Source organism: Grampus griseus (assembly GCF_964374135.1).
Source record: "Grampus griseus genome assembly, chromosome: 12".
In the NCBI taxonomy this organism is placed as follows: domain Eukaryota; kingdom Metazoa; phylum Chordata; class Mammalia; order Artiodactyla; family Delphinidae; genus Grampus; species Grampus griseus.
Window position 1 is genome coordinate 12,490,752 of NC_139006.1, and position 576,716 is coordinate 13,067,467.

Below are 576,716 nucleotides of genomic sequence, written 5' to 3' on the forward strand. Positions count from 1 at the left end.
GTGATGTGACTGGGTGCCACTTTCCATTGTACGAGGATGGACAAGTGACTGTGCTTGTTATAATTTATTGATCACTGCCGATGGGGATGTGCACTGTCCTAAGACCTCGCCCTGTGCTGTCACTCTGGGAGGTCCACCCACCGGAAGAAATGGGGGTCACGGGGCTTAAGTGACCTGCTCAAGGCTGCACAGCTAGTGCACCACAGAGCAGAGATTGGAACCCAGATCTGTCTTACTCTGAAGCTGTATTCTTAACTCCTACAAAATACTCCCACCCTGCAGCTGTGGCGACTTCCTGTGGTCTTTCTAGTAGGGTGGTTCCTCCTCTGGTTATATTTTTGCTTCCATCTTCTCTCTGCCATTACATTTGGTAACCATGAAAGGGAACTAAACTGTCATTCTCAGAATATGACCTGAGACTTGTGCATAGGGGCACGTCTATTTCCTGCCTGGGCAGTTAGGCGTTTTCACTAATGGGGAAACTTGGTCATGAACAAGGATGCTTCTGATGAGCCCCCCACATGGGGAACTGGACTCAGAAGTACCTGATGTCTTGCTGCTTCCTAGTCACCAGTATGGGTTTGGTTTGGTTTTGATCTTATCTCCTGAGGCTCTCCATCACCTCCCATTGCTTTCTCTATTAAAGACTCTGCAGATATTTATCAGTCATCTCCACAGTGCAGAGTCAAGGGTTTCTTTGCTAGAAATGAGCTAGCATGGAGGATCACCCATGTTGCCTTTTCACACAGGAGGAAACTGAGGCCCAGAGCAGTCGGGAGGCTTGTCTAAGATAACAGGGCCGCTCAGTGGCACATCTGAGACTAGAACCTGGTTCCCTTGGGTCCTCATTCTGTACTTATGTTGCCAGGGCAATTGCACACTGCACTTCTGAACTTTTCTCTTCTACTCTGGGGCCTTGGCTTTGACAGTCAAGCAAATCTCCCCAGATGAAGTTTTTATCCCCTTTTGCATTGTTTATTTGCTTTTTTATTTGATTGATTATTCTGTTTTCAATTTTATTGATTGATTTGTGTTGTTTATAACTTATTGTATTGAATAGGTAATATATATATTTGGCTAAAAAAATGTAAACAGTACAGTGAAAAGTAATTTCTCTTCCCACTGTGACTCTCTATCCCCAGAGGCAACTGATATTACCATTGTCTCTGGTGCAACCTTCCATGGATATGTCAATTAATAATCCCTTTTTGTGCTAATGATAGTTAGCACTGTCAGTACACATAGTGCTAACTCATTATTTTTAATGGCTGCATGGGATTAAATTATACTGTTAACTACTCCCCAAATAATGGGCATGTAAGTTGATTTCTACAAGCAGTACTATAGTTCACATCCTTGCACTACAGGTCTTTATACATCTGTGCAAGTATCTCTGTAGGATAACCTCCTACAAGTAGAATTGCTCGGTCAAAGGGAATGTCCATTATAAATTTTGATCTTTTCCAAATTGACACCCAAAGCTGTGGTGCTAATTTATATTCCCACTGACAGTGAGAGTTCTGCTTCTCTTCACAGTTGCCTAAGCTTTTAAAATATTGTCAATACTTATTATGCTTTTTTTTTGTTTTTTGGCTGCACCACAGGGCATGCGGGATCTTAGTTCCCCGACCAGGGATGGAACCCACGCCCCCTGCAGTGGAAGCTCAGAGTCTTAATGACTGGACCATCAAGGAAGTCCCTTATTATGGTTTTAATAGCTGTTTTTCTTATGATGAGTGTCTTAGTCTGCTTGTTGGGCTGCTGTAACAAGTTACCATAGACTGGGTGGCTTAAACAGGAGAAATCTACTCCTCACAGTTCTGGAGGCTGGGAAGTCTAAGATCAAGGTGTCAGCCAATATGGTTCCTGGTAAGAACCCTTTTCCCGGTTCTGTCTTCACAGGGCAGGGGGGTTGGTGGGTGGGGCAAGGTGGGGAGAGAGAGATGGAGGGAGGTTAGGAGGGAAGGAGGGAGAGTGTTTGAAGGCTGGAAATCTTTCCTGTCTCTTCATACAAGGGCACTAATCCAATCATGAGGGCTATACCCTTGTGACCTAATTACCTGCCAAAGGCTCTATCTCCAAATACCATCACAGTGGGAAAGTTACAGCATATTAATTTTAGGGGGACACCAACATTCTGTCCATTGCAACAAGTGAGGTTGAACATCTTTTTATATATTTGAAAGCCATATGTCTTTCCTACTCTGTAAACTGTCCATGTACTGTTCTCATTTTTCTAATATTAGGTTGCTTTGGGAGACTTTTAAAAACCTTACTGAAGAATGAGAATTTGGTGACCAGGTGTGTAAGATGATATCCTGGGATATAAACACACCTGGATATGATGGACCATCACACTGTCTGATTGCTCAGGCCGAAGTAACACCATGCATGTTGATAAAGTGGTTTGACTTTTTTTTCCTAAACATTTTCATCAACAAATCTTAATAGAAATGCACAAAATTGGCCTGAGGTCAGTGGGTCAGCAACTGGGACCCCTTTTTGACAGATTGAGAAATGAGGGTCAGAGAGTTGAACCATGGTGGTCAAGGTAACACAACGGGGGGTGCCAAAGTCATCTCCAGGCCTCTGCTCACAGAGCCTTCTGGATTCAGGTTTGGGCTCTGGAGCCACACAGACCTGGGTTTGAGCCACTCACTAACTGGAGAGCTTGGAGGTGTCACTGCACTTCTGAGCCTTGACTTGTAGTCTAAGGATAATAACAGTATCTTCTTTATGTGACTGTTCTGAGGACTATGTGAAATAATGTAGGTACATTCGTTTTAACAGTGTCGGTGGGTTATAACCTAGTGTCAGCCATGGTAATACTACATGCTGCTCCTGGGTTTTGCTTTAACAGTTATTTGCGGTAGTTCCAAAGCTCAATTCGCATGTCTAAGACTTCTTTCCTTTTATTACACTCCATCTTTCTGCTGTTTTCCCATTCTTCCTTTTTTAAATCCAATCTGCATGGCTTTTCCACGTTTGGGGGCTTATTAATGAAGTTATCTCCTCCCCACCTTTGCAGGGAGCACAGGCCTTGAGGGCTGGGGAAGAGCCTCCTTATACTGGCATTCCTCCAGACTCCCATGCTGTATGCTCAAGAAATGTTGGTTATTGACTGAATGGAGCCAGGAGGGAAGGTCTGCTCCCAACCAGACCTAGTACAGTGTCTGGTAGTTTAAAAAATATATACATATTCTGGCACAAAGCAAGAGATCAGGAAGCATTTATGCAAAGAATGAATGCATACACACAGTGCCTAGGAGTAAGGGCTCGAAAGGCATTTCTGTATTCACAGTTAGCGCTCCCTGGGTGAGGCTTATAAACCTTAACGCAAGACCTTAGCTGCGCTGTGCCTGGGTGCAGGGGTTCGAATCCCACCCCCTCCTCTTCCCAGCTGTGCAACCTCGGGCAAGTGACTTAATCTCTTTGTGCTTCAGTTTTCTCATCTGCAAAACGCGGAGGACGGAGTGAGACCTCGAGGAGACACCCCCGAAACACTTGGATCTTCTGCTTGGCCCACGGCGAGCCCTTGCCACGCAGCCGGCCGGGGCGGTCCGGGGCACAGGCAAGGGGCCCCGAGTCCTCCGCAGCCACCTCCACGGGCATTCCCGGGGCTCGCAGTCGCGCCCAGCGGAGGTCTAAGCACCCGAGGGGGCGGGGCGCGAGGCCGCCGGCCCGGCCGCTGCCCGCGCGCCCGCCCCAGAGCCGCGTCGCCTGCACTTCTTTCTCTCCCTCTCCGTCTCGGTCTCCGTCTCCCTCCCTCTCTCGGCCGGAGAATCCGGCCCCACTCGGCTCAGCAGCGCCGCCCGCGAGCCGCCGCGGCCGCCGCTCCGACCCCTCCCCCGCCCCCTCCGCCACCCCCCCGCGCGGCCGGCGCCCGTCACGTGACGCAGCGCCAGCCAATGGCGGGCCGAGCCGCGGTCGGCGGCCGCCATTGCTGTCAGAGCGAGCGAGCCCCGGGAGGGAGGAGAAGCGAGGCTGACTGGGGAGGAGGGGGGGGTGGGGGAGGAAGAGGAAGGAGGGGACGTCGCTCGGCTGCCGGGGTCGCCCGCTGGCTTCGTCCGCACCCCCCCCTTCGCGAGTTCGCGCTCCGCGGCGGCGGCGGCTCCGAGGCGGCGGCGGCGACTCGGGCTCGCCTCCCCTCACGCGCCGGCGGGGGCCGAGGGGGAGTCGGTGGCTGGAGATAAACAAGGCGGCGGCGGCGGCGGCTGAGGAACAGGGAAGGCGGAGGCGGCGGCCGGCCCGCAGCGCCGGCCCGGGAGGCAGCGGCGGCCCTGAGAGGCGGGGAGGGCGCCGGGCCGCGCGGACAGCGCCCCCCGCCGCCGCCGGAGCCGCGGGAGCCGCCGCCGCCGCCCGAGCAGGAAGGAGCCGCGCGGTCGCCGCGGACCCCCCCGCCGGCCCGGGCCCGCCGCCCCCAGCGCGGCGTCGCCGCGGCGCCTCCCGCCCGCCCGCCGGCCCTCGCGCCCTCCACCGGCGGCGGCGGCGGCCCGGCCGCCCCGCGCTCCCCGGCGAGGCGCCGCCGCCCGGCCCGGCCTCGCCTCGGACGCCTCGCTCCGACATGCCCCGCTCTGGCGGCCGGGCTCGCGGAGGATCATGACTGCGGCAGCGAACTGGGTGGCGAACGGGGCGAGCCTGGAGGATTGTCACTCCAACCTCTTCTCGCTGGTGAGTAGTCGGGCTGCGGGGAGGGGGTTGTGTCGGGGGGGGGGTCCCCGACCTCTGCCGCCGACCTCCGCCGCCGACCAACTTTCTCCTCCCGCCGCCGGGACTTCGCCCCTCCCTCGCCTCTCCCCGCCGTTCGCCTCTCGCCGATTCTCCCCCTTTTGGATCGTCTCTCCCTCGCCTTGGATCCCTTCCAGTGTTTATTTGGCTCTTTAAAAATCATTTGTGAGCGCGGCGCTCGGCGTGGAATTTGCATGTGGAAGTCTCAAAGCTGCGGATTCTGGGTCGCACTTCGAACGCCCACCCTCTGTTGCAATCGCACTCCCCTTCCCCTCCCATTTCCCCCCCTTTTCTTCCCTAAATGTGGAAGGCTTTGCCTTGTGATGCCCGCGCCTGCGATAAGCAGCTTTTTCCCCCTTGTGTCGGATCGGCTGCCCGCCCGCCCGCCTTTTGAATTTTAAAAAAATTCCATAATGACACCTGCAATTTCGCCCGAAAACAGTTGATTGAATGCGATTGTGTCAGTAAAGGACTCTTGCACCCGAAGCTCCCGGGATTGTAAACATCGACAGCCGTCTGCCTCTCGGGGCTTACTACGCTGGAGAGCCGTAAAGCCATTGCACCGAGCCGACGGAAGGTGGAGAAAGCTTTTTCTTCTTTCTCTCCTCCTGTGTCTTTTAAAAACTGTTTTCTCTCTCCTAACAACGAATCCACACACACACACAAAAGCAACAAGCTGGGCGGTTTGATAACATCGCTTTTATCTGCCTTCGCCTCTCTCGCGCTGTCTCTCTGATAATTGACAACTTTTCCTTCGGATTTGAATCGCCTGCCTTAATCTTGAAGCAGTTAGGGTGTCAATTGTTCTCCTGGAAGCCTGGCACCCGACGACGCCGTCTAGGTTCATCGAAATTAAAAATGTATAGGGTTCCAGCAACTCTTTCCTGGCGGTGGCAGTGACATTTGGTGGTAAATGCCATCTTTGCTTTTTATTGGGTCGTATTACCTAGCTCTGAAAACATTCACGTTGTTAAACCTGGCGTTTAGGCTAATAATTGCAGTGCGTGATCTTTAAATATGTGCTTTGTGCATGAGTTACTGTATGTAGAACTATGTGCCCGGGAGACTACGAATTTGTTTAAATATTGAGCAAAGATTTGTAAACAGATGTAGGGCAATTATGTTTCAAGCGTAGAATATAATTGGAAAATTGGCTGAACGGTTTAATTTAGGCTTGAAAAAACTCAACTTAGTTTAAGTTGTGTACCCTTTTGGGGGGACTGCCTTTGGGGAACATGCATTTTGGAAATTGTTTTCTGTAACCTCTGCTGTAGATAGAGCTTTATTTCCTCTTAATCCTTGTTTACACTGGATAAATAATTTAGTGTTCAAATTGTAATTAGTTACATTTAATTATGGATAGCATAGATTTTTTTTTCTTTGAGACTAGTGGAGAAGTACAAATTCTTGCCAACTTTTCGAATGGAAGCTTTATTTTATTAAATATATTTCATTATGCAGATAAAAAAAGTCAAAATGTAATTTTTACCTACAAAGACCGAGTGACATAGTATCTGTGCTTTGTACTAGGATCAGGTCTTTTTTTTTTCTAGCATTTTTTTCGGATATTTAATCTTAAAATCAGTTATAAGTTGCGATTCTTACTCTCTGTACTGTGATAATTTTCCCTTGATCATTTAATATATGGGAATAAAACTCATTTTGCCTCCTGTTTTCTTCTCTCAGTCTATCATTTAGTATTAGTCAGATTCAGGGACTTCCATAGATTAGCAAACATTGATTAAGGGGTATTTAAAAGGTTTTTGTTTGGCGGCTGGTGACCACGTTGACACTTTATCAGGGAATTAAAATAACCAAGTAGACCAATATTAGTGAGGAGAGAGCCCCCAAATAACCATATATCATGCTGACTGGTAATGGCTTGTATATATGTGGCTAATTTATATACAGTACATTTTGTAGACAAATAAAAATCCATGTGTAGCCAGTCTTTAGTATATATCATTTCTTCTACCTTTTTTCTTTTTCTTTTCTTTTAAAGCTTAAGTAAGGATGATAATGTTGATAGAGATAAGATGTTTAAGATTCTTTTGTAGAAACAATTTGTGGGAGCGGACTCTGTGCTTTATGACTGACTAAAGGTTTGTGCTTTGGGTATTTCTCTCCTAAACCTCTTTAAACCAGGAATTGATTTTTGAATATACCTTTTTCTTTTTTTAATCAGAATTGCTCTTTAGGTAGCAACTTTGAAATGCGGAAAGGCATGGGTTGATTTTTTTTTTTTTAAAGGACTATAGAATGTCTACATTCTCTTTTAGGTGGAGGGTGGATTGGTGCTAATTAAAAAAATTACAAATCGGTTAAAGAACTGCTGATATTGTAAATTTTTCTCATTCCAAATTGAGCATTTTCTTGTAAATTAGATATAGCAGCAACCTGGGATAACAAAAATATGTTGCCTGAAGTACATTGTATAGAATAATTCCAAAGGAGATAAAATCATTACCCGTTCAAAATAAAGCATGTATTATAAGAACTCTTGGTGCTTTATAATGGCATGTATTTTTCTTTTTGGCCTGCAGTTGTTTTGAGCAGAGAAAACTATTGTTTATAGAGAATTTATCTAGATACTCATATTAATGTAGATTGAAATGTAAGCTAGAGATTATAAAGTTCTGTAACACAGTAATGATCCACCCACTTTGTGTTACCTTGAGGTGTTCATATGGCTTAGCAAAAGTTGATTTGTGCAGTCAGATGCCTTAAGGTTTTTGTCAGTCCTTTACTTATTTTGCTTTCTGATATTTCTGCTGCATGGCATCACATTTCCTAAATTCTTTGTCACCCCCTGCCCCCTTTTCCTAACATGTGAAAGATGCCATTGTGTATATATGATATGGGTCATTGTATGTGTTTCTTATTCTTACAGTTGTGAAATTTGTAGCTACTGCATTAAATGCATGCCTGGCTGTGCCTTTGTGACTCAAAACTGTTTTCTCATGCTGTCCATCACATTTCCAGGAGACTCTTGTTATATATTCACTCAGTTATAATTCAGATAAGTGTGTTAAATCTGCCCTTTTGGAAAGTGTACGAGTGAACCCTATGGTATGTCAACTCACCCTTGTGGAAAGATATAATTTCCAGATGTTAAGTACATCTTTAGTTTTGTTTCTTTACTTTTGTTTCTCAGTCGAGGTGATGTGGAGAAAAGCGATTTTGTGTCCTTTAACTAGATTTAAGTATATACTGTTTGACACAACAGCAGTCTAATTCTTAATTATGTGTGCTGCACATTCATGTTGTTTTATTTGCTTAGCATCTTCCTGACTATGGGGTAGTTGGGGGATGGTATCATTCTTCCTTCCTCAATTGAAACACACATTAGTACATAATTCCTATTAAGGACCATTCATTCTATATTTGAAGATTTTAAGGTAATCTGTTGTTGACCTGCTTCCTTTTTTCTGAAGAGATTTCTTATAGTTTTTGCAGAGAAGGAAGATAGTTGTAAATGTAGAAACTTTGAGATCTATTCTTTTGAGTTAGAACCAGATGGGGAGGACTATCAATTGAAAATGAGGAAGAAGGAATGATTAATCTTCTCAAGTGCCAGTAAATATACAGGGTATTTTTTCATCCCAATTTCCAATTTTAGTATTTACACATAAAGCATCTTTTTTCCATGACGGTTCATTTTGTTGAATGAAAATGTTTATAATTTGCTAATGTATGTTTTCTGTTCAGTGTTTAGTTGTTAGTAGTGCATGGTGTTGCAGTATTTATATATTTTTAATAGCAATAATAGCTACCCAGTAATAATTGCCATATTAACCTCCAATTGCTAGTAAATATTTTTAAGTACATAATAGACAGCAATTTAAGGCATAGTGTAGCAGTTTATTGGACCATTTTAAAGAGCCATTTGTACGTGTTCATAATTTTAAAGAGAAAATAATGTACCTAAGACTTATATGCTGCAAAATATCTGTGTTATTGCTTGAAGTGCTCATTGAGAGGAAGTTAGGTTGGGGCTGTTTCTTTGTGAGAATAAAGGCGGGGGGGGGGGGCGGTGCCTGAGGACAATGAGTGTTGAGTTTATGCCAGGTGCTTATGTAGTTTAGCACTTTCTTTGGAATATTTTGGCATTTTTTTTTCATGATTGTGTTAGGTATTTGGAGAAAAAAATCTCTTAAGGCACTCTTTTAATTAACATTAAGTTATAGTAGTGGATTATATTAATTAGGTTTGGAAGGATTGATTCATCTTTTTTGTTCACTGGCTAATTTAGCCTAGTTAATTGTGAGTTAATTGTATTCATCAAACACTTTCAAAGGTCTCCTCTGCTCTTGAGAGTAATAAGAAAGATACTGTCACCAGTTTATACTGTATTCTCTGTATCATGTATTTGCAAAAGATAAGCGTATTCTATAGTTATATTTGTTAAATTATTTAAAATTGAAGTGAAATTCAGTGTAAATAGTAATAAGATTGTTTATGTGGATTTTTTTTTTTAATGAACAGTTAATTCAACTGTTCCTCAAAGTTTGATTCAAAGGTAGACTAGATATTTTTCTTTTTTTTGGCCATGCCGCCTGGCTTGTGGGATCTTAGTTCCCTGAACAGGGGTCGGACCCGTGCCCTGGCAGAGAGTCCTCACCACTGGACTGCCAGGGAATTCGCAGACTAGATATTTTTCTGAATGGTTTGACTTATTTTCAGTAGAAGAAAATAATAATCTCCTCCTCTGAAATAGTAGTAGAAGGTACTGATTTGTTGTTTTTTCTGAAAGTGGGTGATATGTTAATTTCACAGAAAAGTTAGCTAGTGAGAGAGATTAGACAAAGTTTTTAAGAATTAGTAATATGGTTGAATATTAGGTATTATTACTGAGCTGTGCACTGCAGCCATTTATTAGAAATGGAGAAAAAAGATTTCTGTGACATTTCTTTTAGTGTCACTTATTTAAAATGTATTGTGTGCTAATCTGCTTTACAAACAATGTGTGTTGTAGCCACCAGAATTCCTGTTTTTGTCATTGTATAAACATTGTAATTTCGAGAAATTACATTTAATGCATTGCAAAGTGAGGTAGTTAGGTAGATAGCCTAAAAATGTGCTGTGGGAATAGTTAAAAAAAAAATTTGCACCCACATTTGTTTCATAGGACTTGCTTAGAGATTTGGAGTTAATGAATCAATATTTGTAGTGTGTGTTGGAATTTCGGACTTTTCTTCCCACTTGAATCATTTAACAACTTTCTGATCCTGTTTAGATAATTTCTTTTTATAGTATAAGCTTTCATTGTTTATTCGAAAGATTTGAAGGTGTTAGCTTTGTTCTGTTGGGGGAATTCACTTCATTACATAGGGGAGATGATTTTCCATTAATCTTGGTAAATATTAACATAAATGAGGAATTGTAAATTCACGTTCATTTGCATGAATGAAATGTATATGTTTGCCCAATTTTTGTTTAGTATAAAGTCACTTATGTACATCAGTATAGTTTTCTATCTTTGCTTTAGCTGATACAAAAATAGTTTTAAATGCTTTTAAAATGTTATGGTAGCTCCCCATCCTACTATAGTGTTTTGTTACTTAAGTTTTGAAATCGTTGGATTCTGTCCTCATAAATTGGCTATCATAGTCTTCTTTTAGGAACTCCTGTTTTACTTGCATTTATATTAGCATGTTTTAGTTATGTTTGTTGGAGTACAGTTGTTTTCCTTTTTTAAGCTGATAAAATGTCTTTTAGAGTGCATTTGGATTCTAGTCAAGGAAGATTAAGTTTTTTCCATTAATTTCTAGGTGAGAATTAGAAGAATCAATGGTGTCCAAGGGAGAACGTTTATGTCACTGGCATTTTCATACTCTGTAGTTTATTATGTATATTTCTGAGTGTTTATTTTCTCATTCCAGATGAATTGTGGTAGAAACTTATTAAAACCGTATTTCTACTACTGTGAAATAGCACAGAGCCCTGGTTGACAGCTTTCTGCATTTTGTACTTTTTCCAGTACAGTGAAATTCCATTACTGTTAAAGGAACCTCCTGAGTTGATTATTTGAAAATTTCATTTGTACCTTTATTTTACATTGTTTAGATTTGTAACTTAAAAAAATGAAAAGGGGAAGATAAAGAGAATTAGGCAGATTTGCAGGTAAATTTTTTTTTCTCAGTCTTCACTAGATTTCTTTACTGGAATAATTCTTAATTTGTATTAAGTCACTACTTTAATTGGATATATTTAAGACAGTTGATATTAAAATTAAATTTGAGGAAATGATTTGTTTCAAATAAAATATGTAATTGTGCATAGAATTCTTTATAATATTGAGTAGAAATTTTAAAGATTGATCATCTAAAAGGTATTAAATTGCATGAAAACTGTGATCCCCCTCCCCCCCAAGATCATTGATACATTTCTGAGGAAGTATTTTTGCATAAGACACATAAAGCTTCCTCATATAGTTCCACAGTCCATCTGCGCTTAATTTGAGAGGTAATAAGGTATTCAAAAGTATAATTGGTGTTACAGAACATTTTGTGTTGGTAATTCTCATGATTGAATGTTAATATCCTAAAGAGAAATGAGGAAGAAGGTACATCTATCCAACTCAGGAACCAGCTCCTAGTTTTTTTGCACGTGTATATGTCTGGCACAATCCTACTCATCTTTTAAGGAGGTCAAATGTCACCTCCTCTGTGAAGATTTCCTAGACTCCCACAGGTAGAACTTGTCACTCTTGCTCCTTCCGTGTACCTCCTTCTCTCTACCTGTGATAATCATATGAGCTTCTGTAGGGCTGTGACCCTAAGTCATCTTTCCATTCTCTTCACAGTTAAGTGCTAATTAACTCTGTTAAATGAACGAATGACTGGAAAACTATTCTCTTCGTCACCTTGTTCCCTAAGGGAGTTCTCATTGCCCATTTAGGTCCTGATCACAATATGTTATTTATTATTATTTTAAAAATTTATTTAGCTGTTTAGCTCTGTGTTCTGAATATACATTATCTAGGCTGTATGTACTGTGGCTTGGTAATATTTTAGATGAGTTCTAGAAAATCTTTATTAAAGAGAATTCCAGCTGATCAAGGGAGACATGCTTATACCTCAAAGGAATAGGAATTCAGTTAGTATTTAGGTTTTGTCTAATGTGGTAGGCAACCTATAGATTTCGGAACCTGTTGGAGATTTTGTTCGGGGCTTGATCCAGAATTCCTTCATTTCCATTCTCTAAGCCATATAAGAGGGCTTTTGCTCAACCTTCAGTTATAAGATTACTTTGCATGAGCTCAGTAAAATGGGTACTAAACTGGTCGGTAATAGGGAAAGTTGAGTGGTATTCAAACTTTTTATTTTTTCTACTAGTGACTACATCTGGTTGCTTGCATAATGGTTTTGTGCCTCAGTTCCTCCTATAAACTTGAAGGAAATATGGGGGTCAGGAGGTGTGAAAAATCCTTTTGAGTATCTTTTAAGAAAAGTATTTTGGATGACTAGATAATGTTTTTTAATAGGAAGAGACTTCTGGCAAATTACAACTGAAGTTATAGAGTAGCCCTAGGCAGTTAACCAGGAAGTTGGAATGGCAAAATTACTTGTTTTAAGTATGGCAGCTATATTGTATTTGTGCTTTTTTGGAGGCAGCAGAAGATTAAATTGTTCTTGTGTTTTCTTTGTAAATAAGCCATCTTTAGATGTTAACAACTTTTCACTTGTTTATGTGATTCTCAGTTGTGTGGTGTCTTTAATAAGCTAGGTGATTCTGCTGTACCAGCCCTGAGCTCTGACTGGCTGAGACTGGAGATTGAACCGTGGCTCTTATTTAGTAGTTTAAGCTATTAATTCCTTGGCAGCTCTGGAGTGCTCTTTGAACTTTAAATAGCAGTTCTATTAACATTTTGAGAGTTGTCTCAGGGAATGTCAGAAATAGTACTTAATAAATATCTTTTTCTTTTTAAAGACTAAATCATGTTTTAGTTTCACACACGTCACAACCCTTACTTTGTTTTGAACAAAGTATATATCCTCAGCTACCAACCAGTTTCTATTTTCCATTTAATAATGTGGCAACATCTAAAAATATTGTTTAGACTTTGTTGAAGGAAGGAAAGCCCCTCCCCCATCTGTACTTTTTGTCTTAGTCATGTCGAATATGAATAGTGTTCTAAGTTTTTATCCAAAGTGTAGAATTTTACATGTAGGTGGTTTTCAGCATTCTGAATATCAGAAAAAGTTAATTTGTATGTAAGTTTGCTTTCACATAAAAACAGACCCTTAATTCTGTTGCTATAAATGATGGTTTGCCTATTGTATTGTACGTAATTACTTGTGTTATAGAACTCGAATGCTATTTATGGGAGCATCGTTATGGGAAAGTTTAGAATATTAGGAGTACTTTTCCTCTGAGTAGTTTGCTGGCAATCAGAGCAGGCACTCCCTAAAACCCATCTTAGATGCTGCGGGCAGTGGGAGTGAGGTGAGGATGACCCAGACTCTAGGCCCACTTCAAGGCCTAGGAGAGGATTGCTGTCTGAAAGAGAGGCTTGAAGAGGGTGTTGAGAGGTGAGGGTGGTTCCTTCCCAATGGAAGAACAGCAGTTTTGGAGCAAGGATTGAAGCCAATTTTCCCATCCCTACCTGAAGGTATCCGCTGCTCTGCTGCTTCCTCTTTACTGATATACTTTTTTTAAAACGTAGGGAATAGTGATAGGTTCTGTGATGTCATCAGGAAAAGATTTTGTATTTCTTTGCCCTTTAGCTCTTCCCTTCTTTCCTCTTTCACTCACTCCTAGAGAAAAACTTTCTACTTGATATTTTGTGTGGTAAATGAGGACTTAACGAGCCTCAGTGAAGTGAAAAGGGAATTGGGGGTGACCACACTGGATGGTGTAACCAATAAATTAGTATTTAGATATTAATTTTTTTGTACGTTATGCTTGAGAAATCTAGGACAATATATATTCATTTTCCAGTCATGTATATACATCAGAAATGATTGAAATCAGTCTTGGGCTTACAAAAGGGCTAAGGGTCTGATGTGTAGAATAAAGACCTACATATACTATTTAGTTTCTAAGATTGTAGATGGTAAATGCAGAGGGAAAGCAGCATGGACAGACAGCATAGTAACTCAGCCAGAAAAACTCAGAAGGGGGGTTTTAAACTGGATCTTGAAGGAATGGATGGATATGGATTGCTAGAGGGGAATGCAAAGGATATTCCTTGGAAGCTCAGTTGACAGCTCTGGGTCTGTCCTTGAGAATATTTCCTGAAGTGGTATATAGGAGAGCACTTCTAATTTATGGTCTTGCTTCTTGGTTTCCTTTTAAAAAACAGTACAAAAACTTGTTGAAATCTGGTTTTTGTTAGGTGGAAAATTTGAAGTGTGGGCAGGCTGATTTAGGTTAAGAAATGGTGATGTTAAAATAATCAGTTTTCTAAAATAATTCGGTTCTGAACTTTAAAAAAAACAGTGCTATATTACACAAAATGCTAATGACTAAAGTGACAAATATTTCAGAAACTGGACAGACGTGAATCTTAAATGAGCAGATGGGATATGAAACTAAAAGCGGGAGATAATCCAAGACAATATAGAAACTATTATGAGAAATGAATTGAGGAAAAACAAGTGTGTTAAATGGTATTACATTTACTAATATGTTTAAAAGCTTTTCTAGGATTGCTCTCTTACATAGACAAATTGGAATTGTTGAACTGTGTAACCTATCATTTAAAAAATTTCGTTCATTTAAAACAAATTGGATTTTGATCCAGAATTACTTCTCATGAAGCCTAGACATTTAAGTCATGAATATATATGTTAATGTGCTTTCAGTGGGCAATATAATTTGCTTTATCTGACTTAAAAATAAAAAAAAGAATAATCATAATTTTCAAAGACAACTGTGGTGGACCTTGAAGGGGAGAGGTTAGGAGTGAAAGATGAGGAATTTTGCTGTTTGGGCAGCTTGGTACTTGAAATCATTACATATGACTGTTGAGGGTAGAATCTGGATTACAGTGGCTTGCAGAATGAATGAATGGTACACTTTTCAGTTGAAGGAGGTTGATGTGAGGCAAGCAGTGATGTGGGAGTGAGGAAGGTAAGAGATTGAAAGGTAGATGAAGGAAATTTTTCAGAAGGCAAGAGCCTCATTTGTGTTTATACATTAGTAGCAACAGCAGTGGAGAGATGGAAAGAAAGATGAAAGACATAAGTTGATAATTGATGAAACGATCTGGCTGGAAATGGTATTAGGAACCCAGGTGATGGGGTTAGCGCTGGAAAAGAGCAAGACACCTGTGAGAAATAAAAGATGTGAGCATATAAGAAATGAGTAAGTGTGGACAATCTCAGTTGTAACTTGAGTGCTTTTTAAATTCACAGATTAAAGATACTGAGCTTGAGCCTGAATAAACACTTAAAAATTTTTTTTAGCTAAAAAAATGTGCATTTTACTTGATGTGCTTGTTACTGTTAACCATTTTTGTTTTTATTTTCCTTTAATGGTTGTTTTAAGTAGGTCAAATGTCACCTCCTTGGGTTGTACACTTAACAGTTACGAAACTGATTTTGAGCTAGTCACACCAGAACAGGTACATATCTGCCCAAATGAGAAGCCTTTTTCAAAATACGCCCCCTTGAAATGAATCAAATATTGATGCCATTGTCCGTAATATGTTTTTGGTCCTTTTCCTATGGAATTTCTTTTAGAGACAGTTTAGTCAGCCACCCCAGAAAATTTTATAAATTTTAAAGTATACTTCTTTGGTCAGTGTCTTTTCTTCTCTCTCTTTAGTTCTGCTTTGTGCTGTAAATTTTGTTGCTGAAGTCAGTATTTAGTGCCTTCTGATGGGGGTCTTACAGGTGATGAGCAAAAATCCTGGGAAGAACTCTACTTTTGGATATACAGTTGACTCTTGAACAACATGGGTTTGAACTGCATGGGTCCATTTATACTCGGGTTTATTTCAATAAATAAATACTACAGTACTATGCGATCTGCAGTTGATTGAGTTCGTGGATAAGGAGGGCTGACTGTAAAGTTACATGTGGATTTTCAACTCTGCGGGGTGGGCAGTTCAAGCGCCAACTCTGTTGGCATGTATACATTATGCATGTGTGCCAAGAGTTCCAGCCTTGCTTGTACGGTTGCCTCCCAGGTTCTTTGTCTAGTGCTTCAGTGTCCTTTGTTTCAGTACGGTTTCAGTGGAGGTAGATTTAGTGGCCCATTGATTGGTAAGACTAGATATTGGGACAGATTAAGGGGAGGTGGCATTTTTGCTTTCTGGGGATCAAAGCAAATTATCATAAGAGGAGGAATAGAATTGTAAGTTGTGCCCTGTCTGTGTCTGTCTAGCAAATGTTAGATATCATCCTGAGGTTCATTTTTGGCTAGGCTGAAGAATTAAAAAGAAGAGCCTTGGGATAAATAAATTGAGATAATTTCTTAAGGTTTTAACAGAAGGTTTGGTCTGTGAGACCAAAGTACTTACCTTTTCCACTTAGCATTGCTTTACTCATTTGAGACTGCCTAGGAAGTCATCCAGTGTCCCATACATGTTCTTTCAGCAGCTTCTTCCACAGGTGAAGATTAGCATTCATACGTATTTAGGATTTTAATTTCTCATGGTCTGCCTTAATATTCAGTGTTAGGGGAGGTGCAGAGGATGTTTTACCTATAGCAGGCATGCCTATATTATTTAGATTGAGTTGCAGTGGCAAGTATTATTTTCTACTTCTGAATTCAATGAGATTTTTCTCAATAATGGTTTTCATGTTACATAGATGATTTTATTTATAATTCCTTCCCTTCTTAAAATACTTTTCACATTAAAAAATGGGAATTGAAATCCTGTCAGAAAGTGTGGCAATATAATCCTAGAGCTATAAATATTTTAGGAAAATTTACTTAAATGATAATTATGCTAAATAAATAATAGGCACTTTTAAATTGTACAGATTTATTTAACACCTGAACAGTCTAACATTTAGAATTTATACCAGAGCATAAATCTACATCATAGCTACTAAAGACCATAAATATTTACCTTCTGAAATATAAATCCTAAAGTCTAAGTTACTAAAAACATTTTTCAAAGTATATTGGTTTACATACAGCGTGTACAGAGTGTAATCATCTGCATGGATTGAATCAAGTGTCGTGATCCCAGATGACTAAATTCTTTAGTTGTCTGTAAATTACTTGAGATATGTATGAAAATAATATTTTGTTGCTGTTTGGTGATATCATGGTGAAACTGAGCTTTGTAACCCAGACAGATGGTGCTATTCTTGAGTCTGTCTGCAAGGTCCTATAACATTTAATTAAACAGAATGATTCTCATGAGAACCCATACTTAGATATGTGTAAGCTAATAAACTGTCTTCTTTAGTAAATTTTATAAATTTGATTTGAAAAAGAAGTATTTACTTGTTCTTAGGAAACTTTTCTAATGACTGTGTTAGGATGAGTAGTCTGGTTTGGTAGTTTATATGGTAAACTCAAGGAATAGTCTAGAAGGAAAACAAATGGGATTCACTAAGGTAGGTGCTTATCTCCTACAGTAACTTTGATTTTGTTGTCAAACTTTCTCATATGGTAGATGTGATACACTGTTAAGAACTCTTAAGAGCTGACTTTAACAGTTTCCAGAAAACTGTGAGAAATTTGGCAATATATGTTAACATTCATTTTAGAAAATAGCTATTGATTTAAAATCCTTGTGATCTACCTTACATTTTAATATTAGAATTGAAAATAGAAACAGCTCAATCCAGTTTTAATACATTAGGTAGATAGAACTTTATTTAGCTGTTTTGTAAAAGTTTGAGTTTGGAGGTAATAGTATATGGTTGAGATGAATAAATCTATCAGTTACCTAAATAATTACATAAATAATACATTAATGAGTCATACAATATTTCTAGATATCTTTGGAAATTATTCTTTTATTAAATTAACTTATTTTTATTTAATGCTTAGTCTTTAATAGATAGGAGACAAGCCTGAAAGGTGATGTTTGACGCCAGATTGGATGACATGAAGAAGCTGGACGTTTATTCTGTATGCACAGGGGAATGCCTGAAGGCTTTTGAGGAGGATAATGACCTGATCAGATTTATGTTTCAGAGAGAAAACCGAGGTGGGCTTTGTGTAGTGTTGATTGTAATAGTGGAGAAACCAAAGGCAGAGAGAAGACTCTTAGAATAGTCTAGATCTGAGAAATTATGCAGGGCCAGTAGGAATAGAGAGAAAGAAATGGGTTCAAGTAGTATTTTGGGGGTAGAATTTGACAGGACTTGGTGACCAATATTGTATGTCATAGGAGAGGAATCAAATGGCAAACAGATATTCTTGGTTTTATAGCATTTGCATTCTCGTTTATACAAAACAAAGAAAACTGTTGGCAACATCCATGAGCTGTAGTTGTTAGCAGAAGACCTACGCTTTGATCACAGGCATATATGAAAGTATTCACTGAGCCTGGGTTCTTGCTGTTAAATTAAGCCTTGTGGAACTCAAAAGTTTTAAAATTAACTACAGACAAGAGCTGGGGGCAGAAAGACAAGAGATAGTGAAAAGAAAGTAAAAACAAACATTAGCCTATGTAATCTGCCTATTTTCAGAAAAGGTTTGAAGCAGTGGGAACAAGATTTTTTTCCTAAATTGAGAATAAGATTTATGAGAAAAGAGGGATGGATTAAAAAGTTGGGGAAGATGTTATAAAGCAGAAACTAACACACCATTGTAAAGCAATTATATTCCAATAAAGATGTAAAAAAATGATATTAAGGAATAAAAGTCCTATATTTTAAAAATACATACCAAAAATGTATAGATGGGGCTTCCCTTGTGGCGCAGTGGTTAAGAATCTGCCTGCCAATGCAGGGGACACGGGTTCGAACCCTGGTATGGGAAGATCCCACATGCCGCAGAACAACTAGGTCCGTGAGCCACAACTACTGAGCCTGCGTGTCCGGAGCCTCTGCTCTACAACGAGAGGCCACCGTAGTGAGAGGCCCGCGCACCGCAATGAAGAGTGGCCCCCGCTTGCCGCAGCTAGAGAAAGCCCTCGCACAAAAATGAAGACCCAACACAGCCCCCCCCGCAAAAAAAATTTAATTAAAAAAAAAAAGTTGGGGAAGAAAGGAGAAGGCAAGACTGGTGGGGTAGGTGGAGAGGTGTGGGTTGTGAGTGGTGGTGGTTGTAGGTGGGAATCAAGAATATTTTGGTAGGGGAAGAGCTCTTGAATTTTTGATTATCAGAAATGGGCATGGAGAAACTCTGATAGAAAGAAAGAAAATAGAGGGGGGAGTGCCCTAACAGCAATTGGCTCTATCAGCGTTTGTTCCATAGAGCCTCTGCTTTTAATAGTGGTAAGCTCACAACATCATGGATGAACCTCAGAAACACAATGTAGAGACCAACAGTTGACTACCGGCTCATAAGGAATGCAGTAGAGGTTACAACAACTCTCCACTGTATATTCCCTTGTAATAATAAATATGTTGAATTAAACCAAAAAAAAAAAAAAGTGGTAAGCTCAGAAAGCAGATTACATTCTCCCTCTGTAAATCTTTGAATTATTTTCACTTAGTTTTTTATTTAAAGGTTTTCTTTCTATCAATTTCATATTAGTGATATTTTTGGTAGGATGAAATAGACTTTTACCCCTATTTTTCTTCTTGCCTTTGTGGAAATTACCAGTTTTTAGGAATTGGCATAGTGGATAGAATAGAGAGGACATTTGTAAAGACCACAAAACAGTGTGTATCTTTGGTGCTATTCTTCATTCTCACTTTGGGTTCCTTTAAATTTTCATTCCTGTCATTCTATTCTCTGTTCCCTCAGCACTTAGCTTTCTGATTGGACAATATTTTTATAGATACTGAGAGTGTAATTGTTATGCCGTATCAGATTTCTGCCTCGCATATTGGGAAAACTTTTTCCTTCCTCTCTCCCTCTCTGCCCATCCTTCCATACCCCTTTCCTTTTTAAGCACATTCCTGGACTCCCTGTGCTCTGGAGCTTTCCCTACCCCGCTGCACTTTTACTTGGCAGCACCAGTTCTCAGTTAAGCGCTAAAATGTACATATGCACTTCAGAACCTTTTGATGTAATCTCCTTGCTGTGGTGGGGATCCTCTCCAGTTGTTTTGAGTGCACTTACTGGCACAGCATGTGCTATCCATTGTCAATTGGCTGTAATTCATTCAGCCTTCCCATGTGGGTAGATTTTTCACTTGGCTATCCTGAAGGTGGAGAGTTGGCTTTCTTGCAGTTGTCATTTTTCTTTAATTTCTCTCCAAGTGAGGTCATACTAATGAAAAACAAAATATTTCCAAGAAATAAAACTTCCAAGAAATTAAAACTACATATAAAAAAATTACACATAATCCAGGCACTCCATTAGATCATATAAATTCCAGCTCTTCCTGTTAATGTGCACATTTTTTGGTAAGTAGATGTAATCACAGGGTAAATATAGTTCTTTATTCAGCTGTATGCCTAACGTATTTTCCATGTGGTTACCATTTTCACAATTATAATTTTTAAGAGAAAAGTACTTTATAAATTTAATTAATTTTATAATTTATAATTTAACAATCCAGTATTGTTAATTGGCGGATCTGACATAAAACATGAAGGTTCCCCTCCCCCATATAGAGGTAACTACCGGTAGTTTAATTTTTATCATTCCAAATTTGTTTTTTTTAATATGTTTGTGTGCCTATACAATGCAGTTTCAAAATTGTTTTCATTAGATAATAGTGTGTATAAATCATACATAAGGTAGAAACGATCATGATACAGTGAACACCCATGTACTTAATACTCAGAGTAAGAAAAAGAACATTTTAGCATTTGTGAAGTCCTTATGATATCTTTCCTTTCCATTCTCTTTCCTCTCCTTTCAGAGGTAACTATTCTGGATTTTATGTTTATCATCTTCTATTTTTTAAAAAAGGTTTTAATCATGAGTATTTAGTGTGTGTATGTATATATACACATATATATATAATTTTGGTTTTTGGAACTTTTTATAAATGAACTATATTCCTCTGCAGCTTGCTATTTTAGTTTAATATTATGTTCCAACAATTATAATTCACTCTTACACCACAGTTTATGCATATTGCATATGCATATTGATGATGGACATATTTGTAGTTAAAAAAATTACGGGTAGGGGCTAATTCTCCAGCGTTTCCTGCAACATGCTTTTTCTGCTTAGCATTTAAAAATATTAGTCATAAAATCAGTCTCAATATTTTCAAGTCAGTAAATTTAGATATACTTCACTCTTTTATTATTATTATTTTTAAACAGTTGTATCCTGTTTCACAGGATGGGATGTACTATTGTTTATTTAACCATCAACTGTGAGAAACATTAAGATTCAGTTTTTTTCTGTAACAGTACAGTTAAGCATTTTGATAGTTATAACCATAAATTCCTTAAAAAGATGTGTCAGTTTACATTTCTTTGGGCAACACATAAATGCCCAATTCTTCTGTCCTCGCCTATTGTGAAACTTACTCATTTTAATTTTTTATACTCTGAGCAAAAATAATCTCAGTATTAAAATTTTCAGGTTTTTTATTCCTAATGAGGTTATCAGCATCTTTTCATACAAACGGGCATACATATTTTGTGAGTTTTATTTTTCAAAAGCATTTAATCTCTAAAAAGCCTTTTGTTTTCTTTTTCTATGTAAAATTTCCAACCATTCACTAACAAGAATCTTTATTTCAAGTCAGATCTTTACATGTTAAACACATTCTCATCTCAGAGATTTTGCCCTTTCTAAAAGTGCTTACTGAATGCCTGTAATTGCTTAACTGTTTGCCAGCTACATAAATTTTCTCATCAAGATCCTGATGAGGTAGATACTACTGTTCCCATTTTTCAGATAAGAAAACTGAAGCAAGAGTTTAAAGTAACTTGCCCTGGGTCACACAGCCAGCAAATGATGGAGCCCAGTCACTGACTTCAGAGCCCGAACGCTTAACCAGTGCATTGTATTGTGTACTCTTCTTTCTTTTCTTGTCTAAGTCCTTTAGAGCTTCTGTGGAGCTTCTCCTAACTATTCCAAACATTATTGATCTCTTTCTTTTCTGAGCCTTTTAAAAATTAACAGTGTAGACCATATAATTTAGCATAAGCATGAAGGTAGAAATCACTGGAGCATGTAGGTTTGCCTGAGATTAATGGAGTGATAAAACAGTTTACATTTTTAAAAAGTTTCATCAGATTCATGGAGTAATAAGGCAGCTTAAAATTTCTTCCCACAGATAGGCAGATTTTTCTCTCCTAGACTACTTTATTCCAAATAGAGAAAACCAGATGGAAAATGAAAAATTAAGATAGTTTATTTTGATCAATGAATGGGGCAAGATAAAAACCTCGGTAATAGTCTCAAAAAAATTCATCACCTCACTAAAAGTCTTTTAGTTTTTTAAAAATAAAAAGCCAGTTGCTGAAATGCTCATCAGAAATGATTTATTATGGTAACATAATCATGTGCATATTAAAAAGTAGACAAATAGCTTAAACAAGATAGAAATTTCTTTTTTGCATACACGCAAGCTGGAGGCAGCATTTCAGAACTGGTTTGGTTACTTCTCAGTCATCAAGGGACCCAGGTTCGTTCTTTCTTACTATTCCATCATCTCTAGTTTATCACAAGTAGCATATTGTCCAAGATGGCTGCTCAAACTCTAATCATCATGGTGGCATTCTAGATAGAAGGCGGAGGAAATGTAGGAAGGCCACACCCCTCCTTTTAAAGGAAACTTCTAGGAAGTTCCTTACAACACATCTGGCCATGCTTAACCTCAGGGAGGCTGGGAAATGTAGTTCTTCAAGTGAGCACATTGTTATCCCCAGCAGTATAGAGTGTATGTTACTGTGGAGGAAGGAGCCGTTCATGTTTGGGTCGGCAGCCAACAATGTCTGCTATACTGAGAAAGTAATATAAATTTGTGTTTATAGTCTGTTATCACAGTTGCGTAAGAAATCATCCCAATTCACTAATGAACTACATTAAATAGTTCAGTTCCCAGAAATTTCACAGGTTCTCTTTTAGTTAAGGTTAATAAATGTAAATCATTAACCAGTGTTCTGATGTAGTTAGGCATGAAAATAATGTTTTCGAAAATATCTTTCTAAGAGAGATTCACAGTTACCTTGGAGATACAGAAGATGGTTACTTTGGCTATATTAAAAATAGATTTTTTTCTTTGAGAGTTTTTTTTTACATGGATTCTTCCATTAATACATAAATTTTTGATGATCTTTATTGAGGTATAGTTTACATACAATAAAATGTTACCCAGTTTAAGCAAGTACAGTTTTATGAGTTTTGACTAACGTGTAGTCTGTGAAACCACCTCCCACCTCCAGGCAACCACTGATCTGCTGTTACTGTAGACTCATTTTGCCTTTTCTAGAATATTTTATAAATGGAATCATATAGTATATAGTCTTCTGTCTGGCTTCATATTGTTTCTTAAGTAGGTAATTCCTTTTTAGTGCTAAGTTGTAGTCCCTTGTATTGGTAAACCACAGTTTGCTTATCCATTCATTTATTAATGATTATGAACTTTCATGTACTGGTTTTTGTGTGGGGCATATGTTTTTATTTCTGTAAACAACCAGGAGTGCCCTTGCTGAATCATGTGGGAAATACAGATTTCACTTTGTAAAGTACTGCTCAACTTTAAAAAGATGATTCTACTGTTTTACATCCAGCCAGCTATATATGAGTTCTAATTGCTATTCCAGGGTAGCAAAGATTTCCTCTTATGATTTCTTCCAGAAGTATCACAGTGTTCATTATTAGGTTTAGGTCTGTGATTAAGTGATCCATTTTGAGTTTTTTTTGTGTGGTGTGAGGTAAGGATTGAAGTTCTTTTTGCATGTGGGATATCTAGTTATTCCTGCATCATTTGTTGAAAAGACTGTGTTTTTCCTATCACTGTCAAAAATCAATTGAATGTATTGAATGTGTGTGTGTAGTGCGGCTTGCGGGATCTTAGTTCCTCTACCAGGGATCAAACCTGGGCCCTCCGTAATGAAAGTGCAGAGTCCTAACCACTCCGCCAGGGAATTCTGCCAGGAAATTCCCTGTATTCTGTTCCTTTGATCTACATGTCTCTTCTGCCGCTACCACACTGTCATGATTACTGAAATCTTACAGTACATCTTAAAGTCAGGGTAAATTTCCCACTTTGTTCTTTTTCAAAATTGTTTTTGCTCTCCTGGGTACTTTGCATTTCAATATAAGTTTTAGAGTCAACCTGTCAATTTGTTAAAAAAAATAAAAGACAAACAAGAAAACAACCTGCAGGGATTTGATTGTGATCTTGTTGAATCCATAGATCAGTTTGCGGAGGATTGATAGGTTAACAATTTTAGGTATTCTAAGCCGTAAACATGTTCTGGCTCTCCGTTTCTTTAAGTCTTTAATTTCTCTGAACATTGTTTATAGTTTTTGGTGTACAGGTCTGCAACATGTGTTATCAGATTTATCCCTGAGTAGTTCATGTTTTTCAGTGCTCTTATAAGTGGCATTGCTTTTAAATATTATTTTTAAATTGTTCACTGCTAGTATGTAGAATATAATTAACTTTTGTATATTTTTCTTACATACTATGTAAATTCCCTAAACTCAATTACAGTTGACCCTTGAACAATATGGAGGTTATGGGAACCAACCCTCCCCACAGTTGAAAATCCGAGTATAACTTATAGTCAGCCCTACATACCCACAGTTCCGTCTCCACAGATTGAACTAACCACGGATCATGTAGTACTGTAGTATTTTAAAAAATGTGCATATAAGTAGACCTGCACAGTTCAAACCTGTGTTGTGGAAGGTCAACTGTATTAGTTTTAGTAGATTTTCTGAAGTCCTTTAATTTTTGTAAACGTACATGATGATGATGTCTGTGAATAAAGATGATGTTATCTTCCTTTCCAATCTGTATGCCTTTTATTTCTTGCTTTATTGCATTGATTAGGACCTACAGTACAAAGCTGAATAGAAGTGTGTTAAGAATGTGCATCCTTGCTTTGTTCCTGATGTTAGGTGGAAAGTGGTCAATTTTTCATCATTAATTGTGATATTAGCTGTAGGTTTTTGAATATACCCTTAATCAGGCTGAGTAAGTTCCCTTTAATTCCTAGTTTGCTAAGTCTTTTTACCATGACTAGGTGTTGAATTTTATTTGATTAATTAATTAATTTATTTATTTTTGGCTGTGTTTGGCCTTCGTTGCTGTGCGGGGGCTTTCTCGCTTTCTCGCTTGCGGCGAGCGGGGGCTACTCTTCGTTGCGGTGGGCTTCTCATTGCGGTGGCTTCTCGTTGTGGAGTACGGGCTCTAGGCGTGCGGGTTTCGGTAGTTGTGGCTCACAGGCTCTAGAGCGCAGGCTCAGTAGTTGTGGTGCACTGGTTTAGTTGCTCGCGGCATGTGGTATCTTCCTGGTCCAGGGCTTGAACCCATGTCCCCTGCATTGGCAGGCGGATTCTTAACCACTGCGCCACCAGGGAAGTTCTAGGTGTTGAATTTTGTTAAATGTTTTCTCTGTTGATATGATCACAGGTTTTGTTTTGTTAATATGGGGAATTTTACTGATGGGTTTTTGAACTAAGCTTGATTCAAATTACATAGATGGGCTTTCAGACTAATGCAACTGAGCTTAAATTCCCAAGATAAACTCTATGTGGAGGGTATGTTATTTTTATATATTGTTGTATTTGATTTGCTAATATTTTGTTACTGATTTTTAAATCTGTGTTCATGAAGGATATTGGCATGTAGACTTCTTTTCTTGTAATGTTTTTGGTCTTAGTAATGTTGGTCTCTTAAAAATGATTTGGGAAGTAGTCCCTCTGTTTTTTGAAAGTTTGTGTAGAACTGGTGGTATTTCTTCCTTAGATGTTTGATAGAATTTACTAGTGAAACCATCTTGCCTTGGAGAATTCTTTGAGGGAAGATTTTAATTTATGAATTCCATTTCTTTGATACAGGGCTGTTCAGATCTTTGTGTGTTACTTTGGTAATTGTTGCAAAGGACTAGTCCATTTAATCTAAATAGTTTTAATTATTGACATAGCATTGTTTATAGTAATTTCATTATCTTTACAGTGTTATTATGATGTGAAGTAATTTCTCATCTTTCATTCCTGATGTTGGTAATTTGTCTTTTCTTCCCATCTTGATTAACCTAGTAAGAAGTTTGTCAATTATATTGATCTTTTAAAATAACCAGCTTTTCATTTTATTGGTTTTCTTTATTGTTAGTCTGTTCTATATTTCATTTATTTCTTTTCTTCATCATTTCTATTAATTTACATTTGGTTTAATTTACACCTTTTCTAGCTTCCAAAGGAAGAAGCTTAGAGCAATTTTATATCTTTCTTCCTTTCTAATGTAAATATTTAAAGCTACAGATCTCTCTTTGAGCACTGTTTGACTTGTATCCCTCGTATTTTGGTATATATATTTTTTTCATATTCAGTTCAAAATATTTTCTAGTTTCCCTTGTGATTTTTTTGGGGGTGGTTCTATGCATTATTTATAAGTATTATTTATTTACAGATTTTGTGGGGGAGGGGAGCATTAGAGTTATTTTGTTAATTTCTAACTTAATTCTATTCAGAAGTTTCAACTTTTAAAAATATATTGATAGAGGACTTCCTTGGAATCCACCTGCCAATGCAAGCGACGTGGGTTCAATCCCTAGTCCGGGAAGATCCCACATGCTGCGGAGCAACTAAGCCCGTGCGCCACAACTACTGAGCCTGTGTGCCACAACTGCTGAAGCCCGCATGCTCTAGGGCCCGAGTGCTGCAGCTGCTGAGCCCGAGTGCTGCAACTGCTGAAGCCCGTGCACCTAGAGCCCATGCTCTGCAACAAGAGAAGCCACCACAATGAGAAGCCCGCACACTGCAATGAACAGTAGCCCCCACTCACCGCAACTAGAGAAAGCCCACGCGCAGCAACAAAAACCCAACACAGCCAAAAATAAATAAAAAATGAAGAAAAAAATGAAAAATATTTTGATATTTATTTTATGGCCCAGCATATGGTTTCTCTTGGTGAATGTTCCATGTGCATTTGAAAAAAAATGTATTTTTTTGTTGAGTTATAATGTTTTATAAATGTCAGTTTGGTTATGTTGGTTGATAGTGTTCACGTTTTTCTATATTCTTATTGATTTTCTGTCTACTTGTTTTATCAGTTGTTGAGAGGAGACCTGTTGAAATCTCCAATTAAATTCTGGATTTGTCAGTTTCTCCTTTTAGATATATCTGTTTGTGCTTCATATATTTTGAAATTTTGTTATTAGGTACCTACACATTTGGGATTTATGTCTTCTTGAAGATTTGACATTTTTATCATTATAAAATTTCTCTCTCTATTCCTAGTAATAGTATTCTTGGAGTCAAGAGGTATTGGTATTAATCCAGTCACGGCAGCTCTCTTATAAGTTATGTTTGCATGATGTATCCTTTTCTACCATTTCACTCTTAATCTAACTTATCTTTAAGTGCATTTCTTGTGAGCAGTATGTGGTTGGGCCTTTAAAAATTTTATCCATTCTGAGAATTGATATCTTTTAATACTTAGTACTTAGTACTAGTACTTAAACTAGACTAAGTACTTAGTACTTAGACTATATTTAATATAATTATATTGATATGATTGAGTTTAAGTCTACTACCTTGGCTTTTTTTTTCCTGCCTGGTCCCATCCATTTTTTGCTCCCCCCCTTTTATTTTTGTCTTTTTCTACTTACTTTGGATTATTTTGAGTTTTTTTTCTTTTTTAATGAGTCCATTCTGTCTTCAGTATTGGTTTGTTAGATATACCTCTTTGTTTTACTTTTTAAGGACTTGTCAAGAGTTTATAATATGCATCTTTAACTTATTTCAGTGTGCCTTTAAGTAATAAATTTTTTCATTTATAATGTTAAAACCTTAGAACAGTATACGATCCATTTTCTCTTTCTAGTCTTTGTTCTGTTGTCATAAATTTTTCTCCTATATGTAGTATGCAGTCCATGATCCATTATTTTTGCTGTAAACAGTTAATTAGCTTTTAAGGAAATTTTTAAATTAGAAAACATGTTTTGTATTTATTTATATATTAACTTTCTGGTGCTTGTTATTCTTTTGTATAGATCCAGGTTTCCATCTATTTTCCTTGTACTGGAAGAACTTTTTAAAATAGCATTTATTCTAGTTACATTTATTAAAGTGAAGTTCCATTGGCTTCTGTTAAGCTAAGAAATCTGTATTTTATCTGATAAAATCTGTATTTTATCTTCATTTTTGAAAGATATTTGCTTGATTTAGAGTTCTAGATGTGGAGGGTTTTTTATTCTTTCAGCTTGTTCCATTGTTTTCCGGTTGCATATTTTCTGATGAGCAGTCTGTTGTAAATATTGTGTTTGCTTCTGCTTATGTAATGAGTCTTTTTTTTTCTCTCAGCAGCTTTTAAGATTTTCCTTTTTATACTGGTTTTCAGAAAGTTAATTGTATATTTTGATTTTTTTTCTTTTGGTTTATATTGTTTTGGGTTCACTGAACTCCTTGGTTCTGAGATTTATTGTTCTCATGAAACTTTGAGACAGTTTGGCCATTATTAAATAATATTGTTTTTGGTTTTGTCTTTGTTTTTTTTCTGGTCCTCCCTTTCCCCCTTTGTGTGCCAGGACCCTAATTACATGTATGGTAGAGGCTACTTGATATTATTCTGACTGCTTCGGCTTTACTCATTATTCTTTGAGTTTAAAAAAATTCTTTATTCTTAAGCTTGGATAATTATATTGTATGTTTTCAAGTCCCCTGATCTTTGCTTTGGCAGTGCCTAATCTGTTAAATCCATTCAGTGAATTTGTCATTTCATATTTTGAATATTTGAGGACTAGAAATTTTTTGGTCTCTTTTTTATATCTTTAATTTCTCTCTTTAAGCTTGTGTTTTTCTTTAAATCCTTGACCATACTTATAATAGCTGTTTTTAAACTGATTTTTAATTCCATCATCACACTCATTTCCAGGTTTGTTTCTCTTCAGTGATTTTTCTCCTGGTCATGGGTCTCCTTTTGCTGTTTCTTTGAATGTCTATTATTCTTTTATTGGATACTAGACATTGTGAGTATTATGTCATTGAAAGTCTGGATTTTATTTTTTCTTTTAAAGAGTTGAATTTTGTTTTGGCTGGCAGTTAGGTTACTAATAGGTAAGATGATGATCATACTACTAGATAAGATGGTGGTGGTGGTGGTGGTGGTGGTGGTTGAGGCCTGATTATTAGGATGGGTTAAAGCAGTCTTGACTTTTCTGTGGTCTCTATCTTATGCCCAAGGTTTTTAACAATGTTGTGGTTTTTTGTTTTGTTTTGTTTTTAAACTGGCTGTTCAGAACTAGATTATTCCCCAGCTTCCTCTCCCCTCCCTCCCTCCCTGTCTACCCCCCCCCGCCCCCCACCCCTCCCCACCCCAGCTTTGTGTGAGCTGTTGGAATGATGATAGCTCTCTAGTAGTTCTTTGCCTGGCCCCATTGAATTTTGTTGTTTGAATGTGCAACTTGGTATTTAGGAACAGTCTCAAAAGAACCCCCATCAGGTCCCTGGAGCTCTTTTTTTGCATAACTTTCTCCTTTCTGGTGATCTGCTTTCACATATTCTAGCTGCCTTAGGCTTTATAGAACCTACTTCATTTGTTTTCTTTCTCTCCGATATTCTACCTCTGTGTTGTTTGCTGTCCAATGTCTGAAAACAGTAGTTACATATTTTTTTGTCTGGTTTTCTAATTGTTTATGGTGGGAGGATAATTCTGGTGCTTCTTATTTATATTTTAAATCTCATATTTGCCTATGTATATTATCCTAGCTTAGGGATGGTTCTCTAACTTTCTCTTAGAGAACCAGAGAGTTAATTACTTAAGGCTCAACATTGTGGTTGTAGTGGGGAAGCTGCCACAGACAATATGTGGTGTAGTTGTGTACTAATAAAACTTAATTTACAAAAACAAGTTGCCTGCCTGTGGGCCCTAGTTTGCTAACCCCTGAGCTAGTTGACTGAGATACAAATGATATTAGAGTTATGAAATCTTACGCTTGAAAGGAACGAATCTTTGAGATTCATATTTCAGGTTTGAAAGGAACCTTATAAATCATACTGTTTAACCAGCTCTTTGGTGTTTGAAGCCACATCTACTATTGACCAACTTCTCCCTAACCCCCCATATCTATGATTCTCAGGGATGTCAGTCAGGGTTTTTTTCTTGAGTGAGCTCTCACTGTTGTTGTTTTAGTTTTTTCCATTTGATTTCTCTGCTACCACTTGGGTTAGTTCTGAGCAAATTGAATCCATCTTTCATTTATCTGTCTTCTGTGTACTGAAGACTTTTCAAATTTCTTCAGAATCTTAACTTCATATTAAATTCATTCAACTATGGCTTTATTATTTTATTTTATTTTTGCTGTTATGTTTATTCGCCTGAAAGGATTGAACATGAGGCCATATAGCCTTGTAGTCATTTGACATGTTTAGATTTCCTCACTAACCCAGTCCTTCATTTGTTAATTTGTTCCACCGTATGTAGATTCCTCTCAAACTCTGGAGCTAGGAGTTAAAAGCAATATTGACTAGTGACTCTTACGATCTGTTATGTAGGATCTAGATACTATACTTCTATCAAAGTAGCTTATTAAGATGGCAGTAACTTTTAAAATAGTTACTTGACATTGTTTAATTGTGTTAAAGTCATTGTCAATAAAACCTTGGCCCTTTTCACTCATGCTTATGCTAAATTCCATTTTTTATCCTTATATTTTTGAATTAATATTGGTAAACTGAGGACTGGAAAGAAAATTATAGTTGAGGAAAAAAGTTATTATGAATCAGCAAAAGTATGTATGTGTTAGAAAGCATCTTTAATCTACAACTTTATTGTATGAAGAGTTATCACATTGCATTTCTCACAACATGAAAATACCGTGTTAGATGAGAGTCAGATGAGAGGCCCAATGCCCTGCTGTCCTCATCCCCTCTGTGGAGGGGATCCCTGGTAAGCCACTTAGCTCAGAGTAGGAAGAGTTTGAGCAGAGCTAGGTGTGTGTGTGTGTGGGGAGCATGCAGCTGGAAGTGTGTCTCTGCCCAGCTAGAGTTTTAATAGTCTAAAAATGGAGAGAAGAGAGAGACAACCCATTTTAACACCTGGTAAATAACTCTCTGGCTTTTGCAACACAATTTATGGGATGCTAAGTTGTTCTTAAGGTTAGGAATTTGTCTAGAATCAGTCTATAAAAAGGTGTGAGTTCTCAATATTAATAGTAACTTTTTGTATATATTAAATATATTTTGTTACCACATTTTGATTAGTTTAAAAAATTTTTAAAGCAGAGTGGTACTCTGACATAGTTAAAGAATCAAATAGTTCTACATGGTTTTTTTTTTTTTTTTTTGGCTGTGCCTTGCAGCTTGTGGGATCTTAGTTCCCCACCAGGGACTGAACCCAGGCCACGGCAGTGACAGCACCAAGTCCTAACCACTGGAGCACAGGGAATTCCTAGGTTTAGTGAATAGTGTTCCCCTACTCCTGGCCCCTGTTTTACCTTCTCCAGAGATACACACATTCAACTACTTTTGTTGATTATCCTGATTATTTATTTTTTTTCTTTCTTCTTTTCTTTTGTGGTATGCGGGCCTCTCACTGTTGCGGCCTCTTCCGTTGCGGAGCACAGGCTCCGGACACGCAGGCTCAGCGGCCATGGCTCACGGGCCCAGCCGCTCCGTGGCATGTGGGATCTTCCCAGACCGGGGCACGAACCCGTGTCCCCTGCATCGGCAGGCGGACTCTTAACCACTGTGCCACCAGGGAAGCCCCTATCCTGATTCTTAAATGTTACTAAATACTAAGTTTATAGTTATTTTAGGTTTTAAAAATGTGGATCTTTCACTATTGAAGATGAGGATTTAGCTTATTCTCTCTCCCTCTTACTAAGCAAACATGCCTTTTTCCATCCTTCCATTTTACCAAAATAGTGGTATAGTAATTTTGGTTAGCTTAATATTCAGTGTTAACATTCACTTGATTATGTTAATGTATGGCAAAGTCATGCAGTAAACTCTGATTACTTTTTCCTTCTCTGTGTAACTCGAAGATGGTAATTATCTGGGTTTTGTTTGTTTGCTTGTTTTTGGACTGTTTACTATGTATTTTAAACTAATTCATCCCCAAACTTTTTGCCTATTATTTGAATCTTCTTTTAAGTCTTTCAAATATTGGGTGTTCTTTCAGTTTCAGATTCTTTAACAAAAGTCTTTCGCAGAGCCATCTGACCTGTCATGATCTGGATTGATTGCCCTCTACACTGGTGCACAGTTCACAACCTGGAATCATCTGATTATTGACTGTAATCTTAGGGATTTGTTTTGCTCCCTCCCTTGTTGGATCTATTTCCTAAACCTCATGGCTTCTTACTTGGTTTATTCCCTCCTTTTGGTGGGGTATACCTACAGTAGCTTCCTGAGAAAGGGTGCCGTTTTTTTTAAACGCCTTGCATATTTTGAAATGTATTTATTCTGCTTTTACACTTGATAGATAATTTAGATTGCCATAGACATCTAGTTTGGAGTACTTTTTCTTTAGAATTTTGGAGTTATTGCACCATTGCCTTCTTCTAGTATTACTGTTGAGAAGTCAAAAATCCTTCTGATTCCTGATTCTCTGTATGTGTCCCCTTTTTACTATATGGAAGCTTTGAGGCCCTTCTCTTTGTCTGCAATGTGTTGAAAGTTTACAGTAATATGCTTTCTGTGAGTCTCTTTTAATCTGTTGTTCTGGATACTCAGTGAGCCCTTTCAATCTAGAAATTTGTATTCTTCTCTCATCACCCCTCCCCCGGAATTTTTGTGAATTATTTTATTGGTCATTTCCTCTTTCTCATTTTCTGTGTTTTCTCTTTCTGAAAGCTCTTGTATTTAGTTTTGAACTTCCTGGGCTGCTCCTATAGTTTTATCTCCCCCCACCCTCTTATTTTTTGTTTGTTTATTTGCTTTACTTTCTGGGGGAAATTTTATCTTCCAGCCCTTCTGTGGAGTTTTATCATTTCTGGCATCATTGTTTTAAAATTTCCAAGAGCCATCTTTTAGGTCTCTGTGCTGCTTTTCTGAAATAGCATCCTGTTCTTTTTTTTTTTTTTTTTTTTTTTTTTGCAGTACGTGGGCCTCTCACTGTTGTGGCCTCTCCCATTGCGGAGCACAGGCTCTGGACGCGCAGGCCCAGCGGCCATGGCTCACGGGCCCAGCCTCTCCGCGACATGTTGGAATCTTCCCGGACCGGGGCACGAACCCGTGTCCCCTGCATCGGCAGGCGGACTCTCAACCACTGCGCCACCAGGGAAGCCCCATCCTGTTCTTTTTTAATGGTTGCACTATTTTATCTCTTTGAGAATATTAATGATAGATTTTTTAAAAGTTTTCTTCTCCCGATGTAGTCTGTTAACTCCAAGTCACTTTTCTGTATTTTTTGTCTCTATAATTCCTCAGTGGTTTTCCTCAACTTTTTAGTAATTCCTGGTCATCTGTTCATGTTTAGGAAAGATGGACTAAAAAACTGCTTCGAAGTAGTATGGGAGTGACATTTGTTTACTGTGCAGTTCACTGATTGGGGTGGACTCTTTAGTTGGGGAAGCTTTGATGTCATTATCTTGAGGTCTTTTCTGTTGAGCTGTCAGTTTTCCCAGAGAAGACTTTTCCAGACTCCTTTCTGGGGGATGAAAGACTGGCTACCAGCTTTCTAGGTGCTTAGAGGGAGAGGGTTGGAGAGGGTGATTTTTGACCTTCATTCTGTACGTGGTCACCTGATGTACTGTTTCCTGGTTTCCTGCCTTCATCTGCACCTGTGTCCATGAGTTCAGATACCCTGTGTTTTACTGGCCCCAGAGAATACCCTTCCAGTGATTTGCTACTGTAAAGACAGGCAGTGGGGAGGGTACCTGGGTTCTGAGTGTCTTCTAAGCAGGCTTTCAACTAGTTTTCCTTATTTGCTCTTTTCTCTGCCTTTCTACTTCCACAAGATACGTCCATAACTGTGGGTTCTGCATTTGTGGATTCAATCAACTGCAGACCAAAAATATTCAGAAAAAAATTCCAGAAAGTTGCAAAAAGAAAAACTTGAATTTGCTTTGCACCTGCAACTATTTACATAGCATTTACATTGTTTTAGGTATCATAAGTAACCCAAAGATTACTTAAAGGATATGCATAGGTTATATGCAAATACTACACCATTTATATAAGGGACTTGAGCATCCACAGATTTTGGTATTTGTGGGGGCATTCTGGAACCAATCCTCCATGGATACTGAGGGACGACTGTACCTGTATTTATAATTCTGTGTAAATTGGGTTGTAGCTCCGCTTTCTCCACAGTTTTCTTTGGTGTTATAAGACTCTTGACCTCGAGCATCTGCTTCTTACCTTTCAAAACCTGGATGCGCTCATCACTACTACCTACCGTTGTGATTTTATGGTTTAAGGGAAAAAAACAAAACAAAGAAACAAACTTCTTTACTGGTTTTTTTTTGAGGGATTTAAGAGAGAGCAAAAGCAGATGTGTGTGTTTACTCTGCCGTCTTTACCTGGAGCTGATTAGTTATGTTTTAACAGACGTTTTCTATGATCCTGACTTTTTTCCTTCCTATGACTACAGTTGAGAGGTGACTTAATATGTTTGTTAGCTGTATTTCTTTGGTCTACTAGTGTAGTAACCCTATCACAGGAGGAAGTGAGGTGAGGCAAACTTGGAATTTCCTAATGTACTCATGTAGTCTCAAGTGATCACAGCTGCCTTTTCGACATACCATCCTAGAATCCTGTCAAGGATTGATATTAAGTTAATTGTTCTGTAGTTGGAGAAATCTTTCTTTCGACTATTCTTGAAAATTCATAAAGTATCTTCTGGTCGCTCTCCTATTCCCGCTGATCATTGTAAGGCATCTTATAAGGGTCAGTCTCATTTACAGGTTGCCTTTGTGAGTGGGATGTAATTAGCCTGGGTCAGGAGACTTGAACTCATTTATAGTATCTAGGTCAACCATATCACCTTACAGGCCAGGAAGCCAAGGTGCCCAGAGATGGAGATTTCCTGATATTGTTTAGGTAAATAGTTGAAAAACTAGGACTTGAACCTAGATCTCCCGACCTGCGACCAGGGTTCTTTCCATGATACTACACTCTGGGTTCATTCTTACCGAGTTACGTTAGTTTTATTCTATTCCATGACCTCTGAATACAGGTTTAACTTTGGAGAGCCACACTGCAAGTATATGTTGGTCATGAGGGATCTGATTACCAAGGGTTAGTGCAAATAAATGACCTCCATTGGGAAAATTTATCAGCTCATTTCCTATGTATAGTACCTAAAGAATAGGATATTAAGAATCAATATAAATTTTCTTTCAATACATTCATGTCATAAGAAAGTGCATTTATCCTGATTCTGTTGTAATCTTTTTAATTTGAACCATTCTGTATTGAACTTCTGTTTAGGCCAGGGTAGTCTCTGCCAGTTAAGTTCAGTTCCCGGAGGATGCCGACTACCTGTACAGCTGATACCAGCCACGGCTGAGAAAATTTTCCTCCAGTCTCTCTTGCTATTAGAATAGTTATTTTCTTGGTTTGTTATACATATCCTCTAAAAATTAGCTTGTGTGAGTATGGTCTTATAGTGGTAACATGTAAAGAAGGCATATAATTATCTGAGTGAAATGAAACAGGTCTCTCCTATTTATGGAATGGTGTAGTGGGCAGTCTTATACTAGTTTCCTCTTTTTTTTTGTTTTTTCGGTACGCGGGCCTCTCACTGTTGTGTCTTCTCCCATTGCGGAGCACAGGCTCCGGACGTGCAGGCTCAGCGGCCACGGCTCACGGGCCCAGCTGCTCCGCGGCATGTGGGATCTTCCCGGACCGGGGCACGAACCCGTGTCCCCTGCATCGGCAGGCGGACTCTCAACCACTGCGCCACCAGGGAAGCCCTTATACTAGTTTTCTTAATAACTCAGGATGAGTAAAGAAAGATTCAGGAACTTTCTTAAATTAGAAAGTTTGGCCGTGAGCTCTTGTCATTGCTAAATTGAGTTGATGACTGTTTCTTTGTACTATTTTATAATCCTCTAGGGCTAATTTTTACCATTAGCCCTGTGAAACAGTATGGCAGAGCAGAAAGAGTTTATGCTTTAAATTCAGTTATGCTTTAAATCCAGTTATGTTTGGGATCTGCCAGTTGCTACCTGTGTGGTTATTGGAGAATTATTTAAGCTTTGTGTTTCTGAGAATTATTTTAACTGTTTGAGAAGATTAGAAATTATATATGAAGACACTAGTATGGTGCCTCATATTAGAAATTCTATGAGAAGACCCTAGTATGCTGCCTGGTATTAAGTAGGTGATGAATAAATGATGATGGTTGTGGTTATCGTTCTATCTATGCGCAATACTGATTTTTTTCCTTGCATATTTTTTTTCCGATTCTATATTTTAAAAACCATGTAATCTTAAATATAAATTGTTCATCTTTGACAGTGAGAAATAATTGCATTTTTGGGATAATTTGCACCTAGAAATACTTTAAAGGGTTGCTTCAAGAATTTTGAGTCTTAGAAGTACACATTTGTCAGAAATTGGGTCAACAGAACTTTGTGTGGAATTGATTTTTAATTATAAACATGGTCATGGTATGTGAAGATATATTTTAATAGTGTAATTAAATATACATCCATTCTAGGATTTTTTTTCTTGGACAAGGTGTTTCAGTCATTTTTCCTCTTAATCAAATATTAACTCAAAATTTAAAGCTAAGTCTTTGAACATTCATTTTATACCTAGGTGTCTGTTAGGCTTGAATGGTGTTTCATTGTTACATTTTCCAGTGAAGACTGGTATAGTGATATTTAATTTTAGTTTTAAGGTAAAGGGATAAATTGTTTTTAAATGATTGGACATTTTTAGTACTTCTGGCTGAATTAGTTATGAAGAGATTAAGTTTGTAGCCTTGATGTTATGTCACTTGCATTTGTATTACATCACTTGCTAGAACAACTCCATAAAGATATAAAGCAGGTGGCAGCGGCTTTCTTTTACCACTGAGACCGTAGAAACACTGATAGGAAGTTAGTGCAAGTGCTAGGATTAGGAAACCATTCTCCTGAATCAAAGCCAAGTTTTTTTTTTGTTTTCTTTTTCGGTACGCGGGCCTCTCACTGCTGTGGCCTCTCCTGTTGCGGAGCACAGGCTCCGGACGTGCAGGCTTAGCGGCCATGGTCCACAGGCCCAGCCGCTCCACGGCACGTGGGATCCTCCCAGACCGGGGCACGAACCCGCGTCCCCCACATCGGCAGGCGGACTCTCAACCACTGTGCCACCAGGGAAGCCCAAAGCCAAGTATTTTGTCTGCTGAACCATGCTGGGTGTTACAGGTGAAAGTATTCTTGTGATTAAGTTGCTGTGTAGATTTTCTTGGGGACTGACTCACCTGATATTTAAATCTCTGATGTATTTTAATTTTCTAACCTTTTAAATATGGTTAATGTAAGCATTAGTGATTCATTTTTATTGGTATGTTTTCCTCCTCTTCTCTTCTCCCCTCCACTTCCTCAGGATCCTTAGGCACAGAACACTAGCTTAGGTGATATAAGAAAAGTTAGTCTTCTACTTGACTTTTCTGATTTCAGCTGCCCCCACTTAGTCTTATTTAGTTTCCTTCTTTGATATTTATTTAAAAATTGATCTTAGGCTTTCTGATTAAAACATAACATACACACACACTGCTTTTATTTGAGGAAACGAACTTCTATGATAGAAAAACAGAAACGATGTGGACAGACAACTAAAGGGAAGTAGTACTACTACACTAGTACTACTAGTAATGAACCAGTATCATTTATATTTTTTGCTATGTGCCAGGCACTGTCCTAAGCGCTTTCTGTATATACTAACTCATTTAATCAACTCTCAATACCATTATTCTCATTTTACCGGTAAGGCAACTGAGAGACAAAGATTAAATAATTTGCTAGGTACTTGCTACTTTCAGCTAGTAAGTACACAGCTGGGAATCAAACCCAAGAAGACTGGCCCCAGGTTATACTTCTGATCAAATATATGATAATAATTTCCTCTTAGTAGAATGAAGACTACCAATTGGTACAAGGGCATATCATTTTATTAAATCAACAGGTATTTTAAAAGATATGCAGTTTGGCAGGAGGTTATTTGTATGGGTGAGACTACTAAAAAGCAGTGTGGTAGCATTCTTTCATGAGTCCTAAAATATTTGTATTCTTTGGTAATTCTACAGCAAGCAATCTCTCGTAAGGAAAGTAATCAGGAAAATAATGTTCAAGGATGTTCACCAATTATAATAATTATAATAGTGAAATAGGAAGATTGTCCAGTTGTTATGGAATAAATTTTTTTTTTGAGAAAGCAAACCAAACCATCAATTTTTAATCAGATTATTATATTAGACACTGCATGATATCAATGTGTTTTAATAGAGATTACCAATTAAATTCAACTATTTGTTTTAGCAATTTGCTTTTTTTTCAACATCTTTATTGGCGTATAATTGCTTTACAATGGTGTGTTAGTTTCTGCTTTACAACAAAATGAATCAGTTCTATACATACATATGTTCCCATATCTCTTCCCTCTTGCGTCTCCCTCCCTCCCACCCTCCCTATCCCACCCCTCCAGGCGGTCACAAAGCACCAAGCTGATCTCCCTGTGCTATGCGGCTGCTTCCCACTAGCTATCTACCTTATGTTTGGTAGTGTATATATGTCCATGCCTCTCTCTCGCTTTGTCACAGCTTACCCTTCCCCCTCCCCATATCCTCAAGTCCATTCTCTAGTAGGTCTGTGTCTTTATTCCTGTTTTACCCCTAGGTTCTTCATGACATCTTTTTTTTCTAAAATTCCATATATATGTGTTAGCATACGGAATTTGTCTCTCTCTTTCTGACTTACTTCACTTTGACAGACTCTAGGTCTATCCACCTCATTACAAATAGCTCAATTTCGTTTCTTTTTATGGCTGAGTAATATTCCATTGTATATATGTGCCACATTTTCTTTATCCATTCATCCGATGATGGACACTTAGGTTGTTTCCATTTCCGGGCTATTGTAAATAGAGCTGCAATGAACATTTTGGTACATGACTCTTTTTGAATTATGGTTTTCTCAGGGTATATGCCCAGTAGTGGGATTGCTGGGTCATATGGTAGTTCTATTTGTAGTTTTTTAAGGAACCTCCATACTGTTCTCCACAGTGGCTGTGTCAATTTACATTGCCACCAACAGTGCAAGAGGGTTCCCTTTTCTCCACACCCTCTCCAGCATTTATTGTTTCTAGATTTTTTGATGATGGCCATTCTAACTGGTGTGAGATGATATCTCATTGTAGTTTTGATTTGCATTTCTCTAATGATTAATGATGTTGAGCATACTTTCATGTGTTTGTTGGCAGTCTGTATATCTTCTTTGGAGAAATGTCTATTTAGGTCTTCTGCCCATTTTTGGATTGGGTTGTTTGTTTTTTTGTTATTAAGCTGCATGAGCTGCTTATAAATTTTGGAGATTAATCCTTTGTCAGTTGCTTCATTTGCAAATATTTTCTCCCATTCTGAGGGTTGTCTTTTGGTCTTGTTTATGGTTTCCTTTGCTGTGCAAAAGCTTTGAAGTTTCATTAGGTCCCATTTGTTTATTTTTGTTTTTATTTCCATTTCTCTAGGAGGTGGGTCAAAAAGGATCTTGCTGTGATTTATGTCATAGAGTGTCCTGCCTATGTTTTCCTCTAAGTGTTTGATAGTTTCTGGCCTTACATTTAGGTCTTTAATCCATTTTGAGCTTATTTTTGTGTATGGTGTTAGGGAGTGATCTAATTTCGTACTTTTACACGTACCTGTCCAGTTTTCCCAGCACCACTTATTGAAGAGGCTGTCCTTTCTCCACTGTACATTCCTTCCTCTTTTATCAAAGATAAGGTGACCATATGTGCGTGGGTTTATCTCTGGGCTTTCTATCCTGTTCCATTGATTTATATTTCTGTTTTTGTGCCAGTACCATACTGTCTTGATTACTGTAGCTTTGTAGTATAGTCTGAAGTCAGGGAGCCTGACTCCTCCAGCTCCATTTTTCATTCTCAAGATTGCTTTGGCTATTCGGGGTCTTTTGTGTTTCCATACAAATTGTGAAATTTTTTGTTCTAGTTCTGTGAAAAATGCCAGTGATAGGGATTGCATTGAATCTGTAGATTGCTTTGGGTAGTAGAGTCATTTTCACAATGTTGATTCTTCCAATCCAAGAACATGGTATATCTCTCCATCTATTTGTAGCATCTTTAATTTCTTTCATCAGTGTCTTATAATTTTCTGCATACAGGTCTTTTGTCTCCTTAGGTAGGTTTATTCCTAGGTATTTTATTCTTTTTGTTGCAATGGTAAATGGGAGTGTTTTCTTGATTTCACTTTCAGATTTTTCGTCATTAGTGTATAGGAATGCCAGAGAGTTTTGTGCATTAATTTTGTATCCTGCTAATTTACCAGATTCACTGATTAGCTCTAGTAGTTTTCTGGTAGCATCTTTAGGATTCTCTATGTATAGTATCATGTCATCTGCAGATAGTGACAGCTTTACTACTTCTTTTGCGATTTGGATTCCTTTTATTTCCTTTTCTTCTTTGATTGCTGTGGCTAAAACTTCCAAAACTATGTTGAATAAGAGTGGTGAGAGTGGGCAACCTGGTCTTGTTCCTATCTTAGTGGAAATGGTTTCTGTTTTTCACCATTGAGGACGATGTTGGCTGTGGGTTTGTCATATATGGCCTTTATTATGTTGAGGTAAGTTCCCTCTATGCCTACTTTCTGGAGGATTTTCATCATAAATGGGTGTTGAATTTTGTCGAAAGCTTTCTCTGCATCTATTGAGATGATCATATGGTTTTTCCTCCTTCAATTTGTTAATATGGTGTATCACGTTGATTGATTTGCGTATATTGAAGAATCCTTGCATTCCTGGAATAAACTCCACTTGATCATGGTGTATGATCTGTTTAATGTGCTGTTGGATTCTGTTTGCTAGTATTTTGTTGAGGATTTTTGCATCTATGTTCATCAGTGATATTGGCCTGTAGTTTTCTTTCTTTGTGACATCCTTGTCTGGTTTTGGTATCAGGGTGATGGTGGCCTCGTAGAATGAGTTTGGGAGTGTTCCTCCCTCTGCTATATTTTGGAAGAGTTTGAGAAAGATAGGTGTTAGCTCTTCTCTAAATGTTTGATAGAATTCACCTGTGAAGGCATCTGGTCCTGGGCTTTTGTTTGTTGGAAGATTTTTAATCACAGTTTCAACTTCAGTGCTTGTGATTGGCCTGTTCATATTTTCTATTTCTTCCTGATTCAGTCTTGGCAGGTTGTGCCTTTCTAAGAATTTGTCCATTTCTTCCAGGTTGTCCATTTTATTGGCATAGAGTTGCTTGTAGTAATCTCTTACGATCTTTAGTATTTCTGCAGTGTCAGTTGTTACTTCTCCTTTTTCATTTCTAATTCTATTGATTTGAGTCTTCTCCCTTTTTTTCTTGATGAGTCTGGCTAATGGTTTATCAATTTTGTTTACCTTCTCAAAGAACCAGCTTTTAGTTCTATTGATCTTTGCTATCGTTTCCTTCATTTCTTTTTCATTTATTTCTGATCTGATTTTGATGATTTCTTTCCTTCTGCTAAGTTTGGGGTGTTTTTGTTCTTCTTTCTCTGATTGCTTTAGGTGCAAGGTTAGGTTGTTTATTTGAGATGTTTCCTATTTCTTAAGATAGGATTGTATTGCTATAAACTTCCCTCTTAGAACTGCTTTTGCCGCATCCCATAGATTTTGGGTCATCGTGTCTCCATTGTCATTTATTTCCAGGTATTTTTTGATTTCCTCTTTGATTTCTTCAGTGATCACTTCGTTATTAAGTAGTGTATTGTTTAGCCTTCATGTGTTTGTATTTTTTACAGATCTTTTCCTGTAATTGATGTCTAGTCTCATAGTGTTGTGGTTGGAATAGATACTTGGTACAATTTCAGTTTTCTTAGATTTACCAAGGCTTGATTTGTGACCCAATATATGATCTATCCTGGAGAATGTTCCATGAGCACTAGAGAAAAATGTGTATTCTGTTGTTTTTGGATGGAATGTCCTATAAATATCAATTAAGTCCATCTTGTTTAATGTATCATTTAAAGCTTGTGTTTCCTTATTTATTTTCATTTTGGATGATCTGTCCATTGGTGAAAGTGGGGTGTTAAAGTCCCCTACTATGAATGTGTTACTGTCGATTTCCCTTTTTATGGCTGTTAGTATTTGCCTTATGTATTGAGGTGCTCCTATGTTGGGTGCATAAATATTTACAATTGTTATATCTTCTTCTTGGATCGATCCCTTGATCATTATGTAGTGTCCTTCTTTGTCTCTTCTGATAGTCTTTATTTTAAAGTCTATTTTGTCTGATATGAGAATTGCTACTCCAGCTTTCTTTTGGTTTCCATTTGCATGAAATATCTTTTTCCATCCCCTTGCTTTCAGTCTGTATGTGTCTCTAGGTCTGAAGTGGGTCTCTTGTAGACAGCAAATATATGGTTCTTGTTTTTGTATCCATTCAGCCAATCTGTGTCTTCTGGTGGGAGCATTTAGTCCATTTACATTTAAGGTAATTATCAATATGTATGTTCCTATTCCCATTTTCTTAATTGTTTTGGGTTCGTTATTATAGGTCTTTTCCTTCTCTTGTGTTTTTTGCCTATAGGAGTTCCTTTAGCCGTTGTTGTAGAGCTGGTTTGGTGGTGCTGAACTCTCTCAGCTTTTGCTTGTCTGTAAAGGTTTTAATTTCTCCATCAAATCTGAATGAGATCCTTGCTGGGTAGAGTAATCTTGGTTGCAGGTTTTTCTCCTTCATCACTTTAAATATGTCCTGCCAGTCCCTTCTGGCTTGCAGAGTTTCTGCTGAAAGATCAGCTGTTAACCTTATGGGGATTCCCTTGTGTGTTATTTGTTGTTTTTCCCTTGCTGTTTTTAATACGTTTTCTTTGTATTTAATTTTTGACAGTTTGATTAATATGTGTCTTGGCGTATTTCTCCTTGGATTTATCCTGTATGGGACTCTCTGTGCTTCCTGGACTTGATGAACTATTTCCTTTCCCATATTAGGGAAGTTTTCAACTATAATCTCTTCAAATATTTTCTCAGTCCCTTTCTTTTTCTCTTCTTCTTCTGGAACCCCTATAATTCGAATGTTGGTGTGTTTAATGTTGTCCCAGAGGTCTCTGAGACTGTCTTCAGTTCTTTTCATTCTTTATTCTGCTCTGCAGTAGTTATTTCCACTATTTTATCTTCCAGGTCACTTATCCGTTCTTCTGCCTCAGTTATTCTGCTATTGATCCCATCTAGAGTATTTTTCATTTCATTTATCGTGCTGTTCATCATTGTTTCATCTTTAGTTCTTCTAGGTCCTTGTTAAATGTTTCTTGCATTTTGTCTATTCTATTTCCAAGATTTTGGATCATCTTTACTATCATTATTCTGAATTCTTTTTCAGGTAGACTGCCTATTTCCTCTTCATTTGTTAGGTCTGGTGGGTTTTTATCTTGCTCCTTCATCTGCTGTGTGTTTTTCTGTCTTCTCATTTTGCTTATCTTACTGTGTTTGGGGTCTCCTTTTTGCAGGCTGCAGGTTCGTAGTTCCCGTTGTTTTTGGTGTCTGTCCCCAGTGGCTAAGGTTGGTTCAGTGGGTTGTGTAGGCTTCCTGGTGGAGGGGACTAGTGCCTGTGTTCTGGTGGATGAGGCTGGATCTTGTCTTTCTGGTGGGCAGGTCCACGTCTGGTGGTGTGTTTTGAGGTGTCTGTGGACTTATTATGATTTTGGGCAGCCTCTCTGCTAATGGGTGGGGTTGTATTCCTGTCTTGCTAGTTGTTTGGCATAGGATGTCCAGCACTGTAGCTTGCTGGTCGTCGAGTGAAGCTGGGTGCTGGTGTTGAGATGAAGATCTCTGGGAGATTTTCGCTGTTTGATGTTATGTGGAGCTGGGAGGTCTCTTGTGGACCAGTGTCCTCAAGTTGGCTCTCCCACCTCAGAGGCACAGCACTAACTCCTCGCTGCAGCACCAAGAGGCTTTCATCCACAGGGCTCAGAAGGAGAGGGAGAAAATGTAGAAAAAAAGAATTAGTAGAAGAAAGAAAGAAAGAAAAGAATGGAGGGAGGGAGGGAGGAAGGAAGGAGGGAGGGAAGGAAAAAAGAAGATAAAGTAAAATAAAATAAAGTAAGATAAAATATAATAAAGTTATTAAAATAAAAAAATAATTATTAAGAGAAAACAAAAAACAAAAAAATGGACGGATAGAACCCTGGGACAAATGGTGGAAGCAAAGCTATACAGACAAAATCTCACACAGAAGCATATACATACACACTCACAAAAAGAGGCAAAGGGGAAAAAATCATAAAGCTTGCTCTCAAAGTCCACCTCCTCAATTTGGGATGATTGGTTGTCTATTCAGGTATTCCACAGATGCAGGGTACATCAAGTTGATTGTGGAGCTTTAATCCGCTGCTTCTGAGGCTGTTGGGAGAGATTTTCCCTTTCTCTTCTTTGTTCTCACAGCTCCCAGGGGCTCAGTTTTGGATTTGGCCCCGCCTCTGTGTGTAGGTCGCCGGAGGGCGTCTGTTCTTCGCTCAGACAGGACGGGGTTAAAGGAGCCGCTGATTCGGGGGCTCTGGCTCACTCAGGCCGGGGGCAGGGAGGGGCACGGAGTGTGGGGCGAGCCTGCGGCAGCAGAGGCCAACATGACGTTGCACCAGCCTGAGGCGCGCCGTGCATTCTCCCGGGGTGTTGTCCCTGGATCCCGGGACCCTGGCAGTGGCGGGCCGCACAGGCTCCCCGGAAGGGGTGTGTGGATAGTGACCTGTGCTCGCACACAGGCTTCTTGGTGGCGGCAGCAGCAGCCTAAGCGTCTCATGCCTGTCTCTGGGGTCCGCGCTTTTAGCAGCGGCTCGCGCCCGTGTCTGGAGCTCCTTTAAGCAGCACTCTTAATCCCCTCTCCTTGCACACCAGGAAACAAAGAGGGAAGAAAAAGTCTCTTGCCTCTTCGGCAGGTCCAGACTTTTCCCAGACTCCCTCCCGGCTAGACGTGGCGCACTAACCCCCTGCAGGATGTGTTCACGCTGCCAACCCCAGTCCTCTCCCTGCGCTTCGACCCAAGCCAGAGCCTCAGCTCCCAGCCCCGCCCGCCCTGGCGGGGAAGCAGACAAGCCTCTCGGGCTGGTGAGTGCCGGTCGGCAACGATCCTCTGTGCAGGAATCTCTCTGCTTTGCCCTCCGCACCCCTGTTGCTGTGCTCTCCTCCGCGGCCCCGAAGCTTCCCCCCTCCGCCACCTGCAGTCTCCGCCCGCGAAGGGGCTTCCTAGTGTGTGGAAACCTTTCCTCCTTCACAGCTCCTTCCCACTGGTGCCGGTCCCGTCCCTATCCTTTTGTCTCTGTTTATTCTTTTTTCTTTTTCCCTACCCAGGTACGTGGGGGGTTTCTTGCCTTTTGGGAGGTCTGAGGTCTTCTGCCAGCATTCAGTAGGTGTTCTGTAGGAGTTGTTCCACGTGTAGATGTATTTCTGGTGTTATCTGTGGGGAGGAAGGCGATCTCCGCGTCTTACTCTTCCGCCATCTTCCCGGAAGTCCTCTGAGTAAATTGTTTTCTTCAAAGAGTGAATATGAAAATATTAAGAATTGTTTTTAATAATAATTAGTAATATATAGAAATATTTATAGTATGTGAAAAAGGATATAAAACCATGCAGTATGATTCTAACTTCAAAAAGTTTAAGTACAGAAAAACAGGAAGAACATAAAGTAGGATGCTGATAATTATTTCTGATGTGATTATGGAGAATAATTATTTCTTGTGTGATTAGTTTACTCTTTGTTTGAACTTTTTCATCGGCCAGGTAGTTCTTTTATAGCTGGAGGAAACCAAGTGGTACAAAGGGAAAGCCTAAATGATGCCAATACCAGTTTTTACGAAGAATATTCATTAAAGATTAGATTTCCATATCTCATAATGTGAAAGGAAAAGTTAGTGACTTTCAGACAGTTTTAGTTTGGATATTATTATTTTTGGAGTCATTTTTTAAGTGAAGCTTTTTTGGGGGATTGAAGAAAACTGATATTTTTTTCTTAGAGATGTTCATTATAGTGATTGTTTTAGCACTTTAAATTTGTTTCAGTTATGGTAGTAGAAGATGCAGTTATTTTTCTCCCCTGTGGTACTTGTTTTTTGAAAAACAACTTCTTGACAAAAATTACTAACTTGGTTGTGGTGGGAGGGTGAGGAGGGGGGACTGTGAGTGAGTAAGGATTAAATGCAAGGGACACATGGACTGTTTGGTACAGAATCAGTTTTACTATCAGTTTTGAATACATAGTTGTAGTTTATAGTTATTTAAGTAAGGAATTTAACTTTTGTTTGTGTTGAAACATCCTTGAAATTTAGTTCCTTTTAAACCTAAGATTTAAAAATTTTAGAATACAAATACATGTAACAGAATAAAGACAGAGGATCAGCTGTCAGCTGGTTTAAAGTTACCATGTTTTAAAATGTGTTTAAAAAACAAAAGACGAAGCTATGTTAGGGAATTGTTACAGAAGCAAAGCTTTTCTGTGTGCTACACGTTAAATAACATGAATAAATTGCTGATAACTTTCCATCAGTTTTATTAGCAGGCTATTTTGGCTTTCATAGTGAAGCACTGTGGTACTGCATACTGTTTCCCTGATTAAAAAATATTTAAACTGTAGCTTCTGGATGGGACGAAATTGAGGAAATTCTTCGAAAGAAATTATTTCAGTTCTACAAACTTATTTTTTAAACTCTTACTTCATTTCTAAATATAATTTATGAATTAAATAAGTCATAATAATATAGAAAATTTTATTTATAGGGACTTTCAAGTAAATTTCAGTTAAAAAAATGGTTCAACAGGAAATAATGACTCTGTTTGCTGTATTTTGGTATTTAATATAAAGAGCTATGTAGAAATCTTGATAGGAGGAAATGAGTTGTTTTCCCCTTAAAAAAAATCAAGGGTTGACATAAATTTTTCAGTGGAAGAAATCTTACTATATGAGGTATACTGTAAATATTTATTTTAGCAAATTTATTTATCTGTATGGAAACCTGTTTTTAGTATTCAGTAGAAAGAACAGTCAAAACTGTTGTAATTTTCTTTACTTTTTCCAGGCTGAACTCACAGGAATCAAATGGCGTAGGTACAATTTTGGAGGGCATGGGGACTGCGGACCCATAATTTCAGCCCCAGCCCAAGATGATCCAATCCTGTTAAGTTTCATCCGCTGTCTGCAAGCCAACTTGCTGTGTGTATGGCGTCGTGATGTCAAACCAGATTGCAAAGAGTTATGGATATTCTGGTGGGGAGATGAACCCAACTTAGTGGGTGTAATACATCATGAACTACAGGGTAAGTTTTTTGTTTTTTCTTAAAAATTAATTTGCATTGTATATTTTTGAACAGTGGTAAATTCTGAAGAGGTTATTAAGACTTGCTGAGAAGAAAAATCCGAGTGTTTAATGGGCTGTGTGTCAAAGGAACATCCTTACTCTCACCCCTCTTCTTTCCACCCCCCGTTTTTTTCAAATTTTCTTGTTTGTTCTCAGTCATGCTGGGAATCAGAACCTTGTGAGCCACTCCTATTAAAGGAAAGAATAGTGTCCCCTGGGTGTTAGGGTTGGGATTGAGGCTAAAATCCATTGTTTTAAAATGATAGTGAAACGTGCTAAAATCCATTGTTTTAAAATGATAGTGAAATGTGAGTAATTAGCAAGTCAGTGAAATGAACAGAATTGGTTTTTTTTGGACTGTTGCTGTTATGGTTTATTGCCAGATGAACTCTGGTGGAAAATTGTAAAGTGATAATAGAAATTTAGTGCAAGCCTTGTTGGACAAAGTTATGAGATGACATTGGATAATATTTTGAAGAAAGATTTATGAAAAGAACCTACTCCGATTTTGGCATAGCAAGTTTTCCTGTGTTTTGTTCCTGCTTTTTATGTAATTAGGTGATTCCAAGAAATATTTGCTCCAATGCTGTCTCATTTTTAGCTTCAGATTACATCTGATATCTGGAAATTTTGAACTAATGTAAGAGTTTCATTATTCTGAGCTACTTTTTGTATTTACCACAGATTTATAACCAGAGGAAATTTTATCGATATTCTTTGAATTTCTAGTAAAACTTTCCACCTCTTCACCTAAATCTTTCTATCTAGTATGCTAAAGAATTTTTCTAAATCAGGACTAATTCTGATCTTTAGTTAGGGTAGGGCATTAACTCTTTTTGACTTAGTCTCCTTGAGCCAGCTTTTATTGTGTCTAAATTACTCTGTATTTTATTAATTTGTGGTTGAAAAATTTCAGATGGTGTTTGAAATGTTGTGTTACTTCATATTGTTTTTAAAAGAAGGATTGAAACTAACTTTAATGTATTTGAGGATCTATTCCAAAGCGTTGAAATTTGCCTAAAGGATTTCCTGCCAACTTCTGCCTGACACCTTCCTAGCTTTTCTTTACAGCCATTTTTGATCTGTGATATCTCCTGCCACAACAGCCAGAGGGCAGTAAACCACAGTGGACTAACTGAGCTGTTTACTTTATGGCCCATTTGTTCAACTCAAACCTTTCTCCTATAGTTTTTAGCGTATTTGGTTTATAAATATAAGAATCTGTTCTGGGTAAGATTGCTTACTTAGCTGGTTAGTCAACAATATCTCAGAATTATATGCATCTCGAAGCTTATTTCATGTAGTTAGCAGTGAACTCAGGTAAAAATTAGTTTTAAACATCTGGTTTCTGGTTATCAGAATTTTAAAAATAAAATACCTCCTGAAAGATACTTATAACATTTATATTTGTCCATTTAAGTATCAAAACATATCTTTTTGTTCTCTAAAAAATTTTTTATACATGTGGTAGAGGAATATAGCATTTTTGTTTGTTTTACTAAGTTTCATTTTGTGTGATTGTTTCTGACTCTTAATCTCCTTCCATTTTTCTATTCCCTATTGATCCCTTATGTTTTAACTTTTTGGTCTGGTCTTTATTTGTTGGCAACACAAATCATCATTTTACAGTGATGATGAAACCAAACCCTACGGTTATTTACGCTTATTTAATTGATGTATAAAGTTATTTTTCCATACCAACAAAGCACAGGATCAGTGTTTTTAGAAATAACTTATTAAGTTATTGTGTTATTTCTCATAGATTTTGTTACTGAGTTAACAGAAAGATGTAGGCTGTTTAAATATTTTATAGCTGTTTTAGATTGCATATGTAGATTCGTTAGTGTATTGTTTTCATGGTAAAGAATTAAGCAAAGATTAACTTCTTTTAAATTGTTTTTATAAATTACAGAAATACTGCATTTTAATTAGAAAATTAGGAAAGTAGAACCACTAAAGGAAGAGAACAAAGAAACAAAAATCCTAAAGTCCAAAGCAGAGTTTTAATATTTGGTGTTTCTGTGTATAAATGAAAGTGGTATTGTACTGTTTTGTAACTCAGGCCTTCTCACTTAACAGTATCTTGTGAATGTTTTTGCCTCATAATGATTACTTTTTAATTTTCTTTCCTTTTGAGTCTGAAAACGGTGTAAACTGTTTATTTTTTTGCGTGCCCCCAGGGAAGTATTACAGTGATGGAACAATCATAACTTTGTTAAGTACATCTACCCTTTTTAATTTGTTGAATTTGTGAAAGTTACTAGATTGAAGCAAATGATCTTTTCTGTAGGTAAAAGTGGTTGTAAAGGATAGTTTTGTGTTTCAACCTAATATTAGAAAATATTTGAAACTTAATTAGAAAAATGAGTGGCATAAAGACAACTTTGTTTCAAGTGAGGAAGAATATGACAGGCAGAGCAATCATGAAAAAAGGATACCAGGGGAATATTTTAATTGGTAGTCTTACACATTGAGGATATTTTGCAATCTATTTCATTCTCTAGTATATATGAGTCATTTCATTTTGGCTAAAATAAATTTTATCAGAATCCTTTAATGTTAAGATGATGGTACTATTATTTGTAGCATTCTCTTTTTTAGGGACATTTTACTGTTCTTTAAAATACTTTTTAGTTATGTTATTAGGCATTTCCCTTTGTTTTTACAGTGTAGCCCAAATAGCATACTATTAAGAAACCTCACAAAGCACCATCTTGGATTTAAATGTGTAAAGTAATCCCTACAGAAAGAGAATAAGCCTGTGGGATACACGCAGTTTTATACTAGACTTTTTGTTTAAATGCTTTGAATACCTGTGAAATAGCCTGTGAGAAGACCAAGACACATTTATAACCTGTTCCTGTCACTTGGATAAACACTTTTGGGCTCTTGTTTGGGGAATTGCTATTTATATTGTATGGCATAGTGGTTCAGAGGCTTGGATTTGAATCCCTGCTCGTTGACTTGCTAGCTCTGTATCCTTGGTCAAGTTATTTAACTTATCTGTGCTTCAGTTTCCTCACTCTAAATTGGGTTATAAGGATAAAAGAAAAGTTAAAGTACTTAGAACAGCACAGAGAACGGTAATCTATAATTGTAACGCTTGCTGCTACTACTACAATGCCAGCAATTACTCAAACATCAAAATTAAAACATTTTGGCAATTGGTCCATTCTGTATAACATTCAGTATTTGCTAATGTTTGTCAAATATTAGTTTTCAATGTATACTTTTAGGTTGAAGTAATCATTTTTGAGTTTGTTAATGTCTGGTGGAATAACTGGGAATAATAAAATATTAGAGAGGAGGGAAGATACCCCTGCTCATAGGAAATTTGTCTAGATTTAGGCTGTAAATGGAGTTTCACAACAAACCTTAAATTATGTTATAAAGAGGTCAGAACTTTAAGATTTGACTCTGTTGGATCCCTGTAAAGTAGATTAGTAACTTAACTGCCTTCTCTGCATAGTGGTATTGAAGGGCACTGGCTGAACACTGAATATATGCATATTTCCTTCCTTGTGTCCATCCATAAGTACCTGTATCAGCAGGTCCAATTATAGGGGTTTGATGGAATCTCTGCCTTCGATAAGTTATAGTCTAGAAAGGGTATAAGAAAAGCACACAAATATGTATAATGCAGAGAACACTGTAAGTGTATGAGAGAAATATAGTAGATTGACTACTTTCCACATGAACAGACATTCAATTCCAGGACTAATGCATAAATAAGTGTTCTGTAAACTTACAGCAAGAACACTGTGAGCCCTAGTGAGAAGCCTTCTTGGTTTCTGGTCTGTTTACTCAGCCTTTATTAGGCAAGAGCTGTGATGCAGTCCTGGATATGTAAAATGAGTCCTCATCCTTAAGGAGCTCATAGTCTTACTGGGGAGGTAGCTGAATGACTCCATAATTATGATACAGTGGAGTAAGCAGCAACTGATTAAGTTAGGGATCTTGCAGAAGTATCAGATTCAACCTCAAGGGAAAAGAATAGGGAGATAGTGGTGAAGCTCAGAGTTGGTGAGGCTTGAGGTGAGTCTTACAGGATACATATGTTACCTAGGTTGGGACGGAACTTGTCCTAGTCAGAGGAAGTAGCTTCTATAAAAGGGCCTGATGGCAGTGAATGAATTGTGGGAAGGGCATGTTTGCCCAGAACATAGTGTGTGAGTGAGTTAGTTGGGGGAAACTGAAAGACTGGGGAGGTGGGCCATCGTGTGGAGTACACTGAAGCAATGACTTAATCTGATAGATTTTGAGGAATTGTTAGAGGTTTCTGATCAGGAAAGAGATACAATTAGATTATACATAAGATGAATGTGGACAGGAAGACCATACTATTTTAATAAATTATTTTATTCTAAGTTGACCTATGAACTTAAGCATTCTGTTTAGGATATAGATTTAGTTAAAAAATACCTGTGACTATATACTGAACTTTATATTGATAGTCTTTGCCAATTTTATTTTATTATAACTTTGCTCTTTTTTTTTTTTTTTGCGGTACGTGGGCCTCTCACTGTTGTGGCCTCTCCTGTTGCGGAGCACAGGCTCCGGATGCGCAGACTCAGTGGCCATGGCTCACGGGCCCAGCCACTCCGTGGCATGTGGGATCTTCCCGGACTGGGGCACGAACCCGCGTCCCCTGCATCGGCAGGCGGACTCTCAACCACTGCGCCACCAGGGAAGCCCTAACTTTGCTCTTTTTGCTTGATTAAATTCTTCCCCACATTTTTAATTTGAATTTTAGAGAATAATACAGTATGCTAAATTGACTTCTCCTAATCTACCAAACAAAATAATTTGACAAACACAATCTTTTGGCCATTTCATTGCCTGTTAGTCAGTAGTGTGAAAGACGTGCAATCTTGAAACCCCAGAATGGTACAGACAGCAAGCACAGACTTCTAGGGGTTGGAGATGGCTTGACCCAAAGCATTAAGAATCCCTGGCCCAGAAGAAGTATTGCATACAGATTAGTAGTATGTGTGCTTAATAACATTTGTTGAATAAATGAATGAAACTTATCTTAAATGATTATAACATAGCACAGTTTGTACTCTCAGAAGGTTGACTTACAATGAATACAGTTAAAATTTTTAATGATTTGGTAATGTGAGGAGATTGAAACCTAGTTAAAATAAGGCATTATTACTTCTGTTTTTAACTCCCAGTGAGATATAAACATCCATTTTTTGGTATATGTTCTATAAAGAAATTTAGCTGTAAATACCTACTGTCTGTAATTTAAAAATTTAACTTATCTGTGCTCTGCCCTTTCCTTTTGATGATCACAAATAGACATGTAAATTGTAATGGGAATATATCTGTCCACCTCTATGATTGTCCCACTATGAGTATTAGATGACTGTCCCATTATGAGTATTAGAAATCTTAAGAGTTGGCTTTATTATCATTGTAGAGGCAGATTGGCAGTTATTAGCACTTTGTTGTTGTATTAGTCATAAGTATTGCCTTTTCCATTTTTCAGTGTACTGTCACCTATGCCAGGAGCTGTGGGCCATTGCAAAAACAGCATTAGACATTAGAGAGCTAGGAAAAATGGATCTGGCTTTCTGACATTTACCAGTGTAAGATAATTTAACACACTCTCATACTGTTTTTTATACCACTGAACTGATTGCAAGCCTCTGGAAGAAGTGGACATTTTGTAGGGATGGAGAAGGGCTGAAAGAAGAGAGTGGAGAGCCAGTTTGCTATTATTATAATCTGCATATATAGATTATAGTCTGTAATCTCAAATGATGGGATTGATGTAACCTTTGTTTAGATATCTCCAAGGAAGGATCTAACTCCCTCCCCTCAACTTTTTATTTTGAAAAATATTTACACACATACATATGTGTGTAAATATATATATATATATATAAATATATATATATATATAAACATACATATATATACCTTTTATTCTGGCTAAACCATCTGAGGGTAATTTACAGAGTTCATGAATCTTTACCCCTGAATACTTTTGCTTGTAACTCCTTTAAGAATATGGGACTTTTTTTTTTTTTTAAACATAACCATAATGTAATCATACTCAAGAAATTTAACATTGATATAATTAAATTCTCAACTTTTCAGTCTACATTCTCAGTCTTTTCCCAATAATGCCTTTTATAGCCTCCTCTCCCCAATCTGGTATCCAATCAGAAATCACATGTTGCATTTAGATGTTTCCTCTCTTTAGTCTCCCCTAATTTAGAACATTCCCTAAGTTGTCGTTTTCTGCGGGGGATGATCCTTCAATGATATGGATGTTATTTGAAGGGAGAAGTTGTCCTGTCAAATGTTCCATATTCTAAATTTGTCTAATTGTTTCCTCATGGTGAGATTCAGGTTAAACATTTTTGGTAAGAATATTGAGTAGGTGATGTGTACTTCTTGTGGCATCACACTGTAGGCACATCATGTCAATTTGTCCCAGTATTGATCCTGCTAAGTTCGATTGCTTGGTTATGGTAGTGTCTGTCAGATTTCTCCAGTGTAAACATACCTTTTTACTTTTGTAACTGTTAAATAAATTTGGGGCAAAACTTTGAGACTCTGATTATTATTTCCCCAATAACTTTTCACTCTGGCTTGAGGAAAAACCTAACTTTGAGCCTGTTTAAAAATAACAGAAAACTTTTTTAAAATTAATTAATTTTATTTTATTTATTTTATTTTTGGCTGTGTTGGGTCTTCGTTGCTGCACGTGGGCTTCTTCTCTGGTTGCGGGGAGCGGGGGCTACTCTTCGTTGTGGTGCATGGGCTTCTCATTGTGGTGGCTTCTCTTGTTGTGGAGCATGGGCTCTAGGCGTGCAGGCTTCAGTAGTTGTGGCACACGGGCTCAGTAGTTGTGGCTCGCGGGCTCTAGAGTGCAGGCTCAGTAGTTGTGGCGCACAAGCTTAGTTGTTCCGCGGCATGTGGGATCTTCCCGGACCAGGACTCGAACCCACGTCTCCTGCATTGGCAGGTGGATTCTTAACCACTGCGCCACCAGGGAAGCCCCCAGAAAACTTCTTGAATCATATGCTTTTACAAAAGTAGTTAAAAGTTCAGATGAACACTATTCTTAAGTCATAATAAAGAAGGGGGGTGGGCAGAGGAGAGGAGATATGAAGAAAAACATTCAGAATGTAGCAAAGGCAAACTATGATGGTAAAGCCAAACTTTGAAAATTAATAGCCACTTATTGCTTAGCATACTAAGAAGAGAAGTATTGACATTGAATTTTCTAAAATCGTAGACAATAAAGTATGCACGAATGTATTACCATGTATGTGTATGTTATAGTCTGTGAATTTGCAGTTGATTTTTGGTGATTTCTGGTTATCTTTGACTAAATGAAACGAATTTTAGTCAGCACTGTGAATGGGTTTATTCTCATTTGAAATGAAAAACAATTGCTTTCTGTGAAAATAATGGCCCCTTTACATATAAAATTAACAGGAATGAAATTATCTTTAGGTAAAATGTCATTCAGCTTGAAAATTTTTTCTAAAGAGAAAATCTGATCCCTGACTTCCTACTCTGTTTTTATGTTTTTTTCATATTGATGGTCCATTTATGATTCATGAAAATTAATCTCTGACTAGCTTGAAAAAGACTTTTTTACATTGTTTGCATTTATTTATTCTTCAAGTATACAAATCTGATGATTTTGAAAACAGGTGAATTATATCATTCTACAGCATTCTATATTTGTAGTATTTTATGTATCAACATTTATATGAAGATTTCATCACATGGCATTAATAATTCTTGAGATTGTTAACACCATGTACCTGAAAAGTAAATTTTATTTTAATTTTCATATTTGCTGTTACTTTGTGGAGAATAATATTCAATAGAAAAATACATTTGTGTTTCAAGAGAAACAAGCACTTTGAGGGAAAACATCGACCCAGTGGTAAATGGTAGCTAGTTCTAAGTAGTTATGAAGTAAGTTATTCCTTGTTTTCAGTGTTCAGTTTTGAAAGAATTAGTTTGCTAACAAACTATAAAATGGTAATAGCTTTCATTGTATGATTATCCAAATGATTCTACTGTATAATTACTAAAATATTAGATTTAATAGAAAATTATACATTTTATCCTTAAAAGAGAAAGTAAAATACTTATTAAGACTTTGGTAAGCAGTAAATTTATATTATAAAATTATGGTTAAGATCATAATCACTTCAGAATTCTTTCATATGAAGAATAGGAAAAGATCTAATGGATTAGAGAGAATTATTAAGCTAAGTGTGCTTGAAATTGAGAGAATAAGCTAAAGTCTTAACTTCTTTTTTTTTTTTTTGCGGTATGCGGGCCTCTCCCGTTGTGGAGCACAGGCTCCGGATGCGCAGGCTCAGTGGCCATGGCTCACGGGCCCAGCTGCTCCGCGGCAGGTGGGATCTTCCCAGACTGGGGTACGAACCCGTGTCCCCTGCATCGGCAGGCGGACTCTCAACCACTGCGCCACCAGGGAAGCCCTAAAGTCTAACTTTTGAATGTAAATAAAATCGATGTGTTACCACAGGCAACTTGCTGAACCATGTAATTAGTTTTTTTCTATGAAAAATGAACCATTTATACAGAGATTGTAGTGAAATAGCATGTAAAGGGCTTATGTTCTAATGATCTGAAAGTTAAAGAGTTGGTAAAAAAAATTACACTTTGGGGGCTTCCCTGGTGGCGCAGGGACTTGATATCAATATACTCAGCCATGAGCATCATTAGGAGCTAAAGTTTTTTGTTCTGTATAAAAATTGTTTTAATGGCAGAAATAACACATAAATATGCTTCTTTCCTCCCTCCTCCCAAAAGATCCCAAAGGTTTAGAAGTGTTTCAAGCACTAGAGAATTATGAAATCGGATTCTGTTGTTTTAAATATTTCATACCTAAGCTGGCCTGATGCTACTTGAAGAGTTTCTCATTGAGTATCATTATGGCAAGTGTTTGATAATTTTCTTTACTGCTCCATCTACATAAATATTCTTGTACAATTTTCCACAAGTACTGGGCCACATACCTACTTCTTATAAACCCAACATTGCTAAAATGCACTCTTTGTATAATGGGTCTTTTTTTAAAAAAATAAATTTATTTATTATTTATCTATTTATTTATTTTTGACTGCGTTGGGTCTTCATTGCTGCGCGTGGGTTTTCTCTAGTTGCGGCGAGCAGGGGCTGCTCTTTGTTGCTGAGCGCCGACTTCTCATTGCGGTGGCTTCTCTTGTTGCGGAGCAGTGGCTCTAGGTGTGCAGGCTTCAGTACTTGTGGCACATGGGCTCTAGAGCGCAGGCTCAGTAGTTGTGGCGCATGGGCCTTAGTTGCTCCGTGGCATGTGGGATCTTCCCAGATGAGGGCTCGAACTCATGTCCCCTGCGTTGGCAAGCGGATTCTTAACCACTGCGCCACCAGGGAAGTTCCTGGGTCTTGTTTTGATCCTGGCTCTTTCATATTGTGATTTGTGAGTTCAACAGAATAAGCATTATCCTCTTGAGGTCCATCTAGGATTGAGCTAAAGGACTTCTGCAGTATCCACATGATCATACAATTAGGTTTTATTTTTTTTTTATGGGTGCTCTGACGGTGTAACTGAACATGAGCTGGTTACCAGGGTGTTGTGGTAGAATAATACCCTGCAGTTTGCAGTTAATCGTGCAGCAAAACTGGCTTGACTTAAAAATATATTTAAGAATAAAATTAAAAATTGGATAAAGATGAAGTGTCTTTGTGTTGAAAAGGATTGTGTGAATACAGTGGTAAAGTGAAGTAGAGCATTCACAAATCTTTTTGTCATCAAAAATCTTTCTCGGGGGCTTCCCTGGTGGCGCAGTGGTTGAGAGTCCGCCTGCCAGTGCAGGGGACACGGGTTCGTGCCCCAGTCCGGGAGGATCCCACATGCCGCGGAGCGGCTGGGCCCGTGAGCCATGGCCGCTGAGCCTGCGTGTCCGGAGCCTGTGCTCTGCAATGGGAGAGGCTGCAGCAGTGAGAGGCCCTTAAAAAAAAAAAAAAATCTTTCTCATTTAATACAATGTCATATGCAAAATATATTTCATTAAAAAAACTAGTTTTATTTATGGCTTTACTAGCCTTGGGGGGGAGGTGAGACTTTTTGCTCATCTTCTTGAAGGTTTATTATACTCTGCCATCAGTAGGAAATAAGTAAATATTTGTGGAGTGACTGTCTGAAGAAGGAAAGTATGAACATCATCAAGATGAGGTCTCTTCATTAAGATTATTTTATTTTTTCCCTGGTAATCTTGCGCTTGTTTAAATGCTAAGCAGTTTTGATGTTTGCTCTTTATAAGAGGGCATGTTATTCACATTGAAATATATTTAGTCTAAAGGAAAAATTTAGATTCATTTCAGTTTCAGGCAGTATATTTTTAACTTACTTTAAAAGTAGCCTAGTAGATATTAATAATGGAAAGGACGCCTGCCTTGGCATCCTTGGACAAATTGCATACAACTCTGTTTAGGGAGGAAATAACATTTGTTGGCAATGACTGTTATGGAAAAATTTATCATGCCATTTACTGGTTTCATAAAGAGTGTAACAAGGAGGGGCCCTTGATTCCAGTAGCAAATCTGGGGCTGGGGCAGTTATCCCCACTGTTACCGTAAAGGTTTCGTTAACCACAACTCAGTTTGCCAGAGCCGTCACTATCAGTTTGATTCACAGTATGATTGGGACAATGAGGTAGACTATACTCAGGGGGCAAAAACATTTTCCTAGGATGTCCTGGAGTGCTGATTCAGCTCAGTTGCCCACACATTTAAATTTATAATATTCTGTAACAGCAATAAAATAATGTGTGAAAGGATGTTTTAAAAACATTCTTTTTTTTTTTTGCGGTACGTGGGCCTCTCACTGCCGTGGCCCCTCCCTCTGCGGAGCACAGGCTCCGGACGCGCAGGCCCAGCAGCCATGGCTCACGGGCCCAGCTGCTCCGCGGCATGTGGGATCTTCCCGGACCGGAGCACGAACCCGTGTCCCCTGCATCGGCAGGCGGACTCTCAACCACTGCACCACCAGGGAAGCCCTTATAAACATTCTTTGAGCCTTATAAATTGTTATCACTCTTTAATGATCTTTAATATTTAGAATTACCATCGTGTATTTATCCAAAAGATATTTATTGAGCCTATATTGTTTTAGGTGCTGTACAGAATACAGAAATGAATCAGAAACATGCTCTGTTTTTCAGAAGCTGACAGTCTAATAGGGGAGATAGCATACGTACCTAGAGCATTATTACAAATGTCCTAAGAGGGGCACACAGTATTATTGGAGTTATTTGGAAGGAGACAGAGCTTTGAGGAGCAGTTAATTCTTAAGCTGAGCCTTAAAGAATGGGTAGAATTTGGGTATTTGGATATATGGGTATGTTAGGGCAAGAACATTTCATTTATATGAAATTGCATGTGCAAAGACACAGAGTAGGAAAGTTTGGAATATCTGTTGAGGAAGAGTTACAGTTGATTGAAACTGCATATTTGTGCCTGCTGGTGATGGAGCTTAAATACTAGGCTGAGGAGTTTGGACTTACAGGTAGTTTGGTGGTTTTGAGAGTTTTTGGATAGGATTAGATGGGAAGCTCCCTATAGGCTGTAAACTGCACTGGGGGCAAGACCTGCATCTGGCTTTGCCCATTATTGTGATTGCAGGACCAGCATAATTCCTGACACATTTATGGGATAAATTAATTAGTAAATGAATGTGAGTGCAAGAGAAGTTTGTATAAAGATTATCAGTCTAGCACCACTGCATACTATGAACTCCTTCTAGTATTCTGGATCACATAGGAAAGAAAACATGCTGTTATAGAATACTGTTTTAAAGAAGACATACGACCACATTTGAAAGATTTTCTTGGTGCATTGATTTCTTTTTAACTGCATATTAAAAAGACAGTGATATAATTTTCTTCACTTTTTTGGGGGTAGTTGCTTATTTTTTATAGTTTAATTTTAAAGGTTTTATTAAAATTAATTGAATAAGTTTATTCAATTATTTTCCATAAATTTTCCGTAAATTATTTTTATTAGTTTGTAGATAGCAAGTAGTTTGGACAGTTGGAAAAAAGCTTGTGTCATGTATTGATAGAACGGGCTTTGGAAGAGTACTATTTATTGGATTAAAGTGCTTAATGATATTTGTATGTCAGAACCTTGTTAACTTACGAATATGTCATGGATTGGATGACCTTGGCTATCCTACATGTGTTATAAATTGCCAGCCCAATACTAAAGTTCATTATTGCTACATAGAAATGATTAGCTAAGATTGCTTGGCCGAGGCTCTCACTGGTAACCGCATGTTTTACTATAAAATTAAATTGACCCAAAGCTTTCATTGAGCTTTCTCACCCTAAAATCCTTAATTAATTACTAACCTCTTTAAATATCATGTCTATAGACTACATGATAAAATGAGTTAGTATACAATTTAGGCAAACATTTTCAAGGAAATCTTTGATAGACTTTTTTAGTGTCAGTATACATCTCTTTTTCTTTTCTTTTAAAAATAGCCTTTTGGTTCAATCTACTTTGTAAATATTTAAGATAGCAAGTTATTGCTTTGTTAGTTATATAATTTTAAAATGGCATTTTTCAAAGACAAAGTTGATCTGTCCTCTCCAAAGATGCTTGAAACGTAGTCACATATATACCCGCAATTACTCGAATTTCCTGTGCTAGTTGAAATTTCCATTTGGCAGCACATGGAATGCAGCCCTGTCTCACAGAGAATGCTTGAAGAGTCCTTCCACCTTCAGCAAGTCGCACCTTCTTGGCTAGAAACCATTTCTCATTCTCTTTTTCTATTTGTGACCTAAGCTCAGCTGGCATTCAGCAGAAGTATAGGTCATAGATTGTGGATTACTCTCTCCTGTTCAATCTCACATATCCAAAATGAAACAGAGGCCAGGAGGAAATTTACCATTCTTTTGTTATCTTTTACCTTTGTAGAGGTAGAGACCATAAGTATGATAAGTAAACTAAAAAAAAGATTGAGTGTTCATAGCATGTCTCTTCCTGTGATACTTGTCATGACAGACAAGTCATTTAAATTTGCTTCGTCTTTTATTCTTCGCTGTAATATGGGAATTACAGCTTTACTTTATGATATAACATGAAGTGAATACAAAAAGTTCATAGATTTTAAATGCTGTATAAATGCTTTTCATAGTCATACATTTCCTTTAATGAACTCCGCTGTCAGAATATTTAAATCTTCATGAACTTATTTTATAATTCATAGTTTTGGTCATAATTTCTGCCTGTAGATAAAATTTGAATTCTTTTTCACCTGGCATTGTCAGTGTCATCTTAGTTAAATTATATGTAGCCATTTGATTTTTTAAAAAGTTGTCTCTCATAACTGTTTTCTGGCTTTGGCAGTACAAGGATGATGATAATATCTATGCCTGTGCTGAAGGGATTTTAGAATAAAAAATTAAAATTGTGTCCCATATTGTTTTAAATAGGGATTGTGACCTGATCCTTGATAATTATGGTAAGTGTATGGTGTATGTGAATTATTAATTGACCAGAGTGTTTGGGACTTTTATTGACTGTTGCATATAGATAATTAGCAAGAATATTTGATTAACAAGGATTACTACAGATTTGTGTTACATGCCATAATCAGCCTATTTCTCTTTCCACATTTGGTTTTTTATTTGCAGAATAGTTTTTATTTATGCTTATTGTTTCTAATTTTATAGTAGTAATAAACTAAGAGTAAATGATAGCTTGAAATAATTATATGTTGAAACTGGGAACCAGACAAAAATCAAATATTTATAGTTCACTTGTTATGTGCTAGGCATCATGCTGGGTACTTGATCAATCCTGCATTGGAAAATAGTTTTCTTTCTTTTTAAATCTTAATTTGAATGATTTACAGGGAAAAATGTAAGATTCTGCTGATATTTTTTGTACCTTGTTTTGTGTTTATTAAATTCATTTTTATTTAATATGTGGAATAGATTTAGTAGTTAAGAAATAAGCAGCAGTCTTTACCCATTCGAGACTGTTAATGTAACTAGTTGAACACTAGAGGGACTGCAAACTAACCACTGACTTTTTAGTTCAGTAGTATATTAATTGAGATGCTTTATTTAAATAGCAGAGCCACACAGCTTTTTCCAGCTGTTAGTTTTCCTAAGGTTAAATTTTGTGTGCAAAAGTTTACCTGGCATCTTATTTGGTTGATTCATTCTCAAGTGTATGGACTATAAAATTTAAGCTCTGCCAGCCTAGGTCTATCAAAGCAAAAAACCTTTGATTGGTTGTAGCCTTCTTTAAAACTCAGTCTCTATATTTGTCCTGCTGAAAGAAGTGGGAAATTATATAAATAAATAGTTTTCTGTTGGAAATCTCTGAGTAGAAGAAAATAAGAGTTTGGAAAAATATTGATTGGAACAATAATTCAGATTATTATCGTATGGAGATTTAAAATGATTCTGTGATTATTGAATATGTATTTTGTGAAAAGATTCATCAGTTTATAATAGCACTGACAGAGCTTAGGTAATCCATACATTATAGTTTTAGTCTCTATAGGTGGCTTTACAGATATTTTTGCTATTTCACATGAAAAGATGTTTGGCAGTTGAACTTAATTTGAGAAGAGCGTTCTGGAATTCAGTCTTTAGGCATTAAAAGGTTGAATACTTCCTGAAGAAGAACTGTGGTTCAGTTTTTCTGTTAACATTTTACTCTCAAAATTATTTTGCCTTGGAAATGACGTAAATTTGAAATTACAAAATTTAAATTACAATTGATGTACAATAGATGAATGCTTTTGATTTGTTGGTTTGGTTTGTCAGCTATCCAGGGATTTTATTTGGGGTCACATTATGAACATAAAAAAAGAATCAATCTGCATATTTATATATTTCTCTTTAAGAAGTCCTAAAGATCATAAAATGAATGAGTTGGGTGTAGAAATCTTTATTTTCTTCTGAAATAAATTTATTTCATCATTTTTATATTTATAATGCTGCTCTAAAGTTTATCCCCTAAATAGTTTGTTATAATACTGGAACACTGGTAAAAATAGACATCTGCCTTTACCCTTGACAGTTTGCTAGATTTTTTTTAATGTGGCAGAAATATGAACTACACTAATAACATAAATTTAATTATTCATGTTTGTTTTAATTTCATTTTCCTTGATTATATATTTTAAAAATTAAGTATAAATTACAAATAAGTCCAGTTAGGAAAAGAACATTTTAAATCCCATCTCTTTATTATTAATATTCTGTCTGCTTCCAGAATATTTTGAGCTGACTAAAATGGTGTATGGAATTGACTATTATACCTTAAATATCCATTGATACTTTCATTCTAACTTATAAGAACTATGATATAAATTCTTAAGGTATACATTTGTTTAGATCATTTAAAAATTATATATGTATCCAGTTCATTTGTGTTCCTTTTATAATTGGCAGAGTCTTTAAAGTTATCCTTTGTGGGCTTCTGGATTTCTGAAAATAGTGAGGAAAATATAAATTACCATGGAATTCTAAATGTAATCAGTTCTTTGGTAAAACCAGCATTAGAATATTTTACTGCTAGTCTTAAGTGCTTTGCAAAATGCTGATAAGTATTGTATTAAATTACAGAATTTGTCTTGGGTTATTTGAAGAAGAAATTAGATATTAGAGAGTCTTTTTAAAAATTTTTATTTATTTAATTTATCTTTGGCTGCATTGGGTCTTCCTAGTTGCGGTGAGCGGGGGCTACTCTTCGTTGCAGTGTGTGGGTTTCTCATCTTAGTGGCTTCTTTGTTGTAGAGCACAGGCTCTAGGCGCGTGGGCTTCAGTAGTTGTGGAACGCAGGCTCAGTAGTTGTGGCTCGCGGGCTCTAGAGCGCGGGCTTAGTTGCTCCACAGCATGTGGGATCTTCCTGGACCAGGGCTCAAACCCATGTCCCCTTCATTGGCAGGTGGATTCTTAACCACTGCGCCACCAGGGAAGCCCTAGAGTCTTTAACAACTTCATTATTGTTTTCTCAGAAGTGTGGTCTCAGTGTCATAAAAAAAATCCTGGTGTGTCAAGAATGAAACTGTTTTCTGGAGACTGAATTTCTGGAAAATGCCAAGAAGTACCGAGTACCAAACTGTGAATTGTAGAGTTAGGATAAAGGCATGTTGGATATAAAAAGCATGTTTTTATTGCTGATGTTGGCTAGTTGACATAATTATAATTGTTGGCATTGCAGGAGTTGTCTTCAAGCGCCTGTTGTTGTTGTTGTTTTAATTAATTAATTTATTTTTGATTGCATTGGGTCTTCGTTGCTGTGCGGGCTTTCTCTAGTTGCAGCGAGCGGGGGCTGCTCTTCTTTGCAGTGCATGGGCTTCTCATCTTGGTGGCTTCTCTTGTTGCAGAGCACAGGCTCTAGGCACGCGGGCTTCAGTAGTTGTGCATGCGCACTCAGTAGTTGTGGCTCGTGGGCTCTAGAGCGCAGGCTCAGTAGTTGTGGCGCACGGGCTTAGTTGCTCCACAGCATGTGGGATCTTCCCGGACCAGGGCTCGAACCTGTGTCCCCTGCATTGGCAGGTGGATCCTTAACTACTGTGCCACCAGGGAAGCCCGTGCCTGTTGTTTTGAACAGAGTTATATTTAGGGGCAGTGTGTAATAATTGTTTTGACTTGGTTATATTTAGAGGCAGTGGGTAATAATTGCCTAATATATTGAATAATAGATTTAAAGAGAGTTTTTTGCTTATAGAGCTAGATTAAGGTTAAGATTAAGGGCACTATTAAGGAAAGTTAGAAGAATTAAAATCCCGTCTTTTATTGTGTTTTAGCTTAAAAAAAAAAGTATTATTTGAGGTAAATTTGATCACCGAATGCCTCTGGGTTAAAATAAAATTCTGTACCTCCTAAAATGACCTGGCAAAGGTTTAATTAGAAAAAGACTAATTAGATAGTTATTTTACTGAATTTCTTTGTATTATATCTCTCATACTTGGAGGAGGAGGGAAGTGTAGAATTCAGTTCAACATGCATTTGTCAAGTGCTAGGCAGTCCTCTGTGCTGGGAATGACAATGATTATTGCCTTCTAGGATCTTGACATATGTAATTACTTGTTCATTTTCCCAGAAATTTAATTAATGAAAATTTGAATTTAGATCATCTTATTTTGATGTAATTCTCAGGAGCTTGTGAGGTTTTAGTGAGTTTTCTTTACTCTTGCTTTTTGTTTATTCAGTCTTCAGGTATTATGGTACTTTGAACATGGGCCAGATACCATGCTAGGCATTTGGCATTCACTGGTAAATTGGACAACTCAGTTCTTGATCTCTCAGATTTATTCTTTAGTGGGACAATTAGATAAGTACACAGTACTTATCTAAGAGTGTGATAAATGCTCTGATATGGGTAGTACTTCTGTTCATGTTTTGTTTCTCCTCCAAGTTCCTTCCGTGATATCAGGGATTTGTTTCTTTAGTTTAAAATGTTTAGCCAGCTAAGTTTTTCGAGTTTTTGTCTTTTGTAAGATGCCATCTTGAGATGATAGAAAGATGAGCTAGACATGAACTTTTTTTTTTCCTGTGGGAAGAAGATGATAGAACTTTAGTACTAATCTATGTTTGAAACTCAAGGGGTATGTAGTTATGGTTCAAGACAGCTAAATTTGCAGGTCCAAAATATAAAGTTAAAAAAAAATTGTGTATTTATCTTTTCCTGCATCCCCAAATTGTCTTTCCATGTTGAGTACTTAGTAGCAAAAGACAGATGGTTATAAAAACTCAACTTTTCTCTCTGGGCTCCTGCTTCTTTCCCACATAGGTTGTTACTTTCATCTAGATAGATAGGTGCTCAAGCAACTTCTTAGTCATGCTCATGTGTTGCTCTGTCTTTGTTGGGTAGTGATAACCTTCAGAGGGTGAGAGTAACATTTCAACCCAATTGAGTGAGGGTCTTCAATTAATATTCTATAAAGCTAAGGGTTAAGACTTCCCAAGTTATCAGGTTTGTCAAAAATGTCAGAATATTAAACCTTTCTTCGAGTGCAAGACAAATGGATTTTGCCCAAAGTTTCCTGTCCTTAATATCAACTTTGCTATCATATATTAATATGACATGTTTTTATGTATTAAACATACCAGATCTCCTTGTAGTTAGATACATCTTTGTTGGAGATTTTCAGTGTCAAATCAGACATAGTAGTAGCATGTTGATTTTTGCTACAGTTACTGTCTCTCAAGCCGCCAAATTTTTCTTGACCAGCTGTAGTTCTCTTATGTTGAAGACGATGTTTGTTGAGTATGGAATGCAGGAGGATGGATTCAATACTCAGCGTGGCTTGTGCTTCTTACATTGACCAGTAAAGAAAAATGATGCTTTTGGGACATGGGACTTTAAGGGGCAGGAGGAAGAAAAGATAATCTAATAAAAGTGACTAACCAGGGGCAAAGGCAAAGTAGAGAAGTATTGGTCATAGCTAGAATTTCAGCTTGGCTGTTGAGAAGGGTGTGATAAAGAGAAGAGGAAGAAATAAGATTGGAAAGGTAGTTCAAATCAGATAACGGGGGACCTTGAGTAGTGGGTCAAGGCATTAGCACCATTCGGTAGACCATTAGTAGGATCTCTTCAGAGTCTTGAGCAGTTACAAGGATTAATCTGGGCTGCAGTATGTTAAATAAATTGGAACAAGGAAGTTGGTGGCAAGGAGAATATTAGGAGTCTGTTCTATCATTCTTGGTGAAATACAAGAGCCATTAAATAGCTGTTTTGTATATTTTTAATCACATCTATTTTTTTGATTCTTTATTGAATTTATGTGTGTTTTAATTTATTGATATTAAAATTAATCAACCTGAAGTGTAGGGAAAGAGGCTGGATCCACATTTTGTCTATTAAACATACTTTGAATAATTACACTGTCCTAAATACTTTTTTAGGCATTGTGGATCTAAAAGTAAGAAAGATATGATCCCAGCGCTTTAGGTTTTTGTATTTTAACAGAATAGGAGAAGTTGAATTGAATTGAGGCTGATTAACTCCATTTGTTCAGGGCTTACAGGATATGTGGTAGAAGAGGTGACTGGATAGGGGAGGGTGGTTGAGGCTGGAAAGAGATAGATAGGAATCAGGTTGTGCAAGGCTTCCTTGGGTTTACCCCTGAGACGGTAGACAGAGCCACTGAAAGTTATATGGAATGCATGGTGACCGATTTCTATGACTGCTGGGAAAAATAGCCTGTAAATATGCTTTTGTCATTTCTGAAAGAAAGATATTAGGGAATGTTCACTTAAAGGAAGTATTGATTATCATTTAGACAACTTCATTTGCGGGTGAGAAAGAACAAAGATCGTATTATAATAGCTAGATTATTGAGCATAACAAAAGCAAAAATAAAATCTTTTAAACCACTCCCTTCCCCAAAAGTGTTTTTATTGGAACATTTAAAGAATTAACCTATTATTAGTTCAGTTTGTACGTATATAATGATATCCTTTGAAATTTTTATGTAGATTTTGATAATTTGTAAGATTAAGAGTGCCCCAAAAACATGAGGATACACTATTTGATAGTAGTTGTATGAAGCGAGATTGGTGGGCATACATTTTCAAATAAGGCAGCCTGAATTTAGTTTGTCAGTCCAATAAATGCATATATCTGTGGGGCAGCAAAGATTATTATGTATGAGGATATTTTTTAGTGATAAAGTAGCGCAGAGCTTACCAAATACACTTTGGGGCCACTTTATAGCAATTACAATGAGTTAGCTAAAAAGTTTTTAGTTGTAATATGGACTGGGCTATTTTATTTACTTTTGCATATGTTGAATAAAGTGATTTTGAGCTAACATTTTTACTCATTTCTATATCTAAGATGTTTGATAGGAAACCAAGAGAAAGAAGCTGTTTCTGAAAACCATGTTTTCCTTAGATATTGCTGGTGCATGAGTGGGGGGAAATTTTAGTGTTACTTCTATTTCATCCAAATTGGGGGTGAATATAAATATAGTATTGAAGTTTTGATTTGGGGTTAATTGGGTTTTTAGTTAATATTTTGAAAATATTTGATCCAGCTTCACACCTTTGAAATAGGTGTTGCAAAGCTTTTTTTCCTTTTCCTTTCCTTTTTGTTTTTAAAAAAATCTTTTTACAGTCTAAGGGAAGATAGATGGTTTCTTTGTAAGTAATTCCAGTTTCATTAAGTGGCTCTTGACTCTCAGAACTGAGTTATTACATAACAAGATGAGTCAGATGGGAAAGAAATAGTTTAGTATTTTGTTGTTGTTACCATGACTACAACATATTGGCAGGAGAATATTATATTTTGTAGCTGTTATTTAACCTGACCTGTTGATTAGAAAAAAAGTTTCAGAACTTTGTATCCAGTAGAGTTGTTTACATCACTAAGGAATCCTACTTACACTTTACTCTGTGACTTAATTGTGCCTTTAGAGATACCTCAGGTTTTTTGTTTTTTCCTTAAGGGGGTATGTGTGTGGGGGGGAGGGGGTGACAGAGGGAATCTATACAAGATGGATGTAATTCTTTTTTGCCTAGATATAAACTTTAAATTATGGGCTTATGAGCATTTCTTGGCTTTTCTACCTTGTAACTAAGTTTAGTCTTCACCAGAAATATGCCCTTTGAAATAAAAGGATCTCTTATTTGGTAGTGATCATTATGTCCAAGTGAATCAGAAGCATCAGATTTAGGAATTTGGAAGAATAGGTTGCAAAATGGTAGGCAGGGGGCTTCCCTGGTGGCGCAGTGGATAGGAATCTGCCTGCCAATGCAAGGGACACGGGTTTGATCCCTGGTCCAGGAAAATCCCACATGCCGCGGAGCATCTCAGCCCGTGGGCCACAACTACTGAGCCTGCACTCTAGAGCCCACGAGCCACAACTGCTGAGCCCGCGCGCCACAAGTACTGAAGCCCATGTGCCTAGAGCCCGTGCTCTGCAACAAGAGAAGCCACTGCAATGCGGAGCTCGCGCACCACAACGAAGAGTAGCCCTGCTCACCACAACTAGAGAAAGTATGCATGTAGCAACGAAGACCCAACACAGCCCCCCCCCCCAAAAAAATTATTTTTTCGGGAAAAAAGTAACCTGTACTGCAGGAGAAACTTGCAAGTAATTTTAGTATTTATTTATTTTTTAGTTCTAAAATATTTTGCCTTCCGTACTTGCTTTTGCCTTTGATTTGGAAGCAAAGGTAAAAACTCATGGTTTGTTTTTATACAGCTGGGAGGTCTCACCTCCGTCTCTGTTCCCCTTCCTTTCCCGCCTATCTCTCAGTCCATTGGTCCCTGTATCCTTGTGAAGGGGAATTGGTGGGAAGAAAACCTGCTTGGTTTATTGAAGGAGAATGAAAACTGAAGTTTAAACTGTAGAAGTTCATCAGGCCATGCAAATTACGGGAGCAGTAGGTTTTATACTTCATTTAAGAAATGGTTTTTCTTCCAGTATTGGATTTGTTTTGAGATGCTGGTATTGAGACTATAATTGATAATGGTAGCTGCTTTTTTCTTTTTAGGGTAGCCATCTCTGATTGCCATAGTAGCATGCCAGAAGACAATCTACTTGATCTAATGGCAGCATGTCAGGGAGTTGCTTTGAGCGTTACTCTCGACTTCCGAGATTGTATTGGGATTTTTAGTTTCAGAAGGAAGGCGATAATGTATGTTATAGTTCTCTCAGTGTCCTTTCTGCTGTAGTTCTGTTGTCTGTGAGAACTATATATTTTTATGAATCACTTGAGTTTCCTGATATTATATAAAGCCTGTTTTTGTTTTTTTTTGTATAATTTGATTATTAGGGCAGAACATATTCGATTTTGTTTCCTGTACGTGCGTTTTGCTCAGGCTGTAGGTTAAAATTTTGTGTGTGTGTGTTGTTTTTGTTTTGGCTATATGAGTTGCAGGAGATGAAGTGTGAATACTGTATTAGGTTGGAGAAGTAGATTTTATTTTAACATGCTCCATATGTACTATATTTATGGAATAGTTTTAACTATCTGTAATTGTTTGGCTTAAAAAAAAAATCATTCTGGTAGAAAGCCCAGGTTATAAGGAATATCATCATAGTTGAAAAGACCAGAGAAAATTGTGGGGTCAAATTCTGTGGTTCTCAGAAGTTTTGATGATTTCAGATGAGAGAAGGTGTTATTCTTGAGTTATATTTTTCAAATAGGGAAGTAATAATATCAATTGTAATCATTTATAAAAATTAACTTAGTATCATTTTCATTTTTTATAAATTCATTTATTTATTTTTGGCTGCGTTGGGTCTTTGTTGCTGCGTGCGAGCTTTCACTAGTTGTGGTGAGTGGGGGCTACTCTTCGTTGCGGTGCGCAGGCTTCTCATTGCGGTGGCTTCTCTTGGTGTGGAGCACAGGCTCTAGGCACACGGGCTTCAGTAGTTGTGGCTCGTGGGCTCTAGAGTGCAGGCTCAGTAGTTGTGGTGCATGGGCTTAGTTGCTCCGCGGCATGTGGGATCTTCACGGACTAGGGCTTGAACCTGTGTCCCCTGCATTGGCAGGCGGATTCTTAACCACTGCACCACCAGGGAAGCCCTTAATATCATTATTAAACAATTAGCAACTTAATCTCGTGGGTTTCTAAGAGGATGTTATTTGCAAACTTTAAAATTTAATTACAGAAGTATAATATGATTATCTGGTAGATTTGGCTTCCTCAGGGAAAATGTTATATATACTTAATTTAATGAACATTAAAAAAAGCTGTTTTTCATTATTTCAACTTATTTCAGTGGTTATTTATTGAACTACTATAGTCCTGTTTACATATTGCCTTACAGTGTTCTTAAGAATATGTTACAATATTCTTAGAAAATGTTACCTAACAGAGCCATGTATAACAAAGTTTTAAAACTGAATGTAATGAAAGATTAAAATATGATACAGACAGTAGTATAATTGAGAAGGAAACTTTTTTTTTTTTTTTTTGCGGTACGTGGGCCTCTCACTGCTGTGGCCTCTCCTGCTGTGGAGCACAGGCTCCGGACGCTCAGGCCCAGTAGCCATGGCCCATGGGTGCAGCCGCTCCACGGCATGTGGGATCTTCCCGGACCGGGGCACGAACCCCCGTCCCCTGCATCGGCAGGCGGACTCTCAACCACTGCGCCACCAGGGAAGCCCGAGAAGGAAACTTTTTAATAGAGATGTAGTGATTGGCACTTTGGGACCTGTGATGAGTAGCTACTTCTATTTTATTCTTTTGGCCGTGCCACGGGGCTTATAGGATCTTAGTTCCCCAACTAGGGATTGAACCCGAGCCCCGGCAGTAAAACTGCCAAGTCCTAACCACTGGACCGCCAGGGAATTCCTGTTTTTATTTATTTATTTTTATTTATTTATTTATTTATTTATTTTTTTGCTGTACACGGGCCTCTCACTGTTGTGGCCTCTCCCGTTGCGGAGCACAGACTCCGGACGCGCAGGCTCAGCGGCCATGGCTCACGGACCCAGCCGCTCCGCGGCATGTGGGATCTTCCCGGACCGGGGCACGAACCCGTGTCCCCTGCATCGGCAGGCGGACTCTCAACCACTGCGCCACCAGGGAAGCCCCCTGTTTTTATTTTTAAACAGGTTAAACTAAGAAAAATCTTGGAGCTTTCTGATTTATTTTTTATTCTATTGTCACTTATCTTTCTTGCATATCATAAAAATTATTTCAGACTCCAAAATTCAGCTGTCTTAAAGTATAAATAAAGCAGTTTCGGGGTATGCCTTTCAGTGCAAAAGACCCTGCATGGCTGATGTATAGAGAGATGTATTCAAGAAAAAATTCTTTTTCTGAGTTTATGCCTCAGTCAGCCACATTAAAGGTACCTTTTATCAGTAAAACTTCCTTCAACAATAAAATATCAGATTACTCATTTTGACTCTAGGGTTGCATTATTCGGCGTGGTAGCTACTTACTGTGTGTGGTGTGGCTATTTAAATTTAAATTAATTAAAATTAAATAAAATGAAAAACGTAGAACCTTTATCACACAACATATTTCAGGTGTGCAGTTGCCATACGTGGCCACCCTGTTGGATAGTGCAGACCTTTCCATCACCACAGAAAGTTTGGTTGGCGGGGCTGGCCGATCAAGGGGGCAAAACCAACAATGGTTGGAAGTGGCAGAAAGGCCATTTTTGACACCATCTTTTTAAGGCAGAGGCACTAAAGGGTTCTAACAGAAGGCCATTGATCAGGGGAATGTGATAGAAAGTTTTCTTCATCTGGCTGGGGGCTTAATAAGGGTACCCTGAAGTTTTCCCTAAGTCCTCCCTTGGCCCCTCCCTCTTTTCTTCTATTTGTGTGTTTCCTCCTTTTCTTCCTTTTTGAGATGGTGGTGAACTTATTATGCAGGGAATTAGTCTTCTTGATGATTTTCCTAGGCTTTTCAAGTTTACAGCTTCAAGTGGTAAACCTAAGAGTGCTTTTCAACGTCTCCATTTCACATGATTTATCTTGATCTCCTGATGAGCTTTCATTTGTAAATACCTCTCCACTTCCATTAGCTTTAGGTAGAGGTTTCTTTATTCATGATCTTGCCAGTTTACTACTTACCTTTTTCCTAAACCCAGGCAGGATTTATGAAGGCTTATTTTGGTACAATTCTGCTTGTGTGCAAATATAAATATGATAGATTAGTTGTGCCAGTTTTGGATTTTAGAATCCTTGGTGGCTTTTTTGTAGTCTGTGCAATGAACGTTATGTGCTATACAGAACATACTCGTTTTCCCTGAAGGACATGTGGTTGGATTTTAGGGGTCTGTGATACCATTATGGAAATGTCATATATGTTCGTTACCTTCTAAGATTGATTTTGGTCCATTTGTTCTGTTTTGGGGAAATGGTAGAAAGATAATTAGGAGCGATAATATGTATTTCATGAAATAAGGCAATTCATTTAGTAAACATTTACTAAATGCCCTCAGGTTTGGGAAAAGTGAGAATGTTATTCATACCATTTGTTTAGTGGTTTTTGTGATTTCCTTTAGAATGTAAATGTGGCAGCATTTCAAAGCAGTCTACTTTCCTTCAGTGTAGCTGAAGTTCCAGATGTGCAATTTAACTTTCACTCTATCCTGAAATGATTTCACTGAAGATTCTGATCCTTTGAATGTAGTATAGAGAATGTCTGTGTGCTATTGTGGTGATTGGAATTCATTTTCAGGTGCCTCTGCTAACTAACGAGACTTACTCTTTTTTTTTTTTTTTTTGGTGGTACGCAGGCCTCTCACTGTTGTGGCCTCTCCCGTTGCGGAGCACAGGCTCCGGATGTGCAGGCTCAGCAGCCATGGCTCACGGGCCCAGCCGCTCCGCGGCATGTGGGATCTTCTCGGACCGGGGCACGAACCCATGTCCCCTGCATTGGCAGGCGGACTCTCAACCACTGAGCCACCAGGGAAGCCCATGAGGCTTATTCTTTAGAGTAAACCTGCCTGCCCTCCCTCCTGTGATGCTATATCTCATGTAGTGTGTAAGTTGAAATGGGAAGGGAAAGCAGTTGAATTTGTCTTCACTTAAATTCGCTTAGTGTAGTTTGTGGCAATTGACTGCCCATAACATTAGAGAAATTTAGGGGAAAGATAGTTAACTTTCTTAGTTTTTAGAAGAGTATTTCAGGAGGAAGGCTAATTTTGGTTATGCCATGGTTAAGTGTTAATTAGCATTAAGAGCCTAGATTAGAGTAGAACCACTTGAAAATCTTTGGGGCTTACACAGTTTGAGGACTCTGTATCATTTGAGGAAGTGTCTTCTTGGTTTTATTTTGGCTTTGGGACCGTGTAAGTAGGTCTGGAACACATCTCACTGTGGTAGGAGGTTGGCCCTAATAATTATCTGACCACTCCCTTAGCATTTGATAGAAAGCAATGAGGAGTAGTAAGAAAATTACTTCGGAAGGAAAGCATGGTAGAGGATAGTTGGATTTATATACTCTAATATGTAAACTGGGAAAAGAGCAGTGATTTTTTTTGAGTCAGAGTTCGGAAAAAGTGTGGGATGCTCTTGGTTAGCTGGACAAGGCATCAGAAAAGTGCTGAGATCGATCATGCTGCACAGTTGTAGTAGTAATCTCTTTTTTTTTTAAACAAAGCCATAAAATTCAAGAGGAATAAACCTCTAGCTTGTGTGATTTTTCGCGGGACGATTTAAAAATATTTCCTCAGTGTGGCCTTAGGGTTCTCATTTAGTCCAAAATAGAAGTTATTAAAGGATGTTGAAAGTTGAGGTGTTTGTCCTTGGTTTGTAATTTTTACTCAGGAATCAGAAACTTCAAGTCCTTCCCCTCTCTGTAATATACTTGCAATACTTAAAGTCCACTGGTAACGGGTACCTAAAATGTTGGCAATTTAAAAAACCATTAGACTCTCAGCAGTCCCCTTAATCATTGATAATTCTTGCATAGATTTTTTTTTAAAAACCAGGACATGTACATGTAGACACTTTGGAATGCATAAAATATACACGACGAACCTTTTTGGGGAGGGGGGCGTTAACATTTCCGTCTTTTATATCACACTTTTGACCAGGTAACACCGTTTCTTCTTTTTTCTTTTCTTTTTTATTCCTGATGCTTTACTCTTCATACAGAATATATGAATTACTTCTGCTTCCATTCCCCTATGAATAGAACATTTGAATCTTAGTAGAGTTATTATTGAAATGGCAGGTGTGATGTGACTAGTATTTGAAGAAAACTCTTTAATTTATGGAGTGAGAGTCAACTGTTCTTCAAAAACTGACCTGTGAGTTTTTATTTTTGAATGTTTTGAACTCGTGGATTTAAGCACATTGTTTCAGTCAGTTGCTGTTGTCATCCTTCTTGATGTTTAAATTGTCTTGTCTTTGGTCAGTAGAAGCCTATGCAAGATGGCTTCTGGGTCCTTTTTGATATAACTCTAGCAGTCATTGATACAGTTTAGTAATAACCCCTGTCTTTGTTCCCAAGTAACTGATGAGAAGAGGTCTGGTCCTAATTGAGTGTCAACTAGGTGAAAAGAAGCTAGGGGAAAAGAGGTAAAAAAAAATGACTTGGAAAACAATTTTTTTGCAGTACATGTTTTTGAAGTGCCATCTTATTTTTCATGCATTATTGGAATACACTAGGGTTTTATGCTAAGTTAGATTCTGTTAAGTTCACTTCTCTCTCAAAGTAGACAGATTTCAAGATTGTGGTCCATAAAATCTTCATCTGTATGCAGACACGTCAAGTTATGTTGACTTTTGGAAGCAGATCACTAGTTTATTGTGATATAGTACATCATTGACATTTGGAAGAGATGCATCTTGAAGCCTTCTGAAAGTCCCATTTTTTTGCAGATAGCATTATGACATAGAATTTTCCTCCGTGAAGTATAATTTTTGCCCTGGCTGGTCCACTTACCAAAAATACTTTTGCAGATTACTTTTTTTTCTTGTTTCTGACTAAGCATATGGTTCACTGGTTCAGTTCCTAAGTCTGAGTGGTCCCCAATGACTTTCCTCCCTTGTATTTTTGGCTAACACTAGTCATTCCTTAGACCTCTTCATATCTACCACCAGCTTTAGCAATTGGCTGGTTTTTTATTTTTATGTCCATTTCTGATTAAAAAAAAAACTTTTAAAACAATAACTTCAGGAAAGTTACTGTATTTCTGGCAACAAGTAGAGAGAAATAAACAGCAAAAAACCATAAACAATCCACTTGTGGGGCTTATTTGCAAGTGAAATGACTGCTCCCTTTCACCAACCTCACTGTGCCAGCAGTTCACATTCTAGCCTTTGCAAAATTGCAGGTTACTGCATTTCAGTGGCCCTTCTTTTGCGTCTTGAGTAGTTGAAAGTAAAAACTTTAAATCTGTCAGTGCCAAGGAATTTCTGTATATTCTTACTTTCATATGTGGGTTTTCTTTGGAAAAAATTCAAAGCAATTCATTTGTAAATTAACACTAACTTTAGCAATAATTGGGTTGCAGGGATTTTATAGTTTTAACCATATTAAAGTTCTTACAAGAGACGTAGAAGAATTAAACTGTGTATTTCTGTATCTGACTTTGTTAGTTTTCTCGTGTTTCCCTCTAAAACTTCATGAAGATAGCATTTTAGATGTTACCTTTGTCCCAAGGTGGGGATAAATGTAATGGTATAATTTTCTGACATCCTGCTTATCTGGAAACATATGTTTGTGATTTCTTTGGGTTACTGCTTGCTTTTTTTTTTATTTGGAAATCTCATCAGTTTATAAGTTACTGTAGCTGTTATATTTTGGTGCGTTACCTTCTGTTATCCATGTTTTCTACTCTCATCCTGCCACCACCATTTTTCATAAACTCTATCAATTAGTAATGTCATGGTCTGAACGCGGGTTGGAAAAGAATTTCCAGACATAAGACAGAATGTAAAGAAGAGAGAATTTATTAGAGGGAAGGGTCGCCGGCCGACTTCCTAGTAGTCTGGGAGAGTTGAGCCCGAACATGTGCTATTGATCAGTTTTTATAGCCAGAAAACAAAGGAATGGTCCGAGGTGAAAATTTCGTTTACTAATTGGTCGAGGCACATATACCTTCCTTCTGTAGGGTGGGAGTGGGGCAGGGCATATGCCTTTCCTTATTTGGGACAGGTCCCGTTGCCGAGGTGGGCGTCACCCAGGGGGGCTCAGGAATTTCGTAACCATCTCAACATGGTTGGAGGACAATTCAGAGTCCGGTAGGGGCTGCAATGCTGAAACTTTTTCAGGCAGGGTCGTCCTTTGTCCTTGAATCACCATTGTCCTTGGAATACCGCAAGTAACATTTCCTGCCCATAGAAGTAAGAAAGTAAGCATGATTGTTTGGACCTATCATTAAGGAAAGGCTAAATATTTATTGGTTTTTCTTACACGTCTTTAAAAGTGAATCTCTTGCATTGTCTTTGAAGATATATAGATCAATTTTGGTACTACATTTGAAAACCATGGTTAAATATATTTAATACTTCAGCTGTGTGACTGAGGATTCTTCTTGATATAGAAGAATTTTGAAATTTTGAAGTTTATAAAATGTTTATTGCATATTTTGTTCAATGAATTTCATTTAGAAATTCTTTCGGTGGAATAAAATTGTGTCCATAAAATAATTAATTGAGTACAAGGACTTTATCTCTCTCCTCCCCTCCTTTAAATTTTTGCTATCAAATACTTTAATATGTCTAATTTTCAAGTTATAGTTTCTTTCAAAGTTTGGTTTTAAATGTTATGTACCATAATGTTAAATATATCTTGATGCTGTAGTTATTGGGACTTCTTACTTAATCATTTATCCCTCATTGTGTTGCTTTTGGGGGATCCCTATGCTATAATAATTTACAGTTGGGGTGGGTCCCTTTAGTTGTAATGCCAGGCTTTCAAGTTTATAGCATTTCAAACTTTTCTTAGTTCTGACTGAAAGAATTAATGAGTTTCAGTAAGAGTTTTAACATTTAATAAAGAAAGTCATCTTTATTTTACCCATTCTTTTGAATTATGTTGAGGCTTTCAATTAACTTTTATAGGTGGCACCACACCATGATATTACTTGAAAAGTAATGCTAGGTATCTCTTGCAGTATTATTAAATAGGTGTAGCCTATCATTGTATCTACTGCAAAAGCAAATTTCTCTAAAGCAAATCTCATTTTACTGTTAAATTCCATTTCAAAATGATAGTCATGAACTTAGAGAATGTCAGAACTTTAAGAACTATTTATTTTGTGCATCATTTGCCAGCATTTATAACCAGAACCTACTTGTAAGACAAAATCTTACATGGAATACTTAACATGATTTTACCTTAATGTAAAACCACATCATACGTAAAACAATACAACTATTACTTTTCCTGCTTGAAGATGGTGTGAAGACATTGGTCCTGAGACTTATGAGGTACTTTCACAGGACCTGAGAGTTCAGAGGAATGTGGTTTGAAAGGCACTGATTTTAGTGCATACTCCGCCTCTCACCTCCCCCTACCACACACACATACCTTGGCCGGTGAGGAAACTCATACTAAGGGTCCCACATAGATTTCTGTGGAAAGCAATCATGAATCAAATCTGAAGTTTTAGCAAAGCTTATTTCTCTGATTTCCAGGTATTTAGCTTGGGTCCTGGCAAAAACAGCAGTGCTTTTGTAAAACTTTGTAATTTCTTTCTTTTGTCCTTCTTTTAAAAGATGTTTTTACATTTTTGAGAACCTTCTAGCTTTGCATTTACTCCCAAGCCTTTTGTGAGAAGGAATTTAAATTTTCCTAAAGCACTAAAATTGTCTTATTAAGGAAGACTTGAGCTATGGGGTGGATAGGGGTTGGTGGTTAATAGGGGAGATTAGGAGTTCCTTGTGCATCACGGCTCCAGGCAGCTTATTTATTTATTTATTTAAAATTTATTTTTTATTGAAGTGTAGTTGAATTACAGTGTTGTGGTACTTACTGCTGTACAGCAAAGTGCCTCAGTTATACATATATATATATATATATGTATACACACACACATATTCTTTTTCATATTCTTTTCCATTATGGTTTATCACAGGATATTGAATATAGTTCCCTGTGCTATACAGTAGAACCTTGTTATGTATCCACTCTATATATGCCAGTTTGCATCTGCTAATCCCAAACTCCCAATCCATCCCTCTCCCACCCCTCTCCCCCTTGGCAACCACTAGTCTATTTTCTATGTCCCCGATTCTGTTTCTGTCTCATAGATAGGTTCATTTGTGTCATGTTTTAGATTCCACGTGTAAGTGATATCGTATAGTATTTGTCGCTCTCTTTCTGCCTTACTTCAGTTTGTATGATAATCTCTAGTTGCATTCATGTTGCTGCAAATGGAATTATTTCGTTCTTTTTTATGGCTGAGTAGTATTCCCTTGTGTATATATACCACATTTTCTTTATCCATTCATCTGTCGATGGACATTTAGGTTGTCTCCGTGTCTTGGCTATTGTGAATAGTGCTGCTATGAACGTAGGGGTGCATGTATCTTTTTGAATTATAGTTTTTTCTGGATATATGCCCAGGAGTGGGATTGCTGGATCATATGGTAGTTCTATTTTTAGTTTTCTGAGGAACCTCCATACTGTTTTCCACAGTGGGTACACCAACTTACATTCCCACCAACAGTGTAGGAGGGTTCCCTTTTCTCACACCCTCTCCAGCATTTGTTATTTGTAGACTTTTTAATGATGGTCATTCTGACCGATGTGAGGTGGTACCTCATTGTAGTTTTGATTTGCATTTCTCTGATAATTAGTGATGTTGAGCATTTTTTCATGTGCCTGTTGGCCACCTGTATTCTTTGGAGAAGTGTCTATTTAGCTCTTCCGCCCATTTTTTGATTAGGTTGTTTGTTTTTTTGTTGTTGAGTTGTATGAGCTGTTTGTATATTTTGGAAATTAAGCCCTTGTCCATTGCATTGTTTGCAAATATTTTCTCCCATTCAGTAGGTTGTCTTTTCGTTTTGTTTATGGTTTCCTTTGCTGTGCAAAAGCTTGTAAGTTTGATTAGTTTTGTCTGGATATATGCCGTTGTTTATTTTCCCATTTGTTTATTTTTATTTCTATTGCCTTGGGAGACTGACTTAAGAAAACATTAATATGATTTATGTCAGAGAGTGTTTTGCCTATGTTCTCTTCTAGGAGTTTTATGATGTCATGTCTTATGTTTGGGTCTTTAAGCCATTTTTAGTTTATTTTTGTGTATGGCGAGAGGGTGTGTTCTAATAACTTCATTGATTTACAAATGGCTGTCCAACTTGCCCAATGCCGCTTGACAAAGAGAATGTCTCTTTCCCATTATATATTCTCCCACTTTAAAGATTAATTGACTGTAGGTGTGTGGGTTTATTTCTGGGCTCTCTATTCTGTTCCATTGATCCATATGCCTGTTTTTGTGCCAGTACCATGCTGTTTCGATTACTGTAGCTTTATAGTATTGTCTGAAGTCTGGGATGGTTATGCCTCCTGCTTTGTTCTTTTTCTTCAGGATTGTCTTGGCAATTCTGGGTCTTTATGGTTCCATATGCATTTTAGGATTATTTGTTCTAGTTCTGTGAAAAAGGTCATGGGTAATTTGATAGGGATTGCGTTAAATCTGTAGATTGCTTTGGGTAGTATGACCATTTTAACAATATTAATTCTTCCAGTCCAAGAGCATGGGATATCTTTCCATTTCTTTGAATCATCTTCAACTTCCTTTATTAATGTTTCATAGTTCTCAGTGTATAAGTCTTTCACCTCCTTGGTGAGATTTATTCCTAAGTATTTTATTTTCGAGGGGGTTGTGATTTTAAAAGGTATTGTTTTTTTACATTCCCATTCTGATATTTTCATTGTTGGTGTAAAGAAATGCAGCTGATTTCTGTATGTGAATCTTGTATCCTGCTACCTTGCTGAATTTGTTTATTAGTTCTAGTAGTTTTTGTGTGGAGTCTTTAGGGTTTTCTATATATAGTATCATATCATCTGCATATAATGACAACTTTACCTCTTACCTTCCAATTTGGATACCTTTTCTTTTTCTTGTCTGATTGCTGTGGCCAGGACTTCCAGTACTATGTTGAAGAGAAGTGGTGAGAGTCAGCATCCTTGTCTCATTCCAAATTTTAGCAGGAAGGCTTTCAACTTTTCACCATTGAGTAGTAGTATATTGGCTGTTGGTTTGTCATAAATAGCTTTTACTATTTTGAGATATGGTCCTTCTGTACCCACTTTGGTAAGAGTTTTCATCATGCATGGATGTTGAATTTTGTCAAATGCTTTTTCTGTATTTGTTGAGATGATCATGTGGTTTTTTGTCTTTTGTTGCTGTGGTGTATCACATTGACTGATTTGTGTGTGTTGAACCATCCTTGTGAACTTGGGATGAATCCTACTTGGTCGTGGTGTATGATCTTTTTTATGTGTTGTTGGATTCAGTTTGCTAATATTTTGTTGAGTAAACCAAGGCATAACGAGGTGAAGTAACTTGCTCAAAGCCATATAGTTTGCTGGTGGCAGAGCCAGAATTACAGCCTGATCTATAATAAGGCTGTGCTTTTTCCTTTTCCACTGTGCTCTTTTGCCTCTAACTGTTGGCTATAATATTTGAGAGGAGGCAGTGTTATATTTCTCAAGTAGGTGACATTTCATCCTTAAATTCAAGACTTACATCCTATAAATTGGTGTTTTTTTCTCTCTTTTTTTTTTTTTTTGCGGTACGCGGGCCTCTCACTGTTGTGGCCTCTCCCATTGCGGAGCACAGGCTCTGGACGCGCAGGCTCAGCGGCCATGGCTCACGGGCCCAGCCGCTCTGCGGCATGTGGGATCTTCCGGGACCGGGGCACGAACCCATGTCCCCTACATCGGCAGGGACTCTCAACCACTGCGCCACCAGGGAAGCCCTCTTTCTCTTTTAAAGAATCTTAAGCTGTGTAAAATGATTCTGCTTTGAACGAGAGGTACTGATATCTGCCAGAATCATTATTGAACTTCTCTAGTCATTTACTTTCTTGAAATTGAAATGAAACTTTTCTGAACACAGCCTTACTGAATATGGATTTCAGAGCCGTAATAATGCTTCTTGCCTCTGCAGATTTTGAATTGATCTGAGTTTGGCAGTGAATTATGTATGTGTTATTTCAGGAATTTTGCACATGCCCTGCTTTAAACCACTGATTATTTTTGTAAAATGCTGTTGTGTGGATTCGGCTCATTCCATTGACGCTGAAATCATCAGATGGCTATATTGTCTTCTAGGAATGTGACTTGAATTGATTAAGTAGCATAGGCAAAAACATCTGTTTTGTAAAGCTAGTTTAGTTTCATAAAACTTTAAATTTTCAAATTTACAGCTTATAAAGTGAATAAAGTATTTTTCTTTTATGCTGTAAAAAAATTTCCACTGAGTTTTATGATAGCTTGTTTTAACCTTATTCTTAAGCTAATTGTTCTTATAATTTGTTTTCTTATTGTTCATTGTCAGGGAAAATTAATATCAGGAATGTTGGAAACTTACAGTCTTAGGTGAGTGACTCTTAACTTTTTTAGGTCACTTATCCATTTGAGATCTGCAGAAAGCTTTGGATGGTCTAGAAAAAGCACCTATGCACATGCTTCTAAAACTGTACAGTTGCAGGGAGGTCGAGCTCACGGGCAGATCCCGTGAAGTACATTGCTTCCTGGTTGATGTCCTTTGTTTCACATGTGTTATTATTAAGTACATTAATAATGTTGTTGACTATGGACCAAAGTTACCTTCTTTGTATGTGGATTTTAGATTCATTGAATATTTGAGTCACTATTTTAAATAAAATTTATTATATTGATCTACATATGTATCATTTTAATTTCCCTGTCTTACTGTCTATTTTTATTCTTTTTCCTCGTTCTTACAGTTTTTTCAGTGAAGGAAACATATCCATCTCAGGGTTTCTTGGTTTCTACAGACCTTATTTGGATACATTTGATCACCAAAGTTTATAAGATAGATTATATGGTATTAAAATAAGAATAGGCTTATCTGTTTCATCTTGTAGAGGTTCTTTCCTTTATGCTTTCTGTGTATGATAACATTTCCAAATGGTATTTTCAAATTGGGATAGAATAGAGAAAATTAAGACTTAGGTGGAGATAGATACTCTCATATGACAAGCCATGGGGGCCCATTTATCAAACCAGTGGATGTGTATTATTATATTTCGTTGATTCAGTAGTCTTTGTGTAGTCAGTTTTCTGTTACAGTTTGGAATCTTGCCAGTGGCTTCAAGGCTGGCATGTATATTTATTAATTTATCTTGAGGATGGCTGTTCTTCTTTTGTAACCTCCTCTCCAAATTGGATCTCTGTCTATTTTAAACTCAGAGGATGGGCCCATTTGTATGGTACTCCCCTCTCCCCCTTTTAAGTTATAACAACAACAATAGCTATCATATCTACTGTGTGACAGGAACTTTTATGATATTCTCTATCTCCAGCCCTTTATTTTAGAATTTTAACTTGCTGACTAATGTTCTCTAATTTTATCATTTATCTTTACTCATTAAAACAATTAGAATTTATTGATAGAAATTGAGGTTCTGTGAGGGTACTGTCTTTGAAGCGTGCTTCATATGTATGTATCAGTTGTGTTATCATAGGTTTCATGCACCAGAACTGTTAGCTTACTCACCCTCCCAGTGGGGCTGTAGGCTCATTGAGGATGGTCTCCATACATACTGTTAGCACTGTTAACATAGTGTTTACTAAGTAATTCAACAGTAGTTGAACAGTTGCTAGTTGAATGAATTCCCAAGAGTTTTACCATTTAGACCTGGTAAGAAAGATTACTTTCTTTACTTGTTTCTGTTGATGGTTCAAATTATTTTGAACTACAAATGGTGGTGTTCTAATAACTGTGATAATTTATTGTGAATATAATTGATGTCTTGGTTTAGTATCATTTATGCAGCCTGTGATGAGAACGGTGGCTAAATTATATTGAACTGTTAACATTACAAAAGGCATAAAAGTGCTTTTGGGGCTTCCCTGGTGGGGCAGTGGTTAAGACTCCGCATTCCCAATGCAGGGGGCCCAGGTTCGATCCCTGGTCTGGGAACTAGATCCCACATGCATGCTGCAACTGAGAGTTCGCATGCCACAAGTTAAGGAGCCAGCAAGCCGCAACTAAGGAGCCTGCCTGCCACAACTAAGACCCAGTGCAACCAAATAAATTAATAAATACATATATTTTTTAAAAAGTTATAAAAAGTGTTTTGGAAATGTTGAATGACTGCCACGTGGCCATTATTGCTTTTTTTCCTGGTCTAAGAAGGAAATGAGACACTTAAAAAAGGCGGGGGGGGGGGCTTCCCTGGTGGTGCAGTGGTTGGGAGTCCGCCTGCCAATGCAGGGGACACGGGTTTGTGCCCCGGTCCGGGAGGATCCCACATGCCGCGGAGCGGCTGGGCCCGTGAGCCATGGCCGCTGAGCCTGCGCGTCCGGAGCCTGTGCTCTGCAACGGGAGACGCCACGGCAGTGAGAGGCCAGCGTACCACAAAAAAAAAAAAAAAAAAAAAAAAGGCAGAGGATTGGTGTCACTTTACCAACCAAAACTTTATGTTGGTAAGTGAATTTAATTACATATGATGTTTTCAATAGGCTGCTTAAAATGTTTGTTTTTCCTCCTTTATTTCAGACATAACAAAGTATTTTGGCTCTTTGCTGATTTAAATTATATTACCTAGACAACACAGTCTAGGATAGAAAATGCTCATATAGGGAATTCCCTGGCAGTCCAGTGGTTTGGACTTGGCTCTCTCAGTGCCGGGGCCCAGGTTCGATCCCTGGTTGGGGATGTAAGATCCCGCAAGCCATGTTGCGTGGCCACAAAAAAAAAAAAAGAAAAGAGAGAGAGAGAATGCTCGTATAACCTTGAACGTGAAATTATTTTCCTGAGAAAATAATTTGCCCTTTTAATTGATGTCCTTTACTGTATAAAGTTAATAGTTTTAGTTGATTAGCTTCTTAAATGTGGGAAGTATGGTGTTAGGGAAGATATTGATACATTTCTTTATTTGGGGGAATGTGGGGAAGAGTAGAATTTGATACTGTATCAAAATATTATTTCTTTTGGTACAGGTTTGACATCCTCTTCCCCCCCAACCCCCCACCAAAGTGTGTAAGTATGGAGTCCCAGTCTTAAAATTTGATGACAGTTTAACCAAATAGGAACTGTTTTCCTGAAAGTGCTTTAGGGCAATCAGTGGTAATGTTTTTACACTTACTGAAAGTAGAAATTTAGACATTTGATGAAAGTATTTTCTAATAGAGAATGTTTAGAAGTCAGATGATAAGGTTCTGTAAGCCTCAAGGGTGACACAATTTAGCACTCCTAAATAAGGACTTAGTGTTTACTACAGATGAGGATATTGCTATAGGAAGCTACTTGACATAAAAATAAAGTGTGCATGAAGCCTGTATCACTTTTGTGTAAACTCTTTCCTCGATTTTCTTAGGCAGAAATGGCTGAGATTATGTTTACAAAGTCTATTAAAATCAAAGCTTGCTTTACTGCATAGAATAAAATGTGTTTCCCTGGTTGACTAGCATTGTATAAAATGGGCCAGCCCTCTCATGTAAAAGCTGATATATGAAAGAAGATAGAAGAGATGGGAGAGACGAATGGGACTGGAGAGGGAAGGGAATCAGGGAGGTGGCCAGTATCAGATGCTTACAGCAGACAGAAGAAACAGCAGATAAGAAGATTGTAACTTTTTCTCTGACTGTATCAGACAGTAACCCATACATACTTAACAGTCCCAGGTCAGTGTGTCAAGCTGTAGATGTATACATTTTAGTGGTTCCTAGGGGTAGAGAGGGTGGGTATTAGGGCTTAGAGAGACATAGTAGGAGACATTAACTTTGTGTAATTGTACTCTTAAAGCCTTACGTTCCTTAGCATCTATGTCTTTATCCAAAGATATAGCTGTAATTCATTGTACTAATTTTCTCGAAGTGTGTTCATGCTTTCAGTTTTCATTATTCATCAAACAGTTTTTGCATGGTCATCATGTGGAGAGCTGTAAGCTCTATGTGGTAAGAGGCATTTCTTGAGGCCCTGCTTTGAAGGAGCTTTTAGGCAGGATGACTGACACTGAGAAAGGTAACCATCATGCTGTACATTGTGGCAACAGTAACTACTATTCAGGATGTTTTCCAGTTGAAACACTCTGCTTGCCCTTAACCCCATGAATGAAGTTGTCAGACAAGTCTCAATGTAAGGAGGCAGGCCTAAAATTCTGTATGGAGTCGTAGGAAGAAAGCAATTTATTCTATTTGGTTATTGATGAAAACTTAGCAAAAGTGGGTGGAGCTACCATCTTTAAAAAGAGTAGGATTTCACTAGGAAAGGAAGGAAAAGTCACTCAAAGCAGACAGTACAATATAAGAAAGACATGTTTTTTGTTATTTGTTTATTTATTTGAGTATACAACACACACAGGATACATTGAATACTCTTAGGTCATTTAAACATAGAATATTATGTCAGTGGGGGAGAAAAGGGCAGATTGAGGCTAGGGCGTGTGATGTTAGATTGATGGTACAGTTCAGACCTAAGCAGGAAAAAGGATGAAGTGCTTTTTTTTTTTTTTTTTTTTTTTTTTAACATTCAGTGAAGAATTATTGGGTTGATTTTTTTTTTTTGATGTGGACCAATTTTAAAGTCTTTATTGAATTTGTTACAATATTGCTTCTGTTTTATGTTTTGGTTTTTTGGCCCAAGGCATGTGGGATCTTAGCTCCCCCACCAGGGATCGAACCTGCACCCCCTGCATTGGAAGGCGAAGTCATAACCACTGGACCTCCAGGGAAGTCCCAATTATTGGATTCTTGATGTGTGGAAGGAAAGTAACAACAGCTGATGTTTTGGTTATCTGTTATACTTAAATAAACACTGTTGAAGTTATTTCTGATTGTTAATGAGTTTGTGATTTCATGGACATTTTCTAAGTAAGTGTTCACTTATATAAAATTTTTATTAGTGGTTGCTTTTATGTGAACATGATAATATGTATATATTGATACATATATGTGTGTGTGTGTGTGTGTGTATATATATATATATATTTGGCTTTCTATAAAAGAGGATGGATTGCTGGGTGGTAAATGCCAATTTGAAATGTTATGCTCCTTTGATTAAAAAAATCACAAAGTGTTGCTTTCTAATTTTCATGATTTTAGCTGCCAGCTGGTGAGTAACTGCTTTTGAAGCAGTTGGAGCTCCCATTTTTGTCCCAGAAGAACATCTTACTGATGAAAATAGAGTAGTGGTTGTGCTAAATGACTGAAGAATGGACAGAGAGATAAAGCAGAGAACAGAGATAGGAGCTCCTTATGGCAGCGAGCCAGAGGGCTACTGACATTTACAGATAACTGAAAAAAGCACTTGGAGTGTTTCTCTACTGTCAGCTAGAGGATACCTGAACTTGGCTTGTTAGCAAGGCCAACCCCTCCGCTGCATACACAGTTTCGTTTTTGCAGTTAGGCTGCATGTCTTCTGCTGTATTTTCATCAGTTGGAGCTCAGTGTAATTTTATGGATCACCTGGGTGGAGTTTTAGACTGACGCCGAACAGATGTTCTGTCTATAGTTCACGTTTCATTCTTGCGTAATTTTCAAACTATATCTCTGAAGAATGCCTAAATATGTATTCCCGTCAAAATAAATGATTAGTGCAGATGATTATTTGAAGCCATGTCTGCATAATGATAAATGCAGTAGTCCTGCATTAATCTAGTAGTCCTGCTAAAATACACAAAACTTAGCCAGTTGTGTATCTTAACCAGTTCAGGTAAAATCAGCAGATTCTTCAGCCTTACAGATAGCTGAACTACCAAAAACTTTACTGTAAATGCAGGCTCCATTGTCAACTCTACAGTTTTTCTGACTACTTGTTTTAAATATAGAGGGGAAAGTGTTTTTTTTTTTTTTAATATAAATTTATTTGTTTTTTGGCTGCGTTGGGTCTTTGTTGCTGGGTGTGGGCTTTCTCTAGTTGTGGCGAGCGGGGGCTGCTACCCTTGGTTGCGGTGCACGGGCTTCTCATTGCGGTGGCTTCTCTTGTGGAGCACGGGCTCTAGGCGCATGGGCTTCAGTAGTTGTGGCACACGGGCTTAATTGCTCTGCGGCATGTGGGATCTTCCCGGACCAGGGATTGAACCTGTGTCCCCTGCATTGGCAGGCGGATTCTTAACCACTGCGCCATCAGGGAAGTCCCTAGAGGGGAAAGTTAACAGATACTTTTGGTTGAATAATTTATTGTTGACAGCTCTAGTTTTACTTTTTGTTTATTTATGTGATTTTAGTAAACAAGAATTTTATTCTTTGTTGGAATTCCTGTTATTCAGTTCTATAATCTATTTTGTTATTTTTCTACCCCATTCACGAATTTTATTACTACACTTTTGACAAGAAAAGTACTCTCATCTGGTGCCTCATTTCTCTGAGTGTTAAAACTGAATTTCAATGACTATTGGGATGCAGCTGAAGACTGGGCCAGCTGAACTTTTTCATTAATTACATCTTATTTATTGGCCCTCTATTTCAGTTTTACTCTATAAAAACACCCAGAAACCCCTGTGGTGTTCTTGGGTAGCATGTAGGCGATACAGATTTTGGCTCTCCAAGACAAGGTCACCTTTAAAAAAACTTTCAGGGACTTCCCTGGTGGTCCAGTGGCTAAGACTCCATGCTCCCAATGCAGGGGGCCGGTGTTCGATCCCTGGTCTGGGAACTAGATCCCACATGCGGCAATTAAAGATGCTGTGTGCTGCAGCTAACAGCCCACTTGCGTCGAGTAAAAGACCTGCTGGCGGCAACAAAGATCCTGCATGCCGCACTAAGACCCGGCGCAGCCAAATGGATAGATAGATAGATAGATAGATAGATAATTTACACACACACAAAACCTTTCAACATGTAGTTTTAGAATTAGATGAGTTGTTAGTATTTTTTTCCTTGCCACTTGAAATATTTTACATTAGTTTAGAATGTTCCCTTTGTGTAAGATATTTTTATATTATTCATCCATCTGGATAATACGTGATTCATTCCAATTTTTCTCTTTTCTAACGTAAGGTTAAATCTCTTACCAGTGCCTCTTTGCTTGTTCTGAAACTGCTGTTAAATACATTTTGAAACCTCGGTATCTGTCCTTCATAGTGTGTATTTTTAAAAACTCTGTCTCTGTTACACCCTTAGTTAAATTCTTCATTATTATCTTCTAGTTCATTAATTCCTTTTCAGGTTTTCCAGTTTAAACTTTATCTCTTCTATTGAATTTTAACTTTCATTACTCATTTAAAATTTTAAAAACTTAATTTTCAACCTTTCTGATTTTCTCATTTCCACCTAATCTTGTAATCTCAGGTAATTTTCTGATTCTCTTTTGTTTGGAGGGATTTCATATTGCAGTTGCCGTATTTGTAGGCTGTCTTTCTTACTAGTTTTCCTCATATGTCACGGTACAACCTTACTAACAAGGCACGCCCCCCACCCCCCCAGTCCCTTCTTAGCTAGTGGTTTTGCAGGTGTTCTTAACTGGCCCTGCCTACTGTCCTCTTCCCCCCAACCCCCAATCCAAAACCAGGTCTTAGACTGACTGGTCCTCTTGTGATGCTAGATATATCTTTGTTCCATTGGCCAGGCAACTAGATGGTGTGGCTCAAGTCCTAGTTGTTAAGTTGGATATTCTCACTTTCCTAGACAGTTTAGAAGCCACACTTCCATGCACACAGCTTACTTACCCATGGGCAGCTATTAACAGCAATTCTTTTTCGGCCCAATTTCGGCTCTAGTATCTCATCTTGGGTGGACCATTTTTATTTCTTTTCTCACAGGATCTGAAATCTACGCCTCTGCGGTATTCTTCTAAAACCAGAGCCCGGTAGGCTCACAGCTTACTCTTGTGTGTTTCTTTGTCGTGATGTTTGTCTTTTTTTTAAGTGTAGTCATGCCTTGTAAGTTTGTCTTTCTGTATTTTATCTGTCATTGCTATATATTTGGAGCAGGATGGGTTTCCAAAGCAATTTATGATGTCATCTTGACTGAAGTCCTGAGGTTTATTACTTTAAGAATGACTGAATTAATTAAAAAATTAGAATGGATTCTAGCTTATTATATTCCCAGTCATAGTTCATATTTAACTCCTTTGATTTTTTTTAAAAAACAATCTTCTGAATCTCTTTATATTCTGTAAGACATATAAATTTTTGTCCTTATGTAGTTCAGCCAAAACTTATTTTGCTTTGTGGGCTTTATATTTTTGAAGTACTTATCAGTGCGGTGAAAGTGAATTTAATCAGATTGATTAAAAATTTATGGATGAAGTAGTCTTAAAATATATGATTTTTGCTATCCCTCTAATGATTAGAAATCCCCCTGTACTTAAAAAAAATAGGGGTGTGGCTACAGATAGGATTTTCTTCCCCTTCCTTTTTTCCTTCTCTCTCCCTTCTTTGTCATTTTTGTCTCTCTTTGTTAAAAAATGGAATATAGAAGAGACTCTGCTTTAATATTCTTATTTTTGAGGTACTCGTCAAGTAATCAGTTTCCTGGTGAATTGAATTTCTTCTTTGGACTAGAGGCAGTTTCTGATTATCACTATTCCCAGGATGATGTCCTTCTGAGGCATACACATGTGGTTTTCATTTCTTTGTGCCTTTTCCTTTAATTTTGGGACTCTGATTACGAGGAATTAGGAATTCTTACTTATCTTTTTTTGGGTGGGGCATTGGCGATTGTCAGGAGCTGGGTTTACCTGTGAGGAGCTGGGTTTTCCTGAGATTTCTATTTAATGCTAAATCTTCATCTTGACTAGATTTGATAATGTACTTAAGTATGCTACTTGAGATTTTTTTTTTGTAGAAGTAGATGGCTCACATTTCAAGTTATTTCTAAAATAATAATATGTAGAAATATTTTCGATTGATATTTGTGCTTACTTAAATTTAAAGTTCAGGGTTTTAGGTTCTAAGACAAAACACTGGCAATATCATACTTCTATTACATTGAAAAATACTTCTAATTATTTTAAAAAGAAATTAGTTTTTAAATGATTTAATTTAGTGGTGAAGTATAAAAACAAGAGTCAGTTTTTCTTGTTTCCTTCCCTTGTTCTTGTCACTGTCCTGGAAATTGATGAGTATAGAACTGTCCAGTTCCTGAGTACGTTTGTAACAGAAGTTTAACACTTGTGTATTCCGGTCCCCAATATATCTTATGTAACTTAAGGAAGTACAGTTCTGCATTTGCAGAATAAGTCCTATGAAATTATAGACAATAAAAGCTTTTATTAGTGATATATTCTGTTAATTGAGATTAACTTCTAATTTTCATTTCTGCTTTTCTCAGTTTTGTTTTTGCATTTGTATTTCTGTTTTCTTACTCTTCCTTTGTTTACTCTTTTAGATTAAGCAGGTAGAAATCCCATTTATTTCCTTTATCTTTAATGCAAACATAACTAACAGATATTAGAGAGCTAAATTTTCTCCAACTATGCTAGCTAGCAATTTTCAAATTTTGCTACACTTGATTTAAAAAGTATTTTATTATGCTTTGTCATTTGGGGTGCAGAAGCGCCTAGCTGCAGTAGATCAGGGGTGGGGTATCTTCACTGAGAGGAATATGTGGAGGGGGCTGGTTCTCCAAGGGCAACAGCCACAACCCTTTCATAGCCCTATTGCTTTTGGTTCTCTTTCATTAATTGTTTTAGTGGATGGTAAACTTTAAAGAAATCTTACTTTAATAATTTTAATCTGCTTTTCTAGCATTTGAATGTTAACTAGTTTAGCATACCTGTTTTAACTACTTTTTTTCTATTTATTGCCCTTATTGACTAAGGAAATTACTACCATTTTAGGTAGGATACAGATTATTGATACTTTGGGTGTATTTGCCTCTCCTTTGTCTTCCCTTTGATAGTCCCTTGGTTGTTTGAAATAATTGGACTTTTAAATTTTGATGCTATAGTTTAAATTTAAATTAAATTTCTATGCCCTTAAAATTCTCAGTTTTAAAATTGAGTTAAACAGATGCATGTTTAAATTCAGAGTTTGATTAGTGTTTTACCACTAATCCTTGAGTGGTACTCCTTGAGATTACTACTGCAGTTTAATACTAGATAAATAGTGACTGGAGGATAGAATTTTGTTTGAGGTATTTGACAGGAAATGACTGTTTCTTGACTGAACTAAGCTGTGATTTTCAAGGTAGCAACAGAAACATCCCAGGATAAGAAAATCACTCATCTTTCCATTGACAAGGTCAAATTGTGTTGTTTTTATGTTTAAAATGGTATAGTACATCAAATTTTATGCTGAAATTAAAACAAGTTAACTTTTAAGAGTCTAGAATGCAAAGCAGTACTTAGTTTTGATGAGTATCAGGTTGTTGACATGTTGCCCAAATGATCGTGTTTTGGATTGCTTCCTGGAAAAAAAAACCAAAAAAACCCCCTGGAAGCTATTGATATACGGCATAGTTGTATAATAAAGAAGAATGCACTTTAATTCAGACTTGATATAGTGAGTACCTTTCTCTATTCACAAGCTTCATACTTAAAGAACAAACAATTGAAAACTACTTCAGAGCAATACTTCATGAATTCCCTTTGCAAATAGTGACAAACTCAAGTCCAAAAATTAATATCCATTCATTGTAAACACTCTCAGAAAAATAGTAATGGGGGAATTTCCTCAATTGGTAAAGAACATCTACAAAAATCAACAGCTAACATTATATTTAATAATGAAAGACTGAATACTTTCCCCCCTAAGATCGGGAACAAGGCAAGGATGTCTGCTTTAACCATTCTTTTAGTCAATTTAATGTTGAAGTTCTAGCCAGTGCAGTAAGGCAAGAAAAAGAAATAAGAGGCAGATCAGAAAGAAGGAAATAAAACTGTCCCTATTTGCAGATAAAATGTTTTTTGTAGAAAATTCCAAGGAAGCTACCAAAAAAAAAAGAAAAAAAAGAGACAAGTCTAGAACTAATAAGTGAGTTCAAGGTCACAGGATACAAGATAAACATACAAAAATCATTTGTATTTCTATTTCTGTTTGTATTTCTATATTAGCAGTGAACATGTGGATAACAAAATTGAGAATACATTACCATTTATAACAAAAAGTGTATAGGTCTCATATGCTGACAGTTCATACACCTTTTCGACGATTGGTAGTGGAGTAATTGAACATCCAAAAACCAAAAAAAAATGTACCTTGACCCAGGTCTCATACCTTATCCAAAAATTAACTCAAAGTGAACCACAGGCTTGGGCTTCCCTGGTGGCGCAGTGGTTAAGAATCTGCCTGCCAGTGAAGGGGACACGACTTCGAGCCCTGGTCCGGGAAGATCCCACATGCCACGGAGAAACTAAGCCCGTGCGCCACAACTACTGAGCCTGCGCTCTAGAGCCCACATGCCACAACTACTGAAGCCTGTGCGCCTAGAGCCCGTGCTCCACAACAAGAGAAGCCACCACAATAAGAAGCCCGCACACTGCAATGAAGAGTAACCCCCCCGCTTGCTGCAACTAGAGAAAGCCTGCGTGCAGCAACGAAGACCGAACACAGCAAAAAAAAAAAAAAAAAGTGAATCACAGGTGTTGAATGTAAAATGTAAAACTATAGAACTTTTGGAAAAAATAATGTATATGAAAATCTTTATGATCTAGGAGATTTTAGACCTGATAGCAAAAGCACAATTTATAAAAGGAAAAAGTAACAAATTGATTATTAATTTAAAAAACTGGTGCTCTGCAAAAAACCCCTTTGAGAGGATTAAAAGCTAGAGTGGGGGAAAGTATTTGCAGACCCTGTATCTGACAAAGATCTAGTGTCTAAAATATGTAAATATTTCTTCAAAGCTCAGTTGTAAAAAGCCAAATAGTTCACTTAGAAAATGGCCAAAAGACATGAAGAGACAAATACACAGGCAAATATATATATTAAAAGCTTTTCAATATCATTAGCCATTCAGGAAATCTAAATTAAAACTATAATCAGTTATCACTACATATCTATCACAATGGCGAAAATGAAAAATAGTGACAACACCAAATGCTGGGGAGGATGTGGAGAAATGATCACATACGTTTCTGGTGGGATTGTAAAATGGTACAGCCACTATGAAGAACAGTTGGGCGGTTTCTTACAAAACTAAACATACAACTACCATACAACCCAGTAACTATACTCCTGGGCATTTATCCCAGATATGTGAAAATGTATGTTCACATAAAAACAAGTTTTAGGGCTTCCCTGGTGGCGCAGTGGTTGGGGGTCCGCCTGCTGATGCAGGGGACACAGGTTTGTGCCCCGGTCCGGGAGGATGCCACATGCCGCGGAGTGGCTGGGCCCGTGAGCCATGGCCGCTGGGCCTGCGCGCCCGGAGCCTGTGCTCCGCAACGGGAGAGGCCACAACAGTGAGAGGCCTGTGTACCGCAAAAAAACCCCAAGTTTTTATGTGTATAGCTATAAACAAAATAGCTGCTTTATTCATAAAAGTTCCACATTGGAAACAATGCAGATGTCTTTCAACACGTGAAAGGTTAAACAAACTCAGATACAGCCATACAGTGGAATACTACTGGTTAATAACGAGGAGTAAACTGATACACACAACAACCTGGATGAATCTCCAGAAAATTATGCTGAGTGAAAAAGCAAACCCCAGGTTACATACTCTGTGATTCCATTTATATAGCATTCTTGAAATGACTTAATTATACACGTAGAGAACAGATAAGTAGTTGCCAGGAGTTTAGGTCCTGGTGGGAGAGGTGTAAAGCTAGCATGGCTGTAAAAAGGGAACATGAAGGATCCTGGTGGTGATGGAAATGTTCTCTATTTTGATGTATCAATGTCAGTATCCTGGTTGTGAAATTGTACTATGGTTTTGTAAGTACTTAGCATTGAGGACACTGGATAAAAGGTACATGAGATCTTTCAGTGTTTTTTTTCTTACAACTGCATGTAAATACACAGTTATCTCAAAATGCTTAATTAAAAATTAATGTAAGTGAATTATTTCCCTTTTTACTAGATAGGGACTTACTTTCTGTTTTACTTTGCTTCTTGGCATCTGTATCATTTGCTGGCTGTATAAAATTTAAACTCAAATCATTATCTATTTCCATGACTATTCTTATCCTTTTAGAGTTGTTGAAAATTGAGGATCTTTGAATAATACATCCTTTAATCTGGGCACAGACTCCCCCCTCCCCCGCCTTTTTAAAAACATGAATACTTAGCTATCCTCAAACTACTCAAAAAAATACGGTTTTAGAAATGTAAAATTGGTCTCATTAGTCATAATACAGTTTTTTCCTTCATGTTTAGAATTTCATTTCAGGACTAATAGCAGCTGTGATACGACAGTGATTTTTATGATTTGTTAATTATGTTATGTAAAATGTAATACTGGTGAGGAGTTAATAACATTGCACAGATTATTGTAGTCCTGAAAAAACAGGAATAAATCCAGTGAATGAGAAAAGTGACACTATTGTTGGCACTCTGAAATTCTGTAGGGACTTACATTGTATCTAAAAATCAACCTTATCTTCTTGCTGTGTTCAAGAGGCTTTTCATTAATTTCTGTTGAGAGGAAAAGCCTTTTTTAACTTAAAAAAGAAAAAGAAAAAAGGCAGTACTCTCTAGGCCCTGGAATTATTAAGATCTTTTAGCAGGCACTTGCTCTTTCTCTGAGAAATTGGCTGTTAAAGTGAGAAGGAACTCTTAATAGTCTGCATGGTGTTTGATTAAATGAAAGGAACAGTTGGATCAGTACAGATTCCAGATTTAATGGAGCAGATATTCACCTCTATTCATCCCCTATGACTAGCATAGTTATATTTTCTGTACTATTGAAAATAAACATTTAGCATGTACTGGTTTGCCTTATTAAACAAAAGAGATCTCAGAGAAAACATGATAAATTGAACTTTTTTGGAAAGACTTAAAAGCATATTATTAAAATATAACTTACAAATGAAACAATATGTGTGTAGCATTGTGGGGTAGTTAATAGTTCTGAGGAGATAAAACTAACCATGGTACTGGAAGAAATGACAATGATAGCGCTAACTTTGGAGCATTATTTACATGTTGGGCATTGTTCAAAGCATTTTTAAAAAATTAATTTATTTTTGGCTGCGTTGGGTCTTCGTTGCTGTGTGCGGGATTTCTCTAGTTGCGGCTAGCGGGGGGCTACTCTTCATTGTGGTGCGCGGGTTTCTCATTGCAGTGGCTTCTCATTGCAGAGCACGGGCTCTGGGCACGTGGGCTTCAGTAGTTGTGGCATGTGGGCTTCGGTAGTTGTGGCACACGGGCTGAGTTGCTTGGTGGCATGTGGGATCTTCCTGGACCAGGGATTGAACCCATGTCCCCTGCGTTAGCAGGCGGATTCTTAACCACTGTGCCACCGGGGAATTCCAAAGCATTTTTTTTTTTTTGTATTAACTCATTTTATCATGATATCATTACTGTGAGGTAGGGACTATACTATGATTTCCTGTTTATAAATGGGGAAATTGAGGCATGCATAAGTTAAGAACTCCTAGAGGACACATAAGTGGAAGAGAAGGGGCATCTGGCTCTGGTCTTTGGTTTTAACCATTACTATATACTGACTTCTGCAGAGAACTAAGAGCACATATAATAAAATGTGAAATGTGATTTCGTAGGTAATAGGCATTAAGGCAGTTTGCCTGGAGAAAACAAAAAATTAGGACACGTGTACATAGGAATGTGTTAGCAGCCTGAGCACAAAGCATTGAGTATTACTAAACATGCTGCATGTGGCATAGCAGTAAGCAGCTGTTGGGAGCTGAAAGTTTGTTTGGGAGAGCAGCAGAAAACATGGGTAAGTTAGTTAGGGTAAGAATTTTGAATTGGAAGTGTGGACTTGGGAACACATTTTCTAGGTTGCTGTTTAGAGGAACAACAGCAACAAAATCTATCATAGATACATTGTATGCAGACTCTTACAGCTAGAGCTGACTATAAAGGTTGCTCTTTAGTCTCTCTGCCCCTAGGCTAAGTTTTGTATTGGTTATCCACAGGTGGGGTAGTGTGGTGAAACAAAGCAATAAACCAAGTATCACAAAGCTTGGACTCTAGTACCAGCTTTTCCACTTTCTTGGTATAATGACCTTGAAATGGGTTACTTAATCACAAGATTTAATTTCCTCAGCTGTATAATGGGCCAATTTCACGTACCTAATTTAAGATTTCTGTGACAATTAAGTGAGATATTCTAAGGCTTTTAACTTATTGGATCCATATAAATTATTCCTCAAAACACAATTTGCTAAGCAATAAAGTTGCTAAACAGGAGTTAAAATACAGGTGAGTGGGAAGACGTTGCTTCTTTCTATACACCTGATATCTAATCTCTTCTGGCTTTGCGGTTTATGGCTCACTGATGTTGTTTATTCAGCAGGTATGATTCGGTCACAGGACACTCAGTCAAGTAGAGGAGAGAAACATATTCAATATAATGTTGTATACAAAATGATGTTTATGAAATAATTATGGCTACGCTATGCTAATTCAAAAGAGATTATTGCTGCTTGGGAGAAGTGGGAAGGCTTTGTGGAGGAGGAGGAGGAAGTACTGAAAGAGGGGTATGATGAGATGCTGAAATGAAGAGGTTTTATTTATTTCAGGAGAAGAGAATGCAGTGAATAAAGGCACAGAGAAAGAAAAGTGTGTGGTCACAAAATTTGGTAGTTTTATAATAAGTGGGCTGGGCCAGAGTAATAGGAAGTAGATCAAAAAGGTAGGATGGGACCAGATTACCAAGGGGCTTGATTGGTATGCTCAGGAACTTTGAACTCTACATGTTAAATGTCATGATCAGCAATCCTGTTGATTATCATAAGTTATTACGTGAGAGCAATTTACTGCTTTCCACTGACTACTTTTTAAGAGAGTACAGATTCTGTAGTTTTTCAGAGTTTGGTTGAATTGTATCCTAGTTTTCAACAGTTAAGAATTTTTACCAGATGAGACACTTCAGGAATAAAGATGTTTGGGGACTTCCCTGATGGTCCAGTAAAGACTCCGTGCTCCTAATGCAGGGGATCCGGGTTCGATCCCTGGTGAGGGAACTAGATCCCACATGCATGCTGCAACTAAGACCTGGCGCAGCCAAATAAATAAATATTAAAAAAAAAAGAATAAAGCTATTTGTATGTTAAAATTTCTGGTGGTAAAACTTCCTGCTGATAATTTGAAACAAATCTTTTGGGTGTGCTGGCTTCTCTTAGGCCTTTTGTGATTCCCTAACGGCGGAGACACTTACTATGATGATATTCCTGAATGTTTCAAATCCCACTACCACACACAATGCTGTTTCTAATAGGCTCATAGATGTTTGGTAGTGATTGTCAAGTAAGCCTTGTACTGAAACTTTAATAGGAATGACTTTTATTTCTCTTGTAAAACCAAGAACGCCAGTTCAAGTGAAGAATAGTTAATGTTTTTTAGATATGTGATTTAAATCAAAATAGTGACTTCTTTTGATTGTGTGTGTGTGTGTGTGTGTGTGTGTGTGTGTGAGAGAGAGAGAGAGAGAGGGAGGGAGAGAGAAAATATTGGACATCAGTAAAGTATTGATAGTTCAAACCTGCAGCTTAAATAGAGGTCTGGTTTAATTGACGTCTCCGGAAATTGTTCATATTTGAGGTTGGATAAAATGATTTTGTTACTTTACTGATATTTTGAGTATTTGCCACAGAATTTTTTCTTAAGCTCGGTTTCTTTGAAGCCTACAGTTTTATTATTCTTATTGCTTCCTGGAAAACCTCATTTCAGTCACAAATTTGATTCAAAGTGAGACGTTGGCTAGTTGCCACTTAGCTGAAAACATCCCTCTCTTTGTTATACAAACTCCACATTTCCTGAAAGTATTCAGTTTCCATTTGTGCACTTTTAAAAACTCTGTTTTGCATACCATCCATGTTCTTTAATTGCTAATTTACTTCTGTTAGTTTTTGTTATTTAATATTGCAGTAGAATATTGTTCACCACATTTACTTCAGATTAATTGTAATTACTATAAAAGTTTATAAGGTTTAACTAAAGTTTGTGGCAGCCTTACCAGAGGGGGTCTGACTTTCTGAACATTGAATAGCCTTCTCCATTGTGTTCTCTGTAACTTATGAAGAGTACATTTGCTGAAACCCCATGTTTGTTTAGTCAGTTCTTTGGACTTACACTGAAGCAGTGGCAACAGTGAGGTTAGATTGTAGGCAGTAATCCTGAAATGAGACTTAAGGAGAATTGGAATGGTGGTTTGTAAACTATTTGGAGCTTTTCTGGTTTCCCCCCAGTGTAATCTTCAAACCTCTGAGAGTTCTCTCAGTTATTTTCCAAAGAATCTATTGTTTTATTTTGTTGTTCATCTTCTTTACACTTACACAGACACACACACACACACACACACACACACACACCCACACACACACACCCTTCCTTTTTTCTACACAGGGAGAATGTATAACCCATTTAGGAAAGAATCTAATGTTGATATCCCCCTCCCATCACACTAAAAACGTAGTGCTGTTTAATTTCATTGACTCCTATGAATTTTATTTTATTTTATTTTTTTAACATCTTTATTAGAGTATAATTGCTTTACAATGGTGTGTTGGTTTCTGCTTTATAACAGAGTGAATCAGTTATACATATATCCCCATATCTCTTCCCTCTTGCGTCTCCCTCCCTCCCACTCTGCCTATCCCACCCCTCTAGGTGGTCACAAAGCACCGAGCTGATCTCCCTGTGCTATGCCTGATCTCCCTGTGCTATGCGGCTACTTCCCACTAGCTATCTATTTTACATTTGGTAGTGTATATATGTCCATGCCACTCTCTCACTTTGTCCCAGCTTACCCTTCCCCCTCCCCATTATCCTCAAGTCCATTCTCTAGTAGGTCTGCATCTTTATTCCCATCTTGCCCCTAGGTTCTTCATGACCTTTTTTTTTTTCTTCTTAGATTTCATATATATGAGTTAGCATACGGTATTTGTTTTTCTCTTTCTGACTTACTTCACTCTGTATGACAGACTCTAGGTTCACCCACCTCACTACAAATAACTCAATTTCGTTTCTTTTTATGGCTGAGTAAATATTCCATTGTATATATGTGCCACATCTTCTTTATCCGTTAATCTGTTGATGGCCACTTAGGTTGCTTCCATGTCCTGGCTATTGTACATAGAGCTGCAATGAACATTTTGGTACATGACTCTTTGAATTACAGTTTTCTTAGGGTATATGCCCAGTCATGGGATTGCTGGGTCGTATGGTAGTTCTATTTTTAGTTTTTTAAGGAACCTCCATACTGTTCTCCATAGTGGCTGTATCAATTTATATTCTCACCAACAGTGCAAGAGGGTTCCCTTTTCTCCACACCCTCTCCAGCATTTATTGTTTGTAGACTTTTTGATGATGGCCGTTCTGACCGGTGTGAGATGATATCTCATTGTAGTTTTGATTTGCATTTCTCTAATGATTAATGATGTTGAGCATTCTTTCATGTGTTTGTTGGCAGTCTGTATATCTTCTTTGGAGAAATGTCTATTTAGGTCTTCTGCCCATTTTTGGATTGGGTTGTTTATTTTTATGATATTGAGCTGCATGAGCTGCTTGTAAATTTTGGAGATTAATCCTTTGTCAGTTGCTTCATTTGCAAATATTTTCTCCCATTCTGAGGGTTGTCTTTTGGTCTTGTTTATGGTTTTCTTTGCTGTGCAAAAGCTTTGAAGTTTCATTAGGTCCCATTTGTTTATTTTTGTTTTTATTTCCATTTCTCTAGGAGGTGGGTCAGAAAGGATCTTGCTGTGATTTATGTCATGGAGTGTTCTGCCTATGTTTTCCTCTAAGAGTTTAATACTGTCTGGCCTTACATTTAGGGCTTTAATCCATTTTGAGTTTATTTTTGTGTATGGTATTAGGGAGTGTTCTAATTTCATTCTTTTACATGTAGCTGTCCAGTTTTCCCAGCACCACTTATTGAAGAGGCTGTCTTTTCTCCACTGTATATTCTTGCCTCCTTTATCAAAGATAAGTTGACCATATGTGCGTGGGTTTATCTCTGGGCTTTCTATCCTGTTCCATTGATTTATATTTCCGTTTTTGTGCCAGTACCATACTGTCTTGATTACTGTAGCTTTGTAGTACAGTCTGAAGTAAGGGGGCCTGATTCCTCCAGTTCCCTTTTTCTTTCTCAAGATTGCTTTGGCTATTCAGGGTCTTTTGTGTTTCCATACAAATTGTGAGATTTTTTTGTTCTAGTTCTGTGAAAAATGCCAGTGGTAGTTTGATAGGGATTGCATTGAATCTGTAGATTGCTTTGGGTATTATAGTCATTTTCACAATGTTGATTCTTCCAATACAAGAACATGGCATATCTCTCCATCTATTTGTATCATCTTTAATTTCTTTCATCAGTGTCTTATAATTTTCTGCATACAGGTCTTTTGTCTCCTTAGGTAGGTTTATCCCTAGATATTTTATTCTTTTTGTTGGTAAATGGGAGTGTTTTCTGTTTTTTTTTTTTTTTATTTGCGTTACGCGGGCCTCTCACTGTTGTGGCCTCTCCCATTGCAGAGCGCAGGCTCTGACGCACAGGCTCAGCAGCCACGGCTCACGGGCCCAGCCGCTCCGCGGCATGTGGGATCTTCCCGGACCGGGGCACGAACCCGTGTCCCCTGCATCGGCAGGCGGACTCTCAACCACTGCGCCACCAGGGAAGTCCGGGAGTGTTTTCTTAATTTCACTTTCAGATGTTTCATCATTAGTGTATAGGAATACAAGAGATTTCTGTGCATTAATTTTGTGTCCTGCTAATTTACCAAGTTCATTGATTAGCTCTAGTAGTTTTCTGGTAGCATCTTTAGGATTCTCTATGTATAGTATCATGTCATCTGCATACAGTGACAGCTTTCCTCCTTCTTTTCCGATTTGGATTCCTTTTATTTCTTTTTCTTCTCTGATTGCTATGGCTAAAACTTCCAAAACTATGTTGAATAATAGTGGTGAGAGTGGGCAACCTTGTCTTGTTCCTGATCTTAGTGGAAATGGTTTCAGTTTTTCACCATTGAGGACAATGTTGGCTGTGGGTTTGTCATATATGGCCTTTATTATGTTGAGGTAAGTTCCCTCTATGCCTACTTTCTGGAGGATTTTTATCATAAATGGGTGTTGAATTTTGTCAAAAGCTTTCTCTGCATCTATTGAGATGATCATATGGTTTTTCTCCTTCAGTTTATTAATGTGATGTATCACATTGATTGATTTGCGTATATTGAAGAATCCTTGCATTCTTGGAATAAACCCCACTTGATCATGGTATGATCCTTTTAATGTGCTGTTGGATTCTGTTTGCCAATATTTTGTTGAGGATTTTTGCATCTATGTTCATCAGTGATATTGGCCTGTAGTTTTCTTTCTTCGTGACATCTTTGTCTGGTTTTGGTATCAGGGTGATGGTGGCGTCATGGAATGAGTTTGGGAGTGTTCCTCCCTCTGCTATATTTTGGAAGAGTTTGAGAAAGATAGGTGTTAGCTCTTCTCTAAATGTTTGATAGAATTCGCCTGTGAAGCCATCTGGTACTGAGCTTTTGTTTGTTGGAAGATTTTTAACCACAGTTCCACTTTCAGTGCTTGTGATTTGGTCTGTTCATATTTTCTGGTTCTTCCTGGTTCAGTTTCGGGAGGTTGTGCATGTCTAAGAATTTGTCCACTTCTTGCATGTTGTCCATTTTATTGGCATATAGTTGCTTGTAGTAATCTCTCATCCTTTGTATTTCTGCAGTGTCAGTTATTCTCCTTTTTCATTTCTAATTCTGTTGATTTGAGTCTTCTCCCTTTTTTTCTTGATGAGTCTGGCTAATGGTTTATCAATTTTTTGAATCTTCTCAAAGAACCAACTTTTAGTTTTATTGATCTTTGCTATAGTTTCTTTCATTTCTTTTTCATTTCTTTCTGATCTGATCTTTATGATTTCTTTCCTTCTGCTAACTTTGGGGTTTTTTTGTTCTTCTTTCTCTAGTTGCTTTAGGTGTAAGGTTAGGTTGTTTATTTGAGATGTTTCTTAAGGTAGGATTGATTGTATTGCGATAAACTTCCCTCTTAGGACAGCTTTTGGTGCATCCATAGGTTTTGGGTTGTCGTGTTTTCATTGTCATTTGTTTATAGGCATTTTTTGATTTCCTCTTTGGTTTCTTCAGTGATCTCTTAGTTATTAAGTAGTGTATTGTTTAGCCTCCATGTGTTTGTATTTTTTACAGATTTTTTTCCTGCAGTTGATAAGTAGTCTCATAGCATTGTGGTCAGAAAAGATACTTGAAACGATTTCAATTTTCTTAAATTTACCAAGGCTTGATTTGTGACCCAAGGTATGATCTATCCTGGAGAATGTTCCATGAGCATTTGAGGAGAAAGTGTATTCTGTTGTTTTTGGATGGAATGTCCTATAAATATCAATTAAGTCCATCTTGTTTAATGACTCCTATGAATTTTAAAACAGAAATAAACTTTCAGAGATTGTGAACATATTTATCTTATAGTTGAAAGTTGACATTTCACCTTAATGGTTGTTTTGCTTGTATTACAGAATTGACTTAAAGGTCTTAGTACCAAAGTACCTATTTGTTAATAAATGCTAGGAATTTGCAGTTAAGGAATTTATAAGGTGGTGTTCAGAAATTTGAAATTTGGTATTTTAAAATCAAATGTGATTCTTGGTGGTACTTAGTCATTTTATTTAGTATGCTTTATAATACTATTTTATGCATTAACTCAGTTTTAGAGATTGAGATTTTAAAATGTGCATTTGAAAATTTAGCCCACTGATCTTTAAGTATCAGTGAAAAGTTGCTCATAGGTGATGTTTCATTTAAGAACTATATTAAAATATTTAATTGCCCACAGCAGGGTTTGTGAAAATCTCAGAAGTTTTAGCACTGTCAAAATCTGCACAGCTTCTTTAACCACTGCGAATTTATTTGCCAGTATTTACACCCAAGCAAGTATCTGTTATAAACTCTTGTCACTTGTGGATTCGCATTAAGTTCACATTGTTCTCTGATCCTTTTTAAAGGTGCTTACAATACATTTATTTAAATCCGCTTTTCTCTCAAGAGATTTTTGGTCATGTTTTTTCAAATTTGTAAACTACAGGAAATATATGCAAAAATTCATTCATTTCCTCCTTTGATGAACATTCACACACATCAGGGAACTTAAAATCTCAAGAGGGGGGGTAAACATATGTATCTTTGTGCAGTACTTGAAGAGCAGTGTGTTAGCAGGGTGATCAAAGTGCTCTGATAGTGCCCTGCAGGAACTTTAAGGGGGAGGGCACTTTATAAAGGGCGTGGTCGTTGAATAGTGACCAAGATTTCCCAGTGGGGAGAGTAATCATGTGATGTTTGTTGTTTGGAGTCCATTGCTTCCCACGTTGTGTTTTGTGGATCTCTGCGTTTATGAGAAGGTATCTGTGTCTCTCTACTTCTCCCTTCTTTTCTTTACTTGTTTTATATCTTGGGAATGATACAGTAGAGAATGAGAAATTGACAGTGCCAGAGGGGATAGGTAGAATTTGCTGGAGCAGTGTTCCTCAGTAAGCCATAGGAAATGGGGGAAAGTGCAGAACTGAGAGGTTGGCTATAGATAAGAGCAAGGACATATGTGTAGTAATAAGAGAGAAGACGGAGTTGATGAGTACGGATGCAGGTGAGTGGTAGATGTGGAATGTGGAATTTCTCTTTCAGTGGTTTTTAACTGTCATTGAAAAAGGAAGCAAGGTCATCACTTGAGAGCAAAGATAGAGGAAGAGGTGTCAGAGGTTTGTGGAGGGTAAAGAAGAAAAGGGTTAGTCTTCTAGGAGAGCAGTAAAGTGAAGGGCCTAGGGAAAGGTGATTTAATTCCCTGCATGATGGCAAGAGCCCACTTTAGTTGTGGTTTTGAATTTACAGTGTGACCACTTTGTGGTTTTGTAGTCACATTCAACTGTACAGGTTGAGGCACTGATTAGTTGGGGAGTTGGATTTAAATAGAGTTCTTGTCAGAGCATACAAGGAAACGAGAGAGGGCCAAGGTAGATGAAGGTTTATGCACAGGAGTGACTATAATGTGCAACTATGGAATTTAAACTAGGAGAAAGCATGAGAGAGTGAGGGACGTGAAAGGTGGTGGGACCTGTGGGTTATGAACTCCACAGAGGTTTCCAGTTGCCTGAAGTTCACTGTGGTAATACCAATTTGAAATATGACTTTAGGTCTTAGCATTGGTAGTAAGAGTGTGTTAATCTTCCCCCCCCAAAAAAATATGTTTGTTTTGAGATTCTTCTAGTGGTTCCAATTTTTTTAAAGTCGTAATCTGTAGAAATACACTCTTTTCCCCCTTTTTTTCCATCTCACAAACATTATTTTAGTTAAAACATTGATTTACTTAAAAGAAATGATTGTTTTACAGTGTAATTTGTGATGACATGAGAGAGTGTTTTGTATTCTTGTCTAAATTGCTGGTGCCAGATTCCAGTTGGATGATGTGCAAAGGAAATTTAGGTTTAGCTGATGTCATGTATAATCTCAAACAGAAGACCGAATGCATGAATGAGAATTTTTTTAAAAGTTAGATTGTACTTTTTTTTTAAAAAAAGAAAATGTTCATAAATGATGTATTTAGATAAAAATTTCAAGACTTGTTTCTGTTTAACAAAGAGCTTCTTTCCAAGTTCTTTAGAAGTTTCTTCCACATACAAACAATGTAATTATATAGTAAGGAGGAACTGCTATATAATTACAGTTATAGTTTTGATTAGCCCCTTAGGTTTGATTAGTACTGTAGATAGCTTAAAATATATATTACTTTAAATAAAATTCGATTGGATCCCTTGAATTAAGATTCTGCCTTTTATTGCACACAAATTGATATAATAGTGATGGTTAGAATTGTTGGACCAGTGTCTTGTAGTAGTTGAGGGGAATGGGATCTAGTGCATCCTCTTAGGGACTTGCTTTAGCTAGCAGCATGGATAATTCATTTGTACCAGGGTTTCTCAGTCTTGATTGACACTGTTGACATTTTGGGCTAGATAATTCTTTCTTTGGGGGGCTGTCCTGTGCACTCTCTTGACAATCAAAAACTTCGACCTTAGAGGTCCAAATTGCCCCATGTTGAGTACCAGTGATTTATGGTAATAGAAGAGAGACCAAGGTTCTGGTGTTTGGGTAGATGTGGAGTTCTGAGTCTGAGGAGATTATTTTCCAATTACTTTCCTTATTGAAGTTGGAAGTGAGGTCATGAGAGGAAGTGGCAGGCAGGTGGATATTTCTTTAGCTTCGTCTTTGTTCTATGATAGTTGACACTGAAACACTGGCATTTTAGAAATTTATGTTGGTTGGTCAAGATACGGTCCCAGTAGCACTTCAGCCTGCCACGGTCAGCTGTAATCTTTATAGACTTATTCAACAAGTCATATTTTTCTATGTATATCCGGTGGACTTACTAAAAAATAAAGTTCTCATTCTTTTTGACTTGACTTCGGGCACATCTAACCATTTGTTCTATCCAGAAAATATTTCCATTCTTGCCTTCTGTTGAGCCTCACTTTCTTGACTTTCTTTCTTCTCCACTTTCTTGAGCTCCATTGCACAGATAGGCAATAATAGTAATAAAGAGACTTCTGTTGTAAACAGCACTAGGTTGGGGATTTATGACCAAGGCAGTGTGGCCAAGCCACAGAGACTGAGGTGAAATCCTTACAGTTGCTCCTGTTAGCAGTTTGGAATGGAAAAAGCCATGAAGTAAGTCACTTAGATTATAGAGACACTCAAATAAAGAATGTTGACAGTTATGAGATGTGACCAGCATCTTAACTGGTGCTTACTGGTATGTCATTGGAATCTTTTACAGTAACCCTTTTAAGTAGTTACTTCAATTCCTTTTAATAGATATGCTTCTAGATTCAGAATATAGATGGTGGTAGCTGGGTAAACAGCTACTAATTCTGTAATGAGGGACTGTTCCATGGAGAATGGCCATATCATCTATAGTTGTACTTCAAGATTTTGCCCTGAATCTCTTTAGTTTCTCTTCCCTTCTCCCTTCTCTTTCTTCCAGTCTACTCTCCTGTAGCATTTGTTTTTAAATCAATTTATGTATTTAATTTTTGGCTGCTTTGGTCTTCATTGCTGCACGTGGGCTTTCTCTAGTTGTGACGAGCAGGAGTTACTTTTCATTGTGGTGCGCGGGCTTCTCATTGTGGCAGCTTCTCTTGTTGCTCCTTATTGAAGTTGGAAGTGAGGTCATGAGAGGAAGTGGCAGGCAGGTGAATATTTCTTTAGCTTTGTCTTTGTTCTATGATAGTTGACACTGAAAACACTGGCATTTTAGAAATTTATGTTGGTTGGTCAAGATACGGTCCTGGTAGCACTTCAACCTGCCATGGTCAGCTGACATGGGTCAGCCCATGCGGGCTCTAGGTGCATGGGTTTCAGTAATTGTGGCACGTGGGCTCAGTAGTTGTGGCTTGCAGGCTCTAGAGCACAGGCTAGGTAGTTGTGGTGCACGGGCTTAGTTGCTCCACGGCATGTGGTATCTTCCTGGACCAGGGCTCAAACCCGTGTCCCCTGCATTGGCAGGCGGATTCTTAACCACTGCGCCAACAGGGAAGTCCTTCCTGTAGCATTTTAAAAACAGTTTGTTTCCTGCTCAGGTACATGATTGTCCCCATTACTTGACACCAGTGTTTGACCTTGAGAAGCCTTCTCAGTTATCTTTAACCCATATAGACAATGTTATTTTTTACCTGTGTCCACAGTTTCTCTGAGTTTAAATACAGGCAAAACGAGTTTTATATTAAAATTCTATATTGCAGTATGAGTTTTAAAAAAGGAGATAATCTGTACTACTTCTTGACACAAAAATATTCTCTCTCTCTCTTTTTTAATATTTATTTATTTATTTTTGGCTTGTGTTGGGTCTTAGTTGCAGCACACGAGCTCCAGAGTGCGTGGGCTCTGTAGTTGTGGCGTGCGGGCTTAGTTGGCCCGCAGCATGTCGGATCTTAGTTCCCTGACCAGGGATTGAACCCACGCCCCCTGCACCAGAAGGCGGACTCTTAACCACTGGACCACCAGGGAAGTCCCCCCAAATATTCTCTTTTTAAAAAATTGTGTACATATACACACATAAGTAAATTGGAGATTTTAAGTCTTTATTGGAAGAACTTCTTAAACAACTCTGTCTAGTCTTAAGAAGCATAACCATAATTACTCATTACCTTTCCAGTTTGGACAACTGTGTTCTGCTTTCAGTATTCCCCTTTTACTTTTGTTTTATACAAACAATATATGTATGTATTTTTAAAGTGAAAGTTCTGTGGAGAAAATAAGTATACTTTAAAATGGGCAGTGCAGAATATTAATTCACTTCACAAAAATTCATTCCAATACAGATTGCTTTGCTAACAGCAAAACTGTGTAGTCTCTAGTAAGTTCTTTATATTAATTCAGAACCCACTTAACAAAAAAATGAGTTAGATCTTTTTCTCATTTCAAACTGCTAAGTAACCAGAATATTTTAGGAGTGAAAAGTCATCAGGAAAAAGTTTGGAATTCCTAATACGTTCTGGGTGCTACAAGGTTGATTAAGACACTCCTTTGTCAAGAGGCTAATAGGTGGTCAGTCAGGAAGGATGTTATTCTTTACTAAGAGGTGAAGACAAGGTAAGTGGGTTATTAAGAATGGTATAAATGTATCACAGGATTACAGCGTTATTTTGCTATCAATAAAAATATATTCATTTCTTCTGTTTGTGTAACGTGAGTAGGGAAATTAATATTTTTTCTTTCAAATGACTGCATAGCTTTCCATAGTTACATAGTTGAGTTTAGCTCTAAATTTGACTTTAATTTTCAGGATTATTTATTACATATAGCTTTGCAGGTTAGTCTCAAAGAACAATTAGCTCTGCAAGTCCTTAGGACTCTAGGTGTTCCTAACTATGCAGAAATTAGGATCTTTTGTCAAATTGTATAAAGTTAAATTTCTGCAAATATTTCAATACAAAATATTCTGTTATCAGAGTTTTTGTCTGAGTACCATAGAGTACTATAATACCTGGCCATCATAAATATAACACAGATCTGTGGAATTAATTCTGAAAATTCTGTGATCTATATTAAGAATTCTGTCTTGGGAATTCCAGTGAAAGAATTGATCTTATAAAATTTAAGTTGCTGTTAGTAAATATTTTTTCTGACACTGGCTTTCTTCTAAATGTTATAATGTACTCTTTTAATGTAATAATTTTTTTCACATGACAGATTTATCTTTTGGTGTGTTTTTAATAACACAAAATTAACTATGCAGGGAGATAATCAATAATGAAAGAGGCCTATTAAATATAGTAAGAACAGTGTGGTTGGGTACCAAATTAATAATATCAGTGTAAAATGAAATTTTAAGATTATACTAATTATACTTGAAAAATTTTCATGTGAAGTATCTGAGATTTAAGGCAGAGTGATATTTCTAAGTACTTAGGCACAGGGAGAACAAGAATTACATTGGGGAGACAGATGAATAACTATAAAAATGTATATAAATTATGTAAGAAGCCTTACATCTTTTATTATGTGGTGACTTTTTCTAGTTTGTATACTTGTAGCTGGAATTTTTTCTGCTTAGCCAGTAAGAAACCTTCATCTCTTTAGGTTATTATCTTGTCTATTTATATTGTGTAGTACTTGGTTAACCTTTGCCTGCAAATATGGAGTTATGTTCTCAAATTTAATATCAGTGTTTGCACTGGGTTATCCTGGCTTTGCCATTTTTCCTCTTTCTCATATATAGTATATAGTGTGGGATTATTTTCTCAATTGACCCTTTATATGGATAGTCCTTTTTCCTTTTGATTCCTGTAATGCAAATTGTGTGATACTGAAATGTTTAGTTTTATTAATTTGGTGAGATGGAAATAATATGTGGTATTTTGTTTGTCAGTCATTGGGCCAATATTTAGGAATAGTTACCAATTTCACTGCATCTCATATTTCTTTATCTTGATATCTAACAAATGTACACACTATCAGGCAGTTGAGGAAAGGACATGTAGTATGTTAAACATCTCTGACTGAATTGTCTTGCCATGCTTACAAGGGAAGAAAGGAACAGGAATGTGTGCTTTTTATTATAGCATGTATGTGTTTTATTATACTATATTTAAAATATCTCCTTTACTACCCTATATCCTGCCATATTAAAATAAGTCAGTCCTATGTCTTTGTCTCTGGATCATGGTGACATAGTTTCCTGATCTTGTTGTTCTCTTTGCTTATAGTGGTTTTATTGTTGTATGTGATAATTATATTTGAAGAACACCTACAGTGCCATACCTAGCCAAGTTATATTTAGCCATTGAAATTTTTATTTTGGGGTCTTACCGTTGTGTTTTCAAAAACATGCGATGGGTGCTTTTGATTGAAAAAAATTCACTCTTAAATCTGTACTTTTTTCCATGGGTGATAGTTTTTTAGGTTGAGGATCACTAGTTTGGCAAACTTTTTCCTTCTCTTCCCTTCCCTTCCCTTCCCTTCCCTTCCCTTTTTCCTTCCCTTTTTCCTTCCCTTTTTCCTTCCCTTTTTCCTTCCCTTTTTCCTTCCCTCTTTCCTTCCCTCTTTCCTTCCCTCTTTCCTTCCCCTTTCCCTTTCCTTTCCCTTTCCTTTCCTTTCCTTTCCTTTCCTTTCCTTTCCTTTCCTTTCTTCTTTTCTTTTCTTTTCTTTTCCCTCCCTCCCTCCCTCCCTTCCTTCCTTCCTTCCTTCCTCCCTCTTCTAGTGTGCCATGCACCTATATCCAAAGATGAGCAGGGGCTATTTTCTGATCAATTTTATCTCAATCTGTAATGCTCTGTATGAAACCTGTTATCTCTTGGACTGGGAGTGACAGCTTTTGTCTTCTGTGGGAACTCAGAATAATACTTGGTTTTTACCTTAAGTGGGTTGGAAGGAAGCACAATGTTGTAATGCGGGAATGCTTACTCCTTGGAAGATACTGTGGCAAGAAGGATAGAAACTCATGTATATTGAGAACTTGCCTTTATGCTAGACAGTTTATGAGGCATCTTCATGTTTGTTATCTCAGTTATTATTCTTTACAGTTACGCTATGATGTATGAAATTTTCTGAGTCTGCTGAGGTTCCAATAAATGGACAGATTCAGGGTTACACAGATGCAAAGTGAAGGCTCACGGTCACCCAGTTTTAAGGTGGTGAAGCTAGGGCTCTAGGAATTTTTGACTTCAAACCTTTTTAGTATGCTTTGTAGCTTTGGGGGTAGATGCTTAGCATTCCAGGTAAAGTAGCTAGTAGGGAGTAGAAAATGGCCTAAATTCTATAAAATGTATTTTCATTTTCTGTGGCCATTTACAGAAAACAGGAGGTTTCTCGTTTCTAGAGCATAGAAACTGGAAGATGTTCTTTCAGATAATGTTTATTAGTCTAGGATTTATGGCAAAAAGGATATCTTTGGTAGTGACATAACTGGCTACCTGAAATAATACAATAACACTTTGCTATAACCTTTCTCTTTGAAGCTGAAGGGAGGAACTCACATGCTGGTATCTGACTGAATTTTTTACATCTGAAAACATGTGAGTCTTTGATTTTAGAAAGGAGCTTTTCGGTCCTTTTCTAGAGTCATTGACTTAGAGGTAAGCAGTTGTACAGACTTTTAACTTCTATGAAATTTAGGGGTATGTGTTAGGGGGACTTACACCCAAGTGGGTCTTGATTGAGTTTTTTGTGGCCCAGAAGGAGACTCCACAGTTTGATGTCACTGGGCTTTGCCTGTGGTTTTGTCTTATTCACCACTTGTTGATTTAGAAACAAAAACAGGACAAGTCTTGGATAATGAGAAAGAAGTCATATTTGTAAAATCTGCTTAAAGCCGATTTAAAAAATAATAATAAAGTTGAGAATTTTCAAAAGATTACCTTTGGTCTGTGTATCTGATCGACAGGGTAAAATGTAATAAGGATAAAGGTGAAGCCCTGCATTGACGTTTTAAAAACACAGATTGGCAGGTATAGTAGGAGGAGATGGGGCTTAACAGTATTGTGAGTGAAAAAAAGCTTGTTGCTGTTTTGGTGTGTGACTAATGAAGTTAATAGGCTATCTTGGTATAAGCTTTGTGTCCAGATCAGGGTACTTTAATAGTTTCACTGCTCTCTGTCTTCATCAGAGATGCCTGGAATTAGATGCTCATTTTAGAAAGCTTCATTTTACAGAAGGACTTTGAAAACTGGAGCCATGACAGGACAGAAAGGGTGGTTGGGATGGGGCTAAATCTGGGGACCATGATGTATGGGGAATGGTTATAACAATGATATATTTAGCCTAGAGAGGAAAATAAAAATATTGGTCTTTTGGAGACCTATAAAATAGTCTCCACTGTAGGCAGAAACTTATTTTGTGTTATTCTATAAGAAGTGGATGTAAATTACAGGACTACAGATTAGCTCGGTATAAGAATTATTAGAGGTCTATATAAATCCATTGTCTCACTAGGTAGGGAGCTTCTATCTTTGCAGCTAAAAGAAATTTCTGGGAGAGAAGCCATTTGGCTATTTCTAACAAGGCTTTCCAGTGGATGTTTTTTAGATGCTCGCTCAAGAAACCTTAGAAGTTGATATATAATCCATCAGTTTCAAGTATGGTCTGCAGTCACAGGGGTGAGAGGGAGTCCTTTAGACTCTTTTCAGGGACTGAAAACAGTTTTTATAGTATTTGCCTTTTTCACTGTGTTGACATTTGCACTGATGGTGCAAAAGCAATGGTGGGTAAAACTGCTGGTACCTCAGTATGAATCAAGGCAGAGGCATCAAACTGTAGTAGTGATTGTATTATTCTTCACTGTCACACATTCACAGAAGACAATACCTTATATTTAAGAGTGTCATTGATCAAGATGTAAAAATTATTAATTTTATTAAATCTTGCCCTTGAGTACGTGTCTTTTTAATATTCTGTGAGAGAAACTAGCAAGTATAAACATACATAAAGCACTTCTGCTGCATATGGTGGTTATCTCAAGGGAAAGCATTTGTGCAATTATCTGAGTGTTGTGTTAAACCAGCCACTTTTTTGGTTTTCAAAGAACAACTGACAAACTATAGTTTCTCAGTTTTAGGTGCAGATATTTTCTCTAAAATGAACTTGAAGTGAGCTTGTCAAGGAAGACTGACAGTATTTGTTGCTTATGATAAAATTCATGATTTAATGTGAAAATTATGGTTTTAAAAACTTGTATCAGGGACTTCCCTGGTGGCGCAGTGGTTGAGAGTCCGCCTGTCAGTGCAGGGAACACAGGTTCGATCCCTGGTGTGGGAAGATCCCACATGCCACGGAGCAACTAAGTCCGTGTGCCACAACTACTGAGCCCGCGTGCCGCAACTCCTGAGGCCCATGCACCTAGAGCCTGTGCTCCGCAACGAGGGAGGCCACCGCAGTGAGAAGCCCGCGCACCACAACGAAGAGTAGCGCCCGCTCGACACAACTGGAGAAAACCCAAGCGCAGCAATGAAGACCCAGTGCAGCCAAAATAAAAACTTGTATCAGCTGCTGTGTGTTGTTAAGTTCCTAATACTTAAAGATTTTTCTGATGAGATCATTGGTGATAACAATAAATGTGATTTATTTTTATATTGTAAGGTAAAATGTGTCAGCATATAGAAGATCTGCATAACTCAGAACGAGTATCTTCCAAACAATCAATGCATGATATTACAAAATCTTGCATGGGTAAAAGGTCCATTCAGAGGGCAAGACAAACTGTTGGATTTTAATGTGACAGACTATGGAAAGTTCATTGATACAGGTGTTTAGATTCTACTAATGTTTTGGAAACTACCATTTATCAGCTTTGGTATAGTAACCACAGTTAACTGAAAGGGTTATAAAAATGCTCCTGTCTTTTCCAGGTACCTGTTTGTGTAGAGGTAGATTTTCTTTGTAAACTTTAACCAAGACAACATATTAAAACGTATTGCATTTAGAAGCAGATTGACAATCTAGTTATATTCTATTAAGGCATACATAAAAGCGTACCTGAGACACTTTCAGAAAGAAGTTGGTTTATAATCCACAATACTTGTTAGTTAATTGACAGTGGACTTATTAGGAAACCTCGTTGCTCTCCAACATCTCTTTTTCATGGTGTCTTGGTACCTGGGAAACTAAACTAGCAGTGTTAAAGGGTTGCTTGGCAAACATGGGGTCAAAGGAATTGGATATGTTTCTGGGACATTTTACTTGGATTATGAGAAACCTGATACTGTGTTCGTACTCCACAGCAGTGAGCTCCGCTCTGCTGTCTAGTGTCTGTATGTTTACCATTGCTTCTGCTTCGGACAAACTCCTTTTTTTTTTTTTTTTAAATGAGTGAGTGTTTTGTTTTTTCGTTTTTTTTAATTAATTTATTTATTTTTGGCTGTGTTGGGTCTTCGTTCCTGTGCGAGGGCTTTCTCTAGTTGCAGCGAGCGGGGGCCACCTTTCATCGCGGTGCACGGGCCTCTCAATGTCGTGGCCTCTCTTGTTGCGGAGCACGAGCTCCAGACACGCAGGCTCAGTAGTTGTGGCTCACGGACCCAGTTGCTCCGCGGCATGTGGGATCCTCCCATACCAGGGCTCGAACCCGTGTCCCCTGCATTGGCAGGCAGACTCTCAACCACTGTGCCACCAGGGAAACCCCTGGACAAACTCCTTTTAAATTACTCTTTTTTTAAAATTTTAATTAATTAATTTATGGCTGCATTGGGTCTTTGTTACTGTGTGCGGGCTTTCTCTACCTGCGGTGAGCAGGGGCTACTCTTTGTTGCAGTGTGCAGGCTTCTCATTGCGGTGGCTTCTCGTGTTGCGGAGCACGGGCTCTAGGCGCGCAGGCTTCAGTAGTTGTGGCACGCAGGCTCAGTAGTTGTGGCTCGTGGGCTCTAGAGCACAGGCTCAGTAGCTGTGGCACACGGGCTTAGTTGCGTCGTTGCATGTGGGATCTTCCCGGAGCAGGGCTCGAACCCGTGTCCCCTGCATTGGCAGGCGGATTCTTGACCACTGTGCCACCAGGGAAGCCCTTAAATTCGTTAAAAAATGTATATTCCCCAAAGCCCCATTGTCTCATAATTGATTCAGTGTAACAATTGTAACAATTGTATATAATATTAACGCTTTAGTAATGTTTTTCTAAGGCCAGAGTCTGATCATTTTGATTTGACTCACCAGACAACTTAGTTCTGTCACATTTTGAAGACTCCTTTAGGCAGCTTATGCTTCTTATTGGCTTTCATTTCATAGGGTGTTTTTTTCCCCACCCTGACCCTGTCTGTAGCATCTGGAGGGTTTCCATTTTGGATCATGTTCTTTCAAGAAGTATTTCAGTGTCTATATTATATGCCTGGCACTTGTTTTTTCCTCCCTCATACAATCATTGTTGTAATTGTTTAAACAGAAGACTGTCCTTTCAGGAGTGTTGAAGAAGAAGATTCTAATTTTAGTTTGCATCTCGGATCATGGTAGTTTATAAAACAGGGAGACTTCCAAGAAGTATCTGGCAGGATTAAATAGTTGTACATGTAGAATTAGTTGGATTCTGTAGGCTATGTAAGACAGGTTTAGTTTTCTCACCTTCCTTCTGGTTAGAGTCCAGGGAAGAAGTGGGGAAGGAGCCTAATAGCTTCTCGTCACAAAGATTTGTGCCATTTATTTGTTCATTCACTTAGAAAATGTTTATTAAGCACCAGGTACTATTCTAGCAGTTAAAGAAGTGTGTTCCTTCTGTTTAGTACTCTTATTTGTTCTCATGACTAATTTAGTTAAATCTTTGTCACATTTAGGATTTTATATATAGGAATAACAATTTCTTCATTTTGAACTTCGAGAACTACAGTCACATAAGGCTCTTTATTTTGTACTCCTGACAGGTGGGTAGCACAAGATTAGGTTGGCTTAACAGGTGTTGGTGATAGACTTGGTACGCCTTAGGTGGTCTATGAAAATTACATGTGGTAAATTTGTTATAAAGTGTTAAAAGATTCTCTAAGTTACGCTTTTAAAAAAAAATCTAACATATATTTTATCTTGAGTGTTTTAAATGTGAAAATGTCTTAGAAAATGTTCTTCCTTTGAATAGACATCATTAAACAAACTTGTTTGTCAGTTCATATGAATTTTTATAAAATACAGTCCGTTTCAGGCACAAAAAGCAGTATTATAGCTATTAGCGTGATCAATACACATCAAAAGGAAATGTTAACAATGAAGCAATAATGAATAAGGAAGCCAAGAAAATAAAAATCTAGGTGAGGAAAGAACACAATGGGATATCTACATGACAGTAGCGCCGTCTTTTTTAAGGTAGCTAAGTTTAAATGGTTACTATTTGACATTGTGTATTCGGGTCTCTCTAGTAAATTGTGTCATAAGGGAATACACGTAATATGATGAATTGATCTCTTGACACTTCATAGTGACCTCTACATAAAAGAAGTACTTGTGATGGCCTTTACTTAGGGAATGAGATTTTTAGAAGTGTAAATATTATGCGGAAAAATTAAACCTCCACGTTAAGTCAATATAACTCTTAACAAGGAAAAATGAATCTTACACGTAATATATGCTGGGCTGTTGATTATGACACTTTTATAGTAAAGTATTACATCCTTAACAGGCTTGCATCTAATCTGCATCTTCCCAATTTAAAAAAAAATCAGTTGTTTAATCTGCCTTCATTTAGGGGATCCATTTAAAAAAATATATATTTATTTATTTTTGGCTGTGTTGCGTCTTCGTTGCTGCGCGCGGGCTTTCTCTAGTTGTGGCGAGGGGGACTACTCTTTGTTGCGGTGTGCGGGCTTCTTATTGCGATGGCTTCTCATGTTGCAGAGCATGGGGTCTAGGCGCACGTGCTTCAGTAGTTGTGGCTCACGGGCTCTAGAGCGCTGGCTCAGTAGTTGTGGTGCACAGGCCTAGTTGCTCTGCGGCATGTGGGATCTTCCCGGACCACGGCTCGAACCCGTGTCCCCTGAATTGGCAGGCGGATTCTTAACCACTGTGCCACCAGGGAAAGTCCCAGGGGATTCTTTTATGTATAAAAAAATCATATTAATCTTTTCTTGCCAACAATTTCTAGTATCTTTTTATTTTAACAGTGAATTAAAATATATTCTTTTCTGTAAACCATTTTATACCCTTCAGGAAGTTGCTTTACTTTCTGAGTTGTTTTTTTTTTTTCAATCCCTTCTCCTATCCATTTCTTTATTTTTATAAACTCATCTTTAATCCTTTGTCTCTCTAAAGCACAGTCTGGTTTTTAAAGATTTAATTCTAGAATAGCCTATTATTTTTGTGATGTAAATTCATGGGGTTATGTATGAAGAATTTTATCTTCATGCTTGAAGTCAAAGCATGAAAAATTTGTTCTCTAAAGGGTACTTTTCACAAATTTCCAATTCAGTAAAAATAAATTGTTGTGAGATTGCAGCTGAAAATGTGGTAATAAATTTTCCTACTGAAAGCTGTATATTGATTTCTTAATCCCCCCTCTTAACTCATTCGTTCAACAGATATTTATTAATTGCTCAGTTTGTACCAGTCACTGTGCTGTAAGCACTAGGCCTTATAGTGGTGGGTACAAACTTGGACTTGGCAATCTTTGAATTTAGACTGTGGGGGAAGGGGAGGCATTAATAAAGTCACATAAATAAATGAAAACAATTGCAACTAAGTTAAGTACAGGAATTGTGAACTGTATGGTGCTATGTAGATAGTATGGGACTTAGTAAAAGAAAATTAATTATCTGAGAAAGTGGTGTTTGAACTGAGATGTGAAAGTAGAATAGACTTGAAGTAGATGAAGAAAGGAGTGACAGTATTTCTATGGCAGATAAGACAGGAGCCCTTGGTGGCAGGAAGCTTGGTGTATTGCAGGAATGAAAGAAGACCAGTGTGGTTCTAGCAGAGAGACTGACTGGGAGTGTGTTATCAGATGAGGCAGATCTGAGTGTCAGTGGGGGTTAGAGTAGGCAGAGCCAGGCTACAAATAGATTTCCAGACATGATAAAGACTTATCCTAAGAACAAGGAGAATCCATGTCACATATTTTAAGCAGGAATTGGGGGTGGGGGAGCTGGGGGAATGTGTACAGATGAGGATTGAGACAGGAATGGTGTGACTTTGGCAGGCTTTAGTGTGCAAGGTGGGCAGAAGTGGATGTGGCCAAAAGGGGGCATGGGCATTCTGGGAAGCTCTTGTAGTCGTCCAAAGAAACGATGGTGCCTTTTTTTTTTTAAATTGTTTTCAGAGTCAGATTCTAGTATGTTTTTGTGTTAGGAGTCTGGATGTTATTTATCCCAGCGTTTTACTGCAGCACAAGGGCAGAAGACTGCTTGTTTCTTTAGATTATTAGCACAGAATCATAATCCAAAAGCAGGTATACGAAGGCTAGTATTCATAAGCATGCCTTGTAATGTGCTTTTGGAAGACTGACTTAAAAATGTAATTATATGAGTATAAGGTGATCCTTAATTGGTCTATACTCCAGCTACACTTTTTTTTTAAAGTAAATTTATTTATTTTATTTATTTATTTTTGTCTGCATTGGGTCTTCGTTGCTGCGTGCAGGCTTTCTCTGGTTTCGGTGAGCAGGGGCTACTCTTCCTTGTGGTTTGCAGGCTTCTCATTGCGGTGGCTTCTCTTGTTGCAGAGCACGGGCTCTAGGCGCGCTGGCTTCAGTAGTTGCGGCATGCGGTCTTCAGTAGTTGTGGCTCGCGGGCTCTAGAGTGCAGGCTCAGTAGTTGTGGCACACGGGCTTAGTTGCTCCACAGCATGTGGGATCTTCCCGGACCAGGGCTCGAACCCGTGTCCCCTGCATTGGCAGGCGGATTCTTAACCACTGTGCCACCAAGGAAGCCCCCAGCTACACTTTCTGCTAGTTATTACTTTGGCATTGTAAACTTCTGATATAAACAAATGACTAAAAGTGACCATAACTTGAAATATTTATTAGTACAGAGTCATCTTTGAATTGTGTGTTAGCTATAGCCTACATCTAAGGCATTAATTCTTTACCTAGGCTTTAAATTTTGCTTCTTGCTTTGTCGTTGAAACTAGCAACACTCTTACAGATGTAAATTATGGTAGGTAGCAGTTATTTATCATTAATCTGTGGTCCTGTGTGTAATATTGTCAGTGATATCTATACTGAAGCTGTAGCAGAAAACTAGTGTCCTCTTCTTTGGCAGATGTGAGAGTGGGAGATAATGCCTGAAGCCTTTTTAGCCAAATAGCCGTCTGTTCAAAGTGTGTGTTTTAAAATTTAGGGACTCACCTCCTAGAGAAATGGAAATAAAAACAAAAATAAACAAATGGGACCTAATGAAACTTCAAAGCTTTTGCACAGCAAAGAAAACCATAAACAAGACCAAAAGACAACCCTCAGAATAGGAGAAAATATTTGCAAATGAAGCAGCTGACAAAAGATTAATCTCCAAGATTTACAAGCAGCTCATACAAAAAAACAATAACAAAAAACAAACAATAACAAAAAAACAAACAACCCAATCCAAAAATGGGCAGAAGACCTAAACAAACATTTCTCCAAAGAAGATATACAGATTGCCAACAAACACATGAAAGAATGCTCAGCATCATTAATCATTAGAGAAATGCAAATCAAAACTACAATGAGATATCATCTCACACCAGTCAGAACAGCCATCATCAAAAAGTACAAACAATACAGTACAAACAATAAATGCTGGAGAGGGTGTGGAGAAAAGGGAACCCTCTTGCACTGTTGGTGGGAATGTAAATTGATACAGCCACTATGGAGAACAGTATGGAGGTTCCTTAAAAAACTAAAAGTAGAACTACCATACGACCCAGCAATCCCACTACTGGGCATATACCCTGAGAAAACCATAATTCAAAAAGAATCATGTACCAAAATGTTCATTGCAGCTCTATTTACAATAGCCAGGACATGGAAGAAACCTAAGTGGCCATCATTGGATAAATGGATAAAGAAGATGTGGCACATATATACAATGGAATATTACTCAGCCATAAAAGAAACAAAATTGAGGTATTTGTAGTGAGGTGGATGGACCTAGAGTCTGTCATACAGAGTGAAGTAAGTCAGAAAGAGAAAAACAAATACCGTATGCTAACACATATATATGGAATCTAAGAAAAAAAAAAGTTCATGAAGAACCTAGGGGCAAGACGGGAATAAAGAAACAGACCTACTAGAGAATGGACTTGAGGATATGGGGAGGGGGAAGGGTAAGCTGGGACAAAGTGAGAGAGTGGCATGGACATATATACACTACCAAATGTAAAATAGATAGCTAGTGGGAAGTAGACGCATAGCACAGGGAGATCAGCTCGGTGCTTTGTGACCACCTAGAGGGGTGGGATAGGGAGGGTGGGAGGGAGGGAGACGCAAGAGGGAAGAGAGATGGGAACATGTGTATATGTATAACTGATTCACTTTGTTATAAAGCAGAAACTAACATACCATTGTAAAGCAATTATACTCCAATAAAGCTGTTAAAAAAAAAATGTAGGGACTCATTACAGAAGAGGTTCCTTGCAGCTGCTTCTGTTTTACTTTATTTTTATTTATTTTTTTATTATTATTATTATTATTTTTTTTTTTCCGGTACGCGGGCCTCTCACTGTTGTGGCCTCTCCTGTTGCGGAGCGCAGGCTCCGGACGCGCAGGCTCAGCGGCCATGGCTCACGGGCCCAGCCGCTCCGCGGCATGTGGGATCTTCCAGGACCGGGGCATGAATCCGTGTCCCCTGCATCGGCAGGCGGACTCTGAACCACTGCGCCACCAGGGAAGCCCACAGCTTCTGTTTTAAATAAACAATAAGTGTTTCTCCTTCATATTTTATTGCTCTGTTCCTAAGTCTCCTTTTTGTTTTTTTAATAAATTTATTTATTTAATTTATTTTTGGCTGCTTGGGTCTTTGTTGCTGTGCATGGGCTTTCTTTAGTTGTAGTGAGCGGGGGCTATCTTAGTTGCGGTGCGCACGCTTTTCATTGCGGTGGCTTCTCTTGTTGCGGAGCATGGGCTCTAGGTGTGTGGCCTTCGGTAGCTGTGGCGCGCAGGCTCAGTAGTTGTGGCTCGCGGGCTCTAGAGCACCGGGTCAGTAGTTGTGGCTCACGGGCTTAGTTGCTTGGCATGTGGGCACTTCCCAGACCAGGGATCGAACCCTTGCCCCTGCATTGGCAGGCAGATTCTTAACCACTGTGCCACTCGGGAAGTCCCCTAAGTCTCCTTTTTTTTGTTTGTTTCCTGTACGCGGGCCTCTCACTGCTGTGGCCTCTCCCGTTGCGGAGCACAGGCTCCATACGCGCTGGCCCAGTGGCCATGGCTCATGGGCCCAGCCGCTTCGCGGCATGTGGCATCCTCCCGGACTGGGGCACGAACCCACGTCCCCTGCATCGTCAGGTGGACTCGCAACCACTGCGCCACCAGGTAAGCCCTAAGCCTCCTTTTTGTTGTTGGATTTTTTTCTTTTGTATACATAAGATTTTGGTTGAGTAAATTGACTTGTTTATAGACAGGTGGGTTCAGCTTATGAGTGAATGATCTGAGAGTGTTGAATACTTTTTTATGGCAATCTGAAGTAATAAAGGTAAAACTATGGGGAGGAACGATTTAATTTTTTTTTCTTGATGCGCACGTTCACAGTGCCTTGGCACACAGTACTGATGGGAAAAGAATGACATGGATAGGATCAGAGATTATGCTTGAAGAGCAGCAAGTAAGTACCTGTGGGGTAAGCAAACCCACAGCATTTGAACCCAGTATAACTTATGAATCTGTGAGTGGACCTGTATTTTTTTAAAGATGTAAAATTTTATGATAAATATTACATAGGCCATCTTGCCTTTGCAACTTAATGTGTTTTCCCCCTTTCCTCAAGATTTTCAGTTTTACTTCTTTTGTCATGTGATGCATTCAGTGATTTAAAAAAATCATTATTTTGTTCTTTTGATATTAGAGCATTGAAAATACATTATTGTGAGTTTGATTACTATAAAAGGCTTAGCAATTTGAAAATATTACTGGAAAGTCAGTTTATATTAGTCTGTTTTATAAAATTTTTAAAAACTCAATTTCAGGTTAATTTATCTCTAACAGATATTATGTGTGATATGTGTGTACTTTTCTATTTAGAAGACCTTTACTATGAATCTTTTAAAAACCCTTTCCGTGTACATTTAAAAATTATTCATCTTATGTACAATGCAGTTATTTACAAATTTTTATTATATAAAGAGAGGTGTAGTTAATGAGTATCTTGGACTTGATATATATTTTTCATTATTAAGGGTGATATGGTAATAAGCTTATTGATTTTAAGTAAATACCTGCTTCGGTTGTCTTCTATTATACCTAAAGCTTTGTGGGTTTTTGTTTCTCCCCAAGTATATTAAGCAGCTTTGTTCATATTTGTTACTATTTGAGAGTTGTAAAATGTTGTATTTTGCATTGAAAATGTCTTGATTTAGTAGGACTTTAATGGCCAGTTGAACTTGAATTTTTTCATCAACTCTAAAATGTTAAGATGTAGTAAAAGAGAAAAATGGGTAAAAATCACTTGCCCCCAAACTATAATTTATAAGGAATTAAATATAAAAATTGAAGGTCATGATAGCAAATTAGGGCTTCCCTTGTGGCGCAGTGGTTGAGAGTCCGCCTGCCGATGCAGGGGACACGGGTTCGTGCCCCGGTCCGGGAGGATCCCACATGCCGCGGAGCGGCTGGGCCCGTGAGCCATGGCCGCTGAGCCTGCGTGTCCGGAGCCTGTGCTCCGCAACGGGAGAGGCCACAACAGTGAGAGGCCTGCGTACCGCCAAAAAAAAAAAAGATAGCAAATTAATCAAAGTATACTGCTTCCATCATAGGGTTATTTGGAGACATAAAATTTTATTGGTTCTGAAAAAATCTCATAGTTAATATATATATATTATATATATATAGTTAATATGTAATGTATATAGTTTATATATAGTTAATATAGTTAATATATATATATCCTCAGATCTTCTCAAAACAATTAATTTCTCTGTTGGGTTGAGACATGTGACAACATTGAAACATTTAAAATATCTTTGGACCTTAAGAATATACTGAGCATAAAGTAGCCCTTACCCTCAGTAGAAATGCATGGATAAAGTTTATATCAATAACCATGCAGCCTTACTCCTCTGTAGCCCTCTGGTATTAACTCACACCCATGTGGATATTTCCATATAGCGCTCACTCTTGAAAGCATATTATTTTTCTTAAATGAGATACTCACGTGGACATACCCATTGTCAGTTTTACTGAGAACAGTAAAATAAAAATGAGTAGGTTAGGGGCTTCCCTGGTGGCATGGTGGTTAAGAATCTGCCTGCCAATGCAGGGGACACGGGTTCGAGCCCTGGTCCAGTAAGATCCCACATGCCGCGCAGCAGCTAAGCCTGTGTGCCACAACTACTGAGGCTGTGCTCTAGAGCTGCAAGCCACAACTGCTGAGCCCACGTGCCACAACTACTGAAGCCCGCGTGCCTGTAGCCCTTGTTCTGCAATGAGAAGCCACTGCAATGAGAAGCCCGTGCACTGCAACGAAGAGTAGCCCCCGCTTGCTGCAGCTAGAGAAAGCCTGTACACAGCAACGAAGACCCAACGCAGCCAAAAATAAATAAATAAAAGAACTTTATTTAAAAAAAAAAAATGAGTAGGTTAGAATGTGTGGGGAGTAAGGGGGAGACTTGCGAGGAGTGGTTAGAAAAGTGAGTGAATTCACTCAAGTTAGAACACTGTAATTTATGACATATATGGCATATATATCTTCAGTATGTATTTCATTTGTTAGCTTACATGTAATTTTTTCTGGCAAGCCTTTCCTGACACCTCCAATTTGAATAAGCTGCCCCTCCTATGTGTCTTAGTAGCATTTTCTGCTACTCCCACAATAGCTTTTGTTGGTTTGCATTGTAATTGGTTGTACCTGTGTCTCCTGTAGCTTTTTAAGGGAGGCTCATTTTAGGGGAGGGACTATGTCTTATTTGCCATTAATCCTCAAGATCTAGTGCCTGGTAGATAATTCAGTAAATATTTATTGCATGTAATTGCTTTATCCAGTTTCTGATTGATATTTTTGGGAGTGGCAGTGCATTGTGATTGTGTTAATTTAATCTCAGTACATAACATCTGGGAGTTAAGTGCTGGAAGCTGTTTGAGTAGTAATAAGTATTTTCAAACCCCCAGATTTCTGGTTGCACTCTACTGAGGCCCTAGGTGCTTGCTCTGTACCGCTTCAGGAGTTGCTGCTGGAGAGAGTTCAGTGCAGGTCTACTTTTATCTGTTTTATTCTGGGGGCATAATTGTAGCCAGGATTCTCCTTTAAAAGTCTGCAAACTAAATTTCTAGTTCAGTTTCCTCCTACAGATGAGAGCCAAGGCCCAGGGGGCTAAGTGACTTGTCCAGTTCCATAGCAAGTAGTAGGAGAGGAGGATCTTGGTTCCCATCGCTTTGCTCTTGCTGTTTCCTGCTATACCATAGTGCTTCTGGGGTGGCTATTGCAGTGCTTACAGACCTTTGGAAGAATAAGAGTTGGTCACTACTGTGATGCTTTCATGGTTCATATTAACTGTTTCATGTTGACTAGGTTGTTTCATTCAGTAGCATTGAAATGTATATTCATATACATCATAACAGTTGCTTAAAATCATTGTTTTTAAAACTATAAGTTAATGAATACTTACTTGGGACTTCTATATTCCTTTGTGAAAAATTTGAAATTTCTCTTGATTTCATTGTAATGAAATTTGACCTGATGATATGTTGATGATTTGAATTGTAAGGGAATCATTGGAAAACTCAGCTATAAAAATGGTATAAATTATTTCTTAGTTTATGTTATTTTTGTTGCTGTGCAAGTAGTGAAGTAATGTTTATGGAGAAGAAATCACAGGGTCTGCATAACTGACTCCATATGGCCAGAAGCATGTAGTGAGTCCTTAAATGGGACAAAGATGAAATTTTAATGAAACGTACAGTAATCGTTAGGACCACATTAGCTCTTTATTATTTCACACTGACACTTTGAAATAAAGAACAGGATGTTGCACATTTATAATTCTTTCCTCTTGAGAACTGGTTAGCATAAAGTTCAAGATTTAATTTAAAAAGCAAGAGAAGCTGTTATGGAATTGAATGTATAGATGCTGCACATATGATCTATAGATAACTTTATATATTTATATGTATTCACAAACACAGTGCAACCTTTCTAATTCTTTCCAGACAGTTAAATAAACCCATGTATGTTCTTTTAATATTATATCCTTTTCACAGATGTTACCTTACAAAACAAGATATCAGTTTTGGTGGTTTAGTGCTTTTTTCCTTAAATCTCCAAAATTCAATTGAAATATAACTTTAAAATATATAAGAATGTGAACTGTAAGTTAAAGTGATCAGATAGGAATTACTGGATGTAAAAAAATTACCTATTCACTTCCCAAGTCTAATTATATGTAAAAGTAATGAGAGGAAATTGTGGTGTTATGTAGACCTTAGTAGATTTAAAGTGGAGTTCAAATCTATCCCATTTTGTTTTCTGTCCACTTCGTTAAAACGTATTCTGGTATTCTCTGGGCAGACAGCCAGTACTAAAATAAACGCTTACCATTGAAACGGTTTTTGTAATGTCTACATAAGCTTTAGATTGGGACCTTCATTTGTTGGACATAAAATCTCAGAGCCCCTACTATGACCCTATTGTATTCAATGATGCAGGAAAGAGAATTCATTTATTTATTATTTTTTAAGAAACTGAATACTGTAGATCTTCAACTCTTAATGTTGCCCTTCTTTTAAAACTTAAAACTCAATAAAGAAAATCCTTTCCTAGAAAGTTGTGGTTGTGGGTTTTGTTGTTGTTGTTGAAGGAAGGTGAAATTGAATGTGTTTTTTGGTTTCCAGAGAGAAACAAGATGTTAAGAACTGTTGTTTGATGGTTGACAGAAACCATTTGTTCTAAATTTCTGGGTTTGTTACAGAATAGAAAAACATTTAAAGCCAAATGAACCACTCACTAGCCATGTGACTTTGGAAACATTACTTTAGCTTTATGTGTCCTCATCTGTAATATGGGGATATTAATGGTATTTACCTCGTAGGGTTATAGAAATTAATAAATGAGATAATATCCAATATCTTTTAACCATTATCAACATTATCAAAATGCTAGTCACATGAGCAGTAATTTTGGTTCCTTATCTCTTCTCCTTACTCCATTTCATCTCTAATTTATGTCTGCCGTTTTGTTGGTGTTGTGTTTCCTTGTATTTGCAAGTACTGAATCTTTTATGAACGTACTCTGTTAGGTGAGTCATATACTCTCTATTTCTCTTTCTTTCAGATTCTCAGAGTTAATATCATGCATTGGTTTAAATAACACCAAATCTGACTTAACTTTACCTATTGCTTCTGCATACATACACCTATAATTGTTGTTTATACTTTTGATGCTTTGATGTTGGTGGGATAAGGGGGAGGTTGGTACTTGGAAACCTGACTTGCAGGGTGCAGCATCTGTTCCTTAACTTACCACTGATGTTTGATTTGGAATGAACATCACTTTTCTCCCCTCAGATGTACTGAACTTAATTTTGGACTATTAAAGCTTTTTCTTAGGCATTACCCAATGCCAAATGCTTCGCATTTACAGTTTGCCGCGTTTAATTCAGTGTTCTTTCATTAGTTAATTTGGAGTAAAAAATGGCGTCTTAATGGATGTACTCGCGTTATGTATAGTATATACTTCAGTGAAAAGTTATGAGTTATAACTTATTTTTGCTGGAGAATGTTGATCATACAGTTGGAGAGATATTTAGGACCATTGCAAAACTAAAACTGAAGTCAATGTACTCGAACCTTAACATATTGCTAAAAGTAATACAGACTTAAGAGATTTCACTTATTTTTTTTTTTGAGAAATAAAATCATGACAATTGTTTACAATAAAAGAATTAAGAAAAATTAGTAGGCTGAATAAAAGGTTTAAGAAAAAAACATTCTAAAGGGCTTCCCTGGTGGCGCAGTGGTTGAGAGTCCGCCTGCCGATGCAGGGGACACGGGTTCGTGCCCGGTCCGGGAGGATCCCACATGCCGCGGAGCGTCTGGGCCCGTGAGCCATGGCCGCTGAGCCTGCGCGTCTGGAGCCTGTGCTCTGCAACGGGAGAAGCCACAGCAGTGAGAGGCCCACGTACCGCCAAAAAAAACCCAAAAAACAAAAAAAGAAAAAAAAACGTTCTAGAGTGAATTGTTTGTAGAAACATGGAAATAATTGATGTGCAGACATTTTTCCTCTACTGAGTTGAGTAAAAAATTAATTGGAGTATAAATTTGTATATACAATAATGGAAATAGTATTTTAAATTCTACTTACTACCTTGCTTTTTAATCATTAAAATATATAGTATATAGTCAAAAATTGATGGGTATGCTTACATATCTTTGATTATTAAAATGAAAGAATGAATACTTGGAAACAAGAATCAGTATATTTATGTTTTTGTGTTTTGGAGGACAAAAAAATTCTATGAATAGAATCAGTAAAGAATACCTAATATGTCAACAGTTTCAAGTTTGTTTTTTAAATCTTGGTTATAGATAAGTATGAACCAGACACTTATTTAAGACAGTGTTTGGCGAAATGCTACTCCCAACAGTTAAGTGAACCCCAGCACTGCCCTAATACGCTCAGATCAAAAGGCCTGTCCTACTTCAGGCTGTGAACATTTTTCATGAGCAAATATGAAATGCACATATTGTGACTGAACTGTGGTATATTTCCTTTATCTACCTCATTGGCTTTCCTTTATTAAATTTTATTAATTTAAAATAAATATGGAATCTGGAAGTATTCAGAGCCTGAAAAAGTATTTTTAAATTTTTATATTATAAAGAGTATTTTTTTAATATTACTTTTAAAATTTGAGTATTTTCTATGGATGGGATTAAATATCTGTCTCTTTTAATAGGTTTTAAAAAGTAAAAGTTGAGTGTGTTATGTTATGCTAACATGTACTTTACATGTTATTTTATTGAATTACTAGTGCCTCTCTGAATCATTGGCACAAAATTTCCATTCTTAAGTACATTAACGCTTTAATTGTCTGAAACCCTGAGAGAACGAATCATTGTAAACAGAAGTTTCTGAATAAGATGAGTTTGAACTCACAATGTGGGAAAAATAAGTGCCTTGCATGGAACTAATTCTAAAAAACAGTAGAACTTTTAAAAAGTATACTTACTAGAATTCGCTTTTAACATTTTTTTTTTTTTAATTGGGAGGTGGCAAGATGATTGTGGTTTATCATTGTCAGTGCCCCTAATTGGCCTTGGCAATAACAGAGTCGTAGCTCCAGGCTTATGGAAGCTGTAGGGATCCACTCTTGAGAGGCTGTGAGGTTCAGTAATTAACAGCATGGGCTTTGGCGTTAGACTCAGGTTCAAGTCCCATCTCTCCTGGATGCTAGCTGTATGACCTTTGGCAAACTACTAAATTTAATTTTCTTCATTTGCAAAGTGGGGAATTAGAGTCATAATAGTTCATTGAATTCAAGGATTATATGAGTTAACACATGGAAATCACTTAGCACAGCACTTAGTTCATAGAAAACTAAGCATAAGCTGTTAATGTGAATATCATCACTATTTCTGCTACTGCCACAAGAACAGTGCTCCAGGCAGTAATGACTTTTCTTCTTGTTGCTGTTATGTCTACTATTCATTAGTTTTCCTTTCACTGACATTGATTTGTATTAGGGTGTTTTCTATTTTCTATTTTTAATGAAGGGGTTGTTTCCTTTTTATCTGAATGTTGTCAGTTTGGGGAAGGGAAGAACCTGTGAGGCTATGGTGTAAGTCTTCAGCCTGCTCGTGGGCAAATATATTCTAAGCACAAAAGGAAGAATTAAGCTAAGTATATAGTCTTTGCATATTTAAGTTAGAAGGTTTTTCTGTTCGGTTACAAAAATTTTCTGCAGTAAGGGGAATGGGTTGAAGTAGAAGCAGATGTGTCTGGTCTGTTTCTTTTGAGAGAAGATAGATCATTTGCTTCCCGTGTGCAGGTGCCATTGGAATACTGATGATCATTTCTTGTCAGAGAGTGAATTTAACTTGCTCTCAGCCTTTAAGTGTACACAACTCTTACCTTTAATTCTTTATTGTACAAGTAACAACTGATTTTTGTGGTTGACAGATCACATTCTTGCTGTTAAAAAAACTTGATTGCTTCCAGTTCTCTGTTACTTGTTTGTGGAGGTGGAGGTCGTGGCAGTGGGGATTTGTGGCAGCTGTCAGTCACAAAAGTAAGCTCTGCATTCTCTTGCTGATGGAGGTGGCACTTTAGCTTCTTCCTTTCTTTGTTTTATTTTGTGGCTTTTAGCTGCCTCCGTAGTTTCTTTACAAATACTGGACCAGAGAAAGGGGGTTGATCTTTTCCTCTAGGTACCCCCTCTGCCATCAGCAGTAAGTTCTGTATATAGTGGGAAAATACAACTGTTTAACCAGGTTATTCCACCTTCCAGCAGGAATAGTAGTAATAATAGCTAACACATATGGTGTAATTACTGTGTGATGTCACCACCCTCATTATGTTACATACTGATTTAATCCTGGAAGCTTTGTATTAATTTGTATTTAATCTGAGCATTGTATGATTGTCATTTTTTAACAAATGAAGAACTAAGACTCACAGAGGTTTAGTTTACTTGTCTGTGTCCATCAGTACCTGCCCTAGCTGGGACTGGAATTCACGTCTCACAGCTCAATATTTTTTTCAAGTTTTTTATTCTTTTTAAATTTTATTATGAAAAATTTGAAATACATGAAAAGCTAGATAGAATATTTTACTGAATACCTCACATACATTTCACCTCTATTTAAAAGTTAATACTGTTTTGCCATATTTGCTTCATCATTTTTTTCTTGAAAGTTTTAAAACAAGTTCTATAAATTATTTCATTATAATTCTTTTTTAAAAAAGGTTGTATTCTTATAACCACACTGAACTGTTCACACATTTCATTTAGTTATTTCTCTTAGATTTGTTTTTGATTGTTGAACAGCTCTCCCCCCATCCTGCTCCTGTTTCCCCATACCATTGGGTTTTTGCAAAGACTGGGTCTTGTGACTCCAAATTCTTACCCACGATCCCCTTTTGCTTTCTGAGGCCCGGGTGCAAAGGAAGTGGGGAGCGGAGGGCAAGTGTGTAGGAAGCCCCCAAGGTGTTGTATAAAATGTTACTAAATCGTGGCTTGCATTCTTTGAGTAGTAGACATGTGCTGGAATTTGAAGCAACTTTAACTGCAGACAAAATTTGATACTTTAATCACCTATTTCCACACCCCCCCAAAAAATCCACAAAATACTATCTTTTTATTACCTCCTGTAAGTTAGCAGGACATGGACCATTGTTGCTATTAAAGTTTGTTTAGATATGGAACAGTAATACAATTATGCTAGAACATAATTATGCTAAAAATAATTTCAGACTTTGCAAAAATTACTTGTTACTTCCCTTTCATTCAGCAAACATTTACTGAATATTTACTCTTTCACAACTCTTTTGGGGCTTTATAAGAACATTCTGTCGACAGTGAGTTTGTAATCCATTGGGGGAATGAAACAAAAGACGTTTCCATATAATATGGAGCATGAAAGTACTACAAGTCAGGGTAAGTGAAAGTGCTGAAGAGATTGTGAAGGGAGGGCGGGGGGCAGGAAGAGACGGTATTTGAGTGGTCCAGACAAGCAGAGTTTGGCATTCAGGCATCTTGGACAAACTGAAGAAGATAAACAGAAGTATAGAGGTGAGAAAGCATAGGGAATAGAAGTTGAGTGTTAATGTATTTTACTGTCTTTCAAATTTAGGAAATACCTAATTTTTAGATTTAGGAAATGTCTTTCTAAAAGACCTACATTACCTTTTGCTTCCCTGTGTTTTTGTACTTACCATCACCTTTGGGAATGTTAACAATCAACATACATTGGTTTGCACCGTTTCTATAGCCGTTGTAGGCAGAAGGCATTTTACTTTCTGACATTATGGTTAATTCTGATTTTCCGAAACTTGCTGTAGATCTGTTCCTGCAGTTAGGTCTGTTGTAATTGGCTTCCTGTTGCTCAGGTTCAGCTACTCCATGGGATGCATCACATCCACATTTTCCTACAGGCAGTGTATAATATAGTTTCACTGTTTTGTTCCAAAATCAGTGCAAGAAAGGAATTCCACTGTATATATTTATTGTTACATCTCTGTCCTAACCCCTTGCTAATGGAGTCTCTTCATGATACCTTTTAAAATAATTTTCTTTTTCATCGAAGAAGCAATTTAAAGATAGAATGTGAAGAAACATTTTCGCTTAAAGCATTTAACAGTTCTGACATTTCTGTAGTAACTTAAGACATCTCTGATCTCTTAACCAATTATATGTAAAAACTGGCTTCTTCATGAAGACCTCTTATATATATTTCTTTTGAATAACAATGTTATAACTAAACAGCACCCCCCCACACACAAGTGATTCTGGTGGCAGCAAGCCTGGTTAAGATGAAATTTAAATTGTGGGCCCAGTTTCTTCTCTGTCATTTTAGTTTTCTCTCTCTTTCTTTCTTTTTTTTAAATAGTAAGGTGATGTGATGGACCTGTGGGGAGTTGAGTGGAGGGGTATACAATGCTGAATGACAATAATAACTACCATGTATTAGGTCTTACTATGTGCCTGGTGTAGTGCCAGATGCTTTACATACACTAGCTCTAATTCTTTGAATAACTGGTACTGATATAGTATAGATTGCATTTACAGAAAAAGAAACTTAGATTGAGAGAAATAAATGGCCTGCCTAAGACTATACAACCAAGAATCAGCAGATCTGGGTTTCAAATCAAGATCTATCTAATTCCAAAGCTTGTATTTTTTGCATTATTCTAGAGTACCCATTAACAAGGTAAGTTTTCACTATCTTCCCAGCTTTAGAATCCTATACAGATAACCGTAAAAGTTAGGAAATGCCAGATGTAAGAGCAGTGTACTTGAGTTCTGTGGGAGGGTCAGAGAAATAACAGATGATTCTGAGTGTCAGTGGAGCTCCTTCAGGGAGCAGCCAGTGGAATTGAGCTGGAGAATAGAGGTGCATTCAAGGGAGCAATAGACGATGAGACCAGGATGGATCCTTGGGAGATTTGGAATGCCAGCCTGGTGAATTAAGGCTTTCTCATCTTATTAATTATAGAAATTTGGTTTACTAAATGATGACAATATCTAGATGTTAATAAGAAGAGCAGAAATGACTTTTTTTTGTCTTCTTGGATTTCTTTCCAAGACTTTATTGTAATATTTTGAGTATGTTGGTAATCTACTCTACTGTAAGTGAAGGTAGAATCTGGCCTTAGGCAGACACAAGAGGACTAGATACTTGGTGGCTTGTTGCATGTTGTGTGAAGTTAATGTCCAATGACACAGTCTGCATGGTCAGCCAGAACAGGAGGTTTGGCTTAGGGCCATACTGGTATAGCAGCGATCTCTACGTCAGCTCTGATTCCAATTAGGTCTTCGAAAGATTTTTACAGTTAGAGCCATTCTTTTGACAGCTAAATCTCTCCATGTGTGCATTTATTAAATGTATATACTTAAGGATTTTTTTTTTGTACATGATTCAGTATGAGGGAAATGAGTGTATCCATTTATGTCACTATGGAATTATCTATCAGAGGCCAAAATGAAAGAAATGTCATACCTCTCTGTCCCTCTCCTTCTGTCTGTCTTTCCCTTTCTTCTCCCTCCCCCCACCCCCAGCCCCTTTTCCTTGAACATCATTTTATCATTAATTTACCAAATATATGTCATTGCCAACGAGTTCCAGGCTCTGTGGGGGCATCTGAAAGGAACCTAACATTTTCCACTCATTTCTTCTCTAGCCAAACCATTCTCAATGCCAATTCTCTCTGTGCCTTTATTCATGTTGTTTCCTCTGCTTGGGTCATCTCTGTTCTCCCATCTCTCCTTCATCTCCCTGTTGCCTTATTCCAATTATTACCTGCTCTTCAAGGTCTGATTAAGCATTGGTGGAGGATTGGCATTTAGATAAACTGTGAGAAACTTCTGTCAAAAATACCAGATATCAATCTTCAAGTTGCTTTCTTGTTCAGTCACAAGCCATTTGAGTTTTTGGACAGAGCCTGGCATCTTCTTTATGAAGCTAGCTCTGTTTGTCAGATGAGAATAAAAAGAGAAAACATGGAAGCATGTTTCACAGAATCACAGGTGAATCTAACATTTATTGACTAAGATGTGGAATTCTTTTTTAGGGTTGTTGGGGGGTATATTTAAAAATAGGAAGTGATTGCTGAATTCTAGGCAGTTCCTTTTGATAAGCTTATAATCTATTGGGGTGTAAGACTTATTTTACATAGCTCATTATAGTGTATGACAAGATGTGAGCAGGTCTGTAATATAAGAATGCCTTGAGAAGTCATGAAAGAGAAATTAATTCCATTTGGAGTTATATGAGGAAAATTGTATGAAAAACATGGCATAGTAGTAGGCAGAGACAGAAGCTGGGTAACCTATTACAGGTACATGGTATAGTCACTATACTATAGTATATGAGCGAAGGCATGAATATAGGGTATGATCAACGTAAAATGGAGAACGGTTAGTGGTTGGGAATGTATAGACAGAAGGAAGAAAAGACAAATAGGTGGGGCAAGAAAAGTGCAATTCTGAGATCATTGGACTCTATTTAGGCAGTGAAATTTTTTGAACAAGGAAGTTGCATGATCAGAGCTGTGTATAAGACAGCCTGAGAAGTGGTGAGAAGAGTGAATCAAAGGCAGTAATGAGGAACAAATTTAGTTGGGAAACTGAAGACAAGTGAAAAATTTGAAAGGGTCAGTATTGATTGAATAGATGGACACTGTATCCAGTCCCCCTCCCCCTCAATGCAAGGCTGGCATTCTCCAGAAAGTACCCTGAATTCCAGTACTTCCCCTTCCTTTTACTCTCCTCTCTCCAAGATAACAGAATCAAAATAAGCTACTTTTATTTATTTATTTTTGAAAGCAGGGTAGTTTTAGCTTAAAAATGCAAAGCGGGTTAGTGGGTATACATAAAACAAGCAAACAAATTTCTGGTATAGATTGAAAACTGAACACATCACTTTGCTGATTTTATCTCTAGGCGGTTACTATATAAAGTACATTTTTGCTATTGACATATAATTTATTTTAGACTTTATTCCCTCTTTTTCGTTTTTTGAGCTACCTGCACTAGCTCTCTTCACTTTGCAGGCACGAGAGAAATATAATCCACATTTATAAAGTTTCACCAACAACAATTACACAAATAATTTTAATGTAAGATATTGCATAGCTCCACAAAAGTACATTTAATATTTGTTCTTTTTAAAAAACAAAATATAATTGTAGAGAGGACACTTGAGTACTGGTAGAGTGAGAAATTCAGGAAATAGTTGAATTTCTTTAATACTTTTTTCTTCCCCACCTGAACTTTCATGTAATTAAATAAATGAACATGTATATGTATGCATGAATGATTGTAAACAAGTGACTTTAACACTAAATCACTCCGAGCAGCTTGAAAAAAATTCATCTTTTAGCAGTATATTTAACAATTTCCTGTTATCCAACACCAATAATATTAATAGGGTAGTTTCTTAGATTAAGGAGTCATTTTTATTTATAACTTACTTTTCATGATCACAAAATTTTTAACACATGCTCTCAGACTTCCCTGGTGGCGCAGTGGTTAAGAATCCGCCTGCCAGGGCTTCCCTGGTGGCGCAGTGGTTGAGAGTCCGCCTTCCGATGCAGGGGACACTGGTTCATGCCCCGGTCACCACACACACACACAAAAAAGAATCCACCTGCCAGTGCAGGATGGGTTCGATCCCTGGTTGGGGAAGATCCCACATGTTGTGGAGCAACTAAGCCCGCGAGCCACAACCACTGAGCCCACGTGCCTAGAGCCTGTGCTCCGCAACAACAGAAGCCACCGGAATGAGAAGCCCGCGCACCACAACGAAAAGTAGCCCCCGCTCGCCACAACTAGAGAAAGCCCGCGCGCAGCAACGAAGACCCAACGCAGCCAAAAAAAACCCAAAAACCAAACCAAAAAAAAAAAAAACCATGCTCCCTGTATAAAAGCACTTGAAAACTTTGTATGAAGTGTAAGTCCACATCATTCTACCTGTAAGGTAACAAAATTATAGTTTGGTATACTAAGGATGAGTTATTTTAAAGCCTAGAAAGAAATCTTTAGCGTTTAAGTTTTGAATTTTATTCTTATAATAAGGTTTGGATTTTGCATCTGTCACCTGAGTCTTTATCTGATTAGACTAAAAAAAAAATCGGAAAAGAAAATTTCATTCTTTTTCATCCTATAAAGGCTGTCCTATAACCTGTTCTCCCAATTTGTAGGGCAAGACTAAATCTTTATGCGTTTCTATGCTCATCTTAGCCTCAAATCCCACCCCCATCCCCCACTCCCACGGGCATTCTCTGATTTTGTTGCTATTATTTCAGTGCCAGAGTAACAAGGGTGATCCTCATATACAGTGAGGGAGAAATTTTGTTACCATCATTAGGGTATTAATAATAACTTGCTATCAAGATTTCTGTGGCAGATTTGTCAGTGCCAGATTGCCTTCTTCAGGTTGCTGTTAAGCCAGAAATTGCTCTGTTGTCTACAGGAATGTTTATAGGTGTGGACATATTTTCCCATACCTTTTACAGTGGTTGTATCCAGCAAGGATAGCAGTAACAGTAAAACAATTCTGTTTTATATTTTATTGCTACTGATAAAAATTATTCATGATGTGAATAGTCCTATAAGATACAACTATCTGGTATTTCTCTTAAGTTTCAAGGTCAGCAGTATACCCAGGCCATGAAGAAAACTAGATGCATAGATCCAATATAATATTGTTAAATTAGACAAGTATATGGAAGTAAGGTGCTGTATTTTAGTATGTGGAATAAGTGATATCAGGGCTTCAGAAACATGGCTGTTCCTTACATTTGTAATAGGAAAAGCAAAAAAGCTATTTCTCGAAAGTTTTTTTTGTTGTTTTGTTTTTGTTTGTTTTGTTTTGTTTTGTTTTGTTTTTTTGCGGTACGCGGGCCTCTCACTGTTGTGGCCTCTCCCATTGCGGAGCACAGGCTCCGGACGTGCAGGCTTAGTGGCCATGGCTTAGGGACCCAGCCAGTCCGCGGCATGTGGGATCTTCCTGGACCGGGGCAAGAACCCATGTCCCCTGCATCGGCAGGCGGACTCCCAACCACTGCGCCACCAGGGAAGCCCTCTCGTAAGTTTTTGATTGACTACATTTTTTTCATTTTTGCCAGAACCTGACAGTGGATACATGGATTAGCACTCTCCTTCCCCCCCGCCCCCCACCAGTGCAAGCTGTCTAAATAAGCCTAAATTTTGCAAAATAAATATTTGTTGCAGGAATTCCCTGGTGGTCCAATGGTTAGGACTCCGTGCTTCCACTGCAGGGGACATGGGTTCAATCCCTGGTCAGGGAACTAAGGTCCCTCATGCTGCGTAGCCAAAAAAAACCACACTCATATATATATATATATATATATATATATATATTTGTTGAATATTAGTTAAATGGATATATATCTCGTCGTCTCTGAGGGCATGGGCCCAGTGGTATAATTATTGTTGTAGCTCCAGTAATACCGTCTTGCACATAAAAGGCACACCACAAATATTTGAGAGGTATTTGTCTTTGTTGTAATAGACATATATTTGATATTTTGGTCTGTACCATTGCCACTCTTCTTGAGTTGGGGCCACTTAGAGGATTTTATCAAAATTTAAAGTACATTTGATCCTTGAACAACATGGGTTTGAACTCCACAGGTCCAATAGTATATACTACAGTACTGCACAATGCACTGTTGGTGAAATGCAGGAATGTGGAACTCTGGATGCAGATAGAAGCAGATTTTCCACTGCACCAAGGGTCGTTGCTGCTAACCTGCGTTTTTCAAGGGTCAGTTGTAATTGTATTGCTAGCACAATTTTTGAACATTTCTTGTCACAAAAAGGAAAGGATTCAATTTTTCTTATTTGTTGATTTGTTTAGATATTGCAGAGAACCTGGAACATGCTATTCAAACATGTTATTATTGTGCGGGGGATTTTTTAAATTTTCCCTCATTAGGCTGAGACTAATTGATAAAGTACCTGAAACAGTTCCTCAGGAACTACTATATGCTATTTACTTTGAAAACCGTAAAGGAGTAGGAGAGAATATAAAATCTCAGGACTGGAAGGGACCTTTAAAGATGAGCTAGGCCAAGCATCCAACTACCCTGGGACTCAGCTCTAGGAAATCCATCCCAAGTTGTTTTTCAGCCTATGATAAGTAACTCTTAGAGGAAACATACTGATGTGCATAGAGGTTAAGTGTCAGAAAAAATTGAAAATTTTTATCTGCCATTTAGACCTGTCATTGGTTTGGTTGACGTTAGCATTGCCTTGTCAAACAATATACCAGGAGCTATAGAAGAAGTAAACTTCCCTCCATCTCCTCCAAAGAGCACTTTGTCTTCTAGAAGTTTGGCTGCCCTATTTGGTATCAGATGGATAATAATTTGTTGATCAGAAGGAGATGATTTTGATAAGCCAGTTTTATTTAAATGGCTATGTGAAGGTAATGGAGTCATAATATGAAGTTAGTGTCCTGACAACAGAGTCATTTGCCCTGCAGTGTGATTTTGTTGGATACACAGACACGTGTAATTACCTTTGTAAGTGGTATGGGGTGAATTAAGTGGAGCAACCATACGGCAGAAACACTGTAGCGATGCTGTGAAGTGCAACTTGAAAGCAGTGTAGCATAGATGTTGATTATTAGATAGCAAATAATTAAATCCGTTAGATGTATTAGCATACAGCAATCAGACTGCTTATGTGCACAGACTACCATAATCTTTTAAGGAACATTTACTCTCTGCTGGAGACGCTGTTTTAGGTACCTTTAGATATTATCTCAGTTAATCCTTTAAAAGTCTCTCCATGAAGTTGTTGGAGTTTTAGAGAATGTACATTCATAGTGGCTATGAATTCATAGTGAAAAGTACAGTACGTGAGCCTTTAGTTATATTAGCCAAATTGATTAACCATTAGCATGCAGAATTTATATTAAGAATGCTTTGAGCAAAAGTTCCATGTTTTGGGGTAGGCTCTCTCATTAAAGGAAAAAAAATTTTTTTTGGTGGGAAAATAGATTTGGGACAAAGATCCTCAGATATGTCAGTGTCAAAATCACCCAGAATTTTAGAAAAGCTATCTGAAATCAGTCTTACTTAGGGTTGGACAGTAGGGGAGCCAAGCTGTTTGGAACAGTGGAGGGCAGGAGATAGGGGAATTTTCGGGAATACTTGGGCACCAACTTTGCTTTCTCACCCTAGATGAGGATGTGGCCTTGTTGCTGCTAAGTTTGATTTAGGAATCAGGCAAGCTTATTTTCAAACATTGCTTTAAATGGAATCATGGTGTGAGTACTTCCAAATGGTGAGTTAAGCCTTTGGGACAGTGGAATAGCAAGAATTTCTCATTTCAGTCAGGACCCTTGCTAGTGTGTGGCATGTGGAACCCAGGGGCAAAGGAAAAGCCAAACAAAGATAAGCTGCATATGTACCTATTCTGTGGCTCTGTCTAGCCACCTGGCTTTTATTAAGTTCTGTGCATTGGCTAAATAATTGGGAATTTTAAGGAGGGGTATGTATGTGGTCTCTTTTAGCCAATCTGTAACCTAATTTTATAAAGGTACAAATTACTGTGATTTTCTTTTTGCTTGAAAGTACGTTTTGTATACTCAATTTACATAGTTTAGGATTTGTAACTTTAATCTATCCCACTGACGAACATGAACAACTCATCTGGGTCTAGGCCTCTCCAGAGACATGAAGAACAGAAAGTATTCTCAGTTACTCTTCCTTTTTTGCCTTGCCCTTCAGTTTGCTTGTTTTCATAGCAATATATAGGAAGCATGGTGGTGATACCTAGCTTAGACCACAAAAGTCAATTAATACACAATTTAATTAAAACCTTTTAGAAGAAAGGGATCCCAGAGAAGAGTAATGGAGGTGAGTTAACTCTTAAGAGGAAGTGTAAATTAAGGTAGTATCAGCTGTTATGGACAAGCTGGAAGCCTAATGGCCATATTTTTTTAACATTGCTCCCATGAGAGAACAAAGTTTTGGATTCCAAGTTAGTGATTTACAAACGAAAGTTCGGAGCACAACCCATTTGTAATTGAGATCTTTCTAAGCCAACTTTCAGGAAACAAGGCTATATCTAAGTTTACATGGCTCTGGTCATCAAAGTTTCTTTGTAGTTAATTTGTGCCCAAGAAATAATTTTGTGTTGTATTTATTTGTTATGTGCATAAGATGTGGCATGATAGTTTCCTGTGTACATTGCTGTGGCAAAGTAGCACATGGCCTTGTTTAGTTTGACACCGAAGGAACAAGAAAAATATTCCACATTCGTTAAATTCTAAAATTTCTCTTCATACTCTGTTACCCTTCCTCTCCCCTCTCCCTACTCTGAACAACAACCAAACAATACAAAGCAAAACGAAGACAAGAACCTTTCCCAAGCAATTTTATAACCTTTTCTTTGGAACATGTACAAGTGTGCTTATGTGGAAAAAAAAACAATTGCCACATATTACAGTTAAGTGACAGTGATGGCTCTTTCACATATGTGTTTAGATGCTTTCAAAGTCACTTTTTTAGGAGGTTAGCTATAATATTGATCATCCTGACAAAGGACATGTGAGAGTTTTAAAGGTGTACTATGTTTTGAAGATTCCTTAAGGTTCTTTTTTTTTTTTTTTTTTTTTTGCGGTACGCGGGCCTCTCACTGCTGTGGCCTCTCCCGTTACGGAGCACAGGCTCCGGACGCGCAGGCTCAGCGGCCATGGCTCACGGGCCCAGCCGCTCCGCGGCATGTGGGATCCTCCCAGACCGGGGCACAAACCTGTGTCCCCTGCATCGGCAGGCGGACTTTCAACCACTGCGCCACCAGGGAAGCCCCTTAAGGTTCTTTTTTATCTCTTGCTCAAATGTTTATTCTACAGAATGTAAACAGTAAAGAAAATAGACTAAATCTAAGCATTTTATAATCAGTGGTTGGCTACTGATGTAGTTCAGAATTAAGCAATCAGCACCGATTATAGAGTCATTTGGTGGAGAGCAAACCTGTAATTCTTTCTCTCTCTGAAGCCAGCAGAGCCTGAACCCACAAAGCTTGTCAGTAGACACGAGAAAATATAGCAGGCAATTTTGAATTCACCTGTTTGATTTGAGTGGAAGAACTTGGCTACATGCAATTCTAATATTTAAAGACACTAACAATAGTTCTTATTTTTAAAAAATATGATTCTAACTTATCAATATATTTTAAAAATATTCTAACAAAAATATAATTCTAAGATATTAAGTCACTGTAACACATTTGACTTAAGTTCATATTGCTTTAAAATGTATTTTAAAAAGTCACTTCATTTTTATACATACACTCGAATTGTGCATACTTGAACTTAAAAGTAGTGAATAAACCAGTAGTAGTCTTGAACTTTTAATGCAGTCTTATGTCGTAAGTAAGAAACAGGTGTAAAATTATTGCTATATGCTTGTTTGATAGTAGGAGTCATTTACTGACAAATATTTGACTGCCACTACTTACCTCCTGGTACTGTTTAAGGCACTGGACCAAATAGTGACCAAAACATACTAAAATGTTGGTTATTGTGGCTTTTAAGTTCCAGAGGAGGTGGTAAAGAAGTAAACACAAAATATAAAGTGTGTCAGATCCCGATTAGTATCATGGAGAAAAACAGAAGTAGTTAGGATGCAGTTGCTGTTTTAAATAGAGTGGTCATACAAAGTCTCACTGATTAAGGTGGCATTTGAGCAGAGACCTGAAGGAGATGTGTGGGAAAAACTGGATGGCTGTCAGAAGAGCATACCAGGAAGAGAGGACAGCAAATGCAAAGGCCTTTGAGGTGGAGAGTGCTTGTTGACTTGATGAAGGATGAATATGGTTGGAGTGGAGTGAGCTTGGAGAAGAGTAGTGGGGGTGAAGTTGGGGTAGGGTGTGCATGTGGTGGGGGGCAGTTCACAAAGGGTATTGAAGACAAAGTAGGACCTTCCTCTGAGTTGGGAAGTCATTGAAGGGTTCTGAGCAGAGTAAATGAGGTGACCTAACTTAACTTGTTTAAAGGATCCCTCTAGCTACCCTGCGGAGAGTAGATTGGGTGGGGCTGGGTGGGGCTGGAATGGGGAGGGCACAGCACAGAAGCAGGGGAAGCTGTTGTAATGATCCAGGTGAATGCTGATGGTGGCTTGGACTGCAGTTGGTATGGTGAGAAGCGGTCATATTGTAGATATAATTTTGAAGGTAGGAATTGGCTGCTTGGATGTAGATTGTGAGAGAGCCAGTATAAAGCAAAAATTTTAATACATTTATAGGAAATTGCCAGTGCTTTTTGATATTGCTCAGTTATTAAAGAAATAATGTGAAAAATCTGGATACAAAGAGATAATGTTATTTTTATGTTTTATTATTGTATTTCAGTTCCTTTTGCACATTTTATATGGGAGATTATTTAAATGTAGCCCCATTTATGGATCAGATTTCTATATATGAGGATATAAAAAATCAATTTCAGGTTTATAGTACAGTGTACTGCTGCTGCCACCTAATGTTTATAGCCCTTCATTTATATAATTACAATAACTGGTTATGCATAGCTTTAATATTGGTTTGAAACAGAACGTTAACAGATTGAGGCTTACTTAATTGCCTTCCTATTAGATCTTTGATATGATAATTGAATTGTCTAGAAATAAGGTTGCAGATTGAAGATTAATTTTATTGGCATCTTGATCTCTGTATTGAATTCAGTTCAACAAATATTTATTTGTTGTGCTCAGCTCTGTCATCTCTCTGCCCTCATGATTATTGTGTTCTAATTGACAGGAGACAGGTTTTTGTTTTGTTCTGTTTTGTTTTGTTTTTTGAATAAACAAATAATGAAGTAATTAACAACTGATGGAGACAAACAGGGCAACAGGTACAGACCCTGTAGACCAGGAACTTATAGTTGAACAAAGCAGGTAGACATTTAAAATGTAATTAGATTAAAATGTAATGACTGTCATTTTAGCCATTTTTCTTGCTGCATAGGAATAATGCTAGTTAGACACCTCCCTGAAATAACTTAAGAAGTTACAGGAATAGTGTTAGTAATGTGATATTTTCCAAGTCAGTGCTGAATCGGGTTTTTGCTGTTGCATGAGAGATATTTAACCTGAGGGATGACCAATTGTTATTAAAGGTTATGGTTTTACACTAGTTTTAGTAGTCGTCTGCTTTTCTGGGTCCTTTTTTGTGATTAGATGAGGATGTGATGGCTTGCTATCTTTAACATGCCTTTCTCCAGGTACTTGCTATATTACAACTCAAAGATAGCCGTATTTCGTAAGGGATGAAATAATTTTTGATTATGTGCATATACGTCTGTAAGACTTACTCATTTGTTGGTATAAAGCCAGAGCTCTAAAGATGTTGCTAGAAGAAATAAAAACACCATTAATGAACCCTGAAGATGGACTTGACAGATACTTACTGAATGTTTACTGTGTCCCAGGGAATCTTCTGAGCACTGGGAATATAACCTTGAAATAAAGCATGCAAATCTTTGCCTTCATTAAGCTTACATTCTAGTAGGGGATGGGGTGAGGAGACAGACAATAAACACACAAGTATATAGCAAGATAAGGAGGATAGCGCATGCTGGAAAAAGGGAGGGGGATATGCTTTTTGCTCATTTTATGCAAAATTTCCTTTCCAGATAATTTTGTTCCTAGGTGAGTTATAAAGTATACTTAAAATTGTTTTAAATGTCCTATCTGCCTTGGAAACTGGAACAGTTCACATCCATCTATTCATCTAGTGAATACTCAGCAAGCATATTACCTTGTCCTGTGTACTCCATGAAACAAAGGAGATAAAAGACACATTCTCTACCCTTAAGGAGTTCAAAATCAGATGGGAAAGATATTTTAAAAAATAACATGTTATGGTAACTTGTAGGAGAATCATTTATCTTTTTTCTTTAAAAAAAGAAGGGGTAGATATAACAAAACATTTTAGCTTTGACTTTATATGACAAACTATTTCTCTTATGAGCTGGGACCCCATGGTGGGATTATAATACCAACTGCTGAAAATCAGTATTTTCTCTAGAGGCTGTGATATCTGTCTCTGAAAAAAAGGAGAATCTGCATTATGATTCATTATTTCCTGCTGAGTATATTTGGAAAACCTACCAAGTTTTCATCAGTCCATCAATGAATCACCTTGTGATTTATCTTTTAGTTTATGTGATCAGGACACTATATAAAGTTCCCTTTTTCAAACTTTGAAATGTTGGCATAGTTAAAATTTGAGAAACATGCTCAATGATGTTCTTGGTTCAAAGGGCCTCTGGTTAAGCAGTGTTAAGGATTGGCATATCATTGCATTTCTGTTTTTCTCATGAAAGCTCAGTGTGTCATCTATAGCACACTTCCTTCCTTTTTTTTTTTATTGGAGTAAAATTGCTTTACAGTGTTGTGTTAGTTTCTGCTGTACAATGAAGTGAATCAGCTATATGTATACCTATATCCCCTCCTTCTTGGACCTCCCTCTCACCCACCCACCCCCGTCCCACCCATCTAGGTTGTCACAGAGCACCAAGCTGAGCTCCCTGTGCTATACAGCAGGTTCCCACTAGCTATCTGTTTTACACATGGTAGTGTATTTATGTCAAACATAACCTGCCAATTTGTCCCACTCTCTCCTTCCCCCAACCCTGTGTCCATATGTCAGTTCTCTACATCTGCATCTCTATTCCTGCCCTACAAATAGGTTCATCTGTACCATTTTTCTAGATTTCACATATATGTGTTAATAGACGATATTTGTTTTTCTCTTTCTGGCTTACTTCACTCTGTATTACAGACCCTAGGTCCTTCCACATCTCTACAAATGACCCAATTTCGTTCCTTTTTATGGCTGAGTAATATTCCATTGTCTGTATGTACCACATCTTCTTTATCCATTCATCTATCATTGGACATTTAGGTTGTTTCCATGTCCTGCCTATTGTAAATAGTGCTTCAGTGAACATTGGGGAACATGTGTCCTTTTGAATTATGGTTTTCTCAGGGTATATGCCCAGTAGTGGGATTGCTGGGTCATATGGTAGTTCTATTTTTAGTTTTTTAAGGAGCCTCCATACTTTCTCCATAGTGGCTGTATCACTTCCCACCAACAATGCAAAATAGTTCCCTTTTCTCCACTCCCTCTCCAGCATTTATTGTTTGTAGATTTTTTGATGATGGCCATTCTGACTGGGGTGAGGTGATACCTCACTGTAGTTTTGATTTGCATTTCTCTAATAATTAGTGATGTTGAGCATCTTTTCATGTGCCTCTTGGTCATCTGTATGTCTTCTTCAGAGAAATGTCTGTTTAGGTCTTCCACCCCCCCCCTTTTTTTTAGATGTTGGGGGTAGGAGTTTATTAATTTATTTATTTTTGCTGTGTTGGGTCTTCGTTTCTGTGTGAGGGCCTTCCCCAGTTGTGGCAAGTGGGGGCCACTCCTCATCGCGGTGCGCGGGCCTTCCACCATCGCGGCCTCTCCCGTTGCGAAGCACAGGCTCCAGACATGCAGGCTCAGCAGCTGTGGCCACGGGCCCAGCTGCTCCGCGGCATATGGGATCCTCCCAGACCAGGGCCCAAACCCGGGTCCCCTGCATTAGCAGGCAGACCCTCAACCACTGTGCCACCAGGGATGCCCCCCCCCGCCCATTTTTTAATTGGGTTGTTTGTTTGTTTTGGTATTGAGCTCCCTGAGCTGTTTGTATATTTTTGAGATTAATCCTTTGTTGCTTCATTTGCAAATATTTTCTCCTATTCTGAAGGTTATCTTTTCCTCTTATTTATGGTTTCCTTTCTGTGCAAAAGCTTTTAAGTTTAGTTAGGTCCCATTTGTTTATTTTTGTTTTTATTTTCATTACTGCAGGAGGTGGGCCAAAAAAGATCTTGGTGTGGTTTATGTCAAACAGTGTCTTTCCTGTGTTTTCCTCTAAGACTTTTATAGTCTCTGGTCTTACATTTAGGTCTTTAATCCATTTGGAGTTTATTTTTGTGTATGGTGTTAGATAGTGTTCTAATTTCATTCTTTTACATGTAGCTATCCAGTTTTCCCAGCACCACTTTTTTTTTTTGTGGTAAGCGGGCCTCTCACTGTTGTGGCCTCTCCTGTTGTGGAGCACAGGCTCCGGATGCGCAGGCTCAGCGGCCATGGCTCACGGGCCCAGCTGCTCCGCGGCATGTGGGATCTTCCCGGACCGGGGGCACGAACCCGTGTCCCTTGCATCGGCAGGCGAACTCTCAACCACTGTGCCACCAGGGAAGTCCCAAGCACCACTTATTGAAGAGACTTTCTTATCTCCATTTTATGTTCTTGCCTCCTTTGTCATAAATTAGGTGATCATACATGCGTGGGTTTATCTCTGGGCTTTCTATCCTGTACCATTGATCTATATTTCTGTTTTTGTGCCAGTACCATGCTGTCTTGAGTACTGTAGCTTTGTAGTATAGTTTGAAGTCGGGGAGCCTGATTCCTCCAGCTCCGTTTTTCTTTCTCAAAATTGCTTTGGCTATTTTGGGTCTTTTGTGTTTCCATACAAATTGTAAAAATGTTTTTTGTTCTAATTCTGTGAAGAATGCCATTGGTAGTTTGATAGGGATTGCATGTAGCACACTTATTTCTTGACCCCTTGGTTACCTCTAAGGTGGTAATCATTGTAGATTCAGAGAATCCAGAAATGTTTCTCAACTATATTATGGTTTTGTGACGTCTTCTATTAACTAAATGTGTTAATTGCTCTGATTTTCAGCAGTTACTAATAAAATAGGCATTTAAGGGTGGTTTGATTTGAAAATACTGGTTCTTTCCTTTTTTCTTGTATAATAAAATGTCCTAAGGCCGAGATTTTAGTTGTCTTAAAACACCTTGGACGTAGTGCCTTAGATTCATTGGTTAAACAAAGCAGAACAAAGAAAATACTACAGAATAAAAATTTCACACCTTTCACACCTTTCTGGTAGGTCACAATATTACAGATGTATTTTGAGGAATTATGACTTGACCAGGGTCAGACATGTGTTAAGTTGAGCTTTCCCAGATTTATCCTGATGGCCACAGACAAATGTTTGGTATAGAAAACAGCAGTTTAACTCACCACCCACCTCACTGAATCATAAAACTCTAGAGCCAGATAGAAAAAGTAAAAAGACACTGTAGCTGTAGGAGCATTCCAGCTTGGCCTTTGCTACTCCTGCAGAATAGAGGGTTGACAGACAACAGGGACCACCCAAGAGGTTTTTGGTTCTTTCCCTTTCTTTATAGTCTTTCCCCTATCAGCCTTCTATGTCATTACCATCCATTCCCTTTCCTGTACTCAACCCCTCCAGTCTTTATACTTAACAACACCAACAGACTCCTATATGTTTAAAAAAAAAATCCTTGAAAACATGGAAATTATCGTTGTTTTCTAAGTGTAGACTGTATATACCTATAGAATGGGGACTACGTTTTATAAAATTTATCTTGTAGAGTAATTAGATCTAATAATAGATTATATTTTATATAATTTATATTATATATTTTTAAACTATAAAATTTAAATAATGGCTTATTTTTGTCTGTATTCTTTAGACAAGGGAGAGCTATGTAAGATTGTTTATATCCTGAAAAATATAATCTAGACGGAGGCACCCAGTGCTATTCAGGTGCAGTGTGTTTCTTAATCTTCATTGTATATAGGAATGTACCTGGGAAGCTTGTTAATAGATTCTCAAAATCATTTCCCCTAGATTTTAGTGTAATTTAGGGTACCTAAGAATTTCTGTCTAACTTACCCCGGTGATTCTGTTATTTCAAAGGCCCATTCTTTGATTAACACTGGTGTTACAAAACAGATCAGAGTTTTTGAATTCTAGCTCATCCAGTAGTTTTTGTGGCCTTGAGAAAATTTCATAATTATCTGTAAGATGGAGGAACTTCCCTGGTGGTCCAGTGGTTAAAACTTTGCCTTCCAATGCACGGGGTGTGGGTTTGATCCTTGGTCGGGCAGCTGAGATCCCACATGCCTTGCAGCCAAAAAAAAACCCCCCCAAAAACAAAAAAAAACCAAAAACATAGAACAGAAGCAATGTTATAACAAATTCAATAAAGAGTTAAAAAAAAAAAAGATCGAGATTATCATGGAGAGTGAATTTTCTGCTTGGAACGTAAATTATCACTTAGTAGAGGATAGCTGCTGCCATTGTTATCACAGCACCTACATCACCATTGTCATCTCATCATCAGCCATCTTAGTGACAAGAATGCACAATGTCAGGAAGCATGCCTAGGAATGGCGTAGACATTATCTGGGAGCTCAGAGGTACTGAAAAGAACTTGTGCTGGAGTAGCCTGGGATGTTCATGTAGAGAGATGGTACTTAAATTAGACTTTGAAGAATGAAAAAGATTTAGTCAAGTAAAGACAAGTTGGAAGGAGAAGACTATTCTTTAAAACACAGAATTATTTCAAAATAACTATTGTTTATTTACTGTTGATTCACCTCAGTTACCTTGTGTTTATGCTAATTTAAAATAATTACGTAGGGATCTTAAGTTTACTCAGGAAAATAAAATGTTGATGAAAATGTGCATATAACATGTGTCATACTATATGATGTGAAAGTCACCGATTTATAATATATTCATATATATGACAGCATTTTATTATATTGTGATATTAAAGACAAACACCACTAATTTGAAATAAATGCCTTATGCTTATATTATAGCATGTATAATTATAAAACTTAAAACTATAAAGCAGTTTTACAGGTTAAATGTAACTATCAAAACTAACCAATGAAAACAGAGTAACAACAGTATTTTATGCTACCTGATGTTTACTTGAATGTAACTTTCTGCAAGAGTTTGGTACTGTCTGCTTTGAAAGAGATCTGTTATTTTGACTTGCCTATTCTGTGGATGGTGTGATGACTCAGTTCTTCTGCCATTTCCTCCTGTTGGAACTGCTGTAAAACTTTCCTTTATGCAGCTTACTGGAGCTTCATTCTGCCCTCATGTGGTGTGAATGCAACATACACTCACTCTCTCTCTCTCTCTCTCTCTCTCTCTCTCTCTCTCTCTCTCTCCTCTGTGTTCTTTGCTCATTACACCTCCATGGGGGAAACACACATGTAAATGCATGCACCCAGAAATTGTGTGGTGGCATTCAGTTATGAGGAGGTCATTCTGATGACCCAAATAAGTGAAAATACGAGGTAAATGTATTGTGGAGAGCTTAAGGATGTTCTAGATTTGAAAAACACTGAGTGTATGGATGGTAGACCTAAAGGAATCATGACATTTAGTTCAGTTTCCTCATTTAACATCAAGAAACACAGCTGCCAAAAGGATCTTTGAAAGACTGTCCTACTTTTAAAACATTACAGTGGCTTCCTTGTACACCGAAGATAATTTCTGAATAGCTCATCAAGGTGTACAAAACTGTATCATCTAGGCTTTGCCATCTGATTGACTTATCTCGTACCTCCAAGTTCCTTCCTGCTTTAGGACTTGTACTTGCTGTCCTCCCTTTTTGGACACCTTTTTCTTCACATCCTCATGGCTTGATAGCATTAGTTCTTGGAACAATTGCTACCTCCTTGTAGTGATCTTCCCCTTATCATTTTCTCCAATTATCTATTGCTGTGTAACAAACCACCCTAAACTTGGTAAATGGCAACCATTTTTTATGCTCACAGATTCTTTAGGTTAATAATCTGGACAGGGCATAGTAGATCTGTTTTGCCTTTGCATCAAGGTGTCTGAGGGCTCAGCTGGGAAAACTAGGACACCTGAATGGCTGGGTGCTAGAATTATCTGGCGGCTTCTTTACTCATCTGTCTGAATACCATCCTAGTATTCTGTTTCCATCATAATATTTCTCACAGAAATTTCCTATATTAATATAATGCTGTAAATTACAAATTCACTATTTCATTTCACTGAATCTCTATATCTTTGTTTATATTGTGCTTGGTAATGAAATCATGTGCCTTTAAAATGTAACATTTTTACTGTCAGTATACCACCTAGACCTTAATGATTTGTGACCCAGCAATAAATCATCCAGATTATGTTATTGCAAAACTGGTGTGAAATACCGTAATGACTTTGTTTTTGTGAATGAGGTACTGAATCTTGAATCTACTCTTCCTAGGATGATGGTTGCACTGGATGAGTTACTTAGTGACAAAAAACAGCTATTTTATTATGCCCATGGACTCTGTGGGTCAGAACTTCAGATACAACAGGGACTACTAGTTTGTGCTCCAGGATGTCTGAGGACCCCTAGCAAGACTCTAAGACTTGGAGTGACTCTATGGCTGGGGCCTGATATTCTCTGGAGATGTCTTTACTCACATAGTGATGCTGGCCTAGTGATGCTGGCTGTTGGCTAGAACCTGAGCTCAGCCAGCCAGAACAACCACATGTGGCCTCACCATGTGAACTGGGTTTCCTCACAGCAAGGTGGTTGGATTCTAGAAATGAGCATTCCAAGAGGCAGGACGTGGAGACTGCCAGTTTCTGAAGGTTTGAACCTGGAGACTGGCATACTGTCACTTTGGCCAAATTTTGTGTGTTGAGGCACTCACAAAGAGTCATCTATATTCAGGGGAGGTGACATATTCCCTATTACTTGATGGGAAGAGTGACAATATCACAATGTAAAAAGAACATGTAGAATGGAATATGTTGTGCCAGCCATCTTTGGAAAATAGACTGTCAAACTGGGTGAGCTATGGCCTTGAGGGCCTGTCTATATCCAGAGGCCACAAATTAGTCACCATGGTCTTGAAGCCTGTTGAGGCCAGTTTTTGAGCAGACCGTGAGTTGTAGTACCAGCTCTATAGTCATCCTGGATCTAGCTCTCCTCCATGCTTACAGAGTTCCCAGATTGTTAGGAGTTCCTGTTTCTACTCTTAGATTGAGCCTTTGCATTTGGAGAGGGAAGCCCAGTATTGGACTTCTAGGCAGTGCTGACTGGCAGGGTGAGTGTTGCAGGGTAAAGTGCTATGTTTTATGGATGTACTTTGAGAATTTGAAAATAAAGGCTGCTTGTGTAGTGAAGAACACAGAGAAGTTCAGAAGAAGAAGAAAATCTGTGGGGCCTGCCAGAAATTGGTTCTGATTTTGTTCAGTATTGCTAATGGCCTCTACTAGTTGGGGGAAAATTTTCCCGTTCATTCATGTCCTTCTATCAGATTACCAAGAATTCTTCTCTTTATGCCTATATTATCATCAGTAAATCCAATTTACTCATAGTTTTCAAAAATTTCTAGTTTTAACTTTTCCTAATCAAAGAATTGCAACTGTGCAGTAAGTAATGTTGAGTGCATTTCCCCCGGTTAGTCTATTCTTCCCACCTCCGCTCTTTATCCACCTTTTTTGCCCAGTAGTAAAATTGCAAAAAGAACAGGCAGAAAGAGAATGAGGAGAAAGAGAACTACATTTCCAGGTGCAAATAGCATACTTAATCTGATTATGGGACATTTACTCCAAGTGCTAATATTTTGTAGTATCCTAAAACAATATTTTAAAAGAGATTTTGTGCTTTATACTTAAGAAGAGCATTACATTAGAGGTGCTGCAAAAATGACAAACTAATCCTCTCCCGAATAACTTGAGTACATTTGTCAGGTTCCAGAGATGTGCAAGTAAAATAACATGGTCATACTTAATTTGGTACCCATATTTCTCAAATGTGACTACATTGGGATTTTGAGTATATTACGTACACACACATTTGTATGTATATGCATAAATATGACTTTTTAAAAAAAAAACCAGAACATAAAACCTAGAGAGTTTCATCTCTAAGCATCTGTTAAAGTTGACAATTATGTAAATCAGTGCCCAGCATAATGGAGAATTTATTTGATGAGAATTTGTGATGGAAGTATCATCAATATCATTTGTATACAGCGTTATAGCAAAGCTATGAATTTTTTCCTGTTTTGCAGAGAGAATCAAGTACACTTCTCATGTTTGTTGATGGAAGTTGCCTTTCCAGTTCCCTCTGCAACCTGTTGAACAATTTTGCCACTGAATCTTTAGATGGCCTTTCCTCTTCATAGTAATATGTGCTTGGCTGATCCACTCTGTATAGATTATGTTTGAGTATTTTGCGTATAATTTCCATGAATAAATACTCCCCTTATACTCTCTCTCTCCCCTCCAAAATGCACATTAGAATTAGAGGAGTGCAATTCTAGACTGTCTTCTCCAGTGGTTCTTAACAAGGGTGGTAGTGTTGTCCCCCAGGGGACATTTAGCAGTGTTTGGATACATTTTTTGGTTGTTACCACTGGGGGTAGGGTGCCATTGCCATCTAATGGGTAGAGGCCAGGGATGATGCTAACCATCCTGTAATGCACAAGATAGCCCCCTACAACAAAGAATTATTTCACACAAAATGTCTATATCACCCAGGTTGTGAAACGTGAAAATCAGGCCCACAATGGATGTTTTTTCTATGTACACTTGTATTTCTAGCTAACCTGGTTATGAGACTCTAATAACTTTTTGAGCAATATAGATTTTTCATATGTTTTTAAGTGAAAAATGTTACTTTAAGTTCTTTCCTGTTTTTCTATTTAGTTCTTAGCTTGCCCAGTGTTTACTTTCTTTCTGTTTTCAAGGTGGCATAGATACTTGCAGAGAGCTTACATTGTATGATCATCCACATATATTCAACCTACAGACTGTCAAAGGACTGCATGCAGTTACTTACTGAATGCCAGGATTGCTTGCATTGTCTGTTGTAGGACTTCTGTAGTCACTAAATTATCAGTCTCCATACAGTACATCACAGGAAGTTGGCAGATACAATGATCCATCTGTTATCACACCCATCAAGTGCATTGGCTCAGAGGGAAATGGCTGCAGATTGGCTCAGTGTGTGAGAGATGTAGTGAGATGCCAAGATGCTTATCAGTCTTTCCAGAAAGTCCTTTCTGGTCTTTAGATGAGCTTGACTCGCTCATTTCTAAAAACCAACTTTCAGTTTATGCTATCATTACCTTTTCATTAGTATTTACAGAAAAACTGGATATGTTATCAAATATATTTATTTTTCTGAGAAAAAGGTTTCAGAATATCATCTCCTCTCCTCACCAGAGAAATTCTTGGTCAGATTGTCATAGAAAATGAGCAGTGGAAAATTGAAACCGCACAATCTGGAGTTTTATTTTAAAAATAGTTGTTTTTAACCTGAACTAAAGCAAAGCAAGTATAAAACATCTTTATGTTATTTCATTGTGGCCAAGAAATTTTTTTTCTTAAATTTATACAAGTATGATCAATCACCTTCAAAGAAAGAGGTTGTGACTTTCATTGCTAATAAGAAATGTTTAGGCAGTTTCTTGTGAACTTAAGAAACCTGTTTGTTTCCTGAAAAGTCTTAGATATTTATGAAACCAAGATCACTTACAGTTTCTGAGATCTTTTAGACAAAAGCATTGATACTGTGCGTAATGGCGCTTTGAAGTTTCAGTGACTACCCTGAAGATAAATGGGCATGTGCTGATGCTTCCTATCTTGTGAATAGCCTTATTTATACAGTTTCTCCCTTGGCAAGGCATAATGTCTGGTTTGGGGAGGCAAAAATCCACTCCCAAATTACTGTCTGTGTATTATATGTTTTTGACTTAATCTGAGTTCACCTTCAAAAGGGCAAAATAGTTAGAGAAAAAATTAAATGGGACAGCATATGACTAATTGAAAGTTAGAAGGGGCCTTACTTTTTCCAGACTGAAGGATACAAAATGAATGTGAACAGTGAATAGTTGTCTAGTCAATTTAAAAGAGCCATTGTGTTACGGTTTCTTCTCTATTCACCTTCATTTTTAAACATCTCTGCTGAAAATGGGGTTTTTAATAACTAGCTCAAAGTATAATATTTGGGTTATCCTCAGATAGATAAAATATGTCTTTTAAATATTGTCTCTCAAATTGAGAATTTACTGTTGGTAAATTGATCAAGTTATACTTTGATTAAAAACAATAAATTCCGTTAACTTTTTTTTTGAGAATCACAAAATTTGGTGTCCATGAATAAGCCAGAGATAAGTTGAGAATAATGGTATTGAAGCTGATGTTCCAGGAAGAAAATCATATGAAATTGCTAAAACTTACACAGAAATGATTCTGCAATTTTTTTTTTTTTTTCTTTTTGCCGTACACGGGCCTCTCACTGTTGTGTTGTGGCCTCTCCCATTGCGGAGCACAAGCTCCGGACGCACAGGCTCAGCGGCCATGGCTCACAGGCCCAGCTGCTCCGCGGCATTTGGGATCTTCCCGGACCGGGGCACGAACGCATGTTCCCTGCATCGGCAGGCAAACTCTCAACCACTGCGCCAGCAGGGAAGCCCTGCAATATTTTTTTACAAAATTTTTTTTGCCCTCCCCCCCCCCCCGGGAAAATAAAAAGTTCCCGTGGCCTTTGTAGATGTGGCTTCAGATAACTATAGTGAGCCTTTTGGCTCACTGTACCTTATAGAATGGAAAAGTAACACCTTTATATACAGCTATATCAATATATAATATGAATTTAACAATTTAATATTGCTCCATAATTGTGTAACTTTATTTTGTTGTTCTAAATTTGATGAATGTGACTGATAGTCATTAGAAACTTGAGAACATTGTGAATTTATAGTGGTGAAGAGCCCTTATTAATAATAATACTAATAACAACTATCTATAATTGATTACTAGAATGAATTATGCCTAGGAAAGACAAAAAGTTAATAATTCCATTTCTAAATGTTGCTTATTGGGATAGAAGTTTTATAATTTAGAGTTGGCTGATTTTAACACACAAAACTCATAGGCTCACATCCTTACATTAACTGCTTTAAATTGTGATAGTTTATTGTCATTATTTTAAAGCACTTTAATTTAATCTAATTCAATTGATTTTTTTCCCGTCAAGAATCCTTCGCATTAGTCTAATCTTGCTAATGATCATAGGTTCAAATAAGATCTTATTTTCATCACATCTTTCATTTATACTGTTTCTCTAGAAATGTTTTTATGCTTTAATTATGACCCTATTTGGTTTCCATGAAAACCGTATAAAATCACAACTCTGAGAATGCAACTTTCCTTAAATCACAATAGGAAAAAAGCTAAGCATTCTGTGGAAGTGTCTGTTTTCATAGTTTCCAAACCCTTAGGCTCATACTATACTATGCTACCATATCATATATAATTCCCTTGTCTGAAAAGTTGAGTAACATTAAATTGTCTTTGTGTCTTTGGGTGGTAGGTTGCCTTTTGTTCCACTTTGAATGTTTTTAATTTTTTTTGAGATCACAGTGTTTTTCCTTGTGGAAGGTTCTGTGTGGTATACTAAGCACACAAGTATTGACATTCCCCTTGTGCATATGGAAGTGGCATTTTTCTGTGGATAAAAGACAGATGATAAACAAATAAACAAATAATTTCATATGGTCATGGGCTACAATGCAAATGATGAGAAAGTGAGTGACTAGGAAAGGGCAGGGATACTATATTTAGCTAAGGGGGTTAGTTAGCAAAAGCTTCTGGGAGGAAACAACATTTGGGTTGAGACTTGAAACCATCCAGGCATGCAGACACAGGGAAAAGTAAGGGCAAAAGCCTCCAAGCTCACTTTGTTGGAGAAACAGATAGAAGGTCAGTGCTGTTGAAACTGGTAAACTAGTGGAGATGGAAGAGGTAGCTAGAGATGAGATCATATGGAACTTTGTAGGCCATGGTAAGGCGCTTAAATAGATTATTAATGCCATGTGAAGCCATTGGAGTAGGGTTTTAAGCAGAGGAATGCTATGGTGTGATTTAAGTTTTGAAAAGATCACCTTGGCTCTCTCATGGAGAATGGACTTTAGGATGCTAAGAGTGAAAGCAGTGAGAGTAGTTTAGAAGCTTTTGCTTCTTCATGAAGCTGGATTGTAAAACAGTATCTTTACATAGTGTTAGTATATGTTTTGTCCAAACGACATCTATTTCATGTTTACTGAATTTTGTCTTTAGGCTATTTTCTTTATTATCTGATAAACATTTGATTCGCTAAGCCCTTCCTAGGAATAATATTGCCTTGAATATATGCATATTTTAGTGAGGGTTTTCACTGTTATTTTAAGGACTATATGCATGTACTTAAGTTTAAAATTTATAGCAATTATTATAATTTTTGTTTATTCCATTACAAGATACTTGAACATGCATCTTAAAAGTTGTGATTATAGTATATATACAATTGAATTTTAACCTTGTATTATTCCATATATATTTTTTGTTTCTGGAGCATAGTTGGAAGCAAGCTTTAAAATTGTGAGCTATGATAGAGAATTACATTCAAAATAAACGAATTATTGTACAACAAACATCTAATATATAGCTCCGGAGAAATTTTACAGGCACCCCAGAAGCTTCTTGAGTTTCTTCTTCACTATCAAAACTCTCTCCTTTTCCTTTCAGTAATAAATGCTTATTAAGGTAACTTAATTATTGTATTTTTAATAGCTGGTTTTAAAAACTAGAAAGGAGACTCAACATGGGCAAACACCAGTTGACAAAGTAAGTATTAATACCGTGTTTTCCAAAAGGTCATTTATAAGTTAATTATTTGGAAAATGCGTATTTTTTTTCCCCATGAAAAACCTGTTCCAACCGGTGGATAGATTCTAAGGCTAGCCTATGTAAACTGATTTAACCAGTAATGCTTAACTTTAGTGTTGAGTTGTGTACTGGGTTTTGTGATGAGAACCAGTGGATTGGGTAGGAATTGACTCTGTATTTGAAGTCCTCACCATCTGTCTTGGAAGGCTTTCCCACCTTCTAGAGCACATAGTTAGAATCATGCAATTGCCAAGCTGGAAAGAATCTCAAGGAAGGTGGAGATAACTGTGAAGGAAGCAGCGGTGCCGGGGAGTGTTAGTGCTAGGGATTGATCCAGGCTTTGTGGGTTTCTGGTCCTATTTACTCCTTTTCCTTTTCCGGTGGTTTGCAAGTTCTGTCCTCTTTACAAACTCTTTGTACTTATTTATGTTTTCAAACGAACCCTCAGAAGAACTCCATTATTTATAACTGGATAAAACTGTAGCCATACTACTTTAAATGTGGAGATGGAAAAGACCAGAAACTTGCTGGGGCTCTTTCACAGGATATCGTGCTCCCAGGATCACAGGGACTAAACCACTGCCTTCTGTGTTATTGAACCTACTCATCCCTTCCCAGCTCCAGATTGTGCCCTATCCAAAATTACTGGGTCGCCCCACCCTCCAATCAAAATACCATTCTGGCCAAGTTTAGAAAGAAAATAGGATTGAACTCCTTCACACCATTGTGTAAATAACTGATCTTCATTTCCCAAAGCACTTGTAAATTTCATAATTGAAGTGTGTTATTGCAAAGGAATCTTTTAGTGTTGAAACACCTACGTGAAGTAAAAATGTTGGCAGTTTTGGAATATTTAGGTCATTTTTAAATTTTTTCGCTTATGAGTTGGAAACTGTTTAAAAGTATGTCAGAAGTTTTGGAATAAAGACAATGTCTTTCTGGATATGTTTCAATTTAAAGTTTTGAGAAGCTTTTATTGCTTTCTAATAGGTTGTTTAAAAAAATTTTTTAAGCATAAATTAACTTCGAAGACTTCAGGGGAGAATTATACATTCCATCTTATAAAAGTGAAAAATAATGATATGAGATTCTTCTAAGAGCTGGGTTAATATAATGGAAATTCATATGTAAACCAACAAGTTATTTATTAAAGTAAGAATTCATTTATACTGAAGTTTTAAAAATAATGCTGTGGTGACATATTTGATATTGGTGGTTAATTTTGTATTTTCCAAGCATAAAACAGTCCGGGAAAGCTTGTGGAAGTAATTTGATTAGTTTGGGGGGAGTCATGCTTTGTTACAGTAAAAAAGACCAAAATAAGGGAGGCAAGATGGGCACTTAGAGAGTAGAAATTGTATAGATGTTATCTTCTATAGTAGATGTTATTTTATGCCAGATGATAAAATTTTTAAATGTGTAATTCTAACATAGTGTGGTGCACATCAGACTTCTCTTCAAAACACACTCTGTTTAAATGCGTATTAGGGGTCAGTGGTCCTCTTACAGAAACATTAAAGATAGGCAGCAGATTTCCTAGTTTCTAGCCTGGTGTGGTAGCTCAGGTCAGCAAACTCTAAAATCCAACAGCTAAAAATTGCTTAAGCATTTTGCTGTTTTACAAAAATTCATTTGCTCTACATAACAATTTTTTTAAAAGGCTATTTTTAGGACTCAAAGTTTTGTGAACCAGACTTTTTCAATTATTTGCTCACTTTTGGTTCTTTACTGTTTTAACAAATGTTCACATGTACAGATTGTTTTGGTAGTTTTGTAGCACATTCTTGGTGTAAAATAGAGTAGTGTTATAGAAAGCTTAAAAGAGAGACTGACCATCTTTTAAAAAATGTTTAATTATATAGTCTGCTAACCTTGAAAAAAATACTTTCCAATATTTTGGTTTAACATATAAACTTTCAATTCCTGGCTAATAAATATATTTTTTATGTCAACTATCAAACTCCCCATAAACAATAATCCAGCAACATACATACATGAACCCACAAAAGACTGCAATTGTATGGGTATATGGAGAAGTAACAAAATTCCTGTTAAGAAAATTGACTTTACATGTTGTCAGTATAATGTGGCTTATGACTTTTTTCAGTTTAAATTAGGTCTTTTAAATTTATAATTCAAACCTTTGTTGGGTGCTTTGAGTTCGATTGAGGAAGCTGGGTGATATAAAATAATTATTCTATATTCCTGTTTTTAATCAAAATTACATTTTTTGCTGTTTTTCTTTAAATAGGAAGCAGGTTTTCTGTTGGCCTAGCATTTTATGTAAAAGAGGGTAAATTATTTTGTAGTAAAAGTAGGATAATGGAAAAAGAGAAGAGGATTAATACTACTGTTGAATTCTGTAGTCCTATGGTGAAAGAAGTGGAAAGAAGGGAGGTCAGTAATAATTACACATGAAGTGACCAAAGAAATTCTGTAATTTTTACATGTAAAGAATTAGATGTATAGAATGAGATTGCTTGATAAGGGCCTGTTCTATTTGTCATAGACGGTGTAGCTTAAATATAAGCCAAGGTACCCACCAGGTCTCAAGGATATGACACTGAGCCTCGTCTAAGAAACCTCTGTGTACGAAGTCTTCAATAGTAGTCATCTCCTCTCCCCAACCCCTCCCCCCTCCCCTCCCCTCCCCAGCCCCTCCCCCTCCCAGCCCCTCCCCTTCCCCTCCCCCTCAGGCAGATGTTATTTTTGCTACATTTGCTATTTTAACCTGTCAGTTAAAAAAATAATTATTCTGTCAGTATGGCTGGCGGCTCGTATAGGAAAAATATGCTGTCTCTTAATCAAAGGTGATTACAGTTTTTTCCTGTCTATAAATGTGCTTGTTGTGTAACGAGAATGCGTTAGTCTCAGCCTGATGTACGAAATGAAAGGCAGCAAGAAGCAGCACCATTGTTATCACTCCAGGCGTGTCTAATGAATCGTGTTTCCATGTTCTCTCGGTCATGCCGTAGAGTGCCCTCAGCCAGGGCTAAGCCTCCTGTAAAATGCTCTGTAAGATTATTGTAGCAAGAACAGAAATGCTGGATGAGTGGGGGTGGGGAGAGAATGCCAGCGAGACAGCTGCATTTCAAACAGTTACAGCTGCATGGATTACTCACTGTAAGAGCAGTGACAGACAACTGTTTGAGCTTTAGTGTAAAAGGCAATCTGGGGACTTGCTCTCTCAGAATTTTAGTAGCAGTCTGGTGTGTGAGTGTGTGTGTGTGTTGTGTTTCAAATCAGGTTGTGTCTGAAGAGTGGAAGGAAGTATTTTTAATTTTTACTGCTCAATTGTGCCAATCTTGAAATCAGTAGTTGAGTCATCTTGATTAAAGTCATTGTCTTAGAGGAAGTTTATAAAATGTTTGTTTTGCAGTGTTGACGGATTTAAATATAAACGTTCTACCTGAATCACATATCTGGTTTTCCTCCTCTTTCAAAATTTAATTTTCTCCTGTGGTGATTCCTGTCCTAAGAATGTTGATCTTTCTTGTAATTTAAGAACACACAGCATTATTTTTTTAAAAAGCATGTGGCTGTTTAATAAATAATAGTAGCCTTATTTTAAAAAATCTATTTCAAATATGATGTATCTTTTTAAAGGAACATGTTCATTGAAGAAAATCTCTAATGTACACAAAGAGGTAAAGAAGAAAATAATTATTCCAGCAACCAAAGATAACTGTTAATTTTGATGGCTGTCCCTCTAGGCCTTTATTTGTTTACGTGTATTATTAACAAAATTAAGAACATATTAATAGCTTGAAAGGGGAAAAAGTAATAATTACTTAAAAATCTTTGAAAAGAGTAGCAAATGGGGGCAAGTTTAGTTCTTAGAAGTCAGTAACAGCCATTGTGCGAGATTTCTTTTTCACTGTGTGACTATTAAAGTAACACTGCAGCCTGACTGTTTTCTGTAGCAGTTGTCTTTTGAAGGTCTTGTTCAATTTATCTAGAAATTTAGTTTTATGGTCTCCGTCAATTTAAAGTTTAGTGGCTTTACATGGAGTCCTGTGATCCATTGAAATGCTAACTTGGGTCATGTCTCAACTGCTACAGTGCTGTGTAGAAACCGTCATTAAAATTCTGGTTATCCTGCAACTGGCAGAGAACTCATGCTGTTAGAGATTCCTTAGTTAGACATTATACTGTTAAAATTTTGAATTACAACGGTGCTTCTGTCTGATGAATATTGTCAACGTTCATAATCATTTAAAGTGGCAAATAGGTCAAAACAAATGGAGCATTTTGATATATATATCTTCTATCTCTAATTCTTATTTGATTGATGAATTGACATTGGGATAGTTAAAATCCATTTCAACATAGATTTGTTAACTGATACCAAATATTCTACACCCACAAGCAAATCAAGGAAATCAGAACTCTAAGTGGGTTGAATTTGAATTAAGTAATAAGTCAGTCCATTTAGTTATTAATGACTTCAAATATAGATTTTACAAGGCAGTCGATGGCAACATAACTGTGATCAATCAATAGTGTTGTTATGTAATTGGATTTTTTATGGGTATAATGCTGTATTTCAGAATTAACATAGCATTATGCTACTTTGTTACTCAGTTTTTTTGTGAGTCAGTTTTAAGAAGACACTGTAAATCAACTATAGCCCAATTAAAAAAAGAAAAGAAAGCAGACACTTCAAAAATCTCTATATATTTATCTTTAAAATATTTCATTTGTTGCAACCCTTAAAATTAAATGGATAAATGATAAATTGATAAACGTTATTATAATATTTGCTTAGTACAATTCCTAGGTAGTAGATTTAATAGTTAAAAATAACAAAACTAGTGGGCTTTATATATTGCAGATAAAGGTTGAACATAAAGGCAGTGGGAAAATTATAAATCCTGGATTCAGAGCTGCATTATCTTTAGCATTTTGTCACTGAAATCTAACTGGCAAATAATCTCCTCGTTTCATGTGCCTGCTTTAATCTATTTGTGTTTCTGGAGTTTGGAGTACAATTTGATTTTCAGTAATTTTAATGGCTGAATAAGGAGTGCCATCCCTGAAAGTGTCCCTCCACCCTCCAGTATTTGCAATGGCCAATGTGGTTACTGAACTCAATGTTCTGGATAATAGGTTTCATTAGTTTTGATGCCTGAGGTAAAAAAGCAGTAGGTGGGAGCAAGAAGTGTTTTTGATGTCTAGACGTTCATTTCAGCTGTTGCTGCAATATGATACATTAAAAGGAAATATGTATCATAGCTCAGAGGAAATATGTATTCTTTGAAAGTAATTCTACTTTTAAACTGTGTAAGGCATGGTGACCTGAATTCTAAAAGCATGAGCTTGAATTTCTTGAAGGTTTCACAATCTTTATGCTCCTCCCTAGCCTATTCCATTCTCCCTCTTCCCATTTTTTTCCCCTTCAAGTAAAGTATGTCAGTTTCATTTCTCGAATTGGAAAAGATATCTTTCCATGATCTCTGCTGGGAAACACAAAATCATTGAAGTATATGCTGCTTTGATATTTTGCCATATTGACTTTTTTTTCCTGAACCTTTTATTTGATTTTTCTTTCAGAGAAGCTTATTAGTTCTGCAAGGAGCCATGTTTCGCAAAGTTGAAAGAAGTTGTATTACAATTTGTGATGATTTTGAAAAATTATTTGGGAACTAAGCAGTAATTAGACTGCTATTTAAATTTTCCTTTCTAAAACACTGTCTCTCTGCTAAAAGAAAACATTTATATAATACTTTTGCAGCTTAAATATTTGATTATGAGAATTACTATATTAAAAAAGGTTAAATAAGAGCCATTTAAACAAATTCTGATTATAGCTTTTGCAATTTAAGTGAAGTAACTTTAGTGCCAAAATAGTTTTTCTTTTTAAGTAGGCAGCTGTGGTAGTACTTAGTTTTATTTTTCAGTTTCAGTCTGGCTATAATTGACCACATAACATCAAGAGAAAGTTTTAATTTAGGAATTTATTTTGGTTGAGTTTTGCCAGTCATTTATTGTACATTCATTTTACTTCTCTTGTTGCTTTTATTTCCTGAGACTATTAACAAAGTTTTAGAAACAATTTTCCATTATACCTAAGTATACACTATAGAGATAGTCTTCTTACTAATTTATAATCTTAAGGAGTTGATAAACATTTAAGTTGAAACTTGAAAGATCAAAAGAATTAGAAAGGCTTTTTTCTTTTCTTTTAAAGATGAAGACAGTTATGCCCTGGGGAGATTGTAGGTTTCATAAGGATAGGGCCCTGCACCTGCTGGCCTTCTTGTAAAACTTCTTGGCAGTTGTTATTCTTCTCTGTGCACATTGGAAGGGAGATAGAGAATTAAGTAGTAAATGCGCCTCATGTCATTTATAGAAACTTAACCTAGAGCAACTATGCCCTGACTCCCCTCCCCCCACCCCCCTCAAAAGAGGATACTTTCTGAAAAATCTCAGTATGAAGCAAATGAAGTGTTGGTTTAAATTATACCTTGGGAGGAGGATTTATCAGATAAATTAGTTAAAAAACCTGTTTCTGTGATTTCAGTTTTGTTTAACCTTTGAAAAGGTTACTTTGCAGCTATTTAGAAGACAATAATTTAAGGTGCAAATTGTGAATCCAAGGGGAAATTTAAGTGTTGAAGTTTGCCTTTCTAGTCAGTCCTAAGAATAAAAGGGGGATGGGGTAGTTTAACAACACAAGCCTTATGGAGAAGTGGTGTAATGGAAAGAGCATGGGCGATAGGCAGAAAAGTTGGATTTGAATCCCATCTTTGCTACTAATCCTCTTTACTGAATATAAGGAGATTTTAGATTGAAGCTAATTCCAATGAAATTTGAAAAGTACGTGCACACATAATAACAAGTCAGTTCAAAACAGGTTTATGAATATCTGAAATGTCCTAGTCGGTGCAGTTATGAAAATAAATTGCTTCCCCTGAGGAGTTTAATTAATGGAATAATTTGTATATTTACTACTTATAAAAGTAGATATAAAATGCATTTGATCCCGTTAGCTGTTGAGTATAGATACATTTAAACTAGATTTTTGAATATATTATGTGACCTTGGGCAAGTTTAAGATTTTTAAGCCTTAGTTTTTTCATTTATAAAATAGAGATAAGAATAAACTATTGATCATTGTTCTTAGTTGTAAACTAAGAAAAGGAGGTGGTTAAAAGAATACTGAGTATTCACTTTTAGGATCAGTGCTCCAGGTTGGTCTGATGAGAAACTGGTGCTATCAATACCAAGCACTGGATGCTACAGTACCTCTGCTATTTGAACCTCAGGAAACTTGATCTTGTAGCCTCTCTTTTTAGTGCTGACAGAAAGATCTCTCCATCCACTCCCTTTTGAGTTCCTAGATCCATGGTCAAAGTATGGTGCCGGAGCATCTAGTAGTTAGGATATATATCCTTGTCCATATTGTAGGTGAATCAGCATTTTCAACTCCTGTTAAGGGTGACTGACCATCTTCGTCCCCAACCAGAACTCATGAAATAGGCAGTTTGCCTATGGGAAGAAGTCAGGTACTGAGTGGCAAAAGTGGCAAAAGTGAATGTTTTGTGTCCTTCACTCTGTCTCATAGCGTTGTGGTGGAAAGTAGCACTCCCCCTCCCCTCCATTTATATGTAGTGCATGGTTCAAACTTGGTACATAAAGCCTTATAAAATGAGAAAGATTGTTTTCTGGGTAGAAAACTAACCTTGACTGTTTAAGTTATTTTACTTTCTTCTTATTATTTTATTTTTATTTTTTATTTTTTATTTTTTATTTTTTGCGGTACGCGGGCCTCTCACTGTTGTGGCCTCTCCCGTTGCTCCGGGCGCGCAGGCTCAGGTGCCATGGCTCACGGGCCCAGCCGCTCTGCAGCGTGTGGGATCTTCCCGGACCAGGGCACGAACCCGTGTCCCCTGCATCGGCAGGCGGACCCTAAACCACTGCGCCACCAGGGAAGCCCTCTTCTTATTATTTTAAAATAAAAGACTTTAAACATTTGATAGCAGTTCTGCCAAGTATTTAAAGTAATTTTGCCTCACAGTGGTTTTCAAAGTCTTTATTTAATTTTTGAGAGCATTCCTAATTTCTGTCCTGGTGCTTGAAGTATAACACAGCCAAGAACTGTTGGACAGTGATTATCGGCCAAATATCTATTATTAGACTCCAAAAATGTCATTCTAGATTTAACTTATTTGGAATTTTAGAGATTCATTGAAATATACATCACTCTTGTATTTCTGGAAATTTTTAATGTGAAATAGATAAGAAATAAAGTATGGTCTGACTTATATTCCTTTCCACAAGTTTATTTGCTATATACAGATAGTAAATTAAAAGGGTTAGCATGTTAATGCATTATCCTTAAATCCATAGCTTAAATAATAGTATTTAATAATAGTATTTATTAGAGTGGTTAATCTTGGATCACAGTTGTTGACTTCTAGTAAATTACTGACTGCTTTCAAATCTTTAGTAAAATATGTAACTTATGAAATTTTAATGTTTATATGAAGTCCAAACACTGTATCCTTTTTAATTACCTCTACTGACTTATTTAAAATTTTACTGGTTAACTTATAGGATAATTCATAATTTTTTTTTTTCACCTTTAGTTTACTTTTCTTAAACAAGAGCTTAATGTAGTGGGATCTGTTTTACTTCATGTAATTACTTTCTTCCTTGTTTTCATTTACATTATTTCCTAAACTTTTTAATACTATATGAGGGAGATATAAGAATTTAATTATTTAATAATATTAATAAAGGTTCGTTTTCAAATTAATTTTTAATATTTAAAAACAAAAATATTTTCTTGAATTACTTTGTTCTATTTGTATTATAGGAATTAACATAAAGTACATAATATAAATAACAGTATATTGTGTTGTTGGGGAGGAACACTGTGGTCGGGTCTGCGGTCTCTTTTTGCTTAAACTGTTTTTTTGTTTTTTGCTTTTAATAATTTATGAGTGAAGGTTAACCAAATAGACACCAATCCTTTGGGTAAAAACAATTATGTTTAGAATACATATTTAGAATAGGAGTCCTTTTAATTCACACCCTGTTCTCATTTTTAGCACTAAAAATGAATTTCAAAAAATCAATGTAAGCATAATCTAGAACCTGCCCCCCCCAACCCCCATCCACTTCTTGCCCCAATTTCTCATGTCCCTTTGTTATCAGCCCTCCTCCAACCACCCCCATCCCTGGAGACCATTGAGCAGTTTACTTACCTCATTTACCTTTGCAGGAATGTTATGTGCATGAAATCTTATAGCATGTGGTCTTTTGAGTATGGCTTTTTTCACTTAGCATAATGACATTCATTCATGGTTTGAGTGTATCAGTAGTTCCTTTTATTTCTGAATAGTATCCCGTTATATGGATTTTCCACTGTTTGTCCTTTCCCCAGTTGAGAGACAACTGTTTCCACTTTTTGTCAATTATGGGGGGGTAAAAAAAACAAGTAAAAACATTTGCTGAAGTTTTTCATGTGAACCTAAGTTCTTATTCTACTTGAATATATACTTAGGAAGGATATCGCTGGGCTGTATGTAAAGTGTATGTTTAACTTTAGAAAAATTGCCAAAGTCAACTTCCACAGTGACTGTACTAATTTTGCATTTCTGTTAGCAGTATAGGACAATTCTAGTTACTCTGTATGCTCACTAGCACTTAGTATTTTCAGTTTTTCTTTTAAGCCATTATAATGGGTGTTATCTTACTGTGATTTTAATTTGCATTTCCTTAATGACTAGTGATGTTTTGAGCATATTTTCATGTTTTTATTTACCATTCATGTATCTTTTTTGGTGAAGTATCTGTTCAAATCTTTTGTCCATTCTCTAAAAATTTTTCTTTAATTTGTGTTGTTTAGGGATTTTTTTTCAAGAATAGCATCTTCTGAATACAAGTCCTTGTCAGATATGTGATTTGTAACTGCTTTTCCCCCATCTGTGGCTTATCTTCTCCATAGCTTAATGTAACTTTTGAGTGCTTTTTAAGGAACTGAGTTTTTTATACTGATGAAGCTCTTTTTAACAGTTTTTTTATGGATCATGCTTTTGGTGTCGTATCTTTGAAGTCTTTGGTTAACCTAAGCTTATAAAAGCTTTCTCCTATATTTTCACAGTTTTATAGTTTCAGGTTTTGCATTTTGTTTTATGATCCATTTTGAGGTTTTCTGTATGGTGTGAGAGGTAGGGTTTGAGGCTGAGTTTTTTACATTGGGATATTCATTAAATCCAGCACCATTTGTTGAAAAGACTGTTCTTTCTCCACTGTATTGCCGTTGCAAGCTGTGTTGAAAATCAGTTGACCATATATTTGTGGGTCTATATCTGGACTCTATTCTGTTCTATTGATCTGTATATCTGTCCTTTCTGTAGTGTACCATATTGTTTTGTTTATTCTAGCTTTATAGTAAATCTGGAAATCAGTTGGTGTAAGTCTTCCAACTGTAAGATTTAGATCCAAGGATTTCTTGGGTTTTGGTGCTATTATAAATGGTACTCAAATTTTTAAAATTTTCTAATTATTCATTACAGTTTATAGAAATATGACTGTTTTGTATCTGTTGACCTTAACTGACTTAAACTCAGTTTTAGTTCTAGTAGCTTTTTTTTTGTTGATTCTTTAGGACTTTCTAATAGTTATGTCATCTGCAAAAAAAAAGATCATTTCATTTCTTCCATTCCAGTTAGTATGCCTGGTACTTCTTTTTCTTGTATTGGCTGAGGCCTCCACTGTAATGTGGAATAAGAGTGGTAAGAGCAGACATCCTTGCTTTGTTTTTGATATTAGGGGAAAATATTCAGGGTTTTAACTGTAAGTACGATGTTAGGTGTAGGTTTTTTGTAATTGCTCTTGTAAGATTATTTTTCAAGAAAAAATTTCTAAGACCTATTTTAAAAATTGTTAAAATCAGGATAAAATCATAATGGTATCTTAAGACGGTGATGTAATTGGCATTGCCTGTGCATGCTCACATTTGTTTAGTATTCCACATTGCATGTCTAGACAGTTATAACCCTTCAACATTTCAGTTAACAAATTATTTAAGGATCATTTGAGGAAGAAATAGAGCTCTGTTGTTTGAGAACTTTCCTTTGACATCTTCTGTTAAGGTCAACGTAGCGCCAACATTAAAAAATAATATCATGAGGAAACAATCAGATGACAATGTGAGGTATTCTATAAAACAGCTAACCTGGTTTCTTCAGTAAATAAATGCCATGTTTGAAAAGAGGAGATGAGTTGTTGCAAATTATGGAGACTTAAGAGATATAAATTGAGAGGTAATTGATAGACCTTGTTTAGATTCTGATTTGATATATAATGAAGTACTTGGGAGTGGGATTTGCCTCAGAATATATGAAGAAAAACAAAAAGAAAGAAAGAAAAAAGGGTGGTTAAGCAGATGACACAATGTTGATAATTTGGTTTAGGAATTTATTTGAGGCCTGTTATTCTATATTAAAATATGTTTGAAGGTTTTAATTATAAAAGTTTTTTTTTAATATGCAGAATGGGTGTCACCAACTTGGAAGAAAATCTTGGAAAGATGAATGGGACACTTTTTTCATAAATACTGCATCACCAGTACTCTTTACGGCACAAAAGACTAATATGTAGAAAAAACTGTTACTGGTGACTGATTTGAAGAGTAATTCAAAAGAGTTGGACTTTGAATGTTGATGAAGTTTTAGGAATTTTTAGCGTACATTAGGAAATGAAAGCAAATTAATATGGGATGTTCCTTTTATTGAAATGTTAGCTTGCTTTCTCACTCAGGAAAGCTCTACCCCAAAGATAAATGTGTGAAAATAGAGATTCATGATGCCTTTAGAGGACTGTAGAAAATTTTTGGATGTTTTGTCTTGAACAGAGATAATGTATTGATAGCAGGAATGTTTGTTTATTTGCTGTACTTTATTTCCATTTCTCTAGTTATAAATAATATAAAATGTCTCTGAAGAGGTTAATTTGGAAAAATTTGGTAGGTCATGATTAGCCACATAGTCAGGAAGATAAAGAGTTATCTGACATCCCAAGAAAAAAAATATTTATCCAGTTTTATCATTTAAAAAAAGTCCTGTAGAGAAAACCCTTAAATGTAACTACACTTTTTTGAATTCTTTCTGATTGGAAAATAAGGAGAGATGCATTTTGAGATGTCAGTTGGTGTAGTAAATGCATTAAAAATGCGTTGTGGATTTAACATGTGTTTCAATTCTCTGTCAAAATTTTCTCTGGTGAGTACTTTTGTCAAGACACCAAGTAAAAGGCAGAGGAAATTTTCTTCTGCAGATGTTGTTTGCATCCTTTCAATTTTTTGCTATGTTGAAATGAACTAATATAGTATAGAAGAAAATTAACTATCTTCTCTAGGGCATTTTATAATTTTTACATATGAAAAGAACATTAGGAATACATGAAACATTGTTAGTCTGTTGGATTCTCTTGTGTTAGAGTTACTTGTGGCTCTAAGTAATGCTACAACATATTTCAAAGGCAAATATGATGCTTCCCCAAATGTTAAACATTAATGACATCATGAGTTCAGGAAATAAATTTGATGTTATATTAAGATTTAATTTTCTGACATTCTCCCTATAATCATGTCCTTAAAATCATATTCACATACTGCTTTCAAAACATTTAAAGAAATTTGTGTAATGTCATTTTTGGATATTTTTTCCTGGTTTTCTCTCTTAAAATACATATGGTAACCTTTGTATTAATTTGTGACATTTTGTTACTTTAAATAGAACTTTAATAACAAAATTAGTCTTTGTGACATTATTAGGTAGAAAGATTAATTTGAGAATTTTGGATGATTTCAAACTTTGAAGAGGCAGGTTGGTAAGACCTTTATGTGGGGGGGATTGTACCATGCCTATATTTCAATAACTTTAAAATCAAAACACATTATTCCCTTCTGTACATAAGTATCTTATGACTTTGGGCAATTATTTAACTTCTTTTCTGTGTTTCAGTGCGATTTAATCTACTTAAATTAGCTCATTAACTTTGCTTTAGAAAAATATTTTTAAAGTTTCTTTTATTTTTATTTGGATGCCCTGCTTACTGGTTCATTTTTTTGTTTTGCTTTGTTTTGTTTTATTTTCAGTTGTGGAAGAAGGACTCTGGGAAAATGGCCTTTCCTACGAATGTCGGACGCTGCTCTTCAAAGCGATCCACAATCTGTTAGAAAGGTAAGAGAAGGAATATCATCACGGTGGTTTTGACACACCCACGTATAATGCTAGATACTCAGAGGGTTTCCTGTAATTCTGAAAACACTTTCACATACAACTTTATAAAAATGTATATAAATCTCTTCTTTCTTTTTATATTGATACAATTTCAAACTTAGAGAATTTCTAGGAGTGGCACAAAGTACTCCATATATCCTTTCACACAGCTTCACTAACAGTTTTTCTTTTGCCCAGTTTACTTTATAATTTGTGTGATTCCTCACCCTCTCACCCACCCTGCTTTTGCACCCAATGTGAATCACGTGTGTGCATGTGTGTGCATTCAGATTTATTCTCTTAAACGCCTGAGAGTCATTTACACACTTGAGATTCTTTTTCTGTAACTCCGAAGTATTTAGGTATACATTTCCTGAGGACAAGGACATCCTCTCCTATAAGCCCAGTACAATTATGAAAATTAGGAAATAAAACCTTGATAAAATGCCATTATCTAATCCATAGTTCAACTCAGATGTTCCCATTTGTCCCAGTTACGTTCATTTTAGCTTAACTTCCCTCCCCCAAGATTAGTAGTAATCATGCATTATATTTAGTTCTCATGTCATTTTAAATCTAGAAGAGTTCCTTAACCTTTCTTTTTCTTTCTCAACATTGACATTTTGGATGAGTTAAGGCCATATGTTTTATATAATGTACCTCAATTTGAGATAGTTTCCTCATGATTAGATTTAGTTTATGCTTCTTCAATAGGAGTACCATAGAAATCATGTTGTGTCCTTCTCAGTGTATCGAAAGAGGAGGCCCATTTGTTGAGCCTCTCATTATTGACGATTATTAGCATTGATCCCTCTTGTGAGTGGTGTTCTGCCAAGGTTCTCCACTGTAGATTAATAAGTAACTATGATCTTTGTTATTTCTGTCTTTGAAATTAATAAGTAATTTGTGGCCAGATCCAATGAGATTGTGTAATTATCCCATTTGTTATGAAATTCTGAGTCACTTGGTTAAGCTTCTATTGGTGGTCCTTGTCTCTATCAGTTATTACTTGTATGACTGTAATGTCACCATTCCTTCTATTTGTTGGCATTCTTTTGTAAGGAAAAGATTTTCAGTTTCTGCCATGGATTGATTATGTATTTCTCTTTCTCCCTTAATCTTTCTATCTATATAAATTTAGAAAAGAGGGATTCCTGTTCTACTCAGTGAATTATAATTTATCACTATCATTTAATTTGATGCCTAAGTACTTGCAGATTCGGCCGGGGGGAAGCCCCTTCCTGAGGGCTCCTGTGGTTTTTTGACCTGTCCTCATCATTGTTTGAGCACCTCCTTACTTGCTGGCATAACAATATGTCCCAGGCTCTGGATGGTGTTTTAAGGGGAGGCATAGATGAGAAAGAATGGATTATTTAAGAATGTCTATGGGAAAAACTTCGTACTTCCTTCCCTGAGTTTATATATAGTTCTTTTAGGTGATCAAAACTGGAAGGACATTCTAGTACCTTTAAGTTTCTTATCCAAGCTATTATCTAGGGTAATATCACTGCTTAGGATTCTTAAGTTACAGTTAATAAGTTGTCATAATTTAAGTCACTCAGAAAGACCTTTCCCACCAAATTTATCTATTTTTCATTCTGAACTTTTGTTCCTGCTTCTGTGATTTGGAGTAGACCTAGAGGCTATCTGTTACTAAGGCAGTATATTTTAGAAGCACTGATTTTAAGAGTTGAGTACTCTTAAATATTCCAGATATTTGGCAGTTCTTTCTCCCATTGCAAAACAAAACAAAACACACGTATACACAAAGTCCCTTCAGGAAAATGTGGAAAATTTACTATTTCCATAATTCTGTGCCAGAATAAAGCTCTTATATCTGTATAGTAATTAATGTACCTTTAAACACAGTCCTTTTAACATAATTTTTTAAAATTAATTAATTAATTTTATTTTTGACTGCGTTGGGTCTTCATTTCTGCGTGCAGGCTTTCTCTAGTTGCGGCGAGCAGGGGCTACTCGTGATGCGCGGGCTTCTCATTGCGGTGGCTTCTCTTGTTGCGGAGCACAGGCTCTAGGCGCATGGGCTTCAGTAGTTGTGGCTCGCGGGCTCAGTAGTTGTGGCTTGCGGGCTCTAGAGCACAGGCTCAGTTGTTGTGGCACATGGGCTTGGTTGCTCTGCAGCATGTGGGATCTCCCTGGACCAGGGCTCGAATCCATGTCCCCTGCATTGGCAGGCGGATTTTCAATCACTGCGCCACCAGGGAAGCCCCAATAATTTTTTAATGTATATGGAACAAAGTACATATTTTTAAAAATTGTAGCTCACTGTGTTGTTTTTTATATCATAATTCTTTTCAGAAAAATATTAATGAATTTGTGATTGAATTGTATTCTTTTTAGTATTTTGTGTTTTAAATGGTAGCATGTTTCTTTGTTGGGAGAAAATTAGAAGAGCAGAAAAACTGGGAGAAAAGAGAAATGCAGAAAATTAATTCATTCTGTGCTCATGTATTCAGAGTTTATGATAGAAACTGTAGTCTAGGTCAGATTGAATTATTATTTTATAAGAAAGTTAATTGTGTCATATGCAGTATGTCATGCAATAAAGCTTGAGATAGTTCAGAAGAACTTTGGGTTGGGCCTTGGTTTGATTTCAGGGTCTGTTATTTGGACAGTTGCCCTAACCTCACAAAGTCTTAGTTAATGCCCTTTAAGTTAAATGTAGGATACTATGCATCTTGAGCTTTTGTTAGATGTTGTATATGATGCCTGCCACATAATACTTGACCTATTTTCAATAATTATTAATTCCTTTTCCCCATAAATTATTATTTTGCGTATTTTAATTTGAATTCTCCTATAGGAGTTTATTTTGAAACAAAACAGTGTTTCTTTTAGAAAATAATGAATAATTAAGCTATTCGGCTCCCTTTCTACTATTAGAATGGGTGAGTTGAGATTCTTTTGAAAATTTTTAATAGTTCTTTTGTCCTTTAAAATAATATTGTCTTTTCATCAAACTTTAAGTAACTGTGTTATATGAATGAAAATTACCCGACTCATGAGACAGGGAAGCATTTTACATGATTGTTTTTAGCTCTCTTTATTCATTGTCAACAGAAACTGGGTTGGCTAATACATGCTTGCCCTTTTGTTCTTCTCATAGCTTAGAGCACTTGCTGTAACTTACTTATCTGTTTACAACCTAAATTTATTGAAATACAGTTTACTATCTTACTCTCAGCAATTTTCTGTTATGTCTTTGCATTTCTATTTAGATAAGATTGACTTAGTTTCGCTAACAGAAGTATTGATATTACTATTTCCAAGGTTGGACACAACATTAAAAGTCATTTAGTCTGTTTACCCAGCTAATTCTGGAATACCATTCTAAATATAATATCCTTTTTATGTATTCCTTGAATACTTCTGATTATGTGAGCCGAACTTTCCAAAGTTCTTTTCATCTTCTGAGAATACTCACTGTTAGAAAGTCTTTCTTATGCTGAGCAGAAGTCTGTCTCCCTGTAGTTTTCTTTTCTTTACCTTGATTCTGTTCTTTGGGGGTCATATATAATTCATCTAACCCTACTTCCATGGGGTGGCCTGTTTACTCTCTTGGTCCCCTAAGTTATTTATTTTTCCTTGTTTGTGGTTCTTACTATATATTACTATATATCCTTATATATTCTTATTATATATCCTCACCGCTTTCCTCCAGCCTACCAGATATTCCTCTAGTCAGTTCAGTTCTCTTCATTTTGATTGCCACTGACCTACTTTAAAACTTCATAAGTGTTTCACGAAGTATTGCAGTGGCCTCTTTAATCAATCAGGTTAGACTCAGTTATGCTGCAGTAACAAAAGACCTTGAAAGCTCTTACTGTCTTTTGACAGTTGAGGTTCATTTCTTGCTCATGCTGCTGACCATTGTGAGTCATTTACTGCAGCACTGCTCTATGTCCTCTTACCTCCAGGCAGGAATTATGCTGTTGGGGCACCCCCTGTCAAAGATTCCTGCTAAAGAGCAAAGAGCAATGGCAAAATACATAATAGCGCATTCATTGAAGCCTCTGTTCCGAAGTGGTACATGCCATCTCTGCTCATATTTCATTGACCAGGACATTTACCACCAAGCTTAAAGTCAAGTGGATGAGAAGGTATTATCCATCAGTGGGAGGTACCAAAGTCACATGGCCAAGCTTGATGTCAGTGGGACAGGCAGCGATAGCACATATTTGGGAAAAGGATACAATCTACCATACCTCTTAATTGAGGTCTTCTCTCTTCTATTAACCTATACTCCAAACAGGTGCTGTTTATATTACTAAAAACACAGATATGTTTCTAAGACACAATTATCGGTGTATTTATACATGTTTTTGAAACCTTTGAGCCATATTGGCTTCTTACGGTATTTTCTTCACCTGTGATTTCTGAGTCACAATTTCAGTATCTGAAAGTGTGTAGGCCTTCTAAGTCTTATGGTTTTAGATCATACAATCATGGTTATTTTTCCTCTCTTAGAAGGTAGTGTGCTTCCTGTTTTCTTAATGATCAATTATCCCTTTTTGGCAAAATGACCAGAATAATAAAATACCATTTTGTTTTTTTACTTCTATAGAATATGCTAATTTGACTTGACTCCCCCGCTTCACCCTTTTGTGCCTGCTTTCTCTCTCTTTCTCTTTTTAAAAATAATGCTCTATTTCAGACTGTCTTCATCAGTCTTTGCAATTTCATGGGATTTTGTATGTATTTCTAATGAACTTGTCAAAGGTTACACTTTGTATTTTAAGTTTAGGTTGTCTCACACTCAGTAATAGAAAAGCACTTTGCTGTGAATAGAGTTTGGAAAACAAAAACCTGCAGGTTTTTTCAGAAATTTCATTTGGCATTTTTAACATTGCAGATTTAATGGCTATTACTCTTATGTTATTATAATTTGTATAGTTTTCATAATATACCATATCCTTCTCATGTAACTATTTAAATAAAGTAGAACACTTGGTTGAAAAGCTTTAAAACAAACCAGGATATGTGTGCAGTTCATATCACCCAGAGTTTTTATTAATGCTTCAGTGATTTGCACCACATATGGGACTTACGAAAATCTTGCTTTTGTAGCTTTGAAGAAATACTTAAAATGTCTGCCATAATGCTGTCAAATTGTTATTATGTGTGGTAGTATACTTTAATTATAATTTTCTTAAGTTTTTAAAATTAAACACAGCTGATTTTGATGGAAAGGTTTTGTTGTGTTTTTTTTTCCTCCCTCTAAAATGCAAATCATTGCTTTGCACACAATGGAAGATTACATGGGTCTCTTGAAGCTGTTACGCTCTGTCCGGTCCATGCTTACTTGGGGAGACTTTAATCTATGGGTATTTGATATTTGTAAAACATAATGGCTCTTTGGAGTAGTCCATTGGTGCTGCTTTCCTAATGGATTGTCAGCCTATTCACCCATGGTAGTTTATAACACAGCTGTAAAATTGCCTTGGCTCAGAGCTTCTTATTTGCCAAGAGTTGGTGTTTAGAGTGAAGATACTCAATTTGGAAAAGTACAGTAAAAATAACATGGAGAAAATTGGAATTATATGATAACAGTAACATTATATTTGTAAATTAGTAGCTTTCAATGCCCTGTGGTATTGTGATCCAATAGAGGTGATTATCAGAGGGCAAAGGAGCAAGGTCCTTGGATGTGGCGGTTCAAGGATTTCAAGGCGACGAATATATTCAGTAGAGAATGGTGATAGAGTATAGCCCTAGTTGAAGAAATGGTTATGTGATACTGCAACATTGAGGATCCTTTGGTAAATAAGGTGATTAGAGGAGCTGGAAATGAGTAATTAATAAATTCCTGTTTTGTTAAATTGCTACAGTGTGCAGTTCTTTAAAAGAAGTAGAAAAATGAGCCTTTAGACCTAAGGGGCATGTGCATTAAAGGAAGAGACACTACAGACATTGTAGACACAAGTGAAAGAAAGCATATATCTAATTGTAAATGTCTAGAGAAAAACATGTTCACCCTAAGACTAATTATTTCATCTATTAATATTTTTAGGACTGGGAAAGGATTAAGACTTTAAATTTATTATTATTATTAGTGTGGTTAGAGAGTGGGATTAGACACTAAATGTTTGAAAGTCAAATGGATGTTTCAGGTGAGGCTAGTCCTACAAAAGACCTTAGCCTTGCAGAGATTTTGGAGAGGGTGGAAATAATAGGAATTACTTGGCCAGAGGAGACAGCATCCACTAGGGCACAGTAGGAATCCGAAGTAATGAAGATAGAAGGGATTAGTTGAAAAAGGTTTCTTCAGCCTTAAATTATATGGGTTGGGTTTTTTTTGGGTTTTTTTTGTTTTTAGTTGGGAATTGAGAGCACTGCAGTTTCTTGGGAGGAGACTTCATACATGTTTGATGTAAATTGGATTGGTAAGGTAAAGATTTTGATGCTGGTGAGGATGTTCTGGTACGAAGTTATATAAAATTTAGTCTAAGTAGCTCCGTAAGTAGATGATAACACTGAGGGGCAGTTTAGTTGAGGATGCGGTAGAGGAACACTATCCTTGGACTTTTTAAATCTATGAAAACTGTCACAACTGCGTAATATGAGGGGCACAGAAGAGCCAGGCCAGTGGTGGCTCCCTTCTAAACCTCCCAACTATCCCGTCTGCGAAATGGCTTGCTGATGATTTATGCTGCGGCTGCGGCTGCGGCTCTTGTAAACTTAGGTCAGGTCAGCCCATGGCTTTGGGGTTAGAGATTGGGGCTTGCCAGCTTCAGAGTCAGGTTGTTCTTGTAGTTAATTATTTAGAGCTGTTGGGCATGACACAGAAACATGTACACACACACAACCTGATTTCTTTTTTATTTTTCAGCACGTGTTTGTTTCTTTTCTTCTTGAAACAGTGATTTTCTAGGGAGGTAGTAGGGGGCTTGGAATTATTTCTAAAGAGGAATACTTACCTAGAACTGTTGCTTACTAAACATTTTATAAATCTGAAATCACATTGTGATCTTTAAAGATAATATTGAACTACTTTACAGAATTTTGTCGTATCTTAATAGTAAGGTAATTTTGAAAATCTCAATAACAATGCTTGGCATTACTGAGTGGACAGCCAGGGTTAACTGATACATAGTCTTAGCACTATTTGTGATGTTGATTTAAAGCACTTTTTGGCAGATGAAGTTTGTCTGCTAGGTTTATATATTTATCAACTTAAATATAAATTTTGTCCCTCAAAAACAGTAAAATAAAGGTTGATAGACTTATAAAAGAGGGAAATTATATTTCTGATATTCTGTAGTTTTTATACCTTAGCATTCTCTCTCTTAAAAAGATTTGCTTAACTTTGTTCTTCAAGTATAATTAAAACATATGGGCAGTAGTGCCAGTCTTCCTAAACATTTATTCTATTCTATTGTGTTCTGTTCTGTTCTCTTCTCTTCTGTTTATATTTGGCTGCGTTGGGTCTTTGTTGCTGCACACGGCTTTCTCTAGTTGCGGTGAGCGGAGACTACTCTTCACTGCGGTGCGTGGGCTTCTCCTTGCGGTGGGTTCTCTTGTTGTGGAGCATGGGCTCTAGGCGCCTGGGCTTCAGTAGTTGTGTCACGCGCACTTAGTAGTTGTGGCTCGCGGGCTCTAGAGCGCAGGCTCAGTAGTTGTGGCACACGGGCTTTGTTGCTCTACGGCATGTGGGATCTTCCTGGACCAGGGCTCCAACCGGTGTCCCCTGCATTGGTAGCCAGATTATTAACCACTGCGCCACCAGGGAAGTCCCTTCCTAAAGTTTTTTAACACCTATGTGAATTTCCACACGTTGAGTATCTACTATGATTTTAGTCTGGAGTGAGTGGTGATGGACTATAAAGAAATGAAGTACATAATTTTTTTCTACCTCAAACACATGCACACAAGAAAATTCAAATAACAGTGTGAGTCTGGCCATGATTAGTGGTTACAAACAAGAAGGGTAACAGTATTATACTGCAAATGGGAAAATACTCATTGGTGTATAATAGCATTCATTTCTCAGATATTTATTGAAGACCTATTACTTTAGAGCAGAACATAAAGCATATTACATAATAGGCACTTAAATATTTGTTGAATATTGCCAGTAAATAAGGTAGATAACTGTGTCTGCCCCCAAATTGCTCATAGCTTCTTGGGAGAAAAGAGCCACAGAAATGATTCATTACAACTCAGTGGAGAAAGTACAGAGTTGTAGATGTTAGAATGCTGTGCTGATCTGGGACAGAAAGGATGAATAGAATTAAATAGAGGAGGAAGGGATATAATGGGATAGGCAGGGATTCTAGGCCAAAGCAGGGTTAGTAGTGATTCATGGTAGTGTTTAGTACAGAAGTTCTCACTCTAGGATCTGCTTCCGAGTTCATCAACACTATGGAATTGTATGTAGTATTTTGCTTTTCCTTGCGGTTTTTAGGAGAAAGAGTCTATAATAACTTTCATTAGATTTTTTTTAAAACATAGAATCATGACCCCAGAATGATTGAGAACCAAGAGCTTATTAGTACCACAATATATTATCTGCTCCTGAGCCAGCATAGTCCCAGGTATCAATCAGGTGGTAGAACTGTCTTTCTTAGCAAAGCCACATGTCTCATCACATTTCTTCCCATAACTTAAAGTACAAAACACCAGATGGAAATACATTCTGTATTGCTTAGTCTTGGAGGCTCCATGTGTATCTGTATACGTGTGTGTGTATCTGTGTGTGTGTGTGTGTGTGTGTGTGAGAGAGAGAGAGAGAGAGAGGGAGGGAGGGAGAGGCAGAGAGAGTTTCTCTTTTGGACCAACCACAGTTGAGGTTTAAGAGACTGAGGAGTGTAAAAATTGATGGTGGTAGTTGCTGAGTTCTTTTTACCTGTTTTTGAGTAAAAAGAAACTTTGCCTTCATACTTAACCATATCTACATCGAACTCAGCAATTCTTTAATTCTCTATTGAGTTGCAGGTCAGGGCAGAGAAAGGGGGCACATTCAGCGTCTTCATTAATTTGGTCCCAACCTTCTCTGAGGTACTTGGTGACTTTGCTAACTTTCTGCCACATCACTGGTGACAGTATGACTTTTGACGACTCCCTTATGCAGAAATAAGTCAGTTGCAAATCCAAACTGTGTTAAAAACACTGCTCATTCAGTGCAATTGTGTGTTCTCATGTTTTCCTTTCAGTGAGAGGGAAATCACTGATCACATAGAAGCTGATTAGTGGTTGAAAATCACGTAAATCATTCATGACTCTCATTTGGAACCAGATGATTTTGGATTGAAGAATCAGTAGTTTCCATGGCTGTTTTGTGTATTAGTGATAATAACCTTTTGTTGACTTTGCCTGACAAAGAAATATGATCTGTGGTGGAAACTCCAGGAGATACATTAGCACAGAGAGTTAGGCTCCCATCATTTTCATTAGCTTTTTGCCTTTTGCCTTTGTCCTTGAGTGGTCTTGGCTGTGCACTGCTGCTCTTCCACTCCAATCCCTCATTTGTTCTGGAATGAAAACAGTAAATAGAATTTGTGGGTTTTACTTCATAGAAGGGCAAGGGTTTTGAAACAAACTTTGTACATTGTCCTCTTTAATCAGAGATATTTTATGTTTTTCTTTCATATTATACTGTCTAAAGCCTTGAAGTTTTTTCTATCCATAACCTGTAAATTCATGTTTTCTCTGTTGTTGAATAAATGATTATTTTGAATTCTGACCTTCAAGACTTATGAGATAATGAAGTGGTATTTATTTAAGTGAAGATGTGTGTCAGTAGAAGACATTGTTTAATGTTTGATGTGATTCTGTACATGTCCTATTGCTTTCATTCTAAGCATTTTTGATTTTAAGATACACCTTCAATTTAATAACAGCTTTTGGAGAATAAAGAAACATTAATCAATTACAAGATAGATCTGGGCTTTAAAAATGAGTAAAGAACTGAGGAAATGTGACAGTATATATGTAGTCTACCTAAAAAACACAGTTAAGTCCCTTAACTAGGGAATAAACTGTGGCAATTTTATTTTTCAGTTTTGCTTCTTGAGCACTTTCACCTTATTGTGTATTCCATATTTTCTATTCTAACTTTAATGGGGTCATATAGTCTTTAACCCTAAAAAGCAAGTTTACTTATCATCCTAGGAAAACAGACTGGTTACTTTGAAAATGATTTTTTTTTTTTTCACTGTGAGCAAGGAAGATTGTTGTAGAAGTTCATTTTCAAAATAAAACTAGTTGAAGCAAGTGACTTTTTGATGAGACACTGCTTCAGATTGGCTCTGCCCATAGGGAGTTACATTGTGGCCAGCAGAAACTATTGCCATTTACTAATGCAAATCTGTAATGAGTTGGGTGAAGGCTTGAATTGTTTCCATCCTCCTTGATGGAGTGGAAATTACAGAGCCAAAAGCCACATGCAGAATTGCCTGAATATTCAACAAAGAATTGCTGTGCTGTTCTTTTGCTGGTAGGTAGAACCTTGTATAGAAGAATTATATCCACCTTTCTGACAGGTTTTCTTACAAAATACGTATCATTTCATTGAATAGTATTAGAGATTACTGTATTTCATCAGTTTCAAAATGCACATTTTCTCCCACATTTTTATATTGTTAAAATTAGGGATGCTCTTTACAAATGATGGCATCTCACAATTGACTGGAGTTATGATATAGTTGTCATCTGCCTGTACTCTAGTGAACTTGAGCATAGCTACTTATATTGTTGTCACTTCAGCTGAATTGTGTGCACCTTGGGTATTATATGAGTTGAGTTCAGTTGCCATTAACATGTCTTCAGAAAGAGTACCCTGTGATTTGACACGGAAAAACAATGTACACAAAACGGCATGAAAACAGAAGCGGGGCACAATTTAGATATGAAGAAAGCAAAATATTCATTACTGAAGAAATGACTGCAGTTCCTCATTTTTTTGCAAAGCCATAATCAAGTGCTTTACCATGTCTACAAAAGGAAAATACCTAATTAGAAGAGGCTGTGCTATGCTTTTATTACCGAAATCCCTGCTAAAGAATTGACTACCACACACCAAGCAAGAAAGATCCAGCATTAAAACTTGCAAAAAGGGTGTCAGTGGCTTGGAAGAATATCTCTGAAGTACTCTTAAGAAATGCTGCCTATATTCCCAACATTCTTGATCACACAAAAGTTAATATAGAAGTGTGATTGGATTTGAAGTTCAAAAGTGTAAGATGTTTCAGGAATATATCAGCCAATTAATTCTGATTTTTTTTACATGTATAAGAATAATACATAATAAAAATCTATACCCAAAGTCAGAAAATTCTTTCAGTAAGTATAGTGTAAGAATTTTAAGTACTAGGAAAACATTTTGACAGTTTAATTGGTGATGTTTTTATTTTCAATGGTGGATCTTATCTGTGATTATTAATTCAGCGACTTGCTAATTTGTTATTGAAACTGTATTCTTGATGTAATTATTGTAGGTGCCTAATGGATAAGAACTTCGTTAGGATTGGGAAATGGTTTGTCCGACCCTATGAAAAAGATGAAAAGCCGGTCAACAAAAGGTGAGTCTCTAGAATTCTTTTGGGTTTTTGGTTTCTTTTGCTTGACCACAGCTATCTTTGGGGAAGAGGTGAATGGAGGAAGTAGCTTTTATTTATTTTCCAATAATGTTAGTAGTTTAGATGTTTGAAATAGATTCCTGGATCACATTTTATTAAATACTCTATTATTAAATGTTTGTGGAATATTAAATCTTGACTAGAAAAATGATTATCAGTAACCCATGTCTAAGTCCCTTATAACCACACTATTTGGAATTGAATTACTCTATTTTGTTATTTTCATTATTCTAATTTATCTTTCTTCCTTATAATGTTATGTGGCATAACTTTAAATCAACAGTCGAGTGAATTCAAATGGTGGCAGTTTTTGTAGAATTGTTTGATGCCCCTTAAAAGTCAGTCAACACATCCTTGACAGTTGTCAAACCAGAACTGGGAATTACTTCTCTAAATAATCCTAAACTTTTAACCATCATTTATTATATGCATGGCTTTAAAGGCAGCCTTTGATACTAAACAAATACGGAGTTTTAGATCAATCAAGCCAGAATCAAAAACGAAAACCGTCAAAATCTAATATTTATCTCACTTTCCTTTGAACACAGTGTAGATTTAATTGGAAGTTGGTGACTATTTCTTTTTTTGTAGAGCTGGGTACACAATCTTGATTCTATTTTACTATCCATGAACTTGCCCTAAGCTAAGGGTCCCACCTTCTGGCTGCAGACAGGTGCTCTTGAAACCTTATGTGGTAGATTAGATCTTTTGGATAGCTGGCCAGAATTTCAGCTGGCTACTCCTGCCACTTCTTCCTGTAAGAGATTTAATAGCAGCCTTCTCTCCAGCCTGTATGTCTTAAAGCTTTGATGAAGTGGTTGTGTTAAAGCTTTGATGAAGTGATTTCTGAGCAATGTAACCACTTCCTCATTAACTAAATCTAATTTATGAAAATTGGGATTTCTTTTTTCCAATCAGATAAATTAGGGCCTGGCTTTTTTTTTTCCCCCAAATCACCATGAACTTCCTTGAAATATTTCCCTCTTTTTAGTACATTTAGGATTTATTAAAAATTATATTTAAGTAGACAGTAGGTATTATGTGTATCAAAGTTTGCCTGTAAAGGATAATACAGATTTTAGAAAAAGGTACTAGTGTGCATGGGTGTGATTCTGTTTACAGATGCTTTGATTGATGGAGAGGAACTTTTTTTTCCTTTTATTTTTATCGATTTGGTCTAACTAATGAATGTTTCATGGACATAATTCATCTTAGCATTTCCCTAAAATTTACAGAGGACTTAGATTTTCCTACTGGTTAAAGTTTGGACTTTTATTGTCGAGGAGTCTGAATGGTTATATATGGATTTGCTTTAGTGCATTGTTCTTCTTTGCCATTCCTAGTGTGCCTCTCCATGCGTAGTGTGCATTCTCACAGCTGGTCACTGATGAATTGACTGAGCCAGTCCTAAAACTTTAGATCAATAGGTATAGATGTTTGTGTGATGATTTGAGAGGAATTTGGGGATGAAGAAGAAATGTAGAAATAAAAAAGGGATTGAAGGAGTAGCAATTAGTATTTTAATGTAAAAAATAATGTTTAAAAGTCAGATGTGCTTAATGATCTTTGTATAGCTTGTATATCTTTACACTTTATTTAGATACTCAGAGTCTTCCTAACTTAAGCAAGCCAGATGTAAATAATACATGTAATATATTTGGATATTTGATTTTGTGTAAAACTGGGAGGCTGTTGATTTCTGAGGAATGTAATTAAGTTATTTTATTATTTTTAAGACTTTATATTTGTGGTTGAACCTCGTGGAACTTCGTTTTCTTGTAGTGTAGAAATATTGATGATTAAAAAAGCTATTTTAGAAGACTTTAACAATTAGAAAACATTTTAAAGCAAAGATTCAATTTAAAAATTCAGCATTTGCTATAATAAAACTTTATTAGGTGTAATGACTTTTCCACTCATTCTCTGAGTGGAAAATAGAGCATCTTCTTGGATGTTGAAACAGGATCTCAGGGCTTAAGTCATTTTGGATGGACAGAGTGGCCCTGTAGAGGAGGGCATTTAGAATAAGAAGAGTTGGGATCACATCCCGTACCTCTCTTTACAAGTTATTTGCTTTTAGAAAAGTTGTTTAATTTTTCTGGGGTGAACTTTTATTTTTGCTGTTATTGAATTGATAATAATCAGTATCTTAGAGGGTTATTGTGAAGATTAAATGAGTTAATTTATGTGGCTAGTTTATAATTTAGTTGAGAAAAAGCAAGAACAAATTAATCTTCTTGAAGCTTTTTTTTTCTTTCTTTTTTTTTTTTTAGTACATACCGATTTAGTAACCAGGAGAGAGGAAAATTTGCTGCCCAGTGTTAAACACATTGTATATACACATTAATATTTTTAGGAATTCTCTTATTTGATATCATTAGACCCAGATAAAAGGAATACACTTTTAAAGTAGTGATATTAGCCTATAGATACTTTTTTCAATAGATTAAAAAGACGATTTAACACACTATTTTATGTAAGCTAAAATAATTCTAATAGTGGCGACAAATGAACATATTGATGATTAGGTTTCACCTGTTCGATTAATAGCATATTACTTTTTGAGCTATCATTTCTCTCCATATTGATAGCAAAACTAAATCATTTGCTGGTGGACTGTAAAAGAGTTCTCAGTGTTAGATATGAGATTAAGTTTGGGATATTTATAGAAATTTGACCAGGCAGTTTCAAAAAGATAAAAGAAATTTATATCGTTTTTTTGCTATAGTAGCATATCTTTTGTTACTCATCCTTGGGAATATAATAAGTAGGAAAGAGAACTTGGCTTTGTCCTAAAGAGTTGTGACAACTAACATCAAGCATACAAAATTTCTGATTTCTAAGGTATGTTGAACTTGAAAAAGCCTTTGCTTTCAGAATATTCTTAAAAACAAACCACTAAAAAAAATATGTTCTTTTAAAATAATTTAGAAATTGTTCCAATGATGGAGTTTCTTTCTATTGGAAAGGTGTTTATTTTCTAATTTAGTCTAGTTTCAACCCACATTTGACTACCACAGAATTTGAAGTTTATAATTCCTTAGTCTTTGAATGCCAATTTTAGCAAAATAATTGATTGCCCCCAATAATAGTTTGGACCTTTGATCTTTCCTAGTATCAGGTGTACAGTAGCTGAGTTAACACAAATACCAACTTGCCAGTGCATTTTCTGAATTAATTCACCATTTCTTCCTTGTGAGCAAACCTGCCCTACTGTGGGGTGATACTCCAAATAGCCTCACATGTTTTCAACTATTCTAATTATTTTTGTGTGTGCTGTTAACAGATGCACACACACATACACAATGGGAAGTACATTACTTTGGGTGCTTTTGTGTCATTTCATCTGGATATTTTCTTGACTCTTAAGCCTGAGATTATTTCTTTAACTTCTTTTTTTATGTTCTAACACTACCTAATGTGCAAGAGATGCCCTTGTCTTTTGGTTTTAGTAGCAAAAATCAGTTTTTGTGTAACAAGATGAAATATTTTGATGTAGGAGAATATTTTTTAGCACTTTAAAACTTTCATTCCCTCTTTTTCCTCACCCTCCCCTATCGCTTCACCTCTTCTTATTTTCTTTCCCATCCTCCTCTTTCCTGTACTTCCCTTATATTATAGCCCAGTCATCTGTGTTTCCTTCTTGAGGTGCAAAGATGAAAAGTCAGGGAAAGGGATCTCTCATTAGAGGGTAGACAGACATGTAAACAATTACTTACAGTGTGAAAGATAAAGGGAATCTCTTATTAGTGTCCAGAAAAATTAAGGTCATTAGTGATGTGGTACCTTTAACAAGGACTAGCCAATGGGAAATTCATAAATAAAAGTAATGGGACAACTTGGATTTATTAATCAACATAATAGTTTTACCATATTTTTTGTCTGTTTTTGGTGGATCTATAAAATAATGTAGTCATTTTCTGCTGGTTTATTTGATGGAAGATATATCAAAAGGTTCTGTGTATTTCGTCACTTGGATTTGAGAATTGTGTGAAAAGTGAGAAGACAGTGAGGTTAGAGTCCTGGGGAGCATCTACATTTACAGGATGGGTAGAGAAAAAGGAGTACATAAAGGAGACTAGGAAAGGTCAGTGAGAAATGAGAACCAGGAGGATCGGTGTCACCAAAATCATGAATTTTTAAAGTTTCAAGATTAATCAGCTGTGTCTACCAGAGAGACCATATAAAATACATTCTAAAAGGCAGTTATGCAGCCATGATGGACATAACATGAGCAGTTTCAGTGCAGTAGTCAATTTCAGGTTGCAGTAGCCTGAGTTACAAATGGCAGTTGAAATGAAGATAGGAACGTAGACTTCTTATTATATTTTGTTATAAGTAGCTGCAAAGTAGAAAACTGTTGGATCTAGGAAGGGAGGAGGCAAACTTTTAATAAGAGCCTATGATAAAACTAAGTGGTACTGTCTTTTGTTTTTAAAAGTATCTTTCATGTACCAGACACTCTGCTTTGTACTTTCACACATTATGCATAGAGTGTCAAATTGAAAGACCAGCTCAACCAGAGGTAGCTTGTTTACTTTTTAAAAATTACTTTTTTTTCTTAATAACTGAAAGGCAATTATCACTGTTTTTGTTTTTTGTCCTATTAGCAGTCTAAAAAGTACACAATAAAAACTTATATCCTGAATATCAATAATTTATTTTCACAGTTTAAATATATACTGTCAGTTTCAAAAAGGATTTTAAACACCTTACAGTAAGAGGTACACCTTTAAAAAATGTATATATCAGGCTTCCGTTGATGGCACAGTGGTTAAGAATCTGCCTGCCAATGCAGGGGACATGGGTTCGAGCCCTGTTCCGAGAAGATCCCACATGCCACGAAGCAGCTAAGCCCATGCGCCAAAACTGCTGAGCCTGCGCTCTGGAGCCCGCGAGCCACAACTACTGAGCCCGCGTGCCTGGAACCGGTGCTCCACAGCAGGAGAGGCCACCGCACTGGGAAGCCCGTGCACCACAACGAAGAGTGGCCCCCGCTTGCCACAACTAGAGAAGGCCCGCGCATAGCAACAAAGACTCAACGCAGCGAAAAATAAATAAATAAAATAAATACATTTATTTTAAAAATGTATATATATACTAGAGAGGTTTTGTGAATATCATTGTTGTAATTCCTCCTAGAGGACTGAAACTAGGCTGGAAACAGAGCTCTCCTTGATCACCAGTCCATCTAGAAATATGGATGATCTTCCATTAACTGTCTGACTTTGTGGGACTTACTGAATCCCTCTGGACTTTAGTTTTAGCATTTATCATTTCTAAAATAATTTTCAGTTTTTCAGTTCTCTGATTCTAGGGAAATTGTAGAATCTAGGCATGTCTCCAGAAAGTACATAATGTACTTTATAAGTATTTGGTTTACTTCTTTGATGTTTTTGGAGTGTTAGAGGATATTATAAAAATAAAGATTTATTAAGAGTGGTTCTTAGAAAGTATTAAATTCCTATCTGAGAACCTGACAGGAGAGAGTGACAGTGTACTTCATGTAGAGTTTTATTAATAGTTGTGTAAGTTCGAAGTATTATTATAACAATATTTATGGCTAAAGAATATAGAACGCTGTGAGTGCTAAGATGAAATACTAAATTATGTAACTGAAGCTTCCTCTTTGTTATAATGTTCATATCTGGTCTGTTGTTACAGTCTTCTGCCTGTCTGGGTCTTCTGACTTCAAACTGCTTATGTTTCTAATCCCTCTGCTCTGTGTATCCTTCTGTTAGTCTACTTTTGGTGAAGCACTCTCCCACATAAGAGCATAATGTGGTGTCAGTGTTTAGGATGTTACCCAAACTTTATCGGGCATTCCTGTTCCCCAGTCGAAGCCTTTTGTCCAGCCATAGTTGCCCTTCACAATTCCTAGCATAGTCTAAACTCCATTTCTCTTTTGTTAGTGTTTTTTTTTCCCCCACTCTTTCTGTCTTCCCTGGCAAGTTAACTTTGATCTCTCTTCTTTGAGCTGCTCCCCTGAGGCATCTTTTCTGGCTGTTTGTTTCTGACATTTTACCTCTGTATTTATCAATAGTATGTTTTTACTGTTCTTTTGAATTTTATTTTATTATTTTAAAAATTTTATTTTTCTCTTGAATTTGTACTAAGGAAGATGAGAATTTACTCTCCTTCCTCCTTTTCCCATTCCTTCATTATTCCTAAATTGAATCTTTAAAACAGAATCATACTTATTTTGGTGTTTACTATACATCATTATTTCTCCTTTTATTCTATTCAGCATCTATTATAATCCCTAGTACAAAGGATATTACAGGTTTGGAGGAACTGAATGGAACTTCTTTCTGTTGTAAATCTATTTAGTTTTCTAGGATCAAAATAAAAAATGAGGTCTTAAAACTCATTTAGTGTAAAACAAAATATTGAGTTATGTCATTAAAACAGCATTCTCTTTATCATTCTTATTTTAAAAGATGATCCTTTAAAATACTATCTTTTATAAATGGGTTAAAATCCTTGTTTCTTATAATTGTCAGTTTTGCATGAGTTTTTCCTCAGTATTATTTCTTACTGAGTGGTTTGTTCAAGTTTCAAGTTTGAGCAGTTGGGCTCTTTATGATGGTTACTTTAATTCAAGTATTCCCTAGTAGAAAGCATACGTTATATACCCTGTTGGACTTTGTCCCCCATTGCTAGCCCATGAATTGCAATTCTAGTGGAAGCAGACTCAACACATTTTGAGATCTTAACAGGCCTCATAGAAAGAAGGAGCCCTCTCTAATTGGTTGCACACAGAAGAGGGAGCATTGTTGGGGAACATTTGAAGGATTATTATGTATCACTGAAATTGACCAGTGTTGTTTACAGAGTTTATCTGGTACTGAGAATCTAAGAAAACAAAGGAACGTCTTAGTATGTATAATTGAAGACAGTTGACTAAAGTATTTCTATGTTAGATGAATTTTTAAAAAATAAAAGACTGTAGAAGGTAAGTTTCACTGAATGAGAAAATTGGACTATTAGCTAGAGAATTTTGAGTTTGTCTCAGTGGTCTTTAAAGTATTCTATCAATTTCATTGTAGCATGCCACCTCCTCTCCTTTGTTTCTTACTTAACATTTCAAGATCTAGAACTGAAGCTTTCTATCACAGTATGGTTCACATTCCTGAAATAAATAACAGCTTTCTTCTGCTAATGATTTGCTGTGTCCTTAAGTATTTCTAGGCCTTGATTTCAACTAGAGTTTCTTAGGGAAAAAATAAGACATTGTGATAGCCCATAAACACCCAGTTTGTGAAAACAGAAAAATTGGGATTATATGCTTTTACTTTTCAACTTTATCCCAGTAGCCCTTCCTTTTCCCAGTCTCTATGTTCAAGTATTAAATTAAACATGTACTGTCTTGTATTACCCTTCATCATTTTAAGCGTGTTTTGTAGGTTCAAAAAGGTAAATTACAATACTAAAGGACACTACTTTAATAATGGCAAGGCCTCCCTGTCCCCCAACCCTTAGAAACACATGCTGTTAAAAATACCCAGTGAAGACTCAATAAAATACTGGCTAAGTACATTTCAAACCAGAGGATGCTTTAGTTGAAGTATATTATGGATACGTTCGAACGTGACTGTGTGTTTGAAGTACAATACAGGGTATGTTCTGTAGCTGCTAGGACAAAGCATTCTGTATTTGTGCTTTGATTTTCTGTAAACTAAGCTTCCCAAGTTTCAGAGCTCTTTTAATTCTTCTGAGTATATCATGGAGAAGCCTTCAGTTGGGCCATTGGCACCTTGTGTATCTGATCTCTTTTAAGGATGCATGCAGTACTCCTGCAACTCCTTTGAACAAGTCAGTTATTTTCAGAAACAGCTGAAGTTACCGAGCAACCAAGTTGGAGCTGAACCTGGGGTGAGGCAGATGAGTAGGGGCCAATCATCCTGACCCGCAGTGTAAGTATTCAGAATCATAAATATTGACTTCAGGAATTAGAACTTTTTGTGCATGCGACTTTTTTAGGAATCTGATGCACATACATATACATTATTACAAGTATTATTGATGGGAGTAAATGACAGAAGTTTAGAACTTTGTTATAACTCCTAGTTATGTTCTCAGTGAAGCATAGTCAAACTGATCCACTTACTATATCCTGTGTTTCTGTTCCTGTGTTTTTTAAACTCTGAGTAGGAATAATAATAAAGGTATAATGATGTCTACCTTATATAGGTTGTTTTGAGGATTAAATGAGATAATGTGAAAGTCTAAATAATTAGACAAATTATTTAAAGCCTGTTTCATAAATTTCTTCCTAGATTCTTATAAAGCACTTTATATACTATTCACTATATTATGAATGAAACCATTCAACTTTTCAAAATTAAATGATCATAATTTAGGAATAGCATTATGTATCATTTTATTTTTCCGTTTTCAGATCATTTAATATTATTTATATATATGAAAGTTGTATAATTTATATAAACCATGCATTAAAAGCAGATGATAGAACTTCCATAAAATTCACCTCCTTTACACCAAGTATTTTCATAGGTTTGATTTTGGTCTCATATACATATGTAGTTATAAAGAAGCCTGTTGACTATTAAGGTTCACTATAAAGCATGAGAGTCTATTTTCCATATTTCACATAGAAAATACACTTCTAGGTAACGTTAAGCCAAGTGTCTTTAGTAGTAAGGTGAGATAGCTACCCTGGATAATAAAAGGAGGCAGCATAGGTGAAAAGTGACCCAGACAGAAATGGATCCAGCAGTCACAATTACCAGATGAGGAAAGAAGGAAGCTCCTTACAAACCACCACCACTTCCAGGATTTTCTTTTCACTTGGACAGGTGTCATTCAGACCTTCTAGAAACATATTTATGCACTTGCTTTTTACTTTGCTTTTTTCCCTACCATTCCTCATAAGGGTACCAAAAAGGGGAACGTTTTTCCTATGCTTTTTCCTTCTTAAACACATTTATCACTTATGTAGCTTGAAATGAGAAGAGTGGTCTAGATAAGAATATTTGATATGGAGTGAAGAATAATAGAAAAAAAAAGTGGGAGGTTGAGGATAAAATAAATTGTTATCTATATTTTTAGTTTACTGGCATATCTGGCATTAAAAGTACTAATTATACAAATGTGGCCATTTGTTCTTTTGTTCTTAGCCCTGTGTTTAATGAATAATATTAAAATGTTTCCCTGGAGGGAATTTAATTCCATATTACTCACCCACTTTTTAAAGCTTTCCTTTATACTGCTTTGTTTGAAGAATGTGTTCATAAGTCATTCCAAACGTCTTAAAAAAATCTGTTGTGTATTTTCCTATAACAAAAAGATTGAATGTATTTATTAAAAATAGTAAAATTCAGAAAACCACATAGAATTATGAGAGTTTAATTGAATTCTATGAGAGTTTAATTGAATTCTAACACATAGATATGTCCTTTATTTGAACATAGTAATGTATATGGAGTCTTTCTTGATACTTTATATATTCCTATATATACATCCCTCCATAGTGCTTGATGATTACTTAGTAAATTCTTGAAAATTTAGCTTTTAAAAATAGAGTTATTTCTAGATACACTGGAAAAGGGTCACTTCAGCACACTAAAGTATAATTCACAGAAAGGTAAAATTTGGACTCTAATGCAAATATAAAATGAACAAATGGCATACATTTTAATCAACTCATTAATTAGTGAAAGAACAGGTAAGATGTGAAAACCAGTTCAAAGAGTATTTGAGTAGCTAGGTTTTTCTAGAAAATTAATAGGTATATATGCATCTACAACTTAGTAGCTGTTTGAACAATGAACATAAATTGAAAGGATAAAATGTATTTTCTTCTTACCCAGAATTGCTGATAAATAGGACATCTATGCCTGTTGAGCACTGTACAACTTCTCAAACCTTGGAATCAGATTGGATGCTACTACTCTCATTTCCTGTCCATATTGATTTTACTTTATGTCATAGTCACAGCTGAGGGCCCCCCCCCCGCCACCAGATTTAAAATATCCCACCACATCCATGTGAATTTGCTGCAGTGTTTTGGGGGGTTTGGTGCACAGCTGAGGAACTGAGGCACTAGATAATCCTTGGATGGGCATTTCCCCTATATGGCATTGAAAGGACAAGCTGTCTTCCATTGACCTTACTTCAAAGTTTTGAATAAATCTCTCTTATTTATTTATTTATTTAGCTAGCCGCGTCAGGTCTTCATTACAGCACACGGGATCATCTTTGAGGCATGTGGGATCTTTCGTTGTGGCGCGTGGGCTTCTCTAGTTGTGGCGTGTGGTTCTCTCTCTAGTTGTGGCGCGTGGGTTCCAGAGCGCATGGGCTCTGTAGTTTGCAGCACGCTGGCTTAGTTGCCCTGCAGCATGTGGGATCTTAGTTCCCTGACCAGGGATGGAACCCACGTCCCCTACATTGGAAGGTGGATCCTTTACCACTGGACCACCAGGGAAGTCCCTTGAGTAAATGTCTTAAAAAGTCCCCTGCGGAGCTTCTAATGAGAATTGTCAAATTTTCCTTCAAAAACAGCTTGAGGGATGGGGTGTTGTCATTGATTGTCCTGGTAATGTCCATGATTAATAAACGACTGTGTTTATCCACAATCCCTGCCCAGTGTATTGACTGTTCTAGTAGGCCAGTTAATCATGCTGCTGTGATGCACTAGAGCTATAGTATAGCAGATTCTTGAACTTTTTGTTGTCAAAACACCTATAAACGTTACTGAGCATCCAAAAGAGCTTTTGTTTATTGGGTTATACTTATCAGTATTTACTCCAAAGAATTAAAACTGAGAAAAGTTAAAATATTTATGACTTTTTAAAGTAACAGTAACAAACCCATTATATGTTAACACAACATTTTTAACTAAAATAACACTTTTCTAAAAGAAAAAAATATTTAGTCAGAAGAGTGGCACTGTTTTTGCAAATCTCTTTAAACTCTGGCTTAAGGGAAAACAGCTGTATTCTTGTGTCTGCTTCTGCTTGTAGTCTATTGTGACATCACACACGATGTAGCCTCTGGAAAACTCCATTGTGCACTTGGAGAAAATTAGAGTGAAAAGGATAAATAATGTCTTCATGTTATTTTGAAAATAGTTTTGACCTGCTGCCTGCTCGGCATTCCAATACTTTAAAAAATTTCAACAAAGATGTGGTTTGTCTGCATTTTATTCTTAGGCTGGAGCAGGTAAACTTTTCCTGCAGATAGTAAATATTTTCAGCTTTGCAGGGCATATGGTTGATGTCAAAACTAGTCAAGTCGACATTGCACTGTGAAAGCAGCCATAGACAATATGTAAGCAAATGGGCAATAGACTGTTCCAGTAAAATTTTATTTTACAAAAAATAGGTGACCGTGAAATGGAGCAGGACCCTGTGGTCCTCCCCCCACTCCCACCCATGTCCTCAGCCTGCCTTTTTTCTGTGGAAAAACTTTAGCCAAAGGATAAGTTTAATCAGAGAAGTGAGAAAATGCAGAAACAAAGGAAAACAGTCAAAGGAGACCAAATAATAATAATAGTTTACTCATTAAGCAAAGTCAAGGACCTTTAGCTTCTCCTCAAGGGCTATAGATAATATTCTGAGCCATACCCTGTGAGCTGTCTTATAGATACTAAAACCCCAGCAGGTGAAGGACGTTAACTACATGCTGACCAGACTGTAGCCATGACATAAGCTACAGTTCCGAGAAATGACCTCAAAGAAATGGGAACAAACCGATCCTGGAACTGAAGATTAACTGTACTTAAAACAGTCAAGATGACGACGCTGTTCAGACCACCGATGACCAATTTCAAGATGACTGTCAGAGCTGACTGTGCTGTTTCTACCTGTAGCCCCTTCCCTCTGTCTATAAAAGCTCTTGCCCACTGATTGTCAGTGGCAGGGAGTCGGCCTTTGGACAGGAGTCTGCCCTGCCCCTGGTAGCCAGCATCCGAAATAAAGCAAACTTTCCTTTCCACCAACTTGCCTCTTTATTGGCTTTAGAGTGATGAGCAGCCAGACCCCCACTTTCGGTTACAATGGGATGGAATTGGCCCTGGTACCTAACTTTGCTGACCTCTGCCCTTAAGAGGAAATTTGCTGTCCAGATACGCTGAAGTGGTTAGCTGAGAAGCCACACAACTAGAAAGCTGAGGATTCAGATCTAGGCATTTCTAGTTTCACAACTGCTATTTTTCTCAGTTCTTCATGCTGTCTTCACTAATAAGGTTAATGATTATACCTTTAATGTAGGAGGAGTGATTATTGATTAGAAATAAATTTTTAAGGTAAAAATTTATCTGATTACAAAGTTATATAAGGGCTAGAATTTAGAATCTTCATAGATACCCGAGAAATGATTGGATGAGTATGTGTCTTTGTCATAATAAATCTTATGCACAGCACAGCATTTTAATTCTTGTGATAATTCACTAAAATATACATACCTGAAAGTGTTTTCTTTTCAACTGATGAGCTCTCTGAGTAATTATTTTTATCTTATTTAAATTATTATGTGGAATGGGCAATACATGTATGTAGTATAAAATTTAAACAGCACAAAATTATACAGGCAAAAAAGTCTCTTCCCCACTCACTGCCCAGCCAGCCAATTTCTCTCCTAGTGTTAAATCATATTACCTGTTTCTTTTTGTCTTTCCAGCGATTGGTTTATGCAGATATACAGTGTGTTATATATATTTCCCTTTTCTATACACATAGTATAGCAAATGGTACCCATACCCTACCCATTGTTCCATTGCTTTATTTTACTTAATAGATAGTGATGATGTGTTGAAGATCAATCCAAGACATGCATATAGGACTATATAGGAAATTTTCTAATTTCAGAATTTGTTTGCTTTGTTATCTGTGTTCTGTGAGTAGCTTTTCTAACAGTTTTCTTTTTTGTTCTTTTTGGTTTTTTTTAAAAAATCGTTTTGTTTTGGTATTTGGTTGACATAAGTAAGATAACTTGACAAAGTCCTGCTAAAGAACTTAGTATTATCAGGAAGGTAAGATATAAACACTTAAAACAATTAGAGATAAGACACTATATATAATTAGTGTCTTGGTTTGTGGAATATTAAGTGCTAAAGGTGAAAATTGGAAGATACTGATGTGGGTTCTAGTGAAGAGAAAAGATTCTTGAAGTTAAATGTGTTTTGTTAAATCTGAGGTTTGGATGACTTGGGGTAGAATCGTGGAAAGGAAAATAGCAGTAACAAAGACATGTACACAATGGTGTCTCAAGGAAAGACTTGGCTTCTAGAGAGGAAAGTTCAGCTTAACAGCAATGAAGATAGCAAGAGATAACTTCTAATAAGAGAACTCCTTGAGTGATCTAGACAGTTAGAAGTTCTGTGACAAAGTTCTAAATTAATGAAGCTTAGATTAATTGTGATGGTTCATGAGAATAGAGACTTAAACGTTGGTTTAGTAATGACTAAATAATTAGAGTAGTTCCTTGTTAGAATTTAAGAATTGCAGAAGAGCCACCAATAAGCGTTGTCCTGAGAGTTAAAGATCTTAAACAAACAAACAAACAAACAGGAATACCAAGCCTTCTTTTGATGACCCAGCCCAAACTTGCCACTAAATTATGGCAATTCATGTATAACTTTTCCCTATTGCTCTTGCCTCCTTGCTTCTTCAGATTTTATTAACGTATCCTGGGACTGTTTTTAGTTAGTGCCTTTTGTATTGTCATATTTTGTCTCTTGCCAAGGATTTTAGCATTTACAACCTGCAGGCTCTTATTGCTCATGATAAAATTTTTTTTGAAGCTACGGTATGCCTCACATTATTGCAGTTGAGAAGCACCTAAGCCTTATTATAGCATTAAAGTGAATTTCTTTATAGCGCTCCCTGGTGCCACTATAGCCTCTCTGTATGGGTTTAATCAGTTGGCCTCTACTTGAAACTCGAAGAGAAGGCACCAGTAGAAAGGTAATCATGCTTCCCAGAGTCCACAGTACAGGTTTGGATGTGCTCTGAAAGACAAATTGAAATGGTAGAATAAAAAGCAACCAAGATAGAGATACTCAGTAAAACAACTTCAAGTTGGAAGGAAAGGGAGCTAATATTTGTTTAAGACTATTATTTATTGAGATACTGTGCTAAATGCTCAACATAAATTATTTCCAGTCTTCACTATATACCTGCAGCTTTGTGTTATTTACTTTGGTTTTACAGGTGAGAACGTGGAGACCTAGAGAATTTCAGTAAAAGACTAAGAAAGTGCCAGAGCTAAGAGCACATTTTCTGGGAGAGGGACAGGACCTTTCTGCATACTGCTTGCTAGGTACTTGTGTCTTGTTACTCCTCACAGCAACCCTGTGAGGTCAGTGATAGGAGTGGTGGTGAGAGATGGGGAGATGAGACTGCTATGGGGCAGAGCTAGATCTCTGTGCTACCAAGGCTCTTGCCCTTAATCTTAGCAAACAAATAATAAGTACTCTCTTCTTCCAAAACAAATAAAAAACAAATGATTCACTTTTTAGTTCCCGGGCTAACTGCAAACAATGGAAAAACTATTTGTGGAGAAGGGACACAAAGAGAAGACTGCAGAGATGGCAGTGCTCAAGGTTCTGAAGGAGATTCCTAATCATGCTTCTTCTGGACCTTGTTTGCACAATAAAGTCCCAAATAGGAAATTTCAATGCATATTTAGAAGGAAGAAAGAGGTTCTGGGCCTTGGGCATTGGTCAGGGCACTTGCCCTAAGGGGCTAAGCTGGAAGCTGCTCAGTTGACGGCTCCCTTGTGGTAGTTACATGGTTTGCATATTCCCCTAGAGCTGTCAAACTGGAAGTCTTTCTAGGTATCAGTTTGAATCCTTGGGTCAAAGGAATAGAGATCAGGAATATGGAGAGGTGAATTTCTGTCTGTCTTTTGAAGCTTTGCCTAAATATTCAGTGACTGGTACTTTTTTTTTTTTTTCGGTACGCGGGCCTCTCCCCTTGCGGAGCACAGGCTCCGGATGCGCAGGCTCAGCGGCCATGGCTCACGGGCCCAGCCGCTCCGCGGCATGTGGGATCTTCCCAGACCGGGGCGGGGCACGAACCCGTGTCCCCTGCATTGGCAGGCGGACTCTCAACCACTGCGCCACCAGGGAAGCCCATCAGTGACTGGTACTTAATAGTAAATTTAAGAATACAATTTATTTGTGGCATTTAGCCAAATTTAGAATTACGGAGGAGAAAAATGTTACTTTCTCCTCTTTTATTCACTTATCTATTAGGTGAGGTATAAGAAAAAGAGCAGCATCCTTTCAAACCTCAAAAATTGAACATAACTTAAATCCTTAAGAAAACTTTAATCCTTAAGAAAACTTTAAGTTTTAATATTTAACAGTATGGTTTTTTCCACGGGATGTGAAATGGGAGAAAAATACAATAGAGAGATGCATGTTAATAATAAGTTTTGAGAAAACTGCTTTGATAACCACATGACCCTTTTATTGGTCACATAAAGCTGGGAAGGACGATACAATAACCTTATTTTTCTCTGATAATAGGATGAATGTTAAGCTACAAAGAATAATTTCAGGCATTCAGATCCATCATTAGGAAGATCAATAATGGGGTTAGTATTTAGAGACAGAAAGTTTGACCATCAGTCAATTAAGAAACAGAAGACAGTATCCTAACCCCAGCAGAGTTGTAATTTATGTGATTGATAATAATTTTTTAATTTAATTAATTTACTGACATATGTTTGGAAAGCATTCTAATAAAACATTCAGGTCAAGGTCTGAGTATATATTTATTTACTTTTCTCAGTAATAGATTTTGGATTTTCACCAAGTTTATCTTTTATCCCTTATTTTTCTTCAGCAAATTAAACATTTCCAGAACTCTGTTAGATTGTTTTTGGCTGTTAATTATTTTTATTATAGGGAAATTAATTTTTACGCTATCTTACTTTTGTTTAGTTCCTGCTGCTCTTTCAGTGTTTGATGGATGCACTTAATGACTAAATGAGAGAAAGTAACCTAAGACCATTTAATATAAAACTGAGTCCAGCGGGATAGTTACCACACTGAGTAGTCTCATTCTTGTTTTCATAAGAAAGCTAGAATGTTGTAACTCAAATATACTTCCCAAGGTCACAGAGCTAGAGAGGCAGACTAGTAATCTTTTCTCCCCTTCTGTAGTTCATTGTACTTTCTGCTACGTTACATTGCCTTCTATGATTTAAGTGCTCATAAGTTTTTTAAAAATTGGAGGTTTAAAAAAATTATAAAAGTAATACATGCCCTTGAAAAAGTTAGGTAGTTTCAAAGGCAACAAAAACCTCCCTCTTCACCTCTTTTGCTCCCAGACTTGCACGAGTTAGTCCCTATGAATGGTCTTTTATGTATTCTTTCAGAATTTTATTCAGAAGACTCTAATATTGTATCTCTGTAATTTTTCTTTAATCTACCATAAAATTAAGGAAAATTAAACATTTTCCATCTTAATCCAATTTCCTAGCTTCCAAGTGTGGACTTTCAAACTACTCAGTGCTGCTTTTTAATAAAAGAATCCGATTTGTTATGTTACTGGAGTTGGAAGGACCTGTGAGGTAAGAAAGTCCCCTTAGCTTTTAAAATAAGAGGTTAAGTGATTTGCGTAGAGCTCCACAGTATTTAATTCCGGTAAGTGGTTCCAGATTTTTGTTCTTCCCACTAATCCGTACTGCCTCTCAACTCATCTTATAGGCTTAAAAGTGAACTGTATATCATAAACAGGCGTGTTTCATGTGTGTACTCAAGAAGTCTCTTTTAAAAATCTAATCCATAAACTAATACCCAGCACACAACAGATACTTGAATATTTGGATTGAAATAATTTAAACTAATTTTTCACTACAGTTCGTTAAGAAAATGAGGGGGTTGGACCAGATCATTTTAAGGACTTTTCCACAGTAAATGTCTATGATTTTAATTTTAGTTTCATTCTGTCCTCAGAATATCAAGCTGTTTTTCTCCAGACTCAAAAGCTATTGTGTTGGGTGGCTAGTCCTGACTACCTTTCCCAGCAAGACAAGAATCTACCTGTGCCCTGTGCAGTGTTTGGTACACTCAAGTGCCAGGTTTCCTGTTAATCCTTTTCCTTCAGCTAAAGGGAAATTTAAAAATTATGTAAAGTTGCAAAATGGAACCAGGTTCCATACATTTCAGATCAGATTACAACTCTGTCCTGCATACTTTAGTGAGCTGATTTATTACCCAATAGTCCCCCTCATACGGGGGTGGGGGGGAGTATGGCTGGAAATTGGAGTATGAAGTTTGGGGCAGCAAGCTGGTTGGAATTTAAGTGGTGGTCCTGGTGGTAGTGTAGTGTTAAGCGGGATAGTAGTTTTAAGGGCCTGTGTAAAATAATGTTTATTGGCCAAGATTTGGCAGGAATGCATCTACCAGTTACCTTGACATACTATAGTGTGCAGTCAGCCATGGGTACATAAACATCTGTGAAGTTTAAGGGAACTCTATGGTTTTATAAAATTCATTCATCGAAAGAATTCTTGCTTTGTTTTGTCACTGTATATGAAATATAACAAAAATATTCCTTGTGTTTAAACAGTGTGGTTAAAGACAGGGCATAAAGGGTCATTAACAAGAGTATCTGGCAGAATGGCAAGCCTACTTATTCTTCAAATAGCAGATCAACAACTTGCTTAAAAACCTGTTTGAACATATATTAAAAATCAGTGCTAGCTTGATTAACATTAAATCAAATAAGATATAGAAACTGAAAGCTTTTACAAGTTTAATTTCCTGAAGTGTAAGGAGTCGCTTCCCAAAACTGATGTGAATACTGAATTACCACAGTATTGGAGTGCCTTTACTAACCTGATTTATTTGAGGTGACTCAAATTAATGGATTTAAAATTAAATTAATTTATTTAATTTAAGTTAAAATTAAATTAATGGATTTAAAATGACAAAAAAGATACTAAAAAGAATTATTTTAAGCATTAAGTCTTAATGGTTACTAGTTTGGAAAATTGGAAGGTACATAAAGAGTCTTATCTGTCCTGTAAATTAAGAGTAAGATAAAATCATATCAAATAAGCCTTTATTATGGTAGAAAACCCAGAAAGATTCCATAAGACTATCAGGGTACAGGTGCAGGAGGAGAAGGGCGATTTACTTGAATACTTTTTAACACTATTTTCCTTGCCCTTTGTTGGAATTTGAAGGTTGGCCTCTGAGGACTATTGATGTTAATATACTGAAAGGGTAAATGCCTTTTGAATAGGTATTCATCTAAATAGTACTGGTTTTGCCTGAAAGTTCTTTTTCATAGGATACTCCATTTAGAAGAAGAAAAGTTACTTTTCTCTTCCAATTTGTTAGCATATCTGGAACCAAGCTAAAACATGTTATGCTTAAGCGATACCAACTGAGTGATTTGGCCTTATCTGTACTGTGGAAGAGAATTAATTTTAATTCCAGTGTTTGTCATTAATTAGTAATCAGTTTCTAAACATGTGACTGATTTTATCAAAATTCGTTTAAATTGTTTTAAAAAACATTTTAGTCGGATTCAGTCAATCATGTCTGTTGACTGAACTTAGTTTATATTAAGCATAAAGAGTGGAGAAAACTTATTCATTATTTAAAACGATAGTAAGTGGAGCTAATGTTTCTCACTTAATTGAAGAACATTTCTTTTTGAAGCACCTTGACAATAATTACTTTAGTTCATGAAATTTCATCTGTTTTCAGAATTGAAAGAAAGCAGCTGTCATCATCTGAAAATTAAATATCTCAAACTGTACACGATGATATTGAATTACTGGTGATTCTTGTTTTCTTCTCCCAAACCCCCTGTATTTCTTAGTTTTCTGTCATGAACATATATTACATTATTAATCAGAACAAATAATGCTGGTATTTTTAAAAAGTAAACATAAAATAATACATTTAATTTTCTTCTGAATCTTTATAGTAATAAATACACTTGAGCACTTCCTTTTAAAAATTAGTGCCTCTAGCTTATAATTGAAATTGAGTGCTAAATGTCGATAGTACCAAAATATCAACTGCTAGTTATTTTTAAGATTCATTTAAAAATGTTAAGAGAAAAACCAGGCTCTCAGTGGGAGAGTGTTTTATAGTATAGTTCATTAGTGATTTCTTTTTAAATTCTTAAAGCAGTATTATTAATTTGTATTTTTAGAGATTTCTGTACTGTGTAATTTTAATCTAGAAGTACTTGTATATTTTATATGTCATCTTGATCAACATTGGGGCCCCCAGCCATCTTTGGGCCTCTGGAGGACTGTATGTTTCTATGCTAGGCTGGGCACTGTGTGCTTTATCATCATTGTTATCATTATGCTGGGTGCCAGGCAAGTGCTTTTCAGTATTTTGAGAGACACTTAAGTGTGGTGCTTAAGAGCGTGGACTTTGAGGTCAGACTGCCTGGATTCAAACCCTAGCTTTCCCAGTTACTAATGGTGTGACCTTAGGCAAGTAAAAGTTACTTAACCTCTTTTTTCAGTTTATCTGTAAAAGAACGGTAATTGTTCTCCGTATGTCATCGGATTGTTATGAGAATTAAATGAGTTAATATTTACAAAGTACTTAGAAGAGTGCCTGACATATTTAATGTTTATTAGTCAAATGAACATTCATGTAATCCTCATAATAACTTTAAGAGAGAGATGATTATTTTACAGACGAGAGATTATGTGATTTGTTTAAGGTCACACAGCTAGTGATGTGGATCTGAGATTTAATTCTGGGCTGTCCAAAAATGTGTGTTGGGATTATAAGTGCCTATCTTATAATAGCCCTTGCATTTGGACATGTCCCCTGGCAGTTATTTTATCTAGTCTATCCCTTAATGCATCATGTCAAAAGTGATTGATGCTTATGCTATATAAAACTTGGCATAACTATAGTCAAGTATGCATGAAAAAAAATCAGGCATGATTCTAATGGGTAAAAAGGACATATGTGGGATTGTATCACCCGTTTCTAAGACATTAAAAAAGTACAAGTTGTTTAAATTTTATGATCTTAAAACCCAGCAACCCCCCCCCCGAAAAAAAAGTTACGCAGGATACATAGTTTAGAATAGAATCAACTGTATATGAATATAACAAATACCTGTTTGGGTGAAATAAAATTATTGGGAAAAGGAACATTATAATAAACTGAGAAAAGTGTGTGTTAATATGGAAAAAACCTGAAAATGATAATTCAGGATATATACATTGAAGTCAAACGTGGAACGAAACATCCTCATTTAAAAATACATACACCAGGGCTTCCCTGGTGGTGCAGTGGTTGAGAGTCCGCCTGCCGATGCAGGGGACACGTTCGTGCCCCGGTCTGGGAGGATCCCACATGCCGCGGAGCGGCTGGGCCCGTGAGCCATGGCCGCTGAGCCTGCGTGTCCGGAGCCTGTATTCCACAACGGGAGAGGCCACAACAGTGAGAGGCCCACGTACCGCAAAAAAAAAAAACAAAAAAACCCCCCAAAAAACACCATACACCAGAAAAGTTTATTTATCTTGGCTGTACTTCAAAATAAAGCTTTAAGAAAACCTTATTGAAGCAATAGTAATTTATCTGTATTTTGGTGGTTTCATTAAAATTTTTTCAAAAAGTACTTCAAAACCAGCAATACTAAAAAAAGAAAAGCAACGGTCTGATCACGAGAAATATATAAAGTATAATACCCAGAAAATACTAAAACTGAAAACCTTAATTAGACCATTCTCCTCTGTGCAAATGGTTGATAAATAAAAACAGCCATTATTTATGAAGCAAAGTCTCAGTTTTAGCCTTTTTTTTTTTTTTTTTTGGCTGTGTTGGGTCTTTGTTGCTGCGTGTGGGCTTTCTCTAGTTGTGGCTAGTGGGGGCTACTCTTCGTTGCGGTGCATGGGCTTATTGCAGCGGCTTCTCTTGTGGAGCATGGGCTCTAGGCACGCGGGCTTCAGTAGTTGTGGTGCACGGGCTTAGTTGCCCTGCGGCATGTGGGATCTTCGCAGACCAGGTCTTGAACCCATGTCCCCTGCATTGGCAGGTGGATTCTTAACCACTGCATCACTAGGGAGTCCCTCAGTCAGTCTTTACAATAATCTTTTTAACAAACTTTACAAGAAAAGTATTTTGTTCATCCATCCTATTTCTTAAAACAAATGAAGATGGAAACAGATGGGAGGTACCCATTCACATGTATTAAAGAAGCAAAAATAAATAAAATGGACAAAACCAAGGCTGGTGATATTGAAGGGTAGCCTACTCATTTATTGCTACTCTTCAAAAAATGTCAATAAATCCAGTCTTTCTAAATAGTGATATGGTACCACAAAATGAGAACTGTAAAATTCATGTCATTCTTTCACCTAGTAATACCATTTCTGACAAATGGTATTATGGAAAAAACTCTTTTTCGTTGATGTTTCTAGTTATATTATTTATATTTAGCCAAAAACTGGGATCTCCCTTAATTTTCAATAGCTATGCAAAAATATTTGTTCAAATATGGATTTATATTTTCACTATTGAGGTTTCTTAATAAAATCTAACATGTGCTTCTAAGTAATCAAGAATACCAAATGTACATGATGCTTACATACATATAAAATAACTTATTAATAATGATAAAGGTTCTGTACAAATCTTCTTTCTAAATACCAGTTTCTTTATCTGTAAAATGAAGGTGTGGGACAAAATAATACCTGACACTGATTCTGTGAAGGCTGTGAACCAAAAATGGCAAGAGGGGATGGATTCTTACAATTATTTTTTGTGGCCATGAAGTCCCCCTCTTCTCTCTGCCCACCCCTGCTTGACTGATACTTGATACTTGACTGATGACTAATGATTTAAGCGCAGGGCCCAGTCTTTTGTGTAGGATTTCAGTAAGTCAGTGGATGATATGTGGATAGATGAATTAATGACTAATCCTGTTATAGTTTTTATTTCTTTAAATTTTTCCAGTTTTATTGAGATATAATTGACATTAACTAGTTTTTATTTCTTTTGTAAAGCTGGTTAAATAAGGAACAAATAATACTCTTGCAGTGTTTTTTTGCAGTAAGCCTTTTGTTCATATAAAATATAAATGAAATAATATCTTAACATTTATTGATTAAAGTAGTACTGTGTACTACTCTTCTAAGCATTTTTTCAAAGATTTAATCCTGATATTAATCCTATTAGGTAATAATTATCCTCAGTTTATGGATGTAAAACGTAAGGTGCAGTAAGGGTAAGTAACCTACTCAAAGTCGGACAGCCAGCAAGTTAAAGGGGGCTGGGCTTTGAGCCTGTCTTCATACCTTCTGCTCCCTTAACTCTGCTCATACCTCAGTGCCCTTGACTTTGGTGGGTTCTGATAGGCATGTGTTGAGACTGGGTAGCCTAGGCAAGAATGTGGGTCAGGCAGGGTTTTACCACTAGACCAGGCAGTACGCCTGCTGGTTGGAGATGGGGAACCCAGGCCAGTTGAAAAAACTCATCAGGACTTGAAGAGTGAAGGAAGCTAGGGTAGGCATCATCTTTTAGGGAAAAAGACTAAAGCTAGGATTGTTTTAAATGAGGAATGAGTTTGGCTAACAAGTCTTAGTTCCAAGTATTGGCTTTAACAGGGCTGTTTAGGATCGCTTTGTTATTATTATCCATTTGTACCACTAAGTTTCTGGCTGATAAGAAGCATCTACTTTATGAGCTGTTGCAGGGAGAAGGTGTTAAATCTTCAAATGAGCTAGAACCTCCGTATTCCTTGGCCCTTGAGTTTTTCTCAGTCACTTTTGGAAGCAGCACCTTTATCATTCTCATGGACTAGGTCATGATATCAATGTTGCATTCTTTTGAGTACCTTGGCCTTGTGCCCAGGTTATTTCCCATGTTACAACCAGAGCTCTCTTGTGGTGGACCTCAAATTGGGGCCCTGCCTTTTGTCCCCCATTCGATTTTTTTTTTTTTTTTTTCGGTACGCGGGCCTCTCACTGCTGTGGCCTCTCCCGTTGTGGAGCACAGGCTCCGGACGCACAGGCTCAGCGGCCATGGCTCACGGGCCCAGCCGCTCCGTGGCACGTGGGAACTTCCCAGACCGGGGCACGAACCCGCGTCCCCTGCATCGGCAGGTGGACTCCCAACCACCGCGCCACCAGGGAAGCCCTATGTTTTTTTAATTTTATTTCTCTTTCGATTTTTATATCTTGGAAACATGCTTTTTTAATGTGGGCCACCATGAGTACATAAAAGGTGATGCCAGTGCTAGCATATGGTTGTGCACAACAGTAACAGACCGGTATTATTTCAGGTTAGAATCCTAACAGTTCTAGAGAGAGCACAGACTGAGTGTCCTTAAAATGTAATTTAAGAGTTCAAATCCAAAACACTGACATTCTGAAAAGCATATGTGGCAAGTCAGTTCAAGGTAGTACATAGAATTCAGATTCCTTATTTTGAGAAAAGCTATTGCCAATCCTAAGGCAATAAAATAAACAGAGGCAGCAGGGGTCAGGAAACAAACTTATAGGCCAGTGATTCCTGTTTACCACAAACATTGTCAATATTTCATCATCCACATTTGGGTTTATGCCCAGGTAGAATTCTTCAGTTGACCATTTTGGAAATTCTAAACCATATATCAGGAGTGTTTATATTCGAAAAATGTTAGTGTTTGAAAAGTGGTAATCAATAGAATACATTCTTACAGAACAGATTATCAATAAATTCTTACTTAAACTGGTATTTCTTTTAAAGACACTTGTTAAGAAGACCGTGTCTTGTTAAAATGAACCCTGCTGTTTTTGGAGATTCTTCTGGCTTTGTGTTGTTGACTGTGTACTTTGCTGTCCCATTAGTATTGTCAGCTGTCAGATACATCTGAGGCCTCCCCAGGGCTAGATTAACAAAGCACCCCACCACCCAGATCCTGATGTCAAATAAAGAAGGCAGTATGTAATTTTTGGTGCTGTTCCCTTATTTGATCTTTCCTCAAGGTTATAGATAAAAATGGATTTTGATTTAAGGATTCTTCCCATGAATATTTGTGTTAGAGTGACATCTAAACATAGTCTTGGTGAATAAGACTGATTTTAAGTCAAATACTTTCAAATATCATTTTTGCACCTGTCACTTCAGGTAATCTAAAGTAATTTAAAATGTGAAATTAATTCCCATATATGATCCCTGTGTTGCCATTTATTGAGTCTTGCTATGTTCTGAGAATCTGCTAAAAGCTTTATGTGCACTTACTCATTTGATCCCCCATTTTAATCCTGTGATGTAAGAACTGTTACCTTCATTTTATAGGTGAGAACACTGAAGTATCCATGGTGCTTTTCATAGTGAGTGGCATAGTCATGCTACAAATTCAGAGTTGTTCTGCTCTAAAATCTGTGCTCTTTACTCCTACATTTACTCTAATGAAGAAGTTAAGAGGGGTGGTAATTTATGAGAAATATTTATTGTCTGCTTTTCCTCCTTTTTTCTTGTTGAGTTCATCACAGATCATGTTCATGTGATGTGTAATAAACGTAATAGAGGAGATAAAGCATCTACTTCTTCATTCAGTAACCATTTATTTATTGAGATCTAACATCATCTTCTACCAGTTTCCTTCTTTCATCCATCTATTCTGATAAGGATCTCCAACCTTGTGTGTAAAAGACAATCTGTTAAAGTGCACAAATAAAAATGTTACTTTGTTTCTTTTTTCCTTTCTATTTAAAATTCCAACTTTGTGGATGTTTTAGAGCTTACAAATAGATTAGTGTTAACCACATACTACATTTCATTGGCTCTAAGATGTATCCCCCGCCCACCCCCCGCATTTTAACATCTCAAATTGTGGTATTTCTTACGTAAGAATTAATTAGTGTTTTTTATTCCTTAATGGTTAATAAAATGACAGTATCTACAATTTATTGTTTCTTAGAGTCAATGTAAACAAATAGACACATATTGGGGGATGTGTGCTCATTTATTATTTAGCTGATAGGAGTATGTAGTCAAAATGGTTTGTTTTTACTTTTATCTCGCCTGCTTAGAATTTTCTGATTTCCCATCATCTGTGTTACAGGAATGCTCTTGCCAATATAAGCGCTACCCAAGTGTCTTTTCCCAAGGCATACTGAAGTGGACCATTTTAGAATTGTTGAGGCAGGTGAACTCCCGTCGGATGATCAGCATAGGTGTCATAGAGAGCTACATTGTTGTAGCACCCATTTCAGTGTTGTGTAGATTTCATCTGGCCTTGAGCCCATTCACTGAATTCTTTCTCTGAATATTTTAATTCTGTTTATCCTCTAAATTCTCCTGAATTAGTAGTATTGGGCCAGAAAGCTTTCAAACACTGATGCTATTCTTCATACTGTGTTTTCCCATCTTGCACCTTCTCCTTAGGTCTCGTTTTGTTTTGTTTGTTTGTTTTGTTTTGGCCACGCCATGCGGCTTGCAAGATCTTAGTTCCCCAACCAGGGATCAAACCCCAGCCTCCTCCTCCTGGCAGTGAAAGCACTGAGTCCTAGCCACTGGACTGCTAGGGAATTCCTGACCTTATCTCATGTTGATTATTGTTGTTTCCAGTAGTGCAGGGCTCACTTTGTATCCTCCACAGTTATTTCCACTGATGTTCATCATTTTCTCATCACTTTTAGTTTTAAAAATGATCTCGGATTTTATTTACGTAGACTATACATTTTTTCTTTGTCCTGCTTTTTTGTTTGTTAAACACGATGGGGTCAGTCATCTTATTAAAACTCCATAAAACTAAACATGAACCTGCCAATTATAGAGGATGAGATAGCAGATATTGGAGTGGCTGCTTGTGACCACCTGTGCCATCTGTTGGTAGCTGGTAGAGTTGATTCTTTTGCTCAAGAGATTTTTCTTCTTTACAATGAAAATTTGAAAGTTGAAAATTCATAAATAAGGGTTTTCTGTTTTTTGTTACAGATAAAACTCTTACATGATTTTGTAATGAGATTCTGTATGAATTTAAAAGTAAAGCTCTTATATTTTTATAACCATAGTATTGAAGGGTTCTTATAATTTTTTCTAAAACTTTAACAGTATAGTAGTGTATAAAATGAAGATCTCACACAGTACTTTAAGATAGCACAATAAAGAGGTTAAAGTAAAGCAGTGGTCTTTAGAAGTAAATCTGATATTTTATAATATCTTTTAAGGTTAAAGGTAAGAGTCCAGTTTTATTCTCTGAATCCCATGAAAATAAATCACTCATTCTTGCTATTTTCCTGTACAAGATGTGACACAAATTGGTTTTCTTTGTCTAGAAATTAAGTTGGTTTCTTAGATCATAGACCACGTTAAAGAAATCTCTTTATTTTTATGTCTTATTATTTTCATGGGAAAATATTAATGTTCCCCCCAATAAAGAGTATTGACCTTTTTACGTATGTGTTTCCCAGGGGCATGTGCTTTTTTTCATGGTGGCTGCCCATGGTAGTCTTATTTAGAAGAGAATGGAAATGTATGTGTGTGACTGAATCTGACTTGTGATCGCTTTTACAAAATAAATTTCCCTCTTCTCTCACCTTTCTCTTCCTTATGCATTTACACCCAGATTCTGCAGAATTACGTGCTTATATAGCTCCTTCTCACACATGGCTGAGTGCTCTACTTGAGCAGAAAAACTACAGCTGATGCACTGTTTTCTTTACTGCAGTTGTCCAGTGCTGCATAGAGCAGCTGTCATTGTTTTGCACAGTTCTCTTTTTCCTCCAAAACTGCCTGTGGCAATTTGTACTCATTCTTTATTACCCAAGGGTTTTGCAAGCAATAAAATAATGTATCTGACTACTTAATGGCCTAATGTGATTCCCTTTTCAGAGAAGCAGCAAAGTAGAAGACTCCTTTCACTTTTCCTCTTCGCTGACCATGCAATATTAGGCCTGTTGGGACAGGTTTTTTGATGTGCTGCCAGAATGCAGAAGGAGATTCTACTGTATTGCAGTCGTATTTTCTTCAGATTCTTAAAAACTGTTTATACATTAAGCTCAGATCTGGTCAGAAATAATATTAAATATTCTACGTATAATCCTGCCTTGCAGGGAAATTTATTAATGTGATAGCTTATATTTAACGTAATTTAAAAACTATCTTCAGGTCATATTGTAAAAAATCAATATGACATGGTGATGGTGAGCGTGAAAACGCTTTTCTTTGTTCTTGCCATCCATTTATTATACTCAGCATATATGTATACATATACATAGATTCCCCCACCCCCACCCCCCTTTTAAAAGAGCCTGCTGTATGCCATACATTGTGCTAGATGCAAGGGGTTTAACAATGGACAGAAGTGATATGGCCCCTGTCCTCACGCTGTTTATAATTGAATAGTTCACTATAAAGCAGAGATCGACTGTGTGCTGCTGTGATGAGTCTTAATGCTGAAGGAGTGTAAGATGGAAGAGCTGTAAGGAGAGGAATCTGCCCTTTCGGCAGCTTAGTACTGTAGAAGGCTCAGTTGCTTTGTTGTGTGTTTAAGCAGTCTTCCTTGTGTGCCTTCGCCAAAGCAGCCCTCTGTTAGACTAGCTGAGTATTAATGAGACCCTGGGAACGCCCTTCTTACTCTAAGACTTAACTAAGCTGTTGTCAAAGCCTCTTGCTTTCTCAATCATGCTTTCTTCCCCAGGCAGTCATGCTCCAGACATCCGGGGCACCAAATTCCAAAGATTTTAGGAGCAGAGAAGTTTAATCAAATTAACCTCTTTCCGTAAGAAGTAAATACTAACTGTTGTTTGTATTTTTGTGTTAATAATAGCATAGCAGTACTACTTAATGGAACTAAGTGTTTGTAGCACAATTTTGCAATATTGCAATTAAAAAATTTTTTTATGTTGGAGGTTAAAAAAGGCTTTTGCCTTAGGTCAATGAGATTGTTTTGGAGGTATGTGAAACTAGCAGTAGCTTAGATAATCCAAAACAGTGCGTAATTATAATAAAATGACCCCCCCCCCCCATTTCTCAAAGCACACTCAGTGCCTACAACTAATACAAAAAAGTGATCTGCTGGGTTTTCTTCAGGACTGTTCAGAGGCTAACACATACCTTGTTCTCACTGGTGGGACTAGGTATGCAGAGAAGACAGAAATGCCCCAACTTGAATAATATCAAGCAAGGTGCTGTCCTGAGGGTCCAGATGAGTGATACAGAAAGAATACTCCAAGTTCAAAGAAGGGTATTGTTCTGGGCTATCCTGTAGAGCCTATGGGAACAATCTTGATCTTCTTTTGAGGAATAAAGTAGACAGAAAGGTGGAGGAGCCGGTACCTTGCAAGAAGGCAGGAAAGGCACAAAGTGTGTCCACTTTCTGTATGGAACATCATGTAGACAGATTAGATTGGCATAGAGTAAGCAGTTCTCAGGTAAGGGGTATGAAGAGCTCTGGGACTTTGTGTGGTGTGCAGGACTGTGAGGCCATCTGAGTGAAAATAGCCTTCACTCCAGTCTGGGCCCCTCTGGTCTTTCCTTTTTAAAATAGATTCGGGTGCTGTGTAAAATTTTGTGTGAAAAGAAGACAGTATTGCTCAGAAGAGTTTAAAAACCAGTGGCACAATTGATTTGTTTGGATGTGACTTTTGTAATACTTTGTTATTTGGATTTTTGGAGTGGATTTTCCTTTCTAGTATGTTTTCTCTCTCTTTTTTAAAAAGTTATTTATTTATTTATTTGGCTGCATTGGGTCTTTGTTGCTACGCATGGGCTTTTTTCTAGTTGTGGCGAGCGGGGGCTACTCTTCGTTGCGGTGCGCGGGCTTCTCGTTCGGTGGCTTCTCTTGTTGCAGAGCACGGGCTCTAGGCACGTGGGCTTCAGTAGTTGCGCCATGTGGGCTCAGTAGTTGTGGCGCACGGGCTTAGCTGCTCCGCAGCACATGGGATTTTCCCGGACCAGGGCTGGAAACCATGTCCCCTGCATTGGCAGGCGGATTCTTAACCACTGCGCCACCAGGGAAGCCCTAGTATGTTTTCTAATATATTTACTTGAATTGTAAAATTTGAACTTACATTCCCAAACTCACATTAGGTAATTTGAGATGAGTACTGATGAGTAGATGATTTCATTCTGATTTGTAGTGAGAACTTTAATTAATTTCAGTAACTATTATATACAGAGCATGATCACATCTTATCTTATTTAATGTTTATATCTCTGTGAGTTAGGCATTATTATCTCTATTTTAGAGCCTTGAAAACTGAAATACAGAAAGGTTAATTAACTTAAGGCAGTTAATAATGGATCACACTTGAACTCAGGTCTGCCTAATTGTAAGACCCTCTGACATTGCCCTTCTTAGTGCTGAACAATTGAGAACTGATTTTATAGCCTTGCATTAAAATAGCCATGTTATGTGTAACTACAGTTTTTTTAAGTACGTTTTTATTTGAATATCTGGGTTTTTGTTTGTTTGGTTTGGTTTTGGCTGCGCTGGGTCTTAGTTGCGGCACATGGGATCTTTAGTTGCAGCATGCGTGCTCTTTTAATTGCAGCATGTGAACTCTTAGTTGAGCAGCTTGCAGGATCTAGTTCCTTGACCAAGGATCGAACCCGGGCGTCCTGCATTGGGAGCATGGACTCTTAACCACTGGACCACCAGGGAAGTCCCTAACTACAATTTATTTTCAAATAAACAAAAAATGCATCTGGGTAAAAATGTTTATGTGGACAACTTTAGAAGGTGGAATTTAAAAGTTAGGCAGGACAAACAGTGAAAGTTTAGTTTTGGAAATAAGTGAGTCTCATGACTTGAAAGAAACCTTTCCCCTATCCCCAAATTGCTTTAAAATTACTTAGAATTTTTAAAGTTAAAGATGAAGAAAAGTAATTTATATTCTTATCAAGTTAGTGATAAGAAGGCTTTGGGTTAGTGGTTAGCATGTTTATAGATGTGAGCTGAGCCTCAGAGATGGAAGGGGAAGGAAAGCAGACTGTAGAGAATAACAGGAGACACAGATACTCTTACACCACTGTCTTCAGTTTCCACTTCCTCTTCTTAAAGATGACACCATGCTTTTATGTCTTTAACTTTTTTCTTATCTCTGTCCTTTCACTTCCATTTATCTTCAGTGAATTAATAATTCTGCAGAAGTCAAAGCTCTATAAAACAAGCGTCATTTGTGTTGGTGTGTGTATACTTAAGATATGGTTGAATCTAGAATCTTTCCTCCCAATGCAGTCCAATAATTGTAATCTATAGTTAAATTATCAAATTATTGGCATACATATGGTTGCTTTTTAACACCTTAGGCCTTAAAATATTTCTCAGATTTTTAATACTGAGTATATTAATACAAAGTGACACCTCCTGGCTTACTAGAAATTTGCCTAGTTGGCACAATTCCGGATACCTTTAGGGATACACAGAGATGTTCTCCAAGTTCAGAGAAGGTGATCCTGGACTGTTTCCTGTGGAGTGTGCAGGAATAATCTTGAACTTATTTTACTTTTCTCTCACAATATATGAATTTCATACGTGGAATTGTATAGTATTTGAAGGGTTTTTTTGCCTCACAGTTGAGAAAAAGACTTTTTCCAAGTATTTCATTTAAGGTGATAATGTTGGATTTTATGACACTGATTTATTTTTGTTACTTCTGTAACTTTTTTATTATGTTAAAAATAATAGCACATAAATCAGAATTAAAGTATAATTTCAAGCCCTTTTCTTGGTGCCTCATTTATGTTTTTAGTTCCTCAGTGTTTTTTTTCTGTTTCATTACTGTAATATTTTCCCTCAATATTTAAACAATTACATTTTATATATTTTATACTATAAAACATTTTTCTGCACAGTATGATTTTTGGGGAGGCATTGCCTGTGAAATCAAGCTTATTTAAGGACACTTGACATACAAATTTAAAATTTTTGTTCTATTACATCTATTTCATGTAAACCTATGAATGGAAATGATTATTTCATGTGTCTTTATAAGCATAACAACTTATTACTTTATTAAGTACCATCTACATATACCATACTAAGATCTTTAATTAACGTACTTGTATTTTACATTTGTGTTTATAAGACATTCAACTAAAAGGGATGAAAAACTACTGATGTTTTAGAATGTTAACTGAGGGGGAATGGAGGAATATGATAATATTTGAGAGTACATAAATGCTAAATTTGGAAGTCCATAAACCACTATGTACTCTGTTATGCTGTCCTTGTTTTACAGTTGGTTAAATTGCTTTTAATTCAACTTTCCCAATTGGACAGTATTCTCTTTCCAGCAACACTGATTAAAAACAGTTATTAGCAACTTATGTCTGAAAGAAAGCCTTCCCATTTCATCTTTTGATGACCTTAAAAAACATTTGGGGAGGGCTTCCCTGGTGGCGCAGTGGTTGAGAGTCCACCTGCCGATGCAGGGGACACGGGTTCGTGCCCTGGTCCAGGAAGATCCCACATGCCGCAGAGCGGCTAGGCCCATAAGCCATGGCCGCTGAGCCAGCACGTCCGGAGCCTGTGCTCCGCAACGAGAGAGGCCACGACAGTGAGAGGCCCACATAACGCAAAAAAAAAAAAAAAAAAAAAAACATTTGGGGCGTTAAAAATGGCTGTATAAATGGTTAACAAGATACCAGATTAGCCTGTGGTCTGTTTCTTTTCCATTATAGAGATGAAAAAGTGAAAGGTCTTATTGCTGATTTATGCTATAGTATAAACTTCTTTGGACTTTTAATAATCTCAACATTTGTTTTAATTTTACTACTTATACAGATGTATGAGTATAATAATTATATATACTTATCTCCAGAATATATATGAAATAGTACTTTTGAATTTTAGAAGTTTAACATTGCTTAGGTTGAAAATAAACAAATGAAGGTATATTTTCTTTGTGTCCTTGTTCACATCTTAAAATGAGAAATCAGATCAACTGAGAAGGATGGGTGCCTCAAATCAGAAGCTGATGCTGTTCCTTTAGAACTTAAGTGGGAAATAATCGCCGCTTTTCAGTTTAAGAGTGCTAGCTGATTCCTTTTCTTGGTCAGGAAGAAGATACAATTTATGTCTTTTGATTGGCTACAGTTGAATTCTTTTAGTAATTTTTTTTTTTTTTTTTTTTTTTTTGCGGTACGTGGGCCTCTCACTGTTGTGGCCTCTCCCGTTGCGGAGCACAGGCTCCGGACACGCAGGCTCAGCGGCCATGGCTCACAGGCCCAGCTGCTCCGCGGCATGTGGGATCTTCCCGGACCGGGGCACGAACCCGTGTCCCCTGCATCGGCAGGCGGACTTTCAACCACTGCGCCACCAGGGAAACCCTCTTTTAGTAATTTAAAGGGCTTAAAAACTTTTCTGTTACACATCTTACCAGAAATAAGTAAGAAAAATATGTGAAGTTTTGGTTGAGTCCTTGACTAAATGATAAAGTTATTTCAGAATTCATAAGACACTGTATCAAAAAACATATGCAATAATACATTTTAATGAACTGAATCCTGTTTATAAATGTGCTAGATTGCCAGGTGAATGTAAAGGTACTGAAATTGACTTTTGGACTGTCTCCATGTGTAAACTGTTTCAGAGATTGCAATAAAGACCATTAGTCTGAATATGGGACAGACTAGGCTTATCCAGCAGCAAAAGAGCAGTCACCAATATTTCATAAACAGAATGCTACATCTTCATTTATTAGATCATTACCTAGAAAGCTCTCACTGGAATTTAAGTGCTGATGACAGGGCTGATGGCAGAGATGGCATGCAACTCTGGATAGCATGTGAATACTGAACTACTCATTTAATGCAGCTAATTAGCTCTGCTGCACAAAATACGAGTAGATAGAGCTTCGGAGTTTGGATGCTGAAGATTTGGCTTCTCTGCTGAGGTTTACTGCTACTGTCTTTGTCATCATTTAAGAGTATATTGTATCTTTCGTGTGGAATGGGCCTCGGCCGTTTCAGGGAGATTATGAAATGTAGTCTCTTTGAGACTGGTCTGTAATGCAAACCAGAGTCCAACACATGACTAGCGATTTTTGTTCTTAACTGGCTGTCTTCAAGAGTGAATGATGCTTTCCAGCTTTTACCCCCACAAAGATCACAATTGATTTAACACCATTTTAGAATGACACCAAAACATTTTTCTCAATGGATGGTAAAGAATTAATTTCTACAGCAAAACTCCGTAAAATCTTGGAGCAGTTTTCCCATTAGTTAAATGTCTTTAGGTTCTGTCTCTTGCAGAATGAAACAGATGCCTTTAGGCATCCAAGATTGAGTTTTGGGCCCGGTAAGACCCACTTCCAGTAATATTGGACCTAACAACACTCCCTCTCTCTCAACCTTTGTATTTCCTAAAGACTTTCATCATCCTTTCAGTCTGACCTTTTTGTGTCTCTGTCCTGTGTATCAGGTCATCTCTTTGAGCTCACAAAAGACAAGTCACTCATGGCTTTGAATTCTAATCCTTGCCCCCTAATGACTCCTTTACTCTGTGAAAGACATTTACCCCAAGACACTGTCTTTCTGCTTCTCAGCCAAATGAAATGTGCTTTTGAAAGTTAGTTAAGCACGTAATATACTTTAGACTTCAATAACAGAAAACTGGTTGGCTGCTGCTGTTAAATTGAGTGGCAAGCTATCATTTGATTGTGGCTTTTTGGCATGTGGTTTCTCAGCGTACGCATCTCTTTAAATGCTAGAAGTATGGCTGTGGTTCACCTTGTTTCTTGTCTTCTTATCAATTAGCGTGCCTCCTTAGGGCCTATCTCTTGATAAAATTTGTTGCCATTTATCGTTACTCTTTGCATATGACCCTATTAGCCAACTTTTACTCCTAATGACAGAGTTAATATCTAGGTTAATTAGAATTAATTTTTCATTTATGATTTTGAAATCATAGAGATTATACAGAAGATTTACTCCCTTTATAGGGAGAGTAAAACTGTATTTCTAGTTTAAAAAAATTATTTAAATGAAATACTGACTAACTGGATTCTACTGTTTTGTCTTAGCAAAATATATCTTCTGTTTCTTGATGTTATATAATATTCTTTCATATTTTCATTCTGTGGGAATTGCTTATGATATAGAAGAATCTACAAATAACCCATTTTTTTAGGATTAGACTTTATAAAACATTGGCTTCCTAATTTAGGTATTTTTATATGTTCGTTTTATGAATACAGTTTTGTACAGTATATGTTTTTAAAGTATATTGTTAAATATTTGAAAAATGAGCATTTTTATTAAGTTTGAAGAATGTACATTTCTTGAACTATAAACTTAAAACAAGTGAATTTGGATATCTATAAATGGAGCTTGCATAACGATTTAATGAAAAAAAGAATTACCATCTTCTATGTACGATGTGCTTTTAATTCAGAGGGAGAAGTCTTTAAATTTACTGCTTTTGTATGAACCAGGCTTGGCTTCCTGCCACTGGTTATTAGAATGTCTCAGTGGTGTTGGCTCTTAATTTCCCATTCAGTAGATACGTTTAGCTTATAGAGAGTTTTAGTATTGATGGTCCCTATTCCATGTGTACACAGAGAAATTTTTTGTTTGTTTGTTTTTTAAAATTTATTTATTTATTTTTGGCTGCATTGGGTCTTCGTTGCTGCATGCGGGCTTCTCATTGTGGTGGCTTCTCTTTGTTGCGGAGCACGGGCTCTAGGCATGTGGGCTTCAGTGGTTGCAGCACGTGGGCTCAGTAGTTGTGGCTCACGGGCTCTAGAGCGCAGGCTCAGTAGTTGTGGTACACGGGCTTAGTTGCTCCGCGACATGTGGGATCTTCCTGGGCCAGGGCTCGAACCCGTGTCCCCTGCATTGGCAGGCAGATTCTTAACCACCGTGCCACCTGGGAAGTCCCGCACAGAGAAATTTTATAGCACGCACAGACTGGTCTAATAAATTTTAGTGAAATTGTTATTTCTATTTTCAGACTTCGTGCATCTTCTTGATTATTTTCTGAGTGCATATACTGTCCTGGCCTGCTAGGGTACCAGTATTAGAAAAGCAGTGCTGTGTCTTGTATCATGAAGGAGTTAATTGAACACTTAGAGTCAAAATGTTAACTTTTGAGTTATGGTGTTATACCTAGAAGAATCTAGCTGTGAATTATGGTTTGGGGCTTTAACAGCATTTTCAAAGGCCAATATTAATGAAAAATCTTCATGTTATTGGGATATTAAATTGAGGTTTACCACAATATTGGATCTTTGAAAGAACTTTTAAATTATTCTTAACTGCATTCAAAGAAATGAATCTTACATTGCAACTAGCGTACATGTGTTTGTGTCTCTCTCTCGCTTTCTTGAAAACAAGTCTGAGATTCTGTTATGTTTTCTATTCTATTTTATTCTGTTCTATTTAGTTAAAAGATATTGGTTGAAATTCACTAAACTGGTTTCATGACCCCAACTGTTTGAAAAATCCTGTCCTAGAATTTTATTCTCCAGGGATTTCCTTTTTTCTTTCTTTTTTTCTGTTCTCTCCTTTCTTCCTTTTCCCTTTTTCTTTTTCTTTCCCTCTCTCTTTCTCTTTATCTCTCTCTCCCTTTTTTTTCTCTCTCTCTCAAAATTCCTTTTTCATTTTCCTCTTTTTAATGTAAATCTCTCAAATATGTTCCCTAATTCTCTGTCTTTGTAATCAGAATATTTGGAATATATTTAATAGTTCCCGGAGGATGTGGGACCATCATCATGAATCTCGGTTGTCACATCTGAAATCATATCATTATTATGCTCCCAGAACCATTTCTCCCCATGTGGAAGGGCCCTGGATGGGTGCACTTTCTGTAAGGTTCTGTCTCCCAGGTGTTTTCCTAATGTTTATTTTAGTTTGTTGAAGTATAGCGGTAAATGAGGCTAAGTTTTGAGTTAACCAGGCTTCCTTTACCATTTGTATATTTTGGGCAAAATAAAATGTCCATGCAATGTTACATTTTTAGACTCAATACCAGTTATGTTAGAACTGCCTGGTTTAAATATTTCTAAATCTTTAACAAGAAAACATTTATTTAGAAGTATAGAGGTTTTGACTGTAATTATGGAATTCTCTGTATTTCATTTACTTTTTCCTAAGTCTGCAAATGATTCATGTATCACTCTTTCTTTGGCTATGCCAAATTGTTAAATGCTTTCTCTAGAAAAGGGCTGGTTATAAAAGGTAGGAGATTCACAGTTATATTATTAGAAATTATGTAGTATATTCAAGAAGATTTATGTTTAATTGTTGTTGGGTTCTTTTACTAATATAAAATGTATAAAATTTAAATCATTTTAATCTCAAGCTATTTGGTCATGGGAAATATGTTCATCTATGATGGTTTATGAGCAGTTATCTCCACTTTTAACAGAATGACTTCAAAGCTGAGTTTCTTCCAAGAGGCCGTCCCTAGTATCTAAAAATAAAGATGGTTTCAGTTACATCTTTGTTTTAATCTAGAATAGAATGCCACTGAAAATAGTAACATTCCGCACTTGAGAACATGTTAAGTAATGTAACCTATTCCTGTCAGCATATGCTTAGTAGAAAGTATTGGTCTCTATGAAAATCAGAGACTTTTGTTTGATATTAAGGCAAAAACCAAGCTGGCCATTTTCATTCTGCTAAAGTGCAGTGTCTCATTGTAGCATACTTCCTTTGTAGTCAACAATTACGCAGGGTCTGATTTTGAGACTTAAGCTGTTTCCTTGGGAACAAGGTTAAGTAGAGACAATGTAAGTATCACTGTCTCCTCCTTTAAAAAATTATTTAAAAACACAGAGATTTAAAAAATAGAAATCAATAATAGTAATGGCTGTCTGTAACTTGATGCACTGCCTCACCTCCCAGTTAAAAGGCATAAGAAAAGACTGCAAGTAAGATGTGGATAACTTAGCTCATTTTTCTGCAGAAAAATAATTTTTCTGGATATTTAAAAAGACGAAGCTTCATTCTGATTTATAAATTAGTTTATGTCTTAAACATTACCAGTTGACGAATGTACCCATTACGGTATCAAAAGGTTATACTTCTTGGTTTGTCTGCCTATAAAATGTATTTCCTTTTCATTTTCACTGTCATGTTCTAATCTTAAATTTTCATCACTGCACTCTGGGGTACTGCACTAGCCTTTTTTAATGCTTTACTCCCTACTCCTTTCACTATATCTCATCACACACCCCACCCCATACCCCTTTCCTGAAATGGTCACATACAGATATCAGGGTTATGGGTTCTAATAGGTGCGATCTACTGGAGAGACGAGAACTCACTCTTTCTATCCCAGTTTCAAGTGCTGGGAAGGAATTGGCAGGGTGGGTTGGGTTCCCACCCCTCATTCAGCCCAGTGGTTTCTGAGGAACTGCCCCCACGACTATTTCTACTCTTGGTTCCCTGAGTAGGTATCAGTGCCTGTTCCCCTTTGTGACTAGTGATAGTCAGAGATTTATTTATTCTATTCCAAATTTTTGTCCCCAGAGTTTTCAGATAGTAGTAAATGGGTTTTTAAGTTGAACAATTAAAAGTAACATATCTTTGTAAGCACAGGTGTTACTGTAGTTTTTTCATAAAATCAAATAAAAACTAACCTGAATAAAAACACATTCCATAAATGTTGTAGTTAAACTTCTCTTTTTCTTAACACCATCTAGCCTTTCCATACTATTGAAAGAGAAAGCAAGAGGGAAGACTTTAACCCTACCTTTATTTAACCTTTTAGTGTCTCAGATACAATGTACAGGTTATTCAAATAGAAGGGCAAGGGGAAGAGTTCCAGTATTGAGGACTGGGATTTTATCACGAGGACTTTGCTAGAGGGTGGAGTGGGGCAGGAACTACTAGTAAAGATCCCTAAGTCTCACTAGGAGACCCTGGAGAATATCCTTGAGCTGTCTCTGGATAATGTTACTGTCAGCTTCTGTTTCCTCATTATCTTAATCTAGTTTCTTTAATTCTGTGTTTTTAATCACTGACATTATTTTACCTTAAGTTATATTGACTATCAAGAACATGTCACTTGTACCAAGTAGCTAACCTAGGCAGATTTGTTGGATAAAGGGAACCCACTTATCAAATAAAATGAAAGCAGTAGTTTTTTCCCACTATCAACATTTTTCTATAAACCTGTAAAACAGCTAGCTCGATATTTTTGTTATGTCCTTGTCAGTAAGGGTCGATGTCCTACTTGTGTGCTGAGGAAAGGAAAGCATTTTCTTTTATCTTTTTAAAAAGAAAATTTAGGGCTTCCCTGGTGGCGCAGTGGTTGAGAGTCTGCCTGCCAATGCAGGGGACATGGGTTCGTGCCCCGGTCTAGGAAGATCCCACATGCCGCGGAGCAGCTGGGCCCGTGAGCCATGGCCGCTGAGCCTGCGCGTCCGGAGCCTGTGCTCCGCGGCGGGAGAGGCCACGGCAGTGAGAGGCCCGCGTACCGCAAAAAAAAAAAAAAAAAAAAAAAAAAAAAAAAATTTAATTCACTGTATGCAGGTGGAAATGAAAAAGAAATACTATGCTGATTTTCCCTGCTATTAAAAATTTCCTTATGAAGAGAAAGACAGATACCATGTGAGATATCACTTATATGTGGAATCTAAAATATAACACAAATGAACATATCTGTGAAACAAACAGACTCACAGACATTGAGAACAGACTTGTGGTTGCCATGGGACGAGGGGAGGGGAGGGTGGGGAGGGAAGGTTTGGGAGCTTGAGATTAGCATATGCAAACTAGTATATATAGGATGGATAAATAACAAGGTCCTACTGTACAGCACAGGGAGCTATATTCAATATCTGTGATAAACCATAATGGAAAAGAATATGAAAAAGAATATATATATTTATAACTGAGTCACTTTGCTGTAGAGCAGAAATTAACACATTGTAGATCAATTACACTTCAATGAAGTTGTAAAAAAAAAATAAGTAGTATAGATTCCTAAAAAACAAATTTCCTTATGAATTGAACAGGTATATTTAATTATATTTTCACGTGTTACTACATATATATTAATTATTAAAATATTCTAATATATATAAAGTACTGTTGAAGTTATGTTTGAATGTTGAATTAATTCCATTTAACAAAGAAGATAACGGAATGTAAGATAAATGCGTTACATATACAGAATTTCTTTGAAATGGCCACTCCAGCTATTATTTTGGGAGGTGGAATTATTTACCTCCATTTGGCTCTGGATTTTATATCACAGTATTAACTATTTCTTTTGTGATTTTTTTTTTTTAAAATGAGTCAGTGGAGGGGCATTCCAGTGCCTTTCAAATAGATACTCAATGTGTTTGTGTTCGGTTTTTTAAAAAACAATGACTATTTAAAATTAACTGATCCAACTTTTTAAAATAACAGAAGAATTCTTTCCCTTGTGTGAGTAACTATAAGCCAGCCTATCATATTTTGATTTAGACATGGTATATTAAAGAATATGTAGAGAATAATGATAGAATTTTAATATTAGCTTTACAACTAAGATGTTTTTATAAACCTGTTTTTCCTTTTTTAAGCATTAGTCTCTTCCAGAGTAACTTTTATATGTTGACTTAGAAATACCACCATTTATTCACCTAATTTTTATTTATTACCTACTACATCTTGTTATTGATGATTTTGAAAGGCTGCTTAAAAACTTTGTGAATTAATAATTTTTGTTGCATTAATATGCTTCCTTTCCCTTTTTACTTGTAATTCGTCTGAAGATGACTGCTAATATAATAGTAACTCTAAATTGGATTGTCTTTGGTAATCATAATGCTTACTGGGTTATTTATTTGACAGTCTGGTGTCTTGATATTGATCAAATTATGTTCAATGTAAGATTTATAGAAGAACACCAGATATGCTGTGCCTCATACTTTGTGTCACACTATAGTTTTCAATACTGACTGTCCATAGATATGTTAGTCGCAAGTACAAACAGCCTAGTAAAAGAAGAGAGAACCTACCACGTCGGGGGCTCTTAAGAAGTACCCAAGGGACTTCCCTGGTGGCGCAGTGGTTAAGAATCCGCCTGTCAGTGCCGGGGACATGGGTTTGAGCCCTGGTCCGGGAAGATCCCACGTGCCGTGGAGCAACTAAGCCCGTGTGCCACAACTACTGAGCCCATGTGCCACAACTACTGAGCCCATGTGCCACAACTACTGAAGCCTGCGCACCTAGAGCCTGTGCTCCACAACAAGAGAAGCTGCCGCAATGAGAAGCTCGCGCACCGCAATGAAGAGCAGCCCCCGCTCGCTGCAACTATAGAAAGGCTGCACGCAGCAACAAAGACCCAATGCAGCCAAAAATAAATAAATACTAAATAATAATTAGTATAAAAATTTTTTTAAAGAAAAGAAGAGGTACCTGAGATCCCTATCTAGAGGCTTTGCAGCCTCTGCTGCCAGGATGATGGGAGAGGATTGTGCAGAGCAGCTCAGATTGGGGCTGACCCTGAGAGAGGAGCACTCTGGGGACGTGGTAAGGTTTTCATCTGCTGTCTCAGCCAGGGGACGTCAGTGCCATCTGGGCCCAGATTTAAGATAGCTAGATTAGAGATCGAGAAGAGAAAGGAAAGATACACCAGTGTTCAAAAAGACTGTCTAGCATTTTATGATCTTCTTTTGAACACTATCCTAAACTGAATCCAGAAAGCATGTAGCGTTTTACCTCTTGGGATTCACCATCTGAGAGGTACAGTCCCTGAAATACAGTAAGAGTGCATTTTACCCAAACACATACAGGAGGCTTTTTTCCCCCTTGCATTTAACTCCTGGGATTTGTTTTTTTAGTGATCTGTATGGTCTCTTACCATCTTGTCTATCTGTGGCACTTTTAATTCTCGCTTAGCAAGGGGAAACTAGACTGAGGAGTGTGAATGAATCGCAACCACCATGAACTCAACACAAGGCAGACACATCCTGCTGATGGTAGCTTGTTAGCTGGTGTGACTTCATATTCTAGGGACAAGATGATTTTTGATGATAAGCTTTGGTTCACTTGTTTAATCTCGGTTAGAAGTGTTCTATTCTGAGAAGAAAAAAAGACAGAAGGCTTTTGTTCTTTCTAAATGTTTCTTTGATATGACTATTCTAGGGATTAGAGAGAAATGACACTATTTTTCCACCTGATGATTATTTGTAGGTCATAATTGTCAAACAGATTCTCAGAGGCTGTCACAGTTCACACACCAGAGAAATATTTCTTCAATGTGACAGTGTAGCCAGGCTTTTGAATTTCTTTCTTTAGATGCTGTGTGCTCTTATGAGTTCAGATTACCGCCTATATCATGGCCTCTTTTTAAATTATTCTTCCTACTAGTATTATAGACCTGATCTTAAACTGTTGCCATTTGATTTCTCTGTGTTGGTGTGAAGTGAACACAGAGCTAACATTCACTGTGTGCTTCCCTCCCTTTGGAACTGTTTGAACTGGCAGAGCTCCTGAGTCAGCAGTGCATTTGGGTTATGCCAGGATACAGACACCACTTTTTTCAGTGCTGGATTTACAGCCAAAGTTAATCAGTTAAAAATTTTTGAAAATACTCACTTATGGACTGTTTGAAAAGTGCTTACATTTGCTTTGAAATTTCTGAAACTAAACCCTGCATTTATAATCCATGGTGTGGCCACTAGAATACAAAATTGACTTATTCTTGTGGTGAATAAGATCCAGGAACAAAAAGGAGCACCTCCTTCTCATGCTGTTGGTGAGAGTAAGAAGTAGCATTCTAAATCACATGAACTCTTAATGCTTTCTTGACACATTTATTTAGGGAAAATATTCTTAAACATGAACAACTGCTTTACATGCAGTGGTAAGGATCTTCAGACAACACATAACTATTGCATTGAATTAATGCTATTAATTAGGCTTCAGAGTTATTCAAGGAAAAGGACACAGCTTTGTGGCAAGGTGCCAAACACAGGCCAGTTTGAATAAAATACATGCTTTTCTGTTACTTTTCCCGTTTCCCATTGTTTGAGCATCATCAAGTCATTCTGCTTTGGGTTGGGATGGGGGAGAGGAATCTGACAGCAGTGGGGGGGAGGGGTTGTATAGAGTGGCTTTATTCCTGGATATATATTTTATACATAATCAAATACATAGATACAAAAAAATAAAAATAAATAGATACATGCATTTGGCATACTGCAAAAAGGCAGATGAAGGGTACATTCTTAGCTCCAGGTTTAACTTCCCTGTTTTACTTAAGAAAATGACAACACATACTGATTATGATAACATGTTTTAGAGCATGTTTTACTTTCTGTAAGAGATTTCTCTGATAATGCATTTCTTTTTCTATTACTAAACATGATTAATGTGCCACATAAGTGTTAACTGTGCTTTTTCCCCAAAGACATCAAATGGGAGGCAGCATGTAGAAGCTAAATTATTCGGAGAGGAGTCAGTGATTGATTTAAATATAAAAGGATTAATTGGTCCCTGAACTAGACTATTAAACTGTACTGTGATCTTGACTGAAAGTGAAAGAATTACAAGTGCATTGCGTAGAATAAATTAATACATTTTCATGGCTTTAATCCTTTTTTCTCTATTGCTTATTATGGTTTTATGTACTGCACTCTGTTGTATGCTTAACTGATGCAGAGGGGATTCAGTGTATAATGATTAAATGGGATAGAGGGATGGAACCATCAATTGAGTCTTTTTTTAAAAAATTTATTTAATTTATTTATTTTTGGCTGCCTTGGGTCCTCGCTGCTGTGCATGGGCTTTCTCTAGTTGCAGTGAGCGGGGGCTGCTCATTGTGGAGCATGGGCTCTGGGCACGTGGGTTCAGTAGTTGTGGCTGGCGGGCTCTAGAGTGCAGACTCAGTAGTTGTGGCTTGCGGGCTCTAGAGTGCAGGCTCAGTAGTTGTGGCACACGGGCTTAGTTGCTCCACGGTATGTGGGATCTTCCTGGACCAGGGCTTGAACCCGTGTCCCCTGCATTGGCAGGCGGATTCTTAACCACTGCACCACCAGGGAAGCCCCATCCATTGGTTTTAAGATGGTAGTTCTTCCAGGGTAGCTGAAAATATCTCCAGAGAAAGAATATTTCTAAGAGCTCTTACCAATGATGACCCCGAGCACAGAAGTTAAATGTTACTGAATAAGAAATTTAAAAGTTTATGTTTTGTGAGTACATTGTTCAAGATGAACATGGGCTAACACTGGGTAAATACAGCCCTTTATCCATGAGAGAATTGAATTGAGACTTAAGCTTTTGACGGTAAACAGTGTAACGGCACCATACCCAGTGAATGTTTTCTTCTTTTTATAACTTTTTCTATTCAACGATACTGATTTTTCTCATTCTAACTCACAGGCTGATACTTCAGTCTGACAGGATGCTGCTCTTGAAGGCTATCAGATCAGTCTCATGTCTCCTTTCCAGGGAGAGTAAATTTGTGTTTATTCACCTCTGTTATATTGCTGCTTTTACAAATAGGTATTCATGTAAGCTCTGCTTTCAAAAAGTAATCCTGGTAACAAAAGGAGAGCAGAAAAGTTTGGTTTGGTAGACTTGATTTAAGAATTTATAGGGATAAATTAGGAGTTTGGGGTTAACGTATACATACTACTATATATGAAATAGATAAACAACAAGGACCTAATGTACAGCACAGGGGACTATACTATATTCAATATCTTATAACAACCTATAATGGAGAAGAATCTGAAAAAGAAATATATATAACTGAACCACTTTGCTGTACACCTGAAACTAACACAACATTGTAAATCAACTGTACTTCAATTAAAAAATTAATGAAAGGATTCCCCTGGTGGCACAGTGGTTAAGAATCCGCCTGCCAATGCAGGGGACACAGGTTCGATCTCTGGTCCAGGAAGATCCCACATGCTGCGCCCCAGCTAAGCCCATGTGCCACAACTACTGAGTCTGTGCTCTAGAGCCCATGAGCCACAGCTACTGAGCCCACGTGCCGCAACTACTGAAGTCCATGGTCCTAGAGCCCATGCTGTGTGCAACAAAAGAAGCCATCGCAATGAGAAGCCCACGCACCGCACTGAAGAGTAGCCTCCGCTCGCTGCCACTAGAGAAAGCCCACGTGCAGCAACGAAGACCCAACACAGCCAAAAATAAATTAAAAAAATTTTTTTTTAAATTAAAAACAAATTCATGTATTTGTGGCTTTACTAGCAATATACATTTCAAGTTTCAAGAATAGTGTCTTCAGAAAAAAAAAAAAGAATAGTGTCTTCAAGATACTTCTCTTTACCCTGTCTCAGTACATCTTCCCTTTATAATTTGATGTGCTTTCCATTTTAGTATTCTATTTGCTTCTGAATAATCAGTCCATATGGGATATTTTAAAATAGGCACAACTGGGGCTCCCCTGGTGGCGCAGTGGTTGAGAGTCCACCTGCTGATGCAGGGGACGCGGGTTCGTGCCCCGTTCTGGGAGGATCCCACATGCCGCGGAGCGGCTGGGCCCGTGAGTCATGGCCGCTGGGCCTGTGTGTCCGGAGCCAACGGGAGAGACCACAGCAGTGAGAAGCCCGCATACCACCAAAAAAAAAAAAAAAAAAAAAATAGGCACAACTTATCTGAGAATCGAAATGTGGAATCATTAGAATCTCAGGATCAAAGGAACCATTAAAGGTCATCCTGTCCCTTTCCCTTTTCAATACTCTTGAGTTTCCTTCGTCACACCTTCAGGTACAGCAAATATATTACCCTTCTTGTAAGCCCATTTTTTATTTAAACAACCCAGTTAGAAAGTCTTTATACTGAATTGAAATCTATTTTTCTGTAATGTCTACATCAGTGGTGCTTGGCCAGTGTGCCTGTGTTCTCTAGTATACCATGAAGTTTTGACCAGTGTGTTGCCACATTTTAATCAGTGTGTAGAATTGATATTTGCCACAGTTGAGGGCAGCACATACTGTTGCAACAATGATTGTAAAATACCATACTGAGCAAAATAGTTTTCATGACATGGTATACTTGAGTGTGGCTTGTGTATGATTATGTCTCTTCCCTAAGTTGTCTTGTCTGTTGGTTAAATATCTCCACTTCCTTCAATTGTTGTCATGTTGGGTGGCTTTAAGTTCTTTTGGTCATTTTCTTTTGAGTGTGTTCCAGTTTGCATAATATCCTTTTAAATGTGGCATCCAGAATTAAACCAAACACTCTAAGCATTCTCTGACTAGCATAGAGCTGGAGCAGAGTAGATCATTAGCTCCCTTTACAAATTTATTATCTTTTCAGTTCTGGAAATCAGAAGTCTGAAATGAGCCTCACCAGGCTAAAATCAAGATGTTGGCAGGGTTGCATTCCTTCTTGGACACTCTAAGGGCAAATCTATTTCTTTGCATTTTCCAGCTTCTAAAGGCTGCCCACATTCCTTGGCTTGTGGCTCCCTTCTGTTGTCAAAGCCAGCAGTGGCTAGTTGGGTCTTTCTGACATTCTGCAGCTCTGACATTGACTCTTCTGCCTCCTTCTTGCACAATTAAATAAATTTATTTAAATAAATTATTTAAAATTATTTTTTAATAAATTAAATAAATAAAATTATTAAACAATAAATTAAATTAAATTAATGACTCTTGTAATTACATTGGGCTCACTTCATAATCCAAGATAATCTCCCTATTTTAAGGTTATTTGATTAGCACCTTAATTCCCCATTGCTGTGTAGCATAACATATTCACAGGTTCAGGAGATTAGGACACAGGCATATTTGGGAAACCATTTTTCTGTTTATCACAGTGAGTAAGATAAATACTCATGCTTTTACAACTCGTTTAACCTAATGAGGTCTGGAATGTTCACATTTTGCTATATTTCTTTCACATTTCATGTGTATAACTTTTTATTGAAGTATAATATATAGTACAATGTATAAAGCTCAATGAGTTTTTCCAAATTGAGCACATTTATATAATCTGCACTCATATCAAGAAATAGAATATTACCAGCACCCCGAAAACCTCCCTCATTCTCCTTACGTCACTGCCTCTCCCCTCCCAAGCATGAGCACTATTCTAACAGTTTAGTTGAGTTTGTTTTTATATTTCATATAAATAGAATCCTACGTATGTATTTTTTTTAGTTCTGTCTTCTCTTGTTCAACATTGGTTGTGCTAGTTATTCAGGTGGTTGTGTGTAGTTGTAGTTCACTTATTCTGTTTGCTGTATAGTTTTCCATTGTGTGAATATACCCCAGTTTATTTATCTCTTCTACTATTGATGGGAGTTTGGGTAGTTTCCAGTCCTGATATATGTTTAAAGTTAGTAAATGACTTTGTCAGAGTCATTCAATGAGAAAGTGGTAGATCTGTTGGAGTCTGGTGTTTTGAGTGGATGACCCAGCCTGATTCATAGAAAAGCAATGACTAACACATTTCTCCATCACCTTTATTAGCATTATGAAAGGGGAAAATTATTTTAATTGGAAATCTCTGAATTTAATGTAAAATAAATTGTATGATTGATTCATGTATTGTTAAGATTGTGATGTTAATCAGAGTTGTAGGTGTGATTACTAATTAGAAAAACTGGTATTCAGATGATAATTTGAATCAAATAGTATTTTATAACTTCATTATTTGTTTTCAGTTAATTTTATTACTAAACTTAGCGAATTCTTTTTAAAAAGATGATTTTGAAAGGAGAAAACCTGAATGGGTTCGTTTGATTCAGTTAAATTCGTTAAATATCAGATGGAAGTCAGCACGTGGGGGTGGAGGGTGGGGGAGTTTCTGTCACAGAAAAGAATAAAAATTAAGAAAAATACACCGTAACTTTCTTTTCTCTCTTTACCTATTGTTTGGAGAAAGATCATTAAAAGATAGGCTTCACATACTGGCTTACTGAAAACATGGTTGTGTTCCCCCCCCCACCACCTCTTTAAAGAACCAACAGAGGTTGAGTTGTATCATTTTTCTATATCTGGAGTCTTTCAGACTCAGACCTGTGTGCTCTGACTTATCCCCTTGATTTAACTACCATCTCTAAGTTAACATCTTCCAAGTATGATATGTCACCCTTACCTCTTTCCTTACTAATGTGTCCGACTCCCTTCATAGTGTGTCTGCCTGCATGTCCTGTCAGCTCTCTTTTTGAAATACATTTCGAATCCATGTCCCTTAGTCTTCACTGCTACCACCCTACTCTAAGCCATGTTTTTCTCTCACTTGGGCTTCCAAGCTAGCCTTCTAGCTGGTCTTCCTGCTTCTACTCTTAACTCCTTCATAATGAATTATCCGAGAGAGTAACTAAAGGTGATCCTTTCAGAATATAAATGAGACCATGGTAATTCCTTTGCTTTAAAATCCTGCAGGGTTTATCAGTGTATTTAGAATAAAATTCAAGCCCCATCTCATTGTTGAAAGGTTTACATGATGCAAACCCTGCTCACCTCTTTGATCTTATTTTGTACCTGTCTCCTTCCTATTTATGAGCTTTCAAACACAGTGACCATTCTGTTCCCCAAACATATTAAGCTTCTTCCTGTACTTCTGGCTTTCGTATGTGCCCTCTACCTAAACTCCTCTCTCTGAGGTCTCACCAGGGCTGACTTCTCGTTTGCCCTTCCTCAGAGAAGACGCCTTCTGTACCCACCACTGCCTCCCATCTTATGTGTCATCTCTTCTCCCCTGCTTCCCTCCACTGCCACTCTTAAACACAGCATCTGTTTTGTTTTGTTCAGAGCTTTCTTTTCCCCCTGAAACTATCTTAAAAAACTTCTAAACTGTCTGAAAGGTGGCTAAGCTACTGATTCTTGATGATGAAAGGAGATTCTCTGTCAGAATTTTTTTTTTCCTCGAAACCTTTTGCAAATTGGTGCTCTCAAAAAAAAAAAAAATCAAACATCCATAATTTAAAGCATTCATACTGTTGGTAATGACCAGATGCTGATTGTATGTCATTATCATTAAATAAGTGTTGATGTAACAACTGTATATATTAGAATAGTTTGAAGAGTGAGTTTTTATTGGGTGTCTCTGGGGTATACACCAACTCTTTAGGTGCTGCATCCATCACCTGAAGGATCTTGTGTATTCTGTTGATCTCTTAAAGGAGATGCTAATGCCATCCTTATTTATAGCAACTAATGACTCCGTTAGTTCCAGTATCTACTTTTTCTTTTATATCCTCTCAGCTGAATTTTACCTCATTAGGAGAAATTGCTTTTAACTGTTAAGAATCAAAGTTAATTCTGTTCAGAATTTGTTTAACATATTGCTAAACCTGTAGCTATCTTTGACTTCATAGTTTTAAGTACACTATAAGAAAAGTATAGAAGCATCTTATGTTTATTTTTGTTCATTTTAGCCAACAGATTTATTTTTCTTATAATAGGGATAGGGGAGTTGGGATTGCAAGCAGTGCTGATGATTAAAGGCTGCACTGTGTTTTGAATAAAGAAGAGAAAAAACTAGCTTCTGGTGTAGGCCTGTGGCATGGGAAGAGTATGGAAGATAAATACTTGCTGATAACAGCATTCTACCAAATAAGTGTCAGCTCCAATTTTATTTTCCTTTTGCTGGGAAAACTGTGACCTCCTTTGAGTACTGGTGAGTGAGACATTTTGCAGCAAAGCTGAATATAAAAGGCCCTGCTCTCTGGTAGGCTAATGCCAAATGTTGGAAAGCCTTTAAAGAACTTGCCAAGCTACATTGAGTGTCAGCTGCTAGATCTGAAATAGAGCAATATAAAAAGTTAGATGTTCTTCCTGCTTTATTGTAGACAGTGCCTTAAAAATATAGCTAGAACCATCACTGTAAATAGAGACATAAAATAATTTTGTTGTACTGTTTCTTTATGTATTAGCTCTCATTAAATACATACTATAACATAACTCTGTAACATTATCAGTTCCTTAAATATTGGTTTGGCCAAAAAGTTCGTTCGGGCTTTTTGGTAACATGTTATGGAGTAGAATTAGGGTATGAGACAGAAAGAAAATCTCAACATGGATCCTTCCCTCTTTAACCTGCCTCATCTTGTTCTAGAAGTGTTAAGGTAGTTTACGTATAATATAATGAGGCAGGAAAAAATAATAAGGGTTGATACTCATATGTGATGGAAACTATAGTAATGGAGTATGGAAAAATAACAGTCTATGAAAGCAAAAAGACTATATACCTAGCACTTATTTGTTAACAGATTTTCTTTCTATTTTTGTCTCTGTTTTTTTGTTTGACCACATAGGTAAAGTCCTACTTGCTGTTGCTCACCTGATGAATGGCAGCATAGTGGAATTCCCATCTGCTTTATGCTTTTTGGCAAGTTATTTCTCCCACTGTGAGCTGCTTGTGGGAATCTAGACAGATGTCAGAGGTCTGTCCCTATGTTTCTTTCAAGCTGGCAAGGACTCCACCATGTCTGTCACTCAGGCTCCTCCTCCAGCAGCAGAATCTGTCATGGTGGTTGGACGTTTGTGTAAAATACCAAGTAAACAGTCACTGATTTTAAGATGTACTATACAAATGTATTTTGTAGTTTGGGAAGATATAGCATTTCAGTTTAGCAGTAAGGAGTGACAGAGAAAGGCTAGTTTATGCTCTCAGGCATATATATAAAATCTTAGCTATTTTAGTGTCAGTTGATCCTTTTTTGTTCTTAGCAATATATAATGCCTAATTAGTACTTCATGAGAAAATGGTAGAAAAATGTATGTGGTTCCCTATACCCTTCCACTACTTTACCCCCCACCCCTACCCCCCAACGTTGTTACTGTCTTTTAAAGTAACCAAAAAATAGATTAAAGTTTTGTTTCATACTTTAAAAAAAAAAAAAAAGAATCCAAGCACGTCTTAAAGTGAGCAGTAAAAGTACTTTAATGGTTATGAGTTACCTAATATAAATGTCACTTTAATCTGTATTCTCTGCCAGGCAGTCTCCCATTGAATTTTCAAAGGGTTATCCAGAGACTGAGACTAGATAACCTGGCCTAGTTTAGTAAACCTCAAGAGAGATTTTAATAAGATGACTTTCGTAAGTCTCCTCAAATATTGTGTATATCAGCTTCTGATTTCCAAGCACACATCACTGACTAGAGCAGCTCCTATGTCTATTTTGGCATCTTGAAAATTAATAGTTTGTACCATCAGGATGGGAACCCTCACACTCTTCCTGCCTTTTGATCAAAGATATACTGAGTCAGAGCCTCCACACTGTCATTTGCTTCTAGTACGTGAGATACCCAGGGAGAAACATTAAGTCCTTTAGGCCACTAGAGCATTGTTTTTGCATTAATGCAAGAGGCGTTGCTGCTCTGTTACCACTACAGTGCCAGGAACAGTACCCTTGTGATGGGGAAGAATTAATGCACCACCACAGTGCCGAATTTACTGCTGAGGAGGGCCGACTTAGCTTTGAGGTTGGAAGGGTAGAAAGGAACAGTCATAGAGCTTGCTGATTTAATTTCTCTTATATATATTATATTGCATGTGTGTGTATTTATAAATATATACATATGTGTTGTATCACATATGTGTATACCTATATACATGAAGAAAAATTGTTCACTGAGGCAATTTTGTATTGAAACAGTGTAACTGGTAACTTTCTTAGAAGGGTGACTATTCATAGAGTTGTAATGATAATTTAACAGTTATAATGCAAGTACTCTCTCATTTAAAAAAAAACTATGTGCCATTAACTTTCCTGGACATTTTCATTGCCTTTGTAATCAGGTTTAACTTCTAATTTAAAGGGAAGATATCTGAAATAGTGAGAGCATCTCAGGATTTTATAAAATAATTTAATCAACTCTTATTTGAATATTATATAATGTCACCATCTTTTAAAAAGGAGATGAAAGTTAAGGCCTGTCCAGTAAGAGAAAGGTCAGTATGCCAGTGAGCAAAGGATCTCAACGTAGTCTTTGTGAAGGCTGACAAAGTAAATGGTATATTTTTAAGGAAAGGAAATGATAAAGTAACATTAGCAAAATATTCCCAAATGAGGATGTATAGAGGGAGGCAAATTACTTCTTGCAAGAGATTGGGTTAATGACAGCTTGGAAAATTTTAAGATAATAATTTCATAACACAGAAAGCATTTAGATGAAATTATCTAAATGCATTCTGCATTGTGAATCTGTTACCAAAACACTTTTACACTGTGAGAAGAACAGGAGTTTATTAATATTCATTAATGCATTTTGAAAGCACATGTGATACTTGCATTCTGAAAACTCAGTGTAAGAAGTAAAAAAAAAAAAATGGTTCTTAGATTTAGAATATTGTAAGAGAATAAAATGATTTGGAAGACAGTACCTCCTTTTTTGCTTTTTTGCAAATCCTTTCCCAACTACACAGATGCAACCCACACCAGCCCCCCTTGTGTTTCCTAAGTAAACAGTTTTTAAAGTTCCCTTTTTTCTCTCACTGAAATTACATTTACCTCCTTCTCTTAATAATAATTAATCTACTCACTTTAAAAATATTCATTGTGTACATCAACTGTTCTTGTTCTCTTCATGATGGAACTCGCTAAAGAAAAGTCATTTAGTCTTTGGTTATGACTAAAACTGCATTCATCCATTCAGTGACTATTAAGTGTTACATGTCTAGGTGCTGAGGATACAGAGGGCAGTGGGACAGACATGGTTCCTCCTTTCAGGGGGCTTACATTATGGTGGGGGAGACCATCAAAATAAATACTTGCAAATTATGACAGAGGCTTATGAAGGAAACAAATTGGGTGATGGAACCACTGGATGTATGAATTAATATAGCAAGAGATGACACTGGAAGATAGATTGAAACCAGCTTTCTTGAAATATAGTTTAATTTTACTTACTGGACCCCTGAGAAGATAGAATTTGAGTCAGTTATAACACTAAGATGGAATATATGATATTTTATAAATAATAGGAAAGTTTGTTTTGTTTTGATTTTTTTGCTAAACCTCTCCTCATTCCCATGGGTTCATTTCATTCCTTCTATAAACTGTTAATTCTTTAAGATTGCATAGGGTACAAACCAATATAAGATATTGTAATTATATGATGAGGGCCCCTTTTTTGAGATTTAATATTAAAGCACACAGTTTTAACTGAGGGTAACCAGAATGTCTTAATCTTCGTATTTCTACCCCTTTGAAAGTCTCTGGGGTCTTGCTACCTTTTAAAGTTTTTAGGTACTTTGCTTAAGAAACTATAAAATACCCAAGGGCTGATTCTGGTCTTGTTTATTTCCACATGTCTAAGTCCAGCAGAGTGTTTGGTACAAGATTGGTAGGTGTGCTTGGTAAATACTTGTTAATTAAATGAGTTCTTTTGAAAGTATGGGTGCCAAACAAGGGTAAATACTCTTGGTAGCACAGAATGAAGAGGTCTGTGTGAAAAGAGCTTATATGAGACGGCTCTATGGAGAAAGTAGAAGTGATATTGGACTTTGAAAGATGGGATTTAAGGAGAAGGAAGGAGTAGGAAATTGTGTGGAGTTATAGGAATGTAGGTGGGATATGCACAGAGTATTAACCGTTCCAAACTGGCTGTCATTGAGAGTTTATACATGGAAGTAAGGTTTTAAATACTACATTTAAAAAAAAAAGTGGGTTGTACCAGAGTCTAGAAGGCCTTGCCTGATAAGAAGGGGGTGTAGTTTTTTCCCTCTGGGCAGTGGGGACTATGACATGGGATTGATTTAGTAGTATAGATTTTGATAATAAATGTTTTAGGAGGACTGATTTGGCCATACTACTTAGAGTAGATAATAGACAGAGTAAAGGAACAGAATTCCTCAATGGCATTTACAGAAGAGAATACCCTGTTGATCTGTATGGTTAGTCCTTATTTATTCTGTGCTAGTCTCCTTTCTAGTTCAGAGAATATAAACTATCTTGGGTCCCAAAGAGAGTCATACCATAGTATACTCCATAGCTGTCAGTGATATCCCTCAAGCAGGTTCCCTCTAGAAGAACGGATAGAGGGATCGTCAGAAATTCTCAAGACTAGGGGTAGGTTTCCCCTAATAAATTCTTGGCTGGAGTATCACAGCTTTTTTTCCCCCTCATATTCTTCACTGTCTCATGACTCAGAATTCCATGGTTATTTCACAGTCTCCAAATAAAATGCCGGAAAATTTTAGAAGAAAGTTACAAAGTACCACAAACTCAAGTAAGTGATAAATGCAGCATCTACCCAGTCCAAGCACCATGCTAAGTATGGGTGTCCAAAAATGATAGATAAAACATGATTTTTGTCCTCACAAAACTTAGTCAGATGGACTAGACATAAAACTTAAGAACACTGAGGTGCTTTGACTGAGATATATACAGAGTAGTTTGGGAGCATTTTGCCTGTTCTGGGGCTTTAAAGATGATTTCTTGAAAGAGACGAGTAGGAATTAGATGAAAGAGAGGGGAAGTTTATTCTAGACAAAAGAACAGCATGAACAACAACAAAAAAAGGCATTTGCAGTAAGTGTCCAGTCTTGGTGCCCAGTGGTCAGTGCCTCAGGTTACTTCCTCTTTTTGGTTTTCAGGATTGTTTGATGGTGACCCTCCCTCCTTGCATAGGCATCTTCCCTCCTTCCCTTCCTCGAATCAGTTGGCTTAGTGGTTTGTTTTCTTTTAGTGTGCTCAAAGAACAAGTTTTGATTTTGTTTTTTTTAATAAAGGATACATTTCTTTTTTTAAATTAATTTATTTTATCTCTGGCTGTGTTGGGTCTTCGTTGCTGCGCGTGGCCTTTCTCTAGTTGCAGCGAGCGAGGGCTGCTCTCCGTTGCAGTGCGTGGGCTTCTCATTGCGGTGGCTTCTCTTGTTGCGGAGCACAGGCTCTAGGCACGCAGGCTTCAGTAGTTGTGGCACACGGGCCCACTAGTTGTGGCTTGCGGGCTCTAGAGCGCAGGCTCAGTAGTTGTGGCTCGTGGGCTCTAGAACACAGGCTCAATAGTTGTGGTGCATGGGCTTAGTTGCTCCACAGCATGTGAGATCTTCCTGGACCAGGGCTCAAACCCATGTCCTCTGCACTGGCAGGCGGATTCTTAACCACTGCACCACCAGGGAAGTCCAAGTTTTGATTTTGTTAATCATTTCTGTTGCCTCTCTTCTCCCCCTGCACCCTAAGTTTTTGTGTTTTTGTCATTATTTTCATCCCTCTATTTCCATTGAGTTGACTTTTTTGTTGTCTCCCTGTCCAACTTCTTGATTTGAAAGCTTATCTCACTTATTTTAAGACTTCCTTTTAGGCATATAAGGATATAAATTACTCTCAAAGCACTGTATCTCTCAGATTTTGACATGTATCACTTTTGTTGTCATTCAGTTTTAAACATTTTTTGATTTCCATTGTGATTTCCTCTGTAACCCATGATTTATTTAGGGAGTGCATATTCAAGTTTCCAAACAAAGGGATTTTACTTTAACCTTTATTTTTTAAACTGTTGATTTCTAACTAAATTGCACTGGGATTAAAGAGTATAGTCTGTGTGATATCAATTCTTTGAAATTTAGGACTTGTCTTGTATCCTAGTTCCCAGTCCTTTCTTGTACATCTTCCATGTGTCCTTGGAAAGAGAATAGATTATTTCTTGAAAGCCAACATATATATTTAAGTTTGTATATTTTTATCTTTTTTTTGGTATTCTGAATAATTTGCTTATTAAATACTGAGAAAAGTGTGTTAAAATATTTATCAAAGATTTATAAGTTTCTCCTTGTAATTCTACCATTTTTTTCTTTATATATTTCTAAGTTACGTTGCATACCATATGGCTGTGTACTTACACACTCAGGATTGTTTAAATTTCTTATTGGATTCTCTGTTTGTTATTCTGTAATGATGAACCTAAGTTTTTAAAATATTTTGTTTATTGCTGTTTCTGTACCAGCTTTATTTTTATTTAGATTTACCTGGAATATCATTTTCTACTCTTTTTTTTTTGGTGTGGTTTGATTTTGTATGTCTTGTGTAAGCATTATCTAGATGGATTTATTATTTTTCAGCCATTCTGATGATCTTTAGCTTTTTGATAGACAGAGAGGGAACAAATTATATCCGTATTTCCAAATTCATCTTACAGTTGTCTTCATTTTCACAATGATGCAGCCGTTAAAATGTTTTAAAATTTTTTAAAATTTCCTTTTTTAATCAACTATAATAAATTTTTTTAAAGAATAAATGCTTTAAAAATTTCCTTTTTAAAATTTCCTTTCCTTTTAAAAAGGAAATATCTCTAATTCAATGTCTTTGCACATATAATTTTCTTAAGATTCATACCTGTTTAAATGCTCCCCCTTCTTTCAGAAAAGTTTTTCTCTGACCTATTCCTTTTTAAAATAGCACTCCCATTATTTTATATCTTAGTATATTTATTTCTTTTTAAAAATTTCTTTTATAACACAAAAGTTATTTATAGACAGGTTATTTAGTGATATTAGTATTAATACTACTATTATACTAATCATTTTATTTACATGTTGATTATTTGATCTTAGTCAATAGAGGGAGAAAGATAAAGGAGCCCTAAAGGAGTAACATGCTCAAGTGAAGAGCAAGTAAAGAGGTAGAAATAAAGACTACTCAGGAGTGGCAGAGAATGAGAATGGGAGTACTTTTACAGAGAAAAGGAAATCTGTAATCCTCTAGGATTCTGGGGAAGAGTGAGGTAAGTGTAACTACATACATGTTTAAGGCGAAAAGGAGGTTAAATGAAGAATTGCCTACAGCAGACCTTATTTACTGAGTAAACAGGGGAGAATAAACGGAGCTGAGAACGTTGGAATATTTGTTAAGTGGAGCACCCTAAAAGAACAGAGGTTAGGCTCCAACTTTAGTTAGGGTGAAATTACAATGTGTATTCATTTGAATAGTACCTTCTGGTCTATGGCAGTAGGGGGTTAATAGAAATGATGCAGGGAGTGACTTAAGTTACAAAGTATGTGGTCATGCTGATGATGGAATGTATTATACAGGGCGAAGGTAGCATTGACCTAAGGTAGAAACATCGAAGGTAGAAACATCATGAATGCACTGTGAACACCATGTTAAGAGGGGGACCTGAATTCTTATTCCAGCTGTGCTCTAAACTGTTGTATAACTTTGAGCACAGATTTGCCTTCCCCCGAATTAGAAAGGGGTTGAGCCTGATCATCTCTAAAGCCCTTTTCAATTTTCAGATGATGAGAGTATATGAAATAGATGGAGTTGAGTGATTAAAGGTTCAGGTAAGAGTGGGTAATGGGTGAGAAGAAGCAAGAACATGTATGAAGCTTGTAATAAGTTTTACCTCCTAACTTTGTAATAAATGTTACAAAGTTCATTGTAATCAATGAACTTGTTTTCAGTGTTCATTCACAATTCTGATCTCATTTACCTATTTAAAAATATAAATTGGTAGAGATAGAAATTAGTATTCTCATTTAAAGACAATCTAGCTAGAGGAAAGATCACTAAATTTCAAGTCTAATTCCAGCTGTGTTTCTAAGAATGGCATTTGCAAGCCACAGGTTTTATCCTTATTTTCTCATCTGTAGATTAGGGGGGTTGACTTCTGTATCATACTACCTGAATTTTACTTTTAGGCAGGTTTCTAGGTCAGGGTAATGTGGTAGTTGTTATGTGTCTGCATTTTATAAAGACATTTGACATATTAATCTTTTAGATTGTCCTTTGTAGACAAGAAATAGTAAATGTGTGGCAGCACTTGGGAGAATTTGCAACTTGGGAATTACCTCATAAAATGACACAGGATTCTTTCCTCAGTATAGTCTTATTCACTGTTTTTAGCAATGACATGAATAAAGATATCGATGGCTTGCTGATTAAATATCCTATATGCTGGATAACAGAATCAAAGTCAAAGATGATCTCAGCAGACTTCAACTAAGAGCCGAATGGCGAGATGAAACCCTGTGGATTCCTCTGGTTGGGCCAGCAAGCACACTGCATAAGATGAGAGGCAGGGGCTTCCTTCAGATCTTGCCTCCATTACTTCTGTGTGACACATGGCCCCACATGCAAAAAGCATAAAAGAAAATTGTGAATTCTTTCTTTATCCTGGGGTCATGCCACTTCATTCCCCAAAGGCAACCAAAATTAGTAGGTTTTCAAGTGTATACTTCAGGAGAATTCTACTCTCTAGTGTCAGAGTTGTCCTCCTTGCCCTCTTGTTTCATGTAATATTAGAGAAAAATAAATTTTACAGCTGGAAAAAGATTTATGTACCATAGAGTTCAGTGATTCTCAAAGTGTGGTCCTTGGGCTAGGAGTAGCAGCAGCAGCATCACTGAGAACTTGGCAGAAATGTAGCTTCTTGGGGCCCATCCTGGACCTTCTGAATTATTACTTCTGGGGGGCCCAGCAATTTGTGCCAGCAGCTGATTTTACATATGAGGAAGCTGATCAGAACAGTGAAGTAACATACCAAACATTATATAGTTACTGGTGGCTTCTGTTATATTTCACCCATAACTTGCTCTTTTTCTTGTGTAGTTTTGTCTCTTTTAAAAAAACATGTTTTGTTTTTAAAGTTATCAATATAAAAAATAGGCCATTGATTCACTTCCTACCTTTTTCATTTGTGCTTCTCTGTGTCTTTTGGGACATAGCAAATTCAGATGAATGCTATTTTGAAGTTTTTATCACGATTCTTTAGACTTAGCTGACTTTTAAAAACCAAACCTTAAATCGGCTCCCTGCTATTTTTTACATGCAAGACTTTTTGGTTGTCTCAAGGGTGACCTCTGACTTCTTTTCCAGACTCCTTTCCCATCATGTCATGTCTCTCCTCCTTTTAGAATTTCGAAGCTATATCCTGTTCTCACTGCATCTACTCCTTGCCTCATATTTCCTCTCTTTCTTTTCTCTCTGCACTGAAATCAGCCTTTCATTTGATTTCATCTTCTTAAAGCATTTGGATCTTCCAAATTGAAAAAATTAGTATCCTTTAGCCTTCCCGTGGCATTTTGGGTTTTCTATTTCTGTATTTGTGCTTGGCTTTATTTTGTTAATATGCATTTATATCAATCTTTTGTTAGTTTATATGCTCCTTGAGGACAAGGATCGTGTTTTATTTGTTGTCACTTCAGGCTTCTTGCACCATTCTCCTCACTTACTGGTTGATAGACAAATGTTGGTTGCATTTGTGTTCAGTGGAATGAGAACATACTCTGGGCTGTACTCAGTATCTGTAACTCTAACCAGTTGTCTTATAAATATTCTGATGACTGCATGGGATAGTAGGCACAGTAGGGATAAGTCAGCTCCAACTCCTCCACTGAATTTTACAAATGGAAAATTACAAATCCACAATCAGTTAATCTATATTTTGGTGTTCTTATGTGCCTGGCGTAATGTTGTGCATGGAGGATATGTTTTCAGTGTCATTTCCATAAATAAAGGACAGCACATTTTTACTATTGATACTGCTTTATACTTATGTACATTTGAATTACATGCATTGTTCCTCTTTGTGAACTTGAAACTTAGGTGTATGGTGTTAAGGAGATGTTTAAATTTTTCAAAATTCTTAACAAAATTTTAGTTGGTATCTTAAGATTAAGATACTCTGTTGTGGGGCTTTTCTGGTGGCGCAGTGGTTGAGAATCTGCCTGCCAATGAAGGGGACACGGGTTTGAGCCCTGGTCTGGGAAGTTCCCACACGCCACGGAGCAGCTGGGCCCGTGAGCCACAACTACTGAGCCTGCGCACCTGGAGCCTGTGCTCCTCAACAAGAGAGGCCACGACAGTGAGAGGCCCGCGCACTGCAATGAAGAGTGGCCCCTGCTCACTGCAACTAGAGAAAGCCCTTGCACAGAAACGAAGACCCAACACAGCCAAAAATAAATAAATAAATAAATAAATTTAAAAAGAAAAGATACTCTGTTGTGCTAAATACCCAAATATCAAGACTAGGTGTTTCCTGTTGACGAAGCTTCACATTCTAGTAAAATACAAAATTTTCTCAGATCATCTCAACATACTTGTCAAGGAAGAATATATATGCTTCACTGTGGGATAGAGTGGAAATTTTATCATTTTTATTTCAATTTTTCTGTAAAGCGTTATAATTTTATACTTAAATTTTAACTTTTTGAGTAGTACTCAAAGTACACTTTATAATATTTTAGAGAACTTTTGAAAAGAAGGAAATGTTGGAGATGAGTTTTTAAATTGTGGTTGCCTGGAATACAGTGATTTTGGTTCATCAGGCAAATGTTCTTATAAGCTGTCTTGAGAAATGGAGATGTTATGGGTGGCTTAGGACCAAAGTTAACAACTTTGAAAGAATGTGCCACTATATTAATTTTGAAATTATTTTTCTCCAAGACACGTCATTTTTATCCATTTTTAGCTAACTGTGTGGAAAATGGAGAAGTGGAATGCTTTAATAAAATTTTGTGATCAGAGGTAAATTGTAAAAATTAAATATAATAGATTACCAGCCCATTTAGAGGCTCATATTACCTTAGCAGTTGTATATGGGGAATTTACATACAGCAGGGTTGTTGATTGCTGTTTTTAGATCAATAATTTTAACCTTACTGTAACATTGTAAGCTTGTAAATTTGATCTTATTGTTATGTCATACCAAACATATGCAGAACTCTTTTGTCATTGTTCTAGAGCCATTTAAAAGGCAGTTCAGATAGTAATACATGAGAAGGTAGAAAAATGTTATGATTCTTCTCTGTCCTTAGGAGTTTATAGTTGGCATAGGAGACTTTATGCAAAGGAAACAGAAAGCATTCTGCACAATAGCTTTCAATTTCAGAGTGGAACATAACTAATTTTTCTATTTATCTGGCATTTTAAATTTAGTTTGTCAAGTTATTGTTATTTGTCCACAGTCAACTAAAAGTTTGTGCTTATTAATATCATCAGGGGCAGGCTTTGCTGGATGATAATAAAGTAGAGCTGTGTCACATCTGTAGTTCCTGTCTCTAGCACCTGTTTCCTACGAAAATGTAGAGCTGAGTTTCTCATTTTTTCTATTTTAGTGAGCATTTGTCCTGTGCTTTCACATTCTTTCTTCATGGGGAAAGTAATGTATGCACAAGTGTGGAGATTGCCCAACACCAGCCAATTTATTTGATCAATGAGGAGCATATACACATGGCTCAGTCTTCACCTGCACCATTTCAAGGTAAGTAAAAGATGATGTCCCTGCTCTCCACCCTTCCCCACCAAGTGGATAGCCACCTTTCCCAGTAAGGGTTTACAGAATGAGATACTATCTTGAATAGTTAAGCTAAGCAATAAGGATCGATTTCTGAAGAAGAAAGAGAAGACCACAAGTAAGCGATAACAGCTTGCTAGTTTTTTACTGAAAGCTTCTCACATACAACATGGTCTTATGTGTATTGAGGAATAAAATGTGGAGAATTTCCTTTATACCAAAAGAGGCTTAATAAGTATTTGAAAAATGTAATCCAATGAGTAATTGACAAATATTATAAATTAAAGGTTTTCATTGTCCCGTGGTTTTAGGAATGTAATGACTTACAGAAAATTACTGTTAAACTTTGTACTATTTGAAATTTCAACCAAAATCAAATTTCTAGAGTTGTATAGTATGTAGTTTCTTCATTGATATTAATATCTTATTTTCTTTTAATTACAGACTACATTGTTTGTAGGTATTTGGTTGTAATTTAACTTACATTCATATTCTCATTAGTTCTCAACTAATCACCTAGATATCACCAAAATAATGCTATGTCCCTTTTTCTCTAGCTGTGCATTCTAAAGCTTTGGTTTTGTGTTTGGAATTCATAATTTTCGATGAATAACTCTTTTTAAATGTTATAATATTAAATCGAACCATATAGAAATATCTTTTTTAGTTCAATCTAATTTATCAGTTCTAGCGATGTCTGGTTGAAACAGTCTTAGTATATCACAAAATGTAATTAAAAAATGTTTTTTAATAAAATTAACTAAAGTATTTTTATTGATACAATAGTCTGTCAAATGAGTATTTAGCCTCCATATTATTTATGATGGCTTTTTGGTTTCCTACAAATGATTCTGATTTAATTTGATGAAAGCATCTTTTTCTTACCTTAAGGATTATTAAGGTCTTTTTTAAGGTAAAAAAGAACATTGAACCTCATGTAATTGTGTCCTGATTATTGCCTACATTTTCCTCCATCTTGCAACACATTTTAAGCTATTTACTTTATTATTCTGTAATTTTGGATGTTTTGTGTATGAACTACTATGTAATTCGAAATGACCCAATTCTCAAACTGTACACTTAAGAGTTGTACAGTATGTGCATATTTAAAAACTGTGTTATTTAAATACTGTGTCAGGATTATTTAAATACCGTGTTTCCTTGTTCTAGAGTCATTTAAAAGGCAGTTCAGATAGTAATACATGAGATTATTTAAATATTGTGTTTCCTTGACTCTGAAAGTGTTGAGGATCATCTGACTTTAGATTTTATTTATTTATTTATTTTTTGGCGTTGGGTCTTCGTTGCTGTGCGCGGGCATTCTCTAGTTGTGGCGAGCGGGGGCTACTCTTCGTTGCGGTGCGTGGCCTTCTCATTGCAGTGGCTTCTCTTTGTTGCGGAACACAGGCTCTAGGCACACGGGCTGCAGTAGTTGTGGCTCACGGGCTTAGTTGCTCCGCGGCATATGAGATCTTCCTGGACCAGGGCTCGAACCCGTGTCCCCTGCATTGGCAGGAGGATTCTTAACCACTGTGCCACCAGGGAAGTCCCTGACTTTAGATTTTGTCAAGCAAAATAAAAGGATTTACTTATGATAATAGCAGAGGGCATTACTAGTCATGAGGAAAGATAGTATTGGCAATACCAGGTCCCTATAGACTACTTATTTTAAATCTTACTGGTTTCTTACTAATACCTTGAATCATGGAAGACTTTGTGGGGCATTATCCTGCCTATTTCCCATGATTGGTGAGGAGAAGGTACATTCTTAGGGCAGGTGTTGGCATATAGATAATTATAGTGAACATAACCATATTGATGTGGAGATTTCCTAGAAGTGTGAAAACAGGAAAATTGCCCTTGATTATGTGTGTTGGTTAGATCAGTATTTTTATCCCATTTGCATCAGTACGGAACAGCAGAAAGGCAACACGAAATATATGATGTCTACAGCCATCTCTGTCTTGATTGATGTGATACATCATCCAGCTGTTAAAAAAATAAAGCCATCCCCCAAAATGGACTTCCCAGTTAATGCCTATGCTGAGATTTTTTTATAAATCAGGATTAAGGAGAAGTAACCTTTATCCCCAGAAAAGTGTTATTCAGAAGGTCAAAATACTCACCATGAGACTAAGAACTGGCTGAGTTATACAGTATTACATTAGCTACATTTTTGTGTCTAGCTCAGTGAAAATGACATCAAGGTCAAACAGTGAAAGAATAAGAGAGAGAGGGACTTTGAATCCTTTATTTTGCGTAAAATAAATTTTATTTAGAGTTGTTTAATCAGCAGACCTCCAGAACAGTCATAATTGAAATTATACATAACATTATGTTTCAGACTTGGTACATTAAGGCTTTCCTGCTATTAGATGTTTTATGTATATATTATTTTAAAATTACCTCAAATATTTAGGAAGTCTCAGGAAACCATAGGAAGAATGTTCAAGTCCTAGACTGGTTTTGGGGTATATGTATTGAATGGTCTTCTTCTGTCATGGAAGATTCAGTATTCACATTATATAAGCTATTACCAAACAGATGTTTATATGCTTTAATGTATAGATAGTTTATATATTGTGTGTTGATATAGCTGTCAGACAGTGTTATACCTCCCCCATCTGATTTCAAAAATTGATTTGCGTTGAGAGACATATAAATAAGAAGTACTAAAATGAGAAAGTTTTAAAAATTACACTTTAAAAGGAGTTAGGAAATAAAGAGCAATATACATTAAGTGATACTGTGCTTCACTCTAAAAATTACCGTACATGTAGCATTACACTTAAGCAAGAATTATTACTGTGATCTGTAACGTATGTTTCTCCTCTCTGCTTTAGTACTGGTAAGTCCTTATGGCTTAAATGGCACGCTAACAGGCCAAGCATACAAGATGTCAGACCCAGCCACCCGTAAGTTGATTGAGGAATGGCAGTATTTCTACCCAATGGTGCTGAAAAAGAAAGAAGAATTGAAAGAAGAGGAGGAGTTGGGGTATGATGATGATTTCCCCGTGGCAGTAGAAGTAATTGTTGGTAAGAGAAAATATTTTGCCTGAAGAACTTAATTCTATCTTCTTCATCTTCCTTAATTTAAAGAGATAATCATTCAGATTCATCAAAAATAATCTCCATAATTTTCCCATCTTTTTGAATTCTCTTGACACAGTGGTATTTGCTGAGTAGTTATCTTGCCTGAAGCACCAATGGTCCCCGTATTCCAAATGCTATTATGATAATGTTGGAACACATGTTTAAATAGCTATTAACTTATGAAAGGACGAAACCTATCACTTTTGGCAGTACCTAGTGAGCTTTGACTCTGACCACTGGAATAATGAATTTGGCGGTCGAGTGTGAACTTTTTCTCAGGCCTTGTGCTCTCTCTCTCTTGCCTCACAGGTGGTGTTCGGATGGTTTATCCTTCAGCTTTTGTTTTGATCTCTCAGAATGACCTCCCAGTTCCTCAGAGTGTTGCTGGTACCGGAGGCCATATTACAGTTGGGCAGCAGGGACTTGGTAGTGTGAAGGACCCAAGTAACTGTGGGATGCCGCTCACCCCGCCCACCTCTCCAGAGCAGGCTGTCATAGGTGAGTGCGGTCCGGGTGTGGAAGAGATCCCAGAAAATCGTGTAGTTCCCTTGCCGTGGAACAGGTGAGAAAACACATTGAGAAATTCCTGGTGGAAGAGATGGAGATAGAGTAATATGGGGATTTTACAAAATGGAGAAAGAAAATTGTAAACAAACAGAATTTATGAGCTCAGAATTTTAATTGTGCCTGTATTAGTCTTTACTCAAATTACACAGTTTAATTGTTTCTCGTAAGTTCTCCATGTGCATCTGCTCTTTTATACTGATGTGGGTGCATTTAGGAGACAAGATGTGAGTTTCTTTTCTTTCTTTTTTTTTTTTTTTTTTAAAAAAGGAAAATACTAAATCAGAGAATAGTTGATGCCTTTGCCCAATTGGCTGTTGCCAGCCAGGGACAAGTCTTGGATGAATTCTCTTTCCTTATTGTATTATAAAGTTAGTCTAACATCCAGGAATTCTGAATAAATGCCTTGTCCTTTCAATAATGTATTTATCTACAGTAATGACAAATATTAATTACATTTGAAAAATTTGTCAATTTCAACATGCTTCCTTCTTGGAAAAATACAGAAATTGTTTAATTTGGGAGAATGTTGCCTTCTTTTTTGAGTAGTATATATCCTATATTAACTTTTTTGTTGTTGTAGTTGACTTCATTTTAATTGAAAATCTAGTCAATGAGAAAAGGATACTCATCATACTTGAGCTGAAATGAGATTAATTATAGGTATTTAATGTGGGCCGTGTTGGCAGGAGCATCAGAGTAAGTAAAGCCTTGGCTGCTAAACTTTGAAAACAGACTATCAGGCATGATACATGCTCATCATGTGGTGAGTTTCGTGAGGGTCAGATAAGACAGTTTTTCAGAGTTTCTAGCATAGTGCTTGGCATGTAGTGGCATTCAGTAAATGTTCATGGTTAAATAATATATTGGGGAAAAGTATAGACTTTGTGATTGAATCTAATTTTAAAACCTAGCTGTAGTTCCTACTATGTGAGTGACCTTATTTAATTCTCATACTTGCTCTGAACACCAGTTTCCTTCTCTGTTAAATACTATAAAGTTTCCAGGGTTATTATACATATTAGATCATGTACTTGACAGTGCTTGGTAAACAATAAAGCAATATACAAACAGTAGTGTAAGAAATTTAAAGCAGTGCTCAAAACTCCAGTTTCAGCACACAGTATATACTAAGTTATCTGGAAGGAATTACTCAGATACTGTGTGGGAGACAGAAATGGACAACACGTAGCCTTTGGGTTTTTTGGGGGGGTGGGGAGGGGGAGGGTTTGGCCGTGCCACATGGCTTGCGGAATCTTAGTTCCTCTAACAGGGATCGAACCCCTGCCCCTTGGAGTGGAAGCGTGGAGTCCTGGCCACTGGACCACCAGGGACGTCCCTAGCCTTTGTTTTTAAGAGCCTTGTAGTTACTAAGATGGTGAAAAAATGTACTATGTCCGGCTCTAATATGGTAGAGCAGAGAATTTGGATGATCTCCTATGAAAGGATTTGCTATCAATCAGTTTTTATTAAAACTACTTTAAACTGGGGCTTCCCTGGTGGCTCAGTGGTTGAGAGTCCGCCTGCTGATGCAGGGGACACGGGTTCGTGCCCCGGTCCGGGAAGATCCCACATGCCGCGGAGCGGCTGGGCCCGTGAGCCATGGCCGCTGAGCCTGTGCATCCAGAGCCTGTGCTCCTCAACGGGAGAGGCCACAACAGTGAGAGGCCCGCGTACCGCAAAAAAAAAAAAACTACTTTAAACTGAAAAAGCATAAAAGTACTTGTACAGTTTTTTATAATAATATCATAGAGAAGATATATTTTAAAGAGTCTAGAATTACCAGTATTTTGAAAAAAAAGCTACTGAAAAAAAATTACCAGTATTTAAAATATATTTTAAAGAGTCTAGAATTACCAGTATTTTGAAAAATGTTAATCATATTTCATATCAAAGCTTGGATTTGGATTTTTAACAGTTATACTACATAAGTTGGCATCAGTTTTTGTTTATGTTTGTTTTTGTTTTGCCTGGTACTTAGTGAAATTTGTGTTCACCTTAAAACTGAAGGCCTGCTGTATGCATGATGCCTTGACCTTTGATCAGTTCAGAACTCTAAATCCATAATTCAAAAAAAAGAAGTTTGGGGACTTCCTTGGTGGTCCAGTGGTTAGGATTCTATGCTTCCACTTCAGGGGGCACGGGTTCGATCCCTGGTCTGGGAACTAAGATCCCACATGCCGTGTGGGGCAAAAAAAAAAGAGAGAGAGAGTAAACCTAAAAAAAAAAGTTGTTTTGTTATGGTGGGTTTCAAGTGTACCTTGTAACTATAGATATTCAGATTTCTTCCCTTCTAACTCTGTGTATGTCATTGTGCTAGGCCCTGGGTAAATAAATCTCTTGATGCCTCCTCATTCCCAAAAACAAACAAAACTAAAAGTGACTGATATATTTGTAATAAAATTAATTTGTCCAAGTTTATACATCATAATAATGTTGAATTACAGCTTAGGACTCCTGATATTCCATCAGCAAGAGTCCTGCTCAGCCTTGTCATTCTGCACTTGACTGATGTTGAGCATTGCCGTGTTTTCCTAGACATAGGACAAAGTGGGTTACTTTGCCCCTTAAAATGGCCAAGAGTCTCCTAGATTAGCATGGATTCTCGGAGGGCCAAACAGTTCTGCCTCGTGTGGATAGGTACATCAGCTTGTGTTTTCTGTTTATGGAGATAATTGTGAGAAGAAACATTCAATATGCATTTAACAGCATGGAGTACAGTTCTCATTTAATTCCATATAAGGTCTGACTCACATTTTAGTTAAATCATTAAAAGCTACTGAAAAGCATTTACCCAACTTTAATCAGAAAAGATTTTGTGGCTTGCTTTCCCCGTGCCCTCTCCTGTTTTCGCCATAAATAATTCCCTTATGATACCATGGATTTACGATCTGTTTGGCTGTATTGTAGGGTGTTTGGGGGCAAAGGGCTATGTTATCTACTTCTCTTTGTTTCTTCACTTTGCCTAGTTTTATAATAGGCATTTGAAAATCCACTGTAAAATCAAAATGATTTATTTTGTACCATGAACCAAGTCAGAGGACTTTTAAGATAAAAGGTAGCAATGAAAGATCAAATTTCTTGTCTCCGTTAATTTATCTCACTTGTATTATAACAGTACTTTTCTGGAGAACAAGAAAGTTTCTGTTCCTAAGAATGTAAGCATTGGGGTTTGTTTTTTCTTTCTTTTTTTAAAAAATAGAGCTGAGGGGCTTCCCCGGTGGCGCAGTGGGAAGATCCCACATGCTGCGGAGTGGCTGGGCCCGTGAGCCATGGCTGCTGAGCCTGTGCGTCTGGAGCCTGTGCTCCGCAATGGGAGAGGCCACAACAGTGAGAGGCCCGGGTACCGCAAAAAAATAGAGCTGAGACTAACCATTCAACTCATATAATGGTTGTTTTGCAGTGATACCAAGAATATTAGTTTGTGATATAAGGTTGTTTCTTTCTTTTTCACACGACAGTGGAGGCCTTTCAGAGCGCTTAAAATTGATTATTTCAATCAAGATGTTTTGCATCGTAGTACTCTCAAGAGTAAAACCCACAATATGTTTATGAACTCAAATAGATAAAAGTAGTTGAATCAGAATTTAATACTGGAAATTGACTTCAGTATTTGTCTTGTATGAGATGGAAGTAGTAAAATACTTATAACCAATAACTAGTATTATCAGCAATTATAGTAGACATAGAAAATGGATTGTAACACCAAGTACAGTTGGAAAAACTGAGTGGAGTTGTTAGAGAGAAACCAGTGAATTTTTAATCCTCTGATATAAAATGTTGAGTCAACTTCTTTCAGTGTTTTAGTATTAAGCTTTCATAAGTAGTGTTAGGCATAAGGATGAACAGTTCCACACACAGATTTGAAATTTGACCTTCTTAAGAATTTCTTTCTCTTACCCAGGGCACTGCGTGCAGATGTTACACAGCCATTTAGCTACATGAGCATAAAGCTCCCTCTACTGTTTTGTTCTGCCTTGAGACTTATTTACTGCATTGGGCTTTAAAAATTCAAACGACCCATGCATGTTTACATCTTTAATATTGTCATGTTTGAATCCTCCCATGTAAGTTGTCTCCAATACCTGTGGAGCAGGAATGCCTCTGGATGGATATGCCATTGAGGGTATGTGAGTGTGAGTATTGATGTGATTGAAAGCTATACTGATGCAAATTTACTCATAGCTACAGATAGTGTTATTGTCAGGGGCAGCAGCAAAGTTACATGATCAGTTTCAACAATTAAATATTTATGTTAAATAAGCCAGCAGTCTGTGCACTAGGAGACCTTTTCAGAAAATTCTGACATTCCAAATTGTCCTTCTTTCCTAGGTGAGAGTGGAGGGACACAGAGTGCTGTCAGTCACCTAGGTTCCCAAGATGGGGGGATGATAACTATGCACAGTCCAAAGAGATCGGGGAAGATTCCTCCAAAACTCCACAATCACATGGTCCATCGAGTCTGGAAGGAATGCATCCTCAACAGAACGCAGTCCAAGTATGTTTTTTGCATTCTGTCTGGATTGTGGTTTAGTAACCATGTCTTTTATTACTACATGAAGAGGATCAATCACATTGTGCTGTTGTGTGACCACACCCTGAGGGGGTCACTGGATTGTTAGTTCATCTTTTTGAACATAATAGGGTAAAATTCAAAACAAAGATGTTAAAATAATTTGACTATCCAGGAAAAATTTGAAGTTCCTGATCATCTCAAGATTGTCATGGTGTTCATCTGACATTTTTTAGCACAGCTGGCTCAGAGATTCACTCTGAGTGTCAGGACAGTAATTGTGGGTTTGGTTTTTCCCTGTATACCTACTAATGAATGTTTCCTGTTTACAAAGGGAAATGACCTTCTTTGCCATGTTTTCTATTATACATTAGCCTCATGCTTTAATTGACAATGCATTTCTGAACTGAACTGATGACAATTAGAGGGATGTTTAGTAGCTGCTGTGCTTCTGTTTGTTGACTTGGGGAAATTCTTTTCTTCCCCTACTCAACTTCCCTTCCTTGCCCCACCTCCCTCCCATCCATCCCCTCTGACCTCCCTCCTTCCTTAACATAGTTTTGGAAAAGAAGAGGAATTGATTCTAAGAAGAGATGGCTGGTGATTATTTTAATTGCATGAATGATAATGTCAAACAGTAGTCAGTAAATACTATTTCACTTATCAAGATTTACATAAACATATTCAGCATATTTTCACATCTGTTTTGATATGACTGAGGTGTCCAACTTTTTGATTGATACAGATAAACAAAAGAGTCTTCATTCTCTAGAGCAGAATAAGTATGGACATTCTTGTCAGTAATTCCTAAGAACTCATTTAGAAGCCAATTAAGTGTTTCTTCAGTGACTGCTACTCAAAGCTTTATATACACAATTAAAACCTGTCCTTTGGACCTAGCTTTTAGGAAATTCCTACTATGTATTTATTTCCCAAATAGTTGGCTCTAGAATAGGCTACTAAAGAAGATTTAGTAGAAAAAAATCTAAAATAATTGCAGTGGGAAATCATATGTCAAGTTCTAGAATTTAAAAGGTATCTCTATTCACTTTAAAATGATCTTTTCCTTTAGAATTATTGGTACAGATATTTTCACTTACGTCTGCAATGCCTAGACAATTTCCATGTTAACATTTTCTTTTTCTTTTCCTTTTATTTACCATCTTCGATTTTTATCACTACTAACCTTTCCACCAAGTCTAACAAATCAGAGGCCTTCTATCAGCAGCACCGAACAGGGAAGTGAGCCACCCAGAAAGGCGGGGGGGGGCGGGGGGGGGCGTGGAGAGCAAGCAAAGTCCTTGCAGAGCCATCAGTGAAACACTTTGCAGTATCAGCTGTAGCAAAATCAACAATACAGAAATACTGCCGAGTGTTCTTATTTATGCAGTAGTAGACATCTACTTTTTGCTACCAATTATTAGTAACATGCAGGAGATATATTTGATTTTTGTGTTTTAGTTCACATCACTTGTGTGGAGTGCTGCCCTTAAATGCTAGTAAATATAGGTGTTTTAAGAGTGATTTAAACAGTCTATCTGAGGATATATAATTCATAGATGCTGTGAAAAGATAATTTTTAAAAATCTAGGTTATTTCTGCAGAATTTAGGTGACTTTTTAAAAACCAACAGATAATATTGCCAGGTAGTGTTTTAATTGCTATGTGTAGCACCCATGTTAAAATGTATATTAAACTTAAATAAAAATATTTGGAATCCTGACTCTTCTAGTGCATGGCAGTAGTAAGTTGCCTTTCCCACCCCAGCAACCTCCCACCTTGAGTTGCTTTCAATCATCTATCAGCAAGATACCATTACTGTGTAAAATATATTCATGTCTTTCTAACATTTTCCCCCCAGAGGTATGGATATTATCTCATGTTTACACAAGCCACATTTTTTAACCTTTTTTAGGAGGAGCCAGATGTCAACTCCAACTCTTGAAGAAGAGCCTGCTAACAATCCTGCTACTTGGGATTTTGTGGATCCAACCCAAAGAGTCAGCTGTTCTTGCTCTAGGTAGGTAGGGGCCAAGGCAGAACAGTATGATAGAACATTTCGTTGGTTGTCTCCTGGCCTCTCAGACCACTTCTTTCACATCATTTTGCTTTATTTTGTTTTATTATTTATGTATTTTTAATTTTTTATTATTTTAAAAATATTTATTTATTTATTTGGCTATGCTAGGTCTTAGTTGTGGCATGTGGGATCTTCGTTGTGCCTTGCAGGGTCTTTAGTTGAGGCATGTGAACTCTTAGTTGCGGCATGTGAGATTAGTTTCCTGGGCAGGGATCGAACCTGGGCCCCCTGCATTGGGAGCGCGGAATCCTAACCACTGGACCACCAAGGAGGTCCCCGCTTTGTTTTGTTTTTAAATCTTCTGCTTCCAGTGGTGGAAAAAAGCTTGGTGTTTTTCTTCTATGCAGATGCTACAGTTTTATTGTCGGGACTCAGAATGAGCCTTTTTAGACAACTGGCCCTGTTACCAAATTGCTCCCACAGATTTCTTCAGGATAACTTCTTCAGAACCGAAAGCATCAGTTTGACAAGACAGGCTCTTGCCATTTAACTGAGTTTATTTAATTACTCTTAATTATAAAGTTGAGATAAATATCAAGCAGGTTGGCTTGAATTAATAGAATTTGGATTAAATAGACCTTTCATAGAAAATTTTTGTTGTTGGTGCTCGTGTTTTTTGGTGACTGAAGTAGGTATGTGGTGATAACACCTGCTGAAAGCTAAAATTGTTGCTCATTCATTTAGATATTTGAATAGAAACCCAAATTATTTTCTGTAGAAAATTTTTGCACTCCTCATTTATGTTCCCTTGACTTATCACTCCTTGTGGTAATAATCTTATTGTCACAGATTTTCATGGGGGTTCTTAAATTTCTTAAGTGTATATCAGCCTTACCCCCCTCCCCCACCAGCTCAGCTCACTGTAGGAGCATGTGGTGATGATTATTCACTTAGTGAGCAACTCTAGTGTCTTTGCTTCCATGTGATACTGCTCAATACTTAGGTCAGTTGAGATAAGTGTACTTGGAAGATGGCCATTCATTTCTCTAGTTTAGATCATGGGGTTCTTAATGTGGCATATATGAATAGGCTTTGGGCTAGGGAGGTGGTCATGATGCCCGAGAATCTCTGCAAACACACATACACACGTGTGCACATGTCTGTTTGTACACTTAGGCAGCAGTTTTGACAGCTTCTTCCTGTTCCCCCTTCCCTATAAATTGATTCTCTTTTATCAAGCTCTGCCTTGGTAGTCAGCTTTTTGTTGAGATGCTGTAAGTACCTAATGAAACTCTTCGATTGATTTTTCAAGGAAGATGTTTTCAATGATATTATTTGCTCATTAAGGGTCCTCTTTCTTGAGCATGTGAGAATCTCTCTAGTCTCAGGATAGGTGTGGTATACCAGCTGAATACCTGGTTTACTTTCATCTCTAGGCCATTGTAAATTGTGTGACAAAAAGTATTTTCCTATTAACAGTGGCTTCTAAACAGCTTACAGCCAAGTTATGGTCCACCTTTAGAAAGTACATAGGATAAAAAGTTTAGTGTATTTAACTTCACTTGTGCCTGCATCTTATTTTTCCTGCTCTTTCCTTAATCTATATTTTTTTCACTTTTTAAAAATAACTTTTTTACTGATTTCTATCACATTTTTATTTACTACCTTGCATTATTTTTACCTGAAGTGTAAATAAACAAATCACACTTTTTCTTTTGTCCTCCGGAGTTATTGCTCTATTTCCTCACCAAATTCTTTTACCCTTCAGGTCTTATTTGTAGACATGCATTTGCATTCTATTCCACTGACTTCTAAATGTTTATCTCTAGACCTGACTTCTTATATGTACTCTAGTCTTGTATTTTGGGGAGTGCTTTTAAGATAAACCCTTACTATCAATATACCTGTTTCCTCACAAACCAGGTACCCGATTGCAGTCATTTTTGTCACAGTTTTCCCCTTCTCAGCCTAGAAACTTTATCATTTATTTATTTTTCTTAATTTTCTAGATCAATTTTATCATTGCATTTCACAATGATTTCCTTTGAAATGTCTGTTATAGTCATTCTACTTTCCTTATTCTTTTAGTCACCATGTGTTTCTGCACTATTTGGCCCTGCCTCTGATTTCCCTCCCATTAAGGCCAAACCACTCATATAGTTAGCCTTCTGAGCCCGATCTTCCTGCTGCCTGCCTCAGTGAGGTCCCTTACCTGTTCACAGATTTGCAATGATGGTCTGTTACTTACTGGTGTATCCCTTATTCTAACCATTCCACAATGTAGTTGAGTTGTTAAATGCAGTTGAAAAAAATGACTTTATAAGATTATCCACTTTGCAAAAAGTCCTTACTTTGAAGAGGCTACTATAAAATATCTATCAAAGGACTGGTGTGGTTAAATGCTCTCTGAGAAAATCCAAATCAAAAAGTTTTATGTGAAAGACTTTTAGAGCTTAGATCTTAAAGTAAGCACCCTTAGAAGATATTGAGATAATTGAGATATTTTCAGATGAGACATTTCATCTCTTACTGTGGTACTTTGCCCTGGAGATTTAAAGTCCAATTTTTGCCTTATTGACAATAGCCTTATGCATAGACAACCTTCTTCAAAGTCAGGATTTTTTTTTTTTTTTTTTTAAAGTGTAGCAAAGACTTTGGCAAGAGTGTTTTCAGATTATCTACTGCAGGATTACCGAACCCGTTATGGAATGGTCCTCTCCTCACACTATTTAACGGCCTTATGGGGCAGGGTGGCCATCCTGCTGTCCCACTAAACCATCCCATTATGCCACACAAATCCGTTTTACTTCCCACTAGGGCATTGTTTAGTGCAATGCAACAGTAATTTAATGCCACCCTAGTGGCCTCAGAGAGTTACTGATACACTGGCAGGAGAGCTTACATTTTTTCTGGGAGTGATTTATATATTGGGAGGAACTGGCTGACCTGCTATATAACTTTTTTGCACAGATTAAACCTTAGGATCATCTAGTGGGCCCTTACTGAGCATTTCTCACACCCGTGCTTGCCAAGAAGTGTGTTAGGATGTGAGCAGACTTACTATTCCTGCTTAGATAGTACAGATGCATTTGTATGTGTGTGTTGTTTTAATATTCACTCACAACCTTCTGCTTCTGTCTCATTTTAACATGTTTCTGTAAGATCCAAAGTTGTCTTTTATCCCTTCTTTCTTGCATAATAGTAGCATATAAAGTTCCTAGTATATTTATCCTATTAAATATTCTTATTTATTTATTTTATTTATTTATTTTTGCCTGCTTTGGGTCTTCGTTGCTGCACGCAAGCTTTCTCTAGTTGTGGCGAGTGGGGGCTACTCTTCCTTGTGGTGCGCGGGCTTCCCATTGCAGTGGCTTCTCTTGTTGCGGAGCACAGGCTCTAGGGCGCCTGGGCTTCAGTAGTTGTGGCGCACAGACTTAGTTGCTCCTTGGCATGTGGGATCTTCCCGGACCAGAGATCGAACCGGTGTCTCCTGCACTGGCAGGCGGATGATTCTCAACCACTGCGCCACGAGGGAAGTCCCCCTATTATATATTCTTAAAACTGACCCTTAGTTTCACACTTTGGGGGAGAGTTGCATAGTTATCTTATTCCTGATTTACAACACTATAAGCTTTTATAAACCATTCTTTTTTTTTTTTGATTAGCCATTCTATATTGGAGTTGGTAGAGTGTTGTAAAATAGAAATTGGAAGCTTTGTTTTGGTTCTTTTCTTGACAGATGATCTCATTACTGTTAGTTTTAAAATGCAATATGAATAGATTGTCTGAGGACCTCACCAAATTTGAAAGATTTGGGAATTTTCAAATTAGTATTTTTATAGAGGTTAGCAGCATATTAATTAATGTTTCTTAAGTTCATCTCTTATCTACTTAACTTGTATATAACTGGTTCATTGTTTTCTGTCAGGGTGTGTTGCAGTTTTTAGTCATTATCAATATATTTAACACCCAGAGTTCATTTAGATGTATTATTGCATATAACGTGTGCTTAAAAAGACATAACCTTGTTAGAGGCATCTCTTTTGTAATTAGAATGATGCAGTTATTTTCATCTGTGTATTTACTGACTTCATGTTAATTCTCATTTCAGGCATAAACTTTTAAAACGTTGTGCAGTAGGACCCAGTCGACCTCCCACAATATCACAACCAGGGTTCAGTGCAGGACCATCATCATCTTCATCTTTACCACCTCCTGCTTCTTCTAAGCACAAAACAACAGAAAGACAGGAAAAGGGAGACAAGTTGCAAAAGAGACCCTTGATACCATTTCACCATAGGCCCTCTGTGGCTGAAGAGTTATGCATGGAACAAGATCCACCAGGACAGAAGCTAGGCTTGGCAGGGATAGACTCCTCCTTAGAGGTGGCTAGCAGTAGGAAGTATGATAAGCAAATGGCCGTGCCTTCCAGAAATACAAGCAAGCAAATGAATCTGAATCCTATGGATTCACCTCATTCCCCTATTTCCCCTCTGCCGCCAACACTCAGCCCTCAGCCACGAGGTCAGGAAACGGAGAATTTGGACCCACCATCTGTCCCTGTGAATCCGGCCCTCTATGGAAATGGGCTAGAACTCCAGCAGTTGTCTACTCTGGATGACAGAACTGTCCTCGTAGGCCAAAGACTGCCTCTGATGGCAGAGGTCAGTGAGACCGCCTTATATTGTGGGATTAGGCCCTCGAACCCAGAGTCATCAGATAAGTGGTGGCATAGTTATCATCTCCCATCCATTGATGATGCTGAGTTCCGGCCTCCAGAGCTCCAGGGTGAGAGATGTGATGCCAAAATGGAGGTAAACTCAGAGAGCACTGCATTGCAAAGGTAAGGTGACTCTCCACCCCACCCACATGATCACCCATCAGAAGCCCAAGGCCGCAGGTTCCCAAGAATCAGGGCCTTCAGATCCAAAATTGAAGAGGCCTTTCTTCACCATTCTAGACTCTGCATTTGGAAAATGTTTAAAAGTCAAATGCTTTATCCATCGTGAGGTTTAACACACATGTCATTATTTAAATGCTGGCATAAAAAGGTTTCATCATAGGATTAGCTATACTAGTATCGCTTTATTTTTGGCCTGCTGTTTGTTAATCAAAGAATATAGCTTTATGGGACCTTCCATATTGTGGTCAGTGCCCTCTTTGTATGTTCACACTTTTAAGGAAGGCTTTGCATGCATTCAGGTATGTATCACGCATCTAGTAATAATACTTCAGAGTGCTTTTGAGCTACCCATTATTCTAAACAGTTTACACAGATTATCTCATTTAATTTTCACCACAGCTGTATTGCTACCTTAATTTCATAGCTGAGAAAGAAACTAGGGTCATGCAGTTAGTAAATGACACAGGTGGAATTTGAACCTGGACAGTCTTGTCAGAGCCCACCTATGCTCTTAAGTGGAATCCACAGAATCAGAGACAAAAGTATATGTTCTTGATAAAAGCTACTGAGATTTATTTAATTGTGAATACAATCTCTAAAATACACCTGTAGGTGAATATTTAGGTGTTTTTTGTTTTTGTTTTTTTTGTGGTACGCGGGCCTCTCACTGTTGTGGCCTCTCCCGTTGCGGAGCACAGGCTCCGGACGCGCAGGCTCAGCGGCCATGGCTCATGGGCCCAGCCTCTCCGCGGCATGTGGGATCTTCCCGGACCGGGGCACGAACCTGTGTCCCCTGCATCGGCAGGCAGACTCTCAACCACTTGCACCACCAAAGAAGCCCTTTAGGTGTTTTTTTTTTTAAGTTTAGTTTAAGCTTTACAAATGCTTTAAATCATAAAATGTTGCTTTAAAAAAAAATCTAATCTCTTTATGTTTCTTGCTTAAATTGTCATTTGTTTTCTATTTCAGACTCTTAGCACAACCTAACAAACGGTTTAAAATCTGGCAAGACAAGCAGCCCCAGATGCAGCCACTCCACTTCCTTGACCCATTGCCTCTATCACAACAACCTGGAGACAGTTTGGGAGAAGTCAATGACCCGTACACCTTTGAGGATGGTGACATAAAATACATCTTCACAGCGAACAAAAAATGCAAACAAGGGACAGAGAAAGATTCCCTGAAAAAGAATAAGGTACCATTTAACATAGAGAGAGTCCAGCCTGGTGTGGGTTTCAGTCTATGTCAGTACAGCACATGTGGGAAGACTTTGGAGGCAGAATGTTTGAGATAGTCTTGCCTGATTGCTCTGTCCCCATATTCATGCTCTTGGTACTATTGTATCGAACAGCGTATTGTTCCTTTTTATGTCATGGCTCACCTTTGTTCAAAAGTCAGCCGAACATAAATGAAGCCTCATATTTTCCAGGCTATAGCTTGTACAGTGCATGTTTCCTCTCATATGCTAATTCTTGTTGGCCTATGCTCCCTGCTTATTTCTTTTTAATTATTATTCCAAAATACCCAAAATGTAAGAAAAAATCTTGGTAACAACATCTCCTGTTTATTGAGCGCTCACTGTGTTTACTGTGCTAAGCGCTTTACCTCTATGTCTCTCTGAATTAATACCAGCACCACTCCAAGACTGTGTCAGTATAATTGTACTGGTTCCATTGTCATAAAAATGAGTACTGTGGGTGTCTGCTGTCTTTAGCCTTAAGTTTTAAAACATTCTAAAATACTGGGCCATTTAAAGAGGTATTCTTAAGAATAGAGGAAGTAAGACAAAAGGGACCAGTATAGTTCAGGAGAATACTTCTTAGAGTCCTTTACAGAGATCCATCTAGATCCAAAAAGCTTGAAGCATAATTCAACATCCAAACTACTATATTAAAGGCAGCTTTTACCACCATGGCAGGCCTGTAAGCACATGCCACCAGTACCATGAGGCATAAAACCCTGACTGACCCAGATTGAGGGGAAAGCGTGGGAGTTTTTGGTTCGGTTTAAATTCAGGGAAAAGGACATATCTTTTATTTCCTTTGGTTGCATAGACCATGGTTTATCATACTTGTGCTCATAACAAGTTCCATTCTACCCTCTAATTCTTTGTGTTCTCCCTCATATTCCACACTTTGGGTTGGTGTTCATGTGTTTTGTTTGGCTGAATTTATTATACAGTCAGAGGATGGATTTGGTACCAAGGATGTCACTACACCAGGTCATTCCACGCCGGTGCCTGAAGGGAAAAATGCCATGTCCCTTTTCAGTTCTACTAAAACAGGTGTGTACAATGATTATTTGCCTCACTTGGATTGTTGCTAAAATAAATGCGAGGGAGATGCTTCTCTATTTAAAATTATATCCTTATTGTAATAGCAATAATTTGATCTCATCTTTAATCTATTTTTCAGTTCCTTTCAAAACTGATAAACGTATTTGGCAGTAATTGTCGCTAAATTTAACCGAAAACATAGGGAAACAGTTGGCAGGCAGGGCTTGCTCATTGTCCTCTCCTCGCTCCTTCTCCCTTGATGAAGTCGCTCATTCTGTGCCTTTTGCCTCCTTTCCCACAGATGTTCGGCAGGATAGTGCTGCTGGCAGGGCTGGCTCCAGTAGCCTCACACAGGTGACAGATCTGGCGCCTTCCCTTCATGACTTAGACAACATCTTTGACAATTCTGATGACGACGAACTTGGGGTGAGTCTGCTGTGGCTACACAAACAAAAATTCACTTAAGTGCATGGACTTATATCAGTGTTTCAGCATTTCTTTATAGTTTGGTCTACTGGATTGGGGGCTCTTACTTCAGGTTCTGAATGTTCTTCAAAAACGTTTGTATACCTTGAAAGGATTCTAAAAGTTATTAGTGTAGTCTGTAATACGCCTTGGGTTTTGTTTGTTGATGGCTTTCTTTCCATTAGTGTTATTCCTGTTGTAAATATTAAAATCTTACACATTAAAAAAAAATCCTTCTCAATATCATGAGACTAACAGGAATGTATTATGTAGTCCCTTTAGCTCAGATTTTAAAAATAATGCCCATATAACTTTCTATTCATCTAGTAAGTCATAGGTTAGTCAACATTTTGAGAGAGATTACAAGTATGATCTATATACTTTTTAGGATTATAGCATCGTAAGTTGGGAAATAGAATTTATACACATAGACGTTAAATAATACAAGGCGTCATATGATGAAAGTGACAGATAAGAATTTATAATTCTCTGGAGAGTAACTGAGCTAAGTCAGGAAATTTGTGTCCTCGTCCTCCTAACCAACCCTGTACCTTTGTGCAAATAAAAGTGCCTGTTATCTCTGGGGGACCTAGAGATGAGTAAGATAGGCCCCTCTTCAAGGAGGTCAGTTTATTAGTTTATTTTTCTTTCATTTATATATTTACTTTCCCATCTATCCAGTTTACATGTATTCGTTAATCATTTATTGATCAGTTCCTTTGTGGCAGGTACTCTAGGTTTACAGATACAATTAAATTACCACTCTTAATACTTGAGATACTCACAGACTTCAGGAGAAATAGCATATAAATAAAGTTAAAAATATACTGAGTCCTGTGAGGGCAGTAATTGACCTGAATCTAAAGATGCTACATGTTCAAGTGCAATATGACAGGCAAGCAGTATCTAAGTAAAGGCTTGAAGGTTAAGTAGGAATCAGATTTCTACAGCCCCTTCTCACTTTAAAATAAAATGTATCCGATTAACAGATATTGTACACCATTACTATTCTAAGTACTTAGAAGATGAGGAGATAATAATGACCTCAAAGAACAAAATTGACTTGAAATGTGGAACGACTAGGTTAGGGGGAGGCAGGGGAGGAATGTTACTTTGAGCCTGGAAGGAGCCTTGGTTAAGCTACAAGAATGAACTAGCTGGGCTTTGGGGGACAGTGTGCACATGGATCTGTTTTCTGAATGGAGGGTAAAGATTGGTGGGACTGGGAAGGTTTGTGGCCACTCTTAAGGCTTTAGACTTCAAACTGTGCTGGTAATGTGCCCTTCTGGAGGCTGCTGAGTGTGGAACTGACCTGGTAGAAGTGAGTGTCGTTTTCCATCAGTCCGATACACAGAAAGCAGGAGTACTATTTGGTAACTTGTTGGATTGAAACATGAGGACCGAAAATCGGGCAGTGGCTGCATGAAGGGAAAGGACATGGCAATGTGAAAAACTTTAGTAGAAGAAATGACACGTTTCCTTATTCTGTGACCCAGGCATTGGAGATCCTTTTTGAACTTGACTGTCTCCATTAAGCCATGCATTATCTAGGATTGGTTTTAACAAGGGCTAGTTCAGATGCTTTGGTGTGGGGACGGTGGGAAGAAAGTATGAAAAGTAAAGGAATCAAAGGGAAGTAGGAAGGGAGATGTAAGAAAAGAAAAGAAACAAACCGTAGAGTAGCCTGGTTTCTGTTCACAGCCACCATCCCTAGTGATTGCTGTGCTCTGAGCCATTGTCCTTACTCTGTATAAATTATGAATTACTATTGGACTAAATGAATAAATGTTTACTCTGTTGTTTGAATGTATTGTTAGTAATGTTAATATGCAAAGGAGATTGGACATTGTTTATCTAATTTTCATTTCTCTGAAATGATTGTTTCTACTTTGAGTTCTAGCCTGACATTTAATCAAGGGAACAGTTTACCTTAGAGTCATTTTACTAATTCAACTTATTAGTAACTGGAATTGAGAGACTGTTGTCCAAGTTTTCATCTCATAGGTTTTAAAGTTAGTTTTATATGTTTCAACTCTATGATATTGAATAAGTGTACATAAATAAAAGACCTTCTATTTGTGAGAATCTTTTTGCTTTATTTTATCTTGCCATCAGTTCATTTGAGTTCTTAAAGATAATCTTGCTTACTAAAGGACTTAATTTGTTTTGAATAACAAATCAGAGAAAAACCTTCTCTGTGCATTTCAATAATTTTGTGAGATAAGGTTATTTTTCATGAAGATGAACAGTAACTGTAGAAATAGGAATAGGAGATATGTATTTTTTTGTGGTGAAAAATAAAAGAATAATAGTTTGGGGAGGGCTTGAGGTCCTCCCTTTTAGCTGCCTGCTTCCAAACAGAAGGAAAACCAGACTGATAACCAATCACTACTTGGAGGCACCACCCTAATGTGATTACTGTGTCCCTGAAACTGCGTCTCTAATGACCTGGGTGGGAAGATTTGCTGAAGGTCTGCAAGCTCTGCTTTGATGGCACAGTCTGCTCTCACCAGATCCATGACAAGAAGACTCAGTCAGTCTGTTTCTCATACTTGACAAGCTTGTAACCATCTCTTCTGTGTCACTGTCTGCTGGTATGTCTAGAAGTTCACCTGATGAATGCTATGTAAGGAAGCATCTTTCCTTTATTTTAAAATATCAATAGGCGTACACTCTAAGGAATAGTGGACTCTCACCCTACTTACATACAAATGTGTTGCTCCGCTTTAATAATAATAATCTGTTCTTAGGCTGTGTCACCTGCACTACGCTCATCAAAAATGCCTACAGTTGGGACAGAAGACCGACCTCTTGGGAAGGATGGAAGAGCTGCTGTTCCTTACCCACCAAGTAAGAAAAGGAAACTAAGCTTCAGCTCACTGCTTATAATTTACATATTGTGTTTTCATACTCAGTGGTGCCTTGTCTGAGATTCCCCTCCTTCCCCTCCCCCCATTTTAACAGAATACTGGCAGTGAATTAAAACTTGTATAAATTGGTGTTCCTAAGGTGGCAGGCAGCTGAGAGACCCATTTAAATTTGAATTCCTTTTCCTTTTGTTTTCAAATTAACTTCTGTGGTTTAAAATGTGAAAAAAACATGTTTTAGGTTTATTTTTGCAATAGCCCTTTCCTAGTAGGATAAATGCTGCATAGTGGGTTTCAGAGCAATATTCCACTGCAAGAGCTTGTGTAAAATGTTTCAGTTTTCATAAATTTAATTCACACAAGGATAATGAATGTTTGTTTTCCGTGGTCCTTTTTCCAACAGTTACTGAAGTTTTTGTGTTTCCTTAAGAGATCAACTAGTTTTATTATGTATGTGGACAAAAAGAGAAACTTGCTTTTCTCTACTTATTCTTTACCCTAAGAAACATTCTACAAGAGAAAAGAAAGTCAGGATAGCTTATATGGATACTCTGAAGCTGAAACACAATTCCATTGCAAATCGTTCTTTAATATCTTCTCATTAATTCAGCTGGTAATGAGAACAAATTGAGGGGAAAAACCACCATGTCATAGGGATGAGTCAAAAAGTTTTATGAACCTATAAATGTAGTGCTGATTTACTCAAATGTAGAAGTGTGAAGTATACAGAGATTGGATTTTGACAGCTTTAGTGGATCCATAGCTTTTTAAAATATGCAAAGCTTTCTCAAGCATGACATGTATGAAAATGAATGATGATAGCCAGCCAGTTGCTGTAGTTTTTTTTTAATTAAACATTTTTCTTTTTTTATTACTCTGCACTGCAGAATTTTACAAACATGAAACTCACAGATTAAAAGAAACATGATTAAAGTAGATTCATCTGGAATAGGGCAGATGAATGAATTTTTCCCTTGTATTTATTAACCAGTTACTCCTGCTTTTTTTGACATTAAGTGATATGTAGCGATGTTAAATGTTAAAATGTCTGATAATTTGTCCAAGATTATTTACTCACAAACCATCCTGCTAGTAAGTGTCATTACCCAGTAAAGTATATGGTGTACTCTCTCTTCTTTCTCTCATTTTTATTCCAAAAGAAATTGTTTCAAAAAGAAGCTACTCAGAATTTTATGATAAAGTACAGGTTATAAAAATTAATGAATTTGAAATATAGCAAAAATATTGGCATGAGGAAAATACAGATAAACCAAGGTCAAGAGGATCTTATTAATGCCTCAAAGTATGTGTGTATAAGTGTGTGTGGGGGACACATACATAGTATTTCCTCCCAAGACATGGCAATGAAAATAGCATGGCAAGAAACTATCATCTCTGCAGTAGCTTACTGTACATGGAAATGGAGAGACATATAATATGTAATGTCTAGAATAACACCATCCAACAGAAGTGCAAGGTAAGCCACAAAGGAGGGCCACATAAGTAATTTTAAATTTTCTAATAGTTACATTAAAAAAGTAAAAAGAATCATGTGAAATTAATTTTAATAATATATTTTAACTCAGTGTATCCAAAACATTGTCATTTTTATATGTAGTCAGCATAAAAATATTGAGATGTTTTACATTCCATTTTTGTACTAACTGTTTGGAATCTGGGGTATATTTTATACATGCAGCTCATCTCAGGTTGGATGGGGCCCATTTTGAATGCTCTGTAGCCATGTGGCTAGTGGATACTGTGTTGGACAGCATAGATCCATAATTATTCATTTGTGTATATAATAATGAAAGAAAGTGACACACAGTATCAGTGAGGTTTAGTTTAGTATCAAGTCTGTGTTAAGATAGTATTGTGTTATATTAATTAAAACAGAAGTGTTTTTCTTAGGTTTTATTGTTAACCAGTCACTTACGAATTTTTGTCTTTGAAAGCATGTCAGTTTTGAAGTATGGGTCTTTGAGGAGGCAAAATGAAAGAGTTGGACATTTTATTCTACAAGAACACTTACTGGGCTTCCCTGGTGGCGCAGTGGTTGAGAGTCCGCCTGCCGATGCAGGGGACACGGGTTCGTGCCGCGGTCCGGGAAGATCCCACATGCTGCGGAGCGGCTGGGTCCGTGAGCCATGGCCGCTGAGCCTGCGCGTCCGGAGCCTGTGCTCCACAATGGGAGAGGCCACAACAGTGAGAGGCCCGTGTACCACAAAAAACAAACAAAAGCACTATTTGTGAGGGACTCTGCTAGGTGCTCTGGGCTGGGAAGAATACTGAGAAATTAGTGATGATGCTTTTGTTGGAGGGCTTCAGTCTTGTGCATAAATACTTGATGTTCAGAATAGGAGATGGTTGGTGTCCTTAATGGTGAGCTCCTGCTGAAGGGCAGTGAATCTTGAGGATAGGTGGGTATAAGTAAGTGGAGCATTGTGGGAAAGACATGTCAACTCCAGTCCGTCCTGGTAGCTGTTCCCCACACTCACTTTAGTCATTTTATGGGAAGAAAATTGAACAGGCAAGCCATGTATTTCTACTTTGGAGGACCAGAATGTTTCTCTGGGTTTCTATTTTCTTTCTGCCTTACCCACTTTGAGTCCAGTTCCCTGTTTTTCATCTCAAAACTTCTTTAGGTTGATTTCTTTTCAGAAATTCATTCCCTGTGACTGAACAGCATTTCCATCTTTTTCTAATCAAACCAAAATTGGGAGGAAGGACTAATTACCGCTGACTCTCATCACTTTTTGAGTGTTTAGATGTACCTATAGCAAAGTGTTTACTTCAGTGCATACTTTATCTCATTTAATGTGCACAAAAAAATGAGGGAAATATTATTCTCATTTTGTAGATGAGGAAATTGAAGCTAGAGAGGTTAAGAGTCTTCCTGAAGAATATCTGATAATAAGAATGGTGAAGACCACTTTTTAACGTGAATCTCTGGCAGGTGGAATCTCATTTCATCCATGCTTTTTGTGTATGTTCTCTTTTACCTTTGACAAAAATTACCAAGGTGGCTGAGGCTTTGAAAACTGAGATACATAACTGTGTTAGGTAACATCAAAGAAGTTGAGCAGCCCTGAATGGAAAATGCCTTTATTACATTTCTTAGGGAAGATTTTAAAAATTTAATAAAATAATTTGAGGATAAAATTTTGTACCACAGCCCAAATATTTAATAAATTAAGGAAAGGCTATGTTTAAGTTCACTGTCATTTTAACTCAAAGTGAATTTATATAGTTTCATATTTTCCAAATACTTTGTTAATTAAGATTTGTCATGTAATATGAGTTTGAAGATTTTATGAAGCAGACTTGTGGTTTAAAATACTCCACTTACAAATTAATTTTATATTAAAATTGACCAGTAGCTGCTCTTTGGCTTGGGAAAAGGTATAGGGACTAAAAGTTAAAGATGATGAATGCATTTCAACTTTATATTTTGAATGTACTTCAACTTTATATTAAAGTCTTCAGCCTTGTTTTAAAAAAAATGTGTTGATCTGGTTGGTGCTACATCTGAAGAGCTGTTTTTCAGCCACAGAACTTATCAATTATATAGTCTGTCCAATGGTTCTATGATAGTTTCTGGCTTGGCTTGTATCCCTAATTCTGTGAATTGTTGTATGTTCTTAAGGGTAAAATACTGTCACAGCAAGGTGACTTGAAGATCAACTTGGGGGTTGTAGGTTTTCTTCTTCTTTTCTGTCTTTTAAAAATTTTTTTCCATAGCAGCAGCAGGTACCATTTTGTCTAATGAAATCTCATACAGAATTGTATTGTAGAAAATAAATAGAAGTGCAGCTTCTCTTAATGGAAGTGAAAGTTTAGATCTGAAACCTTGCCTGTTGGCCTTGTTCTCCCCTTGTTGGCCCCTGAGGCCAAGAGAGGGTAAATTATTCAGGATTATATAATTGTTTAACTAGGAAACATGGTAAAAATCGTCTAATGCTCCATATCATGGAGGCTTTCCCTTCCCCCCATAAACAAAGGAAAGAAAGCAAGCCTAATGAGAATCACACATCTAGTCAAGCCTTCCCTTTTAGATGATGGAACTGAGGCCCTGAGGGAGGAAGTGACCAGACCACAGCAGCGCTGTGCTGGGAGCTCGTGGGTTGGGGAACCCAGCCCACTGCAGCTTCTCTATACAGCTCTACCTTAGACTCTAGCTCAGGTCAGAGCATGGTACAGCTATTCTTTATTAATTTCTGATTCAGAGCTGTAAGTCATATTAAGATCTGTCCAGTGGTTACTATTTACCTGTTTAAATATTGAAGTTGCTAGAAAGAGCAATGTAATTGGAAATTGGGACACCAGATATGATTCCAAATCACTGATTTGAACTTGTGGCTACAAATGTGTAAATAAATTTGCTGTACAGGACACCCCCTAGTGGCCAAATTTCACAACCGCAACTTGCATTTCATTGCATACACTCCTTAAGAATCAGTTCCTTATTGAGACACTATTAGTGATGATGGTTAACCTAATGTATATAACAATGATTTTTTTTTAAGGTTGAGAATCACTGATCTAAGTATTTCTTAAAAGGTACTTTTTTTCCCAGCTGATTTTCAATAATTGTCTTTTGGTTCTAGATAGGATTATTAACCCTGACTATGAAGTTTCATCTCCTTAGATTTTTCAGGGAATCAGCTGTTGGAAGAAAAAATGTATGTTATGTAGACTTTGTTCACATAATTAATGTGAAGCCAAATCATAAAGCATCAAGAGGATAGTGATAAAGTTGCAGCAAAGGATAATTTCCTGCTGATGGCCTTCTTCTTAGATACTTCCATTATTAATAGTCTATTATGTAACTGATATGACCATTCAGTCAGCATTATTTCTGATGCCAACTAGAGGGCCTGGCTATGAACTAGGTTGTTTTCTTTTTTTTAGAAGTCAGGCCTGTTACAAATTTTTTTTTCTTATTTTTTATCTTTATTTTTTTAGCAGTTGCAGACCTGCAAAGGATGTTCCCCACCCCTCCTTCTTTGGAACAGCACCCTGCATTTTCTCCTGTGATGAATTATAAAGATGGAATCAGTTCAGAGACAGTGACAGCGTTAGGCATGATGGAGAGCCCTATGGTCAGTATGGTTTCAACACAGCTTACTGAATTCAAAGTGGAAGTGGAAGACGGGTTAGGAAGTCCCAAGCCAGAGGAAATAAAGGTAATTGCCAATATATTAGTTATACAAAGACAGGGTGGTTTGAAAGCAGATTTTTATACAACTTCTTTAAAATAGTATTGTCTGTATGCCATGTATGCATAAGTTCCTAAGAGTTCTCTGATTTAGGTCATGAGGTAATTATAGTGTTTTGATTAAGTTAAAATTTTGGCTTTAGCATTTTTCTGTTGATCAGATAAAAGAGAAGTATTAAATTATAGTGATTTTTGTTGCTATTATGGTGTGTCCTAAAGTTGTTTACCAGCATTATCACCAGCCCCACTTTGTTGTCACAGGACTTTTCATATGTGCACAAAGTTCCAACTTTACAACCTTTTGTGGGATCCTCCATGTTTGCTCCACTGAAAATGTTGCCGAGCCAATGCCTGCTACCTCTGAAGATTCCTGATGCCTGTCTGTTTCGGCCTTCGTGGGCAATCCCTCCTAAAATTGAACAACTGCCCATGCCACCTGCAGCCACTTTCATTAGAGATGGCTACAAGTATGTGCTGGGATTGTGTCGAGTTATCTGCTGTATTTAATATGATTTTTTTTTAACATCTTTACTGGAGTATAATTGCTTTACAATGGTGTGTTAGTTTCTGCTTTATAACAAAGTGAATCAGCTATACATATACATATATCCCCATATCTCCACCCTGTTGTGTCTCCCTCCCACCCTCCCTTTCCCACCCCTCTAGGTGGTCTCAAAGCACCTAGCTGATCTCCCTGTGCTATGCGGCTGCTTCCCACTAGCTATCTGTTTTACATTTGGTAGTGTATATATGTCCATATGTCCATGCCTCTCTGTCACTTCGTCCCAGCTTACCCTTCCCCCTCCCCGTGACCTCAAGTCCATTCTCTATGTCTGTGTCTTTATTCCTGTCCTGCCCCTGGGTTCTTCAGAACCTTTTTTTTTTTTTTAGATTCCATATATATGTGTTAGCATACAGCATTTGTTTTTCGCTTTCTGACTTCCTTCACTCTATGACAGACTCTAGGTCCATCCACCTCACTGCAAATAACTCAATTTCGTTTCTTTTTATGCCTGAGTAATGTTCCATTGTATATATGTGCCACATCTTTTTTGTTTGTTTTTTTGTTTTGTTTTAATAGTTCTATAGTGATCTTCTTTTTTAAAGTATTTATTTATTTTTACCATCTTATCCTTGCCCTGGGGCCATGCTAATCTTCTCTGTATCGTTCCAACTTTAGTATATGTGCTGCCGAAGCGAGCACTGTGCCACATCTTCTTTATCCATTCAGCTGTCGATGGACGCTTAGGTTGCTTCCTGATTTTTATCTTAACTAAATATTTACTTTAAATGATGACAGCATTTCATTTGAAACTTTCCTTTATTGGCCATTCATGTTTTTGTGCATATTATTTTCTGTTGAAAATATACGTTGAAAAATTTTCTAAACTAAATTTCATATACATGGAAAAATTAAGGTTATTTGTATAGAGAACCATGATGTTCATGGTCATTCAGTGTGAAATCAGTGTCTATCACAGAATCAAGCATTAGTTAGAGTGGGTAATATTTTTAGGGTGATGGTGGTAAGTACTTTGTTTTATATAATTTGATGATTTCAAATGTGTTTACTTAAGGCACTTTAAAATGAAGTATTCACATGATAATTTTTCTGTTACTGACACCATGTCATGTAAGAAAGCAGCAACAGAATGGTGCTATGATACGGGGGAAGGAAAAGGAAGTGTTTATTGTAGCTTAGACATGTTTCATACTGTCGCCAAAAAAGTTCTTACTGCAACAGTGTAGAATCAGTTTCCCCTTTGAGTGATAATTTCTTAATAAAATAATTTAAATTCCATAAAATAAAAAGCCACAAACTCAAATTTCTATCAAGACCAGGTAAGCAATATGTGGATGAAATGGACTGGGCAAAGCAGAAGACTTGGCACTACTGATGCTCGGCGTCATTGAGAGAGGCAGTGGGAGCGAGCAGGGTCAATGATGAACTGTTGAGAGTACACCCCTTTTAAAGGGACTTTTTTTTTTTTTTTTTTTTTGCTATTCAAATACAGGGAATTGGAGACCTGGAATTAAATGTGTCAATGTATTTCCGTTTTAAAAATGCTGACAGTTGCGAATTCCCTGGTGGTCCAGTGGTTAGGATTCGGTGCTTTCACTGCCTAGGGCACAGGTTCAATCCCTGGTCGGGAAACTAAGATCCTGCAAGCCATGCAGCAAGGCACACCCCCCCACCCCCCCCCCCCCCGGCAAAAAAAAAGAAAAAGTGTTGACAGTTAATCCAGAGTTACATTCTAGGAGCTGAGAAAAATTTATGATCTAGGTCCAGTCTGTGGGCTACTTCTTTGTGACCTTATATAAATATCATCTTGATGAAATCAAGTTTAATTTTATAAACAGGCTTTATGCTTGTGTATATAAAGTCTGTATGGGAATGAAAAAGTGTGGCAGAGAAGTGGTTTAAAAGAACCTTAGACTTGGGGAAGTACAGCTATAGGGCTGTACAGTCATAGGGCTCAGATTCCTGCCTTTTTTGTTTAGTCTCTGTATGGCCTTAAATGACCATTTTACTGGGTCTTCCCTTCTTTAAAATGGGGTTATCTTGCCCTACTTCCCACGTAAGTTTTTTTCTGAGAACTCTGAGTATTTCCACAACCACCAGCAGTGTGAAAGCATGTGTTCAAAAGCACCCTGGATGGGAGGGCCTGGCTAGTTCTCTGCTGCTGTTCTCCAGTTGTGCCCTAGCTTATTTAATCTGAGACTGGTCCAGCACAGCTAGAGCGACTAGCACACCAGGAGTTAGCAGGCCATTTGCAAGTAGTGCAACAGCTTCCGAACCCATTCCACAGCTTAATCTCTTACACGCACAAGCTTCTCAAACAGTGACATGCAACCCATTGCTGTATGATGGTTTCAATAACAAATAATTTAGATCATTGTTTAGATCTATCAAATCTATCATTTGCCACCCCAAAGATTCTTGGTATTCTAAACTGGTGCTGTTAATAGAACTGTCTCTGATGAAATAAGTGTTTGTATCTGCACCTTCCAGTGCGGCATCCACTACCCTTACGTTGTAGCTGTGCACCATTTGAAATGTGGCTAGTTGAGATCAAGACTGAATTTTTATTTAAGTTGATTTAAATTCATCACATGGGGGTAGTGACTACCTTACTTACTGGACAGGACAGTTCTAGGCTATGGGAAATCCTCCTGCTGTGGTCTCCATCGCCCTGGACCCCCGCTTTATCACAGAGCACACCAGCACTCACTTGATGCCTGTCATACTTGCTATGAGCTAACTTTTCTTCCTCTTTTTCACTGTTGCGTATGCAGCCTCTAGCATGGGTTTGGTACTCAATTCATTTTTATTGAATGGGAAAAGTCAGGGTACTGTACAAGATAAACCATTTTTACTGCCTCGGGAGGAATTTTAATTATTTAGGTTTTCAGTTAATCGTCATAGTTCTTTTTGTGATCTGAACTGCATAACAATTTGGGGGTTTTGTTGAACAGAAAAATTTGAAAGGAGTCCAATTAGACTCATATTCCACACTTATTATTTTGGTCTCTGAGATAGCAATGATTGCTGATCGAGGTTTCTGGGTCATTTGTTCTCTGTACTACAAGATACTACTGTGCCTCAGATTTAACATTTCGTTGCAGTGACTGATTTGGATTTTCGGGTTGATAAGTTAGGCATAGCTGATTAAAAGTCATAAGAAAATGATTTGAAGAGCCATTACTTTATGACATTCTTCTTTCAAATTATAAGTGAATAAATACGTACTTTATTGGAGGAACATTAGTTTAAGCACAGTATTAACAGATTTCAGAAGAATTTTAAGTATTTAAAAAATCTATTTCTTTTGATACCTTCTAACTGGAAAGAATAATCCTGCGCTGTTTTACATGTTCATCTAAGAATATATATCAAGAAAATTTTATTACAATAATAAAATAGCAGAACATTGCAGACACTGTTTTGTTTTCCATGTGGCTCTTCCAAAAAGAAGTCGCTGCTTATGAGAAAATAGGTAGCACAGTGTGATCAGTCTCTGGGAGCTAAAAATAATTGTGCTATATAATGCATGACATATTGAAAAATAAAAAAATGAACGAATTGCCTACCACCCTCCAGAAATCTGTTAGAAGTTTGGAAACTGTGATGCAATATCTATACTTCTGGGCAGCTACTTAACTAATACTAAGTCCTTTTAGCAGCATGTGTAGTATTTGTATTAATTGTAATATAGTACTGGCCAGTGGGTTTCCTAAAATAGAATTCCCTCATGGTCACTCATTACTATAAAAATGGCTAGCCTAGATAGGACTACATTTTGGAAATTAGAAAAATGTTACATTTTCATGTGCATTTGATTATAACTACTTTAGAATCATATGTAGATTATAGCCTCAGAGAACAAGTACACTGGCAGAATTTCAATTTCAAAAAATGACAAAAATGTAATTGCAAATTAGATGGAAATTTCATCCTATGGTCTTCTAGCTACTTTGGCATCTGAGCTCAAGTGTTAAAGTTCTATTTAGTAGTTATAGGTTTTCAAAACTACATTGCCCAAATCCAGCATCATGTTTTCTTGTAAAAGTAGTTACAGTTCCCTCAAAAGATTAAGATGAGGCTTAATAGAAAACTGAATAAACCAAGTGATAACGTGCATAAATAGGAAATGCACAGGCCAGGTTGGGGTGATTATGTGTGTATTCCAGCACCTGTGACCGGCCTCCCGTTCTCACTTGGTGCTGTCTCTTTGTTGCAGTAATGTGCCTAGTGTCGGGAGCCTAGCAGATCCAGATTATCTGAACACACCACAGATGAACACCCCGGTGACGCTGAACAGCGCTGCCCCAGCCAGCAACAGTGGAGCAGGAGTTTTGCCATCTCCAGCAACCCCTCGCTTCTCTGTCCCCACACCACGAACCCCCAGGACCCCAAGAACTCCCAGAGGAGGGGGCACTGCCAGTGGTCAAGGGTCTGTTAAATATGACAGCACCGATCAGGGGTCACCAGCCTCTACCCCCTCTACCACACGGCCTCTTAATTCTGTGGAGCCCGCCACCATGCAGCCAATTCCTGAAGCTCACAGTCTCTATGTGACTCTGATTCTTTCTGATTCCGTGATGAATATCTTTAAAGACAGAAACTTTGACAGCTGTTGCATCTGTGCCTGCAACATGAACATCAAAGGGGCGGATGTTGGGCTTTACATCCCCGATTCTTCCAATGAGGACCAGTACCGCTGTACCTGTGGGTTTAGTGCGATCATGAATCGCAAACTTGGTTACAATTCGGGACTCTTCCTGGAAGATGAGTTGGATATTTTTGGGAAGAATTCTGATATTGGTCAGGCTGCTGAAAGGCGCTTAATGATGTGTCAGACCACCTTCCTTCCGCAGATGGAAGGAGCCAGAAAATCCCAGGAGCCACCGATAAGCCTTCTCCTCCTCCTGCAGAATCAACATACACAACCTTTTGCTTCACTGAGTTTCCTGGACTACATTTCCTGTAACAATCGCCAAACTCTTCCCTGTGTGAGCTGGAGTTACGACCGGGTGCAAGCAGATAATAATGATTACTGGACGGAATGCTTTAATGCCTTGGAGCAGGGTCGGCAGTATGTGGATAATCCCACAGGTGGCAAAGTGGATGAAGCGCTGGTGAGAAGTGCCACTGTGCACTCTTGGCCTCATAGCAATGGTAGGTTTCCCAGAATACAAATTTGCTTTGAAAATTGTCTTGGTGTGATGACAACTTGCAAACTTTCTTTACTTTGTTATATATGACAAAATTTTAAAGTTCATTTATTAAAAAATAGACATAACTAAAGTGAGAGCTATCTTGATATCACCCTAAAGTTAAGAACGGGGAGATGTTTTATATTGAAACACATTTGGAGAAGAGTAATTATTTTGTGGAAGAAAAGTTGTCTAGATTATACAAACTGATAATTTGCATACCCTTTCATGTTTAAGTCTATGTATTCTTCTGGGTCGAGTTTCCATGATACTTCTTCCAGGAAGCCTTCTATCCATTTACCAGAGTATTTTCTCTTTCCTCTGATTTCCCAGCATTTTGTGTCTCTGGTAACAATGATCACATTTTACTTTGCATTGTGGTTACTGGGGCACGTCACTGTCTTAAAAACTCCAGTTGATAGGGCTTCCCTGGTGGCGCGGTGGTTGAGAGTCCGCCTGCCGATGCAGGGGACACGGGTTCGTGCCCCGGTCCGGGAGGATCCCACATGCCGCGGAGCGGCTGGGCCCGTGAGCCATGGCCGCTGAGCCTGCGCGTCCGGAGCCTGTGCTCCGCAATGGGAGAGGCCACAACAGTGAGAGGCCCGCGTACCAGAAAAAAAAAAAAAAAAAAAAAAAAACTCCAGTTGATAAACGTCTTTGGAGTTGGGCTGTAAGAGTGCTGAGCAGCCTTGCTGTTCCCTTTCCTTATTGATTCACTATCTATGCTATAATGTGTCCTGAAGGGATACAATGGTGAATGAAAGGGACAAGGTACCTGCCCTCAGGGACTTTCTAATCTATTTTGGAAAATGGATAAGCCTTCTCCTCCATCCTCCAATTAAATAATATGCTTATTTATTTAATTATTCGAATCAAATAAATAAATAAGCATATTATTACAAACCATTATAAGTGATGAAAGCACGGTATGTCAGGGGACACTTCCTTGAAGAAGCAGTAACATTTGAGATCCCAACGATGAGTACAGGTTAACTGGGTGACGAGGGAGGGGGCGGGGAGCCGTGTCCCAGGCAGAGGAGGGGCGAGTGCAATGGCCCAGCGTTATGTAGAGCGTGGGGCCTTCAGAGAACTCAGAGAAGCCTAGAGACCAGCAGCGCTAGCTTGTCAAGAGCCTTTTGAGACATGCTGGGCACTGGGTCTTCATCCGAAGAGTCTCAAGTCAATGATGGGTTTTACGAAGAGACATTGACATCAGATTTGTATAGTTAGGAAAAAATCTACTCTATAAGGTGGACTGTGGATTAGAAAATGGCGAGAATGGATTTGAGGAGACTGAGAAGTTCCTGCAGTAGATGAAATAAGAAACAGTAGCTTGGCTTAGTGTCCTAGCAAAGGAGATGGAAAAGAAGTGGAAACAGTCAAGAGATGTTTGGGAAGTATTATTGCAGGACTTGGAAATGGGTTGGATTTGGGGGATCAGGGAGAGTGAGATATTAAAGAAGACACCCAGGTTTTTGACATGTATACCTGGACGGACAGTGGTGTTGTTCAAAGACAAGTGTACTGGGAGCTTCCCTGGTGACACATTGGTTAAGAGTCTGCCTGCCAATGCAGGGGACACTGGTTCGATCCCTGGTCCGGGAAGATCCCACATGCCGTGGAGCAACTAGGCCCATGCACCGCAACTGCTGAGCCTGTGCTCTAGAGCCCGCGAGCCTAGAGCCTGTGCCCCGCAACAAGAGAAGCCACCACAATGAGAAGCCCGCGCACCGCACCGAAGGGTAGACCCTGCTTGCCACAGCTAGAGAAAGCCCGCACACAGCAACAAAGACCCAACACAGCCAAAAATAAATAAAATTATTTTAAAAAGATGAGTGTACTGGAGGAATATCAGGTCTGGGGAGAAAGGTCATAAATTGAGTTTTGGAAGTTTTAAAGATTTCTCTTGAGATATCCAGGTAGAGGTGTCAAGTAGACACTTGGGACTTCATGACCTGGAGCGCAGGGGAAAGGGAGTATATGGCACGTAGATGATAACTCAAGTCAGGGGCTCGGAGGAGGAGGAGAGCTCACTGGGGAGGAGGACTGTATGGAAAGAGCGGAGGGCCTGGGACAGAGCTTTACTGAGTTCTGCCATGTAACCAAGTTTCATGAACGAGAGCGTGGTCAACAGGCATTCAGATTCAGCCAGGCTTTTAAGATAAGGATTAAACCAGTCTTTTGACCATGGTAAGAGCTGTGGGACAGGTGGGAGCAGAGGCCAAGCTGGAGGAGTCTATGTGTGAAAGAAAGATGGACCCTGCTTCAGAATAGTCGTCAGTCTTGCAGGGGAGAAGGTTAGATAAGCAAGGAGACTTCTTGGAGGTGGAGGCTCCTGAGGAAGTATTTCAAGGGTTATACTCATTTTTATAACTGCTTAGGTTTAAGTAGAGTACCTTATACTTAGCAGGCCTTTAATTAATGTCTGCTGCATGAATTTATGAATTAAAGTCTTGCCCCTAAAGAATTGTGGGTGATTATCTTAGGTGGCTTCTTTTACTAGACAGTGGCCTTCAGGTAGAAAAGCAGTCTGTGTGGGTGGATCAGTAGTGGCATCTTTGGATATGAAGAATAGCACATTTTTTTGTAGGCGAGATGTGGGTTCCAAATTCAGATGCTTAAAACTACCAGACAGATAATGGAAATGAATGATGTGAAGATCCAGGTTTGCAAAAGGCAATGACCTAAATTGTGTCGTTTCGCAACATACTTTCTATTTTGTATGCACAGGAATAGAGTTCACAAAGAATTACTTCTACTTTTATTTTTCTCTAACCTGTGGTTCTCTTGGTGTGTCATTTTCCTACTTCTGTTAGAGCCATGGGTACAAGAAGTACTTTACTTTTTCCTTTCCTATAAGAAGAAAAGAAGCGCAGGCTTGAAGATCAAGGTGATAAATGCTGCTTCAGTCTCAGGCCAGCTGGGGTGGGGGGAGGCGCGGGGGGAGCGTCAAGAACTGTCTGAAGGGGACAGCTACTCCTTGGCTCCAAGTGGTGGTCATCCAGGAATATGATGGCCTCAGCCCCAGGGCTGTCAGGCAGTTTTCCAGTTTTTCAAGAGAAGCTGGAAATCCAGATTTGCATATGAAATTTCCTGAGAAATTCGTTCCAGATTGAATAACAAAAACTCTGTGCCATCAAGTTGCAGCCTGTGTTTGATGTGGGGACACATCTAAAAATGTCTTAAGACCCCCTTAAGCACCCTGTGGTTCAGATTTAGTTGGTAAATAAACCACAGATTTCCATCCATGCCACTTTCCTAATCAGCTGGAAAAGCAAGAGGAATGAAAGGTCTTTAGGAACCCAGCTGTGCAGATTCATAGCTGACCATCTCCAGCTTAAGTAGTTCTTTCTTCAGATCTTTTTGAGAATTTGACGAGCATTATGGACCTTCTCCCTTGGGGTAAAATACACCTATGCTCATGCATGCATATGCAGTTTGGGGTGGAGTTTCAGAGGTTTTTCAAATTCTAGGTTAAGAAACGCTCTTGCAGGAAGAACATGTTCTGAAACCATGAATCTCCTACCTTCCTCTCTGTACAGATGAATTTCAGGCCTGTCAATGCCTCTGCCCTGTTTTCATGTGCCTCTGCCTGTGTAGAAGGTCATCTTTCTCTTTATGCATTTTGTATTTTGTGAAAATATTTTCATTAAGAGCAGTTTTTAAAGTTTTTAAAAGCTTCAAGTTCCTTTTTCCCACTCATCATATAATCAAAACATGGATTTTTGTAAATAAAAGTAATTAAGAAACTAAAAGTAAGAAACAATAATTAAGAAATTTTTGCCGCTCTCTTTTCTTAAGAACAACCTTGGAAACAAGTCTGTATGATTTTTAAAAGTCAGGCCTATCTACCTTTCCACTTTTAGGCAGTCCTGTAGTTAACCTCTTTTATATAGAGTAAACTATTTTCCCTTTTATTATTTCCAATAATAAATGATAAACTATCTTCTACTTTACAAGATTGTCTTTCCTCTTGACTCCTAAGTCGGGTATTTTAGAATCTACTGTAAGTAGACCCTGCTGCCAGTGATGTCTCTGTCGTGGAGTATAACTGAGGTCCACAATGATGGCAAGAAGAGGAGTGTGCCAGCCCCCCTTTATGATTTCCCTTCCTTTTCATTTCATTTCTCTTCCAGTGCTGGACATCAGCATGCTCTCCTCCCAAGATGTGGTCCGTATGCTGTTGTCCCTGCAGCCCTTTCTCCAAGACGCCATCCAGAAGAAGCGCACGGGCAGGACCTGGGAGAATATCCAGCACGTGCAGGGACCACTCACCTGGCAGCAGTTCCACAAAATGGCAGGACGGGGAACCTACGGTAGAATCCTTCCCCTGTTTAAATTCCTTCAGATTTTTGTTCTATGAAAAGCAGCTTTAGTTACTGTCAAGTCCTTCCCTCACTGACAAAATAGAACCTTTTTCCTCCTGACTATTAAGTTTTATAATCTGCCTGTTTTCCAGTAGTCAGTTTTGGAGATAATTTTTCTAAATGTCTTTGGCATAATCAAGGTCAGTGGGGCAAATAATCCCTAAATAGACCATTTGTTAGGGTCTCCTTATCTTCATGGTCCTCACTGCATTTTCATCTGGATGAACTTCTGAACTAGTTCTGTCAACTTCTTCATAGTCAGGATTATAGTGCTTATCTTAAAGGAAATGACATAGTGCTGTTTGGAAAACTAACTTTAACCTGCTCTAGTCTGCTCTCTGATCTTACTGAAACTTTATAAGCATGTTCTGACTCATTTAATTAAGGTTCTTCATCAGGGGCCATTTAATTAGAGGATTTGAAGAGTACTTTTAAGAGTATCATGTCAACCTACAATAAAATTTCTGATGCCAGAAATAAGACTAATGCACCAGAGAATTCTCAGTTGTCGAGGTTGTGGGAAACAGACCCTGAAGCACTTTCCTAAACTGCAATCTTGTTTTAGGTTCTGAAGAATCTCCTGAGCCGTTGCCCATCCCCACTCTGCTGGTAGGCTATGACAAGGACTTCCTCACCATCTCGCCATTCTCCTTGCCATTTTGGGAGAGGCTGTTGTTGGACCCATACGGGGGCCACCGTGATGTTGCCTATATTGTGGTGTGTCCAGAAAATGAGGCCTTGCTCGAAGGAGCCAAAACTTTTTTCAGGGACTTGAGCGCTGTATATGAGGTGAGAAGGATATGAAAGATGAAAATTGTTTGTATGATACAAGTCCTCAGGTTGTTTCTAGTTATGACTAAATTTTAAAGAACAAATATTTTCAAAGTAGGACTCAAAGAAAATTTTCACATAGTTGGAGGATGAAGAAAAGGATTACATTGGCAAGTTTTTCAAGGAGTACATTGCTTTCCCACCTTAGCTTTTATATTTTATTAGATTTAAAGATTTTCCTCTACCAGCCTTACCACCCATCTTAAAGTCCCGTCAGCTGTTTTTTCCCCATTTATGTGCTCAAGTTTAAAAGTATTACTCACCAGGGGATAGTGGTTGTTCAGAAGATGAGCTTTATGAAAAGAAAGCACATCTACTCTCGGGGCGGGTGGGTGGGGGGAGTTCCTGAAAACAGTATAAAAATGTTTAGCTTGAAAATTTCTGAATCATAATAAGTTTAATGACTCATGTCCCTGTTTTATTTAACACTCCATTCATCTTAATACTAAAATTTTGGTACAGATTAATAATGTGATAACCATAGTAATATATAAGCCACTTAGATAATTTTATATATTTAGTACATAAATTCCTGTTACTTTTGAAAAATTAGAATCATGTCTGTCTTTGAAGAGTTAGTGCCACATTTCTTCTGCTAAAGTACATAGACATAAGGTTTTTGTACCTTATACTTCTGTTATCTTTATATTTGACAAGAATAAATGAAATTACTATTTATAAAGTATTTAGAGCTGCGACAGGCATATTATAAGCATTACAAAAGTGTTTGCTAAATAAGATGCCAAGTTGAATTTCAAAAATACTCCATAAGGGAACATTCACTATCTATAAGTGTATGAGTACACACGAAATAGTACACTTACATGTTGCTACCAAGAAGTGAGAAGATGCTGAAGTGTGAGATAATGGCATCAATTAAGCCACTGAAGGAAATCCTTGGATACAGTAATTTCTAAACAGTGCCTGGTTCATGATGCCTGATAATATTAAGTCATAATCACCCTAACACAGAAAACTTGTCTAAGCAATCTTAAAGCCCAGCCTTACTTTTGAGTGAAGCTTTCAACGTAAGTTCCAAAACATAAAAGGACTGCCAGATCATTTTAGGATTGCTCTTTTGGCAGCAATGCGTACCTGCTTCAGAAGAGTGTACACTAGAGAATTTTCAGGGGCTTGGTAAGCCTCCTGTTCATCACCTCTAGTAAGGGCTAATAATATGGGCTCTTCTGCTGGTGAACAGGTAGCTAGGTAGCTTACTTTGTGCAGGTATATTAATTCTCTGCCATAAGCACCCATTTAATGTCCTGCACGTCAGTAACAGAATCTCATTGTGCTAAAACAACTATTTACTTTTAAAAAGTGATCAGCATATCCACTGTTTCCGTGGCCTTTGCTATTGGTGATCTCCAAATGTCTGTAACAATGTAACAGATGGCCCATAAAATTTTAATGTTATCTTATGGGAGAACATCATAAGTCGGGATTACTTAAGAGGTTTTAGTGGACATATGTCTCAGTCAGCCTAAGTAGGCAGGAATCTGGTTAATTCTTTATTTGACCATTAGCAATCAGGTAGTGCTCAGCAATCTTCCCTTGTGCTGGAGGAAGCGGTTGGGGTGAAGAAACATTCATTTTTCTTTAAAAGAAACAATTTTCCTTAGAGAGCCTAGTCCAGGTTTTGGAGAGACAGAGAACAGTTTCAGGTACATTATAATTACCAGAGGGGACCAGCATATAATGTTGGTTTGGTTGCGTGTGGTAGTGCTAAAAGACAAAGGAAAATGCTTCCATGTGTATGGTCAAGGATCTCTGTGGTAACGATGTGTACTGAACGAAGGAGTGGTTCCTGTTGTAAACGGTGATCTGTTTTGTGCCATCAGATGTGTAGGCTTGGGCAGCACAAGCCTATCTGCAAAGTGCTGCGCGACGGGATCATGCGCGTGGGGAAGACCGTGGCGCAGAAGCTGGCGGAAGAGCTTGTGAGCGAGTGGTTTAACCAGCCGTGGGGCAGCGAGGAGAGTGACAATCATTCCAGACTCAAACTTTATGCGCAAGTTTGCCGCCATCACCTAGGTAAATGGGGATGTATTTGGCAAAGTAGAATTTGAGAAATAGCAAATCATTCCCCCTGCTCCCTATTAGACATGCCACATTATACTTCTTTTGTCTCGGGAAATGTTAGTGTTCCATTACTGTATTTATTTAGGTCTAATTTTTGCATTCTAAGTAGTTAAATGCTAATTTTTATGTGCATGTATATTCTTTAAAAGCTATTTACAGTAGCCTAAGGAAGTCATATCTAATTTACTCCACATTTCGAAAATGTAGCAGCATGACTTGGTATTAAGTGCTTTATTTTAACCCAGATTCCCAAGAGAATCTTAGATGCTTACATAAGCCTTACGCACATAGGAGCATAATATACCATGATGGCTGTAGAATGTACGGCCTCTCCGTGTTCAGTGAATGCGTATGGAATCAGTCTGAAAGGCAAATGTTACAAATGACTGATTTTCTCCTCTCCCCCGCCCCCCCCAAATAAGGCTCTTCCCCAGAATTTATAATAAGTAACTCCATGTTTATTTCCATGTTTACAGAACATAGAAGCTTATGTTCAGTGGTAGAGAGAGCATTTTGGGTGTCATAGAGTAATGCAACCTGGAAGCATCATTTTTTTTAAAGTGACTGTTCTAAATATCTGCTTCAGCCAGACACTGCAGAACATCCCTAAAGTCACCTCTCTGCGTGTACACTTTCAGCACCTTATCTAGCCACTCTGCAGCTCGACAGCAGCCTGTTGATACCACCTAAGTACCAGACCCCACCAGCAGCAGCACAGGGACAAGCTACACCTGGGAATGCGGGGCCTTTAGCTTCAAATCCAGGATCGGCAGCCCCCTCAGCTGGCAGTGCATTTAATCCCACCTCCAATGGCAGTTCTGTGAACCCGGCAGCAAGTAGCTCCGCATCTGGTTCCTCTGTGCCACCAGCCTCGACATCTGCCTCTGCTCCCGTTATTAACCAGATAAGCACTACCTCTTCTTCAGGATTCAGTGGTAGTGTCGGAGCGCAGAACCCCAGCGCTGGGGCCAGCTCTGCAGAGAGAACGCAAGGGAACATAGGCTGTGGTGGAGACACTGAGCCTGGGCAGAGCTCCTCTCAGCCCTCACAGGATGGACAGGAAAGGTACGGTACTCTGACCAAGACGAGTGGCTTCAGCTCGGACCCCTTGTCTACTCTTCCTCTGCACCCCCAGCCCCCTCGACTTCATGAGTCTCTAAACCTTGTAAAGGGTGGTATTTCTCTTCTTCCCTCCAGAGAGTAACAACTGTCAGTCTATAGTTCAGTGTTAAGAAATTTGAGAACTTCTTATAAACTTACTATATTACTAGTATAATGGTAATATATACTTATTAATATACTTAATGTAATTAATATTACTGTTAATACTCTTATTATATGAACATAATATATGGATAATAGTAATAGTAAGCTCTTACTATTAACGTAACAGCATTATAAAACATCTTTGTAGAATGAAGCCACGGTGTGGTGGGGGGGAGTTAAAAAAAGAGATCTCATTTTAGAGGAGCATGTTGTTGTTTTCCATCCATCTGGATGCTAACTGATTTGGTTTGCCTTCATTTTGGTACATATTAATGTTGCATTTAATCTGTAATCATTGTCCAGGAGTCAGTGTGCTCTGGAATTGATTTATTTTGTATAATTTATATTTATGTTGTGCATCTCATAAGTGACTCTCTCTGCAGTGTTACAGAAAGGGAGAGGATAGGAATTCCCACGGAGCCTGACTCTGCAGACAGCCAAGCCTACCCTCCAGCTGTTGTCATTTACATGGTGGACCCCTTCACTTACACCGCAGAGGAAGACTCCACTTCTGGAAATTTTTGGCTGTTGAGTTTGATGCGCTGCTACACAGAAATGCTGGATAATTTACCTGAGCATATGAGAAATTCTTTCATTCTCCAGGTAACTATTTGCAAGTTTATTTTTTACATTGTTGTTTTTATGAAAGTAAACAGGTTCATGATTTTTTAAAAAATTGTATGTATTAGAAAAAAGTATTCTTAATTCTGCCTTTTAGATTCAGCCATTATTAGCATTTTGGTGTTTTTCTAGCCTTTTTTCTGTGTTTGTTTACACAATTGACCATACTTTTCACATAATTTTTAGTCTTTTTGTACTTAAAGTTATTCATGAATATTTTTCCACCTTATTTAAAATTCTCACCAAGCAGCATATTTTTTATAGACTGCATATTTTCCATGTGTAACTGTTTCTCTACAGTTAGATATAATTACTTTTTTTTTTTTTTTTTTTTACCTTTTCACTGTTACAAATACAACTATAAGGTGGTCCAGTGGTTGGGACTCTGTGCCTCCAATTCCGGGGCCTGGGTTCAATCCCTGGTCGGAGAACTAAGGTCCCACAAGCTGCACAGCATGACCAATAAATAAATAAGTAAATGAATGAGTAAATAAATAAATAAAGCCATAATAAACATCTTCAGGTATAATCTGTCTTTCACATTTCAAGTAATTTCTTAAAGTGGATTCTTTGATAAAGATACTGATAAATAATGCCAGATTCCTCTCTCAAAACGTTATAGTTATTTACATTTCTTTCAGGAGTGAAGGAGCATGCCCATTTTCAGTGCACCCTTGCCAGTTTTATAGTGTAATAATTTTTAAAAATTTATAACTTAATAGGTGAAAAATGATGTCTTGGGTGTTTGGATTCTTGTTTTTCTGTCACTTTAACTCAAGCTATTATAGAATTAAAAAATTGAAATTAAAGCTACCAGTATAGTTTGTTGATAGTTTTTCATTGATTTGAAGTTTGTGCCTCAGATGACTAGACAATAATTCCAAAGATGCCATGCATACTATGCGTATAACCTTACAAAAGTGAGAAGTATATTTAAAAGCAAGTTTTTAAATTTAGGGGCATGGCAACAATAAATTGATAATTTATCTCTAAAATGGGAACAGGGTAATTTCTAAGTGACTGTGTAACTTGACCAGCAGAGTGACACCTCTTCTTAAATTGCTGGTATATTTGGAATATAGGACTTCATGTCACTGAAAGGAATTAAGATTGAATTATACTATGTTTGGCATTTCTGTATTTTAAAACTAAAGTTGCATCCCCCATTCAAGTAAAGAATTCATACCATTTCATTTTCGAACTGCCTTGTTAGCATATTAGATCTCTATTTCTTGTTTTATTTGTATTTGTGTCTGTAGATTGTGCCTTGCCAGTACATGCTGCAGACAATGAAGGATGAACAAGTTTTCTACATTCAATACTTGAAGTCCATGGCATTTTCAGTGTACTGCCAGTGCAGGCGACCTCTGCCTACACAGATACACATTAAATCCCTCACAGGATTTGGGCCTGCCGCCAGCATTGAGATGACTCTCAAGAACCCAGAGGTAGGTAGCAGCAACAGGGCAGAAATTTGCAAAAAGACTACTTTTATGCTAAAGATGCAAACCAGGAGAGTTGCTTGCTTGGTTGGTCTTCTACCTTTATTATAAGAGTGGTAGGTTTCTTTAATCCTTAAGTTGAAATAGAGGAGATACTTCTGTGAACTTGTATAATTTTTTGAGAAAAGAGGCAAGCAAACTCTTGCCATTTTTTGATGTAAGACCTAAGGCAACAATACACTTATCCCTTTTACTTATGAAAGTTCAGTTTTCCTATATTTATTTTGTTCATCATTGTTTGAAGCTAATTTGTGTCTTAAATCACTCTCCACCTTCCCCAGCTCATTTTGTTCCCTTGGAACAGCCGCTGTGTATGTGTTTACTCTGCACAGGCCCCACATTTTCTGATGCTTTCTCCTCCCCTTGTCTCAGTGCTTCTGTATGTAAATGAACGCTTTTGCTCTCCATCTTTGTAAACCTGTTTCCCACAGATAAGTACCTCAGGGGGAATTCTAAAACACCAAAGCAAAACATGTTTTAAACAGAAGTTGTACACTTCTTTTGTTTTACTAATCACCTTATCCTGAAGGTAGATATACAGGGCAGTGTTTAGAACTCTCAAAGCCTTCAAAAATCAGTTCCCACAACTTTTGCATGAAAAATTACCCATTAATAAAGGCCAGCAAACACCTCTTCACCATTAGAGAACTTAAAAACACCAAAAATTGCTAATTTTAGTTGGTTAATGTGAGTTTTTGTGGAAAACTAAAAAAATGACGCACTACTTAATACTGCATTTGTTGTAACTTGGTTCAGGTCAGCTTGGTCCCAAGAGAGGAAACTGCTTAGCTGACAACTTATATTCGCTCTGGGGTTATAGAAAATTTCTATCTTCGGCAGTTTTAGATTAGTTTATTCTCTTGAGTCTGTATTTTTTACTTTTGTGAGCATGTCATATGTTTTCTTTACTACTAGCTTTTTCTGGAATAAAAATAAATATGTTTCTACTTGTTTCAAATTTGTGTCCAGGAATTGAGTTTATGCCTTTCTTTATAAACTTTGAATCTTTTAGTTTTTTACCTCTTGTGGTCATTCTGCAATTCAGATGCAATCATTCCTTATGCTTCGGTAAGAAGTTACCACAATTTCAAATGACAACTAATAGTAGTCTGCATTTTCAGAGAAGAGAGTAAAGGCTGACTACCTATATTAAGATCCGAGGCATTATGTAATGTTTTAAAAGATTATATAACATACTGGCAGAACACCATGAGAGTTCATGAGATATATAGTGAGGCTTAGATTAAAATAAATCACAAAAAATATATTCTTTCTTTCCCTTTGCTTTGGAACAGGAAGAGAGAAATCAATCATTTGACTTAATTAAAAATGTAAGAACCAAATGTTGTGAACATTTACTGAGGTTTATAAATTTTTACTTGCATTAAGGTGCAATGGCTAATTGCTAAATACTGCCTCTCCCCCAGTCTGCAGCTAGAATTTTGTACTTTCATTCAGCAACTATAGCAGAGTGTCTACCGTGTGCCAGACACTGTATTAGGTGTCGACTGTGCAGTGGTGAACAAGACACCAGTCCCCTGCTTCCAGGAATTCTCATTCTCTGCAGTGGCACAGTCTCATGCAAGCTCCTGGCAACCACTGTTCTACTTGGTGTCTCTGTGGGGTTGCCTGTTCTGGACGTTTTTTGTAAATGGAATCTTCCAATATAGAATGTTTTATGTCTGCCTTCTTTCACTTAACATAATGTTTTCGAGGTTCATCCATGTCATAGCATGTATCAGTACTTCATTTCTTTTTATGGCTAAGTACTGTTCCATTATATGGATAGACCACATTTTGTTTATCCATTTATTAGTGGATGGGCGTATGGATTTTTCCACTTTTTGGCTATTGTGACTAACCCTGTTCTAAACATTTGTGTATGAGTTTTTGTGTGGCTATATGTTTTCAGTTTTCTTAGTAAGTACCTAGGAGTAGAATTTCCGGGTCTGTGGAGAGTGAATGGATCAGTGATAAGGTTAGCTTTGAAACTTGAGCAAGTTGTTGAATAAGTATCCCTAAAATGAAGGAATTGGATTAACTTATCTCCAAGGTCTCTTTTAAGTTTAAAATTCTGTAATTCCATTATTACTGTTTCTTATGCTATGTAGTTCAGGGGTTGGCAACTCTGTGGGCTAAATCCAGCCTGCAGCCTGCATTTGTATGACCAGCTAGGTAAGAATGATTATTACATTTTTACAAAGAGAAGATTATGTGACAGAGACTCATAAAGCCTAAAGTATTTACTGTCTGATCCTTTACAGAAGTTTGCTGACCCCTGCCGTAGTTTACTAAATATTGAAATGTATATAAAGCTAGAAACAAAGATGACAGTTAAATTTCATCACAGTTTATCTAAAATACTTGTCTTAGGTAACAGCTAACACTTTGATCTCTTTAATTACTTACACACACACATCATAAAGTATAATATACATACTGAAAAGTACCCAGTCTTAAGTATACTGCTTGATGAATTTCCACTAAGTAAAAATATTACATAACTAGCACTAGAAACAAAACATAACAAGCATCCAGGAACCTCTCTAATGTCCCTTCCAGTCACTCCAATGGTAATCACTATTCTGACTTATAACATATAACAGCATAATTTTGCCTGTTTTTGGCTTTATATAAATGGAATCATAATTTACAGTGTTTTGCGCCTGGCTTCTTCTACTCAGTGTTGAGAATCATCCATTTTGTTGCTTGTAGCAGTAGTTATTTTCATTCTCTTTGCTGCTGTTTAATATTCTGCTTGTGTAACTTTGTCACAATTTATTATCCATTTTACTGTTGATGGTTATTTAGGTTATTTTCTCTTTGGAGCTATTAAGATTGACAGTGTTGTAAACATGCTTATACCTGTCCTTTGTAAACATATATGTGCATTTTGGGGGGTCAGAGGGTATGCGTTTGTTCAGCTTTTACAGGTGTTGTCAAATACTTTTCCGAAGCACATCATGCTCCAGCAATGTGTGAAAGTTCTAATTGCCCTGTACTCTCACCAGTACTTGATGTTTTCTGTCCTTTATATTTCAGACATTCTGGTGGGTGTGTAGTGGTTTTAATCCGCTTTCCTAATGACTAATGAAGTTGGGCCAATAATAATTTCTTTTAATAAGGAAATAATTGGCTTGATTGGGTTCCCTACCTTAAACAGTTTTTTTTGTATCATTATTATTTGTATATATAGGACTAGTCGGGAAGCAATCTATTGTCATTTCTCCCTGTTGGTTTCCCTCAGTGCTGTATGGATTTTGTTGTAAACATGGAGTGGCTTTGTGCTGATACTGATTTTGATTTTGATTTCAGCGGCCCAGCCCAATCCAGCTTTACTCCCCTCCTTTTATATTGGCCCCAATCAAAGACAAGCAGACAGAGCTGGGAGAGACATTTGGTGAAGCGAGCCAGAAATACAATGTGCTCTTTGTGGGCTATTGTCTGTCTCACGACCAGCGCTGGCTTTTGGCTTCCTGCACTGACCTCCATGGAGAATTATTAGAAACATGTATTGTAAATATTGCTTTACCAAACAGGTGAGGAGCCTTGGTGTTTATGGTGTGTGTAAATTGATGCTGTGCCTTTTCTCAGATAATGGATCTTTCTAACTTTCCTATCTAAATGCAGTGGGTAACGTGGGTGGGTTCTTTGGAATTTTCTTGGTTTTGTCGTACTAAATGATAGCTTTGATTCATTTGGGGGCCCTTTTCCATGTCTGTTTTAGATCACGGAGGAGTAAAGTATCTGCACGTAAAATTGGACTACAGAAGTTATGGGAATGGTGCATAGGTATTGTCCAAATGACATCTCTGCCCTGGAGAGTTGTAATTGGGCGACTTGGGCGTCTTGGCCATGGGGAACTTAAAGGTGAGAAATTCCTGAAACAAAGGAAAGGAAAAGGGCTGAGCTAATGTCATTAACTAAGCTGAGGGAGAAAATTATAAAGTTGGTAGTAAGAATAAAGCAGATTATATTTTCTGATTCTTTTCAATGTACAGGATAAACCAGTGGCTTTTAGACTTTTCATTAGCAACGAAATCATCACAAAGAAAATCTTAAATATAATATTGAACCCCAGTATATAAAACAGAAAAATATTTTTAATATAAAAATGATACTTGGTAAATTAGAATTTCTAACATTTATTTATATATTGTGAGAAGAACAAGTCAGTTTTAACTGGAAAATTTTATATCAGAGATTATGGATGAGAGTAGAAGTCATATACAGCCTTTACTTTCATTTGCTGGTTTGTTTTTGGTGGTTGCTGGTGATGAGCTTTGTATTTATTTTTGTTTCGGTGGCTTGATTGCAAGATAATCCTGATTGACAAGGACAAGTAGTTGCAAATTGGAAGAGTCTTTATTCACATTGCCACTGTCTGATACTCTTCAGTGTGGAAATTTAAGAGAGCAGATTTTTTTAAGTTGAATCCCCCGATATATCTACTGACTGCTTACATTTCTTAACATAAATATAAGAAAGCACTAAAAGTAACTGCAACATAACACAACTGACCACCACAGGCAGCTGCCTTGCCTGGCGTTGAGCCCAGCTCATTTATTATCCTTGCGTAGCTACTTGTACAGTTTTATATGAGCAATATGAACAGGCCTAGATTATTAATTTAAAGCCCTATCGATTAATGACACATTTATAAAAAGTTCAGTATATGAATATAGGTGGGAGAAGTTTTTGTTTTTGTTTTTAATATTTATTTATTTTTGCGGTACGCGGGCCTCTCACTGTTGTGGCCTCTCCCGTTGCGGAGCACAGGCTCCGGACATGCAGGCTCAGCGGCCATGGCTCACGGGCCCAGCCACTCCGCGGCATGTGGGATCTTCCCGGACCGGGACACAAACCCGTGTCCCTTGCATCAGCAGGCGGACTCTCAACTACTGCGCCACCAGGGAAGCCCTTTAGTATTTATTTATTTGATTTTGCCAGGTCTTAGTTGCGGCACATCGGCTCCTTAGTTGCAGCTCGCGGGCTCCTTAGTCATGGCATGCGAACTCTTAGTTGCCGCATGCATGTGGGATCTAGTTCCCTGACCAGGGATCGAACTCGGGCCCCCTGCATTGGGAGCGTGGAGTCTTAACCACTGCGCCACCAGGGAAGTCCCGGGAGAGGTTTTTTTCTAACATCTGCACAAAAGCAAGCATATGTCACAAATTAGCTTGGTGGTTTTGCACGTGCCAAGTATATATCAGAACAGAGTTGGCAAACTTTCTTTGTAAAGGGCAAGGTAGTAAATATTTTTGACCTTGCAGGTTAGCTGGTCACTGTTGAACTACTCAACTCTGCTACTGTAATGCCAAAGCAGCCATAGACAATACCCCAGTGAATTGGTGTGGCTGTTCCAATAAAACCTTGTTTACTAACAGGTGGTGGGCAGGATGTGAGCTGTGGACCGTAGTTTGCTGACCCTTGCGTTAGAGTGTGCATCTTATTTCTTTACATGAAATTTATATCTGGTATTTGTGGAAACCCTGAAATAAAACCCCTGATATAGATGTAACTTGCCTTGTAGTAAGTGCCTAAGTGAGTTAATTATTAGGGTTTAACAGCAATTTATACAAATATTATATAATATGTATTAAGTGTTTTCTTAGGAATCTATTATACACAGAATTTTTTTGTATTAAATTATACTGTAGACCAATAGAAAATATTATCCTTTTCATTTTTAAAAGAATATTATAATGAGTCTGTATCAGTAGCCTGGAGGTCTAATACATTAGGGGATTCATCATTTCATTTCTGTCAGAATTCCTATCTTCTCTCTTAGTATGCCTTTTAGTCAATCTTATTTCTTAAAGGCTTTGAGCTACTCTTAACCCTTGGGAAAAGTTAGAATATAATAGAAAAGAAGTAGAGGGGATAAAAATGTAGCCTAGTAGTCTAGTTACTTGGTATTTTGGAAAATTATTAAAGCCATCGCCTTCCCTTTTATGATTTTTTAGAAGGGACACACTCTTCTTTCTTATCTCTTGGGGGAGAAGAATGTAAGTGTGACTGAGGGCTCCATCAAAAGACTGAGAGCAAATGTACTTTCAAGGAGTAAAAACACAGAGAAAAGCCTAGTGTCCAGGACATCAGCCTCCCAATCTACAGTTTCTTCCTTTGGGGAACTGAGGTCTGCACCACGTTGCATTTCTGTGGGGCAGAATCAGATATGAGTCCACAGATTTCAGAGTCAGTTTTCTGAATCTCTGTTCTTTATCACCAGAGTGTTTGTGATAAAAATAATCATACTGTCTTTTCCTTCTTACTTGGTTTTTATATACCAAACTCACTTCTCTGTGGTATTTCTGTGGTTTTTAAAAATACTCCCTCCTGTATGTTCCTTGACCCTTTTATTTCAGCCACTTCAGTTTAGTGTTCATTAGGAATATGAAATGTGAAAGTTTTTTTTTTTCACTTGCTTTTTAAGGGGAGAGCAGGTTGTTTGAAAAAAGTATATGGAGGTAGAGAGGTGGAGTGGTGTTACATCAGTGGGATGTGACATGACAGCAGTGATGTGATGTGCTTCATGTGTGTCGGGGGTCAAAATAAAGGGAGTACCAAGTGCTTTTCAATTCCTGGAGTAACATTACCCTCAACAGTTCTGTGAGGAGACGTAGTGCTTTTGTTTGGAGGCAATAAACAGACGATAGAAAATTTATGACATCTTTTTAATCTGAACAATTAATGTGGCATCATTTGGAGCACTTTACTTGCACCCATTGCTTTGGGCATGCCAGGAAAGGGTCCCCTTCGTTTCTTCTGCTGCTTGCATTTCATGAAACAACCAATCTACGCTAGCAGTAAACAAAACTGAGGTTCACCCCAAACTGTGCTCTCTTCTAAAGAAAAGTGTTCATAGGGGTAGTGAAAGAACCAGACCTGGAGAAGGAGAAAGGACAGAACATACTGGCATCACCATTGAAAACTATTTTAAGTGCCTAAGTCTGCCCGGGTCTGTGCCGGACTCAAAGGTCATTTCAGACATGATTTCAGCCTCTATAGTCGTTGGCCTTTGTTTCTTTGTTAATGAAGTGTAATCGAGGTCAAGTAACATTTTCTTTGTAGCAAGGAGGGGAACCTCTATAAAGCCATATTCCCTTCAGGGCCCAATCCTGGAAATTCAATTATCAGGCAAAACTGGTAAAATGCTCAAACCTCACATCAATATGAATTTCTGAAGACTGTGTGCGATTGTGATATTTGATTCCAGATTGGAGTATCCTCCTTGGAGAATGTTCACTACAGACAATCAGTAAACGGCTCAAGGACGTGTGCCGGATGTGTGGAATCTCTGCCGCAGACTCTCCTTCTATCCTTAGTGCCTGCCTGGTTGCCATGGAGCCCCAGGGGTCCTTTGTAGTGATGCCAGGTAAATCTCGTCAGTTTTGTTAATTAGGTATCAGAACAGTCCAGTCCATTCAATCTTAAGTCCACACACAAGTATAGAATGATCTTTATTATCTTTATGAGAAAAAATTGTACTTAGGGCTCAAAATGGAAACCATCTGGTCTCTTCCAAGGGGAGTGGTTTGTGATTTTATCATCTTTGTTGACCATCACTTGGGAGAGAGCCCAAGTCCTGGGTGTGATTGAGAGCTCTTAGAGTCCTGGCGAATTATTTGACCCCAACCTGTTGTTAGTTTATGAAGTTCACCCTCCAAAAATGACTTAAGCGGGCACCAACATGATACGTATTTTAATACCCTTTTGAAGAAAGGTATTTGATAGACTCTTCAAGCAGCCTCAAGAGGACGTTTAGAGTCTCTCTGTGGTTGAGGATGAATGTGAAGTAGACAGGGGTAGAGCATTTATCACAGTGTCTGGTAGCCACAGTAACTCAGTAAGTGCCAAGATGTGGGCAGATGAAACATCATGGCCACAGAATTTTTTTAAAAACAGCAACTAAGCTGTTTTATAATTTAATAGCTAAGAAGTTTTATACTTTTTAAACCTGTTTTTACCATCCAGGTATTTCTTTGATCAAACAGCAGACCCTTGTCCCCTCCCTGTAAAAACCAACAGAAGTGTTGTGGTATGAGGACGTGGTTGCTTGTGGCCAGTCTAGAGAGAGACAGACGTCTGTACTGGCCTGCTGGTCAGACCTTGGGTTAATTGTCACCTGCACCAGTTGGGCAAGTTACATCATTTCTTTGTGTTCTGTCCTCCTCATGAAATGGGGGTAGTAGTTCCTACCTCTGAGGTGTAGCTTTGATGATTGAATGATATATGAATAAAGAATTCAGTACAGAATCTGGCATGTAGTATGCATTCAATAAATACTAGTTGTAACAATTATTAGTTGAATGATACCATTTCTACAGAATTGCATGGTTTGGGGGAACAGTCCGTTATAAATTATTAGCAGTCACAGGAGGAAAGAAAGTTTTATTTTTAGAAATACTTCTTATTTAAGTAATTAAAACATATTTGGTTGACTCAATCCAGTTTTTTCCTAACCTTGCCAGTGTGGAATGTGGCTTGAGTTATCATAGCTATCTGCTCTGAGTCAGTTTCTCGAAATATTTAGACAAGTGGGCTCAACTGTAAATGTGTACCCATCATGGCGGTTGTGTCAGACTCACAGCAGTCCAGCTCGGGTCATTTCTGGAGTTGTTCACTGCTGCACAAAGGCATTGATACATTTTCCCCCCTTTTTAAGATGCTGTCACAATGGGCTCTGTTTTTGGCCGAAGTACTGCACTGAACATGCAGTCATCTCAACTTAACACCCCTCAAGATGCTTCTTGTACACACATCTTGGTGTTCCCAACATCGTCAACCATCCAAGTGGCTCCAGCCAACTATCCCAATGAAGATGGGTTTAGCCCCAACAATGGTGAGTGGAAGACCCTGTATGCATAGAGCGGCTCCGCTCCTTCAGCAAGACACAGTGCTAGAGTAAAGAGTCGCCTGGCCGCTGCAGGTTCTTCTGTGTCGTAGTAAACAGCATATGAAACGTGAAGAGGGAACTGAAGGTTTGAGAATCTTTTTGGTTTTGAAGATTTAATTTGCACTGTTGCCAAGACCAAATAAACACTTTCCTCTCTTGGGTAATTAACTTTCTCCTGTTTTTCATTAACGGCAAAAAAATAGTATCTGCTTGATAGTGTCCTGTACATGGGTGTCACTCTTTCAATAAAGATTTCTTGATCTGATTTGAAATGTATGAAGACTGCTAGGCAGTATGAAGATAGCACCTGTCTTTAGCTGATCATTGGGAATCTAACTTGCTCTAAAACAACTCCTTATTTGATTAGTCTTGAAATTTGTTTTCTAAGTAATTTATTTTTGGCTGTATTGGGTCTTCGTTGCTGCGCGGGCTTTCTCTAGCTGCGGCGAGCGGGGGTGGCTCTTCGTTGCGGTGCGCGGGCTTCTCCTTGCGGTGGCTTCTCTTGTTGTGAAGCACGGGCTCTAGGCACTTGGGCTTCGGTAGTTGTGGCATGCGGGCTCAGTAGTTGTGGCTCGTGGGCTCTAGAGTGCAGGCTCAGTAGTTGTGGCACCCGGGCTTAGTTGCTCTGTGGCATGTGGGATCTTCCTGGACCAGGGCTCCAACCCGTGTCCCCTGCATTGGCAGGTGGATTTTTAACCACTGCGCCACCAGTGAAGTCCCCTTATTTGATTATTCTTAATAGATTTTTATGGTTTGAATATCTTAAGGTATTTGTTAAGCAATGATTATTTATAAACTGTAAAATGTTCAATATTATGCAGCCGTTTGCATTGTTTTTTGAAGAATTTTTAGCAGCTACCAACATTTACTCCTGTTAAATGGGGAGGGTAAAAGGATACTGTCCTGCGTGTGTGTATATAGAAAACACACATAATATCACAGTGTAATAATAAATACAGAAAAAGGACCAGCAAAAATGTTCATGGTGATTGGGTTTCCCCTTTTATACTTTTCTTTTTCCAAATTTTCTGCTGTGCATGTACCTTACTTTTATGATATGGGAGAGAGGATTTCTTAACAAAAACATCATGCTTTGATCTGCTCGTATAATAGGCCTCCAGTTTGAGGGCAAGTTCACACTTATTAACATGCATTAATTCAGCCTTAAGTATTTTAGATGCTAATTGGATGCATAGATGGTGTCTGCTGTTTTCTTGGATGGTGTCAGTTTTAACTTTAATAATTAAATTGCTTCTTTAGCTGTTTTGCCTTCTTTTTATGTGCCTTTGGAGGCTATGCAGAGTGCAGAGTTTTACGTTCTTTATTTCTCCGTTCTGTTAATACCTCACATTAGGAGATCATTGGAGAGAGTACAAAATGCAAGAATAATTTGCAGCACCTTGAACCCAGTGGGCACGCATTAAGCCTTACTAAGTTGTTAACAACACATGCCTGTAATAGTCATAGGCCAATAAACTGTGCATTGGTTTAAATTGGGGCTGTGGATTAGCTTTTTAATTTTTGTCCTTTTTTTCTCTCCCTCTAGATGACATGTTTGTTGACCTTCCATTCCCAGATGATATGGACAATGATATTGGCATATTAATGACTGGGAACCTCCATTCCTCTCCCAACTCCTCCCCAGTTCCCTCCCCAGGCTCTCCTTCTGGAATTGGTGTGGGCTCTCACTTCCAGCATAGTCGGGTAAGGACGACTTGAAATAGGTTGTTTAAAACCACCTCAGCCTTCAGGAAAATCCTCCAGAAGTGCTGTCATCTTTTACTACACGCACCTTTCTCCCTGATAGTCTTGGTCCCTGGTACAAGAGGAGTAAGTGTGGGACAGCGACCCTGTAGTTCCATTTCGAACAAAGCAGGAATTCTAAAGAAATGTTATTATTATTCCTGATGAATGTGTTTAATCAGAATAGTCCCATTACAGCTGCAAGGGTTTTATGCAGTTACTGTGTTCTGAGCAAAAATTAATTTTGGTTGCTTGCTGCTTCCCAGTTATTTTTTAATTTTTTGCCAGAACAGTGGCTTTTCAGAGGCTAGTTCAATAACCCTGCTTATTTAACATTCAGAGTAACTGTGTTAATTGAATAACACATTGTTGATGGTTAATTAATTCGGAAAGGAGCTTAACTGGTCTTGGTTTAGGTCATGGCGCCTTTATTTAGGCGTGTTAGGTGTTCTCTGTGGCCAGCCTGCGGGAGTGGGAGGAGCCCACAGGAGGCTGAGTTTGGAGAAGTGCGCAGGTTAGTACCAGCATTATCAAGGGAAAAACAGGGCTTACAGCTGCTTTCACCTTTAAATATCCCAGGATATTGGAGGTGAAGTAGCAGACGATTGAGGCGTTAAAGTTTCTGCCATCAGCTCACGTTAAGTTTCTTTAAAAGCTAGGTGATTCATGCCTTATCACTGTATTACACTTTTTACTTAAAATGTTAAGAGATTGAGGGGTTAAGACACAGAAAAATAGCTATGTCTAATATCTTAAACTGGACAAGTATAAGCAACCTGCTTACACTCATTAGGCACAAAGATGTTCTTCGAGGACTTAGGTTTCTGTCAGGTGGGACTTTTATTGCCAGCCCTGAGTTCACTGAAGGACAGTCTAGAGAAAAGAAGATTGAAAACTTCAGTTTCAGAGAAGATGAAACCAGGGAAGGCCACTTCAGTAGACTGCCCTCATGTTACTGCCTGCCCCCTAATTCTCCCTTCTGCAAGGAAGGGATTGTAAATGTCTCTGTTTCCTCCAGTCATTTGCCAGTTAATGACAATTTATTGGTTCATTGGAGATTGTTGTGATGGGGACCAAAAACACAAATTTTACACGGGATAGTTTTAATTTAGGATTAACGTGAATTCTAGAGGCAAATAGCATTGCAGCTAAGAATGCATGCCCTGGAGCTTGATAAATATCGCTCTGAATTATAGCCAAACATCTTCCTAGCTTTGTGACTTTGGGCAAGCTTACTTTACCTTTCTCAGCCTTAGTTACCTTATCTGTGAAATGGAAATAATAGCAGCTACCTCCCAGTACTGGTTGTTATAATTTAGCTCCTCCGTTAACAAAGAATTGGTAACTGAAGTGTAGTGTTAGTTTTGTGAGAAACAGAGGCGTGCTTTATTTTCTCCCTGTGTTGGCACCTCAAGCCACTGAATGTCACACTTCAAACAGTACTATGCTGAAGCTGGTCAGGTGGCCTTTTCTAATCCTGAGCACCTGCAGCCAGGTGACCCTGAGAGGCTTTCGGCATTTCCTCGTTCCGAACCATTAAACATTCTTTGATATCCCGTTAAGAAATTACCACAGGAGAAAAAATTTGTTCAAGGTTGCAGTAAGTTTTTATTTTTTAACCAATTTAGAAATGATACAACTTGGTGTAGTAGTTGAGGATTTTTTTTTCTTCCTTAAACAGAAGGCTTTTGAGAACAAATGGATGACTTATTATTGCTTTTGCATAAAAGGTACATTTTCAACTCTCGAAGCTAGCTAAGAGTCAAAGAAGGAAAATGTCAACTGCAGAAACGCCCAGTGGCTCTCACAGGAGTCCCTCATTACTGGGACTGCTGTGAATTGAAACAGGGCTTCTTCAGGAGCAGATCTCACGCTGCTGGCAGGTCAGATACCGGTGAAGTGTTAGAACGTTATTAACAGTGGACAGTCAGGTGTGCGTGTGTATTTTTGGTTGGTTGCTGGTGAAAGAGCATGTGGGTGTGGTGGTACCTTCAGCTGTCAGATTCCACTCTTTCCATTTTTAGTTTATTACCTAATAATGCCACGGAGCAGATTTTACATTCTGCAGAAAAGGAAACAGAGAAAAGAAACCTGTATTTACTTGGCTGATGTTGTTAGTTTTACTGGTACCTTCTTCCTGAGCCATAGTTTTCATCAGATATCTGTGTGTGCAGCAAAGACACTGCCTCCCCTGTTGACCTTTCTTGGTCAGTTGACATTTTGGTGTGAGATGCTGCCAGGAAGGGGATTAGTCACTACAGTGTGCAGGGAGAATTGATAAAAAGTTGGGTGAAGGTGGTCAAAAAGCACAAACTTCGAGTTATAAAATAAGTGTCCTGGGGATGTAATGTATGGTGATTTTAGTTAATAATACCATATTGTATATTTGAAAGTTACTGAGAGTAGATCTTAAAAGTTCTCATCAGAAGAAAAACAATTGTAACTCTGTATGGTGGTGGATGTTAACTAGACTTATTGTGGTGATTATTTCCCACAGTTAGAATCATTATGTTGTACACCTGAAACTAATATGTCATATCAATTTCTTTTAAAAAGTTGGTTTTTAAAAAAGCTTTATTTGGTAATAAATGCTAATCATGCTTTTGGGACTTTGTTTTTCAGAGCCAGGGTGAGCGTCTTCTTTCTAGGGAAGCGCCTGAGGAGCTGAAACAGCAGCCTCTGGCCCTTGGGTATTTTGTATCGACTGCCAAAGCTGAGAATCTCCCCCAGTGGTTTTGGTCATCGTGTCCCCAGGCTCAGAACCAGTGTCCCCTCTTCCTCAAGGTTGGTTTGGTGTTGTATTTGAAGTTGGGGCGTGAGTGACTTATGCTCAAAATCAGTCTTGGTTAGAATTTGCCTTGGGCACCGTCGTCTTATTCTGCTCCCCGACTCGCTCACATCTACTTAAGAGTCTGAGGGTATGTTAATTACAGGTAGAGGTGAAGAGCAGAATTTAGGAGAGGAGCCCAAAACCATGTCACAAAGAAATGAATGACATTCACCCAAGGAGGAGACTTCCCGCGGCCCAAAGGACACATCTAGGGTGGCCACGTGTTTCTGTATAAGGCACTGCGGTCAGGGAAGTTACGCCGGGGGGATGATGAAGACTAGTTGTCCTCTTCCTCCACTGCCACAGGCAGTCAGCGTTCCTTTTTAGAGTAGGGCAGGAGTCAGCTAAAAAATTCCATGTTTCTGCTTGCGCCTTCCTGTATATTTCTTGGAAATTTTTAATCCAAATTAAGAGTTAAAAACAAAAGATCTGTCACTTCCAGTTTGGATGAGAGAACCTAGAATGAAATCCATGGATTGCCAAAAAGCCAACGGTTTGACAACACACTGTATTGGCAGAGCTGTGGGGAGCTGGCCCTGGTACGGTGGGAAGGCCAAATATTACAACCCTGCACATTTCCCTTTGGATGCATAAGTCCCACTACAGAGTAATCACTAAGATACACACACGTACACATACACACACACACAAATCTGGAAGGTTAAAACCAAAAACAATTGAAGTAATTTTCTTTTCCTGATGACTTTAACATAGTATTATGAAATCAAAGATTTATATAAAAATCCTGCAATCTCTCAATTAGAATTACTAGTCTGAACCTAGATTTATCTTTTCTTCTCTGAAAAGTATACACATTCTTTAGCTCTGTTTACTGAGAAGGCTCAGGAGCCATGATAGCCTAGCAGCAATAAACAGCTTTATTGACACAATTATGGTTTCTCAATACTGTTTATCATTCAAAAGAACCAGAGTTCTTTGAGGAAATGACTGATTCCAGGGCTAAAGTAAGAAATATTCGAGGTGTACCTGAGACATCCTGTCATGCCTAAAAAGCAAGGAAGCTACCAAAGATTATTAGAGTCTTATCAAAGGACCCAGTAGCCAACTTGGAGGGGTTCCCATTGCCCAGGGATGGGATGATTTAGTCATTAAAATGAACAATGGTGGCAGTAGATTGACATCAATCTATGGGTTCATAGTTGTGCTGAAAAACAAAACATTTGTAAGTCACCTTTTGAAGCTGCCAGAACAGCAGCTCATTAATCAGAAAATTGAAAAGTAAGGAGAATCAAGCATTTATATCGCCTCTTCTTTTTTTTTTTTTTTTTTTTTTTTTTGCGGTACGCGGGCCTCTCACTGTTGTGGCCTCTCCCGTTGCGGAGCACAGGCTCAGAGGCCATGGCTCACGGGCCCAGCCGCTCCGCGGCATGTGGGATCTTCCCAGACCAGGGCACGAACCCATGTCCCCTGCATCGGCAGGCGGACTCTCAACCACTGCGCCACCAGGGAAGCCCATATATTGCGTCCTCTTATATTTTACAATTAATAAAGTAAAACTATACTAAAACTGTTAAGTTAAAAATTGATGGGGAACTTTATAGTAGATGGACTGTGCTGGTACTTGCTGGATCCAGGGATCTGTCATATTCTGATGACAGCAGACATCAGGTGCCTTTGGATGTGATGCTGTAAGAAGAGCACAGAACCGGTTATGAAGTACGGGGATCAGGATAGAAGACCACCACAACAACACAGTCAGCCACATCCCGACTGTGGAGCCTTCTACAGATTAAAACCTGAAGAGGGGGCTTCCCTGGTGGTGCAGTGGTTGAGAGTCCACCTGCCGATGCAGGGGACGCGGGTTGGTGCTCTGGTCCGGGAAGATCCCACATGCCGCGGAGCAGATGGGCCCGTGAGCCATGGCCGCTGAGCCTGCGCGTCCGGAGCCTGTGCTCCGCACGGAGAGGCCACAACAGTGAGAGGCCCGTGTACTGCAAAAAAACAAAACAAAACAAAAAAAACCTGAAGAGGGACACTAATTATTTTCAGTCCATTTGCAAAGCTAGCTTTTTTTTTTTCCCTCTACCCTGGGATATGGAGTTATTTGGGATCACATTGGGGTTACTGAGCAGCTTAAATTCATGGACTTAGAATAGAAGCCCTGACTACAATGGACTTTAGAGCATCTCCTTCTGGTAGACGTGGCCTTATTTCTGCCCCATGGTTGACTAGACCAGGAAGGTAACTGTCTTTGTTCTTTCACCAGGCTTCGCTACATCACCACATTTCTGTAGCACAGACGGACGAACTTCTCCCTGCCAGGAATTCTCAGCGGGTTCCACATCCTCTTGACTCCAAAACCACGTCTGATGTTTTAAGGTAGATTCAGACCTAGGCAACATAGCAGTAGAGTTTGAAATGATATACTTTACTCTTGTTTTTCCAAGGTGTTTTAATTAAAGTGTGGTATTTGTGGAAGAGGTGCTACCTCTTGTGCAGTGGAGCACTGTCTGATTAGCCAGTGAGAGCCACATCCCCCCGCAGTACCTGCATAGGACAGACAGTGTAGCATACTTCGTTAAACCCGGTAGTTATGTGCAAGTACAACTGCCCTTTTTTCCCATTCAGAGGAGGCATTTCATGGTGATGAAAATAGATTAGAATAAGGGGGTGGATAGTTAGAAGACAAAGTCTGGAACTTAAAGCACTTGACTTTGGAAACATTTTCTGCCCTCCCTGACATAGATTATGTAAATAAAGTTAAGTAAAACATAAATTCCATAGCTGGGAAATACCTCCCAGATTTGTCTTGTACTTTAGCAGGCTGTAAACATTCCTCATGTACCTTGAGAAAATACGCAAGCTCTTCCTAATGTTTTCTAACTCTTAAATGATTTGGAAATTATAGTTAAAGCAAGAACCTACCTAATCTACATGATTTTGGCTTCCAGGGCCTCTAATAGAAGTATAATGTGAGTCACATATAATTACTAGTTTAATGTGGCTACTAGAAAAGTTTTAAAAAGAAATCAGTGAAGTTAATTTTAGTAATAACTTTATCGGTTATATAAAAACGTGATAACGATGTCAAAATATAAAAAATAGTATCATTTGAACAGTAATCAATATAAAAATATTCATGAGCTGTTTTCCATGCTTTTTTAAATACTAAGTCTTTGAAATCCCGGTGCCTGTTCTCTATGTACAGCATATCTGAGTTCACGGAGTTGGGGGCCGGTGGCTGCCATATTGGACAGTGCAGGTCTAGAAGGAAGGGGGGACATGAGGAAACGAACTCTGGGAAAGAGCTTGGGGCAACTTATGAAATGATATTAGGCCTTCTTCCTGCTGACACTGGCACGTTAGAACTTTCAGACCAGCCTTAACTTTTGTCGTGCCTGATGCCCTGACCCGTGTGTTCTCTCCGGCAGGTTTGTTTTGGAGCAGTACAATGCTCTGTCCTGGCTCACGTGCAATCCGGCCACCCAGGACCGTACCTCCTGCCTTCCCGTCCACTTTGTGGTGCTCACTCAGTTGTACAACGCCATCATGAATATACTCTAATTGGAAAAGCACTTGTTCTCTCTGGCTCAGTTCCTTCTCCCCGCAACCTCAGTCCAAGGAACCTGCTACACTCTTCAAATACCCTACTCCCTCCTCCTGAGACCACTCTGCACAGTCCTGCACTGTGATTACTTCTCAGCAGGCACATGTCATTTCTGCAGTGTTCATTACCAGAGTGACTCACAGACACTTCTCTCATGGACCTGGAAACTTCCATAAGCAGTGACTTTCAGCCAGTGTTATGGTGTGTGCGGCCCCAAACCACTGGGCCACAGGAAGTTTTTTGTTGTTGGTTTTCAAGAGGGAACCAGAAGAGACAGTATCCTTTTGCACAAGAGTCTGTGTTTTCAGCCTCTGTTTAATAAGGGCAGTTCAGCCCTCTGGATGAAATCCTCTAGTTATTGGTGTATGGCCTGTGGGTTACCTGAACTCCATAATCTGGGACTTTTGAGAAACAAGAACCAGCTCAAGTACATGATTTCATAATGGGGTTTCTGTCTCCCTAGTGCTCCCATCTAGATTGGCATGAGTGCTTTGGTTGACTTTATACCTGTGTGTAGATACAAAAGGTCTGGAGACATCTTCATTTTGTTTATTTATTTTAGGTTGTTTTGTCATATGGTTTTTGTGACTTACTTTTAATTTTTTTAATTCGCAAGGACCAGGTACAGTAGCTGAAACCCAACTCAGATCCACCATAGGATTCTTTGACTACATACCTCTGTCCTAGAAGCCAGAAAAGGAGTGAAAACAAATCGGGGAGATCCTGCTTACAAGTAATATATTCAAAACCACCCAGCAGTAGGTTTTGTTGAGAATAAACTGGGTAAACATTCTGCCATATTCCTTATTAAAAGTGGCCAGCGTTTCCTGAAGGACAACATTTTTATACAGAAGGCAGTCAAGCTCAACCCAGAGCCATGGAGGCAAGTACCTTCACTAGTTTTATATAGTCACAATGGAAATATATTTTCTAGTGAATTCTTACTGAAAGCCAGGTCTCTCCTCTCATTAGATCAAAAGGGACTCATGTATATATCACAATCGAAAGTGTTTGCTCATAAAATCAGTTATAAATATGGTAAATTTTTTCTGGACCATAGGAATATTATTTCAAAGAAATATTCAACTTAACCATTAAATTAGTACTTGAAGTTGAGCCTTCGTGGTGGGACTTTTTTTAAAAAAACATGCCTTTTTAAATCATTAAGGCTAACTGAAGTATTTTATCCAGGCCCGAGAGGGTTGTCTTTAGGACTCCATTTCTACCCCTACCTTGCTGTGCGTTTCTGTCTGAGGGCAGTGGGCGTGGGCTTGCCTCCCATGAGCCGCTCTGGTCAGGCTGTTGAGCTCTAGTCACCTGTGGAGAGAATCATGCAAATTTTAAAAGTTCTTCCAAGAGACTTCCATATTCTGGTTATTAACAAAAAAAAGGAAAAATGTAATAACTGATATGATTTTGTAAAAGTATTTTTCTTGAAATAATCTAACGTTTAAAACATATTAAAAAAAAAGTTGTGTGGTGGGAATGTGAAAGCAGAGAAGTAACTTGTAAATGGATAATTTTGTTCTCTGTACCACCAATTGGGGGGGAGGGGTCGACTTTCGCAGTGTATAGGTTAAAAAAATCTGATATATCAAACCATTTGTATCTAATGTGTACAGTGTAAAATTGACTTTAAAAATATTGCAGTGCTATTTTTTCTTAATCAGAAAGGAAAAATTCTCAAGGCCTTTTGAAGAGCATAAGATGATGAAGATTGTAAACTTGTATAAAACTATCTTGGTGAGAAGACAAATTGTAAAGTAGATATTTGTAATCTTTTACCACTTTGGGGTTGCTTTTTTTCCCAGAATTCATCAGAACTTTGAATTTTTTTTTTTTTAAATGGGCTGTTTTTAATGCAGGGGCTTTTCTTCCCTAGAAACCCAATTCTCAGCAAAAAAAAAAAGAAAAAAAATACAAAAAACAAAAAAACCCCTACAAAAATTAAAAAAAAAAAAGGCAGCAAAGGGTAGTTTTCATCTGGTGTCTTTTATTTAAGTTTTTTAAGTTAAGAAAAGCTGGTGACATATTTATACGTTTTTGTGCAAAAATAAATGAATGGCAATAGATTTTAAAAAAATCTTATTATGTACTTCTGTGTGAAAAAGTCTGTATAATATTTCCCTTAAATATGCATTATTTTACTTGTGAGTTTTTTACTGAATTAATCTGAAATGTACAAGCCCTGGATTTGCTACAGAGTGAGAACTTATTTTATTTTTTTTTTATTTTTAATTTTGGAAATTCTGCAGAAATCAGAACTCTTACCATGGTTTGAACTAAAGAGGGGAAATGGGGGAGGGGAGAGGGGTGGGATTGTCCAGCATGCTTGTATGTATATTTCAGAACCTTTTTTAAATGTAAAAGCTGTACATTTCTGGGAAGTTCTGAATTTCTTTTGTTTCCTTCTTTTCCTTCAAGCATTTTGCAGTGAGCTTCTTTTATATATAGCAAACAATTTGAAAGAATACAAAAATATGTGAAGTTCATTTAAAAAAACTACAGTATAGCGCTGGTACAGTACACTAAAAGACTTTGATAAAAAGAAACAATACTAAAAGGCCTCCATTTTAAATGTCATTCATATATACCTTGTGAATGAGAGCTATATACTTTTACACACTTTTTTAGAGGAATAAATTATTGAATTACTGAAACGTTGAGTGGCTTTTTTCCCCTTCCATCCTGCTTTTGTAACGGGAGTGATCTACGCCTATTCAAAAGGTGTTAAGTATTATGAACAGTCCTTGACCAGCAGCCAGGCTCTACCTTCCAGCGTAAAGTTTTACTCCCCTGATCAGCACATCTCGTAGCTGTTCTCAGACGGTTTTCACATATTCCAGGATACAAGGGCATTCCTGGATCAGTTTTAGCGTACACACACACACACACACACACACACACACACACACACAGCATTGGATTTGGAGCTCTGGTGTTTAGTTCCTTAACTGTTCTGAGTAGGTCACATCTAACAGTGATCACACGTGTAACAGTGAGCTACTTGTCTCCTAGCTCTTAAGATTGCGGTCAATACTAGAACAGTTTACAAGTCTGTTTTCTACTTGCTTTCTCTTCACGGTCTCAGCCAGTTTCTTTTTGATGTTCCTTAAAAAGAACAGTTCCATCGCTTTGCTGTTTTCCCAGTTCACAGCCTGGTGACAGTAGTATGCCATCTAACACACACACAAGCAAGGCGCTCATTGACTGCATGGCACCCGCTACGTTGTTCTCTTCTCCTTGGGTCCATTCCGTAGGAAAAACCCCTGTGGGGGCAGAAGCTCTCGCTAAAACAGTAAACAGGACCTGGCAGAACCTACTGTCGAAATTTGAATACATTGAAAGATCTTGTCTTTAATCTTCCTCCAACTCTTTGGCAGTATACATTGTTCTGAATCTAACGATAAAGTGTTGAGACTACTCAGCCTCAGTTATTTCATCTGCAAATGAGGGATGAGGGCAAGTCCATGAGAAATGCTTTGCAGACTAAAAAGCTGTGTCCATGTTATTATAGTTGTACTATTGAAGAGGCCTGAGAAAAGTGAGGCCACTTTTCTGTCAACAGATAATATCGGTCTCTGTCTCATCCAGTTGCACTGCCTTATGCATAGTTCACAGCACTCTTGGTAACGCTGCCTGCCCAAAGCATTAAAGAACCACACATTTCCTAGATCCTATGTGATCAGGTCAGTCCGATGATTCCTGTGCCCCGTAAAAATCAGAATTAGGTGGTATTTTTCCAACCAATTGATCTACTTGGGTTCTGTGCTCATACAGCGGACGGCACTTTATCCAACAATCAATGAATATGGATTTTATGCTATAGGAACTTCGTTTTCATAGCCACTATTTGCTGTACCAATTCAGCAATACTAGCTGAATCTCCTTGAGGTAGGAAAAATTATTTGTCAAATGCATTGAAACATTTTGCAAATTAGATGTAGGTAAATCTGACCTGTCACTCAAGAACCATCTGCCGCTAGCCGTTTGCGCTGCTCAGATTCTGCTTAACACCAGTTCATCCCCTCCAAGGATGCCATCAAATAGTTTTATGTTCCTGCTATTCGAGAAGTCACAGGGCCAGGAATTTGTCCCCAACTGGTGTCAAAGAGCGAATAAAAATCTTATAAAAAGTGCAGTTTGTCCATAGGAGTTTTTAAAGACAGACTTTTCATAAGACTTAGTGCCTAAGCGTGAGAGCCACATAACTGAAAACAGCCTTTGCCGCTTGTCATTTCTTTCTCTTCTGAATTCGCCACTTGCTAAAATCCTATCAAGAGGCAATTTGAATGTATTACCAGTAAAATTTTTATCTTGGTGTTAAATGATTCGCTTGTTTATATCCCCTTGACAAAAATGTCACTTTAACAGTAATTATTTCATGTCATTAATACCTAATGAGACGCCATTAGAAAATTCTGTGGTGCCAGGTAATACGTGGTTGCAGCAGTTGCCCTGGGCATCTTACTCTGCTGGGAACCAGATTTACCAGTCTCCCACCACTTAACTTGAAATTCTCAGGTCAACTTTATTAAAGATTTTTTGGCACTTAACTGCTTCTGGTTAGAACTCCAAAGTAATGAAGCAGGTAAGAAATAGTTGATGAGGAAGAAGACTTGGACAAGACTAAAAGTATTGAATTTTCTCTGCAAAGGTTATTTCCTCAATGAGCATTAGTTACCAGGGAAGATGCAGACAGACACTGGGGTCAGCCTCACTTTTTCCTTTAAGAAAAGCAGGGAAGTGAGAAAAGCCTGTTTTATCTTAATAATCTAAAAACTGTGTGTGTACGGGCTATGACTCAGTGCTCTGTTCAGATGTAGGAATCAAAGCAGGTCTGCTGCAGAGTGCTTAAAATCACCCACATCTCAGAACAGGCAAACACGTTGAAATCAGCAGCCCCTTTCAGCATTTCTCTGGCTGTTGCTATTTTATGCCTTCATTGCCTTACTAGCAAATTAGGCAGGTTTCAATCTACCAGTTTCATAAAACCACATGATATTCAGGAAAATTGGCCCCACAAGAGCTAAGATGAGAGGGCTGACACAAGGAGATGTTTGCTATGGGAGTAATCAATTTAATTTAACGTGTAAGATAGTAATTGTCTTATTTCATTTGAGCTTGAGCATTTTCAGTAAGCATTTACAAGTAGCCCCTCTTACTTAAATCTTACTCCGTTCACTTAGAGGCTTGGCTTCATGTAGCTCTTATTAACGTATATGCATTATTTAATACGTAAATAATTTCCTGTCTGCTTCCTTTAAGTATGTGATTTTTAATTGTAGAAGAGAATGTTTATACAGTTACACATGCACACACCAATATTTTTTTTCCCTGTTGATCTCTCTTATATCACCACAAAGCTTAGGAATTTATCTCCTTATCAGGTCTAGAGATCAAGGTCATTTTTGTTTCACAGGATGAACTAATGACCTTCCAGTCATTTCTGTGACATGGGAGAGTTTACCTTACCTGACTTATAGATTGGGCTGACTATATATACCGCACTGAGAGTAGGCACCCAGGAAATGTTTGTGGAAAGAGTGGAGTGCACATCAATAATCTGAAATTTACCAGCAAATTCATCCCATTCTGCTGCTTTTTGGAGGAGCAGAAAATATATATTTTATATACTAGAAAATATAAGAATTTCTTTTATTTTTCTGTTGCTGATTTAGGTTTTCTATTTCTTATGTCAATTTTGGTAATTTGGATTTTTACAGGGGAAAAAAAATTGAGTTTGTCAACATATTACTATGCAATTGTGTAGAGCATTCCCTTAATTCCGAACCTATTGTTTTTGGTAACGTATGCTCCTCCTCATTTCTAACTGTTTATGCATTTTTTTCCCTTCTCCATGGATTATTCTAACAGTTGCTGTTTTTTAGTTTTGTTTGATTTTTCCAAAGAAACAGCTCATGCATTTAACAATTCTGCTGTTTTTATCCTGGCTTTTAATCTTGTTCCTTTTCCTAGTTTCCTTGAGGGTTTTGTTTTAGTTTCCTTGACTCTTAATTGCCTGCTTAGTTAATTTATTTTCCGTTTTTATGATACAGGCATTTATAGCCCGGGGGCTTTTGGATGTGTGTGGCCCTCCTCAAATTATATGCAAAATTCTTTGTATTTGCATTTTTTCTAGGGAGGGGATCTATTGTATCAGATTCTCAGAGGTATCTGATCCTAAAAGAGATAAAAATTACTGCTCTGGGACTATGTTAAAGCTGATTGCATCCTACAAGTTTTGATGTTTAATGTTTTCATTTTTATTTTTAGACTCAGTGTTTTATTTCTTTTTTGATCTGCCCTTTTTTTAATAAAGAAAAGTTCTCTTTGGATTTCAAGTCTCTTGGACTGTAATTTTCTCTTACTACACATAATCTAGTATTGATTGGGTTTTACAAACAGTCTCCAAAGCCTTTAAAGCAAGGTGTATCCATTTCCTAGTGCTGTCCAACAGAAATATAATGTGAGCCATATAAATGTTATTTTATATTTTCTAGTAGCCACATTAAAAATGTGAAGACAACAGGTGAAATTAATATTTGTATTAATCCCATATATATATTTTCATGTTTTAACATGAAATATAGAAGTTATCGGTGAGATATTTAGCATTTTTGCAATGTCTTCAACATCCAATATTTATTTCATGTTTACAGTGTATCTAAATTTGGATGCTAAATTTTCAGTGGTTAAGGCAAAATGTAGTTGTACCAAAACAAGTTGGATTTAACAGAAAAACATTGTATACTGCTTCTGGTTTTAAATTTAAAATTTTTTTTAATTAACTTGTCCCTGATAATTTTTTTTTATAAATTTATTTATCTTTTATTTATTTATTTTTGGTTGTGTTGGGTCTTTGTTGCTGCACACGGGCTTTCTTTAGTTGCGGTGAGTGGGGGCTACTCTTCCTTGCGGTGCGCAGGCTTCTCATTGCGGTGGCTTCTCTTGTTGCGGAGCATGGGCTCTAGGCGCGCGGGCTCAGTAGTTGTGGCTCATGGACTTAGTTGCTCCGCAGCATGTGGGATCTTCCCAGACAGGGCTTGAACCCATGTCCCCTGCATTGGCAGGTGGATTCTTAACCACTGCACCACCAGCGAAGTCCCTTAAATTTAAATTTTAATGAAAATTTTAAAAAATTTAAAAATTAGTTCCCTCAGCCATGCTCGTCACGTTTCCAAGTGTTCAACAGCCAGCCACACACTAACCTGCTGGACAGGGCAGTGCCAGCCTGTAAGATTTGAGATGGATTAATTCTGCCTCAAGTATATTTTCCATATCTTCTGTCTGGATCTCAACTCTGTCTCAGGCAGACAGGAGTCAAAATTTCCCACTGTGATTTTGGCTGTCCTTTTTCCTTTTGCCCTACATTATTGCTGCATAAAGGTTTATGATGTATCTCTGTATAATGACTATTCTGCATATATTTTTTGCTTTAAATTATCCTTTGATATGGATATTACCACCCCTATTTCTTTTTATTTTTTTTGATTGTGTTGCGTCTTCACTACTGCGCACAAGCTTTTCTCTCTAGTTGCGGTGAGCAGGGCTACTCTTCATTGCAGCACAAGGGCTTCTCATTGCAGTGGCTTCTCGTTGCAGAGCACGGGCTGTAGGCGTGTGGGCTTCAGTTGTTTTAGCGTGCGGGCTCAGTAGTTGTGGCACACGGGCTTAGTTTCTCTGCTGCATGTGGGATATTCCCCAATCAGGGATCAAACCTGTGTCCCCTGCATTGGCAGGCAGATTCTTAACCATTGCGCCACCAGGGAAGCCCCCCCTATTTCCTTTAATTAAAATTCTGGTGTTATATCTTTGACCAACTATTTATTTCCAAACTGTCATTTTGTGTTAGTTGTTCTTCATACGAATCATTGCGTTTCATTGTCCCATAGAATTATAATCTCCTTTCAATAGGGTAATTTTTACCATTTGCATTTCCTGTTCTGTGTTACCCTTTGACTTATCAGCCAGTTCTTACAAATGCACGTATATATTTATTTGCTTCCTTTTACTTTTCAATTTTGCCTTTTTGTGTATGAAGTCTGCTTTTATCTTTCAAACATTTTGGAAAGAAACCTTCATTTTCAATTAGTGATTACCTTACAACAGTCCACAAACATTCACAATGCACTTATTGCTCTACAAGTACCCATTCTAATTAAAAAAAAAAAAATCCTCTCATCCATCAGTCCCACCTCCACCTCCATCCTATTCTCTCAAGACTCACTCGGCTGTGTTCATTTCCTAGGCCCCGGGGAAATCTGTGAATCAGAGCAGAATTTTTGCTCATCTCTGTCCTCCTTTTCCTTGGATGCTGCCCTTCAGTCTTGAGTAGCTCCCTTAGTTTCAGGCTTCTCTCCCTAAGAAATGCAGAAGCCACTTCACACCGGAACATTTTTTACCATCAGGTTCCCTCAGTCCCTGTCATACAGAACCATACACAGAACCATAACATATCTGCAGAATGAATCTGTTGATTCTGTCAACAGATACCCTGTGCCTCTAAGGTGCCAGCCCTGTGCTAGCAAATGAAGAGATACCCCACCCGTATCCTGAGGGTCAAGGAGGCCAGTGTCCGTGACACAGTGGTCCCGCCTCTGAAGGAGCCCCAAAAAGGAGCACGCTTCCCAGCCCAGCCTGGGCAATGAGTAACCCCCATGCCTGTCTTCAATTTCAAGTCTTCTCGGCTCTGTCCCCAACCAGTTTCCGTCAGAGTGCCTCTGTCATAGGGCGGAAGTATTCCTCGTCCAGTTCTGTCACCACAGTTGAGCCGTACAGCACTCTGAGCTCCTCTCTTGCTGACACCCTCAATTCCTTACCCCGATGATTTCTTTTTAATTGAACTATAGTTGATTTACAATGTTGTGCTAGTTTCTGGTGTACAACAAAATGATTCCGTTTATGTGTATACATATATATATATTTTTTTAATATATATATTCTTTCCATTATGGTTTATTACAGGATATTGAATATAGTTCCGTGTTCCACACAGTAAGTCCTTGTTATCTGTTTTATATATTGTAGTGTATATGTTAATCCCAAACTCCTAATATATCCCTTCCCCACCCCCCCTTAACCCCTTTGATAACTGTAAGTTTGTTTTCTATGTGTGAGTCTATTTCTGTTTTGTAAATAAGTTCATTTGTATATTTTAGATTCCACATATAAGTGATATCATGTGGCATTTGTCTTTCTCTGTCTGACTTCACTTAGTATGATAATCTCTAGGTCCATCCATGTTGCTACAAATGGCATTATTTTTTTTTTTTTACAGCTGAGTAGTATTCCATATTGTGTGTGTGTGTGTGTGTGTATGTCACATCTTCTTTATCCATGCATCTGTTGATGGACATTTAGGTTGCTTCCATGTCTTGGTTATTGTAAAATAGTGCTGCTATGAACATTGGGATGCATGTATCTTTTCAAATTAGAGTTTTCTCCAGATATATGCCCAGGAGTAGGATTGCTGGGTCATATGGTAGTTCTATTTTTAGTTTTTTAAGGAACCTCCATACTGTTTTCCGTAGTGGTTGCACCAATTTATATTTCTACCGACAGTGTAGGAGGGTTCCCTTTTCTCCACACCCTCTCCAGCACCTGTTATTTTAATGATGGCCATTCTCACCAGTGTGAAGTGATACCTCATTGTACTTTTGATATACATTTCTCTAATAGCTAGCGGTGTTGAGCATCTTTTTATGTGCCTTTTGGCCATCTGTATGTCTTCTTTAGAGAACTATTGAGGTCTGCTGTCTTCTTTTTTGATTGAGTTATTTGGTTTTTTGTTATTGAGTTATATGAGCTGTATATATCAATATATTTTGTAAATTAAGCCCTTGTCGGTTGCATCGTTTGAAAATATTTTCTTCCATTCTATAGGTTGTCTTTTCTTTTTGTTTATGGCTTCCTTTGCTGTGCAAAAGCTTAACAGTTTGATTAGGTCCCATTTGTTTGTTTTTGCTTTTATTTCTATTGCCTTGGGAGACTGACCTAAGAAAACATTGGTATGATTTATGTCAGAGAATGTTTTGCCTGTGTTCTTTTCTAGGAGTTTTATGGTGTCATGTCTTATAGTTAAGTCTTTAAGCTATTTTAAGTTCATTTGTGTGTATGGTGTGAGGGAGTGTTCTAACTTCATTGATTTACATGCAGCTATCCAGCTGTGGGAAAGATGTTTTTGCCCATGTCAGAGAGGTGCCAGTGAGGGATCTCCCTTATGGGCTCCATTGTGGGCAAATCTCCAAAGAACTCACCGAAGCACCCATGACACAGAGTCAGACTCACGTGCCTGCCGAGACTGCGGTTTGTAACTTAAAGTAATAGTGATCAGAAAAGTTATGAGGCCTACCCTAAATTTTATCTAGGAGCAAGGGGAGAAATAACTCGAATAAATTTAAGGGGTCAGCGGAAAACAAAAATAAAGCTGCTTTAAAGTGACCTCCCCAATGTTGTGCCTGTTCAAAGTACTCGTTACATTTGGAGCGATGCTGCACTGCAGGTAAAATGGCTAAACTAGAGGAATCAACATAGATTAAGCTTTCCCAGCACCACTTGCTGAAGAGACTGTCTTTTCTCCATTGAATATACTTGCCTTCTTTGTCAAAGATATATTGACCGTAGATGTGTGGGTTTACTTCTTCATTTTACTTATATTTCTCTGACTCTAAGTTTGGGAGAAACAGTTATCTTCTGTCGTCCTGAAGGGCTGTTTTGTTTTGGTTTTTTTATAAACTTATTTATTTGTTTATTTTTGGCTCTGTTGGGTCTTTGTTGCTGCTTGCAGACTTTCTCTAGTTGCAGCGAGCGGAGGCTACTCTTCGTTGTGGTGCGCAGGCTTCTCACTGCAGTGGCTTCTCTTGTTGAGGAGCATGAGCTCTAGGCACGTGGGCTTCAGTAGTTGTGGCGCACGGGATTCAGTAGTTGAGGCACATGGGCTCAGCAGTTGTGGCTCGCGGGCTCTAGAGCACAGGCTCAGTAGTTGTGGCGCACGGGCTTAGTTGACCTGCAGCATGTGGGATCTTCCCGGACCAGGGCTCGAACCTGTGTCCCCTGCATTGGCAGGCGGATTCTTAATCACTGCACCACCAGGGACGCCCCAGGGCTGTTTTTTTGTGGGAGCGTCCCTGTGTAGCCTGTGTGAGTCTAATATTTTCAGTGCGAGGACTGGTTTTAACATGGATGCCTGCCGTGTCTTCCTCGGTGTGTGCTAGCCGTTATCCCCTTGAAAGGGGGTGTGATTGGTGGTGTGGTGACCAGAGCCTGCACTGGATGTTGAGCAGGGCCTCCTCTTTGCTCTGTGGTTATCACAGCCCTGTCGGGGGCAGGGACTGTCCTTTAGTTGTTGGAGCCCCCAGATCTGTTCCTGCTCTGCACTATGAGGTAGGTGCACTGGAGCACTTCTGCTGGGGGAGAAGCCACTGAGGATTCCAATACAGGAGCTGTCCACCAGGGACTGCGCTCTGTAGTGTCACCTGTTACCTAATGTGCAGACTTACAGGTGAGCCCTGTTGTTGGCACTGCCCTCGGCCCCTCCTTAACGATGGGAGTGCAGGCAACTGGCCTGAGTGTCCCTTGGGCACTGTGCTCACAAAGCCACCAGCAGATCTGTTGGCCCAGATCCACTGAAGTCAGGCACTGGGACAACTGCAGTCATGCACCTGGACCCTCCACAGGGGCTATGGAATGGGCCCAGACCTCAGTCCCACCTCCGTGTGCGGGTGCAGGCAAAGCGCTTTCCACAGCTGCTAATTCCAGACGTGCCCAACCCCCGCAGCACCGGCAATCCACTGGGATGTCCCACAGGCACTGAGCTTACAGAGCCACAGATGGCAGCGTAAATCTGCAGGTGGCACAACCGCTGGCACACTGCTCAGGTTTCAGCCCCGCGTCCGCGTGCGGGCAACCCCCTGGTGTGGTGTGCTCCCAGCACTTGTAGAGGCAGAGCTGTGCCCCCTGTGAGAATGAGGCTGCTATGGTGGCGCCCCTCCCTTCATGCACGTGTTAACAATGGTGCTCCTATGGTGGACACAGGCTCCATCCTGTGCATACCCCCAGTTGCAGCCCAGCCCACACTCCAGCCCCTTCAGGCTGTCTCCACACAGCCAACCCCAGTCCTCTTTCCAGGTCTGTCCGCTGAAGCCCAAGTTGCAGCGCCCAGCCCCATGTGCACCAGCAGACGTGCGTCTGGGGCTGGGAGTGCAAGGAAGTGGCCAGGACCGTCTGTGCTGGTCTCTCTCTGTTCTGCGTGCTGCAACCCAGCTGCTGCGTTCTCCTCTGAGCCTCTGAAGCTCCCTTTCTGTCCTGGCTGATCTCCTAGCCAGTGAAGGTTTCCAGGGTGAGGGAACCTCTCCTCTTTCACAGCTCCCTGCTAGGGGTGCAGGTCCTGTCCCGATTACTTTTTATTTTTCTTGTGTCCTACCCAGTTGCCTGATGATCTTTCTTGCAACTTTGGTTGTATAAGATCTTCTGCCAGCGTTCAGTAGGTATTCTGAGAGAATTGTTCCACGTGTCGCTGTATTTTTGATGTATTTGTGGGAGGAGGTGAGTTTCAAGCCCTTCTATTCCACCATCTTGACCTCCTCTCCCACTGAGGATTCTTCATGCCTCTTGGCATAGTCTCAGCCCTTGATCTGCTGGGAGCTGATTAACATGCAGATTCCCAGGCCATCCACAGTTTCTGGTCCAGTCAGTGGGGGGTAGGCCCCAGGAGTCTGCATTAAATGCTCTCTACACCCCAGGTAACTCTGATACAGGGGTCAGTAGACTGCAGTTTGAGAAATACTTGTCCAATTCAACGTAACTTTTTTGTACTAGGGCAATATGGGCAGGCAGGAGTTAGCAAAGGACACCTTAGTACATCAGACTGCCTTTACTCTGTTAAAACTTGGGATATTTTTTCTCCTATACACTTTTGTTAGATGAGCTCATCCTTCCCCACAACTCCCAAATCTGTAGCTATGGATTCCGTACTTCTATCTACCTACCAGATAGTTCCACCAGGAAATCCACAGTCACTCTGGATTGAGTCCATCCTTCCTTCAAACTCTGTTCTTTCTCCTCCTCCTCATCAAGCCTGTACAAGCCTCTAGACCAGCCTCACCCAGCCGGGGGCAGACACCAGAAGCAAGAAAACTACAGTTCTGCAGTCTGCAGAGTAAGCCCACAAATGCAGGCCAGACACTACTCTGGGACCAGCTGGCCCCTGGCCCTTGCAGGACAGGAGGGGAGTGCACTGCTGGGACACACAGGACATCTCCTACAGAGAACCACTTCTCCAAGGTTGAGAAATGTAACCAACCTGCCACATACATAAATATACAAATATCAATTTAGACAAAATGAGGTGACAGAGGAATATGTTTCAGACAAAGTAACAAGGTAAAACCCCAGAAGAATAACTAAGTGACGTGAAGATAGGCAATCTACCCGAGAAAGAGTTCAGAGTAACAATCGTAAAGATGATCAAAGAACTCGGGAGGAGAATGGATGCACAGAGCGAGAAATTAAAGTCTTGTTTTTTGGCCCTGCCACGCAGCTTGCAGGATCTTAGCTCCACAACCAGGGACTGAACCTGAGACACAGCAGTGAAAGCACCGAGTTCTAACCACTGGACTGCCAGGGAATTCCTAGAAGTTTTAAACAAATAATTAGAAAATATAAAGAACCACCAAACAGAATTAAAGGAAACAATAAGTGGAATGAAAAATACACTAGAAGGAATCAGTAGTAGAATAAATGAGGTGGAAGAATGGATCAGTGAGATGGAAGACAGAGTGGCAGAAATCACTGTCACCAAACAGAAAAGAATGAAAAGAAATGAGGACAGTTTAAGAGACCTCTGGGACAACATCAAGCATGCTAATATTCACATTATAGGGGTTCCAGAAGGAGAAGAGAGAGAGAAAGGGCCTGAGAAAATATTTGAAGAGATAATAGCTGAAAACTTCCCTAACCTGGGGGAAGGCAACAGTCACCCAAGTCCAGAAAGTGCAGAGGCCCATACAGGATTAACCCACAGAGGAATCCATCACAACATTGTGATCAAACTGACAAAAATTAAACGGAGAATATTAAAAGCAACAAGGGAAAAGCAACAAATAACATACAAGGGAACACCCATAAGGTTATCAGATGATTTTTTTTTTCATCAAAAACTCTGCAGGCCAGAAGAGAGTGGCAAAATATATTTAAAATGATAAAAGAGAAAAACCTACACACAACGAAGAATACCCCGCAAAGCTCCCATTCAGATTTGATGGAGAAATCACAACTTACAGATGAGCAAAGCCAAAAGAATTCAGCACCACCAAACCAGCGTTACAGCAAATGCTAAAGGAAATTCTCCAGGCAGAAAAGAAAAGGCCACAACTGGAAACAAGAAAATTATGCAATGGGAAATCTCACTGGTGAAGGCGAACATAAAATAAAGGTAGGAAATCATCCACACACAAAGCTAGTGGGGAGGTTAAAAGACAAAGGGGGTAAAATCATTTGTATCCACAATAAGCAATTAAGGGATACAAAAAACAATTAGATGTAAAATATAAAAACAAAAACAGTAATTGAGGAGGAGAGTACAAATGCAGTGTATCTAAAATGTGTTTGAAATTAAGAGATCAGCAACTTAAAACAAGCATGTATAAATATAGACTCCTATACAAAAACCTCATGGTAACCGCAAAACAAAAATCTATAATAGATATACACACAAAAAAGCAAAAGGAATCCACACGTAACACTAAAGCTCATCATCAAGTCAGAAGAGAAGAGAACAAAAGAAGGGGGAAAAAAGACCTACAAAAGCAAATCCAAAACAATAACAAAATGGCAGTAGGAACATACATAATGATAATTACCTTAAATGTAAACAGCCTTAATGCTCCAACCAAAAGACACAGCCTGGCTGAATGGATACAAAAACAAGACCCATATATTTGCTGCCTACAAGAGACTCACTTCAGATCTACAGACACATACAGACTGAAAGTGAGAGGATGGAAAAAGGTATTCCACACAAATGGAAATCAAAAGAAAGCTACAGGTGCAATACTTATATCAGACAAAATAGACTTTAAAGACTGTTTCAAGAGACGAAGAACTCTACATAATGATCAAAGAATCAATCCAAGAAGAAAATATAACAATTATAAATATATATACACCCAACAAAGGTGCACCCGCGAGTCACCTCAATATATGAGGCAAATGTTAACAGACATAAAAGGAGAAATTGACAGTAACACAATAATAGTGGGGACTTTATACCCCACTTCCATCAATGGACAGATCATCCAGACAGAAAACCAATAAGGAAACACAGGCCTTAAATGATACATTAGACCAGATGGACTTAATCGATATTTATAGGCATTCCATCTGAAAGCAGCAGAGTGCACATTCTTTTCAAGTGCACATGGAACATTCTCCATGACAGATCACATCCTGAGTGACAAAGCAAGCCTCAGTAAATTGAAGAAAACTGAAATCGTATCAAGCATCTTTTCCAACCACAACACTATGAGGCTAGAAGTCAACTACAAGAAAAAAAAAACTGCAAAAAAACACAAACACATGGAGGCTAAACAATATGCTACTAATCAACCAATGGATCACTGAAGAAATAAAAAAATACCTAGAGAAAAATGAAAACACGATGATCCAAAACCTCTGGGATGCACCAAAAGCAGTTTTAAAAGGGAAGTTAATAGTGATACAAGCTTATCTCAGGAAACAAGAAAAATCTCAAATAAACAACCTAAACTTATTCTTAAAGCAACTAGAGAAAGAAGAACAAACAAAACCCAAAGTTAGTAGAAGGAAAAAACATCATAAAGATCAGAGCAGAAATAAATGGAGACTAAAAAAAAAAAAAAATAGAAAAGATCAGTGAAACTAAAAGCTGGTTCTTTGAAAAGTTAAACAAAAACAAAATTGATACATCTTTAGCCAGACTCATCAGGAAAAAAAGGGAGAGGGCCCAAATCAATAAAATTGGAATGACAAAGGAGAATTTACAAACAACACTACAGAAATACAAAGGATCATAAGAGACTACTATAAGCAACTATATGCCAATAAAATGGACAACCTAGAAGAAATGGACAAACTCACAGAAAAGTTTAATCTACCAAGACTGAACCAGGAAGAAATAGAAAATATGAAAACACCAATTACCAGTACCGAAATTGAATCAGTAATTTAAAAACTCCCAACAAGCGAAAGTCCAGGACCAGGTGCCTTCACAGTTGAATTCTACCAAACATTTAGAGTTAATACCTATCCTTCTGAAACTATTCCAAAAAAGCACAGAGAAAGGAACAGTTCCAGACTCATTCTATGAGGCCACCATCACCCTGATACCAAAACTAGACAAGATATCACAAAAAAAGAAAATTAGAGGCCAGTATCAGTGATGAACATAGATGCAAAAATTCTCAACAAGATACTAGCAAACTAGGACTTCCCTGGTGGTGCAGTGGTTAAGAATCTGCCTGCCAGCACAGGGGACACAGGTTTGAGCCCTGGTCTGGGAAGATCCCACATGCCGCGGAGCAACTAGGCCAGTGCACTACAACTCCTGAGCCTGCGCTCTACAGCCTGCAAGCTATAACTACTGAGCCCGCATGCCACAGCTAATGAAGCCTGCGCACCTAGAGCCCATGCTCTGCAATGAGAAGCCTGTGCACTGCAACAAAGAGTAGTCCTTGCTCATCACAACTAGAGAAAGCCCATGTGCAGCCACGAAGACCCCGCGCAGCCATTTAAAAAAAAAAAAAGATACTAGCAAACTGACTCCAACAATACATTATAAAGATCATACATCATGATCAAGTGGGATTTATCCCAGGGATGCAAGGATTTTTCAGTATCCTCAAATCAATCAATGTGATATAGCACATCAACAAACTGAAGAATAAAAACCATATGATCATCTCAATAAATGCAGAAAAGGCAAAATTCAACATCCATTTATGATAAAAATTTCTTCAGAAAGTATCCCTAGAGGAAACCTACCTCAACATAATAAAGGCCATATATGACAAACCCACAGCTAACATCATTCTCAATGGTGAAAAGCTGAAAGCATTTCCTCTAAGATCACAAACAAGTCAAGAATGCCCACTCTCGCCACTTTTATTCAACATAGTTTTGGATGTCCTAGCCACAGCAATCAGAGAAGAAAAAGAAACAAAAGGCATCCAAATTGGAAAAGAAGAAATAAAACTGTCACTGTTTGTAAGTGACACAATGCTATACATAGAAAATCCTGAAGACACAACTAGAAAACTACGAGAGCACATCAATGAATTCAGTAAAGTTGCTGGATACAAACTTAATATAGAGAAATCTGTTGCATTTCTATACACTATCAACAAAATATCAGAAAGAGGAATTAAGGGAACGATTCCATTTACCATTGCATCAAAAAGAATAAAATACCTAGGAATAAACCTTCCTAAGGAGGCAAAAGACCTGTACTCCAAAAACTATAAGATGCTGATGAAAGAAACTGAAGATGACACAAACAGATGGAGAGATATACCATGTTCTTGGATTGGAAGAATCAATATTGTGAAAATGACTATACTACCCAAGGCAATCTACAGATTCAATGCAGTCCCTATCAAATTACCAATAGCATTTTTCACAGAATTAGAACAAAAAATGTTTAGTTTGTATGGAAACACAAAAGACCTTGAATAGCCAAAACAATCTTGAGAAAGAAGAACTGAGCTGGAGGAATCATGCTCCCTGACTTCAGGCTACACTACAAAGCTACAGTAATCAAAACAGTATGGTACTGGCACAAAAACAGCCAAATAGATCAATGGAACAGGATAGAAAGCCCAGAAATAAACCTACACACTGTGGTCAATTAATCCACAACAAAGGAGGCAAGAAAAACAATGGAGAAAAGACAGGCTCTTCAATAAGTGGTGCTGGGAAAACTGGACAGCTACATGTAAAAGAATAAAATCAGAACATTCTCTAACACCATATATAAAAATAAACTCAAAATGGATTAAAGACCCAAATGTAAGACCGGATACTATCAAACTCCTAGAGGAAAACATAAGCAGAACACTGTTTGACATAAATCACAGCAATAATTTTTTGGATTCATCTCCTAGAGTAATGGAAATAAAGACAAAAATAAACAAATGGAACCTAATTAAACGTAAAAGCTTTCGCACAGCAAAAGAAAACCATAAAATGAAACGACATCCTACAGACTGGGAGAAAATATTTGCAAATGATGTGACTGACAAGGGATTTATTTCCAAAATATACAAACAGCTCATACAACCTAATATCAAAAATGGGCAGACGACCTAAATACACATTTCTGCAAAGAAGACATACAGATGGACAACAGGCACATGAAAAGATGCTCATTGCTAATTACTAGAGAAATGCAAATCAAAACTACAATGAGGTATTACCTCAAACCAGTCAGAATGGCCATCCTTAAAAAGTCTATAAATAATAAATGCTGGAGAGGGTGTGAAGAAAAGGGAACCTTCCTTTACTGTTGGTGGTAATATAAATTGGTGCAGCCACAATGGAAAACAGTATGGAGGTTCCTTAGAAAACTAAAAATAGAACTACCATATGATCCAGCAATCCCACTACTGGGTATAAATCTGGAGAAAACTGTAATTTGAAAGGATACATGCAATGCACCCTGATGTTCACAGCAGCACTATTTACAATAGCCAAGACATGAAAGCAACCTAAATGTCCATCGACAGATGAATGCATCAAGAAGATGTGGTATATATACACAATGGAATATTACTCAGGCATTAAAAAGAATGAAATAATGCCATTTGCACCAACATGGATGGACCTAGAGATTATCATATTAAATGAAGTAAGTCACAAAGAGAAAGACAAATATCATATGATATCACTTATATGTGGAATCTAAAAAAATGATACAGAAACAGACTCACAGACATAGAAAACAAACTGATGGTTACCAAAGGAAATAGTGGGGGCGGGGAGCTAAATTAGGAGTTTGGAATTAACACATACACACTACCATATATAAAATGGGTAAACAAGGACCTACTGGGAACTATACTCAATATCTTGTAATAACCTATAATGGAAAATAATCTGAAAAGGCATATATATACACACACACATATGTGTGTGTATGTGTGTATCTGAATCACTTTGTTGTCCACCTGAAACTAACACAACATTGTAAATTAACTACACTTCAATAAAATAAAAACAACAAAACACGCACAATAAACAAAGCCTGGCAACCAATGTACTGTGGTATTACAGTAGTGCTGTCAGTGCATTTCACCTCCCTTACCCTAACCTGAGAACACTACATTAAGTAGGATTCTGAAGTCCTGTCTGAGCTCACAGGAAAGTGTGCAATGATTGATTAGTGATGTCTGCATAGGTGCAGAACGTCAGTGGAGGCTGGGCTGCCTTCACCTGCTATCTTTAATGAGCATTATTATCAGCAAATACATATTTCTAGGTCTGATTTTGAGATCCAGGCAGTTCGTTGACCACGGAGCCCACAGCCTGCTCACAAACATGCCTGAAGGCAACAAGAGAGGGAAATCAGGTGCAGCCACACCCACTGCAGAACACAGCTCATTGTAAGGACCTCAGAGATGGCCTCAAAGACGGATGCAATCATGTTATCATAAAGCAGATCCCACTTTCCCAGAGGAACAATGTTACACTTGGTGCACGGCCAATGATTGGGCCCCAAGCAAACCAAAACAGGACACAAAGTGGCACTATGTACACAATTATAAAATGTAAATAGCATCTAAAATCTTTTTAACCCCCACCCTCACAGCTCTGCCAAAGAACCAGTTTTTGCCCCCTTAGGGATGATGCAGCCCTTTTGCCATGAGAATGCATGGACTAGACTAGGTGGGAGTAATTTACAAGAAGCTGCCTTGATTCAGGGAGACATACTGATCACTGAGAGTCAGGGAGGGAGGAAGGGAGATTCACTTGAACTGTTTACCTTTGGAGTCCTTTGAACTCTGTACGTATATTGCCTATTCACCAATAAGTTCCAAAAACTTAAAACCATCACCGCTAGCATTTCAAAGAGAAAGGGCATTTTCTAATAACCACGGGAAAAATAAAAAGGACACCGTCACACAGTATAAGACCATCTTTCCCCATAAAGAAGAGGTGGCAACTTTACACTGAATAATAAACAAAATGTACAGTCATATTTTTGTGTGCTTTTTTCTAATGCAAAAATAAAACTTATTTTGCGGTATTACATTGCATGTAATAGTCTTCTTAATCAAAGGTTGTTATTTGGGGGGAACTCTTAGGTGGTATAACTTGAGTGTAACCAAGCAGGACGCTATGGGGCCTTCCTGGGACAGACCCTTCCCCCATCTCCTCTGCTTTAGCTCCTCCCTGAAGTGCCTGGATAACAGTATCTGATGCACATTCCCTGAGTTGTTTTTCAGCTCCTAAAACCACCACCAAATGGAAGAAATTAACTACGTGATGATCATGAGCACGTAGCCCCAAGCTTCTGGCACCTAAGGATTGATCACCATCAACCAGTCAGAGAATTGTGCACGAGCTGATCACATACCCTGGGAAGAACCTCCCTCACCTAGCTTTTAAAATGCTTTGCTGAGGGGCTTCCCTGGTGGCGCAGTGGATAAGAATCTGCCTGCCAATGCAGGGAACACAGATTCGAGCCCTGGTCCGGGAAGATCCCACATGCCGCGGATCTTCCCGGACCAGGAAGCAGCTAAGCCCACGCGCCACAACTACTGAGCCCGCACTCTAGAGCCCGTGAGCCACAACTACTGAAGCCCGTGCACCTAGAGCCCATGCTCCACAACAAGAGAAGCCACTGCAATGAGAAGCCTGTGCACCGCAACGAAGAGTAGCCCCCGCTCGCCGCAACTAGAGAAAGCCCGTGCACAGCATCAAAGACCCAACACAGCCAAAAATAAATAAATAAATAAGCAATCATTAAAAAAAATGCTCTGCTGAAAGCCTTGGAGCTCAGGGTTTTGGGGCACGACTACCTGTCCTCCTTCTACTGGCACCTTTACAATAAAGCTGTACTTTCCTTCACCACAGCCGGGTGTCAGGAGATGGGCTTTACTGCTTACGGGTGAGCAGACCTGAGTTTGGTAAAACTCGTGTAATTTATTCTGGCCAATTATTTTCATATCATTGACAGAAAATCCGTTTTCCTCTATGAATGTGGGAAACACCCACAGCACCTTCATTGACCTTTCAGAGTCTTAACTATTCTGGGAAAAGCTAGAAAAATTCAGGAACCAGGCCTGTAGGTCTCTGGCTGTTTCTCCTGCCTTCTCACTTCAGGGCCTTAACAAAACAAAAGTAGTGACTACAGGTCTGAGTTCCAACCAGCAAGGGTTACAGTGAATACATATTTCTTCAACTAATTTATTTTTAAAAGACAAAAAAACTAATTCCTCCAGGTCCAGGTACTTTAAGAGCTTGTTAAGGTCTCAAAATGGCCATGTGGGGCTTCCCTGGTGGCGCAGTGGTTGAGAGTCCGCCTGCCGATGCAGGGGACACGGGTTCGTGCCCCGGTCTGGGAAGATCCCACATGTCGCGGAGCGGCTGGGCCCGTGAGCCATGGGCGCTAAGCCTGCGCGTCCGGAGCCTGTGCTCCGCAACGGGAGAGGCCACAACAGTGAGAGGCCCGCATAACGCAAAAAAAAAAAAAAAAAAAAAATGGCCATGTGAAGTAGACAGTACATCACCCATTTCACAAAGGAGACAATTAAAGCTCAGAGCAGTTAAGTGACTTGTCCAGGATCACACAGCATGAAAGAAATAAAGACAAATTCAAACCCAGCTCAGCCAGATGGCCAGGCTTACTCAGGATGCATGCACGTGGTGCTCACTCAGGGCTGGCTCCCTTTCTAATTTCTACTCCCGATGGGTCCTGCCAGGAGTATTCCAGCTGAGGGAGAAGGGACAGTCAAGAGACACAGGCCTGTAATCGTTTGGGCTGGAAGCAGGGTCAGACACTGGCCCATCCTTGGACTTGGTGCTGCTTCCAGAACACAATCGGAGTCCAGCTGGGCTTCTCCATAAATACAACACCGTCAGGCCCCCTGGTCCAGGTACCAGTGAAATCCAACCTAAAGAAATGACTCAGGGGCTTCCCTGGTGACGCAGTGGTTAAGAATCTGCTTGCCGATGCAGGGGGCATGGGTTCGAGCCCTGGTCCGGGAAGATCCCACATGCCGCGGAGCAACTAAGCCCATGCGCCACAACTACTGATCCTGCGCTCTAGAGCCTGTGAGCCACAAATACCGAGTCTGAGTGCCATAACTACTCAAGCCCGCGCGCCTAGAGCCCGTGCTCTGCAACAAGAGAAGCCACCGCAATGAGAAGCCCACGCACCACAGTGAGCAGCTCCCTATTCCCACAACTAGAGAAAGCCTGTGCACAGCAACGAAGACCAAGTGCAGCCAAAAATAAAAAAATAAATATTAAAAAAAAAAAAAAGAAATGGCTCAGGGGACACCAGGCCCCACAGGCTTGATGAGCAGAAAGGGCCTCTAACGATACATGTATTCAAAACCCACTAGGCCAGTTCCCGTGTACCGCTCCCTCTACCCGGCCCTGAGCCTGGAAACCTTTTCTTAAATATTAAAACGTGGCCTCTAAGCTGGGAGATTAACCGAGACGCAGCCTTCTTATCTCAGGTAGGAGTTTCAGAGGCCCTCCTGGTGGAACCCTAACAAGGTCCCTCCATGAGGGGAACTAATCACTGTGAAAGCTTTGGAGGGTGGAGGGGAAGCCAGGGGCAGAGAGACAGCCCCACCCAGCCCAGCCTCATTCCCCACAGTGACCCAAATGAGGGGAAGAAATCTACCTGCTCTAAACCTGGGCCTCAGCCTCCCCGCAGATGCAGAGCCCAGAGCTGCAGACACGGAAGGCAAGCCATGGCCAGACCCATTTCACAGGTAGGGCTCATCAAGTAACGCTCAGTAAGCCATCCAGGGCCCAGAACGTGCAAGGTCCTCTTGCAGTTGTAATAAACAGCGTGGTTGGCCTGCGGCCCAATCTGAAAGGTGATCCAGGAGCGTGCTGGACTCGGATAGTTAAAGAGTCAGGGGTTTTGTGAGTCGGTAGTCGAACTGTCGGTAGCTTGAAATCAGCCACCACAATCCTTCTCCCAGCAATTGTTTTTATGGCCCAGATTGCGGGCGTCCTTTGAAAGCCCACGTGCCTGGGTTATCATGATATGAAGGCAGAAGGAGGTAACTGAAAGAATCTGAACTTTAGAACCCCAAAGACCAGCGCAGCGTCCCAGCGCCTCAGCAACTAACACTCTGCAGGTGCTTGATTGAGTCACGTGACTGCTCTGACCCATGCTGTCCTCCTGCGTTAAAGCGAGAGAGGATATCTACCAGCAAGGCTGCTTCCAGAATTAAATAAATGTTTGTAAAGCATCCATAGGGCTTGCCGCAGGGCATGGCGGCCGATGAAAGTGACACGAGGGTCATTTTCAGGCCCATCCTCCCCACCGAATTGTGGGTCTTGCAAAGGCAGGTTCTGTTCCTGGCGCGCGGTAGGTGCTCAGTGAATTCTAATTGAAGGAAATCAACACCAAGACATTAACAAATGCCTTTCTCACCTCCACTCTCCCGGAGGGGCGGGGGCGTCACCTCTGTTGCCAGCAGCAGAATAAATGTTGGGTGGTGCCCTTCAGAAGCCAGAGGATCACCATGGGACCTAAGCCACCATTCTAATCAATACCTCATCATAAGAGGTACATAGTGGCCAGCTGGTCTGGTTTTTTAAATTATAATCCCCATTTCCCAACAAAACATACACTATGCCATCTGCACCAGTTTGCCCAAGCCCTTCCCTCTACTCGGAATGCGTTCCCTCCCCTGCTCTGGGAGTCCTGCGCACCCTTCAAGGCTCAGCTCAGGTATCTCCTGCCCAGTGAAGCTTCCCTACAGAGGAGGGAACCTGCCTCTGGTTAGGGACACGCTGACCTTCTCTGCCCGAGGCTGAGACACAGGCTCCAGACACACAGACCTGGGTCCCCATCCACTTGGGTGACTTTGAGCAAATCATGTGATTTCCCAGAGGCTTGAGTTTTTGAAAAACTCCCCAGAACTACTGCAGGGCTTGAACAAAAGTATGTAAAGCTCAGGACCTGGGACTTAGTGAGCCCTTGATGAATGGGACTTGTTATTTTTACTGAGGACAAGGCCCATATTCTCCAACTCTACCCCCCACTCCCCAACACACACACAGACACACACGCACACGCACGTACACGTATGCTCACACACGCAGGCCTCTCTAAACACACGGGACGCTCAGCGGGCCCTGGTTGGTGAGTGGCTGGTGGTGCAGGACAGCAGAGGGCAAGCAGCACACCTTGTCTCCATCACGCACCTACTGGGTGCCAGAACCACACACTGAGAAAAATGGGGATAAAGGGAGGAGCTGGGGCGTCTGGACAGGAGGGAGGCCGAGCTGCAAGGGGAACAGGATCTGTCTGCTTCGGGAAACAGGACCAAGCTGTCGACCCTCAAGCTACAGAACTGCCCTGAGTCCCAAACTTCCTCGTCTGTAAAAATGTTCTAGAATTCACGTCATGGGATTATGTGAGCATTAGACAACCCACATAAAGTACTAACACAGAGGAAGTGTTAGAAAAGGTTAGCCTTTATCCATGTGCTTGTTACTAGTGGTAATAAACCCTGGGAGGTATTAGCATTGGGCACCTAGAAGTCAAGGGAGAAAAAAGTGATGAAAGAAAGCCTGGGCCTCGGGCTTTCCTTCTGTCTTCAAACGGGGAACGGACCCGCGCTGGGAAGAGCTGTATTAGTTAGGATGTGCTCAGCTGCAGGAAACAGACTAGCTCACCTGAAACAACCGAGTTTAACTTCCCAACTAACGAGGCAGAGCCGGCTGCCGGGGCTGTTTGGGAGCCCAGGGAGGCCAAGGTTCTGGATCGATGTCACTGAACTCTCTAGACCTCAGTTCCTGGACTCAGCTCCGCGATGGCCCTCACCTGCCAGCCTCCAGAAGCAGTGGGGAGGGGAGGGGAGGGGAGGGACATTTCCTGGAGCCCCACCCCCCAGAGCTGCGTCACGCGGCTTCCCAGAAGCCCAGGAAGCCCAGGCGAAGGGAATGGCTTTACCATGACTACTTAGGGCCTCAAGGTGAAGGCGGTTCATTCCCTGGGGCTGCGCCCACCTCTCCTGCAGACTACACACACCCCCTTGTTTGCCACAAGTGATGAGATTCTATTAGCAGGAGCGCCAGGGAGAGGCTGGCGCTGCCCACCATGGTCTTCCCTGGATGCCCATGTGGGAAGAGCAAACGGTGGGGGCAGAGGATTCCATCCCCAATGCCCCCAGGAGCTGAAGGTCAATTAAGATCTCAGGTGGGATTTATTAGATGCCTACTGTGTTCCCGGTCCTGGGCCTGATACAGTGGGGGGGGGGGGTACAGGAGACCCGGCTCCTGCCCCTAAAAGGACAATAAGGTCAAGTCATAGACACAGCTGTCTAAAGAGCGGACCCCTCGACTGCTCCAGGCTGGCCAGATCCTGTGGGTCTCAGTGCCCTGGGCCTGCAGAGCGAGCCGGGCCAGGGGGTGTGGAAGAGGCGAGAGCACTGAAAGTAAATAAAAAGTAATTCAATTAAAAATAGGGTGTTATTTGGGATCTAAAAAAATGGTACAAATGAACGTATTTATGAAACAGAAATAGAGCCACAGATGTAGATAACAAATTTATGGTTACCAGGGGGGAAGAGGGGAGGGATAAACTGGGAGATTGGGATTGACATATATACACTACTGTATATAAAACAGATAACTAATAAGGACCTACTGTCTAGCACAGGGAGCTCTTCTCAATACTCTGTAATGACCTATATGGGAAAAGAATTTTTAAAAAGAGTGGATATATGCTTTTTTAAAAAAGATTTGAAATATCAATACATTGGTTTAGAACAGTGGAAAAAATTTAGGCTGTGTCTCTCAGAAGGTCAGAACCTTGTGGGCAAGTAACCTGATCAGAGCTCGACCTCTGGAGGCAGACCTGGGTTCAGATCTCCAGTCTGCAACTTGCTGAGTGGGTGCTGGGTGACCCTGAGCAACTGACCTCATCTCTCTGGTCCTCTCTCCTGCCTCTGTAAAACGGAAGTAAGCAAACTACCGACTTCAGAGAACTATCCTGAGGCTCCACGAAATACACTGACTGATGAGTGAAAGTTATTTCTCAGAACCACAGGAAAGCACCTCAGGGGTTTGACGGAGACCAAGAACGCTGGGGCGGGACTTGAGCAGAGTCACCCAGCGGGGTAGAGAGCCAAGGAGCACAAGCTTCCAGGTTCCGAGCCTGGCCACCTCCCTCCACCCGCGGGGCCAGGGAGCCTGACTCACCTGGTCCCCAGGCGTGGGGTGGGGCTCCGGGCTCTCACATGGCGCTACAGGCGGCCCACACCCGCCACCCGCCTTTCATCTCCCCTCGCCGTGGCTCCGGGCACTGCTTTCCCAATTGCCCAGGTGACGCCAGGGCCCGGGCTCTCGGCTTCCGCGGGGTGCGGGCGGGCAGGTGCGGCCGCCGCCAGGTGAGGCCGCTGCCAAGTGAAGCCACCCCGCGGGAGGCCCGCCCACCGCGCCGCTTCGCCTCCTCCCGGTCTGTGGCGCCATCTGCTGGTCTTCCCTGGAAGGACACAACCTCTGCTCTGATTTCTGCCTCAGTTCAACAAATTAATGGATATGGTGTTAGGTGTCCGGGATTCGCATCATCCCATGCTCTCCAGGAATCTGCAGACTACCAGAAAGCTCGGATGTAGAGAAGACAAGCAAAGAAAAGATGCAAGTTGCAATCATTCCTTGTTCAGATACAGAATAACTTTAGTTGGGGAGGTACCAGCCCATACTCTCTGAGGAGATGACAGGGGAAGACTTCAAAGAAACCAAGAAAATCTCCACGGAAAGAGGGTGAAAGTAATCCACGCAGTGGAAACAGAATGTGCAAAGGCCCTGAGGTAGGAAGATACCTGGCTTTTTAAAGAAAGTGAAAAGCCCAAAGGCTGGAACATAATGGCTGTGGTATGAATGAAATAGGTAGAGATCAGATAAGACCCTCTATCTATACTCTCACTGTTCCCACAAGAGAACCAAGATCCAGGGAAAGGACTTGCCCTACTTGCAGACTGAGGCAGTGACAGCCGAGCCTAAAGGACTCCTAGCCCAGAGCTCTTTTCACCACTCCACCACCCTCTCCAGCCTTGACTGCCGTTGGTGTCCGAGAATCCATTCATTCATTCATTCAATGAACATTTCTGGAGCAGCTATTATGTGCCAAAGACTGTGCTAAGCATTAAGGACAAAATGGTAAATGAGATATATTCATTGAGATCCTCCTAATATAGTGAGGGCATCAAACCAGTCTAGGAAGATTAGAGAACGTTCCCCATCACACACAAGAGACAAACCCAAAGGAATGAAACTCTAATGGTGGAAATCTGGGACAAGCAGAGGCCAATAGAGGAGACATCTCAGCATTCTTCAAAGGATACCATAGGAACAAATTATTATTATTATTTCTTTTTTTTTTTTTTTTTTTTTGCAGTACACGGGCCTCTCACTGTTGTGGCCTCTCCCATTGCGGAGCACAGGCTCCGGACGCGCAGGCTCAGCAGCCAAGGCTCGGGCCCAGCCGCTCCGCGGCATGTGGGATCTTCCCGGACCGGGGCACGAACCCGTGTCCCCTGCATCGGCAGGCGGACTCTCAACCACTGCGCCACCAGGGAAGCCCTGTATGCTTTCTTAAAGAAAAGATCTGTGCATTCCGTGTTCATCACTGAGTTTCCCCTGCCTAGCAAAGAGCTTCACACCTTGTAGATCCTCAATTAACGTTTGCAAATGAATACGTATTGAATGAAACTCTTCATTGTATAGATGAGAAAGCTGGGGCTCACAGTGAAATGGTTTAGCTCAAACCAGCTGCTGATGTAGAGGGAGAACACAGGCCCAGCACCTGAGACCCTCAAATTCTCCACATGGTTCCTGCACTGGCGCTTCTCGAAATGTGTTCCCTCTCTGTTTTGGGGAGGCAGGGCCAGCAGTAAACCTGCACAGCCTTGCCCCGATTCTCCTGTTCTCCGCCCTAACATAGCCCACAGAGGCCTCCATTTCCCTGGTTCACTACATTGAGACCATCATGCTGATGGGATCTGCTGAGCAGGAAGTAGCCAGGTCTGCAGAGGCTTTCAAAACACATGCAAGCAAGAGGGAAGAGAACCGCCGCAAGCACTCAGGGCCCCGTCCTCAGTGAAGGGTCTGGGACACAGTGGTCTGGAGTTGGTGGAGATGTCTCCCCCAGGGTGAAAGACAAGTTACTGCACCTCCTGCCACCTGCAACCCAAAGCCAGATGCCACGCTTGGCGTGCCCTCTTAGATTCTAGAGGCAACAGAGAACATGTGTGAGTGAGCTCCTTACCCATCTACACAGTCACCCAGAAGGCTGCCAGCTTCGAGTGGGGACCAGAACAGGGGGCAGCTCTGCAGAAAGTCCAGGCTGCAGCACAAGTTGCCTACAACCTGGGCCCGTGATCTGCTGGAGACACCAAGGCAACAACGGCTGCACAAGAAGGAGACCACCCACTGGATACTGTGCACTCATTATACCACTGAAACAGCAGGGGAAACCAGGAGTTAACTTACTGGCCGGAGTGGTTGATCCCTACTACCAAGTGGAAGCTGAGTTGCTTCGACTCAGTGGGGGTCAGGAGGATGCTGTCTGGAACCAGGCGGGGGGGGGGGGGTCTCTGGGTGCCCCAGCACTTCCAAGCCAGATAATAAAGGTGGATGGAAAACCACAGCAGCCAATCATGTCAGGATGGTTGAGGACTCAGACCCCTCAGAGATGAAGGCTTGGGTCACACCACCAGGGAAAATACTCGCACCAGCTGGCGTTCTGGCTGAGAGTGGGGGAAGATGCAGAACGAGGGGGTGGGAGGAGGAATTTGTACATATCTAGGAGGGCCTCACAACCACGATTACAGAAACGAGGACGTAATGACTTGGCATATCTTCTATTGCTGTGTTTTAGGGATGTATTTATTTTTATGTGCTAACCATCCTCTTTTCTTCCCATCATTACTTTATACACGATTGTCAGACATTTAGTTTACAATTTAGCCTTTAGGGACTGGAATATTCAGCAGCACTGTGACTGAATTTCAGGAGTGATGTATATACAAATCAGTTATGCATTCAGTGACCCTTGAAACTGTGCATCCCCTCATTTTGGGGAAAAGAGTGAGAATTTATTTGGAAGAAGCATGGCTGTATCTTGTCAGATAGGAACATAAAGTTGTTTGATGTGTATAAAATTACAATGTGTGGAGCAGGTACATATGGAAGCTGAGTCGTGGAAGGAGGAGACTGTGCTCTTTTCAGTTTATTGCCTCCAGTTCCAAATTCACCCATTTTTGCCTGCTCAGAGGAGAGGAATCTGGACCTCTTAAGCATTTTCCCTTTCCCACATGGCACGATGTTAAGTGTTGCCAGGAGAGGGCGCTGGAGAGACACTGCGGGAGGAAAGGGCTCTTCCTAGACATGATGGGTTGCTCACCAGGCTTCTCCAGCACGCCCCCGAGTGGCCGGCTGCTGCAGTGCATGGCAGTCAGCCTCATCCAGAGGCTTCCCCCGACCTCCGCCCCACCCCACAGGGCAGTTTTGTAACAGCGTGCCTCCAGTGAGACTCCTCCCAGTGCCAGCTTTCCCTGGCAGCCTGGGAGGGGCAGGTGTCCAGTGAGTCCTCCAGCATGGCACTGCAGCGCTGATGCCATCTGCTGAACCATGGCCACGCCCTCCCAACAAAGTCTGGATCTCAGCCCTGTTGGGGTCCAGGGTGTGAGGGTCTCTTGGGTGCTCCACCTCAGCCCCAGGGGGAGGAGCTAGTCCTTACAGCTGCTCTTCCTGGATTCTGTAGACGTCTCTGAACTTCTAACTTATTTCTCACTAACTATTAAGGCAAATCCAAAGTGCCTTCAAGGAGGGGGGCACCTGGCAGTCAACTCAGGACTGCCCTCCCTCCACAGCCCCTCTTCTACCTTTCTGCCCCTCCTCCCATGCCCCCCATATCCGTCCTTTCCTCTCTGTCCCCCTGTTTTCCCTCCCCCTCTTCCTTGCCTTATCACCAATTTTCCTACACTTGAGACGAAGGTTGCATCAAATCCCTTAGTGCCTGGCAGAGGGCTCCCTTCTTTCCCTGTGATGTCACACTGGGAAGGGGTGGGCAGAGGGCACCAGGCGGCCACCAAGGGCCCTCATGGTCACCTCCCCAGCCCGGAGGCCCACACAGCACTGGCCTCCCTTCAGGCACTTCCTGCCGTCTTGCTCTCCACAACTCCTTCAGTGACTGTGGATTGAAATAGGTGCACAGAAGAGTCTAAGGAAAAACTGAGACACACGAAGACGCCCCAAGGCATGGAGGGGCTGGAAACTTCCTTCTGGAACCAGAGTTCATTGTTCCCCCCACCTCGCCCCTGTGGGAGTGAGGAAATTGGCAGAGCGCGGGACAGTCAGTGTGCCCCCTACTGGCCAGTTGTATGTATGGACGTAGAGAAACACGCACATTGTATGTTACATGATAGCGTGAGTTATATGTTATTAGGTGGCTCTTGATAACAGATTGCAGGATACGCTGTGCCTGTCCATCAACCAGGGGCTGTTGGGTGGATTACAGGAGACCCACACGTTGGACTGCAAGGCAGCCATTTAAAGAAAGGGCTAGATCTGTGTGTTAGCACGGAAGCGTGTCTGTGATGCACTGATGAGGAAACAGAAACGGTCTGTAAAAGTAGATGTAAACATGACATTTTCTATTAAACCTGGAGGGGTTAAGCCCCACCTCGTTAAAAATCATAATCTCAAGGACGAAGGTGCTGAGGAGCAGACGCCATCACTTTCAACCTAGGCTCTGGTGATATTTGACTACAATGTGCACACGAGCATTCTGTAATAGAACTGAGGTATTTCCAGTCTGGAAAATGAATATATGAAAGACACAAACAGACTTAAGGCTGGTCAAGTCCCCTCCCCAGGCCTCAGTTTTCTCATCTGTAAAATGGGGATGACCTTCTCTTCCTCTCGTAGTTTTATCTGTGTAACAAAGATTTGTAGAAACCGTTTCTCTGTGCCAGGTACCATTCTAAGCGCTTTCTACATATTAACTAAATCAATCTTTATAACAAGCTAATGAGGGAGGGACTATTATTATCCCCATTTTATAGATGGAGGAACTGAGGCACAGAGAGGTTGAGGAAATTAGCCAAGCTCACCCAGCTAATAAATGGCAGAGCTGGGATTTGAACTCAAGAAGTCAGGCTCCTGGGCCTGGCTTCTGAGGTACCATACAACGTAGCAAAGAGTCAGTGAGAATGTATGTGAAGTGCATTCCGCATAATATGTGTCAGTGATATTTGTGGAAGGTGACAATGCTTCTCAGATCTACCTAAAGTGTGTGCTCCCCACAAACTCCTAGAACGGCCCCTGGCTCAGAAAAGCACACAGGACCCAACTGCTGAATTAATGAATGTGTGAATGAATGAATCCACAGAAACCTGGATTAAAACCTTTCTTTTCTAAGCAGTTTTTTGCATGGCAGCATCTAGCCCACGAGTTGCCACATAGTAGGGCTAAGAGATGCAGAGATGAATAGTGAGATGAACAGCATCTGGCACACAGTAGGCCGGCAGGAAATGACGGATGAATTACAGCAGGATGGTTTTCCTTCTGTTTCCTACAGCCCCATCCTGACTCCCACTCGCCTGGGAGCTTCAAGCGGGCAGGGACCCCGGCACCCAGCCCAGGGCCTGGCACACAGTAGGCGCTCAGGAAAGGCTGAAGAACATGTGTCTGACGAGAGAGGGGCCTGCAGGACCAGAGGGGGTCAGAGCTGGGCAAGCCTCAGTCCTGAGAGCTCAGGCAGGATGACCGCAAGGGGCCAGCCCACCGCCTCCGTGGGCAGCTCAGGATGGCGCCTGGACGCGCCTTGGGTGACAGACAGGAGGGCCTGCCTCTGGAGGGGAGGAAAGTGGAGAGGAAGGCAGATGCGGGGCGGCCGGAGCCCCAGGCAGGCAGGGCCCAGGAGGAAGCCCGCCGGCCTGAACTGCGGGTCTGAGGCCAGGAAGAGCTTCCCCGCACCACGTCTTCTGGGGGGACCTCCTCCTGGTTCCCTCCAGCAAAAAGCATCCTGACCTCAAGGAAAAGGCTCCTGAAGGAAGATACATGCGGGCTCCCCGCAAAGTCCTCCTTCCACCCCGCAAAGCTCCCACGTCCACCCTATAAGTAATCCCACGCCAGGAAGAGTGTCCCTGCCTTGAAGCCCCCAGAGGCAGAATTAACAATCCAGCTTCCTTCTCCCTGTCTGCCCAGGCCCCACCCACCCCTCCTGAAACCTGGTCCCTTGCAGCCCCTTCCACCTCCTGCCCTCCTGGGGAGGAGCCTCCCATCACTCATCCTCGGAAACGTCCCTGTGCTTGCTGAGAACGTGGGTCTCTAACTGTGCTGGTCTAGGCGTGTCCATCAGAGCTGGGCCGTTAGTCCTGTGGTTCCACTCGTCTGCGTTCTCACCTCCTTGTTACACAGCTGTCAACTGCTGAGAGAGGCCTGTCAAAATCTTCTGCTGTCATTGTGAATTGGGGATATGATAAGTGCGCCCAAGTTAAAATGATTATACCTTCCAGTGAATTAATTAAGTCTTTGGACATTATATCGTAAGCCTCTTCATTTCTGACAGCGCTCTTTGCCGGAAAGTCTTCTTGGTCAGATATTAATACAGTCTTACATGCTTGTTCTTAGTATTTTATCTTTGCACTTGTAGTCTTTCTGTGCCCTTATAGTTTTAGCTGCATCTTTTACGGACGGTGTATTGCTGATTATTATTTTTATTTCTGTTGTTAATCCAACATGACACGGCTTCTTCTCGCTATTACTGATAGATTTACTGTGACTGCTGATATATTTGAATCTAGATCTACCATCTTCTTTTTGCACGATTTTTCATGTTTTTTCTATGCATTTCTTTTTTTCTTCCCTTTTCGGCCTTCTGCTGGACTGAGTTTTCTCTATCTCCTCTTTTATTTTTCATGTTGGAAGCTGTACATTCTGGCCCTATTATTTTAATGTCGACAATGACATTTAAATTTTTCCCCTTGGCTTCAAGCTAATTGTGGGTAATTGAGTTAATCAATATCTATACCTTCCTCTCCAGCAATACAAGGACTTAGATCACTTTTATTCAGATCATCCTGTGAGAGGATTTATTTCCACATGGTTTTATAACCTCAAAAACACTCATTGTTATTGTTGTCTTCTATAAATTGTGCACTTTGTTTTACCCACATATTTACCAATTTCCCTTCCCCACTTCTTCCCGTGGTCCATGCTTCCTCCTGCATTTGGCTTCCTTCTTCCTAAAGCGTGTGTCTCAGCAGTTATTTCAGCATGGCAGGTGATGATTAAAGCTCCTTTTGAAAACAAAATATTTATTTATTTATTTGGCTGTGCCAGGTCTTAATTGCAACACGGGATCTTCGATCTTTGTTGCAACATGTGGGATCTTTTTCGCTGCAGCACAAGGGATCTAGTTCCCTGACCAGGGATCGAACCCTGGCCCCTTGCACTGGGAGTGCAGCGTCTTAGCCACCGGACCACCAGGGAAGTCCCAAAGCTGTTCTTTTGTCTAGTTGAAACTGTCTACTTCAGCTCTCATTGTTGACTGATAGTTTCACTGGGTATAGAATTCCAGGTTGTCAGTCACTGTGTTCTTGGCACTTTGAGGACGGTGACCTTTATCTTCTGTTGTTGCCGTGGAGATGTGTGATGTCAGGCCTTCCTTGGCAATCTTTCCTTTCAATTGATTGTGATATTTTCTTTGCCTCTGTGTTCTGCAGTCATATGTCATGGATTATGACATGTCATGGATTTCTTTTTACTTATCCTGCTTGCTTTTTATATATGATCCAAAATTTTTAGGTATTTTGTACGTGCAGGGGTTTTTGGTTTGGTAGTTCACAGTATAGCGGCGGGGGCGGGGGGTGGGGGGGGCCGAAATCACTCTTGGAGATGCAAGTGTGTCCCCAGCACTGCCTGGCCCCTGGCCATGTGCAGGTATGGCAGGAGAGGGACGGAGTTGGAAAATTCCAGGCCTCAGCTCTCAAATGAGCCTGGCCTTCAGGTAGCCCTCTGGGTGCAGGCCATCGGGGTGGGAATAATTGGCACAAGTAAGATAACTTGTTAGATACTCAGCAATGTTGCTTTGGAAGGGGATCTCCATGACTGAGAGCGGAGAGAGGGATGAACTCCTGTCACGTGCCAGGGCTGGTCCAGGCACTGAGAGAACAGGGACAGATGCGGGGAGAACCCCCCACAGTGCAACAAGGCCAGGGCCGCTCTAATGTAACATCGGGGACGGGGGAAGCTGAGACTCCCCAGTGCTCCCCCAGTTGTTAGCAAACATGTAGCCACGTGGCAGGCGCCTGGTGCACAGGCTGCCCCTCAGCAGCACTGATGCACCCGTGCGACACTCTTCAGAGCTTGCAAATTGCTTTCATCCTCACAGCAGTCTGTTGAGCCCCTCCACTTAAAGACGGGGAAGCTGAGGCTCAGAGGGCGAATGGGCTAACTTCTCTGTGCCTCAGTTTCTTCATCTGTCAGATGGGATAATACTGGTACCAATCTCTTCCGGCTGGTATGAGAATGCAGTGAGTTGATACCTATGAAGCGCTTTCAGTAGAGCAGGAGTTAATAGTAAAGGAAGGTACCACACAAGTGTTAGTGACGAATATTCCCCACGTCAGCCCAGAATCCACCCCTCCCCACTGCCCTTCACCCCCTCTACCGCAGTGCCCTGTCATCGTTTTCTTCGTAGCCCTTGCCCCTGTGTGAAATCACACGTTCACCTACCTGTGCACCTGTTTAGTGCGTCTCCCACACGCATCACACGTGCCACGAGGGCAGGACCTCACCTGTTTATTCACTGAGTGTCCCTGACCAGGTGGCACTCCATAGATGTCTCTGAGTCTGAGAGTAACTAAGCAACTGATGGAGGCTACGTTTCAAGGAATCCCAATTGACCTTGATCCACTGGCCAACCACTCACTCTGAGCCATGGAAAATAGCCTCTGAAATGCACATTCCCGGTCAGGCACAGCCACACTTAGAGTCAGTGTCACCCCATCCAGCCCCGCCTCCTCCAAGGGCATCCTCGTCCCTGGGCTGCATTTATTTTGTGCTCATAATACTCTCTCCTTGGACCTCTATTTGTTACACCCATTGGCAATTACTGAGCCCCTCCCTGCACAGCCGGGGAAGGTTCTCACGGCAGGAACTAAACCAGTCATCTGAGTCTCCAGCAGGTGCCAGGTATCTGGAAGGTATTCCTTCACCCGGATTCGGCAGTTTTCTAAGTTTGTCCAACCTCATCTTATTTAGGCCCGCCCCCCGCCCCCCGCCAGCACACACTTATTTCCCCCATGAGTATTTTTAAAGCAAATCTCGGACGTTGCATCATTTTATCCAACTTTACAATTCTAAGGGGTTTACACACCCCTACCAGCTTCTCTCTGAGAGGTGGGTGCCATAACCCCATTTTACACATGTGGAAACTGAGGCCCAGAGAGCTGAAGTTCTTGTCCAGAGTGACAGAGGTGAATGTTGGGGCCGGCACCAGGCTGGCTGGACCCCCGGTCCTAAGACGCCCCTCCCTCCACGAGGCCCCTGGCCAGCCCTCCTCCCCTTCCCCGGGGCAGGGCTCCCAGGGCCAGACTTTGATCTCTTCCAGGGCCAAATTCCAGATGCAGGCCTCACCAGCCGGCTCAGGCAGGACGATTGATGGGGTGTTGATGACGTCAGGGTTTACAGACAAGCTCCGGGCTGGGCCAGGGTGCTGTGGGCCGATTGTCAGCCGTGATGGGAACCAGACACCTCGGCCCCTGGGCTCCCGGAGGAGAAGGCGAGGGGCCAGGAGAGGGGCCTGGGGGCTTCTCACCCTGGGGCAGCCACAGAATCAGGAGTACCTGTCAGGTGAGAGCAGGTTTCCTGGTTCCTCGAGGATCTCAGGGCGGCCCTCGAGGTGTCGGGGGTGCCCTGAATCCCCTCCGCGTAGGATCTAGCAGGAAGGGCTCTCAATTCAGAGTCCAGTGTCGGCCGCTGAAAATGACCTCACTCCGCCTTGCCCTCTCTGGCCCTCAGTCTGTTCATCAACAACAAAAGAAGGTGAGGCTAGCCTGGGGGTCAACACACTTTTCCTGTAAAGGGCCAAATACTTCGGCTTTGAGAACCACACAGCCTCTATTGCCACTACCAGACTCTTCCACTGTAGCCTGAAAGCCACCAGATGCAAGATCTAATCAAGTGGGAGAGGCTGTGTTCCAATAAAACTTTATTTACAAAAGCAGGTGGTGGGCCAGATTGGGCCCTCCAGCTGTAGTTGGCTCACCCCTGGAGTCGCCAGTCACTAAAGGCCCTTTGAACTCTGGAAAATGTGCAAGTCAGAGAATAGGGGGCCTTGTGGGGGCTGGTAGATAATGTGAATGAACCAAGCAGAAGCCAGCAGAGGCATTAGGGAGTGGTGAGGACTGCAGCAAACTACAGAGCTGCGCCGTGACTCAAAGGGGATGTGGTTGGTTATTCCTTGCTCTCGCCAATCATGGCCAGGTGGAAAACAACTTACTCCCAGATATAAACGAGTATTCAAAAGAAGCTGGAAATCTGCTTGTTAAAAAAATGTGAGTTACCCAATTTTGAAATGTTACTTATAAAACTCAAACTTGTAAAAACCATCGTGTGGTCCAAATCCCATCATACAGGCTCACGGGCCATATTAGGCCCAAGGGTCACTCTTTGCAAACTCTGCTCTCCATTCAGATCTTTCCCCCCAACTGCAGATATCGGGTTAGTGTTTGCAGAAGCTCAGAGATTTGGGGGCTCACCTCGGTGGGCTGGCTATTTTCTTCCACCCTTGGGCGTCCACAGGGTGATGGGAAACTTACAAACGCCGATGAGGGAAGAACCGGCCTCAGCTCGTGGACCTGCATAGGCTTCGGGGACCTGGACCACAGAATCCCCTTGGGGAAGCGGCTTTGCTGCCAGGCTGGGAGGAGTGACCTCCCAGGGTTCCCTGCCCGGGGCTGCGGGCAGCACGGAGGCTTCTCTGCTTGGGAGGGAAGCAAGCAAGGCTGTCACTCCAGCCACCTGCCCTATGTCCCCAGATGGCCAACCAGCTCAGGCCCCTGGAGGCTTGTCCCTCTGAGCTGTCTCCCCTGGCCGTTCTCCTGCTGGCATGGAAGGGGCCCGGGTCTCCAGCCTGTTGCATTTCAGTGCCAAGTGTCTCTAAGGCAACATCCAACCAAGATGTGCAATTCTGGAAATGGCTGTGAGAGGCGGGAGGCCGTGGGCGGAGGCGGAGGCGTGGGGCTGGCCGGGGACCGGGATGTTTATTCTTCCTTCGGGGCCTGTGGGCCTGGGAGCCATTAAAAATGCCGATTAATCTTCCTGCTGGTCTCAGAGGGTAAAATTAGAGCCAGAAATGAGTCTGGAGCTACAAGGACATGGGAAGGATATGCAGAGCCTCTGCCCCTGTGAACTGGTGAGGAAAACAAGATGCCTTCCACTGCCACTCCAGAGTGATCCAGTGGGTCTGTCTGTTCATCGGCCTTTGAAAATCAGGTGTATTGAGTATAATTTACCTTCCAAAAAATACACCCATTTTGGTGCAGCTCCCGTGGAAAACAGGAGAGGGGACTTCCGTGGTGGTCCAGTGGTTAGGATTCTGTGCGTCCGCTGCAGGGGCGTGCGTTGGTTCCCTGGTCAGAGGAGTGAGATGATTCCACATGCCACACTGCGTGGACAAACACACAGAAACACTAAAAAGAGAATGACTGTATGATCCAGCAATCCCACTTCTGGGGATCGACCCCCAGAGAACTGAAAGCAGGATCTCAGAGAGATGTGCACTTGGCAGCAGCAGCCTTCACAGTACCCGAAAGTGGAAGCAACCCACGTGCCCACGGATGGACAAACAGAACGCCGTCTATTCCAACAGTGGACTATTATCCAACCTTAAAAAGGGAGGAGATTCTGACACACGCCGCAACTTGGACACACCTTGAGGACATGATGCTCAGTGAACTAAGCCAGTCCCAGAAAGACACATGCTGAGTGATTCCACGCGTATGAGGTTCCTGGAAGTGTCAGATTCATAGAGACAGAAATAGATGGTGGTTACCAGGCTGAGGAGGGGGAGGGACGGTGGGGAGTTGTTGTTTAACGGGGACAGAGTTTCAGTTTTGCAAGATGGAAAAGTTCTGGAGATCAGTTGTAGCAAACTGTGAATATACTGCACACTGCTTAAAAGTGGTTAAGATGGTAAATTTTATGTTGTATTCTTTTCCCCACAATTAAACATTAAAAATTTTTAAATGCGCCCATTTTACGTGTACAATTCCTTGGACTTTGCCAAATAGAACATCACCCCAGTCAAAATAGAAAGCGTTCCCTCACCCGGAGAGTCCTGTGTGCCTCACTGCAGTCTATGCTGGTTTTAAACATCCTGCTGAATTCAAGTTTAATTAAAAGGGAAGGATACCCCCAACTGCCCTGGGGTCTGGGTCAAGCCTAAACCTCTGTGACTGCTGCGAGCTGTTTCCCACTCAGGCTCCGTCCTACCTGGTCCTCGAACCTGTCTGTGGGAGGGGACGGCGGCGAGCAAGGGAGACACATTTGCTTTGGCTTCTTAATTTCTAATCAGCTGTCCAGGTATTGAAAGTAGCAGCATGAAACACCGGCTCGACAGAGGCAGACAGACACACACACGGACACGCACACATGAACACGGACACACACACACACACACGCACTCCCCCTGGCGGCTCCCCAGCCTTTGCTCACTGCCCGCTGTGCTATAATTGGCCACATAGGAGCCAGGCTGCTCTTGAAAACCACCTCCACCCATGGCCCTGGTGTGCAGCCGGCAGTGTGTCCCCTGGGGCTGTTCACCCAGGCGAGGGCTCCCCTGGGAGAGTGAACGCAGACCAGCCTCCTTGAATGCTCCCTCCTCACTGCCCCCCCCCACCCCCAGCCTCGACCTCTGGCTTTCAAACTCCCTGACTTCTGCCTGTAAAGAGTGGTCAGTGAAGGTCGCCCCCTGGTGGAATATCTGGGACATAACAAGAATTGGTCTCTGCTTTCGTGGTGTTTCGTTGAATTCATTCAATTCCAAGTATTTGAGGAGGGGGGAATATGACAGTGGAGAAAGCTGGAAGACACCTTAACCAAGTGATCAGGTTCATGTCACCTGGAAGGGGACAGAGGGACATCGTGTACCCCTGGCGTGATGCACTGAGAGGGGTACCTCCTTTCTCAGGTATTCTTACCCCCCAAGTCTGTACTACTTTTCCAACTTTTCCATGAGCCTAAAATTCTTTCAAAGAATTTTCCAAAATTTCAAAATAAAAAGTTAGAGTATTTGCGGGCCTTCTTGCATATGTGGAAGGCACTGATCTTTAAACTGGGGATACACGCCTTCATGGAACTAATGTTCTCATGGGAGAGAAGACACAAACCAACCCAATGTTTGCATCTATGTCAAGTAATAAGGGCTGGGAAGCAAAAGAAGGAAGGACAAAGGGTCAGGGGTGAAGGGCCGAGGGCAGCTGGTGGTCAGGGCAAGCTCTCTGTGGAGGTGACTAATGGCAAGGCCATGAGTGGCTGAGGGGGGCACACAAACTCATTCATTAAACCAGCAGATATTATCCCAGAGCCCGCTATGTGCCGGGCGCTTGAGGACACAGCAGTGAGCAGATTCTGTGTCCCTCGCAGTGCTTACCTTCCAGGAAGGCAGAGAAAAAAATTCAGTCAATAAGTAACACTGTGTGTCACATTGTGCTCAGTGCTGTGAGCGAGAAGCCCACCTCCGGACCTTTGCACGTCCTGTTCCCTCCACCAGAAATTTGCACTCCTTCTCCTCTGGCCTCTGCTCGCCCATCACTCGCCCAGCAAGACCTGTGTCACACACATGTTCTGGTTGAAAAGCACACGCACCCCCTTTCCATGCTGCCAGCCCCCTCCCCTGCTTCCTGCCCACAGCACTGAGCACGATCCACCACACGATGTTACTTATTAATGAAGGGGTTGGAAAAGTAGTACAGACTTGGGGGGTAAGAATACCTGAGAAAGGAGGTGCCCTTCTCAGTGCATCACGCCAGGGGTACACGATGTCCCTCTGTCCCCTTCCAGGTGACATGAACCTGATCACTTGGTTAAGGTGTCTTCCAGCTTTCTCCACTGTCATATTCCCCCCTCCTCAAATATTTGGAATTGAATGAATTCAACGAAACACCACGAAAGCAGAGACCAATTCTTGTTATGTCCCAGATATTCCACCAGGGGGCGACCTTCACTGACCACTCTTTACAGGCAGAAGTCAGGGAGTTTGAAAGCCAGAGGTCAAGGCTGGGGGCGGGGGCAGTGAGGAGGGAGCATTCAAGGAGGCTGGTCTGCGTTCACTCTCCCAGGGGAGCCCTCGCCTGGGTGAACAGCCCCAGGGGACACACTGCCGGCTGCACACCGGGGCCATGGGTGGAGGTGGTTTTCAAGAGCAGCCTGGCTCCTATGTGGCCAATTATAGCACAGCGGGCAGTGAGCAAAGGCTGGGGAGCCGCCAGGGGGAGTGCGTGTGTGTGTGTGTGTGTGTGTCCGTGTTCATGTGTGCGTGTCCGTGTGTGTGTCTGTCTGCCTCTGTCGAGCCGGTGTTTCATGCTGCTACTTTCAATACCTGGACAGCTGATTAGAAATTAAGAAGCCAAAGCAAATGTGTCTCCCTTGCTCGCCGCCGTCCCCTCCCACAGACAGGTTCGAGGACCAGGTAGGACGGAGCCTGAGTGGGAAACAGCTCGCAGCAGTCACAGAGGTTTAGGCTTGACCCAGACCCCAGGGCAGTTGGGGGTATCCTTCCCTTTTAATTAAACTTGAATTCAGCAGGATGTTTAAAACCAGCATAGACTGCAGTGAGGCACACAGGACTCTCCGGGTGAGGGAACGCTTTCTATTTTGACTGGGGTGATGTTCTATTTGGCAAAGTCCAAGGAATTGTACACGTAAAATGGGCGCATTTAAAAATTTTTAATGTTTAATTGTGGGGAAAAGAATACAACATAAAATTTACCATCTTAACCACTTTTAAGCAGTGTGCAGTATATTCACAGTTTGCTACAACTGATCTCCAGAACTTTTCCATCTTGCAAAACTGAAACTCTGTCCCCGTTAAACAACAACTCCCCACCGTCCCTCCCCCTCCTCAGCCTGGTAACCACCATCTATTTCTGTCTCTATGAATCTGACACTTCCAGGAACCTCATACGCGTGGAATCACTCAGCATGTGTCTTTCTGGGACTGGCTTAGTTCACTGAGCATCATGTCCTCAAGGTGTGTCCAAGTTGCGGCGTGTGTCAGAATCTCCTCCCTTTTTAAGGTTGGATAATAGTCCACTGTTGGAATAGACGGCGTTCTGTTTGTCCATCCGTGGGCACGTGGGTTGCTTCCACTTTCGGGTACTGTGAAGGCTGCTGCTGCCAAGTGCACATCTCTCTGAGATCCTGCTTTCAGTTCTCTGGGGGTCGATCCCCAGAAGTGGGATTGCTGGATCATACAGTCATTCTCTTTTTAGTGTTTCTGTGTGTTTGTCCACGCAGTGTGGCATGTGGAATCATCTCACTCCTCTGACCAGGGAACCAACGCACGCCCCTGCAGCGGACGCACAGAATCCTAACCACTGGACCACCACGGAAGTCCCCTCTCCTGTTTTCCACGGGAGCTGCACCAAAATGGGTGTATTTTTTGGAAGGTAAATTATACTCAATACACCTGATTTTCAAAGGCCGATGAACAGACAGACCCACTGGATCACTCTGGAGTGGCAGTGGAAGGCATCTTGTTTTCCTCACCAGTTCACAGGGGCAGAGGCTCTGCATATCCTTCCCATGTCCTTGTAGCTCCAGACTCATTTCTGGCTCTAATTTTACCCTCTGAGACCAGCAGGAAGATTAATCGGCATTTTTAATGGCTCCCAGGCCCACAGGCCCCGAAGGAAGAATAAACATCCCGGTCCCCGGCCAGCCCCACGCCTCCGCCTCCGCCCACGGCCTCCCGCCTCTCACAGCCATTTCCAGAATTGCACATCTTGGTTGGATGTTGCCTTAGAGACACTTGGCACTGAAATGCAACAGGCTGGAGACCCGGGCCCCTTCCATGCCAGCAGGAGAACGGCCAGGGGAGACAGCTCAGAGGGACAAGCCTCCAGGGGCCTGAGCTGGTTGGCCATCTGGGGACATAGGGCAGGTGGCTGGAGTGACAGCCTTGCTTGCTTCCCTCCCAAGCAGAGAAGCCTCCGTGCTGCCCGCAGCCCCGGGCAGGGAACCCTGGGAGGTCACTCCTCCCAGCCTGGCAGCAAAGCCGCTTCCCCAAGGGGATTCTGTGGTCCAGGTCCCCGAAGCCTATGCAGGTCCACGAGCTGAGGCCGGTTCTTCCCTCATCGGCGTTTGTAAGTTTCCCATCACCCTGTGGACGCCCAAGGGTGGAAGAAAATAGCCAGCCCACCGAGGTGAGCCCCCAAATCTCTGAGCTTCTGCAAACACTAACCCGATATCTGCAGTTGGGGGGAAAGATCTGAATGGAGAGCAGAGTTTGCAAAGAGTGACCCTTGGGCCTAATATGGCCCGTGAGCCTGTATGATGGGATTTGGACCACACGATGGTTTTTACAAGTTTGAGTTTTATAAGTAACATTTCAAAATTGGGTAACTCACATTTTTTTAACAAGCAGATTTCCAGCTTCTTTTGAATACTCGTTTATATCTGGGAGTAAGTTGTTTTCCACCTGGCCATGATTGGCGAGAGCAAGGAATAACCAACCACATCCCCTTTGAGTCACGGCGCAGCTCTGTAGTTTGCTGCAGTCCTCACCACTCCCTAATGCCTCTGCTGGCTTCTGCTTGGTTCATTCACATTATCTACCAGCCCCCACAAGGCCCCCTATTCTCTGACTTGCACATTTTCCAGAGTTCAAAGGGCCTTTAGTGACTGGCGACTCCAGGGGTGAGCCAACTACAGCTGGAGGGCCCAATCTGGCCCACCACCTGCTTTTGTAAATAAAGTTTTATTGGAACACAGCCTCTCCCACTTGATTAGATCTTGCATCTGGTGGCTTTCAGGCTACAGTGGAAGAGTCTGGTAGTGGCAATAGAGGCTGTGTGGTTCTCAAAGCCGAAGTATTTGGCCCTTTACAGGAAAAGTGTGTTGACCCCCAGGCTAGCCTCACCTTCTTTTGTTGTTGATGAACAGACTGAGGGCCAGAGAGGGCAAGGCGGAGTGAGGTCATTTTCAGCGGCCGACACTGGACTCTGAATTGAGAGCCCTTCCTGCTAGATCCTACGCGGAGGGGATTCAGGGCACCCCCGACACCTCGAGGGCCGCCCTGAGATCCTCGAGGAACCAGGAAACCTGCTCTCACCTGACAGGTACTCCTGATTCTGTGGCTGCCCCAGGGTGAGAAGCCCCCAGGCCCCTCTCCTGGCCCCTCGCCTTCTCCTCCGGGAGCCCAGGGGCCGAGGTGTCTGGTTCCCATCACGGCTGACAATCGGCCCACAGCACCCTGGCCCAGCCCGGAGCTTGTCTGTAAACCCTGACGTCATCAACACCCCATCAATCGTCCTGCCTGAGCCGGCTGGTGAGGCCTGCATCTGGAATTTGGCCCTGGAAGAGATCAAAGTCTGGCCCTGGGAGCCCTGCCCCGGGGAAGGGGAGGAGGGCTGGCCAGGGGCCTCGTGGAGGGAGGGGCGTCTTAGGACCGGGGGTCCAGCCAGCCTGGTGCCGGCCCCAACATTCACCTCTGTCACTCTGGACAAGAACTTCAGCTCTCTGGGCCTCAGTTTCCACATGTGTAAAATGGGGTTATGGCACCCACCTCTCAGAGAGAAGCTGGTAGGGGTGTGTAAACCCCTTAGAATTGTAAAGTTGGATAAAATGATGCAACGTCCGAGATTTGCTTTAAAAATACTCATGGGGGAAATAAGTGTGTGCTGGCGGGGGGCGGGGGGCGGGCCTAAATAAGATGAGGTTGGACAAACTTAGAAAACTGCCGAATCCGGGTGAAGGAATACCTTCCGGATACCTGGCACCTGCTGGAGACTCAGATGACTGGTTTAGTTCCTGCCGTGAGAACCTTCCCCGGCTGTGCAGGGAGGGGCTCAGTAATTGCCAATGGGTGTAACAAATAGAGGTCCAAGGAGAGAGTATTATGAGCACAAAATAAATGCAGCCCAGGGACGAGGATGCCCTTGGAGGAGGCGGGGCTGGATGGGGTGACACTGACTCTAAGTGTGGCTGTGCCTGACCGGGAATGTGCATTTCAGAGGCTATTTTCCATGGCTCAGAGTGAGTGGTTGGCCAGTGGATCAAGGTCAATTGGGATTCCTTGAAACGTAGCCTCCATCAGTTGCTTAGTTACTCTCAGACTCAGAGACATCTATGGAGTGCCACCTGGTCAGGGACACTCAGTGAATAAACAGGTGAGGTCCTGCCCTCGTGGCACGTGTGATGCGTGTGGGAGACGCACTAAACAGGTGCACAGGTAGGTGAACATGTGATTTCACACAGGGGCAAGGGCTACGAAGAAAACGATGACAGGGCACTGCGGTAGAGGGGGTGAAGGGCAGTGGGGAGGGGTGGATTCTGGGCTGACGTGGGGAATATTCGTCACTAACACTTGTGTGGTACCTTCCTTTACTATTAACTCCTGCTCTACTGAAAGCGCTTCATAGGTATCAACTCACTGCATTCTCATACCAGCCGGAAGAGATTGGTACCAGTATTATCTTCATCTGACAGATGAAGAAACTGAGGCACAGAGAAGTTAGCCCATTCGCCCTCTGAGCCTCAGCTTCCCCGTCTTTAAGTGGAGGGGCTCAACAGCCTGCTGTGAGGATGAAAGCAATTCGCAAGCTCTGAAGAGTGTCGCACGGGTGCATCAGTGCTGCTGAGGGGCAGCCTGTGCACCAGGCGCCTGCCACGTGGCTACATGTTTGCTAACAACTGGGGGAGCACTGGGGAGTCTCAGCTTCCCCCGCCCCCAATGTTACATTAGAGCGGCCCTGGCCTTGTTGCACTGTGGGGGGTTCTCCCCTCATCTGTCCCTGTTCTCTCAGCGCCTGGACCAGCCCTGGCACGTGGCAGGAGTTCACCCCTCTCTCCGCTCGCAGTCATGGAGATCCCCTTCCAAAGCAACATTGCTGAGTTATCTAGCAAGTTATCTTACTTGTGCCAATTATTCCCACCCTGATGGCCTGCACCCAGAGGGCTAGCTGAAGGCCAGGCTTATTTGAGAGCTGAGGCCTGGAATTTTCCGACTCCGTCCCTCTCCTGCCAGACCTGCACATGGCCAGGGGCCAGGCAGTGCTGGGGACACACTTGCATCTCCAAGAGTGATTTCGGCCCCCCCCACCCCCCGCCCCCGCCGCTATACTGTGAACTACCAAACCAAAAACCCCTGCACGTACAAAATACCTAAAAATTTTGGATCATATATAAAAAGCAAGCAGGATAAGTAAAAAGAAATCCATGACATAATATGACTGCAGAACACAGAGGCAAAGAAAATATCACAATCAATTGAAAGGAAAGATTGCCAAGGAAGGCCTGACATCACACATCTCCATGGCAACAACAGAAGATAAACGTCACCGTCCTCAAAGTGCCAAGAACACAGTGACTGACAACCTGGAATTCTATACCCAGTGAAACTATCAGTCAACAATGAGAGCTGAAGTAGACAGTTTCAACTAGACAAAAGAACAGCTTTGGGACTTCCCTGGTGGTCCGGTGGCTAAGATGCTGCACTCCCAGTGCAAGGGGCCAGGGTTCGATCCCTGGTCAGGGAACTAGATCCCTTGTGCTGCAGTGAAAAAGATCCCACATGTTGCAACAAAGATCGAAGATCCTGTGTTGCAATTAAGACCTGGCACAGCCAAATAAATAAATAAATATTTTGTTTTCAAAAGGAGCTTTAATCATCACCTGCCATGCTGAAATAACTGCTGAGACACATGCTTTAGGAAGAAGGAAGCCAAATGCAGGAGGAAGCATGGACCACGGGAAGAAGTGGGGAAGGGAAATTGGCAAATATGTGGGTAAAACAAAGTGCACAATTTATAGAAGACAACAATAACAATGAGTGTTTTTGAGGTTATAAAACCATGTGGAAATAAATCCTCTCACAGGATGATCTGAATAAAAGTGATCTAAGTCCTTGTATTGCTGGAGAGGAAGGTATAGATATTGATTAACTCAATTACCCACAATTAGCTTGAAGCCAAGGGGAAAAATTTAAATGTCATTGTCGACATTAAAATAATAGGGCCAGAATGTACAGCTTCCAACATGAGAAATAAAAGGGGAGATAGAGAAAACTCAGTCAGTCCAGCGGAAGGCCGAAAAGGGAAGAAAAAAAGAAATGCATAGAAAAAACATGAAAAATCGTGCGAAAAGAAGATGGTAGATCTAGATTCAAATATATCAGCAATCACAGTAAATCTAAGTATATCAGTAATAGCGAGAAGAAGCCGTGTCATGTTGGATTAACAACAGAAATAAAAATAATAATCAGCAATACACCGTCCGTAAAAGATGCAGCTAAAACTATAAGGGCACAGAAAGACTACAAGTGCAAAGATAAAATACTAAGAACAAGCATGTAAGACTGTATTAATATCTGACCAAAAACACTTTCCGGCAAAAAGCTCTGTCAGAAATGAAGAGGCTTACGATATAATGTCCAAAGACTTAATTAATTCACTGGAAGGTATAATAATTTCAAACTTGGGTGCACTTATCATATCCCCAATTCACAATGACAGCAGAAGATTTTGACAGGCCTCTCTCAGCAGTTAACAGCTGTGTAACAAGGAGGTGAGAACGCAGACGAGTGGAACCACAGGACTAACGGCCCAGCTCTGATGGACACACCTAGAACCGCACAGAGACCCACGTTCTCGACAAGCACAGGGACCTTTGCAAGGATGAGTGATGGGAGGCTCCTCCCCGGGAGGGCAGGAGGTGGAAGGGGCTGCAAGGGACCAGGTTTCAGGAGGGGTGGGTGGGGCCTGGGCAGACAGGGAGAAGGAAGCTGGATTGTTAATTCTGCCTCTGGGGGCTTCAAGGCAGGGACACTCTTCCTGGCGTGGGATTACTTATAGGGTGGACGTGGGAGCTTTGCGGGGTGGAAGGAGGACTTTGCGGGGAGCCCGCATGTATCTTCCTTCAGGAGCCTTTTCCTTGAGGTCAGGATGCTTTTTGCTGGAGGGAACCAGGAGGAGGTCCCCCCAGAAGACATGGTGCGGGGAAGCTCTTCCTGGCCTCAGACCCGCAGTTGAGGCCGGCGGGCTTCCTCCTGGGCCCTGCCTGCCTGGGGCTCCGGCCGCCCCGCATCTGCCTTCCTCTCCACGTTCCTCCCCTACAAAGGCAGACCCTCCTGTCTATCACCCAAGGAGTGTCCAGGCGCCATCCTGAGCTGCCCACGGAGGCGGTGGGCTGGCCCCTTGCGGTCATCCTGCCTGAGCTCTCAGGACTGAGGCTTGCCCAGCTCTGACCCCCTCTGGTCCTGCAGGCCCCTCTCTCGTCAGACACATGTTCTTCAGCCTTTCCTGAGCGCCTACTGTGTGCCAGGCCCTGGGCTGGGTGCCGGGGTCCCTGCCTGCTTGAAGCTCCCAGGCGAGTGGGAGTCAGGATGGGGCTGTAGGAAACAGAAGGAAAACCATCCTGCTGTAATTCATCCGTCATTTCCTGCCGGCCTACTGTGTGCCAGATGCTGTTCATCTCACTATTCATCTCTGCATCTCTTAGCCCTACTATGTGGCAACTCGTGGGCTAGATGCTGCCATGCAAAAACCTGCTTAGAAAAGCAGGGTTTTAATCCAGGTTTCTGTGGATTCATTCATTCACACATTCAGCAGTTGGGTCCTGTGTGCTTTTCTGAGCCAGGGGCTGTTCTAGGAGTTTGTGGGGAGCACACACTTTAGGTAGATCTGAGAAGCATTGTCACCTTCCACAAATATCACTGACACATATTATGCGGAATGCACTTCACATACATTCTCACTGACTCTTTGCTACGTTGTATGGTACCTCAGAAGCCAGGCCCAGGAGCCTGACTTCTTGAGTTCAAATCCCAGCTCTGCCATTTATTAGCTGGGTGAGCTTGGCTAATTTCCTCAACCTCTCTGTGCCTCAGTTCCTCCATCTATAAAATGGGGATAATAATAGTCCCTCCCTCATTAGCTTGTTATAAAGATTGATTTAGTTAATATGTAGAAAGCGCTTAGAATGGTACCTGGCACAGAGAAACGGTTTCTACAAATCTTTGTTACACAGATAAAACTACGAGAGGAAGAGAAGGTCATCCCCATTTTACAGATGAGAAAACTGAGGCCTGGGGAGGGGACTTGACCAGTCTTAAGTCTGTTTGTGTCTTTCATATATTCATTTTCCAGACTGGAAATACCTCAGTTCTATTACAGAATGCTCGTGTGCACATTGTAGTCAAATATCACCAGAGCCTAGGTTGAAAGTGATGGCGTCTGCTCCTCAGCACCTTCGTCCTTGAGATTATGATTTTTAACGAGGTGGGGCTTAACCCTTCCAGGTTTAATAGAAAATGTCATGTTTACATATACTTTTACAGGCCGCTTGTTTCCTCATCAGTGCATCACAGCCACGCTTCCGTGCTAATACACAGATCTAGCCCTTTCTTTAAATGGCTGCCTTGCAGTCCAACGTGTGGGTCTCCTGTAATCCACCCAACAGCCCCTGGTTGATGGACAGGCACAGCATATCCTGCAATGTTATCAAGAGCCACCTAATAACATATAACTCACGCTATCATGTAACATACAATGTGCGTGTTTCTCTACGTCCATACATACAATGGCCAGTAGGGGGCACACTGACCGTCCCGCGCTCTGCCAATTTCCTCACTCCCACAGGGGCGGGGTGGGGGGAACAATGAACTCTGGTTCCAGAAGGAAGTTTCCAGCCCCTCCGTGCCTTGGGGCGTCTTCGTGTGTCTCAGTTTTTCCTTAGACTCTTCTGTGCACCTATTTCAATCCACAGTCACTGAAGGAGTTGTGGAGAGCAAGACGGCAGGAAGTGCCTGAAGGGAGGCCAGTGCTGTGTGGGCCTCCGGGCTGGGGAGGTGACCATGAGGGCCCTTGGTGGCCGCCTGGTGCCCTCTGCCCACCCCTTCCCAGTGTGACATCACAGGGAAAGAAGGGAGCCCTCTGCCAGGCACTAAGGGATTTGATGCAACCTTCATCTCAAGTGTAGGAAAATTGGTGATAAGGCAAGGAAGAGGGGGAGGGAAAACAGGGGGACAGAGAGGAAAGGACGGATATGGGGGGCATGGGAGGAGGCAGAAAGGTAGAAGAGGGGCTGTGGGGGGAGGGCAGTCCTGAGATGACTGCCGGGTGCCCCCCTCCTTGAAGGCACTTTGGATTTGCCTTATGTTGTTAGTGAGAAATAAGTTAGAAGTTCAGAGACGTCTACAGAATCCAGGAAGAGCAGCTGTAAGGACTAGCTCCTCCCCCTGGGGCTGAGGTGGAGCACCCAAGAGACCCTCACACCCTGGACCCCAACAGGGCTGAGATCCAGACTTTGTTGGGAGGGCATGGCCATGGTTCAGCAGATGGCATCAGCGCTGCAGTGCCATGCTGGAGGACTCACTGGACACCTGCCCCTCCCAGGGTGCCAGGGAAAGCTGGCACTGGGAGGGGTCTCACTGGAGGCACGCTGTTACAAAACTGCCCTGTGGGGTGGGGCGGAGGTCGGGGGAAGCCTCTGGATGAGGCTGACTGCCATGCACTGCAGCAGCCGGCCACTCGGGGGCGTGCTGGAGAAGCCTGGTGAGCAACCCATCATGTCTAGGAAGAGCCCTTTCCTCCCGCAGTGTCTCTCCAGCGCCCTCTCCTGGCAACACTTAACATCGTGCCATGTGGGAAAGGGAAAATGCTTAAGAGGTCCAGATTCCTCTCCGCGGAGCAGGTAACAATGGGTGAACTTGGAACTAGAGGCAACAAATTGAAAACTGCACAGTGTCCTCCTTTCACAACTCAGCTTCCATATGTACCTGCTACACACATTGTAATTTTATACACATCAAACAACTTTATGTTCCTATCTGACAAGATACAGCCATGCTTCTTCCAAATAAATTCTCACTCTTTTCCCCAAAATGAGGGGATGCACAGTTTCAAGGGTCACTGAATGCATAACTGATTTGTATATACATCACTCCTGAAATTCAGTCACAGCACCGCTGAACATTCTAGTCCCTAAAGGCTAAATCGTAAACTAAATGTCTGACAATCGTGTATAAAGTAATGATGGGAAGAAAAGAGGATGGTTAACACATAAAAACAAATACATCCCTAAAACACAGCAACAGAAGATATGCCAAGTCATTACATTCTCGTTTCTGTAATCCTGGTTGTGAGGCCCTCCTAGATATGTACAAATTCCTCCTTCCACCCCTTCCACCAGTAACTTGTCTTTCACCCTGGGGGAGAGATCTCCAACTACTCCAGACCACTGTGTCCCAGACCCTTCACTGAGGACGGGGCCCTGAGTGCTTGCGGCGGTTCTCTTCCCTCTTGCTTGCATGTGTTTTGAAAGCCTCTGCAGACCTGGCTACTTCCTGCCCAGCAGATCCCATCAGCATGATGGTCTCAATGTAGTGAACCAGGGAAATGGAGGCCTCTGTGGGCTATGTTAGGGCGGAGAACAGGAGAATCGGGGCAAGGCTGTGCAGGTTTACTGCTGGCCCTGCCTCCCCAAAACAGAGAGGGAACACATTTCGAGAAGCGCCAGTGCAGGAACCATGTGGAGAATTTGAGGGTCTCAGGTGCTGGGCCTGTGTTCTCCCTCTACATCAGCAGCTGGTTTGAGCTAAACCATTTCACTGTGAGGCCCAGCTTTCTCATCTATAGGATGAAGAATTTTATGGGTCAATAAGCAAATCAAAGAGGAAATTTAAAAATACCTTGATAGGGCTTCCCTGGTGGCACAGTGGTTGAGAGTCCGCCTGCCGATGCAGGGGACACGGCTTCGTGCCCCCGTCCGGGAAGATCCCACATGCCACGGAGCGGCTGGGCCCGTGAGCCATGGCCGCTGAGCCTGCGCGTCCCGAACCTGTTCTCCGCAACAGGAGAGGCCACAACAGTGAGAGGCCCTCGCACCGCAAAACAAAACAAAACAAAATGAAAAAACCTTGATGTAAATGACAAAACACTACTATACAAAGTCTATGGGATGCTGCAAGGGCAGTCCTTGGAAACATTCATAGCGATTCAGGCCTTCCTGGAAAAATCTCAAAGAGCCTAAACTACCACTTAAAAGAATTGGAAAAAGAAAAACAAACAAAATCTAATGTCAGCAGAAGGAAGGAAATAATAAAGATCAGAGAGGATATAAATATTAAAACAATAATAGTAAAAAAAAAAGATAAACCAAGAGCTGGTTCTTTGAAAGGGTAGACAAAATTGACAACCCCTGGCCAGGCTCATCATGAAGAAAAGAGAGAGGACTCAAAGAAACAAAATACGAAATGAAAGAGGAGAAATAATAACTGATACTCCAGGGGAAAAACCCCATCAGAGTACTGTGAACAATTATATGCTATCAAACTGGACAACTTAGAAAAAATAGACACGTTTTTAGAAACCCAAACTGAATCAAGAAGAAATAGTTTGAACAGACCAATTACTAGAAGTGAAATAGAATCTGTAAAAAAACAAAACAACAAACTCCCTGCAAACAAAAGTTCAGGACCAGATGGCTTCACTGGCGAATTCTACCAAACATAAAAGAAGAACTTACACCCATCCTTCTCAAACTCTTCCAGAAGATTGAAGAGGAGGGAACACTCCCAAACTCATTCTATGAAAGCACCACCACCCTGATTCCAAAACCAGACAAAGATGCTACCAAAATAGAAAATTACAGGTCAATATCTTTGATGAGATGCAATAATTTTCAACCAAATATTAGCGAACCGAATCCAACAACACATAAAAAAGATCATATACCACAATCAAGTTGGATTCATTCTAGGGTCACAGGGATGGTTCAACCTATACCACATCAACAAAAGAAATAAAACACATGATCATCTCAATAGATGCAGAAAAAGCATTTGATAAAATTCAACATCCATTCATGATAAAAAAAAAAACCCTCTTACCAAAAGTGGGTATAGAGGGAACATATCTCAACATAATAAAAAGCTGTTTATGACAAACCCACAGCCAACATAATACTCAGTGGTGAAAAGCCAAAAGCCTTCCTGTTAACATCTGGAACAAGACAAGGATGCCTACTCTCACTACTTCTACTCAACGTAGTATTGAAAGTCCTAGCCACAGCAATCAGACAACAAGAAGAAATAAAAAGGTATCCAAATTGAAAGGGAAGAGGTAAAATTGTGATTTTATGCAGATGACATGATACCATATATAGAGAAAACCCTAAAGACTCCACCCCAAAACTACTAGAACTAATAAACGAATTCAGCAAGGTAGCAGGATACAAGATTAACCTACAGAAATCTGTTGCATTTCTTTACACTAACAATAAAATATCAGAAAGGGAAAGTTAAAAAAAATTCTCCTTTAAAATTGCATAAAAAGATACTTAAGAATTAACCTGACCAAGGAGGTGAAAGACTCATATGCTGAGCAAAAGAAAAAGACTGATAAAGGAAATTGAAGATGATTCAAAGAAATGGAAAGATATCCCATGCTCTTGGATTGGAAGAGTATTATTAAAATGGCCATACAACCCTAAGCAATCTATAGACTTAATGTGATCCCTATCAAATTACCCATGACATTTTTCACAGAACAAATAATCCTAAAATTTATATGGAACCATAAAAAAATTGCCAAAGCAATCCTCAGGAAAAAGAACAAAGGTGGAGGCATAACCGTCCCAGACTTCAGACAATACTACAAAACGACAGTAATCAAAACAGTGTGAGATTGGCACAAAAACAGACATGTGGCTCAATGGAACAGCATAGAGAGCCCAGAAATAAACCCACACACCTACGGCCAATTAACCTTCAACAAAGTGGGCAAGAAAATACAATGGAGAAAAGACAGTCTCTTCAGCAAGTGGTGCTGGGAAAGCTGGACAGTCACATGTAAATCAATGAAGTTAGAACATACCATACACAAAAATAAAACTCAAAATGGCTTAAAGACTTAAATATAAGACGTGACACCATAGAACTCCTAGAAGAGAACATAGGCAAAACATATTCTGACATAAATTGTAGCAATGTTTTCTTAGGTCAGTCTCCAAGGCAAAAGAAATAAAAGCAAACCGTCAAACAAACAAAACCAAAACTAAATGGGACCTAATCAAACCTTTAAGCTTTTGCACAGCAAAGGAAACCATAAACAAAATGAAAAGACAAGCTATAGAATGGGAGAAAATATTTGCAAACGATGCAACCAACGAGGGTTTAATTTCCAAAATATACAAACAGCTTATATATCTCAATAAAAAGCAAACAGCCCAATAAAAAAATCAGCAGAAGACCTAAATAGACATTTCTCCAAAGAAGACATACAGATGGACAACAGGCACATGAAAAGATGCTCAATGTCACTAATCATTAGAGAAATGCAAATCAAAACCACAGTGAGGTATCACCTCACACCAGTCTGATTGGCCATCATTAAAAAGTCTACAAACAACAAATGCTGGAGAGGGTGTGGAGAAAAGGGAACCCTCCTGCACTGTTGGTGGGAATGTAAATTGGTGCATCCACTATGGAAAACAGTATGGAGGTTCCTTAAAAAACTAAATAGAGTTACCATATGATCTTGCAATCCCACGCCTGGGCATGTATCTGCAGAAAACTCTAATGAAAAGATACATGCACCCCAATGTTCATCGCAGCACTATTTACAATAGCCAAGATATGAAAGCAACCTAAATGTCCGTCAACAGAGGAATGGATAAAGAAGGTGTGGTATATATACACAGTGGAATGCTACTCAGCCACAAAAAAGAATGAAAATGCCATTTGCAGCAACATGAATGGACCTAGAGATTATCATAGTTAAGTCAGAAAGAGAAAGACAAATAGCATACGATATCACTTATATGTGGAATCTAAAATATGATACAAATGAACTTATTTACAATCAAAAACAGACTCAGACATAGAAAACAAATTTATGGTTACTGAAGGGGAAAGGGGATGGGGGAGGGATAAATTAGGAGTTTGGGATTAGCAGATACAAACCACTGTATATAAAACAGATAACAAGGTCCTACTGTATAGCACAGGGAACTATATTCAATATGCTGTAATAAACCATTGGAAAAGAATATGGAAAGATATATATGCATATGTACATACATGTATGTCTATATATAACTGAATTACTTTGTTGTACACCAGAAACTAACACAACATTGTAAATCAACTATACTTCAATTTAAAAAAAAAAGCAAATACAGATCACTTAAAGGCAAGTAAATTCATACCATGTGTTATCAAAATCAGCATTCTAGGGCTCCCCTCGTGGCACAGTGGTTAAGAATCCGCCTGCCAATGCAGGGGACAAGGGTTCGATCCCTGGTCCGGGAAGATCCCACATGCTGCGGAGCAACTAAGCCCGTGCACCACAACTACTGAGGCTGCGCTCTACAGCCCACAAGCCACAACTACTGAGCCCACATGCCGCACCTACTGAAGCCCGTGCGCCTAGAGCCCGTGCTCTGCAACATGAGAAGCCACCGCAATGAGAAGCCCGCGTACCGCAAGAAGCGTAGCCCCCACTCACCGCAACTAGAGAAAGCCCACACGCAGCAATGAAGACCCAACACAGCCAAAATATAAATTAATTAAAAAAGATATAATTTAATATAAAAATCAGGATTCTAAGTATACTTATTCTCTTTAGAGGAACAAATCTAGTCCTGCACCAGCCTACTTCTTTTTTTTAATTAGTTGTGGAACTTTATTTCAGAATGAACTTCACAGGTATACAACTAATTTATAGCTCTAAATCACAATAACACTGAATCAAAAACACTTTATCCTGCAAAGAAACTTGGCACAGAAATGTTCATTTGTAATCTACTTACGTTTCGCATTATAGGACAGGACATATAGAAACACGAACACAACCGGGGAGACAACAGCTTACAGATTTAAGTAAATCATTTGTTGCAATATCTCAGTTATCTTGAGGTCACAGATCTGACAACTGCAGTCAAGGATCAGGATAAGTCAGAGGAAGTAGCAGAGCCACTAAAACAACGTCACCAAGTCAGGGCAGCAATGTTCATCCATTTCACCGCTAAAGAAAGCCTCCCAGAGACTCACTCAGCTCCTGTTTACTGTTACTTGACATACAGTATGCAATTACAGCATTTCCCAACTCCATACAGCAAGGGAGGGCAAAGTTCCTAGAGACGGGCAGAGGTAAGGAGGAGAGAAACAACAGGGAACAGGGACGGAAAAGAAGAAACTATGAAAAACATGGCAAAACTCAAAAGAGCAGAGCCATTCAGCGGAGGGGCTTTAACAAACCTAAATAGGACCTGAAAGAATTCAAAACATAAATGATGACCCTGAAATGACTTCATTATCTTCAGTACATTCTGTTTGCAAAAGCAGGGAAAGGTATACTAAATTAAGAGAAGGCTCAAGATGGAGGGGATATGGGGATACACATCTACGTATAGCCGATACCCCCTGCTGCACAGCAGGAACCAACACAACACTGCAAAGCGTCCACACTCCAATAAAGATGTGAAAAAAAAGAGTTCCGTGTAAATGGCTGAAATAGAGCAAAAAAAGACGTGTAACTTAAAAGAATAAACTTGAGTCAGCTGTACCACGACGTCGATAAACAGGATATTACTACACAGATACTGTTTATAAAATACACAAAGCAATTTATGTCAAAAGAATATAGTACCTTTTTTAACCCCATGATTGAAACCATAAAAGCCCGTTCATGGTGAAAGCACCCTAATCACATAGGGATAGCCTAAGTCAGCTTCTCTGTGCATGAGAACTTTATATTGTGTCCTGAGAGATCAGCTGTATTGATCAGTGGGCCCAAATGGCTATAAACCCTTCTTCAATGATAGGAGACACAGAAGCCACAAACACCTCCCCTAAATCACTGTTTCTCAAAATTCGGTCTGTGAAACAGCACAACCAAGTCTCCTGGTGAACTTGTTTTAAAATGCAGGTCCCCCAGTCCCATTGGAAGTTCCATGAATCAGAATCTCTGGGGGAGGCCCTGGGAACCAGCAGGTGAGCCCACCTACTCAAGGATTTCTGGTACAAGTAGAAGCCTGGGAATCACTGTAATACGTCCGCACCTTCCTGTGTAGGATCCGCAACTCAGCCGGCAGGAGCCTGGCCAGGTCTGTGAATGAACCCTTCTCACTCTTGTTCCTCATGTACCCAGTAAGGCTCTACTCCCAGTATTGACATTTTCTAGATAATCAAATTAAATGTGGACTTCTAAATATTTTATCACAGGAAGAAGATTCTGACACATAATAAAAATAAAGTTTAACAAGCCCTAATTAATTTTAAAAGGAGCATACGGTTTCTAAGCCACATATGTGAAGCTTGAAATGAGGGATGCCTGCAGGGGTGAAAAAAACGAGGAAAAGTGTCTGATGCAAGTTCAGAGGATTGCTTGGGAATGGGGAGGAAAATACATGTAAAAGCAGTCTTGGAGGAGAGACAGAAAGCAGCTTACATCCAGAATAGGGAAGTGAAAATCTCTTAAAAGTTGGCTGAGATGTTTAAGCTGGTCCGTAACACTCTTGAAGCAAAGGCTGGGAACTGCTGGCAATCATGTTTTGTTTGGCCGGCACCATGCTTTAAACAATCCTGAATTCGTTGCCAATACATAAAAACTGGGCGATTTCTTTCTTTTTTTTATTCTATCTTTTCCTGGAAAATTGGAAATTGGAAGAACTAGGGAAACCAGCCAGTTGGCAACACTGCGCTGGAGCCAGGCAGCAGCTGCCCACCTTTTGCCAGCCACATACTCCTGGAGTCTCCCCAGTGGCCGCCAGCCTGCTTCACGCGTCAGGTCACCTGCCAGACCCCTGTAGGCATTTCCATTGGCCACCCCAGCTTCAAGGAATTAAGGCAAAAAGTCAGCCTCTCTGTACTTCACTCTTTCTAACAATAATTCTTGCTACAAAGATACTTTCCTACCCTGGAGGTGTTAAGAAAGGAATCAGATAATATCTGCAAATCACCTAGAATTCACTGTAGTGTTCACTGCCCATTGGAATCACCTAGGGAGCTTTAAAAAATACTGATGCCTGGGTTCCACCCCCAGAGATTCTGACTTATTGGTCTGGGATGTAACCTAGGCAGCAGGAGTGCAGAAAGCTCCCAGGTGGTTCCAATGGACCAGCCAAGGTTGAGAACTCCCGCCTTCACAGAATGCAAGTTGTTGAGTATGAAGGGTTACGTTTATTCTTTTTTTTTTTTTTTTTCGCTGCACCACGAGCCTTGCGGGATCTCAGTTTCCCGACCAGGGATTGAACCCGGGCCCTGGCAGTGAAAGTTCGGAGTCTCAACTACCGGGCCATCAGGGAACTCCCAAGGTTACATTCATTCTAGAGTCAGCCTCCAAGTACAGATTTCTTGCCTCTCACCTCTGTGATAATTCACATCACCTTTTATTTTTGGAAATGCGCCATTATTCCAAAAGCCTACCAACTGCCGTTTACGAACTGGAAAAGGAGGTCAAAGTGTGTTCTGGTTCCTACCATTCATCTTCCCACCAGCACAATTGAGGAATGAAACACTAAGGAAATGAAGGGAAATTATCCTAAGACACAAAACTCAGGCAGCACAAACAGCTCAAATACAGTAAGAGGAGCTCACAGTGGCAGGCTTGTATAAAAAAACAAAACAAAAAAACAATTGCTTTGAAATTCATCAATTCGCTAAATAGAAAAATTTTCAAATATTAAAAAAATGATTTCCCCAAGACTTTCCAGTAATGGTCCAATTTTTTTATTTTAAGAAGATGAATTCCAAATTATTGCCCCTCTTCGAGCTTTCTTTTAGGTAGTGTGCATTTACGTCTTGGCTTCCGATCGCGGGAAATGCAAACTACCGTCATCTAACTTTCAAACAGTAATCCTACGTTACATTACGTCAGAAAAGTACATTTCCAAACTGGTTTCGTGTACTAATAATAGCTTCTATTTACTTCTGTGCACCAGGTGACATGGTAGGCACTTTATCACACGATCTCCAATTGTTCCAACAACATCATAAGGTTAACTCTATAATCTCATTTTACAAACCTAAAAAATGAATTCCAGAAAGATTTTAAATTACGTACGTGATCACCGAGTTATTGTGTGGCCATGCTCAAATTCAAACCCGAGTCTCTGACTCCCAAACCTGTGCTTTGCATACCAAACCACCTTGTTTAATCATCACAAATAGAAAGATCTTTGCCCAATTATCCCCCTTTGCCCAGTGAAAGACAGAGTGGTCACATGATCTGCTCCAGATCCCAGAGTGAGTTAGAAGGAGTCAAGATGATAGCCCACCTCCCCACTCCCCAGCTTCTTTCAAGGACCAATCACAGTTCACGTGTTACGTTATACAAGTCAGCTGATGGCAGTTACGTAGTACTGATGGGTAGAAATCAAATGCTCCTGATTCCTGAGAATCTTCAACATTACTATGAATATGGCTTAACTTAAACACAGGTCTGGTATATTCCTTTCTGTTCCAGGCCACCTAAGAATCAGGTATCAGGTTTAACTCCTTTATTTGTCCCAGAATCCTCTCATGAATCCCGAAGAAGGGCAGACACCACCTTCTACGGGATTTTTCCTTTATTTGTAAAATCATAGAGATTATGCCACAAGAATCAGCCAGAAGGTCTCAGCTCCACTAGAGCCGCTATTGGAGGCCAGCTCCCAGGGCAGTGTATCTTGTCATGTCCTGGCAGGAAGGTCTCCTCTTCTGTAAGCTGCCAACACCACATCCTTAAACCTGTATTTCGAAAATTGTGTTGTGTCTGAGAAAAGATTCTCGAGGAAAAGTAGACACAGCACAACTTCCTGGGGATTCTTTATTCAGCTAAGGGGGCACCACTGTTCCCTTAGCAGCATCTCCGTTATTCTAATTCCCTTCTGTGCGCCCTGTCTTAAAAATGTGCTGGCAAAAGTTTCCAAAACACAGTTGAGAAAACCAGCCCCTGTGATTGAAATCCCGTCTTTTTGAATGAACTCCGTCCAATTTGGATTTTTCATACTTTCCCAGAAGACAGACTCTCCCTTCACGGATGCATATTGTGTCTACGTAAGACAGTGGCTCCTTATAGCCACGTTCCTTTCCTGAGGACTGAACCACGATTCCTCTTCTAACTGGATATGAGGCACCTTTAAAATGTTCACCTTCCTTAAAATTTCTGGAACCACACTCTGACAGACTGCAATCCTCTTTCTATAGATGATCCCTGTTGACACATCCTGTTTTTCCTACACAATTTTTTACAGAGATGACATTTTTATCCATGGAGTTCAGATACTTTCGGAGGAAGCCGGTGACCACCTGCTCGAAGGGGTACTTGAACACCTCGTGCACGTCCACGGTGATCCCCACGGTGACCGCCAACCACACCTCCACAAGCACACTACTCTGCTGGAGCTCTCCACCAGCCTACTTTTAATAACAAAATCCATTTACCTAATCACGTTTACTCTAATCTCAGCCTGACCATGCACAGAACTTTTTCAGGGCTCCCTTTCCACAAACCTTCCACAGCCTTCTGCATCCCTATTAGTTATGTCCCATATTTTTTTCCCATCTAGAAACAACCAGCGCTAGGACCAAATCACCTTATCTTCTTTAATAAAATGCAATTCCATTCCTCATACCTTCTTTTACTCAAAACATATATCCTACTTCCCTCCTGTATAGTGAAATGTTCCCTTTATTGTTTTTAGTAGCTTTAATTACGTACGTAAATTAGAATCCTCAACTCTTAAAAACCTTTATTTCTAGTGAAAACCAAGAAGCAATTATAACCTGTCTTTTACATTAGCATTCTGTAAATTCGTAAACATAAATACCAATAATAATTTCTAAAAACATGTGCTTTTGATAGAAAATATCTCAGTGTGGCACCAAACATTTAGTAATACCCCTAAAGACGTTCAGTTTCTCTGTAAAGGGAAGCCAATGTTTAGTAATTAATTTTCAGTATCTTATTATGTTTGGGAATGACTTATTCAATAAACTTCCATCATTTAACTTAATGCAGCACAACTCTAATCATCATTTAACTTAATGTACCACAACTCTAAAATTTCAACTTACCAAATACCTGGAGAGATCATTTTAAAGTAGACATTCCTAAAACACAATTATTTCTAAAGAGTTCACCCAAAAGCTCTTCTCTCATTTGCATTTATTTATAAGAATTTCATCATACCAAGTTAATTTTTTTCTTTCTGCCAACAAACTGCAAACAAGTAACGTAAAGTCACTGACCTTCAGTAAAGCTAGGCCCAATCAGAGACACCTGTATCGAGTATACCAACAAGCTTAAGCTACGTTTAATACCAGATATTAATTTAATAGCGAATAATTCCTAGATCATGTGAACCTGAAATTTGTTCTGGCTAGCATCTTTTATACTTAGAAGTATTTAATTTACAAGCGCTTACTTTTAAGTCAATTAAATATAGCTTATTTACAAGTTAAGTTTTACATAAACACAGAACCAGAAATCTTAGTTTTTCTGCTTGAGAAAAAAAGACCCTTTTTTTCCCCCCCCCTCAGCCTCAGGGACACAGATTATTAGATATGTTTCTGAGATCCCAGGTAGATCCTGGATCCCAAGTAGATCATTTACGTCTCAAAGGCACAGGAAGAGAAATGTAGATTCCTCCTTGAAAACTGCCCAGCCATCTTGGCCATTTTCAGGATCCTCCCCCGCCCCCCCCCCCGGCCAATTTCCAAATACCCAATTCAGTTTAAACAAATAACAGTAATAGAAAATAATATATCCATAATTTGCTCACATTCGCATGCCTCACTTTCAGCAAAACCAGGAAGAGTACCGAGGACTCAGGTGCCGAGACACACCCACCCCCCCAAGGTAAAAGCCAAAGCAATGGAAAAGCTCACTAGACGCCCCTGTTCTCCAGATCTCAGGGAGTACCGAGGCCACACAATGTTACAATCAAAACATCATTTTCTTTCATTTTACGAGAGCATAGCTGAAGATCTCCCAGTTTTGCTAAATTCACCCTAGGGGGATTGTAAGATGAACAGAGCTCTGATTACCCATAATTAACTATTTACGGCAGCTGTTATGAAATATATCCAATGCAAAACTGCCTCTCAGGGTCAAAGTTCCCGAGCCCCAGAAAGGGAGAACCCCAACTAACGGCCCATCAGAGATGAGGCTGAATGAAATACCAAGGCTGGTCCAAAAGGGAAAATCCCAACCAATGCTCTGCCGCAGGCAAAGCCAACGCGATAGGGAAGAGTAGACGGGTGTTACCACACCGCAAGCCCCATTACTCACCAAAGATGGCTCCAATGGCCAGTGCGAGTGCCTTGTTTCCATCACCACCAAAATCCAAAGCGCCGAGGGCCAGGGACGCCCGCTGGCCAGTTCTGGGGGCGTCTCTGAGACAAAGGTGCTCAGGCAGCTGCTGGACAGGCCCCCAGGAGCAGCTGCCAGCAAGGGCCCATGCGCCAGGGTGAGGCGCCCATGCGCCAGGGTGAGGCGTCCACGCGCGACTGAGCCCCAAGTTGGTTGCCAAATTGCTACCAAACCAAACGCAGGCCCGCTTGCTCATGCGCAGTAAGAGCCAATCTACTGACACCTGGCTGTGGTGAAGGAAAGTGCAGCTTAAGGGAAACACAAGGAGGACAGGTGCTTTCGCTCAAACCCGCCCCCGCCCCCCCCTCCCCCAGCTCCCTGAGTTTCAGATTCAGAATTTGCATTTTTAACAAGTCCCCAAGTGGTGAAAATGCTGCTGCTTCAGGACAGCATTTGAGAACTACTCAAAGTACGTAGTACTTTGAGAACTACGGGACTGGAGGTTCACATGAAGGTTTTTTTTTTTTTTTTTTTTTTTCAGTACGCGGGCCTCTCACTATTGTGGCCTCTCCCGTTGCGGAGCACAGGCTTCGGACGCGCAGGCTCAGCGGCCATGGCTCACGGGCCCAGCCGCTCTGCGGCATGTGGGATCTTCCCGGACCAGGGCATCAACCTGCGTCCCCTGCATCGGCAGGCGCACTCTCAACCACTGCGCCACCAGGGAAGCCCCAGATGAAGGTTTTTGTGGTTCACACAGGACTTCTCTCTCAAGACCTCCCCAGGCAGGACGAATCCATGGTCTTACTGTGCTTCTTCCCAAGTGGAAAGTAGCACCATTGCAGCACTTTTTTCACACCAGGTTGAAATGATTTGTTTAAATATCAACCTGCCTCTTCCATGAGCTGTTCAAGGGCGGCTTTTACCTTTCTAAGTGTGTCCCAACCCCAAATGCAATGCTGGGACAGGGGCGGTGATCAATAAGTCTTTTTGGTTTAATAAATCAAGAATTGGAAGGTGGCTGAGAGTAATTTCTGAATAACGCCAATCATGATGAGTCCAAATGATGATGATGATGATGAAGAGGAGGAGGACGGGCGTGGGTCACACTGGCCCCATCAGCCTGACTGGCCCACTATGTGTTGAGGACCCTCTTGCAGAAGGCTGAGGACAAGCTGTCTCCTCTGGGAACTGGGGTGAACTCCTATTACTAACATATCCCCTGAGCTGAATCTGCCCCCAGGATTCTGGCATCTCAGTAGAGGTCCATCTGTGTATCCTGACTCAATCCCTCTAGGACCTAATGTTTCACTTCTACAAAAAGGTGGGGATAGGGTTTGATTAAAATAATTTGTTCCTATGGTATGCTTTGAAGAATGCTGAGATGTCTCCTCTATTGGCCTCTGCTTGTCCCAGATTTCCACCATTAGAGTTTCATTCCTTTGGGTTTGTCTCTTGTGAGTGATGGGGAACGTTCTCTAATCTTCCTAGACTGGTTTGATGCCCTCACTATATTAGGAGGATCTCAAGGAATATATCTCGTTTACCATTTTGTCCTTAATGCTTAGCACAGTCTTTGGCACATAATAGCTGCTCCAGAAATGTTCGTTGAATGAATGAATGAATGGATTCTCGGACACCAACGGCAGTCAAGGCTGGAGAGGGTGGTGGAGTGGTGAAAAGAGCTCTGGGCTAGGAGTCCTCTAGGCTCGGCTGTCACTGCCTCACTCTGCAAGTAGGGCAAGTCCTTTCCCTGGATCTTGGTTCTCTTGTGGGAACAGTGAGAGTATAGATAGAGGGTCTTATCTGATCTCTACCTGTTTCATTCATACCACAGCCATTATATTCCAGCCTCTGGGCTTTTCAGTTTCTTTAAAAAGCCAGGTATCTTCCTACCTCAGGGCCTTTGCACATTCTGTTTCCACTGCGTGGATTACTTTCACCCTCTTTCCGTGGAGATTTTCTTGGTTTCTTTGAAGTCTTCCCCTGTCATCTCCTCAGAGAGTATGGGCTGGTACCTCCCCAACTAAAGTTATTCTGTATCTGAACAAGGAATGATTGCAACTTGCATATTTTCTTTGCTTGTCTTCTCTACATCCGAGCTTTCTGGTAGTCTGCAGATTCCTGGAGAGCATGGGATGGTGCGAATCGCGGACACCTAACACCGCACCCATTTGTTTGTTGAACTGAGGCAGAAGTCAGAGCAGAGGTTGTGTCCTTCCGGAGAAGGCCAGCAGATGGCGCCACAGACCGGGAGGAGGCGAAGCGGCGCGGTGGGCGGGCCTCCCGCGGGGTGGCCTCACCTGGCAGCGGCCTCACCTGGCGGCGGCCGCACCTGCCCGCCCCGCACCCCGCGGAAGCCGAGAGCCCGGGCCCTGGCGTCACCTGGGCAATTGGGAAAGCAGCGCCCGGAGCCACGGCGAGGGGAGCTGAAAGGCAGGTGGCGGGTGTGGGCCTCCTGCAGTGCCAGGTGAGAACCGGGAGCCCCACCCCACGCCTGGGGACCAGGTGAGTCAGGCTCCCTGGCCCCGCGGGTGGAGGGAGGTGGCCAGGCTGGGAACCTGGAAGCTTGTGCTCCTTGGCTCTCTACCCCGCTGGGCGACTCTGCTCAAGTCCTGCCCCAGCGTTCTTGGTCTCTGTCAAACCCCTGAGGTGCTTTCCTGTGGTTCTGAGAAATAACTTTCACTCATCAATCAGTGTATTTCGTGGAGCCTCAGGATAGTTCTCTTAAGTTGGTAGTTTGCTTACCTCCGTTTCACAGAGGCAGGAGAGAGGACCAGAGACATGAGGTCAGTTGCTCAGGGTCACACAGCACCCACTCAGCAAGTTGCAGACTGGAGATCTGAACCCAGGTCTGCCTCCAGAGGCCGAGCTCTGACCAGGTTCCTCCCCTTGCTTGCCCTCAAAGTTTTGACCTTCCTAGAGACACAGCCTATTTTTAATTGAATTACTTAATTTGTATTCATTTTCTCTTTTTGTGTGGTAAAATATACATTACAAAATTTACCATTTTCAAGTGTACAATTCAGGGGCATTTAGTACCTCCACAGTGTTGTGCAACCATCACCCCGATGTAGAGCCTGGATATTTTCATGTCCTTTTGGAAACTGAGACCCATTGAACAGCCTCTCCCATTACCTCCCCTCCCACCCTCCCAAGCAACCACTAACCTGCTTTCTGTGTCTGTGGGTTTGGCTATTCGGGATATTTAAAGTTGGCTCAATCATCTTCTTTCTATACCAGGCCAACCTTGTGCTATCACAGGAGGCCAGGAAATTCCCATCCTTATCCCCAAACTTGTCTACAGGTGGGAATCACCTGGAGACCTAAAAACCAAACCAAAACAAAAAACCGCAGATGCCTGGCTCCCATGCCCAGACTTTCTGATTTAACTGGCCTGTGATCTGACGAGGGTTATCAGGAGTTTTGAAAGGTCCTCAGGTGTTTCTAATATGCAGCAAAGTTTGAGAACCCCCGCTCGGAACCTTCTGGCCCATGGAGCGTCCCTTTTATAGGCAGGAAAGCTGAGGCCCTAAGAGGGCCTTGCTCGATCACGCAGAGCAGAGCGTCTCTGGCTGAGCCAAGATTGGAACATAGAATTCTTTCCTCCCACTGACACACCCCTCCCATCCTACTGCTTTTCTAGATACTCAGTTTCCTCATTTGTAATATGCTGGCCTTAATGGTACCTATGGGTAGGGTGGTCGTGCGGACCAAATAAGATTATACCTGGGCATTGAGACCCACAAAATTTGGCCAACCTGGAGCAATCAGCGGTCCGCCTTTAGAGAGCTGTGTGTGCATTTTGTTTCTAGGACTTGCCTTTTTTTTTAAAAAAAAAGTTTATTTGCTTGCATTGGGTCTTAATTGCAGCTTGCGGGATCTACTTCCCTGACGAGGGATCAGACCCAGGACCACGTCTATTGAGAGCTTGGAGTCTTAACCACTGGACCACCAGGGAAGACCCTAAGACATGACTTTATTGTCCTTTTAGGGTCAGGAGCTGGGTCTCCTGTAACCCCCCCCCCCACTGTATCAGGCCCAGGACCAGGAACACAGTAGGCATCTAATAAGTCCCACTTGAGACCTTAATTGACCTTCAGCTCCTGGGGGCATTGGGGATGGAATCCTCTGCCCCCACCGTTTGCTCTTCCCACATGGGCGTCCAGGGAAGACCATGGTGGGCAGCGCCAGCCTCCCCCTGGTGCTCCTGCTAATGGAATCTCATCACTTGTGGCAAACAAGAGGGTGTGTGTAGTCTGCAGGGGAGGTGGGCGCAGCCCCAGGGGATGAACCGCCTTCACCTTGAGGCCCTAAGTAGTCACAGTAAAGCCATTCCCTTCGCCTGGGCTTCCTGGGCTTCTGGGAAGCCGCGCGACGCAGCTCTGGTGGGTGGGGCTCCAGGAAATGTCCCTCCCCTCCCCTCCCCTCCCCTCCCCACTGCTTCTGGAGGCTGGCAGGTGAGGGCCATCGCGGAGCTGAGTCCAGGAACTGAGGTCTAGAGAGTTCAGTGACATCGATCCAGAACCTTGGCCTCCCTGGGCTCCCAAACAGCCCCGGCAGCCGGCTCTGCCTCGTTAGTTGGGAAGTTAAGCTCGGTTGTTTAAGGCGAGCTAGTCTGTTACCTGCAGCTGAGCACATCCTAACTAATACAGCTCTTCCCAGCGCGGGTCCGTTCCCCGTTTGAAGACAGAAGGGAAGCCCGAGGCCCAGGCTTTCTTTCATCACTTTTTTCTCCCTTGACTTCTAGGTGCCCAATGCTAATACCTCCCAGGGTTTATTACCACTAGTAACAAGCACATGGATAAAGGCTAACCTTTTCTAACACTTCCTCTGTGTTAGTACTTTGTGTGGGTTGTTTAATGCTCACATAATCCCATGACGTGAATCCTAGAACATTTTTACAGACGAGGAAGTTTGGGACTCAGGGCAGTTCTGTAGCTTGATGGTCAACAGCTTGGTCCTGTTTCCCGAAGCAGACAGATCCTGTTCCCCTTGCAAATCGGCCTCCCTCCCGTCCAGACGCCCCAGCTCCTCCCTTTATCCCCATTTTTCTCAGTGTGTGGTTCTGGCACCCAGTAGGTGCGTGATGGAGACAAGGTGTGCTGCTTGCCCTCTGCTGTCCTGCACCACCAGCCACTCACCAACCAGGGCCCGCTGAGCATCCCGTGTGTTTAGAGAGGCCTGCGTGTGTGAGCATACGTGTACGTGCGTGTGCGTGTGTCTGTGTGTGTGTTGGGGAGTGGGGGGTAGAGTTGGAGAATATGGGCCTTGTCCTCAGTAAAAATAACAAGTCCCATTCATCAAGGGCTCACTAAGTCCCAGGTCCTGAGCTTTACATACTTTTGTTCAAGCCCTGCAGTAGTTCTGGGGAGTTTTTCAAAAACTCAAGCCTCTGGGAAATCACATGATTTGCTCAAAGTCACCCAAGTGGATGGGGACCCAGGTCTGTGTGTCTGGAGCCTGTGTCTCAGCCTCGGGCAGAGAAGGTCAGCGTGTCCCTAACCAGAGGCAGGTTCCCTCCTCTGTAGGGAAGCTTCACTGGGCAGGAGATACCTGAGCTGAGCCTTGAAGGCTGCTCAGGACTCCCAGAGCAGGGGAGGGAACGCATTCCGAGTAGAGGGAAGGGCTTGGGCAAACTGGTGCAGATGGCATAGTGTGTATTGGGAAATGGGGATTATAATTTAAAAAACCAGACCAGCTGGCCCCTATGTACCTCTTATGATAAGAGGTATTGATTAGAAGGGTGGCTTAGGTCCCGTGATGCCTCTGGCTTCTGAAGGGCAGCACCCAACATTTATTCTGCTGCTGGCAACAGAGGTGACGCCCCCCGCCCCTCCGGGAGAGTGGAGGTGAGAAAGGCATTTGTTAATGTCTTGGTGTTGATTTCCTTCAATTAGAATTCACTGAGCACCTATCGCGCGCCAGGAACGGAACCTGCCTTTGCAAGACTCACAATTCGGTGGGGAGGATGGGCGTGAAAATGAGCCCCGTGTCAATTTCATCGGCCGCCATGCCCTGCGGCAAGCCCCTGGGATGCCTTGCAAACATTTATTTCATTTAATTCTGGAAGCAGCCTTGCTGGTAGATATCCTCTCTCGCTTTAACGCAGGAGGACAGCATGGGTCAGAGCAGTCACGTGACTCAATCAAGCACCTGCAGAGAGTTAGTTGCTGAGGCGCTGGGACGCTGCACGGGTCTTTGGGGTTCTAAAGTTCAGATTCTTTCAGTTACCTCCTTCTGCCTTCATATCATGATAACCCAGGCACGTGGGCTTTCAAAGGACGCCCGCAATCTGGGCCATAAAAACAATTGCTGGGAGAAGGATTGTGGTGGCTGATTTCAAGCTACCGACAGTTCGACTACCGACTCACAAAACCCCTGACTCTTTAACTATCCGAGTCCAGCACGCTCCTGGATCACCTTTCAGATTGGGCCGCAGGCCAACCACGCTGTTTATTACAACTGCAAGAAGACCCTGCACGTCATGGGCCCTGGATGGCTTACTGAGCGTTACTTGATGAGCCCTACCTGTGAAATGGGTCTGGCCATGGCTTGCCTTCCGTGTCTGCAGCTCTGGGCTCTGCATCTGCGGGGAGGCTGAGGCCCAGGTTTAGAGCAGGTAGATTTCTTCCCCTCATTTGGGTCACTGTGGGGAATGAGGCTGGGCTGGGTGGGGCTGTCTCTCTGCTCCTGGCTTCCCCTCCACCCTCCAAAGCTTTCACAGTGATTAGTTCCCCTCATGGAGGGATCTTGCTACGGTTCCACCAGGAGGGCCTCTGAAACTCCTACCTGAGATAAGAAGGCTGCGTCTCGGTTAATCTCCCAGCTTAGAGGCCACGTTTTAATATTTAAGAAAAGGTTTCCAGGCTCAGGGCCGGGTGGAGGGAGCGGTACACGGGACCTGGCCTAGTGGGTTTTGAATGCATGTACCGTTAGAGGCCCTTTCTGCTCATCAAGCCTGTGGGGCCTGGTGTTCCCTGAGTCATTTCTTTAGGTTGGATTTCACTGGTACCTGGACCAGGGGGCCTGACAGTGTTGTATTTATGGAGAAGCCCAGCTGGACTCGGGTTGTGTGCTGGAAGCAGCACCAAGCCCAAGGATGGGCCAGTGTCTGACCCTGCTTCCAGCCCAAACGATTTCAGGCCTGTGTCTCTTCACTGTCTTCCTTCTCCCTCAGCTGGCGTATTCCTGGCAGGACCCATCGGGAGCAGAAATTCGAGAAGGGAGCCAGCCCTGAGTGAGCACCATGTGCATGCCTTCTGCGTAAGTAAGCCTGGCCACCTGGCTGAGCTGCGTTTGAATCTGTCTTCACTCCTTTCATGCTGTGTGATCCTGGGCAAGTCACTTAACTGCTCTGAGCTTTAATTTTCTCCTTTGTGAGGTGCGTGCTGTAGTATGTACTTCACATGGCGGTTTTGAGACCTTAATAGGCTCTTAAAGTGCCTGGTAGTAGGTTAGATTTAAAAAACAGAAAAATCAGTTGAAAAAATATGTATTCATTGTAACACTTGCTGGTTGGAACTCACACCTGTAGCCGCTGTTTTTTTCCCTAGGCCCTGAAGTGAGAAGGCAGGAGAAATAGCCAGAGACCTACAGGCCTGGTTCCTGCATTATTTTAGCTTTGCCCAGAATAGTTAAGACTCTGAAAAATCAGTGGAGGTGCTGTGGGTGTTTCCCACATTCATAGGGGAAAACGGATTTTCAATTATATGAAAATAATTGGCTGGAATAAATTAGATGAGTTTTACTTCATATTACACCACCTAAGAGTTCTTCCCAGAGAACAACCTTCTATTAAGAAGACAATCACATGCAATGTATATTGCAATATAAGTTTCTATTTTTGCCTTTAAACAAAACATGAAACTATGACTGTATGTTTTGTTTCTTATTCAGTGTAAATTTGCAATCTCTTCTTTTATATTTTTAAAATTAATTTATTTATGTGTTTATTTTTGGCTGTGTTGGGTCTTCGTTGCTGCACGCGGGCTTTCTCTGGTTGCAGTGAGCGGGGGCTACTCTTCATTGCGTTGCGCGGGCTTCTCATTGCGGTGACTTCTCTTGTTGCGGAGCATGGGCACTAGGCATGTGGGCTTCAGTAGTTGTAGCACGCAGGCTCAGTTGTTGCGCTCACGGGCTCTAGAGTGCAGGCTCAGTAGTTGTGGCGCACGGGCTTAGCTGCTCTGCGGCATGTGAGATCTTCCCGGACCAGGGCCCGAACCCGTGTCCCCTGCATTGGCAAGCGGATTCTTAACCACTGTGCCACCAGGGGAGCCCTAAATAACCTTTAACCTACAAGTTCAAAGAGAGCAGGAGAGAAGAGTTTAGGTTGCAAAAGATCATGACTCTTATCTTGGGTACTTCGTTGCTTACCTCCTCCTCTAGACACACCATCAAGAAATTTCAGAAGTCTAGTGACAAAATAGAATGGAGATCAGCAAACTTTTTCTATAAAGGGCCAGATTGTAAACGTTTTAGTCTCTGCAGGCCACACAATCTCTGTTGCAACTACTCATCTCTGCCATTGTAGCAGGAAAGCAGCTGTAGATGACATGTGAGCAAATGGGCGTGGCTGTGTGCCAATAAAACTTTATTAACAGAAACCATCAGTGGTCTTGCCAGTGGTGAACCACTGATTGTCTCCTGACATAGTATTGTCTAAGCCAGTGGTTCTCAAAGAGTGGTCCCTGGTACCCCATCATCAACATCACCTGGGAACTTGTTAGAAATACAAATTCTTGGGTCACCACCCCAGACTTTCTGAGTCAGAAATGTTAGGGTGGGACCCAGCAATCTGTGTTTAACAAGCCCTCCCGTTGATTCTGCTACATGCTCAATTTCGAGAACCACTGATCAAATTCTTTCTCCATGTGAATCTTGGCTGCTGCCTGAGGATACTTTCCCCCTACAGCACCCTTCAGGGAGGCTGTGGTTTCCTCCTAGCTCCCAAGGAACTCCGCACCTGGAGATGGGGTTGGTGTCCTCTTTGCTTCCCGTTGACGCTTTGAAATGATCTCTAGTCCTTCCTCCATAAAAACTCCCAGCTAATGTGAAGGGCTTTTCATTAAACTCCTGCCTGTCTTGGCAACTGGTTCTCTGTCCCACTTTCCATCACTTCTCTTACCATCATGCTTCTGGCTTCAGCCATGACATTGCAGATCAACACTCAACACTCTTCCCTCTCAGTTCCTGGACCTTCTTGGCTCCAGTGATTATTTTCCTTGCCCTTCAACCATCCACTTATGTTGTCATTACTCTGGACTTGACTTAAATGTCACTTTCTCAGAGAGGCCTTTTCTAAGCTAGCTTCCACCCGCAAGCCAGTCCTTTCCATATTTACCTTATTCCCAGCACTGATTAGCACCTGAAAGTATCTCATTTCACAGTTAACTTGCATGTCTGTTGTCTGTGGTCTTAGGTCTAGTTCTCTGAAAACAGAGCCTGTGATGGGAATGTTACACAAGTGATTCATGAAGAGAGTTCTCTTAGGAGATGAGGGGTGAGGGAAAGATGGTAAAGCAGGGAAAAAAAATCTAAGCAAGAATATGACCTCAGGGATAAACAAATAGATCAATGCAACAGAATCCAGAAATAGATTCACACACGCATAATTTTCAGCAAATGCCCCAATTTTATTAGGAAAATCTTTTCAGCAACTGGATAAATGTTTGAAAAAATGAACCACAATCCCTGCTTCACATTATACACAAAAACTAATTTGGGAAGGATCATAGGCCTAAATGTGAGAGCTAAATTAAAATTTCTAGAAGAAAACAGTGGGGAATATCTTAGCAATTTTGGGGTAGCAAAAGACTTATTAGAAAAAACACAAAATGCATTAACCATAAAAAAATAGATAAATTGTACTTCATCAAAATTAAAAACTCCTGCTTACCAAAAGACCCCATTAAGAAAATGAAAAGGCAAGCCACAGATATGAGAAAATATAACACATATATCAGTTGTGGGCTTGTATCCAGAATATATTTAAAATACTGACAAATCAATGATAAAAAGACAACTCAATAAAACGGGCAAATACTTGAAGAGACATTTTGGAAGGAAAGATACATGAATGGCTTGTAAGCACATGGAAAGATGTTCAACATCATTATCCATCAGGGAAATGCAAATTGAAACCACAATGAGATAGCATTTCACACCCACTAGAGTGGCTAAAGTAAAAAATCTGACAACACTAAATGTTGGCAAGAATGTGGAACAATTAGAACTCTTATACATTGTTGGCGTAAAATGGTACAATCACTTTGGAAAACTGGAGGGTTCTTATAATGTTAAGTTATACATCCACCTATTACCCAGTCATTCCACTCCTAGATAGTTGCCCAGGAGAAATAAAAACGTGTGCTCACAGAAAATCTTGTGCAGGAATGATTATAGCAGCTTTAACCTATAGTAGGTAAAAATTAGAAACCCAAATTTCCATCCACGGAAGAATGGAAAAATAAATCATTGTTTATTCATACAGTTGAATAGTACTTAGCAATAAAAAATGAACCTCTGATATATACAACACAGATTAAACTCAGAAATATTATGTTGATGGAAATCTATATATACAAAAGAATCCATACTGTGTGATTCCATATATATAAAGCTCAAGAATAGACAAAATTAATCTGTGGTGATAAAAATCAGAAAAGTGGTGGTTCAGTGGTTGGGATTGACTGGAAGGAAGGGGGCAGGAGCTGATGTTGGGAATGTTTAATTGTTGATTGGGTTGTTGGTTACATTGGAAGACATTTGTCAAACTCATTGAATTGTACTTTTAATATCTGTGCTTTTTACTGTATATAAATTTTATCTCAATCGACAAAATACAAAACATCAAAAAAAGAAACAAAAGAATATTAACAGCTGGAGACAACTTCAGTCTGATCCCAGGGGGAACTCTGGAACATAAATTGCACCATGGAGTTGGTCTCTCTTTATGGCAAGGGGGCTGGGATTTTGTACCCCCATGTCATTTAGTCAGTCTCCCCCATGGGGGGGTAGCTTAGCTTCCTGGAAGAGGTTGTTCCATGTTGGCTTAGGGCAATTATCTGGAGAAGGAATGAGCTGTGAGTTGTATTGAGCCAACAACAGTGCAGCTGGGGGATGGGTGCACAGTCCAGTTAAGAGGATGTGGATGGGGCACCAACATCTTCTCCCACACTCCACCCCCAGCACAGGCCGGAGCCATTTGCTTCTCACATACGTTCATTTCATCCAAGTGTGGTTTCTCCAGGACTCTGGTTGGCCACAATTTCTGAAGACGTTTCTAAGAGGAGGGGTCGTGGGCTGAACGAGAGTCCCCACTCTTGCAGGTGTTGTCCATGTCATCACGAATACTCATCATCTTCCTCCACCACCACTCATTCCAGGTTCCCCTCTTCCTCTGGTTGTCTGAGTGGCTGGCCTGGTGAGGTGACCCAGACCCTCATCCTGGAGGGGTCTGAGCCCCTGGTGACCATGTCCTTATCAGGCTGGGGTGGCTGTATTGCCCATGTACAGTTACTCCTAGGCACGCAGGCAACAAGAGATATCCTAGCAAACTGCCCGAGCACCAAGCAGTTACCTCCCCGTCTCCGCTGTGTGTCTGCAGCCCCTCCTTCTGATAATGATCAAGGTCAATGCCCTATGCCAGCATGGTGGCTGCTTCGCCTTCTGAATGGCTGGCATGTGTTACTCAAAGTGACCAGGAGGCAGCCATAGCTTTGCGTTGAATGGGGTTATTATTGAGTCCTGAGGGGGAAGCATCCTCCCTCTGGGTACTAGTGTTTCTAGACCCACAGAGTTCCAAGTCACAGAGAATTCCTCAAGCAAGTTGCTGGAGAACGTGGTGGGCAGAGCTGCTTCTGCCCTCGTCTTCCTGCCGTTAAACTGTCAGACCTTTGAAGTCAGCTGCTCTCTGTCTATTCACCACTGTATCTTCAATGCCAAGAACAGTACCTGGCATGTATTTAGCACTTGGTTATTATACTTACAGACCGATTGCCAGAAACTGACTTGAAGCTTTATGGGGTATATTTAAGGAATATCAAACAATGCCAGTTTTCTTTAAGACGTTCCAATTTATTTTATGATTATGGAGTTATAAATGTTCATCATAGAGAATTTAAAATACAGAAAAAGCAGAAGAAAAATCAAAATCGCCTGGAGATAACCTACATTAACCAGAACTACGCCATGAGCTTGGTCTACGTCGTGGTTTTCGAGCAGCTCTTGGGAGCACTTGTGTTTCAGAGAAGGCGCCCCAGGAATTGTCTTGAGAGTAAAGGGGAGGGTATGTCTCCCCCAGAACAGGAACGTTTTTCACCATTCTATTGAAATTTTGTTTGAAAAAAAGGATTTGCGGCAAAGACAATAAAAAAAAGGTGGAAACCCACCAGTCTACACTGTGGAGCTGGTAGTTTTCATTCAGCTGACTTTCCATTTCATATCACCATCAATAAATAGTGTAGATGGTCCAGGCTCTGCTATCGTACATGGCAGTTCCTGGCATTTGACCAGCCCCTGGTGTAGACTCCTCTTCTAAGAACACCGCAGAGTTATGTGACAGACAGAGGGAAACTTTTACTGCAAAAAACCAGATGTTGCCGACTGGAAGCGACCAGTGGTGGTGGAAAACGGAACCATGAATGAGTCATGTTCAATCATCTCAGACAAGCATAAAAGTATATAAAAGATTAGTGCAGAAGAGAATTTATACCAGGCTCTGTGCTGTCTGGGAACATGATTTAGATTAAAAAGAGGAAAAAAAAATATCTCTGAGCCACCTGGAGCACCATAGTCAGAAGGCTTTTAGGATTTGGATTTCAATATCCATCACTGTACCTCTTAGAATATTTTTATTTTTGAAAGGCACTTGGATGCCTGTCAAAACAACCAGACCTGCATTCGGGCAATATGTCAAGAGAGCGATGACTGTCCACGTACCCATTGGCTCTCCAGACACAAGGTTCAAGCGTGCAGCTGTGTCAGAGATGGCGTATCCATCCCTGCCCCCTTTGGTTTGGTGCTGAGGTCCAAATATATGCCCCTAGTCAACTGTGCTTGGCTTTATAGCCTTAATGGGGAAAACCAAGCTGGATGAGGGGCTCAGGAGGGAGAATGGTAAATTTGAGGTGAGGGAGGGCTGGAGAATTTGCCTGGTGTCTGTGTTTATATTGAAGAGCTACTTGGTTGATTGGAAGTCTGTAATCAGTTGCTGTGGTTCTTGGTTTCCTTTGGTTTTGGTGAACACAGTCAATTTCTCATCCAGGAACCTGGTTACCACCCAGCTTGGCTTGATGAAAGAGGAATGCTGGGGTACCGCATCCTTACCGACACTTGGTATTTTCCAGCTTTTGATATTAGCCATTCTGGTGGGTATGTAGCAGTATCCCCTTTTGGTTTTAATTAGCATTTCCCTGGTAACCAATGACGTTGAGCATCTTTCATGCGTCTATTAGCCATTTGGAGAAATTCCTTTACTACCTTCCTGTTGACTCGAAAGTCCATTACAGTAGAATAGAGAATTGGGTGTCTTTGTGCTGAGGGATATTATACAGCAATAAAAACGGGAGGCCCAGGCCTTTGTACCCCTGTGTGGATCAGTCTTTGGATGTGGGTCACCCTGTATTTAAGCGTGTCTTTGTATTCTGATGTTTTGACATCTGGGCCCTTGCTGCCCCTGCAGGGACTGTCCCTCCCAGGGCTAGCCAGTCCCTAGAGAGAGTAAGTGATCCCCCTGTGAGCTCACCTTTCCTGTGCAAACCAACCAGTTCAGAGTTCACACCCCAAGGACCTCCTTCATGGGGCTCTCCCATTCTGGGCTACTATCCACCTGCCCGAATCACCCCAGGGCCAGTTACCACACAACTGGGGCCAGCCCCTTACACCCCAGAGCCTGCACCAGCGAGTCAGACCAGCCAACCCTAAGCCTGCTTACCCTGCCTCAACGTCGCCCATGTTCCTTCCTGTGGAAACCACAATAAAGGCTCTTGCCCCTGTTCCCTCCTGCTCTGCCCGGCCCTGGTGCTTCCCCAGGTGGCCCTGTGTGGTGTGGTGAGCCCCTCCTCTTCGACTCTGTGAGTATAACAAGCTGTCTTCTCAATGGTAATCATCTCCTGATCTGTTGGCCTTACCATACCTGAAAGATAACAGCATCCTGACTTAAAAGCACACCCTGGGTGGGACTTCCCTGGTGGTCCAGTGGTTAGGGCTCCGTGCTTCCACTGCAGGGGGCATGGGTTCGATCCCTGCTTGGGGAACTAAGATCCCACATGCTACACAGTGCGGCCAAAAAGGAAAAAGAAGCACACCCTGGGAAGGGGTGGGTCCCTGGAGGAGGCAGGTCCTTGCATCTAGGGCCATCCCTTTGGGAATCAACAACTGGAGACCATCTGCCAGCAGCACCCCCGGTGGGTGGGGCTACGAGGCCTTCCTTGGAGGGGGTGGTTGGTGTCCATCGCAAATTCCTCGCATCAAGGTGTAGGTGACCCTTTGTTCCAGGGTCTCACCCGCCTCACCCTAGCCCCTATCAGAGTGATCCTGTTGTCCCTCCTCTGTCCAAAACCCACCCAGGACCCCCTTCTCACTCAGGATAAAAACAAAGGCCTTCCTGTACCCTATGAGGCCTTATGGGATCTGCCCGTTCTCCCACTGGCCCCCCTACTTTGCCCCAACCACTGGCCCCTTCACTGTTCCTCCACAGGCATGTCCCACCCCAAGACATTTGCACATCCTTTGCCCTCTGCCTGGAATGCTCTTCACCTAGATCTACCCTTGGCTCATGCCTTCACTCCCTTCAGATCTTCGCCCATCTGTCACCCTGTTCTTGGCCACCTGCTCTAAAATTCCAACATGTGCCCCATCCCTGATGCTTCCTATCCCCCTTCCCTGCTTTCTTTTTTCTCTGCATAAGGTACCATGCATTGTACTCACTATTTCATTTAATGTCTGTTTTCCCTGCTTGAGTGTGTCAGCTCCAGGGAAAAGGGGAAGGATTGTCGTCTATTTTGTTCATCGCTGCATACCTACTACTGAAAACAGGGTCAAACTCAGAGCATCAGCAAGTGATCTGTTGGTTGAATGCAGAGGTGCATGTTTTGGAGAAGGTGTTCAGGTCTGTTCCCGCTGCTCCTTTGGATAAATGCTGGTCCAACACCCAGAATGTGCAGTTTAATTACAGATGCATCTTAGTTTCCCCCCGCTCTGCCCTCTCGTATTCCTCTTTCATGTCTCCCCCCTCCCTCTCCTATTTCATATCCATTTTCTTTCTTTCTCCCACTCCTTCCCGCTTTTTGGTACTTGATGGCATCACAGTAAACTAATAAAGCTTTCATTACTGGGTTGTACCCGTAATTACGCACACTGAGAGCCAGGTTTGTTTTGATTTTCTGTGGACTTTTGGTCGCTGATGCTTTTGAACACTTGCTTTTATTCTTCAGTTGCCACTTGACCCCCCCATGTTTTAAAAAGGATGAAAAGCTTAGAAAAACATCAGAAATATCCTTTTATTTTTTTCCTGCAAATTGATTTGGAGGGTTTTGTTTTGATTTCCCTCTTGGAAATGGTGGGTGTTAAAGAAGAATCGCACGTTTCTAAACTGGCCACAAGGCTGTGAATTCTGAGATGGGAAGGAGATAAAGTTTATCATTTATTGGGGGGCTCTGAAAGTATCCCCACGAAAGGGCAAGCGTGGTATAGTCCCTATGCACCCACGGAGGCTGGGAGAGGCTGGATTAGAGCAGGGTCTCTCCGCCGCAGCACTAGTGACGTTTGTGGCTGGATCGTGCCCGTGGTGAGGGCGTCCTGTGCACGGTAGGATGTTGAACAGCATCCCTGGCCTCTAATTAGTAGATGCTAAGAGCACCTTGCCTCCTTTGTGACGATCAAGAATGTCTCCAAAAAAAAAAAAAGAATGTCTCCAGACACGGCCAAATGTCCCGCTGGGCGGGGCGGGGGCGGGCACAAGGGCCCTCTGTTGACAACCACCGAATTAGATCAAAACTTGTATGTTAAGCGTGCATAACATCACTATTTAACAGGGGCTAAAAGATGGAAACAATCCAAATGTCCATCAGCGGATGAATGGATAAACAAAGGGTGGTCTATCCACACAATGGAATATTATACAGAATGATGTAGTGGTACATGCTACAACATGGATGAACCTTGAAAAAATCATGCTAAGTGAAAGAAGCCAGACACGAAAGATCATGTATCGTATGTTTCCATTTATATGAAATGTACCAAAGAGGCCGGTCCATAGAGACAGAAAGTAGATAAGTGGTTTCCTGGGGTTGAGGGAGGGAGCGAATGAGGAATGACTGCTTAATGGGTAACGGGTTTTCTGTTTGGGGTGATGAAAAAGTTACGGCATTAGACAGTGGTGGCGGTTGCATAATATGGTGAATGTACCCCGTGTTGCTGAAATGTACACTTTAAAATGGTTAAAATGGTAAATTTTATGTTATGTGGAACACTCGCTTTTATTCTTAAATTTTCCCACACTTAATTTAATTTTCCCACAATTAAAAAACTCAACAACTCATGAGAGCTGCTTTTAGCGGCGTGTATGAGCTTGAAAGATAAAAGGTTTGGTCCTTCCGTCCATCCCCCAATCCCTTTTACTCCACCCCAGGGATAGGAATCACTGATTTGCATAACTGAGATTCTAATACACTGATTGGAGACTCTTTCTTGGGGAGGGATGTTTATTTCCGTTATCTCTTGCTATAAGCAAGAGATAGTGGCTTAAATAGCAACCGTTTATTGGCTCAGGGCTCTGCTGGGACCACACACTTCTGCTCTGCGGTGTGTTGACTGGGGTCATTCATGTGGCTGCAAACTGTTGAGAGCATGGCGGGGGCTGGAATGTCTGAGAGGGCTTCATTTTCACAACTGGCCATTGGTCTGGCTCGTGGTGGGGGGCCTCGGTTCTCCATGTGGTCTCTCTGCCTCCAGTGTTCTGGACCAGCTTCTTCACAGCATGGTGCTGGGTTCCCAGGGGATAAATGTGGAAGCTGAAAGTATCGTGCTCTGGAATCCCCAGATGTCACTCCTACCATTTTCTATTAGTCAAAGCAAGTCACAAGGACATTATGCTCAGGGAAATAAGCCAGACACAGAAATACAAATACTGCATGATCTCACTTACATGTGGACTCTAAAATGGTTAAACAGTAGAATGGTGTTTAACTATTTAAACACCATTAAATAGAAACATAACAGTAGAATAGTGGTTTCCAGGGGCGGGGGAGGAGAAAATGTGGAGTTGAGGGTCTGGTGGTACAAAGTTTCAATTATGCAGTTAAGTTCTGGAGATCTGACATACAGCATGGTGACTGTAGTTAATAATACCATATTGTAAACTTGAGTTTTGCTAAGTGGGTAGATCTTTAAGTGTCCTCAACACACACCCACCCACACACACACACACACTCACACACCCACCCACACACACCCACACACACCCACACACACCCACACCCACACAGACATAAAGGTAACTATGTGAGGTGGGGGCTATGTTAATTAGCTTGATTGTGGGGGTTATTTTCACAATGTATTCATATACCACAACATCAAATTGTATACCTTATACCATCTTTATTTGTCAATACCTCAATAAAGATGTCAAGAAAGCATTGGTAAACATTAGAGAAGGTTCAGGAAAAACATGGAGAAAGCCCAGTTGGAAGTCTGTTGTGATCATCCAGGCGGGAAATAGGGCAGACTTGGAGGGGACCAGTGAGTGAATCCCTGCATCAAAAGTAGTGATGCTGAAACGTAGGCTTGAATGTAGGGGATGAAATAAATGGAAAGGGCTCTGGTCTGCTTTTGTTCTAGGACTACTGTAACTGAAGTTTCTTTCCACGGTCCAGGTGTGATCATTTGAATTAGGCGTGAGCGTTTATGGTCAGTCTGCAGATTCACCTTCCGTGTGTCCGTCCCATGCATGGAATTCCCTCAGGACCTCATGTGGTCTGGGGCAGGGTTCCAATATTCCTGAATCCTCTAGCCATATCATCTAGTAGCATTCCAACTAAATTAGGTTCCTGGACCCAATTCCAACTTTCCCACACCAACAAGCAATTCTCAGACACCAGCAGGATTTCAACTCAGTCCTGACACTATCTACGCTGAGATAGAATCAGATTCCACAGGAGCTCCGTCCCTCAAGAATTCAAATGCCAATCCAATCGTAAGCCCAGGTCAGAAGCCCTTCTGACCAACCAACTACAAATTGGAGGTTTCAATGACCCCCTTCTTGGGTTCAATTAATTTGCTAGAATAGCTCGCAGAGCTCAGGAAACCCATTAACTCACTAGATTACCAGTTTATTATAAAAGAATATGTAACTCAGGAACACCCAGATGGAAGAGATACATAGGAAAAGGTCCTGAACAAAGAAGCTTCTGTCCTCCTAGGACTTGGAGCCCAGCATGACGGCACGTGGAAGTGTTTTGGTTCCCCAACCTGGAAGTTCTCTGAACCCCCTCCTTTTTGAGTTTTTATGGAGGCTTCATTATATAGGCATGATTGATTAACTCATTGGCCATTGGTGATTGATTCAACCTCCAGCCCCTCTCCCCTCCCCAGAAATCAGGAGGTGGGATTGAAAATTCCAACCCTCTTGGTGTGGAGAAAAGGAAACTCCCTTGCACTGTTGGTGGGAATGTAAATTGATATAGCCACTGTGGAGAACAGTATAGAGGTTCCTTCAAAAACTAAAAATAGAACTACTATACGACCCAGCAATCCCACTACTGGGCATATACCCTGAGAAAACCATAATTCAAAAAGACACATGCACCCCAATGTTCATTGCAGCACTATTTACAATAGCCAGGTCATAGAAGCAACTTAAATGCCCATCAACAGATGAATAGATAAAGAAGATGTGGTATATATATACAATGGAATATTACTCAGCCATATAAAGGAATGAAATTGGGTCATTTGTAGAGACATGGATGGACCTAGAGACTGTCATACAGAGTGAAGTAAGTCAGAAAGAGAAAAACAAATATCGTATATTAACACATATATGTGGAATCTAGAAAAATGGTACAGATGAACCGGTTTGCAAGGCAGAAATAGACACAGATGTAGAGAACACATGTATGGACACCAAGGGGGGAAAGTGAGGGGGTGGTGGTGGGATGAACTGGGAGATTGGGATTGACATGTATACACTAATATGTATAAAATAGATAACTAATAAGAACCTGCTGCATAAAAAATAAATAAAATAAAATTCAAAAAAAAAGGAAAATTCCAACCCTCTAATTACATGGTTACTGGGCAGTTAGTCCCCACCCTTAGGTGCTTCCAAAAATCACCTTCATTATCATAAGCCCAGTTGAGGTAGAAAGGGGCTAGTTATGAAAAACAAGACACCCATTTCACCTTTAAGGCTCTGAAGCATTTTTTAAAGGAACTGAGCATGAGACCAAATATTATAACAAAAGATGCTCCTATTGCTTTTATCTCAGGAAATTCTAAAGATTTTGGGAGCTGTGAGCCAGAACTGTGGATGAAGACCCAATATTGATATATGTGAGAAATATATTTTTATAGATCACAACATTGCACCAACATTACCCCGATTTCCAACATACTTGCTATAAATTCAGTGATGAGCAAAACAACCTCAGTGACGAAACGTCCTGGCCAAAGCAGCAACGTAATGTGCCCTATTATTTCTCTGCTCATAGGACTAGAAGAGGCTCTAGATTGCCCTTAAAAAGCTTTCCCTGATAACTCTTCCATAACCTTTGGTGAACTTTCTTGCTTCTCAAGGAAAGTGGGGAAATGTGATCAAAGTTGGAGAGGATGCGAACATCCGTAGGAGGCAACTGGGAAGAGTAGCTCTTAAAGGTAACAGTGGAAGTTTCTCAGAAATGATTGTGTGATCGAATAGCTTCCCTTCCAAGGAAAAAGCATGTCAAATCAGGAGACTTGAAGTTCTAGAAAAGAGTCTTTGGGATTGTCATCTTCTGCCTTCCTGAGGGAAACACATGAGGGAGTGGGGTTCCTGAGAGGGGACAGAACCTGCCCAAGGACACACAAGGCGTTCACTTCAGTGTGAAGACTGAAGTCCTGGGCACTTGCCCCAGAACCTGAGGATCCCGGATGGCTTTGCTTGCAGTGGGGTTTGCAAACACATGGCCCTCACATAGGTTTTCTGGCCCCCATAATGGGGTTTTGTTTTGCCTTCACTTAAAAAAGGGCAAGATTCCACGTGAGAATCTGGATTTCTGTCTCTTAGTTTTTTCCTCTCGTGGGGACTCAGTATCCCTGTCTGTAAATTGGGGACACTGATATGGTGGTTGTTATCCATCTGCCCCTCCCCTACCCCCATATCTTCCCCTCACCCTTCTCTCCCTGCTCGGTGCTCCCTCCTGGGGGCCGACCTGCATGGACTAGATTCCCTTGCCTTCTGTTTCCTGGGATGGGAGCCAAGCACGGTAGCACGTGGAGGTGTTCTCGTTCCCCAGCCTGGAAGCTCTCTGAACCCCCTCCTTTTTGGATTTTATGGAGGCTTTATTACGTAGGCACGGTTGATTCACTCATTGGCTATTGGTGATTGATTCAACCTCAGTCAATTGGCCAGTGGAAATCGCTGGTGAGAGACTGGAGGGTAGTAGGAGGGAACAACTGGCATATTCTGTTTCCCCAGCTCCTGTTGGGTGGCCCGTCTCCCATGGTCACTCACCAGCGAGCCCTACACCCCTTCATTTGGCTGGTACCAGCTCCCCACCCATTGCTGGCCCCAGGAGTTTAAATATCCCTTGCTGGTCCCTTTAACCCTGTTAGCACCTGTGAAAATAGACCCCTTTATTAGATCCCCAGGACTTATCAGCACTGTATTATGTACCTGAAATTTGCTAAGAGAGTAGATATTACATGTTCTCACCACAAAAAAGAAATGGTTATTGTGTGACATGATGGAGGTGTTAGGTAAGGCCATTGTGGTGGTAATCTTATTGCAACATATAAATGTCTCAGATCAACATTTTGTACACCTTAAACGTATTCAATGTTACATGTCAATTACATCTCAATAAAGCTGGGGAAAAAGAAAACCATGGCAATACATCTACAAAAAAAGAGAGACCCTTTATTAAACTCTCCTCAATTAAGCCCTTTGAATGTAGCACCTATTTCCCACTGGGACCCTGACAGATGCCATAATATCCCAGAGAGATCATGACACATGGGCTGGCACCTAGCAAATACTCAATCCACTTGTTGTTATTGTCATATTATCACACTCCTGTTATTTTCATCACTGTCATCTCAGTGTAATTAGAATTATAGACTCTGCTAGTTGGAAAGAACCATAGAAATAATTTCCTATGCAGTGCCAGGAGAATAGTACCTGGCCTGTTTGTTGAGTGAATCAATGAATTTTTTCACCTGGGGATACCTCTCCTTTCACACCTCCTGTCATGGGGAGCTCACCAGTGGAAAAGGTAGTTCCTTATTTCATTGGATGGCTTTGTTAATTTTACCAGGAAGATGGGCAAACACGGGGCAGGTTATCTAGTGTTTTGCTGCCATTGGCTGGGTGGCTGGGGGTGGGGACACAGGAATCTTGGGGACACAGAGCTGAGAACACAGACACTGTAGACCAAAGACAAATTCTCACCCCAATCCTCAACCCTCCCAGGCACCTCGCACAGCCCAGGAGGAAAAAGTCAGTCCCCAATTCAGTATCAGCTAGACTCTCCAGAGTCCGCAAGGTGGAAAAGCATCTGGAGATTTCCCAATGCCCCCATTTCCCCTGATTTCCCACATAACTTCATAGGAGACGCTGTGATGAGCAAAACAACTTCTGTCACAAAATGATCTGCCCAAACCAGCAACTGAGGGGATGAAGGCTGAGTAAGGAAGGATGCGCTATTATTTTTATTCTCAGGGGACTAGACGATCCTGGAAGATCTATACTGTCCTTAAAGATTCTTACACCTTTGCTGCGCCTGTCATGAGATCTACACTGCGGATGGCAGATCCAGAGGGGAAAATAAGTAAATAAACACACGCAGAAAATCAGACAACATCACCGCCTCGGCTGCCAGCCCCTGTGGCCCCAGGTGCGCGGGGTAGAGTGCATCACCTTGCCTTTGGACTGCAATCAATGGAGCAGGCAGGAAATGAGAGGAAATTAATTTCCCCGCCTCTCCTCTTTTCCTCCCCTGCTGTCCCTCCTGTTTTTACACAAGGGCCTTTTAAAATGTTGGTTCCTCTCTGATTAGAGCGCCATAGAGGTTCGAAACAGCCTCTTCTGGACTAAACCCCCTCTGCCCTTAACCAGAATGATTGGCTGGTTGCCTTGGTAATTGTCCTCATTCGCTGTGTAGAAGCCACAATTATGAAGGTTTTTCTGGGTACCGATCCTCTTAGTGCCTTTTTCTTATAAGTTCACAACAAGATGGGACAAAGGAGACCTAATAGATTTTATTGCTCCAGCCCCTTGGAGTACTCAGAGCCCATGACCTGCGGGCATGAGCTGTGAGTGCCATTTAAATTGGTTGGCTTTGCCTGGAGATAAAGCTTTACGTTCAAGAGAGTGGCTGAGGTTCTATTAGCTGGAGAGCCAGGGCCAGAGAATGAACTCGCAGACCCGGTTGGTCTACCTCCGCTCATAATGGAAAACCCAGATGGGCATCTGAGGCTGACGGCTGGAGCACTTAACCTTTCACTGATAATCGAAGAAAATGGACATGTAACTGCTCTCTCCAAACTCGGGCATGATTCAGGTTCAAGGCAGGAGAGCTCTGTGGGCTGTTGAAGAACCCAAGCTGGAAATGTTCTGGGCAGAAGCTGCTTTGTACACTTTAAAGGGAAACGGGACTCCATTAGCTGTGGTAATTGGAGAGCAGAGAAAGGGGGAAAGATGATGATTATGATGATGTTGGTAATCACGATCACTATAATCAAATAATTTAGCCATAAAGGGTACAAGATGCTCACATTCATTACCTTAGCTGGTCCTTCTAACAGCCTGGGGGTTGTGTGTTCCTTATTGGAGATGGGGAAACTGAGGCACAGGAAGGTTAAAGCAACTTGTCAAGTTGGAAGGTGTGTTGGAAGAGATGGTATCAAACACAAAGGAATCTGACTGCTAGAATCTTCCAACCACATAGAACCTCCTTTCACCAAAGTAAAATCAATTCTAAGTTTTGGTGGAAGTAAGGTTTTGAATGGTAGTTTGTAGACCCTCTACCTAGGTGTTCCAGGGGCTAATGCGCCTTCATTAGAAAGGCTTTGGGGCATTCCCTGGTGGTCCAGTGGTTAGGACTCTGCACTTTCAATGCGGAGGGCCTGGGTTCAATCCCTGGTTGGGGAACTAAGATCCCACAAGTGTGACCAAAAAAAAAAAGTTTAGAAAGGCTTTGAATTTTGACGAGTCCCCATTGGAACTGAATACTCTCAGAAAGGGGTCAAGTCCATGGCTATTTCATCCAGAGAGTCAGCTCGTTTGCTTGGTAGTAGCTGTGTTGAGAAGGATTCTGAGTTTGTGTCTGGATTTACTATTAAAGATGCATCTTGATTGGTAATGTTTACCCCGAAAGAGGGATCGGGAATCATGTGTTTGCCTTCTCTGCAGGCTTATCTGCTGATGCCCTACTGGAGATTAGCTCAGTAGATAGTTCTTCAGGTGTAACAATGATCTGAAAACCCAGAACTGTAATTTGGTGGTTGCAGATTCATTCCATAATTTGAAAAAAATCTTTCTATCTGGAAATAATTTCAAACTTATTGAAAAGTTTCAAGAATAAGAATAGCATGAATAATACCTATAGTCCTTTACCTGGAGTCACTTGTCAATATTTTACTCTGCTTTTTCCTTTTCTCTCATATGTGTCTGATTTTTCTGAAACATTTGAGAGTAAATTGCGTCTATCATGGTCTTTTACCCCTGAACATTTCAGTGTATATTTCCGAAGAATATGGATAGCCTCATGTAACCACACTAGTTGTCAACTTCAGGGAATTTAGCATTGATGCAATACTTTCATCTCATCTTCATCTGTAACCCAGCTTTGTCAGTGGACCCAAGAATGTCCTTCTTAGCATCAGCTATTACATTTAGCTGTCACGTCTCTTTAGCTTCCTGCTATGATGCTGACATGTTTGACATTCTCAGAATTTTGAAGTGTCCTGGCAGAGAGGTTTAAAATATCCATTTAAGTGTTCAATATTTTTTTTTCGAAGTTTAAAACAGCAAAGGAAAGTCAGTCTTCTCCTTTTTTAATCTTTATTGGAGTATAATTGCTTTACAATGTTGTGTTAGTTTCTGCTGTATAACAAAGTGAATCAGCTATACGTGTACATATCCCTGTATCCCCTCTCTCTTCAGCCTCCCTCCCATCCTCCCTATCCTATCCCTCTAGGTCGTCTAAGTGTTCAATATGTTTTGGTTTTTTTTTGCGGTACGCGGGCCTCTCACTGTTGTGGTCTCTCCCGTTGCGGAGCACAGACAGGTTCCGGAAGCGCAGACTCAGCGGCCATGGCCTACGGGCCCAGCCGCTCCACGGCATGTGGGATCCTCCCAGACCGGGGCACGAACCCGCGTCCCCTGCATCGGGCAGGCGGACTCTCAACCACTGCGCCACCAGGGAAGCCCTAAGTGTTCAATATTTTTGAGAACCAAATGTGTGCACTCTGCTAGGCGTTGGGCCTTACGAAGATGAATTTGACAGTTCGTGCTGAAGTGAGGTAATAATCAGAACAATAAAGCTAACGTTTACTGAGTACTTGTGATGTGCCCAGCACTTTACATGCATTATCTCATTTAAACCTACAATCGTCCCATGAGGTGTGGGCAGTATGATTGTTCTCCTTTATAGGTGGGGAAAGGGAGGCTCAGAAATGTTAACGAGCTTGCCCAGCACCATGCAGGTGGTAAGAAGAGTTAAAATTTCATCTCAGGCAGCCTGACTCTAGAAACCACACTTTTATTTTTTTCAGTTTATGTTATTGAGCAGAGTTTATTTGCAATGTTGTGTTAATTTCTACTATACAGCAAAGTGATTCAGTTGTACAAATATACTTTTTTTCATATTCTTTTCCATGATGGTTTATCATAAGATATTGAATATAGTTCCCTGTGCTATACAGTAGGACCTTGTTTATCCATCCTATATATGCCAGTCTGCATCTGCTAATCCCAAACTCCCCATCCATCCCTCCTCCACTCCCCTCCCCCTTGGCAGCCAGAAGTCTGTTCTCTATGTCTGTGAGTCTGTTAGAAACCATACTTTCAACCACTGCATTATTCTGTCTTTGAAACATAAATTCAACAGCATGGTAGAGATTGGATAAATAGCATATAAATGATTCATTCATTGATTCACTTGATTAATTCATTGATTCGTCATTCATTCATTGTTTCATTCACTGGTTAATTCACTCAACCATTCATTGATTAATCCATTTATCCATCCAACCATCCATCCATCCATCCATTCATCCTTCCATTCATGCCTCCTGTGGTCAAGGCACTGTGCTAGGTTCTAGGGATACAGCAGTGAAACAGAGCAGATATAGTCTTATGTCCCATGAAACTTACTGTCCAAGAGGGGAAGACAGATAATAAAGAAAGCATAATTAGTGATATGAGAGTAAAAGTATAAGAAGTAGGAAAATCTGACCTCATACAGAAAGTCAGAGAAGGTTCCCCTGACAAAGTAGCATTTCAACTAAGTTCCCAAAAGCTGTGTGGAAGTTAGGTCAAAAGAAGGAGGGGTTGCTTCTGTGTAGGAAAAAGAAAAGAGAGCTTCATGGAGGAGGTTGCACGCAAGCTGGGTTTTAAAATGTGGGTGGGATGTGAAGATTCAGAGGTGGGCGAAGTATTTCCCAGGTGCGAGTAACAGTGGAAACAGAGGTAGAGCACTGGTGGGAATGCATTAAGGGAAGTCCCAACCATTTAGTCTATTCTCCTAGCTGCAGAGATTCATCAGTGATCATCCCTGCCTCTGGGACTGTTAATTGGGAAGCCATGTAATAATCTTAATGCAAATGAAAGACATTGGGCCTCTAGATCTCTTGTTTTCTTGACTTGGTACCCCAGATGGGTACCACTTTGGATGCAGAGCCTACTCAGCACTACATGCATCTCTTGAGTCCAGGGACAATTGCTCCTGAAAGCTTATTCCAGAGAAATGTATTATCTACCACATAGCAGCTGCTAGTCTAGGTGCTGAGGTTACGGTATTGAAGAAGGCAGAAAATAATCCATGGTGTTGTCAAGTTTTCATTCTGCGATTTTAGCTTGTAACTTTAATCACAAACCTATTTATAATTTACAATTAAAGGGCATCTTGGAGTTTGAAGATCCTTCTGGTTTGAGTGCAACAGATAAAGTGGGAAACTTAGCACCCGACAGGCAGGTGACCTACAGTCAAATCTGGAGCCAGTCAGCCCCTCCTCTGAGCCTCAGTTTCCTCATTTGTCAAATGAGTGGGCTTGGTCAGACCTTTAAGACCTTCCTAGCCTTGAAATTCTTGGATTCTACAAACCAGAGGAGCAGACGCACCCTGGGAACCGCAGGCGTCTGTGTCTGGGCAAACCTGGACATTTAATGCTTTTGTTCCCTGTTTTGACAAGGGGCTCCGGGGGCTCTTCTTGACAGTTCACCCCTCTTGGCTAATCAGAATTCTCTTTCTGTCTGCCTTGGTTTTCTGCACTTCAACTTGCATCATAAATTATTCTTTCTCTAAATGGCAGGCGTAGGTAAGTTACCAAAAGGTCACTCAAAACCCCAATCAATCCCAGCTGCTTTAATTACTTTAGTGCTGTTTGGACGTGTGTGTGTGTGTGTGTGTGTGTGTGTGTGTGTGTGTGTGTGTGTGTGTGTGTGTGTGTGTGTGTGTGTGTGTTGTAGCAGCAACTCACAGGAGAGGATCAAGAACCATTTTTCTCAAAGGTGATGGAATTTCCTTAAGGAAAGTTAATTGTGTTGGCTTCTGTGTGTGGTAGGAAAACCCCCATCCAGAGAGACATTCATATATATTATATGAATAACAAAAGAGAACATAGTTGCTGAAGAACCACTTGTCTTTGACAAGCTGATGGCAAATTCTGGAGACTAAATAAAAGCTGAAACAAATGTGAAACTAAGATTAAAACCAGATGAAAATAATCCATTTAGTAAAATAGTCACCCCCCACCCCCCCAATCCCATAACTTTGTCTCAAAGCTCCCACGAAGGTTCTAAAATGTTGTGTTTCATCTTTAGTAGGGATTTAGAGGCAAAGCAAAGTGTGATAAATACTATTCAGCTTTGACCCTGCTGGTTTCAGTGTGGCTGTCTCCTGGCTGGCCTGTGGGTGCAGAGAAAGACATTTTTACACTCAGTGTCTTCGGTGAAAGGCTCACATCTTAAAGAGTTTTGGGGAAAGGCAAGGTTCTTGGTGCTGTTTTCTTTGCTTGTGAAGGAATTTTCCCCTTACTCTGTTGATTCAATCTCTTCTCTGTGAGAAACATTATAAAACAATAATTTATAATTTATCCTATTATAACAAAACAATAACTCAGGCTAACTTTTGAGTGCTTTCACAGGTATTATTCTAAACATTTTGCATTCATTGTTTTATTGAATTCTCATGACTGTTATTATTCCTACTTTACATACGGGAAAGTCAGGCACAGAGAGGTTTCATCACGTGCCCAAGGTCACCCAGCTGGGAAGGGGTGGAGCTATGTTCAGAACCTTGGCAGTCTAGACCAGACAGTGGTAACAGCTGACTTTTATCCTGGTGTACTGAGTTCCCAGAATGATGGGAAATACTTTGTATTTAAAATGTGAGCGTTCTCACAGCAACATGGTGAAGCTGGTACTCTTATTTTTCTGAATTTTCACATGAGGGAGACTAAGGCTCGAGAGACTTAGGTGACATATAAGGACACACAGCACAGTGCAGCTGGGATTTCACAGCTGTTCCATTTGGATCTAGATCCTGGGTTGGTAAACTTATGGCCCAGGGGCCAAATCTGGCCCACTGCCTATTTTTGTAAATAAAGTTTTATTAGAAAACAGCTATACCCATTTGTCTCTGTGCTGCCTATGGCCACTGTGTGCCACAGTGACTGTCTGGCCTGTGGAGCTGAAATATGTACCGTTTGGTTCTTTACAGAAGAAGTTTGGCACCCCCTGCTCCAGGCCCTGTGTTCTCAGCTTACTTCCATCTCCTGCTTTTCCATGTACCATGATTCCTAAGGCTGGTGGTTCCAATGCTCTGGTCTGATATTGGAATGCAACCTGGTCTTAGCCAGAGGTGGAGAAAGCCATCTCATCTGAATTCCTGCCCCTCTTGGGGCGGGGGGGGGGGGGAATTGTAAACTCTATCTTGTTCAGACTCTCTCCCTTGCTGGCTTTGATAAAGCAACTTGCCATGTTGGGGAGACCCATGTGACAAGGAACTGAGGGTGGCTTCTGGTTAACAGCCATCTGGGAACTGATGCTCTCAGCCCAATAGCCCAGAAGGAACTGAATCCTGACAACGACATAAGTGAGCTTGGAAGAAAAACCTTCCCCAGTTGAGCTTTCAGATGGGACCCCAACCCTGGCCAATACTTAGATTTCAAGCTTGTGAGAGACTCAAAAAGAGGGAGCCTAGGTAAATTATGCCTGAATTTCTGATGTGCAGAAACTGTGAGATAATAAATGTGCATTGTTTTAAGATGCTAAATTCATGGTGATTTTTTATGCAGAAATAGATAACTAATACAACCATGGAGAAGGAAGATCTCATAAAAAGAGATATAAATATATAATCTAAATATACTGATTTAGACCATATACTTTATTGACATTACTCTATGAAATCCATATGACAAATCTAAGAGCGTGTTGTTTCTATTCACATTTATATAGATGAAAAAACTAAGACTCAAAATTTAAGGGACTAGTCCACAGTCATACACCTACAAAGTAGCAGAAATGGGATTTGAACCAAGTCCTATCTGACTCAAAAACTACCATGCTCAAACATTTCATCCAGTTCCGTAAAGACTGGGGACTAATGTCTTTTTCTTGGACTAGAGACCCAGAGTACTGAAAATATACCCTTTAAATTCAATTTTTTAAATATAAATTTATTTATTTTATTTATATTTATTTTTGGCTGTGTTGGGTCTTTGTTGCTGCATGCGGGCTTTCTCTAGTTGCAGCGAGCGGGGGCTACTCTTCGTTGTCATGTGTGGGCTTCTCATTGCGGTGGATTCTCTTGTTGCGGAGCATGGGCTCTAGGTGCGCGGGCTTCAGTAGTTGTGACTCGCGGGCTCTAGAGTGCAGGCTCAGTAGTTGTGGCGCATGGGCCTAGTTGCTCCGCGGCATGTGGGATCTTCCCGGACCAGGGCTCGAACCTGTGTCCCCTGCGTTGACAGGTGGATTCCTAACCACTACACCACCAGGGAAGCCCTAAATTCAATTTTTAAATTTTATTTTACGGTTTTTTTTTTTTTTGGCTGTGTTGGGTCTTCGTTGATGCGCGTGGGCTTTCTCTAGTTGGGCAGGTGGGGGCTACTCTTTGTTGTGGCGTGTAGGCTTCTCATTGTAGTGGCTTCTCTTGATGCGGAACACAGGCTTCAGTAGTTGTGGCGCGTGGGCTCAGTAATTGTGGCACGTGGGCTCAGTAGTTGTGGCTCGCGGGCTCTAGAGCTCAGGCTCAGTAGTTGTGGCGCATGGGCTTAAGTTGCTCCGCGGCATGTGGGATCTTCCCGGACCAGGTATCAAACCTGTGTCCCCTGCATTGGCATGTGGATTCTTAACCACTGCACCACCAGGGAAGTCCCTAAATTCAATTTTTGCTATATGATTACTTGTATGTTTCTTAAGGGTGGATATAAAATATGAAATTCTTAAAGAAGACTTTCCTTCTTAATTTTTTGATGCCCTTGCTTTGCTGATACTTTAAGTTCTATCTTTTTAAAACATTTGTATTCACCAGTGCCTATCACAATGCCTAGCACATTGCCAGCAGTTAATAAACATTTGTTGAGTGAACGTTTGCAAGAACTGTCTTCAGGACTGATGCAGGTTTCTGCTACCTATATAAGACTAGGGTATGCACGTTGAGCCCAGAATTGGTTTATAGGGAGAGGTGAATCTATTTTGGGAACCAGATCTAAATTTGGCCTTGAGGAACCCCTGCATGGAATATAGGCGTCCTCAAATGTGTGAGTCTGAAGATGGCCTTGAATTTGTAAACTCCTAGAGGGGAAGAACCCTGTCCTTTAAAACTGAGTGTTCTCTGAAGCCTAGGGTACTCAGTCAGGTTTGGTTGATTTTAACTGCATGATGGGAAGAGGCAGGTGACGATGACTTTGGGGCAAAAAGCTATGGGCCAATGGAAGGTCTGCTTCAGCTCGGTGAATGCTTTCCTGGAGGGGTCCTATGCACTCGCGTGGCATGGTGGTCAGGAACCTTCCTCAGCAGTGGGGTCAGTGAGCCCAGGTTTGAATCTTGGCTTCTCCCATTACCAGTTGGGTGACTTTGAGCAAATCATATGTCCTTCTATGGAGATAGCTTCCTCAGTGTGTGTCATGAGGACCAAGAGATGTCATGAATGCAGGAAACATGTTCTCAGTGGTAACTTCTATAACCATCCACCACTCCTGTTTCTTGAATCTCTCTTTGCCTTTCTCCAGTCTCTCTCCTGTCCCCCCTATCCATCTGCTCCATGAATATCCACCCCCTGGATGTCCCACCAGCCCCTCAAGCTCACCACGTGAGCTAACCTAAACTCATTACTCTAAACTAAACTCATTACTCTAACATTACTCTAAACTAAACTCATTACTCTAACTCCCTCCTGTGTCCCCAAACCTGCCTTAAAAAAAAATATCCATCTCTGTTAAGGATGCTGACACTTACCTGCTTCCCTGGAAACCTCAGAATTATCCAAAGCTCTTTCCTGCCCCTTACCTCCCACATCCAATCGGTATCCAGGCATTCCCACTTCTGCCTCTGAATGTTCCCATCCCTTCCCTAATCTCTATGGCAACTGCGTTAATTGAATCTGTAGCCATTTATTAGGTACCAGCTTCCTAATTTTCTTCCTTGCCTCCTCCAGTTCTCTGTCCTCCTTTTGAGTCCGGAATGATTCTTCTCAAATCAAGCCACATCATTACACAGATTACCCCTCTGTGTAAACATCCCAATAACTTCCCTCCTACCCTCTGGAGTCCAATTTCCGTACAAGGCATACACAATCCTTCAGATTAAGGTCTCTCTCTCTCTCTTTACGTCTCCACTTCATTCTTCTCTCTCTCTTTTCAAATCATAATATAATTTACACATAATAAAATGCACGTATCTTACAAGTTTTATTTGGCACGTTTTGACAAATTTGCACACCCATCTAACCACTACAACAGTCAAGATATGGAACATTTCCATCACCATGAAGCTTCCTTCATTGTCTTTCTAGTGACACTTCCCCCGCAGAAGTAACCATTGTTTTCGATTTCTCTCATTTAGTTTTTTTGTGCGAGAATCTTATTTAAATGGGATCATACAGTATATACTCTTTTGTGTCTGGTCTGGTTTCTTTCACTCAACATAATGGCTTTGAGATTCATCCATATTATTGCATATACTAGTTGTTTCTTTTTATCGCAGAGTAATATTCCATTGTAGAGTTCTGCCATATTTTTAAAAAATTGATTTACCTGTCGGTAGGCATTTGGGCTTTTTCCCCACTTCATAATCTAGCCAGCTAGACATTCTTACTGTTCTTTAGAGACACGACATGCTTCATAGCTCTCCCCTCACACTTTGCTATTCCCCCTGTTGAAATGCCTTTCCCTATTTTCATTTCGTAAATTCCTGCTTATCCCTCAAAACTCAGCTCAGACAACATCTCTCTCTTTTTTTAAATTAATTTATTTTACTTATTCATTTTTGGCTGCACTGGGTCTTTGTTGCTGCGTGCGGGCTTCCTCTAGTTGCCACAAGCGGGGGCTATTCTTTGTTGCGATCCGCGGGCTTCTCATTGCAGTGACTTCTCGTTGTGGAGCACGGGCTTCAGGCGAGTGGTCTTCAGCAGTTGTGGCTCGCGGGTTCTAGAGCGCAGGCTCAGTAGTTGTGGCGCACGGGCTTAGTTGCTCCACGGCATGTGGGATCTTCCCGGACCAGGGCTCGAACCCATGTCCCCTGCAGATTCTTAACCACTGCGCCACCAGGGAAGCCCTTCAGACATCTCTTGATAGTCTTTGTCCAACTCAGGTTGTTAGTTGCTTCCTCCTTCACTCAAAGCATTTTTACACTGTGTTAAATTCCCTGCGTATGTTTTTTTGATGCACTGGTGAGTTCATGGAGGATAGGCAGAACCTCTCACTCACCCAAGAACCCTGTGGGATCTTAATCAGTGTTTGCTGATGAATGCTATTCTATAAAGGAAGCAGAGCTGAAGAGTTAAAAGCTCACATTCTGGGGCTTCCCTGGTGGCGCAGTGGTTGAGAGTCCGCCTGCCGATGCAGGGGACACGGCTTCGTGCCCCGGTCCGGGAAGATCCCACATGCCGCAGAGCGGCTGCGCCCGTGAGCCATGGCCGCTGAGCCTGCGCGTCAGGAGCCTGTGCTCCGCAACGGGAGAGGCCACAACAGTGAGAGGCCAGTGTATTCCCCCCTCCCCCCAAAAAAGCTCACATTCTGGGAACTTCCCTGGTGGTCCAGTGGTTAAGACTCTGCGCTTCCAATGCAGGGGGCGTGGGTTCGGTCCCTGGTCAGGGAACTAAGATCCTACATGCTTCATGGTGTGGCCAAAAAATCAAAAAAAAAAAAAAAAAAAAACTCAGATTCTGGAGTCGGGCTGCCTAAGTTTTAAAATCTTACTTCCGCCATTTACTAGCTGTGTGACTTAGGTGATTGACTCAACCTCTCTGAGCCTTTGAAATTATCTGTGAGGTTTTGGTGAAGATTGAACAATGTTGTATTTATAGGTATGTAAAATGCTTAGCACAGAGCCTGACACATAACAAAGCACATAGTAAAATGTGGGCCGCTTTTATTATTACTGTGGTTGTTACTGTTGTTATTTAAAGAAGAGGTGTTCTAGGAACCAGGAAACCAATAATCCCAGTCCGTGTTTAGGCAGGACACTTTCCATCTGTGTCTCAGTTTCCACATCTACAAAATAAGGAGAGTTTCTTCTTCTAAGATACTAGGCAACAAGTTTCCCTCCCTGTGCTTTCTACCTGCTATAAAACATTCAAATGGTGAGTCAGCATTTATCTTCTAAGTCCATCACAATATTACCCCCAAGTCTGACCAGTTCAGCCTGTCAGAGCACCTTCTGCCCTGAACTGTGCTGGGAAAAACAAACAATGAACAAAAATACCCTTTCTTTCCAATTCGGGCCTCACCAAGCTCTCTGCCCTGACACCTTTATGATTCCCCTCTGCTAGATTCCATCCATTTCCTCCCTTCTAGGTTGGATGAGGCCAACCTCGATTTAGAGACCTGGGTTCAAATCCCAGCTCCACCACTTAACTAGCTGGGTAACTTTGGGTGAGTGACTTAACTTCTCTGAGCCTCACCTGTAAAATAGGGATAAAAGTACCTCTTAGGGCTTTTGTATTAAATGAGAGAATGCATCTAGAGCGCTCAGCAGGAATGTTTGGTGCATACAAGTGATTTCAAAGGGCTCTGCTTGTTATGTTTAAGTCCTTATTATTCCAGCAGTTTGGGATTAGAGCGCACTCTTGAGGATCATGGGTCCCGTTTAGTTTTACTGCCTCAGTTTCTCCAAGGCAGTGATGTTTACCAAGTTCCCCCAAGGTCATCTCAGTTTCCCCAAGGTCAGAGTGATTCGGGCAATGCTTCTGATGGAGGGCAGGTGCCCGAGGGTTATTTATTGGCCATCGTGGGCTGGAGAGAAAGATCATCTCCTAGAGAGGCTCACCTCTGACCGATGGGTCCCAGTGTCCTCTAGGACAAAGCACATTGTTGGTGCGTTTAGAAAACTGTGTTCATCCCTGGAAGCTCAGTTGATCAGAATCCCAGCTGATTGCCTTCCTGGGCTCTCAGTTTGTGACCTTTTAAATGCCCTGGAGCCAGCCTGTCTGCTGCTAGTGTCCAAAGCTCCACTAATGGGTAAACAAGGCATTCTGATCTAAGAGGGATTGGGCTGGATCCCATCTGAGAAAACTCTCAGCCTCTGTGTGCACCTCTGCCCCCAATGACACTGATGGTTCTGAAGTTATGGAGGTGGGGGGGACAGTTCATTCTCACCTCAAGGATATGTAGTGGGAGCGGGAAGAAGATGCAGAGAATGTTTGTTTTGTGAGCAGGTGGGGAAGTTGTGGGCACTGATGGCCAGGAGAGGAGAATACTTGCCTTCTCCAACTCCCCTGCCTGCTCCAGGTGCTACAGCCACCTGGCACGGATGAACATCTTTGCATTAGGTGTTTCCTGCCTCAATCAATGATTAGACCCTCCTAGGGAGTCATTACTTGGACCCTCCCTGCGTTTTATAGAGTGCCTATAGCAGCCTATCGTGTCCAGCAGGGGCTTAATAAATGCTTTGTGGGTCCCAGTACTTATGTATGGGGCCTGTTACAAAAGTTGGGCTCAGAGAAGGATGTTCAGAAATACATACATCAAAAGAGAGGCCAGTTCAGTTTGTTTCAGTGTTTTCATCACACACCTTATTTAATGCCTTCCAAGATCGGGGGTCAGTTTTCCTTTTCAGCTTTGTCCTGCTGTATACTTACCACCATGTATGCAAGGCTTCCTCAAACCAGAGGATAAAGGGCTAGTAATTTTGGGTTAGAATCCAGCGAATCCAGTTCTCAGAATCCTAGGTTGGAGTTTGGAACTCACTCACAAGCTGGAAGAGTAGCAGCATATTCTGAAAGCCATCATTGGTTGATAGAACATAGCAGTGAAGCATCTGTGCCTGGAAGTCCAGAAAGTCTGAGTTCAGTTCCTGCTTTTCTCACTATCATCATCTGGAAAATGAGGATGTTACCTTCCTCGTGGGGTTGTTGGCTAGGTTTGATGAGTACCCACCCATCAACCCCACGAGGACGGTGATATCCTTAACGCAAGGTGCATTCACCACCTTCCCGAGTGCCTGCCAAAAAGTCTCTCCTCAAAAGTTGGTCATTATGATTGTAATATTATTATCTCTATTATTATCACCAATCATTATTACGAACTATTTGTTATTATTATTATTAGTTTTCCTAGAATCATGGCCATGGCCATGGCCATCCAAGAAGCAAGCTGCCGGCCCCTTCTCTGCTGGGAGGCTCCCCTAGGTCATTGGTTGGATGATGCCATGCTGCATAGGCACTAGAAACAGATGCCAGAAACAGGGTCCTGACATGAATGGGGCACGGCGCCTGCTGCTGGGGCATAGTCTAATTACACCTGGCGGCTCCTGGCCCCCCAAGCGAGCGGTGCCTGCCTCTGGGAGGACAGATCACGTTTCTGTCTTCTGAGTAAGCTGTCTTGTGTCATCTTCTGAGTCCTGCAGTGTTCTCACCCCTGCCCCCGCCCCACTGCCCCCTCCGGCCTCCGCATTTTGGCATCTGGGTGAGCTCTCCCATGGGCAGGGAGAGGTGAAGGGGAGTGCATGGGAGATCGTGGCTGCGGGGAGACTGTGGAGGGGGGCAGAAATTGCTGAGCTCCTGGAAACAACCCCTGGATTGGAAAATGGAATGATCAGGAATGTTCAGCTGTTTGTGGGTCATTTTGACCTCCTCCCAGGTCAGGTCACACATGTGCTTCTCCCGGCCACACATGCCAGCGGAAATTAGATACCAGACACACTCCCACGCCTACCATGGGGTTCTAGGCAAAGGTCCATGCCTGCTCGCTCATCCCTCCCCACATGTGTACTTCATTCCCTCTTTTCCCCTTCCTCCCTCCGCTTCCTCTTCTCCTCCTTCCCTTCTTCCTCTTCCTCCCTCTCCCCCTCACCCCCTTCTCCATCTCTCTCTCTCTCTGCTAGGTATGGAATACAATGTCACTTAAATAATTCCTCTTATTGACTTGGCCTAATAAGGCTGCAGAGCCCCAAATGAATCAAGACATATGTTCCCAATTCCATCACTTGAGAAATGTCTTCATGGTTCAAGCCAGGCAGAAAGTCTTTGAGTCTAATTTTGAGGCCTTCCCTGACAGCTATGGGTTTTAAGAGGTCTGGGAGGTGCTTTGTCTTTCTCTATTTTGAATTAAACCTCTCATCACTCTTTGATGTATTTCTTCATGTACAGGTTGTTAGATGTTAATCTAGGTACTTCCTGATTTGTGTAGAAAGGAAAAAGAAGAAGGAACAAATGCTCTGGCATACTTTGATCTTGGACATCTCAAAGTGCCTATAAAGAGTGATTGGTTGGCATGGCTGGGGCCAAAGACTACCCAGGCCAAGATGACTTAAAGAAGAGACCAAATGGACCACAGAAACTCAGAATTTGAGTAATAGTTATCAGTTGTTGAACGCACTGTGTGCCAGGCACAGTGCCGATAGTTCCTTATGGATCATTTCATTTAATTCTCTCTACCAGCCTGTGAAGGTGGTACAGTGACTCCCAGGCTATGGGTCATAATTGGTCTAAGTTCTGATCCCTAATTTCCCAGTTTTCTTTGCACCTGGAGGGAACGTGACCCAGTTCTGTCCAAAAGGTCTGTTGCAAGAGATTCTGGGAAAAAATTTATTCTCCTAGAAAAAGGGGACAGATGTGGCACTTTCCCCTTCCGTGTTCTTCCTGTCTTGAATTTAGATGTGATGGCTGGAGCTGTGGGAGCTCTTCTGTCAAAACTTTGGTCAGGACATTGTTGAGCTGCTGAATCAGATGTATAGCTGACCACCTCCAGAATTCTTAGGTAAGAAAAATGAATGCCTATTAATTTAAGACACTGTAATGAGACATTCTGTTCCTTGAAGCTGAATGTATTACTCATGGATAAAAGGATATTTCCAAACCTTTCCCTCAAGTGTGAAATAAAGTCCTAATATTTATAGGCTTACACTGACCCTGCCTCCCTTCCCTCAAAGACTTTAAGACCTTTTATTCTGTTCCAGAATAAAACACTGCTGTACCCATCTAAAAGATGATAATGCAGGGGAATGAGGGGCAGAGTTCCGCCATTCAGAATTTCAGAGTGTGTCCAAGAGCCTTGAAGTACATGCTGTGGCTTCCATTCAGAGACCACATGCGATCTCTCATTGGCTTAACACACTATCCATATCCCTTGGAAGGATGAAAGGGCCATATTGATGCTGCCAGAACCCCAGACAGTGGTTCCAGGGAGTCTAGAGGGCTGAAACCCAGCACTTAAGGCTTCCATGCTTTTCTTCTGGCTTGGAAATGTATACCACAGCTTTGAGATCCTGGAATCCATTGAACGGTGATTTGTGACTGGAAGGGGGTGCTTAGGCAGTAGAATTGCTTGCATCTTCATGAAGATGGCAGATACTGACCTGAGCCTACAAACTGCTCACATCCTGCGTATCAACATACGCACACCCATCAGTGCTCGAGCAGGGACATTATGCTGACAGAGAATGTCATTGAGAGCAAGTGGGTAGGAAGGAAGACTTACCAGGAAATGTCAAGATATTTTCTTCCCCAAAGGAAACCACCAAGTCATCGATTCCAAATGTTGAATACAGTGGAGCTCTCTCTAACAAAGAGGCTGACTTATATTCAGTCTTTCAAGCCTGACTCCTTTATGCATTTTCAGCATCTTTTCACTTAGTCAAAACCCATTTTAACTCAATTTTGTTAGCTATAAATATCTTGGTCCAAAACGTAATCCCATCATCATAAGACACTTTATTTTCAGATTTGCGATTTCCCTTTATTTTTTTTCCAAGGCTTTATTTGCTTTACATTTCACTGAAGATGGTTCGTACATTGCACTTTCCCCAGGCTCCTTTAGCCATTCCATTTCTCTTTTGTACTAGTTCCAGAAATTTCCTGTCCTTTATAGTCATTAAAAAAAAAGCTAACTCTTACATAGTCTTTACTATATGCTGGGCACTGTTATAATTGCTCTATATGTAATAACTCACTTAATTCTCACAGCACCCTATGAGGTAAGTACAATGATTGATCCCCATTTTACAGAAGAGAAAACTGAAGCACAGAGAGGTTAACTAACACACCCAAGGACACACAGCAAGTACGTAGCCAAGCCAAGAGTCAAACTGGGCAGCGTTTTGCATTTCCAGTGTGAGTTCTCCACTGGAATGTCCTCTCCCCTCCACCCCACCTCTCTGCTTGGCTCATTCCTGCTTATTGCCCTCTCTCTGGAGACTCTTGCATGGTGTCCCCACAGTCTGATTTAGATGCCCCGGCTCTGTGTGTACATTACCATATACTGTAGTAGCTGATTTCCTTATCTATCCCCCCACCAGACTGTGAATTCTTTTTTTTTTAATAAACTTATATATTTATTTATTTATTTATATTTTAAATTTTTGGCTGTGTTGGGTCTTTGTTGCTGTGTGCAGACTTTCTCTAGTTTTGATGAGCGGGGGCTACTCTCCGTTGTGGTGTGCGGGCTTCTCACTGCAGTGGCCTCTCTTGTTGAGGAGCACGGGCTTCAGTAGTTGTGGCTCGTGGGCTCTAGAGCACAGGCTCAGTAGTTGTGGCGCACGGGCTTAGTTGCTCCGCGGCATATGGGATCTTCCTGGACCAGGGGTTGAACCCGTGTCCCCTGCATTGGCAGGTGGATTCTTAACCACTGCGCCACCAGGGAAGTCCTGTGAATTCTTTTTTTTGTTTTTTTTTTGTTTTTCTTTGCGGTATGCGGGCCTCTCACTGTTGTGGCCTCTCCTGTTGCGGAGCACAGGCTCCGGACACGCAGGCTCAGCGGCCATGGCTCACGGGCCCAGCCGCTCCGTGGCATGTGGGATCTTCCCGGACCGGGGCACGAACCCATGTCCCCTGCATCGGCAGGCGGACTCTCAATCACTGCGCCACCAGGGAAGCCCCAGACTGTGAATTCTTTATACAACATATAGTCATAGTAAAACAAGTATTAAAAACACCACAAATTATGAAGAAGAAAACAAAATCAAGTCCTTGGTAGCATCTAGACATCTCTCCTATTAAAAAAAAAATATATATATATATATATATATAAGTACACATATTTTATATGTTTGTAAAGTAGACAGCATAAAATTTACCATTTTAACCTTTTTGACCATTTTTAAGTGTACAATTCAGTGACGTTAAGTACATTTACAATATTGTACAACCGTCACCGCTATCTGTTTTCGGAACTTTTTCATCATCCCAAACAGAAACTCTGTACCCCTCTTCAACACTAACACCCATTTCCTCCAGCCCCTGGTAACCTCTGTTCTACTTTCTTTCTCTATGAATTTTTCTGTTCTAAGTACCTCATGTAAGAGGAATCATACAATATTTGTCCTTTCATGCCTCACTTCTTTCACTAAGCGTCATGTTTTCAAGGTTCCTCCATGTTGTAGCCTGTGTCAGAACTTCATTTCTTTTTAAGGCTGGATACTATTGCATCGTAGGTACGTACCACGTCTTGTTTATCCATGCATCTGTTGATGGACACTTGAGTTGCTTCCACCTTTTGGCTATCGTGAATAATGCTGCTGTGAACATTGGTGTACGAGTATCTGTTTGGGTCCCTGCTTTCAGTTCTATCGTGTATGTTCCTAGGAGTGGAGCTGCTTGGTTATATAGTAATTCTGTGTTTAGCTCTGAGGAGCCACCAAACTATTTTCCACAACGGCTGCACCATGTAACAGTCTCACGACTGATGTATGAGGCCTCCAATTTCTCTGCATTTTCACCAACACTTGTTATTTTGTTTTGTTTTTGATAACAGCCGTCCTACTAGGTGTGAAGTGGTATATCATGGTGATTTTGATTTGCATTTCCGCATGACTGATGAAGATGACGAAAGTCTTTTCATACATATGTGTATCTTCTTTGGAGAAGTGTGTGTTCAAGTCCTTAAGCTCCCTGTTTTTAAAATACTTTAAAAATCAAAGCATAATTTAAATACAGTAGAATTGTAGTGAACAGTTCAATACATCGAGTCTGGGGGCCACCCTGTATGTTTCCTGTGACTGCTGTAACAAATTAACACAAGCTTGGTCTTACACGACAGAAATTTATTCTCTCACAGTTCTGGAAGCCAGCAGTCTGAAACCAAGGTGGCAGCAGGGTCACGCTCCCTCTGAAGGCCCTAGGGAAGGACCCTTCTTTGCCTCTTCCAGCTCCAGGCATTCCCTGGTTTGTGACTGCATCACTCCGATCTCTGCCTCTGTCTTCCCATGTCCTCTTCCCCATGTGTATCAAATCTCCCTTCCCGTCCTCTTATGAGGACACTCTCATTGGATTTAGGACCTTCCCTAATCCAGGATGATCTCATCTTGATCCTTGCCTAATTACATCAGCAAAGACCCTGTTGCCAAATAAGGTCATAGTCACAGGTACCATGGGTTAGGACTTGGACGTATCTTTTTGGGGGATGCAATTCAACCCATGACATAGCTCCCACAATCAAGATAGAGAACAATTCTATCACCCCTCCCTCAAATTCCATTATTTTTTTCTTTCATTTAAAAAAAAAATCAACATGGAACCGTAGTGTCCTTACTGTTTTATAACCTGCCTCATCCATGTAATGCTGGACCCTGCACACCTTTTGCATGTCAATCAATTCAAATCAAAGTGCTCCGTTATCATGTAAACTAAATGCGTATTTATAGATGTGAGTTTCTTGAATGACATGTTGTACTGAACTTGAACCCTCAGGGCCTAGTATAATGCCCAGTGCATGGTAGGTGCCTGATCTGTGTTTGTTGAGTGACTAAATGAAGGAATGACCTTTCCAGCAGCGGTGAGAATGCTGCCTATGGCTGCGGCAGGCCTGGGCTGTCCACATCTCCAAGCTCCTCCTGCCCTTTCTAGGTGAGACTTGCACTGTCCAGTCCCAGATCCGACCAAAATGACTTGCTTCCCTTTCCTTCCCTAGAAACCTCCAGAGACTTTGCCGCTGACTGCCTGGGAGATCAGAGGTGTGTTTCTCCCCACTTTGGGTGCTCCCCCCTTGAGGGTTTTCATTCCAAAGAGGGCTAAGTCGACTCTCTCCAGGTTTTATAAGCTGATAGAACAGAGCTGTCAAATGCTTTTTATGGGAGAAGAAACAGGAAGATGGTTTGTTTTTCAGACAGCGGGTTATTGGTTAATTACATTTTTATAGAGCGGTTGTGGGACAAATCAGGGCCCTGCTGTCTCCTTTGATGCTAAAAGGCAGACGGCCCCATAAAGATCAGAACAAGGGAAGGTGAAAGGGGTCAGGGACAGAGCTGCCCCTTGTGGGTCTGCCTGGAAGCCTCCCAACCAGGTGCCCCTTTGGGAAATGTCCTCCTCTTCCTACGTGTTTTGGTTAGAGCCATATTCATGCCAAACTCTCCTACCTCCCTCGCTAATGGCATATAGAGAAAAGGAGAGACAGAAAAAAGGTATGAACCCCAGGGCCACCCCTGAGGGAGCCATCACTATTCATTCTCAGTCTTTTGCTTACTTATTCACTCATTTAATCACCCGTTCATTCATTCTCTCACTCATTCATCTCTCGTTCATTCATTCGCTCATTCATTCTTTCGCTCACTCATTCATTCATTCGCTCATTCACTCATTCGTGCATACATTCAAGAGTTTGGACGCTTGCCTCGGAGCCTGAGCGCATTTTTTTCTGAGGGTCCATTTATTCATTCATTGAACCCATATTAATTGAGGGCCTACTATGTGTCATGCACTGTGGCCCTCATGGTGAGCATGGCAGAAGGACTGGAGAAGAATGGCAATAGACAGTTGCCCCTGTATCACATGGGAGATGCTAGTTGTGATAAGCATCGGCAAGGTACATTTTGGAGAGAGGGTAGGTACAGGAGAGTCCGTTGCATGGCGTCTGGGCTTGTCAGAGTGATCAGAGGAGGCTTCCCTGGAGGACCGAGGTCTAAAGGATGAGAAGGTGGTGACGGTGGGGATGGTCGGGGTGGTGTGGAGAGAGTGTTCCAGACAAAGTGAGAAAACTCTGCACGGCTTCATGGAAGAAGAGAGCATGCAGCTTTCGGGAAAGGAGAGCAGCAGTGCTCAAGGCAGCCTGGCTCTTGGAGAGGCGCCCCATCCCGGGTGCACTGCCCAGAGCTTCCCTGCCCAGGAATTCCCTGTTCAGACCTTGTCTTGGTTCCGTTTCCAAGACAACCTCCTTTTGCAGAAACAAAACACGCCACTGGGCTACCATCTTAGCTCCAGCCAGAAACCCAGAGGAAGCCGTGTGGGGACAGATCTGGTGGGAGCTCAGGCAATGTAGCCTGCGTGGTGGCCTGGAGAGGGCCATTCTTTCGGGCCTGGAAGTTTCTAGAAAGCTGTTCATTGCTCTTCCTTTTCCTGCAAGGTTTGAAACCAGTCTGAGGGCCTGTGTTTTTACTGGTCCCATCTGGAGACAAGTGTTTCAAATCAAGTTTCCTTCCCCCCTCTCTCTTAAAGATGCTTGCCCTCTTTGGGAGGCTTGAGACCCCCATGCTGATTTCCTGCTGTGGAGACAAGTACCTTAATAAATGTCTCTTTATCTGGCGGGGCAGCCCTTCTGTGTGTGTTTGGTTTCCTGCTGAGACCTCCAGCCAGAGTCCAGAGGTGTCTTTCTTAAAGGGGTAGAGGAGATGCAGACCCTTTCTAGTATTTTTTTTTTCCTGTTTATTTGCTGTGAGCTGACAGTGCTCCACTAGGCGGCTTTGCTCTAGGGATGCATCCCTCTCCCCCAAAGTCTTTCCCTCATTCTGCTAGATACAGGCTCTCCCCAGGCCCCCCAAGCTGCTGGTGGGGACTGGCTGGCTGTACATCTAGCCTTGGGGGCTGGAGACTAAGGCGGCAGCGGCCCTGGGAAAGGACGAGGGAGATAAAGAAGGGTTTGGATGACGTGTCAGTCCAAAGTGTTTTAGCTGGGATTCTAAGGAAGCAACGCATCTGAGTTTTTGGTGGTATGCAGAGGCCATTTCCGTAATTCAAGAGGTGAAGCCAGGTCAAAGGAACCACCTGTGGCTCCTGCTGGGGCCATGCTCTGTTCCCCGCTGCCATGCCTTTGCTCAGGCTGTGCCCCCTTTGCCCGAAACACCCTTCCCTCCTGCCTGTTGGGGGAGCTATTATTTACCAGGGTCCCGAAGGGTGAGAGGTCCTGTCCTAAGTGTCGGGGATGCAGCGATGAACAAAACAGAGGACTTACCTGCCCCCATCAAGCTTATGTTTAAGGATGAGATATGAATCCACAAATAAACAGATATATGGTGATAAGTGTGGGGGAGAAATAACCCATCAGGATAAGGAGGTAGGTGGTCAGGGACAATTGGCTTGATAAGGGACACTTGTGCGAGATTTGAAGTGGCCAAGGGAGCCACGTGCAGTGGGGGGAGGGGTACCTGTGAGAAGGGCCTTCCTGGCAGAGGGAACAAAAGGTCCAAAGGCCTGCGGGCAGGGCGGAGTTGGGTGTGTTTAAGGCACCACCAGGAAGCCGGTTGACCAATGAGGAGTGAGTTAAAGGATGAGACCAGAGAGGGAGGTAGCTGGACAACCAAGCCCTTGTCAGACCTCTGGGCCCCTCCCTGGAAGGAATTAGGGTTTTATTCCAAGTGAGATAGGAGCCAATGAAAGGGTTTAGTGGAAGAGTGATGTGATCTGATTGATGTTTTTAAAGGGCTCACTGGCTGCAGCAATTAACACGAATGAGCTCATCTCATCTTCACAATTCTAGGAAGCAGTACTTTTATTGTTTCCATTTTAGGGATGCAAAAATGGAGGCACAGAGAGCTTAAGGAACTTGCTCAGGGTCCCACAGTGAGTGAACAGCAGAGCCCGGATATGATCCCATGCATCTGGTGGCAGAGTCTGTAGTCGGGCACCGCCACCTCCAGGAAGCCCCCTCTGTGTTCTCCAAAGCTGGGTGAGGAACCCTTATGGACTTAACCTTTCTGAGCCTCAGTTTTCTCTAAAATGGGTATGATAGAAGCCATCCTTGTCTTATTTAATGCAAAGAGCTATTGGCAAAACCAATTGAGGTAACCTGTAAAATAAATTATACTACGAAAAAATATTGTTTTAATAACTATTTATTGAGCTCTCATGGGGTGCAAATTCCTGCTTATTGGGTGTCATTTAATCACCAAACCACCCCAAGGCACAGGTGCTATTATTATCCCACAGAGCCTGGAGTAGAGAAAATGATCACGACACTTGGAGTGAATTAGTAGAGGTGATTTCCTTGGATTCTTTTCTTTTTGCCCCAGTGGGTCTTCAGGAATGCTCTGTTCATAGTGTCTTCATCTCCAATGATTATAATAATATTTTTTACCTAAAAAGATTGTGAGGCTGCCCTGCAGCCACCCAGGTCCCTTCCTAGGAAGCAAGGAGTTACCCGTTTCTTTTGCTTTTTTCCAGAGATAGTCTACACAAAGAATGCATGCAAAGAAGTTACAAAGCTCTAAATATTTGTAATGCGAATGGTATCATACAAAAACCTCTTACTCATTTCATTTAACAATAGGCCTTGAGATGATTTCATTATAATACAGTAGACTACTTTGTGTTTTTAAAGAGTTACCTAGTATCTTATCCTATGGCTATCTCATAATTCAGCCTTTTGCTATTAACCAGAGCTGCAATGACTATTATTCTATGTCTCTTGGCACACAGGTAAGGGTATTGGTTGGGTAAATATCCAGAAGAAGACGTGCTGGGTTAAATTATATGTACATTAAAATTTTGGATAGACGTTGCCAAATTCCATTTCCTAGAGATTGTATCAATGCACACCACCCACCAGTAAAGAATAAGAGAGCTTCTTAGTCCACAAGCTTGCTAACACAGTATATTATCAAACTTTAAAAAAACATACTGTGAGAACTTGTTATACGTACAACTTTTTTGATATGCTTATTTTTGACTCAATATTAAATTACAAACATCTTTCCGTTTCAAAAAATATTTTTCAGCAAAGTAATTTTTAATAGCTATACAGTATTACACTGCATGGGCATACCATAGTTTATTTGATCAGTTCCCTCTTGTCAAATGTTTAGTGTTTTTTTTTTTTTTTAAAAAAACCAAAAAGATGGATAAACTTGACTGTTAAAATCAAGAATTTTGCTCATCAACAGAAACCTTAAAAGGTGAAAGACACATTACCAACTGGGAGAAAATACAATACACAGAACTCACAAAGGAGAGTATTATCAGGCATATGTAAAGAATTTTTAGAAATCAGTAAGTATAGCTCAACGACCCAATAGAAAAATGGGCAAAATACATGAACAGACATTTCAAATGAGGGACATATATGGCTAATAAATACATGAAGAGATGTTGAACATCATATCAGGCACATCACAGTGAGAATGAGATAGTATTTTACACTCATTTGTTTGGCAAAAATTAAAAAAAAAAGTCTGACAAACCAGGATGAAAAAGGGTGTGGGGTGCAGCGGGAATGCAAAGTGGCACAAGGGTTTTGGCAAAACAGCTTCATGTTGTAGTCTCATGTTGAAAATTCATAATCCTCTGATCTAGTAATTTTTCTCCTACATGTCTATCCAAGAGAAATAAGAATGATCCCAGCTACTATTTACAATAATGGTTAGAGACAAACTGAGTGCACATTGGTGATAAAGTGGATGAAAAAAGTGAGGTGTTTTCAAACACTGAAACGTAACACAGCAGGCAAAACAATGAAGAATGCTGATGGCAACAGTGTGTGAACTTTGGTGCGGGTGACACTGTTGACACCTGCTCTACCTGTGACTCTGTGCTTGTATCTTCAGCGCCACCAGCTGGAGCCCACTTACTTTGCCACTTCCATTGCAGGCTGGAAGTGCCTGCGAAACTGCATCCCTTAGGGAGAGTTCTCAACCCTGGACTGACATTTGACACCCCAGATCCTTCACCATTTGGGGGAGATAACTCTGATGTGCATGGATGACACACCCTGAGTTTCCCCAGAAAGATTAAGCTCCACAGTGAGTTTAAGAAATTAAGAGATTAAATCATCCACAGTGTGGTAAAATTGATAAAACACTTAAAAAATGAGACAAAATTCGTATAACATAAGTTAACCATTTTAAAGTGAAAGATTCAGTGGCATTTACTGTATTCACAATGTGGACCAACCACCGCCTTTTCTAGTTCCAAACATTCTCATTATCTCCAAAGGAAATTCATATCTATGCAGCTGTTGCACCCCATGTAATGTGCATTTACTGGCTGTCTTCCTCTCTGTGATGGTCTGAATGTTTGTGTCTCTCTCCAAATTCCGGATATTGAAACTTATCCCCTCCACCCAGCAGGTGGTGGTATGAGGAGGCAGGACCTTTGGGAGGTGATGAGGTCAAGAGGGTGGAACACTCACTGATGAGATTAGTGCCCTTTCTCACCCGAACCTGGACCATACTAGCTCCTCGATCTGGAAGCCATAAGATGAAGAGTCAAAAAATTATATATTACTTAAGTATGTGTAATGGTAATCAGTTCTTTTACTTGTATAACTGTGTTAAATTCTTCAGAGTGTGTCCTCAACCATTCTCTCCTTGCCTATGAAAGTGGGTAAATCCACACTGTCCTTTAAATTATGTTGCTTTCGTCCCACAGAATCCACATTTTATCACCAATGACTTTTCCTCCCCATCTTGAAACCTCTTTGAAAAACATTTCCCTTCCTGCTCGCTTCTTTTTCCACTCTCTTAGCCAAGTCTATGTCCTTTGGTCTAAAGTTGCATTTTTTAAAAAAGACTAGTTGCTATAAAATATGATGTTCATCTGTGACATAGATGAATGTTAACGGCATTGTTTTCAGTGTATAATTTGATGACAGTGTTCTGGGAGATTCTGTATGGAGAGAAAACTTCTGCCCCTGACATTTGAAAACCCAGAGCTGTAGCAATTTTAGAAAATTGAAAACATGAGTGGCAACAAAAGAAGAAAATGAAAATTACTCCATGTCTTGGACAGAGTGGTTATTCTTCCTTGCCTCACTCTGCCTGGAATGATCTCTTCTTCACGTGTCCCCTGGCACACTGTTATTCTTCTGCCTTGACATGGAGACTAGGACTTTTCCAGTGGCTGAAATGGTAAGGAAATTAGACACAACTATATTTCTTTTTTTTTAATTATTCTACTAAAATATACATACCATAAAACTGAACATCTTAACGATTTTAAATATACAGTTCAGTAGCGTGGAGTGCATTCACAACGTTGTACAAGCATCATCACCATCCACCCCCAGAACTCTTTCATCATCTCAGGCTGAAGCTCCATTCTCCAAAAATACTAACTCTCCGTTCCCCTCTCCCCCCAGCCCCTGGCAACTACCACTACTTTCTGTCTCTATGAATTTGACTGTCTTGGGTCATATGAGTGGGACTGTGCAATATTTGTCCTTTTGTGTCTGGCTTGTTTCACTTAGCGTAATGTCTTCAAGGTACATCCATGTGGTAGTATGTGGTGGGATTTCCGTCCTTTTAAAGGCTGAATAATATTGCATGGTATGTAGATACCACAGTTTTGTTCATTTTTTTCATCATTTGATGAACACTTGGGTTGTTTCCACCTTGTGGCTATTATGAATAATGCTGGTAGAAACATGGATGTACAAATATCTGTTCGAGTCCCTGCTTTCAGTTCTTTTGGGTATATAGCTAGAGGTGGACTTGCTGGATCATATGGTAATTCCATGTTTAATTTCTTGAGGAACCACCATACTGTTTTCCACAGTGGCTGCACCATTTTGCATTCTTACCAGTGGTAATGCGGGAGGGTTCCAGTTTTTCCACGTCCTTGCCAACATTTGTTGTTTTCTGTTTTTGTGTGTTTGTTTGTTTTCATAGTAGCCATCATGATGGGTGTGAAGTGATATCTCGTTGTGGTTTTGGTTTGCATGATATTTGTTTTGAATGCAGTCTGAGGACCTTTCTTCCTGTGAGTGTGGTTTTAGGTGTCTTACCGGGAACCTGGGAAGTGCTTTTTTTTTCATGATATCAGCTTATCACAATCTGTGTCTGGAGTTACCTGGACCTTATCTGGATCCTGATTCTTAACAAATCAAAAAAAAAACCTGAAAAAATGGTGATTAGACTTACCATCGAGATTATTTTGAAATGTCTAGAAATATTGAATTACTGTGTTGTGTAACAGGGACTAACATAGTGTTGTAGATCAATTATACTTTAAAAACAAACAAACAGCCTCATAGAAGAAGAGATCAAATTTGTGGCTAGCAGAGGCGGGGGGTGGAAGGTGGGGAAATTGGATGAAGGTGGTCAAAAGGTACAAATTTCCAGTTATAAGATAAATAAGTACTAGGGATATAACGTACAACATGATAAATATAATTAACACTGCTGGATGTTACAGATGAAAGTTGCTAGGAGAGTAAATCCTAAGAGTTCTCATCACAAGGAAAAAAATATAGTTTTTCTGTTCCTTTAATTTTGTGTCTATATGAGATGATGGAGGTTCACTAAACCTACTGTGGTCATCATTTCATGATGTATTTAAGTCAAATCATTATGCTGGACACCTTAAACTTCTACAGTGCTGTATGTCAGTTATATCTCAATAAAATTGGAAGAAAAAAAGAGAAATAAATAAATACGAAAAAAATTTTAAAAACTGAAAAAATAATGACACATGAGATTACTAGAAATCTGAATACTGGACTGGACGTTTGATAATATTAAAGATTATTGTTAAATTGTTAAATTTGGGGGTGTGACAGTGGTATTGTGGTTGTGTTAAAACAGAAAGCCCTTATCTTTTAGAGACACATTCTGAAATATTTGTGAACGGCTTGATGATGGGTATGATGTTTGGGATTTGCTTCAAGATAATGCAAGAGATGAGGGAGGGAGATGGAAGGTGTAGATGAAATAGAATAGCCATGAGCTGATAATTGTTGAAGCTAGGAGATGGGTAGGAGGGATTTATTATATATTTCCTCTACCTTACCTGATTTATTATATGTTGAAAATTTCCAGAATTAAAAAATGCCCAGGGCTTCCCTGGTGGCGCAGTGGTTGAGAGTCCGCCTGCCGATGCAGGGGACACGGGTTCGTGCCCCGGTCTGGGAAGATCCCACATGCCGCGGAGCGGCTGGGCCTGTGAAACATGGCCGCTGAGCCTGCGCGTCCGGAGCCTGTGCTCCGCAATGGGAGAGGCCACAACAGTGAGAGAGGCCCGAGTACCGCAAAAAAACAACAACAACAAAACAAAATGCCCAATTGAATTAGGTTATGAGTGTAACATTGAGCCACCTTAAAGAGCATGAACTTTGGGGTCAGAGCAACCTGGGCTGGAGTCTGACCCTGACTGATCTCAGATGGACAATTCTGTGTGGGGCTGGGACCAGCTGGGGGACTGGGGCTTGGAACGTGTGGGAGACTAATTTGGAAGGAGGTAATCCCAGACAAAGGAAGTTTTGTGAGTAAAGACACAGAAGTGACAATGGACAGGAGTAACGAGGCTTGAGGCAGGGAGGCTAGTTTTGAGGCTGGTCCGGGCTTCTCCAGAGAAATAGAACAGATAGCATGCATATATATAAATTATAAATATAAATAACCCATAGATTATTTATTATATAGTACATAATCTTTTATTATAACTTATGAATTATAATTACTATCCATAAACTATAATTTATGAATATGTATACATTTATATACAATTTATAATTATATAAATATGTTTATGTAAATATATAAAATATAAATATGTTTATAAAATATAAAAAGTATACATAGAGAGAATGAGACACAGAGAGAGAAAGAGATTTTAAAGAATTGACTCATGTGATTGTGGACGCTGGTAAGTTCAGAATTTTCAGGGCAGGCCAGCAGGCTGCCTGGGGACCCAGGGAAGAGTTGCTATTGCAGTTTGAGTCTGAAGACACTCTGGAACAGAATTTCCTGTCCCTGGAGGAATCTCAGCCTTTTTGTCACAAGGCCGTCAACTGATGGGGTGAGGCCCACCCACATTGTGGAGAGTAATCTGCTTTATTCAAAATCTCCTGATTTAAACGTTAATCTCATTTTTTTTAAAAAATGCCTTTACAGTGACACGTGGACTGACGTTTGACCAAATATTTGGCTACCATGGTCTGGCCACATTGACACATAAAACTTAACCATGACAGAGGCCATTGCAGTGCTCCAGACAAGATGAACTGAGAGTCTTATCCAAGACACAGGCAGGGAAAATGGAGATGAGGGGATAGATGTGAGTGTTGTTGAGGTAGTAGAATTGACAGCACCGAGTGGGAGATACACGTGTAGACCCGGTTACCAGCATGAGTGCTGGGGTAGATGGTGGCAATATTTAGCCCGATGAGAAGAAAGAGGATTCTAGATAATTCACAGGTCATTATTGAGCAGCTGCTTTGTCCCTGGCACTGTGCTGGGTTCTTGGGATGTGCAGCTCTGGAGGTCAGATGTGGTCTCACTGGGCTAAAATCAAGGTTGAGCTGCGTTCCTTCCGGAGGCTCTAGGGAAGAATTGTTGGCTTGCCTTTTCCAGTTTCTCAAGGCTGCCCCCACTCCCTGGCTCATGGCCCCTTCCATTTTCAAAGCGGCGCTGGCTGATCAAGCCTTTCACATCATATCACTGTAACACTGATTCTCCTCCCTCCTTCTGCCCACCTCCCTTCCCACCCCCCAGTTACATTGGGTCCACCCAGATAAGCCAGTGTATGTTACAGTCAACTGAGTAGCAACTGTAATTCCACCTGCTACCCCAATTCCCCCTTGCCATCATGGAACATAGCAGATTCACAGGTCCTGAGGTTTAGGATGTGGCCATCTTTAGAGATGCCTACTACACCCTTTTAATTTCCTTATGGTTCAGATAAACCGGCAGTCATGGTGTGTGCAGTGGGAAGAGAGAAGGAAGGGAGTGGCAAGGGCCCATTGTGGGTAGGGAGGACCTTCCTCTGTAGATCGTACTATTGTAGAATGTAGGGTTGTTGCCTAAAACATCAGACTTTTCTTGAAGCGTTGATCTGCTTCTCAGATGCTGGAATGGATCTCCCCTAAAGAGGACTGGACATATGAATTGATAGCTGGGGTTTATTTTCCCATCTGGTCCATTGGCTGCTGACGGATGAGCTTGGTACCCCTTCCATAGAACACACTGCGATACTGTCATGTCACAGTGGTGTGTGGGGTGAGGGCTCCCTTCCCCCCACTACCTTCCTTAATTAAACGGAGGCTCAACCTCTGCCTGATTTGCATCTCTTTTCCTTGATTCTCCCTCACTCACCCTCTGGTTCAAAACTAAGAAAGGAGGAAGAAGACGATGCAGGGCATGCAGCGGGTGATTAAGTACACAGGCTCCAGGTTAAGACACATCTGAGCTTTCAGCCCAGCTGCGCCACTCAAGAGCTGCATGACCTTGGCAGGTCACCTACCTGCAGCCCAGATTCCTCATCTGGAGCCTGGGTGTGGTAGGACCACCCACAGCCTATGCCCGTTGGGTGGATTAAAAGAGGTAGCCATTTGGAAATCCCTCTGCACGGGGAGTGCTGCATCCAGTAGGTGCTCAATAAATGCTCAGTCTTGTTATCATTGTTCTTGTGTTATTGAAATTACCTGCTTCATGTCCCAGTTCAAAATTTACCTCCCCTCAGTCAGGAATTCTTTCCAGGTGTCCCTGCCCTATTCTGAAAACAACCGTACTCTGTTATTCCAGAGAGGTCTGTGCTCCATGATGGCAGACTGGATGACATGCTTCATTCATCTTAGTGCACATTAAAGAGTGTGCCAGGCTCTGACGTGTTCCCAGAGAGCAGGGACCGCGCCTGCTGATGTAGGTCTAGGACTTGTACCGGGTAGGTGTTTGGCAAACTCCTGGAGGGAAATGACGGCCAGTGTGTGTGGCTTGTGAGCCCTGCTCCCCAGAAGCCCCTTTCCCATATTTTCCACCTTTTAGAAGAGAGGGATGACAGGAAGGGGGCTTTGGACCCCTGCACACGTAATAGGGAGAATCCTACAGAGAGAGGTATTTCCTTTATCCTAAGGCACCTCCAGGCACTTAGCTTCACTCCAGTGAACACAATACCCAGCTACTGGATTAACCTCTAAGCACAACCTGGGCTCTGTCACTCACCCCCTTGGTGGTTCCCCTCCGCCCACAGGGCAAACCCATGCTCGTTAACCCTGACTTACAGAGTCCTTCCCCACCTGGATTCCACCCTGTGTCCTCTGTCCTCAAATGCACCCGTTTTGTCTCACCTCTGGACCCTCTCTTCGGCTGGTCCCTCTGCCTTTAGCACTGTTCCCTCCCAGTCTATGTCTAGCCAACTCCAATCATCTTTACACTTTAGCAGAAAACTCACCTCTTCCTGGAAGCCTTCCATGATACCTCCATGCTAGGTGCCCCTCATCTGCCCTCCAGATAGCCCTGGGCTCTCTCTTTCCCAGAACTCACCACATTGCATTATAACTGCCTCATCCTTGTCTTTCTCCCAGGGACACTGGAGGCTCCTGTAGGTAGCAGCTGGCTCTGTTTTACTCACCGCTGAGACCATGGTGCCTGTTCTAGTGTCCTGGGGCTGATGTAACAAGTTACCACAAACTGGGTGACCTGAAACAACAGAAATGTATTCTCTCATGATTCAGGAGGTCAGAAGTCCAAAACCAGGGTGTCAGCAAGGTTGATTCCTTCTGGTGACCTCCGAGGGAGACTATGTTCCATGCCTCTCCCCCAGCTTCTGGTGTTGCCGGTGAGGCTTGGCCTTTCTCGGCCTGTGGCTGCGTCACTCCAGTCTCTGCCTTCGTTGTCACACGGCCTCATCCCTGTGTGTCCGTCTTCCTCTAAGGACAGCAGTCATTGGCTTTAGGGCTCTCCTAATCCGGTACAACTTCATCTTAATCAGATTACATCTGCAAAGACTCTATTTCTGGTTTTTTTTTTTGGCCTCCTCGTGGCTTGTAGGATCTTAGTTCTCCAACCAGGGATCAAACCCGTGCCCCCTGCGTTGGGAGCGCGGAGTCTTAACCACTGGACCACCAGGGAAGTCCCCCTATTTCTAAATTAGGTCACATTCACAGGTATGAGGGGTTAGGATTTGAAACATATCCTCTGAGGGGCACAATTCAGCTCGCAACAGGGCCTACCATATTTATTCATCCTAAATATTTGATGAGTGAATGATTGCATGGAGAAATAAATGAATACATGCATTGACTGGGGGTCCCTGTTTCTCTAGGAAATGTCAAATCTAAGTTGGTACGTGAAAGGTTCTGTGGAGAGTGGAGACTAGGAAAATACATTGTACGAGAGGATTCGGGTGAAAATACACACACGTACACACTCTCAGCCTCCCTCCACGGCAGCACTGGGAGCGGTGGCCTTTCGGTGGGACCCTGGATGGCTCTTCCGCCCCCGACCTGTCCTGCAGGGCCGCGCTGCGGTGGGGCTCAGGCACCGTTTTATTAGTTGTGACTACTGTTGTTAATTCCCTTAATCTAGACTTGCTTGCCCATAAAGCCCAGACCTCAGGTATTGGATTTCCCTGATCAAAGGGCGGTGTGTGGAGAGTGCTGCCCAGGAGGGCTTGGCGCGGCTCGTAAACGCAGCCGGCCCGGGGCACAGCACGTACCCTCCCAAAGATGGGCCCGTCGATGTCTGGAGCAATCCCACGTGAAATATTACTGCCGCTTAAATGCTGCTTCTGGGATTTACAGCTGGGTATTAATCGGCCCTGCTTAATGCATTGACCATTGCCCTCCAGCAATTCAGGGAATGGTGCCGGTAGGGCCAGAAGCTAATTCCGTGGATTAAAGCAGAAAGAGCCCCCAGCATTTGGAAGTGTAAGGGACAGTTTTGACACCAGCAAAATGTCTACGGCTTTCCCCATCACAGCAGCCGGAAGTCAGGGCTTTCCAACAGGCTACATGTAGAAGGAGAGGAAAGTCCCTTTTGCCAAATGCCATCAGTTTCTCCGTCTTGTTCAGCCCTACTTTACTTAGCCACTCTCCCCTTCTGCTCCAGGACTTTGTGCATCTGTTTCCTACCCACTGCAATGCTCTTCCTTCCCTGCGTCCTCAGGTCGTGCCTTGGAAGTCACCTCCTCCAGGCAGTCTTCCTAACCCCCAAGTTTTGTTCAGCCCATCATCCTCACGATGATGGGCTGAACAAAGGTTGTCTCGCAATTGTCACTGTGATTTTTCTAGCCTGGCTCATCCAGCAAACTGTAAGCTGCTGGAGGGCAGGAGTTGAGTTGTTGCCCAGATCTCCTATTCACAGAACTAAGCTCAGAGTAGACACTCAGTAAATCTTTATTACGTGGATGAATCAGAAGAGGCCAGCCACAGCCAAGGGTGCAGTTGACAGTTTTTAGTGATGACATAATGGCACTTGGTGTGTTAAGTCTTTTGACCAGGGATGAATAGGTGGAACACAGAGGACTTTTAGGGCAGTGAAACTATTCTGTATGATGTATAGTGGTGGACACATATCATTATACATTTATCCAAACTCATAGAGTGTATAATACCAAGAGTGCACCCTCATGTCAACTATGGTCTTTGGTGATGATGGTGAATCAGTGTAGGTTCATCGATTTTAACAAATGTCCCACTCTGCTGGGAGCTGCTGGTAATGGGTGAGGCCGTCTTTGTGCGGGAGGTAAGGGGTGTATAGGAAATCTCTGTACCTCCTGTTCAATTTTGCTGTGAACTTAAAACTGCTCTAAAAAATAAAGTCTGTTACAAAATCTATTGAGCCAACACTAAATATCAGATTTCATATAATAATCTCAACCTCTCAGCTTGAAAAGGTGGGAGATCTAGCCACACCAGGCTCACGTCCTGATTGCCAGCAATCCGTAGAAGGTGAGCAGGGGCGGCCCTTTCGGACGGGGCACGTGGCTCCGAGTTTGCCGGAGTCCCCACCGCTCCGCTATGTCTGCTTATGTATTTCTGCTCAGATGCCTGCGGTGTTGGTTTGTGTTCCTCACTTGGTGTTGACCCAGAGGGAGAAGACAGACCTAAGAAAGGGCACAGGGACTTCCCTGGTGGCACAGTGGTTAAGAATCCGCCTGCCAATGCAGGGGACACGGATTCGAGCCCTGGTCCAGGAAGATCTCACATGCTGCGGAGCAACTAAGCCCGCGAGCCACAACTACTGAGCCTGCGCTCTAGAGCCCGCGAGCCACAACTACTGAAGCCCCCGCGCCTAGAGCCCGTGCTCCACAACAAGAGAAGCCACCGCAATGAGAAGCCCGTGCACCGCAACGAAGAGTAGCCCCTGCTCGCCACAACTAGAGAAAGCCCGCACACAGCAGTGAAGACCCAACACAGCCATAAATAAATAAGAGTAAATAAGTAAGTAAATAAAAGAGCACAGACGGCAGGGCAGGGCAGGCTTCCTGGGAGCAGAGCAGGCAGAGGGGGCTGACCTCACAGCACCCATGCTCTCAGTGTCTCCCTCTGCATGCTTGGGCTGGCCTCAGCTGCACCCATCCCAGGTAGAGCTCCAGGAGGGGCACTGCTCCTCTGTGGTTCTACAGAGTTGTGGGAAGCTGATTATGGACAGATGGGAACTTTCCGTGTGGAGGGCAGGGATTGCAGGGGTGAGAAGCATCTTGATCTCAGACGACAGTCACGCAGGGGAATTTGCATCCAGGACAACTTGTGCTGTCCAGCGCAGCAGCCACCAGCCACGTGTGGCCATCGAGCACATGAAATGTGGGTGATCCAAACTGAGATGGGCTGTAAGTGCCGCACATGCGCCGGCTTTCGAAGACTCACAAATGACACAACATGTAAAATTCCTAACATTTTTCACTTGATTGTATGTTAAAATGATACCATTCCTCCTCTAGGTAGACATAAATAGCTTTGGGAGAGAGCTATTCATGGAGCGAGCCTGGAATGAGATAATATTGGGAAAAGACTCACTCAAAAACTGGTAGGCACTCAGAAACTTGTTGTTGATTCAAATTAAAGGACAATACAGCCCATGAATTAAAAAGAATTAAACCTTAATATTTATGGAGTACTTAGTAGGTGCCAAGCACTTTGCATGGACCATCTCACTTAAGTCTCCCAATATTCCCGGGAGACTAGAACTGTCCCTATTTTATGGATGAGGTACAGAGATGTTAAGTAAGTTGCCTAAGGTCACACAGCTGGTAACTGGTGGAGTCAGGATTTGAACCCAGGTCCGTGCAGTCTTCCTATAAATCCTCGCTGATGCCAGCGTATGTCCTGGGAAGAACTGAGTTAAGAAGTATTAAAAGGCAATGTATAGTTTTTCTTATTTTGGTCTTTATCTGGTTTTAAAGTGGCAGGTGCTGTAATCCAGATCAGTTAGATAAAGCTTTATGAAAAGAATTTAGGAACTCCGCACCTCCGGATCTGTGATGGTGGTGGGTGACAAACCTAGAAGAAAGTTCTCTAAGGTTATGAAAGTTGGGTTAGCAGCTTTCTCTCTCTTTTTTCTGGGCTGTGGATTTTACATGGCAACAGTGCTGGTCTCCACCTAGGGATCTAGTTTGGGTATTTGATATCCTGCCTTTGGGCTCACATGTGGTTAAGGTTCTTGAAGAGAAATCCTGGACCCCAGGGGGCTCCAAACCCTCTGGGTTCATCTGTCCCTTCTGAGCTCACATGGAAAGGTCTCAGGCTTTCAAACCGCAGGGACTGGGGCGACATACCAGCTCTGACACTTACCAGCTTGGTACCCCCATAAATTAGCTGATTCCTCTGACCCTCAGGTCGCTCATCTGTAAATTGCATTAATAGTAATTTTTGCTTAACTGTGTTATGAAGAACATTTTTAAAAAGGTCATATTTATCATGTAATTCCTTGAAAAAATATTTGATTGCCAACTGTGGCCCAGGCACTGTTTAGGTGCAGAGGACACAGCAGTAAATAATGCAGGCAAAGCCCCTCATCTCAGTAGGACATACCTTCTGGTTTGGGGAGCCAGACAAGAAACAAATGATAAGTATTACAAAGTCAGTTAAAGTAGGATATAGGGCTTTTATAAATAGGGTAGTCATGGAAGACCTCTCTGATAAGGTGACGTTTGGGTGGAGAGATGTAGGAAATGAGGGAGTGAGACGTGCAAGTATTGGACTAAGGTGTTCCAGGCAGAAGGATTTGCAAGTGCAAAGGCCCTGGGGTGGGCTGTGCTTGGCATGTTCAGAGAACAGCCAGGAGACCCATGTGGCTGGAGCAGAGTGAGTGATGGGAAGGCGGGTAGAAGATGAAATCAGAGAGGTCCAGGGGGCCTGATCACATAGGTAAACCGTGGTAAGGATTTTGGATTATACTCTCAGTGAGACAGGGACCTGATCTGACTTAACCTTTACGAGGTTAACTCTTGTGGCTGTGCTGAGTGGACAGCAGGGTGCAAAGGTGGAGATGGGGAGACTTAAGAGATTATTGCAATAGTAACATACATCAAATTATTGGCAATGTTTTAGGGAAACAAAAGCATCAGTATATCAACTGTACACATCAGCTTTATACATATTTGGATTTCAGAATTTTTTTTTTGAGAATCAAGGCAATAGGGTGCTGAACGTTTTTAACTGAAAGAGTATGTACTGGGAACTCAAAGTTTGTTCTCTTTATTTCCAAGTTTGGTCACCTTTGGAGCTTCTAGTAGGTCGACAGTAAACATTATGTTTCTGTAGCATCACTGGAGTTGCTTTATGTAATACATTATATGTATGTATTTACATGTATGAACTCTTATGATTTGTAAAAAGAAATCTCAAAAACCAAAACATTAGGGTTTGGGGACTACCCCAATTGACTGGAAATAGGAGACGTGCTCAGTGATGTGATACTGAATATGGGATTCTGGTTAATCCAGTGTCATGGTGGACTGAGCTTTACGCTTTGCAGTTTTGGGGTATGGCCCCTTAACTCTAATGATGCTAAATATGACCTTAAAAACATCTGCTTGGGGTTTCCCTGGTGGCGCAGTGGTTGAGAGTCCGGCTGCCGATGCAGGGGACACGGGTTCGTGCCCCGGTCCGGGAAGATCCCACATGCCGCGGAGCGGCTGGGCCCGTGAGCCATGGCCGCTGAGCCTGCGCGTCCGGAGCCTGTGCTCTGCAACGGGAGAGTCCACAACAGTGAGAAGCCCGCGTACCGCAAAAAAAAAAACACACAAAAAAACCAAACAAAAAAACAAACAAAAAAACAAAACATCTGCTTGGCCTTATGACGTTCCCTGGATCCTTGCTGCTCCCTCCAAATATTTGAGGACCAGCAGCCTGCATATCACCTGGGACTTTGTAAGAAATGCAGAGTGTCAGGCACCAGTTAGAATCTACATTGTAACAAGGTCCCTAGGAGATTTATATGCTTTTTAAAGCATGAGAAGTACAGGTTTGGTTTGGTACCAATCTCCAGTAAGGAACTGAGACCATCAGTTGTACAACCTGCAAGATACTGGATCCTGCTAATGACACAGGAGCTTGGGAGTGGATCCTTCCCCAGTAGAGCCTTCAGATGAGACCCCAGCCCTGGTCGACTCCTTGACTGTTGCCTCATAAGAGATACTGAAGCAGAGGCTCCAGCTGAGTCATGCTCAGATTCCTGGCCCATAGAAACCATGAGACAACACGTGTGTTGTTTTGAGCCCCTGTGTTTGTGGTAAATTGTGATGCAGCAAAAGACAACCAACACAATCACGTAAGAAACTCAGAGAGCAAACACAAAACAGCCGAGTCCAACTTCTGGCCAAATAAACCAGAATTGCCAGGGTTGGTCCAAGCAACGGTATTCGAGAAACTCTTCCCCCGAGATGCTGATGCGCAGCTGAGGCTGAGGAGTCCTGCCCAAGACACTGCTGTTGGAAAACCGTCTCCACTGATTATAGGTTCCCTGGGCACTCTCCCCCCACACCCTCACCCCAACGTGTGGTCATTTGAGCTTTCTGATTGCTTACCCCTGGGTTAGCAGGAGTTTAATCTTTCCCCCAGCTTTCTTCTTCTGGCCTCACTCTGGGCTGAGGGAGTTCTGGTGCCCTTTCTGTCAGAAAGACAAAGACCTTTGGGAAGGTGATGCCACTGCAGTCATGTGTGATGGCTCCATCCATCCATCCATCCATCCGTCCATCCATCCATCCATCCGTCCGTCCATCCATCCATCCATCCATCCATCCATCCATCCGTCCATCCATCCGTCCATCCATCCGTCCATCCATCCGTCCATCCATCCATCCATCCATCCGTCCATCCATCCGTCCATCCATCCGTCCATCCATCCATCCATCCATCCGTCCGTCCGTCTATGGGAAAGGACCTTACTGAAGAGCCTGGGGACCAAGAGGCTGGAGCCGCAGTCCACAGGGGCTTTGAAATCAGAGCTTTCATATCATATTCACACATCTGAAAAACATCAGAGGGTGAAGGACAGACAGGGGGTAATGGATCTGGCAAGATTGGGGACGGATGAGAGGAGACCTCTGGTGACTTCCCTGTGGTGTCTCTCTGGGTCAGGCCATTTTGCAGGGGGAGGGGAGAGTTGGCTGGTCTGCTGCCATCGCGCAGCTGGAATGTCAGGAGCGTCACCCGGATACTCCGCGTCCCCTGGCCATCTGCGTTATGACTTGGGCTGCCCCCACCCAGCTTTATCCCGGGTCATGTATTCCAAAGACAAGCTGTTAAGGGGCGTGTGAGAGACAGGGAATTTATGGCTGAGAAACTTAACTTCCCTGGCCTGGCTGTCCCCTGAGCCTGCCTGGGGCTGCCAAGACTGACCTGTGGAAGAATAATGTGCATAAGAGGATTTCCAGGAAGCAGGACTAAGGGTGCGTCTACACCTAAGAACTGCAATGTTAAGATCTGGAAAGGGCTTGAATATCAACCAGTGAGGCTGCTGAGCAAAATGTTCTAAATGTATAGCATCAAACAGCCCAGGGTTCCAAACCTGCCTCTGCCACGTGGCTTAACCAACCTCAGTGTTCTCATCTGTGAAATGGGGGTAACAAGAACATATGCTACAGAGGGTTGATATGATGCTTATGTGAGATGTAATGTATATCAGTGTATGTAACCACTAGTGTAGTATCTGAAAAGGATAAATGCTCAATAAAAGGGAGTTGTCAACCCAGTTTTTCTTTTCATAGCCAGGAGAGATGAGGTGTCCCATACGGATAGAGCATCCTTGCAGTATTATCGCAGGGAAGAGGGGGCCACACAGAATATCCCAGCAGGAGTCTGTCTGCTAGCTTAGGACCTGTGTGAGCAGACTGCTCCCAGATTTAAGTTCATATACCTTTTTTCCCCTGATTAACCAAAGGTTCATCAGATAATTTATTTTCTGTAGTGGTTTTTCCAAAGCTTGTTTGTTGAGGGTCTTTCCAGAATGGCTCGATGCCTTGTCTGGTGACTGCATTTGACTTTTTATGGAGGAAATTCTTGAGGAAAGCTCGTTCGTGGCTCTCATCATAGTTAGAGCAACGGTAAAGGCCAGCTCGGCAGAGCACAGTCTACACACCAGGGGCTACATTCAAGGTCTTGTGTTTCTCATGTAATTCTCAGGCTAGCCAGTCTTTACAAAAACAGGCTCAGAGAGGTAAAGGTAAGCTTGGCTAACATGACAGATGTGAAAAGTATGGGAGGGCTTCCCTGGTGGCGCAGTGGTTGAGAGTCCGCCTGCTGATGCAGGGGACGTGGGTTCGTGCCCTGGTCTGGGAAGATCCCACATGCCACGGAGCGGCTGGGCCCGTGAGCCATGGCCGCTGAGCCTGCGCGTCCGGAGCCTGTGCTCCGCAACGGGAGAGGCCGCAACAGTGAGAGACCCGCATACCGCCAAAAAAAAAAAAGTATGGGAATGAGGATGAAAATATGGGTCCTGATCCATAAAAAATTACTTAAAAAATGAAATTCCTGACAACCATTTATTTATTTATTTATTTTTTACATCTTTATTGGAGTATAATTGCTTTACAGTGGTGTGTTAGTTTCTGTTTTATAACAAAGTGAATCAGCTATACGTATACATATATCCCCATACCCCTCCCTCTTGCGTCTCCCTTCCATCCTCCCTATCCCACCCCTCTAGGTGGTCACAAAGCACTGAGCTTATCTCCCTGTGCTATGCGGCTGCTTCCCACTAGCTATCTGCCTTACGTTTGGTAGTGTATATATGTCCATGCCACTCTCTTGCTTTGTCACAGCTTACCCTTCCCCCTCCCCATATCCTCATTTATTTTTTTAACCTTTTCCACTTGAGAGTGTGGAAACCAGATTAGAGTTAATTGAGGCTCCTACTGAAAATGTCCTCTTCCAGGGTCACCCTGTGTGTTTGTGAGAATGGTGTTAGCGAGAATGGTGTTAGCACGGAATGGCATGTGGGATGAGACAGTTGGGGCAAAGACAGATGGTTGCCCCAGAGTGGCAGTTGGAGGTGGTCCATAGGCGCACTGGTTTAGGAGCCAGAAAAGTGGAGTTCAAATCCCGGCTTTAGCACTATGAGCTCTCTGCTTCAGAGCAAGACATTTCACTTTTCATGGCCTCAGTTTCCCTTCTAGGAAAATGGGGATAATAATACTTACCTGGAAAGTTGAAGGGAATCATAAATAGAAAAGCAAAAGTGGAGGGCTTCCCTGCTAGTGCAGTGGTTAAGGCTCTGTGCTTCCACTCCAGGGGCACGGGTTCAATCCCTGGTGAGGGAACTAAGATCCCACATCCTGGGCAGAGCAGCCAAAAAATAAAACAAAACAAACAAACAAACAAAAAAGAAAAGCAAAAGTGCTGTGTAAAGGCAAAGCGATAATAACACTCTGGCCCGTCTGCTTGTCCGGGGAACTGTGCTCAAGCCATGCGTGTCTATCCCTCACCCCCACCTTATTCCAACCTCCTTTCCAAAATCTCTCCTTATCTTCCTTTTGCTTATGCAAGCAAACAAACAAAGCAAAACCCAAAAGCCCTAAGTTAAGACACGTCAAGGACATCCTTTGCTGCTTGGGCAAGTGACTAAACCTCCTTGACCTGGGTTCTTACCTGTGAAATGGAGCTGAGATGTAGCATCAGTCTCATGAGCCTGCTGCTACCTTCCAGCCCTATCTCATTCCTTGCTCTCCATAGCCCTCCTCCCTTTCTACCCTCCAGCAGTACTCCCTGTAACCACAGGGCCTTTGCACCAGCTGCTCCCATTGCCTGGAACACTTTTCCACTCCCCTCCTTGCCTGCTTAACTCCTATGTACTATTCTTCAGCTCTTAGCTTTCCCCAATCAGTCCCCTCTCCTGACCCCATGGTCAGATCCCTCTATAAACATTCTCATCACCTTGGATAACTTCTCCTTGGTGTACCTGTCTATGGTCTGAAATAATATACTTATCTGTACAATCAACAGAGCTATTAGCTCCATGTCAGAAGGGACATTGTCTGTTTATTTTTCCCCTTTATCTTCCTGGAGCCTGGAACAGTTCCTAACACATAGAGATGCTCAACAACTACTTATTGAAAGAATGAATGAATGAATGAACAAATGAAGTGATCTTTCTTCTTGGGTCTGAGGGCACAAGGGAGCTTGCGAAGTCCCTGTGCCCTGTTTCTCTGTTGAGTGCCATGATTGATTAGCTTGAAGTCATTTGTAAGATTTATGGCTGTCCCATCGCTCCTGTTGCATTTCTGGGAAGCCGGGGCCACGTCCTCAGGGCAGATTCCCACGGTGCAGGAGTGGGATGACTTTACCCCCAGTCCTTTGTGGTCCTGAAAAATCTTTGCTGATGGATGGGTGCCTCTAAGAAGGATGCCAAGGAGAATATCTGTGGGCTGAGATTGAGGGAGGGGAAAAGGATGGTCCCTTTGCATCTTTCCTCCACAGTCAGGGAAGCCCATGGCCACACAGACGTTTCCAGCTCACCCAATAATAATAACACAAATAAAAATGATGGAGAACATTTACTGAGTACTTCTTATGTGCCTAGTGTGGTGCCTGGCCCATACGTGGGTCCAACAATTATGAATGGAATGAATGAATGAATTCCAGGCATTATCTTAAGCACTTTCTACACCAAGTGTCATTTGACTCTCAGCAAATCTTACGAGAGAGATTCTATTATGATCCCCATTTTGTGGAAAGACAAACTGAGGCTCAGAGAGATGCAGAGTTGTGTGTCAGGCCCTCTCAGAAGCATTGGAAGGAGCAGCATCTTTTCTTTTTCAGGTTTTCTCTCTGCATTTCTCCAGCCTGTCTCTGGGGTCCCTTTCCTCCCCACGTATGTGGGGAGGTCTTCTCTACTTTTATCCTGCCCTCCCCAGCTCTTCCCAGCTCTCTCTCCCAGACCTCTGATGTCTGGGGCTGGTCTACAAGAATGACACATTGCTCCCTCTTCTTCCCTTTGTGTGTGCTAGACAGTTGTCTCAAGTCATGGGGGTAGTCTGTTCATGACTCTCCCCTCTGTAATTGACAGGCTTGTGAGAATTATAATGATAGCAGCCCTGAAGACAGCCTTGAATCGAATCTTTCTGCCACCGCTGAGGGGTAGATGTTACTATTGTACCCATTTTAAAGTCAGTAAAACAGAGGTTTAGAGAGGAGAAATGAAACGGCTTGCCTGGTATCACATCTCTGTTGGTTTCTAGGACTGCTAAACTTGGTGGCTTACCACAACAGAAATTTATTCTCTAAGTTCTGGAGGCGAGAAGTTTAAAATCAAGGTGTCAGCAGGGTCATGGCTGTCTCTGGAGGCTCTAGGGGAGGATCCTTCCTTGCCTCTTCGGTTTCTGGAGGTGCCCGGCATTCCTTGGGTTGCAGACTCATCACGCCAGTCTCTGCCTCTGTCTTCAACTGGCTTCTCCTTGGGGTTTCACTGTGTGATTTCCCTTTTCTTTCTTTTATAATGACACCCATCATTGGATATAGGGTTCACCCGAAATTCAGGGGGGTTTTATCTTGAGATTCTTACCTAATTACCTTTGCAAAGACCCTTATTGCAAACAGGGTCACATTCTGAGGTTCCAAGTAGACACAGCTTTGCGGGGACTGGTATTTAACCCACTACAACCTCTCTGCCAAATGCTAGAACAGAGAATTACCACCAGATGGGACTAACTCCAAAGCCCATGCATTTAACTGACACGTGATACTAGGATTGTTCCTTAGAAAACTCACAATGGTAGGGAGCTTCCTTTACTAGGGACCTGGGACCTGTGGCTCGCCTCCGGCTTCTCATTTTGTGTGAAGTTGTCTGTGTCAAGCATAGATTTGTAATTTTCAAACGAAAGAGAAGAAACTTGACTTTGCATTTAGATGCACTCTTTCCTTGGTCCCCACCATGCGCCCCTGGTCCAGCCACTCACTAGATGTGTGTCTGAGCTCTTCCTGCCTCCACACCCTAACTTCCTTCACATCCCCAGGTGCCTCCTCATTTCTTACCTCCTGTCCCGGATGGAAGCCATTATGGTGGCATTTTCGGCTGGAACAGAGGGGAGGAAAAGGGAAGTGCTGAGATGACCTCTCGTGAGAATGTTCCATTGACAATAAGGCAGTCACTTGCCGGAAGCGCAAAAGAAATCAGAGGAACCGCCATACTGTTTTCCATAGTGGCCACACCGTGTTACATTCTGACCAACAGTGCACACGAGTTCCCTTTCTCCACACTCTCACCAGCACTTATCTCCTGTTTTTTTGATAATAGCCATCCTAACAGCTGTGAGATGATGTCTCATTGCGTTTTTTTTAAAAATATTTATTTATTTTCTCAATATTTTTGGCTGTGTTGGGTCTTTGTTGTGGCGCTCGGGCTTCTCTCTGGTTGAGGCACGTGAGCTCAGTAGTTGTGGCGCGCGGGCTTAGTTGCCCCATAGCATGTAGGATATTAGTTCCCCAACCAGGGATTGAACCCGCGTCCCCTGCATTGGAAGGCGGATTCTCTACCGCTGGACCACCAGGGAAGTCCCCTCATTGTGGTTTTGATTTGCATTTCCCTGATGATTAGTGATGTTGGCCATTTGTACATCTTTAGAGAAATGTCTATTCAGGTCCTTTGCCTGTCTTTTAATGAAATTATTTGCTTTTATTTTTGGTGTGTGTATGTTTTGGGGTTGTATGCATTCCTTACATATTTTGGTTACTAACCTCTTATCAGATACATGGTTTGCAAATATTTTCTCCCATTCCAGATTTTCAGTTATGTAAGATGAGTACGTTCTGAAGATCTAATGTACAGTCTGATGATTATAGTCAACGGTACTGTATTGTATACTTGAAATTTGCTAAGAGAGTAGATTTTTTTTTTTTGCAGCATGCGGGCCTCTCACTGTTGCGGCCTCTCCCGTTGCGGAGCACAGGCTCCGGACGCGCAGGCTCAGCAGCCATGGCTCACGGACCCAGCCGCTCTGCGGCATGTGGGATCTTCCCGGACCGGGGCACGAACCCGTGTCCCCTGCATCGGCAGGCGGACTCTCAACCACTGCGCCACCAGGGAAGCCCCAAGGAGAGAATTTTATTCAGTCTTGGAACATAAGTTGGATTTGATCCAGGTTCTGAAGAATCTTGTGAAGGGGTTTAGCATTTCAATGGCAAGAGGGAGCCATAGAAGGTTCTTGAGTAGAGGAGTGCATCAGTAAGAGTTCATAATTGCCAGCAACAGCATCTGCTTTAGCCCAGGGGGCCCCAACCCGCAGGCTGTGGACTGGTACTGGTACACGGCCTGTTAGGAACCGGGCACACAGCAGGAGGTGAGCGGCGGGTGAGCGAGCAAAGTGTCATCTGCCGCTCCCCATCTCTCACATTACCGCCTGAACCATCCCCCCCCAGCCCCGGTCCGTGGAAAAATTGTCTTCCGCGAAACCGGTGCTTGGTGCCAAAAAGGTTGGGGACCGTTGCTTTAGTTAGTTTAGGCAGAAGAGGATTGCGTTGAGGGTACCAGAAAGCTTACTGAATTTCCAGGACAGAAAATAAGGCTTAAAATCTGCACAGTTTGAATTGTACCCCTGGGTTGCTCCACCAGGCCTGGGCACTGCAACGTGACCCACTAACACTACTGAAAACAGCACCACTAAGACACCCGTCCCTGGTCCCTCTGCAGGCTGGATGTCTCCCCACCAGAATGTCAGAGTGCATTCCAGGCCATCCACCTTTCAGTGCAATGGATGTTACACCTGAACACATCTGATTGGCTGATCCTGGGTCACATGATTGGGTTCTAGCTGCAAGGGAAGCTGGGAGAGTGAGTTTCAGGCTCTACCTCTAGGAGACTGACTTCATAAAGTGGGTGTGCCGTTTTTCTTTGTTTGTTTGTTTGTTTTTTTTCCATTAGCGCTTCCAGATCCACTTTCTCATCCTGGGACGCTGTCCCAACTGGAATGCAGCAGTGGGGTTATCTGCATTCTGGCTTTGGTTGGATTCAGCTATTGGGAGGAACCAGCACGAGATGTGGGGTTGGTTTGGGAGAGGTGGAGCTGAGTGTTTATAATCCAGGCTCCTCCTGCCAGTTTGATCGTGGCCCTCCACCAAAGCTCTGTTCTTATCGAGGCTGCCTCGTCTGCTTGACTTTCTTCTTTCAGGTTTTAATATCACCTTACCCCTTGACTCTTGAGAACCAGGGTAGTAATGGCTCCCACCTGCTGTCAGCCCCTGGGTACGACACCATCCCTTGCTGAATCTCCTTGATCTTGCTAAACCTTTGTAAATAATCCTCTCGGCAGCACAGATGGAGTGGGTCATCTCTTTCTTTCCAGGACTCTGACATATACTAGGGTCACTCCCTGAAGGATCCTGGCCAAAGAGGCAGATGAGATATTTCACCCTGGCAGTCTGGTTAGGTGATGAATTTATATGGTAGATTTTTTTCCCTTTAGGATCTTAGAATCTTTTCTTCTATCTACCCTCCTAATAGCCCAGAAAGAAGACAGAAACGAAGGAACAGGAGCACGTGAAAGGCCAGAGGGTCTCCAGAGTTGAGAGTAAATCAAAGGTTGGCTGATTCGCAAACTCTTACACACTTGACCCAGACTTGTTCCCTCTTGGAAAAAGCGGGTCGAAACTTGTCTTGGATTCTTGGCTAACTCCTCTGAGCTAGTATGGTGCTATGGTAAAAATCAGGCTCAGGAATCAAACAGATCTGAGCTGGAAACCCAGCCCTCTGGCTTACTGGCTGTGCAATCTTAGGCACGTGACTTAACGCTCCTGAGGCGCAGTTTTTTAATCTGTATAAAGCGAATTAACGTCAGGCTTATTGTGGGTAGACCTGGGAGAGCTAGAATGCTCAGAGCAGTGCCTGGTGCATACAACAGCACTCCAAAGATGTTGGCTGTGACTAATTATCCTCTCTGTGCCTTACCCACCTCTCATCCAGCAGTCCTTAGAGCTTCGGGCGTGAGTGAGGCGGTGATTCATGCTCTCTCTCCCACCCAAGTAGGGCAGCTGGCCGGAGTTCCTGGTACTCTGTGTCCCTGTGCTCTGATCCCATCTTGAGTCGGTGCCACGCATTCCCATCTCACCGTGAAGCATGCAGCTTTTTCTCTGCTTGTTTTTTTCTTTCCTATTTGCTGAGGGTTGATGTCATTAGTTTAATGCAGGCTCCCAGACATCAAGGTCTGCGTCTCTGTAACTTGTTTTGTATTTATACTGAAAGAATGCTTAATAGTGTTTGGGGACGCTGGTGTATGACAGATGACAGCTGAGTCAAGAATGCTCTCCCACTGGCTCGAATTGGTCAAGGGAGGGTTTGAATCATCATTCTTACCACAAACAGATGTTTAGCACATAATAAATGCTAGGTGGGAGGGATGTAAAGATGATTAGGATGGGTCTCTATCTTCTTTACTTATCTGCCCGATCTGAGCTTTTATCCATTGTTGATTTGAGAATTATTTTTGTACTATCTACTGTACGTGAGCCTCTGTCCAAGACTTTGGAAGACAACAGTGAAACAAAATAGGCAGTCTTCTAGGGGGGTGACAGATGTGTACATGAGTAATTAAATTCACGATGACAAGTCTTGGAGTAGAGGTGAGCTGGGACCCCAGAGAACAATTGGTCAGCCCTACGTGGAGGAGTTGCAAAATAGGAGTATTTGAGTTGGGTCTTGACAGAGGAGTAGGAGTTCACCAGGTGAAGAATGGTGACAGAGGTGTTCGGACAGAGGGGACAACATGTGCCAGGTCATAGAGGTGAGAAAGCACCTGGTATTTTCAGGAATGACAAATGACTTGTTATGGCCAGAGCTCAAAGGATGAATAAAGGAATGAATTTGGAAAGAGAATTTGAAGGCAAATTAGCTATGGAGGCATTGATACGGAATGCCTGAGTCAGATTTGTGTTTTCTGAGGATGGATTGGGGATGGTCAACAGATCCTTCTCTGATCCTCTTGGTGGATATGAAGAATAAAAAAGGTCATGATTTGTAGCTTTTGCCAGTTTCCAGGTAAATATCCCACCATGGCTGATTCCAGCTCCCAACATTATGTTGACAAATGCAGAGTGGGAAGAGATGTGTGCCCTCTTGGTGAACGTGGTGGGAAACATCAGAGCCAAAAAACTTCATTATGTTCCTTACAGAGCCTTTGTAAGGTTCCATAGGTATCATCTGTGGGAAAGAGCTTTGGAAATTGTAAAAAGGTAACCTAATCGTGAGGTGGTGGCGTGTAGTGGGCGTACCATCGTTCAGTCCACTCTTTCCCCACTAGCACTACCTAGAGTTTCTCTCTGCAGGGATTTTTCCCTCTTAGCCGCAAGGTTTGGGTGGGATGGGCCCGACACCCAGCTCCCAGGTGCAACTGGTGCAAGCAATGAGCAGATCTCTATCCAGACTGCAGTCATTGGCTCAGGGATGAATATCTAACCCATCAGAGCCTGTGAAATGCAGGAAGACGTTTGCTTGGGTTTCTGAGAGACAGGGTGCCTTCCCCTTCTGAGGGGGCTACCAGTGGAGACCCTCTAACTTCCTCAGAATGGGGGATGAGCCATTGGCAACCACGCTCCTTGAACATCACAGGGCGGTCTTGTGTAGAACTCCAGCAGCAAACTAACGCTACCTAAAGCTCTCAGTTTCCAAGACAGAGTGGAAAGATGGAGAGCAGCTGGGTGCTTGTTTTAACTCCTGGGTCGTTGTTTTAAGTTGCCTGACCTGACATGGAATTTTTGGTTAGGTGGACCAATGCATGCCCCACCCCACTCCCCGCCTCTCTTTTGTTAAGCTAATTAGAATTGGGCTTCTATTCTTTCTAGCCGATGGTATGATTCTTACTATCACTGGCACTCCCCACAACTATCATGACTCAGTTTATGAAATGACCAACCCTGAATGCACAGCCTGTTTGTGAGGCAGATTGAATGGCCGTAACCTCAAGGAGGTTTCAGTTTGTACAATCCATCCCATTATTGGGCAGATGGGGCTGTCAATCCACTCCAGTGGGATTGTAGAAGACGTTGCTTGGGTTTCAATTTCATTATTTCTTATACAAATACGTATTAGCATTTACTATGTGTTAGGCTCTGTTCTAGGGGTTGGAGATATAGCACAGAGAACCAAAATCTGCCTTCATGAAGTGTATATGCTTTGCTCATTTGGACTTCAGGTGACCATCTGAGATGTGCAGGGGAAATCAGATTACCCTCTCTTGCAGTAGAGGAAAGCCATGAATTGTAGACAACAAGAAGCAGCATAGTACAGTGTCTTTATATCTGAGAAGGAATTGCAGATCTGAGCTCCAGAATGTGACATGTGGGGAAGGTCACATGATCTGGGTGACCACTGGTACAAGGAGGATGAAAGACACTTGAAACAGATTTGAACTCAATTCACAGCCTGGAGCCCACAGTCAAGAATCTGGAGGCTGAAACCTATCCTACCTCTGCTGGTTGCACTCAACTCACTGATCTGCAAACATAAGAAGGGTGGGAGGGAGACGCAAGAGGGAGGGGATATGGGGATATATGTGTATGTATAGCTGATTCACTTTGTTATAAAGCAGAAACTAACACACCATTGTAAAGCAATTATACTCCAATAAATATGTTTAAAAAAAAAGAATACCTGATTGTCCTTACAGTCCACTGAATTTTGGGATATTTTGTTATGCAGCATTGTTGTGGCCTGGCTGACTAACACAGATGGCTTGGGTCACTTGGGCAATGGTTCTCCTATGCAGCAATGTTGGGTCAATGACCCCCGTATATTGTATTTGATAAATCAGCCAACCTCCCATTTCAATTTTGCAATCATGTGCCTGCCTCTGAACCCCATGCAGATTAGCTCTGTTATTTCTTTTCCTGATAACCTCTGTACTCCGTGGTGGATGGGGCTTATGAACATATCATTGGAAACAAGACCTATGGGATAATGAATTAGAAAATCAGAAAGTCCTTTCCCCAACCACCTTTCACCCACCTTCCTGCTGCCCCTTAAGCCATGCAGTTTAGGATACCTCTGAGCTTTGAGTGACTCAAAATTTATTTGGGGGAAGGACACATGGAAGAAGTTACTTACCCAACACTGAAGACGTCATTTAAATGTAGGAAGGCAGAAACCCACCAAACCAGGGTGAGACATTTCCTCTAGGAAACAGCGTGCCCTGATGTATTGAGTGTTTGGCTGTGTTCAGCACGAACACAACTTAGCTTTTCTTTTTATGAAAGCAATCAGCATTTATAAAATTCTACCCCTTCCACCCTTCACCTAACTTATGAGCCCTTTAGCTATAACCTTCTTATGACCTGCCGCTTATATGGGCCCGAGTCATTTAAAACTCAATCCAAAGTGAAACACGTTTCAGCCGTGGTAAAATTAATTCCCTCACTCTTCATTGGTCTGAGACCTCATGGGGGAATCTGTGGCTTGAGGGGGGTTGAGGGGGGAAAAAAAAGCAAAGAAGGAGAGTTTTGTGAATAGAAAGAGGCTTCTAACAGGAAAGATATTTATAAAGCTGCATTTGGGTACCGTTCAGTTTGGAAGGAATTTGTTATAATGGCAATATATAAATCTTTGAATGGTCTCATAAATCATAGCTTCGTGCCCAGCCAATCAGAAGCCACAAAAACCTGGCACTTTGGAACACTCAAATCGTTACTAGAAAGATCCAGTGTGGCTCCTTGGAAGTGGAATTGGAAAATCTGGCTACATTTGGGGATGTGTGGAATGTCTTGAATTACTTCTCAAACATTTTAGATTTGATAAAACCCAAGACACGGCTTTTCCAGCCCCATTTCCCTTCTCCCCCACCTCCTATAATTATTAAACCCATGTGTACATCAAGAGAAGCTTAATCCATGTGTTTCTGATTCATTTACACTTAACTCATCAAAATATTGTTTTTAAAGGGCTGTTTGTTGTCCAAAAAGCCTTTTCCCCTAAGCTTGAAAGCTTTAACGTCGCAGAAGCAGGAAGCTGCTTGTTGCCAAGAGTAAATGGGTGAGAAGTCCAAGGGATAGGGTTTTGAAGTATGTGCAACGAATGTTCAAACAGGTTCTGAATGGAGCCAAACCTACTTTTCTATCTCTGAGCAATCTCGGGAGAGCCACGGGGCGGAAGTTTCAAGGAACATCATCTCTTCCCAAACCGCGTGAAATTGCATTCCAGGGAGAAGCATGGCCAAACCAACCAGAAATACAAAATGCAGGCATGGAAGGAGACCGGGGCCGGTGACCCTGTGAAATGAGAAAGCACTGCCGGCATGGAAGGAGACCGGGGCCGGTGACCCTGTGAAATGAGAAAGCACTGCCTTGAAAGTTAGTAAAAGCCACATGGTTTTTGTCACAGCAAAGTCACTCATATGCTTTTTTTTTTTTTTAAATAAATTTATTTATTTTTAGCGGTGTTGTGTCTTCACTGCTGTGCGCGGGCTTTCTCTAGTGACGAGCGGCGGCTACTCTTTGTTGTGGTGCTCGGGCTCCTCATTGCAGTGGCTTCTCTTGTTGCGGAGCACGGGCTCTAGGTGTGTGGGCTCAGTAGTTGTGGGGCATGGGCTTAGTTGCTCTGCAGCATGTGGGATCTTCCCGGACTAGGGCTCAAACCTGCGTCCCCTGCATTGACAGCAGGATTCTTAACCACTGCGCCACCAGGGAAGTCCCACTCATATGCTTATTTGGGCGTTCCCTGCCTGAAGGGCTATCGTTGTGTTCTTGCCCTGCTTTAGGCACCGGTGTCCATATTTTCCATGTGTATTCATTCACTGAACATCCTGAAGAAGGAGGTACCGTTATTATTCCCCTTTTACAGAAGGGAAAACTGAGTTGTAGACCAAGATCATTCCTCCAGGAAGGAGTGGTGGGTGGGATTCAAATCCAGGTGATCTGCGTCTGAAACCTGAGCCTGTAAACCTCACACTACCCTGTCTGTGGCTAGTTTGTGACTGGTTAATTCATTGAATAAATATGGGTGGAGGTCCTACTATGTGCTGGTCACCAGAAATAGTACATAGAGGAGGCAGTACAGTCCCTAGGTCGTGGGACTTAATCTGGTGGTGGGGGAGGAACATAAAACAAATAATTTATTTGAGCTCTGAGAAGTACCACAAAGGGATAATGCATACGGGGATGGGGGAGGGGCACTACTTAGTCTGGGGAGTCCGGGGAGACTGTCTTGTGTGACATTTTAATTTCAGACTTGAAGGATGGTGTTGTGGGTTGAACTGTGTCCCCCGCTGACACCCCAATTTACATGTTGAAGTTTTAACCCCCAGTACCTCAGAAGGGGACCGTATTTGGAAGTAGGGTCATTATAGATGCAATTAGTTAAGATACAGTCATCCTGGAGCAGGGTAGGCGCCTAATGCAATATGACTGGTGTCCTTATGGAAAGGGGAAATTTGGAGACAGACACGCACACAGGAAGAACGCCCTTGAGAATATGAAGGCAGAGATCAGGGTGAGGCCCCTACAAGCCAAGGAACGCCGGAGATTGACGGCAAACCCCCAGAAGCCAGGAGAGGGGCGTGGAACCATCGTTCCCTAGCACCTTCAGAAGGAGCCTGCCCCTGCCCACACCTTGATCTTGGACGTCTAGCGTCTAGAATTGTGACGCGACTCCAGAACTGGGTTTCAGCTGTTCAGTTTGCGGTGCTTTACCATGGCAGCCCTAGTGAACTCATACAAGTGGGAAGGTGTTAGCCACGTGCAAGGGGCGTGGGGCGTAGGAAGGAGGCGGGAGGAAGAGAAATCCAGGAAGAAGAATGGGCTTTGCCAAATCCCCGAGGGAGGAGGGAACTTGTAGCGTCTGGGGACTCGGAACCAGGGAGCGAGGGCGATAACAGGTAGAAGATGAGGCAGATTGAAACCAGACCCTGGCATCTGAAATACATCATGCGGCATCTGTATAAGGGAGAGTGTGGAACCAGGGCAGGGCTTTAACTGGGGGATGGACATGATTGGAGGTGAACTTTATTTATTTATTTGGCTGTGCCGATCTTAGTTGCAGGATGCGGGATCTTCGTTGCGGCATGTGGAGGCTTTAGTTGTGCCACGTGGACTTCTTAGTTGTGGCACGCGGGACCTAGTTCCCTGACCAGGGATTGAACCTGGGCCCCCTGCATTGGGAGCATGGAATCTTACCCACCGGACCACCAGGGAAGCCCCAGAGGTGAATTTTAGAAGCAGTGCACTGACTGCTGGAGGGAGATTGAACTTGGGTGGTGGGGAGCAAGAAAAGGTCTAGAAGTGCCGTTTGGAAGTACTGTGTCACGCCCAGGGGTTTCGGCTTAACTGCTCCTCTTAAAAGGCCATATTCATCAAGTCATCCCCTCCCCACCCACCCGCAGGCTTCACGTGCCTGAGGAAGTAGGGTAGACTAGGATATGGAGGGAGAGCCAACCATGTATTCTATGCACTGTGAGCTCCTCTGACCGTGTGCTCCTACTTCAGCTGTGAGCCCTAGCACATCCTCTGCAGTGGCAGACATCTGTGATTTCCACCTGCTTGCCATCCATTCCCCCTTCTTTCCAGTAACATCTGTCTGCTTTTGCTCTGGGGAAGCCACCCCTCTCCCAAGGGTGGGCATGTCAATCAAAGTTCCATCCTCCCCGAGTCGTGGGGTGAGCGTGAAACCCCAGACGATCAGTTGGGCTCTCCCGAAAATTGTCTTGAGTGGAGTGATGCAAGGACCAAAAAGGGTTGGAGCTGATTCATCCAGAGGGTGACGCCTTGAAGAGTGTCACCACTCGTTCTTGCTTTTGGACGTCGTGTTCTGCTTTTTGTTTTCTGAGTCTATTCTTTAGGCTTTGTGAGCTACCCAGTAATCTTCCAGAAAAGTCCTGCTTTGCTTATGGCATCCAGAGTTGGCATCTGTAGTTCACAACTGAGAACGCCCTAGATGAACACTCTTGTATAGAGTCAGGGCTCAAAAATGGATAGATGGAACTAATCAACATGGATCACAAAACCCTCCCCTTGCCAGCTTCAGAAAACGGCTGTGTTTGAATTGGGTCAGGACATGGATGATTTATGTGACCTGAGGCACCATTCAAAGAGGAGGGAACGTTTGAGCTCATGGTGTTTTAGATGTCACAACCCCCAGTCCCCCAGTCTAAGAGGGTCTCATGTTTTACATGCTTGTCAGATTCATAAATCTGAGATGGAGAAGGTAAAAAAAAACCCCTCAGTCCACTTCCTGGAGACCCATGCCAAATATTTCCCTGCCATGGATTATTTATCTTTAGATGCTCCTTGGTCTGGATCTTTGTAAAAGTTGCCCTCTACGAATGATGGTGCCCTTATTTCTGGACCATCAAATTCATCCTAAACAGTGAGATCGTTAGGCAAACTCGTTAAACAATTGAACACTCAAGGATTAGGCTACTACCTTCACCTTTCACCTTTCCGAAGATTGGGAGCATCTCTGCGAGTCTTCCTGTCTCGTTCCAATCATCACCATCACCACCGCTCCATCTTAGGCCCCACAGGCTTTTGAGGGATTCAGACAGATGCCGCCTCATGAGTGGGATGTGTTCCAAAAATTTACAGTAAGTCAGTGGATGGGAGTAAATAGGTATTTTACCATAGAAGCAGTGTTACACATGTGCAGAGTGATATGCTTATTAGAAAGACCTCATTTTTGTTAACCGCCCTCAAAAAAAACCCGTCACGCTCTCTCTCTCTCACACACACACACACACACACACACACACACACACACATATCCGTGTCTATCTAAAGATATATAAAAATGTAGGCTACACACCAGATTGCTGATGCAGATATCGTTGAATAACAAGATACTGGGCAATTTCTCTTTCCACCTCTTATTTACATTAAAATTCTTTTCCTTTCAATGAGCACGATTAGTTGTCTAATTAATCAACCAACAACTACATAACTATGAAAAGAGAAAATATATAATTAACCAAAAACTACAAAACTATGAAAAGAGAAAATATAGTTCCAAAGGTATTGCGTGCTCCAGGCCAGTGATCACTATTCTAATAATTTAATTGCAGTGGTTTTAGAATATTAATATTTACAAACCAACACAAACATAATGCTGATTCTGTAAGTGAGCTTATTTAAAAAATGGTTTCTGAGTATAGCACCAGGCTGGAGGCATGAACGCAGGGACTGTGTGTTGGTGTACCGTATCCCTAGTTGTTTAGCACATAATGAAAAGAGGAAGACAGGAAGGAAGGGAGGAAGGGGCCATCTAGTACAGTGGAGAGAGTTTTAAAAAGTGCAGTCAACATTTTAGGCTTTCAGCTTGAGCTCTGACTTGACCTAGGTGTGTGGCCTTGGGCAAGTCATTTCCTCCCTTGAGCCTTGGTTTTTCCATCTGTAAAATGAGAAGATAGGACTAAATTGTCCTGGATCAGGGGTTGATGAACTCTGGCCCTTGGGTCAAAGTTGGCCCACTACTTGCTTTTGTCAATAAAGTGTTATTGGAACGACTCACACTCCTTTCTTTACATATGGTTATGGCTGCTTTCATGATACACTAGCAGAGTTGGGTGGTTGCTACAGAGACCTTATGATATGCAAAGTCTTAAATATTTACTATCTGGCCCTTTACAGAAAAAGTTTGCTGGCCCCTGGTCTAGAGGACTCTCAGTTGAATCCATATAGGAATCTACTGCTTAGGGTTTGGTTTCCCACTCCTGTGACCTTGGGTTTGTATTTTCCTCCCTCCCATCTCAGCCCAGTGATAGGGAGGGAGGGTGGGCAAGAGTTGCCTTTGAACTTCTGTGAGTCACTCTGGTGCAGGGTTCACCCCCTTAGTCTCCTGATCTGCTGTTGGAGGGTGCGTGGGATCAGCTGGTCTGGGAGGAGGGATTTGAGGGGTGGGAAAAGTCTGCCTTTTGCACGATGCTCCTCAAATTAGAAAATTGCCTGAGTAATTGATCACGCCGTCAGCACCTTTAAACGCTCTGTAAAATAGATACTCAGATCCTTCCTGTCCTGTCTCTTACGCCAGCTTATGGACATTTCTGAATACGAATCTTCATTGATTATTGGAAACATTTTTCCTTCCTGTGCAAAATAATCATAATCATTTTCCCTAGATGGTCAGGTGACGGAACCCATCCTGCACGTGCATGTGCTTTTCCCTCTGATGTACTTCTCCTGCTCTGCTTGGGCTCATGAATTATAGATTATATTCTTCTCTTTGCCTTTTAATTTGTCCCATGGATGCTGAAACCATTTCAACCGACCCTGCACTTTCCCCGCTTAGGGCTTTGTAGGCAAGATAGACTTAATTTTCTGGGCAAATAACCCCTTGCTGCACCAGCTGTATCTAATCAAATTCCAGGGCCTTCTTCCCACCAATGATAACACTGATTCACTAGTATGATTCTTCGGGGGAGACAGACCTCTGGTCCCAAAGGCTTGGAGACGCTGAAGTTGTGTGTAACCAATGCTGGTAATTGCTCCCCTTTCTGGGACGTTGCAAGAACTTGTTACAAAGGGCTCTCCCGCCTCCTGGGAAAGCACACTAGTCATGACTCAGTGCGGCTGTTTGGTCCTGGTTTTTCTCAGGAGAATCTGTCCCCATTTGACTCTGATTCTGGGGTAAGCTGAACAGAAAACGAAGACCAAACATTTCTGCGTTTCCTCCCTTCCGAGCCCTTTCCAGATCCAAGTGTTTCTCCTGAGTCGTGCCTCTGCAGCCCACATGGTCATTGTATTTCTCCAGGGCTATTAACAGAAGTTACAATAAGTCAAAGATGAGGGAGAGGGATGACGTAGTCATATTTTGCTGATGGCTCCATATCTTTTAATGTCTTTCTTCCAAGGATGAAATTAAATGATGGGTCCAGAGTGTTTTGTAGAACAATGAGTCTCAACCTATAATGCTCATACAAATCTGTTAAAAATGCAGATTCTGACCCTGTAGATCTGGGTTGGACCAGGGATGCTGCATTTCTAATAAGCTCCCAGGTGATGCTGACGTTGCTGGTCTGAAGACTTTCATTAACAGGTTGGGTAACATAACAAGGTTTGAATGAAAGACATCCCATTGTATAAAGGTTGGCTTTCCCTTACAAGTACACTAGACTCTAAGAAATGGGGTAGGGATCCAAACCCAGGTCTGCTGGACAAGCCTGCTACAGTGCTCTAGGGACTTCTGGTATACCTACAACAGCTTGACTGGGTAAAGTGAGGATGGCTCAGGACTAAACAGGTGAGAGTTTCTTCTGTTCAAGCAACAAGTAGGTACTGAACACCTACTCCTTTTTTCAAACCCAGTGATAATTCTGAGTTTTGGCTGGAGGGGCTTTTATATGTCCTCATTTCTGTCTCAGTGTGTTTGAACTTGTACCCCCTTCTTGAAATATGCTTTCGCCAGGTCTTCCTCTTGGCTTGCCCATGCAGTCCTTTTAGGTCACAGCTGAAATGTCACCTCCTCTTAGAGACCTTCCCTGACCATCCAGTCAGTCCAAACTACGCCTCCCATCGTGCTCCACACTATTTTGTTTCCTTCAGAGCCCTTACCACTCTTTGACATTGTCTCGTTCACTTGTTTATTTTCTGTCTCTGTCCACTGGACCGTCAGCCCCACGAGAGCAAAATTTGCCGTGCTTTGTTCACTGTTTCTCTCCCGGGGCCTGGCACAATACTGGATACACGGTTGGTGTGCAATAAATGTTTGTTGGATGGATGAATGACCCCCAGGAAAGTTAACAGGGACAATGTTTATACTGCTTCTAATAACCCCTTCTGATCATACCTAGCAGGATTTATAGGACATCTACTAATATAGTAATGGCAAATTACTCTTAAAGGGCCAATAAAGCCACTCCCATTAAGACCTTTGTGGTATGTCAGTATTAACAGAGTCTCAGCTAATATATGTGACTGAAAGCCACAAAACCAAATACGCTTGGTGTGTTAGTCTGCTTGGACTGCTGTAACAAAGCCCTGTGGACATGCTGGCTTGAACAACAGAAATTTATTTTCGAACAGTTCTGGAGGCTGGAAGTCCAAGATCAGGGTACCAGCAGGATTGGTTCCTAGTGAGACCTCTGTCCTTGGTTTGCAGATGGTACTCTCTTGCTGTGCTCTCACATGGCCTTTTCTCTGTGTGTACACACAGAGAGAGCTCTGGAGTCTCTTCCTTTTCTTATAAAGACACCAGCTCTATTGGTTTAAGGCCCCACCCTTATGACCTCATTTAATCTTAATTATGTCCTCAAAAGCCTTATCTCCAAATATAGTCACATTGGGGGTTAAGGCTTTGAATAGGAATTGGGGTGGGCAGGGAGTCACAATTCAGTCCATAACACTTGGTTTGTAGAGATTCTGACTTAGGCGAACTCGAGGTAAAAGGGCTTATTACAGGAATATAAGGGGGAATTCAGGAGGGTTTCTTGGTAGAAGGGGCCCTAGGGTCCTCAGAAGCTAGTCTGTGATTTATATTCTAGCTTCTACCATCAAGGTGACGGCTCTTTACTGAGCATCTGCAGTGAACATTTCTTTCCATCTCATTTCTTTTTTTAAACCACTTTATTCAGGTTTGTTTGACAGACACAAAGCTGTACCTCTTTATTGTACAACTTGATGAGTTTGGAGATAAGTAGGCACCTGTGAAACCATCATCACAACCAATGACATAAACATATCCATCACCTGCAAAAGTTTCAAACACTTAACGTAAGATGTATCCTCTTAGCAAAATTTTAATTATACTATACAGTGTTGTTAACTAGAACCATTATGCTTTACAATAGATCTCTAGGACTGCGCCACCAGGGAAGTCTGTCCCTTTTCATTGTTATGAACACCATCCTGCTTTCTAATTTTTGCTGAATTTTAAACCATCAGGGCCCCAAATATTATAGAGTAGAATGTTAAACTAGCGTGACTTCCTATTTGCAGAGCACACTTTTGCAAGTACTGGATCCTGAACCAAGACATTTCACCAAGTAACAGGAGTTGATTCTGTCCCAGAAAGCTTGTTAGTGTGGTCCTGTCCCTCTCCTCACATCAGCTTCATGAGTTCTACTCTTTTTGGTCTTGTGTAGACAGGCTTTGACAGATAAGGAATTCCAAAGATACTCTTGAATGTTAAACACCTTAGCACTCATTGTAAACCTTCCAGGGTGCAGGGTAGGCATCCATCAGAGCTGATGGGGATTATTTTGCATTTGGTTGATTTCACTAAACATCTTTTTCTCTTGTTGCTTTTATTTTTATTTTAAAATCTTGACCCAACGCTGTCTGTCAAGTTTGAATAGAGATGCAGAAAGATTTTTAAATCAAATTCCCCACCTGTCCAGAATCTAGGAAAAACCCCACAGGATGTTATGTCAAAGGCCACATGAATAGTTCATTTCTGGGGAGGGAGAAGTGTGTTTCCTAGAATCTCCTTTATTGTCCAAGCAGGGCTTGGGCCCTGCCCTCAAGCCTTAGTCAGAAGCCCTGGGGTTAATCTTCCTAAATGACGATTAACAGGTGGGACATCTTGAAATCCCTGTGGCAAGACCTCTGGGTCTATAAATCTGCAATGGGACCAATGCTCTGAATTCTTAATCAAGCCTGTTTCCTTTATTAATCTCTAAGAGCGGCAGTGATTTATAAGATGGGTTTCCATTTGGTCCAGAAAATGAAATTCATTTCACAAACCTATAAGTGTGGTCCAAATCAATTGGCCATGAGACTTTCTATTTCATGCTCTGTGTCACACTGCTCTTTTAACTTGATTGTTCCATTACCAAGTATTCACTTAAAAGCCTCTGCTGCGTCTCTGTGTCCGACACAAATAATATCAACTCCAATGCAATGATCACAACGGTGACTAAGACTGGGTTTTCAGATGACTGCAATTGGAAAGGAACAGGAGATGAGCTGAGAAAAGAGGGGGAGGTAATGGAGACCTAAATCATCTGATGCTGAGGTTCCTGAACTGATGGAGGATGGCGTGATCATGGGGAACCCATTCAAATGCAGGTTTCCGGGCCCACCCATGCCCTGTCAAACTGGAACCTCTGGGAATGGGAAAAACATCTGGAGAATCCTACATGTGAAGCCAAAGATTCTAGGGATACAGGGAATTTCTCCCTCAGTCTAACAAGACCAGCCCGTTCATTCATTCAAACATTTGTTGAACACCTACTATGTGCCAGGCACCATGGCGGGAGCCTGGGATACAACAGTGAACAAATAGAAAAGAATCTCTAGCTTTGTGGATATGGTGACCGCTTCATCGATAGTGGAAAATATAATAATAGTGATTATTAGTACTCCTTGAATACTCACTAGAATATCTCATTTAATCCTCAGTGTAGCTATAAGAAGTGGTGAGGCTACCCCCCATTTAGAGATGGGAAAACTAGGACTAGAAAAATTGAGTTACCCAGAGTCACTGCCGATAAGTCGTGGAGCGGAGATCTGGACCAAGGTCTGCCGAACCAGCCTGCTACAGTGTGCTGTGGACTGTGTGTCTTCATCTGCTTCAGGTGAGGATGGTATTTGACTAAACACGTGACTGGTCCTGGTGTTCAAGCAACAGGCAGTTATAGAGCATCTGCTCTGAGAAGACCCCTTCCCCAGAGGCGGAGACCCAAGGGTGAATGAGATAGCACGTCTGGCAGATGGGAGAGCCTCACCAAGGCACAATATGACACAGGTAGTAAGAGCCACAGTGGGGTTCTGGACTGGTTACTCAGCCCACATGGCAGGGGCTCCTGCCCATGGTTTGGAGGTCTGCAGAGGATTTGTGGAGGACGAGGACCTGTGAGAACTGAACGGCCTGGATGATGGAGAACTGCATGCACAGTAGTTCTCAGGTTCTTAGCCTGGCCAGAGGGGCTGGTGGGAGATGAAGCTGGAGAGGAAGGTAGAGGCCAAGTCATGGTGGCATCCTAAGGAGTCCGGACCTTCCCGAGGGTGTTTGGAACACGTTGAATAGTTTGATAGTTCCGCACGTAAATTTCAAAAAGAGACTTCCTGCTGCAGCGGATTTGGGAGATGAGTTTAGGTGAAGCAAGGAGCCCACTTAGCCAGGTTGGAGGTAATGGGAGGAGACATTGTCAAAGGATATCTCAACAACCTCACACGTGTGTGCGTCCATGAGCTGGAAATATTGGGGGATCTCCTTGCTGAAGAAACGGTGCTATGGTACTACTCAGCTGGGTTGCTAGCCATCTGAGGAGGACCAGTTGCCCTTTGGAATAGCTTCCAGGAGTCAAGAGCCAGGATGAGGCAGGCACTGGTTCGATGATGTCAACACTGATAGCCTGAGCCCTGTCAGTTGCTGTTAATACTGTCCAGATAATTTGGACCCATATACCACATATTACCCAGGCAATGATCCACTTGGTTTGGGCAAAAGGCCATGAGTGACGAACACATGATATCCATGGGGGCAGTTGGTTGGATTCAGGGAATTTCTGCTGATACCAGAAGGAAGTGTAGAACAGGGATGTGTAAGCAGAACAAGTGTTAGTCCTGCTAATGGATGCCACCTGGTGACCTTTCGGTGATAACGGTGTCAGGCACATGATAAAGACTCAGTGGTGACAGGAAACACCCTATGTTTACAGAACAATTGTCTCAGCATGGGTTCAAAGTGCAGATTGCCTGTGTTAATTTGGAAATCCTCAGAACAGCTCAGAAAGGTGAGAGTGTGTCTGTGTTAAGCCAGGACGCTATTGCTGGAGGGCTGGGTGCCACAGCATATCACGTCGCTGTCATCATTGCCATCATCACCGTCAGCATCAGCATCTTTGCCATCATCTTCATCACCAGTCTTCCACTTCTTGGAATCTGCTATGGGCCAAGTTGTGGTAATCATTTCATAGGCTCATGTCCTTATAGTGGCCACAAGGTCCTGCGGGATCGGATCCCTTGTTTCTTCTCTGTCCATCTCCTTGCTTACTCTTCTCTAGCCTCAATAGGTTGCTTGCTGCGTTTGACTATACCAGACACATTCCCACCTCAGGACCTTTGCACTGGCTGCTTTCTCTGACTGGACCACTCTTCCCCACCTCCCCACCCCCTCACTCACCTTCTTCAAGTCTCTGCTCAAATATCGCCTTCTCAGTGCGACTCACCCTGACCATCTTATTCAATACTGAAACTTTTCTTTCATATACTCTTAATCTCTCCTGCTTTGATCTACATTTCCCCCTATAAAACTTATCTTTTAACACTCAAAATAACTTACTTATTTCTTAATGTCTATTGTCTGTTTCCCTTGCTAGAATATAAGCTCCATAATGGTGGAGAAGTTTGTTGATTTTGTTTCTTTTTATATTTCCCAGTACCTAGCACTGTGCCAGGCGAGTGTAGATGTTCAAATAATGTTGAATGAATGATTAACCCTCAGAACAACTCTATACAGTAGAGGTTATTTAACCTCATTTTATGGATGAGGAAATGGAGATTCAAAGAAGTTAATTCACTAGCCCCAGGTTACACAGGAGAGCTGCCAATTTGAACACATCTCTGATTCCAAAGAAGCTTTCACCCACCACTCTTTGTTGGCTAGAATCGAGTGAGGGGCTTAAAGAGATCATTGGGCTTGATTGAAGTTACTCCTTGAGATGAAGAAAGAAATCCATCTTTTTGGAACCTAACCCCACATGTCCCCTGTGGGGTCAAGCCTCTTCTCATGAGCAGTTTGCCTTTGATGTAACATTTAAGCCACAGTTAAGCCAACTGAGTTGAAAATTCAACAGGTCAGCAGATTTTAGAACATCAGGAAATGGGGTAAAACTCCAGAGGGGGACTAACCTGTCTTGAGGAGCTCTTATGGGGATCATTGAAATTTGTCCTGCCTCTGTATTCACCAACCCCTGGGATCGACAATTTTCTGTGTGAGAACCCAGAACAATTTACTGCACTGGTCTGTTCAGGAGCCTTGTAGGGACCCTGCTGCTTCCCTGCCCAGAATCCCTTCCTTCTTCACTGGAAGCAGCCTCCTCATTTCTCTTTGGAGGATCACCCCTCTCCACTTACAGGTCATGTGGCTTGGGTGGGGCTGACACCCATCAGATTCAGAGCTGTGCATGAGACATAGTCTGGCCAACTGGGCAGTCCATCCCTGGGCCCCAGTGATTGGTTGAGGAACGGGTGTGAGACTCAGATGGGTTCAGTGAGAAATAGCTCTGAGACTTTTGCTGGAGCTCTTAGGAAAGAGTTCTTCTCCTTCGAGTGAGTTTCTGAGCTGGCAGAAGGCGAGTCTGGAGCTCCCTGTGGCCTTTTTTGAGACTACATGTGGAAAGTCTGTCTAGAAATGACGTTAACAAAGAGGGAGGAGAAGAACCGAGAGCTGGAAAAAGGTTTTACTGGCATATAATTTGAGCCCCTGGATCCAGCCATGCCTGAAATCAGCCCTCTACACTTCAAAGCTACGCAAGCCAATAATGTTTTTCTTTTGCTCAGGCTGGTTTCAATTTGATTTCTGTCACTGGCAATCAAAAAAGATTTCTGCTTAATCCAAACGGGTTTGGGTTTTAAGTTGGAGCAATAAACAAGCAGGATTACTTGTGTACCAACACAGTCCTAATAGGAAAGTCCACTAAAAGGGAGGGGATCGTTTCAGACCCTCCTTAATAGAAATGAATGATACTCAAGTCACTTTACAGCTACCTGTATGAGCCTGTGCTCTTATTCCTTTAAATAGGGGTTTGAGCTGGAAGGTTCATGTTTTTCTGCATTTGGGATCCCCCTCAGTCAAGAAGCCTGGGTCCTTTTTCCTCCTCTTTTATACCTTCCTTTCCCTTCCATTGAAACTTGCTGTGACCCAACTCTGCAGAGAATTAATCGCCTTTGTACTCCTCAGTGTAGCAGCCCTCAGCCCTCCCTTCCTCCAGATAGATTTCTATCTTCTGAAGGTATCCTTGTATGTCCTGTTCCCAGAGCCTTAAGTAGAGTGGACAGACTAACTCATACTAAAGTGTAAATGGCTAACAACTCAATATTTTAAGTGGAGTATTTGGATAGGGCAATACTTTAATCCAAAAGATGGGAATGGTAGGAAATGTTAACATGGGATTCCTTTCGGAAGGAGTGGGGAGATTCCCAGCATGGTTGTTCGTCTGTTGCACCTGTATGTGAGTTTAGCCTCCCCTGTGTTGGAGGACGGTGGGGGCATTTTCCAAACCTCGTAGGCTGTAAAAAGTCAGAGGGGTAAAGGAGCAATGACAGTCCAGCCTGGGCCTCTGCATCGCTCCCCGCACTCCCATCCCATGGGGTTGGGCGTTGACACGCCGCTGACCGGCAGCCGAGAATAGCCTGGCACTGGTCCCAGAGGCCATCCTCCCCCATCAAGGACTTGGAGGACAGAACAATCCATGCCCTGTAGCAGGAGGGTTTCCACCTAGCACCTGATAAGCTGGAGCTGAGTTTAAAGAAAGCCCATCAGATGGGACATGTTTTCAGGAATAAGACGCCCCTATCGGTCCCAAGTTGGGGGGTGATGGAGACACTGGTGGACTTAATGCATTGCTGGCCCAGACCCAGGCTCTGGCGGCCCATTCCTCTCAAATTCCTCTGTAATCAGCTAAATTAGCCCATTGATAGAACAGCTCATCAAGGGGCAGCTCGGAGGAGGGATTGATGGACGGTCACCTTTTCAAGGGGCTCCGGACTGGGGGATAAATGGCCCATTTACTCATGAGGTTGCTATCGAGTGCTCTCCCTAGGTCAATAATTTTTTCTTTCTTGCCCTCACTTCCTGGTGCTGGGCAGAAAGAGGCCCATGCCATATCAGGTCTGACTCTTTCCCAAGCTGGAGTGCAAAGCTTGTCCTTAACCCACTCATTGCCGACAGAGTACAGCCATCCTATTGGAGGGGAGGTCTTTCCTTTACATACACTGCACATGCACAACTGTAACGTGAGAGGCCCCTCCCCATAATTATCCTGCAGGAGAGAAGAAGTTGCAAACACTTAGGTCCCTGTGAGGTGTCTCACACGATGGGGCACTCCTGCGATTATTTTATTTAGACCAGCAAGGTCCTATTTAAGAATAACTTGGACATCAAAGCTAGTTCTTTGGAAGATTCCAGCATTCACCTGTCAGAACCAAAGAGACGTAACAGTAATTCCAGGAGCTATGACTCAGAACTGCCAGTATTTGATGTCAGTGTAAACAAGCCTTCTACAGATGACTTTACAAACAGCTCTGTAAGCAGTGGTGTTGTAGAGGTCACATCGAGACACCTACAGGATGAATGAGGGAAAAACACAATTGTCCCAGCCGTCACCATGTTGTATTTATCAGTACCTGTGGTCTGAAATAACATTTCTAGTGATGGCGTATTGCATGGGTCAAAAACGGCTGCGTTTCTAAAACACTTGGGCAGAAGTGAACATGACTTGAGCTGCAACGCCATGTGAGATGGTACAGAAAGGGGCTTTCTTAAGACAACGGTGCAGGCAGAGTTTGAATGAAATTGTTTCATGGTATGTGAGAGTGGGAGAAAGTAGATTTTCTACATCAACATTATTTTATATTATATGTAATTTAAAAATATATGTCAAACTCAATAAATTACATATGATAAGTATAAACACTGGACTCCATCTAGGTCCCTAAAAGTTGTAAAGTCAAGTTATATATACATATATATGTGTACATATATATATGTATATATAATTAAAAATTATTTTTAGATGTTCCCATTGGGAAAAGCATGGGTTCGTCTTATAGGTGTGATCACCTTATATTTGGAATTCTCTCATAGTCAGGTATATACCTAAGAATCTTGGGTATTTCTGAAGGCACAGGGATGATTTCGGGAGAGACCTGGATAATTTTTCTTTCGGTCTTAGATTTAAATGTGTTTAAACTTTTCTACTGTTTTTTTTAATGTGCTTGGAAAAACAAGCAAGGAAAAAAGAAGAGATGTTTGATTTGGGATAGCATTTTCCAAAGTGAATTCTGTCCTGGGAGCTGCTTCATGAGAAAAAGGGTTCCATCATCAAAAAGTTTGAGCAACAGTGTACTCAGTTGCACCTTTTTGAGGAGTCAGATATACTTGGCATATCAAAGGCTCTGAAACGTCTTGCAATAAGGGAATGTACCCAAGAAAACTAATTTAACTTAGAGCTCCCTAAAATCACTAGATCTTGAAACTCTTTTCTTACAAAACACTTATTACCATCACACAAAATAAAACTGAATGGTATCCCAGAAACAATGAATTTGAGCTGGCATTAAAAATTTCAAGGGAGGTCACAAATATGAAATATTTTGCACTTATATTTGGGAGATATAGTAGAGGGCGTCTAGGTATTTAATTGACCACGTAAGAGTCCATCCCTTTTTCTCTCTGACGGAGTACACAAATTGTGTACCGTGGAAGGCTTAGATTTTGTGTCCAGGTAGGCGTAGAATCAAACTCTGGCTTTGCTGCCATCAGCTGTGTGTCCTTGAACAAGTGTCTTCACCTCTCTGAGCCTCCATTGCTACCTCTATAAAATAGGGGACCAATCAGTACTTACCTTACAGGATATCTATAAGAGATGACATGAGATGGTACAGAAGTATCTAGCATCGTGCCTGACACTTTTAAGGACTCAGGGAATTATCGCTGCTGTTTACTATAATATTTCTTCTCACAGCCCCTGAAGTTTTGTAGGTTTGCTCACTTGGCCCAGCTTTATCTGGTTAGCATGCTTGAATTGAGTTGAAAAAAGAGGGATTGTAGCGATCAAGTTAGGGCAGACTTCATTGTCAAGGCATTTATCTTGGGAGTATGCAAATGACCTTGCCGATTCCCACCTGGAAGACTCCCTCTCCTATTCTCCACCCCACAGAGAAGAAGCCTTGTCCCAGGAGTGCGGACACATCACAACCAGCTCACCAGAAATGAGGCTACTGGAAACTTCAGAAGTCATACAATTTCTTTCAGGAGAGCTGTCAGCTTCATTCATCAAAAAACGAAGCTCCACTTTATTGTATTTTAATGACGAAAGTCAAACATACACATGATAGAAATTCAAATACGACAAACGTCTGATGTAAACAGTGAGAGCCTCGCTCAAACAGTGAGAGCCTCGCTCTCGTTGACACTCTTCTCCGGGGGCTGGACACCGTGAAAAATTTGCCGGGTTTTCTTAAGGACCTTTTCAATATCATCATCATCATCATCTTACAAGCATCTTTTGAGTGCTTAATGTACCAAGCCAATGAAAATCCCTTCCATCCATCTCTCATTTCACCCTCACACCACATTGCGCATGGGCTGGGCACTAGGGTTTCCTCTTATTTTACGGGGGAGGCAATTGGGGCTCAGAGAGGTTAAGAAAACCCAAGGTCACACAGCTAGGAAGTAATGGAACTGGGTTGTGAACTCCAGTTGGTTCGACTAGGGTCCATATCCTTAGTGATTATTACACACACACAGACACACGAACACCCCACAATTTTCTATCACCAGATAGGATCATATTATCCCTAGTGGTTTGCAACTTATCTTTTTTCCTTAGCTATATATCATGAACACCCTTCCTTGACAGGACCTATAGCCCTCATTCCTTTTAACAGCTTGCATACATTCCATTATGGGGAGGAACATAATTTATTTAACCAGTTTCCTGCTGACGGGAATTTGTCCATTTGTGACGGTTCCCTGTCCCTCCTTGGCCCCAGAAGGGCTGAGCTTCCTTCAGCTCTCCGGCTTTCAGAGGAGAATCAGCATCGTGTCTCCATCAATCTAAGCTATGTGGTCTTTAAAAATACATAACCCAAAAAATAAGGCTCCATTAAACAAACTTATAAAATATGAATTAGTTGCTTACCCTGCTCCCTGTTCAAGAGCATAAGGGTCATCCCCCCGGAACTTAGGAATGGGGATCTTCTCTGGTCTTCCGCCCTAGGTTTACAGGAGGGGTGTTACCCTCTCAGATATGGGGTCTTGAACCCAGTTAAATTGTGCATCTCGAAAGGAAAGGACTTAAGTAATTTGCTGAGCCATGAAGCATAGCTAAATGTACTTGAGTGAGTGAGCGAGTGTGTGTGTGTGTGTGTGTGTGTGTGTGTGTGTGTGTGTGTGTATTCAGGTACGCTTTTATCAAATCATGCACTGAACAAAAATGTGTTCAGATAAACTCTTAGGAAAACAGTGAATTGACCACTGATGGAGAGGCTGGGGAGTTCTGGGGTTAAGGCCATGGATGTGAAGCCAGACGACCTGGTTTGGAGGCTTGACTCTGCCATGTGCCAGCTTTGTCATCTTGGGCAGTCACTTAATCTCTCTGTGCCTCAGTTTCTTCATCTGGAAAATGGAGATAATAACAGTCCCTACCTGGTGGGGTAATTGTGAGGGTTAAATGAATTCAAATAAATAAAACAGTAAGTACCTGACACATCCTATCATACATGGGCTGGCTGTCATAGTGGTTAGATATGTGTACACTATTATAAATCTTTTAGAATTACACAATTAATATATGACCACTGAAAAGGCAGTATTGATTAGTAGCAACAAGGAACCATGCCCTGGCTCCCTCAAATCACCTGTACTCCCATGTGGAAAGAACCACTGTGAACACTTTGGTCTGTAACGTGGCAAACATTTTCCTTTGTGGGTGGGCACTCTTTTGCACGCACACAGATGCACACTCCCCCACATTCGCATGTGTGATTTAATTATACAAAACTTATATCTTATGTACTCCTTTATAACTTAATTTTTTCACCTAACAAATTATCAACATACCCACTGTATTAGTTTGTCAGGGCTACCAAAACAAAATACCATACGCTAGGTGGCTTAAACAGCAGAAATTTATTTTCTCACAGTTCTGGAGGCCAGCAGTCTGAGATCAAGATGTCGACGGGGTTGATTTCTTCTGAGGCCTCTCTCCTTCGTTTGTAGTTGGCTGTCTTCTTCCTGTGTCCTCACATGGTGTTCCTTCTGTGTGTGTGTCTGTGTCCTAATTTCTTCTTCTTATAATGACATCAGTCATATGAGATTAGCATCCACCCTGATGACCTCATTTTACCTTAATCACCTCTGCAAAGATCCTGTCTTCAAATACTGTCACATTCCAGGGTACTGGGGCTTCGGACTTCAACGTATGAATTTTAGAGGACACAACCCAGTTCATAATACCCGTTTTTGGGACATCAGATATTCTCTGAACCAGAAATCATAGATATAGTTTGTCTTGTGTGATGACTCTGATCAGCTGGTATATCAGCTGGTATAGCCTGGAAGGTTCAGTGTTGTGAAGGATTCTGAGGTCCTCTCTGGGCACAGTGGGGAAGGTTAAGATGACCTCTGCTGTAGGTGAAGGCCTGGGGAGTGGTGATACGCGTGTAGTGGGTTGTGCTTTTGACTGAATCCAACTTGAGCTGGCCTGCTTTGTGACTTAGCTTTAGTCCATCTCATTACAGAGAGTCATGTTGTGTGGTAGCCACACCTGGAATGTGGCTTTGCCCACACCGGTTCTTCCCATCCTGACCGCCAGGGTGATAATGATGCTTGAGGAGTGGATGGACATGGTTGAGTCCATATGGCTGACACCACTGGCCACATAACTCTCAGCTCTGAAGAATCACCTGCAATGGGCTTGACTAGATTTTCTCCCCTCTGAAATGACCAGGTGCTTTGGATCATCTGGCCACAGTGACTGATGTTTATTCTGCTTGTGCCACTGCTAAGTAAGGCCTGATTTAGGGCAAGGAAATAGAGTCCATGTGTATCCTTCCTTGGCTCACAATTTCATTTTGAGGGACCCTAATCCATTTGTCAATATACAGTTTTTAGTTACATCCTACCAGTGATTTGGAGATCAGCAAGAAAAAAAAAAAACTTGTGGAAATAGGTTTCTATATCACTCATTCATTCATTTCATCTTTTTTTTTTTTTTTTTTTTTTTTGCGGTACGCGGGCCTCTCACTGTTGTGGCCTCTCCCATTGTGGAGCACAGGCTCCGGACGCGCAGGCTCAGCGGCCATGGCTCACGAGCCCAGCCGCTCTGCGGCATGTGGGATCTTCCTGGACCGGGGCACGAACCCGTGTCCCGTGCATTGGCAGGCGGACTCTCAACCACTGTGCCACCAGGGAAGCCCTCATCTTTTATTTTAATTCAGCAAATATTTACTGAGAGCTTAAACATACAAAGCATTATAGCCCACTTAAGAAATGCAGAAAGTGAAGCAGAGGAAAGGTTAGAAACTCTCTCTTGTATTTGATGGTTAGTCCATTTTTCTTGACTCCCATCCCATTATTCTTTCTCTTCCCTCTTGTGCAGAAATGCACATCTTAAGACACCAGGAAGACCTGGCACTGAGAAGGGAAGTAAACAACATGTCAGCATCGGGGCAGGGCTGGGGAGAAAGCTTTTATAGATCAAATTTAGCTCCTGCATTACTCAGGTGGTGAAATGGAGTTTGTGAGAAATTAAATCATTGTCAAAGTCATATAGGTTGTTGGTGGCAGAGCACGATCCTGGAGCCAGGCATTCTCCTTCTTGGCTTGATCTCATTCTTGGGCATCCCAAATTTGACTCTTTTGTTATGTGGGAACCCCCAAATGTGTAGTAATCAGGTGTTGTTTTTGTAAACATTTGCCAAGAAGAGTTACGTTCAAAAACTTTCCGCCTGAGGGAAATTGCCGGTCACCTGAAACGTTTCCAAGGGGTCTTTCAGTAATGTACATTCCTCTCACCTAGGTAGGAGAGCACCTGGTCCACCTCATCTCCATTCTCACTGGATGTAGCCATTCACAGTAAGGACAACCACAGAAACAAAACTTTGCTAATTCGATAGCGGGAAAGATGACATCACAGTCATTTTCATGTTTCCTTCTTTGACCTACAGTGTTGTTGTGCATTTTCTGATATGTTAATTGCCTATATGTATTTATTCTGATCTGAATTGCCTATTCATGTCCTTTGCTCATTTTTCTATCATAAGGTTTCGCAAGTATGCTTTACATAGGAATATTAATAACTGTTTTTATAATTAAAACATGAACCTTGTGGATGCTGCAAATATTTCAGCAAATGTTTTTGTATGGATTAAGAGGCTTTGCCATTTTTAATCTTTGCCGTCTCTGTGGTTATTCCACCAACTCCCTTCCTCCTAATTATGTGTATCTTGCTTATTTTTTTCTTGATTAAACCCCTCGGAGTTTTGTTTCTTTGCTTTGGATTTTTAAAATCTAAACTCACATATTTCTCCTTTTCTCTTTGTTAATAGTTCTTTATATTTTCCTCTGGTTGTTTTTTGTCCTTTTCTAACTTCCTGAGTTGATGCCCAACTCATTTATTTGTATCCTTTAAAATCCAATAACGGTAGCATTTAATACTATGACTTGCACTTCTGATTACAGCTTTGGGCACCTCCCATGTGATTTTTAAAATACACAGTATTCTCATTATTGTTATTTTCCTTGTTGTAATTGTTGGGTTTGATTTCCTCTTTGTCTCATGCTATTTGGGACGGGCCTTTAAATTTCTAAATGGGCAGGGTTTTAAAAAATAAAGTAATATCTAGTTTTATTACCCTGTGGTCAGACAATTCAACTTTGAGCCACTGCTTGACATTTTGAGTTCAGAAGCTCATGTATCTGAGATAGGCCTGAGAATGCCCCTGCTCTTTGGGAAGCTGAAGGTCAGAAGATCCTCTGATCCAGGATGGAGTTGAAACTCTCTCCAGAGAGTTCTCATCTGTAAGCCTGGTGTGGATAATAGTGATGGTTGTTAAAAAGTCAAGGGTTAGAGGGGCAGCTTCAGAATCTGCTTTTTTATCCCCGCCCCACCACTGTATAGTTTAAAGCTGAAAGGTACCTGGCAATATTGGAGGCTAGAATTTTCTCCTTTTCAGTAGATGACGGTGTGAATGATATAGAACGTAATAGTGTTCCCTCACTGCAGGGACCTAGGGTTCGAAGCTGCTTATGCTGCTTCATCCAGAGAGAGTCCCAGGACTGAGTATGTTTCTTAGGAACTTCACCATACCTTGTGCTGGGTTCTCACTATACCCCAGAACTGTTGGTCTAGTTGATTACTCGCTACCCATAAAGTTGAGCTTTAAGAGGGGGGCCTAGCCAGTGGGCTGCAACTACCTTCTTGAGTCACTGGAAAGGCGTGTTGTTGAACCGTGGATTTTCATTTCAAGAAAAGAAGTGTTGCCCATTATAGCATCCACTTAAAAAACAGAGCAAGGGAGAGATTTTTATTTCCATATGGGTTATGTTAAGGAACGTGTGCGCACGTATGTGTGTGTGAATGTGTACACATACGTTAGAAAGAGAAATGGCCCTATTATGGGAAGCCTCATTAAAGAGGCCTGGAAAGGGTTAGTCCATTTGCAGACTATACATCTTAATCTCCTTACACAGCACACTAACCTGGAAGGAGACAGAGAATCTATGGCCAGAGGGACCCTGGCTTCATTCCAAGCCCTGGATCAAGTAGACCTTGCCTTTTCCCACTGGCTACCCGTCATTAGCACTATATATTAATCTGGAGAAACTGTTCTCCCAGGGGGCCCCAGGAAATGGGAGGACATGGAAGCCGGAGCAGAGTGGGGGAGACCCACGTCTCTCCTCTGGCTGCTGCTCGTTTGCTGGCAGGTGCACCTGGGGATTGAGCCCCTGGAAACTGGGGAGAGGAAGCCAGGAGCATGCTATAGCTTAAAGCAGTGCTGATAGGTTGAGCGGCCTTTCACCTGTTGCTGGCTGGTTCCCATGTGTGTTAACAGCTTCCAACTGGCCTCGTTATTTGAGAAACCAGAGGCCTTTTGACAAGGACCCTGAAACTGTTTCTGCACATGCCCCCAGGTCCTCTCAGGGCCCCATTTTAGGTTCCGTGTCACCACACAGAGGAGTGGGAATAGGCAGGGGCTGGCTGCTGGGATTCTGGCTTGACTCCACCCGAAGTGTAACCTGTGACTAGGTGCTCATCTTCCGAGCCTCAGTTTCCCCATGTGAAAGGTGTGCATGTGTGTGCGCGCGCGCGCGCGTGTGTGTGTGTGTGTATGTTGGGTTGGGTGGGAAACGGCAATTCCACCTACTTCTAAGGTAGAAGGATTAAGGGGAGAAGGAAGATGGGAACTTTTTATTTAATTTTTAATCATGTGTCAGGCTTTAGACTGGTACTTTCATGCAGATGTTCAGAACATCACTCATTTCCCTTCCTACCCTTGTCCTGTGCAGTGCAGCTTCCCCTCTCCCTAGTTCCCTTCTCTGCCTTCCCACAGCATCTAGTCTGTCCATTAGCCAGCCCCTTGCTCCTCAAAGTGAGCCAGCACCATGGGCATCACCTGGAAGCTTGTTAGAAATGCAGCATCTCTGGCCCCACCCCCGATCTATTGAATGAGGTGCGTCAGTTGAACAAGATCCCCAGGTGACTCCTGTGCGTCGTAAGGTCATCAGTCCTGCCCAAGAGGCTCTTCTCCACTTGGGTGCATGTGCTGGTAACTCAGGAGCCTTTCTCCATGAGTAGCTTCTGTTCTGGGCATTGGCATGAACAAAGGAAGCACTGAATGGGCCAGACCTAAACGTTTAGTCACGCAGGGGACCGTGTTCTGGATACACAGTGTTCTCTCTTTGTCAGTGCTCTTCCAAGTTTTCTGATTACATCAAGAAGGGAGCCTCTATGGGGGGCTTTATAAGGCTTGGTGCATTATAAAGGGGTCCTGAATCCATAGTCAGGAGCAGAGACAGCTGCTCAATCAGCACTAAAGATGTTCCTTGGAACTGAAGACAATTAAACCTGGGGGAAGTGGGTAGGAGTCCCTGGGATCATCTGAGGCTGAGAGTCCATCTGATATCCAGATGCTTTCCTAAATGTCCGGTCTTCCCAGTTAAAAGTAATCTCCTTCATAGGACAAAGCCTGCATTCAAAGCTTCATTTTGTATGGTCCCTCTGAGGGATGCACCATGTGTGCTCCAAAATTTATTGCCTTGACCTGGATTTTAGCCCGTTAGAGCAGGAAGGTGTCATCAAGATATTCCATGATAAGACGTACATTGCAAACATGCTCCTATCCTTCTTGCTTGTGCCCAGGGCAGACATCACTAATCAATTATTGCACTCTTCCACTCTGAGCTCAGATCTGGATAGAGCACTATAGACCATCATCAATTGATGAGAACTGGTTTGGTCTGCATCAGCGCAGTTGGCCTCAGTCCAGATCTCCTGAGTGCCGGAGAACCTGTCTGGCAGGTCTGTTTCTGAACAACCCGTCTGAATGCCCCTACAAGCTAAGTATTGGTAATGGTGATGGATGTAATAAGGATGATAATTAGGGTCCTTTGGAGAGAGAAAACCTCTTTTTTTTTCGGTATGCGGGCCTCTCACTGTTGCGGCCTCTCCCGTTGCGGAGCACAGGCTCCGGACGCGCAGGCTCAGCGGCCATGGCTCACGGGCCCAGCCGCTCCACGGCATGTGGGATCCTCCCGGACCGGGGCACGAACCCGTGTCCCCTGCATCGGCAGGCGGACTCTCCACCACTGCGCCACCAGGGAAGCCCGAGAAAACCTCTTTGAGTGTGGAATTGGAGACAGGAATGATCTCAAATAATTGGTTCCTTTAGCACAGATGGAAGGAATATGTCATTTTTGTTGTTCCAGCATCCATCATCCTTATTTTCTTTGGGAAACTCCACTCTTATTTCTAGTGGTTCAGGTAGGATAGACACTATCTCCCTAGTCCAGGGACTAGCATGTGACCAATCAGAGCACTCCATCCCTCTAGCCTCAGTGATTGGTTCAGAGGAGAGCATGTGACCCACGCCAGGTGTGTTAGACTAGATCACAAGGTTTAGTCCAAGTTTGAAGATGGACAAGGGTAAGTCCTTTGGACTTGGTGCCTCTTACTTTTTTTGTTTTACTACTAGAGTAGTTGATAAGCGATATGAAGGATATAAAGGACACAAGCCTGTAGGTAGTGAATGTGGTTCATTATCTCATTGGGGCATCTGTGACGTTTGATTGTCTCAGTACAGTGGGATGTCTGCCGTGTCGAAGGTGGGAAGGATAGGGACTTGTTGTCTTTTATATTCCACCATGTCATCACCCAGGCACAATATTTATTATATATAAGGTAATAATTCTCTGACTCAGAAACCACATGGTCAAGTTCTGAGGTTCTAGGCCTTGAACTCAGCACTGGGGCAATGTCTTCTTATCTGCATCTTTGCTGTAGGCCTAGGAGATTTTCACTTGGGACTTTTTAGCAGGCAGGTCTGGATATAGCTATATCATCCCAGGCTTCCATTCCAGGACTCATTGGACTGTTGGCAAAGAAGTTCTTGCTGTCTAGTGGAGTAGGATCTGGGAGGAAGTAAGCTTAGAGATACTATAAAAAAAGAAAGACCTCAAGCTCTAATGATTTCGCTTTAGCCCCTGGATCCAACTATGCCTGAAGCTTGTTGCCTGTAGATTTTTTTTCAGTTAATTGGGCCTTCCCCTTTTTGCTTAAGCTAGTTTGAGTTGGGCCTCTGTCGCTTCCACAAAAACAGTCCTGACTGAGGCAGATGGAAAGTGGGGGTGTATGAAGTGTCTTGTTTGAATTGTATTGCCACTCAATATTCATCACTGGAAAAGGTAATGGCATGTGAACCAGGAAACCTCCAGCTTCAATCATCTCCCCACAGTCACTCACCTTCTTGGAGTAGCAGTTTCTGCTTCTGTGGTAGAAGAGGGTTTTGCTGGATGGTTGCTAATGTGATAGAGACACTCTAAAGGCAGAGGAGAAATTCCTCAAGAACAGCCAGGAACAACCAGATAAGCTACACCACAACACTAATGGTCTGAGTCCTACCAACAACCCTGTGAGGTAGGTACTGTTGTTATTCCCATTTTAGAGATGGTGAGACTGAGGCACTGAGGCGGGGGGAAGTAATTTGCCTAGGGTGGCCTTGCTAACAAATGGCAGAAAGAAAGAAAGGGGAAGAGAGAGAGCAAGAGAGAGAGAGTGAGAGAGAGATGGTGGAGTGTTTTGCCTTGCAAGCCGTTTTCCACGTGCATGAGACTGGCAGATTACTGGCCCAGGAATAGGTTCCACTGTGGTAGCTCATGCGGCAGCGCTCACCATAAAGGAAACAACATCTTCTTGGGTGGGTGCACATGCTTATACCCACTTGGCTGGTGTAGACTCCAAGTTAATCTACCGATCTCACTAGCTACTGCCTATTTAATCAGGTATGCTTTGTTCACATTTAAAATATGCTGCATCTGACAAGATCCAGGGATGGATACTGAGACAAGTGGGCCAAAGTCTGAGAAGTAGGCTATTTATCTAATCTCAACTATAGTATCTCCTCCAAGATGTTTATTCATTACAAAGGGGTAAATCGTAACTTTATAGTAGAGAAACCTGGCAGACACCCATATTAACCGAGTGATCAAGGTTAATATCACTAGTAAATTAGACAACATCTTCAACCTCTTGACACAATGCACTGAGAAGGATGCACCATTGTTTCTGTAGCATTCTTGCCCCCACATGCAAAACCACCCTGCAATCATGGGAAAAATCAACAAATCCAAATCAAGGGACATTCTACTCAATAAGTGGCCAGTCCTCTTTAAAAGGGTCACGAAAGGCAAAGAAAGACAGTGGAATTGGTACATATTGGAGAGGATTAAAGAGAAATGACAACTAAATGTAATGTGGGATCCCAGATTGGATCCTGGAACAGAGAAAAAACATTAGTGAAAAACTGGTAAAATCCAAATAAAGCCTGTAGACTAGTTGATAGCATTGTACCAATGTTAATCTCCTGGTCTGGATAATTGTACTTCAGTTATATAAGATGTTAACATTTGAAGCTGGGTGAAGGGTATATGGGAACTCACTGTACTAAGTACTTTTACAACTTTTCTGTAAGGCTGAAGTTATTTAGAAATAAAAAGTTAAAAAAAAAACCCTGCTGCTGCATCTGTATTTGTAAACCAAGGATGTGGAAAAACTGGCAGTTTTCACATACTGCTGGTGGGTTGACAAGTTGAGAAATAAATTTAGAGGACTGAGGAATATGTACCAAGAGTCTTATTAAACATATGAGTCCCTTTGCCCTAGCAATCACATTTCCAGGAATTGACTTTAAAAAAAAAAAAACAAAACAGGAATGGTGTGCAAGATGTATGAACGAAGATGTTCATTGCTGTGTTGTTTATAATATTGAAAAATTGGAAACAATCTTTTTTTAATCTTAATTTTATTTTTTGAGGCAATAAAACAATTTTTTATTGAGAGAAAAGATGCAGGGAAAAAAAAGAAAACCTTGATTACAGTGTGTATTACCATTATTTGAAATGAACATTTCTCTCATAATTTTCAGGGTTAATTACATTTTAGGACAGATTGCCAGTTAAAAATTGGAAACAAATCTTAATGTCATATTTAAGTGAAAAAATGTAAATTACAAGATAATATGTGTCGTATAATCTTATTTATCTAAAAAAAGTCTTTAAAGTCTGGAAGGACGCATCAAACTGGTAACTATAGATATCCATGGGAGGTGAGATGAAGGAAGTATTTTTATTTTCTCTATATTGGAACTTTAACATACATCAGATATATTATGGGGGAAAATGAACGTATGCCCTTCTTTTTGAGAAACAGGCATGAAGGACTGCTAGGAATAAATGAAGTCAGCCCTTCCCTTTGTTCCCCCGGCTGTGGGGTTTTCCATGAGTGACTCCTAATATCAGGCCCCTGATTTGCCTCCATCAGCTAGAGCTGTAAGCCCAGCCGATGGGAGGGAATATGCCTGTTAGAGAAGCTGCAGAATTGCAGGTACTTTCTGCTGACTGTGAACTCAGAGCAAAGGTTAAGGCATGGGTCTGTCTGGGTAATATCCTGGCAGGAAGTGGTCTGGTCCGCTTGGGTTGGACTCTTGAAAGTAGGAGATCACTGCTCCCTGGGGAGCCCCCGATAGAGCCTCCACAGGAACTCAAAACCCAGAATGGGGAAGGAGAAGGGAATTTTAGAGGGCAGGGGAGGAAACAGGAGAATTCATGAATCTAAATTCCAGGCATGGAGCATCTTACTTTCACTCTCCACCGGGAGATGGTGGATAGGAACTTTGGGGGAAAGATGAATTGAAAGAGGGGAAATTCAGTAGCAAGGGTTAACACCTACCTATAGCTACAGCAACAGAGAAAGTACTGAGAAATAGCTGTGGAGCTTAGCCCTCCTTTGATGTTTGGGGCAAGTCATGTAATTAAAAAAATTTTTTTTATTGAAGTATAGTTGATTTACAATGTTGTGTTAGTTTCAGGTGTAGAGCAAAGTGATTCAGTTATATATATATATATATAAATTCTTTTAAGATTCTTTTCCATTGTAGGCTATTAAATGATACTGAGTATATAGTTCCCTGTGCTATACAGGGTTATCTATTTTATATATAGTAGTTTGTATCTGTTAATCCCAAATTCCAAATTTACCCCTCCCCCCTTCCCCCTTTGGTAACCATAAGCTTGTTTTCTATGTGTGTGAGTCTATTTCTATTTTGTAAATAAGTTCATTTTTTAGATTCCATATATAAGCAATATCATATGATATTTGTCTTTGTCTGACTTCACTTAGTATGATAATCTCTAGGTTCATCTGTGTTGCTGTAAATGGCATTATTTCATTTTTTTATGGCTGAGTAATATTCCATTGTATATATGAACCACACCTTCTTTATCAGTTCATCTGGTCATGGACATTTAGGTTGCTTCCATATCTTGGCTATTGTAAATAGTGCTGCTGTGAACATTGAGGTGCATGTGTCTTTTCGAATTAGAGTTTTCTCTAGATACGTGCCCAGGAGTGGGATCACGGGGCAAGTCATGTAGTCTTTCTGAGCCTCAGTTTCTCCATCCACAAAATGGATGCGATACTATCCCAGAGTGTGGCTGTAATGATGCAAAATGTAATAATGCAGACGACGCACTCAGCACGATGCTGGCATACAGAAAGCGCTCCCCAAATGGTACCCGTTATTAGAAATGTTGTTATTGAGGATCTTCCCATTGTCTTCTCTCATGGTCTCAGTCAACTGGGACCCACCCCTTCCTTATTTATAGTTTATACCAAATACTTTGGCCCTTAAGTATGTGTTATCTTGGATGGTTATTTAACCATTTTGCATGTGATCTTCACGTTCATGCCACTTACGAGCTCTACCTGAGTTGAGAGCCAATGCTGCACTTCTGATACCAAATGCGGTGGTGAGCATAAAGGAATACTATGGCCAGTAATCATTTGATAAAGTGGTTGGAATTTTTCAGTTTTTGGGTCTGGCTAGGTGGGGTGCCCCAGGTCTGACTTCCAAGTTGGAGTAGAGTGACTTCTTTTTTTTTTTTGCGGTACGCAGGCCTCTCACTGTTGTGGCCTCTCCCATTGCGGAGCACAGGCTCCGGACGCGCAGGCTCAGCGGCCATGGCTCACTGGCCCAGCCGCTCCGCGGCATGTGGGATCCTCCCGGACCAGGGCACAAACCCGTGTCCCCTGCATCGGCAGGCGGACTCTTAACCACTGCGCCACCAGGGAAGCCCAGAGTGACTTCTTAAAATGTAAACATTCCTTAAATTTCTTTCCAGAAAAATCCCTTATGGGTATTAGCAGCGGAGGACCCAGGTTTTCTGGGGGCTAACAAGTGTGTATAATCCAAGAGGCCCTTTTAAATAATTTGAACACCAAATTATGATTGCAAAATTGTTAGGGCCTTGCAAGGACTGTGTGTGTGTGTGTGTGTGTGTGTGTGTGTGTGTGTGTGTGCGCGCGCGCACATACAACAGAATCATCCAGGGTATGTCCAGGAATTAAAGGGATACAAAGAGAAGCAGCCTCTCTATATAGGTCTGGATGTATATTCATCCATTCATGAGTGAGTAAATGCTGCTGAAGATTGTGGCTTTGGCTCTTTTCTCTGCCTCTTTTGTATTTTTCTGGGATCATTTATCCACTTCAAAAGCCCTGTGGCAAGTCTCTCTGTCTGGTACCAGTCTGGGTGCCGAGCACACAGCAGAGAAGGAGGCCTCATGGAGCTCATGGTCTAGTGGGGAGACAAGCGCCCCAAGAGGCAATGATTGTGCAGGGCAAGCTGTGCACAGGGGCAGGGGGTGCGGGAGGAAGTGCATCTAACCTGATAGGGGAGTCAGTGATTTCCAAGCTGAGAGATGAGGATGACAAGTGTTAGCTGGAGAAGGTGAGGGTGGGGTTAGCAGCAAAGTGTCAGCTGGGGACGCGGAGACTTGAGTAAAGGGAACTTGCTCCAGGCGGGGGTCAGTGATCCCTCCTGGGCTCTGCCTGTTTCACACTGATTCCTTCTTCCCTCATCTCTTATCTCTCCTCTCCTTTCCCTCTGTCGAGACACCTTTTCTTACCTCCTCCACCCTAAATCTCAGAGTGAGAGTTGAATAACTCACTTAGGCAGAAAATATGGATGGGAAAACTTTCCTCTTCATTTGTGCAGTCCCTTGAGTGTCAAGCCCCAGCTTGACACTGATTCTCCATGGGAGCCAATGAAGAAGTGAGACAACAAAGACCGTGCACCTTTGCGCAAGCCGTGACTCCCACCTGGAATACCATATGCTGCTTTATATCCAAGTGTGTCCAGACCTTTAAGGTCCAGCTCAAATGCCACCTCCTCGATGAATCTTTCTCTGATTTCCAAGATGGGACTGACCCACTGTTCTGATACCCCCCAGCCGCCATCTGAACCCTTGTACCTGCATTATAGCACTGAAGTCATTCTGCTGTGTATGAAAATCGAGGGAGTAGGGTGTAGTGGTTAGGAGCCTGGCTTTGGAGTCAGATGCATGTTGGGGTCCAATGCTAGCTCTATCACTTATTTGCTGTGTGACCTTGGGCAAATTACCTGGCTCCTCTGAACCTCACTTCATTTATCTGTTAAATGAAATGAATTCTGTAGAGAGATGCCATGTGTAAAGCATTGGCTGCAGTGCTGGCCATAAAGCAACCACCAAAGCATTACGAACTGCCATTGTGGCACGGTTTGCATATCTCTCTCCCTCACTGTACGCCTCCAAGGAAAGGTCCCGTCCCTCGTTCACTTCTGCATCATAGTAAGTGTCTGGTAAATATCAATTGAAGAGAATCCAGAAAGTACCTCCTCTACCCAGAAGAATCTTTCAGCAGCCTGCCTGGAGGGAATGTCATGGACTTCATTTATTCATTTAGTGAAATATGTATTGAGGACCAGGGTCCAGGGATTTGGGAGGACACAAGCCCTGGCCACATGGAGATTCTATTTTAGAGGGGAAGGCTGGTATTAAAACAAGGACCCAAGAAATTATTTAAATACAATTGTGGTAAGTTCCAGAAAGGAGAGGCACAGGGACTACCAGAGTGTATGCAAGTGGCCCTTGATGAACTCTGGAGAGGGTGTCAGTGAAGGTTTCCCTGAGGGAGGGATGTTAGATGAGATATGGAAGATGCACTGGAGTTAACTGGGGGAAGAACTTTCAAGGTGGAGGGAGCGGCTTGTGCAAACGTCCTGGGGTGGATGGGAGCATGGAACATTGGAGAAGAGGAGGAAGGCCTGCGCGTTTGGAGCCCAAGGGTGAGGGGTCGCGTGGGGTGGGATGGGGCCAGAGAGGCAGGCAGGAGTAAGACTGTGGTGGGCCATGGTGAGGAATCTGGATTTTATTCTGGGGATGACAGTCCAGGAAAGGACACTGGAGGCTGAACAGGCACTCAGGTGCCTTCTGAACCCCTGGGAATGTTGGAATGCCCTTGGCCTCTCTCCCGCCTGGGACTTACCGGAGAAACATCTCAAGCCTGGGAATTCCCTCATAAGGCCCAGGATATGGCCAGGTAAACAGAATGTCATCATGCAGCCCCCTCCAGTCACATGAGCCACGGAGGCATGGGGTGGGGGAAGCAGTAGAGAGTGGTGGGGATTTCCACAACTTCCTTCACACACCAAGGAAAGGCCACACCAGCGACCAGGGGGCCAGAGTGGGAAAGGAAGGGACATTGTTGAGGAGTAGTGGCGGTGAACTTGGCTCAAATCCTTGCCACGTACCAGACTAGTTATAGAACTTGTCTAAGCCTCAGTTTCTGTCTCTGTAAAATGGGTATAAGAACAGGGGGCATTCCCAGAGAACTTGTAGGAAATTAACTGAGATAAAATAAGTGTTTAGCACAATGCTTGGTGCTTAGCATGTACCCAGTTACTCCCCCAACCAGGGGAAGCAATTCCTCCTCCAAGAAAAACCCATGAACACCAGGCTGTGGTTGGCTGCTGTGTCACATATTGTTGTTGTTAATACTTTATCTCTAAGCATCTTATCCATCTCTGTCATATAAGCTTTGGAGAATATCTTTTTAGCTGAAACATGGAAGAAGAATCTCCGTAGTGGTTGAATGTGGCTTCAAATCCCATGGGTGTGGAATAGAGTTTCCCCCCAGCAAAGCTCTCCTTGTGGCCCCACTAATGTTCTCTAGACACTCCTATCCATGGTTTTTCTGTGTCACCTCCACCTGAGATACACTTTCCTTCTTCTCCTGCAGTCCAAATTCCATTAACCTTTAGGACCAGCTTCAAACACACCATCTCCCTGAAGACTCTGAATGTTTTATTCATCCATGTCCTCTTTGAAGGCTTATATTTCAGTTCTGAGCTTTCAATTGTAGTGTCTTACTTCCTCTACGTGATCTTGGAGGTCAGAGAGATGCGTCTTTCCTCATTGCTGCAAAATGGCTGCAGGGGCTCCAGACCTCACATCCTCTAAGCTTCTTGTACAGAGAAAAAGAGAACTTTCATTGGCCTGATTTGGGTCAGATTTAATCTATGGACCAATCATGGTACCCAGTGAATGGGTAGGGTGATTAGTTCAGACCTGGGATTGGCAAAATATTTTCTTAGACAGCCAGACAGTAAATATTTTAGGCTGTGAGCCATATGATCTTTATTGCAACTCAGCTCTGCTGTTATAGCATGAAAAGAATCATAGACCATATGTAAACGAATGGGCATGGTGTATTTAAATAAAACAAAAGTTTTGTTATTTACAAAAGTAGGTGACTGGCCCTTGGGCTGTAGTTTGCTGACTCCTGGTTTAGACCAGTTAAAGCCCCATCCCTGGAGAAAGATGGAGCCAAAGTAGATGGACTGAGTGTGTGGAGGGTCTGAAAGGAAATTCAGTGTACTAGTTTGCCATGAGAAAAGTTAAGGTTTGATGGGCAGAAAAAAGCAACTTATTGACTACAAGGATTATTGTCAAACAAGGGTCCCCTAGCTATCAATCAGTCTCATGCAATGTATTTAAGTAGCAAGAAGAGAAACAGGTTTATCTTCTCAGAGAACCTCCTTACTCCCAAGGACTCCTCCCCACGTCATGGGGAGGAGGGAGTTGGCTGGGAAGCTCTCACATTTATGTATATCCTATATCTTTCCAAAGCACTTTTAAATTTACGATTTCAAAGTCTTCCTGTGAGGCAAGAAGGTCAAGCATAGGTATTATCCTTGTTTTACAGGTGAGGACACTTAACCTCTAAGTGTGAAATGGAAGACTTGAAGAAGGAAACAATATATCTTAAATATTGGCCATACAAGATTAGTAGCATATGTACCCCTACTCCCCACCCCATTCTCATGGCAGACATCAATAATCCATCACTGCTTCCCACTGAGCTCAGATGGTATCTAAGAGTCCTTGCCTCGACAGGGCTCTAGGCAACCAACTCCCACATGATCAGAGATGGCATGTGAGAGGAAACATTTGTCATTTTGAGTTGACCATGTAGTACTTGCGGAATTACCAAGTTACTCAACACTCCCACTTGGAGCTCGTATTTATTGAGTGCATTGAGTGCTTATTATCTGCCAGGATCCATGCTCATCTCATTTATTTTTTGTCGAAGAGTTTTAGGTAGATGTCCCAGGTGCTGTCCCTGTTCCACATCTTCTCCAGTCAATTCTGATTTCAGCCTCAGCAGTGGTGGACGGTTCCCTGGGAACACAGACACACCTTACGTTGACAGTCTCAAGGACTTGTTCCCTGGATTTCTGCATTTGTCCCAGGACCTTCTCTGGTGCTCTGAGAGCCTGCTAGGTGGCACCCAAGCTCTTTCTAGAAGTGCAGGGACTTAACCAATAGACCACTGAATAAATAACTCCATGCAAAATCAAGACCCTGTTGCCTATGGCAGAGACCTTGATAACACAGTTATAAAAATGGTCTTTTTCCTTCCTCATTTGCTCACTCCTACTTTCTGAGATCACGTTCCAAATAAATTACCTGCACACAAGTTCATGACGTAGGGTCTGCTTTCGGGAGAACACCAACTAGAACAATTAGGACATCAACCAGGACAACCATGGGTCCCCATTTTGCCTATTCGAAAACTAACTCTAAGAATTCAGGTAACTTCCCTAAGGTCACACAGCTGGTCTTTCTGATTCTAGAGTTCATGCTCTTACCTACAAGGCAGTACTACCAATAGGACTTCAGACCACAGTTGGGCACCAAGCAACAGTGTTCTGGTACATTCAGCGCTACATTTTGGTAGGTGAAAGAAGCTAACTGGATTTGACAAAGAGGAAATGAGCCAGTTTTCGCTCTTAAAAATAGTCTGATTTTCAGTCATCCCTTTCAGGAACAACCACGCTTACCCAAGGAAACACCACCAATGTTTCAGAGAGAGTTTCTAGGTAATTAAGGTACTTCACTAAATCAAATCCCATGAGAAGAGTATGGCAAAGATAAGCCTTGCAAAGCCCACAAGATGGAAATTATGAGCAGGCATCCCTCTGTCCTTTATGGTAGCAGTTTCAATCCAGGTCAATGCCTAGGTACAGACAAGGGTAGAGGATGTGGCCAAATGATGCTCCGTAAGGCATCAAGGGAAACTCCTGCCTAGTTGAGTTGAGGCTGAAAAGTGTGCCTTTTGTTGACTGTTTAGTTCCCAGTGCAGGTCTGCTTGGTCAGGGGCCATTGTGGCTGGATCTTTTTTCTGATGGTCAATAGATGCCCAGTTGCAACTCTTCTGAATAGGAAGCTCTAATGCTATGTCCTAGTTTAAATACAGTCTCAGAGACCACTAATGTTTACTGATTTCCACTGAGTGCCAGGGCCTGCCCTAAGCATTTTGCATACATAATCTTGTTTATCCCTCACCATAATCCAATGAAACAGGTTCATTTCAAATCCTATTTTATGAATGAGAAAACTGAACCTCAAAGAGGGTAAACCACTTGCCCAAGGCCACCGAGTTCTTAGGTGGCAAAGCTAGGATATGAACCCAGGTACCTTTAAGCTGAAATTTGGTTCTCTGTGAACTAAAATAAGAATTTTTTGGTGGGAGAAAAGTCAGCTGGTTTCAGCTTGACCAAATGTGAAAGCAGTTTAAGTTCTCTCCCTTCATCTATTTAAATATATTTATTGATAATCCCCCCTGTGTATTATCCACCTGTGTTAGGTGCTGAGGTTAGGACAGTGAAGCAAACAGGTCTGTCCTTCTCTTGTGGCATTTAGAGGTTAGTGGGGTCTCAGTGATAGCTCAGCGACATTCCAGGCTCAAATCACCTGTGGCTGGGATAGGAGCACAGGATAGCCCCATCTGAATGCCTTCAAATGCATTCTCCAAAGGAGGAAGGATTTTCTGTTACCAGAGAAGAAAGAGAGAGATGTGAGACTAAGAAAACAACACTATCATTCAAAGATGCTTAACACTCTTCGGGAAGAGGGGTCAAGAAAACTTCCTGAAGAGGCTTCATCTATGTTGAGGGATAAGTAAGAGTGAGGCAGCCAGTGAGTGGGCGAGAGGACACTGGCGGTGTTGGAAGACTGCTCCAAGGAAGGTGGGCAGAAAGCTTAAAAGCCTGGGGGCCAGGGGGCACTGCAAAAATGTTGGTATAGCCACAGCATGCATTGGAAGGAATGGGGACGGGGAGCATGTGAAAGAGATGAAACTCAAGAGGCTGGACAATGAAATGCTTTGTACACCATGTTCAGGGCTTTGGACTTGATCCTGTGGGCAATGGGGAACCATTGAAGGTTTTAGACAGGGAGTATGACATGATCAGATCTATGGTTCAAAAGATGGTTTTGGGAAAGCTGTCTTGTTCACAGCTGTGTCCTCAGTACCTAGAACAGTGGCTGGCACATAGTAGGTGCTCAATAAATATTGGTTGACTAGAGAGTCTAGGTACAGATTGCTGTGGGTCATCAGAACCTCTTTTTCTCCCCTGGGAAGAAAACTAACACTGAGCATAGATTTAAAAGTGCTTTTGGATTGGGGGTTCAAAGCAGTGTAAGTGACAAGAATATTATGTCATTTTCCTCATCTTGTCTGCTTTCAAAGGCTTCTGTCCTGCTTTATTCCATACCCGTCAGACACCCTCATTTTCATATTTTTGCCTTTGTATTAACAAGTGGGCTGTCCTAACTGCCTTCCACACACAGAGGCACTGATTCCTGGAAGCGGAGGGAACCTGCTGGATGTTGGCAGCCACTGCCCTGGGTATATTTCCTCTCGGGATCAAACTACCTGTAAGCAGTTGTGCTGCTGAAAAGAAACATCTCTTGTATCAGGGTGTGCCTGGTTAATTTCAGACCTTCAGGCTCAGGCAACCCCTTGACATATCAGAGCAGAAAGAGAAGAGGGAGAACTCCATTGAAAATGCTGGCATCCAAACCAATGTGTCATTGATGGAGATGACAGTCGGATGTAGTTTAAAAAAAAAAAAGGGATAGATTTTAAAGTTACACGATCTTGGTTCAAAACTCCAGGCTCTGCCACTCGTTAATTAAGTGGCAATTTAATTGCTCTATGGCTCAGTTTTCTCCTCTGCAAAATGGATATAACTTTTCTATTTTGCAGGTTTTTGTGAGGATTAAATGAGCTAAAGTAGAAAAGAAGTGGTAGCTGTTTGGTAAAGAGCAGCCGTGATTTTCTGGGGAAACTCACACCCAGATGACATCGATGCATGAGCTGTGGCCTGGGTCAGAGACTGAGCCGAGACTGGATGCGGAGGAAATGGCGATTTGGGGCCTCTTTTTCGCTCCATATTATTTCTTCCTTGCCTCTTTTTCTCCCTGATGCCCTTTTCCAGATCTGTTTCACAATTCTAAGTAGTAGATGTAGTGTGTGTGTTCAAAAACCCCTCTTAGGGCTTCCCTGGTGGCGCAGTGGTTGAGAGTCCGCATGCCGATGCAGGGGACACGGGTTCGTGCCCCGGTCCGGGAGGATCCCGCATGCCGCGGAGCGGCTGGGCCCGTGAGCCATGGCCGCTGAGCCTGCGCGTCCGGAGCCTGTGCTCCGCAACGGGAGAGGCCACAACAGTGAGAGGCCCGCGTACCGCAAAACAAAAACAAAAACAAAAACAAACTCCTCTTAGGATTCTATTGAGCCTAATGACTAAATGACCAGATCACAGCTCAGACCCTTATCGTCTCAGTAACTGGGAAGGACAGGTGTGGAGCTGGTTTCAGCAGCCCATCCATGGGGTGAGGGTTCCTCTCTTCTTTTCTCCCATTTCAGTTTCTCCGTTGGCCACATTCTTCTCTCTGACAGGGGGCTTCCCTTTCATGGCACCGATGGGTAGGGTGGCCATGGGGCAAGGTCATCGGAAACTCTAAGCTTCTATCATGCCAGCTTAGCAGCTCTAGAGAAAAGAGAAAGCCTCTCTTTCCCAACTTCAGACCAGGGGAGGGCTGTGATTGGCTGTCTTGGGTCACATGTCCAGTACAAGAGCCAATCACCAATCATTGTGACCAGGCCACGGCTACTCTCGCACTAGGATAGAGCAAGCGTGGGTCACGTGACCTAGGTCCGCCGTGACTGCTGCTGTTGAGAGGGTTGTGTGATTGGTGGTTCTATCAGAACTACAAGGATGGCAGAGGAATATCCCCTAAAACTTTGTATATCTGTATATGTGTGAGGCACACCTTTACACACACACACCCCCACCACCAAAAAAAAAGGAAAAAGGGAGGCTGGGCAAACAATAATGATGTTGCTACCACAAACAGTCCTTTTCCTCTTTTGTCCCTGCCTCACATGCTAACTAGGGAATCTATGTCTGTGTTCAGTAAACACAGGCCCTGCCAGGACCTGTTAGATTTGTGGACAAAGGAAGGGGAGGGTGGACTTTGGGTTTAGACACGTCTGAGATCAAATTCCATCTTTTCCCTTTCCTGGCTGTGTTACTTTGGGTAAGGTACATAACCTCTCTGAACTTCAGTTTCCTCCCGTGTAAAAATGAAGAGCATAGATCTACCTTATATGACAGTTGCAAAGATGAAATAAAAGTGCTTCAGTAAGTGGTAGCTAGTATAAGAATAATTACTATTATTGTCACAATTATTATTAATATTTCTGGAGCTGAGGTGGATGGATAGGAAAGGGTTCCAAGAAAAGAACCTAAGACAGACTAACAGTGTTAGCGTTGGATTAGATCTGTTCTAACCCAACGACTTCATTTTACAGGTGGGGAAAATGAGGCCCAGCATGTAGCCTGGCCTGTGTTAGGTCCATGAGGGTGAACTGAGGAACAGCAAAGATGAGATCTTTGTAGGAGACTTGAGCCTGGAGTCAGTTAGCCTTGCCAAAAGCTTTCAGAAATTAGGAGGCCACAGAAATGCGTTTTGGCTGGAAGCATCCACATGGGTCCCACCCATCTTGCTTACAGTCAGGCCTGCTTCTCACTCCCGGACCCTGTGTTGCCAGGTTGGTGAGTCTGTATTTTTTTTTTTTTTCCCGATAATTTGTTCTGAAATTATTTAGATTCACTGGGTCTTTTCATATGAGAATTAGACCTTTGAAAAACTTGGCTATGGCATGACTTTTCTCCAGTACTCACATAGGATGTTTTTTTCTTCCTCCTTCCCTCTCCTCCCTTCTTTCCTCCCTCCCTCCCTTCCTTCCTTCCTTCCTTCCTTCTGCTTCTTCCCTCCCTCCCTCCCTCCCTTTCTCTTTCCTCCCTTCTTTTGTCCAAAGTTTAAACCTTCAGTGCATTGTGCTAGGCACTATGCCAAGGGTGGGGTCAAAGAATCACTCATTTGTACACTTACAATATTTCTCAAGTTCATCTATATGCCTGGCATTGTGCCAGGACCCTGAGTACTGGGGATGCTGCAGGAAACAAAACACACGTTGTTTCTGCTCCTATGGGGCTTACAGTGTAGTGTTTCCCATTCTGGAAACTGGATGTTTAGTCTGGGTTGAGTGTCTTCAGTGAGAAAGGCTGGCATGGGGTAAGGTGGAGTGGTGAGCGGGGCCAGAACATAGTGAGGGGTTTGGAGTTCATTGTGAGGGCAGGGGGCAGTCACTGAAGCGTTCTTAGCAGGTGAGGGTCACACTAGGACTCATGTTTGGGAGTGGGCACTGCCCTCTGCCCACCTCTGTAGCACCATCTAGCATCACTCCTTCCTGCATGCTCTGGGCTCTGGTCCCTCTGAGCTCTCATTTTCAGCAATGTGCTGTGCTGCTACCCCTCCAGGCTTTTGCAGAAGCCATTCTTTCCACCTGGAAACCCTTCCCCCTCTTTGCCTAGTTAACTCCTCATTCTTAAGTGTTCACCTCAAATGTGTCTTCCTCTGGGACACATTCTTTGACTCCTACCCTCACCTTTCCCTACCAAGCTAAGCTGAGTCTCTGATCTCTGCTCTCAGAGCATCCAGTATTTTTCTTTGTTGCAATGATCACAATTAAAAAGAAATAATGAATTGTGTAATTGTTAAATTTTGTTTTTTCTGTTAGACTGTAAGCTCCCTGTAGACAGGGTTGAGTCTGTCTTGTTCATTTTTATGTCTCCAGAATCTGGGACAGTGTTTGGCACACAGAATGCAGAATAAGTAAATATTGGTTAAATTAAAGAATGAATGACAGAGGGAATGAGTGAATGAATGATTGAGGGGTGAGTGATTGAAGGAATGAATGAACAAGAAAATGAATAAGAGAGTGAATGAATAGATGAGTGAGTGAATGAATGAGTGGATGAACAAATGGATGGATGGATTAGTGAATGAATGAATGAAATGTCACCCACAATGTTTGGAATGTGACTAGACTGGGAAGCCTAAATCTGGCTGTAACCTCTCCCCTGACCTAGTCACTTAATGGCTTTTTCAGCAGGCACAAGACCTTATGAATCATTTATGGGTCTCCCACATGCTAAGTGGAAAATCATTTTCATCTGTGGGTCCACTCTGATCGATTGCTCATGGCTGCCTAGAGCTCTGTGAGAATCCTTGGGAGGCTGCTTTGGGCTTGGTGGAGGATGCCACTATCTGTTAGTAATGTCTGCCATGGGTACCTTAAAGGAAACAGCATCACCCATTCTTCCTATTGTTAGCTTTGGGCTTTTGGGGTAGCTGTCCCCTGATGGTAGGGCTCCTTTAAATCTTAAAAGTAATTTTTCTCTCATAATTGGGAAAACAGAGTGCTCTTTGGGGATGTGCGCTGACTCAAAATATCAATTTTGCTGTTCCTTGGCATGAAATATATGTTCTTTTCCTTTCTCATGCTCCTCTTTCCCTTCAAATCTGGTTTCTCACAGGCTTGATCACAAGCCCCTTGAGGGGCCACTTAGCCCTTTCTGGAAAATTAAATGGACAAATTCAATAGGTTGTTTTGTCTCTTGGGCTGAAACCAGAAAGTAAATTCCGTTCGGGAGAATTTCTCAGTATGCAGCTGTGGGACCAGCTGCAATAGGATCACTGGGAGCTACTGGTTAAAAAGCAGCTTGCTGGGGCTTCCCTGGTGGCGCAGTGGTGGAAGGTCCACCTGCCGATGCAGGGGACACGGCTTCGTGCCCCGGTCCGGGAAGATCCCACATGCCGCGGTGCGGCTGGGCCCGTGAGCCATGGCTGCTGAGCCTGCGCGTCCGGAGCCTGTGCTCCGCAATGGGAGAGGCCACAACAGTGAGAGGCCCGCGTACCACACACACACACACAAAAAGCATCTTGCTGGACCTCACCTTCCCTTACCTCTCAGTTAAACATCAGGAGGTGGCATCGTCCATAAAAGGCAGTGGATGAGGTCTGGTGAGGACAGAGTGATTTCTCTGGCATTGTAAAATGAGCCCGGAGTGGAGGGGAGGCCAAAACCACACTGATTCTCAGCCATGACCTGACCTGCAGTTCCCAGCTTCCTTCAGCCAAATCCTACTCTACTTATTTTTAGCATGGGACGGTGGCAGAGGCAGTGGGCCAGCTCCAGGGGAGATGGATTTCTACTTTCAGCTAGGCTGGTTATTAGAGTAAAACGTTGGGGTCTTAATTTTCTTAGCTGTTAACTGGGTGAATTAACGTCATCACCATCATTCCCTTCACGATCGGAGTCATCACCTCCATCATCACAATCGTCACCAATATCATCATCTCCATCACCATTTTTACCATACCACCATCATCGTCACCATCGTCACCCACTGTCATTACCACCGTCCTCATCAACTCCACCACCACCATCATCCTTATTCTGGGTAACTCTTACTGAACATCCCCAACGTTCCTGGCACTCTGCCCTTCACTGTATAAAGCATTTTCTTATCTTAACGCTCACAGCCCTCTGGGATATGTATTTATGTCTGTGTTATTAATACTATTATTCCAGTTTTATAGGTGAGGCCACAGAGGCCCACGTTCCTAGTGAGTGGTGGAGCACAAAGTACACCCAGGCTGCTTTTGTGCTTAACAACTTGATGAAGCCTCTCTAAATAATCTCTTCAGGCCCATTCCAGATTTAGAGACCCTACTTTCAAAAGAATAGATACAGGTGTGTGTGTAACTGAATCACTTTGCTGTACACCTGAAACTAACACAACATTTTAAATCAACTCTACTCCAATATAAAATACAAATTTTAAAAATGCAGAAAACGAACAAACAAACAGAAAACCCCCTAGTCTTTTCGAGTTTTGCCATCACTGGGTACAGACAGAACGTCTGGTGAATTTTTGAAAACATATTTCTTGACAGAGCCAAGATTGGTGAATGATAAAGTTATTTGACGGAGCTGCTGTTAGAGGACCTCTCTGACTTTGTCCAGGGAAAACTGAGGTCCTGAGGAACACGCCTTGTCCATGGTCAAAGAGCAAATTAGGGCCAGTCTTGGAAGTCATTCATTTTTCCCCTAGGTAGGGAGAAAATTGGCAACAAGATCACTGGTTAATTTTTCCCATGCTCACAGAGGAGAGGAATAGGAAAGCTGGGTTTGGAATCCATGGATCTGGGTTCAAAATCTTGCTGTTCTCTTTACTATTATACAGTCTCAGTTGGTAAATGGCTGAACTCTCTGGGCCTCAGTTTCCTCGCCTGTAAAATGGGGATCACAGTACCTCCCTAATTGTGGGACCATAGGATTAAATAAGACAATGTAGTCTAAGTACTTACTTAGCACATACCTAGGACATAGTGAATACCTTCTGCATTTTTATTATAATGACTATGTTATTTTGCAATACAGTTTATAAATTATATAGAATATATTTTTACTATATCTTGTATTAACCCTCACAGCTTTGGTTTTTTCTCTGCATATCATTTCTCTCCACTATATTATTTCATTGAGACAAAAAGGCTTCATACAATGTAAACTAAACCCAGAATTCCTTTTTAAACTCAGCCTACAAGATTTTCAAAGCAACAAGGTTTTGCTAGAATTGTGCAGCAAGGGGCCTCAAGATTTCCCCTGACTTATTGCAGCTGAGAAATTGACTTCTCCCCGCCCAGTCAAATTATTAATTAGTTGCCTTATTGACTAATTTCTAAGTAAGCACTCAGTCAAATTGGGTCACCAATCCAATAGAACAGCGAAAGCTTTAGTTCATCCATTTTTTCAATTGGGTGCTTGTCATTGTCTGGAAAAGAGACTTTGAAACAAGGCCTCGAAACCTCACTCGAGGTTGGAAAATCCAGGGACCGTGATTACTGAGCAGTTTTATCTTATCTTCATTTCTTCCTCAGCTTGATTTCCTGTAATAAAAGGGGTGGGGGGGAAACCTTTCCAGTGTACAGGTGGGACGAAAGAGCTTGAAAGGCTATTACTACTATTAAAATTAAATAATAGCTATTGAATGTTTCCTCTGTGCTGGGTACTTTTCCCTATTAATAATAATGATTAGGCACTTTTAATGCCTTCTCTTATATATTCTTTGTCATTCTGACCAACAGGATGTCAGGAATAGAATGAAAGTCACTGTCATAATGTAAAAAAAAAACAACTCTGTTTTTACACAGCTACTTGCTTTTAAGGATCCCCAAATCTTTCGTAAACATCTTCTCTGACATCTTCCAGATGGAGGGTGGTAGATCTTGCTGTTGATTTACAAAGGTAAAGATATTAAGGTGCAGAAAATCTGGGCTGTTTTCTGAAGAGTAGCAATCACTTCGACAGCCCTGTGTGTTGGCAGAGATCCTAAAACAGCCCGTGAGAGGGAAACAAAGACGAAGCGGCTACCGGTTTGTCGACCTGGCAGGTACTTTCTCTTTCCTTTCTGGGTAACACTGAGGAGACATTTAGCCCACGACTAGAGCCAACGCGTCCCCCCATGTTCTCCCATCGGAGTGAGACCCAAGTAGGGTGGTCCAAACCCCAGCTCTCTCTCAGAAAATCCTTTTGCGGAAATCAAAACAAATAGCATAGAAAAGTGGCTTTCCACGTTGGGGCGGGGGAAGGCCTGGTACCACCCCTCCATCCCAAACAGGCTTTGGATTTGGTTTTATTGGCTAGTGAAAAGAATCGTTTAATAGTCAAGAGCCAAGTGGTGACAAAGGAATTCAGGTAAATTAGTTTCAGTTCTTGCGTAGATAGTCCTTCTTCTGTGGAATTAGAGCTTTAGAAATTAAAGCCTCCTTACCGCTCATTTCCCCACCCCTCCCTGTCCTCTAAGCTTTTTAAAAAGGATTTCTCTTCCCTTGCTAAATCTCTTCGAGAAAGAATTTCTTTTGTTTCATACAGAAGATTTGGGGGAATTAAATTCACCAAAATATCCTAACATCAGTGCATGCAGAAAATTCAATGAAATCCAAATTTAGGCGCATTAAAAAAAAAAAGTTTTTTTGCTGGGACCGTTAAAATATGCAGACATACACCAAGAGAGAGCTTCAAAGCCCATTTTAATAACTAACTACTTACCTGCTCAAAGCATTTACTCACAGGTCCCCCTTTCACCCTAGTCCCAAATACTTAAAGTGTAGTTAAAATTTAAGCTTTTAGCCTCTGAAAGTACTAGCAGGCGCTTGTACAGAAGCGGTGTCCATAAAATCGACAAGCCCGGTTTTCCATTACTCCGTTGTAATTAACAATCCAGTAGTAAATTAATGATCTGGAATCCACAAATGGTGTGGAACTTGAGGGTTTAAATATTTAGCAAGGGCTCCTGACAGCGTGTTGGGTTCTATAATTTGATTTTGTAACTGAAGCCTACACAAAGGCGTGAGTCCCTGACGGTTAATGATTTTCTAGGCACAGCCCCCAAAAGTGCCATGGACACAGTCTGGGGTTCCCCTACCCCCCCAGTTCTCCACCTTTTCATCTGACTTATCTTTACCTTTTTATTCGCTCCATATCCTCGGTTTCTCTCAGCTTGGAAACCCCGATTCTATGATGCTTCTGGTCTCCTGTTAAATTGAAAGAAGAATTCAGTTTCCCCAGAAAGTATATCAGTCACTGGGGTTAAAATGCAATATAATGTATACATTTCAGGTGATGTGAAACAAAGACCAGCAAAGATATAAAATATACATGGGGAAATACAAGAAGCAAAAAAGAAAAAAAAAAAAAGGCAATCCTTCTATGACCGACTGATGTTTAAATAACAATTTAGTGTTTAGACATGAGACGCTGGAAGTCAGGAAATTTGAGGTTCCCCTAGACATTCTGGGCTCTTAAATCTGTTGTCAGTAAAGGGGCACAATGGTGTGAATTTTTAGCTGAGCATCAGCTGAACCTCGAATTTCCTGGGTTTTTGTTGGCTCGTATCACAGTGAAACCTTATATTCTTTTTCCCCAAATATATATCTAATTTCCTTTACAAAGAGCAAAAAAAAATTTTTCCCACCAAGTTATAAGAAAACACACGTTATCTTTCCCAATAAGGCATTATCTATTATTGGGTTTTTTTGGAGAGCTAAAAAACATGCACCAAAATAATGTTCCAAACCCGTTTATTGTGTTTTGTCAGATAAAAAAAGCTGAGTTTGATTTATTATTTCATGTAGATATTATGTAGACGCTCGTGTTCGACATTTCCTGAGAAATATTTCCGTCTCTGAGGTCTTTAAAAAAAAATGCGTATTTTAAAAGAATTAGGTGTTGTTGTTTTCATTTTCTGTGTGTGGATGTGTGGTGGCGGGTGGGGGACTGCTTTTAAGGTTCTTCATGTTTAAGATGTTTATTAACTTAAAAGAATTTACTGGGAAATTATGAACTTTATAAAAGACAGACATTTCTTGAGAGTCAATTGCTTCCAACAATCCCTTTCTTTAAAGCCGTTTTTCTATTCTTTCTTCCTATAATTACAGAGTGTTTTAAATGTGAGTAATTATACCTTGACGTAGCTCATGATTTAAAATGGACCTTTGAGAATGATAGCAAAGTGGTTTCTGCGTTTCGTAGTTCAATGAAATCAGAAGCAGTTAAAAAAATAAGTATACAACTGGATTTGTTATTCTTTCAAAATCAGTCATACATATAGACCGTTTTGGGGGGGTGGCGGGGTGAGGGTGGGTGAAATTTCAGATTAGAACGAAGTTATAACCCACATCAGGAAAATCGGACCTTTAATGAAAGAAATGGAAAAGACTTAATCACCAAGACCCCTCCAACGTGACACTTCAAATTACATCAGAACCCTACCCGGTAATGCAAAATGAGAGCCTTTCATCTGAAAAATGAAATGTTTAATGATTTCAATGAGTTCGTACCTCCCCAAATTCTAGATCAGAATAGAGCCTGGATTTCTTTTATATCTGGGAAATATGTATGGAAATGATTCTTTCTCTTGGGTTTTCCACCTCCCTCCCCCCCAAACCCCTCTTGCCACAGGAAGGTAATTTGTTTTCTCTGGGGGGAGTTGGAGGGGTGGAGGAGAGCAATGTAGTTATAGAAAATGCTAAATGGCATTTCCTAGCTATCTGAGAATATTAACGTTTGAGTGGGTCAGGTCTGCCCAGAGGCAGAAGGCAGAACTCAAGATCATTTTTTCTCAGCTGAGTTTTGGTGATTAAATGTATTTGTCTGAAAAAAAAAAAAAAAAAGAGAAGGGAATGAAAAGGAGAGAAAAAAAAAGACTTAAATGTAAGGAGAGTACCTAATGAACTAGTTAACATTCTTACTATCAGGAAAGTCTAACCCATTCATAAATAAACAACTTTAAACCACCTTTCTCTCTCTCTCTCTCTGTCTCTCTGTCTCTCTCTCTGTCTCTCTCTCTGTCTCTCTCTCACACACACACACACACACACACTCTCTCTCTCTCTCTCTCTCTCTCTCTCTCTCTCTCTCTCTCTCTTTGAGCTCCTTTTAGCAATTTGGAGTACAGGAGATTAAAGTCTTTTGGAAATTTCCAAGGTCAGACCTCAACTAAAATAGGATTAAGGGGGTAAGGGGGAAGGCAAAAAAAAAATGAAGAGAAGGAAGGGTTTCATTCCCTCCTTCCCCTTTCCCCTAACTATCCGAAAGAAATAGGAAGTTATTTCTCAAAATCCTCTCTTCAAAAGGTTCTGAGATTGTTTCAAAATTTTCCAATCCTCTTCTCCCCTCCTCCCCTCCCCACGGTAAGAAAAACAAGTGAAGAGTGGGGAGTTAAAGGGGCAAGTTAGGGTCCCTTCCAGGACGTACTCCAGGGGGCACTGTGACATCAACAACTTTTGCTGAAAGAGGCTGCTAGTTTGACCACTGCTGAAAGAAGAACAATTCTCCAACTTTGTGACCGTTTTCTCTTCAGATGTTCCAAACCAGTATTCCAACAAAGGAAGTGAACAAGGGAAACTGACTATTTTAACCCCCTCTTTTTGCTGTGTCCCATTTGTAATGTTTAATTTCTGCACCAAGGATGTAGGGCTTTGAATACGGAAACACAGGAAGATAAAACAGCTCGGTAAATGTTTCTCTCTTTCTCTCTCTCTTCTTCCTCCCTCCTTTCTTTCTTCCTCCCTCCCTCCCTCCCTCCTTCTCTGTTTCTTGCCCCTTCTCTATAAATGTTTTCTTTTCTCTTTTTCATTTTCCCTTCCATCCCCTTCCTCCCATTTTCCTCTCTCCTTCCCTTCTCTTTCCGAATACGTCTCTACAAGAAAACAACAACAGAAAGCACATCTTTTCATCTACCTTGGTTGTATTTCTCCTGATTCTTCATTTCATCCATCCTTTTAAAAAGCCTTCCTAGACGCTGCTTGCCTGTTCATTCATCAGATTTGAGTAAGGAGCGCTGTCTCTCAGTACATTTTGGTAGATCTTAACAGTAATTATGTAGCAACTTCAAAGCAAAACTATCTGTGTGCTTTTCTCTCTTTTTCTCGATCTTTCTGCGCACACACATGCGCCTGCAGACACACTCTCAATCCTAACGCCACTAAACCCAAACAAAAAATCCTTTTCAAACAGGGCAGAAAATTGGGTTGAAGTTAGCTGCTGCTATTTCAAATGTAAGATGATTGCAAAAACCTCCCCAAATTTCTGGGGAAATAATGAAAAGACCTTGGAAAGAAATAAAACTTTTAAAAACAAAGAGAAAAAAAAGAAATAGAACTTCTTACTGGACTAGTTTCAATTAAAAATATTATTTGCTCATGTCTCAAAATTTCAATATTTTAGACCAGGGACCATGAATAACACATAATGATAAAAAAAAAACAAACAACAAACAAAAAAACAAAACAAATCCAAGCAAACAAAAAAAACAGGCTGAGACATACATTTAATTAGGATCTGCCAGAATTGAAGCTGGGGCTGACATACGCTAGTTCCTAAAGTGAATGAGTTGGTCTTAGCAAACCTGTGCTTTTGGAAAGGCAATTTTACCGCAAAGAACAAACATTTAAAATAAGATTTTTACATCTTAAGATATTTTAAAACTCCACCCAATTCTGCCTTTGTGTCTGCCTTTAAATAATCAGAGCTGGGTTTCCAGGTTTCAAGGGGGGAAAAAAAAACAACAAAAAAACCCTTCATTCAATAAAATAATGAACAGCAAAGCTGAATGTTTCATTGACGAAATGTTTTCCAGGGATTTTGACTTTATTATAAATGAGGTTTTATCTCAGGAACTAAAAATACTAGAAAGGAAGGAAATCAACGAAGGGGCTGAAAATGCTAGCACTATTAACCAAATCCTCCCCTTGAAGTAAGGACTGTAGCTTGTAGATGCCTCTGGAAGCCTGAGCAGAGCACAGACAAAAGGAATGATTAGAATCCCAAAGACTTGTTCGGTGTAGAAAACTTACAAGCATTCAACCAGAGGACCAGCCGTCTCCAGAGTGGACATCTCCAAGTGTGGCGGATCTGTGTGTGTGTATGCGATTTGTACTATTCTCCATATATGTGTCTACACTTGTGTCGATGATCATTTAGGAGAACTTCCATATGGAGCGATTGGAAAGAGAATGTCTGACTTTTGTATGTTACTGACACACTTCCCGGCGAACATTACAAATAAAAATGTTCTGTAAGTTCTTTCAAAGAGAGGCGTCTCCTTCCCTTCTGCCAGTTGTGCCACTTCACTGTTTAATTTGAAACCAGAAAGAATAGAAGCAAAGTAAGCTCTAAAGAAGCAATTTACACATGAGATTTTCTGTTTTCTCTCTTGGAAGAGGCTCATGATTTAAAAGGGAGAATCCCCGGTGTTTCCTCTGGATTTTAGGAGACTACACAAATGTAATAGCCTGGAAGAAAGAAATGAACACATAGGACCTTGAATAGAAGTGCTTATTAACACATGGAACATATCAGCCTCATCACAAAAATTGAGGTTCGTTAGCTGTATTCTTGCTCCTTTGGAAAGGGGATCGTTCATTTCAGTTTTATTTTTCTTCTTTTCCTTTATTTTCTTGCCTTTGTTGTGTGAAAGTCTCGTAAACGTGCCGAGGATTATAAATCCCTTTGCAAACCACGATATGCTGATTTAGGGGGTCCTGATTACGAGTGTAAAACTGAGTTTCCTAAGAGTTTATTATTATTATTCACCAATATAACACGGTAACAACAACAATTAAAGAAAGCAGTTATAAGCAGAGTTAGTCTCTCCCAGATTTCCGATTTTGCCTTTAAATACCTAAAAAATTAGTGAAAGGCATTTATTTCTAAATGCCTATTCTCAATAATAGGATATTAATACAGTAAAAATCATTTGTTCCTAGGCCAGACCGTCAGACTCTTTCAGCAGCTTTGAGATGAGGGAACGTTTTCTAGTGTGGGCTAAGCTGGAAGCTGTCTTATAAAAGTGGCCAGCAGATGGCACTCCACCCCAGGTTACTACTCCTGGACATGATTTTGGTGCTATTCTTGGTCCTTTGGACAAGGGTGTGGACAGGCAGTTTGAGGCTGATTCTGGGCAGTCAACAATAGCATCAAAAGACAAAGAGAAGGAGAAACGTGATAAAGCCAAGGAGCTGTATTTGCAGGTTGTGGGGCTGTCTTGCTTTTGAGAAGCTTGCTAGAGCTAAAAAAGAACCATTTGTCTTGGTGTGGGTGAATTTTGGTCTGGCACTACTGAACAGAAAACAAGACTATTACTTTGTAGGATTATCCCAATCCTTTTAGGTATTCAGGAAAAAATGGATTCTTTGGTTAGGAGTGTAATTACAACACCTTCACTTACTCTGTGGTAACGAAGGGCATTTTTGTTTTTTTCTCGAAGCTTTTAACCAAAATTTTTGTTAACCATAAATCATGATGATGGGGATGCCCGTGGTGGAGGGAGAGAAGGGAGTTGACCATGTGTGGTGTTCGGGTGCGTGTGTATGTGCATTTGTGTATGTGTGCGTGACATTGTTAGAAATGGGGAAGGTGATTGACAGATGAATATAATGATTGGACGATAGGGAAGGATAGTTGGATGAAGGAAAAAATGAGATGTATCATGAATATAGAGTCAAATGATCTGAATTAAAATGGGGAATGCTCAGAACTAACAAAGAATTTTTCTTGACCACTTCTCAGTGTGAGAGGCAAGGCAGGGAATTACAGTTTAGATGCCAAAATGCTCTACTTTCTGGGACAACTGATAGTTATGGAATCATTGCTATAGAGCATTTGAACTTGGACAGTCCTCCAACTCTGAGGGGTATTTGGCCACCACACTCTGGGGAGAAAGGGGAAGAAAAGGAAGTTTTCATTTTCGTGGAGGCTTCAAGGTTTTCATAACATAGCTTCCAAATGCAGTAAAAACCTCAAGAAACTGGAACTCGGCCAGTCAGAGCCAGAGAGGCAAATAACCAGGAAACAAGTGGCTATCAGGAATGTATTAACAACAGAAATAACAAAACTTCTTCATGATACATCCTGGAGTCAATGCAAACCGGCTCTTTGTCTCGTGTGGATTTTCTGAGGCTCTACATGTGTATAAAACAGAAAAATCTATTTTTGTTTATTCAACGTACTTTGTTAGGATTACAGAATCGGGGTTGGAAAAAACAGTGGTTTTAGGCAAGTCCTCATTCAAGACAAGAGTGTACTCCAATGCAGCAATAATCATTGCTGGTGATAGGTGCTTTGTGGAAGCCAGGAGCCATGCTTGGTGCTCTAACATCTCATTTCATCTTCACAAAACTTCGTGAGAGAGCTCTATTATTATCCTACTTTACAGACAAATCTCTGAGGGGTTAGCTCACTTGCCTAAGGTCACACAGCCTGAAGGATGTAAAGGTAGGGTTCAAACACCTGGGAGAGTGTGCATCAAATTAGGATAGCAAAGCATGGGTCTCAAGCATACATTTCGAGGTAAGAAAGGGTTCTTCCGTTCAAGAGGAAAACTCGCTGAGCCTGGAGTTCTTTTGCACTCTCCTTAGAGTGATGACCCAGGGACAAGAGAAATTTGAGGTTCTGAGGAAGAGAAGTGTAAACTGACTGTCCCAAAGAGATGCCATGTAGGTGGAGGCTGAGAGAGCCCAGTCGTTCTTGCTTAGCAGCGAGCTTTGCACCACCACTCTCCTGGAGCAGAATGGCAAAGCCCACTCACCTCATAAAGCGCTGTGTGGGACAAAGCAGGCGAAGGGGAAAATGGAGTTTTCCCCAGGACTCTGAAATTTGGAGGCAAAAAGTCTCTTCCAGTTTTTAAGAGCCTTTGCCACCCATTTCCCACTGTAGCTTTATTATTGAGCCCTGGCTTTATGGCGGTTGCTGGACAGGAATATACTCAGAATGCAAAGCCAAACAGAGACAGCATTCCTGTCCAAGTATCTCTATCTTCCCATCGTTGCCTTTTCTTCTCAACCAACCTTTTCCGTGACCTTGAGGGCTCATTCCAGGTGGCTTGTCTTGGAAGCCAAATCCTCTGGGTCAGCCTGTGGGGCAAAGTTAGCTGGCTTGAAGAACCATAAGCAGACCTGTTCGGCTGGAATTATGTTGTAGGTCCAAGTTGATTTCCTTGTTGGGACCATGGTAGGGGAGATTTAGTCGTTGTGCCCCTTGGGGTTGAGGGAAAGGGTTGGAATGTGACTGTCATCATGATAACGTGCGGCACTGTGCAGCTCAAACATTTTAATGAGGAAAATTCAACGTCTTCCTACCTGGATTCTATGCACCCTCCCTTGTCCTGCACACATTTATGTGTTTATCCTGTTCACTCAGCTGTTCATGGAGGGCTTAATATATGCCAGATTCTGAGACTCGGCGCTTAAGGAATTAGGGTCCAGTGAGAGTGACGGAGAAATAAATGGGCATTTATAATATGGTCATCAGTTCTGGAAGGGGTGAGATGTGATAGTGCTGGGGAGCACACTTGATTCAATTCTTCCAGTGGCAGATAGAGGGAAGAAGCAGGGAAGGCTTCCTGGAGGAAGTGACATCAAAGCTGACCCCTGATGCTGAGTAGAATAAATAAGGTGGGACAGAGAAGATGTTTCAGGCAGCGGGAAGAGCACACGCAAAAGGACTGGTGGGGAAGTGGGGAAGCAGGATGCTGGATACTGCAAATAACTTACCTGGCTGGAGTCCAGGAGGGGCAGACTTGAGGTTAGAGCGTAGGCAGAATTGAGGCTTGTGAACCGTGCTAAGGCATCCGTTCATTATCCAGATGGAGCTATGGAAGAATTTAGGGCAAGGGGTTGATTCAGCCAACTCCGGCTATATAACTCAGTGCATTTGGAGAATCATGTTTTCTTAAGGACCATCATCTTTCCAAAATTTCGATGCCGTCTCCACTCCGTAGCTTCTGCTTCCCCAGGCTCTGGGATGCAGGGACTCCAGAGAGAAGAAGGTGCAGAGTCTCTATTTAAGCTGAGTTGTAATTAATGGTCAAACCAAGGCAGACACAAGAGCCAGAATGCACCTCCAAGGAGCTGCAAAAATCAGGAAGAAATAAAACAAACCCAATGAAATCATATCTTACAGATTGTTCTTGATACTATTTTGGGGAGGGGAAGCTAGATCTCAATGAGAAATGATTTTTGGCCAGTCACAGTGAGCAGCCCATGCTGGCCAAAGAAACATTTTAAAAGACACATTAAACAAAGGCATAGATTTTTTTTCCCTCCGCCAAAAGGACCTTATCCCACCAGCATCTTTTCTACAAAGGGAAAACATCTTGCATGTTGTGACCGATTTCTCGTCCGCCTGGCTGTCCTTCTCCAATGGAAGTAATTGGGGGAGAAAGGTCTGCGAGCATAAGCTTTGATGTCTGGGGGAAGGGGGCACCTTTGCAGCAAATGTCTGCCGCAGTCACAGTGATTGAGAAAGGCACATCCGTTTTGGAAAATGCCTGCTAATTAAATGAATGTTTTCAACTGGAAAGCATGTCTGAGCTGTTAAGATACATCCCTGATGAAGCTGGAAGGAATGCTTTAGACGTTGGCCTGAAGTGGGTGTTTTATAAACCTGGCCTCCTCAAGTCTCAGATATCACATTTCATTCATTCACTTGCTCATTCAACAAAAGTTTGGTGGGCTCCTCTGTGCCAGGCACTGTGGTAGGTGCTGGGTCTTCAGTAATGAACCAGGCTCCTTATAAGAGCTTATATGCTAATGTGTAAGACAGATCGTTATTAAGACACGTTTTGTGTCTCATGTTCTTACCTCTAAACATGAATAAAGAAAGGACAAAACTGAGACATGAGTCCCGGTCGGTCCAGTCTCCTCTGTTTATTAGCTCCATGACCTTGAACAATTGCTTGGCCTTTTCCAGCCTCAGCCTCCCCATCTATACAATGGTCACTACAGGAACTTCCCCTGTGGTCCAGTGGTTAAGAATCCGCCTTCCAATGCGGGGGACGCGGATTTGATCCCTGGTCGGGGAACCGAGATCCCACGTGCCACGGGGCAACTAAGCCCGCATACTCTAGAGCCCATGAGCCACAGCTAGAGAGAAGCCCGCATGCCCCAACGAAGAGCGTGCGCGCCGCAACGAAAGATCCTTCATGCTGCAACTAAGACCCAACTCAGCCAAATAAATAAATAAATAATATTAAAAATAATGGTCATTACAACAGTACTTACGTTATAGGGTGAGAGTGCATATTAGGTGAGATAATACATGGAAAGTGCTCAGTTTAGTGTTTGAGCCACAGCGAGTGCTTGACACAGGTGAGTTATGTTTATTACTGAGGCCAAGGACATCAAAGAATTTTTAAAAAGTAAATTCATGCTCATTGTGAAAAAAATCAAACAAAAATAGAAGCCCCTGGAATTAAAAGGGGAGGTCGTCCTCTTACCCTACTGGCCAATGCTACCTATGCATTAATGAAGGTTGCATGAATGAGGAATCTGTTGACTTCCTACTGGGCAGTGCTGCCTTCGACCAGTGTTTCCAAAAAAATAGCATCAGCTCTCCACTTGCATCTTAATCATCTGGGAAGAGAGTACTTGATGAAATGAAGATTCCTGGGCTTCCCTCCCTCCCCCCCACCTTTTGAACGTGACTACTAGAAAATTAAAAATTACAAGTGGGGCTCGTCAGCTCATGCAGCTCAATATCAAAAATCCAAACAACCCAATCCAAAAATAGGCAGAAGACCTAAACAGACATTTCTCCAAAGAAGACATACAGATTGCCAACAGACACATGAAAGGATGCTCAACATCACTAACCATTAGAGAAATGCAAATCAAAACTACAATGAGGTATCACCTCACACTAGTCAGAGTGGCCATCATCAAAACATCTGCAAACAATAAATGCTGGAGAGGGTGTGAAGAAAAGGGAACCCTCTTGCACTGTTGGTGGGAATGTAAATTGATACAGCCACTATGGAGAACAGTATGGAGGTTCCTTCAAAAACTAAAAATAGAAATACCATACGACCCAGCCATCCCACTACTGGGCATATACCCTGAGAAAACCATAATTCAGAAAGAGTCATGTACCACAATGTTCATTGCAGCTCTATTTACAATAGCCAGGACATGGAAGCAACCTAAGTGTCCATCGACAGATGAATGGATAAAGAAGATGTGGCACATATATACAATGGAATATTACTCAGCCATAAAAATAAACGAAATTGAGATATTTGTAGTGAGGTAGATGGACCTAGAGCCTGTCATACAGAGTGAAGTAAGTCAGAAAGAGAAAAACAAATACCGTATGCTAACACATATATATGGAATCTAAAAAAAAAAAAAAGGTCCTAAAGAACCTAGAGGCAGGACAGGCATAAAGACGCAGATGTAGAGAATGGACTTGAGGACACGGGGAGGGGGAAGGGTAAGCTGGGACAGAGTGAGAGAGTGGCATGGACATATATACAGCACCAAATGTAAAACAGATAGCTAGTGGGAAGCAGCCGCATAGCACAGGGAGATCAGCTCCGTGCTTTGTGACCGCCTAGAGAGGTGGGATAGGGAGGGTGGGAGGGAGACCCAAGAGGGAGGGGTTACAGGGATACATGTACATGTATAGCTGATTCACTTTGTTATACAGCAGAAACTAGCACACCATTGTGAAGCAATTTTACTCCAATGAAGATGTTAAAAAAAACCCAAACAAATGGGGGCTTGTGTCATCTTTCTTTTGAGCGGTGCTGATGGAGACCCTCACACGCTCCAGGCCCCAATGACTGCAACCCGACAATTATGCCTAAAACAATTGAAAAAATAGCAGCACACGTCTGTCCCTCCTCTTTCCGGAGAAGAGCCTCAGATCACCCCCTGCCATCTCACTGCACCTTCTTTGGTTGGAGGAGCCCCATCTGTGGCTCATGCCTTGCGTGTTGCCACCTCCATTAGCACATTAAGTGGCAGCAGGTTCAAAGCCCATCCAAGGTCACCCTCCATGACACCCAGCCTGGCGCCTCGGGCTCCTAGTGTCCAGGGCTGGGCAGCTGTTTCTCGGTTTGGCACAGCTGCTCACCAGGTGATTTTTTACGGCTCTGAGTTCATAAGAGCTTCTTTAGCAAAGCAGAAAATGTTTCAAGCGAGCTTGGAGAGAGGAGTGTATTTACCAGGACAAATATCTCGCTCTTTGTCAGCCTTTGATGATATCTGACTGCACTTTCCTCTCTGAATGGAGTTGGGAAAAAACAGTTCATTTAAAGCTTGAAGATACTCATCTTCTCTTCCATTTTGTACCAGCGTTTTTCTTGCCCTAAACAACAACACTTGTGTCTGCCTCCTTTCCCTGGTTTGTTTTCCAGCACAATCTCGCTTCCCTTTGGCCTTTGTTCTGCTCTGCTTCTGTAAATCAGTTTACCTTGCTAATAATAATAATGATCTGTAATATCAGGGAAGTGCTTTCCTAGAGCCTTAACTCATCTGACGTGTATGAAATCTTTATGAGATGGGCTGGGGAAATGAGCTTCATGTACGGTCAACACCGAGTGAGTGTTGGATGTTACGTGCATTGAATACTTCTCACAGCTTCAGCACGTGGGCACTGTCCCCATTTTACAGATGAAGAAACTGAGGCTCAGGGCAGTAAAGTAACTCACCCAAGCTCTTGCAGCGAATGAGTGACGGAGCACAAATTTGGATCTAAATCTGTTGACTCCAAATCTATGCTTTTAACAATTCCCATCTTCTTCATGTGTTCCTACAAGTATGACAAATGAGGAAACTGAGGCACAAAGAGATGAAGGGGCTGCAGCTATTTGTAATCTTTCAAGTGTTAGTAGACCCAGCTGAAACTGGATTTCACACAAAAGGGAATTTAATGTAATTGAAATTTTAGCAGTAGGAATGGCTTCAGGCAAGCCCTGATCCAGGAGCTCGGTGTTTCAAGGAACCCCATTTTACCATGATAGTTCTCTCAGTCACTCAGCGAACACTTGTTAGCGTTGACTACTGACCCAGAACTGTGCTAGGTTCTGGATAGGGGTCAAATCTGGCTCCAGTCATGGAGGTCTCAGCTCCCAGGAGAATGGGGAGAGAGTGATAATTAAAGCAGAAAATTCCCATAGAGCCTGGTATTTGTTCTCTCTCTCACATGCTTATTTTAACACAGCATTACAGATACAGTTGAATGTCCCGGGGAACCCTTCCCTAGCACATCCCCCTCCCACCTTCCTTACTAGATAAAAACCGATAGGAATGAACTGCTCTGGGTTCACTGTGTTTGGAAGCGTGAAGTCTTATCCACCTGGCCTCTATTCTGCTCTGGGGGCCCCTCTCCCTAATGAGAATTAGGAATTCCACATGACTCTCTAGGAAACAAAATTTTAAAACTACTCTTTTTCATCATTAAAGTTTTTTCATTGGACTATAATATACATCCAGAAGAAATGCACATATCAAAAAGCAGAGTTCAGTGAATTTTCACCAAGTCAATACATCCTTGGAAACAATACCCAGATCAAGAAACAGGAGATGTTAGCCCATTTCCCAGTCTCAGTCTCCCCAGCAAAATGGTGTATCTTGATTTTGATACCATAGATCAGTTTTGCCTGTTTTCTACTGCATACAAAACAGAGTCACATAAGTATATACTCCTCTGCGTATAGTGTCTTCTGCTTGACGTTACATTTATGAGATTTCTACCCTAATTTTAATGGGTACATGATACTCTATTTTACGAATATCTCATAATTCACTTAACTGATCTTACATTGTTATAAATAATTAGGTTGCTTGTAATTTATGCTTATTGATTTTCTTTTCAGTTTTGTTTTCTTTATTGGGAACTAATGCATTTGCCCAAAGCAATGATAAAGTATTGGTTAGACTTTACTGCTTGGAAGCGACAGAACCAACCCTGGTTTGCTCAAGCCAAGAGACAGTTCATCAGAGATGCTCACAGGAATGAAGGGAGTGCTGAGGGACCAGGCCAAGGAGAGGCCACAGGCAGTGGGGCTCTATCTGGAAATACACAGGGACAATTCACTGAAGGGAAATCAGTGCGGTCAGAGGCTGGGCAGTAAAAGCCAATGTCCTTTTAGGTGGCTTTTAGCCATGTAGAAATGTGGGCTTGAAGGAGGTGTTTGGGGGAAAGTAAGTTCTTCCTGGTAATCAGGAAACACTATATGGACTGGTTTACCTATTTCTAAGACTGGCCCTGGCTTGTCTCCTTGTGGCTTGTTCCAGGATTGAGATATTCGTAGGGCAGGAATTCTCAGACTTTTCTTCTCAAGGAACTCCATGCATATCAGAGAAGTGTGGATAAGAATCTCTGATGGTCCTGGGGATGTGTTTCTCTGTGTCTTCAAAACCTTGGGATTTATTTTAAAAGTTCATGTGAACTTTTCATTCTCTTCCCTCTATATCCATGTTTATATGGCATAAAAATAATTTTATTTTCCAAATCCTCAAACAAGTAGATACTCTAGGACCCTGTTACCAAGCATGGCAAGTAGACCAGCAGCATCAGAATCACCTGGAACTAGTTAGAAATGCAGAGTCCCAGCATTTTAACGTAATTCCCAGTCTGCAGTTTCATACAATTCCTAGTTGACTCGTGCATAGTAAAGCCTGAGTAGCACGGCTCTGTCTTTCATCCATCCACTCATCCATCCATCCATCCATTCATTCATCAAAAACGTATTTAGCATTTGCTCTGTACCAGGCCCTGGGTTTACTGCAGTGAACAGAGGAGACAAAAGTTCCTGACCTCATGGATGTCCAGCCAAGTAGTGAAGACAGACATTGAATAAGTACTTACAGAGGAAGAAAGTGTGCAAGGATCTGTGTGGATGTATATATCCAGGAGGATGGGGGAGGTCAGGGCAGGCTCCCTGGAGCAAATGAAGTTTCAGTGGAGACCAGGAGGATGTGTATAATGTAGTTAGGCTGAGGGAGGGCTGCAAGGAGTCAGAAAATGAGTGCTAGTGCCCTGGGCAGAGGATATGATATGTGTCAAGGCCTCAGGAAGGAAAATCTGGCTTATCAATGCAAAACTACTTCATTCATTCATTCACTCATTCAGCTGACCTAGATAAGATGCCTGTTACATTTATAGCCAGCACTTTGCTTAACGCTGGAGAGGTGCTGATGCTGGTGATGGAGATGATGACAGTAATGAACACTTAAATAGCCAGACATTACTCTAGATTCTTTATATATATTAACTCACCCAACCATCATCATTAACAGCCCTATGAGACAAATTCTAGGATTTTCCCCATTTTACAGATTAGGAAACTGAGGCAGGGAAAAGTTAGTTAACTTACCCAAGATGATGCAGCAGAGCCTAAATTCAAGCCCGCAGAGCCCAGCTTGGAAATTCATGGTCTTCATCATTACATTCTAAATAAGATGTGGATCTGACCTCCAAGACCCTGCCCACTGCCATTTTAGGCACCCTTTTCCCTACAAAATTTCTAGGATCTTCCATGCAAAATCAACATCTGGTTCTGAGCTTCTCACATCTAGTTGTCCTCTTCACAGGTTTGTCGGGGACTGTAATAGGCATGACTTTGTGGTTTCACTCTCTGAGGTTGACTCCAAGCCCACCCACCCTCCATCTCATCTCTGCTTTCCCACACGAGTGCCTCTTGCCTGGAGAGCCGAGGTCTCCCTCCATCTCTGGTCCCTGCTCCGTGTCCCTTTCTCCTTGCTTGGCACTTAGTACATCTTTTCAAATACCACCATGGCTTGGTTTAAAGCTCTTGCTAACTTATACACACACACACACACACACACACACTCACATTCACTCACATGTACACAAGAGACAAAAGGACATCCCCACATTCATTCATAGCCTTCTACTTATTGACACACATACACTCACACTTATACACACAACATATACATACGTATATCCAAAGCACACTCACTTACTTACATACTCATTCACACACCCACTGACACATACGCCACTTTCTTTCACACACTCTTTCTTTGCTAATATGTTTATATTAGCACACACACACATATACACACACCCCTCCCGCCCTGCACATAACGCCAGCAGATTCTCTGTCGCATACACACACTGGGGCCTTGTTGGCTGCCATCTACCAAAGAACTTTGCAGTCATGTCAGAGAGGAAGAGTTCAAATGAAAATCAGACCCGGTAATTATAGAGTTTTCTACACGCACATTTTTTTTTCCCCAGGCTTGAAAACGAAAGAGGCCCAGGAGATGAGAACCTTTCCAGGGGGCTGGGGAGCAAGTAAGCAAAACCACATTTAAGAGAGTGAGAAAAACTCCCTAAACTATTTTTAAAAACCGCTGGATGGAGAAGAAGAGGACTGGTGACACAACTTGCTTGTCAACTGTTAGGTCTGACTCTGGCGTCTTGGTGCAGTGAGGTTCTGTGGGTTTTTCAAGGACAAAGCCAAGGCGTTTCCCTGTCAAGTCCCCATTTCTATCTAAAGCAAGACACTGAATACCCAGATCAACTCACTTTGGCAAACATGTAGTGAATATCTAATAGATGCTGGGCATTGGAGAAGCCACCTGGGGTACACGGATAACTAAGGGGCGTCCAGAATGGTAGGGGAAAGAGGTAAGTATTAGCTGGGGTGAATTCATTGCAAAGGACAGAAAAGGAAAGGAGACATCTAAGGGTAGCTGGCTTCAGACACTGCTGGATCCAGAGGCTCAGACAGACTTTTATCACATAATCACACTCAGGGTGTGGCATGGTCAGATGTGGTCACTTGGGCTGCAGGGTGGAGAAAAGACTGGGACAAGCATGGGAGCTGGAAATCCAGTTTTGGGGAGGGGAGCATTGCAATAGTCCAGGCAGAAGAGCGTGGTGGCTTGGACCAAGCAGATGTGAGGCTGGGAAGAAGTGAATGAGAGATGAGGTAAGTTGCAAAGATTCGGTGACGGAGGATGTGGGGCGTAAGGAAGAGGGAGGTGTCAAGAATAATTCCTAAGTTTCTGGATTTTACGGCTGCATGGCTGGCTGAGATAGGTTATTTCTCTTACCTTAACCAAGAAGATGGGTATACAAATTTTGACTGAAAAATGATGGTCCTTTTTTCCTCCAGCCTTATTGAGCTGTAATTGACAAAACTGTAAGTGTTAAGTGTACAACGTGACGATATGACATATGTATACATTGTGAAAGGATTCCCACCATCGGATTAATGAACACATCCATCACCTCGTGTAGTTATCCTTTCTGGTTTTTACTTTTTTGTGAGAACACTTAAATTCTACTGTCTTAGCAAATTTTAAATTAGGCAACATGGTATTATTACCTAGAGTCACCATGTTAAACATTCTATCCTCAAATCAGATTCATCTTGTACATGAAAATTTGTACCCTTTTGTCGACCTCTCCCTGTTTCTCCCACCCCACAGCCCCTGGCAACCACCATTCTACTCTGTTTCTAGGAGTTCAACTTTTTTTTTTTTTTTTAACATTCTACATATAAGTGAGATCATGCAGTATTTGTCTTTGTCTGGCTTATTTCACTTAGCATGGTGTCTTTCAGGTTCATCCATGTTATTGCAAATGGCAGGATTTCCTTCTTTTTTTAAAAAAATTATTTATTTAATTTATTTATTTTTGGCTGTGTCGGGTCTTCGTTGCTGTGCACAGGCTTTTTCTAGTTGCAGCGAGTGGGGGCTACTCTTCGTTGCGATGCGCAGTCTTCTCATTGCAGTGGCTTCTCTTGTTGCGGAGCTCGGGCTCTAGGCGTGTGGGCTTCACTAGTTGTGGCACGTGGGCTCAGTAGTTGTGGCTCGCGGGCTCAGTAGTTGTGGTGCACGGACTTAGTTGCTCCGTGGCATGTGGGATCTTCCTGGACCAGGACTCAAACCTGTGTCCCCTGCATTGGCAGGTGGATTCTTAACCACTGCGCCACCAGGGAAACCCTGGATTTCCTTATTTTTTAAGGCTGAATAGTATTTCATGGTATGTATATACCGCATTTTCTTTATCCATTCAAATGTTATTGGACATTTATATGTCTTGGCTATTTTGAATAACTCTGTAACGAACATGAAAGGCAGATTTCTCTTTGAGATAGCAGTTTCCTTCCCCTTGGGTATATACCCAGAAGTGAAATTGCTGGACCATATGGTAGCTCTTTTTTTAATTTTTTGAGGAACATCCATACTGTTTTCCATAGTGGGTGCACCAATTTATGTTTCCACCAAAAGTGTACAAGGGTTCCCTTTTCTCTGCATCCTCACCAGCACTTTTTATCTCTTGTCTTTCTGATAATCACCATCCTAACAGGTGTGAGGCTATATCTCATTGTGGTTTTGATTTACATTTTTCTGATGTTTAGTGGTGTCGAGCACTTTTTCATATACCTGTTGGTCACCTTCTTTGGAAAATATGTCTATTCAAGTCTTGTGCCCATTTTTTAATTGGATTACTTATTTATTTATCTTTGCTGTGAAGTTGTATGAGTTCCTTGTATATTTTGGATATTAACCCCTTATCAGAGATGTGGTTTGCAAATATTTTCTTCCATTCTGTAAATTGTCTTTTCATTCTGTTGATTGTTTCTAAGTGTCCATCAAACCAGATAATGTATGGTAAAACTGTACATTAGGGAGCCATTTTGCTTTACTTTCTCAGGCCACCTACATAAAAATCACAAGAGTCAGGAATTATCATTATCATTGCATAGATAAGGAAGAGTGGGCTAAGAGAGGGGTATTAGTAATGGTAGCAATAGTAGCCCTGGAAGGCATTATTGTAGAACTGTTAAGAGGACAAGATCTAGAGGCAGCCTACCTACTTGGGTTCAAGTCTCAGCCCAACATTTTACTAGCTAGGTGGCCTTGGGCAAATCATTCTACTTTCCTATTCCTCAGTTTTTTTTGTCTTTAAAGTGGGGTAAATTTGCTGGTCTCATAGAGCTGTCCTAAAGGTTAAATGAGACAATATGTGCAAACTGTTTAAACTCACCTCTGCATATAGGAAGCAGTCAATAAAGATGAGCTATGTCATTATTGTCAATGACACCCTCCTCATAGATAGTGGGATGTGGTTATAGTCGAGGTCATCATTGCTACTCAGTATTTCCTGACCTCGTTTTGGAGGGTTTGCACTTCCCCAAAGCTTGGGGTTAGGAATGACCATGGCTAAATGACTTACTTTGGCCACAAAATGTAAGTAGAAGTGATATGTCACTTCTGAGTGGAAGTTTTAAGAGCTGGTATGAAATTGAACACATCTGTCTTTCTCTCTGCCATGGTGACCAGCAAGGTTCTGGAGGTTGGATGATCTGTCGGCCTGGTTCCAGAGTGAGGACATGGGGACAGAGCCCCCAGTTGACCTACAATAGCAATGTAGTGTGAATGAGAAATAGAGCTTTGCTGTTTCAAGATCCTGAAACTGGGGGTTGTTTGTTACTGCAGCAAAATCTGTCCTATTCTGACTGATACACTGATGGGCACTAGGAACTGAACCATAGGAATCTTTGTTAATCAAATAACTATTTCAGAGATTCACACCTCCATGACGATGTGCAGTAATCCCACTGTATAGATCCAAATAAAGACAGGGGGAAAAACTTCTTTAGCTTTTGGAGAGAGATTCTACTCAGCTCTGAAGTACCCTGAAATGGATGTTTATTGAAAGAAAATACAGGCTTGATGGCAAGTATAAGCTTTTATATATAATGAAAATGGAAGTGAGTATCACTGTACACGTGAAAAGGAAATCTATAAAAACCACAGAGCATTTCACAGAACTAGAACAAAAAATTTCACAATTTGTATGGAAACACAAAAGACCCCGAATAGCCAAAGCAATCTTGAGAAAGAAAAACGAAGCTGGAGGAATCAGGCTCTCGGACTTCAGACTATACTACAAAGCTACAGTAATCAAGACAGTACGGTACTGGCACAAAAACAGAAATATAGATCAATGGAACAGGATAGAAAGCCCAGAGATAAACCCATGCACATATGGTCACCTTATTTTTGATAAAGGAGGCAAGAATATACAGTGGAGAAAAGACAGCCTCTTCAATAAGTGGTGCTGGGAAAACTGGACAGCTACATGTAAAAGAATGAAATTAGAACACTCCCTAACACCATACACAAAAATAAGCTCAAAATGGATTAAAGACCTAAATGTAAGGCCAGACACTATAAAACTCTTATAGGAAAACATAGGCAGAACACTCTATGACATAAATCACAGCAAGATCCTTTTTGACCCACCTCCTAGAGAAATAGAAATAAAAACAAAAATAAACAAATGGGACCTAAGGAAGGTTAAAAGCTTTTGCACAGCAAAGGAAACCATAAACAAGACGAAAAGACAACCCTCAGAATGGGAGAAAATATTTGCAAATGAAGCAATTGACAAAGGATTAATCTCCAAAATTTACAAGCAGCTCATGCAGCTCAATATCATAAAAACAAAAAACCCAATCCAAAAATGGGCAGAAGACCTAAATAGACATTTCTCCGAAGAAGATATACAGATTGCCAACAAATACATGAAAGGATGCTCAACATCACTAATCATTAGAGAAATGCAAATCAAAACTACAATAAGGTGTCACCTCACACTCGTCAGAATGGCCATCATCAAAAAATCTATAAACAGTAAATGCTGGAGAGGGTGTGGAGAAAAGGGAACCCTCTTGCACTGTTGGTGGGAATGTAAATGGATACAACCACTATGGAGAACAGTATGGAGGTTCCTTCAAAAACTAAAAATAGAACTACCGTATGACCCAGCAATCCCACTACTGGGCATATACCCTGAGAAAACCATAATTCAGAAAGAGTCATGTACCACAATGTTCATTGCAGCTCTACTCTATTTACAATAGCCAGGACATGGAAGCAACCTAAGTGTCCATCGACAGATGAATGGGTAAAAAAATGTGGCACATATATACAATGGAATATTAACCATAAAAAGAAACGAAATTGAGTTATTTGTAGTGAGGTGGGTGGACCTAGAATCTGTCATACAGAGTGAAGTAAGTCAGAAAGAGAAAAACAAATACCGTATGCTAACACATATATATGGAATCTAAAAAAAAAAGGGTTCTGAAGAACCTAGAGGCAGAACAGGAATAAAGACGCAGACATAGAGAATGAACTTGAGGACATGGGGAGGGGGAAGGGTAAGCTGGGACGAAATGAGAGAGTGGCACAGACATATATATACTACCAAATGTAAAACAGATAGCTAGTGGGAAGCAGCCGCATAGCACAGGGAGATCAGCTCCGTGCTTTGTGACCACCTAGAGGGGTGGGATAGGGAGAGTGGGAGGGAGATGCAAGAGGGAGGGGATATGGGAATATATGTATATGTATAGCTGATTCACTTTGTCATAAAGTAGAAACTAGCACACCATTGTAAAGCAATTATACCCCAATAAATAAGTTTAAAAAAAACCAAACCCACAGAGCATTTTAAGGGTTAAAGGTAAAAGGAAATGGGCTTGTTATGTGCCAGTTAAATAAACAAGGGCTTCTTGGACCAGAATGGGAGTGTTTCTAGTCACCATTCAACCTTCCAGAGATGTATTTAAAATATGGCATTAGGTGCATGTGGAGTTGTGTTTTTGTCTTTTGCCACCATTCTAAACTGAACACATAAGAGCAGAGAACTAGACTTAGAAACTGGGAGTTTTAGATGTCTCAGAAAATTGAAATAAAACCCAGGCTTCCAGGAGGGTTTGCAGATCTTGGGAAACTAAGGGCTTAAACTCAGTCATGATCTGTGAGTTTATTTTTCCCAATTTCAGAAATGTATTTAATACTTCAGACATATTTACTGTGGACCCTGGAAATGATGTTATTGAGGGTGAGACACTCCCAATCCTGTTTCTTGACAGTAGGTATTTTGGTGTGTGTGGTTAACATAGAAATTAATTTCCATGTTCTTGTGGCTTGGTTGTTGATGTTGTCTGGGAAAGGAGTGGGACAGAATTCACAGTCCTCCAGGTGCTCACATGGGCTTGTCTGTGGTTTGCATGCTGTGATGTCAGTGGGAATAGATTTGCTGGAGCCCATGTGTGCAGAGCTGTGGCCTCAATGACAATAATGGTAAAGGGCACAGACTTAGCAATGGATAAACCTCAATTTCTATCTCAGTTCCACCTTAGGCAATTTGTATTCTCTCTCGAAGCCTCAGTTTATTCATCTGCAAAATGGGCACACCGGTGTGTCTTAGGGTTGTTGTGAGGATAAACTGAGACAAAAATGTAAAGTAAGGCTTATCCCAGTACATAGTATATGCTCAATAAATCTGAGTGATGATGATGATAAACTGTCATGAGATGGTGGCCTGTGATGAGATCAGGTCAGACCTCGGTCTTTAGTAATTTAATTTTGCTCAGTGAAATACCATATCCAAAAGCACAATCGGGATGACCCAATGACCACTGAGATGCCAGGATAGTGGAAGTGATGTTTGGGATTTTATTAGCCAATCCCACAGCTGTAGTGAAAGCCAAGGCCTTGCTCTCTTTCAACTTGAGCTTTTACCCAAGCGTGAATTTATAAATAATTTATTTCTTCTTTTTAAAGCATCATTTTGATACCTAATGACTGGCTCCATGAGAAGAAGATCAGGTTCCCAAGCTTTTTTGGTCAGGAACCAAATATCATGTAACTGCCTTGTAGTTATTCCGTATACTATAGTCCTAATTTTATTTGGAGTCTCTCTTTTTCGAGAGCTCACGATTGCTCCTTCTTGTCCATTAAATCAAGTCCAAACTCCGTGTCCTGACAGAAAATAACTCTCTGTGGTGCTTCCTAAGATAGATATTCCACCTTCTTGCTTGCTCATTCTTTAACATACTCTGTTCACTGCATCTTATAAGGGCAGATACATGGTACTTGTACTACCAGGTTCTAATCTAGTGTCCATGGCAGACATCACTAAGTGATTTTCACTTTGACTTCTTACCTGGTGTCACCGTTGTCCTCACATAGTACTCCAGGCAACCCCTCTCCATTGATGAAGCACGGTGTATGAATAAACCTGACTTACCACCCATGGGCAGACTGGCTTTTTTTCCTGAACATTCTAGGTATTCCCCATACTTATGTGGTTTTAAGTGCTGGCCTTTTTACCCAGAATTCCTTTGTCTCTGCCCAATTAAGCCCCATTCATTGTTCAAGATTGAATGCAGTTCATCAAGTTTCTACAAGCAGCCTCGGTATTATAAAATTACAAATAACGTTTCTTTTCTTGAGTTGATTTGAAATCCTATATGATAGTTTTTCCTGATGACACAAACTCAGTTGACCTTTCCTTGTCCTGACCTCATAAAGCATATATTATCTGAGTATAATCACATCCACTGTATTTTTAAGCCTATGATGAATAACTTTTTGCCTATTTGGGCTTTACGACTAGATTCTTGAGGGTAGGAGCCACATGGTTTTTTTAGAGCAGGCAGCTCTGAGTTCAAATCCTGCCTTTGCCATTTCCTAGCAAAATGAACTTAACCTCACTGAATGTCGGGTTCCTTAAATGAAAAACGAACAGGGTAATAAAACCTACCTCCTGAGGTTTGTTGTAAGTATTCAATGCATGTAAATACCTTAGCCCAGTTTCTGAGAAATAATAAGGGGAAAATATAATGTATCTTTACATTCTGTATAAGTCATAGTGAGATGCAAAGAGCCTGGAAACAAAAGTCCCCATTTCCAACCCTGGTTTGGCCATCAGTTAGCTTGGAGAAGTCACTTCAGAGTCTTATCTTGTTCATCTGCAAAATGACCTTTATGGTCCATTCTTTGGTCTGCTCCCACTTTGGTTTGTGATATAAATGGGATGCTGCTGGTGAAAGCAAAGGTGATACCCAAAATATTTATCAATCTGTATACCATGAGGATGGACCAGTTGGAACAGCTGTTGGACAGATGCTGGCTGTAACAAGTAGCACGGCCGCTCTGAGTATCCACCCTTGGGGAAGGCATTCTGGAAAGCACTACCCAGATGTGAGGAATCCCTATTGTCCTTAATCCCTAGGTAAAGTGAAGATGGAAATAGTTCCTACAAATAATAGATAGCTCATAATATCGCGGGAACCTCAAAAAAGGCTGACGCGATCAGGACTCTCAGCTGAGAGCAACGGAATCCCAACTCAGTGGGATAAGTGAAAGGTAGATTTGGATTTAGGTGTGACTGTATCCAAGGGCTCAAATGTTATGTTTAAGACAGTTTTATTCCGTTCACTTTTCATACCTGCTTTCCTCTGAACGCGCTCCAACCTCAGGCTGCTTTCCCCTTCGTGATGACAAGACAAGATGGTACCAGCAGGTCCAGGTTTATATACTGTTCCGCCAGCTTGAAGTACACCAGAAAGAGAGCTCCTTGTTTCCCAATAATCCCAGCGAAAGACCTGGAATTTCTCACTTCTCTGATTGCCTATCAGTTGGCATTTGCCCATCTCTGAGCTGATTGCTGTCTGTTGGGAGGCATTGCTCTGATTGGCAGAGCAAGTGTCTGCTTCACACATGTAAATAAGTCCCCTACGTATGAACCTTCAAGTTGCGAACTTTCAAAGGTGTGAACGTGTGTGAGTGAAAGACATCAACGTCAGGCGTGAGTGAAATTGCAGGTTGCCCTCCGTCTCCTGTCGCTGACAATCCTTCAGCTCTACCATCTCCCACCTCCTCTCCCTCCTCCAGTCAGTAACTCTTCTTGCCCATTCACTTGACACCAGCCCCTGTATGCCTGCTGTTGCGCTGTACTACTGTACTTTTCAAGGTACTGTACTGTAAGATTAAAAGTGTTCGCTTTATTTTTTGTGTTTGATGTATTATTTGTGTGAAAAGTATTATAAACCGATTACAGTACGGTACTATATAGCCGACTGTGTTAGTTGGATACCTAGGCTATCTTTGTTGCACTTACAAACAAATTGGACTTATGAATGCACTCTTGGAATGGAACTCGTTCATAGGTAGGGGACTTACTGTACTACAGGGACCAGGGGCCTTAACTGCATGGACATCCTCATGAGATAGAGCTCTGTACATCCCCACTGAAGGGAAAAGTGGGTACTACCCAGGCTAAAACAACAGCTGTCCATTACCATGGCGTAATGCAGATGAGCTAGAGAAGAACAAGATGGTCCTGTTCTTATCCGGGCTTTGTCACTTCCTGTTCACCATGAATACATAGCTCTCACATGAAAACGAAGAGTGTTGTGTCTGAATTCCTTCCGCTAAGAATCCCACTAGTCTGTGAGACTCTGCTTCCACTCATTAATACATGAGAACATGAATCTGTCATCCCACATCCTTCTTGCCCACAGAGGACAGCACGGAGAAGATGCTTCAGGGTAGGGCGTTAGTAGGATGTGGTGGCTGATGTCAAATGGGTTTGGCATGTTCTCTAAGACTATGAATTTGCAAAGTTTTGGAATCATGAAGGAAAGGAAAAACCACGATGTGCTCATCCAGGCATTTCTTTCTTTCCTCTTGTTTTTCCTCAAAGCCCTGGTACTTCGAGGGAAATGTAATCCTTATGTTTCTATTTAATTTGTAGTATACTTAGGTCATCAAAATGGAGCCTATAAAGAGTCATGTGATGTCCAGGAAGAATTATGAGCTTGTATATAAGCCTCTTAAAATGTGTGTGTGCTTGTGCATGTGTGTGTGAGTGAATGTGTGTATGTATGTTAGCACTTGAGATTTACCCCTTCAAAGCTCTGCATTTCATTAAGTTTGAACTCATCAGAAAGTGAAGTTCAGGGCTCACAGTTAGATGGAAAGATCTATTGAGAGACTAGATGTCTTTCCCTTTTCAGAGCCACACGTGGAATAATGGAAGCATAATGCATACTTCCTCCGACCCATACAATCAAGGGTGTAGGTATCCCTCTTGATGACAGCTTTTCCATAGCGTTCTCTGTACCCATAATTCCCATTTCCTCTTAACCCTCTGCAGTCCGGCTTACATCCCTCACCTCCCCACCCACACCCGATTCCATACAGGTGGACCTTGAGGATATCCAGGCTACTGTCAAATCTAGTGTATGTGCTCGTTTTTACTTGGCCATCCAATGGGTATTTTTTTTGACTTCTCAGCAGCATTTGGCACAATCGAACACTCTCCCCTCTTTTTTTCCTTTAAATTTTTTTTTTATTGTGGTAACATTGATTTACAATGTTGTGTTAGTTTCAGGTGTATGGCAGAGTGAATCTGTTGTACATATATCCACTCTTTTCTAGATTCTTCTCCCATATAGGCCATTACAGAGCACTGAGCAGAGTTCCTCACGCTATGCAACAGGTCCTTATTAGTGGTCTATGTTATATCTAGTAGTGCAACACTCTCCCCTCTTGACAGAACCTCCTCACTTGGTTTGAGTAATTTCATAATCTCCCATCAATCTTCCAATGTTCCCTGTCTTTCTGGCTGCTTCCCTTACCCTTATTACCCTTCTCCTTCTCCTTATCTTAGCCCTATCCTCTTCCTCTACCCAGCCATTGGATATTGGAAGTCTTCTAGGCTTAGTCCCTGTATTTCCTCCCTATATTCTCATCCACTCCCATGGATTCAATGCCATCTGTATACTAGTGGCTCTCAAATTTATATCTGTCTCCCAGACAGCTCTGTTGAGCTCTAGGGCACGTAGCCAGGTGCCCTCTAACCATCTCCACTTGGGTATCTCAAAGGCACCCAAAACATAACAAGTTCTGGACTGAAGTCATCATCTCCAATCCCCACCCTCCCAATATATTTGTTCCCTGGTGTCTTTGCTCTGGTGAAAATCACATCATAGCATCTCTTTCATTTTTCTATCTCCATCACTGCCATGCTAGTCCAAATTACCATCATTTATTGTCTGGGCCACTGCAATGGTCTACTAATTCGACTCTCATGTCTACTCCATCCATTCTCATTCTCTCTCTGCACTGTAGTCATAGCTGTCTTTTTCATGTACTAATCTTGCCGTGTCAGCTCCCACGTAAATGGTTTGCCATTGCTTTTAGGATAAAAATGAAGATCCTTCACAATGTTTATCTGCATGCACTGGTCCCTGTCTACTTCTCCAGCTTCATGCCAACACTCTGCCCTTGCATCCTGGGCTACAGCCACTCTGGTTTCCTTTCCTTGAAGGTGCCATTTCTCCTTCCAGAACAGGCACTTTGCATGTTCTCTTCCATCTGTCTGGAATTTCCTCCCACTCCATTCCCATTTACCTAGGGAACTCCTATTCGTCATTCCAACCTTAGCATAAGGGTCGCCACACTAGGGAAGTGTCCTGTGAACCCATGACCTATGTCAGGTGACTTTGTTCCCTGTATCCATAACATTGTGCACCTTTCCTTTTGAACACCTATCTTGGCTTGCAATTATATTTTAAAGTATGTATATATAATATATCATCTCATATAGGATAATATATTTCTATTTAATGTATTAATATAGATCTCATTTTATGATTACATATATGACATACATTTTCATACATATACATGTTAATATTGCCCATTAGACTTTGAGAACAGAAACCATGTCTGTCTTAATCACTATTATATCCTCAGTGTCTAGTACATTTTGGACATGTAGTAGATATTTCAGGTTAGATGGGGTTTATCAGTCTGGTGGCTATGAAGATACACCACGCAGATCTCCTGCCATGAGACGTATGATTGACTGAAGACTCCAGCTACCTTCTCTCTGAATCCACCACCATGTTTGCACATGTCCCTTGGACTGTCCCAGCCAGTAACAGCCCTTCGGGGAAACCGATGCCGGTTTATTCATGCGCGAGTCTTCTAATATGCAACTTGAGTTCAAGGACTTCTCACTGGCCTAACCAAAACATTCTAGGAACCAAGCTGCAAGACTTGGTTCAAGACTCTTCCTTCCTTTTCTCTATGCTTCCATGGGTATTGGGTCTGCATCATGGTCTGAAGACTCTGCTTCCTCCCCTTTATCTTTCATGAGCATTTCCCTCGGTGAATCTCTTGCAGGTTTAGTCTTGTCTTTGTGTCTGCATTTTTGGAGGATCCTAACTAACACAGCTGATACCAAGACTAATCCAAGAAAGCAGATGGTGTAGGGAGGGGATTTGGGACCGGTCTACTCACAGCCCAGAAGGCAAAGAAGATCACATTCCTAGTGTTCTTTGATCTCTCTAGGGTTTTCATGAACCCCTAGAGCTTGAGGAGTCTGCTTACCCCTTCCTAGTAAGTTCCTGGAATTCCTGCATGATGGAAGGTTCTGCAGAGATCTGGCCCTCCCATCTAGGAACCACTATCTCCTTCCCAAAACTTCTTCAAATGGGAATGAAGCTGGAAACTGGGGCTCAGAACCCTCATTTCATCTGCTCAGCCTCTAGGGGGCGGTATGGAACTCAGAGGCCCGGGACAACAGATGCCCGTTACTTACCCCAGGAGCTCCTTCCACCTACCTCCTCTCCTGGCTGCCAGGCTCATACCTAGGGTTACATCCCAGCATAACCTGGCTGCCAATATGCTAGGCCTGGTAATGGAGGAAAGCCAAGCTTGGTTATGGACGAGTCAGGTTGATATGTGAGTTCAAGCTGAAAACGGATGGTGTTGCCCAGTAGCCACATCCAGGAGTAGCTCTGAAAGAAGGGTAAAGAGAGAAAATGGTCCTAATTGGCATAGCTGTGACCCGTGCACTGGCCATCCATTTTCTATGGAAGGAAAAGTGACCCAGAGGTGAGACTATATATAGACTCCTGGGCAGTGGCTAATGACCTGACCAAAGAAAAGAAGGCCTGGGATACAGGCATGTGTGAATAGGACTAAGGGCATACACACACACTGTGAAGATTTTAATATGCGTGGTAATGCTTCCTGTAAAAGGCCTAAGGAAAAGACAAGTAGACAGAATTACTCAGCCCGTTGAGTAATAAAGCCCAATTAAATGGACTCCTTTCCATGGCTGATCTAATAATTACTGTTGTTTCTGAATGTGCAATGGATGAGCAACAGAGAGTAAGGCAGTATTCCTTGAAAAGACAAGCTAGCAGCTTTGTGGCAGGTTGATGACATTGGGCTTTGTTCATCGTGATAGATACTGATTCCAGGTGTGGGTTTGCCTCTGCTGCCCACAGATCTTTGGCTGGCCCCACTCTCTGGTTGCTTGCTGAATGCCTGATCCACAGGCGTGGAACCCCATCCAACAGAGCATGTGACTAGGGGGCTCATTTTACAGCTCTTTATTAGTTGTAAAATATATCACACCCCACAGGAAAAGCTGGCCTCATGAAGTTCGGGAACAGTCTTCCAAAGGTGCAACGAAAGCAACTGGGAGGTGACACTCTGGATGGATAGGGAGACATCTTTCAAGATGCAGGGTATGTACTAGATCAGAGACCCATAAATGGTGTTCCCAGCAGGAAAATTTAGTCCAGTAAGTTAAGGGATAGAAGCAGGAGTGGCCTCACTCACTATCACTCCCAATGACCTATTGGGAGATTTTGTGTTTCCTATCCCATCTGCTCTGGGTTCTCCCAGGCTGGAGGTCCTGGTCCCCAAAGGGAACATCTTGGGGCACAGCAGATGTCACATTGAATTATAAGCTCCAGCTAAGGCCAGACCACTTTTGATTCCTTACATCCAGAAACAAGCCAGTGAGAAGAGGAGTTACCATATTGAGAGGAATTATTGACCCTGATCTGCAGGAGGATGTAGGGCTTGTTTACACAATGGGGGCAGGGAACTCAGGTATGTAGAACTCAGATAATTACCTGAGGCCTCTTGGTACTCCCTTGTCCCATTATAAGTAAGAACGGACACGTATAGCAATACTGTCTTGCAAAGCACGTCAAATACATATGGAACAAACGACTGACTGAATCTCAACTTCTGAAACCACACTGTCTACTTGGGTAACTTCCAAAAGGGTTAGGGGTAGACCTTTGGTGAAAATGTTTTCCCAGAGATCCAGGACTCATTTATCAGCCTGGAATTCTCTTCATTAATTCCCTTCTCCCAATCTGTGTAATCCTCATAGAAATAAGACTCCAGAAGCTCGCTCTGCAGTTTCATTACTCCAGATTTGGGCACGCACATGAAGTTTCCCCAAGCACTCTCTCTATAGAATCCCGGTTTTGAGCTAAAAGACGCTTTAAAAGTCATCTAGTCCTTTAGGCTAGGTGGGAGAATGGAGAACTGGAAAGATCAGGTGATTTATCAAAAGTCATCCTGAGGTGTTTTAGAAGTGACTTCTACTTAAATGTATTATAAATCTCAGCGATTGCTCTTTCTTTTACCCGGTTCATTGAAGTGCGAAAGGGTAACTCCAGAGTATATAATACTAGTTGTCCAGGTCATTAGTATTGCCATTATCATTATTGGTACTAGAATGATAACATAGTTATTGAATGATCAGTTTGTATTAGGCACTGTGATAAGCATTTGAACTCATCTTAAGCCTACAAGCCCTGAGAGGTACATATGAATACTGTCTCCAATTTCACAAGTGGAAATGGAGGGCTGGAGAGGTGAGTAATTTGTCTAAGCTTTGCCATCTTGGCCAGAAAGAGGGTGAAAAGGAAAGTCTGTCTCTCCAGGGTTGGAGTTCCTGACCACTATGCTACTTCTGTGAACAGGCTGAAATTCTAATAAACCTACGATATTTTATTAGATACTCTGCATGGGAACCGGGGCTCAGAACTCTCATTTCATCTTCTCAGCCTCTAGGGGGCGGTATGGAACTCAGAGGCCCAGGACAACAGATGCCCCTTACTTACCCCAAGAGCTCCCTCCACCTACCTCCTCTCCTGGCTGCCAGGCTCAGGGGGCACCTGTTACTTTTCTTCTGTTTTAAAATTAAACTTAGCAGGAGAAAAATTACAAAATGTTCTCCCTGTTCTATGAATACAAAAATATCAGAGAACCCATCACACATGGTAAGTGTAACCATAACAGCTTCCCAAGCCATCTGGGAAGGAAGAGGGAAGGAAGCCATCTTTTTAGTTGGGGAAACTGAGTCTCAGGCCCCTTGAGGAGCATGTGGATGTGTCAGGGCCATCACTCAGGCCTGAGGCGTCTCTGTCAGAGCTTTGTTGAGCAGAGCTGCTTGCCCCCATATGCAGTGAAAAAATGAACAGGGATCAATACCTGTCTCTGTTCTTCTTGTCTACATTCCCTTGATGATGGCCTAAGAACAGGAGGCCAGATTCACCACAAAACTTCAGCCTACAGTAGAAACTCATTATAGCCTTGCTGGAGCTAACTTTTCCTCGTTGAACCATGAGAGATATTGAAAGGGGTGATAGGAAAGGTCAGAGGGAATTCACCGGGATCTAAGTCTTGTATGCCAGTGAGCTAATGTGGCTAAGTTTCCATAAACAGACACCCAGCCATCAACAAATGTTTATTCAATAGTCAACATAAACCCAGCTATGAAGCAGGATAGCCCAATAGTTAAAGTGTACTCTGAATCCAGGCAGATCTGGAGTCAAATTCCATTTCTGCTGTTTACTTGCTGTGGGAATTTGTGCAAGTCCTTCTGCTTCCTTCCTTTCCTCCCTCCCTTCTTTGCACATTTTTTTAGGTATAACACAAAAAAGCAAAGTGCATAAAATACACAAATGCTAAGTGATTATTGATATCTCTCTACCTATCTGTCATCCAGCAATCTATCCATCATCTCTCTCTGACTCTATGTGTCTATCCTCCTATCCATCCATCCATCCATCCACCCATCCATCCATCCATCCATCCATCCATCCATCCATCCACCCATCCATCTTTCTATCTATCTACCCATCTATCCATCATCTCTCTCTGACTCTTTTATCTACCTACCTATCTATCTATCTATCATCTATCGTGTGTGTGTGTGTGTGTGTGTGTGTGTGTGTGTGTGTGTGTGTGTGTAACCACCACTCAGATCGGGATAAAGCACCCCGTAATGTTCCCTTCTGCTGCTTCTCAATCTATATGTCCAACAAGAGGCAATCACCACTCTATCTTCCACTGATAAATTTTGCCTGTCCTTGAAACTCACATAAATGGAATCAGGCAGAGCATACTCTTTGGTGTCTGGCTTCTGTCATTCAAAATAGTATCTGTGAGATTCATCCACGTTGCTGTGTGTAGCAATGGTTAATTTCTTATTTTGACATAGTATTATATTCCGGTGTCTGAATACAGCCTCATGTGGTCATCTGTTCCTCTCTTGAGAGGTGTTTATACAATTCTGAGTGTTTGGCTGTTACAGATAAAGATGCTGGGAACATTCTTGTGCTTGTTTTCCTGTGACCAGTGCCATCCCTTCTGTGGGGTAGATAGCTGGGAGTGATGGGCCCTTTTGCTTCTGCTTTGGGAGCCTCAGTTTCCCTACTTAATCTGCTTAGATTAAATGAGGTGCAGAGTCTAATACATTATAACCACCCAATCATTTTAAGAGTTATTCTAACTGTGTGTTTTAATGCTGTCTTACATTAACCTAGCCTCTCCTCAGAAGCACTGTCAGCTCACCATTCTAGGACCTGCTGCAGTCATGGTGAATTTGGGTTGAGCACACCAGGAATCTCTGCGTGCAGGTTCTGCATGGGAAGTTTAGGCATAGTACTCAAGGCGCACCTTCCACAGTTAACAGTGGGTTCCTCCCACCGTCATTTATTCAGGGGACACTTCTTTGCCATTTGCTTTATTTCATCTGACCACAGAGAATGCCAAAGCTCCATTACTTCTGGCCGACCAGGAGGGTCATAGACCATAACATCCAAAGAAGAACATTTTGCTATCTTGGCTTTTTTTTTTTTTTGAACTCACTGTCCTAAAATGATATCTCAGTTAGCCAGATGAGCTTCTGAAACATGAGGGAAACAAAACCTGATGTGAAGGACTCTGAAGAAATGTGGAGTGTCCCCCTGGCTTCCAGAGGGGGGCCAGGCTCACAGCATGGCATGTGAGAAATCCCCAGGGACCCTTCTTCCACTCTGGGCTTGTGGTCATGCCCTTGAATCTGCATGAGCAGAAACTTGGGTGTACCCAAATGGATCGTGGTTGGAGCTAGAAGACAGCCTCAGAGATGCAAGAAATCAAGGACAATTGTAAAGGTGTTTGTGTTCTAGGCTGTTGAAACATCTCTCTCCGTCTAATGGAATCTTCCCCAAGGTGCTATTAACTGTAGGCATAGGATAACATGAAGAGCTCCCCTCCCCGTCCCCTTTTTCTCCTGCAAATAATGGGATGATGTTTTATCTCCAAAAATAGCCCATTGGGCTCGGAACACTTTCCTTCCCCTCTTAGGGCTCCGTGGGATTATTGGATTATGAAGCAAAGGGCTTTTTCAGGCTTGCTGGCGTGGCTGACTGGTGTTAGAGGGCAGAAAGCCAAGGCTAGCTGAAGTGCATGACATCTTGCAGGTTTAATAATATTCGACACCCATGTATTGAGCACTTACTAAGCTCTGTGCTGGGTGTTTCATGGTCGCAACTAATTCTTACAATGACTTTATTATAAAATAGATGCCTCCTTTCCCCTCTCCCATTTTGAGAGAAAGAATCAAGGAGGTTATCACCCAAGACCATGCAGTTAGAAGGTAGCAGAGCTGAGATGAGCATCCCATAGCCCATGCCTTTAATCTGGAAAATATGTCATTTAGAAATGGCAGTTACCACTGTTGTAGTTTAATTTTTAGATTCCTAGCATTTCTCACTGACGTGCTTATTGTTCTAACAAGAAAATAGAATTCGTTTTATTTTGAGAATTTTATTGTCCTCCTAACACCTAACCCAATGCCTGACAAAATCTAACCATAGTTAATTTTAGCCAAACTAACCTTCAACTAATGATTTATAAAATAAGTGAATAAAATGGTACTCGCCCAGCTTGCTCTGAGTGTTCTCTTCCCAGCTGAAGAATCTACTCTCCCCCCAGGTTTCCCAGTTGCCTTTGCGGTGATAGGGGGCACCTGTTGCTCTTCTTGATTGTCCTGTGTTTTGGACTGCCCTTCTCTGCCCCGTGTCATCCTGCTGTGACTCCCCATCAGGGGTCCCTTTCTCAGCTCCCCCACTGTTCACCAGCCTGGCTATTTAGGGCATTTCCAACCCCTTGGATGTAGTGGATTCGTTCGGGGTGAACACGTGAGTCTGTTGCTGAGATCAGGGTGGACCCTGGGATAGAGTGGGTTTCCCTCCTTTAGAAATTCTGAGCTTCTCTAGGAATAATCTAGGCCTGATATGGTTGAGAGCCATCTTTGGTTTGGTGTCAGTTGAGCCCAGAAGAAATAGAAAGCCATGAAGCCAATGGATAGGAAAGAAGAGATGGGAGATGAGAGATGTGTATGTGTGTGTGTGTGTGTGTGTGTGTGAGAGAGAGAGAGAGAGAGAGAGAGAGAGAGAGAGAGAGAAGTGGGGAGGGGGAGGGGGGGAGAGGGAAATCTAATGATATTCTCTTGGAACTTTGGATCCGGCTATGCCTGAAGCTTCTCTCTGGGCTGCCTGGGGGTACCAGGGAGATGTGCCACTGTGAGTGGCATAGTTGGAAGCCCCCGACTCCTGTAACTTTGGGTTTGCCCCAGCATTCACTCTGGGCCCACACTCTCCCTGTGCTGCTCCAGCCAATGACTGAGCGTGGTGTGGGTGCTAGAGCAGGGCCTTTCTCTTTACTCTGAGGCTTCCCATTGGTCTCACTGAGGCTGGATTGGGCTGCACCATGGTTTGAGGCTCTTTCTGCCCAACCCTCCTTCCTTCCCTCTTCCTTTCCCAGGTGGCCGACCAGTGTCATCGTAGGAAGCCTCTCCCCATCTATCCTTGTCTCCTCTTCCTTTATCCTTAACTGGCATTCCCCCCGCCCCCCAATACGTCTCATGACTGTCTAATTCTATCTCAGCTTCTGCTTCCTGCAGGGACTGAACCAACACACCAACCAATACATTCCATTGTTGCTGAAGCTAGTTGGAATTGACTCTCTGTCATTTGCAACCCAAAGGATCCTATTACAGAAGTGGGATCTAGTATGTAAAGCTGCTTTGAAAACCATAGGTCCTATAGAGATATTGGTTATCATGATTACTTTTCTCATAATTGTCTACTGGGAGTTAAATAACAAGAGATCAAGAGTAACTCTCCTGGATGGAGGGAGGGGAGCACTGCATTTTTATAGGAAATCCTTGAAGATGGATGTCTTCTAAACTTGGACAAGCTGTGAGGGTAGTGAGATGCTGGATGGGTCTCATACAAAGATTATCTGGGACAGGGACTCCCCTGGCGGTCCAATTGTTAAGACTCCGCGCTTCCACTGCAGGGGGTTCGGGTTCAATCCCTGGTCAGGGAACTAAGATCCCACAAAAAAAAATAAAAATTCTCTGGGACAATCTACATGGCTGGTGTTGAAACACAAGTCTCTAGCTCCTCGCCTCTCCTGGACTTCAAACCCATCTGTCCTAAAAGTGCTTGCATGCTGGTACTTCAGTATCTCTCTTAGGCACTGGGAACTTTTCAGGTCTAAAATGCAACTTTTAATTTTTCTCCTGAATCCTCTATTTTTTTCTTTCTCTGATGTTTCTTAGGTTGCAAAATGCCCACAGTCAATTCAGTCGTTTAGGACAAAAGTCTGGCAGTCGTTCTTTCTTTTTCTTGCGGTACGCGGGCCCCTCACTGTTGTGGCCTCTCCCGTTGAGGAGCACAGGCTCCGGACGCGCAGGCTCAGCGGCCATGGCTCATGGGCCCAGCCGCTCCACGGCATGTGGGATCCTCCCGGACCGGGGCATGAACCTGTGTCCCCTGCATCGGCAGGTGGACTCTCAACCACTGCGCCACCAGGGAAGCCCTGGCAGTCGTTCTTGATCCTTTCCACTCCTCCTACCCTATCCCATCAATCACAATTTCTCCTTTATGAAAGCGCTCATTACCTCCTTCCCCGCCCCCTAAGTAAGACACACAATGTATGTTAGCCTGTGCCTGCCCTGTGGAAGTTACTTCCAAACATTAAATGTTAATTTCCATTTCTATTACCTCCCAAACCTGGGCTCATATAGGCTTTCATAAGTCAATAGTCAGCTTTTTAAAAAGTATTGAGATTGTTGATTTTAATTAAACTCAGAAGACGGCTTATCCTCCTATTTTCTTTTTAGGAAGAGACCCCATTATATCCAGAATAAAAGGGACAACCCTTGGAGAAAAGTCAACTTCGTATGCCAAAGAAGCGCAAACTCGAGAAGGTCACCCCAACAGTGCGATCCTAAAACTCGTTGGAGATTGATGTAGGGTTGCCAATATTTTTCTTTTGCCGAGTAATATTTAAAAAAATTGCTCTCTGCAATTACTAACAGTTTGTAAATGTGGAAGTCAATTAAAACTCCGGCCTCAAAGTTTCAGTTCTGAAGTGAAGCTGCTTTTAAAGATGTCCAAGTCCAAACCCTCAGCCCCTTCTGCAAGGTTTTTACTTTCTCCCCATCTCTGGTCTCATCCTTCCTTCCCCACCGCACTCCAGCTCTGTGCCACGCAGATTGACTGACCTCCCACCCTCTTGGTCCTTTCCGTTTTCCATTCTTCTTTCTGGTTGGCAGTGTTTTCCTCCCTTTCTCTGATCCAGCGTCAGAAAACCCCCCTCCCTACCCCTCTCCTGCTTGTCCATCAGATGCAGACCTGTCCTGCAGAGGCGCAGCAGTGGAGGACACTGGGCAGTAATAAGCTGAATCCTTTTAGCTGGCAGGCATTCATCACTCGTGTTCCACTGCAAACGAGAGAATCTTTTCATAATAAATATGGAGAGAAAAGAATCTTAGAATAAGGGGCAGCCCTTGATATTGAATGCATTGACCTGTATGAACAACTCGTCATATTTTCCTTCCTTTTCAGTTTGCCATTGATTGATGGACACTTGGGGGCCCTCTTGTTTATCATTCCCTGGGTGGTTTTGCCTCTTTCTTTCCAGGTACGCTGAACCCCGAGTGAGTGACACATCTTCACCAAATTTCCATAAGACTGAGGTAGAAACTGGACCCTAATGGGGTAACTGATGGTGCTTCTTTATTTTTTCTTTATTTTTTGGCCACACCACATGGCTTGTGGGATCTTAGTTCCCCGACCAGGGATGAAACCCAGGTCCTTAGCTGTGAGAGCGTGGAATCCTGACCACTGGACCACCAGGAAATTCCCTGTATTTATTCTTTCTTATCACATACCCTAGGCTCTACTATCATGGACTTCCTAATTCCTGAGACAGGGAAACCAAGTTACACTCAAGGTTGATCAGAGAACATGGAAGGAGAGCAAGTGCGATCTCCAATGAGTTCTTGTACGTTCTCATCCTAGAGGGAGGCGTACTTTATTTATTTATTTATTTTACATCTTTATTGGAGTATAATTGCTTTACAATGGTGTGTTAGTTTCTGCTTTATAACAGAGTGAATCAGTTATACATATACATATGTTCCCATATCTCTTCCCTCTTGCGTCTCCCTCCCTCCCACCCTCCCTATCCCACCCCTCTAGGTGGTCACAAAGCACCGAGCTGATCTCCCTGTGCTATGCGGCTGCTTCCCACTAGCTATCTACCTTACGTTTGGTAGTGTATATATGTCCATGCCACTCTCTCGCTCTGTCACTGCTTACCCTTCCCCCTCCCCATATGAAGGCATACTTTAAAGGACAGTTTTCTCATCTGACAGATTTAGGATCAGATTTTGAACTAATGCTTTATCTTCTCTGAGCCTCAGTTTCCCAATTTTCCAAATAATCCTGAGTTTTCCAAATTATTATAAGGATCTAATAGAATAATGTATGTGGACCGTTCAGTATACTTTCAGGCAAATAATAGACACTCAGCAATGGATATCTGGAAAGAACATGTAATTAAATTAATCTTCACAATTCCCCCAAAGATCCCCATTTTATAGCTGTGCAAACTGAGGCACAGAGGAGCTAAGTATCTTATAATAGTAGGTATCACTTATTGGACACATACAGGTGCCAAGTACTGTGCTAAAAGTTATCTCATTTCATCATAACAACCACACAGGTTGTACTCATATTCCTCCCATTTTACAGATGAGAAAACTGAGGCACACAGGGTTTGCCCACGTGGAGAGGGGCAATATAGGATTTGTACTTGGGTTACTAACTTCAGAATCCTTATGCTTAACCAGGGATTGGGATGGTGGGAAGGCTGCGGAGAGAGCACTGGTCACGTAAGGGAGAGGGGCCGGTGCGTCTGCTTTCTGCACCAGGATCTGCACAGCCCAAATATCCATGCTTCCAGAGGTTGTCTTTGACCATATGTATGCAAGGGGGATTCTGGGCCAAACCCTGCTGCCTGGGAAGGGATGTTTATAGAGGGGACATCTCCTCCACACCCAGGACGATGTGCTTCTTACATGGTTTAGGCTCCAAGAACCTGGCTTCAAATGCACCAGCGATTCAGAAAAGAAAAACAAAAAAAAGTTCATGCTTGCTCTCTTAGGGGATAAAAAAAAAAAAAAAGCAACAAGAAACCTCTCTTATCCATCTGTAACCAAATATATTTTGTGCTTGGTTTCCTTGGGCGGCCCTTCTCTTAACGGCTTCTGATTCATAGAGACAAAAAACATAAAACAATTTAAGGCATTGGCACACTCAGCTTGGCGAGGCAGTTTACTCCCCGGAGAGCGTTTTGGCAGGGACCTCTTGAGGTTGGCTAAGCTAGGAGGCTGGGAGGCTTACGGGGATGGAGGAAGGAAGGTTTTTTGCTTATGCCGTTCCCTGCTTGCCGAGCTGAGAGGTATTTGAGGGAAGTGGGTTGGCCCAATAATTATCTAGCTGCTAATTACAGCCAGTTGTGCAGGAATACAGCACAGAGCCCCAGTGCTTGCCACGCCAGCTGGGAAGAGCCCTCATCCAGTGATGGATTTATGGCTGGCCGTGCAGAGCGGGATGTATGTCTTGGCTTGTGCATTTGAGAGAGCACAGCTTCTCCCTCTTTCTTTGCCTCTCTCCCTCTCTTTAATCTCGACTTCAGAAGGGAAGGAGTTGGTCATTAATTCATTTGGATTTAGAATCTGGGCTTTTTCATGTGAAAGAGGCAGAAGCCATGAGGATTCTGTGTCAAGTATACTCTGTTCAGTTAGTATTTACTGAATGAAATAAATGCATCCGTAACGAGTCTTATATAATATTTACAGAACACTTTCTGGGATGCCAAAGCCTCATTATAAATACTTTTCATGGATTGTGCAATAGATTCCCATTATTACCCACATTTTACAGATGAGGAAATTTACTGAGGCTCAGAGAGGTGGGTGATTTATCCAAGGTCACACAGTGTGATGAAGCGTGTATTTAGGCCTGGCAGCCAACCAGGATACGATATGGGTGGGCGTGGTGGAGGATACTGGGTTGATAGATGGATGCCTTTGGGGGAAATTTAACCCAATCTCACCTGTTTGCAGTGGTTGAGGAAGCATCCAAAGGAGTCCAGTTTTAAGCAATGGATTTGTGGCAGAATCGGGTCTTCTAACATGTTGGCCAGAGTTCCCGCCTCTCTCCCTGTTGCCTTGGAGAAGTTTTCTAAGCCCTAGAAGACTGAATTTTCACACTCTTAAACTCTGCCTTCCCGGGCCTGGCTGCCGGAAGGGAAGCAGAGACACAGCCTTGACCCCGCAAAGAGTGAATAACCATTCCGGTCTGCCTAGGACTGAGAAGCTTTCCAGAATGTGGGCTTCTCAGTGCAAAAACTAGGAAAGTTCCAGAACTGGGACGAGTAGGGCCCCCTGTGCCCACGTGACTTGGTAAACTCTGGTAAATCATGCCTATTTAAGTCTGCGTCATCTAAGACACTTCCAGAACGCCATCCAGCGTCGGGCCGAGAACCTGGGCTTTGGCATCAGGCCGATGTCATCATCTGTGCCACTGTAGGATGCATTGTAGGATGTTCATCAACATCCCTGGCTTCCACCCACTAGATGCCAGTAGCACCCCAACCCGCCGTTGTGACAACTAAACGTGTCTCCAGACGTTGCCAAGTGTCCCTTGGGTCGGGGAGCAAAATTGGTTCCAGTTGAGAACAATTGATCTACATCTTTGTTGTCTGATATGATCATTTCTGGGATCCAAGTGAATGGACTGTTTTCCGTAAAGGTTCTTGATACATGGTGCCCAGCCGTCTTCCACACAAGTTGTACCAATTTATAAGACCACCTACAGTGCATGACAATGCTGTTTCCCTACATGCTTGCCAAGAACCATTGTTACCCATTTGGGCCTTAAGGAATCCTTGAGAAGTACTTACCCACTTCTAGATATGTATTGATAGAACAGAGAGGCCCTTATAGGTGACCCAAACCCAACATTTCACACGGGGAAAACTGAGACTGGAAGGGACAGTGGCTTGCCCCAGGTCACACAGTGAATGAGTGATCAAGTTGGTCCTGAGTGTTGATAAATTTGCAACTTGCATTGTAATCCCGCGTTCCCAGTAATAGCCTTGATCATTCCCAATTAGATTGATTCATTGAGGTAAATCTTATTTTCCAGATTTTTCTCCCAGATGGCGTGGGATTCCTTAACATTTTTTTTTTTTTATCGTGCTGGCCATGGTTAAAGGCGGTGCTTTGGTGGCGAGGCAGGGAGTGATGTATTCTCAGCAGTTGAGCGGCCGGTAGAATTTTATGGGCTTGCAGCCTGCCACGGACTGGGTTTATTATCCTTTGTAAATTCTCCACTATTTTTTCCCCTTTGAAGTCAGGAGTGATGGAACCAGTGGTCTAATTGATACAGGATGGGAAGGGGCTGGTGATGCTCACAGAGATAGGGCCAGCTCGCTCCTGCCATTGTCTACAGTTCAAACCATGGGCTTCTCAAAGGGGGATGATCTGTTGGCCCAACACAACTTAGAATAAGCTCAGGGCTTTTACGCTCTGGCCTGCACCTAGCTCTCTGACTTTGTCTCCCACCTTACCTCCTTGGGCTTACCATGCTGCAGCCGCTACTGCCTTCTTTCTTTTTCTTTAAGAGCTATATCTGTTCCTACCTCAGGACCTTCGCATCTGCGGTTCCCTCTGCCTGGGACTCCCTTTCTCGAGTCCTTTTCATGGCTGATTCCTTTGATTGCTTGAGGCTTTGACTGCTATTCCACCTCCTCAGAGAGGCTTCCTTGAGCACCTTATTTAAGGAAGCTTCCCCCCACCGCATTCACTGTCCACTATATTGTGTTAATCAATTCATGTCTTTTCTAGTACCGTTCACTGTGTGAAATTTTCTTATTTGTTTACTTGTTCATGATGTGGTCCCTCTACTGAGAGCAGGGACTTTGCATATCTTGTTCACAAAGCTGATTTATCATGACCCAAACAATACTAGACACACAGGAACTACTTGTTAACTGAATGAAATAGGTGAGGAGGGTTTACTCCCTGTAAGATCTGGGAAGATATAATCAAAGCAGGGAAATAAAGTATGGGCACCTAAAATAACCACCAGAAAGCAGGTGGAGGTGGTGGTTTGGAATGTTTGAGGTGTGCTTAACAGACAGAGGTGCTATGACAGTTCTGAGGGGGGGACCTGGGGGCTCTGGGAGCTTTCCTACAGGAAAACTGGACCTATTGATACATTTGAACTAGACCTTCAAGAATGCAAAAGGTTTGGGTGGATGGGAAGGAGAGGGCAGGGTATTTCTGGCCAGGGATTATGTGGGGACTTGGTGAAAGGCTGAGGTTTGCTCTGGATGGGGGTACAGCTCTTTGCGCAAGAAGACGGAGTCAGTGAAGCAGGTGGCACGTGGCACTGCATGTATATGTTGGACAAGGTTTTGGAACTTGAGTTTCACTAGAGGATTTGAAGGGTGAATAATGAGGTGTTTAAGAGCAAGCGAGGTCCAGAGGTGGATGGAACTGAGGTTTACGTCTGTGTCCTTGAAACTAGAGATGATGATCCCAAGTGACGTGGGCCAGACAGAGGAAGACAAATATCCTAGGATATCGCTTACATGAGGAATCTAAAAAAATGACACAAATGAACTTATTTACAAAACAGAAATAGACTCACAGACTTAGAAAACAGACTTACGGTTCCCAAAGGCAAAAGGGGTGAGGGATAAATTTGGAATTTGGGATTAACAAATACACGCTACTAGGTATAAAATAGATAACCAGCAAGGACCGACTGTATAGCACAGGAATTCTACTCAATACCTCGTAATAAACTATAAGGGAAAATCATCTGAAAAAGGATATACATATAAATATATAAATAAAATGTAAAATAAATATAAAAACAGAATCATTTTTCTGTACACCTGAAACTCACACAACATTGTAAATCAACTGTGCTTCAATAAAAATGATTAAATGAAGTAGTAAAAGAAAATCTGTATCATTAGGCAAGTTACTTACCCTCTCTGGGCCTCACTTTTCTCATCTATAACATGGCGCTAAGGAGTATATAACCTCATAGAGGTTATATAAAGAGTAAATGAGTAATCCACATAAAAAACTCAGAATGGTACCTGGACAAATAGGGCTGAAAAGTGTTAGCAATCGTAGTTAATATTAACAATAGTACCTACATGAATAGGGTAGTATCACTACCAGGACCATAATTACAGGTCTAGGGAGTAGGGTGTGAGACACCCCACCCCCCTCTGTCTTACAGATGGGAAAATCTAGGGCTAAAGCAATCAGTGGCTACCTCAAGGCCCTGGGGTTTATTAAATGACAGAGCAGAGATTTGAACCCCCAGCTGCAGATCTTGCCCCTCACGGGGTTCTGTTTAAAATCACTGCACAGCTATCTCCAGTCAACAATTGACTGCTCCGTCTTGCCCAGACGCTGTCCTGTTTGAGAGGCAACCAGTGACTGTTTGATCTCTCTTGGTGATGCCCCATGGCATCCCCGTTCCATTCAGAGGGTTTGGGGTTGACTTTGCTTTCATTTTGTGACACTTCATGACCCAGCACCCAAGCCCTTCCCGTCCCTTAGAGGATACAGATGTTGCGTGATCACCTCCAGTGGCATGGCCTCTGCTCACCTTTCTAGCTCATTTCTTTCTTTTTTTTTTGCGGTACGTGGGCCTCTCACGGTTGTGGCCTCTCCCGTTGTGGAGCACAGGCTCCGGACGCGCAGGCTCAGCGGCCATGGCTCACGGGCCCAGCCGCTCCGCAGCATGTGGGATCTTCCCGGACCGTGGCACGAACCCGTGTCCCCTGCATCGGCAGGCGGACTCTCAACCACTGCGCCACCAGGGAAGCCCCATTTCTTTCTTTTTTTTCTTTCTTTCTCCCTTTCTTTCTTCCTTCCTTCCTTTCAAAAAAATTTTGTTAGAGCGTAATTGATTTACAATGTTGTGTTAGTTTCTGCTGTACAGCGAAGTGTTTCAGTTATACATATACATATATCCACGGGTATTCTGTGGATATATTGAGTAGAGTTCCCTGTGCTATACAGCAGGTCCTTATTAGTGATCTATTTTATATACAGTAGTGTGTATTTGTCAATCCCTGTCTCCCAGTTTAAGTCAGACAGAGAAAGACAAATATCATGATATCGCTTATATGTGGAATCTAAAAAAATGGTACAAATGAACTTATTTACAAAACAGAAAGTGTGTCACAGATGTCGAAGTAAATCCAGCTCATTTCCCACCCTCACCAGGTCCCTCCATGCACCTCACCCTTTCTTGCCTATACGCCTTTTCTCATTCTTGGCCCAGGGCCTCGATAACCCTTCACTTGGCCACCTACTAATCGCTCTTGGAGACTGAGCCCTACTCAGGGCTCAGCATGTTTCTGAATAAGGAAATGAATGAATTCATGGATGCCTTGAAGATCATAATACCCCCAAGGCCACCCAAAGACGTGAACTTGGGAAAAATCAAGATCTGGATCTCCCCTCATCCTCTGGTAACACTCAGCACATTCACTGAATGTACGTGGCTACAGGGAGATGCTAACGACAGAAAGAGCCCCCAGATAACCGAGAACTTCAAGCTTCTCATAAGGAGTCCAGGCCACATAGGAGGGGCCCCGTCCATGTTTGTTGAATGAATGACTAAACATCTGAATGAATGAAGATAGCCATGCGAAAATTGCCACTGTGGGATGGAAAATGGTGAGCTCCTAAGTCAGGAGACTGATTTGTGCTCCATCTCGTATCTCCAGCTCCCGGGGCAGTGGCTGGGACGCAGTAGGTGCTCAGATGCCAAGAGTCAGGAAAACTGACCATCCATCCACGCTTGAGAGACCTGAGTATCAGAGCGCACACAACTGTCCTTTGTACTCCAGCGGGGCACTTTTTCTGCCGTTGCAAAGTTCTTTCCACTTCTGTGGTCTACAGCCAGTTCCTTAACATTGTGTAAACATGGTTTTGTGCGGTTGAAAATGTATTTTAAAAATGTCACTAATTACCCAATGGCCTGTAACCACTCTTTCAGGACCATAATTGGTTTGTCATGTAAATACCTAATTAGGGGCCTTGGAGAATGGGGAGGGTGGGAGGGCCGGGCATCCTGAGGCCTCCTGGCTTCTCTCTCTCTGGAGGCCCAGAGGAGACACTGGGGTCCCCTGCGTCAGTGGCCAGAGGAGGAGGGAAGCTCTCGGGCTGCATCAGGGCCTCTGGAACTCTGGCCTCCTGGATGGAGCTGGGGCTGGCGTATATCCGCATGCAGGGAATTCTCAAGCTACCAAAGCTTAATGGGAACCAACTGCCCAGCCCCTCCTCCCCACTCCATGCCCAGCAGAATGTGTTCATTTCAGCTCAAATGACTCACAGATGTGTCTCCGGATCCCCACTTTCCTCTTCTCCCCGCAGAGCCCGGGCTGCTAGGGTTCTGCCCTGACTATAAGAACATCTACTCTCCTTTACTAGTTACAGAGTCTGGATGAGGCACGCAAACTCCCAGGTGAATCTGTTTTCAAGGATTAAACATCACATCTCCCACACCTCACACTTTCTTCTTCATTGATGCCTCAAAAGACAAGAATGATGTTTTGTTTGTTCTGGATAAAAGCACCTCTTTTCATCCCAGGTACGATTTGGGGTACCAACTTTTATCTGCCGCCTTGGAGATTTCATTTTATGACATCCCGTCCATGGGATGGGAAGGACAGAATTGTATTGATTGCATCAGGTCAGACAGTAGCCATTATTTCAGAGATCTGGCAGAAAAAAAAGCAATGTCCCAGTCCCTTGAGCTTGTTCTGCTTCAAAGCCTTCCCCTATAACCAGACCTAGGTCTGGGAAGGGCTGGGTCATCATGATGTGGGCAGCAGACACTTTGCCTGCTTCTCTTGGAAGTCACCCTCTGTGCACTTGACGGGATTTTCTCTTCCTTGGGCCAGAGCAGGCGAGAATACCTGTGTGACAGCAGGAAGCATCCAGGTTACATATCAGAAGGTGCTCCCTGTAAGGGAGGGATGGTACCATTTATCAGAGGTCTACTAAGTGCCTGTATAACTCTGAGTTTTGCAGGTGGGGAGAGAGGGCTAAGGGAGAATCTTGCCTCTACCTGTGAGCTGGGTGACCTTGGTCCGACCCTTTACTCTTCTGAGCCTCAGTGTTCTTACCTAGAAAATGGGTATAATAATGGACCAGCTGGGGGAGTTGGATGGAAGGAGACCACGGTCTAGCTACAAAGTAAGCATCCCACCCTTGTCACGATGACTTACAGGTCTGCCTTCTCATCTGCGAAATCCATTAGATTTGGGGAAAATAGCACCTCCTGTAGTGGGTTGTCTTGAGGTTTAACTGACTTTGTGGGTGTAATGCACTTAGTACAATGCCTGGCACACTCTAGGAGGTCAGTATATGTTAATCATTGCTTTGACTACTCTTACTTTGTTATTATTATTTATCATGTTCCCAAATAAATATTTTGTCTATTATCAGGCTTGGAAACTGCAGCACAGAGGAATTATGGGACTTGCCCAAGTTTGCACAGCTGGGAAGTGGCAGAGGCAGGATTTGAACCCAGGTTCATGTTATTCTCGAGTCAATGGTCCCTGCTTCTCCCTGTCATCCTATCTGAGTTCACACAGAAGGCACTAAGGCTGTGGACAAGTGAAGGTCGCAAAGAAAGGCTATAGGGACTCAGTCACAAGAAAAGGGGCAAATGCTCAAAGAAAGACTATAATTTCTGGAAGGAGGGAAATAGTGGGTGTGGGTGTGAAGACTTTGTGTGGCCAGAAGGGTGATGTATACAAGAGCAAGGAGAAAAGAAACACACAGAAAAAGAGCAAATATTTTTATTTATTGTGCTAAAAAGAAGCCAAAATGGTGAATTAGTGATCCTGATATTTTAATTTTTTGTGGACATTTCTTTTGCTTCTATGATGATAAAACATTTATAAATGCATGCAGTATTTTAATACTTTTTATAATAATACTCAGAAAAAAATACCCAGTGGATTATTTTTCCTTGGATGCCTTTAAAAGTTTCCTTGCAGTGAGAGAATAATACCTGTATATTCAATGATGCACTGACTATTATTTTTATTCCTCAAACTGATTCATAATGTTTTCTTTAAATTTGGAAATTTAGAAGAAAATTTAAAAATGGCTCATAGTTTTTCTATCCAAACATAACCATGCTTAAACTTTAGTGTTTTCATTTTAGGCTTTTTCTCTAATAGTTAAAGAATCACCGGATTTTAATAATACTGTAATGGTAATATTGTAGCTTTCATATTTTGCCATAGACATTTCTGTATTACTGTAAAAGTTTCTATGAACGAGGTTTTAGTAACCCATCAAAGTAGGGCTGCACCGAAGTTAATCGCTCCTGTAGTGGTGTTGCTAGTCGGTGTTTCTGTATCGATATCAATATAAATGGTGAAATTCTTCACTATTACAAAGAACATGGCAATGAACATCATTTTTCTGCATGGAGTTTTTCTTTCCTTTTTCCCTTCCCCTCCCCCTTCCTCCTCCCCCTCTCTCCTCCCCTCCCCTCCCCTTCTTGATGCTGGGAATTCTCCTTTGGATGAATCCTTGGAAGAAAATGGAACCCAAGATATGGACAGTTCAAGTTTCTAGATTTGAATTGCCCTTTTTTTTTTTTGGCCAAGATAGTCCATGTGACATGTTGAGGTCTCTCTAATTTTTTAGTTTCCTAACTATGGGGACAGCGTATAGTCATTCATTATTCATTCGACAACATCCATCGAGTACTCACTCAATAGACTGTTCAAGGAGTTTGTTATGTTTCTCAAGGCATAACTATTGAGCCTTCCCAGTTATGAGTCAGAAGTCACAATGAATCAAAGATGTGGCCAATCTCAGATTTTCAACTTTTTCCTGGGAACTGGGCCCTCCAAGATCTCCGAGGGGCCCCCTGACTCTTTGGGGGGGGTGCCTGAAGGTCCAGAGTTTCCAGGAATGCTGTCCTGCTGTGTTCTAACAGCCAGCTTCCATGGACAAAAGCAGCAAATGCTCATTGTTTGAGCTCCAGGGAGTGAATACTTAAGTGACCCAGTAGCATTAAAGCACTCTGCCTCCCCCCCACCCACTTCTCTCCCACAAAGCTTTTATACGGGGCACGAGCGCCCATAAATAACAGGCCAACCTATAAATAAATACAGCTGGGAGCCCACAAAAGCCCTTGACAAATGCTGTTTATTTAATTTCTCAAGTGTGGTCCATTTGAGATCCAATTGGAAAGGCTCGCTAAGCTTTTAAAAGGCCAGCTTATGTGCTTAATCTTGAGTCCCTCTTTGACGGGCCATCCTGCCATCTCCCCCACACCTGCTTAGTTCAGGAAAACAGCACAGTTGTCACCAGGGGCAGGATTTGGGACAAAGAAGGGTTTCTCAGGTCCTTCCCAATGAAGGGCACTCAACTCTGGACAGGGGAAGTCACACCATCATTATTAATCTTGCTCCAACTTAGCCAGTTTGATCCACTCTCATTACTCATTTCCTAGGTGGGAAGGTCTGAGTCTTCCTTAACTTCCTCCAGAGAAGTGAAAAAAAACTGTGGTAACAGCCATGTGGAGCCAGTGTGGACCTCTTGCTGTGAAGCGTCTGAACCATTAATTATTTCAGAGACGAGTAAATAGGGCAGACATCGCAGAAGGAGAATGTGTTCTTATGAGCATCCAAATGCCACACTTGCCCACCTCGTTCCTGCCTCAGGACCTTTGCTCATGCTCTTCCTTCTGCTTGAGCCCGCTTTCTCATCCTCATTGAACTAACTCGAGCCCATCCTTCAGGTTGAAGCCTTCTCTGCCACTTCTTCAGAGAAGCCTTCTCTGCCTGATATCTGCTCTCCTCCCCGCAAAGAAACAAACTACCAATCTCCTTGTTATACATTCTTATAGCATCCTGTACCTCTTTTGTATTTCAATTAAATTGTTCATTGTGCAATTATGTATTTTTTAAAAATTATTTATTTGTTTACTTTTGGCTGCGTTGGGTCTTCTCTGCTGCGCGCGGGCTTTCTAGTTGAGGCGTGCGGGGGCTACTCTTTGTTGCGGTGCACAGGCTTCTCATTGTGGTGTCTTCTCTTCTTCTGGAGCACGGGCTCTATGTGTGCGGGCTTCAGTAGTTGTGGCACGCGAGCTCAGTAGTTGTGGCACACGGGCTGTAGAGCGCAGGCTCAGTAGTTGTGGCGCATGGGCTTAGTTGCTCCACGGCATGTGGGATCTTCCTGGACCAGGGATCGACCCCGTGTCCCCTGCACTGGCAGGTGGATTCTTAACCACTGTGCCACCAGGGAAGTCCTGCAATTATGTACTGATTATTTATCTTGCTCACTCGAATATCACTTCTCACCTGTACCCCCAAGTTGGAGCCACCATCGCCTCTCACCTGAGCAAAGGCAGCAGGTGCCTTGAAGGTCTGTCTGCTTCTCCCGTCTCTGCCCCTGTAGTCTCTGCTTAGCGCAGCAGCCAGAGGGACACTTTTTTTAAGAAGTTAATTTTTATTGGCATATAATTGATTTACAAAGTTGTGTTAGTTTCAGGTGTACAGCAAAGTGAATCAGTTATACATACGCATATATCCACTCTTTTTTTAGATTCTTTTCCTATACAGGCCATTACAGAGTATTGAGTAGAGTTCCCTGTGCTATACAGTAGGTTCTTATTAGTTATCTATTTTTATCAAAGGGACACTTTGACGACATGAGTCCTATTATGTCCCTCCTCTGCTCAGAACCTTCCAGGAGCTCCCATCTGATCCCGAGTGAGAGCCAAAGTTTTTTCAGTGAGCCACTAGGCTCTACAAGATCTGGCCCCCATGACCTCTCCAGCCTCATTTCTGGCCACTCCCCACTCTCTCACTCTGTTTCAGCCATACTGGTCTCCCTAGGGTTCTAGAAGATTCCAACCACACTCCTGTAATTCACTCAAATAGCTGCAGGGCTCTCTTCCTCATTGGCAAGTTCCTACTCAAATAGCATATTATCTGAGGGGTCGTCCCCCATCACCTGTTCACCCCTCCCCATTATCCATTTCCCTTTGCCTGGCTTCATTTTCTGCATAGCCTTTATCACCACATGTCGTGCCTTTTATTAGTTCATCGTCGCTTATCCCTGCAAAGCATGCGGGCCAAGCCTGCCGCTCTATCCCCAGTTCCTGGACCAGTCCCTGACACATAGGAGGGGCTCCATTAAAATATTTGGCATAAACGAATGTCCTATTTTAAACGATGCAGGCTTTTGCCTAGATTTGGCCAACAAGTAAGACAATCAAATTCTTGAAGTGGGACTTTCTGATCTTGTACAGGACTTAGCAGCAGATGTCTGTGCATCTTATCATTTTTTTCCCAGCTATGGGCAATGCTTCTACAACAAAGGTCTTAGAGATTCCTGGTGGAGTAGAGTGAGAAGGCAGGGATGCACTCCCCAAGAAAGACCCAAGATGGGGGGAAGGATGGAGCCTTCTAGAAAAAAGGAGCCAGTGAGAAGTGGTCATCCTTAGGCGGAGAGCTGGGCGTGCTGCTGCAGGGGAACTTGTCATGAGGATCTGGGGTGTGTGAGCTACAGGAGGAATAGCATGGGGCAGACGCAGCTGAGGCAAGGTTAGTTCAGACAGAGCTGGAGCGTCCAGCCATCACCTCTTTCATTAGACTTCCTGATGTATAAGGTCTTCTTCACCTACATGAAAAAGTCCCCGCTTGGCACTTAGCTCAGGAGGCAGAAAGGGACAGTGGAGAGAGTGTGGGCTTTGAATTCAGATGATTGCAGGTCCAAATCCTCATTCTACCACGCGCTAGCTATTTTCGTGACTTTGTTGAGTTTTATATTCCTTAAAAGTAATCGTACCTCTCTCCAAGGATCGTCTTACCTCCTGGACTTCATCTGGCATCTTTCTTCCTCTTACTTATTATACTTCAGTCACATTGGCCTTCTTTCTAATCCTCTAGTCCCGCCTTGGGAACTTTGCACTGCTCTTCCTCTTGCTAGAACATTCTGCTCCCAATCCTGCACGGATGGTTCCATCTCGTCATTCAAGTCCTGGGTCAAATGTCATCTCCTCAAGAGAGGCCTTCCTTAACTACTTTATCAAAAATTGCCTCTGGACACCTAACAGGCAGTCACTCTGTTATATTTACCTTATAGCATTTTACACCATCTACAAGTATCTTATATATGTATTTATTCACTTGTTTACTATTTGTATCTTTTTTTAAACATCTTTATTGGAGTGTAATTGCTTTACAATGGTGTGTTAGTTTCTGCTTTATAACAAAGTGAATCAGCTATACATATACATATATCCCCATATCTCCTCCCCCCTGCATCTCCCTCCCGCGTCTCCCTCCCACCCTCCCTATCCCACCCCTCGGTCACAAAGCACCGAGCTGATCTCCCTGTGCTATGTGGCTGCTTCCCACTAGCTGTCTATTTTACATTTGGTAGTACTTATAAGTCCATACTATTTGTATCTTATCTTCCATGAAATTACATTTCATGTGAGGAGGACTTTCTTTTGTTCACTACTTGTGTCCTCAGCACCTAGAACAGAGTCTGGCACATAGTAGGTGGTCAACAAATATTTGTTGGGAGAATGGATAAAGGGTTTGTGATAACGAAGAAAGGGGTTGTGGTAGAATAATTGCAAAACAACCGCAATCCTCCACCCCTTCTGTACCTTTTGCAGTGATTTTGCAGCTCCTTCCAACAAAAGGTGGAGTCGATCACCACACTAGTCAATCTAAGCTGGGCTTGCGACTTAGGACCAATAAAGTGCTGCAGACATGACCAGCTCCAAGTCTGGGCCTCAAGAGGTCTTGCATGCTTCTAATCTATCTCTTGAAACCCTGACTTCACTATGAGAGACACATAGCCTAGACACCCCTGTCACCCTAACTAACAGCCAGTTAGTAGCCAGACATGTAAGTGAGCTCATACGACACTAACAGCCCCCTGCCGATCGACCAGCTGAACATAGATGCATGAGATCAGATGAGCTTGGCCTAGATCAGCAGCACCAACCAGCTGAGACACAGACTCATGAAATGCCACTGCGTTTTGGGGTAGTTTGTTATACAGCAATAGCTGACTGATACATAGAGTACACACACACACACACACACACACACACACACACACACACACACACACACACACACACATAGCCTAGCACATCACAGATGCTCTATAAGTGGTGGTTATTTACTGATGGGTGGGTGCGCATTATTTGGTAGTGAGAGGGGCCTTTTCTGTCTGGGGAGTCATAGTTTAACAATGAGATGTATTGCCATAAAACCAGGAGAGGTGCATCCCCGCTAGACCCTGGGCAGCCCGTTTCTGCTCTTAGCAAATATCCCTCCAGCCTTGCACTTGGTCCCTTGACCTCAGGGTCAGAAGAGCATTGAGGAGACTTACGTAGATCTGGCTCTTTGTTTGACCTGAATAATACATGCATTTTCCTGTTTCTATGATGTTTTTAGGCCTCTGATTTATGGCCATGAACATGCCCCTCCGTTTGCCCTGGCTTTTGTTAATGACCTATCATGAATTATCCAGGAAAGAAATGTTAAACGAGATAATTAGGCATTAACCTTACATTGTAGATCAACCGCACGATTGGATCCTTCACAGCTACGAATGTGACAGCACAAGGCATTAAGTATTGATGGTCCCGGGAAGGGCTGAGAGGAGGGAGGGGGAGAAGCAAAGTCCTGTGGGGGAGGGAAGCAATGAAGATGCATACGCTTAAGCCTACTGGTAGGAAGGGAAATCAGAGGGATGAAATCAGACTGCCTGGGGATGGAACCTTAATGTATCCACTTATTAACTGTGTGATCTCATAAAATAAGGAACGATAACAACTCTTATAAAGCTGGGAAGAGTAAGTGAGGCACCATATCATAAGAACCTGCCATGGACTTGATCCTTGAAAAATATTCTTTCTCTTCTCTTCCTTTTGGAAAATGTGTCTTTTAAATCCCAGAACTAAAGATGAGGTGCTCTCCCCTCCAGAGGGGAGCCACTTTGTAAGGTATTTAATTCCTGGTAGGATCCAGTTAGCACCCTGAACGTGAGTGCTGCACACATTAGTCAAGGTGGAAGAGGGACAAGTATGAGGGGATTCGAGACAGTGATTTTCAAGGTCAAAATACTGGGCGTCGTGAGCTCTGCATTGCGTATCCTTGGCATGCCATGGGGGCAAAAGGGACATTTCTTTGAAAAAAAAAAAAAAAACCTGAGAGACTACTGTCCTCTGAATCAGTTGGCTGGCGGTGTGAAGGGGACAGAGAGCGCCTAAGGCAGACTTCCTGGTCCCGATGGATGTTGACTGTGACCTCATGCCTTTCGCCACTATCTCGGAGGAGCAGTCTAGTATCAAAGGGGAGCTGGATGGATGGTGGCGCGGTGAATGCTCTCCACCCCCGCTCAAGTGGTACCAGGTGTCCTTGTAAGATAAGAGTCTACAAAGGCCCCTGCCCGTTACATCAGTGCAGAGGATGTATAATGGGAGCTGAAAGTCACTGCTGGTATGTTACCTACCGTATGCCCGGTATCAGACACTTCCCCAGGCCAGGTGCCAGAAATCTACACGAGGAAGCAAAGCCCTAGCTGGGATGGTGGTACGATGAGTGATGTCAGGTGAGATGTGATTCTTGGGTGGACCCTGTGAATCTGTAATTGGAGAGGGGCAGCTTCATGCTGCTCCACGCACCTGATGATGGGGCCACGATTTGAGATTTCCACCGCAAACTCTGTGGGGGACAAAAACCTTACATCCCAAGACTTGAAACTGTGACACATCAAGAATGCCTTCTTGCACGCTTTGAATTTTATTAACACTGAAAAGAAATCTACCTGAAGCACGAGTGGTTGCTAAGTTTCATTTTGCAAAAATTTGCTGTGGTTTTTCTTTTTAAGGCTCTTTTTGAGAAAAAGCACATTTGAAACCACCAAACCACCCCTTTTATCTTTTCCTTTTTTGAGCCCTTGATGAGCAAAGGCATTTGAAGAAGTAATTGAGCAGGTGTTCTTGACTGCTTGTGGTGAGGCCAGTAATTCTCCCTTCAGGTGTGTGAGGCAAGGGAGGGTTTTCCCGTGTTCTGTACGTGTCTAGAGACGAGGAAGAGATTTAATAACTCAAGGTGACCCTGCCTTCCTGCCTCCCCGAATCCTCTCCCGACTGGCCTGCCGTCTTCCTAACTCCATTTCCCACCTTCCTCTCTTTTCCTCTTCTTCTAGTCTGCTTTATTTCTTTCCCTCCTTCTCTCTTTGCTTTTTTTTTAAAAAAATGATAAAACAACAAAACGTTGATCATTTAAACAATTTTTAAGTGACGCTTCAGTGGCCTTGAGTGCATTCACATCACTGTGCAACCGTCGCTACCATTCATCCCTAGAACTTTGTCATCACCCAAACTGGAACTCGGTACCCAGTAAACGCTAACTCCCCATCCTCCCCTTCCCCCAGCCCCTGGCAACCACTATTCTACTTTCTGTTTGTATGGATTTGACTTCTCTAGGTACCGCCTATAAATGGAATCGTGCAATATTTGTCTTTTAGTGACTGGTTTCTTTTTTTTTTTTTTTACATCTTTATTGGAGTGTAATTGCTTTACAATGGTGTGTTAGTTTCTGCTTTATAACAAAGTGAATCAGCTATACATTTACATATGTTCCCATATCTCTTCCCTCTTGCGTCTCCCACTCTCCCTATCCCACCCCTCTAGGTGGTCACAAAGCACCGAGCTGATCTCCCTGTGCTATGCGGCTGCTTCCCACTAGCTATCTACCTTACGTTTGGTAGTGTATATATGTCCATGCCAGTGACTGGTTTCTACAGTCAGGATTCTCCAGAGATACAGAACCAATAGAATATATATATATATAAAACATTATCTATATAAAAACATATATAAGATATTATATATTAGTATTATATATATCAGTATATGTTAATATTATATATATATAAGATTTACTATAAGGAACTAGTTCATGCAATTATGAAGCCTGAGAAGTTTCACAAACTGCATTTGGCCAACTGGAAACCCAGGAAAGCCGATGATGTATGTTCTGGTCTGAGGGCAAGAGAAGAAGAACGTCCCAGCTTAAACAGTCAGGAAGAGAGAGAGCGAATTCTCTTCTGCTCCACTTTTTTTTCTATTCAGGTCATAATGTTTTCAAGGTTCATCTATACTGTATCGTGTATCAGGATCTCATTCCTTTTGAAGGTTGAATAATATTCCATTGTGTGAGTACACCATTATTTGTTTATCCACCCATCCGTTGATGGACATTTGGGTTATTTCCACTTCTTGGCTATTGTAAAGAATGCTGCCGTGAACATTTGTGTATAAGAATCTCTTCCTGCCTTTGTTGTCTTCTCGAGAGAAGCATTTTAAGGCTCCCACAATGGGCAAGCATCCTCTCTCTGGGATTCACTCTGGCTTTGTCCTTTTAGCCCATGACAAAGTTGGCTCGGTCATATCAGCCATATCTAGGGGTACAGCAAGCGTTGCCCATCAACTTGGTACCTGGTTCTAGGGTGGGTGGGACAGAGGAGACAGAATAAGGAAAAGACGTGGTCCCTTCTAATGTCCCTTCTAGGTGACAGTCAGAGGTGGTCCCCAACAGGACACGTGGATTCTAAGCGTCAGGGAAGGAGGCTGTCGAAGAAAGAACTTAGGCTTGCCATCACACAAGCTGGGGTCAAATGGAGGCCCTTTCCAGCCTCAGTCGCCTCATCTGGAAGATGGGGACGACGCTTCCTATGCTGCAGGGCTGTGTTAGAGATTAAAGATAAGGGGCAGGTACACAGAGGCATTGGAGGATTGGCATTGATAAGGGGCAGGTACACAGAGGCATTGGAGGATTGGCATTGATAAGGGGCAGGTACACAGAGGCATTGGAGGGTTCTTCTTAGCTCCTTCTTTCCTTGTGCAGCGCAGACCTTAAACAGCCCAGGACCATGAAGACCAAGAGTTCAAATGGCTGGTTCCCTTGTTATGTTTCAGCAGAGGAGTATTAAAGTCTGAAATTGGGGTTTGCTTCAAGCAGGGCAGAGGGTGTGGTGGCTTCAGGCTTCCAGTTTCCCCCAGGAATGGCTCGCTCTGTGGCTCCCTGCCCTGGGAGAGCTTGTTGGCTTCCAAGAATCTGTGGCTTGAATAACCTTTTTCTCCATCTTGATATTCAGATCTTGGCATCGGCCCCGTTGAGTTGGAAGGCTGCCTTTGAAGCCTTTTGAGAAGAGCTGATCTTTCTCTGTTTCGCTCTCCGCCCCCCCTCCTTTATTTGGTGCACAGAAGCGGGGGGTCTCTTCTACCCAACACTGGGAAACTGGACTCTGAATAGGAGTTACCCCTGGCAGATAAGGAGGGAGACGGGCGAATAAGGGAGATAAGGAGGGTTCCCAGGCCCTCAATTAAGTGGGGGGCTTTTCCAGATGTTAAGGCCTCTACTTTTCTTGTGTCCCAGATAGGGGAATCTGAGCCCATTTCGTTTTTCAAGCAGAGAAGAGGGTGTGGTCCTGTCCCTGTGGTTCACTCGACAAACACTTCCTGAGCACCTACTACATGCCAGGCTTTATGTTGTTGTGAGTGTGCACGCAGCGATGTCAGTTTGTTGCCCTCAGGGCACTCAGGGTCTTGAAGGAATGAGAGAGACAAGTTAAATGACGGGATAAGTGGTGTGACTAGAGGCACAGGGTGCTATGGGACCAGATAAAAGGGGCATCAAATGCAGGGAAGGCTTCCTGGAGGCGGGGGTGTGATCTGAGAGAAGTGTACAGAATGTGGATGGAGTAGCCAAGTTAAGAAGTACAGGGGAGTCATGCCAGGTGGAAGGAACAGAGCATGCAAAGACCTGGATGTGAAAAGGATCGTGGCTTCTTGGGAATTATAGGCAACCTTGGAGATATTGTGGGTTGGGTTCCAGACCACCGCCATAAAGCGAATATCACGATAAAAAAGTCACGCGAATTCTTTTTGTTTCCCAGTGCACATAAAAGTTATGTTTACGCCATACTGTAGTCTATGAAGTGTGCAACAGCATTATGTCTAAGAAAACAATGTACGTACTTAATTAAAAATACTTATTGTTAAAAAATGCTAACCATCCTCTGAGCCGTTGGTGGCTAGTAATCTTTTTGCTGGTGAAGGGTTTGAAGTATTGCGAGAATTACTAAAAGGTGTCACGGAGACACAAAGTGAGTAAATGAGGTTGGAAAAATGGTGCCGATAGATTTGCTCCATGCAGGGTTTTCACAAAACTTCAATTAGTAAAAAAAAAAAGAAACAAAAAAGCAATATCTGAGAAACGCAGTAAAGCGAAGCACAGTGAAATGAGGGACGCCTGTATAAGCGGTTTGGTGTTGCGGGGGAGGGGAGCCATCGAGGGACGGGGAATTGAAGAAAGGAAGGTGGAAAGGTAAGTAGGAGCTGGTGAAGGAGTTTGGATTTGACCTTAAGACGTGGGAGCTACTGAGGAAATTTTGGCAGAAGAGAGATACAGTCAGATTTGCATCTGGAAACTTCCCCTGAGCTGCAACAGAGTGAGGGCTGGCTGTATTGGAGAAGGGAGATGAAGACAGGGAAACCATCAAAAGTTAAAATTAGTCCCATTTTGGGGGCCTGTAATCAGCAGCAGAGGCTGGGCTCCATGCATGGCTCAATCAACTCACTGCCCTGAACCTTTATTAAACACCAACGGGTACCCAGCACGGTGCCAAGCCACCGGCTGGGATGACAGACTTCAGCCCCGAGATGGCTAACGCACGAGTGAGTGCCTGTGTGGAGACAGGATGGCCAAGAGGAGAGAAAATAGATTTGAAGATGCAGACGGGGGGAGGGGGGTGTCGCTGGAGGGGACGGGAGAGAAAGGTATAAAGGTCAGCTGGGGCTTCGGCTTGGCACGAAGATTTATAACCTCCCCGCCCCCTCCCCCATCCTCGCCCCCTTTCTCTTTCTGGCGGCCTGTTCTAGAGACACACATTATCTCTATTAATACCAGCCACAAGGTCATTACTCAGGCAGCAACTTTTCCTCCAGCATAAATATTTATACAGGACTGACCTGTGACTGCTGCGTTTTCCTTTTATTTGATTCCTGCCGCCTTTTGTGTCTTGCGAGTCTGTCGGCTAACATGTTTAGCCCCCTCTGTCTGGAAGCTTCGGAGCCAGCCAAGTCTCTGGGAATGGAAGAGGGGGGAGGCAGGGAGGCGAGAAGGAAGAGGATGCAGGGCGGGTACCACTTGCCCGATACCAGTGACAACCCAAGTGGTGAGGTTGTCAGACTCAGACTTCAATGAAACTCCCGGAGCTTCTGCACCGGGACCCTACCTTCTGTGAGAGCCTCTTTTCTGACCTTGGGTGGGGACCTAGCAGATTGTTCCCGGGGTCAAGGATTCTTATAAAATTGGCAAAAGCCAGATATTTTGCATGCTTTCACTTAGAGATCCCCCAGTTTAGTGAGCAGGCTCTCCCCCCACCCCGGACCTGGATCTGCCCCCGTTTGCGGTGATTTGATTTAGTTCTTTGGCTGGGAGTAAATGTCAAGATGTAAATATTGCATGAAATAATAATAATAACGACAACAATAATAGCTACTATTACTTTTAGCGTGCCTACTGCTTACCAGGTTTTCATTTCATTCTTGCAGTGATCTTGAGACAAGCATTCTCATGCCCAGGAATCTGGGGCTCAGGGAAGTTAAGCGTCTAGCCTAGTTAGGAAGTAGGGGACTTAGGACCAGGAGCCAGGGCTGGCCCTGCTGTGCTCTAAACCTCTAAAAGTAGGAGTAATTGGAATAACGTGTAGTGTGCCTGCTATGCCCCAGGTATTGGACATATACGTATTGATTTCACACCCTCTAGCAAACAGTCCTGCAAGGTAGGAAGGGAATACTGGCCCCGTCCTGCAAATGAGAAACCAGAGGAAAGTAACGTTGCTAAATCAGTACAGAAAATACAGCCCAAGTCAAAATCGGAGACCTGGTAAGTCTGACTCTGCCCCAGCTGCGTGATTGCAACCCTGCTGCAAAAGTTGGCAGGGAGTAACCCCAAATGCAGTTACGTTTGGTTGTGCAATGAAGGGGACTGTTTCCCTCACTATTTTCTTTTATGCTGTTTTGACAGTTTCATCAAGGAAATTTTTTACATTTCACAAAAGAAAAATGGAGATGCCAGAGAACGCTTTCCTTCTCTCTGTTTGAGTGTGTGGGACATGAGGCCAAGGTGGGGACTGGTGAAATGGTCATGTGGGGAGGCTGGTCAGGATAGAAGGACAGGTGTTTAAAAGGACTGCTGCTTTGCTCCTGGGCTTCTCCCTCCCCCCTCCCACCCCACAGCCTAGACCTCAGCCTATCGATGTCTGCCGAGAAACGCTAAACCACCAGCAATCTCCTTTTAGGCCAGAGATGTATCGGTTCCATTCCCAGTGCATTCTCAGCACCCAACACCGTTCCTGGCACAAGAGCAGGTGCTTAATAAATATTCATCGCATCAACAAATGAGCAAATAAGTGACCTCCACCAGGATCACCTCTTAGAAGCATTTGAATTTTAATGAAAGCTCTGAGACTCAAAAGAAGTCCTTAATGACTTAAGGGGCCTGGGTACACTGAGGACACTGACAGAGCACGGCAGGAAAGAGCTGCGGATTTGGGACTATTCAAATGGCCACCTTCCTCAATAGCTGTGAGACTTCGGGAAGTCATTTCTCTCCTCTGAACCTCTGTCCCATTTAGAGAAATGAGGGGTGGACCGTGTGAGTTCTAAGTGGTGAGGCAGGGTGGTGCCCTGAAGGGTGGAACACAATAGTTAGGAACACTAGCCAGACTTCCTGGGCTCAGATCACAGCTTCACCAGGACTAGCTGTGTGTCTAATATGCAAGTGACTCAACCTTTCTGTGCTTCAGTTTCCCCATCTGGAAAATGGGAATAGTCGTAAGTATCCAACTCACTGAGACTTTACAAGGATTCAGTTAGTTAATACATATCAAATGTAAAGCTCTTAGGACAATGCCTGGCATAAAGAACATGACTGATACATGTTGCCCATGATTATTATCCGTATCTCTGAATCGGGAGGTATTGTATTCATATTATATTCATAATAGCAATCATAGTCTACGTCATTGACCAAGTGCTTACAGTATGCAAGACATTATGTTCTTTGCTCCTTGCAAAACTCTGTAGGGTGTTTACCTTTGCTTTCCTGGACTCCAATTTGCAGATGGAGAGACAGAGGCACAGAGCACTTAAGCCACTTGACTGAAGTCCTGATACAGGGGCAGATATGCACTAGAGTTTGGCACCCAAGTCTGGCTACAAATTCAGATACTTACCAAGGCCAGGCAAGTGACTCCAGTGGGTGAAGGGGACCTGGCATAAGACAAGAGATAAGGAACTGCATGTATTTTGACCAGGCATAACACTAGCCTCGTTACATTGTCTTTTGAATTTATATTTGTTCTCAAGTTTGGCTGCCATTTGAATCATGTGAGGATTTAAAAAAATAGTGACGTCAGGTATCATCCCCAGAGACTTGGACATAATTGTCATGGGGGATAGTACCTGAGGAGCAACATTTTTATCAGTTCCCCAGTTGATGCTAACGTACAGCTAAGATTGAGAGCCACTGTTTAAGAGCACCGAGTGAGCCAAGTAAGACGTGCGAGTTGCCATCTTCAGCTAGGGAGCCACCAGTTTGCAACCTTCCATAAAGATACAACATCTTTGATTGAGACAAATCAGTCTATCTATCCAGTCTCACCCACCTACTATCTAGCTGCCCACACAGTCCCCCACCATTCACCCTCCAGACATCCATTCTCCCATTCTTCTATCCTTCCTTCCTTCTTTCCACCCACCCACCCATTCATCTATCCATCCATCCACCCACCCACCCATTCATCTATCCATCCATCCGCCCACCCATTCATCTATCCATCCATCCATCCACCCACCCATTCATCTATCCATCCATCCATCCACCCACCCATTCATCTATCCATCCATCCATCCACCCACCCATTCATCTATCCATTCTTGAAGTCATCCATTCATTCATCTGCTTATCTACAAACCCATCCGTATGTCCCCTTTCCCCTGTATATATAATCCACCTTTACATTTGTCCATCTATCCTCCCACTGATCTATCCTTTCACCCATCTGTCTATCCACCCATCCCTCCCTCTGTTCTTTTGTCTCTCCTTCCCCATCTTCCCTCCTTTCCTTCCATCCTCTCTCCCTTCCTTCCTTCCCTCTTTAATTCTACCCCCCCTCCTCCAGGCCACAGCCTGGACTGACCCTCGGTGCAGGCGTAATTGCAATGCCGTCAACAGCTTCTCCATGTCTCTTCTTCTAAAAGTTTCGCTTCCACGATTTAGACGTTAGTGAGCTTCTTGGAGGTGCCTGGCGGAAATGAGCCAGAGAAAGAAAAGAAATCTGTTTCTGGTTTTCCGTGAATGACCTTTCTTTCCCGAGGAAGTCTCTTATAAACACTTCCAGCACCGGCAGATGCCAAGACTTTTGAACGGCTCCCCCAAGTCGAAAGGCAATCTTGAGTGCATACCTGGTGTGCGGTGATCTGAATCCAGGGAGAGGGTTAAGTGAGTCGCTGACCGTGCAACCCAGGGCCAGCCCCAGGGACTCTCCTCTCCTCCCACAGCTGGCAGGCGCAGAGGCAGTGCAAGGGAAGGACTGCAAAGGCTGTTCCTGAGTTCCTGACATGACTTTCTACTTCAAGAGTCCTTCCCCATCCCAACTTCTAAGTGCATTTGATATCCTTGACACAACTGTTGCTTTGGAGCAGATAATTCTTTGTTGTGGGGTCTGTGCTGTGCACTGTAGAATGTTGAACAGCATCCCTGGTCTGTACCCTTTTGATGTCAGTAGCATCCTGTCCTCCCCGGCTGCCCCTGGGTCGTGGCAAACAGAAATGTCTCTGGACTTTGCCAGATAGCTTCTGGAGGGCAGTAATAGTAATAACAATAATGATGTAATAATAATAGTAATGATAATTAGCACTGATGGTCCATCAGATAGATCAGGGACACGTGGTTGTCAACCATGGCTGCAGGTCAGAATTATCCAGAGCGTTTTAAAATTCACAATGCCCGTGCATACCCTGGGTCAATTACATCAGGCTCTCTGGGGGCGGCATCAGCATTGCTAGAGCTCCCCAGGTGATTCTAAAGTACAGCTGAGCTAGAGAACCTCTGGTCTAGGATGACTTTATGTCCAGGTTTGCCCAAGACATTCACCGTTCACATCTATTGTCCCAGATCAATAATAGCATTCATTCTTCAACATGCCCTAGTTTAGACAATAAGGTATGTAGTCACCCATCCTACATCTCGTTTGATCTTCTTACCAGTTCTCACAGATAGGTACAGTTATTATCCCCAGATATGCCTATGAAGAGCTGAGACCCAGAGAGAAGTTGTTGGCTCAAGGTTGCACAATTTGTAAATGGCTCTGTCAAGATTTGAACCCAGGACTGGTCTCACTCTGGTGCTGGGGGCTGCTGAACCCTACACTATTCCATCTCTCTACACCAGCCTCACTGGAGGGATTACTAGGCTTAATACAGATGAGTATTTATGAAGAGTTGGTCTGTGATAAGGGACATTTTTCCTTTAATGACAGCATTCACATTTTTCAAGGTTCTAAAGTATCTTTAAGATCAGCTCATGACTATTTTTTCCTACTTGGAATTTTCTTTTTTCTTTCTTTCTTTCTTTTTTTTTTTTTTGGCATGTGAAAGCAACACTTTTTTCTTCAATTAGGGTAAGCTTGGTAACAAACAATCCCCAAATCTCAGTGGGCTCAAAGGCAAACAGAGAAAAATATGTTTGTTTCTCTTTTATGCTCCGTATCTATCTTGTATCAGCAAGAGGGGCTCTGCTGGTCGTGGTCATTCAGTGACCCTGGCTGGACAGAGCAGGCACCATCTCAAAATAACTGGTCTCACACTGACCCTTCAATTCTACAGCTCAGAAGTAGCTATGCTCACATATCACTGTGGGAGCATAGTGATATCACTGTGCTCACAAACTCATCGGCCAGGACTAGTCACACAGCCCTTCTCAAGTAGAAGAGGGCAGAAAGTAAAATCTTGCTATATGCCAAGAGCTGGAGAGCTAGACGCGTAGTGATAGCAGAAGTGACAACTTACATGTTCATTGAAGAAAATTTAGAAAATGCAGAAAACCATAGAGAAGATTAAATGCCTGCTGTAGACGGAATATCTGTGGTCCCCCGTTCATATGTTAAAACCCAGCCCCAAAGGTAATGGTATTAGGAGGTGGAGCCTTTGGAAACAGGTTATGAGGGTGGAGCCCTCATGAATGAGACTAGTGCCTTTTTTTTTTTTTTTACATCTTTATTGGAGTATAATTGCTTTACAATGGTGTGTTAGTTTCTGCTTTATAACAAAGTGAATCAGTTATACATATGTTCCCATATCTCTTCCCTCTTGCGTCTCCCTCCCTCCCACCCTCCCTATCCCACCCCTCTAGGTGGTCACAAACCACCGAGCTGATCTCCCTGTGCTATGCGGCTGCTTCCCACTAGCTAGCTATTTTACATTTGGTAGTGTATATATGTCCCTGCCTCTCTCTTGCTTTGTCACAACTTACCCTTCCCCCTCCCCATACCCTCAAGTCCATTCTCTAGTAGGTCTGTGAGACTAGTGCCTTTATAAAAGGGACCTGGGAGAGCGCCTTTGACCCCTTCTGCCATTTGAGGACACAGTGAAGGTCACCTCTGAATCAGGAAGTGGGCTCTCCCCAGACACGGAATCTACTGGCACCTGATCTTAGACTTCCCAGCCTGCAGAATTGTAAGAAGTAAATGTCTGCTGTTTAAACCACCCAGCCCATGGTATTTTGTTATAGCAGCCAGAACAGACTAAGACAACACTTCATTCCAACTCTTAGAGGACAACCATTGGTACATTGTTAACATTTTGCCTTACACCCTCTTAGTTTCTCTTTCTTTGGACACACACACAATTATGGAATTATGATTATACTGTGCATACTGAGTTTTTATTTAGCAACATGTTCTCATGTAATTTCTCTGATCCTGAAATATGTTTTCAAAAACATGATCTTCACAGTTGAAAAATATTCCATTGTGAGACTACCCCTAACTTGATTTAATTGGTTCTCTGTTGTTGGATGTTTAAGATCGTTTTAGGCGTAAACCTCTGTGTGTCTCTGATTATTTCCTTGGGTTAAAGTTCCAGGAGAGGAATTCAATACTTGATTGGTATAAATATTTTAGATAAATTTGCAAATTGCCTCTGTGAGGTTACACCAACTCATACTCCTGCAAGTAGGGCCTGAGAATGCCCTGTCCCTGGCCCTCTCCACTGTTAGCCATTATCACGTCTTTAAACCTTTGCCAATCTTGAGAAGAAAAAAAAATCCTATCTCTATTTTCCTTGCATTTCTTTATTCACTAGAGTAGGTGAACATTTTTTCATATGCTTATTAGCTTTTGTAGTTTTTCTTTTATGAATTGGTTTTTGATGTGTTTAAACCCTCCCGTTGAATGTGACTCTGCGTCTGGAAAGATGTAAATGCACCAGTCTGACATACCTTTCCCTCGGCAGAAATTGATTTTGAATGAGAGGAGACTGTTAGGGGGAAAATTCTAGGGGATGCTCCAGGATGGGAGAAATTGAGTCCATGTGCACACAGCTGGACACCTTCCTCTACTCCCTGCAAATGTCCATCCTTAGGTCAGGTGCTGGTGAAAACCATGGGTTTAGAGTCAGATAGACCTGGGTCAGACCCTGGTTCTACCACTTACTCGCTGTGTGACTTTGATCAAGTGGCTTAACCCCTCTGGGGCTCCAATTTTCTCATCATTATACTAAGTATAATAGTATCACTTTTCTCACTATGTTTTTGGGAGGCTTACGTGAAATAATGTCTATGTTTGGCTATTCTTACTGTTGTTGATACTATTATCATGATGACCATAATTATTACTGGTACTATAAATGATTGCAGTTGACTGTTATTATGTTTTCTTAGGGATCTCTCCTTGTGGAGGTCACCTGTGAGGGCTATTCTGGAAACTCTGCATCTGTCCTGCAGCTTCCTGTGCATCCCAGGGTCTCAGACCAGCCTGTGCTGGAACTGTCAGCCATTTAAAACTCATCCTAGGCTGACAACTTTTCCATGGGGCTGGGGTATTATAGGGACTTTTCTGGCTTAGCGGCTGTAGTGGGTTGAATGGTGGCCTCCAAAAAGGTATCTCTACATGAGATCATTCTGAATTACCTGGGTGGGCCCTAAATTCAATGACAGGTGTCCTTATAAAAGTGAGGCAGAGGGAGATTAGACAGATGAAAGTGGAGGACACACAGAGACACAGATGAGAGGGCCATGTGAAGACAGAAGCAGAGACCTGAGTGATGCTGTCAAAAGCCAAGGAATGCTGGGAGCTCCGGAAGCCGGAAGAGGCAAGCAAAGATTCTCCCCCAGAGCCTTGGGAGGGAGCGTGCCCCTGCCACCACCTTGATTTTGGACTTCTGGCCTCCAGAACTAAGAGAATAAATCCCCGTTGTTTTAAGCCACCTAGTTTGTGGCAACTTGGTGCATCAGCCCCAGAAAATTAATGCAGCAGCCTGACCAGGAATAGCACTGTAAGTGCAAACTGGGAAAAGGAGCTTGAGTTGAAGGCCAGGAGACTGGTTTCTAGGCTTGGGTCTGTCTTTCATTTTTGGGTGATCTTGGATGACTCAGTTTTCCTTTCTGGGCCTCAGTGTCTCCATCTGTGAAATGGGGAGTAGGCTGATTCCTGGGTGGTAAGCTCTTCTTAGACAGACAGTTTATGAAAGTAAGTGAAGTGGGCCTGGGTGACAGCATACTAGGGAGGACGGGTGACTGGGTCAACTCAGGGGCCCTTAACGCTCTGAAGGGCCCAGCCATCGCTCAGCTCCTGCAAGTCGCTGCTGGACAGGAATGCCGGCCTGATGTCGCCAGAGCTTTAATTTTTCAAGAGACGAGAGATATCAAGCTTTTTATGTAAAATCTGATATTTCAGTGTTTGCAGTTAATTCACATTTCTTACAGGCACAACACGGGCCAAACAAAGCAATCCTGCGAGCCAAAAGTGACCTATAATCTAGTTGATCTTCGAGGTCTCTTTCCAGCCCCTGATGCTCTGATTCTCTGACTTAACGGGAATACCCATGGGTTCCAGAGCCTTGACCTTGACAAGCCCAGGAGAGTAGACCAGGTGGTGGGGAGAACTTGGGCTCATCCATTTTGGAACTGGGCAGGACCAACAGGCAGAAGAAACCCAAGTGGTTTGGTCCACAAATGCCCGATGATTCATTTTTCCCTCCTTGCTGAGCTGCTAGGTTTCAGGTAGCAGGCTTGATTTTTATGTGTGAAGCTTAAGCCCCCTAGTCAGCCTGGGCCCCACGGTGCTCCATAAATCATAGGCTGTTTTTATTATTAATAATAAAATCCAGCTGATACTGGAAGTGCTAAGGAAATGTGGCATGGGAGAAAGAAAGGCTGGAAAGTGGATGAAGAATGGTCTTGCACCCGTGAGCAAATGGTTTGAGAATTCAAAATTTTCCGTTGGAATGCAGGTTCCTGTTCGTTTTCACCCATCCTTTGTTTATGCAGCAGTTACTATGTGCCCAGCGCTGTGGGGATACAGGAAGATACAGGAGTGCCTCAGACAGATGCCCTCCTGCCACCATGGACTTGAGTCTCGGGGAGGGGAGTGTGGATAATTAGATGAGCAATTCCTCAAAGTGTGAAAAAGAGGCTAATAGAACAGGGTTTGTGGGAGATCTGTGAGAGGGGTCAAAGCATTATTCCCAGTGGGAATGTCACTTAAGCTCTCGGCAGAAGGACGTGCAGAAGCCAGTCGGGCAAAGAGCCTGTACGCAAGAGCTAGAGCCCAGCCAAGGACAGTGGATCCAGGATGGGAGCTCCTGTGTCAAAGAACCAGCGACGTGATTAAACTTCTCGGGGCGTCAGTATTCCCACCTGAAAAATGAGAGGGCTGTTCTGGACGGTCTCTCGGGTCCTTTGAGCTCTTGCTAGCACATGCATCTTGGGTGACAAACTGAAATTGAGATGGATTGGGACATTCTGCCATACGTATTTGGCCTTTGTCGGCCTGAATCATCATGGAAAGAGCAGCTCTGGAAGCTGTTGAGGGTGGGACGAGACATTTCCAGCTGCAGCTTCATCTCTGTTATTGTGCGTGGCACTGACACCATCCATTAAATGTGCCTTAAGGTTGGGCACCGGGAGAGAAGGCTTCCCCTTGTTAGTAGTGATAGTCATGAATGGTTTTAGTCTATTTACCATGTGCTCAGCATATGCACCCTTCATTCGCACGACACATATTTATTAAGTCCCAGGCACCGTGCTAGACAGTGGGGAGACAATGGCGAATAAAGCAGGAAGATTCCAGGCTGACACAGAGCTCACACGAGTAACACAATGAGCTAGAAAATGCTGGCAAAGAGTAAGATGATGAAACTAAGTGCGTGTGTATGCATGAGAGAGGGAGAGAGGGACAGACAGACAGACAGCCACACACAGAGAGAGAGAGAGAGCGCAAATTAAGGGTTATACTTGAGGTTATGCAGTCACAGGTGACCACGTGGAGAAGCTGACTTCTGAGCAGAGATCTGAAGTCGCCCGGACATCAGTCGGGTGAGATCAGGGGAAGGGCATTCTAGGCACAGGGAACAGCAAGTGCAAAGGCACTGTGGTGGGAACAAACTTGGCGTGTTCACGGAAGCAGGGCAGTGAAGGGCTGAAACTTGGTGAGCAAGGGAGAAGTGGGACGGGCGTCAGGGCCAGAGCACCAGAGGGTCTTTTCTTTCTAAGCACAGTGAGAACCTCCTGAGAGATGTTAAGCAGGGGAATGACGTGATCTGATTTATATTTTGCGAAGACAAACTTGACCGCTGTTTAGGGCAGCAAGAGTGGAAGCAGAGGGACCAGTTAGGAGCCTGTTGAAGTCGTCTGGGCAGGAGATGATGGTGGACTGGCAGCAGTGGAGATGGAGCAAGGGGCCATTTTCAGGGCATCTTTTGGAAACGAAGCTGACACAATCTGCTAATGGATTGGCTACAGGTAAAGAGAGAACACGGAGGAATCAAAAGAGAGGAATCAGAAACATCCCTATGTCTTTGCCTTGCTTGGTCCAATGGATTTTCATGTTTGATCCCCATAACTACCCTTTGAGGTGGGTATTATTATCCCCATTCTATGACTGGAGAAACTGAGGCATCCCTAAAGGTCAGAACCAGAACTTAAACCAAGCCTGTTTGCCTCTAGAGGCCATTTGGAATCCTCTCTGCTCATGATTTCCCTTCTCTCCTTGTTTGCATTGCTCCATTCCTTCCTCAGGGACTGGCTTGCCACCCAGGATCCAGCCCTTTTCCCCTTGCTTTGGGTGAGAGACCAGGTTGGTGTAGCTCAGTCGGGTAACCCCTGAAATGTCAGATCATGTCAACTCTCTGAGGGCAGAGATCAGCGGGGCAGAAAGTGCCTCTGGAACCCGCTCTGGGAAGTGTGTCTCACCAACCCTTTGAATGCTACCCGGGATCTCTGTGCCCCCCCTGCTCCCCCGATGGCTTCTAGCTTTCCACTGGTGACAGCTTGGATGATCTCCTGTGACAGGGGGAATATGCAGCCACAGGGATGCAGCTCTGTGCCCGGGAAATGTCACCTCCAATTGATGTCACAGAGGAGAGAGAAGCAATTAAGGCGCCAGCCAATTCTTGAAGCTCTGGCTCCAGGCGAACTGTGGGCGTTGGAGAGGGAGATGGAGAAGGAAGGAGCAAGGGAGGAATGGCAGCAGGGAGAGGGTTGAAGAGGGGAGGGCGAGTTAGGAAAAGATGCCCATTTTCTCGCACAGAGTAGGTCTGCAATAAGTATGTGTTGAAGGGATAAATGAAGATCGTATTGGACGCTGTGGTGTAACACCCATATCTCCCTGCCCTCAGAACCAATGGACTCATTCCTCTAGCTCCAGAGATGTAAGATGTTTCAGGCTCCCAGCTGAGTCTGTCTGCAGGACCTGCCCTTGGCTGAAGGGAGACACTTGCCCACTCTCCAGGGAAAGCCTACACCCAGTGACTGATGGATTTGCAGAAAGATGAAGCCCCCTTGCATTGACTTAAACCAGCTCTGATGGACCATCTCGTCTTCTGAGCTCCCTGTAGGATTGACTGAGACAACTGCATCACAGCCCACATTCTCCCTCTGCCCAATCCTGCTTCCTTTGCTTCCTTGCAGGGGTTGTTCCTGCTAGCAATCCCCAGTAAAATCCCTGCGTGCAGATCTCTGCCTCAGAAGACCCCATCTCCAACAAATACGTTAGTGACAAAAATCTCTAGTGTATGGCTATTTACTCCTTCCAAGTTCTACGAGGAAAGGATTGTTGCTGAATTAAACCCTGAGTTCCCTGTTGTTGTGGAGAATCTGGGTAATGGGTGAAATGGAGCAAAAATTAAAGAAATCACAGAGGATTTTGTAACTGCGTCATAAATATCCCCAGAGTTTAGGTAGAGCTGGAAAATCTGTGAAGCTGGAGTTTCAGAGATGGATATTTTAAAAGGGGAGAGAGAGAAGGTATTTCCAGGTGTAACTAACATCCGAATGGAGGGTACCGGGAGAGGCAGGAGTGAGAATAAAATCTTAAAGATGTTTATGTGCATCCACAATGCACCATCCCCTCCTTCCTTGGGATTTGCTTGAGAGAGGGATATTTGGAATAGTTTTACTTTGTTTTCTGACTTTAGAGACTGGGCTGCGTGGGAGGCTGAGTTTATCTGGGTTACGAGTATGACTGAATGGGAAGGGAGTAGATGAAAATGAAGGAAGAGAAGATAACTATGAATTAACAGGAGGTATAGGAGAAAAGAAGATACATCCCTAGGACTTGGAGAAGAGTCAAACAGAATTAAGGAGAAAAAGGATGAAATTAGAGTGAGAAAGACATATTCCTCACAGTATTGGACGTGTCAGCCAAATTGCCAACACACCCAATACTTTTCCATCATTAAAACTGCTCTGTCTGCAGCTCCCTGTGGGGTGAGTATACAGAGGCTGGTCTTTGCACAGAAGTTGGCTCTAATTAGCTCAAGGATGTGTGTTAATTAGGTTAAGATCCAGCAGCTCTAACAAAGGGCAAGATAATAATAAGCGGAGAAAACTGTGAGTGTTTAGTTCTCTTGCAATGGTCCAAGCATTAGCAGTGCCTTTGGCTTGATTATCCCGCAGTGATGGAGTCCCAGTCCCTAGGTCCCTCTGTCTCATTTCTCTGTGTTAACACTTGGGGTCTAAGGTGACTGCTCCGGTTCCTGCCATAAAGTCTGCGTTCTGTTCAGTGGGATGGGAGGAAGGGGGCGTAGAAGTCACAATCTTCCTTTGAAGGCTATGACCCGTCACCTCGGTTGACTTTCTACTGGCCAGAACTTAGTCACATGGCTATGACTGAGCTTGAAAGGGAGTTGAAAATAGTCTTTTTTTAAAAAAAAGATTTATTTATTTGGCTGTGCCAGGTCTTAGTTGCGGCATGCGGGGTCTTTTAGTTGCGGCGTGCGGGATCTAGTTCCCTTGACCTGGGATCGAACCCGGGCCCCCTGCGTTGGGAGCACAGAGCCTCAGCCACTGGACCACCAGGGGAGTCCCGAAAAATACTGTCTTAACCTAAGTCAGCCATGTGTCCAGTTAAACTTTATGGATTCTATTACTAAAGAAAGGGTGGAAGGCTGGCTATTGAGGGGTAACTGACAGTCTCTGTCACAGATGGTCATGTGACGGTGATCCAAACATAGGCTGACTGGGGCTGATGAAGTGGACCTGAAGCAGTTGTGGCCCATTACAGACTAAATATGGATGGGGACTGTGGGTGGGGGAGGATTTGGGTAGCTGAGAAAGGGAGGAGAACGGGGTAGGCAGGTCCTGAGGGAGGAACAGGCATACAGAGTGATCAGCCCTCAAGCTGTGAAATCACTTTCAGTTCTCAGTTCTGAATATAAGTATGGTTACGTGTCAGGATGCTTTGGGCTGGGAGTAACAGAAAACCTGGACTCAAACTTAGACAACAATTAGAGTTGTATCCTCATGTTGTGGAAGTCCAGAGGTAGCATGGACTCAGGCAGGGACTGAGGAGCTCAGTGATGTCGCCAGTGATTCAGTGACTCAGGTCATTCACTCTAACATCTTCATTTGTGGCTTCATCCTCGGGCTGGCTGGTTCCACCCATTATCACAATATGGTGACCAACAGCTATGAGGCAACAGGTTTCCTTGGTCATACCTGCCAGTAGAGATTGAGAGAGAAGAAACTGTTCTACACTCACATGCAAAAAAAGTCCTTCCAATCGGTTAGATTGGACCAGTTTAGATAATATGCACCTCCTCCCCTGGGCTAATAAAAGATGCTTATTGATTTAGACTCAGCTGCTTCTACATGTAGAGATGGGGATGGAGTGGACACCTGGATAAAATCAGAGTTCTCCTAGGTTTCTGTTGGCAAGCCTAAAGATTCTACTTACCTTAACTCCCTTTTTCTTAAGGTGGCCTGAGAATGCCTTATCCCTGAAACCCAGAGTGCTTAATTAATGTACCAATAAAAGACTCAAGGCAAGATACTCCAAAGGGGCTGAAGGAGGAAGAAAAAAAAGAATGAAGGGACTACCCTGGCGGTCCAGTGGTTAAGACTCCATGCTTCCACTGTAGGGAGCTCAGGTTCGATATCTAGTCGGGGAACTAAGATCCCGCATGCCGCAAGGTACAGCCAAAAAAAAAGTAAAGAAAAGAAAAAGAAAAAAAAGAATAAAGACCATACATGCTAGTGAGTCTTCAGAATGTTGAGAGAAGAAGCTATTGCCAGTGACTTCCAAGGTCATTCAGGACAATTTGTGTGATGGAGAGAAGATATGGCTCTGACTCATCAGAAGCCACTTCAGAGGAAAACCAGGGTCATCCAGGAACATCTTAGGCAGCTTGCAGGTTAGACACCAAGAGGGGGAGTAGAGAACTCCTATTCGGCAGGGACAGAGAGGCCGTGAATGGGGCAACCAGTTAGCATATTGGAAAAGAGCATCGAGTTGATGCCCTAGTTGATGGCTACATCTAGGATGGCGTATAGGTGTCATTCCAAGGGCCACTGTGATTTGTAGTGGCCCTTGGAACAATCCTTGAGAAGCATTCAGAATCGCAACTAGTGGAGACCCCTGGGCTACTCAGTCCTATTTCAGGACTTCCTTTCGTAGTTTTACTCTCTGCCTTTGAAGAGCTATCCCTTAGCAGTTTGGATGTCACTTCCCTTTCGTGTTGAATCTTTCTGGAGATGGTCTGAGTATCTTCCTTGTCCTGTTCCTCTAAGAAGTGGTATGTCAAAAGGACAGAGAATGGTCTCTGAATTTGGGATTTGAACCCCGGGTTTCTCACTCAACCAACTAGGCGACTCAAAGATACTGCTTCAGGTTCCTCATGTGTGACATAAAGAGCATAGTGTCTGTTTGGGATGAATGATCTGAGGACCAGATTTAATAGACACAACAGATCCAGGCTGCTGCTCACTTTGCATTTTGAAATCTTGAAAGTTTTTCACTCTGTTTACTCCAGTCCCCAAGATCACAGACCACCTTTTGTTCTTCTGATTTTATTTGTTCGTCTGTTCCTTCACAACTGCAACTTACAGTGGTGCTGGGGGAATAACACTGTCCTCATCTTGACATTCAGACGTAGGTCCAAAGGCACCCTCTGGGTTGGGTGGCCTTCAGCCAAGTTCTTGGGACTTTATACCATCTTCTTTTAAGATGGACCATATTTGGACACAGTAAATGAATTCGTGGCACTTCAAGGACAGATCTAGGTGTTGACACTGAAAGTAACCCAAAGCAAAGAGTGAAATTAATTACCCTGAAATTACAGGGTGCTTTTGCGCTGCATCTGAATATCAAGATGAGTACAGTGTTTGTTTGTTTGTTTGTTTTGTATCAGGCAGTGGCTGTCAAGGAGTATAAAAAGCTGAGAGCGCAAGGGGGTCATTTGCAATCGCTCTTCTTTTCAGATTTTATACCCCCATCTAGATTCTCCTGCTGAGAAGCAGGCTGGACACTCAGACCTGGAAACCCATGCCAGACAGCTAAGTTCTAGAAGTCAGCTCCTGACGGTTTTTGGCAACATTGGGCCTCTTTGGGCCAAGGGTTTAGTGCCAAGAATAATTGTGATTTACGCCCCTAACCTCTTCGGGTGCAAAATGGTTTTGATTAGATGCATACCATGTTTATTAAGCCTTGCACAAAGCAGGCTGGGGGCTTGGCTGGTCTGCCATAAAAGGGAAAGAGATTTACACGACTCCCTGCAGGATTCATTTAATCTCTTGGGGATTTACTGACCTTCAATTAGAACTGTTAAGTACTGTTTACACGGTCCCTAATTCATACAAGGCTAGTGGAAGGCTGAAGTTTGCTTTCATTAAGGACCTATGAATCAAGAAAATAAAAAATAAAAAAGTCTTTGTCACGTAAGATGTGATTTGGGTAAAAAACCAAAAAAATTGAAAACAAAAAGCCATTAGGAGTTGAAAGTCTTACTTAGTCATCATTCAAGAGTGGCTTGATACTAAAGAGTTGATACATTTTTAGGGTGGGTTTAAAAAAAACAAACACCCGATTGGAGAATATTCACGTGAGGATCACCTTTATAGTTTTAAAACTTCCTTACAGAGAACTGGGGAAAGACAGATCCTTGAATTCTTTTCTGGTGTTCAAAAATTAGGATTCCCTTTTATTTGCCAGCAGGAAGAGTGCTATCCCTTATCAGGACCAAGTAGTCACACAGAAATTGCCTGTGCCTTCAAACTGCAGTCCATGGACCCCACTGGGTATACCTAGGATACCAGGGCCACGTAAAACCCTGAAACATCACCCATGTACATTATTCAAGGCTTTGGGAGGGAAGCACACATTTTAAAAGATGTTGGAAAGAGCACAACAGTATTAGATCAGAAGTCACAAACTCAGATGCCCACAGGGGATAGGCAGGTGTAAGAATGAGTGAATCAGTCTGGTTAGGCACTAACTGGTCAAGAACTCATGTTCCTTCTAAAAAGATACCCACTGCTCATCCACAGCTACAGTAAATACTGTGGGATGACTTGCCAGAAGGTGTCCATCCTTTCTCCTGGCTTTGGGACTCATTCTGTGCAAATCGTTCAGAGCCACAGCCTCATGCCAGGAGAAGTGATTTAAAACCCTTGGACGTGTTATGGGCATTGCTCCAATTTCTGCCTTGAAAGCAGAACTTTTAGGCTGTGACAACCTAGGGTTGTGTTGAACAAATTCAACAAGAGGGAGGCGTGATAATCACAATGATCTTGTTAATATCATGTCACTGAATGCCCCCGACTGTCCTGTGTGGCAGGTATTATTATCCTTGTTTGACAGATGGGGAAATGGAATCTCAGCCAGGTGAAGCCCCCCTGTTCAGGTAACATATGTGACCACACGCCGGAAGAGGCACATGAAGCCTCATGTTCAATCTCATTGCCCAGAGCCTGTGTTCTTGGTTATCATGAAACGCCATGCAGGGACTGGGATGGAATTCTAGTGTTTCCCTTTATTACACAACTTGGCCTCCATTTAGAGTGCATTTTCTGAGGTCCGCTGGTGAAACTGACATGAGTCTTTTTTTCTCACTTTCCAGAGAGCAGAAGAATTTCACCTTTGGTTGAAAGGATGAGTTAGAGCACACCCGCTTTGGTGATCGGTGATGAGTTTAGCTCTTGCCCAGATAAACTGTAGAGGGCATTTAATGGAGAAACTACCATACCTCTACCCTTAGTGGCTGAAAGTCTCTATCTTTGGTTGGATTTTTCCAGAATTAACTAGGATTTGAAGACAGATAGTTTAATTGAGAAGTGATTCCAGGAAGCACATGTAGAGAAATCAGGAAATGAAGAGGGTGTATTAATAAGCAAGTTACAACCATGATGTAGGGCTGCCAGATAAAATAAAAGACACCCAGTTAAATTTGAATTTCAGGTGAACAGCAAATAATGTTTTTTTTTTTTTTTTTTAACCACGTGGCATGCGGGATTCCCCCACCAGGGATCGAACCCGTGCCCCCTGCAGTGGAAGCGTGGAGTCCTAACCACTGGACCGCCAGGGAATTCTGAACAACAAGGAATGTTTACATGTATGTCCCACATATTACATGGGACCTGCCTATGCTGTTTTTCATTGTTTATCTGAAATTCAAAGTTAACTGAGCTTGCTGTATTATTATTTGCTAAATCTGACAGCCTGATACTTAGGACTTCTGAAAGGTGGTGTCCAGCATGCTTCAGAGCTGCTCCACCTGAGAAGCAGGGAAGCAGGAACTTTCATCCTCTATCTTACATTTGTCATCGGTTGAGAGCTACTTCCGGGCTCATCAACTCCCTGGCAATTCTGGCCGCCCTGCTCAAGGCTGAACCTGCTCCTTCAGGTTGAGAAAGCCCCAGGCAGGAGGACACAGGTGCTTGTACCTGTGGGACTTGGGTAAGGGGACTGAGGTGCTTAGCCTCCGAATGTAGGGAGGTGCTAACTCTCAGGTCACGGGAGTGCAGGGTCAGCCTTATTCTCCTCACTCTGGCCTGGCCCTGGCTTGCAGGAAGACGTCTTTGGCAAGCATGAAAACCTTCGGTGGTGAGGGGATAGAGGCCAGGCATCAACAGCATCTGCTATAGTCTTCCATGAGCTTACAGACAAAGATCACAGGGTAAAGGATGCCAGGTAGGAAATTCTGCTCCTCTGAGAGTTTTCCTTTTGGCTCAGCGTTCCCCAAATTTATAAAGACCTGCCTGTTTTACGTATGAAGAGGAAGATACTTCAGTCCTTCTCACCGGATTCCCAGGTCTCTCTACTATTTACTTTATTTGTTCTTAACTCGTGTTAGTTTTCTGCAGCCCAGTGTTACCTAGTGTATCACATCTCTTCTATGATAATCATGTAACGATTGTCTAGTCCAGGAAGTGGGACTGGTAGCACTTTGGAGGTGCCCTTTTTTCCTTGGCAGAGATGCCACAGACGAGATCAATCTGAACTGATGATGAAGGAGATGAAGAAGCAAGGCGTGCCCAATCTCATGCCCAGAGATTCTCTTTATCTGCCCTGTGTGATGGCAACATGGCGGAAGGCGATAGGAAAAGAGATCTCTCCTGCACTCCCTCGTTTTGCTCATCCTGCTGTTCACATATTAATGGGTATTGAGTGTCTTCTCAGTTCTGGGTGCTACACTTGGTCATTTTATCGACAGCAGAGGTGTCAGCCTATTTTAGGCAACTGAGTGTTTTTACGTCCTGTTTGCAATTCTCAGGAGAAGGCATGGTTTACCTTGAGTAGTGACATCCTACACTGTCAACAAATTCTTCATGTTGTTTAAAGTCCTCTTATAATTCTTTACTTACTTATATTTCTCTACTGATCCTTACTTACATTTTGTTATCCATATGGTAGAGTGGTTTCGAGCACCAACTTTGGACTTGGAAATGGGGGTGAATTCTGCCTCCTACACTTGCTAAATGTGAGATCTAGAAGCCAGGCAGTTCACTTGACCTTTGAGCTCAAGTTCTCTGCCTACAGAGTGGGGATGAGAATGCTATTTATCCTAGAGTGTTGTATAAGAGTCAGGAGAGGCAAAGTCTTGCTACAGTAATTACCAACCTCTAAATCGCAACGGCTTAAACCAACACAGATTGATTTCTTACTCATGCTGTATGTTCTTTGCGTACCAGCAGGGACCTCTTTTCTATCATCCCCACCTTCAGACTAAGAGTAACGAAAGAACATTTACAAAAACAGAAGATATTTCAAGATAAGCTGGATGAATGGGTTAGCTCAACACCCACTTTGTTGACCTGATAGTGAGTTTAGCTCATCTCTAGATAATTCTAAATGGGATTTGCAAGATTTAACCTCGATGGGTTAAGATGGCTATTTCGGAGTGGGTAAACCCCAAAGCAACTAGGATTTGAATGCAAGAAGAATTTTTTGGGAAGTGATTCCGGGAAGCATTGATAGGGAAGTGAGAAAGCCAGAAAGGAATGGAAAGGAGCCAGTACAGGGTGTGTTAGTAGGCAAGTATGGCACTCTGGGCAACTAGCAACTCAATCCATATGGCGACCATGGCCAACTGGAGTGGCGCTTTTCATGGCGGCAGGGGGAAGGTCATATGCTTCAGGGTCATACACTGGCAATTAGATGCTCCAGCCAGGCAGTGACAGGCATAATCGTCTCCCTTACTCAATTGGCCAGAATTAGTAACTTGGCCCAACCCAAATATAAGAGACTAGGAAAGCACCATTGTCCTAAGGGCAGAAAGCGAACCAGGCATATGATTGAACAGCACTTACGTTTATCACGGGTGGTTGTGGGATTCGATGAGATAATATTTGTAAAGCATATGGTATAGACGTTGGCACAGAGTGAATGCACAGTAAATGTTGGTTGCTCTTTTAATTAGGAAGATATATGCCCCACTAGATTATGAGCAATGTAAGGGGAGGGATCTCATCTTACTTCTAATAATACTATCATTTATGGTTGAATACTTTCCATGTGCTGAGTACTTTGCCAAATAGCATCCTCACAGCAACCCCAGGAGGTAGGTAACTACTACTTTCAATGCTATTTTACAGATGGGAAACTAAGTCTTAGTGGGATTAAGTAAGACGCTCAGTCTCATCTAGGAAGTAAGCGGCGGCGCAAGGATCTAAACCCATGCGGAAGCCCACGCGTTTGGCATCACTCTCTAGTGCCTTCGTCTTTGTACCGCTAGCAGCCTGCAGCAGGCCTTATGCAGAATAGGGGCTCCATGAATATTTGCAGAATTGGCTAGAGAAACTTTTTTGACCTTGTAAGTGCAGCAAAGGCCTTCCACTGAATCCTTCCTCTAGCATGCATTCTTCCCAAAGATGGCAATGTGCCAACTGTTTTACACTGTTGGCCCAAACAGCCTTCTTCTTGCCATTTAATTACTGTACATAGTTCCAAGATTTGGCGTTCATCACCTGCCCTTTGCCTCCTCTTCTCTTCCTGGTCAAATCCAGAGATATATCTGATATACCTCTGGGTACCATGACTCTTCTTGGTCTAAGAGGTGGGCACAATATTCCAGAAATTTCCAAGGCAACTAGAACAACCTCCTTAAAGTTTTCAGTGCTTACCATCACCTAAAATTGCTATTCCTTTAGGGTTCTAATCTTTTTCCTAGCCTAGCCATCTTAAAAAAAGAATGGAATTTCATTTGGGGGGCCCTCTGGGAATCTGACAACCTCTCCTTCCTTTTATTCAATTAAAGACTGAGAATATCAGCTGTGGCTTTTATCTGACTTCTTGTCTATGAAGATGACGTTCTGAGGAAACGTAATGTTTAGTAGCACTCTACTAAATATTACGCTCTGCATTTTTTTTGTCCTTTTTTTTTTGGTGGTGTGGGGGGGTCATGGTAGACAAGTAAAACTAATTCTGAGGTTATCTGAGAGCTGACATTCCACACAATAACAATAAGAACGTTTTTCCAAATTTAAAACTCTGATGGAGGAAGTGGGTTACAATAGAAGCAACCTTTGACCCTGATCAGTCATAATGGTTTCCTGGATTCAGGGATATTATGGGCTGGAGCCAAGGGTTTCAGCAGAGAGAGCACAAGATGTGTTAAACATAGAACACATTGTGTGAGTTCCGGGTGGGGCTGTTGAGGGACATCTTTCTTCCTTTCCGGTGAAAATGATTCCTTTCCAAACAAGGATCTGGATCTTTCTCACTCTCTGGCCTGTTTATTTGTTCTGCTGCTGATTTGAAGAAGAATTTTGCATTCCTTAAAATATCAATGAGTTGGAAAGTCTACACTCTGGGAACCACTTCTAGGGATTATTCACCCCAAGTATTTACTGAGTGATGGCTGTGTGCCAGACACTGTTCTAGATGTTGGGATATAGCAATAGACAACAACGACAACGAAATCAGGCAACAAGCCCTATCCTTGTGAACCTTCATTCTATAGCATGGTTCCTCACCTTCAGTGCTCCTGGAGAATTCATTGTCGTGGTGGCAGGGGTGGACGCGGGCTGACCTGTGCATTGTAGGATACTTAACAGCACCCCCGACCTCTGTCCACCTGATGATGTCAGCAGCTCCCCTCCCCAGTTGTGACAACCAAAAATACCTCTAGACTTTGCTAAACATCTTGGAGGCAAAAATCACTCTTGGTTGAGAACCACTCTTCTGTTGGGAGGGAGACAGACCATAAACTATGAACTAATAGGTTAATAGAAAGTTACAGAGTCTGTTAAAGGTCAATAGAGACATGGAGTAGGCTAAGGAGGGTTGAGTCTTGGCAGTTAGGTGGGGATGAGGGACTCCTGTAATTTAGATGATGTAGTTGGGCATGTCCTTATTGAGAAGGGGACATTTGACAAAGACTTGAAGGAAGCAAAGAAGTGAGCCAGTGCCATGGAGGAAGAACATTCCAGAAGGAGGGAACAGCCAGTGCAAGTGGCCTGAGCATACCCAGTGGTCTCAGAGTCATCAAGGGGGTCGGTATGGCTGACGAGGAGGAAGCCAAGAGAAGATGCTCTGAGAGGAGGCAGAGAGATAAAAGGAGAGCGTGTTCAGGCCGTGCAGCCTGGGGCCTTTACGGCCACGGTCAAGGCTTTGCTTTTCTCCGAGAGGAAAGGAAATCACTGTCTGATTCTTTTTTTTTTTTGCGGTACGCGGGCCTCTCACTGTTGTGGCCTCTCCCGTTGCAGAGCACAGGCTCCTGACGCGCAGGCTCAGCGGCCATGGCTCATGGGCCCAGCCGCTCCGCGGCATGTGGGATCTTCCCGGACCGGGGCACGAACCCGCGTCCCCTGCATCGGCAGGCGGGCTCTCAAGCACTGCGCCACCAGGGAAGCCCCCACTGTCTGATTTTGAACAGAGGCATGATATGATCTTTTTTAAAAAAATTCTTAAATAGGACCACTCTGGCTGCTGCTGGGTTGAGAACAGACGGTAGGGATGCAAGGAAAGAAGTAGGGCCATGGCAAGTCAGACTTGGACTCCAGGCAACTTCACAGGGATGTGTCCCAGTTTGGACCTGGCTAGGCATCTAAAGGTTTCTACAGACATCATCTCCTTCTATTAAAGACACATACATGGTGGCCAGTTGTAGCTGCCTGATATAGTAGACCATCAAGGGAAACAGGAGTTTGAATTTGCCTAATTTTCCCTGTCACCTTATCTTGTTAGGCTCTGCCCCAGGTAATGTCCTGATTTTCCCTTTGGAAACATCATATTCTAGGTGGGAGACCAGAGACCCAGGTCATTATAATAATTCATAATGTATGATAGAAATATAAGCTCACAGTTACTGGGCACTTATGATTTGCCAGATGCCATGCTATATTCATATTATGCATTATCTCATTGAATTTTGGCCACAACCCTATGAAGTTGGTACTCATGTCATTGTCTCTCCCACAGTCCAGATGAGGAAACTGAGGCTCAGAGTGTTTATGTGACTTCTCCAAAGTTTCAGAGCCTCAGACCTCATTGACAGGTGTGTAAGAGGGATGTTCACCCAACTGACGTGGAAGGTGGAAGCTTCATGACTGCCAGGGGTCCCAGCTTCATGTTCAAAACTGTTCCCTTCCTCGTCCTGGGACTCATCATAGGGACGTTAGAGATGGGTGGGAAAGGAGAATGTAAAAACCCCTCTCTCCCAACTCTGAATCTTGTCAACTAGAACCAGAGATGGTGAATTGTGGGTGAGGACAGTTTAGTACTACCCCTGCCTTTAGTGGTTGGGGCTGGGGAGCTCAAGCCCTGGCATCTACAGACCCAGGTTCAAATCCCAAACCCATCACTTAGGAGCGCTGTGATCCAGGCCAGTTACTTCACCTCTCTGAACTTCAAGTTTCCCCATCTCTAAGACTGGAATAATAATAGTATCATAGATGCTGTTAGTGCCCATCTCTATCTCCTTGTCCCCTCCTACCTCCCAAGCCACCTATAGCTTAGGTGGGCAGTTCCCAATAGGCTAATGTTCAGTCCCTCTGCCCAAGGGCTTTCTCTGACTGCCCAGGATGGGGCAGATCAGAAACTCCACAGATTGACACCCCCAGCAGTAACCTCAACCAAGGAGAAATGAGATGCGGTGAGTAAAGATCGCGCTCCCTCACAGGGAGAATTCTGAGGTGTGCTCAGTGTTCTTAAGAGGTCCGCAAGCTGGATTGTGCCCCAGTTAACCCCAGCACTAACCTCTCATGAATGCACCTTTAATTTCTGCTTTAATCCCTGTCTCTCCCTCTCTCCTTGTATTTCCTGGGCTCGCCTCCCCAGTAAACTATTTGCGCCCTAATCCTACGTTCATTATCGATTTGGGGGAGGAAACCAGGACTCTGTAAGATTATTGTGATGGTTGTGAGGAAGTGAATGGAAAGTACTTAGCATATTGTCCGATATATAGTAAACATACTCTTCATGATGGCAATGAAGAGTATGATGAGGAGAAACATAAGGAGGAAGGAGGAGGATGAGGGAGAGGAGAAGGGGAAGGAGAATGAGAAGAAGAAGGGGAAGAAGAAGGAGAAGAAGAAGAAGGGGAAGGAGAAGCAGAAGAAGAAGGGGAAGAAGAAGGAGAAGAAGAAGGGGAAGAAGAAGGAGAAGAAGAAGAAGGGGAAGGAGAAGCAGAAGAAGAAGGGGAAGAAGAAGGAGAAGAAGAAGGGGAAGAAGAAGGAGAAGAAGAAGAAGTGGTGGTGCTGATTATAAGGATGATAATGATGACCATGATGAAACTAAGGCCCAGGAGGTAAGTGGAGAATTGTGGATTAACAGGGCATGGAGAGCTAGAGCAAGTGCTCAGCCAGATCCGTAACGTATTCATCTCCATTGATATTGCCTCCCATTACTGAGCTCATGGAAGTTCCTCCCCATGGTCCATGTCCTCTAGGAGATAACCTGTCCCCTATTCTTTCTGAGTAGCTGACAATCAATGAGTCAGTGAGTTCTTGCCAAACACCAATTCTGTATAAAATGTGATGTGATGGAGCAGGAATTAGAAAACGTGGTCCATGTCTAAGCTACTTCTCCATGAGAAAAGCCAAATCTCCTATTCGCAAAGGTCCTCCTCGCTTTTTCATTCCTGGGCTTCACCTCGGATCCTGCTACTGGACAAGTGGACACACAGCCTTGGGACCAGTCTGAATGTATTGTCTTGAGACTGTTATTCATCTTCCTGTGTGGGTTGGCTTCTTTCCTGTCTTGCTCATTCATTTCAGAACGTCCTGTTCTTAGATCAAAAGCCCTGGAAGGTTCCAAGTCAACAAATGCCATTAGGAGGTTCAACTGCAGAAAATTTGCTGAATTCAACTCGAATTCTTCCCTGGTCACTGGTGAAAGGATTGAAATTAACTCTTTTGAAGGATGAATGAGAAATGTTTGCACTTGGCTGATGGGTTCTAGAAGGTCAGACCTGGGAGTCACGTTAGCTGTCATGGCTTCCAAGCCTCTCTCATTTTACAGCAGGAAAATCATGAGAGGTTACTTTACCAGCAGATGCCACACAGCTAGAGGGTAGCATAGCCCAGAATAAAACACTTCTCTGGACTCTGACTCCATTGTTTTTCTTGCTCTATTATTACCCACCTCTTGTAAATCAAGTTGCCAGAAGTGCGCCAGGAGCATCTTCTGGTCAAGGACAGATCTTTTTGTGCGGCGAACAGTTGCTTCCTCTTTCAGCTTTTATAAATCTTGATTTTCATTTATCAGATTTTAAAAAATATCAGAGCAACTCTGTACCTCAAAATAATGAAGCTGAAAAGAATTTCTATTTAACCTCAATGTCACAAAATCATGAAAAGCAACACGTTGAAATGCATGGTCGTTTTGTCATTCTAAATAAACTGTAATTCACCTAATTGATTTGAATGAATCCATGCATTCTGAAACCTTCTTTTTTCCCAAGTAAAATGGCCAAACGGCTGAGCTATGACAGGAAGAAGGAAAACCAGAGAGAAGAGAGAAACTACAGCAAGGAGCGAGGGGAAAAAAATCAGAGCATAAATACATCAGAAGTCTCCTCTTTAAGACACTAGAGAGAGCTCGCAGAGAATTCAAGAAAACCACATTTTTGGCATGCATCTGAACTTCAAAATTATTCATTTAGGTTTGTTTATTTACATCGTACTTTGTTCATCCAGAAAGGATTTCAAGAAACAATGCCCTTCAGATAAGATTATTAATACACAGCATTTATTGACCATTTATCATGTTCCAGGAGCTGTGTATACGTTATCCCATCCAAGTTGTTCATCACAGTAACTCTAGGAGGCAACTATTATTATGCCCATTCGTAGTGGGTTGATCGGTGGCCCCCAACCCGGACCCCCCGCCCCCCGCAAAGATATGTTCACCTGGAAACTGCAAATGTGAGTTTCTTTGGAAAAAAGACCTTGGCAGATGTACTTACATTAGGGATTTTTTTTTGATGTGGACCATTTTTAAAGTCTTTATTGAGTTTGTTACAATATTGCTTCTGTTTTATGCTTTGGTTTTTCGGCCACTGAGGCACGTGGGATCTTAGCTCCCCAGCCAGGAATTGAACCCACACCCCCTGCATTGGAAGGCAAACTCTTAATCACTGGAGTGCCAGGGAAGTCCGAAATTTGGGATCTTGAGGTCAGGTCACCTTGGAGTATCTGGGTAGGGCCTTAAATCTAGTGACAAGTGTGCTTCACAAGAAGAGAAGACAGACATAGAGGTGAAGGCCATGAAAGGGTGGAGGCAGGGGTCTGAGTGAAGTGTCTCCAGCCAAAAAAAAAGAGATGCATAAAAGAGCATCCCCACATGTTAATGGTAGCTGTCTTAGGATGCTGGGGATTCAGGGGCTTTTGCTTTCTTCATTAGTCTTCTATATATATTGTTCAGATTTTCTACAGTAAACAGTACTATCTAATTTGAAGAAAGAATTAAAGCGATTTTCCTTGGGGACAATGCACAATGACAGAGTATTCACTGAAAAAGGTAGCGTACAAAATTGTAGGTAGTAAATAATTACTGCAACTGTGTGTAGATTCAAGGTAAGTCAGTCCTTACCTTGACCACATGGGGCAGGTACTGATATCTCCCCAGTTTCCAGAAGAAGAGCCTGAGTCTCAGAATTAGAAAGTACTGGAGGGACTTCCCTGGTGGTCCAGTGGGTAAGACTCCATGCTCCCAATGCTGGGGGCCAGGGGTTCAATCCCTGGTCAGGGAACTAGATCCCACATACATGCTGCAACTAAGAGTTCATATGCTGCAACTAAGAAGCCCGCATGCCGCAACTAAGACCTGGCACAGCCAAAATAAATAAATATTGAAAAAAGAGACAGTACTGGAGCTGTTGCATTTAAGTCTCCATTAAAGAGAGTAAAAAAAAAAAAAGAGAGCGAGTATTCTCTTATGCTCACCATTCCTTTGGACCTTCCTTAGGTCTAAATTATACCAAAAGCCCACCTCTTTGGTTTTCTCTCTGACTAATCAATGCTCACATCTCCAAAGTGCCCCCAAGTTATGGAGGAACAGAGGTAGTCTTCTTTTTTCCCAGCCAGTTCTCTCTTCTGAGTGGAAAACCTGAAAGTTCCCCAGTGTTAAAGACTCATCTGGGTGTGAAGAGAGAAGTAAACTGTGAGATGCCAATTCCACTCTTTTGAGAACACCTAGAGGAAGCCTGTCCTCTCAAATTCACAAAGGAATGCTGACTTTTGCCACTGGCAAGTTGAAACCTATTGTAAGCGATTTAAACCTCCTGTCTGGACCTCAGTGGCTAGGGACTGGCTTTTCTACAGCCCCTATGTTAGCCAAGACTATAGAGGTTGAATCTCTTATTTTTTTTTTTAGATTCAAGTTATTTTTGCCCAGTGATATTGGGAACTCTGAGTATTCGATCCTGGAACACCAAACGCAGAGAACTGGGCTGGAGGGCCCTCAGCTGCCACCACCGCCCTCTGTAATCTACTCTGTGCCTGGCCCTTGGCCACACACTTTATAGATGTAATCTCATGGAGGCCTCAGAACAAACCTGAATGGTAAACTCGATCATCTCCAATTTCCAGACAAGGGCACTGAATCTTAGTAGGTCAAGGAGCTTGGATGTGGCAGAATTTGGGACTGAGCCAGAAATATCTGTCCTCAGGGTTTTTGCCCCTCTGCAGATCTGCCCCTCCAGCCTTGGACATGCAGAGTCATGTGTAAATGAATTAGGATCTCACAGCTGAAATGTTCCACTTGGACATCCAGGAGGTCGGGATCTGCATTATGCCCAAAGAAATTGGCAATGTTATGAGAAAAACAGTTCAAGGAAAATAACAAAAGGTAACGGTATTAACCATCAACGTCAAGACCGCGTCCTTTCTGGACCTCAGACCTCAAAACGGTGTGACCCTGAAAGAGTAGTTTCCCCTCCCCTGGGCCTCAGTTTCCCCATTAATACATGAGCATATTGTTCTGGAATCACCCGGGGAATCTTTTAGAAGTGGTAAGTTCCAAGATTTATCTTTGACTTCTAAATCCAAATTTCCTGGGGAGAGCCTCACTTATTCATTACTTAGTTAATTTAGCAGATACTTATTGATATTTACTGGACGCTTAGCTGTTGGAGATGAAATGGCGTATCTGTCAGGGTTCCAATGGGAGATAGAATAGCCCATAGGCTATAGAATTGCATAATTTGAAGAGTTTCATAAAGGGGCTAATACAGGGACGGGGCTGGGATATAGCAGAAGCATAAAGTATAGTGTAGTACCTGGGTGCTGGCAACATTGGGGCTTTTACAAGCCCTAGACCTGAAGGAAGTGGGGATTGTTACCTGTATCTGGAGGGAGAGAACTATGGAGAGAGGTCCTCCTTAGGTGAGCTGTGACGTTCATCTAGAATGGGTTTTCTTAAATTGACACTGTTGATATTTGGAGCTGGGCAGTTCTTTGTTGGGGGCTCTGTCCTGTGCATTGCAGGATGTTTAGTGGCATCCCTGGCCTCTACCCACTGGATGCCAGCAGTGCCCTCCAGACATCCCAAATGTCCCCTGGGAGGCAACATTATCCCCAGTTGACAACCACTGATCTAGAGACGCAGCTAGCTTGTCGCGACTTCACAAGTTAGAAGACACCTTAATCTCCCACTCCCTTTTTCATTCAGCCTCCTGCTAGGATTTCCCATTGGCCAAAACTCAACCAGAAACCAGAGGTGAGAACGTGCACTGATGTCCTCCAAGAAGTCAGCTCTGAGGCTGGATAAGACCCTTCTCCTTCACGAGCTTACAATCTATGTGGGGCTGGAGGAAGAGGCAGAGAATAAACAAATACATAACACAAGATAATTTCAGAGCATAATTAGCAAAATGAAAACCAGCCAACCAACAAAAAAAAAGCAGGACCATGCAACAGAGAACGGCTGAGCTCTGTTGAACAGGTGATGGTTAAGCTAAGACTTGAATGATACGATGGGGCCAGCCTTGAAAATATTGGGAAGGCGGGGGGGATACCCCAGGCAAAAAGAACTCCAGGCAAAGCATGTGCAAAGGCCCTAAAATGTACATTTATTCATTTATTTGTTTTTTTTTGAGGTATGTTATTGGGATGTAATTTAGACATACTAAAATATGCAACTATTAACAGTATGGATTGGTGAGTTTCTATAAATGTATCTGCCCCTGTAACCATCAACCAGATTAAGACTCAGAACGTTTCCATCTCCCAGAAAGTTCCCTTAATGCTCCCAATCATGTCCTTCTCACCTGCTACTCTTCTCACTTTTATTGCTATAGATTAGGGTTTTTTAAAATTTTATTTATTTATTATTTTTTTTAAGTCTTTATTGAATTTGTTACAATATTGCTTCTGTTTTATGTTTTGGTTTTTTGGCCGAGAGGCATATGGGATCTTAGCTCCCCAATCAGGGACTGAACCCGCACCCCCTGCATAGGAAGGCAAAGTCTTAACCACTGGACCACCAGGGAAGTCCCGCCATAGACTAGTTTTGCCTGCCTTTGAACTTCACATAAATGGACTCATGCAGTGTGTACTTTCCCGTGTCTGGCTTCTTTCACTCAACACTAGATCTGTGCAATTCTTTCACGTTGTTGAATGTATCAGGAGTTTGTTTCTTTTTATTGCTGAATATTATTCCATTGTATGGATGTACCAGTGTAGGTTAATCCCTTCTGTTGAAGGATATCTGGGTTGGTTCCCGTTTGGGGGTAATTATGAATAAAGCAGCTGTGAACATTTGTTTGCAAATCTTTTTGTGGATCTATGCATTCATTTCTCTTGGATGCAGTTTTTGAGTCTGGGGATAGATGTGTCTTTATTAGAAATTACCAAACAGTTTTGCATCAGATTTTGATGTGAAGGTAGACTGGGAAACCTAGGATTCAAAGTTTTCAAAGTGCTAGCTCCCAGTCTCACCAAACACATTGGTCTGTTACTTGGTCCATTATAGGGTCATCCCTCACGCCTACCCCCCAGGTGCCATGCATCCCAGAGACAGCTCTCCTTGGGCTGGGTACCTGGGCAAAACCTTCCCCTGCCTGGCCTGGCCTCCCACCTCCTTCAGGGGTGTGTGTGCCTTAAATCATGGCGCAGCGGCTAATTCTTTGCAGCTTTCGGGTTACTGTCTCCATAAGCAGACAGGAGGGCGCCCTGACACAGTTAAAGATCAGAAGCTTTGATAACCTGGCCTTCTGATTTACGATAATCCAGGTCTCCACGTTCTCCTAATGAGGGGAACTCGGAGTGTCAACCCGTTTATTAAATGCTCAGAACCATGTGTGAGCCGGACCGAGGTAAGAAGTCAATCATATTTTCATTTATCCTGCGTGTCCCCCCTCCTGTTCGTTCATTCCTCTCTCCCTGAGACTGTCCGCCTGCCAAGCTCTTTCTTTTCATCTCCAAAGGGGAGGACTTTAGGACGGATCGTTGGCAGAGACGGTTGGGGTCCGCAGTGTTTGCACTTTCCTACTGATTTCATAGGTGTTTGGAAGTTAATGATACTCAACACCTCATGATTCTTTCCTATATGTCAAACAAAGGCATGAAAGGGAAAGTGACCAGAGGCGAGAGGCAGGGGGCACAGGGCGGTCCCAGCAACATATCAATAGCTTTCTCTTTCCTTCACCCCGACCCTGCAGAGACTGGTGAGTCTTATTGCAAATGGAAGACGGATTAATATTCCTGAAGTTGCTGGGATCTAATGAAGTCTTAATTCATCTCCCTTAATTCCCTTTGAAATAGAAAAAGGCACACATCAAAATAACGGATGGCCCAGCTGCTTTAATCTCTCCTTTTTCTCACCCCTCTCCCCCTTTGCATCTTGGTCACTGTCACTTTCTTAATCTCCGAAGATTCCACCCCGATTCCTTTCAAGTGGCATCAGCTCCGTCTCATAGGTTTGGTCTTCTGGATGTGGCATAAATATTTCTGCCTGTTTGAGGCCCCTGGCTGGATTCTGTTCTTGGACGTGGCTGGGGGAGGGGGCCGAGCTGACGACTCTGAATTCACTCGGTGAGAAGAGCTCTGCACAGTCCAGCATGGGGACTCCTGAAGAGTTTGCAACTTCACGTTCCGTTGGGGAACTTGGTGCCGTAAGCGTCATTTGGTGGGGATGCCGGTTTCTATTGTTACTTTGTCTCCGCTCCGTCTTGTGATTGAATGATACCCCTTGTTTCATTGAAAATAACCTCAGGGTGCTTCCCTGGTGGCGCAGTGGTTGAGAATGTGCCTGCTAATTCAGGGGACAGGGGTTCGAGCCCTGGTCTGGGAAGATACCACATGCCGCGGAGCAACTAGCCCCGTGAGCCACAACTACTGAGCCTGCGCGTCTGGAGCCTGTGCTCCGCAACAAGAGAGGCCACGATAGTGAGAGGCCCGCTAACCGCGATGAAGAGTGGCCCCCTCTTGCCGCAACTAGAGAAAGCCCTCGCACAGAAACAAAGACCCAGCGCAGCCAAAAATAAATAAATAAATAAGATTTAAAAATAAATAAACAAATAAAATAAAATAACCTCAGGAGTAAGCTTGGGAGCAGTTTAATCTTTTCTCCCCATTCTTATGCAATTCTTATATTGTGCGCCTTGCCCACTGCCAGGCTTAGCATAGATGCTACATAAATGTTTGTTGAATAAATGAACAAGTGGGTGGATGAGTAAACAGAATAACCCAATTGTGCATTGCACAGTCTTTAACTTAAGTATGGTCTTGATTTGTTTTTATGTAAAGTGCACAAATCTAGTCAGGCCTGTGGTAACGCAGAACTCCTCAGCATTGCATAATGAACTCTGCCGCATCTGCTGTCTGCTCGCTTTGTAAAGCTGCAGATCCTGAAGGTACGGGAGGTTGGAATGAAGGAAACTGACATTGTCACATGACTGCGTCATGCTGAGTCCTGTGCTATGTGCTCCATGCTTATACTGATCCTGGCGTGTCCCCTATAAATCATCTGCTTGTCTATCCGTCCTAGATTTCAGGCCAATAACACTTTTCTGTTGTTGTTCTTTGAGTTTGGATGCTATTCTGAAGCCAATAGACACAAAGAGGATTTAAGATTTTAATTTTAGATGTACATTCAGAAAGATCCCTGGCTGTAGGTCTCTGTTGCAACGGCTCACATCAGCCCTTGTAGTGTGAAAGCTGCCATAGACAATATGTAAGTGAATGAACACGGCTGTGTTCCAATAAAACTTTATTCACACCAACCGGCAATGGATTGCATTGGCCCACTGGTTGTAGTTGCAGACCCTGGGTCTAGGTCCTTCCATGAGTAGTAAAAATAGAGTGTAATAACAAAGACAAGCACAGGTGCTATGAAACACAGACCGCTTTTGGAGGGTGGTCAGCGAGGACTTACATGGGGAAGTGACATTCACTGAGAGCTGAGTCAGTGCTGACTTGATAAGAAGTCGTAGTGTATTCCAGCCCCAGGGAAGAGAGGGCACGTACCCCAAGGAAATGAATGTGGTTCACGAGGCTACAGCATAAGGTGTTGGCAGCTCCCGAGGCAAATGGGGACAGACAGTCCTGGACTCAGGAAGTGTTTGCCAACGCCAGGCCTGGTGGAGCAACAGTGTTCAGAATGCTTTGCATTTGCCTCTTAAGATAGAATCCAGGGCAGAGCATCGATGAAGGGAGAAGTGGGAATAGTGGCTTGGGGCTAGAGCCGCTTGCTCTCTCCCATATACACCCTTAAGCAGGAGGGTCCAGAGCCGCCTCTGCCGGGGCTGGACAGGAAGGCTGTCAGTTTCTGATGGATCAAAGGAGCCAGGACAGTGTCATTCCTGGTCTCCGGGGCTGAGCTCTCCACACCTCCTCACCAGAGGCCCCTTCAGAGGAGGACAGGTCACTTCCATCAGTCCTGAGGCTTCTCTCTATTTTAAGATGAAAATAAACCCGAATTTTTGAGTGCTATCCGTTCACAGCTTGGTTTCAGGCAGAATAGAATGTATAAACCATCCACCTGCACTTTCCTTATCTGCCCCACCACCTCTTCGGTTTTGTACAGTCAAGATTTTATCCGGAAATGTGGGATCTCCTGGTCGAATCTTTTCACTGTATTCTCACACGTTTGTTCTGGGAGAAGAAAAATTGAGTGATAGCTTGGAATCCTGTGTCTATCCCTCCTCCTCTTGTTAATTGGGACCCTGCAGTTCTCTCCTCTAATAATAGTATCTTGCATATGGGTGGCGTGGTTAACAGCAGGCTTGCCCTCAAATCCACTTCTTATTCTTTCCCTTCTGTGCTTTTCTCTGTATCATAGGAAGCTCTGGTTCCCAGCCTGTTGGAAAGGGTTGGCCGATGGGAAAAGTGCTGGAAAACTGGAGAGTGACAGAAGGAGAGAAGCCAGGGTATTTCTAGGTCATTCTCTGCTTCCAGAAGCATCTCCTGCAGCTGCTGCCTCTTCTCCTTGGCTCCATCTCTGATAGGACAGCTCCTTCCTCTCTTATCTCAGCTCCACTGGGCCCTAGGGACTGCAGGATGCCCCAGCTTCTGGCCCTGGCAAAGCTACCTTCTCTTGTTATCCCTCCAGCCCAAGGGAAGTAACTGCTTCTTGCTCTTGCCAGCCTCTGGGTTGCTTTCTCACTTCCTGTGGGCTTCTCAGCTCTTCCATCATTGGGGTAGTCAGTTCCCTTTATTAAACTCCTTCTGTCTGAAAGACCTTTAGTGGTTTCTGTTTCTGGCTGGATCCTGACAAATACATACAGCATCTCACCAATTAAAAGTGTTTTTCTCTGTTCCATGACCTCATTTTGACTTCTATGTGCACAACCTCAGGGAAGACTTCAAGGCAGGTACTACTGCACAATTATGCAAATGATAAAAAAGATAGAGGGGAAAATATGTCACCCAAAGTCCTGGATTAAGGCAGCATGAGTCAGGGGAGCCTTGTGCACCATTGTTTGAATCCCAGCTTCACTGACTATCTGTACGTAGGGCTTCTGGTAACTCATGTCACTTCTCAGAGCCTCAGTTTCTTCCTCTCTAAATTGATAATAATAATAGGGCTGCTGTGAAGGTTTAAAAGATGTTGTTATGTAAAGAATGTAGCACTGTCTGATATGCAGTAGAAGTTCAACAAATGTTAGCAATGACCGTAGAAACTCTCTTTACCATCCTCTGGTTCATTGATTCAACAAAGAGCCGGCCTTCTCCATTCCCTATGCAAACATGTGTAATGACATGTATCTATCACTGTATTATCATACAGAACAGTTTTATTGCCCTAAAAATCCTGTGTGCTCTGCCTATTCCTCCTTCCCTCCCCCATAACCTCTGATAAGCCCTTGATCTTTTTACTGTCTCCGTAGCTTTGCCTTTTCCAGGATGTTATATAGTTGGAATCATAAGGCATGAAATCTTTTCAGATTGGCTTCTTTCACCTAGTGACGTGCATTTAAGTTTCTTCTATGTCTCTTCATGGCTCAGTAGCTGATTTCTTTTTACTTCTGAGTAATATTCTGTTATCTGGATGTACCACAGTTTATTTATCCATTCACTTACTGAAGGACATCTTGGTTGCCTCCAAGTTTTGGCAATTATCAATAAAGCTGCTATAAACTTCCATGTGCAGGTTTTTGTATGGACACACAGTTTCAACTCAGTTGGGTAAATATCAAGAAGCATGACTGCAGGACTGTATGGTAAGGGTGTGATTAGTTTTGTAAGGAACCTCTAGTGCTCTTCCAAAGTGGCTGTACCCTTTTATGCTCCCACCAGCAATGAACGAGAATTCCTATTGCTACACATCCCCACCAACATCTGATGTTGTTAGTGTTTCGGATTTTAGTCATTCTCGTAGGTGTGTAGTGGTATCTCACTGCTGCTTTAATTTGCAATTCCCTAAGGACATGTGATGTTGAACATCTTTTCATATACTTATTTGCCATCTGCATATCTTCTTTGATGAAGTATCTGTTAAGCTCTTTGGCCCATTAAAAAAAATTACTGGGACTTCCCTGGTGGCACGGTGGTTGAGAGTCCGCCTGCCGATGCAGGGGACACGGGTTCGTGCCCCGGTCTGGGAGGATCCCACATGCCGCGGAGCGGCTGGGCCCGTGAGCCATGGCTGCTGAGCCTGCGCGTCCGGAGCCTGTGGTCCTCAATGGGAGAGGCCACATAGTGAGAGGCCCGCGTACTACAAAAACAAAACAAAACAAAACAAAACAAACAAAAAATAAAAATAAAAAAATTATTGAAGTATAGTTGATTTACAATGTTGTGTTTAATTTCAGCTGAACAGCAAAGTGACTCATATATATATATATATATATATATATACACACACATATGTATATATATTCTTTTTCATAGTCTTCCATTATGGTTTATTATAGGATATTGAATATAGTTCCCTCTGCTCTACAGTAGGACCTTGTGGTTTATCCATCCTGTATATAATAGTTTGCATCTGCTAATCCCTAACCCCCAATCCTTCCCTCCACCTCTGTGCCCCGCCCCCCCCCATGACAACCACAAGTCTGTTCTCTATGTCTGAGTCTGTTTTTGTTTCGTAGATAGGTTCATTTGTGTTGTATTTTAGATTCCACATATGACTAACATCATATGGTATTTGTCTTTCTCTTTCTGATTTACTTCACTTAGTATGATAGTCTCTAGGTCCATCCATGTTGCTGCAAATAGCATTATTCAGCCCATTTTTTAACTGAGTCGTTCATTTTCTTGCTGTTGAGTTTGAAGATTCTTCGTATATTTTAGACAACAGTCCTTTATCAGATTGGTTTCATGTTTTAAAATATTTTTCAAAGTAAAATATTTTTTTAACAGCTTTATTGGAGTATAATTGCTTTACAGTGGTGTGTTAGTTTCTGCTTTATAACAAAGTGAATCAGCTATACATGTACATATATCCTCATATCTCCTCCCTCTTGCGTCTCCCTCCCACTCTCCCTATCCCACCCCTCTAGGTCGTCACAAAGCACAGAGCTGATCTCCCTGTGCTATGCGGCTGCTTCCCACTAGCCATCTATTTCGAAGTAAAGTATTTTAATTGTAGTTGGTTAAAACTACTGTCTCTTTCCACTTCCCCAAATGTCAGGGGTCATTGATAATGGGAAGTTGTTATTCCCATTGATAATGGGAAGTTGAGGTAGGGATATATTTAGACTGGATTAAATGGACTATATTTGTGTGGTTCAAAGTCATTTCTATGTGACGATTTATCTAGCCATTCCAATGTGGAAGTGGCTTCCAGAAATGCCCCTTCCACCTCATTATACCTACTCACTGATGTTGTGACCTACAAGCAGGATCAGAGAGCATATTTCAATATGAATACATTCTATGGTGCCTGGCACCAGAGGTATGTGGAGGAGAAACAAGGTTTGAAATATACAGAGCCAGGAATTAGTCTATAGAAAATTCAATTATCAGATGAGTAAAACTGTGAGCAGAGGACTCAGTTAAAATGACAAGTAGTCAAATCAGAAGTTCTTTCCTATCGGGAATATGCTTGAAAGTATAGCTTTAACAGGTATACTCACTCTATATCCTCTCCTTTATTTGATGGAAATCATGTAAAATAGAATTGATCAATTTCTGTGGTTCCAGGGCACAACCTGTATCAGTACTACAAATGGTGAGAAATTTCAATTTTATGTGTTCTGAGTATAAACAGAATGATTAACCCTGCTAAAGAAAATACTGGATTCTAGCCTTTCCAGAGAAGACATTATTACAAAGTGATTGTCATATAAAGAAGTGATTAAGAGTTTGTGGTCAGAAGTTATAGGATAAAAATATTTTAGCCACGTGAGAGGTAATTAATTAATAAAAATATTATTATCTCTTTCTCGAAATTTTGTGACATTTATAGTCTTTCCACTTTTTCAAAGAGTGGAAACCTGTGATTTCTCTTCTCATTCTAAATAGGTATCGATATTTGTGTCTAATTCTATATTTGTAATTTAGCTTTCTTTTCCTTCAAAGAGGGCTGCCAAATTGTATAAGCTTCAGACTCCGCAAAACCAGGATCTATCCCTCCTTTTTTCGTTTTTTTTTTTTGCGGTACGTGGGCCTCTCACCGTTGCGGCCTCTCCCGTTGCGGAGCACAGGCTCCGGACGCGCAGGCTCAGCAGCCATGGCTCACGGGCCCAGCCGCTCCGCGGCACGTGGGATCCTCCTGGACCGAGGCACGAACCCGCGTCCCCTGCATCGGCAGGCGGACTGTCAACCACTGCACCACCAGGGAAGCCCCCTCCTTGTTCTTTTAATTATACAACTTAATAACATTTCACAGAAACCAGTGAAACATGAGTGTGTTGAGGAACAACGCATCCATAGAAACGAAACTGTATGTTTTGGAAAAGTCTGATTGGATTTGAGTTGCTAAAAACAATTGCCGTTGAATTAAGCATAGATGAAAAAAGCAAGATTGAGGAAATGTTAATCATGATAATCTAGAAGGAGTATTCCCTTGGACTGCTTTGCAGTGACTTTAATTTATCACTCCACACCTCAAAGAAACCAAAACCGGACCCTGCAGAGAAGACCTTGTGGATATGTGTTATAAAAGATGGCTAAGTAGAATTGTGACGGCACGCCAGGCTTTGTGCTGCCTGGGGGCGGGTCCAGGTGGGTTGGGGATTTGCTCATTTAATTCTCAACAGAACGCATCAGGCAGTCTACCAGTTGCCCAGCAGTGGCAACTGAGAGAAAATCGAGTTGTCATTTTTTTCTGACCTACTCACTTCACTTTACAGATGGATTAAACAGAGGCCCAGAGATAGAAATTGTATTTCTCGGGCAACACAGTCATGGAGGAGCAGAGCCAGGGACCCAGGTTTCCAGCCTGACCATCTTTCTGTCTTTCCACAACCCTGGAAGAGGCAGGAGGGAAGGGAGAAGTCAGGTAAGAATTTGAAGCTCTCATATGTTTAACTTATTACGGTGTTCATAACGTCACAATGGAAGAGGAAATGGGGGGAGTCTCAGAAACTCCCAAAGGCCCTCCGATTCCCTTGCCGCCATATCCCCTCCATGAATTATGCCCCCGTCCTCTCACAGAGGCTGTGGTCTGAGCCTGAGATAAAAGGCAAGAATGAGGACTTGAACTGGTTTCCTCCACTGGCCCCGCTGCTTCCCCATATATACCCACATTCTTTTGGATATAGATCACGGTTAAAAAACAAACACACTGGAATACTACTCAGCCATAAAAAAGAGTGAAATTTTGCCATTTGCAACAACATGGATGGACCTGGAGGGTATTATGCTTAGTGAAATAAGTCAGACAGAGAAAGACAAATACTGTATGTTGTCCCTTATATGTGGAGTCTAAGAAACAAACAAACGAATGAATATAACAAAACAGAAACAGACACAGATGTAGAGAACAAACAAGTGGTTCCCAGTGGGGAGAGGGGTGATGGGGAGAGCAAGATAGGGAAAGGGATTAAGAGGCACAAACTACTAGGTATAAAATAAATAAGCTACATGGATATATTGTACAGCACAGGGACTAGAGCCGAGATCTTATAATAACTTTAAATGGAGCATAATCTATAAAAATATTGAATCACATGTGGTACACCTGAAACTAGTATAATATTGTAAATCAACAATACTTCAACAGAAAAAAATAAAGGTAATATGTTATTTTAAACACACACACACACACACAAGACAAAAACAATGGTCTGGTCCTCGTCTGGATCACTAGAGCTATGGTCTAAATTACTAGAGTCAGCAGCCAGAAAAGAATCAAGATGTATTTTGACCCTATTGGAGGAAATGCCCTATTCCCTGTGAGAAGAGATTCCTACTGTTCTATGATTACAAACAGCCTTAATCCACCTGTGAGAACAGGCAGGCAAGGGCAAAGGGTCATCACAGGGCTCTGGGGATTTGGCTGGGTGGGTATTTGTGTTGGTGTGGACAGGGTCATCTTGGCTTGATGAATTCTCTATTGCTCCCTTGTGAAGCTAAGAGGCCTGGGTTCAAAGACCAGGGGCCAGCTGGGTGGCAGCCTCTCCTTCCCTCCATCTCCTGGGTGCTGGGAGCCTGAGCAGGTCTGTCTGAGGAACCCAATGGTTTCCTTTTGGAGACTTCGGCTGCAGCTACCTACGGGAATTGGCATTCCAGCTGTCTCACATAAAACCCCCAGCTCTTTAAAATCCTCAGTTAAAGCCTAGCCCCCATCAGATGTGCCAGGCTGGGTTTGGGGCATGAGACCCACGCCTTCTGCACAGTCTGAGGACGCTGTAATGAGGCCTCACTTGGAAGCACAGACCCTAGTCTGGCTGGACTCCTAGCTGTAACTATACACAGGAAAGCGAGGGATGTGTTAGCTGAGACCCAGAGCATCTGAACGGCGGGGTCAAGGAGCCACAAGGAACGACCATGGAGCCACACAGAGGAATCTTTACTGGCCATTTACAGGAGATGAAATTCCTCAGCAGTAGGAGCTTGGATGCAGTGTGGAGAAGTCACAGTGCAAAGGCTTCAGGAGAAGAGATAAAGAGTTAAAGGATTAGAAGTGACTGCCTCCCGGCAGCTTCCCTGAAATGCATGCCGATTAGACAAAATTCCTTGTCCCTCGTTGGGGCTCCACAGATACTTGTGAAAGAGATGAATGAATGGAAGATGACTTTCCATAGCAATGCATTTCTGAAACGGATGGTCCGGTTGGTGATATAATGTATCCTGTGGTAGGCAAGGCAGGCAGGCATCAGAAAGAAAAGGACAATTCAGAACACACCCCAAAAGCTGCACCTTCTCTGCTCCCAAACCCCCATGTTGCAGAATATCTTTTAGTGCAGGGCTTGAAACTCTCAATCTATAGGGGCCAGCCAGGTGTGATCCATGAGCAAGGTGGGTAGAGACAGAGGACGGAGGGGACTCTGGTGATCTGGTGAGCCCGTGTCCCCTTCATAGGGGACAGCCACTGCCCAGCTGCTCTAACTGTTGCCGTGCAGGATTTCAGGTCACTGTTTTTCAGGTATTCTGTCTTTTCAAGAGTTACCAGAATGCCACATTTAAAACAAGTGAAATCTCCTACTTTTAAAAATCTAGGCAACTAATTCCCAGATTTAAAAGGACCCCTTCGAGGGCTGCCTCTGGACCTTGGGATGTCAATGAGTGAGCTTGGGGCGTTTGTTGGGGGCCATACTCAGCCTGGGTCACGAAGGGCAAGCAGGGCTTGGGAAGCGGTCAAAGGCAGAGCAAAACAGGTGCCAGGCAGATGGCGCAATCCATGCAAAGGCAGGGAGTGGTGGGAAATTATGATGCGCTTGGGAAAGTGGGAAGTAAGTGGGCAGACCAACACCTAGGGAGCAGTGTGCGCATGTCATAAGGTTGGGGGTTGCTGGGTGGTGTGACGTGAGCCATCAGAGGGGTGACCACCATGGTGGTGGCATGGGGGCGTGTCATTGCTTGCAAAGGAACCATTTTGCACTCAGTTATTAACCGGGTTAAGAGCAGGTTGCTGTGACCAATGAGCAGGGAAGATTTGGAGCTTATTCTGAAACAGGAAGCTGGATGGGGGTACTTCCTGAAGATCAGGCTCTGGAACCTGACTGCCAGGGTTCAAATCCTGGCTGCCCTGCTTATGAGCTCTGTGTCCTAAACTACGTACCCTCTCTGTGCCTCAGTCTCTTTGTCTGTAAAATGGAGCTAATCATCACATATTGGATTTGAGGACTGAGGGAGTTCATTCCTGCAATGGGCACAGATTGATGCTTGGCCTGATGAGTGCTCAGCAAACACTCCCTCTTTCTATTATAAGCTCTCTTTTCATTTTCACCCAAAGGGGCCAGACACATCCGTGATGTCTGGTACTAGCCTTGGGAAACCACAGTCCGTAAGTCCTGGGTTTAGAAGCTCGTTCCCAGAGCTGAAGATTCTGATTTCTTAGCTGTGCAGAGAGGAAATAAAACCCTGCTCTTCTGAACAGGCTGGGAGGAGTATGAAATTACAAGTCGGTTTGGAGCTTTTGTGTAGGGTTTCCACAAAGAGGTCAACCATTAATCATGCACAATTACTCTGACCTTGGGTGAACTACAGTCGCTCGAACATGGAAGATTTCACTCCCGGGGGCCCGGAGATACAAAGATGTCTGCTCACCATCAGAGCACAGAGAACCAGCTCCGGAGTAGCCCCAGGTCCAGGGTGCCTGTGTGTCAGCCTTCGCATGTCCCCTCTTTCCAAGACTCGCTTTTACACCAAATGCCCTTTCAGAGGGAGCGGCTAGAGTAGGTGAAAATAAAGATGGAGAATCGGGTGAAATTCATCTTTTGCCCCAAGTGTGTGACTTTGGACAGGTGATTTATCCTCTTATTGCCTCAGTGTTTTCATATTTAAATTGGGGTGAAAGATGTCTGTCTCGTCAGTTTATTGTGTGGATTAAGAGATGTTAAGTGTGATGCTGATGTGAAATATCCCTTTGTGCAGAGGAGCCCAGTGACCCCAGAGCTGAAGTCACTTGTGTGTGGTCAGGATCCAGGCTGCTTCGTCTGGGGACTTGACATACAGTCACTGTTGAACAGATGAGTGTGGCTATTGTCCCAGACCAAGACCTGGCCTCCCTCGGCAGCCCCACCTCATTCAGGTACTGGGGCAGAAACCCAGACCCTATCATGGAGGACATGGATGGTAGGATTTTGATTGATAGACTTCTTCCCTCCGTCCTTCTCTTTCTCCTTCTATCTCTTTCTCTCTCCCTTCCTTTCCTCTTTCTGTACTCAAACTCTTAATGAGCACCCGGTACAGCCAGGCATCATGCCTGAACACAGTATAACATAAGACTGCGTCTTTCTTGGTGTCACCCCACAGTTTGACATACGTAGTAGGCATTTAGTACTTTGTCTGTCTTCACTGCTATAGCAATCAGTGATCATTGAACTGATCAATCCACCGAAGGTCTTTCATGTTTCAACTCATTTTTTAAAAATAAGGTGAAAGGAAACATTTCTCCTGTGCTAAAATAGACTATACATGGTCCCAGTGGAAAACTGGACCATGCAGAAAAGTTCTGAGTCTAATAATCATGAATACTACTGCCACTCAGCTTGGCCACTGCTTGCATGTTGCTGGATTTCCTGCCAGTCTCTTTCTTATACTCAGATATATACTTATTTTGTGTAATTGGACCCATACTGAGTTTAGATTTATGTATTCTGCTTTTTATAACAAGCATGTTTTCCCATTAAAAGAGTGCAGTGCTTCCATTAAATCTTTATGTTTTCATTCATTCAATGAACAGGTATTTTTGGAGCATGTACTGGGTGTCGATAATTGTCCCAGGTGCTGGGGACATAACACTGGACAACGAGGACCCTCTCAGATCTTACCTTCTAGTTCTGGGAAATTACACTAAACAGATACATGCAATGTATACGTGTGAGATGGTAGGAAACACTACAGAGGAAAAAAAAAGCTGGAAAGAGGAGTGAGTGAGTGTGTGTGTGTGTGTGTGTGTGTGTGTGTGTGTTTTGTTTCAGTTTTAAATAGGAGGGTTGGGGAAAGACTTACTGATAAAATGACATCTGGGCCAAGAACTGAAGGAAGTGAGCAAAAGAACATCCAGACAGAGGGAACCACATGTGCAAAGGCCCTGGGGTGGATATGTGTGGGTGTATTTGGAGAACCTTGTGGAAGCTGTCGTGGCAGGAGGAGGGTGAACACAGGGATGCTGTTGGACCCTACCAGATCCCCTGGGGTCCCTTCTGCCAGTTCAGTATGTCCATCCGCCAGCTGCTGTGTACACTCCTGTTAATGGTTCATACTTCCAATCCTTCAGAGAATTACTTTTGGGCAACTGAAACCATCTTGTCTGAAGGTGCCTAAGAGTTTGTGTTCCCTTCCAGAGTTATATGTTCCCATAGCCAGTGACTGGTTTGTCCTGAGGTGTGAAAACCAAGCCTCCTGGTCTCAAGGTGGAACAACTCTGCAATTCAGTTAACACTTAAGCGCCTCCTGTGGGAGCAGGCTGAAGCTAGACTTCATCTGAAACCATATCCTTGCTTGGCCTTCTCCACTTCCCTGTCTTGCTTCTCCAACACTGGTAACAGATTTCTCTGGAGAGCACGCTTGATAAATCACTTGCTCCTGAATCCTTGTCTCAGGCTCTGCTTCTGGGGAATCTGAGCTGACCTAAGGTGAGGCCACCTTGTCCTACCTACCTTCAGCTAACACGGAGTCTGTGTGTTCACAATGATGGTGACATGCCACTTATTTATTTCTTTATTCTGTTTACTTGCCTTGAGAACAGTGTGCTCTGATATAACATTGAGCCAGGCCACTGATTTCTGACTTTATGTGGCACCCACAACTAGAATGATGACCTTCCTAAAGGTAGAAAGTATGTGTGTAAGCTTTAGAAAATATGAATTTGAATCCTGGTTTCCCTACATGGCTAATTCTATACCTGGGCCATTCCATACCCTCTTTGAACCTCAGTTTTCTCAGCTGCAAAATGGAGGCAATAGTAATGCCTATCCCAAGTCAGGCATATGAAAAGCACTTCACAAGTGTGAAGAGTTATTATTCACCATAAATATGGCAGTCAGAGATCATCACTGGAGAGTACAGATTAATCTGAATCTTTATTGGCTCCCTGAGATATGGTCTACATGGACTCTTTGGCACTTTAAGATTCATCCATGAAGGATCTTATTCTAATTCATAGGTTTCACCAAAAAATTAGATTTGGGGTAACTCAGCCATCTTTTTTCCATGGCTTCAGGTGCAACATTACCACCAGGTGGTAGTGTGGTCATATGTCCTAAGCAAGGCAATTTGTCCCCCATCTTCCAAAGCTACTATAAAGGTTTTGTGATATATCCCATTCCATACACTCCTGCTCTCTGAAAAAACATAATGAAGTCATGTAAAATTCTCCAGTGAATTTTGTATACTTGCCAAGATATTTTTTAAAATGCATTTGCAGAGTGACTTAGCAAAACTGAGCAACTGCAACCAGGCTCTCTTGGAGAAAAAGCAATAAAAATCTCCACCAAGTGATAAATTGTGGAATGCAAAGTTTGGGAGGAAGTTTCCCCAGGTGAGTTTTGAGGAAGGTTTTGTGTAGAAAATGGATGGAGTCCAGAATACTGGGTCCTTACTGAGGCAGGAACATGTCACTTGTCATTCTTGAAATTCCATTCCATGCAGAATCTGGCTTATAGTAGATGCTCAATAAATGTGAATGGACTCAGTTAATCAATCAACCCATGCGTGCATGAGTGAACAATTAAAAACAGTAATGGCAGAATGCATTTTTCTCTATAGGATGTGTATAAAGAAACTCATCTGAAACAGACGTGCCCTTTAGCTTTCGAGAAAATTGGACAGGGTTTAACAAGCAACGTAACTGAGGTTGAGGTACCCAGAGATCTATGGACATTCTGTTACAGCCGAGCCAGCTGAGGAAGGAAATAGTTTAGAAAAGTTTGCTGATGCTGTTGGGGTCTTGCCAGGCCCTTGAATAAAATCAATCTCTACTTCACCATGGTGTCAGGGAATGGAGAAGGTCTTGAAGCCATGATTTCCTTTCCCCAAGATGCCAGTTTCCCTTGGCCAGTCCACACTATCCATTCAATGATCTTGTCTAAGCAGATTCACGGCTCTTCTTCTATTCACCTGTAGCAAGTCTGGGACCAGACCAGGCCATTAAAAACCACTTCACTGGGCTTCCCTGGTGGCGCAGTGGTCAAGAGTCCGCCTGCCGATGCAAGGGACACGGGTTCGTGCCCCGGTCTGGGAGGATCCCACATGCCACGGAGCGGCTGGGCCCGTGAGCCATGGCCGCTGAGCCTGCACATCCAGAGCCTGTGCTCCGCAACGGGAGAGGCCACAGCAGTGAGAGGCCCGCGTACCACAAAAAAACAAAAAAACACTTCACTAATGTCTCTGGGATGACAGGAGTGAGATAAACTGAGAGGGTGCAGGGGGCAGATAGGTGAGTCGCCCCATCTCTGTTCTGTTCATCTTGGTTTAAGCATTTTTAGGGTGACTTTCTGCCTATTTTCTGTCTGTTGCTAGCAGAGACTAGCATTTTCCCACAAGCTGGACGTCCTCTCAAATCCCTCCAGGCTGTTTGAAGTTGAGGTTCCAGGGAGCTGGACCCAAGGAGAGGAGGGACTTCTCTCTCTTGCATTCGTGTTCCTATGAGTTGGTATTTGTAGGAACGTAAATGACTGCAAATCATAAAACGCTGACAACAGCGGCTTGAATCACCCCCACTGAATCATAAGAAGTCTGTTAGTAGGTTGTTGTTGGCATTGATTCAATAAGCCAGTTCTTTTGGGAGCTGCAGTGGGTCTCATTGTCACTTCTGGCATTCCCAGAAGGGTAAGAAGAAAGGGTGCTTGGGGAAAGGCTTCACTAGGTACAGCCATCTCTTCTTACTA

The 576,716-nt window shown here is 41.2% G+C and overlaps 1 protein-coding gene and 1 pseudogene across 3 annotated transcripts; one reads left to right on the top strand and one right to left on the bottom strand.

The window, feature by feature from the left end:
* The first annotated feature begins 4,549 nt into the window (after window positions 1-4,549).
* MED13L (mediator complex subunit 13L) lies at window positions 4,550-300,970 on the top strand. Of its 2 annotated transcripts, none has more exons than XM_082668365.1 (31): window positions 4,550-4,671; window positions 47,042-47,279; window positions 167,934-168,018; window positions 179,514-179,597; window positions 239,482-239,627; window positions 242,504-242,698; window positions 243,065-243,253; window positions 247,652-247,817; window positions 249,748-249,852; window positions 253,964-254,695; window positions 255,725-255,950; window positions 256,937-257,039; window positions 257,332-257,456; window positions 260,246-260,345; window positions 265,328-265,548; window positions 265,842-266,047; window positions 270,323-271,260; window positions 275,435-275,614; window positions 276,231-276,454; window positions 278,338-278,530; window positions 279,217-279,643; window positions 280,228-280,447; window positions 281,725-281,913; window positions 285,283-285,506; window positions 285,695-285,837; window positions 289,187-289,345; window positions 290,636-290,812; window positions 292,413-292,570; window positions 295,232-295,393; window positions 297,667-297,779; window positions 298,832-300,970. In XM_082668365.1, the coding sequence occupies exons 1-31, from the start codon at window positions 4,600-4,602 to the stop codon at window positions 298,962-298,964; spliced, it is 6,633 nt and encodes a 2,210-aa protein (XP_082524491.1). In that variant the 5' UTR covers window positions 4,550-4,599; the 3' UTR covers window positions 298,965-300,970. The 2 variants fall into 2 exon arrangements, with proteins under 2 accessions (XP_082524491.1, XP_082524492.1); XM_082668366.1 differs by having other exon boundaries at window positions 265,331-265,548.
* A 57,307-nt stretch (window positions 300,971-358,277) lies between these two features.
* LOC309830815 (PRELI domain-containing protein 2-like) lies at window positions 358,278-358,801 on the bottom strand (annotated as a pseudogene). Its single transcript has one exon. The product of its transcript is annotated as a PRELI domain-containing protein 2-like (transcript).
* Window positions 358,802-576,716: the final 217,915 nt, after the last annotated feature.

What these genes read in the sequence shown, in the direction of transcription:
- MED13L (XM_082668365.1), top strand. Translation starts at nt 4,600, where the DNA reads ATGACTGCGGCAGCGAACTGGGTGGCGAACGGGGCGAGCCTGGAGGAT. An exon ending in TCCAGAGCAGGCTGTCATAG is followed by an intron (nt 243,254 to 247,651) that starts GTGAGTGCGGTC and finishes CTTCTTTCCTAG; the next exon opens with GTGAGAGTGGAGGGACACAG. An exon ending in TGACTCTCAAGAACCCAGAG is followed by an intron (nt 281,914 to 285,282) that starts GTAGGTAGCAGC and finishes TTTTGATTTCAG; the next exon opens with CGGCCCAGCCCAATCCAGCT.